The 517,531-nt window shown below is 40.1% G+C and overlaps 4 protein-coding genes across 7 annotated transcripts; 2 read left to right on the forward strand and 2 right to left on the reverse strand.

Moving 5' to 3' along the window:
- Positions 1-107,667: 107,667 nt before the first annotated feature.
- TMEM131 (transmembrane protein 131) lies at positions 107,668-353,035 on the forward strand. Of its 2 annotated transcripts, XM_047068675.1 has the most exons (41): positions 107,668-108,115; positions 174,379-174,440; positions 207,788-207,828; positions 226,899-226,967; positions 249,578-249,701; positions 267,874-267,990; positions 270,256-270,378; positions 275,666-275,746; positions 277,966-278,116; positions 278,221-278,277; positions 279,126-279,187; positions 289,031-289,139; positions 292,581-292,689; positions 293,504-293,657; positions 293,751-293,921; positions 294,995-295,105; positions 295,202-295,336; positions 299,205-299,309; positions 300,672-300,758; positions 304,914-305,066; positions 305,167-305,242; positions 305,412-305,529; positions 308,108-308,246; positions 308,361-308,470; positions 308,934-309,000; positions 314,441-314,592; positions 315,193-315,335; positions 315,755-315,941; positions 317,039-317,224; positions 318,029-318,187; positions 318,608-319,191; positions 332,858-333,033; positions 336,521-336,648; positions 343,080-343,204; positions 343,408-343,557; positions 347,462-347,627; positions 348,780-348,901; positions 348,990-349,086; positions 349,899-349,996; positions 350,767-350,927; positions 351,976-353,035. In XM_047068675.1, the coding sequence occupies exons 1-41, from the start codon at positions 107,935-107,937 to the stop codon at positions 352,258-352,260; spliced, it is 5,631 nt and encodes a 1,876-aa protein (XP_046924631.1). In that variant the 5' UTR covers positions 107,668-107,934; the 3' UTR covers positions 352,261-353,035. The 2 variants fall into 2 exon arrangements, with proteins under 2 accessions (XP_046924631.1, XP_046924632.1); XM_047068676.1 differs by lacking the exon at positions 300,672-300,758.
- A 37,932-nt stretch (positions 353,036-390,967) lies between these two features.
- LOC124503321 (tyrosine-protein kinase ZAP-70) lies at positions 390,968-413,601 on the reverse strand. Of its 2 annotated transcripts, XM_047068280.1 has the most exons (14): positions 413,493-413,601; positions 413,199-413,273; positions 403,895-404,327; positions 403,076-403,236; positions 398,393-398,531; positions 398,204-398,291; positions 398,075-398,121; positions 397,797-397,848; positions 396,568-396,760; positions 395,801-396,007; positions 393,440-393,632; positions 393,208-393,348; positions 392,992-393,104; positions 390,968-391,470 (listed from the first exon to the last, which is right to left on the reverse strand). In XM_047068280.1, exons 3-14 carry the CDS (start codon positions 404,294-404,296, stop codon positions 391,347-391,349), a joined length of 1,860 nt encoding a protein of 619 aa, XP_046924236.1. In that variant the 5' UTR covers positions 404,297-404,327; positions 413,199-413,273; positions 413,493-413,601; the 3' UTR covers positions 390,968-391,346. The 2 variants fall into 2 exon arrangements, with proteins under 2 accessions (XP_046924236.1, XP_046924237.1); XM_047068281.1 differs by lacking the exon at positions 413,199-413,273 and having other exon boundaries at positions 413,493-413,599.
- Positions 413,602-464,926: 51,325 nt separating this feature from the next.
- Positions 464,927-474,362, forward strand: ACTR1B (actin related protein 1B). Of its 2 annotated transcripts, XM_047068892.1 has the most exons (11): positions 464,927-465,075; positions 467,126-467,190; positions 468,457-468,532; positions 469,688-469,813; positions 470,167-470,291; positions 470,524-470,740; positions 470,876-470,968; positions 471,060-471,234; positions 472,794-472,855; positions 473,098-473,138; positions 473,306-474,362. In XM_047068892.1, exons 1-11 carry the CDS (start codon positions 465,028-465,030, stop codon positions 473,406-473,408), a joined length of 1,131 nt encoding a protein of 376 aa, XP_046924848.1. In that variant the 5' UTR covers positions 464,927-465,027; the 3' UTR covers positions 473,409-474,362. The 2 variants fall into 2 exon arrangements, with proteins under 2 accessions (XP_046924848.1, XP_046924849.1); XM_047068893.1 differs by lacking the exon at positions 467,126-467,190 and having other exon boundaries at positions 464,989-465,075.
- Positions 474,363-482,167: 7,805 nt separating this feature from the next.
- LOC124504128 (cytochrome c oxidase subunit 5B, mitochondrial) lies at positions 482,168-483,948 on the reverse strand. The gene is made up of 4 exons (XM_047069471.1): positions 483,823-483,948; positions 483,196-483,269; positions 482,930-483,029; positions 482,168-482,366 (listed from the first exon to the last, which is right to left on the reverse strand). Exons 1-4 carry the CDS (start codon positions 483,923-483,925, stop codon positions 482,254-482,256), a joined length of 390 nt encoding a protein of 129 aa, XP_046925427.1. The 5' UTR covers positions 483,926-483,948; the 3' UTR covers positions 482,168-482,253.
- Positions 483,949-517,531: the final 33,583 nt, after the last annotated feature.

Genomic DNA, 517,531 nt, shown 5'->3' on the forward strand with positions numbered 1-517,531 from the left:
TCAACTAGTGAATGGTGAATCCAGAATTTGAACCCAGGCAGCTTTTATCAACACCCTGCCCTCTTAATTATATGCTATGTTGATCAATTGTTGGTCCTAAATTTCTCCAAAAGAAATTTTCTGTCATCCCAGTTGTATAGTTTTCATTTAGAACTCCTCCCTGGCCCTGAATGGGTTTTTACCACCACACATCTCAATGTTAAATGGAATAAAGTAGGTATGGTGTGTTTTTTTTTTGGTTTTTTTTTTTTTGGTTTTGTTTTGTTTTTTATTTTTATTTTTATTTTATTTTGGGAAAGAGAGTACAAGCAGGAGAGGGGCAGAGAGAGAGGGAGAGAGAGAATCCCCAGGACGCTCTGTGCTGTCAACACAGAGCTTGATACAGAGCTCCACCTCATGAACCATGAGATCATGACCTGAGCGGAAATCAAGTGTTGGCTGCTTAACAGACTGAGTCACCCAGACACCCCAAACAGATCTGTTTTCTAATTACCTCTCCCTCCTACACTTCCTGTTAACTTTGCAAATGTGCCATTGTTTTAAAATGAACTGGATGCCTTTTAGTCTGTTACTATATCCTAATAACTAAATTAAGAAGAATTGAACAATATTTTAACTAAAAAATAAAGTTCCACTTGGAAATTTAAAATCACTCTTCAAAATAGATACTTACACTAAAAGCTGGCAAAGAGAATACTCCTGGATGAGATTTTGATCATATGGAAATGATATTCAGGAATGGGCCTGGATCTTGCCTTGTTGGGTCATCCTCTTCCTATGGTTCCTGAAAAGAGAAGGACACACACACAGGCCACTGCCAATGGGCAATAAGACATTTCCTTATTTTAGGAAATAACCCTAGGACAGGTTGACCTGGCAACCCTGTGTGGGTACAGGACTTGGGCACAAAGCCAGGGCCTCTCTCCTTCTAAGCTCAGGTCTTTCTACCAGCTCCTTACCACACCTGGAGGGGCAAACGTGATGCTGCTTATGTGGGAGGAAGAAAGAAAAGAGGGTCTGCCCACCAGAAGAGGTCAGCTGTGGTTTGGTTTCCCTCTTTTCCCCTTGAGGAAAGAGCAAAGTGCCAGAGAGAGAAACACACTGTAAACTTGGCACCATCAACATCCTGGAAACTGATCCAATTAGATCCCACTTCTTAAGGAGTGAAGAGAGAGGAAAGAGAGGAGGAGGATGACATTAGAAAAATTAGAACATTCTCACTGATGAATTTAATTGTAAAAATCCTGGGTAAAATACTAGTAAATTGAATTTAATAGAATATTTTTTTAATCATTGTCTGAAAATTGTGGAAGTACATAGCTTTCTGCCAAGCAACTGTACTGCTGGATTTCCTTGAGAACACACAAAAGTATTTTTATAATGCAAAATAGCAAAATAATGGAAATCATCTTTATGTCCATCAATAAGGGAGTAGTTGAAATTATGGTATATTCACATTGTGATATGATAGCAATTTAAAAGAATCAGTTGTTTTTTCTGTTACAATATAGAAAAAGTTCCAAGATATACCTTTGAGATTTTTTAAATCAAATTGCAGAACAAATGCATGCAGTATAGTGCATTTTGTGTTAAAACAAGCACACATACAATTGCATTCGTGTTTGCTTCCACTCACAACCCACTGACCAGAGCAAGTCACATGACCCACCTCATTGCTAGGAGATGGGGAATTATGGGGAGCACAGCATAATCCCTGGACAGTGGGAGTTTCTCTTTGCTGTATCAGCCAAGGCTTAGCCTTTGGAGGACAACAACCAAAAAGAGTTGTAGGCTTTCTGCTTTCCATCACCTGAGAAAATGAAGTAGAGAACAGGTTGCCTGGTGGAATGTGGAGCAAGGGCATGTGGAATATACAGACAGCTGGAAAACAATACACACACACATACTGGTCTACCTTCATCTGAAACTGTATATAGGGCGGCGCCTGGGTGGCTGTCAGTTAAGCATCTGACTTTGGCTCAGGTCATGATCTCACAGTCCCTGAGTTCAAGTCCCACATGGGATGAGCTCGGTCCCCACCTCTGGTGAGCCCCACTTCTGTCTCTCTGTCCCTCACTCACTTGTACCCCCTCTCTCTCAGAAAGAAAGAAAGAAAGAAAGAAAGAAAAAAGAAAACTGTGTATAAATCATTCTTCACAACACTGGTTTGAACTGTGTGTGTCCACTTATACATGATTTTTTTTTCAGTAACCACAGTACAGTAGCTTAAATGTATTTTCTCTTCCTTATGATTTTCTTAATAACATTTTCTTTTCTCTAGCTTATTTTATTGTGAGAATAGAATATATAATACGTATAGCATACAAAATATGTGTTAATCGACTGTTTATGTCAGACCTCTAGCCCCAGTTTCAAGGCCCAACTGTACTGAGATTTTCTTTTTCAGATAGAAATGTTGTCATAGAGATAGGGTTTATAATATTATATGCCAAGAGCTTTTGTAAAATGTTAAAAATGATCAGGTGAAGATTATATATTCCTACAGTATCTATTAAAGATACCATTATGTTAATTGTAAGTCAGCTTTCAAATGCCCTATGCTTCTCTGGGAGTTTAGTGCTATGGAAATGTGTGCCTTTGATTGAGGGGCAAACTTTTTTGTTTTTGTCTTTTATTATGCCTTAAACTCACCCAGAGTATCTTTCTGATATCCTTGGCCTTCCTCCCCTCTTTCAGCTCTCAATCAGAATTATTCTACTCTGGTCTTAAGATTTTTACAGGTGCATATGGAATGGGCCTTTAAGTGTAGCTCAGTGCCTTTCAAGAAGAGAATAATATGCCCTTTCAAGAAGGGCATAAATAAAACTTCAAACAGAGAAATGGAGGCATCTTTGTGTCCTCCAAAGCCGGTGTGATTTGGGGGAACCGCTAGAAAAGGTGGGGGCACAGAGACCATTCCACCTCTGGGAATGGGACAATGGTTACACGTATTTCAGAGCTCAGAAATTTGGGGTAGAAGGGGACTGCCTGCTTCTTCACTTAGGCTCCCTCCTCCAGCTCTTCACCTTGCAGGAGGTGGAGGATCACTCTGGCCAAGGCTTCCGAAGGGCAAGCTGAGCCCCCCAGCCCTCACTCAACTGGAGCGTCTGATGCCACCTCCTATATCAAATGGGCAGGATTTTGCCTTCCACCCTCCAAGCTCCAGAGCTCAGTCTTTTGGATCAGCATCACACATGTCCTTCCTCCTAACCAATGAACTGGCCCTTCCTGGAATCATTAACAGATCATTGAAGGAGATTGTTGATTTTTTTTTAACTACAGTAAAGGTTGAAACAAAATTCCTAGAAAGTCATTATACAAATGTCACTTTTTGTCTTTTGAAGTCCTTTTGAACTGAAAGAGTGGTTTTAAAAGAGTTCTTATTTAGTAGGCTTCTTCCCTCCATGGAAAACTTTTCCAACATTGTGATGAATGCCAAGCTCTAATCCCTTGCACAGCTGCAAGCCTCAGTCTTTAGGATCCAAACTGCATTTCCTGAAAGAACAGGACAAGCAGTAAATTATGACTAACGTGAAAAAGAAATCCCACAGAGCCATTCTGTGAAAGAGTAAATTCATTTAAATAAGAGAAGCAAAAAGTAACCTCTCTCCCTTTACTGAAATATACCCATTAATTGGCTGTATAAAATTAAGTGTCAGGTATATGGGGCATAATCTGTCTTTATTCCTTTGTCTAGATAGATACACATGAGTATTTCAGTGACTGAACAATTGATTATTGTAATAAGATGGCCTTCTGTTTTAAATAGAACTTACAGTTTGGGGGCTTGTATGCCAAACATCATAAAATTGGTAAATGTAAAATAATTCTGTCCCTGGACCACACCTTTTCTATCCAAAGAGTAGAAAGAGGGAATATAAAGGGTGTAGGAATCCAAGACAATGTGCTGATGGGCCTATGCACTGCATAAAGATGCTTACTAGCTCTGTGACCTTGGTCATGTTAATTACACTCTTGGATCAAGCTGCCAGGACAGACATAAAGCAGAGACAGAAGGAGCCTGGCTTTGAATCAGAGGGAGGAATGTAAACAAACTAAAGGGTCTATGCCTACAGAAGGCCCCATGCCATGGGAAGAGGAGTGACGACAGCCACATCGATGCGTGCTGGTGGCAGTGCGGGCTGAACAAAGACACCTGTGCATAGTATACTCCCAGCAGCTCAGAATCCCCTTGTCCTGGGGCCAGGTATTTGTGCCCTTGGACCTACCCAGATTGCTAGTCTAGAGGGCAAGACAAGAAGCAAGCATGATGAGCAGCCATGCTTAGGGGTCTTCCCCCACCCCAACCCAGACTTGACTTTTCAAACTGGGCAATGAAAGTAGAATTTTAACCTGTGTTCTTATTCCAGATACCATGTGATCCGCTTTCTCGCTACCTACAGTTTCAAATCTTTGCTCAAATGTTACCTTCTCACTGAGGCCTTCCTTGACTGGGGTGCTAAAAACCACAGACAGCTCCTTCTTTCTCCCCTCTCTGTCCACCTTCCCCGTTTGACTTTCCTTCATAGCATACATCACTGTCCAACTTCTCTAACATTATTAATTTTGCATATTTGCAAAATTTGCTCTCCCCTGAGCTCTTGGAGAACAGAGCTCTTCATCTATTTTTTTCACTGCATATTTGCAGACTAGAGTGGTTCCTGACATGCAATGGGTCCTCCATGCATCTTTGTGGAATGAGTAAAGATGTGGGGAACCTAAATCAGTTGCTTTTTTAAAAAAAGGATATTTCAATGGAATACTACTCAGTGATAAAAAAGAATGAAATCTTGCCATTTGCAACAACGTGTATGGAACTAGAGGGTGTTATGCTAAGTGAAATAAGTGAGTCAGAGAAAGATACCATATTCACTCATATGTGGAATATGAGAAACTCAACAGATGAACATAGGGGAAGGGAAGGAAAAATAAGAAAAACAGAGAGGGAGGCAAACCATAAGAGACTCTTAAATATAGAGAACAAATTGAGGGTTACTGGAGGTGAGGTTGGTAGGGGGATGGGTTAAATGGGTGATGGACATTAAGGAGGGCACTATTTGGGATAAGCACTGGGTGTCATATGTAAGAGATGACTCACTAGGTTCTATGCCTGAAGCCAAGACTACACTGTATGTTAGTTAACTTGAATTTGAATAAATTTTTTAAAAAGGTATTTCAGTTGTGTAATGACTTCATCCGACTAATAAAGCTAATTAATTACTTTTACTAGATAATCCACATCGAAAGACTCATCTTCTTCTGCGGCCATCAGGTAGAAGCTCTAGATCGGTTACAGTGATGCTAGTTACTGTAACAAGCAAGCCCAGAAATACACACTGCTTCAAACACTACAGAAGTTGATATCTTTCTCACATAAATTCCAAACGTGGTATTCCCAATCAGCAGGTCCTCCAAGCAGTGATCTAAGAACTCAGGCTCCTGATGTCTTCTGACTGCACTGTCTTTATCCCTGACTTCCAAAGTGTGGTCTCAAGTCAGCAGAAAGAGAAGGAAAGCTGGAGAGTGGCGCAAGGGAGGTTACTGTGGGCCAGACCTAGAAGAGACATTCATCTCTTTCATCTCAATTCCACTGACTCGAATTCAGTCCCGTGGCCATGCTCACTACAAGGGAGGCTAGAATATGAGGTCTAGCTGTGTGTCCAGGAGGAAGAAAAGAAATTTGAAGAAAAACCAGCCTGTCTCTGCCACATACTCTCTTAACTGGTCAGCTAACTGACCTGCAGCACTGATTGACCATAGCACGGAAGCTCTCAGGATTTGTTCTCAAATCCACTTATGCTGGTTAGACTCCTCTATCACATAATTTAATTAAATGTTATAAATTAGTGACATCCAAGTGTTAAAGGAGAAGAAGTTCTTATTTCTGTGAAATTTAGGGCAAATGCTTTGAAAATTGTTTGTGTAGATGGAGGGGAATCACTAAATAATAATGTTGTTGAATTAGGGGTGGGTAAAACCCCAGTAAATGACTGAGGGTAGGGGAGGGACAAACAAGAAGTTCTACAAATCTGGAAGCATTCAGCTCTCCAATGCATCTACCTTTATGCTCTGCCTCTACAGAGAGTGAAACTGTAACTGTGTTATGAATGCAATTTTTCAAAGAAAAAGAAACAACTCTCAGAACAGTGGACATATATGCAAAGAAGGAACCTTAATCCTGATGTGTTTCAGGAAAAGATAAAATCATGACTCGCATTCAGATATAACAATGAACATATGTTAAAATTCTATTAAATTCATCAAATGAGGGAACCAGGCAGATGTTGTAACTGCTTCAAAGGAAATGGTTTTTTAAAAATTACATGGAGTAAAATAATGTTGAATTAAATGTGCAAATGGACACAGACTGGCTTTTCCACAGGGGAGAGGGAAGTCCATCTCTACCAGACAGGACATAATTTACAGGTGTATCAGTTACCCACACTGTGAAGATTTACAAAATAGCTCCTGTAAAATCTATCTGATAAGGCAGAAGGGTAGACTATAGACAATACATTGTTTTCCACTAAGGCATGAAGCACAAATTTCCTTTTCTACAATCCTACGTCAAAATAATGGAGAACAAACACCTTTGCATGAGCCAAACTAAAATGAGTGTCATTTTTTTAAAATCTTTTCTACATTTTCAATTAATTGGTTAACAATTAGCCCCAATCCCTTGAATAAGACAGTCTCAGGCTATAATAAATTTTCTTTCACTGGACAAAAGGCATAAAGAAAAGGTTTGGTGTTTCCTACATTAACAAAAAAAAAACAAAATAAAACAAAAAAAAAAACAGGACTTGGTTATCTTCCCCAAATATAGTAAACGGACATATGAGCCTTAAATAACCAGTGGGAGAAACTGAGTGAAGTGTACCCAAGACTTCGCTGTACTATTTTTGCAACTTCCTGTGAATATATAATGATTTCAAAATAAAAAGTTAAAAAATAAACAAAGAGCACTTAAGGACAACACCAGGAGAGACCCTCAGAGATTTCACCTTCCCCTTCTGGTAGAACAATGGAAGGTTGTCTGCTGGGCACAGGGAGTGAGGGACAAGGGGGCCTGCTCTGTGTATTCAAGAGAGATTAGCAAGTCTTATAGGAGACAGCATTTCTCTGCCCAAAGAAGCCTTGGGTGTTACAAAACCAAAATAGGCTGAGCAGGATAGAGTGTGGAGAATTTAAACCTGGTCGTAGTAGATCTTAGCAGGGGATGGGACTCATTCTTTTTCTTCGTTTTTAGTACTTTACGTTTTTATTTTTAGACTGTCAAATAGTCAAAATGAGTAATAGCAATAATACCAATGTCCATGCTCCTGGTTTTGATAATGTGCTACGGTTGTGCAGTATGTTGCTATTGGAAGCTGAAGAAGAGTAAAGGGAACTCTCTGTACAATTTTTACAACTTCCTCTGAGTCTGTGATTATTTTAAAATGCAAGTTTTTGGGTTTTTTAAAAAATACATTATTTATTTTGAGAGAGTGAGAGAGTGCATACACGTGGGGGAGGGAAAGGAGTAGAGACTGAAGGAGAGAGAGAATCCCAAGCAGGCTCTGTGCTCTCAGCAGAGCCTGACAAGGGGCTTGAGCCCACAAACATTGAGATCAGGATGTGAGCCAAAACTGAGTCAGATGCTTAACCAACTGGGCCACCGACGTGCCCTGTTTTAACAATGAAAGGTTTTTGTTTTTAAAGGTGGCATGTTTAAATTTTTTTGACATGTATTTATTTTTGAGAGACAGAAAGAGACAGAGCATGAGCAGGGGAGGGGCAGAGAGAGAGACAGAATCTGAAGCAGGCCCCAGGCTCAGCACATGACCTGAGCCAAAATTGGCCACTTAACCAACTGAGCCACCCAGGTGCCCCAAGGTGGCACATGTTTAAAATTTTATATAGATGACTTTACGAACTTGTGTTGATCATATCTTGTTCTTGACAGAGGCAGAACTGTAATTTCTGAGATGCTGGGTCCATTGTAAAGCCAATGCATTTGGGAGTAAATGTGGACCAAGTTAATGTTAAGAGTACCTTTGTGAAGGTATTGGAAATTTTTCCATCAGCATCGTAAGGATCATCTTAAAAAAAAGAAGAAGAAGAAGTTGAAGTGCTTTCTTTACCATTAGAGGACAGACCGAAGAAAGAGCTTCCTTCTGCATGTAATAATAAAAAAATCTAGCTTCTGGAGAAGAAAAAGTCTTGATTGTTTCTCTTCTCTCTGCAAATGTTTCCAACATCAAAACTTTGCAGGAGACTTCTTTTCACATACACAAATCCAAACCTAGACCTGGACCCACCGTGTAAGTTTCTCTAGTCAGGAACAATGGCATGGGGTGCCCAAATGCACAATTGCCCTGATACAGTTGTTACAACCATGCACTCAGCGTTCCTGGTCTTCTTGGACACCTTGATGCCAGGCATGGGGCTTTGTCAATGCAGGGCCATCTCCAGATATTCTTTGTGACTTGAAATGTTAACCTTCAGCTGAGTCATGAGTGGAAATCCCAAAAACCCCTGCCCTATCTGTCCTCTTTCTTTGCTAGTCTGTCCTTTGCCCTGGTATCATCTTTCTTTGTTTCCACTGTGGAGACTCACAGTTAGGGATGGAGAAAGATTTCTTTGCAGACTGAACAAGCTGAAGGGGTTCTGTTGCCTCATTTAGAAGAAAAATAATATCGCAATTGTCTAGTGACCATCATCTTTTAAAATAGACCTTCCCTAAGGAACAGGGGATTGTTTTGAGAAAGAAGCTTTCTGTTGTGTCAAGTGGCATTGTCTTACAGTCACTTGTGAAGGGAGAGTTTTATCTGATGTGTTTCAGCTGGGAAGGGTGCCCTACTGTTTGTTAATTCCAGCAGTGTAAAAAGTCCTTTTGTCCTCCTACGGTAGGAATCTTAGGGGTGTGCTTATTAAAACTGGGGGCCCTTTTGGTGACCTCATTCTTGTATTTAAGATTCCTCAAAAGACAAATATCATATGATTTCACTCATATGTGGAATTTAAAATACAAAACAGGGACACCAGTCAGTTAAGCGTCCAACTTCACCTCAGGTCATGATCTCGTGGTCCATGAGTTTGAGCTCCACGTCGGGCTCTGTTCTGACAGCTCAGAGCCTGAAGCCTGTTCAGATTCTGTGTGTGTCTCTCTCTGCCCCATTCCTGCTCAAAGCTCTGTCTCTGTCTCTCAAAAATAAACAAACATTAAAAATTTTTTGAAAAATAAAAAAATAAAACAGATGAACATAAGGGAAGGGAAACAAAAATAATATAAAAACAAGGAGGGGGACAAAACATAAGAGAATCCTAAATATAGAGAACAAATTGGGGGTTGCTGGAGGGGTTGTGGGTAGAAGGATGGGCTAAATGGGCAAGGGGCATTAAGGACAACATTTGTTGGGATGAGCACTGGGTGTTATATGTAGGGAATGAATCACTGGATTCTACTCCTGAAATCATTATTGTACTATATGCTAACTGACTTGGATGTAAATTTAAAAAATAAATTAATTAAAAAAAGACTCTTCCAGTTCTTGCTTTTATGAAGGAAAATAAATAAACCCATTTTATATCCTCCACAGGATTTGTAGCTATAGGTGAAAGGATGCTGTCCCATCTTCCAAAAAGCAACTTACATGAAAAATCAGAAATCCAACCCTTTCTCAGATTTAATTTCACTTAAGTAAATCTTTGAGGTTTAATTTCACTTAAAATTTGCATTTTTTTCTTGCACATATGGTCTTCTAATAGTTAAATCCATATAACCAGGCACTGTGCTGTGTAGGGCTATAAGTAATCAAGACAAGCATAGTCTTTTCCCTTAGGAAACTTGCACCTAAATTACAAAGTAATCAATAAAAAAAGACTAAATATATATCAAATGAAGGTCTATAATGGCACAAAATTGTAATCAACTTGAGTTTCAAACAAGAGGCCTTGGTTAAATAAATTATGGTATATACAAATACTCCATTAAAAAGGATGTATAGCAGACCCAGTTAATGAGTTTGAAAGGTTGAAACACTATAGTAAGTAAAAACAAAAAGAATCCAATAAAATATTGTGTACCTAGTGTACCCGTACTAAAAGGAAGTGTAAATAATTGTAGGTCCCCAGAGGTTATCTCCAAATAGTATGATAACAAGGAGTTTTCTTTTTCTTCCTTTTCCTTTTTGTAGTTGCTAGGTTTTTTTTTATAATAAATGTGCATTATTGCATAATTTGAGAAACTAATAACCATTCCCCCTCAAGTGAAGGAAAAGTACATCCTTAATGTTATTTATGATATGAAAAACCTGACACTAATCAATTCTTTTCTTTAAGAATGCATACCGGGGCGCCTGGGTGGTGCAGTCGGTTAAGCGTCCGACTTCAGCCAGGTCACGATCTCGCGGTCCGTGAGTTCCAGCCCCGCGTCGGGCTCTGGGCTGATGGCTCAGAGCCTGGAGCCTGTTTCCGGTTCTGTGTCTCCCTCTCTCTCTGCCCCTCCCCCATTCGTGCTCTGTCTCTCTCTGTCCCAAAAATAAATAAACGTTGAAAAAAAAAAAAAAAGAATGCATATCTGCGATTGCTTGTCTGTGCATAAGCTATCTCTGGAAGGAGACTCAAGATTGCAGTATTGGTTGCCCCCCAGGGAGGGGAAATGAGTGGTTTGGAACACAGGCAGAAGGATTTTTCACTGAACATTGTTTTCTATCTTCCAAATTATATGCCATGAAAATGTGTAGCCTATTAAAAAAATTAATTTAAAGCTTGAAGTTTAAAAAGTCATTCAGTATTAACTGAAAGTCATCTTTAGCAGGCTTCATCAAGTCCTTGCCTTAATGTCATTGGCAAGCCTTTGGTGCCTGAGACCTGAACCAGCATATCTGGTCAAGGCTTTTCCTAGCTAACTCATTACACAGAGAGCCTAAGGAAACTGGACATTCCTAAAGCACAGTCATGGCTACTCTTTCCAGGAACCTGATTGCTGTGGGCAGAATATTAATTGAATATGGTCTGTGAGCTACAGTTGACCAAACAACCTGTCAGTTATCTGCCTGCTACACAGTTTTTGATTCACTGGGGGTAGAGAGAAGGGATGAAGGAAGGTCATTGATTTACTTGACTGGGTAAAACATGTTGACCTCAATAACCAAAATTGAGCACAACCTTGGCACCATTACTCTAATAGCCATACCGGGTCTTCCCATGTGAGGTTTCTCTATCAGTTTTGGGATGTCCTCAGCTCACCTGACCCTTCACTGATGTCTCTTTGGGAGGCTTGTCACGGCAGGGTTTGCTTCTGTTCTATTCCTTTCTCCTATACCTCTTTCAGCTGCTCCTCCCATGAAGCTGACTCTCACCACCCCACTAGGGCCACTCAGGCTGCTCAGCACCCCTGTAGCATCTAGACTCTGAGTCACACTCTTTAGCAATAATATACTGTCTCGTAGGTTCACTGTGTAGTCAGAATTTCCAACTATATTCTCAGCTTCCCGAAGGCAGGAACATGAACTTTATTGCCTCTCCTACTGAAATAAACATAGGTACTCATTATTGCTTACTGGACTTACTATGACATTGAATTGCAAACTCACACAAACACTCATTCCAGGGATACTGACCCCTCTGCCCGCATTTTCCTCTCTTTTTCTCCACCTTGGAAATTGTCCCTCATTTATGAAGGCTCAGTACTGATATCACCTACTTGATAAACCTTCCCTCTGGTCTCCAGAGCATCATGCCTTTAGTGTTGCAGGCACACATTGAACCGACTGCTGTGGTGCTCTCCCCCAGCCCCGCTCGTCTTCCTCTTTGAATGCCCAACCCTCAGTGTCTAAACATAAAACAGAACCACACACTTTTTAGTGCATCAAAGAATAACCAATATTGCTCACACTAGACTCAAATTTATTTTTGGATGTCTGTGAGTGCTCTATGAAAATTTGTTAACTTTGTGTTTTCACTTCCATTATTAATTCTTCTTTAAAAACAAATAACTGTATTATTGATTAATTCATGACTGTTTGAATGATGCCCTGTTAACCAATGGGATCTGAGTGACCTTGTTTATATGTGTTTACGGATGTGGTGATGCCAGAAATTAAATGTCTCCAATAATTAAACAAGAACTGGGAAGATATCGTGAATATGAAATGATGCCTTCTGCCACATCAAAGCCAAATGACTATCAAAGCTACCTCTATTGGCAAAGTTTTCAGAGTAGTTTGATAAAGACCAGTGGTGGGAAAATGGAGTCATCATGTCACAGACAGTAACAGAGACTGCAGTAGCAATAGAGCAAATCCTTACTGCAAGTTTCAGTGTGGGCTCAGCAGAACAGCAGCATATCCCATATGTCAACTTGAATTTTATTAGGTTTCTTGGCCTTTTTGTGTTTATTTTATAAATCTTCCTCTAGCTTTAAATTTTTATAAGTATTAAAAGAGTGAGGGTTTTATGACTAGCTTTATGTCAGTGAATTTACAAAATATTGTGGGGGCGCCTAGGTGGCTCAGTTGGTTAAGCATCCGACTTCAGCTCAGGTCACAATCTCACAGTCCATGAGTTTGAACCCTGCATTCGGGCTCTGTGCTGACAGCTCAGAGCCTGGAGCCTGCTTTGGATTCTCTGTCTCCGTCTCTATCTGTTCCTCCCCTGCTTGCACTCTGGCTCTCTCTCTCTCTCTCTCTCTCTCTCTCAAAAATAAAGATTAAAAGATTTTTTAAAAATACTGTGATAAAAATAATGTAAGACAATAGTGTCTGTCTTCTTTTCCTTCAAGAGGTTCCACATATTCCTCCAAATTAGGAAATGCTGGCTTTCAAAAGTCTGTCTTTAGATTTATCTACCATATGCACTCAGGCTTTAAAAGTTAGCAACTCTATCTCACTACCTGTATTACCTACTGTAGAACTTACCTATGTCTATAATTATTATCACCATAATTATGATAACAGATAAGTGCTATGTTAATATTGCCCTTTTCCAACATTTTGGACACAACTACAAGTTTCATATTGATGTTTTCCAATAAACCCACCTTTTAGTCCCACCTCCTTAAAACTATTTCAAAGTCACATAATTCTTTGTAAAATTTATTGTATTGGTTTTTCTCTCAGAGAAAAAATTTTGTGATATGTGGCCCACTGACAGGTATGCCTATAGGCAGATGGGCCCCCTCACCTCCTGTTCTCAACATATATATTATTTCAGTAAAGGTATCAAGTCATCCATTGCCTGGTGCCAGCCAGCACATGGTTTTGAGGCAGGTTGACCCAGCAGACAAAACCAAAGAAAAACCAAGTGATGGTTTAGGGAAAGAAGAATAACCCAAGAAACTTCCAAATTTCTTTCTAATTTTCTTATAATTAATAGGTTAATTATATTCCTCATCTTACCAGCTGAAGAAAGAATGTTCTTGATTTTGGTAAGAATTTGATGAATTTGATTACATGCAATAGTTAAGAATACATCTTCTTAGATGTTCTACTGCTCAAAGAGGTGTGGTCAAGGTGGAATTCTTTTGCACATAGCAATTTGCAGCTCCTTCTTAGACTTATCGTTATCATTCTTGATGATATCATCATCACCAGTACACAGGTATGCACTACATGCTCATATGTTCTAAGCTCTAGCCAGAACAGGAAGAATGTAACTCTTTACACTTTTTCTCAAAGCAAGAAAGAGTCTGCAGTTTAAATCTCCTGAATCTTAGATCAGTACCATTTGGGATAGACCCAAGGAAAGGAAGATTAAAATGAACACTCCTCATGGCCAAAAGGACTTATGTACATTTGCTCTCATCGCTAAAGTCTTAGAAAAGATAAGTGAGCTCCTACAATTTCAATATTTAGGCAGTCTGGCCTACTTCTCTGTGTTTGTGTCTCTTCATCCAAAAAGCTGTTATACTCAAGAAAGCTAAAATTTAAGTAAAGCACTGAATTTAAGTAAAGCACTGAAAATTAAAACCAGCTTGACAGCCTGTATGGTCAGGAGAGTTGTGTGAAAACATGTTAGGATTAGATTTTCAGTATTAGGATAAAACTTTAGAAATTATTGATTCTCCCAATCAAACTTGTACTTCCGAGTAGTATGGATTATTAAGGTGGAGCAGTGACAGCTGAACAATTTTAGGAGAAGGAAATGGTTGATACTATTGAGGTCATTTACAACATTTACCTACAACTCCCCTAGGGAGACCCTTCTAGGGAGTCCACAACTTCAAAATTATTTTTGTAATAATACTAAGATATTATTTGTCTTTTTCACTGTGTTAATGCTTGTATTGATGTCATAAAGCAATGGTGAATGGTGGGTAAAACTGCTGGACTGTTAGCATGGAACCTTCTGTTGGCACCACATTGTACTGGCAATCATTGTATTCTTCACTACATATGGAGGGAAAAAAGGCAATTTCACTGAAGAATGTCCTTGATGAATCAGAAAATTTACTCATTGTAATAAATATCAATGCTTGAGTTATTTTAAAATTAAAATTATTAATTTTACTAAATCTCAATACTTTTTAAACATTTGCTGCAATAAAAGAGAAGTACACATTGTATACCAAGGTATAATGGTTGTCTCAAGGGTACCTAGTTGTGAGATTATTTGTGTTGTGAACTGGACTGGCCATTTTTTTCATATAATATCATTTTTACTTGAAAGAATAGCCAATAGACAAATTATGATTGTTCAGAAAAAAATTCAAAGACATAATGGTTGTAAATGTCCCAAATTTGATTTTAAAAACACAGTAATCAACATATTCAGGACGCTTGATGAACTCCAAGTAGATTCACATACACACAAAATCCACACCCAGACACACCATAGTAAAAATGCTAAAAGCCAAATAAAAAAGAAAACCTTGAAAGCAGCAAGAGAAAAATGATTTATCATACACAAAAGACCTCCAGTAAGATAAACAGCTGACTTTTCATCAGAAAAAATGAAGGCCAGAGGCAGTGCAATGACATATTCAAAGTATTAAAGGAAAAGAACTATCAACAAAGAATCTTATATCCAGCAAAATAACTTTCCAAAATTAAGGCAAAATAAAGTCATTTCCAGATAGATAAACAATGAGGGAATCCACAGCTAGCAGTTCCACCTTGCAAGAAATATTAAAGGAAATTCTTTGAGCTAAATGCAGGTAACTTCAGGTGGAAATTCAAAAATACACATGCGCGTGTGCGCATGCACATACACACAGCTCCAGTGGATGTGATTAGGTATTTTTGAAATACAGTGCAAATATTGAAAGTATGGTATAAATTAGTAACAAAGAAATTTGGGAAATTCACAATATGTGGAAAATAAACAACACACTTTTAAAAAAACAGTCATCGCCACTACATGGATGGAACTGGAGGGTATTATGCTAAGTGAAATTAGTCAGTCAGAGAAAGACAAAAATTATATGACCTCACTCATATAGGACTTTAAGAGACAAAACAGATGAACGTAAGGGAAGGGAAACAAAAATAATATAAAAACAGGGAGGGGGACAAAACAGAAGAGACTCATAAATATGGAGAACAAACTGAGGGTTACTGGAGGGATTGTGGGAGGGGGGATGGGCTAAATGGGTAAGGGGCACTAAGGAATCTACTCCTGAAATCATTGTTGCACCATATGCTAACTAATTTGGATGTAAATTTTAAAAAATTAAAAATAAAACAAGTTAAAAAAAACCTAATCAGTCAAAGAAGAAATTACAGGGAAATTATAAAATGTCTTGAAGTTAATAAAAATGAAAACACCACATAACAATATTTCTGGGATTCAGTGACTTAGAGGAAAATGTATAGCTCTAAACACCTATATGAAAAGAAAAGAAACATCTCAAATCAATAACTGACCTTTCTATCTTACTACACTGGGGGAAAAAAGAACAAACTAATCACCAAAGCAAGTGGAAGAAAGAAAATTATATATATAGTAGACTGGAAATTAAAGATATAAATAATAGAAAAATAATCAATGAAACCAAACTTAATTCTTGGAAGAGGTCAATAAAATTGACAAACCTTTGCGTAGATTAAACAAAGAAAAGAGAAGACTAAAATAAAGAATGAAAGAAGGGACATTACTACCAATCTTACAGAAATAAGAATTATAAGCGTAAATCCTGACAGTTGTTTTTTTTTTTTTTCTTGTTTGTAATGCAAGTGCCTGACTTAAGCTTTGATTGCGAAGGCATCCACTTCAAAGACGGCTGTCTTGAATAAACACATTACCAGCCACACAAATCGATAAAGAGCCAGGACACTTCTCCCCCCCTGAGGTTTCCTTGTTTTAGAGATCCTGGTTGATTTCAATAGCTGACCCTTTGAAGGGCACATGGGTGGCTCAGGTCATGATCTTGTGGTCCATGAGCTCAAGCCCCTTGTTCAGCTCTGTGCTGACAGCTCAAAGCTTGGAGCCTGCTTCAGAGTCTGTCTTCTTCTCTCTCTGCCCCTCCCCCACTCATGCTCTGTCTCTCAAAAATAAATAAATGTTAAAAAAAACATTAAAAAATAAAGACTGGCTGCTTTCCCCCCAATATCAGGAACAAGACAAAAATATCTACTTTGAAATTTATATTCAACATTGTACTGGTAGTTCTAGCCAGCTCAATTAGGCAAGAAAGTGAAATAAAGGGCATTCAGATTGCAAAGCAAGAAGTAAAACTCAATTTTCAGATGACATGATCTTGTATATAGAAAATCTATTTTCTAAAAAACTATTAGAACTAAAGAAACAAGTTTAGCTATGTTGCTGGGTACAAGATCAGTACACAAAACTCAACTTTATTTCTATATACTAGCAATGAACAATCCAAAAATGAAATTAAGAAAACAACTCCATTTATAATAACTTTCAAAAGAATAAAATATTTAGGAATGAAATTAAGAGATGCAAAACTTATACTTTTAAAATTACAACATTGTTGAAAGAAAGAAGGGACCTAGTTAAGTACAAAGACACCCATTCAAGGATTGGGAGACTTAAAGTTGTTAAGATGGCAATAGTCCCCAGATTGAGCTACAGGTTCAGTGCAATCCCTATCAAAATTCTAGCTGGTTTTTTACAGGTATTAAAAGGTTGATCTCAACATTTCTATGGAAATGCAAGGGATTGGGAATAGCCAAACAGTGTTGAAAAAGAACAAAGTTGAAGGAATCACACTTTCTGATTTCGAAAGTTGATACAAAACTACAATGATCTACACAGTATGATGCTGGCATTAGGATAGAAATATAGACCAATAAAATAGAATTGAGAGTACAGAAATAAGTCCTCATATTCATTGTCAATGGATTCTCAAAAAGGGTGCCAAGACCACCCGATGGGGATAGAAAATTATTTCAACACATAGTGTTGGGACAATTGAATATGATCATGCAAAAGAATGAAGTTAGATTCCTTCCTCACATTATGCACAGAAATTAATTCAAAATGAATCAAAGACCTAAATGCACGTGCTATAAGTATAAAAATATCAGAAGAAAATACAGGTTTAAACTTCATGACCTTGGATTAAACAATAGCTTTTTAGATTTGACACCAAATGTACAAGCAAAACAAAAATACATAAATAGGTCATCATCAAAATTAAAAACTTCTGTGCTGAAAACATGCAATCAGAAAAGTAAAATGACAATTCACAGAATGAGAGAACATATTGCAGATCATGTATCTGAGAAAGGACTTGTATCTAGAAGATAAAGACTCTTACAATTCAACAATAGGGGTGGTTCAGTTAGTTGAATATCCAACTCTTTATTTCGGCTCAGGTCATGATCCCAGGATGGTGGGATCAAACTCCGCATCAGGCTCTACACTGAGCATGGAGCCTGCGTGAGATTCTCTCTCTCTCTCTCTCTCTCTCTCTCTCTCTCTCTCTCCCTACCCCTCTTCCTGACTTACGCACTCTCTCTGTAAAAGCAAACAAAGCCAATTCAACAATAAAAACAAATAACACAATTAAAAGTTGGACAAAGGATCTGAATAGATATTCCTCCAAAGAAGATATACAAGCCCATGAAATGATGTTCAACATCATTAATCATTAGGGAAATACAAATAAAAACCATAATCAGATAGTCCTTCACACTCACTAAGATAGCAAAAATAAAAGAATGTTTATATAAAAACTTGTACACACCTCTAAATAAACCTTTAACCATATACAAACTCATTGCAGCATTACTCATAATAGTCAAAAAATGGAAATATGGTCAAATGTTTATCAACTGATAAATGGATAAACAAAATGTGGTATAGGGGCGCCTGGGTGGTGCAGTCGTTAAGCGTCCGACTTCAGCCAGGTCACGATCTCGCGGTCTGTGAGTTCGAGCCCCGCGTCGGGCTCTGGGCTGATGGCTCAGAACCTGGAGCCTGTTTCCGATTCTGTGTCTCCCTCTCTCTCTGCCCCTCGCCCGTTCATGCTCTGTCTCTCTCTGTCCCAAAAATAAATAAACGTTGAAAACAAAAACAAAAACAAAAAAAAACAAAAAACAAAATGTGGTATATACATATAATGAGATATCATTCAGCAATAAAAATAAATGATTACAAAACAAGCTACAATGTAAATGAACCTTGAAAACACTATGCTGAGTGAAAGAAATCAGTCATAAAGGACCACATATTGTTTAATTCTATTTATATGAGATGTCCAGAATAAGCAAATCCATAGAGACAGAAAATAGATTGGTGGTTGCTAGAGCAAGGCCATGGTGGCAAGGGTGGGGGTGGGCGGGTTTGTGTATGCATAAGAAAAAATAAGAAGTAACTGATAATGAATGCAAGGTTTCTTTTGGGAGTGATAAAAATGCTCTAAAATTATTTGTGGTGATGGCTTCACAACTCTGAATATTTTAAAAACCATTGAATGGTATACTTTAATGGATGAATGGTATGGGGTATGTAAATTATATCTCAATAAAGCTGTTATTTTTGAAAGTAGGTAACATAATCTAACTGTTTCCTACGGAGACAGTCATTAAAGAGGTTTGAAAAGATGTAAAACAATGCCACTCTTTCCCACTGAATTTTTTAGAATATATACTTATTTTTATTTAAAATATGTTATGTTAATGCATAATGGGTTGGTTATTAGTTTTTAATGAATTAAATAGTTCTTAAAGTTTTTAGTTTTAACTTCTAATATGGTAAATTTTGATAAATAAAAATGCATAAATTGTTACAAGAGATTATTATGAGGACATGATATGAAAATGTATAAAGGAAATGAAATGAATTTAATTAAAAAATACCAAGGTAAAAACATACCATTCACATACAAGTAGTAAGTACTACCAATAGAAAAAAGCACTGCTAAAAAGTGTTTGGAACTTTATTTAAAAACAACAAATGCCCTTTTATATTATTTGAAGATGCATGATACTATACTTTGAAAATTAAAAGTAAGTTTAGAATTATTATAGATCATTCAGAAAAAAATCCTAGCAAAATGGATATGCCTATTTTTATATATTTTAAGGCTAAGTTGTATTCTCCAAAGGTATCTTTAAAATTATTCTCATCTTGTAGAACTTTACTTAGCTGGTGATGTAATAATAGCCTTGCCATGGAGAAGGGCACAGATGATGTCAGTTGGGCAATACCAGTTCCAACAAATGGTTGCTGTGAGGACAAACGGGCCCAAGTGGACTGCGTCCAAGAGAATCAAGTTTCTAGTCATTCAATGGACATTTCAGTTTGTTTCTATTTGCTCTGAAAGCTAGCAACCACCTACAGCAACACTCCAGGGAATCATAAACAAAGGTGCCTGAACTCGTCATACATTTTCCATGGTTATCAAAGCCTTTCTGTTAATGAAGCATGTGTGGCTGAAGTTTACAAACTCAGAGTGCTGGGTGTTCTTCACACTTGCTACTACCACACCTACTTAACCCCTGACTCCCAGTGTCTCCTGGGGATCCATACAGCCACTTACCTCTCTTTCTTTGAGTTATGCATAAAGAGAATTTGATAGAAAGGATAATGAGAAGTGACTGCTAATGGATACAATGTTTCTTTTTGGTGTGATGAAAACATTCTGGAATTAGTGATGATGGTTATAAAATTCTGTGACTATAATAAAAACCACTTGATTGTACACTTTATTTTTTTTATTAATTTTCTTTTCATTTTGGGAGAGACAGATAGAGAGTGAGCATGGGAGGGGCAGAGAAAGAGGGAGAGAGAGAATCCCAAGCAGGCTCTGCACTGTCAGCATGGAGCCCGATGCAGGGCTTGAACCCAAAAACCATGAGATCATGACCTGAGCTGAAACCAAGAGTCAGACATTCAACCAATTGAGCCACCCAGGTGCCCCAATTGTATACTTTAAATGAATGGATTTTATGGTATGTAAATTATATCTCAATCAATAAATGAGAGCTAGCTCATGGGCTAAAATTAGCTGGGTAGTTTAGTTACTTGAAGGGCTTGTTCACAGACATTTTGAACAACAGCTTTTTCTTTAATGGAAAACTTAATTGGGGGCACAGGACTAGAAGGTGTTGTGTTTGAAGGTGTTTAGTGAGAACAAAGGAGCTGTAGAGTTTCTCTCTCTGGAATGGAGAAGGTTGAAGACTTTTTCTGACACTTGAAGATTAGATTACGTGAGTTTAAATTATGCAGATCAATATTTGACTTTGCATATTGGTCTGGGGAAAACTATTTATTGAAAGACTGGTTGACTCTTACAAATGCTCTGGTGTGGCTAAAGGGAAATATATATATATATATATATATATACACACACATATATATACACACACATATATATACACATACATACATATTTGTATACACATACATATATGTATATACACATACATATACATACATATATATACACATACATATATATATATACACACACATATATATATACACATACATACATACATACATATATACATATTGGGAGCAGAAGCAGACTTTAGGGTACATTTCTAGACAAGAGAAGGCAGAGGTCTCAATAGAAAAATTAGCTTGGACATAGGGAGATTTGGAGCCAAGCATGGGGACTTAAGAGGGAAGGAGTGGTAGCTATAAGCAATGAGATGTCCCTACCTAACTGATTCTCAATCTTCCACCATCCCTTCAAGCATCCAAACCAGGGAGGTAAGAAGTTCAAGGCCCAGAACGCTTCTGCCTGAGAGCTCAAAGCATCTTCTAAAATGAGGGTCTGAATTGGTACCCTAATATAGTTTGACCTCTAGGGTAAACAAGACTATTGCATTGATAGAGAGGAAGGTCCTGATGCAGATAAAACCCTGCCTGGGGAAGTAGACAAGGTGGAACTCTAGCAAACCCACTGGACAGACTTGCATATGTCTGTGTGTAAGGGACTGAACTCTTCCTGGGAGGGAACTCATCCGAAGGAAGAAGGTGACAGAATTATGTAGAACCAGCATATATTTTGCCTGTGAGTTTGGTTTCCACCCAGCCTTCCCTGGACCTGTGTGTGAATCCCAAAGAAAGAAGGGGCAATGAGTAAAAATGTAAGGAGACAGTTTCACTGGAAACATCTATGAGATGGGGGAAAATTGAGTTGAGTGTAACACAAAAAGGGAGAAAGGCATTCTGTTTTCAACTAAGTGAAACTAATCCCTAGGTCCAACAATTGTGATACTATTTTGGGTATCTCTAGGCTCTGCCAGTTGGAAATGGGTGGCTGCTATATATTTCCTTTCCCACAATCTAACAACCAGATGGCATGTAACAATCAGTGTTAGGCTCAGACCAGATTCTGCCACATGGACAAGCCTTATTGTCAACAAGGTCCTGAAAGTCACACAACCAGTTTTGTGACCTCAGTGAGGTTCCCACTCTTACTTCATTAGACATTCTGATGCACATTGGATTCATTTCTCAGGGCTGCACTAACAAAGCACCACAATATTGGTATTTTAAAACAAAGAAATCTATTCTTGCCTGGTTCTAGAGGCTACAAGTCTAAAAGCAGGGTGTCAGCAAGGCCATGCTCACTCTGAGACACTGAGTAGAATCATTCCTTCTCTCTCCCTAGCTTCTGGTGGTGGCCAGCAATTCCTGTTTTTCCTCGGGTTGCAGCCGCCTCATTCCAATTTCTGCCTCTGTGGTCACATGGCATTCTCCCTGTGTGTCTCTCCTTATATGGACACCAGTCAAACTGGATTAGATTCCAGTACATTCTGTTAAAAACAAGATAACAGGCCCAAAATGGAGTCACTTATGCTAAGTCCTACCTTGCCAAACTGAGTCTTAATCCTTAACTTAATTACAATCTCAGACTTTCCGGGAATAAAATGTTAAACGGGTCAATCTGGAATTACTTGGTTATCACTAGTGAGGTAATCTGCCCGATAGGCTCCTGCTGTCCCTTAAAGGAAGGTGATCTTCCCATAGCCAATCCACTTTTTGCTAGTATAACTTCTTTGTCCTGCTCCATTCTGCCTATCAAAGTCTTTAATTCTGTACAGCTCCTCAGAGCTCCTTTTTGTCTGCTAGATGGAATGTTGCCTGATTCCTGGATCATTGAATAAAGTCAAGAAAATCTTTAAAATTTGGTCAGTTGAATTTTGTCTTTCAATGGATCTCATCTTAACTTGATTATATCCACAAAGACCCTATTTCCAAAAAGGTTATATTCATAGGTACCAGGGGTTAGGACCTCAACATATCATTCTGGATGACACAGTTCAACCTATGGCACATACCTGGCCAGAAAGAGTCATTCTAAAGCCAACACAGCAATGTCATGACCACAGGACCAGACAAGTTTCTAGTTGAGCCTGGTGATAAGGTCCTTTGTAAAGGGAAGACCAAGTAGGGTCCAAGGTCTTGGTCCAACCGGTAAATGGTAAGCTCATAGGTCTTCTGATTCTTGTGGACCATGGTGCATTCCCATGGACCCCTTCTCAGGGTGATAGGAGGTGAGTAGCTTTTAAATCAATAAAATAAAATACATAGGATTGTAAAGGAAACCAATTATATTAAAATACAATTCCCAAAATATTTTTAAAAATTTTTGCTATAATAATTTGTGTTTCTTTATTTTTTTAATTTTTTTTTTTTATTTGAGAGAGTACGCACAAGCAGGGGAGGGACAGAGAAAAGGAGAGACAGAATCCCAAGCAGGCTCCACACCATCAGCACAGAAGCCTGATACAGGGCTCAAACTCACAAACCTGAGCTGGCACCAAGAGTCCGACGCTTAACCCACTGCACCACCCAGGCGCCCTTTGTGTTTCTTTATTAACACTTCAAATAACAAAATCTAGTGGCAAGTCTAATAATTATTATGATTTCAAAGTAATAATGAGTCTGAACAACATTTGGAGATGTCTGCAACTGTAACTTCCATGAAAATACCTGAGATTTCTTCTGTGGCAGAATCATTGGTACTCCCCTTCTACTGTAGTTTTCTGCCTACTTTCATAATGGAGGGAAATACAGTTTTTCAGTTTGAGAATAATGAAAACAAAGATGCAATTTTTTTGCCATCCAAATGGATAGATTTTCTGAATTCTACTTTTAGCCACCTGAGCGATCAATGGACTCCAGATGAAGAAGTCCTGCCACTAGTGGATATAGAGAGTGTATTCCTGATTAGGTAATTTCAAAAGGTAACTAGCAGTCCTGGAGGGAACAAAAAGTTCATGCCATTACATTGTCTGTATGGGCAGCATAGAGGAGGCTGCAAATGCAGGGGTTCTAGCCAAGATGGGAGGAATGAGGGTCTTAGAGAAACAATAACACTATCAGCAGGAAGCAGGGCTGGAGTAGTCCTAAAAAACAGTTAGGAAAAGGGGATGATGGAGCTGTCCAATAGACAGGATGAGCACAGGGGAAATTAAACTGTAGAAATGGCCAACACCATTTGGTAATTACCATGTTGGTAAGTACTTGGAAGCTACCCCTGGGGGCCCCTAGAAATTATCTGAAGACATTCCTGTGTCATTTGCTGGGTAGCTAGACCCAATGAAACATACATTATGCTAGTATATTTCAGATGGTTGTCATCCACAAACAGCACAAGCTTGAGAATCTATCATTTCATTATCTATTCAAGGTTAAAAAACCTCAACTTAAATTTCAGAACTTATTCTGCTTTAGTGATGATGCCCTCAAAGAGGTGAGTCTTTTTTTTTTTTAAAGCAGAAGAGAACCTTCCATAAGTGAATTGTTGGGTAGGCCATTGTCTAATGCATACAATCTGTGACACCTATTTGGAAACGTTTAAATTTTTAAAAAAATTTTTAACGTTCATTTTATTTTTGAGAGAGAGAGACAGAGCAGGGACAGGCAGAAAGAGAGAGAGAGACACAGAATCTGAAGGAGGCACCAGGCTCTGAGCTGTCAGCACAGAGCCTGCCAGGAGGCTCAAACTCATGAACTGTGATATCACGACCTGAGCCAAAGTCAGAGCTTAACCAACTGAGCCACCCAGGTGCCCCCTATTTAGAAATGTTTAACTTTTTTTTTTTTTTTTTTTTTTTGTGAGAGAGAGCCTGAGTCAGGGAGAGAGAGAATCTCAGGCAGACTCCATGCTCAATGAGGAGCCTGACACAATGCTTGATCCCACAACCTTGGGATCATGAAGTGAGCTGAAATCAACAGTCGGACTCTCAACCAACTAAGCCATCCAGGCGCCCCTAGATGTGTTAAAAATAGCACTTCAGCACATCATGTGTCATCTTCTACTCAGTCAAATATGATAGAGGTGTAGTTGATGGGGTTGCTGGGGGTCGGTGGGGAAGGATATCAGTCTTGTCTCTAAACCTCTCCTCTTGTTTTTCTATTGTGTCTGGCCCACTATTGATATATCCCGTGAGTTAGCAGCCTGCAAAAGAAAAAGTAAAGCTCCCAACCTCTGTTTTAGAGAAGATATCTTGATCCAATCATTCAAGACTGAATAATCCACCTTCCTGGATCACTCTCTTGAACAGCCGTGCCTTGGAAGGGGGCCTAGGATGGACACCAGGACCTGGTGCTGTCATAACCCTGCTGAGGATTAGTTGTCTGACCTTGCAAAGTCCTTTAATCTCTTGAGGCTTCAGTTTCTCCTCTACTAAATCACTGAGGAACTTTCCAGTTCAAAAATTATTCTGTGACAGCATAATGCTTAAAGGAAAAGCATTCTTGTGGACATCCAGTACTTTTTTTGATGATTTTTTGATGATTATAATCAAAATATTCTTTAAATAGGTAAACTTAGAATGACATATAAATTTTTATGCAAATAATGTTAGAGATTTGAAACAACAAAATGATGAATCCAATAAAAAATTTTAATCTGATATTATCATTAAATTTCAATTACTTTTATTCATTAATACTTGACATTATTAATCCAATGGGATGGATAATACTAGTTTGCATTACCTAGGTTTCTGCTTACAGATGGAATACAATTTTCCAGAGCTCTCCCTCTACTACTGTGGGTTTTTAGTTTGTTTGTGTGTGTGTGTGTGTGTGTGTGTGTGTGTGTGTGTTTAACTTCAAAACATGTTTTTTTTTTAAACCACCTTATTGGCAAATGATTGACATACAAAAAGCTATACATATTTAATGTGCACAACTTGGTGAGTTTAGGATGCGGCTGTTTTTGTTTGTTTGTTTTTTAATTTACAATCAAGTTAGCTAGCATATGGTGCAACAATGATTTCAGGAGTACATTCCTTAATGCCCCTTACCCATTTAGCCCATCCTCCCCCCACAACCCCTCCAGCAACCCTCTGTTTGTTCTCCATATTTAAGAGTCTCTTATGTTTTGTCCCCCTCCCTGTTTTTATATTATTTTTGCTTCCCTTCCCTTATGCTCATCTGTTTTGTATATTAAAATCTTCATATGAGTGAAGTCATATGATATTTGCCTTTCTCTGACTAATTTCGCTTAGCATAATACCCTCTAGCTCCATCCATGTAGTTGCAAATTCTACCACTGTGTTCTATTTGTTGACAGTTCTCCCATCATTCTCTCCCCTTGAACTATTGTGAAAATTTTGTCAAGCCATGACATCATTTGGCCTTTACTTGGAAGAATTCCCTGATTACACATTATGTCCTCCTTTGCTTGTTTTCTGCCACATCTGCAATTATTAACGTGAAACTACATAGCACCCAATTACACTGTAATCAATGGCCATATCTTCATAAGGAGTATCCAGATGATCCCCAAAGTTTCCATTAGTATTTTTATTAGGTTGTCATTATAATAAAAACACAAGAAATTTAAATTTCTTATAAATTCACAATTCCCTGGGATCTCAGCTTGAAAAATGCTGTTTTATGACTCCACAGTGACCTTGGCAGAGACTTAGTCTAGTGCTTGTATATTACACATACATTAGACCCTCACTTCTTCTAGAGTTTTTTGGAGATCAGGATGTAGAACACAAGATCCAATATTTTTCAAAATGTCATAAAACACAAGGTGATGCCCAGAAAAGAAAGATTGTGATCTATCTTACAGAAATCCTGCTATCCAAGAGTTACTTAAATAAGGAAAGAGGCATAAGGTCTGAAAGGTCCAAAGACCAAAAGGAATAGTACTACAGTGAGAAAAGCACAGCCTGAGACTTACCTCCTGGCTCAGATGTGTGGTCTATTTGATTTTGTGCAGTCTACTGTCATAGAAAAAGCTCATGAGAGACATGAAGAAGAAGCTTACAGTACACAAGAAAGATATGGCTGACCTTCATACGGTAGCCCAAACCCTGACATCTCATGGTCAGAACAATGTGAAGGTAGTACTCTCATCATGAAGCACAGCAAAGTGAACTTGGCTTAGTAATTAATCATGACACAGAAGCAAACCATCGCACAGAAAGCCCAGAGTCTACTGGTGGCCTGGCATGTTTTGGTGGATCCAGAATGAAACTGTCAGTCTCTGTGGGAGTTTGGTCACTGTCACACAGAAGCAAAGAATGTTTTTCACACTGAACTGGTGGAGGAGAACTGAGTGACAGCCCACTCAGTGGCAAAGCAGGTGTCAGCATTAGGGATAATACAGACACTGACAAGGTCTTGCAAACTCTCAAATTTTCTGAGGGAGATGAATCCTTGGGAAGCATGCATTTTTATAAATATTGTTTGTTTTGTTTTTGTCTTTTTTTCTTATTGAGAATAGACTTATTTCTTTAAGGTCACCTTCTTACCTCTTTCCTATTAAAATCCCTGTCCAGAAAGACATGAATCAATTATAGTAATTGCTGCAAAGGTGAAAAAAAGAAAAAAAATCAAGAATAGTTAAAATAAAGCCTAGAATGGAATATTATTAGAAAGCCTTTAGTACATCTTTTTTTTTTCGTTAAACTTTTTCATTTTGAAACCATTGTAGATTAACATTCAGCTGTAAGAAATAAAATAGTCAGATCCCATGTACCCATTAGCCAGTTTCCCTCAAAAAGACACCTTGCAAAACTAGAATATAATATAAAAACTAGGATATTGACATGGATATGGTCAAGTTGTAGAACATATCTAACACCACAAGGATGCTTCGTGTTGTGCTTTTACAGCCACACCTGCTTCCCTCCCACACCTACTTAATCTTTAAACCTTGATCAACCACTACACTGTTCTCCATTTCTAAATTTTGTCATTTCAAGAATGTTGTATAAATGGAATCATGCAGTTGGTAACCTTTCAGAATTGGCTTTTTTTCACACAGCATACCTCCCTGGAGATTTATCCAAGTTGTTGAATGTATCCATAGTTTGTTCTTTTTATTGTGGAGTAGAATTCCATGACATGGACATATCACAGTTTACTTAATTTTTCCTCTGTTGGAAGACATCTGGGTTGTTTCCAGTTTGGGGCTATTATAAAGTTGCTATAAACATGTCTGTATATATTTTTGTGTGAATGTAAGTTTTCAGTCCCCTAGGAAAAATACCTATGATACAATTGCGAGGTTGCATGGTGGTTACATGTTTAGCTTTTTATGAAACTGCCACACTGTTTTTCTGCTATACTATTTTACATCCCCAACAACGATGTGTGAGTGTGTATTCTAAAAGGCATATGAAAGGAAAAGGAACTGAGTACCTAAGACAATTTTAAAAAAGAATAAATAAAAAAGAATTAAAAAATTATAAAATTTTATAATTTTCAGTATACGAGTCCCCCAACCTGCCATGTTAGATTTACAACTATTTCTTTTTCAAAATAATCTTTTTTTTTCTATTTTAATTTCACTAATTTCTGCCCTGACCTATTTCCTTCCTTCTACTTGCTTCAGGTTTATTTTGTTCTTCTTCTTCTAGGTTCTTGAGGTAGGAGCTTAGTTAGATTATTGATTTGAGGCATTTCATCTTTCCTAATATTTGCATTTAGCGCTATAAATTTCCCTCTCAGCATGGCTTTAGCTGTTTCCCACAAATTTTGAGTTGTATTTTCATTCAATCCAGCGTATTTTTTTAAAAATAGGTTCTACATTGGGCATGGAGCCCAACGCAGGGCTTGAACTCACAACCCTCAGATCGAGACCAGAGCTGAGATCAAGAGTTGAATGTTTAATGGACAGAGCCACCCAGGTGCCCCTCAACCCAATAGTTAAGTTTTAAATTTATCTTAAGAGTTCCTTCTTAACCTATGGATTATTCAGAAATGGGTTGTTAAGTTTCCAAGTGTTTGGAAATTCTCCTATTATCTATTATTAATTCCCAGTTCGATTCTATTGTCTTTGAAGAATATATTCTCTATTGTTTTAATTCCCTAAAGTTTGTGGAGGTTTGTTTCAAAGTCAAGGCTGTGGTCTATTTTGGTATATGTATTGTGAGCATTTAAAAAGAATGTGTATTTTGCTGTTGTGCTGTGACATTTTCTACAAATGTCAATTAGATCTTTGTAGTTGATGGTGCTGACTGCTTCTAAATTTTTGCTGATTTTCTATCTAATTGCTCTATCAATTGTTGACTAAAAGTTATTAAGGTTCCCAACTATAATTATAGATTTGTTTATTTTTTCCTTTCATTGCTATCAGTTTTCCTTCATGTATTTTGCAGCTCTGTTGTTTGGTACAAACATACTTAGGATTATTATGTTTTTTGGTAGATTGACTCTTTTATGATAAAATTACTCTCTCTGTTACCACTAATTCTCTTTGCTCTCAAATCCCTTGGATTTTATTTTAGATCTTTCCTCTTTTCTAATATACATACTCATTGTTATAAATTCCCTTTTAAACACTGCTTTTGCTACATCACACAAGTTTTGATGAGTTGTATTTCATTTTTATTTAGTTCAAGATATTTTTAAATTTCTCTTGAGACTTCCCTGATCCATGTGTTATGTAGAAGTGTGATGTTTATCTTCAAACATCTGGGGATTTTTCCAGCCATCTTTCTGTTGTTGACTTCTAATCTAATTCCATTGTGATCTAAGACCATACTTCGCATTATTTCTATTCTTTTATATTTGTTAAGGCATGTTTTATGACCCAAAATGTGGTATATCTCAGTGAATGTTCTAACTGAGCTTAAGACAAATATGTATTCTGTTGTTGTCAGATGAAGTATTCTATAAATGTCAAATAGATCCAGTTGATTGATGGTGCTGTTTGGTTCAACTTTATCCTTACTGATTTTCTGCCTGCTGGATCTGTCAATTACTGATAGAATGTTGAAATCTCCAACTATAATAACAGATATATCTATTTTTCCTTGCTGTTCTACCAATTTTTGCCTTGCATATTTTGTTATTTTAATTCCAGTATAGTTAACAATACAGTGTTATATTCATTTCAGATGTACAATATAGCAGTTCAACAATTCTATACATCACCCTGTGCTCATCACAACAAGTGCACTCCTTAAACTCCATAACTTATTTAACCCATCCTCCCACACACTACCTCATATATCTTTATGCTCTGTTGTTAGGTACATACCCATCAAGGATTGTTAAGTCTTCTTGGACAATGGATCCTTTTATTATTATGTAATGCTCCTTTTTATCCGTGATAATTTTCCTTGCTCTGCAGTCTGCTTTATCTGAAATTAATACACCTAGTCCAATAATATCGGTTGAATTGTGTCCCTGCTAAAATGATGTTGAAGTCCTAATCCTCAGTACCTCAGAATGCGACCTTATTTGGACATAGGGCTATTACAGATGTAATTAGTTAAGATGAGGTCATGCTGGAATAGAATGGGTCTCTAACCCAATATGACTGATGTCTATGTAGAAAGGAGGAATTTGGAGACAGATACGTGCACAGGGAGAACACCATGTGAAGATTGGAATTCTGCTGCCAAGGACATATCTGAAGTTAGGAGAGAGTCCTAGAACAGACCCTTCCCTTCAACTTCAAATTGGGGATAGCCCTGCTGACACCTTAATCTTGGACTTTTGGTCTTCAGAACTGTAAGACAATAAATTCCTGTGTTTAAGCCACCTACCTTATGGCATTTTGTTTCAGCAGCCCTAGCTAACTCACTCATCCAGGTTTCTTTCGATAGGGTTAGCATGGTATGTCTTAGGGTTTAAGTCTGTTACTTCTTCTTTGTTTGCAGGTTTTTTTCCTCTCTGTTTTTATTTCTGTGTCTTCTTTTTTCCTGTCCTCTTTTGAATTACTTATACTTTTTGTTAGAATTCTGTTTTATCCATAGTGTTCTTGAGTATATCTCTTTGTATAGCTTTTTAGTGGTTGCTCTAGGTACCACATTATATACACATGAATTAGCACAATGTCCTGTCCTCATTTTACCAGTTGAGTGAAGTACAGAAATTTATTTTCCTTAATGGGCCTTTACCTTCTCCCACTAATACTATAAATATTTCCTCTACATACATTTAGAACCACATCAGTGGTTACAATTTTTGTTTCCATCATCAAACACAGTTCAAGAAAATCAAGAGGCAAAGGAGAATATATGTTCTTTCTTTCTTCCTCCTTTTCCAAAGTTCCTTTTTATTATTTCCTTTCTGTTTAAAGGATGTTTTTTATTCATCTTTTTAGGTCAGGTCTACTGGCAATAAATTCTTCAGTTTTCCTTTATCTGAAAATGTCTTGATTTCTTCCTCATTTCTTAAGAATATTTTCCTGAATATAGGATTCTGGGTAAACAGGCCTTTTCTTTCAGTATTTGAAAAATATTGTACACTTTCTTCTGGTCTCCATGGTTTCTGATGAGAAATCTGTTGTCATTCAGATTGTTTCTCCCCCCAAAGATAAGATGTTGTTTCTTTCTGGATGCTTTCACGTTTTGTTTTGTTTTGCTTTGCTTTTTGTTTTCTTTTTATCTTTCTCTTTAGTTTTCGGGCTTTGACTATAACGTATCTTAGTGTGGATTTCTTTGTGTTAATTCTATTTGGGGCTTACTAAGCTTCTTTAATCTATGGTTTTATATCTCTTGCCAAATGTGGGAAGTTTTTCAGCCATTATTTCTTCCAGGACTTTTTAAGCCCTACCTCCTTTCTTTTTTTCTCCTCATTCTGGGCATACAATAGATAAGTATTAAATATTTTGTTATAGTCCCACAGTTTCCAGAGGCTCTGCTGATTTTTTCAGCCTATTTTATCTCTGATGTTCAAATTAAGTAATTTCTATTATTTTATCTTCAAGTTCACATATTCTTTCCTGTATATCATCCAATTTTCTGTTGAGCCATTTTGGGTTATTATAATTTTCAATCATAAAATTTCCATTGGTTCTTCCTTATATCTTCTATTTATTTGCTGAAACTATTTCTTCACTGAGAATTTCTAGTTTTCCACTAGTTTCAAGCATGTTCATAATTGCTCATTGAAGCATTTTTATCATGGCTGCTTCAAAATGTTGATCAGATAAATCTAATGTCTTTGTCATCTTAGTATTGGAATATATTGTATCTTTTCATTTGTTTGAGATCTGATTCTTGATACGATGAGTGATTTTTTAGAAAAGCCTGGACATTTGGGGTATTATGTTATTACATTGGCTTTTATTTATACCTTCTGTTTTGGTTGACTTCTTTTGACACTACTTCAACAGTGGTGAGGTTGCCACCTTGTTACTGCCAGGTGAGGGTACAGCCCAGGTTTCCCAGGTGGCCACCTTTAATACTCAGGGGTGATGTACCTCCTCATTACTACCAGGTGGGGATGGAAGTTCTGGCTCCCCACTAGCCTATACCTCCCTGTCTGGGAGGAGCAGGAGTTTGTCATTTATTCATCCCCTCATGGCCTCCACTGATATCACCTGGGGTAGCCTTGTTATTGCTGGGTAATAATGAGCCCCCTGACTCTCCACTAGTCTTCTCTAACATAGTCTGAAAAAAGGGATTGGGGCAACTGGTGAGGGTGAGAGTCTAGGTTTCTTGCTCAGCCTTTGCTGGAATTGGTGGGAGTGGGGACATACGGGCTTTGTTTTGTAGTATTTAGCTGAAGTACAGTAGTTATTATCTAAAATTTTCTGTCAAATATGCTTTCACTTTTTTGGTCATTTGGTTAGAAAGAACAAGCTTTGTGGAGGTTTTTTTCTTTTCTTTCTTTCTTTTTTTTTTTTTTTTTGTCTGTGCCATTGGCATTTCCAGGTTTCCAGCTTCTTCTGCTCTAAGTCTAGAAAGAAAGAAAGAAAGAAAGAAAGAAAGAAAGAAGAACCCAAAGAACACACCACCAGGTCATTCCTTGAATCCTAAATCCCAAGTTAGTCTGCCTTCTCCTCTCCATCTTTCAGTCTTCTTATGTTTGTTTTGTGTACAGTGTCAATGGTTTTTAGTTATACTTAGTATGAAGAATAAGTAAAGTGCATATATGCTATCTTCCCAGAAGTCCCCTGCTGCATTTAAAGATTTACTTTGGAAGTTTATCCTTTAGATAAAGAAATGGAGACCTAGGCTTTCCCACATTAAGATCATGATGACTCAGCAATGGTCTTTTCAAACGTCATCCAATTAGAGTAGAACAATCTCTGCCTGTCTGTCGTTCCTTCCCAGAAGTAGACCTGAGATGGAGATTTGGATGAAAAAGGTTTATTAAGAAGTGAATAATCAATAGGCAAGTGAAGAGGTGAGACTGGGAAGTGAGGGAAGCCAAACAAGGGCGCATTATCAAAGAAAGTAACTTTGGCTTCAGCCCTCAGGGGACAATGGTCCAAGTGTCCCTTCTGAGTTGCCCTGATCAGAGGCAAGGGCAGGACCAGCTTCATGGGAGTGTGCAGTCATACAAGACCCCTCACTCAGAAGTTGCTGAACTTGATTTAATGCTCTGCTCTATCTTGAAATTGTTAATATTGTTTAACAAGGGCACTACATTTTTCATTTTGTGCTGGGCCCTACAAATTGTGTAGCCAGGGGTTACTTCCCTCCCTGAAAAGGAGTTGGAGGGACATAAATTCCTAGGGATTCTGGGTTCTTCTTTAGCTCAGAGGTACTGGGTTGCACAGTATCCTACCAAAATTCATATCCACTAGAACTTTGGAACCTCCTTATTTGGAAATAAAGTCATTGCAGACAGATATGAGTTAAGATGAGGGTACTGGATTAGGGTGGGCCCTAATCCAATGACAGGTATCTTTATAAGAAAGAAAACACACACACACCTACACACACAGGGGAGAATGTCATATGAAGAGGCACAAGTTGGAGTGAAACATGTACAAGCCAAGGAACACCAAGAATTGCCAGCCATCCACCAGAAGCTAGGAGAGGCATAGAACAATTTCTTCCTCAGAGCCTCCTAAAGACACCAACCATACTGACTCTTTGATTTTGGACTTCCAGCCTCCTTAACTGTAAGATAATAAAATTCTGTTGTTTTAAGCCACCCAGTTTATAACAGCCTTTAGGAAACTAATGCACCAGGCCAGGTAGACTCTGAATACTGGCTAGTGGGAATGAAGGCATACCTGGGCCAGCATGCAAAAGATTGACAAAGGATCTCAAAAGAAAATGCAGAGCCCTGTTGGGGCCAGCCCCTCTGGTCTTGGCCTGTCACTTAACCAAACCAATTTCTCATCCTCAATGAGGATGTGGACTAATGACCTAAATAAGAGGGAGGTGTTCACACAACAGGAACGGTGGGGCTTCCAGTAAACCAGAGAGGCTGACCCCACTTAATAATAGCATTTGCATTCACAAAAACAAAAACAAAAACGAAAGAAACACCCACAACCAACAAAACAACCTGTCAGAAGGCCAAATTCAGCTTCTGGGCCTGAATTTGTACTTTTGGCCCAGAAGCTCTCCAAGTACTCAGCCCACTCATGCTGATCCTCATAACTGTTCTCTGGGATAAAGCTTCTTCTACCCCAATGTCAGGCCAGCTTTGTTCACAGATCTGTGATTCAGTAGTATCAACTATTCATAAATCTCCACCATTGCCCATAAGGGTTCTGAAATTCCTTCCTGATTTACTTCCTGGAGTAAGACATTAAAGATATTTGGTTAAATTCAAATATCATCAATGTCCTCAGTCTACTAAAGCAGTGGAAATTAAACTTAAATTACATTATCACATGGCCTCTCTGAAGAACTTGTAGGGTCTAAAGCAGAAGGACTAAGCAGGTGCATTTTGGTGAGAATCAGGAGAATATGAACCATAGGATACCACCTGGGTGACTGCACTCCAGTCCAAGCAAAATAACACTGAATGAGATAGCAGGCAACAGGAAAAGAGTGTGCTATGAGTTGGAAAAAAAGCTATATAAAAAAGGAGTCCTGGAAGATAAACATCATTGAATCAAAATATTGCACCTGGCTGGCACTGCCCACAAAAATGGCTTAAAGAATGTGGGCACAAAGAATTTTTCTCCTAGGGCACCTGGAGTTGGTTGAGCATCAGACTTTGGCTCAGGTCATGCTCTCACAGTTTGTGAGTTCGAGCCCCACATCAAGATGGCTGCTGTCAGCCTATCAGCAGAGAGCCTGCTTCGGATCCTCTGTCCCCCTCTCTCTGCCCTTCCCCCACTCGGGCTTTCCCCAAAATAAATAAATATTTTTTTAGCTAAAAAAATAAGGGGCACCTGGGCAGCTCAGTTGGTTAAGCATGAGTTCATGAGTTCGAGTCCCACATCGGGCTGTGTCCTGACAGCTCACAGCCTGGAGCCTGCTTCAGATTCTTTATCTCCCTCTCTCTGCCCCTCCCCGACTCATGCTCGCTCGCTCGCTCGCTCTCTCTCTCATAGGTAAGTAAACATTTTTTAAAGTACATTTAAAAATAAATAAATATTAAATAAATAAATAAATAAATAAATAAACAAATAAATAAAATTTTCTCCCAATTTTAGGCATTTTGCTTGATGCCAGAAACTTAAAAATTAAAAAAAAACATAAATTTAAATATATGTGTTTTCTTCTTTTTTTTTTTTTTTTTTTTGGCCCTCACAACATCTCTGAGAAAAAAGCTATTTACATGTCTATTGTATGGATAAGGATAATGAGAATAATAAATATTAAGTGAGTTTTCCAAGGAGCAAAGAGGAAAGCTATTATCAGCCCATATCCTTTCTAGAATATTATGTTTGTCATTCATCACAGGGGATCCTGGCACATATGGGTGCAAATTCTGCCAGTAAGAGATTGGACAGAAGTGATAAAGGATGAATGGCAATCAAGGCCATCTGCATAGACCCACAATCAGTGTGTGACCACACAGGGTTACATGTTCAGAAGGAGGGTGCTTGGGGCTTAGTGCTCTGTGGTTGCCATTTTGAAATCCTTAATAATTTGATCTTTGAATTTGTGTTTTGTAAGTAATGTCTAATGGAAATATGGAGCACGCACCAGGTTCTCGGAGCTTCAGCTCATGTGCAGTCCCACCTCCTGCTGCCTCCCAGCCACTCCAGCTCTGTTGTCCATTTCCCTACCCTGTCCAACAGCCACTACTGCCTTCTACTCCTTCTGAGGGCTGGGCATTGGCTCAGGGAGTGTCAAGGTTGAGCATACTTGCCTTATGCACCTAATTGTGCGTTAGGACCCTGGGCATTGGTGAGGGTCTGCGCTTGCTCTATTAGAATCACTATTGTTAAAGGAGCACCACATTAAATATAAAATAAAAAACAGCTTATCTGGTCAAGAAAGATAAAGACCACGAAAGGAATAAAAAGCCCTTTTCCCCCTTTATAAACAAAGGGACCCATATTTTCATCTTGGACTGGGCCCTGCCAATGATGTAACCAGCCTTGAAAATCCAACATACAGTGTATATATAAATAACTTGTTAAGCCAAGGTGTCCCTGTGCAACTTAACACTTAACACAGCCCCAACACAGACATATCTGTGGTGGTCCAAGGATGACAGGCTGTCACACTGCTCTCAAACACACTCCAGTCCTATGGCCTGATGAGCAGCTCAGAACAATGCAAATCAGCTACAGACAACCTCAGCTTACCCTTTCCTGGGAAGAAGCTGTAACACATACTCTTAGATTTGTGATAGTCTGTGTATGAATGAATTACGGTTTGTTTGTTTTTTTGTTCATTGCTAAATTCCATCAGTAGAGTCCTGGGGAGGCACAAAAAAAGTAAATCCTAAGCTCTTCCCTTAATTTCAGCTTTCATCGGAAGTATGGAGGACAAGCTCAAGTTGTCTTCCACCTTTGTTTTTACTTTTTACCCTTGATTTCCACAGAGTATGGTTGCAGTGTTACTACATATTTCTGAACATGTGTCATCATTCAGACAAAACACAATTGTTGTCCAAAGTGGGGCTAATTTTTATTCTAAGTCTACCATGATCATTCCTGTGAACTCTCCACTTATTTGTGTTGCTCTGAGGATATTTAGTCCTGCTCTTGTCACTTTTTTTTAGCAATAGCTGACTAGAAGGACATGCTCCTCCTGGTCCTGCTCTTGGACAGCTGGTGAGAGCAGAGGCTATGCACTTGAGCCCTAACATCAGTCTGGGCACAGAAGAGAAGCAGATGAACCAGGCAGGGGCACCTGGGGTAAGCAGAGCTCAGGGCTCAGAGGGCAGCAAGATGAACCTGAAAAATAGCCTTCCTTATGCCCACACACTTGAGGTCCACAAAGGAACATAGAGAACATGAGCATGGGACTGCATTTGCAAAAAGAATTAAAGCATACGCAGGGGAAGATGGCAGTGGAATAGGAAGATGCTAGACTTACTTCATCCCTCGAATGCAACTAGATAACTGTCATATCATCCTAAATACCCCAGAAATTGATCTGAAGACTGGCAGAACAAACCCCAGAACCAAAGGTAGAGAAGAAGTCACATTGAAGAAAGTAGGAAAGGTGGAGACATAGCTGAGGAGAGAAAGAGATCTTGGCCATGCAGTGAGGAGGGAGCCACAACTGCAGAGAAGGGTGAAAGACAGACTAGCACACAGAGGAGCCCACATAGGGTAAACAAATCCCCAAAGCAATTGGCTTAGGAAGCAAGACTGGCTGAATTCGTGAGTTCTTGCAACCAGTGGGGCTTAAGGCCTGGAGTTTTAAAGGTCAGTGTGCTTGGCTCTGGGAAAACTCGGAGGACATTGGGGCTGCTCTTGGACAGAGGCAGGCAAATAAGCCCAGGAACACACAGCATGGAAACAGCAATCTGAAGAGCACCTGTAGTACACAGTGGGGAGGTTAATTGTTCATCTTGGAGTATGTCTCAGAAAAGCAGTGTTCACAGAGAGACCCCTCAGGAAACAAAGGAATTGACCAGCACCATTTCCTTCCCCTGCACCTCAGCATAAACATGGAGCCACCTGTGGGAACAGCACAGCATAGACACTCACTAATTTGCCCCCCCCCCCCGCCCACCCTGGACTCTAGTGGAACCACCTCTCCCAGTCATGCTTGCTTCAGTCTCAGTGCTGCAGGCCCCCTTCTCCAGAAGACCTGCCCAAAGCCCTGTAACACTTCATCTCCTGACCCAAGAGTTTTGTGCAGCCTCAGTTCCAGCAGCAGTGGTGACAGGTCTCATTTCACAAGAGACCAAACGCTCCCCACAACAGGGAGAGAGCCTCTGCAGATGACAGGACTGAAGGATAGAGTGGCCAGGACAAAACAGCAGAGTGCATGCAGTACACATTATAGACACTTCCAGAAGCATCAGGCCCTGGGGAACAGAGGACACCACATAGCAGGGCACTATAAGACCTCTCCTTCATAGGCCATTACCCTCAAGAACAGGAGACACAGCTGACTCTCCTAACACAGATAAACAGTCACGGAGACTTAGACAAAATTAGAAGAAAAATTTACCCCAAATGAAAGAACAGGACAAGGCCACCACTAGAGATCTAAGTAAGCAAAACAGAAATAAGCAAAATGCCCAATAGAGAATTTAAAGTAATGATCCTAAGGATACCTACTGGACTTGAGGAAAAAAATGGAAAACGTGAGTGAGACCCTTAACACAGAGATAAAGAATAACATAGCAGAGATAAAGGGCTTAATAAACAAAATGAGAAATACATTTGATGGAATAAAGAACAGGATGGAAAAGCAGAGGAATGAATTAGTGGTCTAAATGACAGAGTAATGGAAATTAATCAAGCTGGACAAAAGAGAGAAAAAAGAATTTTGCAAAATGAGAATAGACTTAGGGAACTCAGTGACTCCATCAAATGTAATAACTTGCATTTTATAGGAGTCCCTATAGGAGTTCCTATAGGAGAAGACAAGAGAAAAGGAGGCAGATAATTTATTTGAAGAAATAATAGCTGAAAACCTCCCTAATCTGAGAAAGGAAACAGATATCCAGATCCAAGAGGCACAGAGATTTCCTATCAAAATCAACAAAAGCAGATACACACCAAGACATATTGTAATTAAATTGGCAAAATATAGTGACAAAAAAATTTTTTTAAGCAGCAAGACAAAAGAAGAGAGTAACTTACAAGGGAAAACCCATAAGGCTAGCAGGGGATACTTTAGAAGAAACTTTCCAGACCAGAAGCGAGTGGCATGATGTATTCAAAGTGTTAAATGGGAAAAATATTCAGCCAAGAATACTCTAGCCAGTAAGGCTATCATTCAGAAGAGTAGGAGACATAAAGACTTTATCAGACAAACAAAAACTAAAGGAGTTCATGACCACTAAACCAGCCCTGCAAGAAATAATAAAGGGGATCCAGGGGTGCCTGGGTGGCTCAGTCAGCTGAGCGTCCGACTTTGGCTCAGGTCAGATCTCATGGTTTGTGAGTTCAAGCCCCACGTCGGGCTCTGTGCTGACAGCTCAGAGCCTAGAGCCTGCTTCAAATTCTGTGTCTCCCTCTCTCTCTGCCCCTCCCCTGTTCACACTCTGTCTCTCCCTCTCTCTCAAAAATAAATAAACATTTAAAAAAATTTAAAGGGGATTCTGAGTGGAAAGGAGGGGCCAAAAATGACTGTATAAAGGTAGGAAACACAGAAGCAATAAAAATGAATGTTTCTGTAAAAAAAATCAGTCAAGGAGCTCATCAAATAAAAGGATGTAAAATATAAAACATATACATAAAATGCAAGAAGGAGAGGAGTAAAGAATGGGTTCAAACTTAAGTGACCATCAACTTAATATAGACTGCTATATGCAGAAGAGGTTATATACAAACCTAATGGTAACCATATATTTTTAAAAAACACTAATAAATATGCAAAGAACAAAGAGAAATAAATCCATATATGTCACTAAAGAAAATCAGCAAACCATGAAAGAGGGACAAGAAAAGATGAGAGAAAATCTACAGAAAAAACCCCCGCAAAACATATAATAAAATAACAATAAATATATATCTATCAACAATTACTTTGAGTATAAATGGACTAAATGCTCCAATCAAAAGACATAAGTGACAGAATTTGGCACAAAAACAGACACTCAGATCAATGGAACATAATAGAGAACCCAGAAATGGACCCACAAACATATGGCCAACTAATCTTTGACAAAGCAGGGAAGAATAGCCAATGGAATAAAGACAGTCTCTTCAGCAAATGGTACTGGGAAAACTGGATAGAGACGTGCAGAAAAATGAACCTGGATCAGTTTCTTACACCATACACAAAAATAAACTCAAAATGGATAGAGGCCTAAATATAAGACAGGAAGCCATCAAAATCCTCGAGGAGAAAGCAGGAAAAAACCTCTTTGATCTTGGCCACAGCAACTTCTTACTCAACACACCTCCGGAGGCAAGGGAAACAAAAGCAAAAATGAACTATTGGGACCTCATCAAAATAAAAACCTTCTGCACAGCGAAGCAAACAATCAACAAAACTAAAAGGCAATCAACCGAATGGGAGAAGATATTTGCAACAACATATCAGATAAAGGGTTAGTATCCAAAATCTAAAGAACTTGTCAAACTCCACACCCAAAAAACAAATAATCCAGTGAAGAAATGGGCAGAAGACATGAATAGACACTTCTTCAAAGAAGACATCCAGATGGCCAACTGACACATGAAAAAATGCTCAACATCACTCATCATCAGGGAAATACAAATCAAAACCACAATGAGATATCACTTCACACCTGTCAGAATGGCTAACATTAACAACTCAGGCAACAACAGATGTTGGCAAGGATGTGGAGAAAGAGGATCTCTTTTGCACTGCTGGTGAGAATGCAAACTGGTGCAGCCACTCAGAAAACAGTATGGAGGTTCTTCAAAAAAAATTAAAAATGGAACTACCCTATGACCCAGCAATTGGACTACTAGGTATTTATCCAAGGGATACAGGGATGCTGTTTCAAAGGGACATATGCACGCCAATGTTTATAGTAGCACTATCAACAATAGCCAAAGTATGGAAAGAGCCCAAATGTCCATCGAAACGATGAATGGATAAAGAAGATGTGGTATAGATAGATAATGGAGTATTACTCAGTAATCAAAAATAATGAAATCTTGCCATTTGCAACTACATGGACAGAACTGGACGGTATTACGCTAAGCGAAATTAGTCAGTCAGAGAAAGACAAATATCATATGACTTCACTCATATGAAGACATTAAGATACAAAACAGTTGAACATAAGGGAAGGAAAGCAAAAAGAGTATAAAAACAGTGAGGGGGACAAAACATAAGAGACTCTTAAATATGGAGAATAAACAGAGAGTTGCTGGAGGGTTGTGGGAGGGGGGATGGGTAAGGGGAATTAAGGAATCTACTCCTGAAATCATTGTTGCACTATATGCTAACTAACTTGAATGTAAATTAAATAAATAAATTTTAAAAAACTCAATAGATATGTAAAAAAAAATTATAGAGAGCAAACTGATGGTTACCAGAAGGGAGATGGGTGGGGAAATGGGTTAAATAGGAGTGCAGCTGTGATGAGCACCAGGGGTTGAATCACTATATTGTACCTCTGAAACTACTATAACACTGTATATCAACTAAGAGGAATTAAAATAAAAACTTTAAAAAAGAAAAAAAAAGAAGAAAACTACAGATCAGTATCTCTCATGAACATGAGATATAAAAATTCTCAACAAATGCTTAATATATTGAGTCCAAGAACATATAAGAAGAATTATCACTACAATCAAGGGAACTTGCCTCTGATAGGTAAGTCTGGTTCAATATCTGAAACTCAATTAATGGAAGCCATTGAATCAACATACTAAAGAAGATAATTCCTATGATTATATCAACAGAAAAAAGAGTTTTGATAAATCTAACATCCATTCATGATACAAAATCTCAAAAGCTAAAAATAGAGAGGAGCTTTATTAACTTGAGAAATATAATTTACCAAAAACCTGCAGAGAACATTATATTAATGGTGAAAAACTAAAAGCATTCCCACTATGATTGGGAACAAGCAAGGATGCCCACTCTCACCATACCTAAAGTCCTAAGCAGGTATCTTACCAAAAAAATACACAAATGTCAAGTAAACATATGAAAATATGTTTAGCATCATATATCCCTAGGGAACTACAAATTAAGACAAAATGAGAATTCACTACATATCTATTAGAATGACTGAAATACAAAACATTTATGACACCAAATACTGGCAAGGGGATGTGGATAAAAAAGGAACTTTAATTCATTACTGTTGGGATTACAAAATGTAATCACTTTGGAAGAAAGTTTTACAATTTCTTAAAAATTAAAGACACTCTCACCATACTATCCAGCAATTTCACCTCTTTGGTATTTGAATTAAATGAATTAAAAACTTATGTCTACACAAAAACCTGCACACAGATGTTTATAGCAGCTTTATTCATAATTACCCAAACTTGGAAGCAATCAAAATGTCCTACAGTAAATGAATGGACAAATAAACTATGGTACATCCAGATAATGGAATATTATCAAGTGTTAAAAAGAAATAAGCTATCAAGACATGAAGAGACATAGAGGAAACTTAAGTTAATATTGCCAAATGAAAGAAACCAATCTGAAAAAGCTATATACTATGTGATCCCAATTATATGACATTATGGAAAAGGCAAAACTATGAAAACAGTGGAAAGATCAGTGGTTGCCAGGGATTGGGGAGGGAGTGAGAAATGAATAGGTGGAACACAGAGGGTTTTTAAGGAGTGAAATTATTCTGTATAATACTTGACCTAAATCTGAGACCTGAAACCATAAAAATCCTAAAGGAGAACACATGCAGTAACCTCTTTGACATTGGCTGTAGCAACATTTTTCTGGATGTCTCTTAAGGCAACGGAAATAAAAGCAAAAATAAACTATTGGGGCTACATCAAAATAAAAAACTTCTGCACAGCAAACAACCAACAAAACTAAAAGGCAACCTATGGAATGGGAGAAGATGTTTGCAAATGACATATCTAATAAAGGGTTAGTATCAAAATATATAAAGAACTTATCAAACTCAACACCACAAAAACAAATAATCTAATTAAGAATGGGAAGAAAACAGGAATAGACCTTTTTTCAAAGACATCCATATGGCCAACAGACATGTGAAAAGATGCTCAACATCATCATGGAAATGCAAATCAAACTACAGTGAGATATCACCTCACACCTGTCATAATGGCTAAAATCAACAACATAAGAAACAAAGATGTTCGTGAGGATGTGGAGAGAAAGGAACCCTCATGCACTGTTGGTAGGAATGCAAACTGGTGCAGCCACTGTGGAAAACAGTATGGAAGTTCCTCAAAAAGTTAAAAATAGATCTACCCTGTGGTCCAGCAATCACACTACTTGAAATTTACCTGAAAAATACAAAAAATCTAATTTGAAGGGATACGTGAACCCTGATATTTAGAACAGCATTATCTGCAATAGCCAAGATGGGGAAGCAGCCCAAGTGTCCATCAACAGATAAATCAATAAAGAAGATGTGGTATATACATGCAACAGAATATTACTCAGCCACAAAAAAGAATGAAATCTTGCCATTTGCAATGACACGGATGGAGGTAGAGAGTATCATGCTAAGTGAAATAAGTCAGAGAAAGACAATACCATATGATTTCACTCATATGTGGAATTTAAGTAACAAAATAAATGAGACAAGGGTAAAAGAGAGTAAAAGACAAAGTAAGAAACAGAATTATAGAGTACAAACTGATGGTTACCAGAGGGGAGGAGGATGGGAGGATGGGACAAATAGGTGATGGAGATTAAAGCATATACTTGTGGGGCACCTGGGTGGCTCAGTTGGTTAAGCGTCCGGCTTCAACTCAGGTCACAATCTCGCCATTGGTGAGTTAGAGCCCCATATCAGGCTCTGTGCTGACAGCTCAGAGCCTGGAGCCTGTTTTGGTTTCTGTGTCTCCCTCTCTCTCTGCCCTTCTCCTGATCATGCTCTGTCTCTTTCTCTGTCTCAAAATTAAATAAACACTTTTAAAAATTAGAAGAAAAAAAAGGAGCGCACTTGTGATGAGCATCAGGTGATGTATAGAAGTGTTGAATCACTACATTGTACACCTGAAACTAATATAACACTGTATGTTAACTAACTGGAATCAAATTAAAAACTTAAAAGAAAAAAAGAATTAAAGCACAAATGAAGAGCCTTCCTCCAAGAGGCCCCTAAGAGACCATGAGTGAGACCACTCCCAAAGCCAAGCCAAGCCAACTAAAGCTAAAGTTTTCTATGGGGTCTCTGGCAAATGTGTTCAGCCAACTTAAGGTACTCCCTTAGCCCACTTACCCAACATTAACAACAAAATATATGTTCCAAGGGGGACTGATGGCAAATGGGTATGAGGACTTTTACTGGGGTGCTAGAAATGTTCTAAAATTGGATCCTGGTGGTGATTGCACAACTCCGTACACTTACTAAAAGTTATTGAATTACACCATTCCCTTGAGAATTTCTATGCATTCTGATCCTAGGTCCATTATTGCATTTATGTTCTTGCTTTTAAATCAATTTTACTGAGGTATAATTTACATATAAATAAATGTATAGTTTGATGAGTTTTGACAAATGTATATATCTATATAACCACTGCCAGTCATGATACAGAACATTTCCATTCTCACAAAAAGCTCCCCCCTCACTTCTCTGTACTCAATTCTTCCCCAACCCTGCCCTAGGCCACCGCTGGTCTGCCTTTCGTCACTGTAGATTAGTTTTGAGTCTTCTAGAATTTCATATAAATGTACCCTTTTCTGTCTGGCTTCTTTTGCTCAACATGTTTCTGAGAATCATCTTATGCCTTTCTTTAAAAATAAAACAAAGCAAACTTGCATTTGTGGTTTCTCCAAAGTGAGAAAGGCATCTCTATGACAAGTTCTCTGAGCCAGGACACAGACTTTCTACATTAGTCTAAGGCCCCGTCTGATAATATATCTCTCAGCAGTGAGTTTGGAAGAGGAAATTTCACTTTTTAAAAAATTTTCACTTCTAATGTAGAATGAATCTTTTTATTATCTGTTACATTTTTTAAAAAGAGGAGAAAAGGGTTTAGGTTGGAGGTAAAGAAACACACTAAGACAAAAATATTTTAAATGAAAACACTTAAAGATGTCACATATTTAAAGTTTAAGCCAGGTGACTAATTCCTTAGGAAAGGCAGAATGTTTGATCTTATGACATGTAGTAGACATTCAAGTAATTATTGAAAGATTGAATGAATTTGAAAATACCTACAATACTCATGGGAACAGATAATATCTCTCCAACCTTGCCTAAATTGCTATATGAAGCAGTCAGTGTTAAATGTGCCCTTAGCCATGGGTAAATTTTTCTCACAAGATAGCAAAAAGTCACTTGGAAGGTATGGAGTGACTTTTTTTTAAAGTTTATTTATTTTTGAGAGAGGGGGAGAGAGAGAGCGAGCACAAGCAGGGGAGGGGCAGAGAGAGAGGGAGAGAATCCCAATCAGTCTCCTCCAGCATGAAGCCAGATGTGGGGTTCAACATGGGGCACAAACCCACAAACCGTAAAATCATCACCTGAGCTGAAACCAGGAGTCACACACTCGACTGACTAAGCACGCAGGTGCCCCATATGGAGTGACTTTTTTTTTTTACATTTATTTATTTTTGATACAGACAGAGCATAAGTGGGGGAGGGGCAGAGAGAGAAGGAGACACAGAATCTGAAGCAGGCTTCAGGCTCTGAGCTGTCAGCACAGAGCCTGACGCGGGGCTCAAACTCACAAACTGTGAGATCATGACCTGAGATGAAGTCAGACACTCAACCAACTGAGCCACCCAGGAGTGCCTTTTTAAAACAGCTAAGCAAGGAGGGCCTGGGTGCCTCAGGTCATGATCTTGCAGTTTGTGAGTTTGGGCCCATCAGGCTCTGCACTGACAGTTCAGAGCATGCTTGGGATTCTCTCTCTCCCTCTCTCTATGCTGCTCCCCAGCTCGCTCTGTCTGTCTCTCTCAAAATAAATAAATAAACCACGAGGCATCTGGGTGGTTCAGTCGTTTAAACGTCTGACTTCAGCTCAGGTCCTTTCTCTCTGCTCCTCCTCTGCTCATGCTCTGTCTCCATCTGCCTCTGAAAAATGAATAAACATTTAAAAAATTTGAAAAAAATAGCTAAGCCAAATGGAGCTAAATGTGGGTGTAGGCTAACAAAGAAGTATGATAAGTCAAAAGTAAGGCCTGGGAGCCATTATTAAAGCCAAACAGTAGACCTCAAATGGTTTAACCCACTTGAGCAAGGAGATGAGACTATAAGAATTAGCAGAGGAGGCCTCCATGCAGAGCACATAAGTACCAATCTTTGCCTTCCACCATAGAAAAATATTGTTCTATAAAAACTTTCCAAAAAGATTAGATGTTTCTCTGCACTGTTCCCTGACAACATACCCTATCTCCAGAAGTTCCCAAGAACATACTCCAGGAAATCTGTTTCCATAACTAGCACATACACAAACAATGCAAAGTGTCTGATTGGGGTTCCCTTTTCCTGCTATCCTAACTAATTATATCACTTTTCAAATATTTCCATTTAGAAGAGTACCTGGGAATCCAAGCACACTAATTTCTTTGCATTCTTTGTTCCCTGCTTATCTCAGCTTCTATTAGGGATTATTTTCCTTTTCATAGTCTAACCTTTGTCTTTGATTCACTTTGTGTCATCCAGATCCCACAGCCTCCTATCCCTTTACCCATGACACCTTAGGACCATCCACCCCACTGGCTCATCCCACACCATCCTTAGGCAAATCCCTGTTGGCATCAATGGGAGAAATGTTTTATAACTACATGAGTTTATCCATGTGCTTTCTACCCAAGGAGAGCCCTTACCCCATCCAGGGCCTGCCCCTGTCCCTCCCCAGTATTATGGGTTGAACTGTGTCCTCCCAAAAAAGATGTGTTGAAGTCTTAACCCCCAGCACTTCAGAATGTGACTTCATTTGGAAATAGGGTCATTGCAGATGTAATTAATTAAGGTGAGGTCATACTAGAGTAGAATGGGCTCCTAATCCAATATGACTGGTATCCTTATAAGAAAACAGTTATGTAAAGACACAGGCACACAGGCAGAATGCCCATTATGATGAAGTCAGAGATCAGAGGTATGCGGCTACAAGCCAAGGAACACCAAAAATTTCCAGCAAATTACCAGAAGCTAGGAAGATCAAGGACTGACTCCTCTACAGGCTTCAGAGGGAGTATGGTCCTGCTGACACCTTCATTTTGGACTCCTAGCCTCTAGTACACTAAGACAATCAATTTCTGTTTTCGTAAACCACTCAATCTGTGGGAGTTTGTTAGGGGAACCCTATGAAATGCCCTAACAAACTGCCAAAATGAAACCAGAGGATAGCCTTCTTTTCAAATTGACTATCATCTGCTCTCAGAAGCTAGTCACGGTTAGGAGCCACTCCTTCCAAATCCCATTTAAACTCCCTGGTAAGGTAAAATTTCTTAAATAGTGTTTTTGTTTGTTTGTTTGTTTTGTTTTCCTGGCATTTCTCCCAAGCAAATAATCAGAAACATGATAGGGTAGGGGAGAGAAAAAATATCAAAAATACTCTTCCTGAATTTTGGATTTCCAAGCTTGGTACCCCGAGGTATGTGGAGTACTGAAATATAAGTACTATGTCTAGGAGAAGTGAGGTTTGAAGAATGAGGCCAGGTTAGAAAATCCAGCCTCTGTTGGTGTAGAGGAAGGAGGATGGAGAGATGAGGTGAGAGCAGAGGACAGAAGGGTTTCAGGGAGAGAGGCTACAATCAGCTTACCTGGAAGAGTCCTGGATAAGGGTGGAGGTGAGGGGAGGTAGATCCTGGAACAGTTCAAACTATTTTATAAGCATTTAATCCTCACAGATAGCTGTGAGGTATTAGTTTTTTCATGTGAGGGAACAGAGGCTTAGAGAGATTAGGTAATTTATACAAAGACATACCCAAGGAAATAGGTGTGCTAGGCTAGCCTCCAAGATAGCTTCCAATGAGCCTTCTTCTTGTTATTCATGTCCTTCTGAATCAGGATTGGTTGTGGGACCAAGAGAATATGACAGAAATGCTAGCATATCACCTCCAACACTAAGTCTTAAAAAGATGTGTGGCTTTGGCCTTTTCTTTCTTCGATCACTTGCTCTTGGAGAAATTTGTTGCCATGTCATGAGGACATCCAAGCAGTCTATGAAGGATGTCATATGGCAATCTCACATGCCAATAGGCACATGGGTGAAGCATCTTAGAGGTGAACCCTTCAGTCCCAGTCAAGCCTTCAGATGACTGAAGCCTTAGCTGACATCCTGACTGCAGGTATATAAGAGATTCTAAGCTGGAACCACCCATCTAGGTCGTTCCCAAATTCCCACTTCACTGAAAATGCAGAATAAGAAATATTTGTTGCTTTTGGTCACTCTGGGGTGACTGGTTCTGTAGTAATAGATAACTAACACAGCAGAATATAAACAGAAAATTGTCTGACCACTAACCATGACATTAATCCCTTCACAGGCCCTTCTGTCTTCTACCCTTTCTATAATCAACAATAAAAGACATTAACAATTAATATTCAAAATGCCAATGTCATTAAATATTCAGGCAGAAGTTTAAAGAAGGGAGAGGAAAGATTCTGATAGCCACAGAAGGCAAACGTAGCAGGAATGGAAGGTACAGTGAGGGCATAAAAGCAGTTAACCCACAACTTTAAGGAGTGCTAACTGTGGGTCAGCCATGGGCTCAGGACTTGGTGAGATACAGAATACAAAAAGGGTCAGTTCCTGGCCCCAGTGAGCCTACAGGCTAGCTTGGGGAATCTGGTGTGAGGGATAGTTAAGTATAAATTGGAAGAGGCAGGAGGGGAGACTGGGGGATCCTAGAGGCACAGCTGGGAGGTATATCCAGGAAATGTACATTCACTGTTCCGATGGGATACTTTTGGTTCTTTTCATTCTGAAATCAAACTGTCAACAGTCTGGGGACTTGAACCTGGACACATGTGGACAGCAGTGGGGACTTGAACCTGGATACATGTGGACAGCATCCCAAGATGTGTCCAGTACTGGGGCACAATGGTACTCAAGTCACCTTAAAGTGCCTTATTCAAACAGCACTAAGTAAATACCTTTTGAGCTCTTCTGCATGCAAGGCACTGCGCTTGGCATTGCAAGATCTACTCTCAAGGAGTAGAGTGTGAAAGAAGCGCTCAGAGTTAGAATCCAAGAAAAATATTCAGTGTCCATGAAGTTGATGACACAACTCAAAGGCTAAATAAATCCTAGCTAGTGATGTTCAGTGGCAGCTGGAGGATTGTGGTCTGGGCAGCAGGGATGGCCACTGAAATGAAAGGCTCTAGAAATTGGGAGCTTATTGATAGGTTTGTCAATGCTGTAGTATTGATGAGGGAGCATAAGGCAAGCTGACACCCTGCAAACCAACCCTCCCACCCAGGTGGGATATGTGTGACATTCCTCAGGCACTCCTGGCTGCCCAAGAACAAAGGAAAGGGGAAAACAAATGGTTAGCTGATAAAGGTCACAGTCATGCAAGACCTGAGTCTCCATCAGTTTACAAATATCTTCGTAAATTACATGAAAAAGGCAATCTTATCAATAGCCTAACCTCCAGAAACCTATAGCCCCCAAATCACCCTCCCCTCCACAGCGATATGGGGAACAAAGGCAAGAAGGAAATGGCAGGTGAAATTAAATTTCCTTATAACCTGCAGCCCATTGACAAATACTTGAGGCAAATAAAGTATAACATTTCTCCAGAAACTCCTTACTGTCTTAATGTCAATGTTTTGCTATAGGGAAAAACAGTGTTAGCTTGACAATAGGTAGGCCTCCAGTAATCTGTGAGTCTTCTTTAACTTATGAAAATCCCGTTGAGAAAATTCCTCTTGATTTTTATCTTCCCCAACTCCATAGAATATAACCAGTCACTCTTCACAACCCTAGTGCAGCTCTTTCTGCCCACAGGTCCTGTCCCTGTGCTTTAATAAAATCACCTTTTTGCACCAAAGAGGTCTCAAGAATTCTTTCTTGACCTTTGGCTCCGGACCCCACCATCATTCTGACACTCCATCAGTATCAAGGGAATTTAAATTTTTTTCAGCCAGGAGCTAGAAAAAGCAAGACATAGTTGGGGACAGAATCTGAAAGTTCCAGCAAGAAACATTTCTTATATAAGAACAAAGTTGAGAATCCCATTGAGAATGGAAATTTTGATTAGACAGAGGGAACCAGGAGAACAAGAGTTTGAAGGTCGGTTTTAGAGGCAAGTTCTCAAAGGCAGAGGGATGAGTAGAGGTGGCAGAGTAAATAACCCTTGCCTCCCTGGGGAGTAGTATCTGGTCTGAAAAGATTGTGAAAAATGCAGTCTAAGAGGTAGAAAGCAAGTTCATATCTGGTTGGGGAATCAGGATAGGTCTGTGGAGCTTTGAAGGATAAGCAGGACTATTATCAGCAGAGTTGATTATCTAAGAAAAGAAGAATTACAAATGGAAGAATCATAATGAGAAATGGCACAGATATGGGAAAGTGCAAGGCATGTCTGATGAAGAGCACACACCGGTTATACACAGAAGGGAAGAAGTGGAGAGAATGCTATCAAATAATAGAATTAAAGGGAACTATTTTCCTTCACAACTGGACTATTTGCACTTTGATTCTTCTTCTTCTTTTTTTAACATTTATTTTTTTTGAGAGACAGAGAGAGGCAGAGGATGAGCAGGGAAGGGAGAGAGAGGGGGTTGGGGAGACACAGAATCTGAAGCAGGCTCAAGGCTCTGAGCTGTCAGCACAGAGCCCAACACAGGGCTCGAACTCATGAACTGTGAGACCATGACCTGAGCTGAAGTTTAACACTTAACTAACTGAGCTACCTAGTTGCACTTTGATTCTTAAATCCATTCTAACAGTTCAACCTTTTCAAAAGTTGATGCTACTCCATGGAAGGAACTTACTTTCCTCATCAAGCTGTTGGATCCTAACCATTATTCATGCCCACCTGAAATGACATAAGCCATTTTCCCATATTTTCACATTTTTACCAGCTGTCACTGGTAAATGACCCCATTGTGATGGAGTTGTCATTGACTGCACATAGGCATGTTTAGCCATGTGTGACAGTTTGTGATTATTTGATTGTCATTTCAATTGAGTTATTTTCATTTGGGAGCACCAGGCAAGAATGAATTTAAACTTGAATTCAGTTCTTTAATCACCACTTAATATAACTGTTGAAAGGTTATATGTGATGCAGAACTGAGACTAAAAATAATGTTGTATGCAAAAGACTCCCTTGGGGTGAAATTTCTGGTTTTAAAATGCACTCTTAGGGACACCTGGGTGGCTCTGTCAGTTAAGCGTCTGATTTTTTTAAATTATTTTTTAAATTTACATCCAAATTAGTTTAGCATATAGTGCAACAATGATTTCAGGAGTAGATTCCTTATTGCCCCTTACTCAATTAGCCCATCCCTCCTCCCACAACCCTTCCAGTAACCCTCTGTTTGTTCTCCATATTTAAGAGTCTCTTTGTTTTGTCCCCCTCCCTGTTTTTATATTATTTTTGCTTCCCTTCCCTTATGTTCATCTGTTCTCTGTCTTAAAGTCCTCATATGAGTGAAGTCATATTATATTTGTCTTTCTCTGACTGACTAATTTCACTTAGAATACCCTCTAGTTCCAGCATCTGACTTTTGATTTCAAATCAGGTCATGATCTCACAGTTTCATGAGTTTAAGCTCCAGGTCAGGCTCTGTGCTATAGCACAGAGTCTGCTTGGGATTCTCTCTCTCCCTCTATCACTCTGCACCCACTGCCCCAACTTGTGCTGTCTGTTTCTCAAAGTAAATAAAATAAAGAAGGCAATTTCCCAAAAAGGCTCCAAAAAGTAAGAAGGAGAATAAGAAACAGGAACAAAGCTCTACCTTAAAAGAAATTAGGGGACACTTATAACCCTGAACTGAAATAGATGACAAAGGGCTTTCAAATGCAATGAAGGTCAAGTAGTCACATGGGAAGACAACAAGAGAGGATATCCACAGTTGGAAACATCAGTCAAATTCAAGAAAGCCTAGTTCCTCAAAGTAAATGACAGCCTAAGGTACAAAACCCACAATTTCTTTTTGGAACAATGGGAACAGTGTACAGGTTTGTAGCTCGAGATTCTGTAGAGTGGTTAAATCCAAAGTCTTGACAAATAAGAAAGATGGAACTGAATGAGGAAGGACACAGGCCACATTTGCATTCTGTTGGTGAGGCAGGGTAATGTAAGTAGTCCTGTCTTGCTTAGCTCTTCTAACTAGTGAGAAATAAAGGGTAAAAGAACTCTCACACATGCAAACATCTTTAGCATGGGAAATGACACTAGCCCCTCTTCACTTTAAACCTCCAGGAAGATTTCATCTATTTATAAAAGATTATTAATTTTTTAAAATCACAGAATCTAAACAAAGAGCATAAAAAAGATGAATGTAATAGTGGGGAAGTAGAAGATGAATATTTACCAAAAAGGCTATTGCCATAGAACAAATAAAAAGTTGATTAAACATAGTACCAGAAATCTTAGAAAGAAATGAATGAAGTATTTGCTTATAAAAAAGAAGAGCACAAATCACAGATTTAAGAGCCCAGGAAAGATAAGGTTAGGCACAGAGAAAGATAGAATATGAGTTACTAGAGCATAGGAAAGCAGTGGGGAAAAAAAGCAAAACATTTACAGAAACAAAGACTAAATAAAATAGATAAAGCACACATAAAAAGAGACTTAGCTGAAAACACAGCAAAAAAAATAAACCAGAAGAGAGAATTGAGAAAAGGAAGCAAATGAAATTAAAATGACAAAAGAATTTTTAGTGATTTAGAGATATTTCCAGTTATGATGCAGTAGTTTGTATCAGATCAATCTTCCTATGAGAAAAACAGCAGATTAGACACAGAAGAGGCAGTTAGGAAATTGGAAAATAGGTTAATTGGAAATATCCAAGTTGAAATTCTGAAACAAAAAACAAAGGAGAGCAAATATAGAAAAAGGCATAAGAGATATCTGGGTGAAAAAGTCTGATGTACACAGAATTCAAGTCCCACAAATAGAGAAGAAAGAGAATGTGACAGGAGAGAATATGGCTTATAATTTTCTAAACATAATGGTAAATATCAAGTCACAGATTGAAGAATCCTAGCAGGCTACAAAGTAAACCATACCTAGGCATATCATCAAAGGCTGAAAAACAGAGATAAAGGGAACATCTTTAAAAAATTTCTTAGTTAGAAAAAGAGAATAAAACACCTTACATTCAAAGATACAATAACACTTCCAGATGACTTGCAACAGAAATTAGGAAAGCCCAAAGAAATACATTGTCATCTTTCAAGTACTGCAAGAATTTAACTGCCAATCTAGAATTTTGTCTCCAGGGGAAATAGCATTCAAAAATGAAGACGAGATAAAGTCATTTTCAAATAAAAAAATAAAAAAACAACAAAATCGAAAATCCTTAGAGTCTGTATTTACCAGGAGAGTACCTAATTGAGAACTAAAAGGTCTTCCTTCTACTTTTTAAAAGCCAGATGGAAATTGATCTCATCTGGAGGTGCAGGAAGAGGTGAGGAAAAGCAGAAAAGTAAAAATGAGGATAAATATAATCAATATTGAGTTTAAAAGAGTTTTTTCTTCCCTTGAGGAGTTTAAAATATATGTTTAATTAAAATACATGACAACAATAATACAAAAGTTAAATAGAAGGTAATAGAATGGAAGTGTGCTAAGGTCTTTGCACTGTCTGAAAAGTGGTGAAAATATTAATTTAAGGAAGACTCAAAAAAGTCAAAGAAGAATACTGCAATCTCTAAGGTAAACAAATAATAAAAGATAGTGTAACAACAAAAGAAGGAGCATGGAATGATATAACAAAAACACACCCCAAAAAGTTAATCTTAGCTAAAAGAAGCCAAGAAAGGAGAAACATAAAGAAACAAGGAAAATACAGAAAAATGGGAAAAATTAATAATAATTTAGTTGATTTAAACCCAAGTATATCAGTAATTACATTAAATGTAAAGGAACTGAATAATTAAAAGATAAAAAGACTCCCAGTCTTGATTAAAATGAATCAAATTCTACACTGCTTAAAAGAGATGTTTAAAATAGAGACCCAGAAAGATTAAATCAAAAAGGACAGAAAAAATATATGATATAAATAATAACTAAAAGTAAGCTGTAGTAGCTATACTGATATCAGTAAAGTAGAGTTTAAGACAAGAACTATTGTTATAGATAAATAAGACCATTTCATAATAGTAAAAGGATCAATTTAACAGGAAAACGTGATTATTCTGAATAACCTAGAGGTCAAAGTAGAAATTACAATGGAAAATGTGAAATATTTAAAATTAGATAACAATGAAAATAAACAATGTGACACTCAGCTAAAGCCATACTTAGAGCGAAACTTATAGCTTAAATCCATATATTATAAGAGAAAAAAGGCTGAGTCAATTATGTAAGCATCCATTTTGTTTAATTAAATAAACAAGGAGGTCTTTAGACTAAGGCACTTCTAATTCCTCAGCAGCCTACCAAAGCAAAATAAACCTAAGTTTGGAAATGCCTCAACTTAAGAAATCAAAGCCTACAAACAACCAATCACAAATAGCCACCGGGCTTTTCCAAATAAGGCAAATGCTTAAGCTATAGCCAATCAAATAATTTCCTTGCTTGGCTTCTGACTCTGTTCTACGAAAGTCTTCCCTAGCTCCTGTAAGTGGAACACTCCTAAACACTTCCAATTTGGCACCAACTTATCTCAATCAATTTTTATTCAAACTCCTAAGATTTCAATATGCCCCAGTTTATCTTTTAACAATTTCCAAAAAATCTAGGACAAGATCATTAAAACAAAAAGGACAGAAAGAAAAAACTGATCAATTAATATACAATACAGGAAAAAAAAATAAAGTCCAAAGTTAGTTTTTGGACTAATAAAATTGGTAATCTTTAAGGACCAATGAAAACAGAAAAAAACACATAAAAACACCAATATAAAGATTTTGTAAACATTAAAAAGAATGAAAATATATATAAAATAGCTTTACAACATACTTAACCATGTAGATGAAATGGAAAAACTCCTTGAAAAACACAATTTTTCAAAACACAATTGTCTTAAGAATAGAAAATACAAATAGTCCTATATTAAATAAACTTGAATTGGGGCGCCTGGGTGGCTCAGTCGGTTGAGCGTCTGACTTCAGCTCAGGTCACGATCTCGCAGTCCGCGAGTTCGAGCCCCGCGTGGGGCTCTGGGCTGATGGCTCGGAGCCTGGAGCCTGCTTCCGATTCTGTGTCTCCCTCTCTCTCTGCCCCTCCCCCGTTCATGCTGTGTCTCTCTCTCTGTCTCAAAAATAAATAAACGTTAAAATAAATAAATAAATAAACTTGAATTATAATTAAAACTCTTTTCACAAAGAAAATTCCGAGATCTGATGGCTTCAGTGGGAAATGTCTTCAAACATCAATGCACAAACTTTTCCGGAGGAAAAATGTTAAGAGGCCAGCATAAACTTGATCATGACATGACACCTCAATAAAAAGGTTTACTTTAAAAAGAATCCACCAGGGGCGCCTGGGTGGCTCAGTCGGTTGAGCATCCGACTTCAGCTCAGGTCATGATCTCATGGCTCCTGAGTTCGAGCCCCACATTGGGCTCTGTGCCAACAGCTCGGAGCCTGGAGCGTGCTTTGGATTCGGTGTCTTCCTCTCTCTTCCCCTTCCCTGCTCTGTCTCTGTCTCTCAAAAATGAATAAACATTTAAAAAATAAAATAAAAAAATAAAAAGAATCCACCAGAACAAAATATGTGTCTTCTAAGTATTTGAAACACACACACACACACACACACACACACAGGAACACAAAATGTCAGACAACATAGTGTAAGATTTTTAAAAAGCTATCAAAACAAAAAGCATAGCATTGAATGACAGAATTTAGACTGAAGATATTAGTTAAATTAAAAAATATAAATAGGTCTCCTATTAACAAGAAAACAATATTAGGGGCACCTGGGTGGCTCAGTCGGTTAAGCGTCCAGCTTCGGCTCAGGTCATGATCTCACAGTTTGTGAGTTCCAGCCCTGCATTGGGCTCTGTGCTGACAGCTTGGAGCCTGGAGCCTGCTTCGGATTCTGTGTCTCCTGTCTCTGTCCCTCCCCGACATGTCTCTCAAAAATAAATAAATGTAAAAAAAAATTTTTTTAAAGAAAACAACATCAGATTACAAAAAATCCATGGTTCTAATATACACAAATACACCCACATATAAGCAATATACCTCTCAAACAAAGCACTCAGGAATGTTAAAAATTGGAAAAAAATGTTCAAAGACCAACTCGGCAAAGGGTAACAAATAAAGGTAAACAAACAAAACAAAAAGCAAAAACAAAGGGATAACAATCTTTATTGGAAACAAGTTAAAAATTCAGGATAAAAAGCATTCACAAGCTAGAGAAATATACCTCATGATAGCAAAATTGTGCAATTTCACAAACTGTTGTAAATATCTGTGCCTCAAATAATGTAATATAGTCAACACTTCAAAGTGACTCACTCAGGGGCACCTGGGAGGGCTCAGTTATGCTCTCACAGTTTGTGAGTTTGAGCCCCAAGTTAGGCTCTGCGCTGTCAGCAGATTCTCTCTCCCTTCCTCTCTCTCTGCCCCTCCCCACTCATGTTTTCTCTCTCTCTCAAAAATAAATAAATTAATTTAAAAAATTGACTCACTCAGCACAATTTCAATCAACTGCCAGCACAAAAAGCTGCAAAGCATGTGACTTAAGTTTTTTTTTTTAATTAGACACATCAATAGAAGAACTAAAACATAGGGCACCTGGGTGGCTCAGTCAATTAAGCTTCTGACTCTTGATCTCAGCTCAGGCCTTGGTCTCAGGGCCAGAAGTTCAAGCCCTGAGTTGGACTCCATGCTGGGCATGAAGACTACTTAAAAAAATTAAAAAAAAATAAAAAAGAAGAAGAAGAAGAACTAGAACACAAAAGTGAACAGGATGAGGTGATCATCCTCAGGGATGGAATAAACCGTAAAGCAGTAGTGAAGGCTTTGGTTCTTCTGGGACAGCTCTGGTGGAGGTGTGGTCCTGGACATCTTATATACTGAGTGTCAAGGGGCAGCAGCTGTGGAGGTTAGGGCAGTGGTATATTGGGCATGCTCCTGCCTGTCCTCCGCCTATTCCATTATTGTACTTTGGAAGTAGACTACTTGTTTTCTAGTTTTCACAGATCCACAGAGAGAGGGGAATTTTGCACAGGATGGATCATACCTAGAGTCTCACTCATACTTGATTGAGATATTTTAGAAGATAAGATTTGGGACTTTTTAATGAGAATTGGGACTTAAAGTTAATGCTGGAATGGAGGAAGGCTTTGAGAGTCTTAGGATGGGGTGAGTGTACTTTGCATGTGGGACAGACTTGAATTTTTGGGTGCCAGAGGGCAGACTATACTCAAATAGTGTCTCCAAAATTCATGTTCATCTGGAACCTCAGAATGTGACCTTATTTGGAAATAGAGTGTTTGCAGATGTGCTCGGTTAACTTCAGATGAAGTCATACTGGATGGGCCCTAATCCAATAACTGATGTCCTTATAAGAAGAGAAAACATAGACACAGAAACAGACACACAGGGGAGAGGTTACATGAAGGTGGAGGCAGAGACTGAAGTGATGCATCTACAAGCCAAGAGTACCCAGGACTGCTGTCAACCACCAGAAGCTATAAGAGAAGGAAATTTCCTCCCTAGAGCCTTCAGAGAGAGCATGGCTCTGCCAACACCTTGATTTCAGCCTTCTGGCCTCCAGAAAACTGTGAGAGAGTAAGTCTCCGTTGTTATGAGCCCCTGAATTTGTGATCATCTAATATATCAGCTCTCTGAAATGATTACAGTGACCTTCCAGTCTTTTTTCTATACATACATTATTCTTCCATAATGTGTGTGTGTGTGTGTATGTGTGTGAAAGCAGGGTGTGTACACCTTAACAGCCATGTAGTATGCCATTCCATGGATCCCACAGAATTCATTTAGCCTTTTCCCCATGGCTGGACATTAGTATGCTCCCTATGTTCCCTACAGGACATCCCTTTTTTTCTAAAATAAAAAAAATTTTTATGTTTATTTCTGAGAGAGAGAGATAGCGTGTGAGCAGGGGAGGGGCAGAGAGAGAGGCAGGCACAGAATCTGAAGCAGGCTCCAGGCTCTGAGCTGTCAGCACACGGCCTGACCCAGGGCTCAAATTCACAAACCGTGAGATCATGACCTGAGCCAAAGTTGGATGCTTAACTGACTGAGCCACTCAGGTGCCGCTGGACATCCCTTTTTAAAGTTCACTTAGCTCTGTATGAGAGGAAGTAGATGATAGTCTTTAGATCTCAGAAACTGGAGCCAGACTGGGTTCAAATCTCAACTCTACCTCCTACTAGCCAGTTGTGAGTCAGTTATGTAACCCCTCTCTGCTTGCATTTTTCCTGTGTGAGTTGGGAATGATGTCCATGTTGCCCTCATAGGGTTGTTGTGAGGACTGCTTAGTTACATGGAAAGCCCTTAGAACAAACAGTGCTAGCAACACAGCACAAGCTCCGCCAGTAGTCCTGCCCCTCCTCTCCCACAGTAATGACCTCACCTGCCTCCTTGCAGAGCTTTTGATTGTGAGAATGAGTGAGAAAGCCCCTGCAGGCAGAAAATGTGCTGTGTATCTTCCATGCCCTTAGGTTCTCAGGAGACTTTAAAACCGAACCCCTCTCCTACTTGCTCTGAGAGGAGACCAGTATCTGAAGGAGTAGGAATGACATTGTTCAGTGGAAACATCATCTGAGATGGGCAGCAGGCAGGTAGCCAACATCTTCTCCAGCACCTCAAAGAGTCACACACAGTTAAAGAAAACAGCGCTCAGATTGTAGTGCTGTTAGATTACAATCCAGCAAAAATGTATGAAGCTCCCACAACATGCTAGGCCCTTATTTGTGGTTCACAGCTTAGAGCCTGGCATGTTTCATCCTCACTGTAACATCATCCTCACATAGCAAACAAATTCATCAATCTGTACTAAGCTACAGAGACTGCGTGTTAGTGCCAGAGGAGTGAACCAGTGGTTCTCAAATTTAACTCACAGCAGAATCACCTGGAGAGTTTGTTGGTCAGAGTTTCCGATCAAGTAGGTCTGGGTGGGGTCCCCAAACTTGCATTTCTAACAAGTTCCCAGGTGATGCTGATGCTGCTGGCCCCACATAGCATACCTGAAGAACCACTAGAGAAAATAATTCTCCATCAGGGGCAATATAGAATGTCCCTCCCCTGCCAGGGATGTTGTGGCTGTCTTAAAGGGCAGATGGTTTGTATGTCTGAGTATCTGCTTATGGACCTTCCTCCTACTGCTTCCTTCTTAGTCTGTCTCAGTTGTATTTATGATTCAGTGTCCCTAAAAAGTTCTGTATGGAGCTGTATAAATGAAACCAAGAATGCATGTTCTATGGCAGATTTAAGAGAATTTCAAGGGCAGTTTTGGTTCTACTTGATTTTGCCCTCTGTGCTAATTATAGAACATAATCTGCTCATAGATTCTGATGCCACTACATAATAATATATAGGATGTAATGTGAGAAGGAAGATTTCACACACACACACACACACACACACACACACACACACACTACTGAGGACAGGGGAAGAAAGCATTTATGCAGGCAAAGGCATATACACTTACGTTACAGCTGAAGAATAGGTAAGACATAAGGAATTCTTGTTAGAGTAGACATTCTAGACAGAGGAACAGCATGTGCAAAAACACAGAGACAGAAATGTCCAGGCTTTTTTAGGGATTGGTGGGGAAATATGTCATGCCACTCATGTTGCTCTCTTTGGTGAGGGGCCATTAGCTCATGGTCCTAACAGAGGGATATACTGCTTGCATTTTCTCTTTTGTTCCCAAGGCTAACACTAGTAGGTGTAATTCTGATAGGCTAGGATTGCAATCAACAAACACCAAGAGTATCCTCAGGGGGCACTGGTTATGGGTTCCTTGAGACCAGCTCTGTCCAGTAGAACTTTCTGTGATGATGGAAATGCTCTACAGCCGTGTTGTCCCATGTGGTAGTTGCTAGCCATATGTAGCTTATTAAGCACTTGAAATGAGGCTAGTGGGACTGAGTTTTGCTTTTAATTAACTTCAGTAAACTTAAATTCAATTTTAATTTTAAATTTAATAGGTACATCTGGCAACATGTGATGGTAGTTCCAGAAGTAAGCCTTCAGGAGCCCTAAGTGCTGGTGTTCCATCTACTGCTCTGGTGACTCCCTGAAGGCAAAGTTCTGAATTAGGTGTTTGTAGAAATAAATGATGAAGTGATCCCTGTCCTTGAGAAGCCTACTGTCCAGAGAGAGAGACAGACAGACAGACAGACAGAATTAAACAGGCAACTGGGACTTCCACAAGGTGAGTATAGCAACAGAAGGAGACCAGGATTTGGGGGTGGGGGTGGGATGGCACATGGAGAACCCTGTAGTTCTATCTGTTGCTCAGAGATGGCCTCTTAGAAGGGTGGAGGCCAGGCTGAGGCATGTGGATGAGCTAGACTTAGTAATGGGGGTTGGGGAAGGGCCAAGTGGAGGAGGCAGCGCCTTGTGGTTGTCATGACAACACAGTCCTTAGAAATCACAGACTGCCCTTGTGCTGCTATTTAATTAAGCAGAGAATTGCCATTCATTTAATTTACTTTTATACTTTATTTCATCCCAAAAAGAATTAAGGAGGATTGTAAGAACAATAGTATTAAAATAGAAAGCCTTCAGACTGAAGGGAAAGTAAGGAAAACTAATAAGATGAGCCCAGAGGTCTTCTGGGTTGTCCCTCCACCCATGGTGAGCCATCAGATGCATTAGTTACATGGAGGAACCCCTGCCTGCTGTGACATCTGGGATCCAAGGCACTTGATATCATAGCAGCAGAGTGCCGGGCAGGCTTCCCCAGGCAGCACCCAACCAAACTGCCCAAAGATGGAGATGATTTTGAGGAAGGCAGTACCATGGAACCCTCTCAGTTCCATAAGTGTAGGAAGCAAGAACATAACATGTAACAGAAACCTTGGACCTAACGGCTTGTTATGGATTGAATTGTTTTCCCCACAAGAAAGCTATGTTGAAGTTCTAACCTCCAGTATGGCAGAATGTGATCTTATTTGGAAATAGGGGCTTTGCAAATGTAATCAAGTTAAAATGTGGTCACTAGGGTGGGCCCTAATCCAACATGACTGGTGTTCTAATAAAAGGGGAAAAATTGGACACAGAGACCAACAGAGGAAAGGGGTGATGTGAAGACAGAATATTAGAGAAATGCACCTACAAGTCAAGGAACTAGATTGTCAGCAAACCACCAGAAGCTAGCAAGAAGCAAGGAAAGATCTCTCCCTACAGGTTCCAGAGGAAACATGCCCCTGTCAGCACCTTGATTTTGGATTTTCAGACTCAAGAACTATGCAACAATGCATTTCTGTTGTTCCAAGACAACTAGTTTGCGGTACTTTGTTATGGCAGCCCTAGGATACTAAATACACACCCTGACTCAAACCATGTTGCTGAAAGGTTTTTAGAATCAGAGCTAGCTTGGAGATGTGGGAGGCTAGCAGCCTGTATGGTCAGGTTACCCTGGATGGTAAGGTTCCCAGGGAAACTGTGGGTCAGTGAGAGCCTGGGCGGGAGGTTGAATGCTCCAGTGACAATGATTGCAACTCTAGAAACTTTCACCATTAATTTAATTATTACTGTATCACAGGAATGGGAGCAAACGACAGACACACATGCAGTTCCTACCCAATCTTTGAAAGACTTCCCACTCCTGATCAGTCTATGATTATTCCTGTTTTTAGGTTCTTTTCTTTCTTTTTTAGCTCCTAATGTCTTTGATTAACCCTTTTTCTACATAATCTATCCCATTTTAAAATACAAATAGCTGGGTGGCTAAGTTGATTAAACATCCAACTCTTGATTTCAGCTCAGGTCATGGTATAATTGTGAGTTCAAGCCCTCCGTTGAACTCTGTGGCAGACTGTGCTGACAGTGCAGAGCCTACTTGGGATTCTCTCTCTCCCTCTCTCTGTGCCCCTCCCTGGCTAGCGTGCTCTCTCTCTCTCAAAATAATTAAACTCTTAAAATAAAATACAAATGCCAATTAAAACTAATGTGTATCTTTCGTCCCATGTCAGCATTACAGTGTTTACTTGTTGTAGCCAACAGAGAGTTTAGATATGCCCTCTAAGTGACTAACGTCACTGAAAATGAAAAATGGTGCAAAGGATAATAAAAAATGTTTAAACTGGGGATAAGCCCCAATAATTGGTGTGCCTTAGTGTATAACAAAGCTTCAACATTAATTGTGCAATTTTTCATTTCTTAAAATTTGATTTGATAACAACATTCCAGTGTAAGCTGGTCTTTGATTTTTTTTTAGTGCTTTCTGTACCCCAGTTTCCTTATCTGTAAAACAGCAATGATGATAACACTACCTCCTGGGTTGTTGAGGGCTTCACAGTAAACTTGGGGCCATACCTGACAAATGGCTAGTGTTCCAGGCTGTCGGGTGTTGAAGTTTACTTCTTTCTTTCTTTCTTTCTTTCTTTCTTTCTTTCTTTCTTTCTAAGTTTATTTATTTCCTATTTTATTTACTTTATTTACTTTATTCATTTCTTTCTTTCTTTCTTTCTTTCTTTCTTTCTTTCTTTCTAAGTTTATTTATTTCCTATTTTATTTACTTTATTTACTTTATTCATTTCTTTCTTTCTTTCTTTCTTTCTAAGTTTATTTATTTACTTTGAGAGAGAGATAGCGAGCTGGGGTGGGGCAGAAAGAGACAGAGAGAGAGAGAGAGAGAGAGAGAGAGAGAGAATCCCAAGCAGACCTCACACTGCCAGCACAGAGCCCGATATGGGGCTTGAACTTATGAACCGTGAGATCATGACCTAAGCCAAAATCTAGAGTCAATGCTTAACCGACTGAGCCACCCAGGTGCCCCTAAGTTTATTTATTTTAAGACCGCTAGCAGGATAGGGGCAGAGAGAAAGGGAGAGAGAGAATCCTAAGCAGGCTCCACACCACCAGCACAGAGACCGACACAGGACTTGATCTCATGAACCATAAGATTATGACCTCAGCCAAAATCAAGAATCAAATGCTTAACCATCTGAGCCATCCAGGTGCCCCTCCAAGCTGTCAGGTTTAAAGGTCTTCCAGGCCCAGACCCTTCCCTCAAGGAGCTTACAGCTTACAGTTTGGGATACCAGCAAGTTTTTTCCTCTCCTCCCCAGCACCTCCCCCCAACACCTTCCTTGACCTATGTGGAAGGCTTTTTAAAAAAAAGTTTAAAAAGACAGAAACTGTGATAGCAAGTAAGTGTTAAAAATGAGTTAGCATCTTTCATGCTTTTCCTTAACTCATTCAGACTATAGTTTGAAGGGTGTATTAGTGGAGGTCTATAGAGCAGTAGGGGAAGGGCAGAGACTGGAGGCTAAAAAACGGGCTAGACAGGAAGGAGAGGAGCAACAGAGATGAGAAATATTTGGGGGGCTGCAATTCCAAGTACCTGGTGACTGCTAGGGGCAGAAACAGGATAAATGAATGGGAGGTATCTGAGGTGAGTCCCTGTGAGCAGTGAGATTGTGATGTCATCTGTTAAGGCAGAGAGTCTAAGAGGAGGAGCAGTTTTGAGGAGAAGGGTCATGCATTCAGTTTTATCCCCATTGCATAGGGTAGCCTGTAACACAGTCCACACTGGACTCTGCGTTGTACATGGACCTTAGAGGCTACCTGGTCCAACTAACATGGGCATCTCCTCTATAGCATTCCTAACAGGTGACCACATTGCCAGTACTTGACCTTCACCAATGACAATGCCCCAACTAGCTCCCTGGAAAGCCCATCCCAGTTCAAACAGCTCAAATGTTAAAATGTTCTTCCTTGCTCTAAGACTATGAAATTCCACTAACTAGAAATTCCAAATTAAGAAATAGGTCAAAACATGGGCAAGATTTGTACACAAAGATGTATACTTGCAATTGTTTTTAACTAGTGATGACTGAAACAGTAAATGACCCAAATTTGAAGTTTGTTGAAAACACCTATTGAAAAATTTTAGTCTGTTTTTTAACTGCACTCAACAGAGCTACACACGCATGCATGCACACACACACACACACACACACACACACACACAAACACACACAAAACTGGTGAAATCTGAATAAACTCTGTGGATTATACCAATGTCAGTATCCTGACTTCTGGTTTCAATAATACTAGTTACACAAGCTGTTACAACTGGGGGAGACACATGGATTCATGAAACTCTACCACAATCAAGATACAGAATTGCTCTATCACCACAAAAATCTCCCTCATGCTACCCTTTTATGAAAACAAGCAGCCTCATCTCCTCATCTCTTCCTTAACCCCTAGCAACCACTAATCTCTATCACTATTATTATGTTATTTCAAGAATAATTGTATTAATAGAATCATATAATATGAGACCTTTTGAGGTTGGCTTTTGTCATTCAGCATATTGCCCTTGAGGACCATTCAGGTTGTTATGTGTATCAATAGTTCATTCCTTCTAATGGCTGAGTAGTAGTGTTCCATGATACGGATGTACCACAGTTTGCTTAACCAATTGAAGGACATATAGGTTGATTCTAGTTTTAAGCTATTCTAATAAAGCCTCTATGCACAGATTTTTTTGTAAACATAAGTTTTTGTTTCTCTAGGATAAATGTACAGAAGTACAATTGCTACGTATATAGTAGTTGCATGTTTAGTTTTATAAGAAATTGCCAAACTGGTTTCCAGAATGTTTGTAACTTTTTTTTTGAGAAAGAGAGAGCACATGAGTGCATGAGTGACAGAGAGACAAAGGGAGAGAGAGAGAGAGAGAGAGAGAGAGAGAGAGAGAGAGAGAGAGAGAGAGAGAGAGAATCTTAACCAGACTCCATGCTCAGTGTGGAACCCAACATGGGGCTCGTTCCCACAACCATGAGACCACAACCTGAGCCAAAATCAAGAGTAAGACTCTCAACCAACTGAGCCACCCAGGTGCCCCTTCTTGTACCATTTTAGATTCCTACTAGCAATATCTGAATATTCAGTTTCTGTGAATCCTTCCAGAATTTGATGCTGTCACTATTTTTCATCTTAGCCATTCTGATAGGTAGGTGGTAGTATCCCATTGTGGCTTTAATTTGCATTTCCATAGTGGCTAATGATATTAAACATTGTTTCACATGATTAGTTGCCATTTGTATGTCCTTTCTGGTGAAATGCCTCTTCATTCTTTTGTCCATATTCTAGTTGGATTTTTTTTTTTTTTACTGATGAGTTTTGAGAGTTTTTTAATATATTCTAGATGCAAGGCCTTTGTTAGATATATGGTTTACAAAATTTTCTCCCAGATTTTAATCCTCTTCTGATACTTTTCATACTGTTGAAGAATAAAGTTTTTAATTTTGATGAGGCCTAAGTATTCGTTTTTCCTTTTATCGGTTGTATATTTTGGTGATAAACCTAAAAACTCTTCACCAGGATCGAGGATCTAAAGATTTTCTCTTGTGTTTTATTCTGTAAATTGTGTAGCTTTAAGTCTGTGGTCCATTTGGAGTTAATTTTTTATAAGGTACAAGGTTAAAGTCAAGGTTTATTTTTTGGCCCATGGATGCCCCGTTGCTCCAATACCATTTGTAGAAAAGGTGCTGAATTTCTCCACTGAATTTCTTTTGCAATGTTGTCAAAAAATCACTTGGGCATCTTTGTGTGGATATTTTTCTAGATTATCCATTTTATCCCATTGATCTATGTACATATCTCTCCATTGATACGACAATGCCTTGATTAATATAGCTATATGATATGTTAACTACCCGGAATTTGAATAAAAACTTGAAAGGAAAAATATAGCTATATAGAAAGCCATAATATCAGGTAAAGTGATTTCTTCTACTTTACTCTTCTTGAACAAAATTGATTTATCTTTTTTTTCTTAATATAATTTATTATCAAGTTGGCTAACATATAGTGTATACAGTAGGCTCTTGGTTTTGGGGGTAAATTCCAGTGATTCATTGCTTACATACAGCACCCAGTGCTCATCCCAACAATGCCCTCTGCAATGCCCATCACCCATTTTCCCCTCTCCCTCACCCCCCCATCAACCTTCAGTTTCTTCTCTGTATTTAAGAGTCTCTTATGGTTTGCCTCCCTCCCTCTCTGTTTGGAACTATTTTTTCCCCTTCCCTTCCCCCGTAGTCTTCTGTTGAGTGAAAACATATGATATCTGTATTTCTCTGACTGACTTATTTCACTTAGCATAATACCCTCCAGTTCCATCCACGTTGCTACAAATGGCACGATTTCATTCTTTCTCATAGCCAGGTAGTATTCCATTGTATATATAAACCACATCTTCATTATCCATTGATCAGGTGATGGATATTTAGGTTCTTTCCATAATTTGGCTATTGTTGAAAGTGCTGCTATAAACATTGTGGTACATGTGCCCGTATGGATCAGCACTCCTGTATCCTTTGGATAAATTCCTAGTAGTGCTACTAAGTTTTTGAGGAACCTCCACACTGTTTTCCAGAGCAGCTGCACCAGTTTTGCTTTCCCACCAACAAACAGAGGAACCCAACAAGAGGGTTCCCTTTTTTCCACGTCCTCCCCAGCATCTATTGTTTCCTGAGTTGTTAATTTTAGCCACACTGACTAGGGTGAGGTGGTGTCTCAATGTGGTTTTGATTTATATTTCCCTGATGGTGAGTAATGTTGAGCATCTTTTCATGTGTCTATTGGCCATCTGGATGTCTTCTTTGGTAAAGTGTCTATTCATGTCTTTTGCCCATTTCTTCAGTGGATTATTTGTTTTTGGGGTGTTGAGTTTGGTAAGTTCTTTATAGATCTTGGATACTAATCCTTTATCTGATATGTCATTTGCAAATATCTTCTCCCATTCTGTCGGTTGCCTTTTAGTTTTGTTGATTGTTTCCTTTGCAGTGCAGAAGCTTTTTATCTTGATGAGGTCCCAATAGTTCATTTTTGCTTGTATTTCACTTGCCTTTGGAGATGTGTCAAGAAAGAAATTGCTACAGCTGAGGTCAAATAGGTTGTTGCCTGTTTTCTCCTCTAGTGTTTTGATGGTTCCTGTCTCACCTTTAGGTCTTTCATCCATTTTGAGTTTAGTTTTGTGTATGGTGCAAGAAAGTGGTCCAGTTTCATTCTTTTGTATGTTACTATCCCGTTCTGCCAGCACCATTTGCTAAAGAGACTGTCTTTTCTCCATTGGACACTCTTTCCTGCTTTGTCAAAGATTAGTTGGCCATACTTTTGTGGGTTCTCCATTCTTTTCCATTGGTCCATGTGTCTACTTCTGTGCCAATACCATACTGTCTTGATGATTACAGCTTTGTAATATAGCTTGAAGTCCAAGATTGTGATGCCTTTTGTTTTGGTTTTCTTTTTCAACAATACTTTGGCTATCTGGGGTCTTTTGTGATTCCATACAAATTTTAGGATTATTTGTTCTAGCTTTGAGAAGAATGCCAGCGCAATTTTGATTGGGATTGCATTGAATGTGTAGATTGCTTTGGGTAGTATTGACATTTTAACAATATTTGTTCTTCCAATCCATGAGCATGAAATGTTTTTCCATTTCTTTGTGTCTTCTTTAATTTCCTTCATAAGTTTTCTACAGTTTTCAGCATACAGATCTTTTACATCTTTGGTTAGGTTTATTCCTAGGTATTTATGGTTCTTGGTGCAATTGTAAATGGGATCGATTTCTTGATTTCTCTTTCTATTGCTTCCTTATTGGTGTATAGAAATGCAACGATTACTGTACATTGATTTTGTACCTGTGACTTTGCTGAATTCATGTATCCGTCCTAGCAGCTTTTTGGTGGAGTCCTTTGGGTTTGCCATGTCGAGTATCATGTCATCTGCAGAAAGTGAAAATTTGACTTGGGATACCTTTTATTTCATTTTGTTGTCTGATTTCTGAGGCTAGAACTCCCAACACTATGTTTTTTTTAAATAAACCTCAGCCTAGCCAGCTCCCATAAGATTTTTTTTTAATGTTTATTTATTTTTGAGAGAGAGAGACAGAGCATGAGTGGGAGGGGGCAGAGAAAGAGAGAGGGATACATAGAATTGGAAGCAGGATCCAGGCTCTGAGCTGTCAGCACAGAACCTGATGTGGGACCCGAACCCACAAACTGTGAGATCATGACCTGAGCCAAAGTCAGACGCCCATCCAGCTGAGCCACCCAGGCGCCCCTCCCAACACTATGTTAAACAGCAGTGGTGAGAGTGGACATCCCTTTGTGTTCCTGATCTCAGGGGGAAAGCTCTCAGTATTTCCCCGTTGAGGATGATATTAGCTGTGAGCTTTTCATATATGGCTTTTCTGATATTTAAGTATGTTCCTTCTATCCTGACTTTCTTGAGGGTTTTTATTAAGAAAGGATACTATATTTTGTCAAATGTTTTTCCCGCATCTGTTGACAGGATCATATGGTTCTTTTCCTCGGTTTTACTAATGTGATGTATAACATTGATTGATTTGCAAATATTGAACCAGCCCTGCAGCCCAGGAATAAATTCCACTTGATCATGATGAATAATTATTTTTACATGCTGTTGAATTCAATAATCTAGTATCTTGTTGAGAATTTTTGCATCCATGTTCATCAGGGATATTGGCCTGTAATTCTCCTTGTTTGTGGGGTCTCTGTCTGGTTTGGGAGTCAAGATAATGCTGGCGTCATAGAATGAGTCTGGAAGCTTTCCTTCTGTTTCTATTTTTTGGAATAGCTTGAGAAGGATAGGTATTAACTCTGCTTTAAATGCCTGGTAGAAATCCCCTGGAAAGCCATCTGGCTCAGAATTCTTATTTTGGGGGAGATTTTTGATAACTGATTCAATTTCTTTGCTGGTGAGGGGTCTGTTCAAATTTTCTATTTCTTCCCGTTTGAGTTTTGGTAGTGTGTGTCTAGTGTGTCCTAATGTCTAGGAATTTGTCCATTTCTTCCAGGTTGTCCAGTTTGTTGGTATATAATTTTTCGTAGTATTTCTGATAATTGTTTGTATTTCTGTGGTGTTGTTTGTGATGTGTCCTTTTTCATTCATGAGTTTATCTCTTTGGGTCCTCTCTTCTTTTTGGGAAGGCTGGCTAGGTGTTTATAAATTTTGTTTATGTAAAAAAAACAACTCTTAGGTTCATTGATCTGTTCTACCGTTTTTGGGTTTTTTTTTTTGGTTTTTTTGTTTTTTTTGTGTTTTTTTGGATTCTGTATTGTTTATTTCTACTCTAATTTTTATTATTTCTGTTCTTGTGCTGGCCTTTGGGTTTCTTTGTTGTTCTGCTTCTAATTCTTCTAGGTGTGCTTTTAGATTTTGTATTTGGGATTTTTCTTGTTTCTTGAGAAAGGCCTGGATTGCAATGTATTTTCCCCTTAGGACTGCCTTTGCTGAATCCCACAGGGTTTGGATTATTGTGTTTTCACTTTCATTTGTTTCCACATATTTTTTAATTTCTTCTTTAATTTCCTGGTTGACCCATTCATTCTTTAATAGGATGTTCTTTAACCTCCATGCCTTTGGAGGTTTTCCAAACTTTTTCCTGTGGTTGATTTCAAGTTTCATAGCATTGTGATCTGAAAATGTGCGTGGTATGTTCTCAATTCTTTTATATTTATTGAGGGCTGTTTTGTGACCCAGTATGTGATCTATCTTGGAAAATATTCCATGTGCACTTGAGAAGAATGTGTATACTGCTGCTTTTGGATGAAAAGTTCTAAATGTATCTGTCAAGTACATCTGGTCCAGTGTATCATTCAGAGCCATTGTTTCTTTATTGATTTTCTGCCTAGGCTGTCTGTCCATTGTTGTAAGTGGAGTATTAAAGTCACATGCAATTACTGTATTCTTATTAGTAAGATTGCTTATGTTTGTGATTAATTGATTATTATATTTGGGTACCTCAAAATTGGGTGCATAAACATAATTATTAGCTCTTCTTGATGGATAGATTCTGTCATTATGATATAATGCGCTCCTTTATCTCTTGTTACAGCCTTTAGTTTAAAATCTAGTTTGTTGGTGTACTCAGGTCTAAAACGGGTCTCTTCTACACAGAATATAGACGGATCTTGTTTTTTTATCTATTCTGACCCTATGTCTTTTGACTGGAGCGTTTAGCCCATTTACATTCAGTGTTATTATTGATAGACATGGAGTTAGTGTCATCGTGTTATCTGTAGGTTTCATGCTTGTGGTGATGTATCTGGTCCTTTGTAGTCTTTGCAGCATTCCACTCAGAGTCCCCCTTTCGATCTCTTGCAGGATCATGAAGTCCTTCAGTTTTTGTTTGTCTGGGAAAACCTTTACCTCTCCTTCTATTCTGAATCACAGCCATGCTGGATAAAGGGTTCTTGGCTGTATATTTTTCCTATTCAGAACATTGAATATTTCCTGCCACTCTTTTCCAACCTGCCAAGTTTCAGTGCACAGGTCTGCTACTACCCTTATGTGTCTACCCTTGTAGGTTAAGGCTCATTTGTACCTAGATGCTTTCAGAATTCTCTCCTTATCTTTGTATTTTGCCAGTTCCAGTATGATAAACCATGGAGAAGACCCATTCCTAGTATGTATGAAGAGAGTTGTCTGTGCCTCCTCGATTATCTGCTTCCTTCCCCAGATTGGGGAAGTTCTCAGCTATGATTTATTCAAGTAAACCTTCTGTCCCTTTCTCTCTCTTCTTCTTCTGGAACTCCTATGATATGGATATTATTATGTTTCATTGAATCCCTTAGTTCTCTAATTCTCCCCTTGTGGTCTAGTATTTTTTTTTTATCTTTTTCTCAGCTTCATCACTTTCCATAATTTTACCTTCTATTTCACTTATCCTCCCCTCTGCCTCTTCCATCCTCACTGTCACCACATCTAGTTTATTTTGCACCTCATTTACAACATTTCTTAATTTGTCATGACTATTTTTTAGTTCCTTGATCTCTGCAGCATAGATTCTCTGCTGTCTTCTCTTCTTTTTTCAAGCCCAGTGATTAATCTTAAGACTATTATTCTAAATTCTTGATCAGATATATTGTTTAGAGCAGTTTTGAGCAATTCTTTAGCTGTCATTTCTCCATGGAATTTCTTTTGAGGAGAATTCTTCCATTTCATCATTTTGGCTAGTTTTCTGTCCCTTATGTGTTTTAAAAGCTTATTATGTTCCCTGCACCTGTGAGCACTACTATATTAAAAAGAGGTCATACCCTGTCCAGGTTTGGCCCTTCAGAAGGTGTTTTTGGAGTGTGTTACATGCTCTCTGTTCTTGTGACTCTGATTTCTTTGTCTCCCTACTCCTAGTGGTGGTTTGGAGCCTCTACCATGTGTACTTTGATTTATTCGTTGAAGTAACCCTGGGGAAAAATTTTTATTTATTTATGTAATTCCTTTACCTTTTCATATAAATTTGATCAGTCTGTCTATGTGTAGAAAAAACCTTGCTGTGATTTTGATAGAAATTAGTTTAAATCTATTAATCATTTGGGAGAGAATTGGCATCTTTACAATGTTGAGGATGACAATCCATAAATAAGGTATATCACTCTGCTTATTTACTTTTTGATCAGCATGTTTTCATTTTCAGCATGCAGATCCTGGACATGTTTATTAGATTTATACCTAATTATTTAATTTTCTTTGGAATTATTGGAAATGACAAAATTTTTTTTAAAATTTTATTTCCAGTGTTTTTGTTAACATACATAAATGTGACTAAATTTTGTATGTGTTGATGTTGCATACTGTGACCTTGCTGAAATCACCTATTGGTTCCAGGAATTATTTTTATAGTTGCTTTTGGATTTTCTAAGCAGATAATCATGTCACCTGTAAATAGGGGCAGTTTTATTTTTCCTTTTATAATCTGTGCATATTTTAATTTTTTCTTGACTTATTTTTCTGGCTAGAACTTCCAATGTTCTGCTGAATAAAAGTGGTGAGAGCAGACATCTTTGCCCATTTCCCTGCTAGAGAGAAAGCATTCAGGCTTTCATCATTAAGCATGATGTTAGCTGTAGGTTTCTTGTATACATTCCTTGTCAAGTTGAGGAATTGCCTGTCTCTTCCTGGTCTGCTGAGAATTTTTAGAAAGAATGGCTTTTGGATTTTTTTAAATGCTTTTTCTCCATCAATTGATATGATCATATGATTTTTCTGTTTGAGCCTGTTAGATAATGTATTTTCTTGATTGACATTTGAAGTCTAAATGAGATTTGCATACTAAATGGAATAAATAACATTTGGTTGTATTGTATAAATTTTTTAATGTTTATTTATTTATTTTGAGAGAGAGAGAGAGCAGGGGAGGGGTAGAGAGAGGGAGAGAGAGGGAGAGAGGGAGAATCCCAAGCAGGCTCCATGCTGTCAGCACAGAGCCCAACACAGGGCTCAAATTCACAAGCCAAAAATCAAGAATCAGAATGTTTGACTGAGCCACCTTGTGCCCCTATAATTTTTTTATATATTGCTGGATTTGATTTGCTAATATTTTATGAAAGATTTTTATGACTAAGTTCACAAGAGATATTGGCCTACAAATTTCTTTTCTGGTACTGTCTTTGGTTTTGATATTACAGTAAAACTGATTGTATAAAATAATTTAGAAATATTCCCTCCTCTTCTATTTTCAAAAAGACATTGTGTAAAATTGGTGCTAATTCTTCTTTAAATGTTTGTTAGAATTCTCCAGTGAAAACAGCAGGGCCTGGAGATACTTTGGAGGTGACTTTTAAATTATTATTTCGAATTCAAATTCTTTAATGATTATAGAACCCTAGACTACTGTATCTTGATTGAATTTTGGAAGTTTATGCTTTTCAAGGAAATAGTCTATTTCTTCTAAGGTGTCAAATTTATGAACATAACGTTGTTTGAAGTATTCCATTACTATGCTTCTGATAATTTAAGAATCTGTAATGATATCCCCTGTATTATTCCTGATCATCATGATTTGTGTATTCTTCTTATCTTTGTCAATCTTGCTAGAGGATTATCCATTTCACTGATTTTTATTTTGAAGAACCAGCTTTTTGTTCCATTGATTTTTTCCCTGCTTTCTTGTTTCAGTTTTATTTGTTTTTTATTCACATATCATACAATTCACCCTTATAAAATGTGCAATTCAGTATTATTTAGTATATTTGCAAAGCTGTGCAACCATTACCACTGTCTAATCCCAGAACATTTTCATCACCTAAAAAAGAAACCCCTCTACATTAGTAGTCACCTTCCATCTGCTCCTTCTCCAGTGCTTAGCAACTACTAATCTACTTTTTCCCCACTATGGATTTGCCTACAATGGACATTTAATGTAAATAGAATTATATAATGTGTGCCCACTATACCTGGTTTATGCCACTCAGAATAATGTCTTTAAGGTTCATCCATATTGTAGCATGAATCAGTGCTTCATTCTCTTTTATGGTGGAATAATAATATTCCATTGTATGGATATGCCACATTATATATATCCATTTGTTGGTTGATAGGAAAGTTGGATTTTTCTCATTTTTTTGTTATTGTAAAGGATGCTGCTATGAATGAACACTCATGCACATTTTTGTGTGGACATATAAAGATATTTGTTTTCAATTCTTTTGGATATATACCTACAGGTGGAATTGCTGGACCATATGGTAACTCTATATTTAAGTATTTAATGAACGGTCAAATTTTTCCCCAAAGTGGTTACGTCATTTTACATTCCCATCAGCAATGTATGAGAGTTCCAATTTCTCCACATCCTTGCCAACATTTGTTATTGACTTATTTTTTTATTATAGTAATTCTAGTGGGTGTGAAAACAATATCTCATTGTGCTTTTAATTTTTATTTCACCAATGACCAATGATGTTGAACACCTTATTGTTCAACATTATGTGCTTATTGGCCATTGTACATATTCTTTGAGGAAGTGTTTCTCAAAACATTTGTCTATTTTAAAATTGAGTTATTTGCCACTTATTGTTAAATTGTAATAGTTCTTTATATCTTCCATACATTAGACACTGATCATATTTATGATTTGCAAAAATTTTTCCCATTCAATGAGTGTCTTTTCACTTTTCTCCTCAGTTTTATTAAAATAGAATTAAAATACAGTTCTGTGTAAGTTTAAAGTACACTACATAATGATTTGACATACATATATTGCAAAATAATTGCCACAACAAGTTTAGCTAGCATCCATCTTCTCATATAATTACCAAAAAAAGAACATAAATTTTCCTTGTAATAAGAACTTTTAAGATCCACTCTCTTAGCAACTTTCAAATATACCATATAGTAGTGTTAACTATAGCCAACATGTTGTACATTACATTCCCAGTATTTATTTATCTTATAACTGGAAATTTGTACCTTTGGACCACCTTTATCTAGTCTCCCACCCCTACCCCTTTGCCTTTGGTAACCACAAACCTGATCTTTTTTCTATGTATTTGGTTTTTTGGCTCTTGGTTTTTCTTTGTTTCTTTTTTAGATTCCACATATAAGTGAAATCATAGAGTAGTTGTCTTTCTCTGACTTATTTTATATATATACATACACATATATATATATACATAAACATATATATACATACACATATACACACATATATATGTGTATATACATAAACATATATATATACACATATACACATATGTGTATATATATATATATATATACATATACATACACATATATACAGAGAAAGAGAATGACAATGGTTTCTTAGCTATGACACTAAAAGCACCAGCAACCAAGGAATAAACAAATAAATTGATCACATTTTCTTTGTCCATTCACTTGATAGTGTCTTTTGAAGCACAGAAGTTTTTAATTTTGATTAAGAGCATTTTATTTACCTTTGTATTTTTTCCACGTTTATATTTTCTGTTAAATTTACCTGTGTAGTAACATTTCCGGGAGCTCTTCATATCTTTAAATGGATCCAAGCTATTGTCTAGTGTCTTCTCATTTCTGTCTGAAGGACTTCTTTTACTATTTCTTGTAGGGAAGGTTTGCTAGTGATAAGTTTTAACAGTCTTTGTTTATCTAAGAGTCTTAATGTCTCCTTTTTTGAAAGAATTTGCTGGAGATAGGATTCCTGGTCAATAGTTTTTTCGTTCAGGACTTTGAATGTTTCATCATACTGCCTTCCAGCTCTATGTTCTGATGAGAAATCATCAGTTATTCTTATTGAAGATCTCATGTGTATGATAAGTTGTTTACTGCTTTACTGCTGCTTTCAAGACTCATTTTTTTGTCTTTGGCTAACAGCAATTTGATCATGATGTTTCTAGGTGTAGATCTTTTGGACTTTATCCTACTTGAAATATGTTGAGTTTCTTGGATGTATAGATGAATGTTTTTCATCAAATTTTGGAAGTTTTGAGCCACGATTTCTTAAAATATTATTTCTGTGCCTTTCTCCCTCTTCTCTTTTGGGATGCCAAAACACTCTAGGAGTCTCTGCTCATTTTCCTTCATTCCTTTTTCTTTCTATACTTTAAGCTAGAGAATCACATTTGACTTGTATTTAAGTTCAATGATTCTTCTGCCTGCTTAAATTTGTTGAGCTCTTCTAGTGAATTTTCATTTTAGTTGTACATTTCTATTTGACTCTTTTCATAGTTTCTATCTCTTTATTAATATGCTTTATTGGTAGACATCACTGTCATGCTTTCCTTTCGTTGTTTACACATGGTTTCCATGATTCTAGGTAGCTGGTTTTCAAGGCTGCCACATTTACACAGAAAAATCACTGATCATACTCTAATTCAGTCTTTTTTTTATTAAGTAAACACTACTCCTGGACTGCTAAAAATATTTGGTTTATTTCCAAAGTTCTGAAAAGCATTGATTCTGGAAAGTGTGCTATTTTTCTTATTGCTTTAATGGAGTTTTGCTGACCCTTACTCTGCTATTTTGCTGGCACTACTTAATTTCACTGATTTCTTGTCTTATTTTTATTATTTTATTATTTTTATTATTTCTCTTCTCAGCACTCCTTTAGATTCATCCCTCAAATATTGATATGTTGTATTTTATTTCATTCAGTTACATGTATCTTTTTTCCTTTGAGACTTCCTCTTTGGCCCATGGATAATTTAAAATTCTGTTGTTTTATATCCAAGTGTTTAGAGACTTTCCTATTGACTTTCTGTTATTGACTCCACCCTTGATTCCCTTATTTTCAAGAAATTACTTTGTATGACTTCAAGTCTTTTAAATATGTTGAGGTTTGTTTTATTACCCAGGATATGTAGGATCTATGTGAATGTTCTGTGGGCACTTGAAAATAATGTGTACTTTTCTGTTCCTGGGTAAAGTGTTCTAGAAACATCACATAGATCTTATTGATTGCTGATAGTGTTCAGATCTTTATCTGCTGATTTTCTGCCTAGTAGTTCTATCAATTGCTGAGAATGGGGTGACATCCTCAAGTATATTTGTAGATGTGTTTATAATACTTGTTTACTATATTTTATAAATATATGTATATATCTTATATAGTCTACTGTTAATGACATTTTATTTTAATTTTTATCAACTAATTTTTTATTGTGGTAAGAATACTTAACATGAGAACTTCCTCCAAACAGGCTTTTAAGTGTATAATGTGATATTGTTATCTATAAGCATGCTATATATCAGATCTCTAGGATTTATTCATCTTGAATAACTGAAATTTTATAGTTTAGATTAGAAATTCCTCATCTTCCTCTCCCCAGCCCCTGGCAACCACTATTCTATTCTTTGCTTCTGTGATTTTGGCTGTTTTAGATACCTCGTGTAAGTGGAATCATGTAGTATTTGTCCTTCTGTGACTGGCTTATTTCATTTAGCCTAATATCCTCAAAGTTTACCTATGTTGCTACATATTCTAAGATTTCCTTCTTTTTAAAGGCTGAAGAATATTCCATTGTATGTATATACCACATTTTCTTTATTCATACATTAAGGAACATTTAGGCTGTTTCAACATCTTGACTATTGTGAATAGTGCTGCATTGAACATGAGAGTGCTAATATCTCTTCCAGATCCTGATTTCAATTCTTTTGGATAAAGACCCAGAAGTGAAATTTTTGGATCACATGGTAGTTCTATTTTGTATTTTTTGAGGAACCTCCATACTGTTTTCCACAGCGGATGCATCATTTTGTATTCCCACCAACAGCGCACCAGGGTTCTAATTTCTCCACATCCTTACCAACACCTAGAACCATCCTAACAGGTACAAGGTGACATCTCATGTGGTTTTGATTTCCACTTCCATTTCCATTTGAGAATCTTTTTATACACCTGTTCATCATTTGTATGTCTTCTTTGTTTTGCCACTTTAAGGGAAGGGCAGAAATATTTCTTCTATTTATCCACTTTAAAAATATAATTCTTTGATATTTCTTTTTATGGATTATATCAGATACTGTTATGATTTTTGTTTCAACCATTAAATATTTAAGAAACTCATGAAGAATGAGATAGTCTATTATATCTACACACACACCCCTCCTTTAAAAAAACATTTTTAAATTTATTTTTGAGGGTGGGGGGAGAGAGAGAGACAGAGTGCACTAGTGGGGGAGGGGCAGGGAGACAGAGTGAGATACAGAATCCAAAGCAGGCTCCAGGCTCTGAGCTGTCAGTGCAGAACCTGATGGGGGGCTCAAACCCATGAACCATGAGATCATGACCTGAGCTGAAATCAGACATTCAACTGACTGAGAAAGTTGAATGAAAAACATTTTATCATTCCCTCCTTTCTGTAGTTCCAAGCCTTCTTCTGTGATCTTTTCCTTAGAAAATTTCCTTTGGTCTTTCTTTAAGGCTGGATCTGCCAGCAAAAAGTTCTCTTAGTTTCCCTTTGTCTAAAAATGTCTTTATTTCCTCTTTAATCTTGAGGGATCATTTTTCCAGATGTAGAATTCATGGTTGACAGTTCTTTTTCTCAGTATTTAAAAAAATTTTTGTGCCACTTCCTTTTGACCTCTTTAGTTCTTCATAAGAAGTCTGTGGTCATTCAAATTGTTTTCCCATATAGGTAAAATGTCATTTTGCTCTGGATACTCCAAAAAAATTTTTTATCTGTCCCTAGGTATGACTATGATGTGTCTTGGTTTGAATTTCTTTAGGTTTATCCTCTTTGAAATTCACTCAGATTCTTTTAAGTGTTGTTTTGTATTTTTTGCCAAAATTGGGAAATTGTCAGTCATTATTGTTTCAAATATTTTTCATTTCCATTTTCCTTCACCTCTCCTTCTAGGATTCCAATAATATAAATGTTCAATTTTTTTCATCATAGTTCCACAGGACCCTACATCTCTCTTCTTTTTTTTTTCCAGTGGTGTTTCTTTTGCTATTCAGGTATAGTTGCTATTGTTCTATTCTCAATGTCACTGATTGATTCCTTTGCCACATTTTTTTTTTCTGGCATGGAGTCCATTCAGTGAGGGTCTTTTTAGTTGGGTTATTGTACTTATAGCTTTATAATTTGATCTGGCTTCAGTTCTTTTAAAAATATTTCCAACTTGTTTTCTAAGACTTTCTATTTTTTTCATGTGTTTCAAACATGTTTGTAATTTCTTGTCGAATTGTTTGCGTTTCTTGTTGAATGGCTGCTTTAAATTCCTCATCAGATAATTCCAACATCTGAGTCATCTCAGGGTTAGCATCTATTAATTGTCTCTCTCACTCAACTTATGATTTTCTTGGTTGTTAGCATGATGAGTGATTTTCAGTTGTATTCTGAACATTCTATTTTTTTTAATTAAAAAAATTTTTAAATCGTTATTTATTTTTAAGAGAGAGAGAGAGAGAGAGAGAGAATGTAAGCAGGGGAGGAGCAGAGAAAGAGGGAGACACAGAATCCGAAGCAGGTTCCAGGCCCTGAGCTGTCAGCACAGAACCTGACATGGGGCTGGAACTCACAAACCGTGAGATCATGACCTGAGCCAAAGTTGGACACTCAACCAACTGAGCCACCTAGGCGCCCTGTATTCTGAACATTTTAATCATTACATTGTGAGTCTGAATTCTACTTGATCTTTTCTTAGCAGTCACCCATTTTAGCATACAGATATAGTATACAGGTGAAGATGTTAGTAAGCATTCACATTCCTGCTGGACCCCCACTGACACAATCCTGACAAAGGTTGAGCAGTGACTCATGCAGCCTATGACTGCAAATGAGTGGGGTGGAAGCTCAGCAACCTTGTTGGCACTGACTCATACTGCCTCATTGTCTCCAAGTTGGGTGTAAACTCATCTCCCTGCTAGACTTAGGTGACACATCCATCCGTAGGTAGGGATGTGAAGGGCTGACCAGCCCCACCACAAACTGCCTCCTTCAGTTTTATTGCTGCCATGTGGGGATAGATGCTGTGCTATCCACTGGATCTTACACAGTACCAAAGCAGAAAAATCAGAGCATTGGCTACTTCTGCTGGATGGCAGGTAGAAATCAGCTCCCTGTTTGGCCCTGCCAACCCCACTGGATGGATAAATCAGAACTCGATTCCTGCTTCCTTGAGGCTATCAGGGGAAATGGAAGATTAGCTCTCCATTGGCATGACAGTTGCTTTGGGTGGGGATATTTGTCCATTGATATTCAGATAGAGTAGGGGAGATATTATCAAAAAAGTTTTCTGTTCTTTTATGCTTTTTGGGATTTGTTGTTGTTGTTGTTGTTGTTGTTTTGGTCCTTCATTCATGGGGAATAGGATTTCTTTGGACTGCTTTTGTTGTTGTTGTTTTGTTTGGGTTTGGGTTTTTTTTTTTGTTTGTCTTGTCTTTCACTGTGCTTATTGGTGGTCCCAGACTGCAGGATTCTCTGACACTCCTTTTGAGATGTGTGGAAGGCAGAAAGAAAACCCATGAAACTCACAACTGTGTTGTTCCTCAAGTCCTTACAACCTTAAACAGTCTAATTTCTTTTCAATTTTCAGAGTCTTCCTATGCTTGCTTGTTGGGTTATATCCAGGGTTTATTATTATTATTATTTGGAAGAGGGAGATCTTGGGAAGAATACAGCTATTCCATTTTGGTTGGAACCAGAACTCTGAAATTACTTTTTGTGAAGATCTGTAATGATGTGGAAAATGCTTAATGTTAAGTTAAAAAAGATAGATAGAATTTGCGTATATTACATCATCTTGACCATATAATGCATCTCAAAACTGGATGGAAATATCAACTGATGAATGGATGAAGAAATTGTGGTTTATATACACAATGGAATACTACATGGCAATGAGAAAGAATGAAATATGGCCTTTTGTAGCAACGTGGATGGAACTGGAGAGTGTGATGCTAAGTGAAATAAGTCATACAGAGAAAGACAGATACCATATGTTTTCACTCTTATGTGGATCCTGAGAAACTTAACAGAAGTCCATGGGGGAGAGGAAGAAAAAAAAAAGAGGTTAGAGAGGGAGGGAGCCAAAGCATAAGAGACTCTTAAAAACTGAGAACAAACTGAAGGTTAATGGGGGGTGGGAGGGAGGAGAGGGTGGGTGATGGGTATTGAGGAGGGCACCTTTTGGGATGAGCACTGGGTGTTGTATGGAAACCAATTTGACAATAAATTTCATATTTAAAAAAAAACTAGATGGAAATATACCACATTGTCAACAATTAAAATTATGACTGAGTTGTGAGATTATATATAATTTTAATTATCTTCATGTTTTCACTTTTTCTATATGGTATATACACAACTTTTACAATACAAAGACATGTTTAGTTAAAGACCCTTTATATATTGAGCAATAATCTTCCTACCTCTTTCTTTTTTCTATTGATCCTAGTTTTTCTCACTGGAAATATACAGAATAAATAGAACCTCTTTCCCCTGAAGACTCCATAAAACATTAAAAGAAATCCAAATTTATTTAGAGTAGGTATATATGAGCTTGTTCCTCATTTTCCTCTCAAATCTTGTCCTCCAGTTTCTTTTTATCAATATTCTATTACTTAGAGCTCCAAGAGCATTGCTTGCAAAAGACAAAATGGAAACAAACTAAGAATTCAGTCATAGCTCTTGTTCGTCTTCCCAGGCTAAGTTAGCTGTCTGTCCTGTATACACTAGAGCAATCTGCTCATGTTTATGCGAACACACACAACCTGGGCTGTCATTGGGCTATATCTACCCCAAACCTGAATGAATACTTTGAACTACTGTCCCACTCTTCTCTGTACCAACAACACTTAGCATAGTGTCTGTCATAAAGTAGGCACCTGTAAATATTGAATTGGATTGCTAAGTGGATAAATAAATGGACATAAGGAAGAATTAACATTTGTTGGATAGATGGGTGGATTAATTAACATCCTCAGTCAAAGCTACACCACCTGATTCCAAATTTGATCACTTTCATGCTCCATGCCTTAACATTTCCCACAAGCCTCTGTGTGTATACAGCTATGGTCTCACTGAGGTTTACCTTACAAACCCTGAACACACTTTGAGATGTTAGTATTATAAGTCCTAGTTTTTGGTTTTTTTTTAATTTTTTTTCAATGTTTATTTATTTTTGGGACAGAGAGAGACAGAGCATGAATGGGGGAGGGGCAGAGAGAGAGGGAGACACAGAATCGGAAACAGGCTCCAGGCTCTGAGCCATCAGCCCAGAGCCCGACGCGGGGCTCGAACTCACGGACCGCGAGATCGTGACCTGGCTGAAGTCGGACGCTTAACCGACTGCACCACCCAGGCGCCCCTATAAGTCCTAGTTTTAATCTTTTGCCTACTATTGAAATAAAGAGTAAGTAGTAAGATTTTAGGAATAGATTTTTTAATAAATTGACTGGAATATTTGAGTAATATTCCTGAGACTGGTTAATTTGGTCAAATAATTAATTTTTTCTACTCACCAAGACTAGCTTCAGTGTATCAAGGGATCTATTTATCCATCAAATTGCTATGAAGTGAGTGAGAATTAAAGAGACTTAGCTTGGAAAGCTCAGAACCATTGGCTGAGCAGTGAAAAACCTTAGCAACATTCAGGATGTGTTCAGGAGCTCAGGTTTAGACCCTTGATATTATCTGCAAATAAATGTCTCTATACAGTCACAGAGATATTCCAAATGGCATAATAACACCACATTGTATGTTCTTGTTTTAAAAGCATTAATTTGTTAAATGGAAGCATGTAAAATATACCACAATTTTTTTGTGGCCCTGCTGTGGAATTTAATCCTTTCTTAACATATCAGGAACTTCAGAAAATGGAAGTACCTGAGGACCTTTCTTGATCATTAAGAAGCTGTGGGAATTGGAACCAATACTCCTTGAGTTGCTTATCATGATGACTTGGAATAATATGTCTACCATTATCATGGTTTGTTCTTCTGAAATAGTGAACAAATAGAAGAGTCCCAGGTGAGAGTTCACACCAAAGAAGGTAAATTGCATTTGCTTCTTTGGCCTTACATCTGTTTCAGGAGATGCCCTTTGGCCTTACAAGAGCCCCATTATATATGGGGATCAATGTGTCTTGGCAGATTTTCTTCAGGTAATCACTTCCTGTAAGGGTCTCTGGTTATTTGCTCATTTTGTGTGAACACAAACACAAGAAACTTTTTTCCTCTAAAGACACATTTTCTCATACTCCAGAGCAAACCTATACATAGCAAACCTTTCATATAATGGAGGCTATTTATGGTTCTGAATACCATTGTTTCTCTTTAAGAAGGGGGAAAATTGTTTCTCCTGGAAGACACAGATAGTGTAATAGCATTGTCCCAGGATGCTGCAGCTTTTTCTTATTTTTATATGTTCTTTTCCTTGGACTTTTATTAAAATTAACCTGTTAGGAGATGACTGAACCCAGGATACTTCATTTAGATAAACAGTGTAATTTCCCCACTATGAGAGATAGCAACCCACAAGTACTTTTGCATTGATGGCCTTTGTTTATGAGCCAATAAAATATTCAAATTTTTCCAATGTATTTGAAGTTTAAAGGTGTCTTTTTCAATCTTTCCTTATCCCTATGAATCACCTTACAAAAATTACATTGAATGCATTTATTGTGATTTACATAATTGATTCAACTTCATTTATTGAGAGTTTATTAAGTGTCAGGCACTGTTCTAGATGCCTGGGACATAGCAATAAACAAAACAAAGGTCCCTGTTCTCATGGAGTTTACTTTAAGTGGGAAGGAAAAGTATATGAAGAGATATAACTAACATATGTTAGGCAGTGATAAATGTTATGCAGAAAATGAAGCAATGTAAGGCAGTCGAGAGTGACAAGGAGTAAATTCTTACATAGGACAGTCACTGAAGCCTTCTCTGAGGATGTAACATAAGGAGTGAGGGAGTGAGCCATGTGGATGTTGGGAGGAAGAGCATTCTAGGAAGAGGAGTCAGCAAATACAAAGGCTCTTTGACAGGAGCATGCCAGACATATTCATAAGAAGGTTAGTACAGCTGAAGAGCCATGATGGAATGGGAGGGTAAGAGGAGGAGAGGAAGGAGAGATATTCAAGGCTCAAAACCATGCAGGTTTTTTTAGGCCCTGAGAAAGTCTTTGAATTTCATTCTAAGTGTATTGAGAAGTTAGTGGGAGGTTTTGGGTAAGGGAATGACATGAGCTGACTTACATTTTAAGAGGGTTACTTTCCCTGTCAAATAAAAAAAATAGACTGAAGGGGCCAAGAAAGAAGCAGAGAGAACACATTTTGAGCTATTGCAATAGTGCAGATGAGAAATGATCATTTGATATAAGATGATATGTAGAAGTAGTAAAAAGTTATCAAATTCTGCATGTATTTTGATTGTAGAGCAACAGGATCTGCGAATGTAGTGAATGCAGAGTATGAGAGAAAGAACATAGTCCAGGATAACACAAGCATCGAGGATTTGGGCCTGAGAAGCTGAATGTGTGAAGTTGCTATTTACTGAAATGGGGAATACTGGGGAAAGAGCAGATTTGGAAAAAAGTCTTTGGAAATTAATACTTGTTTTACACATACTAAGTTTAAGAGGCCTATTGGACATCCAAATGGAGTTGTAAAGCAAGCTGCTAGAATATATATGAGTCCTTATTGCTAAAAATCAGTTAAAAATAGAAATAAACTTATCTCAGTATTTCTCAAAGTAAAATTTGCAGGTTGCCAGCTTTATGTGCTGTTTAATAATATGATATGGGACTTCCATTTCTGACCATGGTAGGGTAAATGGTGCTGGAGTAACCCTTGCCCCCATAAACAACTATGAAACTGGATAAAAATATATAGGCAATAGTTTTAGGCAATTGAAAACAAGTAGCACAAGACTGTAATTCCTGAAAGAAAGGTGAATGTCTTTATTGCCCAAATTTCTGCTTGGGAAAAGTTTTCTATATGCCCACAGCAGAGAGCTGGAGTCAAGCAAAATACTAGTCTATCTGAGCTGAGGAGGTATAAATCATAGTTTGAGTCAGCTGTAGCATCTGGAATCTATGGGGTGGAACATAGCAGAGGAGGGAAATATAAAGACAGGGAACTTTAGAAGTCTATATGAGAAACCCCCATGAATACAATGATGAGATATGGGCTGTCAATGTGCAGGGAAAGACTTCTTAAGGCTTAGAATATAGCAAAGGAATAGTAGAGGCTGAACAGTACTTAAGGACATTGGAATACAACCCTGCCAGAGTAGAGATCTTAGACCTCATTAATATCCCTGGCATCCAGCAGAGACACTGGAAATCCTAAACATTAGGAGTAAGGATGTACTCCAAACCTAGTAGTAATATGTACTCCAAACTCAGCCTAACAAAGTTTAAAGCCAAGTCTCAAAAGATTCACATGGCTTAAAAAGAGTTTTGAGACTGAGTTCTGCCAAGTTAGAATGGCTTGGGAAACATCTTGAACTTTCCACATATTGGCACTAACCAAGTATAAAACTAAGACTCTATAAGTTCCCAGTAATAATCTGTTAATCAATCAACCTGCTAAAACAAGAATCAGTACCCTTCAGGGAAAGATAACAGAAACTAAAGTCTCTAAAATGTACTCTTACAATTTCTAGTAAACAATCAAAAATTGCTAGACACACAAAGAAACAAGATAATGTGATCCACAGTAAATTTTTAAAGGCAGTTAGTTGAAAGCAAATCTAAAATGGACCAGGTTTTAGAACTAGCAAAAAAGATTTTAAAGAAGCTTTAAAACTTCTGTACCAAGAATTAGAGGAAAATATGATCTTAGTAAGCAGATAAGAATTCTCAACAGAAAAGTAAAAATTATGTAAAATCAAATTTCTTCAAGAGAAAAGTAAAAATGTTGTTTCGGGACAAAAAAAAAACGGACTCAGTGGACAACTGAAATGAGATATTTTTGTAAAAGAGTTTGACAGGTTGGTTTACTACAGTACTTCATAAAGCCTTTAATATGCTTATATGCATCATGAATATCTAAAAGAGACTATAGGACACAATAGTTTCCACACATATTTGACTGGAGAACTCACATCACTCAGGAATATGGTCTGAAGAACATATTTTAAAGACTGAACTTTATACTTCTTTCTCCTCTAACTGTGCTCTTTCCCTAACCTGCCATGCACACCCATACCTCCATGACCTTGAACATTACTTTCTCTGCTTTAAAACTATTCACACACCCACATTCATATGATTAGCTATTCATCCTTTGAAAATTATTTTAAATATCCCCTTTTGTCTTAAGCCTTCCCAAACTCCCTGTCATAGAATTAGCCACTCCATCTTCTGAGATTCCCCAGCACACTGTAGAAATATCTACTGAGTCATCATTTGCATAATGCATTATAAATATGTGTTTGCATGACTCTCCTTCTTGTGATCTCCTTATGGGGACTGTCACCTCCTTGAGGGCAAGGATCAATCTGACTCATTTTGATACCCTCAATATATAACATAAGACTAGGGATTGGCAGCATAAGTACTTGTTGAGTGAGCAAGGTCTTACTTCAGATGACAACCAGTGGAAAGCAATGATCAAGATGATACATTCTCCACTTATAATTCTTTATTAGCATTAAGGCAAGTCACTATAATTCTCTGAGGCATAGTATTTCCTGGAGATTAGGAACACATACTCTGGGGCCAGACTGCTAGTGTTCAAGTCTGTACTTTATCACTTGCTACCTGTATATCCTAGCCTCAGAATCTTCAACTGGAAAATGGGTATACTAGCACCCTCTACCTCATAGGAAATGTGAGGATTAAATGAGAAAATTCATGTAACATAGTTATCACAAAACCCTACACATAAGAAGTACTCAGTGAGCTATTTATATTACATTTTTCTGCTTGTCATCTGCCCGCCAACACCTCCCCTCCTAACCATCAGTTAGTTATCAATATTCTTCTCTCTAGCTTCCTTACCCACCCAACTCCCTGCCTGTTACTACCTTGCCTTACCAATACCTATCTACCCACTTACACCAAAAGGACAGCATGAGCAGTCACCATATTCAAGCCTGCATTTACCCTCACATACACCTGTAATGTTTTATGTACAGGCCCAACCCTCAAAGCCAGATGAGAGCTGAGTCTGCCCATGAAGCTTTAACAAACACCCCCCCACACCATTTTTTGTTGAAGTTTTACCAACTCTTAATCTTTCCCTTCCCTTCTGCAACATCTGTCTGGTCCACATGATTTGGCATTTGGCTGTGTGCTCCCATTGTTTCCCATGTGCAAGTGCTCTTTCCTCATATACACTGTGGTCCTTCTGGGCAGGGACCTCAGCTTATTTTATTTCCTTCTATGATGGCCTTTTGTTTTTTTTTTTTACTTTAGACCCAGGAAAGGGCCATTGTAGGATATTTGGAATGTAGTAGAGCATGAAACCATCTCTATCATTGTCCTTTGGCGTTGCAATGATCGTATGTATAACAGAAGTCACACTCTTAAGCTGCCTTTAGAGTCCAAGCAGCAGGTTTGTGTGTGAGACACTTAAGGTTTTAAATAACTAAACATTATAACTCAGTGTTGTAATGTGCTGCTTAAAAAGGTTTGATGGTCATGAGCTTCATGAATAGAAGACTGGTTTGGGACAAGGGTAAGAGTTCCATGTTCTCTCAGCTGGTGAGACATATTATGTTCCATCCTTGCATGCTAATGGATGGTAGTGGCATTCCCAAGCACATGTAAGGGAAGGAAGCAAGGATGTTTAGTAATCTAGAAATGGCACCAGAGGGTGAAAAGCTGGAAGACTTGAAGATATTTAGTTGAAAAAACATATGGCTTAGTGTGAGGTCCTTTGATAAAGATTGTCAGACTTTTTTCAAACCCTTAAAATCTAGCTTGACAGTGACATAGCTGCAACAACTTAGCAAGAAGCTTTTTATCTCATTACCTTCTATGAAACCTATAGACCAAGTGATTTGGAAAGATACTTTCTCCTCCATTTTTCCCATCCCAATCTTAATTCTAGAAAAACCAACCTACAGCATTCTCCTCAGTTCAGGACATTAAAATGATATGGATTATTTTATACAAAATGTGAGGTCTGGACATCAGTGAAAGCAATACTCTTTAAACTGACCACTTATTGTAGGAAGACAGTGAATATTATCTTGCAATATGCAGATTATGTTACTGCAGAAGTGTCAGGTTACTACACATGCCTGTAGGAAATCATAAGAGACTGAGCAGACACAACCAATGGTGGGATTTACACTCCAAGAACTAAGGATAATAAAATAGTCTGAGAGATTTAAAATGTCCAAAAAATATAAAAGAATGAATAAAACCCATAAAGCAGGAAGACAGCACTGGGGAAAATAAGGAAGCAAAAAGAAATTTTGAAAATGGAATTTATAGTCATTACAATTTTTAAAACTCAATAGACTAGTTAAACAGACTAGGTGATTAGCGAGAACTATTGGTTTGGAAGATGGGTTGGAGGAAATCACACCAAAGTACAGAGAAGAAAGAACAGAAATTATGAGAGTAAAATCAATATAATGTGAAGAAGAGAATGATAGGATCCAATATAAATCTAATAGGAGTTCCAAAGGAGGGGTGCCTGTGTTGCTCAGTCAGTTAAACGTCCAACTCTTGATCTCGGCTCAGGTCATGATCTCATGGTTCAGGAGCTCCAGCCCCACATCGAGCTCTGTGCTAATGTCATGAAGCCTGCTTGGGATTCTGTCTCTCCTTCTCTCTGCCTCTCCCCCACTTATGCTTGCTCTTTCTCAAGATAAGTAAATACACTTAAAAAAAAGAGTTCCAAAGGAGAAAATAGAAGTAGAGAGATGTGACACATTTCAGAGATAATGGCAGAGAATTTACCAGAATTGAAGGAGGATGAGTGCTCAAATGGAAAAAACACACTGGGTTATGATCAGGATAGAAATAAATCTACTTATGGTCACATCATAGTGAAACTGAGGGCATCAAACACAAAGGCAAAATATTAAGATACTCTTCAGAAAGGGAACTAGAGTAAGTTAATGAGAAGCCACATCCTGTTTTGCCTAGTGGTCTGGTGGTCTTCTTTAGCTTTAAGCCAGAAAAAGCAGCAAGAACTGAGAAATAGCCAGGTATTCCCCAAATGAAGGATAGGAGATTTGAGAGAGACACTGGACTCAAAAAGAGGTTCCTTTGGAACTCCTATTAGATTTATATTGGGTCCTATCATTCTCTTCACATTATATTGATTTTACTCTCATAATTTCTGTTCTTTCCTCTCTGTACTTTGGTGATTTAATCAAAGCCACTTTGCAGGGCTTTATTAAGATCTGTTGATAATGTAGGCTTAGCTTTCACCCACTAACTGTGTTTTGGGGAGTGGTGGTGTCTTAAATTATTATGAGATAACAACTATGTCTTTTATGCTCACCCTGAGCCTAGGTCAGTGCCTGGCACAAATTCAGCACTTTATAAATATTAATTGGATTAATGACAGAACAGTGCTAGCTTACAGAAACAGATAATGGGATGTGGACCCAATAAATAATGGGTGTTGAGGAGGTTAAGATGGCAAATTTGCACTCTTCTGTTGAGAAAATTGATGGTCAAGAGGTATAAGAAGGTAAGTTCTTGGAAAGAGAAACCAAAGGAAGTTTTTGTTTTAAACTTCCTAGAGAATGACATGCATGATGTGGATGAGTCCGATGTCATCAGACCTTCTCTATCCATGGCCTGAAGGAATGCAGCCAGTTGTACCATGAGGATACAACCAGTGTCTTCCTGAGCAACAGGTCATTTTAGGATGGACTATCTATACAGCACTTCTAACCGTGTTTGTGTCCACTGCACACCACCCACCCCTGTTGTAAACTCAGCCCCACCTCGGGCAGGACTGCAAGACATTTTCTTTTTAGACGACTGACTCTGGCAAAATGTAAATATGACCTTTGAGAACTGCTAACGTGAATGCTTGAGGATTGATTTCCAGTACGAGGGAATTAGGAATTTCTTCATCATTTTCATTTATAGAATTACGAGGTCATGACGAAAGTTGAGTTTTGTAATGAGTTTTAAATACCACCGCCCAAAAAAGCATGGAGTCCCCGCCTGATGGAATATACTTGATGGAATATGCTTCTTTCATGTGTGTGAGGTTAGACAAACCACTTCATTTTTCTGAGTTTCAGTTTCTTCATCAGTAAAATAAATGAGGGAGCTGGATTACCCTTTGGGTTTGCAATCAGAGATACACACATGTTCAGACCTCACCTTGACCCTCCAAATCAGATGTTTCAGGGAAGGACCCAGGCCTCCACAATTGATTCTGACATCCACTACTGGTTACTGACTTAGATTCTTTGAATTCCCAACATTTGATATTAATACCCCCAGTTTGCTTAAAGTAAAACCTGTCTAATAATAGTGCTAAAATTTCACTCATGAGATTTTGGTACTATGATTGCATTTAAATTGTTTTCTTTTCAAAACATACTTTATTCAGATGAATAATTCATTTATAATAAAAGAAACCCAAGTACTAATGCCTTATTAATCTGTAGAGCTGTAATATAATACTCATCATTTAAATTAAATGAAGTATTTGATTTAGGAACAATGCTACTGAAATAAACGAGATGTCTTAATTAGCAAATGTTCTATAACACTCATGGTGAATAAGGGCACTGTAGGAGTTCTCCAGGCAAAATTACCTCATTTCCTTACCTAACCTTTAGACCTGAGAATAAGAGGAAAGGTCTTATAGCAGGGATGAGAATAAAGAACCAAAACTTACCATGGAATTGAGAACAGAAATTATGGATATGGCTAAAAAGGAGAACGTAGCTGTAGGGAAATGACCTTTTTGTAGCAGAACCCAGTGGGTGAGTCAGAAATAGCTGACAAAGGAGAAATCCTGGTGAGATAGGCTCAGAACACAGATGGGTCTCAGGCTCTCTAGTCTGCACAGACAGGCAGCAGCACTGTCTCAGCCATCTGTGGATGACGTCAATGCACCACCCCATCACGGGACAAAAGTCGGGGCAGGGCAGTAGTAACTCTACTGCCTACTAAGTGCCTCCATCATGTCAACATCAAGTGTCAGAATAGGAATTGTGTTAAGTTACAGAAAAATAAAGTTGTTTTTCTTGCATGCCCAAGTTTATGGACTGGGATCCATTCCTGCCACAGAGTTGTTATTGTCATTACCTTTGTTATTGTCATCCCCAACTTCATTCTGGGAGCACTTTCACCTCTGCTATGTGGCCCAAAAGGAGGTTACTGACATGCCCTGAGTCTTTCCTGCTCAAGTTACCATCTATCCTTTCATTTCTCTAGGGATAGATTGTCCCCTCCCTCCCTCCCTCCATTAACAGTGGGAGAATTCATTCATTCACTCCTTCATTTCATTGATTTGTTCTAAAAATGTCATGTGTCAGCGACCAACCACTTTAGGTAGCAGAAATATAGCAGGGAACAGGCAAGTTCCTTCCCTCCTGAAGATTACATTCTGAAGGTGAGAGACAGACAGTAAACAAATAAATTTATAATGTGTCAAGTGGTGGCAAGTGCTCTGAAGATAAATATAGTAGGTTAAAGGAATGAAGAGAGGCAGGAGGCAGATGCTATTTTAGAGGTGGTCAGGGAGGCCTCTCTGTAGAGCTGACATTTGAGCAGAGAGCTCTGTGAACTTATAAAAATGCTTTATACACATATAACCACAGATAATCAGCCAACTGGCACAGTAGGGGGACTGTTCCCTTGGCAGTATACCCAGAGCCGTGTCACAATCTAAGGCTAAATCAAGTGACTTAAAAAAAAAAAACAAAACCAGGTAAACGCTACCTGTCTGTACATCTTTACTGATGAAGGAGAAAATAAACACTGGATCAAAAATCAACACTGGAGGCAGCAGAAATGGGCTTCCATTCAAAACAATGTTCCTTTAAACGTATGTAAAATTACTTAGCAAAAGAGTAAGATTATAAAAAATATCTAAATACCTAAAACTATCCAATTGGCATTTCAAAATAGTGTTTTTCCTTACTCTGTATTGGTTTGAAATGTTGAGAGAAGGTTTGGAAGTTCATGGTCCCAATCATGTTCCAAAGTTCCATAGAGAACCATAAAATATAGCAAACACAAGACTACCTCTCAACTCCATGTAAGAAGCAAGATGGTGTAGTTGGAGATAGTGAGGCTTTGGAATCAGGTGGACCTTGGTTTGAATTGAAATTGAGACAGAGAAGTTAAATAATTTTCCCAAGATCACATAGCCAGTAAGTCATGAAGCCAGGATTATAACTCAGGAAGATCTCAAGGGAATTACACTGAGAGGGGGGAAAAGTCAATCTCAAAAATGATTCTATTCTTGAAATAACAAAGTTATAGAGATAGAAAAGAGATTAATGGTTTTCAGAGGTTAGGGAGGGAGATGACTGTAGCTATAAAAGAGTAGAGATCCTTGTGGTAGTGGAACAGAATCTTGATTGGGATGGTAGTTACACAAATCTTCATGTGATAAAATTGGATGGAATTAATACACACACACACACACACACACACACACACACACACACAAATGCATCAAAACTGGTGAAATCTGATAAAGCTCTGTGAATTGCTCCAAGGTCAATTTCTTAACTTTGACAGTATACTATATTTCTGCAAGATGTTACCACTGGGGGAAACTGAGTGAAGGTACACAGGATTTCTCCTGTTTTCGTTTCTTACAACTATATGTGAATACAATTATTTCAAAATTAGAAGTTAAAAAGCAAACAAACCAAACATGCAGGCAATCTGAACCCTGAGCCTAAGCCTTAACAACCCACAATGTAGGACCAGTGGTTACAATTTTATGTGTCAAGGGATTCTTTAATTAAACAATACAGTTAATTAAACATTTTACAGTGTTTATTATTCTGAGATGTTTGCCTCTTTAATGGACAAGAAGAATAAATCTAATTTTAAATAGTTTTAGAATACATTTATTAAATGTTTTAATTAAATCTTTACTTTCTCATGACAATTATCCACATAAAACATTCCAATTCAGTGTAGTAATACACATAAAACATTCCAATTCAGTGTAGGGGGAAACACAGACTCTGAAATATTTGCATTCCTTCCACAATTCCCACTAAAATAAAAACCTCAACAGATAGAAAATAATCAACAGGAAAAAAGCTTTGAAATGATCTCAAAGTCTAGCAACATAGATTGAACTCCCTATGCTTGCTCCTGTTCTGTATTCCTGGAAGGTTGTAGAAGGAAAGGAACACTTTTGCTCAGCATTCTGAGAGCTTCACTCCAAGTCCAAAGGAAATGTAACTTACCTTTTGTTCACCCTTACCTTATAATCTTTACATTATAGGCACTGGAAGACACTGTATCACATTTTTTGTTTTGTTTGTTTTCAGGTATATTTGTTTTTAACCATCTACCCAAAGAGTTATGCTTAATTGCGGGAAAGTGGATTTTTGAAAACTAGCATTTAAACAGCAGATACAGAATGGCTCAAGATGAGGCACTGCAGGGACCAAGGACACGGAGGCAGAGTGGGTCTGCCAGATTGTGTCTGGACACTGCAAACCTGGGTCAGAGAAACAGGAGAGGAAATTCTCAGGAAGCATGACAGCCCGAAGGAACCCGAGGTCAGGATAAGGGTGAGCCTGACCTCAGAAATCACAGGAAGAGCTGAGCCTGGGTGAGGATCCTCTTTCTGCTACCAAGCACTGCTGGCCTAGGGACATCACACTGTGCAAGACCCTGAAAACCTGCTTTTCCTTCACCTCCTCTGCCCAACTCTTCCCTCTATGATAGAAACGGTTTTAGAACAAATATAAAGGATGTTTTAATGGTAACTTAAAAAAATATGGATTTCCAAGCCCAAGACTCTATTATTCTTTTTAATCAATGAAAAACACTTCCTACATGCTCTTGGAACCCTGGTAGCTGCAGGGTGTGAGTCTCAGAAGTTGAGTACCAGGTGACAATGACAATTGCTTTGATGGTGGTGGGGTATCAGAGCATAGGAGAAGACAACTAGAGTGAAGATTTGAGTTGCGGCTAAATTATCTTTGTTGCTTTAAGCGTTTGTCTTTGATTCCAGATTTTTCCATAAAGTTATGTTGAACCCAAATCAAGGCAAATGTCAGTTATTTTACAGCCTCCATCAATAAGTGCAAACACTAACTATCACATTGCTACTTGTGCGACTTGGGCACTGGTATAATATTTGGAAGTATCAGCCCAGTCCATGGTGATCCTTTTATTGCCCCTCTGACCAGTAATGGAAGAGCCCCCCGCCCCCCTGCAGTAGCCTTGAATATCCTGAAATACTACACCTGCCCCCCCAAGACATCTGATGGGCCTTGCTTCTCTTTCCTGCAAATTGACAATCAGTCTGAAATTCGGGTTCTGTCTGTCTGTGTTTTGAACAGACACTGCGGCCCACATGTTTTTATGACATGGGAATGGGTTAATAGAGAACATAGGTCTTCAGGGACCAGAATGAAGATGATGAGAGGTACATAGAGGGGAAGTGTTCTCAGAGATGTTCTTTCTGAAACCCACCTATGGTCCTGTCCTTGGGAATCTGAGATGCTTTTAAAAAAATGATAATAATGTGTCCCTTTCTGGCTAATCTGGCTTGTGTCAGTTTTTATCTTACCTTCCATGGAAGTGTCCTAATGAATACTGGTAGAGTCTATAAGGTTATGAACTGTGCTGATTGCTCAGCACTGTGTCTTCAGTGCCCATCACAGTGCCTGGCATGTAGTAGGGGATCAATTAATATACACTGAATTAACGCATGAATAATACCCTGGGCAAGCATATATGGGGTAAGCGGGAAAGAAGCATGCCAGAAGAGAGTTCTCTGCTCAGTGGGTATGATGGCGGGATGGTGGAGGTATATGACAGAACATCTTAGATGGGAAGCCTAATGTGGTGGGAACTAGTTGAAAGTTAAGATATTCATCTGTCATTAATGCCTATCTAAAATCTTTTAAATACCCTCTCCATATTTTAATGACTTCCTAGGTTGTGACTGTACCTTCAATTATGGAAGCCAGATCCTATCTTTCTTAGCCTTCCTTCCCACTTGGGTATGGATATTTGACTGGATTCTACCAATCAGATGAAATCAGTGTGAGAAACCATTTGGAAGCCAACTGCAAGAGGAAACAGACAGGGCCCAGGGCACCCATGTTGCTGGTACAGTGGAGACAGTGACGGTATTGTTCTGGGGTCAGATCTTCCTTACCAGGTTGGTCCTATGACAAGGGTGTAGACTGTGTCCCCAAAAGCTCAGCCCATCTAAGGACACTGTGATTTTTCTAATACCTCTTAATAAGTTCCTTCCAGTTTAAACTAATTAGAGTGGATATGGAATACAGAAGCTGAAGTCTTAGTCATGAGGACAGAGCTGAACGTCATGTCTAAATGGTCAAGATGAGCTCCAAGATGAAGGAAAGAGTGAGTAAAGCAGGAAACCAGGAGAATGATCCTTCAACAACCAACTTCTGGATTAATTCATTTTTCTCTATTGTTTCTATTTTCTATTTCGTTATTTTTCACTCCTCACTATTTCTTTCTTTCTATTTATAAGAGCTTAATTTTTGGTTTTGTAAGCAGACACGTACATCATTGATTTTAAGCTTTCCTTCTTTTCTAGTGTAAGCATTGCAGTTATCCTTTTCTCTGTAAGTAATGCTTATGCTTCATCCCACCAATTTTGCTATGTCAGGTATTCATTATCCTTGAGTCATAAATGTGTTCTCATTTCTCTTGTGATTCGTTCTTTGACACGTACATTATTTAAAGTGTTTCGTTTCCAAACGTGAGGATTTTCATTTTCTTGATATCTTTCTAATATTGATTTCTATTTTAATTCCATCATAATTAAAGAACATACTCTATGATTTTAGTCCTGGTAAACTTATCAAGGATTGTTTCACAGCCCGGCAGATGGTGTATCTTGATGAGTTCACATGTACTTGAAAAGATTGTGTGTTCTGCTCAAGGTGGAGTGCTCCATAAACATCAATTAGGTCAAATCGGCAGAAAGTGTGACATAAGTCTTCTCTGTTTTTACGATTTCTGTCTACCTTTTTTATTAAATACTGACAGAGGAGTATTAAAATCAGTGTTGTAGCTTTGAATTAGGCTGGTTCTCCTTTCATTTTCCTCAGTTTTTAAGATTTCCTCTTTATTTTGAATATTTATAACCCCTCATATTAGCTTCCTGTTGCTGTGTAACAAATTACTCCCAAACTAAGCAGCTTAGCAACAAACATTTATTATCAGTAATCTGGGTATAACTTACCTGGGTGCTTCTGGCTGGGTTTCTCACAAGCCTGTCATCAAAATGTCAGCCTGGCCTGTAGTCCTGCTCATCTCAAGGCTCCCAGTTATTTTCCAAGCCCACTCCTGTGGCTGTTGGCAGGCATTAGGTCCCTGCTGGCTGTGGGTTATGGCCTTGCCTAGAGGGCTTTTCCATAGTGATAGTCACAGCAGGACTGCTTTCTTCTCCCAGAAGAGACAGATTTTGTAACATAATCTTAAAGTACAATCACATCGCTTTGCCATATTTTATTCTTTAGAAGTGTTATTAGGTTTAGCTCACACTCCAGGTGGGGTGGGGGGTGGGGTTTACAGAAAGCTGTGAATAATATAATGTGGAGATAATTGGATTCCATCTTAGAGCCTTCCCACCACACCCTCAAGGCACTCAACAAAGAAAGGAAACTTAGTTCTATGTATATACATATTTAATGGTACTGGATTATTTCACAGAATCCATGGAAATGCCAAGTAACCAGTCCTCTGGAGAGAAGCACTCAAGGAAGCTCTAGGGACTGTGCAGCAAAACTTTGTAGATGGTCATGTGTAAGCTCTGCCATTTTCATAACTCAGAATTCACCCTCAATATGAATATCTCCTAGTAAAAAAATTCAAGAGAATTTGATTGGACTAGCCTGGGATAGGATAGTCCAATAGCTGATAGCCGATCAGCTATGGCAGGGTAAGCAAGATCATGAAGAATAAATCCATATGACAAAGATACACAACTGTGGTCAAGGGAGCAGTGCTCATAGAGGGAGGATGCTCTACATGTCAGGTGCCAACCTGGTGATACTTACAACAAGCACCTCGATTAGGAACAGGGAGGCAGTGGCTAGAGCTGAGACTGGGCTGGCCTCAAAGGAGAAGAGCTTTGATGAAGTCCAGGGGCCTTAAGAAGGAGGAGGAGCATTTGTAGTGCCCTTCTGTCACATCTCAGGTCCGTTTGTGGCCCACGTTCATGTCCCACACATTTCTACATACCTCAGAGACATCAACAGTCTCTGCGCACTGTGTTAATGACCAAAGAAACTTTAGTGTCCTGCCTTTACTCAGTAATCTGAGAAGAGGGTTTAGCTCAGAGCTGGACTTGAGTCCTTGTGTTAGGCTGGACAAGCAACCATAGCCTCAGGAGGCTCTAAGCACTCAACCTCTTTAGTGGGCAAATGTAGGTGGTTCTGAGGTTCTGTCAGATGTTGCAAGGCATGGGCATTATCTTCTGCCACCTTGGGCCAAGTTTGGTTGTTAAAAATGTATGGCAAGTGCACACATTCTTTGGATGAAGCATGATGATTTGATCTTTCAAGCCAGGCCCCACTAACACCAGTGATGGTTTAAGATCCCTTGTTAGCCATATCTAGAGAAGCTAGATCTGGGGCTGAAGTAGCTGAAGGCCTATTATTGCTTTTTTAAAACTTTCTATTATGAAAAATTCCAAGCATACCTAAAAGCAGAAAGACTGGCATAATGAACCTCCATGTACCAGTCACCTGGCTTCAATAATAATCAACTCAAGGTTAATCTTCTTTCATCTGTAACCCTACCCTGTGTCCACTTACCTTGTAGACTATTTTGAAGCAAACCCATCATATAGTTTCATTCATAAAGATTTCAGTATATATTTATAAAAGATAAAGTATCTTAAAAAAATCCATAATAACCTTGATCACACCTAAGATAATCAACAATTCTTAATCAAAACTCCAGTCAGTATTCAAATATTGCCTGTTACTGCTTTTTTTTAAACATGCAAACTCCAAAAATTAAAATTTGACTTTTCTCCAAGTGCTTTTAAAAGCATTCATATTTCATTGGTAACTACATTTAAATAAAAATATATTGTTAGGGGCGCCTGGGTGGCTCAGTTGGTTGAGCTTCTAACTTCGGCTCGGGTCATGATCTCACGGTCCGTGAGTTTAAGCACTGCATCGGTCTCTGTGCTGACAGCTCAGAGTCTGGAGCCTGTTTCAGATTCTGTGTCTCCCTCTCTCTCTGACTCTCCCCCATTCGTGTTCTGTCTCTCTCTGTCTCAAAAATAAATACACGTTAAAAAAAATTTTTTTTAAATATATTGTTAAACTGTACTTCAAGCTATATTACAAAGCTGTAGAGATCAAGACAGTGGGGTACTGGCATAAAAATAGACACGTAAATCAATACAACAGAATAGAAACACAGAAATGAACCCACAACTATATGGTCTATTAATCTTCGACAAAACAGGAAAGAATATCCAATGGGGAAAAAAGACTGCCTCTTCAACAAATGGTGTTGGGAAAACTGAACAGCAACATGCAAAAGAATGAAACCGGACCACTTTGTTACGCTTTACACAAAAATAAATTCAAAATGGATGAAAGACCTAAATATGAAACAGGAAACCATTAAAATCCTAAAGAAGAACACAGGCAGTAACTCTTTGACATTAGCCATAGCAGCTTCTTACTAGATATGACTTCTGAGGCAGGGGAAACAAGCAAAAATAAACTATTGGGACTTGATCAAGATTAAAATGGCTCAGTTGGTTGAACGTCCGACTTCAGCTCAGGTCATGATCCCAGGGTTCGTGGGTTTGAGCCCCACATTGGGCTCTCTGCTACCTGCACAGAGCCTGCTTTGGATCCTCTGTCCCTTCACTGTCTGGCTCTCCCCTGCTCATTCTCTCTTGTGTGAGCTCTCTCGCCGTCTCTCAAAAATAAACATTAAAAAAAAAAATTCTGCATAGCAAAGGAAACCATCAATAAAACAAAAAGGCAACCTATGGAATGGGAGAAGATATTTGCAAATGGAGTTGCAAAAAACAACTCGGAATATATAAACAACTTACCAAACTCAACACCCAAAAAACAAATAATCCAGTTTAAAAATGGGCAGAATGAAAAGATGCTCAACATCACTCATCATCAGGGAAATGCAAATCAAACTACAATGAGATAACACCTCACACCTGTCAGAATGGCTAAAATCAGCAATACAAGAAACAACAGATGTTGGCGAGGATGTGGAGAAAGGGGAGCCCTCTTACAATGGTGGGAATGCAAACTGGTACAGCCACTGTGGAAAACAGTATGGAGTTTCTTCAAAATGTTCAAAATTGAACTACCTTATGATCAGCAACTGCACTACTTGGTATTTACCCAAAGAATACAAAAATGCTAATTTGAAGGGATACATGCACCCCAATGATTAGAGCAGCATTATCTACAAATGTCCATCGACTGATGAGTGAATAAAGAAGAGGTAGTATATATATATGCAACGCAATATTACTCAGCCATAAAAAAGAATGAAATCCTGCCATTTGCAACAATATGGATAGAGCTAGAGAGTGTTATGCTAAGCGAAAAAGTCAGCCAGACAAAGGCAAATACCATATGATTTCACTCATATTTCACTGACGGTTACCAGAGAGGAGGTGAGTGGGGATGGGTGAAACAGATGATGAGGATTAAGGAGGGTGCTTGTTTGAGATGAGCACCGCATGTTGTACGCAAGTGTTGTATCACTAAATTCTACACCTGAAACTGATATCACACTCTGTTAACTAACTGGAATTCAAACAAAAACTTAAAAACAAACAAAAATATATTAAACCAATCAACAAAGTATAAATGATAAAAAGTTAAGGCTGTTCTGTACAACGTCATAATTCATGAGAAAGTGAAACTTGTTTCCACCATCTTTTCTCAGGCTATTGTTTCTTATTTTCCAAAGAGAAGAGAACATAAGCTCAAGCCTGTGGTAGTCATCAGGGCAATTCACTAATCCAGCCATAGGCAAGATTACACTTTCCCGTCCTTTGAAATGAGGTGTAGCTACACGACTTGCTTTGACCAATGTGTTGTAAGTAGATGGATGAAAATCAATTCACTCTGCTACAGCGACCCAGCTTACTGCATTAGCTGTGGTCCTGGGTGCACAGGTAGTGGAAGAGAGAAACAAATCTATTATTTTAAATCATTGAAATTTGAAGGTTATTTGTTATCACAGAATAACCAAGCCTACCTTGGCTCACATAAAGAGCTTAGGCTTGAACTCTCAACAATAGCCAAATTGTGGAAAGAGCCTAAATGTCCATCAACTGATGAATGGATAAAGAAATTGTGGTTTATATACACAACGGAGTACTATGTGGCAATGAGAAAGAATGAAATATGGCTCTTTGTAGCAACATGGATGGAACTGGAGAGTGTGATGCTAAGTGAAATAAGCCATACAGAGAAAGACAGATACCATATGTTTTCATTCTTATGTGGATCCTGAGAAACTTAACAGAAACCCATGGGGGAGGGGAAGGAAAAAAAAAAAAAAAAGAGGTTAGAGTGGGAGAGAGCCAAAGCATAAGAGACTCTTAAAAGCTGAGAACAAACTGAGGGTTGATGGGGGGTGGGAGGGAGGGGAGGGGAGGGGAGGTGATGGGCATTGAAGAGGGCATCTTTTGGGATGAGCACTGGGTGTTGTATAGAAACCAATTTGACAATAAATTTCATATATTAAAAAAAAGAGCTTAGGCTTGAATTGGTGATTTCAGGGAAGTTCAAGCTCTGGTTAGTAACCTTTTAGGGAGAGCCCCCTTGAGGAATCATTTGATTCACCTCTTATGATATAACTGGATTGATCTGTGCTATCATTTAGGTAGAACTGTAGAGTTTAATTTCTTAGCCTTTGGCATTATTGTAAGATTAATACAAAAATTATAAGAGCACTCTGCCAAATAAAACACTGTAGACATATTAAATTAAACGGACCTAAAGATGAAACAAAAAATGAGGTTGTACTCTGCTGTTATCTTTGACAGGTCCCTTCATTTCTGGGCCTCAGTTTCCTTTTCTGTAATGATAATCATTATTACAACAGGGACATTACTGAGCACTTGTCATATGCAAGATAGTTACATGAAAGTTAGTTTATTCAATCCTTACAACTAGCCTTCAGTAGTTTGCTTGTGGTGTTTTTTGTTTTTTGTGTTTTTTTGCCATTTTTTAAAACACCAAACTGTGGAAACAGATTTAGAAAGGCTCAGTAATTTGCCAAACAATAGCTGCACGTGGAGGGGATATTTCCAAAGCCTTAACTATATATATATATATATATATATATATATATGGTCATTTCTTGCTCTAAAATCCTTTGGATTTTTGGTGTGGTGCTATTCATAAGTGAAACCACATTGCCGAAAAGAAAACAATATTTTCTCCAACAACAAAAAAAGTTCTCTTATTTGCAATCATATTTTCCATTGTGTGACAAAACACGTATTTTATGAAAATCAAGGAGTCTGTTATTAATATTCCCTGGCCTGTGCGCTATCAAAGGGACTCAAAGCATCAAACCTTAATGATAGAATACAGATGTTCACCATAATGTAGAATAACTCCGAAACACAAATATTACTTTTGAGAGTTTGCACAGACTACTTCTTTGATGATACTTTTCTTTTAAGAATAATTCAAAGACTTGTTAATTTGTGGCCATAAAAACATTTTGCCAGCCATGTTACATGGTTTTAAAATACCAGACTTAAAATGCAAAGTTTAACTTGTGGTTAAAATACCAGAAATTAATGTAATGATGTTTACAGAAAGTGGAATTCACTTTATAGAAACACTGCCCAGGCATGTGTGTGTATTAGCTCTGATAACTGCCCTCAGAATGCCATTACAGGCTCCACACATAATGGCCAGGTTGGTTGTTTTTTTTTTACATGCTTATTTTTTTTTGAGAGAGAGAGAGAAAGAGAGAGAGTGAGCAGGGTAGGGACAGAGAGAGTGAGGCACAGAATCTGAAGCAGGCTCCACACTCTGAGCTGTCAGCACAGAGCCTGATGAGGGGCTCAGACTCATGAGCTGTGAGATCATGACCTGAGCCGAAGTCAGATGCTTAACCAACTGAGCCACCCAGTCGCCCCTATGATGGCTGGTTCTTAATTCTTCTTTAGGGAACTCATACTAGACTTGGCAGATAAAAGTGTGTCTTTCCTATAGCGCCTTCATCTCAGCAGTTGTCATTATTTTACTCTTGTACATTATTGTTTTAATTTTGTGCTTCCTCATTTCTAATGTGCATCTGAGCATCTTGAATATGTTGGTTCTTGCCTTTACTGAACATTCCCAGAATTTTTACAAACAGTTAAACAACAGGGAGAGGTAGGAACACAAAAATCCCTCAACACATTGTTCAATGTGTTTGCAATGCCCTCCCCCCTACCCCCCACTGAATGGCTTTTCAAGGCTGTTAATTACCACCAAACCATGACATTTTAAGCACAATTGAATGATGGTTGGAATAAGTTTCTTTAATAATGGTGTTTAGGACAGTTCAGAAACTCAGGACAGCCTAAAAGTCTATTTCAAAGTATTGAGTACTAGGAGGACAATGGTAGAAGATGTGGGAAGAAGAAAAGAAATACTAGGGTATCCTCTGTCCTCAATATTTTTTCCTTCTGGGGTGGCTCAGTCTGTTAAGCATGCGACTTTGGCTCAGGTCATGATCTTATGGTTTGTGGATTCAAGCTCCACGTTGGGCTCTGTTGACAGTTCAGAGCCTGGAGCCTGCTTCAGATTCTGTGTGGGCGTCTTTCTCTCTGCCCCTCCCCCGCTCATGCTGTCTCTTAAAAATGAATAAACGTTAAAAACAAAAAAAGAATATTTTCCCCTTTCTTTAAATGGAAAGACCGCTAAACCACAGGAAACATTTCAAAAAGTCATAAGATTAAGGACGTCTTCTAGGAGAGAAAAAATTAGATATTGGAATGTGTTGCGAAGAATTTGAATGGCAGGCTCAAGTTTTGGTTTATTTCAAATGAGAATGTTTACCACAAAAATATTTCTTACGAATGCTAGAGTGTTAAAAGCTTGTAAGATGTGTCAGTCAGCTTGGAAGGAAAATATTAAACACAACTGTAGTTAATTATAGCATCTAAATCAATATGCTTATTAGCAGAGGTGTACATGTGGTAGCTGTTACTGTCATTGATGAGGCCTTAGTTCACGTGAAGTTAGAAACTGAAAAGGAATCTAGTTTTCTGGACGAATATATGGGGTAAAGAGCTTCAAATAGGATAGAGTCCACACAGATAGTGAGCTCAGCTCACCACCTCATAAACAACTATCCTCATTCTACAGCATGAAGCTCTCCATTTCCTTGCTCTACCCTAGGCTGCAGCAATTTACCTAGTAAGTTCAGCAGACTTAAACCTGGGGCTTTGTGAATTGATTCTTTTTTAAAAGAACACAACCAAGGGAAACCGACCAAGGAATAAGGCACACAGCAGACAAAATGAACAGATCACTTGGTTTATTGAAGGAGATTGTCAATATGCTACATTTCTTATTCACCTCTGATTGCTGTAGGCTTTATTCATACTCTGAACTACATGAAAGAGACATAGAAATGAGAACAAAGAAAAATCATTTGAGGATGTTGCAAAGGCTGGATAAATAAGGAATTGGTAGAACCCAGGGTTGCCTTCATACTCCCTCTCCTCTTCTCTCCTGGGGTTCTCTCCTTCCTATTATATTGTTTACATGTCTATCTTACCCATGGGGTTTTAAGTTCCATTGAGCAGAAGGACTGTGTCTTACTGCTCTTTATCTTTCGGTTCTATTTATTAATTAATTCATCCTTCCATCCACCCATTTGTTCATTTACTCTGTAAGTGTTAGTAAATGCTTCATACATTCTAGAAGCATGGGATACACCAGTGAACAAAACAGATGGGGGTGAAAGACAGATAATGATAATATATATAATGAACAAAGAAATTACATAGTATTAGAGAAAGTGATAAGTTTTATGGGGAAAAGAGAAAATGAGCACAGAGTAAGGAGGATTGGGACTTGGGGGTGGGCATACTGAACTGCGGTATTAACAAGGGTGATTAGAGTATGCTTCACCAAGAAGGTGGTAACTGAGCCAAGACTGAAAGGAGGTGCCAGAGTGAGCCAAGCAGAAAACTGGAGGAGAAGAAAGCATTTCAGACAGAGGGAACAGCTAGGACATAGACTCTGGAGCAGAAGCATCTGTAGTATGTTTGTAGAACAAAATGGTGGTGATTGAGCTGAAATAAGCTGAGCCTGGAGGAGGGCAGTGGAAGTCAAGGATCCCAGGGAGCTAGATCATGTATAGCCATGTGAGTCATCATAAGAGATTTGGCTTTTACTCTGAGATGGGAGCCACTGCAGGAAGGATGAAATGTCTTATGTTTTAAATGGGTCATTCTAGCTGCTGTGTTGACAATAAGTGTGCAAATTTCTGTCAGAATATAAAGCAAAGAGTGCCAGAACTAAAAGAAAGAAAAATCAAACCTGAGTCTATATACTTGTCAGGAAAGGAAAGCACCAGTGAAAAAATTCACTGAGTAAATAACTTATGAAATAGGAAAAGTCAGGGTTTTTTTTTTAAGTGCTAGAGCAAGGGAAAGGGATTTGAGATGGTTGTACTAATCAAGGATGGAAAACCGGGTAGGAAGGAACAGTGTTGGATAAAACAAGGCCCTTTGTTCACTGGACAGGAACAGGTCTTCAGTCAGGTCTAATAAGGTCTAATAAGGATCTGGCCTACGGGTCACTCAAAGTTCACAGTCCTTTATCAGCTTCAGATTTTTATATCTTCTAGGCAAGTGCTGTGAGTGAAAACTTCTCACTATAAAAGTAGTTGGACACGGGAAACTGTTGTAAAGTTCTTGCAGAAATCCAGGCAGAAGATGATGGGACTCATAACAGAGTGTGCCATGAAGGTGGTGAAAAGTGGCTAGATTCTGGACACGCGGAGATAAGTAAAGAATAACGTTTAGGTTTACAGCCTGTGCAACTGGATGGTTGGAATTGTCCTGGAGAAAGGAAAAGCTGCGGATAAAGCACACTCAGGGAGATGAGAAGTTCATGCGTGTTTAAGATGCCAGGGTGAGACCAGTAACAGACACAGTGAGGTCTGGCTGGTGACCTGAAGTTGGGACTTGCAAGAGCATAGATGATGCCCAATACCAGGAGACTGACTACATGCAGTCAACTAGGGAGCCAGTGAGGTAGAGCTGTGGGGACTTCCAACAACGTTTTCTCCTCCTGGTCCCAAATTTTAATTCATATATATTTTTGTTAAATGAAAGTATTCTTGGGTGCCTGAGTGGCTCAGTCGGTTGAGTGTCTGACTTCAGCTCAGGTCATGATCTCACAGTTCGTGGGTTTGAGCCCTGTGTCAGGCTCTGTGCTGGCAGCTCAGAGCCTGGAACCTGCTTCGAATTCTGTGTCTCCCTCTCTCTCTACCTCTCCCCTGCAAGCACTCTGTCTCTCTCTCTCTCAAAAAAATAAACACTAAATGAAAGTATTCTTGTAAGCCTCCTCAAGTGTTTTGTGAATGAAGCGGGAGTATGATCAATGATCTTTGAAACTCTCACTGTGCCCAACATGGTGTTTTGAAAAAGTACTCTATATTAGTATATGTGCTGCCGAAGCGAGCACAAGTAAGTACTCAATAATAGCTACCTTTGACCAATCTCCTACCATGTGCCAGACATATTATATATGTTTACAGACAAATCTTGCTCAATCTCCCCAAATTTATTAGGTATCATTTTACATATAAGGAAAGTGAGGCCAGAAAAGTTGCATAATTTGCCTGTCATCATATAGCTAATAAAGGCAAGGCTGGGATTTAAGCCCAAATTTGTCTGAGTCCCTTTTAACTCCGCTTCCAATAGTAGTTTACTAAGCTGGCTAGAGAGCAAAGCAAGTAGAAGATGAGGAGTCCCAACAACCTGTAGTTCCTGGCTTATATCAATTTAGGGCAACAGTTTTCAAACTTGAACATGTACCAGAATCACTCAGCTGGCTTGTTGAGACAGATTGCTGGACCTCAAGTTCCCAGGTGATGCAGATGCTGCTGGTCTGGGGGTGGCACCTTGATAAACACTGGCCTGCCAAATGCCCAGGTCTCTCTAATTTCTCAAGGGGAGAAGGAAGGTCTGGAGCTAATCAAGAACTTCAGAAGGGTCCTTGGTGATAGTTTCTTCTGTTTCACCTCATAGTTTTCTCCTTCCCAAGACACATGAGTGTTGTGGGAGAGGGGATAATGAGGTGATGGTGGCTTAACCCTGGGTGCTCAACAAAGTTTACCATGCTGTCTAGTAAGTCTTTATTATTGTTCTCCCAGAAGTGTCCTTGCCCTTTCTGTGAAATGAACTTCCATTATCACCCCTCTGGCTCCTAATGTCCATCAGGTACAGGGGAGGTTCAGGTATAGTGGGCCTTAAAAGCTTACAACACTATTGGAGAGGGGCGGGTGCCCGTTAAGAACAAGATTAAAACTTATAAATACACAGTTAGGTGGAAGGCCTTGGAAGGAACTTGTGCAAGAGTGGAGCCCTAAAACTTAAGCTTCATTAGCTTCATGGGAAATTGGCCTCTGATCAAACATGCCTGGTATATGTCTAAGCTCCAATTACAGACATATGCAAGTTATTTCCCATGCGGCTCTTGAGCCTCAGGCTAATCAGAGGATGTGGTTGATTCCTGTGTAAGAGAACCTGAGCATTTCATAGCTGGAGAGGCTTGCCTGCCCTGAACCTGGTAATGGGGGAAGGGTTGCCAACTCTTTGTACTGCACATTGGAAGGTAAGCTTTGACCCATTTAAGGCACTCAGTTACTTATCCTTGGGTTTGATTTCTTCTGTGAGTTAAAAGCCTTCCGGAAATCTTTTCTTACATATATAAATACAGAAAATCCAACTTAAGAGATTATAACAAGTCCTACTACATTACATCACGAACAAAGTTTGATTTCTCAATTTTAACACTAATGCTCAGGAAAACAAAATTGCTTTTCAAAATCATCAGGGTAAGACTATAAAAAATGTATTAATTTACAAATAAACTTAAGTGCTTGCTTGATAAAGAAGACTACAGCATAGGGTGGCACTCTGAGTTCCTTTTCCAAGTCTGATCTTATTTTCCTTTATAGTTTGTTCTCAGACGTATTGAGGTGGAGACCTTATGTGGCCTTAAAAATCCATTGATTCACCCAACCAATACTGCTAAGCATAAGCAAATGGCTGTGGAATTAAGGAAAGTTATTAAAATAGTTACTAAGTTAGGAGGTAGGGGAAGTTATTAAGAAGAGGGACTCTCATGGACCTTAAATTTTGAAGAGTATAGCCATGCCCACCAAGAACCTCGACCTAAGGTGTTAAGAGGCATGAGAAGCCTTCCTGAAGGAGACTAAAGAAGGCTTTTGATTTGGGCTTTGAAGGAACTATGTGTATAAAACGTCTTAAGAATTATTCCCAGACGGAGAAAGCCAGTATGACCATCGGGCACTTTTCTAAAGAACAACCTGCCCTCTCCCTCCAGGGTCACTGCTGCTTTATATACACAAAGCAAAGGGTTTTCCTGCAGCAAAGTAGGCACAATTCCAAGGGCAAGAGGATTCCATTAAGCGCTTCTGGGTACTGTGACTTGAGGATACAAAGATGAATGGAGCAAGTCCCAGATCTCAAGGAAGCGCCACCAGGAACTGAATCAGGCCCGGAGTATTGTCAGGCCGAGAGGCATAGGCGGGACCAGAAGGAGTCTCTGGACTGTATTTTCCGCACGGGGCCTCGAGGTCTGGATGCGCACTCAGTCCTCTGGTAGGCTCTAGCATTGCAGCACTAGAGATGCAAGAGGTTTGTTCCCGCGTGGGAGCAGCGGGCAAGCCTCCCCAGGCGCCCCGCAGTCCCTCTCGGCCCCGCCCACGCCCCAGGGCGGCTGCGCGACTAGGCCCCCTCGTCTCCACGTGATTGCCGTCACTGCCTCCACGAAGCGTGAACCGCCATCATAAGTCCTGGCGACGGGGCCTGGTCCTTCTTCCCTCCCCCTTCTCCTCTTCCGCGGGGCAGAAGTGACAGGTTGGAGTTGTACTGCCCGCGTCCTGTCCGGCTAGTGAAGCCTTGGGTCGCCAAGAGCCGGACGAAAAATTAAGACTCACGGACTCCGGGGCAGACTGACCGGCTGGCCCCTCAGGTGACGGCACGGCGGGGGCGGTGCCCAAGGCCGCGCCCCGCCCCTCGCAGGCCAGCGCCCAGAGCCCGCGGCCCGTGCCCGTTTCCAGTATGGCCGCCCGCCGTGCTTGACCCGCGGCCTCTCCGCTTCGACTCTTCGTAGGCGATGCTGAGGCCGAGGCCGTGACTGACACTCTCGCTCACACGCACGTACGGACCCAGACCCACGCCCGGAGCCCGAGCCCTGGGCCCGGAACCACTCTCGCCCCCGGCGCCGCGGTCAAAGCCCGGACCACGGCTCCCGTGCCGCTGCCGCCTCGCCGAGAAGGGCCGCGCCGGACCTCGAGCGCGGCGGCCCCCGGCCGGCAGGGATGGGGAAGCGGGCTGGAGGAGGAGCAGCAGGAGTCGCCGCCGCCTCCACGTCCGCAGGGGCCGGTGTGGAGCCCGCGGCCAGCCGCGGCGGGGGCCCGCGGAGCGGGGCCGCCGGCCTACTGGGAGCGCTGCACCTGGTGATGACCCTCGTAGTGGCCGCGGCGCGGGCCGAGAAGGAAGGTGGGTGTCAGCCGGCCGGCATCTCTCAGGTCCGGCCCCGCGGCTGTCAGCGCGCCCTCGCGGACGCGGCAGCGGGACTACGAACGGGGACGAAGGGCTGCGGCTCGGGGCTCGGAGGGCGGCCGAGCGCGCAGCTCCGTCCGGCGCGAAGTTGCCCGTTCGCGTCCCGTCCCGAGCCGGGAACTTGCAGTTCGGATGCCAACTCGTGGCGTTGGCCGCACGGAGTTGCTCTTGTTCTCCGTGATTCTTTCCCCTTGCCTTCCCTGTTGACTCCTGTCACTGCCATTTCAAAACTTCCTGAGTTCTCGTATCTTCTTGCCACTTGGCTCACTATGTAGGAGGGGCATATTTGTAGTCTTGATTGCTGTTAATGGGCAAATTTTAGGACACTTTTCCCCCTTTGGTTGCGGTTTTAATAACGGCGTGCACACAGAGCTCACTTTTAAATGTCGTAGTAAAAATAGCAAGGCTGGTGGAAAGGCTTCAAAACATAGCTTACAGAATTTTACTTTGAATTTGTTCAAACATTTCTTGGTGAGGAATCTTGTTTCTTCATCTTCCCTTTCCTTTATCGCTTTGCAGTAGATTGTTTAGCTAGCAATTCTATATCCATAATACAGTTCCGTTTAGTTCTCTAGTTAAGGTATTGGAAGTCTGTTTACATTTTTAATTTAAGATCGGGTGTCATTTTTAACGTGAAAGATTTTAAAAGCAGATGTCGTTTTCTAGTTTGCAAGCCTTTATAATTTAGTTAAGAAATGACACCTACTTAAGAAAAACTCGTTAGTATTGAAGACTGTACCAAATCTGTAGTTGTGTTGGGACTACCTGTTTTTGAGCCTAAGGAAATGGGTGGTCACAGCTTTCACAAAGAAATCACTAAAAGTGAATGGTTTTTAAAAAGCTTAGCAAAACCTGTTTAGCTTCCGTTTCCCACTAAACTGCCACTACTAGAAAATAATGTCTTGCCACAGTAACTTTCGGGTTGATATTCTGCTTTATGACTAAAGTCACTTGCTTTTTTATCATTTTTGAAGGCAATGGCTAAATGCAAACCAAATTAATGTTGAAGTGCAAATGTGCCTCTATTTACTGTTTTTCAATTTTTGTTCAAAACATTACATTCTCTCATTTAACTCTTTAAGCAACCTTAGTCTGGGTTCACATAGGTGGAAATTATTAAGAGAATTGCCATCTGTTGAAAGAATTAATCGACAGAGGCAAGATTATTTCCAGAATGAAATATTGCTGCTTTAGGACTAGTCAGGCCTGGTATTGTCATAGTTCATTGATTGGTTACAGATCTGCAGTTAGATGATTGTTACTATTGTGTGCCTACGGTGTCCAGCACGGGCTGGCCTGTGGTTTGTGTCCAGTAAAGCTAAAACAGTACAGCAATTTAATGGGCATGTCTCCTTTTATTTCAAGTAGTTCTTGGCAGGTATTGTGGCCTTGATTTTCTGTTCTTTTTCTTACCTTGTACACTGCCAGGCACACAGTAGGGATTTAACACTAGTTTGAGTGAATGACTATCTTCATGAGCCATTAGCACGGGGAACTAAAATAATGATTGAGTCTTGTAAAACATTAAGGTTATCTTTCTGCTGCTTTTTTTTTTTTTTAACCCCAACAGCCTTATATATTGCTAATTTTCTGTGTATAGTTAACAACTCCCTTGTTTGAGAAATGTCAGCCTAAATTATATTTGCTAATTTCCTATTTGTTTATAAGTTTTAGTGTACCTCTCTACTCATGAATGTAGGGCTCACGTGAGAAAAATTACTTGCCAGGGTGTAAGGTATGAAAAGATGTGGTTGAATCTGTCAGTGGTCCTGGCAGAATCAGACATCTTTTGTGGCCCATGTTGTGTCTGTATGAACCGTTTGAATGTACAAACTAGCTAGTCAAGCAATTGCTGGTAATTACACTAATACAGAACACAAGCCTCTGCCCATCATAGATAAAATCTGGTTCTAATAAAATATTCTGCGAAGGTTGCTCCAAAAATGGCCTATGCTTTCAGCCTTCTTCCTGATCAAACTTTGGTATTGTTTTTGTTTGAGTAAGAAGAAATGGGATTGATTTTCTTAAATGATTGTGAGTGATACCATGAGTTTAGCATCTGATGGGGCACAAATACACCATTTGCCCCCCAGAATGTGCTGTTGAGTTTTTTCAGGAAACCTGGGCACATTTCTGGAGGTGGCTGAGTTCAGTTTGTCAGTTTATACCCTGAGGATTTTTTGTGTTTATTTTAGTAGTATAAACTAGTAATTTTTCAAAGTTAAGATTTCCCTGCAATATTAATGATGGTTCTCTGAGTACTTTGTATTTGGTATATTTTTCCTCCATTGCAGCAGAATTTCACTAGAACATCTTCAAAACAAAATAAAACTCATTGATGAAGAAAAACAGTGGAAATAGCTAATTGCGTTACCTAATGCAGTTTTTTTTTATGTTTGGACTAGATGTTAATTTTCTTATGTCAGAAGCATGAGCCATTTCCTTGTCTTAACATCCTAGATGTCTTAACATTCCTATATCTTAACAGCCATTTTTACGGCTCAATGGTAGTATGTTATTATTTCAGAGAAAAGGGACCTTTGAGAATGTTTTGGCTGTGGTCTATAGTTTGTAAGGATTTTGAAAGAGTTGGGAGAGGTAGAAGCTACTATAATTACTACAAATAATTCACTTACCCTGGATTGGTGTCAGGATTTTTCTTGAAGCTAAGATCTAGATATTGAGAACAGTGGAAATAGATGCACGTAGTGAAAATGTAATAAAAATATATAGTGAAAATATGTGTACATATGTTAAACATATAATTTTTAGTAGTATTCGATTTATAAGTCTGCCCATTGTGGGGCAACTGGGTGATCAGTCCATTAAGCATCCGACTTTGGCTCAAGTCATGATCACACGGTTTGTGGGTTTGAGCCCTGCATCAGACTCTGCACTGACAGCACAGAGCCTGCTTGGGATTCTCTCTCTCCCTCGCTCTCTGCCCCTCCCCCGTGCTCGCTCTCTCTCTCTCTCAAAATAAGTAAATAAAGACTTAAAAAAAAAAATCGGCCCAATGTGACCAGCAAATAAGAGCTTTTTTTAAAAAAAATCATCTATTAGCTAATACAGTTTCGTTGTGAAATGGATCTTTGGAAGGCATGGTTGTCTTTTAATTCATTGTAAATAAAAAGCTACATCTCATGTAGCTAGTAAATATAAACTTGAATAGATTTACAGGAATATGATTGTTTTAGTCTGTGGCAAATTAAATTTCAGTGTCACATGTATTTTCATAAATTGGCTATTAATGGCAAGGCAAAGTTTGATAGTGTTTATTAGGACTTTTAAATTTGTTTGCAGGATACATTAGTTTTGTGCAGAAATTTTTGTTTTAAGTTGTATTTGTGACAGATGCAGGAGGAGGGTACAAAAGTGTTTTATATACAAAGCATATGAACAAAATGCTGTACTTAGGAATAAAGGCCAGAAGAGATTAAACATAATCATTAGATTTGTCTTAGGAAGGCAGAATTGATCAGGAGTAGTATTTACTTTTTCTAATCAAATTATTACTTTATAATGTAAAAATATTTTTAGAAGTGATTTTCTTAAGAGTGAGGTATTTTAATCCTTTGTATGGTGGTGGAGTGGCTACTCTTTCATTTAGAGCCTAGTAAATGAATATTATTTTGTTAATACTACTTCACTAATAAACTTTTGCTGGCTTATTTTTACTAAAAGCTGTTTGCTACTGCCAGAAGCTTTGGAATCCTGTAGTTGGAAAAAGTGTGCCCTCTCTTTCTCTTGTTAATGACTATTTTCTTTTTCTTTATAATCCTTTCAGTGGGTCCTCATAGACACTTGCCAAAAAGATCAGCTTTGGAAGTAGATGTAAAATCATCTAATTGGTTATCATCCGGAGTAGTAATAAGCCAGCCTACTCTTGGGGAAAAATTAAATCATTACTGAGTGCTTGATATTTTAGAAATTCTTTTTCATCCTGCATGTGGCTTGAGCTTTCTGACTGGCCTTGGCAGACAGAGGCCTTTCTTCTATGGCTGAATTTTTCTTCACTGTCTGTTTTAAGCAGCATCAGACACTGTTGATAGCTGCTTCTTGGAACTTTTCTCTGTTTCTATGATTTTGTGCCTCTTGGTTGTCATCCTGCCTTAGTTGTCAGTCACTGCTCTCCAGCCGCCCACTGTCTTCTTTCCTATGTGTGTCCAGCCACCAGCACACACTGCACATGTCCAGGGCAGAATTACCTCGCACCACCTCTGGTTTCCCAGTTTTTATTAATGCTGTGATTATTCTCTCTGCCACATTGGTCTCATTTTTGACCCCTTAGCAAGTGGTGTCAGTGTGTGTTTCCTTTCTTGGGCGACTCTCCCAACAGCCTCCCGCCTGGGGGCACTGCAGTAGGCTCTCCCCTCTCCACTTTCTCCATTTCTGTTTGCATTGTCTGTTACTCATCTGTCATTCATTTTGACACATTTAGCTACTTTAATTATTTTATGGGGGACATTTCTTCACCCAGACTGGAATTTCTGAACCTGTGTCAATAGCAGCATTATGTACATAGTAGGCATTCAGTTTTAAATGAAGGTTTGTCTAAAATGACCTTATCTTCCCCCAGTACCTGAGACCTGGGCTGAGAGTCAAGAGTACACGTAAAACTCTGACTTGGTTGCTGGTCTCACTAGGAATTCTGCTGTAATAAGACATAGGGTGACACCACTTTTTTCTTCCCTACATGTTGCTTTCCATTGTAACCAAGTGATAGACACTTATGTAAACCACACTTTCGTAACTTTTGGATTTTAAGATTTCAGATTCTCATATACCCGTTTATAGATCATGAAACAGGTACAGAGAAATTAAGTAGTATTCTGAAGGTAAAAAAGTTGGTAGGTAGTTGAGCCAGGATTCCATCCCAAGCCATCTGTTCCTAGACCAAGCTGTATAATCCTGGATGAGTTCTTAATGTAGTAGATTTTGTTGTACACCAACTGGAGAAAGAGCAGAACTGCCAGTTTGTGCAGAAGCAATGTATTAAATATTCCAGTGAAGTGCACTTTTTTTTTATAGCTGTAAATACATATCCATATCACTTACCATTAACTTTTTTTTTTAGCGTTCATTTATTTTTATTTATTTTTTTTTAATTTTTTTTTCAACGTTTATTTATTTTTGGGACAGAGAGAGACAGAGCATGAACGGGGGAGGGGCAGAGAGAGAGGGAGACACAGAATCGGAAACAGGGTCCAGGCTCTGAGCCATCAGCCCAGAGCCCGACGCGGGGCTCGAACTCACGGACCGCGAGATCGTGACCTGGCTGAAGTCGGACGCTTAACCGACTGCGCCACCCAGGCGCCCCAGCGTTCATTTATTTTTGAGAGTGAGTGCGAGCGGGGGAGCCACAGAGAGAGAGGGGGACAGAGGATCCAAAGCGGGCTCTGCACTGACAGCAGAGAGAGCCTGATGTGGGGCTTGAACTCATGAGCTGTGAGATCATGACCTGAGCCATAGTCAGATTCTTTAACTGACTGAGACACCCAGGCGCCCCACTATTGACTTGATAACCATTAAAATGATCTTAATCTTAGGCCATTCTGGATCATGTGCATTCTGAAAAAGAAATTGAGGAGACCCATGAATGTGTGATCTGGGGAACAGATATTTGGCATTGAAAGCTACTGACCCTGTTCTTAGGTTCTGATATATTCTTGGATTAAGATTTAGACTAACCTGAATTCTGTGAACATTCCTTAGTTTTAGATTAGTGTGACAAGTTAGTCTAGATATGTGGAATATTCTCAGAAACTGGCCCTGATTAAAAGGAACTGGAGATAATCCAGAGGCTGGTGGTGACATCAGCTTTTGACAGTGGAAAAATCTCTTTGAGATTTCTGTTAGAGGTCCAGGAGCTCCAGAAGTTCATTTGTGGGGCTTTGTTCTTATGAAGGCATTTTTGGATTAGATGGTCATTAGTTTAATTTGCCATACTAGATCAGTTTTTCATTCCTGTGTGATTGCCTTAGAAAGATTTTTAGAAAGCCCTAACTCTTTGCATGATTCATCTTGTTGCATATAGCACTTATGGCAAAGGTCTGAAAAATCCCTACTGTGTAAGAGGATCCTTGACATGCCTGTCATGGTAGAGTGTCAAACCTGCCTTGTTTGTTTCTCTGTAATTGTAAAAAAACACGTGACATGAAATTTACCATCTTAACCATTTTAAGAGTACAGTTCAGTAGTATGAAGTATATTCACATTGTTGTGGAACAGATCTCCAGAGCTTTTTCATTTTGCATAACTGAAACTCTATCCATTGAATAGCAGCTCCCCAATTCTCTCTCTGCTGCTCCAGCCTCACCATTCTACTTTCTGTTTTTATGAGTTTGACTACTTTAGATGCCTCATTTAAGTGGAATCATGCAAGATTTGTCTTTTTGTGGCTGGCTTATTTCACTTAGCATAATGTCCTCAAGGTTCATTATATTGGAGCATGTGACAGGATTTCTTTCCTTTTTAAGGCTCAAGAATATTCTGTTGTATTTATGTACCATTTATCTATTTTATTTATCCATTTACCCATCAATGGACATTTGGATTGCTTTCACTTTTGGCTGTTGTAAGTGATTCTGCTATGAACATAGGTGTGCAAATGTCTCTGAGATCCTGCATTTAATTCTTTTGGGTTATATACCCATACGTGGGATTATTGGATCATATGGTAGTTCTATTTTTAATTTTTTAAACCACTACCATACTGTTTTCCATAGTAGCTGCACCATTTTACAATTCTACCAACAGTGCACAAAGGTTCAGTTTCTCCCCATCCTCACTAATACTTATCTTCTGTGTTTGTTTGTTTGTTTGTTTGTTTATAGTGGCCATCCTAATGAATGTAGGGTTATATCTTGTTTTGATTTGCATTTTTGTAAGTGATATTAATTGAGCATCTTTTCATATGCTTGGTGACCACTTGTATCTTTGTTTTTTGTTTTTTGAGAAATATCTATTCAGGTTCGCTGCCCATTTTTATATTGGGTTATTTTTTTTTATTGTTGAGTTGTAGGAGTTCTTTATATATTCTGAGTAACAGCTCCTCATCAGATAGATGATTTGTAAATATTTTTTCCCCATTCCATAGGTTGCCTTTTTACTCTTATGAGTGTAACCTTTGATGCACATAAGTTTTAAAGTCTGATGTAGTCCCATTTGTCTATTTTTGCTTTTGTTGCCTGTGCTTTTCATGCTGTACGAGAAAACATTGTCAAATCCGATGTCATGGAGCTTTCCCCCTGTTTCCTTTAGGAATTTTACAGTTTGGGGTCTTACATTTTGTTCTTCAGTCAATTTAGAGTTAATTTTTGTAAGATGTAAGGTAAGTGTCCAAATTCATTCTTTTGCATGCAAATACTGCATTTTCCCAGCACCATTTGTTGAAGAGACATCCTTTCCGCGTTGAATGGTCTTGGAACCCTTATGTGAGGGTCATTTGACCATATATATGAGAATTTATTTCTGAGTTCTCTATTCCTTTTTTTTTTTTTTTAATGTTTATTTTTGAGAGTGAGAGAGACAAAGCATGAGTAGGGGAGGGGCAGAGAGAGAGGGAGATACAGAATCTGAAGCAGGCTGCAGGCTCCAGGCTCCAGGCCCTGAGCTGTCAGCACAGAGCCTGATGTGGGGCTTGAATCCATGAACTGTGAGATCATGACCTGAGCCAAAGTCAGATGCTTAACCGACAGAGCCACCTAGGCGCCCAATGAGTTCTCTATTCTGTTTGTCTTTTTAGGCAGTTACCACACTGTTCCAGTTACTGTAGCTTTGTTATAAGTTTTGAAATCAGGAAGTGCAAGTCCTTAAGCTTTTTTCTCTTCCAAGTTCGGTTTGGCTGTTTGGGGTCCCTTGAAATTCCATATGGATTTTAGGATTTTTTTTTTCTGTTTATGCAAAAAGTGCTGTTATGGTTTTAATAGGGATTATATTGAATCTGTAGGTTGTTTTGGGGAGGGTGAACATCTTAACAGTATTAAGTCTAACACTTCATGAACACAGGATGCCATTCCATTTATTTGTGTTGTCTTTAATTTCAGCAGTGTTTTTGTATTTTCAATGTGTGTAAGTAAGTCTTTCTCCTCCTTGGTTATTATATTTATTCTTAGATATATTATTGATGCTGCTATAATTCAGACCTGCATTTTTGAACAAATTATTTCAATTCATACATGACTAAGCATTGTGAACATGTAGTTTTGGAGAAAAGAAACATGTTCTGTATTTGAAACAAAGAATTGTACATGCTTAAAGTGTTTCCTTAGGTTACTTATGTATAAATTGAAATGCATTTTAAGTCCTTTTAAGTTCTAACAAACTGTGACTATTTTCTGAATCAGTTATGATTGCAAAATCATATGACAGTCTAACTTTGGTTCTTAAGAACTAAATTTTTTCTATATAGTTATAGTATTACATTTGCATCAAAACATGATAGTAAAAAACTATCTCAGCAGTAAAGTTTGAGAAATAGTCTAAGCCAGCTCTACTGATACAAATTAATTAGCAGTTTGTATTCATGGTACGGCAATGGCCCTACTTGGATTTTTTTTTTTTTTTTTTTTTTGGTGGGGGCGGGGGGTGGGTGGCAGGGAATGATTAAATTGGAGGCAGAGGATTTTCTAGGGAATTTATAGTAGAAGGGTGCTGTCTAGAGCTTAACCCCTATCTCAAAGCTCTCTATAAATAAAGTTTATCATTCTAAAAGTTATTTGGTAGAGCAGTGCATAAGAGAGGGCAGTGTGCTGTTCAAACTGGATCATTTTAAAAAATGCGTTTGTGAATTGGTGGCACAGACTCATCTGAAGTATTGCTTCTTGGTTTGCAAGTAGGGAATGAAGTAGTGGTTAGCACTACCAAGAGGCAATTTGTCTTTCCCGAACTAGTGCAGCAGTAGTTATCTTTCGTATGTAGGGGAGTTATTTCATATTTAGAGGTTTATCTCACCATACTTGGGGCTTCTCTTGGTTATAGCTGGGTGTGAAAAAAGGTAACTGAGACTCAAGTTGAAGAGAGGAAGATGTAAGAAAGAAGCAGCAGGCTGGAATTAGATTGAATTTTATTAAAATCCTAGAGATTCTTGTAGATAGGAAAATTTCTGAGTATTGTCAGTTTCTTCCCAACTGCATTTGGGTTTATTTGTGTTTGTATAGGATCTTGAGCTTTTGGAGGTTGAGGTCTGGGTCATGTTCTTCCTGCACCTATCATTTTAAGTGCTTCAATACATTCAGTCCTGTCTTGGTAGGAGAGGCAGTGAACCATAACCAATTAAAAATGAACTGGAGTGAAGAAAAGGTATTTCTGAAATGATAGTGTTTATCCAAGTTTGACATCTCACCATTTCAGGAATATATTATGTAAGCAGTTATTGCCTGTAATTGATAATGGTTGTAATTACTTAATGATAACAGCTAATGTTTATCAAGCACTTTCTTTGTATCCAGCACTGTTAATTGCTTTGCATGCCTCATCTCATTTAATCTTCACATTAACCCTATGTGGGGTGCTAGTCCTTCTTCCCTCACCCTTCAGATCTGCTTTGATTACAGTTCCTCTGTGGCTGTCACTGCTCCTTGGTGGGAGCGGGGTACGGGGTGTGGGCTTGCTTGTGATAGTATAATACACAATGTTAGATCTCCACTGAAATGGGACAATATAATATACAATAATTCTTCCTGTGCATACAGTCTGGAGGTCAGTTTGGAAAACTTTTCTTCAATTTCACAAAAAATGCATGTTGAAACAAATTATAAAATACAAACGAGTAAATGGAGAAAATTTTCTATAATCTATCAAGTACAAAGAACCAACATCAGTCATCAGTTTTCTAGGTTTCTATGCCCTCCCCAATTCTCTTCCTTCCCCCTCTCCTCCCTCCCCCCCACTCCCCATTCAAAAAAAAGAAGATATTGCTACGTTGCCTTTGAAGAAAACTTATCATTTGACATTTCAACAATACTTTGTGAGGGTGCCTGCTTTTCCTCATTGGCTATTACTCTTCTTTTAAGTCCTCACCAATCTCGTGAGAAAAGTTGTCACATTGTTTTAATTGATTTTTTAAAAATTGCTACTGTTTCTTAACCATGGCTTCATATCACTGTTAGAGTGATACAGTTAGGTGTAACAAGTACCTCAAGTTCAGAGAGAGGAAGAGTGCTCTAGGTGGTAAATTCCTGGGCCACTCTAGGTAATATGCTACATTTGTACCAAAGTCAAAATATGTGTCAGCAAGGAAAGAATTCTGGAAACCACTATTCTTTGAGTATAGCAAGGAGTTGGGGTAGGAAGAACATACCAAAACTGCCTTGTGAGTTACCTAAGTCAGTGAGTGAGAATCATGGCCTTGCCTAGGACTCCAAGAGGTAATAGTTGAAAAGTGGAAATGGTGATTGAGTGTGGCTCTGGACTCTTGTCATCTGCCTTCTGGCTGTGCGACTTTGGTAAGTATGATTGACCACTTTGTGTCTAAGCTTCACTGTTCATAGATAGAGTAGGGATAATGATAGCATTTTTGTCATTGAGTTGTTGCAGAGGTTTACTGAGTTGGTGGAAAGCTCTTAGCACATTGCTTTACACATTAAAAAAAGATTAGTAGGGTTGAATACTATTATAGATTTGCTCATTTGTATTACTTTTGTATTGTTCAATCATGTCTTTTTTCACTTTTTCCATTGGTATTTGGATTTTCCTTTGTGACTCGATGAACACTTAATTAAAGATTAAGAGTTGCATTTTTCTAAGTTTTCATTTGCATTTGAATTTTCTATATTTGAATTTTCTTTCTTTTTAAAGAAAAATTTTTTAATGTTAATTTACTTTTGAGATAGAGACAGAGCACCAGCTGGGGAGGGGCAGAGAGAGAGGGAGACACAGAATCCAAAACAGGCTCCAGACTCTGAGCTGTCAGCACAGAGCCCCACGTGGGGCTCAAACCCATGAACCACGAGATCATAACCTGAGCTGAAGTTGGATGCCCAACACACTGGCACCCCTCTTTTTTTATTTTTAAAAGAGAGGGCACAAGTGAGCATAGGGCAGAGAGAGAATCCCAGGAGGGGCAGAAAGAGAGAAGCAGGGCTCATCCAAAATAGGGCTTGAGCTCGCCAGAAGCTGGACTCAGACTCATGAACTGTGAGATCATGACCTGAGTCAAAGCCACATGCTTAATGACTGAGCCACCTAGGCACCCTATATTTTAATATTTATTATTATTATTTTAAAATTTATTGACCAAATCTGTCACTCTTTTCCTTTATAGTTGTCATGTGTAAGAAGCCCTATGCATAAAGTGTATTCACCAATATTTTTTCTCTCTGATTCTATTTTTAAATGAAAATCTGTAAGTCATCATTCTTTTGTTATCAGGTAGGGAATCTATTTTTCTCAAATGGTTATTTGCCTTCATACCACTTAATGAGTTATACACAATATTTTCTTTTCATGCAAATTCTATTATATATTTGGAAGAGTTACTTGATTTTCTATTTTTTTTCCTGATAATTTTATTTTGTCCATTTTATTATTAGCCGGCTTGACAGTTTATTACCTCCCCCTAAATTACTGTTATTCCAAAAGCATTTTCTGGTCTATCTTATTTCCATTCTCTACAAACCGTAAAATCATTTTGAAAAAAATTTAAAATTTCTATTTGCGCTTTGATTAGGATTGTGTTAAAATGTTAGAAAAATTTGGAACTTGACATCATTTTTAATGTTTTCTATTTTCCTTTCACACACACACACATATTAAGTTGAACTGTATGGAATTGCCATTTTTGTGGGCCCCAAATGATTGAATAACAGTGTAGTTATTCAGTAATATTAACATATATGTTTGCATGTATTATTGCATTGGCTAGAGCTTTAGAACACTATTAAATAAGAGTGGTGAAAAAGTGGGCCTACTTATGTTTTTTTGGTCTTCATTAGGGAAATACCTTCAGTGTTTCAACGTTTATTTATTTTTGAGACAGAGAGAGACAGAGCATGAACGGAGGAGGGGCAGAGAGAGAGGGAGACACAGAATCGGAAACAAAAAAAATTTTTTTTCAATGTTTTTATTTATTTTTGGGACAGAGAGAGACAGAGCATGAACGGGGGAGGGGCAGAGAGAGAGGGAGACACAGAATCGGAAACAGGCTCCAGGCTCCGAGCCATCAGCCTGACGCGGGGCTTGAACTCACGGACCGCGAGATCGTGACCTGGCTGAAGTCGGACGCTTAACCGACTGCGCCACCCAGGCGCCCCAGTGTTTCATTGTGAAGTATGATTGTAGCAGTTGGTTGGAATTAGATGTTCTTGATAATAGAAAATTTCTTATATTTTTAAGAGTTTTAGTCTTAAGAGTTATTAGGGATAGCTGTTATACTTTATCAGTTCAAATTTTATGTTGTTTTTGTTTTTTTTTTTTTTTACTTTAAGCTATTGATTTTGGCTGTTTGAATTACAGAAGCAATTATTTTAACTCATTCCACTCAACTCTCTTGGTCAATTAACCCATGTTTCTCTTCCCTCTAGAAACCTGTTCATGGATGCCCATTGAGCTTAGGCTGCTAACTCCCACAGACATTCACATTTGTTCCCTCTAGTTGATGTATAATTTTTTTTTTTTTTTTAATTTGAGAGAGAGAAAGAGTGCATGCCTGGGGGAAAGGGGCAGACAGAGAGAGAGAGAGAGAAAGTCCCCAGCAGGCTCCATGCTGCTGGTGCAGAGCCCGACTTGGGGCTGAATCTCATGACTGTGAGATCATGACCATCTGAGGTGAAATCAAGACTTTGATGCCCAACCGACAGAGCCACCCAGGCGCCCCAATGTGTGTATTTTTATTCATTGTTTCTTTCTTTATTTATTTGTCTCTCTCTCTCTCTCTTTCTTTCTACCAAACCCTTTAAAAGCTTTTAAAATATTTCAGAAATTACAGTGCCTGAAATATTTCAAAAGCTATCAATATTAATAATAGCACCAACAAAAAGTGGTTTTAAGAATAACAAGAAATGTGCAGAATCTGAGGAAAACTTTAAAACATTCTTGAAGGCAGAGAAGTAGATTTGAACAGTGGAAAGACATTCCTTGCCCTTGGGTAGGAGAACTCAACATCATAAAGATGTCAGTTCTCCCTAAGCTAACATTAATTTAACACAGATGCAATTAAAAAATACCAACACAACTTTTTATAGAGTTAGAAAAGTTGATGCTAAAGTTCATATGGAAAAATAAACATGTAGGAATGCTGGGGAAATGCTGAAAAAGAAAAGTTATGAGGTGTGATTAGCACAGGCAGTTATTAAACATATACTGTAAAGCCATTATATACTTGGAAAAAGTAGGGTATTGATGTATAAATAGATAAGTGGAATAGAATAGAAATTTCTTATATAAATGGAAATAAGTGGATGTGAAGTCCATTTGGTTTATACTATATACCTGCTTTCCTTCAGGGAGTCTAGAATGTGTTAGGTGGAGTGTGTTTATATGATCAGCCCCCAATTAAAACCTTGAACCGTGTATTGATTTCCTATTGCTTTTGTAGCAAATTACCACAACTTTAGTGGCTTAAAACAATGCAAACTTATTCACTTATAGTTCTGAAGGTCAGAATTCTAAAATCAAGATATTGGCAGGTCTGTGTTCTTTCTAGATGCTTTGGTGGAGAATGTGTTCTCACCTTTGTGGGCTTCTAGAGGTCACTTGCATTCCTTGGCTCATATTACTCCACTGTCCTGCTTCATTCATTCCAGCTTCCTTCTTTCATCGTCATATCGCCTTCTGACCCTCTGATCTGCCTCCCTCTTGCAAAGACCGATGTGATTACATTGGACTCATTTGGGTAATCCAAGATGACCCCCCTGTCTCAAATCCTTAGGTTAATCACATCCACAAAATGCCTTTTGCCGTATAAAGTAACATTCACAGATTTTGGGGATGAGGATGTGGACGTCTTGAGAAGCTGTTATTTAGCCTGCCACAGACATTGAGTCTGTGCTTGAGTTGCCCTGGTGGATAAGACACCAAAAGCACAAACAACAAAAGAAAAAGTAGATAAATTGGACATCATCAAGTGAAAAAGTTTTGTGTTTCAAAGGACAACGTCAAAGAAGTGAAAAAACCCACAGAATGGGGGAAAATTTTTGTAAATCACATGCCTGAGACATACATGTCTCAGGGGGAAAATTTTTGTAAATCACATACATGAGACATGTATCTGGAACATAAAAAGAACTCGTAACAACTCAATAGAAAAAGACAACCCAATTAAAAGATGGACAAAGGATCTGAGAAAGCATTTCTCCAAACAATAAGCTCATGAAAAGATGCTCGGTATCATTAGCCATCATGGAAATACAAATCAAAACCGAAATGAGATACTACTTCACACCTACTAATATGCTTGTAGTAAAAATGACAGATGATAACAAGTGTTGGGGAAGATGTGGAGAAATTAAAATGTCATATGTTGCTATTGAAAATATAAGATGGTACAATTTCTTTGGAAAATAGGCTGGCAGTTCCTCAAAATGCTAAAGAGTTATGTTCCAGCAATTCTGGGTATATTCCCAAAAGAGATGAAAACATATGTGCACACACAAACTTGGACAGAAATGTCCATGGAAATATTTTTCTTAATAACCCAAAAGTGGAAATAACTCAAATGTCTGTCTCATCAACTGATGAATGGATAAATAAAATGGAATATTATTCAGCCATAAAAGAGACTAAAGTACTGATGCAGGCTATAAATACAAATGAACCTTGAAAACATACTAAGCAAACAAAGTCAGTCACAAAAGACCATGCACAACCACAAAAAAAAAAAAAAAATGTCCAGAATAGACAAATCCTTAGAGACAGAAAGTAGATTAGTAGAGACAGAAAGCTTAGGGCTAGGATGGAGGAATAGAGTGACTGCTAAAAGGTGTGGGGTTTCTTTTTTGGGGTGATGAAAATGTTCAGGATTTAGTGGTGATGATTGAACAACTCTGAATATACTAAAAAGCATGCATTGTGTATTTTAAATGGGAAATTGAATAATATGTGAATTATATCTCAATAAAGCTGTTATTTAAAACACTTATTTAAAACTTGACAAACATCTAAGAAAAAATACATAAGGTACCATTTCTCACTTATCTGATTGGCAGAAGTTTAAAAACTCCTTAACCCCTCTGGTGAGCCTGTGGAAAAGTACGACTTTACTGGTGGAAATGCAAAAAAGGTACAGCCTTAATGGAAAGAAATTTGGCATGTTATCCAACATAACTACGTATGTGTTTAGTATTTTGACCTAGCAATCCCAGTCCTAGGAACCTACTCTGAAGATATCCTTCTGATATACAAATGCATAAGCACAAAGTTATTCATAACATGATTTCTAATTGAAAAATACTGGAAACTGCCTAAATGTCCATATGAGGTTGAATAAATTATATTATATTCCCCTGTGGATTATTATTAGTACTTATAAAACAGAATGAAGAAGGTCTCTAGAGTCTGATATTCAGGGATTACCTGAATACACTGCAAAATGAAAGCAGAAGAGAAGTAAAGAGAAGGGAAGGGAGGGAGAGAAGGAGAGAAGGACGGAGGGGATATGTCTGTGTTGTGTATATATGGAGTATGCATGCTACCTTAACAATTTTTTTTTTTTTTTACTGAATTGTGTGTGTGTGTGTGTGTGTGTGTGTGTGTGTGTGTGGTGTGTCATTCTATAAATACATGTATAGATTTCTGTAACTACCACCACAATCAGGATGCAGAACAGTTGCATTACCCTCAAAACTCCCTCATGCTTTGCCATTATAGTCACACCCTGTGTCCTCACTTCTAAACCCTGGCAAATGATGTGTTTTCCATCACTATAGTTTTCTCTTTCTGAGAATGTCATGTAAATGAAATCATACAGTATGTATAGTTTTGAGACTATAATGTTGAGATTGGTTTCTGTGACTTACCACAGTGCCTTTGAAATTCATCCAACTTCTCATGTATATCAATAGTTTGTTCCTTTTAATTGCTGGGTAGTATTCCAGTATATGAATATACCATGATTTGTTTATCCATCATATTTTGATAAAACTGTGGGGTGTTGGCAGTTTTGGGCTATTACAAATAAAGCTTCTCTTGGGTAAATACTTAGGAGTGGAATGTCTGGATCACATGATAGCTGTATGTTTAAGAACCTCCTTTGTTTTCCAAAGTAGTTATTCCCCAGTGAATAATGATATTGAGCATCTTTTCATGTGCTTATTTATCATCCAAATATCTTTTTTGGTGAAGAAGCTCTTCAGATCTTTTGCCCATGTCTATATTGCATTATTTTTTTTTAATTTTTATTTTTGAGGGAGAGAGAGACAGAGCGAGAGCAGGGGAGGGGCGGGGAGGGGAGGGGAAGACACAGAATCTGAAGCAGGCTCCAGGCTCTGAGCTGTCAGCACAGGGCCCCATGTAGGGTTCGAACTCACGAACTGTGAGATCATGGCCTGAGCTGAAGTCGGACGCGTAAGTTGGTGCCCCTGTTTTGTTTTTGTTTTTGTTTTTGTTTTTTTTTAAGTTTATTTTCAGAGAGAGAGCATTCATAAGTGGGGGAGGAGCAGAGAGAGAGAGAGAGAGAAAATCCAAAGCAGGCTCTGCACTGTCAGTGAGGAGCCCAGTGTGGGGCTCGAACTTATGAACTGTGAGATTATTCGACTTGAGCCAAAATCAAGTCAGATGCTTAACCTACTGAGCCACCCAAATGCCCCATTTATTGGTTTTCTAATTGAGATTTGAGAATTCCTTATATATCCTGGCTGTAAGTCCTCTGGAGGTATATATTTGCAAAGATTTCCTCCAAGTCTGTGGCTTGTATTTTCATTCTCTTAAGAGGTGTCTTTTGAAGAGAAGTTTTTAATCGATTAAGTTCCAGTTTATCAAGTTCTTAATCAAGTTTAAGTTTAAAGTTCCACTTTATCAAGTTCATAATAGATTATGTTTTTGGTATTATATCTAAATCTTTGCCTAACTCAAGGTATCAAAAATTTTCTCCTGTGTTCTCTTCTAGAAGTTTTATAGTTTAAGTACTCCATTTAGATCTGTGGTCCATTTTGAGTTAGTTTTTACATGTGGGACAAAGTATGGATCCAAGTTCACTTTTTTGTATATGGATATCCAGTTCTAGTGCCATTTTTTGAAAAGGCTGTTCTTTTCTTGCTGCATAGTCAGTGCAGTTGTTGAAAATCAGTTGCCTATGCATGTATTGGTTTATATCTGGTCTCTTGTTCCAATAATCTGTTTGTCTATCTAGGTGCCAGAACCACACTGTCTTCACTACTGTAGCTTTATAATAATTACTGAAACAGATAGTGTTAGTCCTCCAACTTTGTTCTTCTTTTTCAGAGTTGTCTGCCTATTGTAGGTCCCTCACATTTCCTTAAGAATGTGAGTCTTATTATCACTTTATGTAACAAAGACTGCTGGGATATTGATTGGGATTGTGTTAAGTATATGATCAATTGGAGAAGAATGGACATATTAATATTTAGTCTTCTGAACAAGGGAAATTTTATGTGTTTAGGTCTTTAAGTTTTCTTAGTAATACTTTATAGTTTTCAGTGTAACAGTCTTTTTAGATCTTTTATCAGATTTATCTCCATTGTTGTATATTTTTAATATTATTCTAAATGGTATTTTTTTAATTCGGTTGTTATTGTTTTTGCTAATATATAGAAATGAATTGGATATTTGTCTATTGATCTTATCTTCTGTAATCTTCCTAAACTGACCTTTAGTTCTATAGCTTTAGTATAGATTCCATTATATTTTCTCTATAGATCATTATGTTTGCAAATAAAGACAATGTTACCTCCCCTTTTCCAGTCTGGACACATTTTATTTTTGTTGCCTGATTGTACTGGCTGAAACCTCTAGGACAGTGTTTAACAGAGATAGTAAGAGTGAACATCCCTATTTTGTACTCATCTTAGGGGGAAAACATTCAGTCTTTCACCATTAAGTGTGGTTTTAGCTGCACCTTTTTCAGATACCCTTACTCAGGTTGAGGAAGTTCTCTTTTGTATCTGGTTTGATGACGGTTTTTAACAGGAAAAGATGTTGAATTTTTCAAATAGTTTTTCTGTGGCCCTTGAGGGTCCTTTTTTAGGCTGTTAATATGGTGAATTACCAGCCTTGAGTTTCTTACTTGATCATGATGTATTATCCTTGTAATGTATTATCGGATTTGGGGGGTGGGGTGTCTAATATTTCGTTTAGAATTTTTATGTCTATGGTCATGAGAGATAGTGTTATGTTTTCTTACAAAGTCTCTGCTTTTGGTAATGCTGGCCTCATGGAATTCGTTGAGAGGTATTTTTTCATTTTTAATTTTTTTGAAGAGCCTATATAGAGTTGGTGTATTTTTCGTGTAATGTGTGATAAGAATTAAGAATTGAAACCATCTGGGCTTGGAATTTCTTTGTGGGGAGATTTTATTTTTTTTTTATTTTTTTTTTTTTTTTGCTTTTTTTTTTTTTTTTTTATATGAAGTTTATTGACAAATTGGTTTCCATACAACACCCAGTGCTCATCCCAAAAGGTGCCCTCCTCAATACCCATCACCCACCCGCCCCTCCCTCCCACCCCCCATCAACCCTCAGTTTGTTCTCAGTTTTTAACAGTCTCTTATGCTTTGGCTCTCTCCCACTCTAACGTCCTTTTTTTTTTTTTTTCCTTCCCCTCCCCCATGGGTTCCTGTTAAGTTTCTCAGGATCCACATAAGAGTGAAACCATATGGTATCTGTCTTTCTCTGTATGGCTTATTTCACTTAGCATCACACTCTCCAGTTCCATCCACGTTGCTACAAAAGGCCATATTTCATTTTTTCTCATTGCCACGTAGTATTCCATTGTGTATATAAACCACAATTTCTTTATCCATTCATCAGTTGATGGACATTTAGGCTCTTTCCATAATTTGGCTATTGTTGAGAGTGCTGCTATGAACATTGGGGTACAAGTGCCCCTATGCATCAGTACTCCTGTATCCCTTGGGTAGATTCCTAGCAGTGCTATTGCTGGGTCATAGGGTAGGTCTATTTTTAATTTTCTGAGGAACCTCCACACTGCTTTCCAGAGCGGCTGCACCAATTTGCATTCCCACCAACAGTGCAAGAGGGTTCCCGTTTCTCCACATCCTCTCCACCATCTATAGTCTCCTGATTTGTTCATTTTGGCCACTCTGACTGGCGTGAGGTGATACCTGAGTGTGGTTTTGATTTGTATTTCCCTGATAAGGAGCGACGCTGAACATCTTTTCATGTGCCTGTTGGCCATCTGGATGTCTTCTTTAGAGAAGTGTCTATTCATGTTTTCTGCCCATTTCTTCACTGGGTTATTTGTTTTTCGGGTGTGGAGTTTGGTGAGCTCTTTATAGATTCTAGATACTAGCCCTTTGTCCGATATGTCATTTGCAAATATCTTTTCCCATTCCGTTGGTTGCCTTTTAGTTTTGTTGGTTGTTTCCTTTGCTGTGCAGAAGCTTTTTATCTTCATAAGGTCCCAGTAATTCACTTTTGCTTTTAATTCCCTTGCCTTTGGGGATGTGTCGAGTAAGAGATTGCTACGGCTGAGGTCAGAGAGGTCTTTTCCTGCTTTCTCCTCTAAGGTTCTGATGGTTTCCTGTCTCACATTTAGGTCCTTTATCCATTTTGAGTTTATTTTTGTAAATGGTGTGAGAAAGTGGTCTAGTTTCAACCTTCTGCATGTTGCTGTCCAGTTCTCCCAACACCATTTGTTAAAGAGGCTGTCTTTTTTCCATTGGATGTTCTTTCCTGCTTTGTCAAAGATGAGTTGGCCATATGTTTGTGGGTCTAGTTCTGGGGTTTCTATTCTATTCCATTGGTCCATGTGTCTGTTTTTGTGCCAATACCATGCTGTCTTGATGATGACAGCTTTGTAGTAGAGGCTGAAGTCTGGGATTGTGATGCCTCCTGCTTTGGTCTTCTTCTTCAAAATTCCTTTGGCTATTCGGGGCCTTTTGTGGTTCCATATGAATTTTAGGATTGCTTGTTCTAGTTTCGAGAAGAATGCTGGTGCAATTTTGATTGGGATTGCATTGAATGTGTAGATAGCTTTGGGTAGTATTGACATTTTGACAATATTTATTTTTCCAATCCATGAGCAGGGAATGTCTTTCCATTTCTTTAAATCTTCTTCAATTACCTTCATAAGCTTTCTATAGTTTTCAGCATACAGATCCTTTACATCTTTGGTTAGATTTATTCCTAGGTATTTTATGCTTCTTGGTGCAATTGTGAATGGGATCAGTTTCTTTATTTGTCTTTCTGTTGCTTCCTTGTTAGTGTATAAGAATGCAACTGATTTCTGTACATTGATTTTGTATCCTGCAACTTTGCTGAATTCATGTATCAGTTCTAGCAGACTTTTGGTGGAGTCTATCGGATTTTCCATGTATAATATCATGTCATCTGCAAAAAGCGAAAGCTTGACTTCATCTTTGCCAATTTTGATGCCTTTGATTTCCTTTTGTTGTCGGATTGCTGATGCTAGCACTTCCAGCACTATGTTAAACAACAACGGTGAGAGTGGGCATCCCTGTCGTGTTCCTGATCTCAGGGAAAAAGCTCTCAGTTTTTCCCCGTTGAGGATGATGTTAGCTGTGGGCTTTTCATAAATGGCTTTTATGATCTTTAAGTATGTTCCTTCTATCCCGACTTTCTCCAGGGTTTTTATTAAGAAAGGGTGCTGGATTTTGTCAAAGGCCTTTTCTGCATCGATTGACAGGATCATATGGTTCTTCTCTTTTTTTTTGTTAATGTGATGTATCACGTTGATTGATTTGCGAATGTTGAACCAGCCCTGCATCCCAGGAATGAATCCCACTTGATCATGGTGAACAATGCTTTTTATATGCTGTTGAATTCGATTTGCTAGTATCTTATTGAGAATTTTGGCATCCATATTCATCAGGGATATTGGCCTGTAGTTCTCTTTTTTTACTGGGTCTCTGTCTGGTTTAGGAATCAAAGTAATACTGGCTTCATAGAATGAGTCTGGAAGTTTTCCTTCCCTTTCTATTTCTTGGAATAGCTTGAGAAGGATAGGTATTATCTCTGCTTTAAACGTCTGGTAGAACTCCCCTGGGAAGCCATCTGGTCCTGGACTCTTATTTGTTGGGAGATTTTTGATAACCGATTCAATTTCTTCGCTGGTTATGGGTCTGTTCAAGCTTTCTATTTCCTCCTGATTGAGTTTTGGAAGAGTGTGGGTGTTCAGGAATTTGTCCATTTCTTCCAGGTTGTCCAATTTGTTGGCATATAATTTTTCATAGTATTCCCTGATAATTGTTTGTATCTCTGAGGGATTGGTTGTAATCATTCCATTTTCATTCATGATTTTATCTATTTGGGTCATCTCCCTTTTCTTTTTGAGAAGCCTGGCTAGAGGTTTGTCAATTTTGTTTATTTTTTCAAAAAACCAACTCTTGGTTTCGTTGATCTGCTCTACAGTTTTTTTAGATTCTATATTGTTTATTTCTGCTCTGATCTTTATTATTTCTCTTCTTCTGCTGGGTTTAGGCTGCCTTTGCTGTTCTGCTTCTATTTCCTTTAGGTGTGCTGTTAGATTTTGTATTTGGGATTTTTCTTGTTTCTTGAGATAGGCCTGGATTGCAATGTATTTTCCTCTCAGGACTGCCTTCGCTGCGTCCCAAAGCGTTTGGATTGTTGTATTTTCATTTTCGTTTGTTTCCATATATTTTTTGATTTCTTCTCTAATTGCCTGGTTGACCCACTCATTCGTGAGTAGGGTGTTCTTTAACCTCCATGCTTTTGGAGGTTTTCCAGACTTTTTCCTGTGGTTGACTTCAAGCTTCATAGCATTGTGGTCTGAAAGTATGCATGGTATAATTTCAATTCTTGTAAACTTATGAAGGGCTGTTTTGTGACCCAGTATATGATCTATCTTGGAGAATGTTCCATGTGCACTCGAGAAGAAAGTATATTCTGTTGCTTTGGGATGCAGAGTTCTAAATATATCTGTCAAGTCCATCTGATCCAGTGTCTCATTCAGGGCCCTTGTTTCTTTATTGACCGTGTGTCTAGATGATCTATCCATTTCTGTAAGTGGGGTGTTAAAGTCCCCAGCAATTACCACATTCTTATCAATAAGTTTGCTTCTGTTTATGAGTAATTGTTTTATATATTTGGGGGCTCCGGTATTCGGCGCATAGACATTTATAATTGTTAGCTCTTCCTGATGGATAGACCCTGTAACTATTATATAATGTCCTTCTTCATCTCTTGTTACAGCCTTTAATTTAAAGTCTAGTTTGTCTGATATAAGTATGGCTACTCCAGCTTTCTTCTGGCTTCCAGTAGCATGATAAATAGTTCTCCATCCCCTCACTCTCAATCTAAAGGTGTCCTCAGGTCTAAAATGAGTCTCTTGTAGACAGCAAATAGATGGGTCTTGTTTTTTTATCCATTCTGATACCCTATGTCTTTTGGTTGGCGCATTTAATCCATTTACATTCAGTGTTATTATAGAAAGATACGGGTTTAGAGTCATTGTGATGTCTGTATGTTTTATGCTTGTAGTGATGTCTCTGGTACTTTGTCTCACAGGGTCCCCCTTAGGATCTCTTGTAGGGCTGGTTTAGTGGTGACAAATTCCTTCAGTTTTTGTTTGTTTGGGAAGACCTTTATCTCTCCTTCTATTCTAAATGACAGACTTGCTGGATAAAGGATTCTTGGCTGCATATTTTTGCTGTCTAGCACCCTGAAAATCTCGTGCCAATTCTTTCTGGCCTGCCAAGTTTCAAAAGAGAGATCAGTCACGAGTCTTATAGGTCTCCCTTTATATGTGAGGGCACGTTTACCCCTTGCTGCTTTCAGAATTTTCTCTTTATCCTTGTATTTTGCCAGTTTCACTATGATATGTCGTGCAGAAGATCGATTCAAGTTACGTCTGAAGGGAGTTCTCTGTGCCTCTTGGATTTCAATGCCTTTTTCCTTCCCCAGTTCAGGGAAGTTCTCAGCTATTATTTCTTCAAGTACCCCTTCAGCACCTTTCCCTCTCTCTTCCTCCTCTGGGATACCAATTATGCGTAGATTATTTCTTTTTAGTGTATCACTTAGTTCTCTAATTTTCCCCTCATACTCCTGGATTTTTTTATCTCTCTTTTTCTCAGCTTCCTCTTTTTCCATAACTTTATCTTCTAGTTCACCTATTCTCTCCTCTGCCTCTTCCATCCGAGCTGTGGTGGTTTGCATTTTGTTTTCCATTTCCTTTAAAGCGTTTTTCAGCTCCTCGTGACTGTTCATTAGTCCCCTGATGTCTGTAGCAAGAGATTCTCTGCTGTCCTGTATGCTGTTTTCCAGCCCAGCGATTAATTTTATGACTATTATTCTAAATTCACTTTCTGTTATATTATTTAAATCCTTTTTGATCAGCTCATTAGCTGTTGTTATTTCCTGGAGATTCTTCTGAGGGGAATTCTTCCGCTTGGTCATTTTGGATAGTCCCTGGTGTGTTGAGGGCCTGCAGGGCACTTCCCCTGTGCTGTGGTGTATAACTGGAGTTGGTGGGCGGGGCCGCAGTCCGACCTGATGTCTGCCCCCAGCCCACCGATGGGGCCACAGTCAGACTGGTGTGTGCCTTCTCTTCCCCTCTCCTAGGGGCGGGATTCACTGTGGGGTGGTGTGGCCCGTCTGGGCTACTTGCACACTGCCAGGCTTGTGATGCTGGGGATCTGGCGTATTAGCTGGGGTGGGAAGGCAAGGTGCACGGCGGCAGGGGGGGCAGGCTTAGCTCGCTTCTCCTTAGGTGATCCACTTCAGGAGGGGCCCTGTGGCAGCCGGAGGGAGTCAGATCGCTGCCGGAGGTTTGGCTCCGCAGAAGCACAGAGTTGGGTGTTCGCGCGGAGCGAGCAATTTCCCTGGCCGGAGCCGGTTCCCTTTGGGATTTTGGCTGGGGGATGGGCGGGGGAGATGGCGCTGGCGAGCGCCTTTGTTCCCCGCCAAACTGAGCTCTGTCGTCCAGGGGCTCCGCAGCTCACCCTCCCTTTGTCCTCCAGCCTTCCCGCTTTCCGAGCAGAGCTGTTAACTTATGACCTCCCAGACGCTAAGTCGCGCTTGCTGTCGGAACACAGTCCGTCAGGCCCCTCCGCTTTTGCAAGCCGGACTCGGGGGCTCTGCTTGGCCGGCGAGCCGCCCCTCCGCCCCGGCTCCCTCCCGCCAGTCCGTGGAGCGCGCACCGCCTCGCCGCCCTTCCTACCCTCTTCCGTGGGCCTCTCGTCTGCACTTGGGTCCGGTGACTCTGTTCTGCTAATCCTCTGGCGGTTTTCTGGGTTATTTAGGCAGGTGTAGGTGGAATCTAAGTGATCAGCAGGACGCGCGGTGAGCCCAGCGTCCTCGTACGCCGCCATCTTCCAGGACCCTCGTGGGGAGATTTTAAACTATAATCTCAATTTTTAAGATTAAGACTATTCAAGTTATCTCTTTCTGACTGAGCTTTGGTAATTAAAGTCTTCTCAAGACTGAGTCCATTTTGTGTACGGTGTCACATTTATCAACAAGGTTGTTCATAATGTTCTAGTATTTTTTAAATATTTGTAGAATCTGAAGTGGTGACACCTCTCTCATTCCTGATATAATTTGTGTCTTCTCTCTTTTTTCTTGATCATTCTGTTCAGAAGTTTGTCAATTTTAATATTTTGCTCAGAACCAGCTTTTGGTGTTTCTTTCTTTTGTTTCTTTATATTGATTTCCACTAAGATTTTTTTTTGTAATTTTTTATTAAAAATTTTTTTAAAATATAATTTATTGTCAAGTTAGCCAACATACATCGTGTATTTTTCATCTCACACATTGTCGTTTTCATCTCTAGAAGTATAATTTCAGTCTTTTTTATATGTTTTATTTCTCTCCTTTTAGAACATGTGGAACATATTTATAAAGCCTCTTTTGTTAACTAATTCTAACTTTTGTGCCAAGTCTAGATTGGTTTCAATTGATTATTCTCCTATTGGTTCATGTTTCATTTTGGTTTTTGTTTGTTGTTTGAGAGAGTTCTTGCCTGTGCATGTGGTAGGCAAGGAGGGACAGAGGGAGAGAATCTCAAGCAGGCTCCACGCCCCTGTGAAGCCTGACATGGGCTCCATCTCATGACTGTGAGATCATGACCTGAGCCAAAATCGAGAGTCAGTTGCTTAACCGACTGAGCCACCCAGGTGCCCTGGTTCATGTTTTCTTATCTCTTTGCTCACTAACCTGTAATTGAATGCCAGATGTTGTGAATTTTATTTTGTTGTTGGCTGGTATATTTTTGAATTCCTAGAACTATTCTTGAGCTTTGTTCTAAGATGCAATTAAGTTACTTGGGAACAGCTTGATCTTTTTTTGGGTCTTGCTTTTCAGATTTGTTAGGTGGGTTTGGAGCAGTGCTTAGTCTAGGACTGAAAATTCCCCACAGCTGAGGCAAGACTTTAATGAGTACTCTAGTCCATATCTCATGAATTATAGGTTTTTCCAGTTTGACTGGTGGGAACAGGCACCATAAGTGGCTCTGTGTGAGCACCAGGTGCTGGTCCTTCTAATCCTTTTGGATGTCTTTTCCCCAGCCTTAGGTAGTTACTTCACATACATGTGCTTATCAGGATTTTGCTGGTATTCAGTGGACACCCTCTGTGATTCTCCAGTGTTCTCTGTGCAGGGCTGTTATTTCTGGTACTCTGTCCTATGAACTGTCAACTACCTTGGTTTCCTTAGACTCTCAACTCTGTCTCAACAACCCAGACAGTCCACCAGGCTCTATCAGTTTCCCCTGCCTGCACTGTGGTCTTACTCTCTCCTGGTAGTAAGTTGGGGCAGTCATAGGGTTCACCTTGTTTGTTTCCCATATCTTCGGGATTGTTGTCCTTCATTAACTGATACGTAGGGTCTGAAAACTGTCATTTCATTCATTTTGTCTGACTGCTTGGTTGTTTCTGGTGGGAGGGTATTTATGGCCCTTGCTGTGTCATCATGCCCAGAAGCAGAAGTCTAGATCTCTGTATCAGTTATTATTCTTCAGTATAGCCGACATTGTTATTTTCAGGTGTTGTTCCTGAACCTCTTGCTACAGAAAACAGTTTGGTAATTAATATCAGGGTGTGTATTAGTTTCCAGTTACTGCTTTAATAAGTAACCATAAGCTTAGTGGCTTAAAACACTTATTACCTTATAGTTCTAGATATCAGAAGTCTGAAATGGATCCCATGGGCTAAAATCAAGGTGTTGGTAGGGTTGTGTCCTTTTTGGAAGCTCTAGGGGAGAATCTGTTTGACTCTTTAAGCTTCCAGAGGCCTTGTGGCCCTTTCTTCTGTTTTCAAAGCCAGCAACATCTGGCCAAGTTCTTTCTTTTTTTAATTTTAATTTTATTTTATCTTAATTCCAGTGTAGCTAACATATAGTGTTACATTCGTTTCAGGTGGCCAAGTCTTTCTTATGCTGCCATGTCTCTCGTCCTCCCCTTTCTGCTTCCTTCTTGTTATCTAGATAATCCAGAATAATCTTGTTATTTTAAAGTCAGCTGATTGTGGGCACCTGGGTGGCTCACTCAGTTAAGTGTCTGACTTGATATTGGCTCAGGTCATGATCTCACAGGTTTGTGAGATCGAGCCCCACGTGGGGCTCTGTGCTGACAGTGCAGTGCCTGCTTGGGATTCTCTGTCTGCCCTTCCCCTGCTCATTCACTGTCTCGGTCTCTCTTTCTCTCTCTCTCAAAATAAAAATAAATAAATATTTTAAAAAGTCAGCTGATTGCAATCTTAATTCTATCTGCAACTTTTTGCCTTGTGACCTAACATATTCACAGGGTCCTGAGATTAGGTTGTGAACATCTAGGGGGTGGGAGGATGTTATTCTACCTGCCACTGATAGATGGCTTTCAGCATCCTTTTCCTTTGCTTTAGACATTTTTCTTTTTTGTTTCAGTGAAGAAAAATTATATATTAAAGGATTTTCTTCTTAACCTGTGCATGTTAAAAAATATTATTAGAAGAGTAGCTGGGTGGCTCAGTTGGTTAAGCATCCAACTCTTAGTTTCAGCTCAGGTCATGATCTCACAGTTCATGGGATTGAGCTCTGCATTGGGCTCTGCAATGACCCCATGGATCTTGCTTGGGATCTCTCTCTCCCTCTCATTCTCTGCCCCTCCCCAGCTCATGCTGTCTCTCTCTCTCTCTCTCTCTCTCTCTCTCAAAATAAATAAACATTAAAAAAGTAAAAAATAAAATAAAAAATACTATTAAAAACAATGAAACTGTAAATCTGCCTTTTTAAAAAATGTTTATTTGAGAGAGAGAGAGAGACAGACAGATAGAATGAGCCGGGGAGGGTCAGAGAGAGAGAGGGAGAGAGAGAATCCCAAGCAGGCTCCTGCTGTTGTTGCAGAGCCCATCGCAGGGCTCAGTCTCCTAAACCATGAGATCATGACCTGAGCTGAAATCAAGAGTTGATCCCTCAACCAACCAAGCCACCCAAGCGCCCCTTAGATCTTAATTTTTATAGATTATTTCACAAGGTAGTGATTTGAGAATTTTTGAGCCCATTATATCTGGCAGTCTATAGAAACTTCCCAAGCTTGTGAAGTTGATTTATTGCCACAAATGTAATTTTAGACCGATGTTAATCTTCTTTGTATTTCAATATTTTTTTCTCTTAAAATCATGTATTACCCCTCTCTCCCTTCCATCACAGTTAACTTCTTGTGCTTTGTGGTAGTTTATCACGTGGAGCAGCTGGGAAGTCCTTGTGTGTGTTCTTTTCCTATTAGGTCTTTAGCAGTGTCACCTCCCACATGTCAACCGTTTCAGTATTCTTTGACAAACGTCAGTGTTGCAGACCCATGATCTTCTCCCTGACCTTTACCCGTAGTTCTGTGGGAAGGGTTATATGTACTTAATATTGACTGAGTAATTGATGTTCAGCAGCTCTGAGTGATTAAATTTCACTTTCCCTTCCACAGCTGTCTTTGTGTTGTGGCTCCCATATTCCTCATATGTCTATATACTTGTTGATGAAATTCTAAAGTAGTTTAATACAATGTTTCTTTATACTATTTAAGCCAGAAGTCAAGGCTCAAAACAATTAATAGTGCAGAATGGTAAAGCAGATTTTAATCATTCTTTATTACCACCACCCCTTCCCCCCACCCTGCATTAAAAACAAACCAGGCTTTTATATGACCAAGCACAGTTGAAGGTCAGTAGGACCAGTTTTTACACCACACAATTGAGCCAGGGACATTTGTCAATGAAGCCTTTAGCTGCTGCTTTCTTCTGTTTTGCTGCCACTGGCACACCCCTGGGTGGATGTGATTTCGGTGTGCTCAGCATGGCAGACCAGTAAGAAGTTGGCCGAAGAGCTCAGCACTTTGTCCTTGTTGCAGGAAAAGACTTGGGGTTGTTATCGTCTTCTGGCCACAATTCTGGGACCTGGACCCCAATTGGCTGAGCACCACTTCTCTCATCTGGCTGGCTTCTGACTGAGGTCTGGTACCTGGTAAATAGACAAGTTCAAGGCTTTGTGGATGGATGACTTCACATACTAGTTTATCATTTACTAGCTGTGTGTGTCCAAGGGACAAGTTATTTACTTGTGGACTTTTCTCAGCTATAAAATGGGCATACACATTCTTAACAGAGTTGTTAGGCACTTTACATAGGTACTCAAATGTTAGTTCTTGATATCTTTAGAGAATACTTCCTTCTATGCTGTTTCCTTTGGCCTGTGACTCTGTTTACATCTTCCTGCCCCTTTTACCTCAGGAAAGGAACTGTGCCTGGAGCTTCTTTTGTCTCTTGCTCCCTCCCAAGCAGTTCCTTGGGGGCAAGGTAATCCTAAGGACATACCTCAAAGAGGTAGCCATTTCTTTAAGGTTGTTGTGTTTTTATTTTAATCATATAGGCAAATTTTGCATTCCATTCCATGCTGATTTCAATTGGCAAGCAATTTTTCCTAAGCAGATTCTCCTGGAAGATGTCTCATATTTCCTACTTCTAGTTCACAGCAGCACATTCCTGGGAATTTTGCTTTTTTCTTTTCTTTTCTTTCTTTTTTTAAGAGAGAGAGCATGAGTGGGGGAGAGGAGCAGAGCGAGAGAATCTTAGACAGGCTCCATGGTCAGCGTGGGGCCTGATGACATGGGGCTCAGTCCCACGACTCTGGGATCATAACCTGAGCTGAAATCGGTTGGATGCTCAACCGACTGAGCCACCCAGGCACCGGCCCCTGGAAACATTTATTTACTGGCTATAGCATCACTATTAAAGCAATTCTTAGTTAACAGTGAGAATGGAATGGAATGTTGCCGGGGTCTTGGTTTGTGGAGGCTGACTGCTAACCTGGGGTCCCTACACAACTCAGCATCAGGACATGCTGTTGTGAAAGGCAATGAGTAAAATTTAGAGAAATAAACGATTTTGTATTACTATGGTGAACCAGCTAGTCCAGTGTCGTACTTTGTAAGTGAAAGCCCATGGTGGATACCAGCTACTTGTGGGAGAAGGTGTTTGGCTTTGGCTTTCAGCTTAGTGGTTCTATACCTCTAGATTCTTCCCACATCAGATTTTTTTAAATTGGATCAGGTTGTATACAGTGATATACTGATAATCTTTGCCAGATGGGTGTGTAGGTAGGTTTCTGAACCATTGCAGAATTACTGCTCCAAGACCTTGGGATAGCAGCCTGGGTAGAGTAGCATCAGCACAGAAAGATACATTTGAAGATAACAGAGCAGGCCTAAAAGTATCATTAGTTAGATTCTGAAAAGGTAAAGTTTTCAAAAACATGAGATAGGCATTAGTGTCTGCAGACAGAGTTAGGGGAGGAAAGAGGTAATTCTAGCAGAGAGAATAGCAGAGAGAAGTTTGGAAGGAGGTGTTGGGGGTAGGGTGAAAGACCTGAGCAAGGGAGCTTGGCCTGGGGCCTGGAAGAAACTGGTGATAAAAAAAAAAAAAAAAAAAAATGGTCTCTAGCCTCCCCCACTACCACCCACCCCCAGGGTATCTTTAGGGGGCTTAAGATATGCATCACTGTACAGGATGATTTCTCTTCAGAGCCTTTGTACTCTGATAGTAAAAGTCTTGAAAATAAAAGTCTTATACATTCTCAGTAGTCATAACATATCAACAAATTGTGCTTTAGTGAGTTAAGTCAGCTATGTAACCTAACTTGCCATATCCTTGTTCTGATGGGAAGGCTGTGTCTTAGAAAACTGGCTTGGGGGGAGCTTGGGTGGCTTAGTCGGTTAAGCGTCGGACTCTTGATTTTGGCTCAGGTCATGATCTCACAGTTTGTGAGATCGAGCCCCTCATTGGGCTCTGTGCTGGCAGCAAGGAGCCTGCTTGGGATTCTCTGTCTCCCTTTCTCTCTGCCCCTCCCTCACTTATGCTCTCTCTCAAAAATAAGTAAAGCAGATGATCTCCTAAAACAAACATAATTGACTTGGGTAGTGAGTTGGGGAAGGGATCCCTCTTATGAGGGCAGCTGAGAAGCTTGCTGTGGTCAGGTCTCTGTCTTCACCACACAGACAAGTAGAAGCTGCTAGGAGTCCCTCTTGCTTTGCACAGTCTTCCCTGCAGGCATATGCCAACACTGCTTGGCATACTATCTGACGATTTATGTTTTCGTCTGAACATCTTCCTTCTGAGGGTAGAACTGGTTGGTTCTTAGAGACCTCATTATGGAGAGATAAGAGCACCTACTGTTATCTGCATTGTGCATGGCACACAGCAAGTGCTCAGAAAATCTTGACTCATTTGAAAATTGAATTACACACTGTGGGTGAGTTCATGACCATCCCTGTGTTTACCTCAGAACTTTATGTTCGTTTCTCAAAATGTGAATACTTAAAACACAACATTGATTATTATTTTTTAAAGTATTTTTTAATGTTTATTTTTTATTTTTGAGAGAGAGAGAGTAGGGGAGGGGCAGAGAGAGACAGAGACAGAATCGCAAGCAGGCTCCACACTCTTAGCGCAGAGCCTGATGCGGGGCTTGCACGCACAGACCGTGAGATCATGATCTGAACTGAAACCAAGAGTTGAACATTTAACTGACTGAGCCACCCAGGCACCCCTGATTATTATTATTTTTATAAACACAGACCCTGTGAGCCCTTATCTGGTAGTCATACCTCACCAGACGAGGTCACCAGACTAGGCTGAATACTGATAAATTAATTCTTTAATTTTTATTTATTTAGTGCTGTATCCTACCCTAGGTCTAGAAAGCTAAAGACACACTTCTGGCCCCACACGAGCCTCCAGCACAGTAGGATGAGCAGGCCTGCAGACATCTGAATTATGGGTTACAAGTGGTTGCCCAGGATAGGTCAGTTGCTTTGGGCAGGAATAAGTGTACTAGGGTTGTTGCGGGAGGCAGTAGACCTTCATTGGGAACCATGAGAAAAGACATTCAGTGTGATCCAGTGTGCACATTTCTCATCAGGATCATTTCTTCCTTAGAAACCAAAGGTTTAGCTTTGAATAAAGCTTTTGGGGTCCATAAGTAAGCAAACACATTGTGAACTGACCTTGCTCGGACTAGGTAACCTATTTTTGGGTCTTAGGCTTGACACTGTAGCTTTGTCATGATGTGTGTATGCCTCAAAGAGGGAGTTTGGGGTTTCCTTTTTCCTCTTCCCTTCCCCCCACCTTAAAAAAACGCTAAAAATTGGGTAAGATATCTCAACAGGATGTTTTATGTGGGAAGACAGCATGGTTTGATAAAAAAAAAAAAAAAAAGCATTGAGTCTCTAGTATTTAACTAGCCCTGTGACCTTGGACAAGTTACTTAGTCTTTTTCCTCTTAGATTAAATTGAAAATATTTTATGCAGTGTTGAGGAGTCTAAACTTTTGGTTTGAGGGTGCTTAGTAAATCTACCAACACCATCTCTCCTTCAATATCAACCCTCTTGAAAAATTCCCCATTGTAAGCGTCAGAATAGTGAGTGTATAATTTTTAATTATAGATAATTTGTTAATTATCTATTAAAATTCCTTATTTCTATGTGATCTTCATATTTTGATTTTTTTATGCCCTTCTTCTTTCTGCCAGTTGTTCTGTACCCAGGGAATTTAAATAAATGGAACCATCTCAAGCCTTACATTCTGTAGTCACGTGTGAATAAATTTACACACTGTGCTGTTATACTTCCTGTTATCTATTACTTTGCTTCTCTCATGCACCCAGTATTTACTGAGCACACTGCGGAGCTCTGGGAGTATGTTTATGAGTAAGACTTAGAAACTTCTAAGAATTTCTGTTAGAGAGGCAGGCATAAACAAATTACAATGTAGGGTTGAAGATATGTATCAAGGTTGTGTGCCCACAGGAAGGACTTAGGTTGATTGTATAAATAAAGTTATGTTGGTCAGTTTATATAATGGAGAGAACAATACTAGTAATGATGTTAGGTCTGGATCCACGTAACCCAGTTTTACAGTGAGTCAAAACACTGCTTCGTAGTTCCATTCGACTCACCACTGCCACCCATCCATGTGCCTTTTTTGTTTGTTTCAAGTGGTGAGTAGGTGTGTCTGCATTTAGACCTATGAACACTCCTGGAAAAAGTTTGGTCAGAGCAAGCTCCTGTCTTCCTGATAAGTGATCAGTCTTGCATGGAGCCTTGGCTTCCTATCTCCCTGTAGAGATTAAACATATAGGTAGCTTGGAATACCACTTCCATTGTGACCTGGAGGTGGTTATCCAGCTGGCATGCCACAGCTTTCTGATATGTTTTGATAAGGATATTAGGAGTACCTACCTTCCAGGGTTGGTGTGAGGACCAAATGAGATCATCTGTAGGGCTTGGCATGTAGTAAGTGCTAGATTAGTGCTAGCTCTTGTTGTCCTTACATATTCATATTGTGTTTCAATCTAGACTGCTTGTGTAATACCTAGCCAGATTGCAATTTGTTTTCAGTTGGACCACGCTGACTCCTTGGACTGAAGGTATTCCATGTATTCAGCTCAACAAACATTTATTGAAGGCCAGGTAGTATGTCAGACATTGGATCACTGAGGCCTCAGAGACAAGTAAGAAGTGATTCCTGTCCTCAAGTAGTTGATACTTTTTTTTTTTTTTTGGTATTGTACTCTGCTTTCCCAGAGTACTTTTAAGATCAGGACATTTAAGTAGTTATATTTGAAAAGTGGAAGAAAGAAGAAAATTTGAAAAGGGTTCTCTTAAAGTAAAATATCAGGTAGTTAAGTGAATTGCCTCTCCCAGACCTTATTAACCACCCCAGAAAGACTTCATCAGAGTTGAATGCCAGATACTGTGCAAGTTTAACATCTGCTGAATTATGTTGCAGTGAGCAACCACTCTACTTTGCCAGGTTTACATGTTTGGTGTATGCATTGTGTCAGCTTTAGTAATCAGACAGATTGACATTAGATATCTATGATAGAAATGTATTTTATGGCCAGGAAAAATATAGCTAGCCCTGTCAAGTTAATGATGGCAATTTAAATTTTAAAAATTTGTTAGTGTCACATGTGAAGTTTTCTTTAAGTTCTAATTTTGCTTCTGATTAATTTTTTTCTCTAGGTTCTGCTTATTCTTTTACTGGATTATCCTTACATTACTGTTTTTTGTCTACTCACTTAAATTTTTAGATGTAGTTGAAAGAGCCACACTACGAAACTTGTCTAATGCCATCTATTTCTGGCTTTATGTGAATTTCAGAATTGTATTTAGATCATTTCTCCATGGCAGACTAGAGAAAACTAGAAGCTAGCTTTTGAAGTTTGCCTGTCTAGGGGTAAGCCAGCTTACAAATCTAAATTCACTAGAGAATCTTCATATTTCCAGAAGCAGTAATTTTCATTACACTAGGGAATTTTTAAACAATCGATGCTGTTTGGGAAATCAGATGAGTCGATGCCCAGTCACAGGACTTGTCACACCGTCCACATTCATCATTCCTGGTTTCTAGTTGGTGCATGTGAGTAGCCCATAAATAGTCTTGATAGTAGGTACTTAGTAAGTAAGTGGTGGCTATTATATGCCAGGTACTCTACAATAGTGCCTGTTATAACAGGAAATGCATGCATATTTTAGAGGAGACTGGGGCTTAAAGATTATGTGTGTCAGTGTTTTCCCAAATTTTCCTGAGTGTGGTTAATAGCATGTTTTTAATAATCTTAATCATTTGATAATGTTTCCCTATTTTAGAGATTAATATCTTCTGAGGATTTGTTGGGATTAAATAAGAATAGTGCATGCAAATTGTCTAGTTCAGTGCTCAGTGTATGGCATTTAGCAGATGTAGTTTTTTGATATGTTTTTCTGTCAAAGTAAAGGTATAGTATAAGGATGTAACAATCTGGTTGTAGTAGGGTTGACTTAGTCAAGGACGTTATCTTTTAACTGTGTATTAAACAAGCTCCATTCATAGCTACGTCTGATTTTTGCTTTCCTCAGCAAGAATTATTTGAGTATTTTAAGGAAATTATAGAAAATATTGACTTCTTCCCTAACTATATTCCCCAAACTATAATTGCAGTAGGATTGAATTTACTCTAAACGGGAGGTGTGCGATTTGCATACCAGTTTAAGTAATAGAAAGTGACATGAGCAAAATTGCAAGGAAATAGAGGTCAAGGATCAGCCTTGAATAAACCCAGTAGAATGCCATAACAATTCTCCCAATTTCCTAAATTTTGGAGAAGTATTTGGAACTTTTAGAGGTGGTCTCCTTTATTTCTTTTTCCTGGGGACATAGGAGTTCTGATTGAGAAAGAAAAAGAGACCTTTGCCTGAGCTGTGTTACCGTAATGGGTGTGTAGGGATTGCTACTGTCCTATTGGCAGAACATTCCAGAATGTGAAAGCTTGGTTTGCCAGTTTTCTGGGAGGCAGGTTGGAGTGCTGTAAAACATTAATGTACCTATGCCACTTTATGTAAGCCTGTGGGTCAGAAAACTGGATTGAGGAAAATGTTTCTTTTTGAAAAGATCACATTCTTTCAAATATTAGATCATCCCGTATCCAATCTTAAAAATTTTAAACTTTTAACAGAAATTTACCACAATACATTTGCATAGAAGTATGCAATACATGATGTAGTATAAAAATTTTTTTTTTGGTCTTTAAAGTGAAAATCAAGTTGTTTTAGCAATCTTAAAAATTTTTAAGTTACTTCCTGAGACCTTAAACAAAAAAAATTAAGCAACATACCTCTTTTCCTTTCCCCTTACTGTATAGGTGATAATAAAAGACAAAACTAGGTGACAGTTGTATGCCTGAGGGGTATTTACAGCATGTATGGCTGGAGTAATACGTACCTACAACAGTGAATAAACTTTATTGAACTTGTGCCAGCTTTCTTTTTTTCATGTTTTAACCAGCGTTACTGAAGTGTAATTTGTGTACAGTAAACTTCACCAGTTTAAAGTGTATACTTTGATTAGTTTCATAAACATGCCCAGTTATGAAACCACCACTGGAGTAATACATGACACTTGCACCATCTCAAAAAGTTCCCTTGTGCCTCTTTGCAGTCAATGCCTTCCTCTCATACTGGCCCCAGGCAACCACTGATCTGTTTTCTGTCACCGTAGTTTTGCCTTTTATAGAATTTAATATAAAGGGAATCATACTGCAGTTTCACTTTGCATAACGACTTTGACTTGTTTCACTTTGCGTAATGATTTTGGTATTCATTCATGTTGCACGTATAGTAGTAGTTTGTTTCTTTTTATTGCTGAGTAGTGATCCATTATAAGGATATACTACAATTTATTCACCAACTAATGGACATTTTGGTGGTTTCATGTTTTGGTCTATTACCATTAAAGTTTTTATGAACATCCAAATAAAAGCATTATTCATTTTTTTAAACAAATATTTTCATCTCTTGTAAGTAAATAGCTTAGGAGTAGGATTGAGTGTTTGGTAAGATCATATTTACCTTTATAAGAAATGACCAAACCGTCACCAGTAGCACATTAGGGTTCCAGTTGTTCTTGCTGTATGTCCTTGCCCACTTGGTGTTGTCAGTCATTTAGTGCATGTGTGGTGGTATTTCATTATGGTTTTAATTAGCTTTTGCCTCATAGCTAATGATATGAGAATCTTTTCATGTGGTTCTAGACTATTTATAGATCTTTTGTAATGTTTCTAGTTAAATCTTTTCCTCTTTTTTATTGACTTGTCTTATTAGCTTTTATAAATTCTTTAATATTCTGCATATGATTCTTTTATCAGATATATAGGTAATATTTTATTAATTTTATTATGTATTATATTTTTATCATTTATTTAATATCATATTTATTGTCATACTTCACATAATTTTTTCCAAGTGTATTGTTTGCCTTTTCATTTTTTAAGTATGTTTTGAGAGCAAATATTTTAAATTAAGTGAAGTCTAATTTTTTCAATTTTTTCATTTAAGGTTCTGTGCTTTTTGAGACCTGTAACAATTTTTACCTACCACAGACTCACAAAGATTTACTACTCTGTGTGTTTTTCCAGAGTATTATAATTTTAGTTGTTCTGTTTAGGGTCTCTAATCCATTCAGACCTGATGTTTGTGTATGTTATGAGGTAAGAGTAAATATTCATTACTTGCATATAGGTATTTAGCTGTTCCTTTTTCCTGCTTAATTGGGGGAAATTAATTAACTTTTCTCAGTCTTTCTGAAAATCATGTATATGTCTGGGCTTTCTTAAATCTATTCCATTGATTTAGTCATTTTGTCAGTACCACATGGTCTTGATTACTGAGATGTTTTAATTAGTCTTTAAAAAAGGTAGTAGAAGTTCTCCAAGTTTGTTATTTTAAAAAATTGGTTTAGCTATTTTAGTTTATTTGCATTTCTATATAAATTTCAGACATAAGTTGTCAATTTCCTAAAAAAGAAAAAAAAAGGCTGCTGGAATTTTGAATATTTGAGTCAGTTTGGAGAGAATTAATATAATGTTGAATCTTCAGTCCTTGAACACAGTGCATCTTTATTTAGGCCTTTAATTTCATTAAGTGGTATTTTATAGTTTTCAGTGTAAAAGTATTGCACATATTTTGTTAAATTTATGTTTTTGAATGCTGTTATAAATGGAATTATATTTTTATTTTATTTTTTCATTTGTTAGAGATGTAATTCATTTGTGTATATTGACTCTGTATCCTGCAGCCTTAATTAATTTACTTGTTAATTTTAATAATGCCTTTCTTTGGGTAGAGTCATATATGGATTCATCTACTTTGGGTGGATTCACACATGATCATGTCTGTGAATAAGAACAGTTTTACAGCTTCTTTTCCAATCTGTATGCCTTTTGCTTCTTTTCCTTGCCTCAGTGCAATGGCTAAGACTTCCAGAACAATGTTGAGTAAGGAATGGACATCCTTGCCTTGTTCTTAATTTAGGGGGAAGATGTTCATTCAGTCTTTCACCATTTTATATGATAATGGTTGTAGGTTTTTCATAGATGCTCATAATCAGGTTGAAGTAGTTCCTTTCTGTTCTTAGTTCATGGATAGTTTTCATTACAAATGAGCAAATTTGTCAAATGTCTTTTCCTTATCTGTTGAGATGGTTAGACAGTTTTTTTTTTAAGTATGTTATACTAATAGCTAATACTATTAAATACTAATGTGATAATATTTTTAAAAAAATGTTTAACCAACACTGCATTCTTGGTATTATCCTCATTTGGTCATTATGTTACTCATTTTTTATATATTGCCGGTCTCAGTGTGGTAAAACATTGTTAAGCATTTTTGTATCCGTGTTAATGGGGGATATTGGTTTTAGTTTTTTAAAATATTTTTGTCAGGGCGCCTGGCTGGCTCAGTCAAGTAAACATCTAACTCTTGGTTTCAGCTCCAGTCATGATCTTAAGGTTCATGGGAATCATTCCCACATCACGCTCCTTGCTTACAACATGGAGCCCACTTGGGATTCTGTCTCTCCTTCTTTCTCTCTGCCCTTCCCCTGCTCGAGTCTTTGCACACACATGTCTCTCTCTCTCTCTCTCTCTCTCTCTCCCCTGTTTCTCTCTCTCTCTCAAAAATAAATAAATATAATAAAACCTTTTTGTCAGTTTCTTGTGACAGAATAATGTTGGCCTCATAAAATTAATTAGGAAGTATTTTCTCCTCTAATGTTGAAATATTTATTAGAATTGGTCTTTTTTCTTTTTTTCTTTCTTTTTTAAAGCTGTTTCAGGAAATCATCTAGAACTCACACAGGAAAACTATAAGGTGCTCCTGGAACATTTTTTTTGTGTGTGTGTCAGCAAGCAAAAATGTGCTCAAGGACTAATGGGAACATATCAATAAGTCTGGCTTGCAGGGACTCCACTTGACCAAATTTGGAACATTTTGAGCATCAAAAAAGAATAATAACAGTAGTCAGTTATATTGGGAGAAAAATACACGAACGAGTCCATAGTGATCCTCAAAAATGAAAAGGATGGAAGGCAATGAAAATGGCATTACCAAAAAATGTCATGTAGCAAACATATAAGGAATGATTGAATTAGAAAATCACTGTTTTACAACCACAAGGGTAATAATTGATTCAGTCAAGAACCACCAGTGGATACCAAAATCATTGGTGAAAAGTTGTTGATTAGATGCTTAGTAGCTCAGTGCTCTCCCCTATATACTACTTGTTATTTCAAAGGGAAAATGTCATCTTTCTCATAGAAAGATCTGGTGGATACTGTATTAACAAAGTAATCCAATTTAGCATCACCAGTAATGTCAGACAAAGCAACATATCTGCCTTAGGATGGGATGCACAATGTCTGCTATATAATGTTTAATCTGTAGCTAATCATGTGGCAGTAGTAAAGTAAATCAAGACTGTGGGATATTCTGTAAAATACTAGGTCTGGATTCTTCAAAAATATGTCACCAAAGACAAAAAAAAAAAATTTGAGGAGACTGTTCTCTCTTTGTTTTTTAATGTTTTAATTGAGAGAGAGAGAGAGAGAGAGAGAGAGAGAGTGTGTGTGTGTGTGTGTGTGTGTGTGTGTGTGTACACATGTGGGTTGGGGAGGGGCAAAGAGAAAGAGAGAGAATCCCAAGCAGGCTCCACACCCAGTGTGGAGCTGGATGCAGGGCTCAATCCCACAACCGAGAGATCATGACCTGAGCTGAAATCAAATGCCAGATACTCAACTGACTGAGCCACCCAGGTGCCCCTTTGAGGAGACTGTTCTGATTGAAAGTAGAGTAAAGAAACATTACAACTATTTGTAATACATGATCTTTGATTGGATTCTGAACTGCAAAAAATATCAGACACTTAGGTGGACAATTGCAGTAAACTTAAATATGTACTGCATGATCAACATGAAATTAGTCGTTCTGCTCTGCCAGTCAGAAACCTGTCTCAAGACTTACTGGTGGCTTCCAGTTGACCAGATCTGGTGGTTCATTTTAGTCTTTGCTTCCCCTTCCCTCCATCTTCTCTGTATGATAGCTTTTGATGTTGTCAGACCTTCCTCTCTTGGCCCCCATAACACATGCTGTGCTTTTCTGTTCTTCTTTCTCAGACACCTCTACTGTCAGTAGCTCCGTTGCTGCCTGAGGGAAGTTCTGCCCTGTATTAATCTATAGACTTTTGTATATACTTACCCTATACCTGAACTGTATAGACTGTGTATAGACTGCACCATTTCTTTCTTGGTGACTTTTTAAAGCTTAGGAGCTTCAGTTTTCATCTTTGTTTCAGGAGTGTCTCTAGTTCTGACCTCTTTCCCCAAGTTCAAATACTATCCTGGGACTGCCTGCATCAGCATTTTCACTTGCATATTCCATTGTTATCTCAAATCCTGTATGTCTGAGGTAATGAGTTAAGCCTTTTTCTTTCTTCATACTGCCTTCAAATCTGGTCATCCACCTAGCTTCAGTTGAAAAGGCCTTTAAATCACTAATCTCTAAAGCTTGTGTGTGTATCACTATAAAATGCAAAGTCCCAGGCTCAATCCCAAAGAACACGATTCAGTAGGTTAGAAGTAGACTCAGAATGTCCATTTTACTGAATACTAAGGTGATTTGATCCAGGGATCCAAGGACAACCCCATCCCTCCCCCCTCCCCGCCCTGCCCTGCTCTGAGAACTGCTATTTTGATGATCAATTTAAGGGTTATTGTACTATGGTTCACCATGGAATTCCTCTATCTTCAAAAAGCCAGTCTTGTTGAGAGAACCTCCCCCCACCCCCCAATTATGGAAAATTGTTGAGAGGCAGCCTGAGTTTGAATTTTGTAGAAAAAACAGACCTGAGCTCTCATCCTGACCCTGTCCTTTACCTGCTGTGTGGTTTTGGGCAAGTTACTAGAAAAATGGGAAAAATAGCATGTAACTTCCAGGGCTTTAGCATGGGGTGTGACTCAGCCTCTGCTTCCCTAGCCAGCTTTTTCTCTAATTCCTCCAATACTTCCTAAATTTCAGACTTACTAAATGACTGTTATTTTCTGAGAGTACCATAATTTCTCATACCTCTAATTCTTTTGGCCTGTTGTGCTGACTTTCACTTGTCTGGCATTCACATGTAACCACTACATGGAGGCATCTGAAGACTTGTGGCTAAATTGGGGGGCGTTAGTGTACCAGGAGCCCCCAGTATTTGATTTACTTGTTTGTACCTATCCATCTCAGTCTGTGAGCTCCTTGAAGATGGCCAGTGTCTAGCTGTATCCCCTAGCCTGTGTGTAGTAGCTTCCCGATGAAAGTTTTTCTTGTTTGCTTTTTAAAAATAAATTACCGGAGGGCCACCTGGGTGGCTCAGTCGGTTAAGCGTCTGACTTTGGCTCAGGTCACGATCCTACGGTTTGTGAGTTCGAGCCCTGCGTCAGGCTCTGTGCTGACAGCTCAGAGCCTGGAGCCTGTTTCGGATCCTGTGTCTCCCTCTCTCTGACCCTCCCCAGTTCATGCTCTGTCTCTCCCTGTCTCAAAAATAAATAAACGTTAAAAATAAATTACCGGCTAACCTACTGTAGCATTAGCTAATTGTATCTTGGAGGCCTAATTTTGAAATTTTCTTCCTAACCTTGTTTGTCAGCGTACATGGCAGCCATACCAACAGATGGGAAACTTTCCAGCACATTTTCAAAACAGGAAATATATGTCCTTTTCAAATAGAAGTTTTAGCACTTGAACACATTTTTTCCCCTAATGTCCGAAGAGGTAACTGGTTTCTTTTTTTAAATTTAGGTTTGTAATTGACTCACCCCCACGATGAAAACATACAGTAACCTGGGCCTCCCTGTCCTGTGAGTTAGCTGGTACCTTCTGTTTATAGCCAGTGGTTAGTGCCAAAAATGGTATCCCTAGAACTTCGAAGCAAACCAAGACAGACTAGAGGGAAGTTAAGATTCGTGTCTTATTACTAGAGGGGAAAAATATGTATAATGAGACTTTTATGTTCATATAATCATATGATAACATGAAAATAAATAATTTTTAAAGTAATAAAATTCGTAATATTGCTACAATTTATATTTAAGTAAAACATTAAGTACTTAATGATAGTAGGATTTTTGTTTATTTTTTGTTGGTTTGGAACCTACAAAATTGGTGTCTTTGATTTTTTTTTCTCTTTGTAAAAAGTGTCACATTTGTTTGAACATCTAATTTCATTTTTCAATTAATGTCCAACAATTTTTTTCAGCTTAAAATTTATGTCAGAGGTGGGGAATAAGCTATTAAAGAAGTTACCACTAAAGGGGCACCTGGGTGGCTCAGTCAGTTATGTGTTCGGCTCTTGGTTTCTACTCTGGTCATCATGTTGTGGTTTGTGAGATTGAGCCCCATGTCAGGCCCTGTGCTGACAGCATGGAGCTTGCTTGGGATTCTCTCCCCTGACCCTATGCCCCCCCCCCAATAAATAAATAAACTTAAAAAAGAAACTAAAGACTGAGTGAACAAAAATATTAAATCATGCGTTTATAAAAATCACGTTTAATAGTAAAAAAAAAAATCTAGTTTCCACTGCTTACTGAAGAAAAGAAATATTCTTTAACTCTTTATTTCTAATTATAACACGTTCTCAATTTGGCATTTCTGTTTTCCCCCCAATTACTGTTGTGCCCAAGAAAATCTTTTCTAACTTTAAGTCTTTTATTCTTTTACCAGTTTTCGAGTATGATCTTGAGAGTTCCTTGAAAGAAACTGGAATTTAATTTGCACCCAAAACTATTTGATCAGAGTATAGGAGATGTGAGTTAAAGCAAGGAATGGAATTAAAAAAAAAAAAAAAGTGTTATTTGTATAATCAACAAATTATCCAAGGAGATATTGTAACTATTTTGTAACTTTCACATTTCAGCCCAGCAAAGCAAAATAAATTTGTTCTAAGGCACTAAATTGCTGTAAATTGCTTTAGCGCCATTTGTTGAGAAAAGGCTATCCTTCCTGTGAATTACTTCTGCACCTTTGTCAAAATCGGTTAGGGCTCTGTGTGTGGGTTTGTTTCTGGGTTCTGTATAGAATCCCATTCATTGATCCGTGTGTATATCCCTCCTCCAGTTGCACTCTGCCTTGACTGCTTTTAACTTTATAATAAGCCTTAATATTGGGTAGAGTAATTCTTTCTACTTTATTCTTATTTCGCAAGACTATTTTAGCTACTTTAAGGAGTGTGCCTTTCTATGTATATTTTAGAATATGCTTGTCTATGCCTATAAAATACCTTGCTAAGATATTGATAGGAATTGCACAAAATCGGTATACTAATTTGGGGAAAATTGACATTTATACTACAGTGAGAACTATAGTCCCTCAATATAGTGTATGTTCATTTCCTTAGGTCTTTTTTCTTAATCCACACTTTATAATTTTTAGCATATAGATCCTGTATATATTTTGTTAAGTGTATACCTTTTATTTTTCTGGATTGATTGTAAATGGTGTTTTGTTTTTAATTTGGTATCCATATATTCATTGTTAGTATACAGAAATGTTACTAATTTTGGGGTAATCTTGTATCTTGCTACCTTACTGAATGTGCACTTATTCTAGGAGTTTTGGTGTTTTTTACAGATTCCTTTGGGTTTTCTACATAAACCATCATGCCGTCTGCAAATAGGGAAAGTTTTTGCTTCCTTCTTGCTCTGTATGCATTTTATTTATTTTTCTAATTGCAATGGCTAGAATTTCTAATACTGTGGTGAATAAGAATTACGAAAACAATAGCCACACTTCTTCCCCAGTTTTAGGGGGAAATCATTCATTCCCTATTAATTACGATGTTAGCAGATGTTCTTTATATATGGAGGAAGTTCCATTTTATTCTTTGTTGAGAATATGTATCACAAATGGATGTTGGATTTTGTCAAAAGCTTTTTTTTTTTTTTAGCATCAGTTGTTTTGATCATGCAGTTTACTTATTTAGCTGTCAATGGTGGATTCCACTGACTGATTCTTAAATATTTGGGTCCATCTTGCATATACTGAATAAGGCCTAATCAGTCATGGTGTATATATCGTTCCTTTTACACATTACTAGATTCAGTTTGCTAGTTCTTTTTATAGAGGATTTTTGTATCTAAGGTAATGAGGGATATTGGCCAGTAGTTTAAAAAAAAATTTTGTCATGTTTTTGTCTGGTTTTGATATCAGGTTAATACTAGCTTCATAAAGTGAGTTGGGAAATACTACCATCTTCTATTTTCTGGAATAGATTATGTAAAATTAGTACTATTTCTCCTTTAAATGTTTGATAAAGATTTTCAGTCAAGTCATTTGTGCCTAAGAATTTCTTTTTTGGGGGTTCTTTCTATTGATAAATTCAGTGTTTTTAATGGCTATAGGTGTATGCTGGCCATCTGTTTCATCTTGGTTGAACTTGGTATTTTGTGGTTGTCAGAATTGGTCAATTTTTTTTTAAGTTGTCAAATTTATGAGGGTGAAGCTGTTCATAGTATTCTCTTATTAGTCTTTTAATGGTTGTAGCAGTTATAGTGCTATCCCCTGCTCCATTCCTGGCATTGGTAATTTCTTTCTTCTCTTTTTAGTGTGTTAGTTTTGTTAGAGACTTGCCAATTTTGTTGATTTGTTTCAAAGAACCAGCTTTTGGTGTTATTTTTGTTATTTTCCTGTTTTCAGTTTCATTGATTTCTGCTCTTATTTGTATTATTTTCTTCCTGCTACTTGCTTTGGGTTTATTTTGCTCTATTTTTTTTTAAAGAATCCTTTTTTAAAGGATTCCATCTTGTTTTATCTATATTGTTTTTGAGTGTATTGCTTTTGTATTTATTTCTTAGTAATTGCTCTGCACATTTGTAGCATTTGTAACTCATCACAGTCTACTGATAGCAATGTTTTACTACTTTGTAGTATTAAAACCTTTTTTTCATTAAGATTCCATTGCCCTCCTCACTATCTATCTATCTATTTATTTATTATTTTTAATACTTATTGATTTATTTTGAGAGAGAGAGAGAGAGAGAGAGAGAGAGAGAGAGAGAGAGAAAATCCCAAGCAGGCTCTGTACTATTAGCACAGAGTCCTATGTTAGGCTCAAAACCTCGAACCCATGAACCGTGAGATTATGACCTGAGCCAAAACCAAGTCAGACGCTTAACCAATTGAGCCAGGGACCCAGGCATCACACCCTCCTCCCTTTATAAAATATAATTTCTGAAACATTTACTCTCCATACGTTGAACACAACAGATGTCCTTACAATTTTGTCACAACCATCAAGTATGATTTAAGAAACTCATGAGGAAGGATAGTCTATTATATATTTATCCCTATTTTTATTTGTATTTTATTTATTTATTTTTGAGAGAGTATGTGCACAAGCAGGGAAGGAGCAGAGGGAGATGGTGAGAATCTTAAGCAGGCTCCTTGCCCAACATGGAGCCTGTCACAAGGCTCATTACCATGAGATCATGACCTGAGCCAAAGTCAAGAGTCAGACACTTAACCAACCGAGCCACCCAGGCACCCCTATTTATCCCTATTTTTAAAATATCTTTCTTGGGGTGTCTGGGCAGCTCAATCAATTAAGCTACTGACTTCGGCTCAGGTCATGATCTCAGGGTCCATGAGTTCGAGCCCTGTGTCAGGCTGTATACTGAAGGTTCAGAGCCTGATGCCCACTTCAGATTCTGTGTCCCTCCTCTCTCTGCCCCTCCCCCACTTGCACTCTGTCTTGCTCTGTCTCTCAAAAATAAATAAATGTGAAAAAAAAATTTTTTAAATAAAAATAAATCTCTTTCTGTATTCTTGTTTCCAAGTCTTCTTTTATCATTTTCTTTTTTTGGGGGGAGCTTCGCTCAGCTTTCTTTAGGGGTAGGCATGGTAGTGACAAAGTTTTTAGTTTCCTTTCATCTGGTAATATTTGAATTTTTCTTCCTTTCCTGAAGGATGGTTTGCTGGATGCAGAATTCACAATTGACAGTTCTTGTATTTCAGCACTTAAAAAATGTGCTACTTCCTTCAGGCCTCATGATTTCAAATGAGAAATCCACTGCCATTGGAATTGCTGTTCTGTAGGTAATGTGTCATTTCTCTTAGGTTGCTTTTAAGACGTTTTGTCTAATTTTTGGCAGTTTACTTGTGATATGTCTTGGCATAAACTTCTTTGGGTTTATCCTGTCTGGGATTTGTTTTGTAGGTTTACATCTTTCACTAAATTTGAGGAATTTTTGATCTTAATAGAATTTTATTTTCTGTTGTTTAACCTTCATTTCTGTAATTGACATTTTTTATAACTTTTTTTTTTAACTGAGGTTTGTATTTTTTATTTTTCTCAAGGGAATTTGTAACTACTTATTGAAACAATATTAGGCAGCTTTAAAATCTTTTGTCAGTTCAAGCATTGGATTTATCTTTGTTTTGGCTTCAGTTGATTGTCTTTTCTCATTTACCTTGTGTGGTCTTGTATAATAAATGAGTGATTTTTCTATTGTATTTGGAAATGTTGTCTGTTAGAAGACTCTGGATCAATTTAAATCTTTTATTTTAGCAAGCATTTACTTTTTTTAGGTTTAGTGGGATGGCTTAGGTTTCCTTCTCCTGTTCGTCATTTCTCAGTACAACTAAATACCTTGGAAACAACTTGGCAGACAACCATTAAAAGATTCTGAAAGGTGGAAAGAAGTTAGACTGGCTAGGGACTTCAGGACTTGAAGGATGACACTATGGTAGATTCCCTGTGTTTTCTTTTTATTTCCCATATATTCCAGACTGGAGGGGTCTACAACTTGTTATTGCCAATAGACATAGACAAACAGAAAAACCTGTTGTTTCTGGCCAAAGGACCAGGAAGGGGGAGCCCAGCAGGGACCTAGCTGTGAGACATTTACCCAGCAGCATCAGTGGACCTGGTCTGCCCACAGCAATAGCACCAGCACATATAGGGCAGGAAGCTCACGAATGGGGTGATCAAAAGAACAGGCCACGGTAAATGCTGTCCACCCATGGGTCTGGCATTCCTCTACCCAGCAACCTGAGCATACCGTGTGGCTGAAGGAAGTGCCTTCCACCTCTTTGTTGGCCTCAGAAGGTATCCATTGGGAGCTCAGGCAGGGCTAGAAGAATGAAGCAGGGAAGTATAGCATTACAAAGACTTGTTACAAAACTAAATTGTCTTCAGAACTATAGACCACAAAAGTAGACTAGAACCTACATACCAAGTTTAAATGAGACCGTGTTTTGCTAACCACTTTAGATTAATTTCACCTAATCGAAGGGAATTTTGCCATTTAAATTTTTTTTTTTCAACGTTTATTTATTTTTGGGACAGAGAGAGACAGAGCATGAATGGGGGAGGGGCAGAGAGAGAGGGAGACACAGAATCGGAAACAGGCTCCAGGCTCTGAGCCATCAGCCCAGAGCCTGACGCGGGGCTCGAACTCACGGACCGCGAGATCGTGACCTGGCTGAAGTCGGACGCCCAACCGACTGCGCCACCCAGGCGCCCCGGAATTTTGCCATTTAAATATGTCGAGTGGTGTTTAATGTGAGTCTCCACCATCAGTTGAGTTGTTGGTTTATTTGGTTCCATTATTATTGGTTAGTCATTTTAACTTTACAATAGGTGAATCTGGTAAATACTAAAACTACAGTGCCTATTTCTCTAGGAAGTGAGTTCATCTTGGTTTGTTGGCTATGTCCAGGCTCACTATACTTCCTTTACTGCAAATTTTGGGACATTAGTGTCTCATAAAATACTAAACTTAATTCCCCTCTTTGAATTTATTGGCTCAAATTTTAGTCCTCTTAGGTTACAGGTTTACAACTGAGCAGTTTTTAATTCCATTGTATAAAAGAGTGGATTGCAGTCTTGAGCTAATAAATCAGGATGTAGATGCAGTAAATACTGGACTCTAGGAATCAACACACTGATGTCCTAGTACTGGCTCTGAACTCGTTCAACTTCTGTGTGATTTCTGAGCTACCCTTAAGGTTTAAAAAAAAAAAAAAAGTAAAAAACACGATTTCTCCTAGGTTGCTGAGATTTACTGCTTCCCCAGTCTGTTACCACCTGAAGGAGAATATCCTGTAAAGGGGCCCTTCCCTGATGGTCTTTGCTGGAATGTGGAAGGGTACCAAGAGAAAAAGGAAAGACTTAGGGGCATGAGACCCAGAGCATACTGGAGAGAAGACTGGGGCTACAAAACCACAGAGACATGTCTGAGATAAGTCACAGAGAGGAAAGGTAGGAATGTCTATGAAATACAGTACTGGTACTCTCAAACTTTTACCAGTTCTTTTTTATCGAAGCATAATTTATATGCAGTAAAGTATATACATCCTTAAGTACATGACTTTAAAAATTTTTACCTATGTATATACTTGTGTAATTGTCATCCAGATGAAAACGTAGAATATTAAAGCTTTGCCAGTATTTTTCACTGGGAAATCATTTTTCCCATTCACTGCTTTAATGCCATAGTTAAAAATTGGTTTAATAGGCATTTATTTGTCTGTCTCATTTGTGCTGAAAATTCGATGTTCTACAAGATTCTGTTTAGCTTAATGAGATTAATATATGGCTATTTCTGAGAGGAAATATTTCAGTGTAATAGGCTAGTCGAGTATGCAAGTCCAAGGAATAAGACCAGGAGAATGGTTGTACTTAGGAAGAAAAGGCTTCATATAGTTAATGTGAGGTAGTGATTTGGAATCCTTCAAAAGCTATTGTATAAAAACAACCAAAGAAACAAACCATGTATAGAATACAGAAAGGAACGTTGGCTTTTTAAAACAAGGTTGCTGTGGTATAATTCACATACAGTAAACGATATACATTTAAAGTGTGTAGTTTGAGTTTTGAGCCATGTACAACATGTGAAACAATCACCACACTGAAGATAATGAGCATATGCACTCTCCTAAAGTTTCTTTGTGACCTTTTGTAATGTCCTTCCCACCCCCTTAGCCCCAGGCGACTACTCTTTTTGCTTTCTGTTATAGTGTATACTCTTATGCTATCTGCCTTTCACTCAGCATAATTATTTTGAGATTCAGCCATGATGTTTTTGTTTGTTTTTAGTGCCAAATAGGATTCCATTGTGTGGCTACACTACAATTTGTTTATTCATTCACTCATTGATGGGAATTTGGGTCATTTCCCCTTTTGAGCTATTACAGATAAAGCTACATATAACATTCATGTACAGATCTTTGTATGCACATCTTTCATTTTCTTTTGGGTAAAAGAAACTAGGAATAAAGTGTCAGGGGTATATGCAACTTTAAGAAACTGCTAACTTGTTTTCCAAAGTATACCATTTTATAGTCCCATCATCAGTGTGTTAGAGTTCTAGTCCCTCTACATCTTTGCCAACATTTAGTATGGTAAGAATTTTTTTTTAGTCATTTCAGCAGGTATGTATTGGTGTTGCATTTCCTGAATGAGGACCTTGACCGTATTTTAATATGCTTTGTTTTCGTGTGCCATTTTACTGTCTTTGCTTACATGTTTGTTCAAATCTTTTATGCATTTTAAAAATTTGCATTGTTCATTTTCTTATTATTTAGTTGCAAGAGCTCTTTACATATTCTGGATATCAATCCTTTATCAAATGTTTTGCCAAGTATTTATTTCCAGTCTGTGTCTTTTATTTTTACTTCTGAAACAGCATCTTTTGAAGAGGAAAAGTTTTTAAACATGTCATTTAAGTCCAATTTATCTTTTTATATTCATGTACATAGTTCATGATTTTTTGTATCCCACTTAAGAAGTCTTTGCCAGACCCAAGGTCACTGAAATTTTCTATGTTGCTGTATAGGAGTTTTGGAGTTTTAGCTCTTACATTAAGTTGTCATTCATTTCAGGTTGATTTTTGTAAGTGTGATTTTTGAGATACTGAGGTTCTTTTCCCCTTTCCCATATAACTATCCACTTGCACCAGTGTTATTTAGAAAAATTGAATTGCCTTGATACCTTTGTCAAAATCCATTGACCATATATGTGGGGGCCTATTTCTGGAGTCTCTATTCTGTTCCATTTAAATCCTTAAAATCAGGCATTAAGTCCTCCGATGTTTATTTCCTTTTTCAAAATTGTTTTTACTGTTTTTGGGTCCTTTGTTTTATATATTTTAGAATCATTTTGTAAATTTCTACAAAAAGGTCTGCTGAGATTTTGATTAGGATTGCACTGAATATCTAGATCTGGGGAGAAGTGATGACTTAACAGTATTGCGTCACTTGATTCACAAGCATAGGATTATTTTTCCATTTATTTAGATGTTCCTTAATTTCTCCCACCATGCTTTGTCAAATATATCCCTTAGTATTTCATATATTTTGATGATATTATAAGTGGTTTTTAATTTTAGTTTCTAATTGTTTCTTGCTAGTATTAGACATGTACTTGGCTTTTGTATGTTGCCATTGTATCCTGTCACTTTGCTAATCTTCTGGTAGATTTATAAGTATTTTCTACAGTGAAGAAGATATCTGTGTGTAAAGACAATTTTATTTTCTCTTTTCCACTCTACATGCCTTTATTTCTTTTTCTTCTTGGATTGGCTGACTTTTCAGTATGTTGAATAGGAGTGGTGAAAGGGGACATCCCTTTTTTGTCTTTCATCATTTAGTATGATGTTAGCTGTGACTTTGGTACATGGCTTTCATTGGTGTAAGGAAGTTCCTTTTGTTCCTGTGTTGTCAAGATCTCTTTATTATGGAAGGATGATGAATTTTATCATATGCTTTTCTTGCATCTTTTGAAATGCCTGTTTGTTTTTTTAGTCTTATAGGTTGGGTTATGTTGTTGTTGTTGTTGTTATTATTGTTATTGTTTTGAATGTTAAACCAATATTGCATTGCTCAGATAAACTGTACATAGTCATGATGTATTTATCCTTTTTATATACTAATGGATTATATTTGGTGAAATTTCAGTAAGAACTTTTGCATATATGATACTAAAGGATATTGATTTGTAATTTTTCCTTAAGTTTCTGGTTTTGGTATCAGAGTAATACTGGCTTCATAAAATGAGTTAGGAAGTTTCTCCTTTTCTATATTCTGGAGAGTTGGTGTTAAATTGGCATTTTTTTCTTAAATATTTGGGAAAAGTCATCAATCCGTCTGGGCCTAGAGAGTTCTTTGTGAGATTTTTAACAGCAAAATAATTCATTTAATACATACAGGACTGTTCAAGTTAACTATTTTTTCCTGACTGATCTTCAGCATTTTGAATTTTTGAAGGAATTTGCCTATCTCATAATTGAAATTGTTGACTAAATTGACAAAATTATTAATGACATTTCCATATTAGCCTTCTTATGTCTATTGAAGGTATAGGTGTGCCAGTCTCTCATTTCTTACGTTTCTAATGTGTGACTTCCCCTAACTGACTAGTCTAGCTAGAAGTTTATCAACCTTATTCATCTTTTCAAACAAAAAGCTTTTGATTTCTTTGATTTTTCTTTATTTTCTATTTTACTTATTTGTGTTCTTTATAGTCTATTTTATTCTTTTTTAGGTTTAATTTGCTCTTTATTTTCTAATTTCTTAGGTAAGATATGGATGATTACCCAGTAGTTAAAAATGTGATGTTATTTATTGTGTATATATGGATGCAATGTAGATGCTATATGCATATGCTGTATATCTTATAATATATGATTGCATATTAGAAATACATACAAAATAAAATCGCTGCACAGTAGCTGAGTTGACTTATTGATTGATTGATTGATTGATTTTGAGAAAGTGCATGCATTAGAGAGTGAATGGGTAGGGAGAGGGACAAAGAGAATCCCAAGCAGGCCCCATGTTGTTAGTGCAGAGCCAGACATGAGATTGTGACCTGAGCCAAAATCAAGAGTCAGACACTTAACCAACTGAGCCATCCAGCACCCCTGCATATTATTTAACAGACAGTTTTAAGATGGCTATAATACCACTGTAGTCCCAGACACTTCAGCAATTTATTGTTCTTGCCACAGTTAATCTGTGCCAGCAGTAAACATACCTCTGTAACCAGTATTTCCTAGTTGGCATAATTAAATAAGGACATTTACCATAGCTTGACATACGGCTTTTTTTTTTTTTTTCAACGTTTATTTATTTTTGGGACAGAGAGAGACAGAGCATGAACGGGGGAGGGTCAGAGAGAGGGAGACACAGAATCGGAAACAGGCTCCAGGCTCTGAGCCATCAGCCCAGAGCCTGACGCGGGGCTCGAACTCACAGACCGCGAGATCGTGACCTGGCTGAAGTCGGACGCTTAACCGACTGCGCCACCCAGGCGCCCCGACATACGGCTTTTTAAAAGAGTATGTTTAAACATCCAAATTTTATAAGTCTTGCATAAGTGATTTTCTGTTTTGTAAACTACATATTTAGAATATTCTCAAACTTCCAGAAAATTTCTAAGAATAAAAATAGACTTAAAAAAACACTCACATACCCTTACCCAGATTCACCTGTTATTTGAATAACTGCCAAACTGTTTTTCAAAGTGGCTGCTCCATTTTTTTACAGCCACCAGCAACTTATGGGTTTCCAATTTCTCCACATCCTCACCAATACTTATTATTGTATACCTTTTTGGTATAGCTATCCTAGAATGTGTGAAGTGGTACCTTATTTGGGTTTTTGACTTGTACTTCTCTGAGGCCTGATTTTGAGTATCTTTTTATGTATTTATTGGCTATTATCTTTCTTAAAGAAATGTGTATTCAGATTCTTGGTCCACTTTTAAAAAGTGGGATATTTGTCTTTTTTTATTGAGTTGTAAGTGTTCTCTATACATAGTCTATGTACATATCCTTTAACAGATAGGTCATTTGCAAAAATCTCCCATTCTGTGAGTTGTCTTTTCACTTTCTTAATTGTGCCCTTTGAAGCACAAAGGTTTTAATTCTGTGATGAGGTCCACTGTATCTCTGTTTGTCCTTGCTTAGCTGTCTTAGATGAAAAACATTGCCTAAGCCAATGTTGGGAAGAATTCACCTGTGTTATCTTCTAAGGGTTTTAAAGCTCTTACACTGAGGTCTTTGATCCATTTGGAGTTAATTTTTACATATGGTATGAGGTAGAGTCCAGCTTCATTTTTCTGCATGCAGTTTGCCAGTTGTCCCAATATCATTTGTTGAAAAGGCTATCCTTTCCTCCTTTGAATTGTCTTGGCACTCCTGTCATAAATCAGTTGATCTTAAATGTTATTGATCTTTCTGGGCTCTTTGTTCTATTCCATTAATCTATACATTTATTTTTATTCCTGGTATTACACTGTCTTGATTAGTGTAGTTTTGCAATCAAGAAGTGTGAGACCTCCTGGCACAAAAACAGACACTCAGATCAATGGAACAGAGTAGAGAACCCAGAAATGGACCCACAAACATATGGCCAACTAATCTTTGACAAAACAGGAAAGAATATCTAATGGAATAAAGACAGTGTCTTTAGCAAGTGGTGCTGGGAAAACTGGACAGCGACATGCAGAAGAATGAACCTGGACCACTTTCTTACACCATACACAAAAATAAACTCAAAATGGATAAAAGACCTAAATGTAAGACAGGAAGCCATCAAAATCCTTGAGGAGAAAGCAGGCAAAAATATCTTTGATCTTGGCCACAGCAACTTCTTACTCAACACATCTCCAGAGGCAAAGGAAACAAAAGCAAAAATGAACTCTTGGGACCTCATCAAAATAAAAGCTTCTGCATAGTGAAGGAAACAATCAGCAAAACTAAAAGGCACCCGACATAATGGGAGAAGATATTTGCAAACGACATATCAGAAGAAGTGTGAGACTTCAACTATGTTCTTTTTCAATATGACTACTATGGGTTCCTTGCATTTTCTTAAGAATTTCAGGATCAAATTGTCAATTTGGAAAAAAGCAAGCAATTTGGGTAGTATAGGAATCTCAACATTACTAAGTATTGCAGACTATGAACACGAAATGCCTTTCCATTTATTTAGATCTTTAGTTTCTTTCATTGAAGCTTTTTAGTTTAAAGTATACTAGTCTTTCTTACCCTTGGTTGTGGTATATTATCCTCTTTATATGTTGCTGGATGTCATTTGCTGTATTTTATTGAGGACTCGATAATCCATATTTGTAAGAGATATATTTGTAGTTGGTTTTTTTTGTGATAACTTTATCTGATTTGGTATCATAGTGTTAAGGCCTCTGTTTCCTCCCCTGTTATATTTTGGAGGAGTTTGTGAAATATTGGTGTTAATTCTTTAAATACTCGGTAAATTCATCAGTGAAGCCATCTGTCCGTAGGCTTTTCTTTGTGGGAAGATTTTTTGATTACTAACTCAACCACTTATTATAGGTCCATTCAGATTTTCTATTTAGTCTTGAGTTAATTTCAGTAGTTTGTGTCTTTCTAGATATTTGCCGATTTCATCTTGGCTGTCTACTTTGTCAGTGTGTAGTTGTTCGTAGTTCTTCTCTTATAATCACTTTCCTGTAAGGTTGGTAGGTTCTTTTTATTTTTGTTAAGTCAGCAGTAATGTTTCCTGTTTCATTCATGAGTTTTTGGTTGGTCAGCCTAAGCTGAAGATTTGTCAATTTTGTTAATGTTTTCAAAGAACCAAATTTTTGTTTCATTAAGTTCTCTGTTCTCAGTTTCAATTATTTTCACTCTAACTTATATTATTTCCATCTTTTTACCTGTGTTGGGTTTGGTTTGCTCTTCTTTTTCTAGAAGAAGGCCAATTAGGCTATTAATTTGAGATCTTTGTTTTATTTTAATATAGGCATATACAGCTATAAAGTTTCTTCTGAGCACTGTTTTCACTGCATTTCATCAGTTTTGATATTTTGTGCCTTTGTTTTCATTTATTTCAAAATATTTTCTAATTTTTCTTCTGATGTCTTATTTGACACATTGGTTATTTAGGATTGTTTTTGTTTTTTTCTTCCAAGTTTTTATTTAAATTCTAGCTAGTTACATGCAGTGCAATATTGGTTTCAGGTATGGAATTTAGTGATTCATCATAAGTGCCTCCTTAATCCGCAGCACATATTTACCCCATCCTCCGTCTCCCACCTCCCTCCTTCAGTAACCAGCAGTTTGTTCTCTGTAGTTAAGAGTCTGATTCTTGGTCTGCCTCTCTTTTTTCCCTGTGTTCATTTGTTTTGTTTCTTACATTCCATGTATGAGTGAAATCATATGGTATTTGTCTTTGACTTCTTTCACTTAATTAACACTCTCTGGCTCTATCCATGTTGTTGCAAATGGCAAGATTTCATTTTTTTATGGCTGAGTAATATTCCATTGTGTGTGTATATATACACACATAAACACACACATGTACATACCAACCACATCTTCATTATTCATAAGATTGGTTTTTTGGTTTAAAAAAATATATATATATATATTATGTATAGAGAGTGAGAGTATGAGTGGAGGAGAGGGGCAGAGGGAGAAAGAGAGAGAATCTTAAGCAGACTCCATGCTCAGCACAGAGCCTGATACAGGTCTTGATCCTACAACCCTGGGATCATGACCTGAACTGAAATCAAGATTTGGACACTCAACTGACTGAGCCACCCAGGTGCCCCCATAGGATTGTTTTTTGATTTCCACATACATTTTGAGTTTTTCAAATTACTCTGTTATTGATTTCTAATTTTATTCCAGTATGCTTCGATAAGACACTTTGTATGACTTCAATGCCTTTAAAGTTATAACTTGTTTTGCCTAATATATGGTCTGTTGTGGAGAAAGTTCCATGTGCACTTGAGAGTGTGTATTCTGTTGTTGGATGGAGTGTTCTATTGATGTCTTTTAGGTCTAGTTGGCTTCTAGTGTTGTTCAGCTTTCCTCATTTCCATGTTGGTCTTTTGCCTAGGATTTCTACCCATTTTTGAAAGTGGATATTGAATTCTCCAAGGATTATTTTGAATTTATTTCTTCTTTCTTTTTAATCAGTTTTTGCTTCATGTATTGTAGAGCTGTCTTGTTAGGTGCATATACATTTATGTTTACTACATCTTCTTGATAGATTGATCCCTTTATCATTATGAAATGTCTCTTTTCTCTAGTAATAATTTTTGTCATTCTTGCCTTAAAAGTCTATAGTGTTTTTAGTGATTGCCATGGGGACTGACATCATAATTTATAACATTCTGGTTCAGATTAATACTATGTATTCTTCAAATATTCTTCCTACCCTCTATGTTCTCTCCTCTTCTGGGATGCCAGTTGTATGTATGTTGGTATTTTGATGGTGTCTCTTAGGTTACTGAGACTTTGTTCATTTTTCTTTTTCTTTTTCTTTTTTCTTTTTTCTTTTTTTTTTAATTTTTAAAGTACTCTCTACACCCAGTTGGGGCTCAAACTCACAACCTTGAGACAAGAGTTGCATGCTCTATTGACAGACAGCTAGGCACCCCTCTTCATTCTCTTCATTCTTTCTGTTTCTCAGAGCAGATAATTTTAATTGACCTATTTTCAAGTTTGCTGAATTTTTTTCCTCCACTTGTTGAAATATGCAGTTGAGTCCCTGTAATAGTTTTTAAATTTCAGTTATTGGACTTTTCATGCCCAGATTTCTGTTTCCTTTTCCTGATTTCTTTTTAGTGGTATTTTCTTTTTTCTATTTCTTTTTCTTTTTCTTTTTTATTATTTTTGAGAGAAAGCGACAGAGACAGAGTGCGAGTGTGTGAAGGGCAGAGAGACAAGGAGACACAGAATCTGAAGCAGGCTCCAGGCTCTGAGCTGTCAGCACAGAGCCGGATGTGGGGCTTGAACCCACGAACTGTGAGATCATGACCTGAGCTGAAGTTGGACACTTAACTGACTGAGCCACCCAGGTGCCCCGATTTATTGATATTGTCTATTTGGTGAGACAGCATTCTCATACTTCTCTTAGGCTTTTGTTTTGTTTTGCATATGGTTTCCTTTACTTCTAATTTATTTACAGTAAGTTATGTAACATTTTTGTATAGTAAGTCCTGTGTTTGGACTTTCTTGGGAACAGTATCTATTCGGTGCATTTTTGCCCTGTGTATGGGCCATATTTTGTCTTTTTTGTTGTTGTTACATGCTTATAATATTTCATTAAAAACTAGGGAATTTGGGGGCTCCTGGGTGGCAGTCAGTTAAGCATCTGACTTCAGCTCAGGTCATGATCTCACGGTTTGTGAGTTTGAGCCCCGTGTCAGGCTGTGTGTTGACAGCTCAGAGCCTGGAGCCTGCCCCAGATTCTGTCTCCCTCTCTCTCTGCCCCTCTCCCGCTCATGCTTTGTCTCTCTGTCTCTCAAAAATAAATAAACTTTTTAAAAAATATTTAAAAAAACTGGGTAATTTCAATTACTGTACTTTTATTTGGTTCTTCTTATAAATTCTATCTCTTTATTCTCTACTTTGTGAGACATCGTTTTCATACTTTCCTTTAGTTCTTTAGCTATGGTTTCCTTTATCTTTGAACATTTTTAATACAGCTACCTTAAAGTGTGTGTTTAGTAATACTAACACCTGACTTTTCTCAGCAACACTTTTTATTGAATACTCCTTTTCCTCAGGAGCATACACATGCATGTCTTTCAACTTACTGTTGAAAATGGGACATTTAAAGTAATATGTAATTTGGCAACTAACGATCTAGATCTAGGAGGTTTTTTTTATTTGTTTTTGAGTCTTTGGGATTTTTATGTAGATAATTATGTAACCTGCAGATAGGGACAGTGTTACTTCTTTTCCAATGTATATGTTTTTGTTTCTTTTTCTTGCTTTGTTGTAGTGATTGGAACTTCTAGTACTGTGTTAAGAATAGTAAAAGCTACATCCCTGACATGTTGCCAATCTCGCTCTTCAACTATTAAGTAAGATATTACCTAGAGGTTGAGGTAGTTCTACTCTTCTGTCTTGTTGAGAGTTGAGCGTTTTTGTCACAGTGGGTGTTGGATTTTGTCAGGTACTTTTTCTGTTTCAGTTGATACAGTCAAGTAATTTTTCTTCTTTAGGCTGTTGATAATGGTAAGTTACATTGGTTGTTTTTAAATTTTAAGCCAGTCTTGCACAACTTCAATAAATCTCATTGGTCATGATGTGTAATTTTTATACATTGCTGGATTCAATTTGTTAGTATTTTGTTGCACTTTTTTTTGGTCCAAGTTAATGAGACATAGTGTTATAGTTTTTTTTTTTTGTTTTGTTTTTTGTTTTTCTAATACTGTTTGGATGAGTTTTTTGGAGAAAAATTAGTAACATATGTAACACAAAATTCAGTATTAAGCTATTCATAAGTATACAATAGAATAGCATTAATTGCATTTTACTATTGTGCCACCATTATCTAATCCAAAACGTTTTCATAATTTCAGACAGAGACTCAGTAACCATTTAGCAATAACGCACATTCCACCTTACTTCAGCCACTGGTACCTCTAACATACTTCCTGTCTCAATGAATTTGCCTATATTAAATATTTCATGTAAGTGGAATCACAATATTAGTCCTTTTGTGTCTTAATTATTTCACTGAGCATAATGTTTTCAAGGTCCATCATGCTGTAGCATGTATCAGAACTTCATTCCTAGGGTCGCCTGGGTGGCTAAGTTGGTTAAGTGTCTGATCTCAGCTCAGGTCACGATCTCACGGTCCCATGAGTTCAAGCCCCATGTCGGGCTCTGTGCTGACAGCTCAGAGCCTGGAGCCTGCTTTGGATTCTGTGTTTCCCTCTCTGCCCCTCCCCCATTCATACTCTGTCTCTCAAAAATAAGTAAACATTTAAAAAAAAAAAAAAGAACTTCATTCCTTTTTATGACTGAATAATATTCTATTGTGTTTATAACCATGTTTTATTGGCACATTCATCTGTTGATGGACACTTGGGTTGTTTCTGTTATGTTTGGAGACTTGGGTATTATTTACATTTTTAATTTAGCAGGCAGTCAGCCTGTTTAGGTTATTATGGAGATTCTTTTGTGAGCTGTGGTTCCAGTAACAGCTTAATTTTCACAGCCTTTACGTTGGTATTTTGGTCTGCTCTGGTGCTCCCCCTAATCCCTGCCTGTGCTGGGAAGGGGGAGCATAGTAAGATGTACTTAAGTGTATTTATTAGTGATTCTCTGTTGCTTGTTCAGAGTAGTTGGTGCTTCTCAGACATTCATTTGAAAGCTTAAGGTTACTGATTTTTTAACTAAATTAAGCACTTCAGGATAAAATGAAAATTAATTATGGTATTTTATCATAAAATTTATTTTGGAAATATATGTGCCTCACCATTTTAGGTGTATGATGTGTATCTGGCACATTTGAGTTGCATAAAATTGTATTTTGACTTTTAGTAAACAACGTGAACACAGCCTTTTTTAGGGAGCTGGTAATATTGAATGGTCTTGGTAAAATTAGAATTTGGCATATCTGAATTCTTTTGCACTTTTATTTATTTTTTTTAATGTTTTTATTTTTTTTGAGGGAGAGAAAGACAGAGCACAAGCTGGGGAGGGCAGAGAGAGGCAAAAACACAGAATCTGAAACAGGTTCCAGGATCTGAGCTGTCAGCCCGAGCCCAGCACGGGGCTTGAACTCATGAACCTCAGGATCATTACCTGGGCTGAAGTCAGACACTCAACTGACTGAGCCACCCAGGTGCCCTATCCTTTGCACTTTAATGTGAGAAGAAGATAACTTAGGTGTATATTACGCCTTTCAGATAAGAAAATTAATGAGGGGAAAATAAGGTTTCAATAATAAAATATCTTTACAGATGTTCAGTCCAGAGTGTTCAAAATTTTTGTTAGTGAGCATTTGTTGAAGTAAAATACTGAGCAAATGTAACTTTAAAGAGTTATTAATATCATTAACAGTGGTGAATTCTGAAGTAATAATGCCATGATTTTAACCCATTTTTTAATTTGCCATTTTTCAGACTTTGTGCTAGATGACAGGCAAACCACAAACTAGTTACAGATTGTGGTAAGAGTTAGAATAGGGTAGAGGATAGAGGATAACAGAGAGCTGTCTGGGCAGTCATGGAAAGCCTGCCTCAGGGTTGGCATTTAGGCTGAGATTTGAAGGAGGAGAAGAGACTAGCCATGAGAAGAATATTCCTACCAGGAATATTCCTACCAGGAATAGGACATAGGATTTGGGGGCCCTTCCAAGTCCTGCTTGTGTGGCCTTTTGCTTCCTGGTGATTAAAAAGGTCGCTTATTTAACTAGTCCACCCTCCTAACTTTGTGAGTGAGGAGACCATGAAGGCTAGAAAGTAGAGAATCAATGGTGACAGGCTACCATTCCAATGCCACACACACACACACACACACACACACACACACACACACACACACCCATACACCTATGACATATTTCTTCTGCTTATTTACATTCATTGTTTTCATGAATTATTTTAGAAGATGTGTGAAAACAGGCAGTTGCAATATTCAGGAAAAGAAATCTCTAGCTAAACAAAAAAAAGAATAGTAAAGATTTGACTTAAAAGGAAGGTGTTTTTCTTTTGTCATTCATTACTAAATGAAATAGGGAAGTAAAACTCAATTTCTGAACTTCTGTTTTGAAAGTGAGTGATTAAAGACTCACTTTCATGGTGATTTTTACAGTGTATGGCAATGTGTTTGTTCCTCTCAGACCTCCTGGGGATGTGGGACCTTAAAGGACATCTTATGGAGCCCAGCTACACAGAGTGAATGCCTGCAGAATCATAAAAGCCGAGATCTAAATTCCTTTTGTTTATATATCCTTCTTTCCTCACTTTTTATTAGAAATATATGCCTAATTATAGAAATTAGTTTGCTTCAAGGTGCTATCAGTCAAATTTATTTTAATGTCAAATTTATTTTAAAAGTAAATAGTAATGGGTTTAGAAGCATAGATTCTGGGGTCCTTTTGGTGGAATTTATAGTCTGTCTCTAGTCACTTTTCTTGCTGAGTGACCTCAAGCCTAACCTCACTGCCTGCTTATCTTAAAATGGAACCTATAATGTCTAGGTCATGGAATTAGTTTGAAGCTTAATAATATAGTGATGATAATTATTAGATGTTATTCTCATTTCTGTTACATTGGATTGCTGTTTGTACTGGGGAGCATTGGGACAGTTTGGGATTCATTTAAAGTGTAAATTTAGCAGGGCACCTGGGTGGCTCAGTCAGTTAAGTGTCCAACTTCAGCTCAGGTCATGATCTCGCGGTTCCTGCGTTCAAGCCCCGCATCAGGCTCTATGCTGACAGCTCAGAGCCTGGAGCCTGCTTCAGATTCTGTGTCTCCTTCTCTCTCTGCCCCTCCCTTGCTCGACTCTGTCTCTCTCAAAAATAAACATTAAAAAATGTTTTTAAATAAATTAAAATTAGGGGGAAAAGTTCTTGGAGTGGAAGTAGCTTGTAAGTTGTGGTTTTGAATCTGGAAATGGGGGAACTTGACTTGCTTTGGTTACTTTTTATATTTTATAGCCTAACATTGTTAACACGTTAAATGGTTAAGTATTTCTCTAGTGTCAGTTGTGTTTTTCTAGGCATATAATTTGAAGTTATTATAACTGGTCATTTAAAGTGAAATATCTTTTTTTTTTTTTTTTTTTTTTTTTACTTATGTTTGAGAGAGAGAGAGAGCGAGCAGGGGAGGGGCAGAAAGAGAGGGAGACTCAGAAACTGAAGCAGGGTCCAGGCTCTGAGCTGTCAGCACAGAGCTGGACGCAGGGCTCAAACTCACAAACTGCGAGATCATTACCTGAGCCGAAGTCAGACACTCAACCAACTGAGCCACCCACGTGCCCCTAAAGTGAAATATCTTAATTTATTTCATGCCTGAGTTGAATGCTATTCATTTCTACATCTTTTAAGGAAAATTGATGATATATAACACAGTATTTTAATTTCAGGGCTTTATAAGACAGCTGCTGATATTGTTTTTGACCAAGGTAATTCATGTTTTTTTTTTTAAAGCTCCTAATTGAAAATGCAATACAGCCAAATTATGTTCCTGCCTTTATCTTTATTTAGTGAAGTTCTCCTCATATTAGCTAAAGGTCTGATCTAGCTTGATGATGGGAAGTTAGGCGGTAGTCATCATATCATAACTAGTAGCTTCCAAATATATCATGTTTCTAGTACCTTCTGTGATGTCTCTCCTGGTCAGATGGGGCCCCTGAATATGGGGCAACCCTAACGGGTGGAAGCTGGTCGTGGAGGTGGTAAAGGAATTCACCCGAGGGAGAACAAAGGAGATAGAAGGTTATTGAGTACATCACAAAGAAGCGGTAGGTAGGACAGCAAAGCAGTCTGCTGGCCAGGAAGCTGTGGTAGGAGGCTGTAGTTAAAGAGGGGAGGGGAGGAGGTATGGGAGCTTACAGAATTTACCTTTTTTGGTGCCTATGCCCTGGTGTAAGTAATCCATTGGTCAGCTAAGTCTTAGGGATATTTTGAGGTGGGTTGCCTAATGGGCCTGTTTGTATTCAACTAGGGGGTTGAGGGTCACTCTGGACCCTGTTACCTTACTCAGGTTTCCCTTGTTCAAATTGCCTAAATGTGGCTACTTTCTTACTGGTTTCCTCTGCTGATTAACTGGAAAGCTTCAAACTAGGAGCTCCTACTTTTTGTCTCTTCCATTGTAAGCATATGGCTATTCAGCTAATCCTTGTTATTCATTGTGCCCTGAGATCAATAAATCTCTCTTAAACAGGAGTATAACAAAAAGATATTTTCTGAGCATCTGAAATTTCAGTTTATGTTAAAAGGTGGAGGAAGGGTTAGAAATGGGGTGGGTGAGCTAGGCGCAGAGCCTTTTACATTCACAGTATGAATCTGAAACTAACTATAAGCTAGGACTAGATAACAGCCAGAAGGAGATCATTTGCATCAGCGAATGCAAATGCAATACTTACATCTGGGCAAAAAGGTGGGATTTTACTCATGCACTCAGTATTTGGAGTGTTCTCTATGTACTGAAAAGTGATGGGGAATGAGCAGTGGAGCAGGTTGGCACTATGGTTGAAGAGAAGCACAAGAAATGGAGGACAGGACTTTCCCAAAATAAGATCGGGATGTGATTACTAGAACAAGGGAAAAGTGATGCTCAGCAGGCAGGAAATACCATCCAGTTAGGTAATGTAACCTAATTGGCTTGTATCTCACCTTGCTGCTTGGCTTTTAGCTTTAGTCATACCGGAAAAGCCAGGTACATGGGATGAAACAGTAAGCTGCTTCCCTGATGAATACCCAAAGACCAACAAAGACGAGTCCGTGAATGTTGTATTAAGCCAAATGAAATATCATTACTTCATGTTTTTAAAGAATAAACTTTTTATTTTATTTTTCAAAGTGTATTTATTTTTTTAGTAATTTCTACATCCTATATGGGGCTCGAACTCATGACCCCAAGGTCAGGAGTAGCACGTGACTCTTCCACCTGAGCCAGTCAGGTGCCCCCAAAAATAAACTTTTTACTTTAAAATATTTTTAGATTTATGTAAAAATTTTAAAGATAGCACAGGGTTCCTATCCCCCTTACCCTTTTGTCTATTGTTACCTTACATCAATATGGTACTTTTTGTTTTTGTTTTTTGGTTTTTTTTACAAATAATGAACCAATATTAATACATGGTTATTAACTAAAGCCCATATTTTATTCATATTTCCTTAGTTTTTACCTCATTTCCTTTTTCTTTTCTAGGATCCCATTCAAGATACTGTATCATATTTAGTAGTCATGTCTGCTTAGGCCACACTGGTGTGTTACAATCCTTTAGACTTTCCTTGTTTTCAGTGACTTTGGCAGTTTTCAGGAGTACTCGTCATGTATTTTGTAGAATGTTTCTTGTTTGGGATTTGTCTGATGTTTTTCTTATAATGAGATTGGGTTATGTGGTTTTGGGAGGAAGACCATAAAGTACCATTAAAAAAATTATTTTTGTTTTTTTTTAATGTTTATTTATTTTGAGAGAATGAGCATGCTTGTGCATGTGTGCATGGGGGAGGGCCAGAGAGAGGGAGAGAATCCCATGCAAGCTCCTCCTCACTGTCAGCACAGAGCCCGACATGGGGCTCCATCTCAGGAACCATGAGATCATGACCTGAGCTGAAATCAGGAGTTGGATGCTTAACTGACTGAGCCATCCAGGTGCCCCTTACTTTTATTTATTTATGTTTTTTATTTGAGAGAAAGAGAGAGAGTGTGTGTCTGAATGGAGCAGAGGGAGAGAGAAGAGAGTGTGTGTGAGAGGGGCAGAGAGTGTGGGGGGGGGAGAGAATCTTAAGCAGTCTCTACACTGAGTGTGGAGCCAGACATGGGATTCAATCCCTGACCCTAGGATCATGACCTAAGCCAAAATCACGAGTTGGACACTCAACCAACTGAGCCACTCAGGCACCCCTAAAGTACCATTTTTATTATGTCATATGAAAGGTACATACTGTCAACATGACTTCATCGGAGATGTTGAATTTGATCATCTGACGAGGTAACATTTGTCAGTTTCCTCCACTGTAAAATTACTCTTTTTTCCCTCCTTTTCAAACTGTTTTCTTTGGAAGGAAACACTTTTGTTAAAAAGTTTCCCACATTTGTTAAAGGGTGAGGAGTTACGCTCCATCTTCTAGATACATAAATTGTTCAGAAACCATCCTGGATGGCTCAGTTAAATGTCCAACTTTGGCTCAGGTCATAATCTCACGGTTCGTGAGTTTGAGCCCTGCGTTGGGCTCTGTGCTGACAGCTTGGAGCCTGGAGCCTGCTTTGGACTCTGTGTCTCCCTCTCTCTCTGCCCCTCCCCTGCTCATGCTCTGTCCCTCTCTCTCTCTTTCTCTCTCAAAAATAAATAACATTACAAAAAAAATTATAAAAAGAAATCTGCCTGGCAGTTTTGTCTCTTCTCCCAGCTTATTTATTTATATCAGTATGGACTCATGGATATTTGTTTTATACTTTGGGTTGTAATCTAACACTGTTTTATTGCTTAAGTTGTTCCAGCTTTGGTCATATCGGAACTCTTTGTCTTAACTCTTTCACTCCTTTGACAAACTCTCATCAGTACATTATTTTTTTGTTATTTTGATGGTTAGCCCTTTCTCACTTTCTGGCACCATGAGATACTCCAATTTCATGTTGTATATATCTTGTCTTGGTCCTTAGATTGAGTCATTTCTCTAAGAAGCCTTTGTTCCTTTTACTAGAGAATGGTGTTAGAACCCAAGATCTGGATGCTAGGTCTGCACTATGCTACTTGTGTGTTATTACTTCTAGGCCCTCTCAACTGGCAGAGTAAGAAAATATGTATGTGTATATATCTGTAACCTCTGCATGTATACATATTTATAAATATTTCTATATGTAACTCTCTGTATCTATACTAAACGTGAGTTCATACTGATGTTGTCAACTCAGTTTATTACCACATGGAATATTATAGCTTCTTTTCCTTACTTTTGTATAAACTCTTACTCCAGTAGTGACAAGCCAGACTTTTACCATCCATGTATTTAATTGTTCAATTCCCGTATTCCATGTATAGTGGCATCAGAATACTTAACCTAAGCTCCCATGAGAAGTAACTTTATCAACTAGAATATAATGCTTATATACAATTTCTTTCACCATTAGTCTTAGAGATTCCCTCACTTTCACATTACTTATGTCAGCTCCTCCTTCCACTCTACCCCTCCTTCAATGAGGCGGTTTCATACATTTGTAATAGAGTTAAATGGTTTTGCCATATTCTGCATTTCATCGTGGGATCCCCTGATCTCCAAAATGATTTTTTTAATTGCATACATTAGATTCACTCTAAAGTTCTGTTTTGATGAATGTGTAGTGCTGTGAATCCATTGTTCCAGTGTCATATAGAATCGTTTCACTGCTCTGAAAAATTTCCTTTGCTTCATTTATTCACATCTTCCTTCCTCTCCCCAAACCGCTAGCAACCATTGGTCTTTTTACCATCTCTATAGTATAACCTTTTCCAGAATGTCATATCCTTGGAATCATACAGTGTGTGGCTTTTTATTTATTTATTTTTTTGTTACTGAATAATATTCTCTTGTAGGATGTACTACAGTTTGTCTATCTACTCATCTATTGAAGGACATCATCTTGATTATGTCGAGTTTTGGGTGATTATGAATAGAGCTGCTATACAGAATTGCTTGCAGATTTTCATTGTGGGCATAAGTTTTCAAATCAGTTGCATAAATACCTGTGAGCACAATCACCAGATTATATGGTGAAAGTTCAGCTTTCTAAATATCATGTCTTTGCACTATACTCAGTTTCTTGGAACAGAATAATCTCCTCTTGCCATTTGCCATGCCCATTTTCTCTCCAAGTCTCTCTTGACTGATGACGCCAGGTCTTGTCATTGCTATAAAAGAGCAGATGATACAGAACGTCAGCTTATCTTTCTTGGGGGAAGTAGAATCCTCTAATGATCTTTTCCATGTGCTTGTGATATTTTTGGTTAATCTGTCGGTGAAAATAACCAGTTGCATCTAGTTGAATTTGACTGTTTTGTGCTTTCTGGGAGTATAGCAGGAATAGATATTTTGCAAGTGGCTTACACTGCCTGTAGGTTGTTAAAAACTGCTTTCTAATTGGGTTGTATTGTTTTATTTTTAAAGCATTTCATAGTTGCTAAAATCCTAAAGTATTGCATTTTCCTCTTTAACCATCACCCTCAAGCAGTACATTTTTTTTTTAATGTGGAATTGTATTTATTAACTTTAAGGTAAAAGATATTTAAATGAAATTTATGTTCCTGTAAAGTGATAGTATGTTTTGTTTCCTTCACAGCATTTATTCAGTCGGAGAGCATAATAGAAGTATTACGTTTTGATGATGGAGGACTACTACAGGTAATTTTATTTTAAGTTGAAAAATTATCTCAGTGTCAAACCTTGAATAATATCTGATTGTTATTTACCTTTAAAAAGTGTAACTGATTTCTTTGAAATATGTTTTATGAGCTTTATATGCAGATAGGTCAATAGAGTCATTAGTAATAATAAAAGCCTCCTTAGCTATATGAATTACCTTTTAAATTAGATATTTCTGGGTAGTGTTGGAAGGTTAGGTTGGGAGAGTCAGATCAGGAGCAGTGGAATTGGTGGTTAGCGCTATAAGTATGGGTGTCAGACCTCAAAATATTTACCTGGAAGAGGACTTCTCTAGAGTGTAAGTTCTGTAGATGTACATCTATATCACTTTTCTAGTTGCCAGTCGAAGCCACATCTTTAAACATGTTATACCTAAAATTAGAAAGTATAATCTGATGTCCTTCCTTTCAGACCTAGCATAGATATCCCATGAAGCCCATTTTAGTCTTCCTAGCTAAAAACCAGTTCTAGAATTTCACAGCTGAAAGAGGGAGAGTGAAAGCAACTTAACTACCCCTCTGATTTTTATGACTGAGGTGTTTTCTTCCTTCTTCCAAACTTTTATTGTATTTGGTACTTGTCTTATAGTACTTACCACTTTTGTAATTATAACATCTGTTTTCAAGTACCATCTATTTGGTAGCATGACGTATGGTTTTTCCAAAGTTTAATTTAAGAAAGGTGCTGAAGATCCCATGACTTTATGGTAATGGGGCTGGTGTTAGAATTCTCGTCTCCTCACTCCAGGTGATTGTTTGTCTCTTTCCTACATGGTGCTGCCTATGATGTATTTATTTACTTAATTATAACTAAATACATGACTTAGTTCTGAAAAAATATTCCCTGTAGCTTATAATAATGTCAGGAAACTAAACGTTACATTAAGGCAATATATAAAAAATAATTGTGCTAGAGACCTAAAATAAGATTTCTGTTTACATTTTATCATAAATTTAGATTTCAGACAATAAGCCAAACAAAGAGAGCAAGAAAAAAAGTGATGGGTTATAATGTTCCTTTTCTTTGAAAATAAAGCAAGTAAGTGTTCTGAATGTTAACTTTTTCCTTGCTTCCAAATTTTTAAATAAATATATCATTCATACCTTTACATAACTGATGTTGAGAAACACAGCAGGCAGTGGCTGCATGGTACTTACAAAAAAGTCTTTGTACAGCTTTTTATATTGAAAAACTGAATAAAAACTAAAGATATATAATCTCAAATTTTGTAGAGCCACCTTACTAGAAAATGAGCTCGGTCTTGTTATCTGGTTATTTAATCTGTTACAAGGTGAGAACTTGGAGAGCCAATAGGAATGACGGTTTTAAATATCTCCCTTTAGGTGGTTTGTGGGATCTAAATAACAGGCAAATCAGGACTGAATTTTTTGAAAATTCATTTTTCTTTATTGATTAAAGAAGGATCCATATCCTTTAGGAAATAGACACCCACCTAGGTTGCAAGTAGTAATTCATTTTGAAAATTCTGGAGTTTGATTTATATTTTTGTTGGGAGAGGTTGTCAATCCCTATCTAAATGGACTTGGCTATGGAGGAACTTGTGGCCTGGGATGTGATTTCCTCATCCTCTTTGGGTCTGCTGAAATGCTTGGACAAGAGCTTGGTAGAGACCTGAGTTGAGACCTCAGAGTTCTATGGCAAAGGTAATTTTAGACTGGAACAGTATTGAAGGCAGATGGTACCAGTTGGTTACCTCAGCCACAATGAAACCTCACAAAGATTACTGCAGAATGTCTGATACAAAGATGCTATATATATAGTGTATTGTTTATCCCCAAGTAGCAGAGTATAGACCTTTTTGAATAGATACAAGTAAATAGTTCATTTTAATGTTGAAGAATGTTTCCCAGGAACAACAGTTTTCATGTTGACATGAAAATTCATGTTGTCACTCTTTCTGATGATAATTTGCCAGTAGGCTCAACCATTTCTTGTTTCTTATGGTATGATTGAAACAGATAGTATGTATGTGTAGCAGTCTTATGACAGAATATATATCACGTTTTTTCCAATTAAAACTAACGTAGAGAGAGAGTCAAAGCAACAGCCTTGTTTTGCATTATTTAAAATGAGATTTTTGCCTGAGAGCATTCCTTCTCAGATCATACATTTTATGTTACATTCATGTGGCTTGGCTCTTAGTAACTTTTTAAGCCCTGAAAATTAATGGATGATAAGTCCATAAAAATTGCCAAAACTCATAAAAATTTGCTACAAATTTTGTATTTGCCTTCCTTGTTTTTTAAAGATAAGGGAAATGAGGCTTATAGAAATTAAATAATTTGCTCAGTATTCAATTATGAGAGCAGAAATCCAACATCCAGTAAGTACTCGGCCTGTCTGCTTTCAGAGCTCTTAACACAGCACCATGCATGTGCAGTTCTTCTAGTGCGTTCCCTGGATTACCACTACTAATACTAGGTTACGATTAGAAATCACAGTAATCACAGAAAAGCCCACATTTTCTGTCATTGGTGCTTTGGCCATTGCCGTTCCTGTTTGGCAAGGCTACTAAGATTTGGTATATAGAATATAGAAGGATGAAACCGTGCCTGAGGGGAACATAGACACTTCTCAACAGAAGACTCATCACCATAGGGTGTGCATGCCAGGTATCTCTAATGATCATTCCAATCCTAACTGATCAGAATGGTTGGCTTTTCCTGACCTGTTCCTTTGATAGATTGAATAACAAAAGATATTTTTAAAAGCCTTAATCTGTTTCCTAATCTAACTTTCTTACAAACGAAGATGAAGCCCAAGGAAAAGCCTAGCTTTTTAATTTATTTATTTTACTATTCTACCAGAACAGTAAACAGATTTTTAAGATGTTGGGAGGCAAGCTTTCTAACGTTCAAGTTGAAAACACATGCAGAGTTTTGCTTTCTAAAGCTCATAACTATATGGGGTGCCTGGGTGGCTCCAGTCATGTAAGCTCCAACTTCGGTTTAGGTTATGATCTCACGGTTCGTGAATTCAAGCCCCACCTCAGGCTCCATGCTGACAGCTCAGAGACTGGAGCCTGCTTTGGATTCTGTGTCTCCCTCTCTCTCTGCTCCTCCCCTGCCTGTACTCTGTTTTTCTCTCTCTCAAAAATAAATAAACATTAAAAAATAGTAATAAATAAACAAATAAATGAAGCAAGCAAGCAAGCTCATAACTATAGTACCACATAATTTTGTTATCTCACTTTGGTCAAGAAACAGAAATACTCTTTTCTGACTGTTCATTGTGTGCTCATTGGTTGTTCTCATAACATCTAGGCATCTATTATCTCAACTCACTACCTGGCTTTCAGGTGCCTAAGGCAGAGGTGGCTAGAATTAGTATTTTTTAAGTACTTGCTGGAGTCTCAGCTAGTTCATTAATTGGCCCAAAATTTCAGTACAAATAAGGAGTACAAGAAGAATAAGAAGCAAGTTTGATTCCAAAGCTCTTAGGCTTTATACTTTCCATTGCTCTGCCTCCTGAAAAGTAACAAGGTTGCCTTAGGGGAAAGATAAATTCCTAAATGCTGTGATTACAAGGCAGTGCAGGTCTAAGAGATCTTTTTATATACACACAATAGGTAATGGGTTCCACTTCTTGTTGTGCCCCAGTATATCAGTTGCAGGACTATGGTTAGTCAGCCAAAGGATCTTTTGTTCATATTACAGAAATAATTCTTTTCCCAATCTTCTCAGAGGACAGTTGAGGGAAAGATTGTGGAAAGTTTGCCTCCTATTCTGTGTTAGGTTGGTTTGGAAAGCACTATGGAGATCTTCCTTAACTAGACAGTTATTTGCAACACACAAAAACACCCAATTGAAAAAATGAGCATATACTTGTTCTTGGATGAACTTAACATTTAAAAGATACTAATTTTTAAAGATAGCTATAGTAAAACTTAACAGGAGTTAAAGAGGTTATTGTTACAGAGGTTAGTGGGGAAAACTTTAGCTCCTAGATGACTTTGTTTAGTTTCTGTAACTAAAAGGAGATGAAGCCACTGGAAGCTTTGCAGTCTAGAAGATAAATCATGTTCATTCTAGAGGTGGCCTAGTGTAGGTAATCTTCTAACCACTTAATTAGAGTCGTCATCCAAGGAGTGTAAAAGATGTCCAAGAATTTGATTATTTCTTTTTCTTTAAAGCATTTATTGTGAGATATAATTGATACATACATGCATAAAATGTGGGCTTTTTTTCCTCAAAGCCAACACCTATAAACAACTACCACCCTAGTTAAAAACTAAACACTCTCCTGAGTTCCCTCTGAGGCTCTCTCCCAGTCACTATCCCCAAAGTTGCCCATAGTCCTGAAGTTTATGGTAATTTCTTTCCCTAGAAGTCTTACCATCTGAGCATGTGTCTCTAAACACTATGGTTTCATCTGTTTTTTGAACTTCATACAGTTTGTATTTTTTTTTCCAGCTGCTTTTTCTTGTGTTATGTTTCTAAGATTCTCTGTGCTGTTGAATGTGGCCATAGTTATCCATTTTCATCACTGAATACTATCGCATTATGTGGATATGCCCCAATATGTATATGTGTGTGTATGTATATATGCATATATATACATATATATACATATATGTGTGTGTGTGTGTGTACGTATATATATAATTCCTGCTGTTGATTGACATTTCACTTGTTTCCAGTTTTGGCTCTTATAAGTAAATGCTGTCTCTTGGTGAACATATATATGCGTTTCTGGTGGAGTTAAGTGCAACTGCTGGGACATAGGGTATTAATCTTCTATTTTAATACATAATACCATGTGGTTTTCCAAAGTGCTTGTTCTAGTGTACAGTCCCATCATCAGGAATTCCTCTACAATACTTCATAATGTTTTTTTAAAAAATTGTTCTGAAGAGTAGGTAATGGTATCTTTTTGTGGAGATAATTTACAATTCCCTAATTCCTAATAAGGTGGAGCAACTTTTCGTGTTTATTTAACCATTTGGATATCAACTTTTGTGAAATCTAAGTTAAATCTTTTGCCCTATTTAACTGTTGGGTTGCATATCTTTTTCCTTCTTGTTTTTTAGGAGTTCTTTATAAATTCTGGATACAATTGTGATTATATGTATAAGAAATATCTTTTCCTACTTGTGATCATCCCTTCCACACATAATGGTGACTTTGATGAACAGAAGTTCTTAGTTTTAATTAATTTTAATTTTATTGTAGTTTAAGCTCTCAGTCTTACACATTACAGTTGATGTTTTTTGTGTACCGTTCAAGAAATACTTTCTTATCCACGGTCATAAAAATGTTCTCCTGGGTGCCCCTGGGTGGCTCAGCCAGCTAAGTGTCAGACTTCAGCTCAGGTCATGATCTCATGGTTCATGAGTTCGAGGCCTGTGTGGGGCTGTCTGCTGTCAGTGCAGAGCTCGCTTCGGATCCTCAGTCTGCCTCTCTGCCTCTCTCCTCTTTCTCTCAAAACTAAATAAACATTAAAAAAAAAAAGGTTTAAAAAATTATTCTCCTGTATTATTGTCTAGAATATAGAAATTTATTGTTTTGCCTTTCACAATTATAGCACTAATTCTAACTGGAATCGATTTTTGTTATTGGTGTGAGGTCAGGGTTTTATTTCTCATATAGATATTCACTTGTCCCAGCACCCTTTATTAACTGTTCCCCAATATTTTTTCCCCAGTATTCTTCAGTGACACTTTATTCATAAGTCAAGTAGGCATGTATGCATGAATCAATTTCTGGGCTCTCTTGCCTGTTCTCATCTCTAAAAGCGGTAATTCATATGGCTCAACATAAAATGTAGAAATACAATTGTTTTTTATATTTTGACTTTTACTCTGCAAACTAGCTAAATTGCTTATTGATGCTATTAACTTATCTCTGGATGCTCTGAACTAGGTCCATAAACTATCACAATCTGAGGTTAATAATAACATTTTATTTCTAACTTTCCAATCCTTTTAGTTTTAAATTCTTTTTTTTTTTTTTTTCTTGCATTACTTTACTGGCTACAGCCAGCATGATGTTGAATATAAGTGGTATTTAGTAGGCATCTTTGACCAATAACTCATCTCAGATAAACCTTCGGCATTTCACTGTTAAGAATGTTGTTTACTATAGTTTTTCTCCACCCCCACCCCCAGATATCCTTTATCGTATGTGTCAGTTGGGGTTCTTAGCAAGATCCTAAGACAGAGTTAGGAGTGCAAGAGATTTATTGAGGGCTAATGCCTTTGAAACATAAGGGGAAGGAAACATGATTGGGCAGGGAGAATCTCAGACAGGGTTGCTATATCTTGGCAAATCACTGGGGAATTGTGGAGTAACGGCTACTTTTTGGAAGCATATCCAGAGATAGCCAGGCCCTACTATACCTGCTGGGCCTATTCATTGGCTGGGAGTTGCTCAAAAAGAACTTGGCCTTACCTTAGTCACTACAGTCAGGTACTGCAGTCACAGGCTGATAGCTAACAGCATTTTTCATAGCTTGGATGGCAAGTTCTTCCTTTTACAGAGATCTGAGCAGTATACAGTAAAACAACTGACTATCAAAGGCAAAGAGATACATTCTAAAACCAACCAGAGAAAAAAAGAAGACCTTCAAAGAAGCTAGAATTAGCCTGACAGCTGAATTATAAACTGAAACAATTGGAGGCAAAAAAAAAAAAAAAAAAATTAAATTAATGAAAAAAATTGAACTAGAATTCTATACCCAGTGAAAATGTTCTTCGTGTGTAAAGAAAAACACAGGCATTTTCAAACAGACAAGAACATAGAGAATTTGTTACCAGACGATTTGCACCAAAGGAAATAATAGAGGATATTCTTCAGCTTGAAGGTAAATTACCTCAGAAGCTTAGAAATGCAAAGGATAAAGAACATTAAAAATAAAAATATGTGGATAACTAAATGCATATATATTGTGTATAGCAATGATAATAATAGTATCCTGATGAATACAGCATGACAGCATTCTGGTACTACTAATACTAGATCATCAGAAACTTGGCAGCTTTTACCTGGGTCTCTTGGACCTCTAGAAATTGGGACATTTCTTTTGGGACCCAGTTGCCATGATGTGAAAATCCTAAGCCACATGGGGAGCCCCCATATAGTCCTACAGTCAGTGGTCCCAGTTGAGTGCCCACCTACCAGCCATCATCCCTTTTCTGCCACTGTGGATGAGCAGCACATTTAAACCTTCAGATGAATCAGCCACAACTTGCATCTTATGGCAGCCATTTGAGTAACATCAAGTGAGATCTAACCAACTGAGTCTAGTCAGCCCAGAAGAATGTGAAGGATAATAATAAAATGCTGTTTTAAGCTGTTGAACTTTGGAGTGTTTTATTATGCACCGTTAGATAGCCAGAACATCTAATATCATGTAATACCTGGTTGGTCTGTATCCCTTTTCTTCTACCATTTCAAAAATTCTTTTTCATACTTTAGTTATTTAAATCAAGATCCAAACAAGGTCTGTATATTGCGTTTGGTTGATATGTCTCGTAAGTCTCTTTTAAGCCATCTCCCTATGCCAATTTTTTGTTGTTGTTGAAGATATTGAATCATTTGTCTATAGGACTTCCTACAACCAGGCTGAGCTAATATCATCTTCTTGGTATAATTTAACATACCTCTGTCTTACGGATTTTCTATAAACTTTTAGCTAAATATAGAGTCTTGATCAGGTTTAGATTAAATTTTTTTCCCTTGGCAAGAATATTTGAAGTAGTTTTTGTGTAATGAAGAATATGAATGGTCTCTGTCTGTAGGGAGACTTTAAATCTTAGAATATCCTTAGAAGTAAGAGTGTCTTTGTTATTCATGAGCCCTTGGATCACACCTGAGTTTATGCCTAACACGATGACTGAAGATGGGGGTTGGTCACTAGAAAAACTAATTATGTGGTTAGAGGGTTTGGACTTTGAGTCATCCCATCTGCCTCCAAGAACGAGAGGGGGCTAGAAATTGAGTTCAGTCACATAGGTGGCCAGTGATTTAATAAACCATATCTTTGTAATGAAACTCCAATAAAAACTCTGGACACTGAAGCTGTATAGAGCTTCCTTGTTAGTAAGCACATCTGTGTGCCAGGAAAGTGACATACCCTGATTGCATAGAGAGAAGGCACAGAATTTCTGTGTTTGGGGCCCTCCAAGACTTCACCCTATATGTTTCTTTAGAAGAAAACTAGTTTGAGTATAGTTCTGAGTTCTAAGCTTGACGGGGAGGAATCATGGAAACCTCCCAGAACTGTAGTCAGTTGGTTAGAAGTACACATGGCCTCAACTCCCTAGCTTGTGGTTGGTGTATGAAGTAAAGACTGTCTTGTTAGGGACTGTATCCTTTAGCCTGTAGATTCTAAAGCTAACTCAAAGTGATTAGCATCAGGATTCTATTACAGTCCACCAGTGATACTGTAGTTTTTGTTTTTCATCAGAAGACATGTCATGTCAGGTTGGTTGTTTTAGATTTTTAGGTCACAGATTTTCATAAGTAAGCATTTAATGGTTCTGGAAATAAAGTGTTATAACATTACTTCTGTTGCTCTTCTAAGCTGGAAGTTGGCACACTTTATGTAAAGGGCCATGTATTAAATACTTTAGGGTTTGTGTGTGAAATGGTCTGTGTCCCAAGTACTCAAGTTCTGTCATTGTGCTATGAGAGCAACCATAGACTGTATACAAGGAATGGGAATAAAACTTACATTTACCAAAACTGGAGCTAGACAGAGGACTCTGGGAAGATGATAGAGTATGAAGTAGCAGGATTCCATCTCCCCACGTAGACAACAGTGGCACTGGTAGAATATGTCTAATGTCTTTTGAAGGCTTGCAACTTTCAGAGGAAGGCTTGGGGGTAAATTGAAGTAAATTTCAGTCCATTTTAGCTCTTAGCACAGAAGCAACTACCTACTCCCACCCTCCAGCCCTGTGGCAGGCAGCTCTGCACACATTCATTGAATAGCTTGTACACAGAGTGCAGGAGCCATGGTGAGCAAAAAAGGAACTTGGAGATTCGTGCCCTGATCATTACCCCTGATCTCAAAGGTGTAGATAAAGGAGGTAGCCATTGTTGTTGTAACTCCATCCATTATTAAAGTTCTCTGCCTGAAGTAACCCAGAAGACTTAAAGGGCTAACAACCTTTTCCCTCCATTTATTTTTCTCTTTTTCCCCTTTTGGGAGCCAGACATTAATGAGTAGGACATTCAAAGCAATTGCCTATATGGGGAAATGATAAAATTACCACAAATATTCAGGGAAAGACCTTAAATTTTGGCTAGATAGAGCCTACTATAATTAAAAAATCAAAAACAATACAAACAAAACAAAAACAAACAAACCCTAGGAAAGAGGAGAATCTGATGTCCACAGTTACCACATTAGGTTCACATGTCCAGTTTTCAACAGAAAAAATAACAATGTATACAAAGAAATGTGAAAGTATGGCCCATTCGTGGGGAAAAATGACAGAAATTGTCTCAAGCAGACCTGATGGCAGATATACTAGACAAAGACTTTTTAACAATTTTCTTAAAGATACTCAAAGACCTAAAGGAAAACGTGTGGAGGAAGTCAAGAAAGTGATGTATGAACAAAATGGAAATATCTGTGAAAAGATAGAAAACTTAAAAAGAGTGACATCATCAAGATGGGGGAGTAGTAAGCCCTACTCTCATTCATCCATAGAAACACAGACATAACAATAATATTGGTATCAAAATACCTTGAGAGAAATTCAGAATTCACCTAAGAAGTTTAAGCACCCAGAGGAGCACAAACTGAGAGCATCCAGATATATACTTAGAAGAAGAACAATATCACTTTACCTACATTAGTTCTTCCACCAAACTCAATACCAACATCACCTAAGCCAGTGACTTCTTTCACAGTAGAGAAGTGAGATTGGAGTATGCTCCTAGCCTCCCAGCTTCACAGGGCATCCTCAGTGGGGCCAGTTTTTCTCTCACCTATGCTAAGTGCTAAATGAACTATAGAGCCTGATTCCCTAGGACATCTAGGAATGAATGAAAGAGGAGGGCACATGCCTGCAGCCATCACTGCTCTATGAAATTGTGAATAGACACAAGTTTGATTTTTTTTTTTTCTCCACAGTAAATGGAAGGAAGCTAAAAAACCCTTATCCCTGGCATTTCAGTGGACCTTCACTCAGTGGAACAGATTTCTATGTTACCTCATAACAAGTACCCAGTGCCCTTGGGCAGCTAAGAACAAGGGAAGGCAAAAGGTATGCCCTTCTAGCCAGCACTGGTCTGTGAGCCTGGGAATATGCATAGAAATGAGGTTCTTCCTTCACAAGGAAGGGTAAAAAGTAAAGGTGTCTTGTTCCCAGCGTTATGTTGCACTTCCTGAGGGGTCAGTCTGTATCTTGCTTTGTGTTTAGCACTGCTGACTGTGTTTAGAACTAGAAGAAGAAGTTGCTTCTTCAAATGTGCAGACAACAAGCAAACCTACAAGAATCATGAAGAATGAAGAAAACAAACACAGAGAAGGAAAACAAATCTCCATTAACCAACCTGAAAGAAATAGAATTCTGTGGAAATCCTGGCAGTGAGTTCAAAATAATCAATTTAACTTTAAAAAGCTCATTTACAAGAGAACACAGGTAAACAACTAAACAAAATTAGGAAAATGATACATGAACAAAATGAGACTCAACAGAGATAGAAACAAATAAAAAGACCCAAAAACACTGGAGTTGAAGAGTACAATAACTGAACTGAAAAATTTATTCGAGGGGTTCAAAAGCAGATTTTTTCAAGCAGAAGAAAGAATGAGCAAACATGAAGATGAGTTATTTGGAATTATCTAGGAAGAGGAGCAAAAAGAAGAAAGAATGAAAAAAGAGTGAAGAAAGCCTATAGGAATTATGGGACTCCATCAAGTGAACCAATATATTATATATTTTATTTATGTGTAGCAGGAGTTCCAGATCGGGAAGGAGGGGGAAGGTGGCTAGAAAGCCTATTTAAAGAAATGACTAAAAAGTTACCAAATCTTGGGAGGGAAATGGGCATCCAGATTCATAAAGACCCCAGGATTCCAGATGGATTAAATTTAAAGAGATCTACACTGAAACACATTATATCAAATTGTCAAAGAGAGTTGTGAAAGCAGCAAGAGAAAAGCGACTTGTCACAAAGGAGCGCTGATTAGACAGTCAACTGATTTCTCAGCAGAAATCTTTCAGGCCAGGAGACAATGTGATGATAAATTCAAAGTACTGAAAGAATACTGAGAAGAATACTATACCCAGCAAAGCTGTCCTTCAGAAATGGAGAAATAAACATTTTCCCAGACAAAAGTTGAAGTTCATCACCACTAGACCTGCCTCACAAAAAAATGCTAAAGGGAGCTATTCAAGCTAACATGAAAAGACAGCAGTTAGCAACATGAAAACATGAAAGTATAAGCTTTCAACTGTAACGTAAATAAAATATAAAAGTATGAAAAATAACTATAACTGCAATAATTTGTTAATGGATGAATAATATAAATGATGTAAATTGTGACATCAATTACATAAAGTGTGGGGAAGGGGTAGAAGTATAGCTTTCATATGTGATTGAAGCTCAGTTGTTATTAGCTTAAAATAAAATGTTATAAAAGGTGTTTTATGCAAGTCTCATGGTGGACAGAAATGAAAAACTTTGTGTAGCAGATACACAAAATAGATATCAACGCATATCACTACAAAAGAAAAATCATCAGATTACAAAGGAAGAGTGTCAAGAGAGGAAAAGGGAACAAAGGCACTACAAATCGACAGAAAAATAATTAACAGAATGGCAGCAGTAAGTCCCCACTTACTAATAATTACTTTAAATGTAAATGGATTAGGGGAGCCTGGGTGGCTTAGTCGGTTAAGTGTCCCGACTTTGGCTCAGGTCATGATCTCGCAGTTTGGGAGTTAGAGCCCCGCCTCGGGCTCTGTGCTGGCAGCTCAGAGCCTGAAGCCTGCTCCAGATTCTGTGTCTCCTTCTCTTCTCTGCCTCTCCCCCTCTCACACACTCTCTCTCTCACTCTCAGAAATAAATAAAATATTTAAAAAATTTAAAATTGAATGGATTAAATTCACCAATCAAAAGACATATAGAGTGGCTGAATAAATAAAATAAAATAAAATAAAATAAAATAAAATAAAATAAAATAAAATAAAATAAAATAAAATAAAATAAAGTAACCAATATCCAACCATATGCTGCCTATAGGAGTCTCCCTTTAGCTTTATGAACACACATATGTTGAAAGGCTTGGGAATAGATATTCCACACAAACAGTAACTAGAAAAAGTGGGAGTGGCTATTACATCAGACAAAAAAGTACACTTTAAGTCAGAGACTATCATAAGAGACAAAGAAGGTGATAATATAGTGATAAAAGGGCCAATTCATTATGAGGATGTAACAACTATAAATATATATAGGCACTCAACGTGAGGGTCTCTAAATATATAAAGCAAGTTTTAACAGACCCGAAGGGAGAAATATCAGAAAGGAGAAATATTATTCTCAATAGCCAAGATACAGGGAAAAAAGCCCATAGGAATATTATTCAGCCCTAAAAAAAGAAAGAAATACTGCTATTTGCAAAAACATGGATTAATCTGGAGGACATTATATTATGTGAAAGACAAATACTGCACAATCTCACTTATATGTGAAATCTGAAAATGTCAAATTCATAGAAGTAGAGTAGAATGATGTTGCCAGAGCCTACAGGTTGTGGGAAATGGGGATACAATGGTTGGGTCAAAGGGTACAACATGTCAGTTATACAAGATGAATAACTTTTCAAAGTTTAATGTACAGCAGGGTGAGTACAGTTGGTAATACTGTATTGTATACTTGAAATTTGCTAAGAGATCTTAACAGCTTTTACTCCCCTGAAAAGGTAACTGAAGTGATGGATATGTTAACTAGCTCTTTTGTGGTGATCATTTCACAATGTGTATGTTTATGAAAACATCACATTGTACACTTACATAGTTTTAATTTTCCAGTTACTCTTCAGTGAAGCTGGGGTGGGGAAGAAGCCAAAAAAGAAAATCTAGATCTCAAAGTACAGTAGCTGGAATGAAAATTCCAGCAGAGAAGTTCAAAGGTAGATTTGAGCAGACAGAAGAAAGAATCAGTGAACTTGAAGATAGAACATTGAAATTCCGAATCTGAAGAAAAGTAAATGATTAGAGAAAAGTAAACATAGACTAAGAGACCTGTAGGGCACCATCAAGCAGGCCTGCATATGCATTGTGGGAGTGCCAGAAGGAAAGAGACAGAGTATTAAAAGAAATAATGACTGAAAATGTCACAAATTTAATGAAAGACATGAATATAAGCATCAAGGAAGCTCAGTGGACTCTAAGTAAAATGAACTTAAAGAGACCCACTCTGAGACATGTTACAGTAAAACTTTTGAAAGACTCTTGAAAGCAAAAGCAGTAAGATTATTAACAGATTTCTCATTACAAACTTTGGAGGCCAGAAGACAGTGAGCTGATACATTCACAATACTAAAACAAATAAAAACTACTAACCAAGAATCCTGTATCAGGCCAGACTGTTCTTTAAAAGTGAAAAATAAATTAAGACATTCCCAGATAAACAAAAGCTGAGGAAGTTTACTACTGTTAGACCTGCCTTGTAAGAGATGCTAAAGGGAGTCCTGTGAGTTTAAAATGAAAGGACACTAGGCAACAACTCAAAGCCATATGAAGAAACAAAGATCACAGTAAAAGTAAATACAGGGGCAATTATAAAAGCTGGTTATAAGAATGGTTTGAAACTCCTTTTTTTGTTTTTCATGTGATTTAAGAAACTAATGCATTTTTTAAAATGACAATTAATAGTCTAAAAGCTAGGATTATTGTAACTTTGGTTTGTAATTTCACAGTTTGTTTTCTACATAGGTTAAAGACTAATGTATTTAAAAGAATTATTAGTCTGTGGTTTTGGACACACAATATATAAAGATGAAATTTTGTGACATCAGTAACTGAAAGGTATAGGGATGGGTCCATAAAGAAGCACAGTTTCTATATATTGTTGAAGTTCATTTGATATAAATTCAAGTTAGAGTGTTATAACTCTAAGATTAAATCCCCTTGAAAACCATGAAGAAAATAACTAGAAAATACACAGAAATGGGGTGCCTGGGTGGCTCAGTCGGCTGAGCATCTGACTCTTGATTTCAGCTCAGGTCATGATCTCATGGATTGTGAGACTGAGCCCTGCATTGGGCTCTGCACTGACAGCATGGAGCCTGCTTGGAATTATATCTTTCTCTGTCCCTCCTCTGTTCATGCTTGCTTTCTCAAAATAAGTAAACTAAAACAAAAAAAGATTTTCAAAAAAAAAAAGAAAATACACAAAAGGAATTTGAACATTTTGTTACAAAAGTCAGCTAAACAGATACAAAAATCAGCTAAACACAAAAATGAAAGTAAAGAATGAAATTGCCAAAAAAAGCTATAAGGCATATAGAAAATAAATATCAAAATGACAGAAGTAAGTGTACTATTGAAGGTAAGTTGGTATTAATTTCAACTAGTTTGTTAAATATTTAAGATCATTATAATCTCTATGGTAACAATGAAGAAAATAACTAAAAAATACAGAGCAAAGGAAATGAGGAAGGAATCAAAATGGTACACTACCAAATGAATGAAACACAAAAGAAGGCAGTAATGGAGAAACTGAGAAACCAAAAATGTAAGACATAAAGAAAACAAAGCAAAACGACAAATTCTTCCTTATCGATAATTAGTTTAAATGCAAATGGATTAAACTTCAATCAGAAGATGGTGATTGGCAGAATAGATAAGAACACATGACCCAAGTATGTGGTGTCCACAAGAGAATCAGTTTAGATCCAAAAACAAAAGTAAATTGGAAGCTAAAAGTTGGTGATACGGTCTGAAGGTGTCCTTCCAAAAGTCATCAATGAAAAATTAATGTCTAGCATGATTAGGGTGATTAAGTTATGAGTGTGGAACTCTCATAAATTTTTTTTTAGTAAGAGACCCCAGAACGATCCCTTTCTTCTTCTGCCATGTTAGGATACAAGAAGACTACAAAACAGAAGGGAACCTTTATCCAACATGCTTGTAACCTGATCTCAGACTTGAGCCCCCAGAACTGAGAAATAAATTTCTCTTTTTTTAAATAATGATTTCAGGAGTAGAGTTCCACTAAACTCTAGCACCCAGTACTCATCCCAACAAGTGCCCTCCTTAATGCCCATCACCCATTCAGCCCCACAACCACACCCAACACCCCTCCAGCAACTCTCAGTTAAAAAAAATTACATGAGACAAAGGACATTATTTTATTCTATTTTATTTATTTATTTATTTATTTATTTTGGTAGAGAGTGCATGTGTGTGCGTAAGTGAGGGAGGGGCAGAGAGAGAGAGAGCCCAGCATGGGGCTTGATCTCACACTTGTGAGGTCATTACCTGAGCCAAAATCCATAGTTGGACACTCAACCAACTGAGACACCTAGGTGCCCCAGGACATTTATTATTAAAAGTCTCAACATAGCAGGAATATATAACGGTTATAAAGATTGGTGCAACACCTCTCTGACCTCAGCCGTAGCAATATCTTACTTGACACATCCCCAAAGGCAAGGGAATTAAAAGCAAAAATGAACTACTGGGACCTTATGAAGATAAAAAGCTTCTGCACAGCAAAGGAAACAACCAACAAAACTAAAAGGCAACCAACGGAATGGGAAAAGATATTTGCAAATGACATATCGGACAAAGGGCTAGTATCCAAAATCTATAAAGAGCTCACCAAACTCCACACCCGAAAACCAAATAACCCAGTGAAGAAATGGGCAGAAAACATGAATAGACACTTCTCTAGAGAAGACATCCGGATGGCCAACAGGCACATGAAAAGATGCTCAATGTCGCTTCTTATCAGGGAAACACAAATCAAAACCACACTCAGATATCACCTCACGCCAGTCAGAGTGGCCAAAATGAACAAATCAGGAGACTATAGATGCTGGAGAGGATGTGGAGAAACGGGAACCCTCTTGCACTGTTGGTGGGAATGCAAATTGGTGCAGCCACTCTGGAAAACGGTGTGGAGGTTCCTCAAAAAATTAAAAATAGATCTACCCTATGACCCAGCAATAGCACTGCTAGGAATTTACCCAAGGGATACAGGAGTACTGATGCATAGGGGCACTTGTACCCCAATGTTTATAGCAGCACTCTCAACAATAGCCAAACTATGGAAAGAGCCTAAATGTCCATCAACTGATGAATGGATAAAGAAATTGTGGTTTATATACACAATGGAGTACTACATGGCAATGAGAAAGAATGAAATATGGCCCTTTGTAGCAAACGTGGATGGAACTGGAGAGTGTGATGCTAAGTGAAATAAGCCATACAGAGAAAGACAGATACCATATGGTTTCACTCTTATGTGGATCCTGGAAACTTAACAGAAACCCATGGGGGAGGGGAAGAAAAAAAAAAAGAAAAGAGGTTAGAGTGGAAGAGAGCCAAAGCATAAGAGACTCTTAAAAACTGAGAACAAACTGAGGGTTGATGGGGGGTGGGAGGGAGGGGTGGGTGGGTGATGGGTATTGAGGAGGGCACCTTTTGGGATGAGCACTGGGTGTTGTATGGAAACCAATTTGACAATAAACTTCATGTATTAAAAAAAAAGAAAGTAAACTTGCATTGAGTTAAGTCAAAAAAAAAAATAAAGATTGGTGCAACAATAGACCATCAAAATATATGAAGCAAAAGTGACAGAAAGGAGAAATAATTTCAGATAATATCTGTAGACTTCAATATTCCACTCTCACAAGTGGCTAGAAAAACCAGACAGAAGATAAGGAAATAGAAGACTTAATACAATAAAACAAATAGATCTAATGCACATATATACAACATTCTATCCAATAACAGAAGCACACACATTCTTTACAAGTGCATGTGGGACCTGTTTCAGGACAGATCATGAGGGGCCACCATTAGGTCTCAGTATTTTTTTTTTTAATTCAAGTACAGTTAATATACAGTGTTATATTAGTTTCAGGTAATACAATATAATGATTAAACAATCCCATACATTTTTCAGTGTGCATCAAAGAAAGTGTACTCTTGGGGTGCCTGGGTAGCTCAGTCAGTTAAGTGTCCAACTTTTGGATCAGGTCATGATCTCGCAGTTTATGAGTTCAAGCCCCGTGTTGGGCTCTGTGCTGACAGCTCAGAGCCTGGAGCCTGCTTCTGATTCTGTGTCTTTCTCTCTCTCTGCCCCTCCCCCACTCACATGCTGTCTCTCTGTCTCTCACACAAATAAATAAACACTAAAAAAAAAAAAAAGAAAGAAAAGAAAAGTACCCTCTTGATCCCCTTTTTTCTATTTCACCCATCCCACCCACCCACCTCCCATCTGGCCACCAGTAATGTTTTCTGTATTTAAGAATTCGGTTTTGTTTGTTTCTTTTGTTTGTTTGTTTTGTTTCTTAAGTCCCACATATCAGTGAAACCATGTGGTATTTATCTTTCTCAGTCTAACTCATTTCATTTAGCATTATAACCCTCTAGTCCACCCATTTTGTTGCAGATGGTAAGATTTCATTCTTTTTTATGGTCAGTAATAGTCTATTGTATATACATACCACATCTTCTTTATTCATCTATCCATGGACACATAGATTGCTTCCATATCTTGGCTCATGTAAATAATGCTGCATTGAGCATAGGGATAAGTATATCTTTTTGAATTCGTGTTTTCTTATTCTTTGGGTAAATACCCAGCAGTGGAATTACTGAATCATATGGTAATTCTATTGCTAATTTTTTGAGGATCCTCCATACTGTTTTTCATGGTGGCAGAGCTAATTTGTATTCCCACCAACAATGCATGTACGTTTCTTTCTCCACATATGCTCACCAGCACTTGTTATTTCTTGTGTTTTTAATTTTAGCCATTTTAACAGGTGTAACATGATATCTCATTGTGGTTTTAATTTTCATTTCACTGATGATTAGTGATGTTGAGCATCTTTTCATGTGTCGGCCATCTGTATGTCTTTTTTTGGATAAATGTCTATTCAGGTCCTCTGCCCATTTTTAAATCAGATTTTGTTTTTTGTTTTTTTGGTGTTATATAAATTCTTTATATGTTTTGGATGTTAACGCCTTATTGCATATATCATTTGCACATATCTTCTCTCATTCAGTAGATTGCCTTTTCATTTTGTTGATGGTTTCCTTCACTGTGCAAAAGCTTTTTATTTTGGCGTAGTCCCAATAGTTTTGCTTTTGTTTCCCTTTCCTTAGGAGACAGACCTAGAAAATTTTCCATGGCCAATGTCAAAGAAATTATTGCCTGTATTTTCTTCTAGGAGTTTTATAGTTTCTGGTATCAATTTAAGTCTTTAATCAATTTTGAGTTTATTTTTGTGTATGGCATAAGAAAGTGCTTCCATTTCATTCTTTTGCATGTAACTGTCCAGTTTTCCCAGCACCATTTATTGTTTCCCATTGTATATTCTTCCTTCTTTTGTTGTAGATTAATTGACAATAAAATCACAAGTTTACTTCTGGACTTTCTATTCTGTTCCATTGATCTATGTGTCCCGTGCGTGTGTGTGTGTGTGCGTGCACGCACGCTCACACATGCATGTGTGGCAGTACAACACTGATTTGATTAGTATAGCTTTGTAGTAGATCTTAAAATTTGGGATTGTGATACCACCAACTTTGTTCTTCTTTTTCAAGATTGCTTTGGCTATTCAGGGTCTCTTGTGTTCCCATACAAATGTTACTATTATTTGTCCTAATTCTGCGAAAAATGTTTTTGGTATTTGATAGGGTTTGCATTAAATCTGTAGATTGCTTTGGGTAGTTCTTTGGATATGTATGTATGTATGTATGTAGTATGGTATGGGTAGTAATTTTGCAATATTAACTCTTCCAATCTGTGAACATGGAATATCTTTCCATTTGTTCATATCTTTAGCTTCTTTCATCAGTACTTTATAGTTTTCAGAGTACAGAACTTTTACCTCCTTGGTTAAGTTTATTTCTAAGTATTTTATTATTTGGAGTGCAATTGTAAATGGGATTATTTTTTTTTATTTCTCTTCCTGCCACTTCATTATTAGTATATAGAAATGCAATGTATATTAATTTTGTATCATGCAACTTCCATCAATTCATTAATCAGTTCTAGTAGGGTTTTGTTTTTGTTTTTATGAAGCCTTTAGGGTTTTCTGTATATAATATCATGTCATCTGCAAATAGTGAAAGTTTTACTTCTTCCTTACCAATTTGGATGTCTTTTATTTCTTTTTCTTATTTGATTCCTGTGGCTAGGACTTCCAGTAATATACTGAATAAAATAGGTAGAGTGGACATCCTTATCTTGTTCTTGACCTTACAAGAAAAGTCTCAGTTTTTTACCATTATGATGTTAGTTATGGGTTCTTCTTATATGGCCTTAATTATGTTGAGGTATATACCCTCTACACCTACTTTGTTGAGAGTTTTTATTATGAATGGATGTTGTACTTTGTCAGATGCTTTTTTTGCATCTGTTGAGATGATCATATAAATATTGAACCACTCTTGTATCCCAGCAATAAATCCCACTTGAGTATGGTGAATGATTTTTTTTTTTATGTATTGTTCAATTCGGTTTGCTAATATTTTAGCAAGCCCAGTTGAGGGTTTTTGTGTCTATATTCATCACAGATAGTGGCCTGTAATTTTCCTTTTTTGTAGTGTCTTTATCTGGGTTTGGTATCAGTGTAATGCTCGCCTTGTAGAATGAATTTGGAAGCTTTCCTACCTCTCCTATTTTTTGGAATAATTTGACAAGAATAGTTTAACCCTTCTTTAAATGTTTGGTAGAAGTCACCTACTGATGAATCTTTGTGGTCCTGCCTGGACTTTTGTTTGTTGGGAGTTTTTTTAATACTAATTCAATTTCGTTGCTGGTAGTCAGTCCGTTCAAATTTTCTATTTCTTCCAGATTCAGTTTTGGAAACTTATGTTTCTAGAAATGTATCCATTTCTTCTAGGTTGCCCAATTTGTTGGCATATAGTTTTTCAAAATATTCTGTTGTAATCCTTTACATTTCTGTGGTTTCAGTTGTTATTTCTCCTCCTTCATTCCTTTTTTTTTTCTTTTTTAAAAGTTTATTTATATTGAGAGAAAGTGCGAATGGGGTGGGGCAGAAAGAGAGAGGGAGAGAGAGAATCCTAAGCAGGCTTTGTTTGAGCTGTCAGCACAGAGCCCAGTGCAGGTCTGGAACTAAAAAACCTCAAGATGACGACCTGAGCTGAAGTCAAGCCAGATGCTTAACCAATTGAGACACCTAGGTGCCCCACTCCTCCTTCATTTCTGAGTTTATTTACTTGACTCCTGTCTCTCTCTCTCTCTCTCTCTCTCTTGGATGAGTCTCGGTAAAGGTTTATCACTGATGTTTATCTTTTCAAAGAACCAACTCCTGGTTTCCTTGTTCTGTTCATTGTTTTTTAAGTCTCTTGTTTCATTTATTTCTGCTCTAATCTTCATTATTTCCTTCCTTCTGCTGGATTTTTTTCCCTCTTTTTCTAGCTCCTGTAGGTGTAGAGTTTTTAATTACTTGAGATTTTTCTTGCTTCTTAAGCTGGGGTTCTTTGCTGCATCCTAAAGATTTTGGACCATTGTGTTTTCATATTCATTTATCTCCATGTATTTTTTTATTTCCTCTTTGATTTCTTGATTGAATCATTTATTGTATGTTACACATGAATATATAGCATGTTATTTACCCTCCATGTATTTGTGTTCTTTGCAGATATTTTTGTTGAGATTGATGTCCATTTTCATACTGTTGTGGTCAGAAAAGATGCATGGTATGATTTTAGTCTTTTTGAGTTTATTGAGGTTTGTTTGTGAACTAACATGTCATCTATCTGGGATAATGTTCCTTGTGCACTTAAAAAGAATGTGTATTCTGCTTGGGGATGGAATGTTCTGAATGTATCTGTTAGGTCCTCTGGTCCAATATGTCATTCAAAGCCATTGCTTCCTTGTTGATTTTCTGTCTGGATGATCTGTTCACTTTTCTAAAGTCCCCTACTATTACTGTAATACTGTCAGTTTCTATATGTCTGTTAATAGTTGCTTCATATACTTAGGTACTCTCATATTTGGTGCATAAATATTTACATTTGTTGTATTCTCTTGCTAAATTGTTTTATTTATCATTATGTAGCGTCCTTCTTTTCTCTTGTTACGGTCTTTGTTTTAAAGTCCATTTTTTTGTCAGGGAGCCCGGGTGGCTCAGTTGGTTAAGCGTCCAACTTCTGCTCAGGTCATGATCTTGCAGTGTGTGGGTTTCAAGCCCCACATCAGGCTCTGTGCTGACTGTGTGGAGCCTGCTTGGGATTCTCTCTCTCCCTCTCTCTCTGCCCCTCCCCGACTTGTGCTTTCTCTCTCTCCAAATAAATAAACTTAAAAAAATTTAACGTCCCTTTTTTTTGTGATAAAAGTGTGCTACTCCAGCTTTCTTTTTGTTTCATTTTGCATAGTACATATTTTTCCATCCCTTGACTTTCAATCTGCATGTTTCTTTAGGTCTAAGATGAGTCTCCCTTAGGCTGTATATAGAAGGGTCTTGCTTTATTATCCATTCCATCACCCCGTGTCTTTTGATTGGATCATTCAGTGCATTCACATTCAGAGTAATTATCGATAGATATGGACTTGGGATTGCCATTTTGTCAACCGTTTTATGGTTGTATTTGTAGTTCTCTGTTACTTTCTTCTCTTGCTATCTTCCTTTGTTGTTTGATGGCTTTCTTTAGTGATATGCTTGGATTCCTTTTTATTTTTTGCATATCTATTACTGGCTTTTGATTTGTAGTTTCCATTAGGTTCATACATACATCTTATGCAGATAGCAGTCAATATTAAGTTGATGGTCACTTAGGTTTGAACTTATTTTAGAAACACTAAATTTTTATTCCTCCACGATGTATATGATGTCATTTTCTCCAACCTTTTATTTTGTGAATCCTTTGACTGACTTTTATATATTTAACTGATTTCATTGTTTTTGTACTTTAATGTCTCTACTTTTTTTATAAGTGATAAATCTACTACTTTTATTATGTTTGCATTTAGCTGTGAAATTTTTCCTTTCATAATTTGTTTCCTCCTGATTATGTACTTTTCTTTTCACTCAAGGAATTCCCTTTCATGTTTCTTGTCATGCTGGTTTAATGGTAAACTCCTTTAACTTTTGTTTGTCTAGGAACTCTTTCTCTCTCCTTCTATTCGGAATGATAGTTTTGCTGGGTAGGGTATTTTCAATTGCAGGCTTTTCCACTTTAGCACTTTTAATATATTATGCCACTCCCTTATGACCTGCAAAATTTCTACTGAAAAATCAACTGACAGCCTTATGGGGTTCCCCCTGTGTGTGACTGTTTTCTTTTCTCTTGCTGCTTTTAAAAGTCTCTTTATCACTACTTTTTGCCATTTTAATTACCATATACCTTGGTATGGACCTCCTTTGGTTGATTTTGTTGGGGACTCTCTGTCCCTCCTGGAGCAGAATACCTGTTTCCTTCCCCAGATTCAAAAAGTTTCCAGCTATTATTTCTTCAAATAAAATTCTTGCCCCTTTCTCTGTCTTCTCCTCAGATCCCTATAATGCAAATGTTATTATGCTTAATGACATCACTGAATTCCCCTAACCTATTCTCATTTTTTGCTCATCTTTTTTTCTTTTTGATCTTTCATCTTGTTTGCTTTCCATTACCTGTTGTCCAGCTCTCCAATCTGTTCTTCTGCCTCCTCTAAATATGCTATTGATATCCTCTAGTGTATTTTTAATTTCAATTATTGAGTTCTTCATCTCCGATTGGTTCTTTTTTATATTTTCTCTCTGTAATGAGTTCTCACAGAGATCCTCCACTCTTATCTCAAATCTAGTAAGTATCTTTATGACCATTACTTTGAATTCTTTGTTGAGCATATTGCTTATCTCCATTTCATGTAACCCTTTTGTTGTGTTTTTGTCTTTTTCTTTCATTTGGGACATATTCCTGTGTCCTCATTTTGTCTAACTCTGTGTTAATTTCTATGTATTAGGAAAAATCTACCCTATCTCCTGATCTTGAAAGTAGTGGCCTTGAGAAGAGTACCTGTGGTGCCCTGTAGTGCAATGACCCATGTTCACCAGAACCATACACTTCAGGGGTGTCCCCTATGTGGGTTGTGTGTGTCCTGCTGTTGTGGCTGAGCAGCATTTGTTTTCAGTCCAGTTAGCTGCTGTTGTCCACTTTACCTGTTTGGGGTACAGTTTGGTCCCTGTCCTGTTAAGGAGCCAGTCTGGGGCTGCCTTGCACTTGTAGTTAGGTGATATCTAGTGGTCAGACCAGATGCCTGCCCTCCTCCAGTTTGCCTAGGCTACAGTTGCACGGAACTTCAGAGCTCTGTCTCTGTGGTGCCCCCCGAGAGGTTTTTATTGGTGGACAGGGCCAGCAGTCAGATCAGATGTCTACCCCCAGTTCATCTGCCAGGGCTGTAGTCAGACTGGTGTGTGTGGTTATCTTCCCCTCTCCCCAGAGGAGGAGTTACTTTGGAGTGGTACTCGTCCCTGCCAGGACTGCTTGCAAGAAGTGACAGCAGGAGCCACTTTGGAGGGACTTCTACTGAGTGGGGCAGGTTGGACGGGGCAGATCTGCAGGAGAATGCTGGTGTGTGGTGTTGCCGTCTTAGCAAATAGGCTGTTTTCACTGGCTCCCACAAGTGTCTAGCTGTGTGAGGGGGTGGGGGATGGTACCCACCAGATCTTTTGTTCTTAAGGAAGTCTCCTAAAGATTCCTCCCCCTCCAGCACATGTTCTGATTTTAGTAAATAAATCACCTTCACATACACCCCCAGGCACTTTTCAGACTGCTGCTTCTATGATGTACTTCCATGGAATTGTCATGTTGTCTCTTTAAAGGAAGGGACTCAGTTACCTAATGGCCTCTAGCTCTCCCAGACCTAGAAGTTGTAAAGTACCCAGAGTTAAGTTAAGCTCCAGTGATTGTAAAACTTGCAAAGTTAAGGCCCATTGGTTTTCTAAGCCAAATGTTATGAGATCTCATCTTCTTAGGGTAGGTCCTCCTGTCTGGGGTGCATGGTGTATAGTTTGCTTCTGTCATTACTCCCTGCTTGTTGTGTCCCTCCCTCCTGCTTGTGGTTAGACTCGCTAGGAGATTGATTCCCAACCATGTTTCTGCCCTCCCACTCTTTTCAGTTGGCCTCTTCTCTACAGTGAACTGTGGCGAGTCTGTTTTCCCAGCCCACATCATTTTCTGGGTTAGTTGCACTGATGTGGCTATTACCTAGGTGTGTCTGTGGGAAAGAGGTGAGCTTAGTTAGGATCCTCCTACTCTTCCCAGAAGTCTATTGAAGACTATTGAAGAACGCGCTTGAAGTGTTTATAAGATAGATATCATACAAAGTTTCTTCTCCAACCACAAGATGAACAGAAGGAAAACTGAAAAATTCAGAAATTTGTGGAAATTACACAAGGGAAGTTAGAAAATATAGATAGATAAATGAAAATGAAAATGCAGCACACCAGAAACTCATGACACACTAAAAGCTGTGGTAAGAAGGAAATTTATAGCTGTAAACGCTTATGTTAAAATACAAAAGGGGCACTTGGGTGGCTCAGTCATTTAAGCGTTCAACTCTTACTCTCAGCTCAGGTCTTGGTCTCAGGGTTTTGAGTTCTAGCCTTGCATTGGGCTCTGCACTGGACATGAAGCCTACCTAAAAAAATAAAAATAAAAACCCCAAACAATCTCAAATCAGTAACCTAACTTTATAATTTAAGGAATTAGAAAAATAAGAACAAACTAAACCCAAAGCTAGCAAAAGGAAGGAAGTAATAAAGGTGAGAACAGAGATAAATGAACTAGAGAATAGGAAAAATAAGGAAAATAAATGAAACCAAAATTTGGTTCTGTGAAAATATCAACAAAATTGACAAAGTCTTACCTATGTGGATTAAGAATGAAAGAAGACCAAACTATTAAACTCAGAGATGAAATTGGGGATGTTACTATTGATTGTACAGAAATAAAAAGGATTATAGGAGAGTACCATGAGCAATTGTACACCACCAAATTGGGTAGCCTCAATTAAATGGACAAATTCTAAGAAACATACCAAGATTAAATCATAAAGAAATTTAAAAAAATCTGAATAGACCTATAAAAAGTAAGAAGATTCAATCAGTAATCAAAAATCTCCCAAAGAAGAAAACCCTATACCTAATGGCTTCATTGGTGAATTCCACGAAACATTTGAAAAACTGCCAATCCTTCTCAAACTTTTCCAAAAAATTTAGGAGGAAGGGAACATTTCCTAACTCATTTTATGACACCAGCATTACTCTGATACCAAAGCCAGTGCACTATAAGAAAGGAAAAGTACAGATCAATATCCTATATGAATATTGACACAAAGTCCTCAACAAAAGATTAGCAAACTGAATGTAGCAGCATATTAAAAGGATTATATACCATGTCAAAGCATGGAAGCAACTCAAGGGTCCATTGAAAGATATATGGATAAACAAAATGAAGTTTGCAATAGACCACTTTTTACATACAGTAGAACACTACTTTAAACAGGTAGGAAAGGTCAACATATGGTACAACATGGATGAACCTTCAGGACATACACTAAGTGAAATAAGTCAGTTACAAAAAGATAAATCCTGTATGGTTCTACTTATATGAAGTACTTAGACTAGTCAAAATGTAAACACAGAAAGTAGCATGATGCTTGCCAGGGCTGGAAGGAGGAGGGAATGGAAAGTTGTTTTATTGGGTATAGAGTTTCAGCTTTCCAAGATGAAAGGAGTTTTAGAGATACATGGTAGTAACGTCACACACTATGAATAATACCACTGAACTGTTATACCGTTAAAAATAGTTAAGATGGTTAAGTTTTACATTATGTGTATTTTACTATAATAATAAAAGGGAAAAACAAAAAACTGGTGGCAGGCTAGATTTGGCTTGTGGACTGTAAGATTATCAGCCTCTGTTCTAAATTTTCTTGGGAATGGCCTTACTCTTTTCTTAAGATAAAGGAAGAAGGAACTGTGATTTGAATGTATACAGAATTATAAAAGTACTCATCTTTTTTTGTAAAGTAGTTCTTTTATAAAAGAAATATATTCTTGTAGAAAATATGGAAGATTTGGAAAAATAATAAATAACTACAGGTAATATTTACTGGATATTGTGGAGTGCCAGGCACTCTTTTAAATTCTTAAATACATGAGTTAGTCATTAATTTTATGATCATTTACCAGGAGGCATGTTAAAGTATAGAGAGTTTAAGTAACTTAACCCAGTAAGTGCCTTGTAAGTGGTAAAGCTAGAATTCAAAACGAAGCTTTTGGACTCTAAAGCCTACATTCTGAACCACCATGCTCTAGAGTGGGGCTTGGGGTGTTATGCTTGTATCCCAGTACCAAATGTAATACAAGTTAATACTTTGATTTGTTTCCTTTCTATGATTTTCACTGCAAACATAGCTATGGTTTCTCATTTTACAATATAAACAACTAACTTTATGCCCAGAGCAGCTGTTTCTCATCATGTCAAGTCAGTTACCTGTTGCTGGAGCTGGGGACATGCATGGGACACAGGAAGGCCTTCATCGGAGGCTAACATCTGTGCAGCTCTTCACAGTTGACAGAAAGTCTCCTGACAGATTTCCCATGGTTGCTTGGCTAGGGCAAGCAGAGCTGCTTCTTTGTGTTTTTTTACTTCAAATTCTAAGTCTTCTCAGAACTGTCTGCTCTCCATCTCATGCCCATTTTTGACTCTGTACTCTCTTCACATTACCATTTCCTACCTTCTGTTTTAAAAATAAATGGTACAAAAAAAGTTAAATAACTGGCTCAAAAATAGCCTTAAAAACTAGGATCAAAGAACACTAAAAAATATTTATATAGTATTAAATATACAGACAGCCCTCATACCCTGTATACAGAAATTAGCTCAAAACTGTAGATTTAAATATAAAACATAAAACTATAAAACTTTAAGGAAAAAAAACTGGAGAAAAGTTTCAGGATATAGGGCTATGCAGAGTTCTTGACACCAAAGACACCAAAGTACAATCCGTAAAGGAAAAGCTGATAAATTAAAAGCTTGCTCTGCAAAAGGCCACGTGAAGAAATTAAAAGCCAGACTATAGGCTAAGAAAATACTTGCAAACCATGTATCTGATAAAGGACCTCATTTTTAGAATATATAAGGAACTCTCAAAATTCAATAAAAAAAAATCCAGATGGACTCAGCAAAGGACATGACCACACATTTTACTGAAAAGAACATACAGATGGCAAAGAAGACATTGAAAGCTGTTTGACCACATTGCCCACCCAGAAAATATAAATTAAACGTAGAGAGGGAGGGGTGCCTGGGTGGCTCAGTCGGTTAAGAGTCCAACTTTGGCTCAGGTCATGATTTCACAGTTTGTGAGCTCGAGCCCCACATCGGGCTCTGTGCTGATAGCTCAGAGCCTGGAGCCTGCTTTGGATCTTGTGTTTCCCGCTCTCTCTGCCCCTCCCCTGCTTGTGTTCATTCTCTCTCTCTCTCTCTCTCTCTCTCTCTCTCAAAAATAAAAATAAACATTAAAAAAAAAAGAGGGAGGCAAACTATAAGAGACTCTTTTTTTTTTTTTTTAAATTTTTTTTTTCAACGTTTATTTATTTTGGGGACAGAGAGAGACAGACAGAGCATGAACGGGCGAGGGGCAGAGAGAGAGGGAGACACAGAATCGGAAACAGGCTCCAGGCTCTGAGCCATCAGCCCAGAGCCTGACGCGGGGCTCGAACTCACGGACTGCGAGATCGTGACCTGGCTGAAGTCGGACGCTTAACCGACTGCGCCACCCAGGCGCCCCTATAAGAGACTCTTAAATACAGAGAACAAACTGAGGGTTGCTGGAAAGGAGGTGGTAGAGAGATGGGTTAAATAGGGTGATGGGCATTAAGGAGGGCGCTTGTTGGGATGAGCACTGGGTGTTGTATGTAAATGATGAATCCCTAAATTCTTCTCCTAAAATCAATACTATCCTATATGTTAACTAACTTGAAACTGAACACACACACACACACGCACGCACGCACGCATGCACACAAAACCAGTAACACTGGAAGCTAAAACAGTATGGAGAAATGACGTAAAAATTCTGATAGAAATGATTTTGAATCTCAAATTATATACCCAACTGCTGTCATTCAAGCGTGAGAGTGGAATAAATATTTTCTGACACAAAAAGCATAAAAAAACCCCACAAACTCAACAAATCTTTTCATTGTAAGATTATTAATATTGTAACCCTTCTCTGTGTGCTTTTTTCCCTTTTCCCCTTTTTGGGGTATAAGGACATTTACCCTATTTTTGCCCATTGTTTGTCAACATTTCTGCATCATTTTGTATTAGGTATTTACAGTTTACAGTTGGGCTTTGGTATTCTAACACAATCCTTTTGTCTTTTTTAACTAGATGAGTTTATCTCCTTTAATCATACTGTATATGTGTTTACTGCATCCAATTTTTATGTTTCCTTTTTTGTTTTTTTTCTCTCTCTTGATTTAGGGGCTTAACTTTCAGATATACATTTAAATTATGTTTAACCTATTATTTCTCAAATTATTTCAAAAGCAAAATAGTGTCTATTGTGATTTTTTACTTTCTCTCAATACTTAGGGTGTTTTGTTGGCATGTACTGAGATTTTTATTCTTTATTATAATTAAATGATTTTTCTATTTTGTGGCTTATACTTCAAAAACAACATTTACTTTCTGCTTTTCTAATCTTATTTCCACAGTTCCTTTACCGTGACCATCTGCCTATCTTTCACAAGACAGCTTCCTCATTTGCAATTCTTCATGAGTAATCTTGTTGGCCAGATTGTCTTCATGAAGATTTTTCCCCCTTAAGAAAGTGTACATGGGTGATAAACTTTCTGAGTTCCCTTTCGGTCAACTTCACATGAGAACCACAGAGTTTTGCATGTTCTAGAATTCTTAGGTTACGTTCTTTATTAAGGTATGAATGACAGACAATAACCTGTACATATTTAAAATGTACAGTTTGAAGAGTTTGAATATTTATACGCTTGTGAAACCATCCCTGCAATCAAGATAACGAACCTATCCATCACACCCAAAAGTTTACTTGTATCCCTTGGTAATCTGTCCATCCTTACCTCTGTCTCTAGGCAATCACTGATCTGCTGTCACTATCAATTTATATTGTAAACTATTTTATATAAATGCAGTCACACAGAATGTACTTTGGGGGGCGGGCTGCTCAGACTCCACATAATTGTTTTGAGATTCATCCATGTTGTGTGTATCATCATTCTTTTTTTTCCTCAAATGTTACTTTCTGCTCTTTTAAAAATAATATATTTATTGTAAAACAATAAATGTTTAAGAAAAAAGTTCCCAGTCTTTATTCTTTTTATTGCTGAGTAGTATTCCGTTGTATAGATATACCACACTTCATTTATCCATTCACCTGTTGATGGAAATTTGGATTATACCAGTATTGACCTGCTATCAACATGCTATAAACATAAAGCTGCTGTAACCATTCATGTATAAGTGTTTTTCTTGTGTTTCCCTTGGGCAAATATCTAGGAGTTGAGTGGCATCATCATATGTTTAACTTTATAAAAAATTGCCAAGCTTCGGGGCATCTGGGTGGCGCAGTCGGTTAAGTGTCTGGCTTTGGCTCAGATCTGATCTCACTGTTCATGAGTATGAGCCCCGCATTCAGGCTCTGTGCTGACAGCTCAGAGCCTGGAGTCTGCTTTGGATTCTGTCTCCCTCTCTCTCTGCTCCTCCCCCTGCTCACACTTTGTGTGTGTGTATGTCTCTCCCTCTCTCTCAAAAATAAATAAACGTTAAAAAAACTTTTTTTTTTAATCGCCAAGCTTCTTCTAGAGTGGTGATTTATTTTACATTCTCACTGGCAGTGTAAGGAAATTCTAGTTGTTTCACATTCTCACCAACTCTTGTTATATTTTCAGTTTTGGACATTGTAATAGGTGTATAGTATATCATTACAATTTAAATTTGCTTTTCCTTAATAACATACTGAGCATCTTTTCATGCACTTAACTGACATTTGTATAATTGCTTATTTTTAAAAATTGTGTGGCTTTTATTCAGATTCACAAGTTCTTTATATGTTTATTATACAAGTCTTTCATCAAGTATGTGATTTGCAAATATTTTCTCTCAGCATATGATTTGCCTTTTCATTTTCATAACAATGTCATTTGGTGAGCATCTTAAAATTTTTGATGAAGTTCAGTATATCAGTTTTTTCCTTTTACAGTTAGTGTCTTTTTGTCCTGTTGATGAAATCTTTGTTTCCAAGATTGCAAAGATAATCTCCTGTGTTTTCTTGTTGAAGCTGTATGATTTTAATTTTTATGCTTAGATCTATGATCTGTATAAAAGTAATTGAATACATGGTATAACATAAGGATAAAGGCTTATTTTCCCTTACATAAGTTTGTCCAGTTGTTCCAGCACCATTAGCTAAAAAGATACATGTTTCTCCATTGAACTGCATTGATGCCTTTGTTGAAAATCAAATGTCTATAAATCTATGAGTTCATTTTTGGCCTTTCTCCAGTTCCATTGATCTATTTGTGTATCTTTATGTGAGTACCACAGTGTCTTCATTACTATAACTTTTTTTTAAATTGTAGCAAAATATGCATAACATAAAAATTATAATTTTAACTATTTTAATTTTGTAGTTCAGTGATACTGAGTACATTCATATTTGATTTTGTATCACTACCGTCCTGCTCCAGAACTTTTTCATCATCCCAAACTTTAACTACTCTGTATTCAATAAACAGTAACTCCTCATTCCCTCTTTCCCTTCACCCTAACTCTTGACAACCACCATTCTACTTTCTATCTCTATTTGACTTCTCTAAGTACCTCATATAAATAGGATCATGTAGTATTTGTCCTTTTGTGACTGATTTATTTAACTTAGCGTAAGTGTTGACTTTGTCTTCGAGGTTCATCCATGTCGTAGCATATGTCAGAATTTCCTTCGTTTTTCTTAAGACTGAATAATGTTCTGTTGTACATATAAACCACATTTTGTCCATTTATCCATTGGTAGATACTTGGATTTCTTCCAACTTTATTGTGGACAATGCTGCTATATACATGGATGTCCACGTATTTGTTTGATTCCCTGCTTTCTGCTTTCAGTTCTTTGGGGTATATGCCCAGAAGTGGCATTGCTGGATCATGTGGTAATTCTGTGTTTAATTTTTTGAGGAACCACCATACCATTTTGCATCGCAACACCACATTTTACATTCCCATTAGTAGTGCATAGGGTACTGATATCTCTACAGCCTTACCAGCATCTGTTATTTTCTGGTTTTTTGATAGTAGCTATCCTGACGAGAGTGAAGTGGTATCTTATTGTAGTTTTGATTTGCATTTCCTTAATGATTAGTGATGTTGAGCATCTTTTCATGGGCCTGTTAGCCATTTGTATATGTTCTTTGGGGAAAGGTCTATCAAGTTGTCCACCATTTTTTAATCATGTTTGTTTGTTTGCTGTTTATCAGTAGCAAAGTTGAATTGTAATGGTTCTTTATGTATTTGTATATTAACCCTTTACCAGATATGTGGTTTGCTCCCATCATTAAAATCTTCATAACGCAAAGTTAAACATACATAAAGTTTACTTATTTGAGAGAGAGTGTGTGCACAAGTGGGGGAGGGGCAGAGAGAGAGGGAGAGAGAGAAAATGCCAAGGACGCTCCGTGCTGTCAATGCAGAGCCCAACACGGAGCTCAATCTCATGAACCATGAAATCAGGACTTGGATGCTCAACTAATTGAGCCAGCCAGGCATCCTGAAAAGTTAGACATATTTTTAAGCACAGGAGATAGAAGAGATGAGAATGAATTACCTACTGCTGCAACGGTTATTAACATTTTGCCATATTTCCTTTATTATACACACATACTTCTATGCACATGCAAGTCATAATCCTGAAACAATTTAAAGAAGTTTAAAGAAAATTACAGAATTTAAAGAAAATTACAGACATCCTGACACTTCACCTGCACCTGAGCTTTCACTTTCAAACAATAAAGACGTTTTCCCACATCTACCATATTTCCCCTGTATACATTTTTCAAAATACCATTTCAAAAGAATACGTATTAATGGGAAAAATAACGCCACAATTCTGCTTTTTCTAGTTATAACATAGAAGCTAACTCCTTTTGGAATAAGTTCACTGACAGTATTCCTTAGGATTTTGGCATTTTCTCACATATCATTATTAAGAACCTATCTTCATCAATTGCCTACCAACTTCTTGCTTTCTCTCTTGTCTTCCCCTTTATCCTCTCTACACTGCAGCCAGAATAGTATCTTTAAAACTTAAATCAGACCATGTCTGTCTCTGTCTCTCTTACTCCGACAGACCCCTTGTACTGCATTTAGGATAGAACATGTTCCAAATTTACCATGACTTCTTACCAGGACACAGCATGGTCTGACCCCTGCCCAGCCCAGCTCCATCCAATTTGACCTACTATCTGTTTCTTCAACATCCAGGCTCTTTCCTCAAGTAGGACTTCTGTGCATGTTGTTTTCTCCACTACCACACAGCCCTGCTTCCACACACAGCTCTTTTTTACATTTTATCACATTTAACATAAATATGATCTCTTCACACAGGACTTTCCTCATGACATACTGAAGCATGTCACCTATTTGTGCTCTTTCACAACCTTTCCAATATTTTCGTAGTTCTTTCATATTTATTTAGTTTTAAAAGACTGTCTCCTCCTACCTCTGTCCCCACAACCTTCAGTTCCCTGATGACAGGAACCGTGATACCCCAGCACCCATGACATAGCTGGTAAGCAGAGAGCAGTGAGAGGCACAAGTAACCTCACAAAGTGATTATAGACAGGGCTTTTTTCACAGGATATATTGGTTTTAAAAATCAATCACATTACATTGTATTATTTCCATGTGTGTTTAAAATCTAATCCCAAATTATTCTCTCGTTTGAATTACATAATGTGGCAAATCATTTCATATGATTTAGGGATCAGGTTTAACCTGGAAATCTGAGTGAGTATAAGATCAAAGTTGAAACTACGGTATATTTTGGATGTTCTTTATGTCTGTAATATAAAGATTTGTTTTCAGTATTGTCATGGTTTTCTTCCTTTTACAGACTGAGACAACACTTGGACTCAGTTCGTATCAACAGAAAAGGTAAGGAAGGACTATATATATATATATAAATATATATATATATTATAATGTATAAAATTTTATGTATTTGTTAAGATAATAACATAACTTCAGTTCTTTTTGGGGGATTCCAGCAATGCTGTCCTTCTCTTGCACCAACTTTTTTGGTGAAGAAGGAAAAGCAACTTATAAATCACATTATATCATGTTATTTCAAGTACTGTGTATGGCAAACCAGGTTTAAATCTGGATTTGCAGGTGATATACTGCGTAGCCTTTCTCTTCCTTGAGGGTAACGGTGTTACCCTCAGTGAGGGGTGAAACGCCCCCTTGCTTCTTAGAGGATCAGCTTTGTAAGTCCCTGGTGACTTCTTGTGGCTATTGCTGCCTTTCATGGACCGACCCTTGCTACCCTCAGTTGTTACAGGGTGTCCGCCTGCAGGCCCCCGGAGGAGGAACTCAGAGCAGTGAAACTCAGTCTTGTGACTGAAAGAGAACACTTTTGAACCCAGTTCCTCTATGATAACAAACAAGGGAGTTATTTTACCCTAAGGTTTTATGAAAATATGTACATGCTTGTGAATTTGAAGATGTCTTCCTCACATCTGAATTCTTTGGTCTTTTGGTAGCTTTTCACATCTATTAGACAATGTAAAAGAAAGTTACTATCCTCATAACCTTTCCAGGCCAGAGGTTCTGCACCTGGTTTTTAAAGGACAACGTGAGCTATCTGTGAATTAGATAACCTTGAATGTCCTTAGGGCTAGTGAAGTGCAGATTGCATCAGCAAAGAACTTTATTTTGAGAGAGATATAGCACATATTAAGACTATATAAGTTTAACTTCATAAATACCAAAATGAAACTCCTTCAGTATTCACTGGTTTTGTTCTTTTCACTCTTTCATATCTGCAATAACGTGGCCCTATTTTCCCATTTTTGTCCATCTCCCTAATTTTATATATGCCCTGTTGGGACGGGCTCTACCCATGAACCCTGACCAAAGGATACACCCACTGCCTACAGTAAGATGTAGACTTCTCTGCTCTTATGATTATATAGCATAATGCCACTCTTCCATCCCTCTACCCCTTCCCAAATATCTTTGGCACAAGGATGGATTGTTTCTGGACTACTTCACATCTAGCCTGATGCTAGACTTGGCTGGGCTATCTAAGAACCTAGACTCTGACTCATTTAGAGCTAAACTGGTGGGAAGAAAAGCATGCCTGTTATCTTAGGCTTCTTCCATGATACTTTATTGCAGCAGTTAGGAAATTAGCTATGAAACTATATTGGCTACATTTATGAAGATGATGTTATTCATCCATGATCAAGATTTGGCTTTAAGGTATTTTCCTAATATAATGAAGAATTTACATCAATACATAATTATATTCTGATCTCATGTTCCACTTACCTATGATCTACATCTGCCTAGCAAACTACCCAAACTTACTAGCGTAAAGCAATCATATTATTATGCTGTCAGACTCTGTAAAGAGTTGAGACAGAAAGAACACAGCAAAGATAGCTTGTCTCTGCTCCATGATGACTGGGGCCTCTGCTGGGGAGACTCCAGAGATAGAGGCCTGTTCACTTGCATAATGATGCTAGCTTGTTACCTGGGACCTCAGCTGGGCTGTCACCTAGAATGCCTACATGTGGGCCCTTCTGCCTGGTCTTTTCACAAAGGCTTGTTTGGGCTCCCTCACAGGATTATAACTGGATTTCAAAAGAGAACATCTCACAGAGAACCCACTTTTGTTTTTTCAACCTGCCTTCTGAAGTCATAGTGTTACCTCTGTCAGATGCTGTTGTTCAGTCATTTAGGTGGTTCTTGATTCGAGACATGGCGGAAGTGGAGAGACATGGGGGTGAGGGATAAGGTGAGGGGAATGACCCCCCACTTATCTATAGCAGGAATATCAGATGATTTGCAGACATGTTTTAAAACTGTCACACTTTTGTTTTGTTTTGTTTTGACCAAGATCATGAACTGGATAAACACTTGATTCAAACTGGTATGCATACCCTATGGGTTTGAAACTGGATTAGGTACTAAACATATGTTTTAGTTCAGACTGCTGTAACAAAATACCACATAGACTGAGTGGCTTAAACAACTTTTATTTCTCACAGTTTTGGAGGCCTGGAAGTCCAAGATCAAGATGCCAGCAGATTTGGTTCCCTAGTGAGGGCTCTATTCTTGGCTTACAAGATGGCTACTGTCTCCCTTTATCCTCAGATGGCAAAGAGAGAGAATGGAAGCAGGCTCTCTGGTGTCATTTGTTTTGAAGGCACTGATGCCATCATGAGGGCCTCACTTTTGTGGCCTTCTCTAAACGAAATACCTCTCAAGATTTTCATATTGGAGGTTAGGGCTTCAGCATATGAATTGGGGTGGGGGATACCAATTCAGTCCATAACAACATACAGGTCTAAATTTATATTTTGAGCCTCATATCAACTAACTAAAAACTAAACTAAAGAACAGGGTTTATGAATCACGCTTAATAAGTCATTTTAAAACATTTGTGACATAGAAAAGCAAGTACAGTCTCCATACATACCAGGCATGTGATGATTAGAATATAGCTTCCACATTGAAGGGATTTAGCCATTTTTTAAAATATGTGACTTAGTGCTGCACAAATTAAACACTGCCAGAGCTCTCTCTAAGTAAGAATAACTTTAATGAACATGCATATGTAAAATAAAATGTGAATGAAAATACAAAATTGTGCAGTTGTAGAACAACAGACTTTGTAAATAAAATGTGTAGTTGTAGAACAACAGAAATTGTGATTTGTTTTCAGTTTAAAAACAAACTATTCTATAAAAGTGCCAGCATTTGGGTTTGAAAACTTGAGTAAAATGAAAGTTATCATATGATTAAGTATTCTAAGTACAGAAAACCCTATTAGATGGTCTTCTTGAGCCCCTCATTTAACAGACGAGGAAGCTGAGACCCTTAGAACCAAAGGGTATGCTGATGGGTAAAGTGGCAGAGTTTCATTAAAATTCATCATCTTGCCAGCCCCATGTTGCATTCACTCTCTTTGCATAGCAAGTATGGAATCCTTCAGTATTCCCTGGATTTTCTTTTTTAGCCAGTATTCATTCCTGGGAGTTTCTGAAAGTATCTGCTCAGTGCGGGGACTATGCACACAGCCCCTGCCTGCAGGCATCTTTGAAGGGCACTGAAGACACCCGTTCTGATGAGGTCATAAAGCATAGGTGTTGAAGTGACAAAACACAGCCTACTTTGTGGAAGAAAGCAGCACGCTTGAGAAGGATGTTTATAATGGGTTTAATTGCAGGGATCAAGGTGCATAAGGTACACGCATGTGCCTCACTTGCATCATCAGGCCCAGGTCATAGCTGAGGTCATAGCTTCTGACTCCAGAGTCTTGTCTCCATCTCTGGAGTGTGCCACGTCCACCATTCTCTCCTCAGGGACATGGTCAGTGTCCACTGAGCTTTAGAGATTGCTGGCAGGGACCCTTTGTCTTTTGACCTTCTGTAGTCATTTCTGCATCAATTTCTCACTTTTTCTCTTCCCCAGTTTTACAATCCACATGCTACCTGCTCTCTGGCTTTTTCAGTAAGCCAGTAGATTCAGCTCCATCCTTTCCCACATTGCTTGTACATGATCTCTTGAGTCAAAACTCTCATTCTGTAAGTGGAATTTAACCTGCCCCAGGGAAATTTGTATCATGAAAAGATCAGCTAATCAAATGATTCTGTAGCTAGTGCATTGTATGGCAGTACACGGTAGATGCTAGCCTCTGGCTACCATTTCTTCCTCTCCTGCCTCTTCTTCTCCCTCCTCTCCCTCACCACACACCATTGTCATCTGCATTAGTTTTGGGGGGCAGGCTTGGCTCCAAGGGCTTTCAGGACACTGCAGGGGAATGAACTACTGCTTTCACGACCTCAGGATTGTGGGAAGTAAAACCACGGAAAACAGAATTTTCCAGAATACTCTTTTTTTCTATTCCTCTCCTATGTTCCAACTCATGCTTTCTAATTTGTTTTAATACAGTTATCAATTACATAATAATACTTTGTTTAAAAGTGAAAGCATGTGCTGCCTTTATGATACAATGGTGGAGAATGTGCATATAGTGTTCCATCAGTGTTTATTTGAGTTGAACACCACAATATTATAACGAGTACCAGTAATGATTTAATATTTTGTGACATGAGGCCATCCTTTATGGATGACTTTTCCTAGGATTGTGGAGTCCTGTGGTGGAAGATTAGGCATCAGAAGTCCTGAGTTCTCTGTTTACCGGCTGTGTGACCTTGAAAACAACTGTCTAACTGCTCTGAGCATGACTTTCATTTGTAAACTGGGGAAGATTCTTTCTTTGCCTGATATATATATGATATAAGGTTATGCATTATTTGTTGTGAGGATCAAATGAAAATATTTGCTTGGGTAACAGTAGTTTATAAACTTTAAAATGTTATATGAATACAAGTTGTGGGTATTTGATAATTTGCTCAGTCATTCAGCAAACATTTGCTGGGATCCTTGCGTATGCTAGGCTTTGTTATAAGAACTGGTGACTTGGTAATTGTATCTGTTATCTATGGCCATGTAATATAATAAACTACCCCCAAACCTGGCAGCTTCAAACAGCAGACATGATTTATCTTTTTGCTTCTGGGAGTGAAGAATTTTGGAGCATCTTAACAAAGTAGTTGTGGCTCAGGATCCTTCCTGACATGGCAATCAAAGTATCAACCAAAGCTGTAGTTCATCTGAAGGCCTGGGAGTGCTACATCCTCTTCAGGATGGTTCATTCATAGAACTCTTGCAAAAGGCCTTAGTTTTTGCTGGCTGTTGGCAGGAGGCCTTAGTTCTTCACCGTGTCGAACCCTCCATAGGCTTGCTTAAGTGTTGCTGCATCATGACAGCTGGTGACCCCAGAACAGGTGATGCAAGAGAAACAAGGAGGAAGCCACAGTGTCTTTTGTAATTGACTCTTGGAGTCACACAATCACTTCTGCCATATTCCATTCATAAGAGGTCACCTCCAAGGCCAGGGGAGTTATCAGAGAATCTTTGCACGTATTTTAAATCTGCTACAGTGCTGGATGGGCAAGATAGTCCAAGACTCCTGCACTGGTATAAAGCATGTGTTCCAATGGGGAAACAGACAGTAAGTCACTAATAAATAAACTCACCTAGAGTTTATTTGGAATAGGCAGGACTCCATTGCTTCTTAATTTTGGATGTTGAGGAAGGTTTCTCTGAAATGATGTTTAAGCTTACCTGGTGAAAGTCTTAGGGAAGAACATTTCAGACACAGGAACAGTTAGTACAGAAGTCTTGCATTGGGGCAACACTAGTGTTAATACTGTTATCAGAGCTGAAAAATGTTAGTATATACAACTTAGAAGGATATACGTGTGTGTGTGTGTGCGCGTGCGTGCGCACTTAATGTTCATAAGAAGAACCAGAGTCTTCTAATCTTTATGTTTTCTGGTATCTCTGGGAATTAAGCCAAAATATTGGGCTGGGAAATATTTTCCAAATTAAGGGTTGTTGAGATTCTTTAATGACTGTATAATTTGCTTATTACTGGGTACAACTGTTTTGGTTGCCTACAGTTAACCATAAGCTCTAGAAAATTGTAGTTAGATCCCAAACTTGGTAATATCTCAATGGCAGATAAAGTCTGCTAACGCTTGCGGTTTTAAATTTTTAAATTTTTTGAAAAAGCTAAAGGGAATGTCCTTAAGCTGTTTTTTAAGATTTCATTTGGGTTTGTACTTTTATTTTCTAACTCTGGAGCTTTTAGCTGCACATGAAGTGACATATATGCAAAAAAAAAAAAAAGTACTACTTTGCATAAATCTTAAAGACTGTAGTAAATTGATAATAGGAAGTCAGCGTATCAGAAGTGAGCTTAAGTAAAGGTATGGTTCGCTTTGCATTAAATGCATCTTGCATTTGCAGATGTTGGTAAGCTCCTTTGAGTAGGCCAATTTACTTCACTTATTTTTTAAAAGTATCATATTACTCTCACCTTAAATACAAGTGTGACAGAATTGAGATTTCTGGAATGGTGGTGTGAGCAGCTTGGGGACTTCTCCCCATAAGAAGCATTTCTTAAGATGATTAAAATCTGCAAAAACAGAATATCTGGAGATTGATCAAAGGACTTACAATGAATTGAGAAATATTCAACAAAATCTATATAAACTTGGTAAGAGCAGTGAGAAGCCATAGTATTTAAGCTAGAGACTGCACCCATCACCCTGCAGCTCTGCCTTGCTAAGAACTATTTCAGTGGGCTCAGCAGAGAAATGGATGTTCCCCATCTCTCCCAGCTCACTGGGATGGAACAGCTATTCCAGTTGGATTTGGCCGCCAGCGAGCACTGGCAGATCTCATTTTTCATAAGCTTCATGCTATAGAGGCTTATTTTGAGTGGCTGGTGGTAATCAGGTGAAGTTTGTCTCTCCTCTACCCCATTCCCACAAATAAGGATGATCAGAATGGGCAGCTGGTGAAAAGAGCAGTCCTTTTTTCCTACACAGCCCTGTGTCCTGGGAGAGCATTTTCAGTGTGCTCAGCAGCTGAGTGACAGGCCTCCTGTGCCCCAGCTTCCTAGGCAAAGGACTATTCTGGGTAGATTTAGCAGCCAGTGAGCCTAGGGATCAGTCTGACCAAAGATGTGCAAGACCTGTACTCTGACCTTAACTGAGAGTAATTAAAGAAAACCTACAAACAAGTGGAGGGAGAATACTGTCTTCATGGATAAGAAAACTCAATATTAAGGTGTCAGTTCTCCCCAAATTGATCTATATATTTCAATGCAATCCCGATCAAAATCCCCACAGTAGATTGCCTATAATCTAACCAATTCTGAAATTCATATGGAAATGAAAGTAACTTAAAATAGTAATAATGTAATAGAATCCAGTACATTATTAAAGATTATTGAAGATGTAGAAAACCAATAAAATGACCCATAATCAAGAAAAAAAAAATAGAAACAGACCTAGAAATGACAGAGATGATGGAAGTAGCATACAGGGAATTTAGTACATCTATTATATGTGTTCAGTGATTTAAAGGAAAACATGAGAATAAGGAAAAATGGACATTATGAAAAAATAAATGGAACCTCTGGAGCTGAAAAATACAGTTTCTGAAGTAGAAAATTTCACTTACAGCAACATAGATGGCATTAAAAAAAGAAAAAGTGAAATTGAAGACATAGTGATGGAAACAACCCAAACTGAAGCACAGGAAGAAAAAATTACTGGAAAAAGAATAAACAAACCCCTGGTGACCTGTGATACCATGGCAAGCAATTTAACACACATATAGTTGAGTTCCAAGGAATGGGGGGGCGGGGAAGGCTGTTGAAGAACTTCAGTAAACCCAATGCAAAAGTAACAAAACCACACCAAGTCGCATAGTATTCATATTGCTGAAAGCCAATGATAAATTGAAAGGCAGCCAGGAATAACTAAATTACATGTAGGGATACTAAAGAGAAGAATGACTGGTGCCTTGTCATCAAAGACAGTACAAACCCAAAATCAACAAAATGGCATCTTAAAAATATCAAAAGAAAAAATTGTCAACCCCCAAGATATTATATCCAGCAGAATTATCCTCCACAAATACATTTCCAGACAAAAGCTGAGAACATGTGCAGCCAGCAGACTGTCACTATAAGAAGTGTTAGGGAAGTTCTTTACATTCTGAAGGTAGTAACCATTACAGGTGAAAACACAGCTCTAAGCACAATAATGAAGATCACCAAAAAGGTGAAAATATGTGGATAAATATAAAAGACATTTTTTTCTCATTAAAGATTGTTTTGAGATAACTGACTTTTAAAAACAAAAGTAATTACAGTGTTTTATGGGATTGATAACTTGTATATGTTACACGTATGATGACAGTACAAAGGGCAAGGGAGGGGTAATTGAGTTGTAAAGCTCTTACATATATGTAAAGTAGTATAATATTATTTGGAGTTAGACTGTGATAAGATGAAACAAATACTAGAAGATATATTAAAATCATTTGAAAAGAAAAACAACCCAAAGAGATCTAGCTAATAAAGCAGTCATGGAGACAGAGTGGAATACTAGAAGAATACTTGATCTAAAAGAAGGCAGATGAAGAAGACAAAAAGAATAAAAAGCAGATGGAAAAAATTGAAAACAAATAGCAAGATGGTAGCCTTAAATCAAGTATATCAAAAATTATAATAAATGTGAATGGTTTCAATACCAGTTTTCAGACTCTATTAAAAAATAAAGATCCAAGTATATGCCGTCTATAAGAAATGTACTTTATTTTTCAAATTATATTTAATTTTTTACCTTTTGTTTTGCAGTGATTTTAGTTATTTTTTAAACATTTTTTAGTTTATTTATTTTGAGGTGGGGAGGGGCAGAGAGAGAGGGAAAGAGAGAATCCCAAGCAAGCTCCATGCTGTCAGCACAGAGTCCAGTGTGGGGCTCCATTCCACGAACTGTGAGATCATGACCTGAGCCAAAATCAGGAGTCAGATGCTTAACTGACTGAGCCACCCCAGGTACCCCAGCAGTAATTTTAGTTTAGGGAAACGATGCAAAAATAGTACAAAGGATTCCTATGTACCCTTGATCTAGATTCCCACTTTATTTAATATTTTACATATGCCTTATCATTCACAATCTGCCTCTCTACCTCTTCTCTCCTTCCTTTTTCTTCCTTCCCTTCCCCTGTTTGTCCTATGTATACATATAATGTATATGTAAGCATTTTTTTTAATTTTCTGAGAATCAGCTATAGATGTTGCTCCTTTACTCCTAAAAACTTCAGTGTATAGTTCTTATAAAGAGGGATATTATTTTATAAAACCAAAGTATACATATCAAAATCAGTATATTAACACTAACACACATAGTATTTTTTAATCTGTAGACTTTGTCAGTTGTCCCATTATTGGGACAATTTTTATTTTAAAAAGAAGATAAATTTTGGTCCAAGCCTCAAGTCCGTATCGGTCATATTTAATTTTCACGTCTATTTAGTCTTAACTTTAATGTGCAACAATTGATTTGTCTCTTTATGTCCTTGACATTTTTTTTTAAGTAGTGGCCATTTTATAAGTAGTGGCCACCATCCTAGTTTGGGTTTTCTCATGTTTCATTTCAGATTATGTGTTTTTGGCAGGAATATCACTTAAATTTGTGTCCTGCCCAGTCCGTCTGATTATCAGCAGGTACATGGTGTCTCTTTGTTTGACTTTTCTTTTGTAATTTATAAATACCTCTCCAAAAAGTACCTTGAGACCATGTAAATATGCTGTTTGGCATCAAACTCTTACTAGTTACAGCATTCACTGGTGATTCTTGCCTGGAAATTACTGCTCTGGTGATTTTTTTTTTAACTTTATCATTCTTTCTGTGTTTATTAGTTGACATTCTAGTGCAAGGAAGATGTAAAGGTCAAACTTCATTTTTGCAGGTGTAGGTATCCAGTTATTTCACCACCATTTTTTGCAAAGACTATCTTTTCCTCATTGAATTACCTTAGCACAGTCACTAAAAATCAATGGACCATATATGTTTGGGTCTGTTCTGTATGCTTTTCACATGTCCCCTTTCATTGAACACTTCCTTACTTTCTGAAACATCAAGATGTTCTAGGCTTACCTCATAATTTTCCTGCCCAAGCCCTGGAATATCCTATTTATTCAGAGACTTCTGCTTCATTTTAGTGGAGGATATTTACAAACTAAGATCTGTGTGCTATGTGTACTCATTGCTGCTGGAGTGTCGTTGTCTCTAGGTCTTGTTAGTGAGAGTTAGGAATGTTTATGTGTGTGTGCACAAACACACACATCTCTTTCTATATCTATGTATATTCAAAACCATGAGTTGTTACCAATAACTCCATTTTTAACACACCACCACAGTGTTCCTTCTGTCCCTTTTTTCTGTATATTTTCTGTATATTTTTTTTGTCTTCTCCAGCTATGAGAAACCTGGCTCCAGTTATCCACAGAATTTATACCTGATTTCTCAATCCTAGAATACAAACAAATTCATTTCAAATTGGTTAACTCATACCACCATGAAAAACAAACCTACTAGTTGAAGTAGAGTGTTTAGAATTTATTTTTAGTTTGAATGTATATGGTCAAAAATACTATATTCAGAATTTACGTGTGTTATGTTCTTTACCTTTCTCTCCATCCTCTCCACTGCCCTCTTCCATCATCATCTACATTGTAGGTCTGTTCATTCAAAAGAAAGTTTGGTTCTTTGGTTTCTGTCTATATTCCATTTGAGATTTTTTTACCTCCATTTTACAAGTCCACTCATTTTAAATATGTGAAACAATAGGATTCAAAAAGTCAGAATGATACAAAAATGTCAAATGTGAATGTTTTTAATATATTTCTTTCTCCACAAAAGGAAGCATGGTATAGACTTTTTAATGTTTTGTTTTATTTACTTAAAAATCTATCCTTTAGAGACCTTTCTCATTTTTATAGACTGCAACATACTATATTATGTGGATGTGGATTATATATGAGCAATTTGCTTCTAGTATTTTGCAGTTGCAAACTGCTTCAAAGAATAGCCTTGTGTATATGGATTTTCACATTTTTGAAAGTTATCTGCAGAATAGATTCCTACTGTTAGGATTTCTGAGTCAAAAGATAAGTGCATATGTAATTTGTATTGTTGAAGGAGCATGGTTAGGGTAAATTCCTAGACATGGGATTGGTGAGTCATATATAGGTTTGTTAGTATTGTCAAATTCTCTTTCAAAAGAGCTGTGCCAGTTGGCATACCCCTCATCAGTAAATTAGAGTCGCTATATTCCTACGGCTTTTCCTACAGAAAGGGAAATACTTTTTAATTTTTGTCAATCTGATAGGTGAGAAATTCTGTTGTCATGTAGTTTTAGCTTGTCTTTCTCTAGTTATGAGTGAGGTTGTATATGTCTTTTATACTATGCTTATATTTATCTTTTGATACTGTCTGTTCATTTTTATTCTACCTCCTTTTCTATAGGATGTTTGATCTTTATTTCTTCCATTTAAACAGTTTTTTATTAAGGATAGTAATCCTGTGTTGCAAATATTATCTTCCTGTTGGTCATGGAGATGTGATTTTGAAGAAAAGCACTTTTTTTTTTTTAACATTTATTCATTTTTGAGAGACAGTGTGAGTGGGGGAGGGACAGAGAAAGAGAGAGAGAGACAGAGAGAGACAGAATCTGAAGCAGGCTCCAGGCTCTGAGCTGTCAGCACAGGACCTGACAACAGGGCTCAAACTCAGTAGACCACAGATCATGATCCGAGCTGAAGTCAAATGCTTAACCAACTGAGCCACCCAGGCACCCCTGAAGAAATGAACTTTAAATATAAAAACACAAAAAGTAAAAAGATGGAGTAGGGAATAACACTATCAGAGAAGTTAGACTTTAGTACAGGAAATATTATTAGAGATAAAGAAACACATTTTATTATTACAGAAGAGATAATGTATCATCCCAAGTCTGTATAAGTCTAAATATCAGAGTTTCCAAATACATGAAGAAAACATAAATGTTTTTTGTTCCAAATATTTGTTCCAAGTAAATGAAAAAAACAGAAATGAAGGCAAATTCACAATTATAGTTGGAGATTTCAAAATTCAGCTGTCAATAAAATAAACAGAAAATCAGTAAAGGTATAAAAGACATGAACAACACTATCAACCAGCTTAACCTTGTAGGTATTTTTCTTCATAGATATTTATTGAACACTTCACCCAGCAATTGCAGATTATGTTCTTTAACACAGCAGAATTAAAATAGAAATCACTAACAATTTGGGAAAATTTTTAAATTGAAATTAAAGCCTATGACAGAATTCAACATCTATTCATAATTAAAAACACTGAGCAGACTAGAATTTCCTTGGTCTGATAAAGACCATCTGTGGAAAAACAACAGTTAACATGATTCTTATGGTAAAAGATTCAGTGCTTTCTTTCTATTGAGAACAAGACAAGGATGTCCGCTTTTATTTCTCTCCAGTATTGTACTGGATGTGCTAGTCAGTACATTAAGGCAAAAAATAGAAATAAGAGGCATCATCTGGAAAGGGAGAAATGTGTTTGTCTACAAATAATATGATTGTGTCCATAGAAGATCCTAAAGAATATACCCAAAAAGCTTTGAGAATAAGTTAATTTAACAAGATTGAAGGATATATAGTACTTTTCTATATTCTAAGTGCAAAAGTAAAACGTTATATAAAAATGCCATTTACAGTAGCCTCAAAACATGTTACATACTTCAGGATGAATTTAAAAAAAAAAAAACCCAAAAAACAAAAAAACACCAGACTTTGAAACCCATACACTGAAAACCGTGTGGGAATTAGGAGCACCAACCCCCTGTCCAGTTGAGAATCCACTTATAATTTTTGACTTTCCAAAAACGTAACTACAGATAGCCTAATGTTGACCAGAAGGCTTGTTGATAACATAAACAGTTGATTAACACATATATTGTATGACCTGAGCTGAAACCAAGTGTCAGACACTCACCTTACTGAGCCACCCAGGTGCTCCCCCATTCTGTTTTCTTTTTGCTCCTCTTCTTGAATAATTCAAAATTACCTTTCAGTTCATTGATTCTTTCTTCTGATGGTCAGATCTGTTGCTGACGCTCTCTGTTGAATTCTTCAGTCCAATTATTATATTCTTTATCTTTAGGATTTCTGTTTGGTTGTTGTTTTTTAAATTTTTTTTTCAACGTTTTTTATTTATTTTTGGGACAGAGAGAGACAGAGCATGAACGGGGGAGGGGCAGAGAGAGAGGGAGACACAGAATCGGAAACAGGCTCCAGGCTCTGAGCCATCAGCCGAGAGCCTGACGCGGGGCTTGAACTCACGGACCACGAGATCGTGACCTGGCTGATGTCGGACGCTTAACTGACTGCGCCACCCAGGCGCCCCTGGTTGTTGTTTTTTTATAGTTTGTTTCTTTGTTGAACTTCTCATTTCATTCAGGCATTTTTTTTTCTAATTCTATTTAGTTACCTGTGTATTCTTACAGAGACAGTTCTTTAGTCAGCTTAACTTGGGGTTCTTAATGAGCCAGCTGAAAGTTTCTTGAACAAGTGGGATTTACTATCCAGGTCGCTATTTGGCCAAGGATGCTTACTGAGCTCTGATGTCAGCAGGGGCACTGGCTGGGAATGGTTAGATAAGACTGCTGACTTAGTTCCCTGTCCATGCACAGCTAGAACATGGCCTCCACAGTGCTTGGATTCTCTGCCCATGTTTCTTGGTTGGGCAGGACTGGGTGCTATACTCAGCAGTTAGGCAAGACTATGAATTTGTTTCCCTGCCTGTATGGGGCCCTAAAACAGGCTCCCTAGCCATTATGACTTGATGGCTGGGGACCTGAATCTAGCAAGCTGCCCACCAAGCTCTCTGGCCAGATGGGGCCACCACCTCAGCTCTGCACATGAGCTAAGCCACTGGCTGGGTTCTCTGCTCAACTGTCCTTTTAAGCAGGGCTGCAGGTTAAGCTATGCAGCTTCCCAGATGTTCTGGTTAGGCTTCCTGGTTGGGTGGGGTGGAGTTATATTCAACCCTAAACAGATCTTTTAATTTGCTTCCCAGCCCAGACTGGGCTATAGAACAGGCTTGTGGCAGGTGTGGCTCATTGGGTAGGGATCTAAATCATATGGAATCGTCCACCAAGCTCCCTGGCCAGACGGGCCGGTGGCTTGACTTTGCAGTTGGGCATAGCCACTGCCTAGGATCTCCACTTGGGTGTCATTGCTAGGAGGAGTGTGGTCTGTCAAGATCCAAGCACTGGTTGCTGTACATCCTTCCCTCCCTTGCATCCCAATCTGATCTCCAGTGGTCAAGACCCACAGGTTCACCCCTGCAGATTCCCCCAGTGGTCCCCTTGTGACAAGACCCAAGTGTGCCTTCTGGGAAGCAACCCATAACACTGAGGAAGCTGGACATCCACCTTGGTCTATATCTTTCCCACTGGAAAAACTGTAGGCCCAGGGTACTCTCTTAGTGTGGTTCTGTCCCTGCCTTGGAGAGGTGATGTGGTCAGAGTGTAGCCATTCCCCTTACCTTTCTAATGTAGTCCTTTTCAGTCTCTGTGGTCCAGGAGGGTTCTTCAACCTCACTGCTGTGTTCTGGGATTTTCACAATAAGTGTCGTGTCCATGGATAGTTGCAGGTTGGTCTTCCTGTGAAGGGTGCTACAGTTAGCAACAACTTGAGTCACTGTCTCAGTGACATCACTCCCCAAAAGACAACATTTATAATAAGAAAAGGAGGAACAGGGAAAAGATATTCACAGTACACATATTTGACAAAGGGCATGTATCTAGAATATGTGAAGACCTCTTATAACTCAGTAAGACAAACACCCCTGTTAAAAAACTTTGAATAGACACTTTACAAAGGAAGATATCTAATTGAACAATAAATAAATGAAATTATATTCAACATTATTAGTCTTTAGAGAAATGAAAATTTAAGCTAAAATTTATAATTATGTGATTTATTTTAAGTCACTGTTTTTCAGCTGTCTCTAATAAGAATCATATTTGAAACTATTTTAAACTGTTGATGACTTTGAAAATTTTATATGTTAAGGTACTTTTCCCCTCTTATTTCTGCTTGCAGTACTTATTGTGGATCAAGATGCAAAAGAGTAGTAACCAAATGTGAGAATATAACTGGTTTCTGGGTTTTTTCTAGACTTAAGGAATCACATTCTGGAGGTGGGGCTCTGGAATCTGCATTTCTACAAGCGTTCTAGATGATTAAGAAAGATACAGGTAGACCACAGAGCATTCTTTAAGAAGTACTGGGCCAAAGAGTACCTTTTGTTTAGGTACTAATTGCCTTTAGGAAAACATTTTAAATTTCCTGGTTTAAACAAATTCCCAAAGCTCCAAGAAGGCTTTATTTGCTTCATTTGGGAGCTACCTGCTTAACTTGGACCTCACAGTCCACCAAGCAACATAGACCATGTCTCACAAGAAAGATTTTTTGTATCTTCTCAGTTGTTCCCTTGCTTGAAGTCAGAAAATAGTCCTTATGCATCTCCTTATCCCCAAATAAATAATAAAAGGAATAACAATATTTGAGACTTTGAGAACAAATACAATCACTGTAGGAAGCATAAAATCATCCAATATTCTATTATAATGTCTCACTCAGTCTGTTTCTTTGAAATTGGCAAAGAATACCATTTTTTACATTGCCTTTGCCCCAATTTATTTTTCAACATTAAAGACTTGCAAACATTTGCTTTCTGTTAATAAAACGCTAAACAATGTCATGCCCTTTTATTTATTTATTTATTTTTTTAACGTTTATTTATTTTTGAGACAGAGAGAGACAGAGCATGAACAGGGGAGGATCAGAGAGAGAGGGAGACACAGAATCTGAAACAGGCTCCAGGCTCTGAGCGGTCAGCACAGAGCCCGACGCGGGGCTCGAACTCACGGACCGTGAGATCATGACCTGAGCCAAAGTCGGACACTCAACCGACTGAGCCACCCAGGCGCCCCTAAAAGAAATTTTTTGAAATAAGCATAGTAGCAAACATCTCTGTCAGCTGTGGATACATGACAGCTATGTCATTGAATTTTGGGGTTTTTTTAAATAAGATTATACCTGTGACAACTTGTGTTGTACCCACTCAAATATTAAACTGTTTCTTAGACATAAATCTGCTATTGTTTTGAAAATACATGTTTGTTTATGAGGGAATCATCTTTATGTATTTTTCCCCTCTCATATTTTGTGAGAAATCTGTAAATAACAAATGTCAGACACCACTTCTGTGGAGCACTTTTTGGGAGGTCTTAGCCCACTTAAAGCATAAAAAATGAAAACAAGGGGCACCCGGCTGGCTCAGTCATATAAACATCTGACTTCGGCTGAGGTCATGATCTCACATTTGTGGGTTCAAGCCTTGCGTCAGGCTCTGTGCTGACAGCTCAGAGCCTAGAGCCTGCTTCGGATTCTGGGTCTTCCTCTTTCTCAGTCCCTCCCTCACTTGCGCCCTCTTCTGTCTCTCAAACAATAAAACATTAAAAAATTTTTTTTAATAAATTTTTAAAAAATGGAAACAAGTTCTAAGGATTTAAAAGGAAGAAATAGAATTGCCATTGCTTGCAGATGATTTGTCTACAGAGGTAATCAAAGATAGTGATCATTTTGGCAGCACAGGTATTGACAGGAAAATCTAAGGGAATCTATAGACAAACTATTAGAATCAACTTGCCAAAGTGATTTGGGTATGAGATCAGTACACAAAAATCAGTAACTTTAAAAAATAAAAATTTAAAAAAAGTCATTAACTTTTTTTTTTAAGTCAGTAACTTTTTTATGGAAAGTAATAACCATATATATCCAGCAGCCTACTTAACATCTCATTTAGATAAGACATCTCAAATTTAAATGTCTAAAACCATAAGTACTCTTGAACGTCTAAACTGTCTATCCTTCCTCACTTCTTACCCACACCTCCTATGTCATGACTACATATCTGGTTTCTCAGGCCAAAATTTTAGAATTAAGTCATTCTTGATTTCTCTCCTTTCTCTCACGTTCCAAAACCAATCCATCAGCATGACCTATTGCCTTTACCTTCCAAATACATTCAGAGAAGAGCCATTTCTCGCCACACTGCCTTGCACTCCCACAGACCACTGCTACCATCATCCCCTCTTGTCTGGACTACTGCGAGACTCCCTTGCTGTCACTCTGGGGCTCCTACAGCATACAGCATCTAGAATTAACCTTGTCAGATGCGTCAGATCATGTCACTCCCTTGATGAAAACACGACAGAGGCTTTTTGTTACACTTAGAATAAAATGCAGGCTCCTGAAAGGAGACGTGGCCTTTGTACTTCTCTGATCTCAGCTCCTACTTCCACCCCCTCCTTCCCGTCACTCTGGCCACTTCGGCCTTCTGTTCCTCAACATGCCAAGGTATGTCTCCTTTCTTCCCCCGGATCTCCACCACTCAGGTCTTGGCTGCAGCACCCCTCCTCACAGAAGGCTTCTCTGTTCCTACCATGTTTGGTCTGTCTCTTTGTATGTCCCATCATTTACCTTGTAGGTTCTACTTTTGTCTCCCCTACTGGGATGTTAGTGCAATGAGAGCAGGCTCTTTGCCTTGTTCCCATAGCACTGGCCACTAGACAGCCCCAAGCATTCACTACCTTTGTGTTGAGTCAATGGGGGTATGCATGTTTTTTGTTTTTGTTTTTGATCTTACCTGACCACTTTAGATGCTTCCATTTGCAACTTGGGGAATAGATTCTCATTTCTGTGAGAGAGAAAAAAAAAAACTGTATCTTAATCTTCTTTATATCTCTAGCATCTAATACAGTCAATGTTTATATATATAAATTAATGACATATACATATGCTTCATGCATTATACTTTTCCCCCTTGATTGGATTAAGACTTTGTATGTTTGAGTTTCACACCCTTGAAACTGATAAGCTAGTCGGCATCCCCTTGATTTAAAGGTGCCAGAGAGTATCCTTGTTATATCATGCCTAAGGAGAGCAGAAATCAAAAGAGAGTAGATTCTTTACCTCTCACTGCAAGTGGCTCCTGTCTTGGGGGCACTTGTGCCTTCTTTGTTCCAGTGTCTTTAGATTTTTGCAAAGTAGGATCTTAGATTTTTTGTAAAGTAGAATCTTAAATTTGCTGTTTTCCTCCTTATTTGTGTTTTTCATCTTTTCTGTTCAGCATATGTAGAGGGATTATCAAGCTAAAAACTCTTTCAGACATTACTTTTAGCACATTGATTCTACTACTCAGACTATGTAATCTTTGCAGAGTTGAGTTAAAGCTAAATTTGCAACATATTCTCAATGTCCTTGTCTATTTCTAATATATTTCTAATGTATCATTTGAAGCTTGTGTTCTTGTGAATTATGGTAATGGAAATAAAGTCTTACAGAATGGTTTTGCTCTAACATCATTTCTTAAAATACAACAGAAAGATAAACATTCACTATTTAGAAATGTTAGTGGCTTCCTGAATTTTTTACTTTCTCTGTGCTTAAACAGATGACTAGAGGCATGTGGACATCCCCACATCCTCCCGGTCATTTCTATATTGCATCAGTGTTAGGGCGTGTCATGGTGATGTTTAGGAGGTTTGCTGTTCAGAAATCTGTTTTGGTGAGAAGTTCTAGTATCAAGTGGGAAAGTTAGAAATGATATTCATATATTTAGGCTAAGATGTTATAGATCGATGTGTTCCGAACTCTCAAATGAAAAAGCTATTTCAGTTCCTAAAACTTTGTCCCCAAATTCATTTTTGTTTAGTTCCTTTGACACTCTTGTTACGATGTGATTGTGGTTTTTGTCTGTATACTGTATTGTCTGCCAAGGATGTGTAGTTGTGTTGACTATTTTTTGTGCATTGTGCAGGTATCAAAAAATACAAGTGAACATATTTAGATATGTTGGTATCAACTATATCAACCAAATAAATTTCAACATTGAATCTACTTGAGCATTTTCTGCTTTCACATACCTTTGAATAGGAAAAATACTCCCTTTTCTTCATTTTTTAAAACGTACATTTCTTGATTTCATCTAATAAGAAAAGTAATGCACAATCCTGATAGGACATTAGACTCCATTTTTCCTAAAGATGACAGTCTCCTTCCATCAAATACAAGAGATTTAAGGAAACATGGCATGTATTTTGATCTTCATAAAAGAGTTCATTATTTTCTAACTAACAGTGAGTTTTCTCTCTACAGTAAAATTGTCTTTGAGTATGTTCTCTCATCCTAGAGTGGACCAGAATGGAGACTAATGAACCATTCTGAGATTATTAGGGCACGAGCAGTATTTATGGCGGCACCTGAAGGCAGGGAGAGGAGGTCGGCATACAACACCAAAATTGTTAGGCTCAAACACCGAGTATTCTTACTTAGAAAGTATTCTTTCTTGTGACAGAATTCAAGTGTTTGACTTCAGTTTGGGGATATATATTTTAAAGAATTATTTCTTACGCTGTTTTCTTTTTACTTACAGTATATCTCTGTACCGGGGTAATTGCAGACCTATACGATTTGAGCCACCAATGCTGGATTTCCATGAACAGTAAGTTTAAAATTTTCAGACCATAGTTTCTCATTAAACTATTATTTGTATTTTATGCATGCATTTGTCTTGCTTTTCACCCATGTTGTCTCTATGAGAAAGTTACATTCTCAAGTCGTCAAGGAAACCGTGTTGTTGAATATGGTTTGAAAATGGGAAGCAAGTATCTATTATGAGTATTAACTTCTGAAGTTTGAAAGATAACTACCTATAGAGTCCCTGGTTCAAAGGATCTTATATTCAGGAGCTGCATGAAACTTTTAGGTTACTTTTCTGATTAGCACTTTATCTCCACTTTTATTATGTAAGTTTTCCATGTGGATATAGAAAGATACAGTATTTATTTGTTTGCATGTGCTTTTAAAGTGCAAACTTCTATATATCACCAAATAAATATTATCAGTAACCCAAAAGGACAAACAAAAGAAAATCCTGCAGAGAGTTGTGATTCAACCACAGAATTGCTTCCTCAAACCAGATTTCTGGCTTCCCTTCTACCTCTGGGTATCAGGTTTTGCACATCTCAGATACACTGGGGAGAAGACAAGTCTTCATCTGTATTTGGTTCCAACCTAATTTAGCAAGTAGATAAAGAGAATATCTTAGTGATATAACTGCTAGACTAATGACACTCTGGTAAGTTAGGAGAAAAAAAGAATTTGAAAGGTAAGTGATAGAGAAACTGTATGTAGATCTCTTTTGATTCAGTTAATGAAATTTGTAATTTTCTTTAGTGTTGTCAAAATTGTAATTAGTCATTTTTTATTATAGTAAACACATTAGGTTTGAATAATTTATTTCCAATCTCAAACCTGGAATAATCAAATACACTAATTATATTTGTGTAGAACCACGTTAGAGTAGTTAGCATTAATAGCAAGATATCTGATAGCAGCCCCCATCTTCTAAGGAGATTATATTCTGACACAGATCATGGATTTGGGTGGTGGGAGTGCACAGAAAAGTTCGTGTGATTCCTTGGGCATTTCTAGATGGAATCAATATCTTGGAATAGTCATTATGTAAGCAAAATTGACTTCTGGGGTGTCTGGGTGGCTCAGTTTAAGTATCTGACTCTTGATCTCAGCTCAGGTCTTGATTTCAGGATGATGAGTTCAAGCCCCATATTGGGCTCCACACTGGGTATGGAGCCTACTTAGAAAAAAAAATTTTTGACTTCTGGGTGTTAGATTTAAAGACCATAATGTTCTGGGAGGCCTGGGTGGCTCAGTTGGTTCAACACCCAACTCTTGATTTCTGCTTAGGTCAAGATCTCAAAGTTCGTGAGATAGAGCCCACATCAGGCTCCGCACTGACAGCACAGAGCCTGCTTGGGATTCTATCGCTCCTTCCCTCTCTGCCTGCCTGCCTCCCTCTCTCTCTCTCTCTCTCTCTCTCTCTCTCTCTCTCTCTTTCAAAATAAATAATAAACATTTAAACAAAGAAAAGACCATAGTGTTTAGATAGGAAACACATCACTATCATTTCTTATAAAAAGGGTTTAGGTACAATGTCGAGATTGCAAGGAACATAAAGTAGAGCCTTAATCCATTCATAGTAATGTGTCACCCACAGTCTCCTTCTGTCAGATGTAAGAGATTTAAAGAAATATGGCACATACTTTGATCTTCATAAAAGAGTTCATTATTTTCTAACAGTGAGTTTTATCTCTACAGTAAAATTCTCTTTAAGTATGTTCTCTCATCCTAGAGTGGACCAGAACAGAGACTAATGAAGAAACATTCTGATATTAGGGCATGAGCAGTATTTATAGTGATGCATGAGGGCAGGGAGAGGAGGTCAGCCTACAACACTGAAACTATTAGTCTCAAGCACCAGGTATTCTTACTTGGAAAGCTTAACAGTAACTATTCTGGAGAGATCTTGTCAAAAGTTATATCCAGTCCTTTTCACTTTATATAATTTGTTTTTTTAGAGAGTTTTATAAATTTTATACATCACTTGAGATAAAGACATTTTCAGCTGTACAAAATGCCTAAATAGAAATTAGGAATTCCTGTTCCAAATTCTCTCTCCCTGGATCCTTTAAATAATGGCCCATCCCTGAAATAGGAGAAATTGAGATAATGTCACACAGGATTCTGGACTAGTGATTTTAACCTTTTTTTGAGGACTAGATGAAAGCTGTGAACCTCTTCCTTTCTCTCTCCAAACTCACACAAAGACACACAGTTGTATACAAATGGCATCTTGCACACAGGTTCAGGGATTTTCTAGACATCCTTCTCAAGGTCCATCCCAGATCCTTCAGAGCTAGTGAGGAATTCCTGTTCTAGGCCACAGATTATTAAATCACCACCACAGAACTTACTGGGATTTTGCTTATTATGCTAGCAGTGCATGTCCACTGTAGTAAACTTAGAAGATACTTACCAAGGGAAAGAAGAAAATAAAAAATTACCAACAGTTCAGCCCCTCAGCCCCTTAACATTGAACTTTTATAGTTCAAGTCCTTTTTCCATACCTCTATATTTATTTATCGAGTCACAAAAAACATAACCATATTTTCTGAACACAAACTGTTTTATAACCTGCTTTCTAAACATAATACAGTGTATTTTCTTCTTTATTCCATTGAATTATCTGTTACTTTATTTTATGGTATTAAAGGACATTAAATTGTAAGGATAGATCTGTTAAATTCATTTATTTTTTTATATTGTTTTAAGTTTAATTCTTAACAGTGCTGAAGCTAATGATTTAAATACAGCATGACTATATCCTCAGGAGAAAGTCCTAAGAATGGAGTTGTAAAATGAAATGATATGCAGAATATAAAGGTTTTCAATTAATATTTAGGCTAGAGAATAATTTGGTGTCATGCACAAAGAGAACTGGTAAGAATAAGTGAATTAATGTGTGACTAGAGAGGGAATAGATGGGATTTCCTTAAGAGCCTGGAACTGAAATCTCATGAGCTGAGAGAAAGTGTGGAAGTTTATTGAAAGTGTGTGAGTGGACAGGTGAACTCCAGTGCAAGCAAGGTTCAGGCAATACAGTGAAGAAAATTATTTGAAGCCTAGCATGAGGTCCTAGGTATAGCACAGGAAATGAATATAGTAGGTATACTAGACTATTCCCTAAGCCAGCAAATTTACATGCTACTCCCAAAATAGTGGAAAGGAAAAAAAAAAAAAGAAAAAGAAGCCATTCTACCATTTTAAACTTCTCTTCATCCAGTCTGAGAGCACTGAATGGAGTTTGTTTTTTCTCACAAAGGTAGAAGTGGATCTGTAGAAGTAGGAGTTGGGGGCAGATGTGAACACATGTATATTAGGGTTCAGTCAGAGTTTTTATATGACTGTGTGAGTATATATATGTGTGGAGTTTTTATGAGGAATTGATTTATACAGTGTGGTAACTGGTTAAGCCCAAAGTGTACAGGGGCAAGCAGTCAGGAATGGAAGATCATGAGTAGTCTGGAACCCCAGGGGCAGGAACTTAAAGCTTGATATCCACAGGCAGGTTCTCAGGGAAGATGCTGAGGAAGCAGAACAATTGCAGATCCATCTGTTATTTGGAGTCTCTTAGGTAAGGCCTAACTTCTCTTTGAAAGGGCTTCCAACTAGTTAAAAGAGGTCTACATAATCTCTCTTTTAATTAATTTGAAGTCAGCTGCTTAGGGACTTGAATTATCTCTGCAGACTCCCTTCCCAGCAGCACCTACATTGGTGTTTGAGTGAATAACTGGGAGAAGGTATATGTATGCTACAAAATGGCGGCTGCCTCCCTTCCATGTTCCAGCTCTCAGGAGAGAGCATCACGTGTAACCCACCCTATGCAGAAATGTATGAGGGAATTCTGGGGACTATAGTTCAGCCCACTCCAGTTCATAGACCACAAAGCCACCACATGGATATAAACAAAGAGGTTACTAAATTTTGAATTTTGACCCTACAAGATTGCAGATAATGTGACTGGAAGAATTTGCCCAGCAGTTTAGAGCTAAGTTTCTTTTTATGAAACTTGAAAGTAGTTTTAGTACAAAGAGAGTGAAGTCGTGCGTTTTCACTGCAGAAAGTAAATTTTCAGTGGGTTAGGAAGTAACTGATTGTTACTAAAGGATTTCAGGGAACAGATTTTTTTTTTCCACTCTAAAAAAGAGACTTAAAAAAGAAATACCTCTCTTCCATGCTGAATATTGTCTGCAGGCAATACCTGGGGTACTATGGGAACCATGTTGCAATTAGGGGTGCTAGTCTAAGGATAGAGCCAGCAAAATGTGTCTGAAAGTGGAAAAGTGGAAAGAACTTGAGTCCTTGATTATAGTGTTGAATTAATCGACCCTGGAACTGCCCTACTTTAGGTCTTCTTGTTGGATAACACTAATCTTGTCTTTCTTGATCTCTTGTAGAGTACGTGGCACCGCTGACTTCTTCCTCCTTCTCAGATCTTTGTCGACCTCTATCCTTGTGAACTCACTCTGTGTTTTTCTCCTGTGTCTAAAGCTCTTTTTTTGTAGTCTCTTTCAGGGTTCTGTTCCCTGTCTGTCCCCTAACTATAGCTGCTTCTCTTTCCTCAGCCCCTTTTAGCCAACTCCACGTTTTTTACGGGGTGATCTCTTCCATGCCCTTGGCATATGCCTATGGTTTCCCAATCTGTGTCTCGCCCCTCTCCCCCTACCACTTACCTTGTGTTTGCAACAACACCTTAAACTCAGTGTGTCCTGCTTTTCTGTATTTCCAATCTCTGTGAATGGTACCAGTTAGTCACCAAAGCCAGAAATCCTGATGTTTTCTGGATTCTTTCCTTTACCTCAAAGCACTCCATCCCTTCCCCCCCCCCCACCAAAATCCATTACCAGAATTCTATCAATTGTTCATATCTGCTTTTCTCTAATCTTGATTTCTCACCTTTCTCCTCTTAATTCAGGCCCTCACATCATTTCTTATCTAGACTCTTACCACATGCCTGCCTTTTTCCAATTTATGATCTGTACTATCAACAGAGAAATCTTTTTACTATCCACATCTAACCATGTCATTTCCTGTATGCTTTCCCACAAAAAATCCTTTGATGGTTCCTGATGTCTTTAGGATAAATACTGAATTTCTCAATATAAAATCTGTCCTTTACCTTTCTCCTGTACGACCCCACCCTAAACCACCCCTGTGGAGCACTACTTACCATTTCCTGAAGTAACTGGGCTTTCCAAGTTCAGGCATGTTGTACATACTTTGAGTCTCCCCTGTAAAAAGAATTCTGTGGGCACTTTCATATAATAAAAAAAAAAAAAAAAAAAAAAAAAAAAAGGAGAAAGGACAGGTAATAAATATGCCCTTAACCTAAATTCAAAAATAAATATTTTTGCCATATTTACTTCATATTTTTGCCCATTTTAAATCATTTGAGAGTAGTGGACATAATGCCATTTTACTCCAATACTCTTGAGCACACATTTCCGTATATAAGAACATGCTACATAGCTATAGTAGTATTACTTGTAAGAAAATTAACAGTAGTTACAGGGTGCCTTTAATCCGTCTGTTTTGGTTAGTGCTGTAGTTGTTTGGTTCTAAGTAATAGAAATCTGACTGAAACTACAGAGGCAAAAATGAACATATATTGGAAGGAATACTGAGGACTGTAATATATCTGCAGAAAGGTCAGAGATACAGCTATGACCCAGAGACAACAGGATCCATGTTATCACACCGCCAGGAGTCTTCTCTCTGTCTTGTATCTCTGCCCCACTCTGTATTGGCTTATTCTCTCCCACTGCCAATAGCTTTTTCCTATGACGATGAAAACAAATCCACTGACTGCTCTTCAGACCTATATTCTGTAGCCTCCCTCTATCACCGCATTCATAGCTTCTTTTCCCTTAGTTTGAAAAATCTCAAGAGTAGCACACTGATAACCTATGGTTAGATCATGTATGAACCCCACCAAACAAACAAGGAGAGTATTTGATAGTGAACATGCCTTCCAGGTGTTGTCCCTATGTTTATAAGGGTTTCATCCAGTGCAGAGAAATCATACAATGGGCAGATACTCCAGTTGGAGTCCACTACAACCTCCTTGGCCTGTTGAATCCCTAATGACCTTTAGTAGTGTAGAGTACTCCTCTTCTCTGTACAGCAAGCCTTCCCCAGCCTGCCTAGCAGAGGTCGAAAGTGCCTTCTGTCTGCTTCCATGGTGTTGTGTTCACCTCACAGAGGTGGGATGGATCCCGACCCAAAGTTTGGGTCAGCTGTCAAGACTGATAATGTCACATGCACACACACCAAGTTTATTATATTCACAGAATGAAGCATGCAGGGTGGGCTCCCCAGCAAGTCTGAAAAATGCCCTTTAGAGTGCCGAGAAAGGAGACTAGCTTGGCTTTTATTGGCAGGAAGGAGTTGGTGAGGCTGGGGCAAACTTGCAAAGTTTGAACTTCTCACTAGATGAGAGAGAGAGAGAGAGAGAGAGAGAGAGAGAGAGAACTGGCTTTCTTATCTGCTTGCCCAGGTGTGGGATGTAATCAAACATCAGAAATGAAATTAGAGTCTTCATAACTCATGACATCTACTGACTTATGTCAGTGCGCTGGGTTTTGCTCTAATTGTCTGTTTAGATGTCTGTTTCCCTGCTAGACCAGGCTGTGAAGATAATTTACCTATTTATTTTTGTGTCTCTGGTACATGTTTCACACTCAACACTTTTGAAAAATTTTATTGTAGAAAGAGAACATGAGTGGGAGAGAGGGGCAAAGGAGAGAGAGAGAGAATCCAAAGCAGGCTCCACGCTCAGTACACAAGGCTTGATCCCACGGCCCTGGGATCATAATCTGAGCCAAAACCAAGAGTTGGACGCTCAACCCAATGAGCCACCCAGGTGCACCACACTTAACACTTACATATGGTACATTATCTTATTTAAAAAAAATTTTTTTAATGTCTATTTTTGAGAGAGAGACAAAGACAGAGCACGAGCCGGGGAGGGGCAGAGAGAGAGGGAGACGCAGAATCTGAGGCAGACTCCAGGCTCTGAGCTGTCAGCACAGAGCCTGACATGGGGCTCGAACCCACGAACCGTGAGATCATGACTTGAGCTGAAGTCTGATGCTTAACCGACTGAGCCACCCAGGTGCCCCTTCAGTAAATTAAGTCCAACCAGATTGCCTGTTGATTTCTTGATTTCAGTTAACTTAATTTTACATTCTCAAGTGATTTTGTCAGACTACAATGAATATTTGTTATACCTTTTCTACTTGATCCGGCAGTGTACTGACTTAATGCCCATGCTGGAAATGTTTCATTGTCTTGATATGTATAGCAATAATTTAAGGACTTGAGAAGAATATCCTTAACAGAACACTTTACAGTATTTTTCCAAAAAGTGTAAGTAGTTATCATTGCTTACTACCTTGACTCACACACTGAAGTTTTGCCTTGTATGTTTTCTGTAACCTATTTCCATTGCTTGTGGTCATTTTTGGTAAATCGGTTTTAAAACACCCTTTGCAGTATCTGGAACAACTCTCAATTGGATAGAATTTACCATTCCAAGGTGTATCTGATGGTCATCCAGGGCTTCCAGGAGAGTTTCAGGCCTCTTAGCAAGGATGCCACTCTAGTACCCTGGCTGCTTTCTAGACTCCCCCGTAACTGACTCCTCTCACTACTTTGCTCATTCCTACTGCCCTCTAGAGCTTCTTTCGTAGTAAATCATGTTAACTTTCTTCAAAAATAGGCTTTCTTTGTTTTCATCTATTACATTTCAATTGATTCTGTAATTCTACCTCTTTTCCCCTCTCCCCTCCCTTCCCCCCATCTCTCTATTAACAGTTAGTTGGAACAGTCTGGACATGACCACCTCCCCGCATCCCTCTGCACCCCCCTCAGTTATTTATGCCATTGCTGTTAAATATTTTTCTGTTTCCATAACAACAACTTTTTTCAAACATTTGTTGCAGAGTGCAGAAAGATGCTTTGGGTGGAAACTTGGTTTGCTGAGTTCTTTGGTTTATGTAATTATTAAGTACAGAAAATCTTGATTTCAAATCTAAAGCTTAAAATGGAGACCTGATGGCTTAAAGAAAAATGGAAACTGTTGCTTAAAATGGAGGTCTTTATTTTCAAGTTAAATTCAGTTCTTGAAAGGTGTTTCTTCCAGTCACTTTTTCATAGTCCAGTAAAATCAAGTAGGTTCTCTTCTAAAGAGATGTTTGGTGCCTTTTAGCTTTTCAAGTTTCTAACTATTCCACCAACAGCCCCCTCAGCCCTCAATCTAAAATGTGCTTAAGAAGATGTTCAGATTTTGTGGTAATTGAGTGGTACAGAGTACTGCATATTGATTTGACCCAGTTTCCTGCCAAAAGTTGTGTTTGGTAGAGTGCTGTGTCACTGTCATTCATAAGGTTTGTCTGAGGGCACTTGCTCAGCCATTTTTTCAGCTGTTTCCTGGCATTGCGTTGTCTTTCTGTGGCATGGGAAACTTGCCATTGACCACAAAATTGCAGCTTACTTTTCAAGCCGGTCTCTAGTTCATAACTTATTCTTCCTAATTCTTTTGTGCCTCAGACTCTTCTGAAATATGGACAGTCAGTAGCTCTGCACAGACAGCACAGAGAACAGCTGTATATTTGATTCCACTTGGTTTATCTATAAATAATTCACACTGTCCTCTTTGGCCCTCCTTTGGTCTTTGGAGTAGGTGACAATGGAAACAAACAGAACTGGCACTGTAAGCATTTGAAAATCTTTTTTTTATTTTAAAATCTTACTGTCTAGGAGCGCCCAGGTGGTTCAGTCAGTTAAACATCTGACTTTGGGTCAGGTCATGATCTCATGGCTCGTGAATTTGAGCCTCATGTCAGGCTCTGTGCTGACAGCTCAGCCTAAAGCCTGCTTTGGATTCTGTCTCTCTTTCTCTTTCTGCCCCTCCCCCGCTCATGCTCTGTCTCTCTCTGTCTCTCAAAAATGAATAGACGTTAAAAAAAAAAATTTAAATCTCACCTGTCTAGCCAAGTGTCTCGCATGCTGTTTATGACAGGCAGAATTCTAAAATGGCCTCCCAAATTCCTGGCCTCCAGGGTGCACACACACACCTTCTCCCAGTCAAACATAAATCTAGATGTTGCTGTGAAGGATTTTGGAAATGTAATTAAGATCCCAAATCAGTTGGCCTTTAAAACAGGGAAATAATCGGGGCGCCTGGGTGGCGCAGTCGGTTAAGCGTCCGACTTCAGCCAGGTCACGATCTCGCGGTCTGTGAGTTCGAGCCCCGCGTCGGGCTCTGGGCTGATGGCTCAGAGCCTGGAGCCTGTTTCCGATTCTGTGTCTCCCTCTCTCTCTGCCCCTCCCCCGTTCATGCTCTGTCTCTCTCTGTCCCAAAAATAAATAAACGTTGAAAAAAAAAAAAAAAAAAAAAAACAGGGAAATAATCTGTGAGGCTGAGATGATGTCATGAGCCCTCCACATTTGGCTGTAAGAGTCATAGACAGAAATGGCAGTGATTTCAAGAGAGGTGTTGATGTAAGGGAGTTTGTTGTGCCGGTTTTGGAAATGGAAAGGGCCATATGGCAAGAGACTGGAAGCAACCTAAATATCACCAATAACCTGAATGAGCCTGGAAGATGTGTGACTGAGACTTTAAGCAGATCAAGCAGTCATGCTGGGCCTGGACTTCTGATTTACAGACCTATAAGATAATAAATGGGTGTCATTTTAAGCCTCTAAGTTTGTGATAATTTGTTGTGTAGCAGAAAAATAATTGCTTTGCTTACTTATTTACAAGTAAGCATGCATTAGTACTTGACCAGAGTTTTTCATGGTTTAGTGTGACTTCTCTTTTCAGTCTCCCATTTTATCATGGATTCTGTTCACAACTCCAAGGGAACAGAAGAGAGGGAGAGGGAGGGGCAGGGGAAGCTGTTTTAATATGAGGTCTGTAAGCAGTTCTGTCCTAGGAGGACTCCTTCTGCTTCCTGTGGTGTGGACTGCCCAGAGCTGCAGGAAGCCTGCTCTGTCCAAGCCTGCATAACTAGAGTGGCCTACTGATACCCTTCCTGAGACGTTCCCTCTGTTCTTGTTACTACAAACTTCTTTGAACAGCACGAGTAGATGACCCTTCTCCCCTGAGCAAAGATTCATTTCTGTAGGGTGTGTCATTTCCTCTTTGATCCCTGGAAGAAAGGGCAAGACCAGCCTCAGCAGCATTGCAAATCAAGCATTCTGATCCACTCCCCCCTGCCAGGCTCCTTATGCCTCCAAGCTTGTTTCCTTACCTCAGAGTCCTCTCCTACAGAAGGCCATCTTCAGTCGTCTTCTTGAAGGATCCCCCAGATTACCTGTCCGTCTTATACCGTGTCTTCTTTATCTTAACTGAGATTGATTACACTGAGGTCATTGGAGGGAAAACGTGAAGATCGAATTCATAGGGAGTGAATGACTGGTTGCCAGTCACCCTGCAGGACATTTGAATTGTGAAAGAGTGTAGTGGTAAACTTTCAGGATATAAGGACATTTTTGTTTCCATGTACTGTTATTCTATTTATATATCTATATAAAGCTTGAGAAAAAAGAATTTTATCTTCCATGTTGTCTTTGTACAGCTCCCTGCAGCATCACACACAAAATTTGAGACCCCAGCTGGCTCTGTACCTATTTCCCTGTTTCATGGTCCTGTGACCCCCACCTGCAATTGATGAGCCTGTTGGTTAAGGGGTCTAGCTCCCGAGAAAGTCTCGGGAGCAAGAGGAATTCCACTGAGTTTGAAGAGCTTCTGAGGGCGATCAGCTTCCTACTTCCTAACCCTAAATGTGTTGTTATAAGCGTCCCGCAGATACCCCTCTGCCCCTGCCTCAGGACCTAAGCCCTGGTTCTGCCTTTGGTTTTTTTTTTTCCTCACAGTTGGACTCTTAAGCCACAGAAAGATTGTAGACCTCATGGTGGCTGGACTGTAAGCCATGAAATTATTTTGGACCAGTTTTTTGCTTCTACATCCTTCCCACTTGTGACAAGAGTTTGTAGCATCTGCAGTGTTGAGCTCTCAGAAGGGAAATATGACTTGGTGTTTAGCCCTTAGAGGCACCAGAAAACATTAACCTCAACAAGAAAACTTCATGTCATCATTATAAAGAAATTCTCAAATGATGTGTAAAATAAACCATAGTGTAAACCATTATCAAAACCTTTAAAATGGGTTAAGTGTTATAAAAGCGAATAGTTCTTTACAAATTGGTAAACCTTATCTAGATGAACCTGACTTTTTTGTGTAATATGGAACAAGAGACTGTCATTCCATTGTAGAAAAGACAAAATGTTTAAAATAATCCAAGATTAGGGGCGCCTGGGTAGCTCAGTCATTTAAGCCTCCAACTCTTGATTTCTGCTCAGGTCATGATCTCACAGTCGTGAGGTTGAGCCCCACTTCAGGTTCCACACTGAGTGTGGAGTCTGCTTAAGATTCCCTTCCTCTCCCTCTGCCCCTCTGTCACTTGCACTCTTTCTCTCTCTCAAAAAATAAAATTTTAAAAATTACAACATTTAAAATAATCCAAGATTAAAGTATAGACAAAGCTGCAAAAAAAATGAGTAATGGGGTGGTAAATTGATTTTGATGTTGATTTAGATGATAAGGAATTTGAAAATCAGGTGAAACAATGTGACTATATTAAAAGTCAGATTCAATACATGAAATTCTGACCAACTTTTGACTTTAAGGATTTTGGAGAAAAAAAAAAAAGTGAAGCCCTAATGAGGACGTTAAACAGAAACCTTAAGGAAACAAACTAATCTTTCTACTTGGACAATAAAATGACCTTTGATTTTATTTATTGTAATGTTTAATTATAATACTTCTGTCCTGAGTTCTCTAATATTCTGTTTTGTGTAACATTTGTTAAAGTACTTTTCAAATTGAATTCTTGGGAGATCATATTTAATATATGGGCTGTCTCTTGACTAAACAGGATTCAGCATCGTACAGTTATATAAGAATCACCTGTAAAAATAAGCCAACATCATGATAAAGCTGGCTTACATGTAGGCCTTCAGCAAATACCTTTTAACTCACTGACCTCAAGTAACAAAACCATCTTAACTGATGGTCACTCTAAACCAAAAAAAAAAAAAAAAACCTCCAAATGCTTTATTCTAGTTTTATTATGGTGATGCTTAATAATTATAGAGTAGTATTGCTTTCCATAGTATTCTCATTACTTTACCATAACGCTGTTTACTTTTTTTCATGAAATATACACATAGAAAAATGCATAAAGTATATATGTAGTTTTACATATGCTACCCAGTCAGATATTATTATATATTTGTAGTTTATGTAATTATGTTTCAGTATACAGATACTGTGATATAGATCACTCTGGGGGGGGGGGTTGTTGGTTTTTTTTTTTTTTTTTTTTTTGGTCTTTTTTGGCTGTATTGAGATGTAATTAACATAACATTGTAAAAGTTTAGGTACACAACATATTGATTTGATATACTTACACATTACAAAATGATTAGCATGGTAAGGTTAACACTGTCGTCACAGCACATAATTACCACTCTCTTTTGTGGTAAGAACATTTAAGGTTTTAGCAACTTTCAAGTACATAATACAGTATTAACAACTATAATCACTATACTGGACATTAGAACCCTAGAACGTATTGATCTTCTAACTAGAGGTTTGTACTCTTTGACCAACATCTCTCTCTTCGCTCCCCCCCCTTACCCCTGGTAGCCACCAGTGTTTGTCTTTCTCTGTCTAACTTCATTTAGCATAATGCCCCCAAGGTCCATCCATGTTGTTGCAAGTGGCAGGATGTCCTTTCTTGTGGCTGAATTATATTCCATTGCATATAAGCATATCATATCTTCTTTATCCGTTCATCCATTGACAGACACTTAGATTATTTCCATTCCTTGGCTATTGTGAGTAATGCTGCAGTGAACATAGGAGTGCAGATATCTCTTTGAGATCTTGTTTTCATTTCCTTTGGATATGGGAAGAAATAAGATTGCTGGATCATGTGGTAATTCTGTTATTAACTTTTGAGGAACCTCCATATTGTTTCCATAGTGGCTGCATAGTTCCTTCTTTTTCTTACCTTTTTAAAGCTTCATTTTTGTTAGATGTCCATCTGTTCTCTTATTTCTAACCATAGCAAAGAATCCACATTTTACCCATAACTCCTTCTTTAGTGGCTATACATATTATCTCTAATACCCTACCACCACAAACAGCCCTGCAGTGAGTACTCTTGCAGGTTCACTTATGGACTTTCATGAGGATTTCTTTGGAATATAAGGCCAGGAGAGGAATGCATAGGTCATAAAGTGTGAGTACACATCACTGTCTAGGTGTTGCCTGGTTGCTTTTGTGCTTATCTGTGCCTTCCTATATTTCCACATCCCTTGTATTTGTACTAATGCTTAACATCAGCCAACTTTCTGTTTTTGCTAGTTAAATAGGGATAATGTGGTACTTCATCATTAATTTTGTATTTCTCTGATTGCTATTAAGTTACAGTATCCATCTTTTTATATGCTTATTGGCCTTTTGGGTTTCCTCTTCTGTGAATTGCCTGTTCATATCTCTTGACCTTTTTTCTTTCGGGATTCTTAGTAACTTGTTAGAAATTCCTTTTGTAAGCTAGAAATAACTTTAAAGTCTAAAGATATATTTAGATATTGTAAATATCTTTTCCCAGCTTATAACCTGTTCACTTTTCCCATCCCATACTTTGTTGAATCAGAAAGTCTTAATGTTTTCCCCAAATTTTGAAAAATTTAAAAGTTCAGAAAAGTTGGAAGAATAATATGGTGAATACCTATATAATCTTTATCTAGATTCACCAAGAGTCAACCTTTAGCACATTTACTGTCTCTCTTCTACACACACACACACACACACACACACACACACACAACACACACACACAGAGAGACTACTTTTTTTTTTTTAAGTAAATGTGGACATCCTGCTACTTCATCCCTGTGTTCATTAGTATGTAAATCCTAAGGGACAGATATAACCATATTCAGTTTTCCCTAATCGCCAAAAATATGTCCATTATTGTATATGGTCCCCCAACCAGGATCAAATCAAGGATGACACATTGTATTTGGTTGGTTCGTGTCTTTAATCTTTAAACTACCTTTCTCCTTTTTTTCATTTATAAGATAGAATTTTTTGTAGTTCAGATCAGTTGATGTATAGAATAGTCCACAAACTGGATTTGCCTCATTATTTCTTCATGATTAGAATCAGGCTAAATACTTTTGTCAAGAACATTATATAGATAATGTATATTTCCCATCACATAACATCAGGCGGCCAATAAGGTCCATATTTCTAATTGTTAATGATGCTGAGTTTGAGTACTTCCTAAGGTACTCTCTACCAGATTCTGTACATTGTAAAGGTACCTTTTCCTTTTTGTAATTAGTAAGTAATATGTGGGGTTAATAACATGTTCTCCAGCAACCTTTCATTTTAGTAGTTCTACCTACTTATCATATTATTGACTCTTGCCTAAATCATTTACTACATTGATAATTGCAAAATGGTGATTTCTTTTTTTCCTCAGATTCTAGCAGGTTTTTTTTTTTCATTTAGGAGCCAAGATTTTTCTGTGAAAAGTATCGTCCTCTCTTTTTCCTTTGACTGTCACTATAAACAAAAGGTCAGCAAATTATGGCCCTTGCCACCCATTTTTGTAAATAAAAGTTTTATTGGAACATAATCATACATGCTCATTTACACTTTATGGTTGCTTTTACACAACATTGGCAGAGTTGAGTGTTATGACAGAGATTGCATAGTCTGTAAAGTCTAAAATATTTACTGTCTGGCCCTTTACAGAAAAAGGTTGTTGATCCCAATTATAGACTCATATATTCTCTTCTTTATTTAATGTGTTATAACCCTTTGCTTTCACTGTTCTTTTTGTTCCAAATTTTATAATTTTTCCCAGTAAAAGCCTGTTGAAGCTGATTTCTATCATTTTTTGTAAGTTCCATTAAGCTTTGAACATTTCTTTGCTTTCTGATTCAACAAGACGTTCTAGACTTCCCTCTGTTTTCATTGTCCTAGACCTGGAATGAGCCAAAAGTATGAGAAGTCCTGGTTTCTTTTTAGGGGAAATGACATTTCAAACCCATATCTGGGCACCAAAGTGTGCTTATTGCTCTGGATGTCATTGCTTCTAGGCTTTTGTGAAAAGATCTATAGAGGAACATAGGCATATACTATATAAATGAATATATGTAAGTCATGTCCCATACTGATAATTCTAATTTATATTTTACCAATTCAGATCCAGAGTCATAGAGTTCTTCCTCATTATTCCCCATTTTGTATCTGCATCTTATTTTTCCACAAAATAATTATTAGAATATTACCTTTAAATATTCGGTAAAATTTGCCAGTAAAGTACCCATGGACTGGAATTTTCTTTGTGGGAAGGTTTTAAATTATGAATTTAATTTCTTAAGTAGTTTTATTTTTTGTAATGCTTACATATTTTTTTTTTCTTATTTTACCACTTTTGGTAAGCTGTGTTTTTTTCTGGGAGTTTGGTAGTTTTAGGATAATTTTTAAATTTACTAACATAAAGTTGTTAATATTGTTTTAATGTTTGCAGTATCTGTAGCGATACCCCCTTTTATCATTGCTCATACTGATATTTTGTGCCATCTCTTTTTTCTTTCTCAGTCTTGCCAGGTAGTTGTCAACTTACTAGTTTTTTACCCCCAAGAAGGGTGAACTTCTGACTTCATAGATCATCTCTGTTTTACGTGTTTTATTACATTGATTTCCACACTTGCTTTTATCCATTTTTTACTTGTATCTTCTTTAGATTTAATTTGCTGTTCTTTTTCTCATGACATGGATGCTTCGTTCATTAAATTTTAGGCTTTTTTTTTCTTCAAATATATACATTTAAATTCATGAATTTTTCTTTAAGCACAGAATCAAGTTTATTTTACAAGCTTTTAATAAATTTTTAATTTTCATTCCAGATAGTTCTTAATTTTTATTCAGATTTTGTCTTTGATCCATGGGTTATTTACACATGCATTGATCTATTTACATATTTATAGAAAATCAAGTTATCTTTTCTTATTGATTTCTGTTTAACTGGGCCAAGACTAGAAAATTCTGCATATAAAAGAGTTTTATAGAAGGGATAGAATAGAAAATAACTAGCAAGATGGTACTTTAACCATATCAGTAATTACATTAATTGTACATATAAATAGTCTAAACACACCAATTATAAAAGACCAAGATTTTCAGATTAAAAAAGCAAGACTCAACTAACAATAGAAACCCAAAATATAGGAAGCAAAACTGACAGAACTGAAGGGAAAAGTAGACAATTCAGCACTAGTAGAGACTTTAGTACCCCACTTTCAATAATGGATAGACCATCTAAGCAAGAGATAACAAAAGAAACAGAAGACCTGAAAACAGTTCAATGCCATTAGACATCTATAGAACATTCCACTCAACAACAAAGTACTTACACTGCTCACACACACAAAGAACGTTCTCCAAGATAAACTGTATGCTAGACCATAATGTAAGCCCCTATAAATCTGGAAGTCATACAAAGTATGTTCTCTGATAACTTCATTCTTTAATTAAATAAATTGGCAAGCAATAAAAAAAAAAGAATCTTGAGATATTAAACAACATATTCTTTAATAATGAATCAAAGAAGAAAATCAAGAAAGGAATTCGAAAATGCTTTCAGATAAGTGAAAAGAAAATATACCAGAATTTATGGGGTACAGCAAAAGCATTGCTCAGAAAGAAACTTACAGCTATAAATGTCTTAATCAGCAAAGAAAAAAATCTCAAATCAGATATCTAACCTTCCACCTTACGAAACTAGGAAAAGAAAAGCAAAATAAAAAATAATTAGAAAGAAATAATAAAGACTAGAGAAGAAATAAATGAAATAAATGAAAAACAGAGAATATTAACAGAAATTGGTTCTTTCAAAACAGCAACAAATTTGACAAACCCTTAGCTAAATTAAGCAATAAAGAGAAAAAGACTCAAGTTACTAAAACCAGGAATGAAAGAGGTGATCTTTGTATAGAATATAACCTTACAGAAATAAAAAAGGATTGGGGCACCTGGGTGGCTCAGTTGGTTAAGCATCCAACTCTTGATTTTGGCTCAGGTCATGATCTCATGGTTCGTGAGATCAAGCACCTTGTCAGTCTCTGCACTTGTAGAATGCACTCTACAAGTGCAAAGCCTGCTTGGGATTCTCTCTCTCCCCTCTCCCACTCATGCTCTCTCTCTTTCTCAAAATAAATAAATAAACTTAAAAAGAAATAAAAAAGGATTATAAAGGAATACCATGAACAACTGTATGCTAACAAGTTCATTAACTTAGTTGAAATAGACAAATTCCTGAAAAGACACAAATTTCCAAAACTGACCTAAGAAGAAATAGGAAACCTGAATAGACTTATAACAAGAGTTTGAATTAGTAATCAAAAAACTTCCCAGAATGAAAGCTCTGACTCACAGAAAGCCATATTGATTAATTTTATAAAAAATTCAAAGAAGAATTAATACCAGTCCATCATAAACTCTTCCAAACAATAGAAGAGTGAACATTTCCCAACTCTGTATGTTAGGCCTGCATCACCCTTATACCAAAATCACACAAAGACACTATAAGAAAACTACAGACCAATACTCCATGTGTTAAAATTCCTCCACAAAATAATAAAATATCTAAAAAAGATTATATACCATGGCCAAGTGGCATTTGTTCCAAGAATGCAAGGTTAATTTAACATCTGAAATTCAATTAATGTAATATACCATGTTAATAGAATAAATGGGAAACATGTGAGTATGTCAGTAAATAACACACACAGAAAAGGTTTTGAATAATACATCCTTTCATGATAATAACACTCAAAAAACTAAGAATAGAAGAGAATTTCCTCAGCCTGATAAAGAGCTTCTATGAAAGTCACATAGTTAACATTCTGTTTAATGGTGAAAGACTGAAAGCTTTCCCCCTACATCCAGAACAGGGCAGTTATGCAAGAAAAAGAAACAGTAGGCACCCAGACTGGAAAGGAAAAAGCATCTCTATTTTCAGATATTATACTCTTGTATATAGAAAATTATAAGCAGTCCACTTTTAAAAACTTGGAATGAGTGAGTTCAAGGTTACAGGATATAAGATCAATATACAAAATTATATTTCTCTATACTAGCAATGAGCAATTTAAAATTAAGAAAACTATTCATTTATAATAAATCAAAAAGAATAAAATACTTAGCTATAAATTTAGCAAAAGTAGTGCAAGACCTATATATTAAAAACAACAAACCATTGTCAAGAGAAATTAAAGAACTATAAATAAATGGAAGCCATTTCATATTCAGAAATCAGAGGACACAAATAAAGATGGCAGTACTCCCTAAATTGATCTATGAATTCAACAAAATTCCCATCAAAATACCAACTGACATTTTTGTAGAAATGGACAGGCTGATCTTAAAATGGACATGAAATCAGAGGGATTCAGAACAGCCATTCTTTTTTTTTTTAATTTTTTTTAACGTTTTATTTATTTTTGAGACAGGGAGAGACAGAGCATGAACAGGGGAGGGTCAGAGAGAGGGAGACACAGAATCTGAAACAGGCTCCGGGCTCTGAGCTGTCAGCACAGAGCCCGACGCAGGGCTCGAACTCACGGACCGCGAGATCATGACCTGAGCCGAAGTCGGCTGCTTAACCGACTGAGCCACCCAGGCACCCCCAGAACAGCCATTCTTTTAAAAGGAGACCAACATTGGAGAATTTTTAGTGCCCAATATTAGAAACCTATAAGTTTTAGTAGTCAAGACACTGTGACACTGCCATAAAGATAGACATATAGGTAAACAGAAAAGAATTTAGGTTCCAGAAATAGAAATTTACATTTATTGCCAATTGATTTTGACAAGAGTGCCAAAACAATTAAATAGAGAAAGAACAGTCTTTGCAACAAATGGTGCTGGGCCAACTGGGTATCCACATGCAAAAGAATTAAGTTGCACGCCTGCCTTAGAGCATACACAAAAATTAATTCAAAGTATATAATAGAGCTAAATGTAAATGTCATAAAGCTGAACTATAAAAGCTTTAGAAGAAAAGATTGGAATATATGAACATATCTCCATTATCCATTGGTTTATGCAATGATTTCTTAGCTATGACCCTAGAAGCACAAGTGATAAAAGACAAAATATACAAATTGAATTACATAAAAATTAAAAACTTTTGTACTGCTTGCAAATGATACCATCAAGAAAGTTTGGGGCACCTGGGTGCCTCAGTCAGTTAAGCGTCCGAATTTGGCTCAGGTCATGCTCTCGCAGTTCGTGGGTTTGAGCCCTGCATTGGGCTCCATGCTGACAGCTCAGAGCCTGGAGCCTGCTTCAGATTGTCTCCCTCTCTCTCTCTGTCCCTCCCCCACTCACACTCTGGCTCTGTCTCTCTCTCAAAAATAAATAAACGTAAAAAAAAAAAGAAAGAAAGAGAGAAAACAGTCCACACAATGGGAGAAAATACTTGGAAAAAATCTCATAAGATACTTAGATCCACAATATATAAAACTCTTGCAACTCCTTAAATTTTATTCTCTGTTTAAATACAGGGTTTCCTTATCTCTCCTTGTTGACACTTCATGAACCCTTTCAGTCAAGAATTCATCTTTTTTTAAAGTTTGGGTTTTACCAGGGCACTGACTTCAGCTCAGGTCATGATCTCACAGCTCATGGGTTCGAGTCCTGCGTCAGGCTCTGTGCTAACAGCCCCTGTGCTAACAGCCCTTGCTTATGCTGTGTCTCTCTCTGTCTCTCAAAAATAAATAAACATTAAAAAAAAAGTTTGGGTTTTACCCATTAATTTTGTCCATATTCCTTAAATATTCCTATAGTCCACCTTCCAAATATTACCATTTCTAGGTGTGCCCTACATATCTGCTTCTCGCTTTTTTTTTTTAGCTCTTTTAAAATATTCTGAGTATGTATTTTTTTCTTGCTGAATTGTGAGCTAAATTGTCAATCCGATCTTCCAACTCACTAAGAGATTTTTACCTACCTTTATACATTGTACTTTTATACTAATAATTTCTTTTGTTTTCTGTATGATTTCTTGCTTCATTTTACTAATATCCTGCCATATCTCCTTAAGTATATCACACTGTGCTTGTTTAGTTCCTGGTTCAACTTTTCCAACTTCAGGTGTATGTTACTCAGCCTTTACCAGGTTATGCTATGACCACAACCAACCCAAAATCTTAGTGGGATGTAGGCTAAAAGCAGCACTCCTGAGATAGGCCATTTCTTGGAAAAAGAATACAAGACGACTTTTAAAACTTAATGTTACATGTCACTTTTGCTCACATTTCATTGACCAAAGAAAATCATATGGCCAAGCCTAATGTTGAAGTAGAATTCTCTCACAGGTTCAGTCAGCAGATTGGGAATACCACAGTTTATCACAACATTGTATGTTTTCTAATTCTACTCATGGAGTTAACTTAAGAGCTCCTGTCTTGTAGTGCGTATTGAGGAAGGGCAGAATAGAAAGACTTGGTCTTTGTCTCTTGTGAATTTAAGAAGGGAGATGATCCCCAAGGTAGAAAGACCCAGTTCCACACACACATACATGTAAAAACTATTAATTGTCCTGTTTGCCACCACTGTATCTGATAGTGCTTAGGCAGAAGCATCTGGGTGGAGATGTAAATGTAATCAAATAGCCCTTGGTCTTTGGACTACCAAAGAGGAGTTAGAGGCAGGTGTGCTCCAGGGTAGCTGATTATCAGCTTCTTAGCTCTCTAAGCCTCTCTGCTATTCTAGGTTGAAAGGGCAAGCTCTGATTGTTCCAGGGCAAGCAAGGAGAGAAGGAATTGGAGAACAGAGTTTTGAAGCCTTCTTCTACCCTAGCCTCTCATTGTCAGCTTAGGCTATTCTTTGTCCCTTACTTTTCCCCACCTGCCAGTTCAAGGCAACCTTCTGTTCCCCCCAGGGTTTCTTACTGTTTTTTAGTTAATCCTTGGAATCAGTACCTTCCTCTAACTTCTAAATTTTTCCAGGATTGTTGTTGGGGGGTGGGTGGGTTCAAGGAGAGCCAGGAGCATGAATAAAATAAAAACATGGACCAGGGGGTACCTGGGTGGCTCAGTTGGTTAAGCATCTGACTCTTGCTTGGTTTCAGCTCAGGTCATGACCTCACAATTCATGAGTTTGAGCCCCACATCGGGCTCCAAGCTGACAGTGCAGAGCCTGCTTGGGGTTTGTTCGTTCTCTCTCTCTCTCTCTCTCTCTCTCTCAAAATCAAAAATATTTTAAAACAAAAACACGTGGACCAGAATGGTTGCCTGAGGAGAGGACCTTGTGAAAGAAGTTGCATTTGAATTAGAAAATGAGGATTTGGATTGGAATAGGGGGATAGGGAGGAAAACAGAGCAAAGAGATTGGTAAAGCCATGGGGGCTATGCACATGAAACCAGTCTGATCCAGGTTGGAAGGTTTAGATTGTGAAAACATAGGGAGTTAGTTACTTGTTTAGGTCAGGTGATGTCAGGGTAGGGAGGATCTTAATTTCCACTAAGGCAGGGGGGGAGAAAAGGGAAGGGAGGGAAGCTCACCCATGCACACTCTTACCAAGTGCCTGTGCTAGATAATATGGAAAATATGGAGTACATGTATAATGTAACCTTTGTCTGAAAGGTGCTGATAATCTTGAGGAAATAAAACTGGTGCTAATTAAATTATTAGAGGACATTAAGAAACAGTTTATTTGCAGAATTCTCTGATGCTGTAGGAGTTAGGAGGCCTGCCTGTACAGCTGAGATTAGCTATGTAAGTATTTAATGGACTGCATAACTAAGGAGATGTCACTTTTAAGAGGAAACTCTAATGTGGATACCAAGGAGAACATTAAAATGGATCTATGGATGTCAGATCACTGAGTGTGTGTCCTCCTTAAGAGGAGGCAGTTTAGTATAATGAGTTAGAACATGGACTAAAGCCAGATGGCCTGGATTCAAATTTAGATTCCAGGTATGACTTTGGACAAGTAACTTTTCTGTGCCTCAGTATCCTCATCTATAAAATGAGGACAATAATAGCCCCTAATTCATAAGGCCGATCTGCTCACATAACTTTGCCACTCAGTTTCTCCTAAATTGAAGAGCATGTATCAGTGGAATTTGGGGAGAAGGGGACATGATTCAGAATTAGTAGGAAAGCAGGGTGGTATTACAGAAGGAAATGAAAAGACCTGACCATTTTATTCCCTGCCTGCTTCCTCACTAGACTGTAAGCTTTATCTGGACAGAGATTTACTTCATTGTATCCTAGCCCCTGGCTCAGTGTGAGACATAAAATGGGCACTCAGTATATATTTGTTGAATGACTAAATGCATTTCTATGTGTAATTTTAAATATAAACCAATTAAATAGTCTTATATGTTTGGATATGTACTTGTCCAATAATTTTGATGTTTAAATTTTTTAGCAGCTAGAAACTAATTCAACAACTAGAAATAATCTTTGAAGTATTTGTGACAGTGGTTTTGTTTTTTGTTTTTGTTTTTGCTTTTGTTTTGCTTTTACAGGCCAGTTGGAATGCCAAAAATGGAAAAAGTTTACTTACATAATCCTAGTTCTGAAGAAACTATTACTTTAGTATCAATATCTGCTACAACATCACATTTTCATGCATCATTTTTTCAAAATAGGGTAAGTTTTTCTATAAATGTTTCTCTTGAGTTTGAAATTGAAATATCTAGATGTTTTATGTATAATTTCATTTTGCTATAATTAAAATCCGGTTCGAGTGTTTCATATTTGTTGCGGGTTTCAGTTTGCCCTATTTCCTAAGAATTATCACTTCTACTCTTAAACACACATTGTGTTTCTCAACATAAAACAATTTAACAATTCCACTTTGAACCTAAGTACTCTGAAAAATGTAGTAGTCAGAAATTTAGTTGATTTTTTTTCCTTTTTAAATAATAAGCAATTCCTCAGTGTTGTGTTAGTTTTCTATTGCTACCTAATAAGCTACCACAAACGTGATGGCTTTAAACAACCCCCACTTATTAGCACATAGTTTATCAGTTGTAAGTCCAGTGTGTTCTTTGCTCAGAGTATCATAAGGCTGTAATTAAGATGTCAGCAGGGCTCAGTCCTTGACTGGAAACTCAGGGAAAATCCACTTCTAAATTCACTCAAGTTGTCGGCAAAATTCATTTCCTTATGCTTGTAGTACTGAAGTCCCCATTTCGTTGCTGGCCCTTGGCCAGGAACCTCTCTCATTTCCCCAGGGCACCCACATTGCTTGTCACCATCTTTAGGCCAGGAGTAATGTGTCATATCTCCCTTATTCTTTGGATCATTTTGGCTTTCTCTTCTGCCACCAGTAGAGAAAATTCTGCCTTAATCATGTCATTGGGACCACCTGGATAGTCTCCTTTTTCATGAAATGAGTGAACTAATGTCCTCAGTTACATTTGCAAAATCCCTTTTTATCATGTAAGGTAATTAACCACGGGTGTGGTATCTCCTCATAGTTACAATCTCAGAGATATTAGGGCAGGAAATTTGGGAGGCTATTTTAGGGTTCTACCTACCACAAGTATCCTGTAAAATTTTACTTTATAATCATTTTCATAGATAGTTTGCAGACTTGTTATTTACATAAAAATTAATCTGACAAAAAAGTTGGGTCTTAATAAATTTTGAATTTGAGAGAATACATACATTAATCTTTAATATATAGACTGCTAAAGTAACAAATAAGCTTCAAAAACAGCTAAATAGCAAGTATTAGAAGGAAGTAAATAAGTGAAACCTAATTTCATCTTCCCAGAGTTTTCACTAATTCCTTTGAAGAGATGTGACCAAATCAAAAGGAGCTTTTTAAAAAAAAAAGCATCTAAAATTATATCAATTATTTAGATTTTATACTTCTCCCTTCAAAAATCCTATTTCATCATATGCTGTCCTTAGCAACATATGTTGCTAGCAACATGTCCAGCAACTTCTGAAGTCAAAAACAAAAACAAAACAAAAAAAACTTAATTTCGGCTTTTTTAAATTTAAAAGTATGTTATTAACAAGGAATTGATGAGTTACCATATTGCTTTCAATAGCAAAAACTTCATTTTTGTGGTATTCATGGAAAACGCCCCTTTTCTAATATATTTCTTTAAATAAGTTTCCCTTGAGTTATTTTTTGTTGTTACCTAAAGGATGTTTTCAGAGTTTTTATAAACATGCTGATGTTCTCAAATAATAAAATCCCAGTGCTAGAAGAGATTTGTATATTCATCTAGTCTAATAATACCCTCATTATACAAAATGAAGAAAGAGCTCAACTCCAGAGGGGTTTGCCCCCTGTCATTCAGTTAATGACAGGATCCAAGGTGAGGGTCTAGGTGCTGTATTGGCCTACACGGTGATTTGTATCGTATTAAGCTGTGGTGTGTGGCATATATGTTATGCCACCTGTACACAGAGATGCACTTATGTGTAAATGCAACCACACAGGGCACGGCCAGTATGCAGAGACATGTTGGGTTAAAGGGCAAAATAGTGAAGTGAAAATGGAAACAGTTTAAAAATAGTTCACAACTGCCCTACAGATTTTATTTTTAACTTGTTAATGGTACTTTGCTAATTCAAGCAATGTTTTGTTGTTTTTAATCATCCAAGCTTAACCCCGTTAAAGGGTTTTCATAGACCAAGAGTTACAATTACAGATTCTTACAGGGGGCAGATAGACAATGTAAATGAGAGAAGCAGGCCATGTGGAATGAGGGTGACCTGGAGAGCACGTGGTCTGTCCAAAGGGATCAACCCACACTCTGTTCCAGCCGGTGGTTGCCATGTGGGAATGTAAGCGCATGCCCCATTCTTCTCATGTTCCAAGAAGAAACAGAAATAGGAATTTTTATATGATATCTTCCAGTTTTTACACATTGAAAATAAATTCAATTTTAGAAAGACAGATGGTGTGGACCAAACAAAACAAGCTAACGGCCACTAGTTTGACATTTTCGAACTAGACTCTCCCAGGGACTTATTTCTGCACATGAACTTTATGCAAAGAGGAGAGTTTTTCTGAAAATTCTTCAGAAGGTAAACTAAATGTGCATGTTAGTCAAAGGACAAGTTGAAAACCAATATGTGTTTTCCATTGTCAGGAAATTGGATTACACAATAAAAATAATCTATACCCTTCAAAACCTCCAGTTAGGTCAGCTAGATTTGGCTTCAAAAGCAGCTAGCCAAAATCTGTGCAGTCTTCTCTGTCTTCTTCCTCTTGGTTTCCGTTTTTACTTCTTGCAGTAAGGTATGGATTCCCAACAGCTCAAGAAATGGAGAGGAGACATGGAATGAATTCTTAAGGGAAGAAATAACCTTATTTCCCCTCCACTTCAATTTTATGCCTATGATAAGAGCCTTTGGTGAACAATGAAAAGAGTCTTCTCATGTTCAGGAGAGTAGACCATTTCTGTAATTTTATTTTAACTCTTTGTCACCTTCTAAATTCCTGGTCAGGTCTTATTTCCTTGAGAATAGAACATTTTCTATAACTCACTTAAGTTTTTGGTTATTTACCACTATCATCTCTATATTAACTAACCAGTAGGAAATAGAGAAAAGAATCATTGTTTTCATAAGGCCAGGTTTAAATAACCATTTTATAACACACATGCAAATAACCCCCTTATAGGAAGGTCTTGTTTTAACCTGGAAATCAAGAAGAATAAGGGTAATAAGGAATGTGTTTGTGTGACAATTTGTTTTTCTTTGTTTAACTTCTAATAATTATCTGTTATTTATAATTACCTGCTAATTAACTATAGTTGTCTAATTAGTTATAATTACAATTAAAAATTACATAATAAGACTGCAACTTAGGCCTACTCATCTTTCATGACTGTATTGTATATTAGTTGTAAAATATGTAATACATATTTTGTGTCTAAGAATACAGATTTTTTAATACTCTAATAGTCAAATTTTGATTATGGTAAGAATTATTTTTAAAATTGTGATGTAATTGCGGTATAACATTGTGTAAGTTTAAGGTATACAGTGGACATATAACACTGTGTAAATTTAAGGTGTACAAAGTGTTGATTTGATATACTTAGGGGTGCCTGGGTGGCTCAGTCAGTTGAGCGTCATGACTTTGGCTCAGATCATGATCTCATGTCTCAGCTCGTGAGTTTGAACCCCGCATTGGCTCTATGCTCAGAGCCTGGAGCCAGCTTCGGATTCTATGTCTCCCTCTCTCTGTCCCTCCCCTGCTCATGCTCTGTCTCTCTCTAAAAAAATAAATAAACATTGAAATAAAAAAAATTTTTTGATACATTTATAAATTGCTATAGGATTATCACCATAGGATCAGCTAACTTCTCTGTCATGTCACATAATTATCATTTTTATGGTGAGAACTGTTAAGATCTAGTGTCTCAGAAACTTTGAGATTTACAATACAGTTTTATCTGTGATCACTATGCTGTGCATTAGATCTCCAGAACCTCTTTTTCTTATAGTTGCATGTTTGTACCCTTCAACAACACATCACTACTTCCCCCTCCATCCAGTCCCTGGTAATCATTGTTCTACTCTCTGTTTTTACATGTTTGGCTTTTTTATTTTTATTTATTTTATTTTATTTTATTTTATTTTTTAAGTTTGAGAGACAGAGCACAAACAGGGTAGGGGCAGAGAGAGTGGGGAGAGAGAGAATCCCAATCTCTGCACTAACAGTGCAGAGCCTGATGTGGGGCTTGAACTCCTGGAACCATGAGATCATGAGCTGAGGCGAATCCAAGGGTCTGATGCTGAGCTACTCAGGTGCCCCAAGTTTGGCTTTTTTAGGTGCCCCAAGTTTGGCTTTTTTAGGTGCCATATGAGTGATAGCAGAAAGTTTTTGTCTTTTTCTGTCGGAATTATCCCATTTAGCATAATGCCCTCAAGGTCCATCAGTGTTGTTGCAAATCGCAGGATATCCTTTTTTCTTATGACTGAATAATATTCCGCAGTGTGTGTGTGTGTGTGTATGTGTGTATCTTTTTTACCTATTCATTTGTTGTAGACACTTGAGTTGTTTCAATATCTTAGCTATTGTGAATAATGCTCCAGTAAAAATGGTAGTGCATATATCTCTTCAATATCCTATTTTCATTTCCTTTGGATAAATACCCAGAAATCAGATTGCTAGATCATATGATTGTTCTATTTTTAATTTTTTGAGAACCTCCATACTGTTTTAAACCAGTTTACATTCCCACCAACAGTATACAGGATTCCCTTATCTCCACATCTCATCAATACTTGTTATCTCTTCTCTTCTTAATGATAGCCATTCTAACAGTTGTGAAGTGCTATCTCATTGTGGTTTTGATTTGCATTTCCATGATGATTAGAATTGTTGAACATTTTTTTGTATACCTGGTAGTCCTGTCTCCTTCGGGAAAATACCTATTTGGTTCCTCTGCCCATTTTTTATTCAGATTGTTTGGGGTTTTGTTATTAAACTATAGGAGTTCTTTTATGTATTTTAGATATTAACCTCCTATCTGACATATAATTTGCAAATATCTTCTCCCATTTTGCAGGTTTCCTTTTTGTTTTGTTGATCTTTTATTTTGCTATGCAGAAATTTTTTAATTTGATGTCGTCCCACTTGTTGATTTTTGCTTTTGTTGCTGTGCCTTTGGTGTCATATTAAAAAAAAATCGTGGCCCAGGCCAATATCAGTGTTTTCTTCTGGAGGTTTATTGTATTAGGTCTTACGTTTAAGTCTTTAATCCATTTTTAATTAATTCTGGTGAGTGATGGAAGATAGGAGTCCAATTTCATTTTTCTGCATGTGGTTATCCAGTTTTCTTAATACCATTTGTTGAAGAGACTGTCTTTCCCCATGAAGTGTTCTTGGCTCCCTTGTCAAATATTAGTTGACTGTATATGCAGGGATTTATTTCTGGGCTCTCTATTCTGTTCCATTGGCCTATATGCCTGTACCATACTGTTTTAATCACTTAGCTTCGTAGTATAGTTTGAAAGCAGGAAGTGTGATGCCTTAGGCTTTGTTCTTTCTTGAGTCTTGCATGCTTCCATACAAATTTTGGGATTGTTTTATCTGTTTCTGTAAAACATGCCATTGGGCTATTGATAAGGATTGCACTGACTCTATAAATGACTTTAGGTAGTGTGGATATTTTAACAGACAGTTATCAGTATATTCTTCTAATCCATGAGCATGGGGTATCTTTCCATTTGTTTGTGTCTTCTTCAGTTTCTTTCATTAAGGTTTTATAGTTTTCATAACACAGGCATACCTGAGAGATATTACGTGTTTGGTTCCAAACCACCGCAGGAAAGTGAGTATCACAATAAAGTGAGTATCACAATAAAATGAATTTTTTTAGTTTTCCAGAGCACATAAAATTTCAGTTTACACCCTACTGTAGCCTATTAAGCATGCAATAGCATTATGTCTTAAAAAACAATGTACATACCTTAATTTAAGAATACTTTATTACTAAAAAAAGGTTACCATTATCTGAGTCTTCAGTGAGTCATAATCACTAATTACATATTACCATAAAAAATATAATAATAATAAAAAGTTTGAAATATTGCAGAAATTACCAAAGTGTGGCACAGAGACACAAAGTGAGCAACTGCTACTAGGAAAAAATAGCACCAGTAGACTTGATCAATGCAGGGTTGCTATAGGCCTTCAATTTGTTAAAAAGAAAAAAAAAAAAGAGATAAATAAAATAAATGCAATTATCTGCAAAGTGCAGTAAAGTGGAGCACAATAAAATGAGGGTACAGCTGTACAAATCTTTCACCTTCTTGGTTAAATTTATTCCCAGGTATTTTTTTTTATGCCACTGTGAACCAGGATAGTTTTCTTTATTTCTTTTTCAGATGTTTCACTGTTAGTGTATACCAACACAACTGATTTCTATATGTTGATTTTATATCCTGCAACTATACCAAATTGGTTGATTAATTCCAAGTTTTTTGGTTGAGTCTTTAGGATTTTTTTTTTCCAATATATGAGTTTATTGTCAAATTGGTTTCCATACAACACCCAGTGCTCATCCCAAAAGGTGCCCTCCTCAATACCCATCACCCACCCTCCCCTCCCTCCCACCCCCATCAACCCTCAGTTTGTTCTCAGTTTTTAAGAGTCTCTTATGCTTTGGCTCTCTTCCACTCTAACCTCTTTTTTTTTTTTTTTCTTCCCCTCCCCCATGGGTTTCTATTAAGTTTCTCAGGATCCACATAAGAGTGAAACCATATGGTATCTGTCTTTCTCTGTATGGCTTATTTCACTTAGCATCACACTCTCCAGTTCCATCCATGTTGCTACAAAGGGCCATATTTCATTCTTTCTCATTGCCACGTAGTACTCCATTGTGTAAATAAACCACAATTTCTTTATCCATTCATCAGTTGATGGACATTTAGGCTTTATATATATATATATATATATATATATATATATATATATATATATATATAAAAGACCATATCATCTGCAAATATGACAGTTTTACTTATTCCTTTCTGATTCAGGTGCTTTTTATTTCTTTATCTTACGTAATTGATCTAACTAGGCCTTTCAGTATTATGTTGAGTAAGTGTGGTAAGAGTAGGCACCCTGATCCTAGAGGATCAGGGCATCCTGATCCTCAGTTTTTTGTCATTGAGTATGATGTTAGCTGTGGATTTTTCCCATATGGCCTTTTTTTTTTTTTTTTAACTAAGATATCTTTTTGTGTTTATTTATTTTAAGAGAGAGAGCAGGGGAGGGGCAGAGAGAGAGAGAATTCCAAGAAGGCTCCATGCTGTCAGTGCAGAGCCCAACATAGGGCTCAATCTCACAAACTGTGAGAGCGTGACCTGAATCAAAATCAGGAGTCATACACTTAACCGAGAGAGCCACCCGTACATACCCTTATGTATGGCCTTTATTGTGTAGAGTTGTATCCTAGCTGTACCCAGTCTACTGGGGGTTTTTATCATTAAAATATGTTGTATTTTGTCACATGCTTTTGATTTTTATGTTTTATCTTTTATTTTTATCTTTTTATCTTTTGTTAATATGGTATATCACATTTACTGATTTGCATATGTTGAACCATCCTTTCATCCCAAGGGTAAATCCTGCTTGGTCATGGTGTATATATAATACTTTCAATGTGTTTTGATTCCATTTGCTAATATTTTTTTAAGAATTTTTGCATGTATATTCATCAGGGGTATTGGTCTGTAGTTTCTTTTTTGTTCTTGTCTGGCTTTGGTATCAGAGTAATGCTGGGTTTGTAAAATGAGTTTTGAAATGTTGTGTCCCTTCAGTTTTTTGGAAGAATTTGAGAAAGGTTGGCATTAATTCTTCTTTAAATATTTGATAGAATTCATTAGTGAAACCAGCTTATCCTGAGGTTTTCTATGTTGGGAGATTGTTGATTTCTGATTCAATCTTCTTACTCACTGGTCTATTCAGATTTTCTATTTCTTCCTGTTTCGGTCTTGGAAGGTTGTTTCTCAGCATTTATCCATTTCTTCTAGCTTATCTGATTTATTGGCATATAATTGTTCATACTAGTGTTTTATGATCCTGTGTATTTCTGTAGTATCAATTGTAATGTCTCCTCTTTCATTTCTGACTTTGAGTATTCTCTTCTTTTTTCATGGTTTGTGTAGCTAGAGGTTTGCCAATTTTGTTTTATCTTTTTGAAAACAGCTCTTAGTTTCACTGTTTTTTCATTATTGTTTTTATGCTCTCTATTTCTGCTCTGATTTTTATTTCTTTCCTTCTGCTGACTTTGGGTTTCCTTGAGGTGTAAAGTTAGGCTGTTTATTTGAGTTGTTTTCTTAACATATACATTTACTACTATAAAGTTCCCTCTTAAAACTACTTCTGCAGCATCCCATAAGTTTTGGTATGTTGTATTTTCATTTTCCTTTGTTTGAGTATTTTTTTTTTAGGTTTCCCTTTTGATTTCTTTTTTGACCCCTTGGTTGTTCAGAGATATGTTGTTTAATTTCCACACATTTGTAGATTTTCCAGCTTTCCTTTTGTTGATTTCTAGTTTCATACCATTATGGTCTGAAAATATACTTGTTATTATTTCCATCTTCTTAAATTTGCCATGAGACTTTTTCTGTGTATTCTCATATGGTCTGCATCAGAGAATGTTTTATGTGCACTTGAGAAAAACATGTATTTGCTGCTATAAGATGGAATGTTCTATAAATGTCTGTTAGGTCTATTTGGTCTAATATATGGGTCAAGTCCAACTTTCCTTGTGGTGGTTCTGTCTGGATGATCTATCCATTGAAGAAAGTATGGTATTGAGGTCCTCTGCTTTATTTTTGTGTTGTCTGTTTTCTCCCTTCAAATCTGTCAATATTTGTTAATGTATTTAGATGCTCAGATGTTGGGTACATATGAATATATAGTTGTTATATCCTCTTGAAGCATTGGCCCCTTTATCATTATCTAATGACCTTCTTTGTCACTTGTGACCATTTTTGGCTTTTAAAGTCTGTTTAGTCTGGTAAAAGCATAGCTACCCCTACTCTCTTTTGGTTTCCACTTGGACTAAATGGCTTTTTCCAGCCCTTCACTTTGAGCCAGTTTGTGTTCTTAAAACTGAAGTGAGCCTTCTGTACGCAGTATAGAGTTGGATTTCATTTCTCTCTTTTTTTTTTTTTATGAAATTTATTGTCAGATTGGTTTCCATACAACACCCAGTGCTCATCCCAACAGGTGCCCTCCTCAATACCCATCATCCACCCACCCCTCCCTCCCACTCCCCATAAACCCTCAGTTTGTTCTCAGTTTTTAGGAGTCTCTTATGTTTTGGCTCCCTCCCTCTCTAGCCATTTTTTTTCCTTCCCCTCCCCCATGGTCTTCTGTTAAGTATCTCAGGATCCACATAAGAGTGAAACCATATGGTATCTGTCCTTCTCTGTATGACTTATTTCACTTAGCATAACACTCTCCAGTTCCATCCATGTTGCTACAAAAGGCCAGATTTCATTCTTTCTCATTGCCACGTAGTATTCCATTGTGTATATAAACCACAATTTCTTTATCCATTCATCAGTTGATGGACATTTAGGCTCTTTCCATAGTTTGGCTATTGTTGACAGTGCTGCTATAAACATTGGGGTACAAGTGCCCCTATGCATCAGTACTCCTGTATCCCTTGAGTAAATTCCTAGCAGTTCTATTGCTGGGTCATAGGGTAGGTCTATTTTTAATTTTTTGAGGAACCTCCACACTGTTTTTCAGAGTGGCTGCACCAGTTTGCATTCCCACCAACAGTGCAAGAGGGTTCCCATTTCTCCACATCCTCGCCAGCATCTATGGTCTCCTGTTTTGTTCATTTTAGCCACTCTGACTGGTGTGAGGCGATATCTGAGTACAGTTTTGATTTGTATTTCCCTGATGAGGAGCGACTTTGAGCATCCTTTCATGTGCCTGTTGGCCATCTGGATGTCTTCTTTAGAGAAGTGTTTATTCATGTTTTCTGCCCATTTCTTCACTGGGTTATTTGTTTTTCAGGTGTGGAGTTTGGTGAGCTCTTTATAGATTTTGGATACTAGCCCTTTGTCCGATATGTCATTTGCAAATATCTTTTCCCATTCCGTTGGTTGCCTTTTAGTTTTGTTGATTGTTTCCTTTGCTGTACAGAAGCTTTTTATCTTCATGAGGTCCCAGTAGTTCATTTTTGCTTTTAATTCCTTTCATTTCTATATCTAGTTCCTGTGTGCCTTTTGATTGGTGAACTCAATTTGTTAACATTCAGAGTTATTCTTGATATGTAAAGACTTACTAATGCCATCTTCTTAATGGCTTTGTGGGTGTTTTGTATTTCCACTGATTCTCTTTTCCTCTGTTTCTGCCTACCTTTAAGACTCGTGATTTTCCATGGTATCAGTCTGTTTCCCCTTTAATTTTTGTGAATCTGTTCTTGCTTCTTGATACCATGAAGCTTACGTAAAACATCTTACAGATAAAGCAGCCCATTTTAAGCTGATAGCAACTTAACTTCGGTTGCGTGTAAAAGCTTTACCTTTTTAATTTTTCCCCCTTTTTTTATATGCTTGATGTCATTATTTAACTCTTTTTATATTTCATATTCATTAACAAATTATAGTAGCTATAATTATTTTTCATACTCTTCTTCTTTAACCTTTGTATTACAGTTAGGTGGTTAACACACCATCCCATTACAGAATTAGAATTTTCTATGTCTGTGTATTTACCTTTACTCAGTGTGTTGTATACTTTCATATGTTTTTGTGTCATTATTAGTGTCTTTTCATTTCAGCTAGAATTCTTTTCAGCATTTCTTGCAAAGCAAGTCTAGAGGTAATGAACTCCCTCAGAATTCTCCAGTGAATTGTTAGTCCAGGAAAGTCTTTATTTCTGCTTTGCATCTGAAGGATAACTTTGCCAGATAAGAGTATTCTTGGCTAGCAGTTTTTTCTTTCAGTACTTCGAATATGTCATCTCACTCCTGGCCTATACAGTTTCTGCTGAGAAATCACTAATATAGCCTCATGGAATTCTTTTGTAGGTTACAATCTTTTTTTCCCTGGGTACTTTTAGGATTCTGTTTTTATCTTTTGAGTTTTGACACTTTCATTATACGATGTGTTGGAGAAGGTCTTTTGCATTGAGTTAATAGGGTTATCTATTAGCTTTATGAATATAGATGTCCAAGCTTCTCCCCAAGTTTGGGAAGTTCTCACCTATTATTTCTTTGAATAAACTTTCTGCCCTCTTCTCCCTCTCTTCTCTGAAACTCTAATTATTATATTTGTTCTTTGATGGAAAACCATAGACCTGATAGGCTTTCATCACTCTTTTTGACTCTTTTTCCTTTGTTCTGCTCTAATGGGTTAATTCAAAATTTCTAGATCACTTATTTGATCTTCTGTTTGCTTCACTCTGCCACACATGCTGTCTATTGCTTTTTATTATTATTATTATTTAATTTCAGCCATTGAAATCTTAAGTTCCAGAATTTCAGTTTGGTTCTTTCCTAAATTATTTCTTTTCTTTGTTAAATATTTCATTTTCTTTGTGTGTTATTTCCTAATTTCATTGAACAGCCCTTCTGAATTTTCTTATAGATCATTGAATTTGTTCAAAAGAACTACTTTGAATCTTTTATCAGCTAGTTTGCAAAATTCTGTGCTTTTGGTTGTTAGAGAATTACTATTTGTGATCACATTGTTTTGATTTTTCATGTTCCTTGTAGTTTTGCATTTCCACTTTTGCATTTGAAGTAACAGACACATTTTTAAATCTTTACTAGTTGTCTTCAGATGGGGTAATATAACAGCACCAACTGTTATATTTGTTAGTGCTGTTATTTTTGGGTTTTCTCCACCTTTTAGATTTTCCAGAAAATAGTGCTCAAGTTTGTGGTTTCTCCCTTACCCACAGGTCCTACTGTTTTTCTGATAACAGTCCATTTACTGAACTTGCTCTCACCACTGCACTTGGGAGTGAGCACCAGGAGCCAGCTGCAGTGTGAGGGGAGATGGGGGTTTAGCACTCAGGGCATTAGAGTGCCTATGGTATGGGGATCCTCAAGTAAAGTATTCCCAGAGGCTCATGGGCAGACTTCCTGCTGAAGTCCTGAGCACAGTCAGCAGGAACTGTGTACCTTTAATGCCCTTTGATATTTTTATCTGTCCCTTTCCTGCTCTGCTCCCACCTCCAGTTTTGGAAGTCCTGCCTCAGTACTCTGGGTGCGCTAGAGAGAAACGGGTTTCCCGTGCCATGTCCTGCACAACTCACATAGCCAGGTACTCATTGACTGCTCTCCTTTTCTCTTGTGGGTGAGGTCACCACTGCTGGATAATTTATTCCCATGGAGTGTTGCCTTGGCAGGGTAGTTCCGGAAGAGGGAGTGACACTGGGAAAATTCCTCTTAAGGTTTCCACTGTGACCAAACTTTTTTGTTTGTTTTTTGTTTCAATGGCATAATGGAATATGTCCCCGGAAAGGCTGGACTTTTGCAATATCTCTCTTGTCCATGGGTATCTTCCTAGGTCGGTACTCTACAGATTTTTTTCCCCACATGGCAAGAGTGGTTGGGACAAATGTACTGGTTCTGTAGCCCATACTAAAGTTTGTCCATCTACTACCAGATGTACAGGTGGTTGAAACAACTCCCAGGTCCCCTGGCATATGGTGCTGAATCCCACATTTTCCACAAAGGCACTTACGTTTGTGGATGGATATCTAATCCATAGCTTAAATGCAGGGACCAAAAGGGGCACCCGGGTGGCTCAGTCAGTTGAGCTTCTGACCTTGGCTCAGGTCATGATCTCACAGCTTGTGGGTTCGAGCCCCGCATCGGCTCTGTGCTGACAGCTCAGAGCCTAGAGCTGTTCTGGATTCTGTGTATCCCCTCTCTCTGCCCCTTCCCCACTCACACTCTGTCTCTCTCTCAAAAATAAATAATAAAACATTAAAAGCGAGGAAGGGACAGAAAGACACAATGTCTTTTGCTGCCATGATGGTGACATCACTCCTCCAATTTTTTTAATTTTTTTTTTCAACGTTTATTTATTTTGGGGACAGAGAGAGACAGAGCATGAATGGGGGAGGGGCAGAGAGAGAGGGAGACACAGAATCGGAAACAGGCTCCAGGCTCTGAGTCATCAGCCCAGAGCCCGACGCGGGGCTCGAACTCACGGACCGTGAGATCGTGACCTGGCTGAAGTCGGACGCTTAACCGACTGCGCCACCCAGGCGCCCCCTACTCCTCCAATTTTTTTTAATGTTTATTTATTTATTTTGAGAGAGAGAAATAGAAAGTGATGACCAGTGGGAGGGGCAAAGAGAGAGGGAGACAGAATCCCAAGCAGGCTTCACAACTGTGAGCACAGAGCCTTATGCGGAGCTTGAACCCACGAACCATGAGATCATGACCTGAGCCGAAACCAAGAGTTGGACATTTAACTGACGGAGCCACCCAGGCACCCCATCACTCTTCCAATTTTAAATAAGATAGTCAGGGCAAGCCTCATTCAGAAGGTGACATTTGAACAGACTTGAAGGCGGTAAGGGAGAGGACTGTATGGAAGGAAGTGGAATATATGGGAGAACATTCCAGACAGAAGGTACAGGCAGTATAAAGGCTCCTATGTGAAAACACACCTGTATGCAAAGAGGACAGTGTGGTTAGCTAGGCCAGAGTGATCAAGAATGAGAGAAGTGAAGGGGAATAGGTAGGGTAGATTGTGAAGAGCTGTACAAGCTATGATATGAGGACTTTGGCTCTTATCCTGATTGAACTTGGAAGCCTTCACGGATTTGAGCAGAAAAATGAAATGATAGCTTACGTTTTGTAAGTATCACTACTTATCAAAAAGAGATCATAGGGTACCTGGGTGGCTCTGTCGGTTAAGCACCCAACTCTTTATTTCAGTTCAGGTCATGATACCAGGGTTTGTGAGTTTAAGCCCCACATCAGGCTGCATGCTGGCAGTTCAGAGCCTGCTTGGGATTCCCTCCCTCTGCCTCTCCCCCGCTCATGCGCTCGCTCTCTCTCTCAATAAGTAAGAAAACAAAAAACAAACAATGAAGAGCAAAGGGAGAATCAGGGACACCAGTTACATTAGCTGCTGCAGTACCCCATAGTAAGAAGATAATTACTCTGACAAGAGTGAAGAACTGAAGAAAGCTGTTGGATTTGGGATATATTTTGAAGATACAGCCAATAAGCTCTCCTGATGTGGGACTAAGAGAAAGAGAAGAGTCAAGATTGACTCTCTGTTTTTTTCCCCAAGCTACGAAAGGACAGAATTGCCATCAACCGAGATGGAGAAGGCTGAGGATAGAGCAGGTTTCGGGAGTACAATCAGTAGTTCAGTTTTGGATGTGTTAGATTTGAGGTGTCCTTAGACATCCAGGTCCAAGTGCCAAGTGACAGTTGGTGTCTGAGTTTGGATAATAAGAGAAAGGACCGAACTTGAAATGGAAGTTTAAGAGTCACTGGTGAAGATACAAAGTCATGGACCTGGATGAGCTCACCAAGGGAGCCAGCCAGGGACTGAGCTGTGGTACAAAGGTGAGAGATACTTAGCTGCAGATAATGTTCAGTTAAATCTAGCACACCTTGTTTGTTCTTCGTTACTTTTTATACTGTTTTCTAATTTTTTATCATACCAAATTCATCTAATTTAGAAAGTGTGTGGGAAAGAGGACAAAAGGATGATTTGTAGCAAATCTAATCTGATTAATTCTTATGGGAAGATTACGTTCCTGAGTCTGACTTTGCTGTTCTGTTTTGTTATATCATTGTCACTTGGAATTAGATTTTCCCTGTTATTAAAAAAAAGAAGAAAGGAAATACTTGTTCTATCTCAACATCTTCTTAAAGTACTGAGATAATAATGTACTCAAGTCTTGATAGGTATTGAGAACTGTCAAAGAGAACTTGTACTCATATCTAGACTCTTCACTGTTCCACCCCACCTTCTTTCCCACCGAATAGAAATGACATCATGGAGCAAATTCTCCATCTTCCATAGGAATTAAGCAGTGAGACTGGCCATATTTATGGTTTCTTTAATAATTAGGATCTCAGATATCATCTAATAAAACTGGCTTATTTTGAAATTAGGAGAAATTGAGACCTACAAAGGTTCAATGACTTGCCAAAATCAGTTTCTTTTTTTGTTTTTTTTTGTTTTTTGTTTGTTTTTAATGTTAGTTTTGAGAGAGAAAGAGACAGTGCAAGTGGGATAGGGGCAGAGAGAGAGTGAGACACAATTCAAAACAGGCTCCCGGCCATCAGCCCAGAGCCCGACGCAGGACCCAAACCCACAAACTGCGAGATCATGACCAGAGCCAAAGTTGAACGCTTAACCAAGTGAGCCACCCAGGTGCCCCTCAAAATCAGTTAATGGCAGAATTAGAAACTCAGATCTCCAATGTGTCACGTACTTACTCAAAACTAGATGTCCAGTTCTGGTAGTAGCAAAAGGTTATGCTAAGAATTAAGCATTTCATGATGATTTTCCTTACCTTTTGTAACTTACATGGGCTTTTGAAAGATGTTATTTAAATATTTACATACATTCCCATAAAAATTTTAAAGGAAACCAGTTTTTTCTCTGGCTGGATAAATTTCCCTCTAGTGAACCACAGGCCTTGTGAGTATCTTCATTGACATTAGAACTGTTGTCAATAGACAGCAACATGCAGAAGATTGAAACTAGACCACTTTCTCACACCATTCACAAAAATAAACTCAAAATGGATAAAGGACCTGAATGTGAGACAGGAAACCATCAAAACCCTAGAGGAGAAAGCAGGAAAAGACCTCTCTGACCTCAGCCGTAGCAATTTCTTACTTGACACATCCCCAAAGGCAAGGGAATTAAAAGTAAAAATGAACTACTGGGACCTCATGAAGATAAAAAGCTTCAGCACAGCAAAGGAAACAACCAACAAAACTAAAAGACAACCAACGGAATGGGAAAAGATATTTGCAAATGACATATCAGACAAAGGGCTAGTATCCAAAATCTATAAAGAGCTCACCAAACTCCACACCTGAAAAACAAATAACCCAGTGAAGAAATGGGCAGAAAACATGAATAGACACTTCTCTAGAGAAGACATCCAGATGGCCAACAGGCACATGAAAAGATGCTCAATGTCACTCCTCATCAGGGAAATACAAATCAAAACCACACTCAGATATCACCTCACGCCAGAGTGGCCAAAATGAACAAATCAGGAGACCATAGATGCTGGCGAGGATGTGGAGAAATGGGAACCCTCTTGCACTGTTGGTGGGAATGCAAACTGGTGCAGCCACTCTGAAAAACAGTGTGGAGGTTCCTCAAAAAATTAAAAATAGACCTACCCTATGACCCAGCAATAGCACTACTGGGAATTTACCCAAGGGATACAGGATTACTGATACATAGGGGCACTTGTACCCCAATGTTTATAGCAGCACTGTCAACAATAGCCAAACTATGGAAAGAGCCTAAATGTCCATCAACTGATGAATGGATAAAGAAATTGTGGTTTATATACACAATGAAGTACTACATGACAATGAGAAAGAATGAAATCTGGCCTTTTGTAGCAACATGGATGGAACTGGAGAGTGTTATGCTAAGTGAAATAAGCCATACAGAGAAAGACAGATACCATATGTTTTCACTCTTATGTGGATCCTGAGAAACTTAACAGAAACCCATGGGGAAGGGGAAGGAAAAAAAAAAAAAAGGAGGTTAGAGTGGGAGAGAGCCAAAGCATAAGAGACTCTTAAAAACTGAGAACAAACTGAGGGTTGATGGGGGTGGGAGGGAGGGGTGGGTGGGTGATGGGTATGGAGGAGGGCCCCTTTTGGGATGAGCACTGGGTGTTATGGAAACCAATTTGACAATAAACTTCATATATTGAAAAAAAAAACTTGTCAGTAGGAATACCATACTCATTGATTGTAAACAATTTTTTTCAACATTTTTAGATCTCTGAAATTTTGGGTTTAATTTACTCTTTTTTTAGTTTCTCAAGGTGGAAACAGATTATTGATTTGAAGCATTTCCCAAAATAAGTATGCTTTATCTGCAGCCAGCAAATTTTGATATGTCGTGTTTTAATTTCTAGTTGATTCAAAATATTTTAATTTCCCTGTGACTACCCCTTGGACTAATGGGTTATTTAGAAGTTTGTTAATTTCAAGCTACTTAGAGATTTACCAGGTATCCTTCTCTTACTGACTTTGGCTCAGATGTAACCTCCATCTAGTGTCTACAGCTTCCAGGGGTTATATACTCTGATTTTAGCCCACTGTCAGCTTTTAGCGGTGTATAAAAATTTTAGCTGAATTCATTTTACCCTCATATGGTAGCCTCATCTTCCCATTTTCTGCCATGGGTGAGCCATTACTCACATTCCATCTCTCCTTGGAGGTGCTTGTCTTTCGTTAAATTTTGAGCTACCTGATATGCAAACTCTGTGATAGGGTCAAGAAAAGTTACATTTTTGTAGATTATCCTTTTGGTTGTTGATAATGCACAGGAAATGCTCTTTCCAGCTTTCTGCTTCCTGAGGTGAAGCCAGAAGTCTCAATGCCAGGTATTTTAAGCTACAATTTGGGGAGTGTTTTAGAGTCCAAGCCATAGAGGCAAATGAGAAAGGTTGATGACTTTACACGTTAAAATGCATCATAAGGCTTCATCACAGACAGAACTACAGTCACAGTCCCTTGAACTCCATGGAGTAGCCCTATTGTTTTGTTGTAATAAAGTTTTATTTCACTAACTACAATGACATTCTCAACCTGTACAAGAAAACAGGAGTGAGTTTCTGTGCGTATTGTCACTCCTGCCTTCTTTCCTAATTTAAGTTGCTGGCACATGCAGCACCATGTGTGAATGGCTGACAGAGGTCAAGGGGTTAAGGCGTGGGTTTATTTCTTCTTTGGAATAGTACAAGTTGTTGTTTAGTTGTAGAGTAGTACATCTATATAAGAAGCTCAGCCTCAGCTCAACTCCTACTGAATTATGTGATGATGGAACAGTCTGTAATTAGGTACTTCATTCCAACCTAATGATTGTTGAATGAACAGCATCTAATTGGGAATTGATAAAGATGTGTGACTGTAGACATCAGTATGAAGACATCGTTTTTATTATTTTTCATTGCAGAATAATTTGGCTAATTTAAAGCTTAAACCTTCAGTGGGAGAAGCTAGTTCATGGAAATGATTGTGAGATGATTGCTTTACAAACTTCAGCTATTTAATTGCGGTCAGCGTAATCAGATTTTTTAGTTACTCATTTAACTTTATTTGTTGCTCTTCTTTTTCAGAAAATACTTCCAGGAGGAAATACGTCATTTGATGTAGTTTTTCTTGCAAGAGTAGTGGGAAATGTAGAAAATACTTTATTTATTAACACGTCCAATCATGGGGTATTTACTTATCAGGTAAGAACCAGGACTAAATCTTTTATTTATTTTATAAAATATCGTTCTTACCTCCAACCTATCCTATGACTCTCTTTAAAAACTCAGGGATAATAGGAAATGTGAGAGTTTAGACTGAGAGCATTTTTATTCACTGCTATGTCTGTGACTAGCCCCTATCAAATCAGACTGAACAAATGATCTTTTAAAGCTATAGCTAAAGTTTTAATGTAAGATTGTTGGCAAAAGAATAGTAAAAAATATTTTATAATAATTTTTTTAATTTTTATTTTGCACATTTATGAAGCATACTTGATAATAGTTTCAAAATTAAAACATGCATGCTCCCTTTTCTTTAGTGAATAGATTGCTTAAAATTTGTTCTTATTTTCTCTGTGTAATGTTTAGGTTATTAGAGATTGTTAATGTCTTATGAGTCAAGATTTTTATAATCAAGGTTATCAAGATTGTTAAGAAGAATTGCTTCTGTGGCACTATACTACGTACTTTACAAACATTTCTGCATGCGTTATAGATACTGTTATTCTCATTCGTTTAGATAAGGAAGGTGAAGCTTAGAAAGGTTAAGTAGTTTGTTCAAATTATGCTACTAATAGATTATTAAGCAGGGATTCAAACCCATGCCTTTATAACTACAAAGACCATCCTATTAACCACTGTGTTATCCTGCGCATAGAACACAGTGTTTCAACTCCTTACTTAGATAATGTCTTACTTTACAGTTTTTATGATTTTGTTTTTGAACATTTCTTTTCTAGGACCCAGAACATACCACATATCTTGAGAATTCGTGTCAGTAAACCAATTAGTTAGGCACTTGTATTTATATACAGTGAATATGTCTTTAACAGTTGTTTAGTAGGCAACCTGTGTAGATGAATAACTTAGAAGTGCTATATAGATGATGCTCATTTAACATACACCTGTTGAGTAAATGAAGACTGTCATAAGAATATTACTACCATTGCCCTCTAGGGGCAGCCTAACCGACTTAGGTGGATGTGGCCAAGCTGTACTACTTGAGGGTTGTAATCGGTTTGTCCTCAAGCAGAGCCTCAGTGGCCAGCTGCTTTTCTTCACCTCTCCACATCTAGTCTTTCACAAAGTCTGCCTCCTAAATATATCTTGAGTCTAACTCTCTCCTCCACACTGCCACTGCTCTCTTCTAAGCCACATTACCTCTCCCTGGGTTACACCATAGCCTCCAACAGGCCTTCCACTCCTCCACTGTCCTTACCATAGTCTGTTATTCACTGTAGTCGGAATGATCTTCTGTGAACATAAATCACATCTAGTCAACTTCCCCATGGAAATCTTTATGTCGTCCTATTGCTTTCAGAGCAAAATGTAAATTTGTGACCAAGGCCAACAAGGCTCTGAGGTTCTGACTCCCATATGTTCCTTCTATTCCATCCCATTTGACCATGCTTCTCATCTTATTCCTGATCTTCAAGTTAACCCCTTTCCTGCCTTGTTTCCTTTGTATACTTCCCCTCACCCAAATACACTCTCAGTTCTGGTTTGTTCTCATCTTGCATCAGCTCATAATCACTTCCCCAGAGAAGATGACCTTGACCATGCTCCCTAAAAGAATATCCCAGCCTCACCCCAGCCAGTTATTCTATATCACATTACCATTTTTTAAAAACTTTTTTATTGTTATTTAGTGTGCCCCTCATACTGGAATGTAAGTTGCATGAGGGCAGGCACATTATCTATCTTGTTTACTATTGAATCATTCACACTGTATATATTTGTGCCTAGCAAATCATAGGCACTTAAGAAATATTTGTCATTTGACTGATGGGCTCACTCTGTTTAGTCAACCCAGGACCTTGCTTTCTCATGTGGGAATGACCTGGAGCTGGATTTGAGAAATTGTTTGAGCCCTAGATCCATCTTCTTCTCATGGTTGGAATAGGGAAATCTTTTGATTCCCTGTTGCCTTCTTTTGTCTATTCTGTGAGCTCATGAAGGACTGCTATCATTTTAATTTCCAATATATTATAGAAATAATTCCAAATACACATATGTGTAGTAAATCAAATATATAGCCAAATCAAGGATAGAAACCACATGTGTATTCTTTTTAAAGGTAGTCAGGATTTTTCCATCTAAATAAGACACATCAGTTTTCCCTAGATCAATCAGTTATAACTATAAAAATGTTATGAAAGCAACCCAGATTGCATTTTTTTCTCCTTTAAAATAGGTATTTGGTGTTGGAGTTTAACCCAGATTGCATTTTTTTCTCCTTTAAAATAGGTGTTTGGTGTTGGAGTTCCAAATCCATATCGACTGAGGCCATTCCTTGGGGCCAGAGTCCCTGTGAACAGCAGTTTCTCACCTATAATAAATATACACAATCCTCACAGTGAGCCTTTACAGGTGAGTTTATGTTGATGATATTGAATGAGTTACATTTTGGTGGAAATTAATGCTTACCATGAAATCTCAGTTTGTTACAGTTTGCAAGACTATTTAAAATAATGGGATTTTATAGATGTATCAAAGAGTGGTTATTCTTTTAATGCAACTTGCTGTGGTCAGAATTTTCGATTACAATAGTCCAGGTATTGACTTTTTGGAACCACTTTTTAAACAACTGTGGTTTCTCTGGTGTTACAGTTTAGCAGGTCTGCATTTAACTTAAGAGTTTTCAACTACACAAGGCCATTGCTTTTCTGATGTAACGTAAATTTTTAAAACAGTTCATACTTATTTTTGGTAATAAGTTTTGGGTGATGGCAGCCTGGAAGTTAAAGTCTGAGGAAGGGTAAATATAGAATCACGATTAAAAGCAAACTTATTTTTTGTTTAAAAAGTCCAACTCCTGGGATGCCTGGGTGGCTCAGTCAGCTGAGCATCCTACTCTCAATTTCCACCCAGGCAACGAACCCACGGTCATGGGATTGAGCCTAGTATTGGGCTCCACGCTGAGCATGGAGTCTGCTTAAGATTCTCTCCCTCTCTGTCTCTCTCTTTCTCTTTCTTTGCACCCCTCCCCTGCTCTCTCTACAGATAAGATAAGATAAGATAAGATAAGATAAGATAAGATAAGATAAGATAAGATAATCCAACTCCTAATTTTACTCAATCTGTTAGGTACTGATTGTTTTCAAATTTGACATCTCTCCTCACTAGTTCCTGGTCTTATAGTCAGAGTGGCAAGTGTCACTCCTTTATGTGTTTCCTAAAATCCCCACCGTACATCCCGAGAGACTTCCAACTATGTGACATTTGCTGCCACTGTAGGTTCTAGTTGCGTTGTCTGGTTGAAAGGAAATGTGGATGCTTTCTGGAATAGTTTATAATATCCACACCCAGCCTCCCCAAAGTTCTTTAGGACCAGTACTGCAGGCCTTAACAGTAGCTTGAACATAACAGGAGGAGGGAAAATACTACATATTGTAGTAAGCTACAGAGCTTTGACAACCAAACTGATTCTTGTCATCCCAGAACCCCTGGTAGAAATGTTCATGAACAATGAAAAAGAAAATGTAGAAGAGAAAAAAATGAGATTTTTAGAGCCTGAATTGTGAAATTATATGCTAAGGTAGCAAAAAAGAGGTTTCTTCCCAACGTTTGGCTAACAATTAGGTGAGCATAACTACTAATAAAAATACCCAAATTTGAATTATTTTTAGCTAGATATTTTCATTACAAGAGAAGAAAAGTCTCTTGTGTCCTGTTTTTACAAGTGAAAGTATTTGTATTTCCTCTTCATCACTCGATCATTTATATCCTTTTGCTAAATTTAGATAATAATGTATTTTCTCTGTTTTGGCAACCTTTTATCAGAAATTATATAGAAACCTCATAAATAAATTCCTGCTGCTTTCTTTCCTTGACTGTTTTTGGTCAACTTATTTTTGTTGTTGTTGATGTTCATCTAGGCTTTTTCTAGTTATAGTATTTTAATTCAAGAATGTATACCACACTGGACTTTTCACCAGCATGCAGGAGAGCAAATGGAAAAACCAAAGCTGTCCTCTTAGAAAAAGTACAGATTATTTTTTTTAATGTTTATTTATTTTTGAGAGGAGAGAGAGAGAGAGCACACAGGCAGGGAAGGAGCAGAGAGAGAGGGAAACAAAGGATCTGAAGCAGGCTCCACACTGTCAGCACAGAGCCCGATGTGGGGCTTGAACTTAGGAATTCGGATATCATGAACCTGAGCTAAAGTTGGATGCTTAACCAGCTGAGCCACCTCAGTGCCTCACAAGTATAGGTGATTTATCTGAAAGGCACTCTTAACCTGATGGTTCTACAATAGGTTATACTGTGCCATTAGTCTTATCCTTAAATTTAAGAAAATACTGTAAACAGGAAATTGTATGTGATTTGTTTATTTTATATAAAACACAGACCCATTAGTATGTTCTCACTGAAAAAAAAAAAATGTTAACAACTCAAACATGTAAAGCAAAACTCCCCTTGAACTTCTACTTTTTTAATCCAGTGCTGTCCACTAGAACTTTCTTCGATGGTGTGTCTGTATCTGCTCTGTCCAGCAGCCACTAGCCACACGTGGCTAATGAGCAGTTGAATTTGTGGCTAGGGGTGGCTAAGAAACTGAACATTTATTTTCTTTTATTTCTGTAATTTTAAATGTAAATAACTCCAGGTATCTGGTAACTGTTGTGTTAGCTCAGCTCCAGTCCCAGCCCCTCCTCATAGATACTACTCATATGATCTTGGTGCACCAGATCAGACCTCATTCAGGGCACTTGTACACATATATGTAGACACACAAAAATAAACACTCTTTGCAAAAAAAAATTTTTACACGAACTATATTCTTTATATTTTGCCTTCGTTTTTTTTCTACACTTTATTAAATTAGAATAAATAGCACTGGACTTAAAATCAGTGATATGTCACATTCCTAATTTTAATGTGATCTTTCCTTTGAATTTTATAATGTAGTCTTTTTCTGTACCCATTTCTTTATTCCTTTCCCGATAATCAGTAGTCTACCCTTTAATCTTCTGTTTCCACACATTGTTAGGCTTGTTTCCTTAATACCTTGGAAGTTGAAATGAATAATATGTGATGTCTTCTGGTTTTTTCAGAAAAGATTCTACAGTTACTCCATCAGTTAAGATGGTATTACTATTGGGGTACCTGAGTGTCTCTGTCAGTTAAGCGTCCAACTTTGGCTCAGGTCATGATCTCACAGTTCATGAGTTCAAGCCCCGCATCAGGTTCTCCACTGCTAGCACGGAGCCTGCTTTGGATCTTTGTCTCCCTCTCTCTGCCCCTTCCCTGCTCACATGCTTTCACTCTCTCTCAAAAATAAATAAACATTAAAAAAAAAAAAAGATGGTATTACTGTCAATACAACTGGGACCATAGGGGAACACTGTACTAAATCAAAAGGCAGGTAAGAATACTTAGAAAATCTTAGCTTGTTAGTTTTTGCTAAATGCATTACTCTAACAACATAACACGCAAAACCTTTAAGTTCATACTAAAGCATTGCTGTTTTTCCTGCATTGTCCTTTCTTATGTATTCCTGAAGGACTTATGTGATAAAACAAGTGAAGGTTTTCCACCCATTCTTTTACTTCACTCCACATTTGAATTTAATTAAATATATTATTTCTTTTTAAGAGATAGGGTTACCTGCCTTGAAAGGAAAGTCTCCAACGGAGGACCTGGGTGGCTCAGTTGGTTAAGCGTCCAACTTGGCTCAGGTCATGATCTCGCTGTTTGTGAGTTTGAGCCCTCCATTGGGCTCTAGTGCTGACAGCTCAGAGCCTAGAGCCTGCTTCGGATTCTGTGTCTCCATCTCTCTCTGCCCTTTGCCCGCTAATGCTGTGTCTCTCTCTCTCTCATAAATAAACATTTTTAAAAATTAAAAAAAAAAAAAAAGGAAAGTCTCCTGCCATATGACCCATTCTATCCCTAGATATTTACCCAAGAGAAAAGAAAGCAGATGTTCACACAAAGACTTATACAATGCAGTGTTCATAGCACCTTTATCCATAATGACCAAAAACTGGAAACAACCCACATGTCCATCAGTAGGTGAATGGATCAATAATTGTGGCATAGCCATAAAATTGAAAAGAAATGAACTCTTCAGTTCCATCCACGTTGCTACAAATGGCCAGATTTCATTCTTTCTCATTGCCAAGTAATATTCCATTGTATATATAAACCACATCTTCTTTATCCATTCGTCAGTTGATGGACATTTAGGAACTGGAGAGTGTTATGCTAAGTGAAATAAGTCGGCAGAGAAAGACAAATACCATATGTTTTCACTCATATGTGGATCCTGAGAAACTTAACAGAAGACTAGTGGGGAGGGGAAGGGGGAAAAAAAAAAGTTACAGAGAGGGAAGGAAGCAAACCATAAGAGACTCTTAAATACTGAGAACAAACTGAGGGTTGATGGAGGGTGGGGGAGAGGGGAAAGTGGGTTGATGGGCATTGGAGGGCACCGGTTGGGATGAGCACTGGGTGTTGTACGGAAACCAATTTGACAATAAATTACATATATAAAAATAAAAGAAATGAACTATTAATACATAAAACAACATGATGAATCTCAAAATAATTACACCAAGTTAAAGCAGCTTGACACAAGAGTATATACTGTATGATTCCATTTATATAAAGCTCTAGAAAATACAAATTAATCTAGAGTGGCTGAGCTCAGCTCATTGGTTGCCTAAGGATATAGGGGACAGAGAGAGACAGGTAGATTGCAAGGGGCATGAAGAAAATTTGGAGATAATGGGTATATTTAATGTCTTAATTGCAGTGGTAGCTTCACGCCTGTATATGTATGTCAGAATTTATCAAGTTGTACAGTTGAAATATGTGTTGTTTATTGTATATCAGTTATACCTCAGCAAAATAGTTTTTAAAAATCATGAGTATAGATACAAGCCACAGAGGTATTATTAATGGTTCCTATGGTTTTGCCACCAAGAGAAACCAGATATTGTCATAGTGCTTTAAAAATGTTACATATATCTCAGAATAACATATTCTTCACTATTTCACAATTATAGTGGTTATTAGATCTGCTAAAGCTTGTTATAAATGTGTGAATAAAGAAGCATTTGTGTAACTACAAGAAATATAAAATTTATATTTCTAAAATTTGATAATTTCCATAAACTATTTTTCCTTTGAAAATAAAAAGTGTTCTATGGATAGATTTTCTTTAATCCAGTGTCTGAAATAACTATACTGTTTCTAACTTTAATGTTTTAAATTTACCTTGTTTTAATTAAAAATAATCACCATTGGGGAGCCTGGATGGCTCAGTTGGTTAAGCATCCAACTTCAGCTTGGGTCATGATCTCATAGTTAATGAGTTTGAGCCCTGCATTGGGCTCTGTGCTGACAGCTCTGAGCTTGGAGCCTGCTTCGGATTCTGTGTCTCCCTCTGTCTCTCTTCCACTCCCCCACTTGCACTCTGTCTCTCTGTATTTCAAAAATAAATAAATGTAAAAAAAAAAAAAATCACCAGTGCTCACACATCTGAAGCACTGACTCCAGTGATAAGACATGAGACTTATCCTACTTTTATATCTATAAACATTTTTAAATTTTTCTAAGACATAGGATGTCAGACTTATTTCTATATAACGACAAATCACTTGTGTTGAGAATATGATTTTGAGCTTAACCATCATGTGCCCTTTCATCACAGGTTGTAGAAATGTACTCTAGTGGAGGAGATCTTCACCTAGAACTCCCAACAGGTCAACAAGGAGGCACCAGAAAACTGTGGGTGAGTGCTGGCATATTTCTCTCTCAATTACTTTCTCAAATACACCAGAAAATAGTTTAACTTCCTATCACATGAATAAATGTGGGTGACTCCCCCTTAATTATATCTTAATATTAAATTTACATCAGATATTCTTGAAAATTGGATGATACAGGGAGAGAAAAGTATAAGTAATTTTTGGAAAGAGCAGTGAACAAAATTGGTGGGAACTTTAACCCACTGTGTAGAAAGGAAATTTCAACTATCCACAGAGTTATATTGGTAAAGTTGTCTCTGACTCTAACAATTTATAATGTGCTTTTTATACTAAGATTAAAAAAAAAAAAAACCCTCTGGGAAGGATCCATTATATGTTTGAGGTAGAGAATTGAACTTTCAGACTTATTGTTGATAGAGATGACGTTTTCGGAGGGAATGTAGTCAAGCCCTTGTGATGACATAGAAAATTTTAAATTCTTAGGTGATCTACATCCACCTTTAATATTATTGAATATTTAACACTAGTTTGTGTCAATGCTTAGAGAACCCCTGTTTCTTAGAGAATACCAGCAAATATTAATCAATGTATGTGTAGCAACTACCTTATTTGTAAGTTTCCTGCCTTAGGAGAGTTTTTCTTTAAATGTTGTTACCAAGCTTTAATCAAAGAGGGGAAAGGCACAGTAAACACAGTTCTTATACTGAGGGCACTCTAATCATTGCTTATCCATAATTGAAGACAACGGACTTTACCACTATGAATGAGTTCTGAAGATCAGATTTATTTATTAATTGCTCTGTTAAACACACGTAGCCTCTTGTTCTGTCTTCTGACCAGTCTCGACCAAGGAAGGGATGCAGAAGGGACATTTCTAGGATGTTCACTTGAGCAATTAGAAACAAATTTGTCAGGATTTGGTTAACTCCCCAGATATAGAAACACACTGGCAAATAGGAATATGTAATGCATGGTTCATTTATATCCTTTCACAAAAATGTTTTATCTTGAAATTACGTTATTGTTTGAAAAGCCTTTGAGAGAAGTAGTATATAAAACAATGCTTCAGAGAATTAACTATAAGCTATTAAGTTTGTATTATAATTCTACATAGAAGAGCTAAGAATTTACTGTGAAATATAATTGGTATCTAATAAACATAAGAGAATTCATATTTCTAATTAGTTAAGAACTGTAATGAATGGTAGCAGAGATGGCATAATGTTTTAATAATCCCAGTGGCTACAAGAAAAGATAAAGTTATTCTTCTTCCTACAAACGTAGAGTAAAAATAAAAGTCAATTGGCCTTGACCTCACCCTCAGCCCATTTCAGTGTACATAAGAAAAGCCCAGAGACCAAGTCAGCTCCCTAGAGATGGGGAAGTGGATGGTGCATCTCTTGTGGCCCCAGGAGGGTTCCAATCACTTCTTTACTACTTTGAGGCTAAAAAGTTAAGAGAATAGAGGTAAGTGAGATGAATAATAAATTCTAAAACACAGGGATTTCCTTAAATATGCCAGAAGGTATGTGCAGAGAAATTCTGATGGTCCCAAGCAAGCCAGATTGTTGTAAAACCAGGAAAAGAAATCCATCTCAAAAAAAAATTTTTTTTTGCCCCAATAAATCTTCCCTCTAGTGTATTTGTCAGTGTTCTCTCATTACAGGCCTCAAAATTTTTCCATCTTCCTTGCTAAGAGACTTATTGAAAGCAGTTGGTCAACTGTGGATTTGCCTGAGAAGCTTTGTTGGGTTAGGTTTTAAATGAAAGGACAGAGAGAGTCCAAGCTCTCTTGATTATTATTTAAAGAGATTCCTGTAGATTTCTAGAAAAGGATTTCCCTCCAATGCTGACATCTCTATTTGGTGGAGAATCTTAGTACTGAATTATATGTCCAAGCATCACACTAAAAGATAACTGGTTTTATAGATTAATTCTATCTTTTAATGATAATTTTGCAACTGAAAATTTTATTTCTTTCACTTGGCTCAATTTTACATATCATGCTTCCTCAGTTCCTAAGATGGGCTTCTTTCACATTGTAATATTCTTCACGTTGGAGTATGTGTTACAATCCATGGAATATATCCATTTAAATGGCAGTGTGTTGTTGTTTTTTTTTTCTTAGTAGGTATATAAAATAATAATGCATCCTCAGTCAATGTTGTTTTCTTCAAAAAACTATGGTGGCTTTTGCACCATCACAAAAGCCGTGCTACATTATGGTCTGTTAACTTGTCAGGAAATTCCTCCTTATGAAACCAAGGGAGTGATGAGAGCCAGTTTTTCATCCAGGGAAGCAGATAATCACACCGCCTTCATCAGAATAAAGACAAATGCTTCAGACAGCACAGAATTTATCATCCTTCCTGTGGAGGTAGAAGTTACAACAGGTTAGTAGAAAACCAGAGGAACAGTAAATGCATTTGTTTTGTATTCAATACATCTTAACTTTGGGCAAAGAAAAATCTAATGGTTTACTTTGCTGTCTTCCAAGCTCCTGGAATTTATTCCTCAACTGAAATGCTAGATTTTGGTACACTACGAACACAAGGTAAAAAAAAAAGGGGGGGGGGGGAGAAGACAGTATTTTTATAAGTCTTTAAAAAACAAAAATGCCTCTGTTCAGTGCTGAATGGCTTTACTTTTAACCCCTTTGTAGCTCAGCTTTGAAATTACTTGTCAGTGGGTTGCATGATCTTATAGAAACCTTCTTTGGGGAACTTCAAGCCCTCACAGGTTAATACCCCATTCCTCTGAGGGCTACCATTGCTTACCAGGTGGGAAAGCAAGGTCATAAGATAACTTAAGGCAATATTGAGGCACAAAGTAGTTTCTGAGTTTTTAAATCCAAGTTCTCACCTATTCAGTTATGCTTACTCCTTTTTTTAACAGTAAATAAAAGGGAGGGGGGAGCTTTACTTCTGGATTTTTATTTAGAAATGGATTACTCAGTTGCATTATAATAGCATAATGTTAAATTATGTCCCAGATGGTCAAAGAAAAAATTCAAATTCTAAAATTGAAAATGCTCAAGTTAAAGGATTTATTAAGGAAAAAATAGAAATACTCGTAATTTGGGATTTCTATGGAACATATGTAATTAGAAGTTGGTTGTTGAGGATTGGAGACCCCTTTTTGAAAATTAGATTTTTCACACTTATCAGTGTGTTCTGATTTTTGGTCTGGTTGTTTAGGAGGGGACAGTTCTTATACAGTGTCCTTGTGAGTAAGGTGATTGCTATTTATGAGTTAGGTGGAATCACATTCTTTTTATTAATGTGATTATAGTTCTTTTTCACATTCTAGAATAGATTCAATCTGGTATCTAATAAGGTAAAATTCTAGTTTGCCATAAAGCACTTCTGTTAAAGAAATATTTCTTCTCTTCAATTTTAACAGATCTACCAAAAGTTTTAAACCTTCATTTATTAAATTCGGGAACAAAAGATGTACCAATAACAGTAAGTTTTTACTTATTTTCTCCTAATTTATATATTCTTTGTTTTTAAACTTATGACCACCTTAAAACTAATTAAACTCTTCCTCTAAAGGATTCTGTTCTTTGGTGGCCTAATGACACTTTGGTTCTAAGTGTGATGTGAGAAACCTGTTCTGCCTCTAACCACCAAATTTCAAAGATGAGAAGGAAAGTAGGTGATCTTCCCCAAGCTAAGTCTGAATCAAAGTTCCTGAGGTTCTTGTTGAGGCAGAATCATACAAGAGGCTTGTGGATTCTGATAAACCCTAGGATGTATGCCATGTGCAAAGAAAAACAAGTTATAAAGATTCCATCAGGTTTGGTTGTTAGACTTAAGGTATGGGTAAATGAAAAGGAAAAAAGGTTCAGATGAATTGGGAAGGGAAATAATAATAAAGCAAAGAGATATGGTAGGTAACATTAGAATGCTATTAACATCTGTCAAAGGTACCCTTTCCACCTGGCAGCTATTATAGTATACTAAATAGCAGACTATAAACTGAGGTCATCTCTTCCCCTCACACATGCACATAGAACAAGTGACTTTTATGTCTTACAGTGGAATTGAAGAGCCAGTACACAATTTTAGGGAAAAAAGTAAAAGAGAGCTATCTGGATTTTGCTTTGGCCCACAACCTCACCTTCTGGTGAAGTCCACAAGATACATACATAGGGAATAATGGAAAAAGAAAGCAGTACATTTTTATTATAATGTGTGCTGATTCAGAAGCCTAAATTCAGAGAAGTCTGATAAAATGATATAGATCAAAGGGACATGAGACTTAAGGGACCTTTGTCCATCCAGGGCCAAACCCAGAGTTTACTGTCAACTGGTGGAGTAGACCAAAGAGAGAAGAGTTTATAAACCCTAAATGAGGGAGCAAGATTGGATAACCATATTTAAAATTTTTTTTTAATGTTTTTATTTATTTTTGAGACAGAGAGAGACAGAGCATGAGCAGGGGAGGGGCAGAGAGAGAGGGAGACACAGAATCTGAAGCAGGCTCCAGGCTCTGAGCTGTCAGCACAGGGCCTGACGCAGGGCTTGAACTCCCCGACTGTGAGATCATGACCTGAGCTGAAGTCAGACGCTTAACCAATTGAGCCACCCAGGCACCCCAAGGGGGTAACCATAGTTTAATGCACAGTGACTGTGCTCATGAGTGGGATCACATTCTGGGTGGTGTCCTGCTGTCTGACCTAGTATTTCTTCCTGCTAGGTAGAAGAACTGGGGGAATGGGTTTTGTAGAATGCTTCCCCACTATGCAGTGGGCTGAAACTGCCCCACTTGGAGTTCCTGCCTGTCCACTCTTGGCAGCCTGAGAGCAGGCTGAGAGCAGTTGCCTGGGTCTGCCGTGATACATACCCGTACCCCTCAAGGATCCTCAAGGGTTGGGACCCCACTGCAGGTGACAAGGAACAGCTCTTTTGACCTGGCCACCCTGATACCATTGAAACAAAACACAAAAGCAGTGAGCAGCAGCATTATGTCCCTTGTTTTTGTTATTTTTCTTTTTTGATAGCAACAAAGGTCCCTTAGTCCATGTATTTTTATATGCTTGCTTTCAAAAATATATTCATTTTTTTTATTTAGTGACTTTGTTTTTTTTAATTCAGTTTTTTGAAAGATTGTCATCAAAGTCTCTATGGAATGAAATTGTCAGCATGTTTTCTCTGGTAGTGACCTTTTACATAAGAAAATATTACAGTGAATGTTCCTGTGTATAATTTCTTTTTAATTCCTATTTATAGCAATAATTAATTACACTTTTCAAAAAATACATAATGGTGATTATTGCTATATTAAGTGATTAGTGATTGGTTTTGGCTCTTTATAGTGAAATTTTCACAAATCTATAGAAAAATAAGCAAAATAAGGACAGTATAAATGTTTCTAAAAATATGAGTTGCATGTATGTTAATGCAAACACCCTTTCTAAACAAGGACTGTTCTGCAATAATATGCTTTGTTTTCTTTTGTTTGATATTAAAATATCAGTTATTTTATAAAGGTAGTAGATAGCTGTTTTGCTAGTGTTGTGGTTTCCAATAGAATGAGTTGGAAAGTATTCTCTCCTTTTGGGTTAAGAATTTGTGAAGGATTGTCGTTAACTCTTCTTTAAATGTTTGGTAGAATTCACCAATGAAGTCCACTGGGCCTGGACTTTTATTTGTGGGAGGTTTTAGAATTCAATCTCTTTAGGCCTATTCAGATTTCTATTTCTTCTTGGTCGGTTTCAGTGACTTATGACTTTTCTAGGAGTGTTTTCATTGCATCTCAGTGTTCTAATTGGATGGCATACCACTGTTCATAGTGTTCTCTTCTAATACTTTTGTTTTTTTCCCTGTGAAGTAGATGGTAACATCCCATTTATCGTTCTTGATTATAATTAGTCTTCTCCATATTTGAAAAGTATTTTCAGTCAGTCAAGCTAAAGGTTTGTCAATTTTGTTGATCTTTTCAAAGAACTAATGTATGGTTTTATTAAATTTCTCTATTTTTCTTTGTTTGCCACTAAAACATCCTTTTATTTGATGAATCAAGTAGAGAGTAGGAGACTCCCTTTGTTCCCCTGCCACTATCATCCTCACATTTGCAAACTAAAAAATTAGAAAACCTGTTAGTCTTCCCTCCCCAACCATAAACACATACACACACATTTTAGGTTTTACCAGTCAATGAAATGCAAAGGCCTTCTTATCACTGCTCTGTGTTAACATTTTAAAATCGTTCTTTACACCAAGAATTGTGATTCTTTTTGTTCAAAAGTCTCGAGGTTAATTTATCAGACTTTCCTCCATAATAGAGTGTAATTCCTTCTGCTAGATATTTCAGATTGCTTTGGCTCCAGCCTACTTTTATCTTCTTTGAACTTTTTGATACTGATTTCTTTTGTAGCCCAATTGACCACATAGAGCACATGTACTGTATACATGGTAATGTAGGCACCACTCGTCCCAGTTCTTTTTCTCTCCAAAGCTCAAGTGTTTTCTCCACTGAGAAATCATCTGGTAGCATAGCTTCTTGGTGACACGTTCAGAGATACCTCTTTAGCTGTGGACAGCAGTTCATTTGCCTGTGGGGCAGACAATCACCCTGCTGTTGCCTCAGTTTGAGATGTCAGATAATTTTTATTTTAGTGTGTTCTCCATGCTGTTTGCCCGTGAGTGGTTTCTTCCATCTGTAGGATGCCTTGCACCAAGCAGGGTCGTTAATGAGAACTTTCATGTCAGGCAGACTTCAGGCCTGCAGTCACTTCCCCAAATGTGAGGATTTAGAGATTTGATGGCAAAGTACCTTTACATAGCCCAAACAATCTTCTCTATTTTTTTTTTTTTTTACATACAGTGAATGGACCAAAACAAATGTCTTTTACAATAAACATTTTCTTTAAAAGTGAAATTATCAATCTTAAGAATATGAATGAGAGGCACCTGGGTGGCTCAGTTGGTTAAATGTCCAACTCTTGATATCAGATCAGGTCACAATCTCATGGTTCATGAGATCAAGCCCATGTAGGGTTCTCTGCTGACAGCCTGGAGCCTGTTTTGGATTCTGCGTCTCCCTCTCTCTGCTCCTCCCCCACTTGCATTGTCTGTCCGTCTCTCTCTCTCAAAAATAAATAAATAAACATTTTAAAAAATTATTTTTAAAAAAATGAATGAAAAAATACTGTTGTATTCAGTTCAATTATAACAGAATTAAAGAGGCAGTTTTAGGATACATTATAAGTGAACATTTTTGTTGTTACTATGGGTTATGCACTGTGCTAGTTTCTTTACATAGATTACCTTATTCAATACAACAGTCCTATAAAGTACACAGGTTCTAGTTTTCCAAATAAGGGAAATGAATCAGCTTTTTTTAAATTTTTTTTTTTAACGTTTATTTATTTTTGAGACAGAGACAGACAGAGCATGAACGGGGGAGGGTCAAAGAGAGAGGGAGACACAGAATCTGAAACAGGCTCCAGGCTCTGAGCAGTCAGCACAGAGCCCGACGCGGGGCTCAAACTCACGGGACCACGAGATCGTGACCTGAGCCGAAGTCGGATGCTTAACCGACTGAGCCACCCAGGCGCCCCGAATCAGCTTTTTTTAAAAGTGACTTCTTCAACCATAAAAACTCAAAAGTTACTTGAAGGTATATTAGTATATAATGACACCATCAAGTCTTTATAAATTTATCATTTTAATTTCATATTCAGTATTTCTACTAAAAATCTTTTAATCTATAATATATGTCTGTATATTTGCATTTGTAGCTACGTATGTATGTATTTTTCCTAATATCCAGAGCCTACACTCTGCCAGTGTTTTGTTAGTTTCTTCTTACTTACTCATTCATTATTCCGTTTAATGGGCGTCAACTATATGCCAGCTTCTGTGCGAGGTGTGTGAGAACATAGCAGTAAATCAGATAGCCAAGGTTCCTGCCCCTATTGAGCTCACTTTTTAGCTGTGAGACTGATGACAGACAGGCATGCAACAAAATTGTAAATCAAACCAAGTTCTAACAAAGAAAGAAACAGAATAGAATGTAAGTGAGGGAGGGAGATGGTTAGACAGGGTTGTCTCAGAGGAGCTGACATTTGAGGTAATAAATGAAGAGTAAGAAGTTGGCACCCCTAAAAAAGCTAGCTGACAAGTGTTACCATCAAAGGGAACAGCGATTGCAAAGGCCTGAGGCAGAAACAACTTTGGATGTCGTGGGAAAGAAAGGAGGGTTGAACATAAAGGGAGGGCCGGAGGGTTGATCCTGGTTTTCTGGGCTCTGGGAGGTGTTTAGATTTTATTATAAGTGCAACAGCAAATTACAGAATTTTAAGCAAGGGAGAGACATCATTTGATTTATGTGTTATAAAGGTCATAGTAGCTAGTTTGTGGAGAATTCACTGCAGGAAGTTAGGAGTCCAGTGCCTTGGTCCACTTGAGAGGTAATGTTAGCTTAGACTTCCTACCTTATCAGCCAGGAAACAAACCCATCTACCATGGAAACTGAGTTATAAGAGAGCTTCCTAAGGTATCTTGCTACCTGTATCTTGCTACATAATATGCCATACTTAGAGACTGACATATTTTTATAAATGTCCCACCTCTGTCCATTTCACAAATATATAATATCTTTAGGATGACCTAGGCATTGCCAGAAGCTGGAGGGTTGTTGTGTTTTTTTTTAATTCCCCTTAAAGGAATTCAGAGTTTTTTCATCTTTCTAGATATGGGACTCCTGAGGCAAGCATCTGAAAATAAACAGTTCTCACCTGTTAATGGACAAGATACTCAGGTTCAAGCCTGTCTGACTTTGATTGTCTGTAATGCAACTTTGAGAATATGGTTTTTCCTCAACACTTAAAAAACATTAATGCAGTATAAATGATGGAATAAATTTGCTTTGAGATACCTTAAGAGGAACATTTGCATGAAGTTTCCTTACTAATTAATGAATAAGAATGACAGATATACTTTAATTTTACCAGTGTAAACTTGATATGAGCTTTAATAAATTTGTGTATCCATTGTTAGAAATACAATTGTTACATACTAGAAGGTTATTTTCCTTTTCAAATGTTTTTCTAAATAGTTTTAGAATGTGCTGGGCCTTTGAATCTCACTTGAGAGTTACTGAACATTAGTTGGGTATGAATATCGTGAGAAAAGGCTAGAACTATATTTAGAATATGTGCAAGCTGCCTTTCCCGGGAATCTTGCCATATTTTTTTCTACTTCTCCATTATCTTTAGTATGCAACTGTTAGTAACTGATTCTAAAATAGGTTGTTAGTGTAAATATGCTTAATACAAGTTAATGATTTTGTATTATTTTTCATTTAAGGCCACCAGAATAGGAAAAAAAAAAAAAAACAGAATGAGCCACTACTTAAATGTTTTGTTTGTTTAGCTTTGTTTTTGATTCCTTGGAAAATGGATTTTTCCATTTTGTTGGGCTTTTTTTAATAATAAGTGAACAGTTCAGATCATTTGTATAAAACTTGAGTCAATGGGGCCCCTGGGTGTCTCAGTTGGTTAAGCATCCAACTTTGAGTCAGGTAATGATCTCAGGGTTCATGAGTTTGAGCCCCGCATCAGGCTCGCTGCTCTCAGCACAGAGCCCACTTCAGATTCTCTGTCCCCATGTCTCTTTCTCTGCCCCTCCCCCACTTGTGTGCACACTTTCCCTCTCTCTGTCTCTCTCTCTCCTTCTCAAAAATAAATAAAACATTAAAAAAGTGAGTCAATTGAATGTTTGCTTACTATTGGTGCAATAAAGAGAGAAAGAGAGAAGGAGAGAGTTAATAATACTGAATATAAAAATTTTCCTCTAGGGGCATCTGGGTGGCTCAGTTGGTTAAGCATCCTGCTTCTACTCAGGTCATGATCTCACAGTTTGTGAGTTCAAGCCCCACATTGGGCTCCATGCTGACAGCTCAGAGCCTGGAGCCTGCTTCAGATTCTGTGTCTCCCTCTCTCTCTCTGCCCCTGCCCTGAGCTTGCTCGCTCTCTCTCTCTCTCTCTCTCTCTCTCAAAAATAAATAAACTTAAAAACAAAAAGGAAAACAATTAAAAATTTTTTTTCCTCTGGTAAGGAAAATCTTAGAGTAATATGTTACATGTGAGAAAACATTTTTCATCAAGTACTCTAAGCTCCTACTATTTACAGTGACTGTTTTAAATAAATAAATAGTTTTATTTAGCTATTTCTGTTATGGTGTTGTGCAGGCTAATAGCACTCAAAAGGTGTCGTCGTCATTACTAATGAACTGCTACTTGCAGTCTTTAAGCGTGTTTGAAAATGGTCAAGATTCCATTCCTACTCTGACACATTCAGTAGAGCATGTGGAAGTCCTCTGCAAACTACAAAGCTTTATACGATCATCTCTCTAACAAATCTTGACCTCAGGGTAAAAGTGCTCATTTGAAAAAAGAACAAAATTAATACAACCACCAAATTTTGTAAATAGATGGAATCTTAGAAAATACCTAATCTAATCCCCTAGTGTTTTACAGGCAGGAAAAATAAGGCCCAGAGTAGATGGGCAGCTTACTCAAACTGACACTTCTAGTTAAATACTTAATATCTTTTTTGTTGCATAAATTCATCAAATGGGATTGTCACGTACACTTCTGTACTGCTTTCCTTTCCTTTAGAAGAAGTATTAGTGTAGGTATGTAATATATGAAACCTTCCCGTTTTATAGTCATACTGCTTTGTTTTATTGTTAAAAATAACACACACACACACACACACACACACACACACACTCACTCTTTAAGGGATGAAGAGATTTGTATTTTAAACGATTGCTACTAATCGCAAGCATACTGATAATAAATATATCAATATGAACAAATCCACTTGCAGCCCCAGTTAGAGATTCCAAAGCAAATGAGAAGTTCAGAAGAAAGATAAAAGAGTTAAAATACCAAAAGACCCTGAGGCCAAGAGCTCAGGCTATTAAGATTTCCAGCTCAGAAAACTGCAGAACCATCCTTCGGGTCATCATTCCAGGCCCAGTAAAGACTAACAAGCAGTGAGGAGGGAGACGCCCCACCATCTAGTAGTAAAAGCAGTGTCTGTAATCTTTATGTGTAACCAACTTTCTTCCCTGTGATAGCAGACCAGTGCAAAAGGAGCAGTTTTTCTTCGTACTCTCTCAGGTGCTTCTTGTACCTTCATTCCACCTTGTAGTCAGATTCCACCTTTACGGATGTACTGAAGGGTGGGTAGGGAGACGGGGAAGAACTTGGTGACTTGCAGGGACCTGACTGCACCCATGTTAGCAGGCGTGTGCCTGGTGGGTGTCACAGAAAAGAACTGTGTTCTTTCTATGGGAAGCATCAGGCTTTGACAAGTTTATAAAGCCCCTGAAATATCAGCAAAAAACTCCAGAAGCATTTTGAGACCAAAGTAAGATTCTAAATGAATTCTTTTTTTTTTTTTTTTTTTTGAGAGAGAAAGAGATAGAGCACATGAGCTGGAAAGGGGCAGAGAGAAAGAATCTTAAGCAGGCTCCGCAGGGCTTGATCCCATGGTTGTGAGAGTGTGACCTGAGCCTAAATCAAGAGTTGGACACTTAACTGACTGAGGCACCCAGGTGCCCCCTAGTTGAATTCTAAAGGAAGAGTATTGATCAAGATTTGTGTACAATACCATGACTTCATTAATACATGTTTAGGCACTAGGATGCCAGTAAAGGGCCCAGGCCCTGAACCAAGTCAGGACATCTGGTTTCCAGTCCCGCCTCTTGATGCCTAGCTACTGAAACATCACTCCATATTGCAAGGTTCTCTTCATCTGTAAAACAGGGAAGGAGATGGGGATCTTTAAGGTTCCTTCCAATGAAAAATGCTTTGTGTCAGTAAGGTAATAAAAAAGTAACTGCACCTTAAACTGTATTTATTTTTCTAGTTTGCTCCACAAGTGCAAGCTTTTATGGTATTTGTTATTATAGATTTAGTTGTTGAATAGATAAATCTTATTTTTTAAGTTTAAACTGTTCTGACCTCTCCAAGCTACACAGCCCTTCAGTCTACTGCTCAGTCCCACAGCTGAGAGTACAGCCTTGCCTGGTAACAGTGGCATGCCGCACTTACACAGCCATGCCCTAGGGAGGTAGAGAAAGTCCCATTAGAAGTGGGATCTGCAAGGGGCACCTGGGTAGCTCAGTCGGTTGAGTGCCCAACTTCAGCTCAGGTCATGATCTCGTGGTTTGTGGGTTTGAGCCCCACATCGGGCTCTGTGCTGACAGCTCAGAGCCTGGAGCCTGCTTCAGATTCTGTGTCTCCCTCTCTCTCTGCCCTCCCCCACTCATGCTCTGTCTCTCTTTCAAAAGTAAGTAAACATTAGGGGCGCCTGAGCAGCTCAGTTGGTTAAGTGTCTGACTTTGGCTCAGGTCATGATCTCATGGTTTGTGAGTTCGAGCCCTGCGTCAGGCCCTGTGCTGACAGCTCAGAGCCTGGAGCCTGCTTCGGATTCTGTGTCTTCCTCTCTCTCTGCCCGCTGCCCCCGCCCCCACCCCCCCCCCAGCTTACACTCTGTCTCTCTCAAAAATAAATAAACATTAAAAAAAATTTTTTTAAGTAAGTAAAAAATAAATAAATAAATAAATAAATATTTTTAAAAAGTAAGTAAATATTAAAAGAAGAGGAAGAGGAAGAAGAGGGATCTGCAAAAACACCATGGCAGAGGAGTACTGGCTCCCAAATTCACATCATTCTTCATTTTCAGGATGTTATTCAACATAGTCAGGATGTTACATTTGGTATGGTGGAGTTCTTTAAGAGGGACCCTATCATAAATCTTCGTGTCTCCTTTCTCATATATGACTCATTATACCTTTTTTTTTTTCCTGTTTTATGTATTCATACCTAGTGTATGGTACTAGTTTGTCTCTAGATTTTTACACTCACTGATCTTAAACTCTTCCTATGGCCATCATTTTATTGCATGAAGATATTCTGATGAAATTAATGTGATGTTGTGCCAGTTTGACCTATTCTATTGCTTTATTGATAGAGCACACATGTGCCAGCAGGGCAGAGGGAGAGGGAGCTAGAATCTTAAGCAGGCTCCATACCCAGCATGAGCCCGTCGTGGGACTCAATCCCATCACTGTGAGATCATGACCTGAGCCAAAATCAAGAGTTGGACACTCAACCAACTGAGCCCTCAGAATAGGCTCCCCTGGCCTATTCTGTTTAAAGGGAGCGCATAAAGTTAAACTTCCATTTTTTTATTCTGCTGCATGTTTCCAGTACACTCTCCAGTGTAATGTAACTGAACCATGAGACTAAAATAATGATACATATTTTTTTCTGTTTGCAGAGTGTTCGACCTACACCACAAAATGACGCTATAACGGTACACTTTAAACCAATTACGTTAAAAGCTTCAGAAAGTAAATATACCAAGGTTGCAAGTATTAGTTTTGATGGTAAGTATTCGGCTTTCACTCTCTAATGGGGTGATCTTATTTTGATAAACTAGAAGATATCTGTACTGACATCTTCATATAGAAACCCTGACCATTTTACAGTCAGATTTTGTATTACTGCTTAGGTTGGTTTATCTTATAAACCATCACAAATTCTTATTTGATTGCTTCATGAAAGAAAATGCAGCTTCATAAAGAGAAATTAGTATTAGCAAATACATTAGGATTGGAATTAAATTTTTGTAATCTGGGCTTTCACATATATACCTAGTGAATATATAGTATTTAAGGTATTTACCTTAATTATGAAGTCATTATTTTTTGTAATTGAGTGATAATGTATTTGAGTTTCAGAAGCATGTTTGAGAATAGAAATAAAGTATTCCCTGTAACAGTTTCCTATATTGGCTTTTTAAACAGGGAAGACAGCTCTGCCTACCTAAAATAATAGCCTTTATGATAGCATTGTCAAATTAGATTACTATGATTTCAAACATATATATTGTATATTTTGATATTTGAAATGTTAACCCAGACTTTAACATATCTTAATAGCATGTTTTTATCCAGCTTTATCCCCTATACTAGAACATTTATTGAATTTGCTGTCACAAAAATTTTTAAATAGTGATTTGATAGCTGCTTAACTATGTGTGTAATTACATTTAATAAGAACTGAAATCCAAATGGGGCTTTTCTCATAAGGGCCCTTGCAGGGTGAGGAGCCCTGAAGCTTATACTTTGGCTTTATGATGGAGCCACCTCTGCTCGTAGCCCACATTTCACATCTGCACTCCTCATCACAAGAGAGCATTTGATCACTGTGATCTACCGAGTATAGCAGAATACTGGAAGACTCTGCACAGTGTTTGTGAGGGCATCTGTGCTTACTCCTTGCACTTGAGGGCTCTGGGGAGGATCGGGAGCAGTGCACAATCTGGGTGCCAAGCTTTAGTGTTCATCCCATGAGCTCAGAGAAAACTCCCAGAGAAATCAAGATTAAGGGGCACCTAGCTGGTTCATTCAGTGGGGCATGCAACTCTTGATCTCAGGGTCATGAGTTTGAGCCCCATACTGGACATAGCACTTACTTAAAATAAATAAATAAAATGTTCAAAAAAGTTTTTTTTAAGAAATCACAACTAAATATGTGGCATACTTTCATAACCCAGCTATCAAGAAATAGTACTGCAGAAGGTTTTGATGCCACAGTTATTTCCAGATCTTTGATAAATTATCTTCTCTGTTGCTGGGATACCACAGTCATGTCCACCAGTATTAGCATCAGCAAGTACATTGTCTTCTCTTACTAAGAAGAGCGGCCAGTAGTAATTCCTGACCCTAAGAACGTTTAGGATCCATCCTTCTGATAAATCCAAGCAGTGGGGGTGTGTTCACCAGTAACAGTTGTCCTATGTAGTTCTCCCACACTGTTCTTCTCCAGCTCCTGAGTTGACAACCCAGTGCAGTATTTCCCTTCTTGATATAAATGAATGTCAATAATGTTGGTTCTCCTGAGATCATAGATGCTAAAATAGTATTTCTTAAATTATGTAAAATTTAATATAAAGGAAAAGCATCTTTTAAAAGTAAATGATACGTTTCTTGGGGCGCCTAGGTGGCGCAGTCAGTTAAGCATCCTACTTCAGCCAGGTCACCATCTCGCGGTCTGGGAGTTCGAGCCCCGCGTAGAGCTCTGGGATGATGGCTCAGAGCCTGGAGCCTGTTTCCGATTCTGTGTCTCCCTCTCTCTGCCCCTTCCCCGTTCATGCTCTGTCTCTCTCTGTCCCAAAAATAAAAAATAAACGTTGAAAAAAAAAATTTTTTAAAAAAAAAAGTAAATGATACGTTTCTTAAAAGTGGTTTTTAGGGGCGCCTGGGTGGCTCAGTCAGTTAAGAGTCCAACTTTGGCTCAGGTCATGATCTCGCGGTTTGTGAATTCGAGCCCTGTGTTGGGCTCTGTGCTGACAGCTCGGAGCCTGGATCCTGCTTCGAATTCTGTGTCTCCCTCTCTCTCTGCGCCTCCCCTGCTCATACTCTGTCTCTCTCTGTCTCTCAAAAATAAATGTTAAAAAAAAAAAGTGGTTTCTATTACCATGGGAATGGTGTCACCTTCTCCCTCCCCTTCCATCCTCCCATCCATAGTAGGAATATTGTACAGCCTCCTAAAATAATAAACCTAGTAATAGCCATATAACAAGCAGAAAGAAATGAGGTTTAATGGGAGGCATTTTTTTAAGTTTATTTTTTTATTTTGAGAGAGAGAATGTGTGCACACGTGGAAAAGAGAGAGAATCCCAAGCAGGCTCTGCACTGTCATGTGGAGCAGACAGAGCCTGAGGTGGGGCTCAGTCCTCTGAACCGCGAGATCATGACCTGAGCCAAAATCAAGAGTTGGACACTTAACTGACTGAGTTACCCAGGCACCCCTTCTTATTTGGGGGGGAAAGGGGGGCAGAGGGGGAGTTTTTAAAATCTGAAATCACTGTCTGTACATAGCCACATACTAGATGTCATACCCTTTTTGTTGTTGTTGTGTTGTTGTTGTTTGTGCTAAAGTTGGATTACACACATTTGCAGAACTAACTGGAAGTGTTTCTGAAGTACCTTAAGTAGGATAAAGATAAACAGCTTCTTTATTTGCTTTGAAAAGAACATCTAATGGGTACCCAGATTGGATCCAACTGAATCTATTTCTGTAATTCCAGATGGATTTATTCACAACTGCTACAAAATGTAAAGATTTTACTTCATCTGTAAGGGCAATATGATGGCAGGGAGAGTCTTATACTATGAATTCGGGTAGGCTAATACACAACACCGGATGCTTCTTGCACCATGCTACTTTCTTGGTGTTTATAACAAGACTCTGGCCATACAAGGAATGTTATTTCTTAACACAGCTGTAAACCAGGGGTTCTCCATGGGGGCCAGTTTTGCCTCCTAGGCCAGGGGACATTTGTCAGTGTCCACAGACATTTTTGTTGTCATATCTGGGGGCTGCTACTGCTATCTAACAGGCAGAGGCCTGGATGCCACCAAGCATCCTACAAAGCACAGCACAGCCCCTGCACCCCAGAAAGAACTAACCTGGCCTACAACGTTACTAGTGCCCAGGTTGAGAAGCCCTGGTGTGAGGAAAGTCATGGCTTATGGCTCTAGGGAAATAGCTCAAATACAGTGTTTTCCCTCCTGAATTGTGTTCACTTGTTAATTCCTTATCTGTTTAATCCCATTACTGGAAATTAAAATATTTTTCTTCTTTTGGATAAAAAGTGTGATAATTTGATGTAAAATGTAAAAGTCTCCTCTTTGCCAATCTGAAACTTCAGCTTTGTTTTTAAGATTTTGTCAGCTTACATCAAGTCACTCTCATCCTGCTCTGTATATAACCTCTGATAGCAAAAGGTGACAGAGATTATTTTTTATGCTTCCTTTTAGCATCAAAGGCAAAAAAACCGTCTCAGTTTTCTGGGAAAATAACTGTTAAGGCAAAGGAAAAGAGTTATTCTAAACTTGAAATACCATATCAAGCAGAAGTTTTAGATGGGTGAGTTTCTCTTTAAAGTAAGCTTTCTAAGTTTTCACTAATCAGTAAATTTTGTTTTCCTACTCATTGACCCTAGCAAAAGTAGTATCCAAATTCACATAAACTCCATGGAATTGTTGAAAAGAACAACTTCCACTGTAAAGGAGAAAAATCTCCTGTTTAACTTTTTTAGAAGAAAAAGGTAAATAGGATGATATAATGTGGGCTTAAATAAAGTCTTAATGATTCAGTAATACAATAGAAAAGTGAATCTATGTTTTTTAAATAATATTCAAATCATTGAAGCTGTTTCCTTTCTGTAATTCCTTCTGTAACATACAGTCAGTTGTGGCTTGTTATTAAGTTATATTGTCACTTGAAACAAAATCATTTATATTCCTTAATAAACTTATAAACAGTCTTCTAGAATTACAGGTTTTTATAAATGGGCAGTAAAATATGTAGTTCATTTTCTGATTATACTTGAAATAATAATAGTTCAATATCCCTCTTGGTAGGGACTCATTTTAACAAAGCTGGTTGCAATTAAATGATGAATATGATTTTTCTTAAGTAGCTTAAAACTTTTTCTGTTAATACATCCTTGATTTTACTTGACTGCATATAATTCAATAGAGAATAATTCTTTATATTACATGTCAATATTTTGTAAGCTAAGTTTTGTTTTAAATCATGTGCAATCTCTAAAATATTTATAGTTATACTTCTCCAGTTATGTCCTTAATGCTAAATGTAAAGTTATTAAAACAGAAAAACTTAGATTTTAAATTAACACATGGAGGTAAAAATGATTTGTTTATGTTTTTTCAAATAGTTATTTGGGATTTGATCACGCTGCAACATTATTTCACATCCGAGACAGTCCTGCTGATCCTGTGGAAAGGCCAATTTACCTTACGAACACTTTCAGCTTTGCAATCCTCATTCATGATGTATTGCTACCAGAAGAAGCCAAAACAATGTTTAAAGTATGTCTGGGAACACCCATACTTTTAATTTTACTAACCTATCAACTAGATGATGCTGACACATTGTTTTTTTTCTCTCCCCTCACTTCCTAGGTTCACAATTTCAGCAAACCAGTCTTAATTCTTCCAAATGAATCAGGATACATTTTTACTCTGTTTTTTATGCCATCCACATCATCCATGCACATAGATAACAATATTTTACTTATTACCAATGCTTCTAAATTTCATTTACCTGTGCGGGTATATACAGGATTTTTAGATGTAAGTATGTTACCTACCTTTAAAATTTTAACTCTACCCATCTTTTGTGTGTTCAGCTATTATTATGCAATCATTTTGTACAGGTACATACTTAAATTTTGCCATTTTCTGAGCTCTACAAGTTGGTGTCATCCCTCCTCAGTCAGTACTTTTCAGATAACTGGTTTTCATCCTTCCCAGTGGCCATCTCTTATCATGTCACGGTTGAATCCTTCCCTTACAGCTTGTACTTAGATCTTTCCCACATTGTGCTTTCTCTTGGTTTTGCTTTTAAACTGTTACAATCATCGGGAAAGTAAAAACAAACTAAGTAGGAGAAAATAATAAGCAGAAAAAAACAATACTACAGGGAGGGTGAAGAGGAAAGTATTTAAGGAAGAGATGACTCAAACTAGGAAATACAAGGTGAAGAAGAGAGTCAAATAATAAAGATGAAAGTAAGGTGGTAAAGACACACAGTTGGGAATAGTAGGAAAGAATAAAGGTCTTTCTAATACAGAAAATAAGCCAGAGGAAAAAAATCCAAACTAAGCTGTCCTTAGGATAATCAATGAAAGAACTTTAGATAAGAAATAAAACTGATAAGAAAGATATAAAAGCTAAAAAGAAAATTAGAACATATAAAGATGTAGTTCTCCAAAAAGCCAACATCAATAAGAATTTCAGAGCTGGGGGGACTTGCAGAATTATCCCACTTCTTCATTTGTTTTGCTTGAATAATTATATATCATGGGCTCTCATGAATGCATAATGTTTCCTGAGACCAAGGATTTTTTGCCTCATCCTCTAGGGCTCCACTTAACCTTCCCTAGTACTTTATCTTCCTATTTCTTTTATGTGCCTTTAGAGAAGCAATATTATTCCATAGAGACTATGAATGTTTTCATTTCTGATTACTCAAAATATTTCATTGTACAGAATGCTTAATTATATTTTATATATGTGTATATTTGTGTTTATTGACATAAAATATAGAAACCTTAGGATATCTTTATATAGCTACTTTCTCTTGATAACATTCTTTTATGTAAATGTGATTGTATATTTAATCTAGTTCTTTCATATCTTTTCAGTACTTTGTATTACCCCCTAAAATAGAGGAACGTTTCATAGATTTTGGCATATTGAGTGCTACAGAAGCAAGTAACATTTTATTTGCAATTATAAACAGCAATCCAATTGAGGTAAAAAAAATATATATATGTTTTTATTCTAAATCACATTTAAGGATTTTATGCTAGTGCTGCAATAATCACTTTCATATCTTTCTCTTTTTTAAGTTGGCCATAAAAAGTTGGCACATCATAGGAGACGGTTTATCGATAGAACTTGTAGCTTCTGAAAAAGGCAATAGAACTACAATAATTTCAAGCCTTCCAGAATTAGAAAAATCCTCTTTATCAGACCAGTCATCAGTAAGTAAATTTTCTTATTGTTGCCTTAAACTTAGATGTATGTCTAAACCCCAAGTAAAAAACTATTCCTACAACACATATTTCAGTTAATATTTTTGTGAGATTCATAGTAACATTTGTTATTTGATATTAAAAGGTTCTTGCGGGTAATCTACTTCAACCCCTCCTTTTATATTGAGGGCACTTGAAGCCCAAAGGAGTAAGTTCTGCCTTGTCATAAAAAGTTCTATAGCAAAACTTTAATCTCTTTGTAACACAAGTGTCATTATAAGAGAAATTCCCATAGGTACTAAACTAACCCTGTGTTCATTGAATTTACTTGGCCAAAAAGATGGCCCTGCACACTGGCAGAAAGTGTTTTCGATTATACAGAATATTTGTGGCCAGTTTTCTGTACTGATGAGAAGAGAGTATCAGTGAGGCAAACACTGTTTGATTCCTTTCTAGATCTGCCCTTGTACTTCTACTCTGTTGTATAAATAGGTACATTTGGTCATAAAGGAGCATGAAACAGAGATAACAGATATATTAGTCAAAGCCCTTTCCACTACTGAAAGTGGAACTTGGAGTTTATACCTACTCACAACAGAACTAGTAGAGTCACCTTGTGTGAGGAGGAGCTTAACATATTATCCATTAAGCTAAGGATAGAACTTTTTGTGGCAGTTTTAACAAAAGAAAGATAAAATGTCCTTACGCACAGAGATGGTTGACAAATATGCTTCCATGGAATGCCATAGGCTATAAAAATTGATTTAAACAGTTTATACTAGAAGGATCCCCAAAAATCGTTATTTTGGAGAGCAGTTTGGCAATATATACCACTCCTGGGAATTTTTCCTGTGGAAATAATTTGAAGAAGTAAAAGCTTGAGAGAATGGAGATGTTTATAGTAACATTACTAATAATTCAAATACTTGGGAACAGTCCAGTACATAAAGTAAATCATGATTTTATGATTGAATATGAAGTAAATAAAAATTTGATGATTGTGTGTAGAAGCTTGGAAGAGGTTTTATGAAAAGGGGGAAAAACAGTACTGACATATATTCTAATTGCAACTATGTAGCATTCAAGCTACATAATCAGATATTTGTGAATAGTGGTAATTTATGGGTGTGTATATTTCAGTAACTTATAGTGTATTAAATTTGATTCAAAAATAAAGCCTCCTTTTAAAACAAAGATATATCCATGAGAAGTAATATTTGTCACTGCAAATGAGATTTTATTTTTAATAGAAATAGAATGCTGAAAACAGATAATAATTAGGCCAGCCATTAATGTATTCCTTTCAACAGTAAAGAGTCAAATCATGTGTATATCTGCTCCCACGTGGTTGAGTTTTCTGTTTCCTAGTAAGACATTATAAACCCAATAATTCTAGAAATCTGGATCATTTCCTAACAATAAATAGCATATGTTAACACATACTATTTAAATTTGAGAAGTCCATTTAACAACAGAAAGCCTGTTTGACAATTTAGGGTTTTAGAATTAGCTTTTATATGAAACTCTAAATTTAAAAACAAGGGACAAAAAGATGAGATCATTGTTATGAACTCTTAAAATAGGAAGTTGTAGTGAGTTGCCAACTTCAAAATAGCAACTCCACAAAATGATTTTTTTAAGCTTATAGTGCCTAAACTTTCAACTGTTTTCCCAAAACCCAAAGCTATGAACTAAATTAGCATCTTGTTCCTTATGAAATACACATTGCCAACAAGTCCATGACCTTCAGACCTGTGTTCTGATTTGGGCAGCAGGAGTCATGATGAAAGTGTTAGAATTGCACAAAACCAACACAGAAAATGCTTCTAAAAAAGGAGAAAGCGAGTCTGTTTGGTGTGTCGACATTTGTTATTTTAAGGTAAATGTGAATTCTAGATAAAATATAACTACTAATAATTGAAGTACAGCTTCACAAACTGTACACAATTGAAGAGAGTGTGGAAAGAATGACACTGGACCACTATCACACACCACTCACAAAAACTGACTCAAACCAGATGAAAGACTTAAATTTAAGACCTGAACCCATAAAGCCCCTAGAAGAAAACATAAGGGTAAGTCCCTTGACATCAGTCTTGGTGATGATTTTTTTGGATCTGACTGCAAAAGCAAAGGCAACGAAAGCAAAAATAAACTGTTGGGACTACATCCAACTAAAAAGCTTCTGCGTAGCAAAGGAAGCCATCAATAAAAGGAAGACAGTGTACTGAATGGGAGAAGATATTTGCAAAACATGTTTCCAATAAGGAGTTAATATCCACAGTATGTAAAACAACTCATACCACTCAACAGCAAAAAAATGAGCAGTCTGATTTTTAAATGGGCAGAGGATTTAAATTGTCATTTCTCCAAAGAAGATATCCAGATGGCCAACAGACACATGAAAAAGATGTTCAACATCAGCCATCATCGGGGAAATGCAAATCAAAACCACAATGAGATGCCACCTCACACCTACCAGAATGGCTGTCAGAAAACAAGAAATTACTAGTGTTGTCAAGGATGTGGAGAAAAGGGAACCTTCATCTACTGGTAGATACAGCCACTGTAGAAAATTGTGTGGAACTTCCTCAAACAATTAAAGATAGAACTACCATATGATCCAGTAACTCTACTTCTGGATATTTATCTGAAGAAGACGAAAACACTAATTTAGAAAGATATATGCACCTGCATGTTTATTGAGCATTATTTACAGTAGCCAAGATATGAAAACAACCTAAGTGACCATCAGTGGTTGAATAAAGAAGATGTGGTTGATACGCAAACACACACACACACACACACACACACACACACAGGAATATTAGTCATAAAAAAGAATGGAATCTTGCCATTTGCAGCAACATGGATGGACCTTGAGGGCATTATGTTAAATGGAAGAAGTTGGACAGAGAAAGAGAAATACTATATGAGTTCACTTAGATATAAAATATAAAAGAATAAAACAAACCAAGCTCATAGGTAGAACAGATTGGTGATTGCTGCAGGTGGGGGGTAGGGGTGGCAAACTAGGTGAAGGGGGTAAAAATCTACAAACTTCCAGTTAAAAATCATGGGGATATAATGTATAGCATGCTAACTATAATTAGTAATACTGTATTGTGTATGTGGAAGTTGTTAAGAGAGTAATCTTAAAAGTTCTCATCTCAAGAAAAATAAATTTTTAATTATGTGTGGTGATGGATGGTGACTGGATTTATTGTGATCATTTCATAATGTATACAAGTATTGAATCATTATGTTGTATACCTGAAACTGATACAATGTTATATGTTAACTATACTTCAGTTAAAAAGAGGTAAATGCCAGAAACATCAGCAAATAGCTTGAGAAAACAGATAAAATTTCCATACTTCTTTCAAATTTTTATTAACTCTTCTTTCTTTCCATTATATTTGACACTTTTGTATGACGCAATAATCTCAGTTGCTTTGAAGGCATGATTATTAATGTGACAGTTAAATTCAGAACTTGAAACAGAACCAACTTTGTACTTGTGCCCTAAAATAGCTGAAGGATTGGTGGAAAGCTGTGTCCCTTTGCTCCAGCTCTCACCCTCTTTGTCTGTGCGGGTATAGGTGTGATGTGTGAGGACCATACCCCTTTCCATCTTGGTAGATGGGAATCAGATTGTTCCTCAGGAAGCCAGTTTTCTTGGTGGCCCATGGAATAAGTATCAAAGGATGGACATTATTTTGAGATATTTGTACAAGATGGTGTGGCAATTCACTGTCATACATTAGACATACATAAGAATTCAGAAATCACTTCATCACAATAGCTCTCTTTACCATTTTAATAGGAAACTTGAGCTAGCAAGGCTAATGAATGATGTCATTTCTACTACATACAGGTAATATTAGCTTCAGGCTATTTTGCAGTGTTCAGAGTCAAACTTACTGCAAAAAAACTGGAAGGGATTCATGATGGAGCCATACAGATCACCACAGACTATGAGGTAAGACTATGGGGATTCATGTCAATGAGGTATTTCTGATTTAGTCCTTTTTTTGTTTTCAATAGAAACAACTAAGTTTACTGATAAAGTTACACTTTATCTGTTTCATAACCTTAAAAACTGAGCTTTTGAGAATAGTTTACAAAACAATGGTGTTCATTAGCTCATAGTTTTCTGATAAAACCCAAACCTCTTAACTGAAAACAACTTGAGAAAAATGGCTTTGGCACACTTACAATTGCTCTGTTAGAAACCTGCTTAGGTTATAGCACTGCAAAGACCCTGACTGAAATTCCTGAATTAGATCACTGATTCTTCTGCAATCATTAATATCATCCTGTGTGATATTTCCAAAAAGGAAGATACAGTCGAGAACTCACATCTTAATTTGAGTTCTTATGATTATATTTACATGAGTCATTCTAAGTCAAGGGCAAAGTGAAGATCATTGAGTGAAAGACTCCTTGTGGTGTCTAACATGTTGCATTTAGTGGGATTTTGAATGGATATATTTCTGCCACACCTAAGTATTTTAATTTAATATTTAGCAGTTCTTTGTGAATTTGAACACTACTAGATTCAACAAGTTGCTGCCCTTATTCTCCAACCTTTTTTCATCATATACCACCCCCACATGAATGAAAGTGAATTCAGAATAAACATAATTAGTGATATAATAATAATATGTAAAAATAATAATTAGAATTAAAGTAATAATAAATGATTTGTGGGGAGTATGGCAAATTACCTCCAAAAGTAAAGAATTCCTGTTAATCACTCATAATACAAATAAGTGCATTTCATAGCTATGACAAGTTTTTGTTAGTATGGATAAAAATGAAAACTAGGAAAAAATATCTTAGACAAGTATCTTTGTAAGTTATAAATAGAGTATGAGTTGATATTCTAAATCTATAATGTTCAACTCTTTTTTAATTAAGTTGATGTTAATTTATTACTATATACAAAAAATAGAGAACTATGTAACTCTAGAAAATGCTGTTTTTCATACATTGTTTTAGGAGTACAATTTGACTTTCCTTGTTAAATTAATAATCTGCAGAATAACCTATTATGAAAATCTGCTCTTCATTCCTTTCCCATTGTTTGGTCTTATTTACCATGTTTTCTTTGAATCACTGAGCAGTACATGGAAATTTACTATATTTCAGAGCATTTGATGGAGTACATTGGTCAAGTTAAACAGTATATGTAGGTAATTTTAATATTACTTTTGAGTTGGTTATTGCTAATATAAGTCCCAAGTTGAGTTTTTTTACATCCTCAAAACTTATGCAGTAATGATCAAGATTAATCTCAGACTTAAACACTTATTTCCTTATGGTCTACTTCACTCCACAGATTCTAACAATTCCTGTGAAGGCTGTAATCGCAGTGGGTTCACTGACTTGCTTCCCAAAACATATGGTTCTTCCACCTTCCTTTCCAGTAAGAGATTTAATTTATAGATTTTTTTTGTAATTTTTTTCTTTGCCTTTACCTCTGTGTCCCTATAACCTAACAGTAAAGTCAGTTATTCTTTATTAATCACTTATTTTAAGGTAAGACATTGAGCCAGCTTCCACAGGAGACACAAAGAGAACTAGTTCCTTCTCTCAAAAAGTTTTCGATCGGGGCGCCTGGGTGGCGCAGTCGGTTAAGCGTCCGACTTCAGCCGGGTCACGATCTCGCAGTCCGTGAGTTCGAGCCCCGCGTCAGGCTCTGGGCTGATGGCTCGGAGCCTGGAGCCTGTTTCCGATTCTGTGTCTCCCTCTCTCTCTGCCCCTCCCCCGTTCATGCTCTGTCTCTCTCTGTCTCAAAAATAAATAAAAACGTTGAAAAAAAAATTAAAAAAAAAAATAATAAAAAAAAAAAGTTTTCGATCAAGAATGGGAAATGGGTCCATGGTGCATAAATGTAAAGCAGGATGTAGAGAGTGCCCTAAAAAGTATAAAAATGAAGTGCTGTGAGGGAAATACATATGTAATTGATAAAGGTACATGTAAACTGGCTTAGAATTTCTTTTAGCAGGGAAAATAGGGGAGGTAAAAACTTGAATTCAGGACCCTGGAGTCAACCTGAGTATAGACACAGAGGCAGTAAAGTCTGAGATGGCTTTACAAAGTAGTGAGTTGCCCAGTTTGATAAGAATGGTGGGAGGGGCGCCTGGGTGGCGCAGTCGGTTAAGCGTCCGACTTCAACCAGGTCACAATCTCGCGGTCCGTGAGTTCGAGCCCCGCATCAGGCTCTGGGCTGATGGCTCGGAGCCTGGAGCCTGTTTCCGATTCTGTGTCTCCCTCTCTCTCTGCCCCTCCCCCGTTCATGCTCTGTCTCTCTCTGTCCCAAAAATAAATAAACGTTGAAAAAAAAATTTTTTTTTTAAAAAATAAAAAAAAAAGAATGGTGGGAAATTTGGGGCGCCTGGGTGGCTCAGCCGGTTAAGCATCCAACTTCGGCTCAGGTCGTGATCTCGCAATCCATGGGTTCAAGCCCCACGTCAGGCTCTGTGCTGACTGCTCAGAGCCTGGAACCTGTTTCAGATTCTGTGTCTCCCTCTCTCTCTGACCCTCCCCCGTTCATGCTCTGTCTCTCTCTGTCTCAAAAATAAGTAAACGTTAAAAAAAAAAAAAAGAATGGAGGGAGATTTAAGAAGATGGAATGACATGTTGGAGTGATAGCATGAAAAAAAACATTAACACATTTAAGTCCATGAAAATTTAAAGTTTTTAAGCAGAGGCTTGACATCATCAGAGCTGAGTTTAAAGTTGTTTTTTTGTTTTTTTGTTTTTTTCTGGCAGAAGTAAATATAAGGTGAATTAGGAAGTGACAATAGAGTGCCTGAGGCCAACCTAGGCACTCATACAGAATCTGTATGAGAAGTGTCAAGAAGAGGTTTGAGCTTAGGGCATTGGCAGAGCAATAAAGCCCTTTCATACCTCTAAGCCTTGGCTGTTTGTCTTGAATGCCGTTCCTCTTCCCCTACCTTCAAAGAACTACACTGTCTTCCAAGATTCAATTCCATTGTCATCTCTTCCCTGACCATTTCTTGACTCCACTAGACATTACTAGGTGTTACATGTGTGATCTTAAAATGATTTTAAATAACCTCTCTTGCAACAGGCCTCACATGTGCTTTAAATATTGCCTTATGTGTTGGTCTCCCCAGTAAGACTCTGAGTTCATCAAGGAAAGGAATGAAGGATCTTTTATCCCCAAAGCAGGCAGTTAGTAGATAATGGGTGGCTGAAGGAGCAAAATAATGGAGACAAGAACTTAGGCAAGAGACATTTCACATTTGAATTGTGCTTGAATATCCTGAGAAGGTCCTACTAATTGAGGCAGGTATGGGTAGGATAGATAGAGTCAAAAATATGACTTAGAGTTTGAACCTAGAGAACAAGGAGAAAAGAAGTAGGGAAATCAAGAGACAGCCACTGCTTTTTGCAGAAAGATGATATGGTCAGTTCAGGGTACATGGGGACAAATGTAGAAGTGTCCCCTACCCTGTGGAAGGAGACATGATGGGTTAAGAGAAATAGTGCAGTGTAAAATCTTAAATAAACCTAAATTCAGAGTTGAGCAACTTAAAAATATAAATTTTGAGTTACTAGGTCCCACACATTTAAGTTGGGTCTTAATGAAATTTTTGTCTTGTGATTCCACTTTGCACTGACTGTACAGAACTCTTGACTTCATTATTTATCCAAAAAGACCTTGTTCCATTCTTCAGTTGCCTTTTCAGTCAGTGATATTAAACACAGAATAAACCCTAGAAGGGAATAATTCAGTAGATGACACAGTGAAAGGCCCATGGATGGAGTAAATGAGAAAGCATCTGTATAAAAACAAGGTGTTGGTTTTGAACTACTTTGGGTCGAACTTCTAGATATCTTCAGGTGGCTTACAGGACCAAATATTTGCTTGGAATCACAAATTAACTTGATGTTACTGCACTAGTCAGGCTGCTATAACAAATTACCATATTGTGGTGACTTAAACAACAAACATTTACTTCTCACAGTTTTGGGTGCTGGGAGATCTGGTGTTTGGGGAGGGCATTCTTCCTGGTTTTGCAAATGGCTGTCTTCACTGTAACCTCAATTAGCCAGCAGAGCCGAGAGGAAGGGCAAGCTCTTTTGTCTCTCCACTAATCCCATTCATTAGGACTCCACCCTTATGACCCAATCACCTCTCTGCAACACACCTCTAATACTACTAGAACATTGAAGGTTAGAATTTCAACATATGAATGAGGGGAGAGGAGTTCACATTCAGCCCATAACAGTCATCAGGTTCTATAAAATCTCTTATCTAGTGGAGTATATTCGTGCCAACTAATGAAAACAGTACCTCCAGATAAACATTTGAAGTAACTCATAGTTTAATACTTAATATTTGAATACCATTGTAAAATAAACTTTTGTATCTGTTACCTCTTTTGACCCCACCCCCATCCCCACCCCCCTGAAAGACAAGACATGGACTTGAGTGAAGTGGTTATTACAGGTGCATGAAGACCAGGTAACTGCCAGGAACACACAGCTGGTTAGAGGCCAAGCTGGGGCTGTGAAAGGCCTTGTACTTCCTGCTCCTGTGTTCTCCCCATCATAGCAGCACACCTGGCCTCTCATAGCTTTCTGCTGTTTCCCTCTGGCCAGGCTGCAAATGATGAGTGTTACTTAGAACCTCACCTTCATTCAGCTCTTTTCTCTGTACACTCTCTTAACCTCTGTGTCTTCTAGTACCAAATATTAGCCCAGTGGGTATGATCATTTTCGAGACTTCTTCAAATGACTAGGAATCAAATTATAAGGTAAAATTCTGTACTCAAACAAAAGAAAGATTTTAACATAATTCTTATTGAGGATTATATAAATCATTCAATTTTTTACTTAAAATCTGATCCCCCTATCATAAGGAGAAGCATACAGTTGATAAGAGCAGTCACTGGTTATCTAGTCATTTAATCTGCCTGCTATTTTAATAAGATACTTGATAACCTGTATTTTTAAAAGGTATCTCATTTCTTTTTGGTACAAATGACATTTTCTTTTAAAAAGAAAAAATTTTTCCTAAGGAAATCTGATTTTTGTTTTTGTCTTGTTTGGCTTTTGATTTTAGAATTAAATTCTTTCATCCTGAATTTGGATACTTTGGGGGCAGCCTGGCCTTGGTAAACAAACCTTGCTTCACAAACTGACAGTGACCATTTCCTTTATTCAGAGCTGTCTCTGTTGGCATCCTCGTTTTTTTAACATCAAGTGTGAACATTTTTTTTTACTTTCTTATTTTAATTCATTTTCATAAGAGTGCAGAGATTTGTCCTGCTAGTTTTTCTATAACAGGCCGTGAAAAAAACAAATTTTGTGTGTGTGTGTGTGTGTGTGTGTATGCGCGCACACACACACACACACACACACAGAAATAGCAATATAGATATATTTGAGAGGGCTCTGATTAACAAATTAGAGATTATTAAGTGATAAAAATTCTAAGTATCCTTTGGGCTTCAGTTTCTGAAAAATATGTCTGTCACCTCTAAATTGTGTATTCTTAAGAAAATGCAACCACATACAAATGAGTTTGTTTGTTTTCTTCCTTCAGGGGAAAATAGTTCATCAGAGCTTAAATATTATGAACTCCTTCTCACAGAAGGTGAAGATACAACAAATACGATCTTTGTCAGAAGATGTGCGATTTTACTACAAACGGTTACGAGGCAATAAGGAAGACTTAGAGCCAGGAAAAAAGTCAAAGGTTTGAAAACGTTGTGTTTGAGGATTCCCATGTGTTAGTATTGTGTTATTGTGACCTTCTGTGGATTTGGGATTCACAATTCTCCTGTGCCTCTTTGTAGATTGCAAACATTTATTTTGATCCTGGACTGCAGTGTGGGGATCATTGCTATGTTGGCTTGCCTTTTCTATCCAAATGTAAGTTATCTTGCTATTCTCTCTCATGCCCTTCATTCTGCCCAAAATATTTTTTGATGAAAGGCCGCCACTCTATCCTTTGGTACCCTGGAAATCATTTGAAGGAAAATTGACAAGTGGATATAGATGTAGGGCTAAACGTGTCATAATACATGTTTCCTTGTTTTAGCCGAACCCAAAGTACAGCCTGGTGTAGCCATGCAGGAAGACACCTGGGATGCTGACTGGGATTTGCATCAAAGCTTGTTCAAAGGATGGATGGGAATAAAGGAAAATTCAGGTCATAGGTGAGTGGTTTTGCTTGAAGTATTTTAGCTATCTTTACCAGTTCGAAATGTACCTGTTGATGTTACTTTCTAGATGTTATTCTTGTATTAGGTTATTTTACTTCTCTATGGCTAAGAAAATAACACCTTATCTTCAGAAAATTATTAATGAGGCATCTTGAATTGCCATTTTAATTGCATATTGCTTAGAAATATACACACTACCATTTTTGTTCGTTTCTCCAGTGCTCTAGATAGTTCCTTAAAATCAAAGAACTATTTGAAGTTGTCTTTATATAGGATGAATACAGTGTTCACCTTAGATACAGCCATTTGCGTAAGAAAGAAAGTTTTTACCTACCACTGACCTCTGTTAGAGGCAGAGAAAACATGTCCTGGGTTTAATCCCACAATGGAGACCAAGTGTCTGTTTGCTCATTGCGAAAAGAACTACCTCCTCCCTTTCAAATGCTGAACTGTTAGGGGGCACACAGAGCCCAGTTCACATAGGCTCAACGATATATCTTTGGCAGGCAGAAAATGTGCTAATGACAAATCACTACCACACCTGGATTCAAAAGTAGATGCACACTTACTCAGGAATGTAGAAGTACAATCTTTCTTATGCTTCAGCAGAGAATTTGACTAGAATAATGATACTATGGCAGCTGATAAAAACTGGTCTTCTTGGGGCGCCTGCGTAGCTCAGTTGTTTAAACTTCCAACTTTGTTTGGCTCAGGTCATGATCTCAGAGTTCGTGGGTTCGAGCCCCGCATTGGGCTCTGTGCTGACTGCTTAGAGCCTAGAGCCTGCTTCAGAGTCTGTGACCCTCTCTCTGCCCCTCCCCAACTTGTGTGTGTGTGCATGTATGCGTGCTCTCTCTCTCTCAAAAATAAATAAACTTAAAATGTTAAAAAAAAAAAAACTGCTATTCTCCACTTGCCTAATTTGAATCTATTTGTCACTATCAGGATATTCTCATTTATAGGTACTAAATTTTTCAAACCATTAGCAATTGAATTTAAGGCGTTCTGTTTATCTGAACTATCTGCTGTGGAAAGATTTCTTATGGCAGATGAGAGTTAAATTTGTACTTTAAAATGGTTAAAATAAGTACAGAAAGACTTCTGATGTACTCACTCAAGAGAACACTCAATAAAATAGTTCTTCGTCCCCAACATTTCCATTACAGACATTACAATGTATAGACAGTCTCCAAATTTTAATATTATGAATACATAACTTGGAGTGCTATCGAGCAACGTCTTCCCCTCCTACCCACCAAAAGCCCTACCTTCCTCCACCTGTGCCCAACACTCCACTGCTAAAGAGCTGGGCTTTGCATCTACCCCGTACCATCACGTCCCAGGTGCACAGTGAGTGTGGCATTCTCCCCGCTCCTACCGTGTCACTGTGTATGTTACAGAGAATTTCTGTTTCTAGTCTTGTAAAGCCTGTATTCTTACCAATATAGAGTATTGGTATTCACTGGTATTGTGGGTTAAAGTAGGCTTCAGTGTTTGGGCCCAGGGACCTTAGCCCCATGTGTAATATTGTTTCCTTAGGAAATGTGTTCTTGGTCTCTAAACAGCTGGTTCTTGAACAGTCATAAGTAGGGAAATACTCAGATGACGTCCTGAATATTGCTGATAACTTTACATATATCTGTATAAAGGCCCCATATGTATTACCACTTCAACTAACATCTTCATTGCATGTCAGGATTTTCCTTCATTTTTTAATCCCAAAGAGGGAAAGCCATATGCCAAGCAATGCACTGCCATCCCATAGGTTGTCCTGATGAATATTCATCAGCAGCCTGCTGTTGGTGTCTAGATCTTTCCACTAGGCATGCAGGATCCTTTAGGATCCCCTTAACACCATATGTTATCTGTGTATACCTGCCTTGTCCTTTACATATCTGGTACAAAAAACAACACAGGTGATCAGTGATAGAGACTTTGGCAGCTCTTTGTGCCAAAACAGAGACATCTTCATACATGTCTATTAAAAGTGTAGTAAAATATCAGAGCAAATAAAACTGTGTTTAAGAATATAATAATACGGGGCGCCTGGGTGGCGCAGTCGGTTAAGCGTCCGACTTCAGCCGGGTCACGATCTCGCGGTCCGTGAGTTCGAGCCCCGCGTCGGGCTCTGGGCTGATGGCTCAGAGCCTGGAGCCTGTTTCCGATTCTGTGTCTCCCTCTCTCTCTGCCCCTCCCCCATTCATGCTCTGTCTCTCTCTGTCCCAAAAATAAATAAACATTGAAAAAAAAAGAATATAATAATAGATCGTATTCAGAAAATTCAAATATTTTATTTTGATATAGTGACTTACAAGGGTGCCTGGGTGGCTTAGTCGGTTAAGCGTCTGACTACAGCTCAGGTCATGATCTGACTGTGAATTCAAGCCCCGCGTCAGGCTCTGTGCTGACAGCTCAGAGCCTGGAACCTTCTTTGAATTCTGTGTCTCCCTCTCTCTCTGCCTCTCGCTCTGCCACTCCCTAACTCACGCACTGTCTCTCTCTTTCAAAAATAAATAAACATTTGAAAAAAATTTTTTAATGATATAGTGACTTACAAATTATTTTTTTCTAGATTGAGCGCTTTATTTGAAGTAAATACAGACCTTCAAAAAAATATACTGTCAAAAATCACTGCTGAGCTCTCTTGGCCTTCTATAATTAGCTCCCCCCGGCACTTGAAATTTCCACTTACTAATACAAACTGCTCCTCAGTAAGTATTCAGAATGACCTTGGTTTTGGGAAATATATAATAGGGTTATAAAGTATCTACCCTTAACTTTTAACTGTGGAAACCTCTCATTACTGTTTTGTTACTTTGTTTAAGGAAGAAGAGATTACTTTAGAAAATCCTGCAGATGTTCCTGTCTATATACAATTTATTCCTCTAGCTTTATATTCCAATCCTTCAGTCTTTGTAGATAAGTTAATATCAAGGTAAGCATTGCTTTAAATAATCAAAATGTTCCATATTAGCATTGATTATTATTTTATACATTTAAAACTTTATTGCAGCTTATACAGTAATAGAATTGGCTTAGAGAAATTCTAGATCTGTAAAATTGAGAGGAAGTACTGGGGAGAGATATAGCTATATCTAAGTATTTAAGTATCTAGAAAAGTTTTCAGCTTAAGAAAAAGTAATGTTGAACTCCTTTCTAAAAAATTATAAAGAGAAAGCAAGTGGAACCTTTCAAATGTTTTAGTTTTTAAAAAAATGAGCAAAATATTAACAATAAATTGTGGCATTTAATTTTTGGAAAGCCATTAATGTAATACTGACCTCAAAATCAGCCAGAAGGTAATTTGCAAATAAAATACAAACTTAATAATTACTCTTTACCCCCTAATTAATTATGATGCTGTTTATGAAGAAATATATGTACATTTTTTATTTTAGGTTTAACTTGAGTAAGGTTGCAAAGATAGATTTAAGAACACTAGAATTCCAAGTCTTCAGAAACACTGTAAGTATGTAAACTTCATACTAATTCCAAAGAAATAACTATGATATGATCAGAGCAAATTTGGAAGAAAACTACTGACTACCCTGAAATTTGACTGAAGGGCAGGTTACTAAAGAAGTCAAAGCAGTCCAGTAATCATTTTAGAGGCAAAAAACCAGGAGGAATGGATGGGATTTAGAACATGAGGCACACAGGATAGAAGGTTCCTGTTTGCAGGCATTATAAGCTCATGAAGTTTTATAATAATGACAACCAGAAACCCTGAGGATATATAAATGCGGTATAAACTAACATAATTTATTTTTATTAAGCCTCAAAATAATCAGCTCAGTCATTTAAAATTTTATTTTGGTTACTTCCTAATAAAATTGTAAGCTCAATGAATGCCAAACCCATGGTTGTTGAACAGATTAAACAAATTCACTTGGGAAGCCCTTCAGTTGGTTCCTTGATATGTAGGAAGACCATGGTGAGTGTTGACTGGATAAGACAATCTGTGGCTCAGTAGGCCAGGAAAGAAAAGCAGTGGAAAGTGTTTTTAGTATTTGGGGGCTATGTTGAAGAACCTTTCCCAGTTTTTCATGAGCATCTAGTATGTGTGAGCATGTGCCAGAGACATTCACACTTATAATTTCACATAGTCATTATAGTAGCCAAGCTGAGCAATTACTAGTAACCCAGGAGGTATTTCCCTTGATCACTTGGCAGGAAAAAGAAGTCTCAGGAAAAGAAAGCAACTTAACCCAAGTTCATACCCGTGATAACTGGCAGGGCCAAATTCAAGTCTAGTTCTCTCAGATCCCAGAGCCCTTGCCCATACTCATGCCACATGGTCATTGCTGATTAGGAATCACTAATTAGCCTGTTAAACCAGATATTTTATAGTTCTTGAAATATGTGTGTGCTTTCCCATAGTTTTGTGTTTTATTCTCTAAAGCATATGTTAGCTAAACCTTTGTAGAATAGTTTTTATATAGTCTTTAAGTCAATTTTGTATAGGAAAGTAATTCTCAATATGTCTTTCTTCTGCCAAATAATAGAACACTAGACTGAAATTTAGGCAATCATATATTCTAGTCTCATGCCCTTCTCTTGGAATCTTTTTGTAATCTGTTTTTTCCATACGTAGAGTGACAACCTAATAATAAGCTCAAGGTTATCTAGATTCCAAAAAATTAGAAATCTCAGTAACCAGAAATTCCTTTCATTCTGCTTTGATAAGGATGGAAATACACATAAGAAGTAAATGAGCTAATTTTTACCTTTTTTTCTTATTGAATACAAGTTCTTTTGTGTTATTTGCAAGATATAAAACACTGAAGTGTAGGCACTGTGAGAAGTAGGAAGACGAATGAGAATACTCTAGACTTCAGAAATTTATTATAAATGTGAAGTTCTAGGTCTTAGGGTGAACTTACGATAAATTCTATCACAGTTCTCTATAGTGCTGATAAAACTGTGGTTCTCAAAGTATTGGGTCTCCTTTATAGTCTTAAAAATTATTCAGGACTCCAAAGAGATTTTTTTGTTTATGTGGGTTATATCTATCCATATTTAGCATAATAAAAATTAAAACTGAGAGATTTTTTATACAAAAGGCCAAAGATTGGGGTGCCTGGGTAGCTCAGGCAGTTGAACATCCGACTCTTGATTTCTGCTCAGGTTATGATCCCAGGGTCATGGGATCAAGCCCTGCATCCAGCTCTGTGCTGAGCATGAAGCCTGCTTCAGATTCTCAGTCTCTCTCCCTCTGCCCCTACCCCCACCTTGTATGTGTATGCGCTCGCTCTCTCTCTCTCTCTCTCTCTCAAATTAAAAAAAGGAGTATCTTAATTGCCTTTTTAATTAATTCTAACTCCATGCATCAGTCATTCAGAAAATATTGGTTCATCTAGATATGCAGAGCTTCCAAATGTTGACATGATTCACTCTATAAAATTCAAAAAAAATAATATTCATTAATACAACTACCAGTCTCATCAGGGAATTCTTTAACTATTGGGAGGCTGTGAAGTTCACAGGGGCTGGATTCAAGTTTCCCATAATTCTAAATTTTCTCACTCGAATTTTATCATTGGCAGCAAATACGTCAGTTGTTGGTCCTTGATTGGATAGATGCACTTCATTTTTGTGAATTTGTCACCAAATATCAAAGTCTGAATAACCACAGATTAACTGTCAATCATTCTTCCAACTGTAAATGGTTTTCCATGAGAAAAGCAGCTAATTCTATTTGTATCTCAAATGATAGCTTCTCAAGACAACATGGTACTTCAGCAGGCAGCAGGAGTGCTATATGCATACTTCCCATTTTATCACACAATGGTAAAAATGCATGTGCCCAAAGACTGAGATTTATTAAGATTAATATCATTACCGGGGCGCCTGGGTGGCGCAGTCGGTTAAGCGTCCGACTTCAGCCAGGTCACGATCTCGCGGTCCGTGAGTTCGAGCCCCGCGTCGGGCTCTGGGCTGATGGCTCAGAGCCTGGAGCCTGTTTCCGATTCTGTGTCTCCCTCTCTCTCTGCCCCTCCCCCGTTCATGCTCTGTCTCTCTCTGTCCCCAAAATAAATAAACATTGAAAAAAAAAAAATTTTTTTTAAATAAAAAAAATAAAAAAAAAAAGATTAATATCATTACCATAGTAAGTTATTAGTAATAACTAAGTTATTAACTAAGTTATAACTAAGTTATAACTAAGTATAACTAATACTAAGTTATTAGTAATAACTTTTTTTTAACTACAGGGACATGGCAGTGAAGAATACAGTAGCTACTAAGGAAGTTAGATACCACTGCCTTTCCTTTAAGCTGAAACATCAGCAGTTTTACCCACCATTGATTTTGCTGACCATTGGTGCAAATGTCGACACAGTGGAAAAGGCAAATAGCATCTGTCAGTGTTATGAAAATAGTTTTGACACCATGGATACACTGAAAAGATTCTGAGATCCCCAGGGGTCCCATGGGTCACTCTTTAGAGAGCCACTACTGCAAAATTACTGAGAATTATTGAGGCCTTAATGATATCCCTGAGGCATCACAACGTCCTCAAATGTTTGCCAAATCATCAGAGTTTAAATTAGCTAGTGTTTATTGGTAAGATATGCATAGTATATAATGTGTCCATCAATCACTCAGAATAGTTTACCTAACAAAGAACTTATTTACCAACCATTTTGGAGCAGTCAGGATATTCCGTTGTCCCGGTAGATGTTGACAGAGAAGAATGTTAGATGCAGAAAAAAGTTTGTGCCTCAGAATCAAGAGTTAAAAAGTAAGGGCGTCAGTAAGTCTATTGACTAGAAATAATGTTTGTAGAATCATGCTAACACAGGTAGGTAGATCTATGTTTGAAACCTAACTATGCCAAGTGGAGTAGAAAGTCGTGCAAACCTCACTCCCCTTCCACATGTTAGCAGAGCCATGATGAGCCATGGACGTTTATAGTCAAGTGTTGCCAGAGCACCTGGGTGGCTCAGGTTGAGCATCTGAGTCTTGATTTTGGCTCGGGTTATGATCCCAGGGTCGTGGGATTGAGCGTGAGTGCTGAGCATGGAGCCTGCTTAGGATTCTCTCTCTCTCCCTCTGCCCCTCTCCCCCCATGCTCACGTGCTCTCTCTCTCTCTCTCTCTCTCTCTCTCAAATAAAAATATAGCCAAGTGATGCCAACCCTTCCCCCAAAAATGGTTAAACAATGTTACTTAAAAATTAGAATAGTTGGAAAAAAAATTAGAATAGTTGGGGTGCCTGGGTGGCACAGTTGGTTCAGTGTCCTGACTCTTGACATCAGTTCAGGTTATGATCTCATGGTTGGTAGGATCAAGCCCTGAGTCAGGCTTCGAGCTAACAGCCCAGAGCCTGTTTGGGATTCTCTCTCCCCCTCTGCCCCTTCCCCCTTCCCCCATCTCTCAAACATTTTTTAAAAATCATAACAATATATCCTTATATTTTTTTTAAATACAAAATGAATATCTAAATCTTATCAGTAGGAGTGCCTGGGTGGCTCAGTCAGTTAAGTGTTGGACTTCAGCTCAGGTCATGATCTCACGGTTCATGAGTTCAAGCCCTGCATCTGGCCCTCTGCTGTCAGCACAGAGCCTGCTTCGGATCCTCTGTCTCCCTCTTTCTGTTCCTCCCCTGCTTATTCATATTCTCTCTCTCTCTCTCTCTCTCTCTCTCTCTCTCTCTCTCTCTCTCTCTCTCTGTCAAAAATAAACCTGTAAGGTTTATTAACAATATATCCTTATGTTTTTTTTAAATACAAAACGAATATTTAAACCTTATCAGTAGGAGTGCCTGAGTGGCTCAGTTGGCTAAGCATCCGACTTCAGCTCAGGTCATGATCTCACTGTTCCAAGTTCAAGCCCCATATCAGGCTCTGTGCTGACAGCTCAGAGCCCGGAGTCTGCTTCTGATTCTGTGTCTCCCTCTGCCCCTCCCCCACTCTCTTTCTGTCTCTCAAAAATGAATAAATGTTAAAAAGAAATTTTAAAAAAATAAAATAAGTAAACATTAAAAAAAATAAGTTTTATCAATAACAAGCTGTCAAGAAGTCCTATTTTGGTTATTAAACTATTTAATCTTTCAGTCATCAAGTGTTAATGAAACAGTAATTATATGCTGAGCTCTCAAAATAAAATTCAAAGATAGATTGATATTGAGTTAGAAATATTTTTACAAATAAAATCTGTTGTTGGGGCGCCTGGGTGGCTCAGTCGGTTAAGCGGCCGACTTCAGCTCAGGTCATGATCTCGCGGTCCGTGAGTTCGAGCCCCGCGTCGGGCTCTGTGCTGACAGCTCAGAGCCTGGAGCCTGTTTCAGATCCTGTGTCTCCCTCTCTCTGACCCTCCCCCATTCATGCTCTGTCTCTCTCTGTCTCAAAAATAAATGTTAAAAAAAAAAAATTTTTTTTTTAAATAAAAAAAAAAAAAAAAACAAATAAAATCTGATGCAACCTGAAGACCCTTTGGCTGATACCCACCAGAGGGGGAAGGAGCAGGAAAACAGTGTGAAAGTGAGAACAGCATCCACGAGACTTAAGGCTGCTGGGAGCTGGGTGCATGGCTGTTTGCTTTGTGCTAAGACATTGAGCTACAGTTCTTAAGTTTGTGTCCTTTTATGTATGTGTATTACATTTCAAAAAATTTTTAAGTTAAAAATAAAAAGATCTGTATACAAAAACAAATGCCTAACAAATATGAGGACTTTGGTCACTTGGGGTTCAAAGCCCTCTTGGGGACTTAATGCACAGTAGTAAGGGGCATCACTGGTTGCCCAGTTCTGCTTGTAAACTGACCAGTATCTAAATCATGAGGAATAAAATTGTTCACATATTTAATCTATTCAAGAAACTCATACTGGGCTGTGGATGGCATAAAGGAAAAGTCTTTCCAGAGAATATAATAATAACTTCTGTTTATTTACCCAATGATTCAAGGCTCATCCACTGCAGAGTTCAACAGGATTTACAGAAGGCCTGTCTCGACATTTAATTTTAAACCTAATTTTAAAACCTGGAGAAAAGAAATCTGTCAAAGTAAAGTTTACTCCAATTCACAACAGAACTGTTTCTTCACTAATCATAATCAGGTATGCATTATGATTTAAGTGTGGGTCAGTTTTTAGTACTTATACAGAAGTCCTTACTTGATTTTTAATTTGGGTTTACGTGTCTAATTTATTAAATAGGGTATTCACTTTGTCTAAAACATGCACCCATCACACCACACCGGATGAAATGTACCTCTGTGATTATGTTTATAACTTGAAAACCTGAAAAAATATCCTTACTGTACCATGTGTGACTCTTAAAACTGAAAAACTCTTCTCTCTGTGTAGATTTTTAAATTCTTAGAGGATAAATGTTTCAGTCTCAAATTTAGTGTATTCAGGGGTGCCTTGGTGGCTCAGTGGGTTAAGCATCCGATTTCAGGTCAGGTCATCTCACAGTCCGTGAGTTCACATTCCTTGTCAGGCTCTGTGCTGACAGGCATGGAGCCTGCTTCAGATTCTGTCTCCCTCTCTCTCTGCCCCTCCCCAGCTCGCGCTTGCTCTCTCTCTCTTGCTCTCTCTCTCCCCCACAAAAATAAATAAATAGTAAAAAAAAAAAAAAAAAAAAAAGTGTATTCATTTCTACATTTCTATTATACAAATTTAGTGGGAGAAAATTCTATAATTCTTCTTGCACAGAAATAACCTGACCGTGGTGGATGCTGTGATGGTCCAAGGACAAGGAACAACTGAGAACTTGAGAGTAGCAGGCAAACTTCCGGGTCCAGGGAGTTCCTTACGCTTTAAAATCACAGAAGCATTATTGAAAGACTGTACAGATAGTAAGTATTCCTAACAGTTCCAAGGGCACAACTTTCAGTATTTGCTTCCAACAATAAATAATTCCCCAAAAAAGAACAGTATTTCTATACATGCACCTGTATATATTAGTGATGAATACTTAAGATTTTTAATGAAATACTCTGACTTGCTTTCAGGGTTGTTTAATTTGGATCCTAAAAGATTTAAAGGCTCCGTATTCATTGCATGTCTTAGGTGGTTTACTCTGAGTATGGAAAGTAAAGCATAATTAAACTTTTGCTGTCTAAAATGACACAGTAAAGTGGAGTACTTCTGATGAAAACTGGGTACCAGCTGAACTCTTTGGCATGAGTAGGTGGTTCATAATGTCTGGCATATATTCATTGAATCTGGAGCGCATGCAAGATTTATATTCACTCTTGATTTTTTTTTCCTTTAGATTTAAAACTAAGAGAACCAAATTTCACATTGAAAAGAACATTTAAAGTAGAGAATACAGGACAACTTCAGATTCACATAGAAACCATTGAAGTCAGTGGGTACTCATGTGAGGGATATGGCTTTAAAGTTGTTAATTGTCAAGAGTTTGCACTAAGCGCCAACGCCTCTAAAGACATAATCATATTGTAAGTATTTTCTTCTGAGGTGTAATGAATCACTAGCTTCTCATCAACCTCAAATAATACAATTGCTTAAATTCCGTGCAAAGATACGTTTTCATACAACAAAAGGTATTTTATCCACAAATGTAGTTTATTTGATTTCTTTTTTCCACTTAATCGTTGGTTATTTCTTCATTGTTTTCAAAATTGTGAAACTTCCTCTGTATCAGAAGTGGATCAGATAATCTTAGAAACCGGTTTCAAAATTATGTTCAGGGTTGTGTTAAAGTGTAACATGTCGGTAGGAAATTGACTATAAATTCAGTCTCAGCAACAGACCAGTTCCTTGTATCACATACGTGCACTTTTCTGTGTGTGCAATGTAGGAGTGTGTAATATTTTGGTCAGAAGATAATTTTTTTTGCCTGTATTAGTAGTAGCTGCAGCCTATTTTAATATTAATTGACAACTTGTTAGATTATAGAGTTTATGTAATAAAATGTGACCTCTGTCCCCTTAATTGAGTGATAATTTCATGGTGTTCAATGGACGTTGACTCAGTACATAGTGATATTACTCAGGTAAGGTATAATGCTTGGTACCTAAAGGTACAGTGAAGAATAAGACACCTTTCCTCAAGGTATAGATCATCTGGTTGGGGAGCATACAGTTACCAAAAAGTAAAAAATGAAATAATTGGGGCAGAAAGAAGTACTGCAGGAGGTAGGACAAGGGCTAGGATGGTTTTGGGTTTTTTGGGTGTTTTTTTTTTTTCCAAAGGTGTTATTGGAACTATATTCTGGGAGAAGAGGGTAGATTCAGATAAAGGAGAAAAGAAGGGGGAGGGAGAGAAGCTCAGAGAACACTTCCTGAATTAATAATTATGCAAAGCTGCGTTATTCTTTTTCATGTAATTTCTTCAGTTATCCACAGAATATAGCTGTATTTGTTATTAACCTCATGGAATAATGCTTTCTCCATCTTAATATGAGGAAGTGGCACAGAACTATCAAACTCTCAAATTCTCTGTTAGGCTTCAAAGGTGTGTGAGACTGGTGTTATATGTAAACTGCTATAGTATATTTTTAAAACTTAGTCTGACTGCTACCATTCTGTTTTAGGTTTACTCCTGATTTCACAGCTTCTAGAGTTATTCGTGAACTGAAGTTTATAACAACCAGTGGCTCTGAATTTGTATTTGTATTGAACGCATCCCTTCCATACCATATGTTAGCAACCTGTGCAGAAGCCCTACCCAGACCCAACTGGGAGCTGGCTCTGTACATCATCATCTCAGGAATAATGAGGTACTTGTGTCTTTTTTTGAGGTTGGTATTCAGGCATCACTTGACACTGTTCATCACATGCTCACTGTGTGCCACTCTTCTGAGTGCTGGGAATCTGTCAGTGAACAGAACAGATCTTTCTGCCTCAGTCAAACCTGCGCACACTAGTGGGAGCAGTCAGAACTAACCCTGCTTGGGTGGCATATACAGTAAAGACATATCTTCTTCCCTTAAAATTTGTTACACAAATTAAGTACGTGTTAATTTCTTAAAGGGAAAAAACCATTTATAATTTACCAGGTATAGTTACTTCATTTCAGCATATGTAACTTAATCAACATTATAGAATATTTTTTTTGAAACAGACCCAAGCAACATGAAACATGAGAAATACTTTTTAAATCCTCAGCAACCTTATTTTTTTTTTCAGTCTGTTTATGTGTTTGGAGGGTCAGATACACTTGCCTCTAAATTTACATGGTTACCCCACACATCTTTTAAGGGAAAAGAGTTGGTAGAGAGTTAAAACTGCAAGACAGTTTACCTTCTTGGTAAAAGGAAAAGTGTCCTCCAAGTGTCTGTTCTGATACAAATAATTATTTTCTTTATAGAAGTCTCCATGTAAGTTGGCATTCTGTAAAAACAAGTGTGTAGACTTTTATCCATAGTGCTTTGTTTTTGTCCAGTCCAGTGAAAACTGTCACCAGCATCTCTGTTTTTTATATCCTTGTGTACTTTACCAAGAAACTCTGCCTTTAATATTAAATTTTGTTACTCTTGCACTAACAAATGAATCCCACTGCTCCGCCTTCTATACCCCTACAGTGCTCTGTTTCTCTTGGTAATTGGAACAGCCTATTTAGAAGCTCAAGGAATTTGGGAGCCATTTCGAAGGCGACTATCCTTTGAGGCCTCGAACCCACCCTTTGATGTGGGAAGACCATTTGATCTCAGGAGAATCGTTGGTATTTCGTCTGAAGGAAAGTATGTTCACATGCTGGAAATAAATTTTCTAGTATACATAGATTTGACTGATGTAATTCAAAGAAAAAATAAGTTTTTCTTTTCATCTTTGCTCAAGGGAGAAAAAAATTTTAATTCTAATTACTTAATAATCTCCTGTATATATAGCTGTCTTCTCTACTAAGAACTCAACAGCAAATCCCATGTTTTTGTTATGTTGGTGAGGGTTAAAATATTCGTAATAAGATCACTGACTTGGTTCCTAAATTTTCAGAGAATAGACCCTATAAAATTGTGGAAAATATCCCTATGTCTTGCTGGGGTTTTTTCCTTAGAGTAGCTTGTATTTTTCTCTTGTGGCTGTACTGATGAAATAAAAATTTTTTAATCTTAGATTTTGTAGGTTGCTATTTACTGATCTACAGTTGGTCCTTTTTTCAGCTTGAACACACTCAGCTGTGACCCCGGTCACAGTAGGGGGTTCTGTGGAGCAGGCGGCTCGTCATCCCGGCCCAGTGCAGGGAGTCACAAGCAGTGTGGCCCACCGGTCCACCCACACAGCAGTCACAGCAATAGAAACTCAGCTGACGTGGAAAACATCAGAGCCAAAAACAGCTCAAGCACTTCTAGCAGGACTTCTGCACAATCTGCTAGTAAAGCAAGCCCCCTTGTCTTAGATTCAAATGCAGTGGCCCAAGGTCACGCAGCAGGCAGAAAGTCCAAAGGGGCAAAACAGAGCCAGCACAGCAGTCAGCACCATGCCCACAGCCCACTGGAGCGGCACTCTCCACCTCCACCGCCACCACCAGTGCCTCAGCACCAGGAACCGCAGCTGGAAAGGCTGTCACCTGCCCCCCTCTCGCACCCTTCCCACCCAGAACGTGCCAGCAGCACAAGGCACAGCTCAGAGGACTCAGACATCACCAGTCTCATAGAAGCCATGGACAAAGACTTCGACCACCATGATTCCCCACCCCTAGAAGTGTTTACAGAGCAGCCGCCATCACCACTGTCCAAAAGCAAAGGTAATAATCCGCTCTTACTGTCGGAAAAGCATGGTATATGAAGGGAAAGCCAGTGCATAATTAAGGAGCTGTTGCGATCATAGTTGTGATAAACAGCTAATTTGGTAAGTGTTCTTGTGGTTCAAATTTACCTCCAGTTTGGACTGAAACTTTTCTGTATCAGATGTAAATAGGGACCCATTTATCATAAAAGATATTTGTACTTCTTAGGTACTTACCAAACTCAGAAACTTATTGGACAACTGTTTCCATTTTCAACTATTTGTGTTTGTTGTCTTGTGATAGGTTGAGCTTTCTTTTTTTAATCATTAAAATAATTTTTATACAGTGGTAAAATGGAGGTCATCTCTGCCTTTTAACTTGAAAATAACATTTCCACAGAACCTGTACTTTAGAGCAGGGGTTGGCAAACTACAGCCAGTGGGCCAAATCACCACCTGTTTTTATAAATAAAGCTTTATTGGGACAAGCCATGCTCATTCATTTACATATTGTCTATGTCTGCTTTCATGCTACAACAGCAAAGTTGAGTAGCTGCAAAAGACTGTAAGGTCCACAAACCTGAAAATATTTACTATCTAGCTCTTTACAAAAAAAGTTTGCTGATCCCTGCTTTGGAGTTCTGTATGCTGTGTTAGTTACCTATTTCTCAGTAACAAATCACCTGAAAACTTCGTCACTTAAACGCCAACCTCTACTGTCTCAGAGTTTCTGTGGGTCAGGCATCTGTGTGCCGCTTACTTAGCTGGGTTCTCCAGCTCATGAGACTGCAGTCAAAGTGTTGCCTGGGGGTGAAGTCATCTTAAGGTTCAAATGAAGGTGGATCTGCTTCCAAGCTCACTCAGGTGGTTGATGGTAGGATTCAGTTCTTCGTGGCCTGTTGGACTGAGGATCTCAGTTGCTTGCTGGCTGTGGCCAGCAGCCTCTCATGGGTCCTTTCCATAGAGCAATTCAAAGCAGTTAGCTTCACCAGAGCAAGGAAGCTAGAAGGCAAGAGAGGGAACAAGCTAGAAGGGCAGAAATCAGAGTCTCTTACAACCTAATCTTGGACGTTACATCCCATAACTTTTGTAGTGTTCTGCTCATTAGGAATATGGTGTGGCCCATACTCCAGGAGAGAGAACTCCATAGAGCATAAACACCAGGAGGGTGGGGCTCACTGGGATTCACCTTAGACATTACATACCACACATACACAGTGGTAGCCCATTTGGTAACTTCCAAAATCAAAATATAAAAACCAGTAAACCAGTAAAAGCCAATTAATCCCTTTACAGCCTGAACTTTTTGCATCTTCCTCTCTCTCCTGTGGCAGCCCTGCTAAAACACGTTATTGCAAGCCTGTTTCGATATCTTCCTCACTGGTGCACCAAGGAGGTTTTTGCCTTTGGTTTATGCAGGGAATGGGGAACTTGGCAGCACTGAAAGGCCAAAAGCAATCCAGTGTCCCAGAGTCCAGGACTTTTCTATTAGATAATTTCCTGGTCCCAGTGATACAAAAACTAGTTACCTAGCGTCCTCTTAGAATTACATGTATTTGGATTTGCAAAATAGTAAAATATCTTGAATATTACTTAACTTTTTCCAGAGAAATATATTTTTTGTTAACTCATTATTAATAGAGCTTACTTATTTTAGGGAAATTTTTATAGTAATATTAAATGAATGTTTAAGTTCCTTTTTTAATTAGGTCAAGTTACGTAATATGTTTTCCCCATATTGAGGACATGAATAAAATGAATGTAGATGATCCTTTCTTACCAGAAAGAAAGAATTTGTCAGTCAAACTGAATACCTCACCGCTGTGTCTAAGATAGTCCTCCAATATCAGTGTGATAGGCCCATTTTTATTTTCAGGGCCATTCACCTAGAATGTAAATTTTAAAATTAAAAAATGGGGGGCACCTGGGTGGTTCAGTCGGTTAAGCAACCGACTTCAGCTCAGGTCATGATCTCACAGTTTGTGAGTTCAAGTCCTTCATCAGGCTCTGTGCTGACAGCTCAGAGCCTGGAGCCTGCTTCAGATTCTGTGTCTCATTCTCTCTCTGCCCACCCCCACCCCCCCCCCCCGCCACGGGTGCTCTGTTTCTGTCTCTCAAAAATAAATTAAAAAATTTATTTGTAGATTTGTAAAAAATCTGTAAAAATTTATTTGTAAAAAAAATTTTTTTTAATTAAATTAAAAAATGGTTTTTAATTATCACAGCGGTCTTAGAGTCCGCCTACTAAAAGATATGTAATGATGGTTTATGGGCACCACATTGTTAGTGATTCTTTAGCCCAGAAGGAGACAGTGGTTCCAGGCATCACATGAGTGGCCATTCTGTTTGTTATCTTTCCTATTGCTGCTGTTCAGAAAGAAGAAAGGAGACAAAATCTGTAGTTTTTTTTTCAGCAAGTTTTTATTAAAGTGTAACATACATTTGGAAAACCAGCCTCTTAAATGAACTTTCAAAGGTAGGCATTGATCTCCAGGTTGCAAAATAGTGGCATGTCATAAAACCCTAGGCTTTTAGTTGGGCCGAACCTTTATAACCTCTCTAAAGCTTTCCCCCAGTGCCCTACAAATAGTCATCATGTTTACATGAAGTATGAACCTTCTGTTTTCAGAAACACCCTGTTCCCCCTACCCCTCCCCAGTATCTCAAACCAAAAGTCTCCCTTGTAATGAGTTTATGTAATTTCTAGCTTTTGGAGACTGCTCAAAGTGACTTACCTTCAAATAAATATAATCTCCCTAGATCTTGCCTAAATTGTAGGCCGTCCAGCCATTTCCCTAGTCATTCCTCCATCCACTGTTCCTCATGGAAGGTGGCACCCAGAAATGCCCTCTGTTCACAGCAGGGCAGTCATTAAACTCTATACTTGTGTGGTTTCTTCCCCTGCAGTATGTGAAGTCCTAGAGGCTGGACAGAGGCTGTTGCTGGATTGAGGGTTAAAACCTGAGGAAGCTCTGAACCTGGTGCAGGCACTTCTCAGTATCTCCGTTAACTGAAGAAATGGAATCTGCAGCCACGCTCATTTCTGGCTTTGGTAGAGTGAAGGGCAGCTTTATCTAGGATGGGGAGATGCAGAGTGGTACAGGGTCGTGAGGCCAGTCTCTATCATAAGGCAGGCCCAGAGATTAAATCATGGCTTTGCCCCTTACCGACTGTGTGACTGTGAAATTAGTTCTCTGGACCCCCATTTGTTATCTTTAAAGTGGAGAGGATAGCTGCTACCTGCATCATGACTGGGGTGTAACTCCTGCTATGATTGTTGCTAGGGAAAGAAATGGTGCTCATCGTCTTCAGCCTGCTGAGTTGAAGAGCGCTGTGGAACACCCCAGCAGCAGTGTCTACTTGGAACTTAGTCTTAAGGGTGAGAAATGGGACAAACAGAGGGCTAGAGACAGGGCCCTGAGGGCAGGGCCAGCAAGGAGAAGGCCGGCAGACAGTGTGACAGAAAGCAAGTAGAAGATGTGGTTGGCATATCCCAACAAGGCCAGAAGTAAAGGGAGAACAGAGCTCTTCAGACCCTGGCAGCTTGACCTTGACCTTGGCAAGATAGTTTCAGTGAAGTGATAGGACTAGAAACCAGGTTACTGTGGCATACAGAGTACTTTTCACATCACTGTTAACAGTGGCCACTTCTGTTTATTGTCAATTTCCCAACTTAAATTTAAGTGAAGTATTTGCAAACATTGTACACAAAACGAATAGCTTTTAGAATGTAGTGTTTTTACTCTTGTAGTAATTATTTATATTAGATTGGTTAGAACACTAATGTTACGTGAAATTTCTCACCCCAAGTTACATCTAGAATGTTTACCTCAATTTGAAGCAGATTAGTCAGATGTTGACAACTAATCCTAATGGTATGCCTTGTTTGAATTGCTGAAGTTGCAGTAACAGTAAGATATGATAATAGTACCTACATCACCAGAGGTTCTGGGACTTCTGAATTGGTGTATAGCTGCAGGGGTTGGCATTGAGCCTTTGAGAGGATTAAGCTGAGACTGAATACAGATAATTTGGTCCAATTCTGAGGCTGAGGTTGAACATCAGTGTATCCTTAGTAAAAAGCTCACTATTGGGCATTGTTGTAGAAATGGAATGTTGATTACTAAAGACAAGGAAGAATTAGGTTTTAGCTCATCTTTTTATGTGTTTAGTCGAATGTCTTGTGATGGCAGTGGTATTGAAGTGGAAAAAGATTACACTGAACAAAAAAAAGATCTGAGCAGTTATATTAAAATGAAAAACATAATTCTGATCCCTTGATTTTTTTTAATAGGCCGTCTAGAACTGCACATGCCACTAAGCCGTGTGTGTTGATTTGCATTAAATAAAATGAAAACTGTAATTCCTTAGTTGCATTAGCCACATTTCAAATGCTCAACAGTCACATGTGGCCATTACAAAATAAGGCATTTCCAGAATTGCAAAAAGTTCTAGTGGACAGCACTGTGTCTAGAGTGACAGTGAAAAAAGTAACATCCTGTTAATGTTTTGATTATAATATACTTAAATATGAAGAAAGCTTTTTATATTGTTTATACTTCTGTAGTTTTTTCCTTGAAATGACAGGCTGCCTATCCCTTAGAGATACGAGGAAATTCAGAACACAGGTGTTGAATGATGTTTGAAACCCACATCCTGCCATTCTGCATTGTTTTCACATGTATCTGAAGCACAGCATTTTCTCTGGTTTATACTTTTAGAACTTTAATTTTCTTTTCATCCCTTTTTTTTTTTAATTCAAAGTTAGGGTGTATTTGATAAACTCAAATAAAAAGAACCCATTTTCTGATTACTAAACTGAAAAAAAAAGAACAGTGGCCACTTAGTGCTTTGGGGACAAGTAAGTGAAAGGGGGTATTTACTCTTTAACCTCTGGTTTCCATGGTCTTTAACTTTTAATCAAAACAAAAGGGATGAATATATCTTTTGGTAGTATTTTTAATGAAAAAAAAAAGCGGGGAGAACATGGTGCTTGGAAATATCTGTGGGTCAAGGACAAAAAACCAGTAGAGCTGAGGGTGATGGTGTTGGTCACCATTAATGCTCCAGGCGTGATTGTGCAAGCATCGTGCACCTTGGTGATTGGCATTGCTGTGACCCTGTGTCTCCAGTTAGGAAACCCAATCCAGAAAGAAAGGTTGCAGGAGGCAAATATGTTAACCAGACCCAGGCCCAATTCTGAGTCGACGGCTTACAACCCCACTGCACTGCCACCTCCAAAAAAGAAGAGAAGCAGGTGCCCAAGGAGGTGGGTTGTGGGGGAGACCCAGTCCAGTAGATTATAAAAGAAGGGGCACTCCTCATTCCACAGATACATGGATGTGGATGAATGGGTTAGAGATGAAGAGGCAGAACGGGGGCGTCAGGGGAGCTTCTGTTTGAACTGAAGTAACAGCTGCTGGGACTGAGGGGAGAAGCGGTAGGGTAGAAACAATATAGAGACCGTTTGGACATTTCTGTGGACTGGGAGTCCATGGTACATGAGAGCTGGATGTACGGAGCAGCCCTTCGGGTAACACTTGGACCCAGCTGAGGCTCGCAGTGGCACTCCCTCAAACTTTTGCCCTTCTTCTCAATCTACACTGCAGCCCAGGGGTGAGGCACCAAAGCTGGGTAGTTGGATTACAGTACTGTCGGAATTCTGCAGGGCAGGGGTGGCAGAAAGACCCAGGGTTGTTGGCAGGAGAGGCATATGCCAGACTTGGAGGCATGGAACTTGGAGGATAGAGAAGGACCTCACGCTAGAAGGAGCCCCACAGACAGGGAGAACATGGGCAGTCAAGGGATGGGAGATCCAACACGTCCAACTGCAGGGATGGCAGCAGCACGGGAGTGGTGTGAGACTGTGCTCTGGAAGTAAGGCCTGACACTATAGGGCTTCAGAGGAAATGCAGTTCTGGGAAGTAACAGGTTCTTAGGTGCAGCGTTCGGAATGGGGTGTGGAAGCACAGTGGAAGTAAAGCCCATTGGCAACAGTGAGGCCACAGAGCTACAGGTCTGCTGCCCTTGACACAACTCTGGAAGCCTCACATATTTGGGAGTTCCAATTTGGGGAAAGGTATGCAATGCATATACCATGTGATTCATAGGACTCTAAAAAGTAACATCAGTTAAAAAAAAAAAAAAGTAACATTAGTTCAGCTTAAATTGTACCACCAAGAGTTTAAGCAACTGGTTTTGTTTCTAAATGAGTTAGGGAGAAAAACCTCTGAGAGCTTTTTGGATTTCAGAGGTACTGATGAGAGATTATTGACCTGACCCATACAAGGCCTGGGGCCCAGATGATGAGAGATTGAGGGTCAGAGGAAGTCGGTGAGGCTGGTGCCAGGGTCCTCAGTGAAGACTGGGAGACATGCAGGGCACGATGTTGAGGCCAGACAGTGTGTAGGAATGTAATGTGTATGCAGTTGTCATAAATGGAGTAAATCCAACCTGATTTGCCCAATGCAGGTGGAGAAGTGGACAAGTGAGCCGAGAGATGGGCTAGTATTGGCACAAGGGGAGTAGTATTGGTAGTAGTTGCTACCCAAAGTTGTGGTCCAGGGACCAGCAATAGTGACATCACCTGGGGGCTTTTGGAAATGTAGAATTGTGGGCCCCAACCCAGACTGCTGAATCAGACTCCACATTCAGCAAGGTCCACAGGTGATTGGGATAACTGTGTGACCCCAGTAGTGAAGATAACCAGTGAATGTCCTTGGGAGGTGGGCACCTGTCCCTCTAGTGGTCCTTGGGCAGACGAGGAGTTGCCCTTAAAGGGAGTGAAGAGAAATGTCTAGACAGGACAGAAGCTGTCTTCTCCTGACATCAAATTGTAGTTGAGTGTGCTTTTGTAATATCTGTGATATTTGATTTCTAGAATAAACAAATCCAAAATTGAGTGTAATAATTTTATGAAAACCCTATGTAATTTAATCCTGGATACTATTAAGTTTTGGTGGTGCAGTTTTTTCCTAGTCCTGGGTACCTTATAGGTTCTGCTTACCCCCACAAATGGTATATAAGACCTTATAAAGGTACAAGAAAAGCTAGAATAAAAAGAGTATGGGTGTTCCCACAGACTCATTATTAATTCCTTCCCTGGGTTAGAAGTAAAATTATTTCACTTAATAGGAATTCTTTTCTAACTTATATTGAGTTAAACAAGTATCTTCACAATCTAAGCACAGAGTTTAATCAGACAAAATATGATTATTGTAAAATTTTTTTTTAGTTTTTAATGTTTATTCTTGAGGGAGAAAGGGTGCGAGTGAGGGAGGGGCAGAAAGAGAGGGAGACATCGAATCCAAAGCAGGCTCTAGGCTCTGAGCTGTCAGCACAGAGCCCGACACTGGGCTCAAACTCATGAACCACGAGATCATGACCTGAGTGCAAGTCAGACGCTCAACTGACTGAGCCACCCAGGCACCCTTGATTACTGTAAAAATTTGAAAACTATTTGCTTTAGCTTAAAGAATTGCTGAAGAGTTTTCTTCATATGCATCTTTTGGTATGTTTTAGTTTATCATACTCGTATAAAGATATTATTTCTGAACAAATAGGGAGAAATAAATTTGCATGACCAATACTGACCCAAGTAAATTGCATGTGGGTCTGTTTATTGGCCTCATTTAGACCATTTCAGCAGCCAAAACGTGAGGAGGCAAATTCATGCCAGAATTGGTGGTTCTCTAGAGATTCTAGTCAGGTGTTGCAATTGACATTACATGGCCTGCCTGGGGTCCCCTGCTGCCAGGGACTGCACATATTCAGAGAAACCATTGGCTGGTAATTGAAACTTTACTGAAGTGGTTCTTTTGGGTAGAAGTTAAATGATTTAAGTGGAAGAGAGACAGCCAAAGCAGCTTGGCCAAACTAGTTGATTGCAAATTCATTTATTCACTACTTAGTGTCCTTAGTAGAGGACATATTCTTTAAATTTATAATTCATACTTTTCCTACTTAAACTAATTGGAAGTGGTTTAAATTATTAAAGCACATGTAAAACAGTGAATAAAAGACGAAAAGGAGTTTTTGATGTTTTATCTGTTTATTTTTAATTATGGTGCTTTCTCATCAGAAACCTAGAACAAATTTAGTTGTTACCATCAAGTGTTAAATTGAGCAGCACATTTCTTGGCAGCTATGGCCAGACATTGTTATATAGTTCTCATGCAGGAAAAGGAAGCCTAAGAATTCACCTGAAAAAAAAACAGACTTTGCTGGCATTGAATTCCTGCTTGAATCTGAAGACACTGAATAACAGAGTGGGCATTTTGCCTTGATTAGAGAGAATATGGGAATGTTCTTCACGTTCACATTGTCTTGACCTTATAACATTAAATCCTAGCTCCTCTCCTACATCACGCCTCTTAGATGTACGCCCAGCCTCACCCACGCACACAGCACTTGTGGTGACTACAGCATGTATGTAGTCAGCTCATAATTGGATTATTTGATGAGGCTCATAGCTTCACTGCTCAGTAAGGATGCTAGATCTGTAAGATGCAGATGGTACTCTGCCACAGATATGTAGCAGCCCGCCTTATGTTCCCATACACACAGCCTAGCCCTGAGGGACCCTGCAGATAGGGACAAATGCTTTCGGTCAATGAAGAGTTTTGTATCCACTCAGTGATTAGAAAAAATATACTCCATCAGGCTTTAAAGCAATGAAGAAAGTGTTTCATTTTGACCATTTTTATGAGCAGGCCTGGCAACCAGCAACTGCATACAACTTAGTCAGCAGTACAATATCACAGCCCGGATACAGGCATGCTCCTCTTCTGCACTTTGCTTTACTGCACCTCGCACGTAACTGTGTCTCTTACGGCTGTGGCGGTCCTGCCTTTAGTATCCTTCTAACAGCACTTGCTCACTTCGTGTCTCTGGGTCACATTTTGGTAATTCTCACAATATATCACAACTTTTCATTATTAAATTTGTTGTAGTGATCCATGATCAATGATTACAACTCACTTGAAAGCTCAGATGGTGGTTAGCATGTTTTAGACATAATGTATTTTTTAATTAAGGTATGTACCTTTTTTTAGATATAATGTTATTGCACACTTAATAGACTACAGTATATTATAAAGAGAACTTTATTTTTATTATTTATTTTGAGAGAGAGAGAGAGAGAGAGAGAGAGAGCACAAGCAGGCAAGGGGCAGAGAGAGAGAGAATCCCAAGCAGGCTCTGCGTTGTCAGAGCAGAGCCCGATGTGGGGCTTGATCTCATGAACCGTGAGATCATGACCTGAGCCAAAATCAAGAGTTGGATACTTAACCAGCTGAGCCACCCAGATGCCCCTAAAGATAACTTTCATATGCACTAGGAAACCAAAAAAATTGACTCACTTTATTGTGGTGGTTTGGAACCAAACCTGCAGTAACTCCGAGGTATGCCTGTATTAATACCAATACAGTCAGGATACAGGACATTTACATCACCATGTGATCCCTTTTGTGTCCTTTTCTAGCCACAGCCACTTCCCTCCCACTCCTGTCCCTTCCTTAACCCCTGGCAACCATTAACCTCCATTTTATAATACATCATTTCAAGAATGTTGTATAGGGGCACCTGGGTGGGTGAATTGGTTAAGCGTCCAACTTTGGCTCCGGTCATGATTTCACGGTTTGTGAGTTCGAGCCCAACGTCAGGCTCTGTGCTGACAGCAAAGAGCCTGGAGCCTGTTTCGGATTCTGTGTCTCCTCTCTCTCTCTCTCTCTCTCTCTCTCTCTCTCTGTCCCTCCCCTGCTCCTGCTATGTCTCTCTCTTTCTCTCAAAAATAAATTTTACACAAACATTAAAATTTTTAAAGAAAGATTGTTGTATAAATGGAATCATACAGTTTGCCACGAAGACTGACTTTGGATTCAAACCTGGATTCAAACTCTACTCATAGAGTGAGATGGGATGAGCTTCCGGACTTGGGGTGGCAAGTCTCAGAGCAGGTCACACTGTAAGTGTATTTCAGGATTTAGAAAGGCACAAAACCAACTTGTACAGCTTGCCAGACCCTGGCCAAGCACTTGCTATGTGCTGGGCACCATGCAAGGCACTGAAGATGGATCAGTAAGGCTGGTCGCTGCCCTGCAAGTGTTTAAACTGTATGAGGAATGACAATGCCGAGGGGGCATATGTTGACCAAGTAGGTCATGGACACATGCTCAATCTAGAGTCTGCTTGGTGATGATGGGAGTGGGCAGACGGAGGGTGAGTGGCCTCAGGGACATTTCATCCAGACGGTGGTGTGAAGTCTGAGGAACCTGTCGCTCATGTTAGGTCTATCAACCACTGCTGGTAACACTGGGTTTTTCTAAGCTGCTTTTCCCTTCAGTTTGTATTGTCTTTACTTGGATGGGTTAGTTTTTATATAGATTATACACCAGTTAAGGTGTGGTTTCCTTAAGGCAGGTGATATCCTGTGTCCTCCACTGTGTATTGAGGTAACAATTTTTCTTGGAGAAGGCAGTTTCCCTGTGACTTCTGATTCCCGCTTACCAGTACCCTCTTGGCAAAATGTTTGAGACTCTCCTTTCCCAAAGCCCAGTCTTTCCACTGGGAACCAGTCCCTAAGGAAGGGAATAAACCCTTGAGAACAAGCTTGACTGAGAAGGCAGCTTCTTCCCTCACCCCACCAAGTGGCAAGAGGAAGACAGAGGCCACCCCAGTGTGTGCAGCCTTGCAGGGCACATAGGCCCATCGTCAGGCTGATCCAGTCAGAATTATTTCTAGTCCTTTGATGACAACATGTTCTCTCCCCTCCCACCAACATTTGAATTTGGGAACAGAAGCAGCAGAAGAAATCACACAGGACAGTGAAGCAGCTGCTAGCCTAGGCCGTAGGACTGATACAGTGGTGATTGTGTTGATACCATTGACTACTGATTCTCAGCCTAGTTACACGCTAGAGTCACTACAGGAGCTTTTTAAAAAGTTACCCATGCCAGGTCCCACACAGAACTGCTTAATCAGAAACTCAGTGTGGAGCCCCAACAAAGCGACATCTCTTAAAAACTGAGAACAAACTGAGGGTTGATGGGGGGTGGGAGGGAGGGGAGGGTGGGTGATGGGTATTGAGGAGGGCACCTGTTGGGATGAGCACTGGGTGTTGTATGGAAACTAATTTGACAATAAATTTCACATTTAAAAAAAAGCACCCCAGATTAGTCTAAATTACAGCAGATTAAGTATGATTGTTACAGACTGAGAACCCAAAAGATGTTTTTTAGGATATTTAACTCAGTTTGGGCATTTTAGATCTGAATTGTTTATGTCAAATTAATTAAAGTGAGCCCCTGGGGGGGACTATAAAGGAGAAAGAAGTTCCAAGGACATATCTCCAGGAAACATCAGCAAAGATGAAGCCAGCAAAAAAGTTGCCAAAAGAATCCCAGTACCAGAAAAGGATAATAATGTGACGTAAGGCGGGGCGGGGAGGGAGTTCGGATATTCTAGTGTCCAAACAGGTCTTGTAGAAGAGGAGTGCTAGAGGTCATTGGTATTGACAGCTAAGGAGTTATTGATAACCTTTTCAAAATGCCATTCATTAAGGTGTTGGGGACAAGTGCAAGCGCAGCATATTAAGAAATTAATAAAAGATGGGGATTTGGAGGTAAAAAGTGTAAACTAGTCTTTTGTGAGATAAGCTTTTTTTTTTTTTACCCAAGTTTTCAGTTTAACTCTTGGTTTGTTCAGTGTTTCTTTTTCTCCTTTGTGTATCCATGTCGTCAATATTTGAGTCCAGCTTTAAAAAATGTATCACTTCTAACACTTTCCTATTTATTAAGCTAGTTTCAGGTTATTGTAAATACGATTATTTATATAGGTAGTGCCTCTCACACAGTGAACCTAAGCATGACAAAATTGTATAATTGCAGGTGAGAAATTCATTGCATGGGGGGATTGATCTCTATCGTGTGGGGAAGTTTGAAGGGCTCTCAGCATGAACTGTTGAACTCAGAATCTGAGAAATCCAGGGGCTCCTGGGGCCAGAGTAGGACCGGCTCCTTCCCTTCTGCCATGGCAGAGAAGAGCTGCAGCCAGTCAGGATGGATCAGAGGCTGTAAATAAACCAACTGGCCGATCTTCTGCTAAAACAAAGGCTTCTCGGTTTTTGAGACTTAATGTCCCAGTTATGGTTTCAAATGTAATACCCCCTGGAATCAGTGTGAACGTAAACGACAAAATGACATTCCTAAAAATCAGAGCTTTACCTATTCTTTTTCTAGAGCAGGCTCAGCAAAAGTTTACTGGAAAGGGCCAGACAATAAATATGTGAGGCTTGATGTGCCACAAACTGCCTTCTGTCATATATTCTTGTTCCTTTTTCCAATCACTTAAAAAATAAAAATCATTCCCACCTCACAAGCTATACAAAACAGGCTGCAGGCCAGATTTCATCCAGGGGCCATGGTTTGCTATCCCCTGTTCTAGATGCCAAAGTTTGAGTTTCTGACAACAATTAACAGTGGCCATGAAATGTTGGGATTTAAATAACTCATATTAAGCTACCATTATCAGAGTAATGTATTTTTAATTGGCATATATAGAATGGGTTAAACTGTGGCTTATGTGGCTTCTGCAGCTTTACCCTGCCTGCCCACCCAGGTGACTCCACAGGTGTTGGAATCCGGGGATTTCTCTGCAGCTGTCTGATGCAGCTAGAATGTAAGCTTTGTGAAGGCAGGGATTATGTTGTTGGTGCTGGTGCTGTACTCAGGACATGGAATGCTGCTTGGGAAATAGTGGCACTCAAATATACTGTGGCTTCTTGTTTGTCTTGGGAGCATCCACATCTTTTAAAAAGACTAGGCTTTCTAAATTTTTTTAATGTTTATTTATTTTAGAAAGAGAGAGAGACAGAGCATGAGCAAGGGAGGGGCAGAGAGAGGGAGACACAGAATCTGAAGCAGTCTCCAGGCTCTGTGCTGACAGCTCAGAGGCTGACATGGGGCTCAAACCCACGAACTGTGAGATACAAACTGTGAGCCAAAGTCAGACACTCAACCAACTGAGCCACCCAGACGCCAATAAAAATACTAGGCTTTCTATAGCTCTGTTTCATTCTGTCCATATAGAACATTCCGTGGTGTTTATGTGCCAGGCACTGCTCTGAGGGCTTTATGAATTCCTCATTACAACCCTGTGAGGTGTTGTCTCTCCCAGCTTACAGATGGGAGGCCAAGATCACACAGCTTGTTAGGGAGAGCCAGGATTTGGACTCAGCCATCATGGTTCTGTCTCCGGGCCTCTTCTATCCCTTGGGTGATGTACATGGGCATCACCTTCAGGCTTCCATCTCCAAACAGGCTTGAAAGGATCTCTGGTTTTCACTTCTGTGACTTTTCAAAGCTGCATCGCCCTGTGGAGTATAAAAAGAATATTCTAAGACAGACATAAACTGGTCAAAACTATTGAGTTTGCCAAAAGTCATTGAACTCTATACTTAAAATGGGTTTATCTTACTGTACATAAATTAATTATGCCTCAGTAAAATTGACTTTCACCAAAATTCTAATCAAAAAGCCAAACATGATTTGGAAAGCTGTAATTAGAGAAGAAAGAAACCTTTATTAATGAGAAAAAGAGTCCAGCCTCTTGGAGAAAAGTTATAATGGCTATGTTTTCTGAGCTATTTAAAAACCAAGAAGTTATTTTATTTTGACTTTCACCCCCAGGGAAAGGAAAACCTCTTCAGCGCAAGGTGAAACCACCTAAGAAGCAAGAGGAAAAGGAGAAGAAGGGAAAGGGAAAGCCACAGGAAGATGAACTGAAAGACTCCTTGGCTGATGACGACAGCTCCTCCACCACCACAGAGACCTCCAACCCAGACACAGAGCCTCTCCTCAAGGAGGTATGACGGGCTCCCTCAAACAAACGATGGAAGGAGGTGTCTCATAGATTGGGTTTTTTAATATAGAATGAACCTTTTCTCTTTAACATATGTACATGTTCTGAGGATTCCTTCTCAGCATGCACAGGCAGGCCTAAGCCACTGTCTTGCAGGAAGGAGTCACAACCCCCCAGATGGAGGTCTTCATTTCCCCCAGGCAAGAACATCTGCAAGCATGTTGATAAAGTAAAATAATTAGAAATTGGAAACCCTGCTTGAAAGATAGGGACTATCTAGAATAGTAACTACCCTGGCTCATGCAATTTGTTTCAAATTTTAAGTATCAAAAGAGGATGAGAAAGAACTAGACCATTTTAATTATATTGGATTTCTCCTGTCTTATCACAGCTGGTACAGCAGGCTTCGGGAGCAGCTCACTCCTCCTGCCAGGAGGGCAGTGACTGTCCTGAAGTGGAAGGTGGCCTCAGGGAAGACCCAAGGCTTTAGTGGTCACCCAGAACTGGCCAGCTCAGCAGACATCAACACATCAAGAAAGCTTCCCTATAGCCCAGAGTCCTCAGCAATCAGGGTAGTCACCAGTGTCAAATAATACTGCAAAAGTCTGGTACTTAGTGGTGTTAGGTAAATGGAAGGTAAGGTTACTATTGTGAACGGGTCTGAGACTGAGTTATAGGTGCTTTGTAGAAAAGTGAGGGCATAATTCTATTTTGGCATTTTTATTTTTAGATAACTATATTTCAAATTTAATATGATCCTAATATAGCCTTTAATACTCTAGGCCCAAATTCCTTTTTCAGTTTTAATCTAGTAACCTAAGGAATCATTTCTTAAAGATGTCCAACAGTGTCATCTGCATATATTAATTTTTTAAATGAAATTTATATGTGACTTATTTTTCTTGTCAACTCCCTTCCCCTTTGCATCCTTCACATTTGGTGTGGTGCTCTGTATGCCCTCAGTACAGTCCATAGCACTGGATTCTGTTCTGGGTTGTATATCCTTTCTAACAGATTCCTTCAGAAATGCAGAATGCCATCTACTCATCTTTGAGTGCAATCCCAACAGTTTTGATGATACAAATAAGCATTTGGAAAGCATTTTCAGCACAGGCTTTCTTCACAACTTTTCCTCACTTCCTTTCTTGCCTTTCCAGCTTTTCTCCTAACACTTCTCTCCAGCTGACCCTGTCTGCCACCATTCTGTGCGCACCCACTGGCATAATTCTCTCTGTTGTTCGTTTCCTCCTGCTTCTCCTGTCTCCTCCCTGCCATTTGCTTCTTGCAAACACAGCACAGAATCCTCCATGCGGCCTTCATGCCTGCTGTCCTACTCCCTTCTGATCAGCTTTTATTCCTCCTCCTCAGTACTCTTGCATATAATTTATGTGCTTTTACTACTTTGTGACTGGTGTGTTTGCCAGTTGTGTGTGTTTCCTTCCTAACTAGATGACAGACTTGACAAATCACTTTCCCATAGATGTCTTTTCCATCCTTTTTCTACCCTTTCATTCAAAAAGTAGGGATTGGGTGGACTATTACACAGTCATTTAAACGGGATGAGCTCTTGCCATTTGTGACAGCATAGACGAGGGGTGTTAGGCTAGGTGAAGTAAGTCAGACTGAGAAAGACAAATACCACATGCTTTCACACATATGTGGAATCTAAAAAACAAAACAGATGGATAAACAAACAAGAAACAGAATCAGACCCACAAATAAGGAGAACTGGCAGTTGCCAGAGGGGAGGGGGTGGAGGGATGGACAAAATGGGTGAAGAGAAGTGGGAGTTACAGGTTTCCAGTTATGGAATGAATAAGTCACAGGGGTGAAAGGCCCAGCTTAGGAAATATAGTCAATGATAATGTATAGTCAATGATATTGTGATATTTCTGACAGGTGGTAGCTATACTTGTGGTGAGCACAGCATAACAGCTAGAGATGCTGAATCACTATGTTGTACACTTGAAATGTATGTAACATTTGTGTCAGCTATCTGCAAAATCTTTTTTAATGCAAATTAAAATTTAAAAAAATTACGTACCTGAGCACCCAAGTGCCAGACCTTATGTCTGGGAAACAACAGAGGACAAAAAGACCATGTTCTTGTCTTCAAAGAGCTCATGGTCTACAAAGTCCTTTATGAGTCAACTGGTCAAGAAATAATTCAGAATAGTCTTAAAAGGTGTGGGGACAGGAGGGTGTTTTAGCCCTTTCCCTGATTATTTACTCTTGACACTTAAATAGATTGACCTGGTGTGACCTGTTAAAACCCAAGTTGCCTTAATAACCATGAACTCTGAAGCTGGGTAGCTTCTCATATACCTTTATGCTTGTAATTCCTCCCACACCCACAGCTGTGCTCGTTTGCTGAGTCTGTCCTTGCCCTGTCTGTCCCCTGATTAGCCTCAGTGCTTCCTTGCACACAGTACTGCTCAAACTGTGTGTGATGAAGAACAGGGTGTTTTTTATTTCCCATGTGTCATCTAGATGGTCCTACTGTACACAAGTAGTACACACCCACGCCAAATGCAACTCCCCAGAGAGTTCCATAATACCTGAATGGATCCTTGCCCTGTTTGGGAGACAAGTCCACTGGTCTCATGCTTGGATGCCACAACTGTCGAATTACTATAAAAATGCATACGTGTGGTTTCTGTACTTACGTAGTAGTCAGGGGCCAGAAACCTCAGTGGGCGGACTGGAAAATAGTACAGCTTTAAGGTGCAGCTTGGGTGTGTCCTTCTCAGCACAGACTCCACACTCAAGCCAGGCAAGACAGCCCTTCTGTGCTCCAGTCATAACCAGTGAACATTTCTACACGAAGGTACAAGTTCATCTCCAGCTGTCATGTGTGCCCCCCCCCATTAGACTTGGGGAAAGGGCCTGGGCCCCCTTGGTAACCCCATTGCCCAGCACCAAGTGGCTGACCGGTAAATGTTGAGTAAGTGAATGAATAACTAAGCTTCTTCTCGTTGGTGGTGAATGGTTAGCATTAAACCCGCCATAACACTTTCACGGCCATATTGTCACTCATGGACACTTAGTGAACAGGTGCGAACACTTACTACTTGCCGGTGCTGTTTTCTTGCCCTGGGTTTTACTTGTGCTCAGGATTTAGGAGCATTTCCAGAGTGTGTAACTTTATATTGTATTCCAAGCTGAATTTTCTTATTTAAAAAAAAAAAAAAAAGCAACGTTTGCTCCCCAATACTTAAAAATAAGAAGCTACCAATTTGCTGCTACCACTGCACCCACCCCAGACAGAGTAGGAGTATAAATAAAATAACATTCTTTATAATTCAGACTCACCAAAGCATAATTATAATAAGTCAGAGGCTAAAAAAATTGAGAGAACCATAATAAAGATAGAAAGGAGGTTGTTGTTTTTATACATACGTGTTGTATCTGGGCTGTCTTTGGTTTTGTGTCTCTGCCTTCATATAGACTTATTAATCCTTCTCAGCAGCTAAGTGTACATTTTTTTACAGGATACAGAAAAGCAAAAGGGAAAACAAGCCATGCCTGAAAAACATGAAAATGAAATGTCTCAAGTGAAGCAAAAAAGCAAAAAACTCTTAAATGTTAAGAAAGAAATCCCAACAGATGTGAAACCCAGGTAAGAAAAATGAATGAGTGCAGAGAACTAAGATATATATAAGAAGTTACTGGTGAGATCCAGGTAATGTTTTTGTGGTTGGTCAGTTTTTATGGAGTTTTTTGCAACAAAAGCCATATACTGCATCATGTTCCTCTTGGGTTTTTTTTCTAATGTTTAATGTTGACTGGGGACCACATGCTTCTGATGTCAGACATGTAAAAGGCAGAGTTAATGACTTGTTATGAAAGTTTAGGTTGGTAATTTGTTCCCAGGCAGAGAGCCATTTCACTTCTGTACAAAGGTGACCTTGATAGTTCAGCCACAGGTATGAGCCTAACTTTTCTCAAAAAGAGCTCTGAATCTGTTTACTAACCCACCACTACAGTTGGGTTCTAGGATTCTTTGCCACAAAACTTGGAAGAATTTGTTCTTACCTTAATGCTCAGGACAGTTATCACCTATCAGACAAGTCTAAGATGAATTAACTAGGAAATAACTCCATTCCAGTCACCATGGAGCAGGATTCTGGTGAGCCCCACGGGGAAGACTTGCTGCAAAATCTTTCTGCAAGTAAATGAAGGAGTTGAACTGTTAGGTTATTAATTAAGCCTACTTCATACTTTCGTTAAACCTTAGATCTACCTAATAAGCTAATTTTAGTTTTAGTATTGTTAATGCCCTTCATAGTTCATCATATAAAATGGCCATCTGCATGGAGGCTGATATTTACCTTTTGTGTTAAGTGAGCATCAACCTAGGAAGTTGAAAGAATTGGGTATAAGTTAATAAAGGAAGACACTGTTATCATTAGAACTGGCCTTAGTTTTTATGGAAGGTCTATTCTAACTTTGATTCGGCGAACAATATGTGAGCTTTCCAGAAGCACCAATAGACTAGACTCTCTACCTAGTTAATAAATATAGCTTAACTCAGGCACGGGCATTCTGTTCCATAGAACTAATAGCTAATAAGAAATTAGGTGTCAGGGTGCCTGGGTGGCTCAATCGGTCAAAGGTTCAACTCTTGATCTCAGCTCAGGTCTCAATTTTCAGGGTCATGAGTTCAAGCCCTGCGTTGGGCTCTACACTGGACATGAACCCTACTAAGAAATTAGGTGTTGGGGCGCCTGGGTGGCGCAGTCGGTTAAGCGTCCGACTTCAGCCAGGTCACGATCTCGCGGTCGGTGAGTTCGAGCCCCGCGTCGGGCTCTGGGCTGATGGCTCAGAGCCTGGAGCCTGCTTCCGATTCTGTGTCTCCCTCTCTCTCTGCGCCTCCCCCGTTCATGCTCTGTCTCTCTCTGTCCCAAAAATAAATAAACGTTGAAAAAAAAAAAAAAGAAATTAGGTGTTACCCTAGTGAAATGTAACCTTTAACCTAAATTTATGAAATAATACAGCATATGGCAGTCATTCATTATTAGTGGAGTATTCGTACCTAAAATTCACTCTTACATGCACATTGTTATTTGAGTGATTCGATCCCACAGTGTGATGAGACCCAATCTGACCCAGCTAGCAGCAATGTCAAGGGGCGTAGTGGTTGACACACTTGGATCTCTCCCGAGAGAAATCATCCTGAGGCACTAATTAGTGCTAATATTCTGGCACTCCAGGAAAGGAATAATACCTTAGTGACCAGAACTATTCTTCTAGGCCTATTTCATGCTTAGGTGATTGATCAGATATTTCTAGATAAATAGGGCTAAAAAATACAAATTATGAAAAACCCTAGTTTTCATGGAGCTCTTGCAAGAATAGACAATCTGGCTATGATTCATATCACAAATTTAAAAACCAAGCTTCTAAGAATTATCATAAAAAATTCCATAGGTGACTTTTGTCAAATCTGCATGATTAGCCTTGATGCCTGAGCTGTCAGACATAATTTTTAAAACAGATAGTGCTTGTTAATTCTTACGTTCATCCCTCTTCCACTGACTTGTGTTACATTCTGATTTTTTATTAAAAATTGGCCATTAACTGGATTTCCATAGCAAAACCATTCCACAGGTTACTTTGACCCATTCTGCACTGTTTTAGCCTTGATGCCTGAGCTCAGAGGCATAGTATTTTTTATACAAATAGTACATGTTCATTTTTACCCTCATCCCTTTTCTGCTGACGTCTGTTGTATTCTGATTTTTTTATAGAATAAGTTGACCATTAGCAAATTTGATTTTGAAAAGGCTTCACTTGAATACCACTAGCTTTGTAAGGATTTCAAGTTCTCTGGTAAACGAAAAGCTACAGTATCCCGTTCTCCACCACCTAGTCAAGGGACAGTTACAGGGATAACTCATGTTCTCTTGATATATAGTCAAGAGAAAAATCATTACCAGCAAGACAGTTTAAGCAGTGTTCTCTGAATTGTCTTTTTACCTTGTCATTTGTAACTGGAGAAATCCGTATGCAGCCTTACTCTCCTAATCTCCTTAATCTAATCTCTTTAAACTCACCAATCTTGTTTTGTGTTTTCCCAAACACGGGGATAAAAGTATTAAGAGTCAGAATTAATTGGTACGTCACTCAAATATGGAATTAAACAGACTGGTTTTTTTAATAACCAGAAAGGTGGCCTCTCTGAATAGAGCCATTCCCTGTCTACAGTGAGTTATGACAAGCCTTGCTCTGTGGCTCAGGTAAAATCACTGCCAGTTCTAAGTGATACCCAAAACTCCTGTCACCTCAGAAGTGCTTTCAATGTGTTACTCTGTGGTTCCACATATCTGAAGGGTATAGATGCACTCTGAAAAAGGGGTATCATTAATAAGGCATTTGTATATTGTCACCTTTTCGAAGCTTTATCTGATTAGGAATAAATGTTTATTCTATATATCAGTTAGCCAAAACACTGATATTTTAATATTAATGAAATCTGTGGGCTTAGCTTGCATTTGCTTTCTGAAAAATTAGTCTTTAAATATTATCAATATTATTGGAATATTATGTTATCTCTAAGCCAGAAGGCCCCAATCCTGAAATGTTGAAGAATTTGGGGGGTTTAGTTGTTTGTTTTTTTAAATTTGTTTTGTTTTTGTTTTTTTTTTTTTGAAAGCGAGAAAGAGCAAGCAAGCAGGGGAGGGGCAGAGAGAGAGGGAGACAGAATCCCAAGCAGGCTGTATGCTATTGTCAGCACAGAGCCCAATGTGGGCTCTCAAAAAGACTGTGGCTCAGTCTTACAAACCGTGATGACCTGAGCCAAAATCAAGAGTTGGATGCTTAACTGACTGAGCCACCCAGGTGCCCCGAAGAATTCGTTTTCGTATAAATAGGTAGTGATAAAGCCAGAGCAGTGCCTCAGTCGTGGACTCTGCTGGTGCAGCCACATCCTACCATACTCGCATAAATTCACTTCACAAAATCATTTCCTGGGAGTGTGGAGCGTGGTGTCACAGTGGTAGAGACCCGGTCAATCCATTTTGGCCAGCTTTGACACCGCAGAAGGAAGTGGACCTGTAGACCTCCAGAAAGCTGTATTTTAGGTCCAAGATGCCAGGGAATTAGAGTTCACTCTAAGACACTAAAAGGACTTCTGTGGTATCAGGCCTGGTTTAGAACAGCAGTTTGTCCATTGATCTTTCTGTTCTCTGGTTGTCTGTCAACATTTTACATGTTTACGTGACTTAAATGTAATCTAAACTAAGTGGGGAAAGTCTTCATAGAATAACTGTACTCTCTAATCATCTGCTCAGACAGCACACTCTGCTCAGGGCCACAGGCACCACCTTTCACACCCTGGCCTCCAGACCCATGAGCACTGGGAAAGCCCTACCCTTTCCCTCAGCAATCTGCCTCTCCACTTCCCCCAGACAGGGGCACGTACTGTGTATTACATGAGCAAAAATGAGGCCTGGCATCTGAACCACCTTATGGTTTTTCCCTTTTAGAAAGATCATTTAAATTAAGTAGGCTCTTACCTATTTTATTCCAAAGCCTTCAAAAAGGTTTCTTGATAGAGATCATCTAGCTTAATTTAGGAAAGTATGAATCAGCGAAAATAAAATAGTTGTTTGGCACCATTTTTCTTAAAAACCAACTAATTTTACGACACAACTAATAGCGACACAGAGTTACACTTTGTATAAATAGCCCCCACTCCCATACTTATAAATGACTTCCTTAAAAATAACTTCCACACACCCACCTCTGCCGCCACCACCACCAGAGTGCTGGATGTCTGTTTCATGGGAGCCTTTGTGTTTTTTTTAAGATGTTGTTTTTAAATAACTGTCAGTCAGTAGGGGAAGGACTTGGAAGATTCATAGAACTGTACATTAATAATCTTGCCTGTAAATAGTGTATTTTTTCATGTCGGTTTGTTATCCTGCCAAAAATTCTACATAATTTGGGTTAACTGAGCCCTTTGGATTTTTGGTTAGCTCATTTACTAATTCTAAACGTAATACCTATTTATTATAGAAAATTTGTAGGGGCACCTGGGTGGCTCAGTCACTTAAGTGTCCAACTGTTGATTTCTGCTCAGGTCATGTTCTCAAGTTTCATGGGTTCAAGCCCCACATTTGAGCTCCATGCTCTTAGCGCACAGCCTGCTTAGGATTCTCTCCTACTCCCTCTGCCCCTCCCCTGCTCACTGGTACACACACGCACTCTCTCAAAAATAAATAAAACTTTTTTCAAAAAAAATTTTGTGAGGGGCATCTGGGTGGCTCAGTCAGTTAAGTGTCTGACTTCAACTCAGGTCATGATCTCATGGTTCATGAGTTCGAACCCCACATCGGGCTCTGCGCTGACAGCTCAGAGCCTGGACCCTGCTTTGGATTGTGTGTCTCCCTCTCTCTGCCCCTCCTCCGCTTACACTCTGTCTCTGTCTCTCAAAAATAAATAAACTTTAAAAAAAAAATTGTGTGAAATATGGAGAAACGAAAGAAAGAAAATGACCTTTGCCTTACACCCATATAAATATTTGTAAATAGCCTCTGTTAAACTGTATTTATATTATTAATAATATTTACGTATTATTTTATCTGGAAGGTGTGAACCTTTCTGCCCTTTGAAATCAGGTGTGAATTAGTATAATGGGCTGTCCCTGTCCCAGGACCTAGCAGAAATTGGCTGCCTTCCAGAAGTGAGAAGTTGGCGTAGCAACGGAAGGAAGATGATGTGGTGCATAAAGAAATAAAAGAATCTGAAGCATGGGCGGGGGAGGCCACAGTGGGGTGTTGGGGTCACACACCTGAAGGTTGGGGACAGGACAGGAAGTACACTAAGGTGGAAAATGCCAGAGATACACCCATTTTAGAACATCTAAATCAGCCAGTAAACTTTGTCGGATTTTTAATGAAAAGCAAGCTATCAGCTCAGCCTTGAACTGACAGTTTTCTGACCATCACCAGGAGCATGATGGAGATCACTGATGATTTTTGGAAGAATTCTCGTAAGGGGCCACTGGGTTCTCTAAGCTGTGTCTCAGCCTTCACTAGAAAATGCCCTTCTTGGACTTGTTAGCTTAACTCCTGTCAGAGGCCTTCCCAAGCCTACAACTTGATCTTGGTGGACATTACAGAAGCAACTTGGTAAAGAATGTCCTTATGGCCCAGATAGTTACACTGCTCACACTGCTACCTTATATGGGTCACCTACCCATTTGTCCTAGAGATTGCTTCTCTGCCAACAAATTTTAATGTTTTCTTCATCAGGCTGTGGAAACTTAAAATAGCTCATCATGCCTGCCATTCTGCCTTGTTGGACAGGAAGTTCAGAGCCAGTTCTATTTATATATGTTTATTATGTTAAGCTTACCTCTAAATCTTTTAGAACACATGTACACTCTAAATAAATAAAAATAATATTTAAATTTTTGCCCAGGGTTAACCTTGAGTTCCAAGAATAAAGAAGAAAATTCATCTCACCCTACTCACCCTAGACCTTAGGCAAGTAGTTCAGTCCTGCTATTCTGCAGTGAGTTAGTGGATTTTCATAGGCAACCCAGGAACTTAGCCCTGGTTCATTTCGTGGTTTCTGTGAGAAAAAAATGTGTTTAAAGTTTTGGATAGCAGGTGCCTTGACATTTTAAGTCTGAGACCTTTCAGAGGCTCCACATTCTAGAATCTCACTAGTAGTCTAGATGCTGGGAGAGACTCATTCACAAGCAAAATAACTGTGGTTAGCAACCCCGAAAATGGCAAGTTTGTGCTAAAGGCTTTGTACACATTATGTGAGGTAGGTGCTCTGACCCATTACAGATTTTCAGATAATGGACTTCAGTTTGTCAGCACTCAGAATAGCAAAGGATAAATCTGCAAGTGTCTCCTGAACAGTCTTAGAAATGTTTGGAAAGCAGCCAGTGCTAAGTTAGGATCATGACTACATAGTGCCTAAGGAAGCTAGATTAGAAAATGCAATGGAAATTGTAGCACGATCAGTAACTTCTACTCTTTGCTGTAAAACAAAGGCATAAATTTGAATTTTCCATCCATAACTGTCTTTCAGTTCTTTAGAGCTCTCCTATACTCCCCCACTGGAAAGTAAACAACGCAGAAATCTCCCAACCAAGATTCCTCTTCCAACTGCATTGACAAGTGGATCCAAATCACGAAATTCCCAGAAAACAAAAGGTATTTTCATTTGAGTAATATATTTTCATAATTCATTGTATTAGTAATTATTAGTTGTGAGGTGCCAGTAATCGATTAGTAGTTTTCAGTGCTTTAAAAGGCTAGGGTGGTATTCTCGTCCTCATTAGAAGGTTCGTTGAAACAGATCTGAAAGAAAGGAATTATTTTCCATTAATGGTTTTTTTTCCCTGGTTTTTGTGCAGGTACAAATAAGTTAGTGGATAACAGGCCACCTGCCCTAGCAAAATTCCTCCCAAATAGTCAAGAACTAGGCAACACCAGTAGCTCAGAGGGTGAAAAAGACTCTCCACCACCGGAATGGGATTCTGTGCCAGTTCACAAACCCGGCAGCTGTAAGTATGGAGATTTGGAAATCATGGTGCCCCACACTGGGCAGGAAAACTCCACAGGGCATATTGTGTTAAAAGGAGGCCTGGCCTCTGTGGTCTGCTAGAGCCCACTTGTACCAGCCAGCAAAAGCCCATTGTTCAATAGTCTGCCAGTTGTGAAACTGTCATAGCTTGTTTGGCTGTGGTAGGAGTATTTACACCAGAGAAACCTACAGACAATTCACATTAGGACTCTTTTTTTCAGAGCTGGTAGACCACACCACTTCCCAGTGTAGAAAATGGGAAGATCTGGCTGGAGCAGTGAATCATCCAAAGAAATACTATTTTATGAAATCATTCACTCAGCAGTATCTTCTCTGACTAGTTCCTCATATGTTTACAGTGTAATCATTTTTGTAAAAATTCAGTCTTCTTTCAACTTTACCCACATCTTTTCCATATGTTTATGGAAAACATAACACATTCCTGTGTGAAGGTTTCATTATTTTTCTCACTAGCTTCTTGACCTTGTTCGTCCAATTTGGCCTGCAGTAAATCATGACAGTAGCACAGGCTACTAAAAAGAGAGGTCCTCGCCCTGGATACTTAGGACCCAAAATAGAAGACAACAGAGACAAACCCAGGGAGGGGCCTAATTATAAGGATTTGGGGTCAAGAGAGGACCAGCCTGAGGACTGATCATCTACATTCACCACAGTGTTAGAACTCACACTTGGCCAGTTTGTGCCAAAGGGAAAATTAGGGTTGAACAACAGGATTGTTTGGGGTGAAGGGACATTTAAATGAATAGTGGGTGACTGAAGCCCTCAAAGTTGAATGAGATCAAAGAACTTGGAAATCCAGGTGCCATGTACATTAAGCGTGGCGTCTTTCACATTTTCACTTACATGAATACGCAATGGAAAGAGACGCTTTCTGTGTTAAAACCTGTAGTCCCCTATTTGCCATGAGATTTCCTGGCACTTTTTAGTGCTGTTTTTTGCCTGGGATGAGATATAAACCTAAATCCCTGCTCATTCAAGAGATCTCACACGAGTCTTTCTGTAGTCCTTGCATCCAGGCTGAATGCTTTTTGCTCCTTAGATTCCCCTCTGAGGTTTCAGCTAGACACCAGTCCTAGGCTTATAGTTTGTGACTTGGGCAGTTCTGCATTAAACAGACCTTACCTCCACCACAGAGGGAGGTTTCCAGCACTGGGAATACAACATCCCTGAGGAGCCAGTTCCATGGGGTGGTCTGTAGCCCAGTAAAGTAAACATAAGCTCTGCTAGTGTGAGTAACAACACATGATGTTGTAAAGAGGGCCGTCACCGGACACAGCCGTCAAGACAAGATCATTGGCTGTGACAGGTGTTGTCACCAAAGTGGCACCTGATGAACATGCTGACATCACTCCTTTGGGACAGAGGAGGGAAGGATGACCAGATCCAACCCAGTGGGAGTTTGGCTCCACACTTCAGGAGGGAAGAAATGTGAGAAATGCGAGACAAATGGTCTGGAGAAGAAAATGTTTGGAAAGCACAGTTCTTTGGGCCTCTGTTTCCTCCCCAGGCCCATCCACGAAGGCTGAGAGAGCCCAGTGCCTCAGAGCAGAGCTCACTGTCATACAGCTAGATGGTTTGCCACTGGAAAAAGTGTATACTTGCTCCAAGGCCCACATCTGCATAATTATTTTGTTTTTTCAGCCAATGAATACCTTACGTTGATGCCACATCCTGTAGCCTCTCTGTTCTCACCACCAGCCTACTAGAAAGTTCTCGCAGGGCTCCACTATATACACAATATTGCTATATGAAACCAGTAAGAATCAGTCCAGTAAACTTCCTCCACCCCTGCTTTCTCAGTCTTTTTTTCCCTTCACCCTTTGCTAATAATTTCTCTGGCTGAGACTGCTAGCCTCCAAGCCCTCTTAGCAGTGCCTCATTTCCTAGGGTTCCCAGCGGATTAAAGCATTTTCCACTCAGGGCTGTGCAAGCCTGCGCTTCGCTGGGAATCCATGTGTAGAAATCTTTCTACCCCAAGTAGCACCCCTTATAGCGTGGTGCCCTGTACCCATAGGAGATGCTGAGAAAATTCTCCTGGAATAATTTCGTGGTTTAAACAGACAACATATCCAAGGGGTTATTAAAAGGCAAATAGCCACAGAGGAAATATATTGAGTCAAAAAGTTCTCTTAACTGCCCATGTCCTGTACTATTTTTGGCCACCCCTTACCTTCCCCCATCTTTCCTTCCTACATCAAGCATTATTCCATAAGATGTTTTTCTGACTTTTCTTCTCCTGTTCCGTTCTGACATTTAGTAAGTGCTTCTGCAGCTACTGGGCCCAGTAAAACACATCCCACTAAAGGAGAGCTGCCAAGGGATGCACCACACGCTGCCCCCCCACCCCCACCAGGACAGTCACCTGGGGCGAGCGAGCACACACAAGGCGGAGTGTGGCCCGTTCCAGCGTGGGCAGTTCCCAGCTCACTTCGGGGGGCGGGGTGGGGGGTGGGGTCAGAGTCAGAGAAGGTGTCCTACAAGGAGTGGCTAGGGAAGGGTCAGGACAGTTGTACAGATAATGGCCCTACAATATAGAGGTGATATCACACAGACACTATGTTAGGGGCTTTTGAGGCAGGCAGAAAGGTGGAGAGCTTTGAGCAGGGCCCATATAGGAGATAGCATTTGAGACGGGCCCTGAGCATGGACATCGAGTCAGCAGACAACAGAACATGTGAGGATTATCCACATAACCACGGGTGAAAGTTGGTGGGGTGGAGACAAGGACAGTGTGTGACGTGCCAGCACCACTGAGGAAAGTCAGGATTCTTGGGGTAGATCACAAGGTGGCACTGAAGATGGGGAGTGAATGGATACCTTGGGCTTCAAGAAGTGTGCTTAGCATGGCAACACCATAACGGATGCCTGGACACAGTCAAGGAACATGCGGTTTTATCCAGGCCCCAAGCCCTGGGGGTTTAGGGGAACCACTGGTGCAGGAGAGAATCACAAGGGAAGTTGAACCACTGTGTTGAGCAGGCTTCTGTTCTGGAAGTGAGATGAAACAGACCCTTCACAGAAAATAGGAGTAGAGCAAACTGTCCTCACTGTGGGCAGGGCTTGCACAGGGCGTGAAGGGGAATCAGGAGGGGATGAGGTGGAAATGCGCCAACCTGGACAGAGCTGTGTTGGGCAGGGATGGAAAACGAGGAGGACAAGGCAAGGCAGCCTTGCACACCGGGAGCCCACGGAGACTGTTTTGCAGTAGCTGGAGCAGGATGCCACCACGCTGCACACGGTGGACGTGCAAGACGATACCATTTGCTGAACGAAGTTCTATGTATTTGCTTTTAGTGAGAGCAGGATAGGTTTTTCACAACAGTTTTTTCTGTTTTAAACAAATTTTTTAAGATTTTCAAACAGCTGTGTACACATTACCCTAAAGGGCAGCAGGACTCCTGTTAGCTCATATCCTTGAAAAACGGACTGGGGGCGGCCACACACCAGGCCTGCCAGCGGAGTGCGGGGTAGCATCATGGAATAGAACTCAAGAATGTTTTGCAGGTGTGAGCCTGGGTGGAAGCACAGAGACTCTTTCAGGTTCCAGTCATTGGCTCTCCCTGCACATGCCTGAAGGACATGGGAAAGCCACCTTCCCAGCCTGAGGTGGGAGAAGCTGTCCAGGAGGGTCCTGCAGAGCACAGAGAGGATGGGTCGTGCAGGTGATTCTCGGGAAGTCTCCTACTGCAGAGAGACACGACTTCCCTCTTTCCTTTCAGACCTTTAAACAGAACACATGGAAAAGCTTTACTTTTTTTCTTTGTAGATGCACTTGAGTTCTGCATTGTATCAGAACCTCAAAAGTAATTTTGAAGAGTAACAATCAAAACACATTAATGAGACCTTTTATTTTTCATTTCCAGCTACCGATAGTCTTTATAAACTTTCTCTGCAAACCCTCAATGCAGACATTTTCTTAAAACAACGCCAGACCTCACCGACACCTGCCTCTCCTTCTCCCCCCGCCGCCCCCTGCCCGTTTGCAGCCCGGGGCAGCTACAGCAGCATCGTCAACAGCAGCTCCAACAGGTGGGTCCCTGGCTCCACCACTCTTCAGGTAACTTAAGTTCTGCAGGTGCCTGCCCCCTTCAAGTGGAAATACTCAGTGGCCACAGCCTGCTGTCCTGTCCTGCCTCTCTCACACCTGTGCTGTTCAGTGTTCTGCCCTTGCCCAGGGTCAGTGCTCCCATGTCCATGCCAGACTCCAGTCGTTAGCTTTCATCACCCAGGAACCAACAGGTTCATCATTTAACTTAGAATTACATTATAATTCTAGAGTCAGTAAGCATCCTGAGTATTAAATGAAGATCTACAGATGCCCTGTGCATGGAGGACGTGGCTTTATGGGACATTTATTTTGAGCTTAAAGCAATGGAGCTGAGCAGTTAAAAGAGCAGGGTCTGGCACAAGCCTGGCTGTCACAAGAGGTGCTGCCGGAAGTGCTGTGCCCATGGGAGGCAGCCTCCCAACTGCATTCCTCCCTGGAGGTCCAGAGCCCCCACTGTATTTGCCTAAGTTAGCGAGAGTGAGGAGCCTGTAACAAGTTCTTACTGCGTGTCCGCACTGCTGTCAGCTCCGCGTGTCACCCCCAGCAAGCACAGCTCAGGTGCCATCACCATCCCAGCCTTTCACTTGGGGAGCCACCTACCCACCTGCAGCAACCCTGCTCGGTTTTTATCTCTCGCCAAAGAGGCAGTAACCACTGAGGCTGGGGGCAGGCTGCCCTGCTTGGGACCTTGCTGAATCAGGCCCCTCACCGGCTCCTGACAGGAGCAGGAGATGAGCCCTGTCGAGCTTTGTTGCCCACCGGCAATCTCTTGTTCTCCTCGTTCTACAACCCGCTGGCTCCCTCTCTGGTGCTCTTCTCTGCTGGGATTGCAGCCTTTCCAGTCCCTCGTCCAGTCAGCTCATCCCCTCCCTCGTCTCTTTCCTAGGGGCCCTATATTTTTGTACCTCTCCCCCAAGTCCCTATGTCCCATCAGACTGCAGTCTCAGGTGTGGGAGCATTTTACATGAGGCTGGGCTGTGGTCTGGGGGCTGCCCTGGGCCGGGCCGCGATGAAAGTACTGTGTGCACTCAGTCCTGTGGCAGTCCCACCGCCTGAGACAAGGGCCCCCAGCGGCCGTCCGCTGTGGACAGTGCTGATGAGGAATGACCTTGGTCTTTGCTTCTCCCTTCAAGTGACCCTAAACCCAAGCAGCCAAATGGAAGCAAACACAAATTGACAAAAGCAGCCTCACTCCCTGGCAAGAACGGCAACCCCACTTTTGCTGCAGTCACAGCCGGGTATGACAAGAGCCCAGGTGAGTGGCTTGGTGTTGGACCTGTCACACCCGGGCTGTGGGCAGGGCAGAATTGCCCAGTTGATTGATTCAGAGTGTATTGTTACAGGAGGGAATGGCTTTGCTAAAGTTTCTTCAAACAAAACAGATTTTTCCAGCAGCCTTGGCATTTCACACACTCCTGTTGACAGCGACGGCTCAGACAGGTACAGTAGACCATTCTTAATCGAAAGATAAATGTTCCTCAAGGCAAGTTAGCCTCTTCTGTCCATACTTGTGTCTCCCCTAGATTACAGGTAGGCCATCAAAGCAATCAGGCACCTCTAGAAACCCCTGTCTGTTGTGTGGAATCAGAGCCACTTGCTGTGCTCCCCCTGGCGGCACCCCCGACAGGGAAGGAGGCACACGTGGCATCTCAGGGATTCAGATGTGTGCTCATCCTTCTTCATTATCATGGTCTGTCACAGGACAGGATGTGATCTGATAATCAGACATAGGAGAACAAAAATGTGCTTGAGAAGGAAATTGAAGCCAGTGCTAGACAGCTTATGGTAAATTATTGGACATGCCAATTTCCTGACCCACAGCAATCCTACTGGGCATGGCGACATACAGTGCTTGCCTTGGCTCATGGTCCCAGATAAATATCAGTTAACACTGTCAAGATAGTCCCAATTTTACCTACTTTGCACTAAAAAGAATGAGTCCTAGATTTGAAAGTTTTTAAATAAATCCCCCATTACCAGAAAGTAAACATAAGGGAAAAAATAGCTATTTTCTCTTCAGAACACTTGCTTTGAACCCAACTCACAGCTTATGGTAGGATAGGAGCTCAGAACCTCTCCGTGCTTAATCCTTTATGGCAGAGAAGCCATGTTCCAGTTCTGCCTTTGTCTTTAATATTTGAGCACCCCCAGTTGAAGCGGCGTCTGCTGTTTGTGAGGCTGTGTGTAATGGGCCTGTCCCCGCTAACCACCGTACATCTCTGTGTGTTGTGTTTTCCTCCTGTAACATCCAGCTCTGGTCTGTGGAGTCCTGCCAGCAACCCCGGCAGCCCCGACTTCACTCCCCTCAATTCATTCTCGGCATTCGGAAATTCTTTTAACCTAACTGGTGGTGAGTGTTTAACACTAGACCTGTAAATGATAAGCCTGTAGACAAAGAAGAGAGGAAGACGAAGTCTAGTTTGTGTAAAGAGGCCCACTGAAATAGGAAAGGCCGTCACTCAGTAGACATTTCTAAAAGGTGTGTTTCTTCGTCATTGTAGTCAGGTCCCAACAGACATGAGATACGCAGGCTGATTTTAAGGCAGTGGGGCCGAGGCTTCTCTCCCAGACAGGTGCTCAGGAGCCCAGCCCCACTCAGCCCCTGGTACTGTAGCCCAGGGAAGAAGGAAGCCCAGCGTGAAGCTCTCAAAAGGGTCTCTTGTTCCACCTCCACCTCCCCACAGGCCCAAAGCCAAAGGCACGAGCTTAGTGCTGGGAGTGCCAGTTGGTTTGTATTCCCAGCATTTAAGAACTTCGAGAAAGGATTTTGTGTCTGAAATACAACTCCTGGCTGTGTTGGGCTCCTTACTTGCTGTCCAGAATTAGAGGCAACAGTGCAAGCTTTGCATTCACCACGGTCATGTCAGAGACGGGGTATTTGCACTTGATGTCATCCAGTGATGGGTGTGGGTAAAGAGCTCAGATTGTGTGCCATGTGCCTGTGTTGTGGGGAACTCCCCCTGTTCCCCATCCTCCCTGGGGTGTGGTGGGAGCTGGCAGAGCAGGTGTGAGACTCCAAGTGAGCAGTGGGGGGACATGTGCCTCTGAATGCCCCATCTTGTCCTACATGAGTGAGTGTGGCAACATAAGATACAGAATTGATTGCTTCCTTACTTGCAGAAGTTTTCAGCAAACTCGGGTTATCTCGGTCGTGCAATCAGGCCTCCCAGAGGGGCTGGAATGAGTTTAGTAGTGGCCCTTCCTACCTTTGGGACTCTCCAGCAACGGATCCCAGCCCTTCCTGGCCAGCCAGCTCCGGTTCCCCGACCCACACGGCCTCTGTGAGTATTTGGGGCTTGGGCCTCACCTGAACCCTCATTATTACTGCTGTCACTGTCACTCAGGCAGCACTGGCACCGTTATAAAAGCCAGAGAGCAATGTGGAAGGGTCAGGTTAGTTCTTTTATGGGCTCCATTGCTGTGTTCTTACTCTGCCAGAGTGACCCATCAGTATTCTTCAGAGCTGTTACAGTCAAATTATAGAAACAACAAATGAGCAGCTGTGGGTTTGGTCTCCTAGTAGAGAAAAGTCATTCCAGCATCTTCCCAACCTGTAAATCTGCCCCACCTGTGGCTGGGGCCAGACAGCGACTGAGGGTGGCCTTCACCCTCTCCATCCTGCAGCCCCTCAGCCCCCCAGGAGCAAGCTGCTGGAGGGTCACATTTATTTTGCTTCTGAGAAACACCTGTGTCTTAGCTTGAGCTTTCCCAGTGTGCGTTTCTCAGCTAGATTTTTCCGTAAAGACCATGCACCAAAAAAGTATTCATACCAAGGAAAATAATTACTGGTTTCAGCTTTCACAAAATTATGACAGAAAAAAATATCCCACTGTGATTCTTTGTTCATTCTCAGGAAAACTAAATTAGACAAGCAGGGTTGAACAGGAGATATTTTACCTTCATGGATTTCAAACTTATATTCACTGTAATCATTCTAGCTTCATTTTTAAAGAATGGTTAAGGTGCCTTTCAAACAGGGGTCAGGAAAGATCTTAGGCTTTGCGGGCCCTGCTGCTTCTGTAACGTCTGCTCACCTGCGCCACAGCAGCACAGAAGTAGTGGGACAGCACGGCCACAGGCAGGTGCGGCCGTGTTCCGGCAGACCTCCTGTGGACAAAAACAGGCAGGGCTGGATTTGGCCCTCCGACTGTAGTTTGCCAACCTTTCTTTAAAACACCAGACCCTGAGATGCCCATATATATGAAACATTTATATACAAGATAAAGAAGGTTATCGAAGCTGCGGCCCAGTCCCAGTTTGTAGCCTAACCTTCACCCGCGTCCCACCTGCCAGCCCCGATGCTCCATGCTATGTTTTCTGTCTTGTCAGTCGATCCTCGGCAACACCAGCAGCTTGTGGTCCACCACTCCATTCTGCAACTCGATCTGGTCCAGCAGCCTGAATAGCACCCTGCCCTTCTCCACCCCAGCCAGCACGCTGCCAAGCATCGGCCTCATGGGCACAGAGACCTCCTCTGCTCCTCATGCTCCCTCCACCTCCAGTCCGGCCGATGATCTGGGGCAAACGTACAACCCGTGGCGGATATGGAGCCCCACAATCGGAAGAAGAAGCTCTGACCCTTGGTCTAATTCACACTTCCCTCATGAGAATTGAAATTAGGCAAAAAAAAAAAAAAAGTGGGGGCCCCTCATCTAGATCATGGTATGCCAGTTTTTGAGACATCTTTTAAGGCTGTTACTGCTGTAGCTTCCCACTCCCCACCCTCCTCATCTTTGCAAAAACAGATTCAAGCAGGGCAGGCTCGTACCACTCGCTTCTTTCAGATCTTTCTTGCAATTACGATAATATGAGATTTGCTGTTGTGCTTTTAGGGAAAAGTCTGGACTCAGCCACAAACTGTAATAAGGCCTGTACATCTGAAAACCTTAACTGCTATCAAGTTTCCACCACCTGTCTTCTTCCATCCTTTATTTATCTGTATGAACACAAATTTGACATTTACAGCTAAGGAAATAATTTGAGTTGAATCAGAAGTCCTGGCATGTGACAATTTTATTAAATTACCAAGTTTGGTTTTTAATAATTTCACAATATTATGCGCCAAGATCTAATTTTAAAAACGTATGAGGACTTTGTGCTGAAAAATACAGAGTATTTTTTTAAAATAAGGCTGTCTTGGTTTAAAAGCAGATTACAGAAATGTAAGTCAACTTTAAGAACAGTGAATGAATGTAAAAACATTCGGTTGAGACCATATGCATTTTCTGTGCTGTTTGTACTTGAGGTATGTACCATTTGTATACCTGAATTTATTTTAAAGATAAACTGAAATGCACATAGCCAAGTCTTGAAATACAAGATTGAATGTGTATTTCTTAAAAATACAACTTTGTGTTGTACTTTGAAATAAATGATGCTTTTTTCAAAAGCCTTGAATTGTTGTGTGTCTCTTCTTTACAGCAAGATTAATTTATTTGGATTCTCTCACCCCAAAGTACACCCTTCTATCATTGCCTTATTCTATGCAGTTTGATTTATTGTGGCTGGAACTTCCTATGGTCTAAATTCCGTGTCTTTCCACGGTGGTCACTGAAGGTCCCTGATAGAAAAAAATGCACACATCTAATATGTCCTCTTCCTTTTAAATAGAAGAGTGTTGACCCTTTTCCAATTTTAAAACTCCCACAAATCCTCCAAATGGTACCTGTAGAAATAACACATACACACATACCAGGTAAGCTGGGTATGCCACAATAGTGTCAGTTTGGTTTAATCTTTCAGAAAGTGTTGCCTGGTTTCTTCCCCCTGCCCCCACTCCCAGAAGATGGCGGTGTAGGAGGATGCTGGGCTCACCGCATCCTGCTGATCACTTAGATTCCACCCACATCAGACTAAATAACCCAGAAAACCACCAGAAGACTAGCAGAACAGATTCTCCAGAGCCAAGCGTGGACAAGAGGCCCATGGAAGAGGGTAGGAAGGGTGGAAAGGCAGTGCACACTACACAGACTGGCAGGAGGGAGCCAGAACGGTGGAGGGGCAGCCTGCCTGGCAAGGCAGAGCCCCCAAGTCTGGCTTGCAAAAGCGGAGGGGCTGGACTGCATGAGTTCTGACAGCCAGCAGGACTTAACATCTGGAATGTTATAAGTCAACAGCTCTGCTCGGAGAGTGGGAGGGCTAGAGGACAACAGGAGGGAGAGTTGTTGAGTCCCTGGAAGGACAGAGCTCCACAGGGGAACAAAAGTGCTGGCAAGCGCCATTTCCCTCTCCCATCCCCCAGCCGAAATTCTAAAGGGAACAAGTTCCCGCCACCAAACTTCCTTGCACTGCGCAAACACCCAATGCTATGCTTCTGTGGATCCATCCCTCCGAGGGTCTGCCTCCCTCCCACCCCTGTGCACCTTGTGGATCCACCCCGGCTAATACGCCAGATCCCATAGAAGCAGCACCACAAGCCTGGCAGTGTGCAAGTAGCCCAGACAGGGGCCATACCACTCCACAGTGAGTCCTGCCTCTGGGAGAGGGGAAGATAAGGAACACACCAGTCTGACTGTGGCCCCAGCGGTGGGCTGGGGGCAGACATCAGGTCTGACTGCAGCCCCACCCACCAACGCAAGTTACTCCAGACAACACAGAAGAAGAGCCCTGCAGTTCCGTGCCACTCCAGGGACTATCCAAAATGACGAAACGGAAGAATTCTCCTCAAAAGAAACTCCAGGAAGTAGTGACAGCTAATGAACTGATCAAAAACGATTTAAACAGTATAACAAAATGAATTTAAAATAATAGTCATAAAATTAATCGCTGGGCTTGAAAAAAGTATAGAGGACAGCACAGAATCTATTGCTACAGAGATCAAGGGACTAAGAAACAGGAGGAGCTAAAAAATGCTATAAATGAGCTGCAATTGAAGAGGCAGAGGAGAGAATAGGTGAATTAGAAGACAAAATTATGGAAAAAGAGGAAGCTGAGAAAGAGAGAGATAAAAAAAATCCAGGAGTATGAGGGGAGAATTAGAGAACTAAGTGATGCAATCAAATGGAACAATACCTGTATCATAGGAATTCCAGAAGAAGAAGAGAGAGAGAAAGGGGCTGAAGGTGTATTTGAACAAATCATAGCTGAGAACTTCCCTGATCTGGGGAAGGAAAAGGGCATTGAAATCCAAGAGGCACAGAGAACTCCCATCGGACGTAACTTGAATCAATCTTCCACACGACATACCATAGTGAAACTGGCAAAATACAAGGATAAAGAGAGAATTCTGAAAGCAGCTAGGTATAAATGGGCCCTAACATACAAAGGTAGACACATAAGGGTAGTATCAGACGTATCTACTGAAACTTGGCAGGCCAGAAAGGAATGGCAGGAAATCTTCAATGTGATGAACAGAAAAAATATGCAGCCAAGAATCCTTTACCCAGTAAGTCTGTCATTCAGAATAGGAGAGATAAAGGTCTTCCCAAACAAAAACTGAAGGAACTCATCACCATTAAACCAGCCCTACAAGAGACCCTAAGGGGGACTCTGAAAGTGAAATGTTGCAAGGATCACAAAGTACCAGAGACATCACTACAAGCATGAAACCTACAGATACCACAATGACTAAACCCATATCTTTCAATAATAACACTGAATGTAAATGGGCTAAATGCTCCAACCAAAAGACATAGGGTATCAGAATGGATAAAAAAACAAGACCCATCTATTTTCTGTCTACAAGAGACTCATTTTAGACCTGAGGACACCTTCAGATTGAAAGTGAAGGGATGGAGAACTATCTATCATGCTCCTGGAAGTCAAAAGAAAGCTGGAGTAGCCATACTTATATCAGACAAACTAGACTTTATATTAAAGGCAGTAACGAGATGACGAAGGGCATTATATAATAATTACAGGGTCTATCCATCAGGAAGAACTAACAAATATAAATGTCTATGCACCAAATATGGGAGCCCCCAAATATATAAAACAATCACAAACATAAGCAATCTTATTGATAAGAATGTGGTAATTGCAGGAGACTTTAATATTCCACTTACAACAATGGACAGATCATATAGACAGAGAATCAATAAAGAAACAAGGGCCCTGAATGATATACTAGACCAGATGGACTTGACAGATACATTCAGAACTTTTCATCCTAAAGCAGCAGAATATACTTTCTTCTCGAGTGCACATGGAACATTCTCTAAGATAGATCACATACTGGGTCACAAAACAGCCCTTAAGTAGTATAAAAGAATTGAGATCATGCCATGCACACTTTCAGACCACAATGCTATGAAACTTGAAATCAACCACAGGAAAAAGTCTAGAAAACTCCAAAAGCATGGAGGTTAAAGAACACCCTACTAAAGAATGAATGGGTCAACCAGGCAATTAGAGAAGAAATGTAAAAATATATGGAAACAAATGAAAATGAAAATACAACAATCCAAATGCTTTGGGATGCAGCAAAGGCAGTCCTGAGAGGAAAATACATTGCAAGGCCTATCTCCAGAAACAAGAAAAATCCCAAATACAAAATCTAACAGCACACCTAAAGGAAATGGAAGCAGAACAGCAAAGACACCCCAAACCCAACAGAAGAAGAGAAATAATAAAGATCAGAGCAGAAATAAACAATATAGAATCTAAAAACACTGTAGAGCAGATCAATGAAACAAAGAGTTGTTTTTTTGAAAAAATAAACAAAATAGATAAACCTCTAGCTAGACTTCTCAAAAAGAAAAGGGAGATGACCCAAATAGATAAAATCATGAATGAAAATGGAATTATTACAACCAATCCCTCAGAAATACAAGCAATTATCAGGGAATACTATGAAAAATTATATGCCAACAAACTGGACAATCTGGAAGAAATGGACAAATTCCTAAACACCCACACACTTCCAAAACTCCAACAGGAAGAAATAGAAAGCTTGAACAGACCCATAACCAGTGAAGAAATTGAATCAGTCATCAAAAATCTCCCAACAGGGGCGCCTGGGTGGCGCAGTCGGTTAAGCGTCCGACTTCGGCCAGGTCACGATCTCGTGGTCCATGAGTTCGAGCCCCGCGTCAGGCTCTGGGCTGATGGCTCAGAGCCTGGAGCCTGTTTCCGATTCTGTGTCTCCCTCTCTCTCTGCCCCTCCCCCGTTCATGCTCTGTCTCTCTCTGTCCCAAAAATAAATAAAAAAAAAACGTTGAAAAAAAATTTAAAAAAAAAAAAAAATCTCCCAACAAATAAGAGTCCAGGACCAGATGGCTTCCCAGGAGAATTCTACCAGACATTTAAAGCAGAGATAATACCTATCATTCTCAAACTGTTGCAAAAAAATAGAAAGGGAAGGAAAACTTCCAGACTCATTCTATGAAGCCAGTATTACTTTGATTCCTAAACCAGACAGACACCCAGTAAAAAAAGAGAACTACACGCCAATATCCCTGATGAATATGGATGCAAAAATTCTCAATAAGATACTAGCAAATAGAATTCAACAGCATATAAAAAGAATTATTCACCATGATCAAGTGGGATTCATTCCTGGGCTGCAGGGCTGGTTCAACATTCACAAATCAATCAATGTGATATATCACATTAATAAAAGAAAAGATAAGAACCATATGATCCTGTCAATCAATGCAGAAAAAGCATTTGACAAAATTTGACAAAATTCTTAATAAAAACCCTCGAGAAAGTCGGGGTAGAAGGAACATACTTAAACATCATAAAAGCCATTTATGAAAAACCCACAGCTAATATCATCCTCAATGGGGAAAAACTGAGAGCTTTCCTCCTGAGATCAGGAACACGACAGGGATGTCCACTCTCACCGCTGTTGTTTAACATAGTGTTGGTAAGTGCCTAGCATCAGCAATCAGACAACAAAAGGAAATAAAAGGCATCAAAATTGGCAAAGATGAAGTTAAGCTTTCACCTTTTGCAGATGACATGATATTATACATGGAAAAGCCGAGAGACTCCACCAAAAGTCTGCTAGAACTGATACATGAATTCAGCAAAGTCACAGGATACAAAATCAATGTACAGAAATCAGTTGCATTCTTATACACTAATAATGAAGCAACAGAAAGACAAATACAGAAACTGATCCCATTCACAATTGCACCAAGAAGCATAAAATACCTAGGAATAAACCTAACCAAAGATGTAAAAGATCTGTATGCTGAAAACTATAGAAAGCTTATGAGGGAAATTGAAGAAGATATAAAGAAATGGAAAAACATTCCGTGCTCATGGATTGGAAGAATAAATATTGTTAAAATGTCAATACTACCCAAAGCTACCTACACATTCAGTGCAATCCCAATCAAAATTGCACCAACATTCTTCTTGAAGCTAGAACAAGCAATCCTAAAATTTGTATGGAACCACAAAAGGCCCCGAATAGCCAAAGTAATTTTGAAGAAGACCAAAGCAGGAGGCATCACAATCCCAGACTTTAGCCTCTACTACAAAGCTGTAATCATCAAGACAGCATGGTATTGGCACAAAAACAGACACATAGACCAATGGAATAGAATAGAAAACCCAGAACTAGACCCACAAAAGTATGGCCAACTAATCTTTGACAAAGCAAGAAAGAATATCCAATGGAAAAAAGACAGTCTCTTTAACAAATGGTGCTGGGAGAACTGGACAGCAACATGCAGAAGGATGAAACTAGGCCACTTTCTTACACCATTCACAAAAACAAACTCAAAATGGATAAAGGACCTGAATGTGAGACAGGAAACCATCAAAACCCTAGAGGAGAAAGCAGGCAAAAACCTTTCTGACCTCAGCCACAGCAATTTCTTACTTGACACATCCCCAAAGGCAAGGGAATTAAAAGCAAAAATGAACTATTGGGACCTCATGAAGATAAAAAGCTTCTGCACAGCAAAGGAAACAATCAACAAAACTAAAAGGCAACCAACGGAATGAAAAAGATATTTGCAAATGACATATCGGACAAAGGGCTAGTATCCAAAATCTATAAAGAGCTCACCAAACTCCACACCCGAAAAACAAATAATCCAGTGAAGAAATGGGCAGAAAAAATGAATAGACACTTCTCTAAAGAAGACATCCAAGGGCGCCTGGGTGACTCAGTCGGTTGGGCGTCCAACTTCTGCTCAGGTCATGATCTTGCGGTCCGTGAGTTCGAGCCCCACGTCAGGCTCTGTGCTAACAGCTCGGAGCCTGGAGCCTGTTTCGGATTCTGTGTCTCCCTCTCTCTCTGACCCTCCCCCATTCATGCTCTGTCTCTTTCTGTCTCAAAAATAAATAAACGTAAAAAAAAAAAAAAAGACATCCAGATGGCCAACAGGCACATGAAAAGATGCTCAATGTCACTCCTCATCAGGGAAATACAAATCAAAACCACACTCAGATATCACCTCACACCAGAGTGGCTAAAATGAACAAATCAGGAGACTATAGATGGTGGAGAGGATGTGGAGAAACGGGAACCCTCTTGCACTGTTGGTGGGAATGCAAACTGGTGCAGCCACTCTGAAAAACAGTGTGGAGGTTCCTCAAAAAATTAAAAATAGACCTACCCTATGACCCAGCAATAGCACTACTAGGAATTTACCCAAGGGATACAGGAGTACTGATACATAGGGGCACTTGTACCCCAATGTTTATAGCAGCACTGTCAACAATAGCCAAACTATGGAAAGAGCCTAAATGTCCATCAACTGATGAATGGATAAAGAAATTGTGGTTTATATACACAATGGAATACTACGTGGCAATGAGAAAGAATGAAATATGGCCCTTTGTAGCAACGTGGATGGAACTGGAGAGTGTGATGCTAAGTGAAATAAGTCATACAGAGAAAGACAGATACCATATGTTTTCACTCTTATGTGGATCCTGAGAAACTTAACAGAAGACCATGGGGGAGGGGAAGACAAAAAAAAAAAAAAAAAAGAGGTTAGAGAGGGAGAGAGCCAAAGCATAAGAGACTCAAAAAACTGAGAACAAACTGAGGGTTGATGGGGGGTGGGAGGGAGGGGAGGTTGGGTGATGGGTATTGAGGAGGGCACCTTCTGGGATGAGCACTGGGTGTTGTATGGAAACCAATTTGACAATAAATTTCATAATAAAAAAAAAAGTCTTGCCTGTTCCAACTTATTTTCTCACCCACTTATTTCCAGTCTATTTTAAAGCCAGCCTTTGAACACCCAGTCTTGCTGGGTAACCAGGAGACACTAAGCACAAATGTTCTGCTTGAGCCCAGTTACATCATGAAGAAATCCACCCATCCCCAAGAATGTCACAGTGGTTCAACTGAAATGTACAAAAGGAATTTGAGTCCTACCTCTTCTCTGCTTTACACCAAGGCTCAGTAGAACCAGACACCTCGCTTTTCCAGCCTGTGTCTTGCCATGTAGGGACAGACACCAGATTCCTATACAGTCAGAACTCTGGCACTCTGGGCTCGTGGCAGACCTGGACCTCATGTGGTCTCACTAGCACGATCTCCTGATGCACCTGCAAAACCAGGACACATTTAGGCTTGAGGTTCTCTGTCTACACCAAAGCAAATACGGCGTTGCAAAGCCATGAAAATAGGTGAACTTCATATTAACCCTCATTTACAAAAATAATTTTGTTGGCAAACTTCACTTCAATAAAGGTAACTCATTAAGGGCTCCTAAATTTGCTCCTTCTTAAGAATCACCTGAGACTACCAAGAGTTTGGACTCTAAACTGACTGAGCCACCCAGTCGCCTCATGCCTTCCTATTTTAAGTTCTAATTTTACCCCATGCAGCTCTCATCAGCAGTACTGAAAAACACTATACACATGAAATGGGGAAAAAATACAAACAAGGGCTTCTGCTGGTACTTGGATTTTCCAAATTACTCTCACAGTAGGTATTTGTATGGCAACATACCAATCTAAAGTCTTCACGGGATTCAGTCTAACACTTTGTGGTGAAAAACTTAACACAATAGTTTGTACTAGATTAATTTAAAATTGAATTTAAAAGTAAAATTGAATTTAAAAGTAAAAGCTTTATATATTTATACACACACACACACACATACATACAGTATATATATATATATATATATATATATATATATATATGCACATATATAGTATTTAAATAATTTCTTTTTAAATAGCTTAATTTTATTTTAAAAATTTTATATTTATTTTGAGAGAGAGAGAGAATGAGTGGGTGAGGAGCAAGAGAGAGGGAGACAGAGACCCAGGCAGTCCATGCTGTCAGCACAGAGCCTGACGCAAGGCTCGATCTCACAAACTGTGAGATGATGACCTGAGCCGAAACCAAGAGTGGGACACTTAAGGGGCACCTGGATGGCTCAGTCGGTTAAGACTCTGACTTTGGCTCAGATCATGATCTCACAGTCCGTGAGTTCAAGCCCCATATCGGGGTCTGTGCTGACAGCTCAGAGCCTGGAACCTGCTTTGGACTCTGTGTCTCCCTCTCTCTAACCCTCCCTTGCTCGTACTCTGTCTCTCAAAAATAAACATTAAAAAAGAAGTGAGATGCTTAAATGACTAAGTCACCCAGGTACCCCTAAAATTCTTAGGATACTACAATTCATGAAAATTTAATATGTTACTGAAATTGTAATGTCTAGATTGGTAATGAACTTTAAAAATTTAGACCTAAAATATTTAAATAGTTGTACATTGTTATAGAAAGAAAAAAGATACAAAAAATTTTGATTTACCCTTTCTTAAATGTCAGATTCACAAGATAGGCAGATACTTTTAGATGATGATATACATTTGACCCTTGAATGATTTTGAACTGCACAGGTACACTTATATGTGGATTCTTTTTAATAAATACCTATCTTATATTGTGATTGAAAAGTAAGGTAGAAGTTGCCAAATGACTATAAGCAAAGGGAAGGTGGAGGAAAGGCGCCAGGAAGCCTTCAACTACACGATTCTGGCCCACCCCTGGCCCTCCTCACCCAGCCCTAGCTGTGTGGAATTGGGTTGAGGCCTTGAACTGAAAGGCAAAGTAACAAGGTCGGGAGAGGGATGGGATCTTGCAGACGTGGTGGGGTCAGTCACTGGCCAGATCTGGCCAAGGACCAAAGAATAACTAGCTTCCCCACCTCCCTCCCCCCTAGGTAAAGGGTCTGGGAGAACATGGGGTTGGGATCAGGAAATAGAGGCCAGAGCTGGACCATGGAACGAACCGGGGCGCTGTCCTCGGTGCTGAAAGTTCTTTAAGTCTGGGAGCTAATACCACCACTTACCAGCATTTCCCTCAGGCAGAAACTTCATTAGAACCACATAAAGTGGGTGAGGTGGAGCAAGTAGCCTAGAGAGACAGGTAAAGGTGTTCTGCCTTCCCCTGGACTCTGGTTGGAAGGAGATTTTGCTGATTCCTGTGTAGAAGGTCAAGGAGCAGGTGTCACTCCAGGATCCAACTTTTCCAGTGAGGATGATGACACATGTGATACTTCATTCTGCTACAGTACTGTACATAGTTACATTTGGGGGAAGTCAAAAGTTATACACAGATTGTGACTGTTCAACTCAAAAGAGTCTTTTAAAGACTTTGACAACAGTCTATAAAAGTTGAATGACAAAGACAATTTTATATGTTTTAAGTACTATCTAAGAAAATAGCTATAACAACAATGAATATTAGAACACAAAGACTTAGACTCTAATTGTATTTCTTGGGCTGTTATTCTAAAGAAACTAGGTTAACCTAGAGAAATACTCGTGTCATCTCACTGGTAACAAAAATTGGAGAAATTCAGAGAAGCTATTATTAACTGTCAGAATAAGCCCCTGATTAGAACAAAAGAAAATGGGGAAAGTTATGATGTGCATTACATCTTAGTATAGCCAGCTTATATCACACACACACACACAGAAAAAAAATGAGTCTAACAAGATTCTTGATATTACCCATAATTGCAGAGATAAATTGCCAATATTAAATGGGGTAATGTTAGAGATATTGTCGGGGATGTCTCCTCTCCAGAGACCTCACAAGATGGACACTGTCTTCACACTTTCCCTCTGCTGTACTCCAAATTGCCAGTATTTCCAGGAAGGGACCCTGTATATGTGTCTGGTGTTCTGGCTTTCATGCCTGCCACCCAGGGAATGCCCCTTGATCACCTCGCTCTGGTGGCCAGGGGACTTGTTTCATGGGTCTCATGGGACTGTAACAGACAGTTCTTGGTTGGCCACCGCCCCAAGGCACAGCAAAGACAACACACCTCCAGTCTTTCTGAGAAAGAAGCTTATTTGCTTGTCTTAGAGTTTCATTCTGAGGGGCAGGCCTCTGGTTTGGCACTCATCTAGGGGCCTATGAAGTTGCTATCAGGGAACATAAGCCAGAGGACACCTTTGCACTCTCTTCTACCAGTATCAGGTCACCAGTATCTGTGAAAGAAGCCTATTAGCTTATCTTCATAGCTGCGGCCTGAAGGACAGTCTTCTTATTAAACACACATTTAGGGGCTGACTACAGTCCTCTGCAGAGACTAGGATGCTGGCAGACACCCTCTGCCCTTCCCCAGGTGGTCAGTGTCTCTGAGAAAGGAGCTTGTGTTTATATCTGGTGCCCTGCTTTTTTGTCTGCCACCCAAAATACAATTCCCTTGGTAGCTTGGCTCTCATGGCCAGGGCTTGTGTTCACAGGCTCAACAGGATGGTAGCAAAGAAACAGTTCTTAATTGGCTATCACAACAGGGCTCTGTGCAAAGGGAGCCAACAGAAACTCCTAGCTTCCAATCTTCCCCTGAAAGAAGTATACTTGCATACTTTAAAAGCTGCTGCCTGAGAGGCACCTGGGTGGCTCAGTCGGTTAAGCCTCCAACTTCAGGTCAGTCGTGATCTCCTGGTTTGTGAGTTTGAGCCCCATGTTGGGCTTTGCGCTGACAGCTCAGAGCCTAGAGCCTGCTTTAGATTCTGTGTCTGCCTCTTTCTCTTCCCCTCCCACACTCATTCATATCCTTCCTCCCTCTCCCCCTCTCTCTCTCTCTCAGTAATATAATAAATAAACGTTAAAAAAAATTTAAAAAGAAAAAGCTGCTGCCTGATTGTCTGGCTTCCAATCAGACTAACTCTAGGTGCTAAGTTCCTCCCCTTTAGAACACTGACAGGTCTTGGCACACCCTCAATTACTGGGAGCCACCACAAGTAAAGTAGACTGCTTGGACAATCACAAAGTCTTGAGAGACAGCAAGAGCTAAAGAAATGTTGAACAATAAAGTCCATCTCCTACTTAGGCTATGTTTTAAGACTGGGAAAGGTGACCTTTATCTAACACATAGAAACCAATACAGAGAGACAAGGAAAATGAAGAAAAAGAATAATATGTTCCAATTGAAAGAACAAGATAAATCCTCAGAAAAATACTGCAATGGAACAGAGATAAATTATTTACCTGATAAAGAGTTGAAAATAATGGTCATAAAGATGGTCACTGATCTCAGGGGAAGGATGAATGAACAAAGTAAGAATTTCAACAAAGAGCTAGAAAATATAAGAAAGTACCAAATAAAAGTCACAGAGCTGAAGCATACAATAATTAACTGAGAAACACTATAGAAGTGTTCAACAGCAGAATAGAAAAGGCAGAAGAATGGGTCACTGAATCTGAACACAAGGCAGTGGAACTTACCAATCAGAGAAGCAAAATTTTGAAAGGATGAAAAAGATTGAAGATAGCCTAAGAGACATATGGGACAACATCAAGCAGACCAACATTTACATTATAAGAGTCCCAGAAAGAGAGGAGAGAGAGAGAAAGGGCCAATAAAATTATTTGAGAAAATAATGGCTGAAACTTTCTTAATCTGAGTATAGACACATCCAGATCTAGGAAGCCCAGAGAATTCCAAATAAGATTAACCCAAGACTCACAATAAGATGCATTATAATTATAGTATCAAAATTAAAAAGAGGGAAAGAATCTTAAAAGCAACAAAGATAGGGGTGCCTGGGTGGCTCAGTTGGTTGAGTGCCCAGCTTTGGCTCAGGTCATGATCTCACAACTCTTCATGAGTTTGAGCCCTGCATCGGGCTCTGTACTGACAGCTCAGAACCTGAAGCCTGCCAAGGAGTCTCTGTCTCCCTTTGTCTCTGCCCTTCCCCCACTCATGCTTTTTCTCTCCTTTAAAAATAAACATTAAAAATTTTTTTAAGAAAAAAAAGCAACAAGAGAAAAACAACTTGCTAGATATGAGGAAACATACATAAGCCTATTAGATTTTTCAGCACAAACTCTGTAGGCCAGAAGGAAGTGGCACAATATATTAAAACTGCTAAAAGGAAAAAACCACCAACCAAGAATACTCTGCACAGCAAAGTTGTCCTTCAGAATTGAAAGAGAAATAAGGAGTTTTCCAGACAAGCAAAAGCTAAGTAGTTCATCACTAGTAGACAGGCCTAATAAGAAATGTTAAATGTGGGGCGCCTGGGTGGCTCAGTCAGTTGAGCATCTGACTTTGGCTCAGGTCATGATCTCGCTGTCCGTGAGTTCAAGCGCCACGTCAGGCTCTGTGTTGACAACCTGCTTCAGATTCTATGTCTCCCTCTCTCTCTGCCCCCTCCCCTATTCACGCTCTGTCTCTCCCTCTCTCCCAAAAATCAATAAACGTTTTTTAAAAAAATTTTAAAAAGAAATGTTAAATGTTTCTTTAAAAGAAAACAAATGGGCACTAATTAGTACCAGGAAAACTTAAGATTAAGTATAAACCTCACTAGTAAAGATAAATATGTAGTAAATTTCAGAATAATCTAATATTGTAAATGTGGTGGGTTAATCCCTTATAAAGCTAGCCTAAAGGCTAAAAACAAAAGTACTAAAATTAACTAAAACTGCAATAATTTGTTAATGGATACATGAGCTAAAAGATATAATTTGTGGATTCAAAATCACAAAAAGTGGGGAGGAGGAATAAAAATGTTGTAGAGCTTTTTTTTTCCTAAAGATTATTTGTTTATTTTGAGAGAGTGGGGAGGCACACAGAGAGAGAATCCCAAGCAGGTTCCACACTGTCAGCACAGAGTGGGCTCAAACCCACTAACCAAGAGATCGTGACCTGAGCCAAAACCAAGAATCAGACACTTAACCCACCGAGCCTCCCAGCTGCCCAAAAAAATGTAGAGGTTTTGAATGTATTCAAACCGAGGTTATTTCAACTTAAAATAGACAGTTATAAGTTGTTTTATGTACGCCTCAAAGTAATGACAAAGCAAAAGACTTATTTTAGGTACATAAAAGAGGAAGAAATCTAAGCATAAAACTACAGAAAATCATCAGATCAAAAAGGAGGTAAACAAGAAGAAAAGAACAAAGCAATCACAAAATAGCTAAAGAAAAACAACAAAATGGAAATAAGTACATACCTATCAATAATTAAAGAAGAGTACAACATGGCAGTATAGGAAGACCCTGAACTCACCCCCACCACAGACACAGCAAATCTACACCTATTTATAGAGCAGTTCCTCCAAAGAAAAACTGGGGGCTGACTGAACAGCCATGGACAACAAAAGATAGAGACCACATAGAGAAGAGCAAGAGAGATGGAGACACAGTAATGAAGGGAACTCCCCTCCCAATGCTGTCAATTGCAGTGGGAAGGGATAGTACTCAGGAATGCTGAGCAGATTCATCTGCCCTGGGGCAAAGAAAAAAGTCAGTTTAGACTTCTGGGAAGAAGACAGAGTAGGAAGATCCTAGGCTTACCTCATCCCAAGGGCACACCTAGATAATAGCCACATTTGTGAACTAACCCAGAAAATGACCCAAAGACTGACAGAACAGACTCTACAGTTAATCACAGAGAGGACATATAGAAAAGGGTGGGAGGGGTGGAGACATGGTTGGGAAACAAACTACCAGCAAGATTAACCACAATTGGGAGGGAACCACAAGCACAGAGAAGGGAGAGGAGCAGACCCCACATCAGGTACCACTGACACAGGGCACCTGCACTGGGAGGGCAAGCCCCCATAACATTTAGCTTTGAAAACCAGTGGGGCTTAACTTTGCAAGAATTTACCATCAACAGGGCTTACTACCTGTACTTTAAAAATCAGTGGGCTTAGTTCTGGGAGAGTCAGAGGGCAACAGGAAACAGAGTCCTTAAAGAGAGCATAACAAACAACTCAGCAGAGATACAGCATTAAAGCAACAGTTTGAAAAGTGCCTGGGGTATACATGCAGATTTGCTAATTCAGAACACGCACTGAATGGGCAGGGATCTTTAAGAGACTTATCCAAGAACAAAAGAGCCAGAAGGCACCATTTATACCCCCCATACACACCAGCCTAGATAGCCAGACACTTGAAGGAACCAGCGAGAACATTCTGTACCTACCTTGCCAACAACACTCACCCTGCCCTTGAGTTCTCCTGTAGATCCGCCCCATCTAACCTACCCCACTCAGTAGGCATCCCTTCAAAGTGGTTCCTGATGCAACACACCCTGTAAGCAGCCTGGGAAGAGACTGGTGTCACTCCAAAGTGAGTCCTACCCTGGGGAGAGGTGAAGATAACCACACACACCAGTTCAACTACAGCCCCAGCAGATGGACTGAGGACAGACATCAGGTTTGCTGGCTAGCCCCACCCACCAACAATAGCCTCTCAGGGAGCAGCATGTGGAAAGACACCTGCAGTTCAGGGTCACTGCACACCTGACAGATGAAAGAAGCAAGGAAACTCTCAAAATACCTAACATTACACCTAATTAAGAAAAAGTAGTATAAAACCTAAGGCCAGTAGAGGGAAGAAAATAATAAATATTAGAGCAGAAATCAATGAAAGAGAGACTTAAAAAAAAAAAAACAATACAGGGGCACCTGGGTGGCTCACTCAGTCAGTTAAGCATCTGACTCTTGATTTTGGCTCAGGTCATGATTTCATGGTTTATGGGACTGAGCCCTACATTGGGCTCTGTACTGACAGCTGGAGCCTGCTTGGGGTTCTCTCTCTCCCTCTGTCTCTGCCCCTCTCCCATGTGCACTCTCTAAATAAATAAATAAATAAATAAATAAATAAATAAATAAATATTTAAAAAAATTTTTAAAAACACAATAGAATAGATCAATGAAATGAGAAGATGGTTCTTTGAAAATATCAACAAAATTGATAAATCTATAGCTAGACTCATGGCAGGGGGGAGGGAAGAAGAGAGGACTCAAAATCAGAAGGAAAAAAGGAGGAAAAATAACAACTGACACAACAGAAATACAAATTATTTTAAGCCAATATTATGAAAAAGTATATGCCAACAAATTGAACAACCTAGAAGAAATCGATAAATTCTTAGAGACATAGAACCTTCAAAAACTGAATCAGGAAGAAATAGAAAATTTTAACATACTGATTACTAGCAATAAAACTGAATCAGTAATGAAAAAATTCCCAACAAATAAAAGTCCTGGACCAGATGGCTAATTCTACCAAACATTTAAAGAAGAGTTAATACCTAGTCTTCTCAAAGTATTCCAAAAATTAGGAAAAGAAGCTTCCAAATTCATTCTACAAGGCTCCCATGACACTGATACCAAAACAAAATAAAGATATTACACAAAAAGAGAACTACAGGGGCTACTGGGTAGCTCAGTCGGTTAAGTGTCTGACTTCAGCTCATAATCTTGCACTCCATGAGTTCGAGCCCACATCGGGCTCTGTGCTGACAGCTCAGAATCTGGAGCCTGCTTCAGATTCTGTGCCTCTCTCTCTGCTCCTACCCCCACTTACACTCTGTCTCGCTCTAAAAATAAACATTAAAAAACATTTAAAACTGAACTACAGGCCAATATCTGATGAACATAAATGCAAAAATTCTCAACAAAATATTAGCAAACCATATCCAACAATACATTTTAAAAAATCATTCACCACTATCAAGTAGGATTTATTCCAGGGATGCAAGGGTGGTTCAGTATTGACAAATCAATCAATATGATACATCACATTTACAAGAAAAAGGATAAAAACCATATAATCATCTCAATAGATGCAGAAAAAGCACTTAGCAAAGCACAACGTCGTTCACAATAAAAACTCTCAACCAAGTAGTGGTAGAGGGAACATACTTCAACTTAATAAAGGCCAGTGTGGGGAGTAACCTTAGGAATTCCCCGGGCTTACACCAATGAGTTAACAAGGCATAAAGAGGGGTGCCTGGGTGGCTCAGTCGGTTGAGCAACTGACTTCGGCTCAGGTCATGATCTCACAGCTCGTGAGTTCGAGCCCTACGTCGGGCTCTGTGCTGACAACTCGGAGCCTCGAGCCTGCTTCAGATTCTGAGTCTCCCTCTCTCTCTGCCCCTAACCCACTCATATTCTGTCTCTCTCTCAAAAATAAATAAACAAAAAAAAAAATTTTTTTTTTTTAATTTTTTTTCAACGTTTTTATTTATTTTTGGGACAGAGAGAGACAGAGCATGAACGGGGGAGGGGCAGAGAGAGAGGGAGACACAGAATCAGAAACAGGCTCCGGGCTCTGAGCCATCAGCCCAGAGCCCGACGCGGGGCTCGAACTCACGGACCGCGAGATCGTGACCTGGCTGAAGTCGGACGCTTAACCGACTGCGCCACCCAGGCGCCCCCCAAAAAAATTTTTTTTTAAACAAGGCATAAAGAAGTACAAAGCATAGGATGCTCAGACCTGAGTTTGGGTAAACAAGATTAGCACCCCAAGAATGGGGAGGTGCAAAGGCACCCCAAAATAGAGAGGGGGTGCAGACCCCCCAGAATAGAGAGGGAGGGGCAAAGGCCCCAGAATAGAGAGGGGTGCAAAGGCACCCAATACAAAGATATATGAGGTAAGCAAGATTAGGCATTCAGGGCAGAAGCACCCCCCAGTTTAGTACTATAAAAGAAAGCTGCTTTCACAGGAGGGAAGGACCAAGTTAGGTAAACAGGTAAATTGAGCTATAGACTATATATTGACTATATAGAGACTATATCAATTTATAGACTATAAATTGAGCTATAGACTGCTGCAAGGGATGCAGCCCAAAGCAGAGATGGTTAACAAAAGAAAATGTATCTCATTAACATTTGTCCTGCCTTATCTCCTAGGCTAGCTAAGATGAACAAACACAGCGCCTCCTGTCTGCTGTTAACAACCATCTGCCCATCTGCCTGGTGCTAAGATTTTGTTTTATGTTGACCCAAAGCCCGTATATCTTCAAAACCCCTTTTCCCTCACATCCCCAAGTTAACGTTCCCAGTTTCTTTGTCTCTTTGTGCGTGCCCATCATGTTTGTAAGCCTTCTGATCTTACTAAATACAGGGCAAGGACCCTTATATGGGGCTCTTGTCTTTTCCCAGACATTAGCCATCTCTTGCTTTTCATCCTGTATCCTGCTCTTTTGCTGGCCAAAAGAGAACTTAAGACTTACAGTCTATGACAATCCAGGTACAAAAAACCCACAGCTAACATCATACTCAATGGTGAAAAATTGAGAGCTTTTCCCCAAGATCAGGAATAAGACAAGAATGTTCACTCTCACCACTTTTATTCGACACAGTACTAGAAGTCCTAGCCACAGCAATCAGACAAAAAAAGGAATAAATTATCCAACTTGGTAAAGAAGTAAAACTTGCACTATTTGCAGATGACATGATACTATATAGAAAAAACCTGAAAGACTCCACCAAAAACTACTAGAATTGATAAATGAATTCAGTAAAGTTACAGGATACAAAATTAATATACAGAAATCTCTTGCATTTCAATACACTGATAATGAAGTAGCAGAAAGAGAAATTAAGAGAGATTCAGAAATTATAATCCCATTTATAATTGCACCAAAAAAAACCCCAACAATAAAATGCCTATGAATAAGTTTAACCAAGGAGCTGAAAGACCTGTACTCCAAAAACTATAAAACATTGATGAAAGAAATCAAAGATGAGACAAATGGGAAGATATACCATGTTCATGGATTGGAAGAACTGGTATTGTTAAAATACTTCCCAAAGCACACTACACATTTAACATAATTCCTATCAAATTACCAACAGTTTTCACAGAACTAGAACAAACAATCCTAAAATTTGTATGAAACCACAAAAGACCCCAAATAGCCAAAGAATCTTGAGAAAGAACAACAAAGTTGGAGGTATCACAATCCCAGATTTCAACACATACTCCAAAGCTGTGGTAATTAAAATAGTATGGCACTGGCACAAAAATAGACACATAGGTCAATGGAATAGACTAGAGAGTCCAGAAATAAACCCATACTTATATTAATATAGTTAATATAGTTTAGTATAGTTAATTAAACTATGACAAAGGAGGCAATGATATGCAATGGGGAAAAGACAGTCTCTTCAACAAATGGTGTTGGGAAAACTGGACAACTACATGCTAAAAAATGAAACTGGACCACTTTCTTATGCCATACACAAAAACAAAGTCAAAATGAATTAATGACCTAAATGCAAGACCTGAGACCATAAAATTTCTAGAAGAAAACATAGACAGAAATCTTTTTACATCAGCCATAGAAACATTTTTCTGGATATGTTTCTTCAGACCAGGGAAATAAAAGCAAAATTAAACTATTGGGACTACATCAAAATAAAAATCTTTTGCACAGAAAAGGAAATAATCAGCAAAACTAAAAGGCAACCTATTGAATGGGAGAAGATATTTGCAAATGGAATATCTGATAAGAGGTTAATATTCAAAATATTTAAAGAACTTATACAACTCAACACCAAAAAAAAAAAAACAAAAACAAAAACAAAAAAATCTAATTTTAAAATGGGCAGAAGACATGAACAGACTTTTTTCTAAAGAAGACATACACATGGCCAACATACATGAAAAGATGCTCAACATCACTAAGCATCAAGGAAATGAAAATTAAAACCACAATAGATATGCTATCACTTTACACCCATCAGAATGGATAAAATCAAAAACGTAAGAAATAAGTGTTGGCAAGGATATGGAGAAAAGGGAACCCTTATGCACTGTTGGTGGGAATATAAATTGATGAAGCCACTGTGGAAAACACTATGAAAATTTCTCAAAAAGTTAAAAGTAGAATTACCATATAATCCTATAATTCCACTGCTGGGTATTTACCCAAAGAAATTGAAAACATTAATTCAAAAAGCTATATGCACTGCTATGTTTATTGTAGCATTATTTACAATACCCAAGATATGGAAACAGCCCAAGTGTCCACTGATAGATGAATGGATAAAGATAAACATTTATACACACACACACGGCATACTATTCAGCCACAAAAGGAAGGAAATCTTACCATTTGCAACAACATAGTAACTTAGAGGGTGTAATGCTAACAGAAGAAAGTCAGAGAAAGACAAATTCCACATGATTTCACTCATTTGTGGAATTTAAGAAACAAAACAAGTGAAGAAATAAAAAAAAAAGGGACAAACAAGGGAACAGACTCTTAAATACAGAGAACACATTGGTGGTTGCCAGAGGGGAGGTTGGTGGGAGGATTAATGATATAAAGGGGATTAAAAATACATTTGTTGATGAACATTGATAAATGTATAGGATTGTTAAATCATTATTTTTGTACCTGAAACTAATATAACACTGTATATTAATTTTACTTGAATAAAAATAATTTTAAAAATGTTTTAATAAAACAAAAAGTCAACTCATAGATAAAGAGAATTGACTGGTGGTTGGAGGGTGAAATCAGTGAAGGGGGTCAAAATAAACAACACGGGATGTGATGTACAATAGGGTGACTATAGTAAACAATACTGTAATACATATCTGAGAGTGGCTGAGAGAGCAAATCTTAAATGTTCTTATTTACAAGGCAAAAAATATGGTGATGGACGTTAATGAGACTTATCGTGATCATTCTGTGATATATACAAATATCAAATCATTATGTTGTACACCTGAAACTAATATGTTTTATGTCAATTATATCTCAACTACATTTTTCAAAATAAATAAGTAAATGGCAGCACTTCCTATTTTTATTGGCCACTGTGATAAATTATTCCAAGGACATGTCAAGTGTTAAGTCTTGTGTTGTCAAGTGTTAAGTGCAAACTTTCTAGGGGATTTAACCAATACTGGCAGGGGGAATGGACCACAGACCTGGGGCGCCCTGAGCTCCTTTCCACCTCACTTGGCCCTGCCCCCTGCACTTCCCATTCTTCACCACACACCTGGGCCCACAGTAGACACTGGATGGCTCTTACTTCAGTCCCTACCAGAAAACCCTGTGACAGCAAACCCAGGGCAAGTTTCTTAGAGGAATCGGTTTGGGTAAGGTATCTTGCCATACATAGTCTGAGGGATCTTCCTGACCCATACCCACCACCCTTTTGTTTCTGGAAAGAAAAGGCTGCATCAGCTTTCTATGCCCACAAACTCCCACCTTCTTTTCCTGTTAGCTAGTGGGGGCTTGCAAATTTTAACATATCCAGCATCCTTCTGTAACTTAATTCTTTTACCCTGAGTCACCCTCTCATTTCTGAACTTGTGTTTGCAGGCATGCCTTTACTGCCGTTATTGAAAATATCTGCAGACCTGAGCCCTTGACAGTGCATGGCCCACCCAAAACCCCAGGGCAGAATGGCTTGCTGCTGCTGAGAAAGACCCACTGTCTTCCGTCATTCTTTCTCCTTGCCCTATAACTGTCCTTTTGAGAAAAGCACACCCTCACCTCCACCCCAACTCCATGCCCCTTTCCCCACCCCCTAAAGGTAGGTTACTGCATATTCTCTTCTAACCCTCTGCTTTTAATAGGAAATATACAGTCACCATAAGCAATACTTCCTTTACAAATGCACTCCTAAACTAAACCATCAGAGACACATCAGTCAACCTAATGAGAACAAATGAGATCACAATCAGTGTATTCTCATGGTCTCCTGGGGGATGGGGGAGGGGAATCTGTGGTTCTATTTTCAGGAGAAATTTTATATGAAGCAAATCATAGAAAATGTGGCCCAACAGTGCTACAAATCTGTACATTTTATAAAATTGGAATCAAAAATTTATTTTAGAAGTGGCATGAAATCTGGAGAGAACATATTGGATATTGAGAACATCCTTATGAGGAAATTCCCCTGAACTAGGTTATAGAAATGGACAGGGCTGGGAAAACCAGCTGTAAGAACCTGCAGAATGTCTTGTGCCAGACACAGCAGCCACCAGGGGTCAGTCTAGTATGATCATCAATTAGAAAAGGACCCTGGTATTTCTGCTGCAGAGACACTATGCAGGCAGTTCGCTAGACCAGCCCATTGGTAGGGTGGAAAACACTACTGACTTTTCACGATCACAATCGCGTTTTCTTAGTTCTTTTCCTCTTTCCTTCTCACCTGAGGAAAATCAGAACAAGAAGAAATTAGAGAAGGAAGAAGAAAGTGTCATTAACGTTTTTTTAATTTTAATTTTTTATTGAAATATAGTTAACATACAGTGTTACATTGGCTTCCCACAGTAAAATATAATAATTTAACAAGTCTATACATTACTCAGTGCTCATCACAAGCGTACTCTTAATCCCTTCACCTATTTCACCCATCCTTCCACCCACCTCCCCTCTGACAACCACCAGCTTGTTCTCTGTATTTAAGAGTCTGGTTTTTCATTTGTTTCTTCTTTTCCTTTGTCTGTTTATTTGTTTTGTTTCCTAAATTACACATATGAATGAAATCATATAGTATATGTCTTGCTCTGACTTATTTCACTTAGCATGATACCTTCTAGATCCAACCATGTTGTTGCAAATGGCGAGATCTCATTCTTTTTGATGACTTAGAAAAAAAGCCTCTCTTGATCAAATAAAACCTACTTTAAACTTGCCAAAAAGTAGCAGGTTTTCATCAATTATTAAAAATACTGCACTAACACATCAATTATAAGAAACTGATTCCCCACCATGACTGGGATAGAATGAGCCCCATCATGAATCTCATGAACAAATAAATATTCCTCATATAGCCATTGCCCTGTATTAATACTATCAAAAAGTAAGGCACGTGGGCCCACCGTAGATTATTTTACATCACATGGAAGTGGAGAATTGAGGAGAGGTCACATACCTATTCCTTTATTGCCCTCTCCAAATGCTGGCTACCCATTAATTTGGAAACTTCTCTCGCTGTTTTCCATACCTGGGTTTTAAAATGTAGGCCCTTCAAAGCATAAGAGACTCTTAAAAACTGAGAACAAACTGAGGGTTGATGGGGGGTGGGAGGGAGGGGAGGTTGGGTGATGGGTATTGAGGAGGGCACCTTCTGGGATGAGCACTGGGTGTTGTATGGAAGCCAATTTGACAATAAATTTCATTTATTGAAAATAAATAAATAAATAAATAAATAAATAAATAAATAAATAAAATGTAGGCCCTTGGCTTTGAGACCTATTGTGAAGACTAATAGTGACACCTAAATTGGTAAGGAAGAGGTAATATTTTCACTATTTGTAGGTGACATGATAATATATATAGAAAACCCTAAAGACTGTATCAAAAAACGACTATGATGATAAACAAATTCTGTAAAGTTGCAGGATAGAAGTCAATATACATGAACCTGTTGCATTTCTATACATTAATAGTAAAGTAGCTGGAAGAGAAATTAAGAAAAAAATCCCACTTACAATTGCACCAAAAATAATAAAATACCTAGGAATAAACTTAACCAGGAAGTGAATGACCTATACTCTGAAAACTATAAAACATTGGTGAAAGAAACTGAAGACAACACAAACAAATGGGAAGATATTCCAGGCTCATGTATCAGAGGACCGGTATTGCTAAAATATCCATACTATCCAAAGAAATCTACAAATTTAATGTAATCCCTATCAAAATACCAAGAGCATTTTTCACAGAACTAGAAGAAATAGTCCTAAAATTTGTACGGAACCACAAAAGATCCCAAATAGCCAAAGCAATCTTGAGAAAGAAAATTCTAGGGGTATCACAATCCCAGATTTTGAAATATACTACGAAGTTGTAATAATCAAAACACTATGGTACTGGGGACTTCCAGGAAAGATGGATCCTAAGCTCACCTTGTCCCATGGATACAACTAGATAATACTCACAGTCAGTGTAAATAACCCAGAAAACAGCCCAAAGACTAGCAGAAAAAAACTCCAAAATTAAATGTAGAGAAGAGGCCACATCGAAGAGGGCAGGAAAAGCAGAAGTGCAGTCAGGAGCAAAAAGAACCTACAGACCATACCCAAGAGGGAGAGACACCTGCAGGCATAGAGAAAGGAGAGAAACATGCCCTCATACCAGGGAGCCTGCATAGGGAAGATGAATCCCCATAACACTTGGCTTTGAAGACCAGAGGGGCCTCAATTCAAGAGTTTGTACAACCAGGATTTAAAACCTGGAATTTAAAAAATAAGAAGGCTCAACTCTGGGAGAACTAGGAGGGGAAGAGGAAATTGAATCCCCACCCTTAAAGAGACAGCACAACAAACAGCCCATTGAGATACAGTGCAGAAGCAGCAGTTTAAAAAAAATGCCTGGGCATATAGGAGGGAGAGTTACTTGCTAATCTTAGAGCATGTCCTGGAGGAACAGAGATCAGAGGAAGATGCCTACAGGAAGGAAGAAGCTGGCAGGTACCATCCCCCTCTTTGTCCTCCAGCATAAACACATATCCACCTGTAGGAACCAGCAATATGCCAACACTTGCTACCTAACTGGCTAACACAGCCTCCTGCCACTCCGCCCCTCCAGGTCACTTTTGGCAGATCTACCCTCTCCAGACGGACTTGCCTCCATCATAGTGCTGCAAGGCCACTCCCACAGCAGACCTGTGGCATGCAAACTTGCTAATGCCATGACCCAACACACCACACCACCCCCCACCCCTAGTATGCTCCAGGCCTGAGTCCATCCAAAGCAGTGCCATAAGCCTGGAGTGTGCAAACAGCCCCAGCAGGCCCCCCACTCCAGAGTGACTCCTGCCCAAGAAAGAAAGATAACCACACACATTAATCACTGTGGTGCCAGCAGTGGGCTGGAGGCAGTCAACTGGTCTGACTGCAGACCCCACCCACCAGTGAAAGCTTCTCAGGGGACAAAACAGGGAAAGCACCCTGCAGCTTAGTGCTAGTGTATCTCTGGAAAATGCCTGGTCTGCCTCAATACAAGCCCAAGGCAACCCCAGACTGGCCCACTAACACCAAAAGGACAAAACACTGCCCACAACAGGCAGGGAAAGCCATTGCAGATGACTGGACTAAAGGAAAAAGTGGCTCAGCTAAAACAGGGTACACACATCAGGCATAGGAGACACCCCTCAAGTGCCGGGTTCTGTGTGCAGGGGACACTGCACTGCAGGCCACTACAGGACCTCTTCTTTGTAAAGCCATTATCTTCAAGATCAGATGACGTACCTGACATTCCTCACAGAGAAACATACACAGAAAGTTAGACAAAAGGAGGAGACAGAGGAATATGTCCCAAATGAAAGAACAGGACAAAATAACACCAAGAAACCTAAGCAAAATGGAAATTAGTACAATGCCTGATAGAGAGTTTAAAGTACTAATCATAATGATACTCATTGGACTTAAGACATCAGTGAGACATCAGTGACATACTTAACAAAGAGATAAAAAGGAAGTAATCAGACATGAAAAACACAATAAATGAAATTTAAAATACACTAGATAGAATAAATAGTAGACTAGAGGAAGCAAAAGATGAATCAGTGTAACATTCCTCAAGGAGTTTATGGCTGCCTTAATGCCTTAATGTTTACATTTTATTAAAAACTAAAAGCCACCTTATCTTGACAATAGCTAAATCTTCAGGGTCCTGTAAGACCCTGCTCTCCGAAGACAGAAATTTCTTAGAAACTGACTTTACCTCTCTCCCCTCTCTTTCCCCAGACTTAAAGGTATATAATCAGTCACTCCTCACAACTCCAACGCAGCTCTTTCTGCCCACAGCTCCTACTCCCGTGCTATAATGAAATCACCTTTTTGCACCAAAAATGTCTCAGAATTCTTTCTTAGTCATTTGCTCACCAACCTCACTTCAAATTTCATCACCCACCATAGGCAGATGTTTTGAGAATTAAAATGGGAAATTTATGTAGCACATCAGAATTTTCTCACATGGAATACCTTCCTGGGGTTTCACAGCCCTGTCCTTTGAGTCCAAAGGCAGTCCCAGATAAGGACAAAGCAATAGGCACATGGGACCCCGGCCTCCAACAGAGAAGAGAGAAATTTAAAACTGTGAAAGGACATAAAAGGAGAGGGGAAACAGATAAATCAAAGGAGAGTAGGAAAACAACTACATCACTTCCCACCCACATGAACAGAGGATAGAGCTTTTCTTTTGTTCCCAAGATGATCTATATTCTCCACTGGGTGAGAAGCCTCATAATATGCACAGGCATATCTGAAAACGTTGTCCAACCATGCCACTTACAAGGGAAATGCTAATTTCTTTTCATTTACACAATGAAATATTATTTTTCCCACTGACATTTGAAAAGATTTTTTAAATCATAAAACACAATGCTAGGGGTTCTGGTCCAAGATGGTATCAATATAAGAAGACCCTGAACTCACCTCTTCCATCAAATTACAAATTACAAACAGTTCCTCTACACAACAAAAGATAGACCACAGAGAGAACAGTAAGAGACATGAAGACATGGTACAAAGGGAATCCCCACCCCCAACACTTCAAACTGCAGTGGGGAGGAATAGTACTAAGGGACCAGGAACAGGTACCTCTGTCCTTGGGCACAGAAAAAAAGCTGTAGTTTACAAGATCAATTAGCATTTAAAAGAGCCAGTGTGAACTCCACCAAATGGTGGGGAGGATCTGCTGTAACGCTCTGCGGATGGCAGGGCTGACAGACATGGTCTACGCTACCCCCTATCTTGAAAGCACAGACTAATGAGCAGTCTGGACAGTCTAACCAGCTTTTTGCCTCAGAGAACCCTGGATCTATAGCCCGCACCAGCCCAGCTACCCCACCAAGGTGTCCACAGGGTGGTGCACACCAGGATATCCCTGGTTAGCGTTCATTGCAACCCCAGACTTTGTGCCAAAGTGATACAGGGGCACAAAGCCCTCCGGAACATCCCAAGGCCACACCACTTTGGCTTCAGACAGCTTGCTAGGGCACCCCCAGTACAGAGTGCTCCAGAACCTCTCTGTTGACATTTGCTTCATATCCAGATGCTATGTTAGGTGCCCACTGTGTGAAGCACCCTGCTACACCCCCACCTACACTGGCTTCAGTTCCAGTCATTGGGCCAAAACGCCCACTGTGGTGACTACCTTGGGACACCACAGCTTGCATCCAATTAAGCTTCAGCTGTCCTTCCAGGGCACATTTTGTGCAAAGAGCCCAGAGACCAAACTGAGCCACACTCATTTTAGCTTTAGCTGCCCTACCAGCTATCCTGTGCAGAAAGCCCCAGGAACCCCCCAATCTGTACCCCGCCTAAGTTCCAGCCACCTCTTCAGGGTACCCTTTGTGCCAAGACCCTGGAACACCCCAGTTTATATCCACTTCAGCTTCAGCTATCCTGCCAAGGTGCCCTCTGTACATAGAGCCCCAGGTCCCTCCAGCATGCACCCACTTTAGTTTCATCTATCCTGCCAGAGTACCCCTTGCACAGAGAGCTCAAGGACCTCCTGATCCACATACCCCCTTAGCTCCAGCCACGTCGCCAGGGCATCCTGGAGTGCCCCAGTTTGCAGCCATTTCAGCTTCGGCTACCTACCAGTGTGCCCTCAACACATAGAAAACTGGGACACCCTGACCTGCATCCATTTCACCTTTAGCTCTCCTGAAACAGTGTCCACTGTTTTCCTGTATGGAAAACCCCAGGACCCCCAGCTCTCCTGAAACAGTGTCCACTGTTTTCCTGTATGGAAAACCCCAGGACCCCCAGCCCACAGTGGCCACAGCTCCAGTCAGCCAGCAAAGTCACCAACCATACACAGTATGCATAGAGGACAACCATACACAAGACCATTCCTTCATTTACAGAAGTAGCTGTTCCACCTAACCCATAGAAACAAACACAGAAAGTCAAGCAAAATGGGAATATTCTCCAAAAGAAACAAGACAAAACCTCAGAAAAACTAAATGAAACAGAGATAAGTAATTTGCCTGATAAAGAATTTAAAGTTATGATCATAAAGATACTCACTGAGCTGGAGAGAAGAATGAAAGAACTGAGTGAGACTTTCCATAAAGAGATAGAAACTTTATTTTTTTTTTTTTAAATTTTTTTTTTCAACGTTTATTTATTTTTGGGACAGAGAGAGACAGAGCATGAATGGGGGAGGGGCAGAGAGAGAGGGAGACACAGAATCGGAAACAGGCTCCAGGCTCTGAGCCATCAGCCCAGAGCCTGACGCGGGGCTCGAACTCACAGACCGCGAGATCATGACCTGGCTGAAGTCGGACGCTTAACCGACTGCGCCACCCAGGCGCCCCAAGAGATAGAAACTTTAAAAAGGAACCAGAGTTGAAGAATACAATAACTGAAATAAAAAACACACAAGATGGAATCAACAATGCACTAGTGGATGCAGAAGAATGAATCAGTGATCTAGAAGACAGGGTAATGGAAAGCACTCAAGCTGAAGAGGGGAGGAAGAGGGGAAGGGGAAGGGAGACAGACAGGCACCTGGGTGGCTTAGTTTGCTAAGTGTCCAACTTTGGCTCAGGTCATGATCTCATGGTTCATGAGTTCAAGCCCCACATAAGTGCAGAGCCTGCTTCAGATACTCTGTCTCCCTTTTCTCTCTGCCCCTTCCCCACTCACACTTTGTCTTTCTCAAAAATAAACAAACAAATAAATAGTAGGAGGGAGGGAGATTTTTTTTAACTTTTTTTAAATGTTTATTTTTGAGAGAGAGAGAGAGAGAGTGAGTGGGGTAGGGGCAGAGAGAGCTGGAGAGACAGAATCCAAAGCAGGCTCCAGGCTCTGAGCTGTCAGCACAGATCCCAATGCAGGGCTCAAACTCACAAACCGTGATATCATGACCTGAGCCAAAGTTGGACACTTAACTGACTGAGCCATTCACGCACCCTGGGATATTGATTTTTTTAAATGATAGTTTAAAGGATCTCTTGGACAACATCAAATGAATAAATATTTGCATTATTGGGGTCTCAGAAGAAGAAAGAGAGAAAGGGAAAAGAAAACTTATTTGCAGAAATAACAGCTGAGGGGCACCTGGGTGGCTCAGTTGGTTAAACATCCAACTTCAGGTCATGATCTCGCAGTTCTTGAGTTCAATCCCCACGTCAGGCTCTGTGCTGACAGCTCAGAGCCTGGAACCTGCTTTGAATTCTGTGTCTCCCTTGCTCTCTGCCCCTCTCCCACTCATGCTCTGTCTCTGTCTCTCTCTCAAAAATAGATAAACATTAAAAAAAAATGGGGCGCCTGGGTGGCGCAGTCGGTTAAGCGTCCGACTTTAGCCAGGTCACGATCTCGCGGTCCGTGAGTTCGAGCCCTGCGTCAGGCTCTGGGCTGATGGCTCAGAGCCTGGAGCCTGTTTCCGATTCTGTGTCTCCCTCTCTCTCTGCCCCTCCCTCGTTCATGCTCTGTCTCTCTCTGTCCCAAAAATAAATAAATGTTGAAAAAAAAATTAAAAAAAAAAACATTAAAAAAAAATAAAAAAGAAAGAAAATAAATAATAGCTGAAAACTTCCCTAAATAGAGAAGGAAATAAACATCCAGGTCCAAGAAGTACAGAGAGTTCCCAATGAGATGAACCCAAGGAGGCCCACACCAAGACACATAATAATTAAAGCATCAAAGATGAAAGAGAGAATTTTTAAGGCAGCAAGAGACAGGCAAAAAATTACTTACAAGGGAAAATAAGGCTATCAGCTGATTTTTAGCAGAAACATTGCAAGCCAGAAGAGAGTGGCCTATCCTCAAAGTGCTGAAAGGAAAAAACCTAAAACCAGGAATACTCTACCCAGCAAGCTTATCATTCATATTCAAAAGAGATATAAAGTTTCCCAGAGAAACAAAAGATAAAAGAGTTTATCATCACTTAACTGGTCTTACAAGAAACATTAAAAGGATTTCAAGTGGAAAAGAAAATGGCCACAGTTAGATATAAGAAAATTATGAATAAAAATATGTAAAATATGGTAGCATATACATAAAATGTGGAAGAGAGGGAAAAAAAGAAAGAAGTTTATTTTTTTTAATGTGTTTGAACTTAAATGACCATCAAATTAATTAGACTGTTGCATACTTAGGATGTTCTATAAGAACCTCATGGTAACTACAAACCCAAACCTATAATAGACACACAAAAAATAGAAAGCCAAACATAACACTACAGAAGCTCATTAATCACAAAGAGAGCAAGAGAATAAGGAACAGAGAACACCTACAAAAATAAACAGAAAACAAATAACAAAATGACAATAAGTACATACCTATCAATAATTACTTTAAATTCAAGTGACCCAAATGCTCCAATGAAAAGACACAAAGTGGCAGAATGGATTAAAAAAAAAAAAAAGACCCAGGTATATTCTGCCTACAAGAGATTCATCTCATACCTAAAGACACATACAGGCTGAAAATGAATGGATAGAAAAATGTTTCCCATTCAAATGGAAGTGGAAAAAAAAGCCAGGGTAGAAATACTTATATCAGACAAAATATACTTTAAAACAAATACTGTAACAAGAGACAAAGAAGGGCATTACATAATGATAAAGAGATCAATCCAATAAGAGGATATAAAAGTTGTAAATATCTATGCACCTAACACTGGAATACCCAAATAAATAGTAACAGACATAAAGAGAGAAATTGATGGTAATAAAATAGTAGGGGACTTTAACACCCCTAGTACACTTATGTCAATGGATAGATCATCCATGCAGAAAAATCAATAGGAAACAGTGTCTTTGAATGAAACATTAGACTCTATGGATATAACAGGTATTTAAAGAACATTCCATTCCAAATAAGAATACACATTCTTTTCAAGTGTACATGGAACATCCTCCAAGATAGATCACATGGTTGGCCACAAGACAAGTCTCAATAAATTTAAGAAGACTGAAATCATACCATACATCTTTTCTGACCACAGCAGTATGAAACTAGATATCAATCACAACAACAACAACAACAAAAAAAAAAAAAAAAACTAGAAAAGACACAAATATGTAAAGGCTAAACAACATGACACTAAACAACCAATAGGTCAATGAAACAATCAAAGAAGAAATAAAAAAAAAATACACAGAGACAAATGAAAATAAAAGCACAATGATCCAAATTCTTTGGGACTCAGGAAAAGCAGTTGAGGGAAATATATAATAATGCAGGCTTACCTCAGGAAACAAACAAAAAAAAGCTCAAATAAAAAAACTTAAACCTAAGCAAAATAGAAAAAGAAGAACAAAGTCTAAGGTGAGTAGAAGGAAGAAAATAAGGAATGAAGGAGAAATTAATGACATAGAGACTAAAAAACAATTTTTTTTATTTTATTTCATGTTTTTATTTTATCTTTGAGAGAGAGAGACAGAGAGAGAGGGAGAAACAGAATCTGAAGCAGGCTCCAGGCTCTGAACTATCAGCACAGAGCCCAATGCGGGGCTCAAACCCACAAACCATGAGATCCTGACCTGAGCCAAAGTTGAACGCTTAACCAACTGAGCCACCCAGGTGTCCCCTAAAAATAATTTCAGAGAGGGGCCAACATGGCAGAGAAGTAGGGGGATCCGTACTTCCTGCTTATCTCAAACAAAGAAGTGCTGAAGCCAAAGGACTTTGAACCCCAAGAGTCTGGGAGGAAAAATAGACTAAGTCTACCAGGGAGAAACCAGGGCAACCTGAGGGACCATAGGTGGGTGATTGCAAACTAGGGGAGATAACATGGGCCATATAGGCACAAAGCAGAAAGATCCCCTTCTGCCGAGAGACAAAGGGAAGAGAAAGAGTGGCTGCGGAAGCATAGGACTGTATCTGGACAAGAAAAAAAAAACCTCCAACCAGGACGGAGAGGGATCCCATCTCTAACTGCAGGTTAGAGGATCTCTAACTGCAGATCCCATCTTTGGACTGGGGCCAGCTGCCCTGTTCACACACCTGGGTAGGAGGGGAGCCACCCCCCGGGGTTCAGTGGCAGATCAGGGGCGCAGTCCACAGCAGGAGAAACAGGTACCCTCCTCTGAAGGGCTGAAGGAAAAAAACAGCTGGGACCTCATACCGGGAGGCACTTCCCCAGTACCAGGGCACATGGCACAGGAGTTTAATTCCCAGCCAAGCACCGGGGCAAAGGAGTCAGCCAAGTGAGACAGACAAGCCTTGTCTACACCCGAGGCACAGTGAGGACGGCTCCAAAGGAGTGATTTGGGACACCAGGTTGTAAAGAAGAGACCAGGGCGGGGGGGGGGGGGGTGTCGCCATTTTTCTCCCACCACCACCAAGGTCCGGTCTCAGGGATCCCTCTAGGGGCCCACAGTGAATGTGGGACCAGCATACACTAAACCACGCCCCTCCACGCAGGGTAGTTCCATGTCTACTGGAGCGGGATGGACGCTGTGAAACCAGACGGACAGCTCCTCCAGACCAGCACTCTCTTTTTGAGAAGCCTAGCTAGAGGTTTATCAATTTTGTTTATTTTTTTAAAAACCAACTCTTTGTTTCATTGATCTGCTCTACAGTTTTTTTGGATTCTATATTGCTTATTTCTGCTCTGATTTTTATTATTTCTCTTCCTCTGCTGGGCTTGGAGTATCTTTGCTGTTCTGCTTCCATTTCCTTTAGGTGTGCTATTAGATTTTGTATTTAGGATATTTCTTGTTTCTTAAGATAGGCCTGGATTGCAATGTATTTTCCTTTCAGGACTGCCTTTGCTGCATCCCAAAGCGTTTGGATTGTTGTATTTTCATTGTCATTTGTTTCCATATATTTTTAAATTTCTTCTCTAATTGCCTGGTTGACCCATTCATTCTTTAGTGGGGTGTTCTTTAACCTCCATGCTTTTGGAGGTTTTCCAGACTTTTTCCTGTGGTTGATTTTAAGTTTCATAGCATTGTGGTCTGAAAGTGTACATGGCATGACCTCAATTCTTTTATACTACTTAAGGGCTGTTTTGTGACCCAGTATGTGATCTATCTTAGAGAATGTTCCATGTGCACTCGAGAAGAAAGTATATTCTGCTGCTTTAGGATGAAAAGTTCTGAATGTATCTGTCAAGTCCATCTGGTCTAGTATATCATTCAGGACCCGTGTTTCTTTTTTTTTTTTTTTTTTTTTTCAACGTTTATTTATTTTTGGGACAGAGAGAGACAGAGCATGAACGGGGGAGGGGCAGAGAGAGAGGGAGACACAGAATCGGAAACAGGCTCCAGGCTCTGAGCCATCAGCCCAGAGCCCGACGCGGGGCTCGAACTCCCGGACCGCGAGATCGTGACCTGGCTGAAGTCGGACGCTTAACCGACTGCGCCACCCAGGCGCCCCAGGACCCTTGTTTCTTTATTGATTCTCTGTCTATATGATCTGTCCATTGTTGTAAGTGGAATATTAAAGTCTCCTGCAATTACCACATCCTTATCAATAAGATTGCTTATGTTTGTGATTGTTTTATATATTTGGGGCTTCCATATTTGGTGCATAGACATTTATATTTGTTAGTTCTTCCTGATGGATAGACCCTGTAATTATTATATAATGCCCTTCGTCATGTCGTTACTGCCTTTAATATAAAGTCTAGTTTGTCTGATATAGGTATGGCTACTCCAGCTTTGTTTTGACTTCCAGGAGCATGATAGATAGTTCTCCATCCCTTCACTTTCAATCTGAAGGTGTCCTCAGGTCTAAAATGAGTCTCTTGTAGACAGAAAATAGATGGGTCTTGTTTTTTTATCCATTCTGATACCCTATGTCTTTTGGTTGGAGCATTTAGCCCATTTACATTCAGTGTTATTATTGAAAGATATGGGTTTAGTCATTGTGGTATCTGTAGGTTTCATGCTTGTAGTGATGTCTCTGGTACTTTGTGATCCTTGCAACATTTCACTTTCAGAGTCCCCCTTAGGATCTCTTGTAGGGCTGGTTTAGTGGTGGTGAGTTCCTTCAGTTTTTGTTTGGGAAGACCTTTATCTCTCCTCCTATTCTGAATGACAGGCTTGCTGGATAAAGGATTCTCGGCTGCATATTTTTTCTGTTCATCACATTGAAGATTTCCTGCCATTCCTTTCTGGCCTGCCAAGTTTCAGTAGATACGTCTGATACTACCCTTATGTGTCTACCTTTGTATGTTAGGGCCCATTTAATTCTTTCTTTATCCTTGTATTTTGCCAGTTTCACTATGATATGTCGTGTGGAAGATTGATTCAAGTTACGTCTGATGGGAGTTCTCTGTGCCTCTTGGATTTCAATGCCCTTTTCCTTCCCCAGATCAGGGAAGTTCTCAGCTATGATTTGTTCAAGTACACCTTCAGCCCCTTTCTCTCTCTCTTCTTCTTCTGGAATTCCTATGATACAGATATTGTTCCATTTGATTGCATCACTTAGTTCTCTAATTCTCCCCTCATACTCCTGGATTTTTTTATCTTTTTCTCAGCTTCCTCTTTATAGAGCACATCCTCTAGGCCGATGTGGGTGGAATCTAACTGATCAGCAGGATGAGGTGAGCCCAGTGTCCTCCTATGCCACCATCTTCCCCTAATTATATCCACAATCTGATTTTAAAATGGGCAAAGGACCTGAACATACACATGAAAAGACAACAGACACATGAAAAGACAACAGACACATGAAAAGACAACAGACACATGAAAAGACAACAGACACATGAAACGATGCTCAACATCACTAATCATCAGGGATATGTAAATCAAAACCACAGTGAGATATCACCTTACGCTTGTCAAAATAGCTAAAATCAAAATGACAAGAAATAACCACGTTGGTGAGAATGTGGAGAAAAGGAAGCTGTCATTCATTGTTGGTAGGAATGTAAATTTGTACAACTACTATAGAAAACAGTATAGTGATTTCCCCAAAAAAATTAAAAATAGAAATACTATATGATCCAATAATTACACTGGGGATTTACTCAAAGAAAATGAAAATACAACCCAAAAAGATAGATAAATGCACTGTGTTTATTTCAGCATTATTTACAATAGCCAAGATATGGAAGCAACCTAAATGTCCATCAATAGAAAAAATGGATAAGGAAGATGTCACACACACACACACACACACACACACACACACACAGAGGAATATTGCACAGACATAAAAAAGGATGAGATCATGTCATTTGTGGCAACATGGATGAAGCTAGAGGGTATTATGCTAAATGAAATAAGTCAGACTGAGAAAGACAAATACCATATGATTTCACTCATATGTGGAATCTTTAAAAAAAAAACCACACAAATCAAAACGACAACAAAAAGCAGCAGACCTGTAAACACAGGGAACTGATGGTTGCCAGAGAGGAGGAGGGTAGGAGCTGGGCAAAATGGGTGAAGGGGAGCGGGAGATACAGGCTTCCAGTTATGGAACAAATAAGTCACAGGAATAAAAGGCACAGCATAAGTAATATAGTCAATGATACTGCAATAGTATTGTATGGTGACAGATGGTAGCCGTACTTGTGATGAGCATAGCATAACATATAAACTTGTCAAATCACCATGTTGTACACCTGAAACTAATGTAACACTGTATGTCAACTACACTCAAATAAAAGAACTTAAAAAAAAAAACAACAAAAAAAACCCCCTATGCTTGGAAGAATGTAGCCACGTACCTGGAAACAGGGGCGGGCAAGGAGAGGGAGAGACAGTATAAATGGCCTCCCAGCAAACCACTAGGAAATACAAAAGAAAAAGGTGCCACTTGTCTCCCACAGGGGTCACTGCTCCAGGGTTCCCATTATCCCTTTATTGACCACAGCAGGCTCACTCAAACACAATGTTCTAAAGCCACTCAAAACAATTTTGGTTCCCAAAAGTATGTTCTCTCACTTCTGCCTCCTCCTGCCTGGAACACTTTCCTCATCTTTTCCCCAGCCACATCTCACTCACCCTACAGGGACTCAGCTTATACATTGCCTCCTACAGGAAGCCCACCAGACTGACCCCCCCTCAGCCTCTGCTGAACACCCAGAGCCCTGTGGGCTTCCACCATCACAGCAGTGGTTATTCAGTGGTCTGTGTTCTCCTTGATACACATTTCCAGAATAGGCACATTGCAGCATTATAAAGGAAAGGTGAAATCTCTTTTTGGAGAAAGAGGTGAGGTCTGTGTAGTCTTGGGACCATGGAGAAAGGGGTGGAGATGCAGTTTGGGGTCAGCACTTGAAAGAATGCTACCACACTAACCAGCTTGAGCTTCCTTGGTAGGTGATGAGCTGCTCATCATAGGAAGGTAAGCAAGCAAATATCAGAAACTACCTCCCTCAGTCCTTCCCCTTCACACCCGGGGAGCCTACACTGAGGCCAGTCCTCCCAGTAAGTGCTCAATACATGTTTGAATGGAAGTGAAGTCTGGAGGAACAAGAAAGGAGAAGTACAGATGGAGAGAGCCAGATAGAAACCAACAAACATCAACAGTGAACAAAACAGGGAGAACAAGCAATGGAGACAGAAAGATGTAGGGGAAGCTGAACTCCACTAACTACACCCAAGACACCGTTTGTGACAGCATGGATGGACCTTGAGCACATCATGTTAAGCAAGATAATTCAGACAGAGAAAGACAAGTACTAATGATGTCACTTATATGTAAAATCTAGGGGAAAAACCTGTAAAGAACAGAATAAAATGGTGATTTCCAGAGAATGAGGGTGCAGAGGAAAATGACTGATGGTCTTTAAGAGTGTAAACTTGCAATGAGTACTGAAATTGCCATAGATATCTAATGCACAGTATAATGAATATAGTCAGTGACACTGTACTATGATGTAATGTGATAAACATTGCTTCAATGGCAATCATATTCATACATATATATGTACACACACATATATATATGCACACACACACACACCAAAGTAACATGCTCTACACCTTAAATTTACAAATTATAACATTTCAAACTTATCAAATAATTAATTTAAAAAAATTTTTTTAATGTTTATTTATTTTTGAGACAGACGGAGACAGAATGCGAGTGGGGAAGGGGCAGAGAGAGAGGGAGACACAGAATCCGAAGCAGGCTCCAGGCTCCGAGCTGTCAGCACAGAGCCAGAGGCGGGGCTCGAACTCACGAGCTCTGAGATCATGACCTGAGCCTAAGTCAGACGCTCAACCGACTGAGCCACCCAGGCGCCCCAAATAATTAATTTTTTTAATGAAGAAGAAAAGAATCTCAGGCAGAGGAGACAGTAAATGCAAAAGCCCAGAGGTGAGAGCATAGATATGTTTGGGGAACCCTGGAAGAGGGTGGAGGGACTTGGTCAGAGCTGCTGGTAGGAAAGATCCTGCAAGTGGTTCTGGAGTGAGTGGATTGCAGGGGACGGGAGTAGGGGCCTCTGAGACCAGGGTGGAGCCTGGGAAGAAATGTCCAAACGCTGGACAGGAGCTAGGACCAGATTTGGAAGTGAGACGTTGGCTTGGAGAACAGCGGCACCTGGTGGTAACTACGTGGAATCGCACCTTCTTTCATTGGTTCATTCAACATTAATTGCCAACACAGGTAAGGTGGTTCCCAGTGTATCTGACACTCAGAGGGGATCATTTTTGATACCTCCTTCCTATAAAATAATTTTCAGCAATAATAATAAAATCGTTATGATGACCATAAAAGAAGTGCAGACGGTGAAAACATATTTCCCTTCTTCTAAAACACTTCATGTAATAATGTAAATGATTGTCCAGTAACTAAGCAAATTTTAATAAAACTGAAATATCTGCAAACACTACAATTCGGGAAGCCACAAAAACTCACCACTGATATAATATTTTCTTGATTTGTTCGTTGGTTTTAAAACAATTGAAAAACAATGTTTGAATCTTAATGGTGTTATTCAAATTCAGTTATTATAGTTCACATATGAACTAATATGTACGTTTACCAACTAAAACTAAAAGTCTTTCATGTAGTGGTTTTCAAGCCTCCACTGTTTGAAATTGTAAGCACGAAATCTTCAAATGGTCACCCAGAATGACAAAATGGAAGCAATTCAAGCTCCTGTGTTTATCTTTACAATCAGTGTTTGTCTATTTTGAATCTCAATGCAGGAAGATATTGTCTCCCAGGGCTTGGAGGCCTTCAAACAATTCCAAACCATTACAGGTTTACTCTGCAAATGAATGTACATAACTGAGATTCTTGGTGTACCCAGGTTGACGGCACAACCGAGGGTTCTCTCAACTAATTCCAAATAGAGTACAAAGTTCATATAAGAATATGCTAATATGAGGCTTAGATATAAGTTTTTAAAATTCAATAGTAAATGATGAAATGAGAGTAAAGTCTGTACCTAAGTTAATAATTTCAATGTCAATTTCCTGGCTCTGGGATCTCCTCACTGGGGTCACCCACCTGGCCTCATTCTCCTACCCCACACAGCAGATAAAACCCCCATCCTGCCCCCACAGTTCCACAAAACAGCCACAAAACAAAAGAAAACTTGCCTTCCCAGAAGCTGCAGAAAATCTCCTTGCCTCTCCCTGACTCTGAGTGGGTTTCATGGCTGCCCTTGAGCCAGTTGCTTTAGAGGGCCAAGCCAAGAGAATGAGGCAATGGCTGGGAACTGGGGGTGGGGCCAATCATAGCTGAGGAAAGGGGAGCAAGTTCAGAAAAGAAAGGCAGAAGCCTGGCTCCATTTCACCTGACCTGTTGGGTTCTGTGCTCCAACATCCTAATTTTCCACATGGGGAAACTGAGGCAGCAAGAGCTCAGGGACAGGACTTCTCGGCAGAACTGAGCCGGCACTTGGGACACAAGGTGAAGGTCCCAGCTGTGACTGTGTCCAGGGAGGAAGGTGGGGCAGTTGAGTAGGGTGTTAGGTGATAGAATCACCTGAAGGCACTTTAAAACGCACCGAGGCGTGGAGGAGAGGGGGTTGGCGTTTGTTAAAATCGTGCCAGGTGATGCTAACAGGCAGCCAGCATGGAGAGCACCCTTCTCACGCAACCCACAAAGACAGGGAAGCTGAGGCCCAGCAGCACACCTGCCTCAGTTCCCCCACTCTGCCACAGCTCCTCACTCACACAAAGATGTCCCCAGGGCAGAGAAGTGGGAAAGTCAGATACTCAGACCCTGGGGGCCACATCCAGGCCCACACAAGAAAAGCTGTGCTCAGGCACTTCTCATTGACCCCTTCCAATGACCCACCCCCTGTCCTGCCCAACCCCCACCCATGGCAGAAAAGATGAGAGACTCAAATAAGAAAGAAGCTGAGTTTATTTAAACGACTGAGGTCTTGCCACCTGAGAATTCCAAGTCTTCCCCTTCAGGCTCCAGAGGAAGGAGGGTCCTTACTGTAAGCAATGCTCCCTCAGCTCAGGGCTCCCCGGTAGATACCAGCCCAAGAGCAGGCTATGCAACCCCACCCTCCCAGGGCCTCCCTCCTCCCCCAGCCAGAGGGGACGGGTGACCAAGTGGGGAAAACTAGATCAGTATTAAACTGAGGCTTCAGCTGCCTGCCTTATACAGCCCAGCTGGTTTGGGCAGAAAAGCTGAAGTGAAGCCAGCCAGACTGGAGGTCCTAGGATGGGGCTGAAGCTGGGGCATCGTGGCTTGCAGGCCCCAGGCAGGCTGGAGCTCAGGCAAAAGCAGTCTCGGTTCCCTTTCCAGGACCCGGGGGGTCCTCAGTCTTGCTCGCCAAGCTGTAATAGTAGGTCCGCATGCGCTGCTCCACAGCCAGGAAGTCTGGGCGGTCTTCCCACCTGTGGGGGTTCAGGTAGATCCAGGCCACTGACCATATCCCCAGAACCCAGCTTCAGCTGGAGGGCAGACACGCATGGGGCTCAAAAAATCAGTGTGTGGCGGGGAGGCACCTGGGTGGCTCAGTCAAGCATACAGCTCTTGGTTTCAGCTCAGGTCACGATCTCACGGTTGGTGAGATCAAGCCCCATGTCAGGCTCTGCACTGAGATTCTCTCTCTCTCTCTCTCTCTCCCTCTCTCTCTGCCCCTCCCCTGCTTGGCTTTGTCTCTCTCGAAATAAATAAACATTTAAAAAAAATAAAATCAGTGGGGCTGTCAGGGTGGTAGAGTTTTGGGAAATGGAGACGTCTCTTGGATGTGAGTACTAGAATTCGAGTGGTTCTGTACCATGTAATAGAAGAGCTGCTGACATACAGGATGTTGGGGGAACCATCTGTTGAGGGTTAACTGGTGAAGATTTAGGGAACTGAATTCACTGAGTGTCGGGGTTACAACTATCAATGAAGGGGGCCTGGGATACTGAAGGCTGAGGTATTGCACATGTGCCAAGGGCCAGTGTATTTGGATGCCAGGTGCAGACTTTTATGGGTGCAAGTATGCTGCCCCTAGTCTAGCAGAACATTGGAGCATTGATGGTGGGTTCAGTTAGTGAAGAGTTGGGCTACGAATGGTACTGTGTGTGAAATATCCATGTATAGCGTTGGATGCGAGCCTCTTTCAGTATTGGGGTGTTGGTGTACTGAGTACTTCCCAATGGAGACCAGGTCAACACATGTTGGATGGACTGATCACGTATTATTTATCATAAATAGGGTATCTATACATCAGGTTGCTTGGGTGTTTAGGTGTCAATGTCATAGGTGCTGGCCAATGGAATAATGGATGTCCGGGTAGAAAAGGTATCAAATGTTGGAATATCCATGCTCAGTGGATGACAATGGCTCAGTGTAGGACAGTATCTTGTTTGGGTGTGTGTTGCCTATTTTCTGATGGGAAGTTGAAATACTGATGGTGTTAAAAGTTGGGCTGTTCAAGTGTTGAGCTTGAACACTGGACAGAGGTGGAGGTTTTGAATATATTGAGTATTTGGGTGCTGTAGTGTTGGCTTGTCAGGATAAATAGGTGTTGAATGTTGGACAGCGGGGGACTGAGGAATGAGAGTGGAGTATTATCACATGTCCTGACCATTGGTACTATATTTGGGGTAAAAGAGTACTGCCTTGTTTGAGTATTGCAGGATCAACGTGTTGAGTGTTGGCTGGTGGGGGCCTGAGGTTTTAGATGCTGGAGCACTAGGTGTTTACAGGTAAAGTGTTGGGGTGTTGGCCCATTGGAGCACTATAGGGTCCATGTGTTGAGGTATTTAGCATAGGTGCAGAGAGTAAAGCTACTGCGTGTGAGAAAGACTGTGAACTGGGTGAGTCTTGGGAGGGATGAGTTTTGGACTATTGGTCACCATGACCTCTGGTCCCCGGCCCAGTGTCGGCTCAGCTGGGTACCCTTCCCACCCACTGGCACTCACTTGTAGATCCAGCAGTCACTCATGAGTGTGTACATTTCAGGTGGACAGTCTGGCGGGCACTCCATCCTCTTGCCCTGCTCGATGAAGGCTATGACTTCAGGGCCCTTCATCTTCTGCTCGAGCCAGAACCGAGTGCAACATGAGTAACCAAGGCCACCTCACCCTCACCCCCCTTCTCACCCAGCCACCTGCCCACCCGCCTCTGCCCAGGCCTGCCTTGTAGGGCTTCTGGCCATAGGAGAAGGCCTCCCACATGGTGACCCCATAGCTCCAAACATCACTGCGGCTGGAGAACTTGCGGAAGTTGAAACACTCGGGCGCATACCACTTGAGCGGCCACTTCCCTGCCGAGCGGGCCTGAAAAGGGGGAGATGTTGCCAGGGCAGGGCTCAGGGACCCTCCACCCACCCACCTCAGCCACCTGGGCACCAAAGGGGTGGGGGCTCACAGTATAGTAGCTGTCGTCGGCACCCAGTGCCTTGGAGAGACCGAAGTCGCTGATCTTGGCGTAGTGCCGGTTGACCAGCAGGACGTTGCGGGCTGCCAGGTCACGGTGCACAAAATTTTTCTCCTCCAGGTACTTCATCCCCATGGACACCTGGTGCAGCAGCTCCGCCACGTTGCTGATGGGGATCTCCTCCCTGGGGTGCAGGGGAAAGCAGGGTCAGGTGGGAGGGGACAGCCCGAGTTCCTAAGGGAGCAAAGCCCACACCTCTGACCCAGCTGAGTATGTAGTCAGCAGGTGCTTATTGTGTGCCCAGGCACAGGGCTGGAGATACAGGAAGGAGGGCAGGTGTGAACAGAAGAGGCAAAACCCTCTGTCCTCCTCTGGTCTCAAGGCTTTCAATGTCTCCCACATACTATGATTCCCAAACTTACACATTTACCTGAATCCTCTATGCGCCCCTGGTTGGGGGGGGGGGTCTCATGGGCATCTCAAAAATAATAAAGACAGAGGCACCTGGGTGGCTCATTCAGTTCAGCATCCAACTCTTGATTTCAGCTCAGGTCATGATCCCAGGGTTGTGGGATCGAGCCCCATGTCAGGCTCTGTGCTGGGCGTGGAGCCTGCTTGGGATTCTCTCTCTCTCTCTCTCTCTCTCTCTCTGCCCCTCTCCTACTCTTGTCTCTCTCAAAATAAATAAATAAACTTGAAAATAATAAAAATAAAGATAAAGCTAAGTTCCTGGTTGTTAACACACATACCCAGCTCCCCCCACTGTCCCTTTCTTCTCCAACAACCACATCCTTTCATTGACTTGGGCCAGAAGCACCAGCCTCACCCTCAGCATCTCTTTCTCACACCCGGCTTCTAATCTGTCAACACACCCTGGCAGCTCTGCCTTCAGAATCCTTCCAGAATCCTTCTACTTCTCTCCACCTCTGCTTCTGCCACCCCAGTCCAGCCTTCATCATTGTAAGCCTGGACCAGAACGAACAGGCACCACCACCCTCATTCCCCATCGCCCATCCTCCCTGAGCACAGAAGTCCAGTCCTGCCACTCCCCCTGTTTAGAGCCTCCCAGGGCTCCCACCACACTTGGGGTGGAAGTCCAAGGTCTCTCCATGGCTCACAAGGTCCTGCATGACCTGCCCCATCACTTCCCTACCCTTATCAGCTCCCCCTCTCCTCTTCATTCACTCTGTCGCAGCCATGGGACCTTCCTCACAGTTCTCTCACCACATTGGGCACAGGCACACCTCAGGGCCTTTGCGCTGGCTTCTTCCCCCACAGCTGCACTTGGCTGCCTCCCTCAGTTTGCACAGACCTCGCCTTCTCACTTTTCACCTCCCACCGTGACACTCCCAATCCTCTTTTCTATAGTACTTCTCTTCCAACATATTCTACATTGTATTATAATTATCATTGGAAGCCTCTTTTTTCCCAACCAGAATATAGGACAGAGACCTTTGTCCCTTTTGTTCACCGATGAATCCCAAATGCTAGTAACAGTCCCGATTACAGAGAAATTGCCCAGCAAAACCTGTGGAATAACTGAATGTATGAGTCAGCACGAACGCATGCACGAGCTGGGGTACGCTGTGAATGTACATGCACCAGTGAGAATGTGAGTTGATGGTCACACGCCTCAGTTGATGGTCACTCACTCAGTGAGTGTCAAAGACCGTGTCTATGAGGGTAAGAGTTTAAGGCACGAGAAAACAAATGAAATCACAGTTTCTTTAGATTGAGGGTCAGCAAATTTTTTCAGTAAAGGGCCAGATAGTAAATATTTTAGCCTTTGCAGGCCACGTGTGGTCTCTACCACATACTCTTCTGCTTCTTTTTTTCTTTTACAACCCTTTAAAAATGCCAAGCCATGCAGTACCAAACGACACTGTGGGCTACAGTTTGCTGACAGTGTCTTAGGTCAAAGACAATCGACTATGGACAATCTCACAAGGGCAAAACTTCTAAAGCTCTTACAAGCAGGGCCAGACACTGTTCTAATAAGCACTTTACAAATATCAACTCATGTGAGCCTCACAAGAGCCCCCTGAGGTAAATACTGTGATCAGCACTGTGGTACGAGTGAGGAAACTGAGGCACAGACAAACTGAGAGACCTGCCTGGGGTCACACTAGTCAGTGGCAGGGCTGCAGTTCAGATCTGGAGGTCAGACTCTGACGGCTGTGCTGGTAACAGCTCCGCCCCATGGGTGTGAGTGTGGGCGCGCAGGGCGGCAGGAGTGAGTGTGTCTACAGCCATGTGAAAACAAGTGTGCCCTCGTGGCTGGAGCACACCCATAAGGACGGATGAGCCTGCTGGGCCCACAAGTTCCAAGTGCCCAGCCCGCCCGGAGCTCACTTCTTCCCAAGCAGGAACTTGTGCAGGGGCCCGCCGCCCGCCATCTCCATGACGAGCATGAGGGCCTCGGCCTGGCAGACGCCGATGAGCCGCACGATGTAGGGGTTGTCCAGCTGGTGCATAATCTGCGCCTCGCGCATCATCTCATCCTTGTCTGTCTTCTCTGTGCTGTGCTTCAACACCTTGATGGCGACGTCAATCTGCTTCCTGCCATGACGTGCACCTGGTCAGCACGGGCCCCGCTCGGCCCCTTGTGCCCACCCAACCCGCCTCTCCTCTCTCTGGCCATGTGTGGTGGATACCGTGGGTTGCCACCTGGATCTCCCTTCAGGGTCCAGGCACCCACTTCCTCAGGTGCCAGGAGTGTCGGCCAGGGACAGCTCGCTGCCAAGTCCCTCACCGAGAACTGCCCCTCGCTGAAAAAAAACACCTCAAAGCTACACCCGCCCCCAGGGGCTGCCTGTATCCAGTAGCAAGGCTACAAAAGGGGGCCCCTCTGCAGCTCCCCTGGGTCAGTTAAGGCCTCTGTTGCAACTGCGGCTCAGCCTACCCTCTCCCTGTCCCAGCCTGCTTCTCCCACACCCTCTCAGGTGCTGACCCGAGCCCTCCCAGGTAACCCCCTAGCATGTACTTTTCTGGCCCAGGGTCTGTCTCCCCGGCAAACTGATATCGCATCCTGGCCCCAACCCCCAAGGCCTGGTGAGGCCACACCCTCCTCTGTCCCCCCACCACGGTGGTGCCCCAAACCACGGCAGGAACAGCCATACTTGCGCATGCGATAGACGCCCTGGCGCACTGAGCCAAAGTTGCCACAGCCAAGTTCTATGTCAGCGATGAGGAGGTTCTCACGCTTCAGGAAGAGCTTCTTGTCCTTGAGCTCCTCAGGGTCACTGTAGGGGCTCTCGTACACACTTGTGTCCATGGGCATTGGCCTTGGCTTCTCTGTGGACACTAGGCGTGCTGGGCATACACACACGTGTGCGCTCCCAAGTCAGGATGAGGGAGTGGGACAAGGGACGGGGAGGGCACAGCAGCCTTGGCACCCGCAAAGCGCACACCCCAGACAACGGTGCACCATCCAGAGCATGCACAGGCACGTGGGTACACGTGTGTGCTCGTGTGCATGCGTGCACTTGTGTACACTCCTGGTCCCCTCCGGGGGGGACTGGGAAGCCACATCCAATGGGCTCTAAAGGCGTATGCTACTATGTGCACATGTAAGCACGTGTGCCCATGCATTCACACAAACGCACCCACGTATACTTGCACCCACGTCTGTGTGTGATGGGGGTCCAAAGGCACATCTGCATGAGAAACTGTTAGTGTGCCAGCTACAGGAAGACCTCTGTGCGTGTGTGTGCACCTATGTCCATGTCTGCCCATGTCTCTGGATGCACCACACAGCCATGTTTACAAGGGCTCCAAAGGTGAGCCTCTGTGTGCACACGCAATCCTGTATTTTCTCTGTGCATGCACACGGGATAGGCTTGCATCTACACATCCAAACACATTAGCATCTGCAGCCAGGCATTTTAAAAACAGGGGCTCCAGAGCCTGCCTGCCTGCCTGCCTGGGTTCAAATCCCAGTTCCATTATTGCCCAACCGCAGGACCTTATTAAGTTACTTGCCCTCCTTTCTCATCTGTAAACTGAGAATAATCATCATGACTAACTGGCATGACTAATATGGCATATCAGAAGCATTCGACAAGCTCAGACACACACGAGCATGGGGCGTGACGGGCACATCGTAGGTACTGAACACATGTGTGTCTGTGGCTCAGGCACAGCCAGATGTACTCCCCTGCGTGTCTGCATGCACCCCATGCACAAGCACACAGGCAGGCGTGATGGATGTGCACCCACGTGGACGTCTGCAGTCACAAGTCAGGCCTGGCCCACATCCCTCCCCTGCCACACCCTGGAGCCCAGCCAGGGACCTTGATCACAGCCTGGCAGGAACCCCACACATACACCTCCAGCTTTGTCAGCTCACCTGGTTCAGGGGTGTATCCATCTGAGTTAAGGGTATCAATCCGTCTCTGAGCCTAAAGGTCATGGGGTCAACAAGGGTCAGCAGGACCTGAGCTGGGGGCACCCAGCCCCTGAGACCCATATTCTCTGAGGACTCCCAGGGACAGTTCTGGGGGGTACCCTCTTCTGGTCCATGGCAGCCCCACTCTCCATCCCAGCCTCGCCCTGGGAACAGGACCCATCACCCACCCACCCAGCTCCATCCCTCACGACCCAACTTTGAGATGCCAGCTAACTCACATGGGTGAAAGTGGATGGGTGAGCTGGGAGTGTGGGAGCAGCAGCCTCTGGGGGAGCAGAAGTGACAGTGAGGGGGTGGGGCACGGGGTCTTCGCTCACCCCGCCCCCATCTCCCACTGCCCCACTCACCTGAGCTGGCGCTGGCGCTGGAGTTGGGGCAGGCATCCTTCAGGCAGTAGATGAGCCCATCAGCCTTCAGCTTCAGGTACTCTACCAGCTGCAGGGAGGCGGCATCAGGGCCTGGGCTCTTCCCTCCCCCAGAACCCCAAGCAACCCCCCACCACATCCCCTCAACAGCAAGGTAGATGGGCAGCTTACCTGCCAGAGCGTGTCAAACTTGGTCCCCTCAGGAATACAGTATTTGCCTGCCTTGTCCTGGCTGATGAGGTAGTGGTATACGGTTTTCCCGTAGATCAGGGACAGTGCGTACGTGCCCTGCTCCTTCCGGGGCCTCAGCCTGGCAGGGGGAAGGAGGGGGTATCACCCCTATAACCACCTGAGTTCTCCTGCGGTGACCCCCTGCCGGGCCCCAGATCTCACACACACACACACCCATGGGCTCTGACCCTGACAGTCTCACAGAGAAGTGTCAGGGACTAGGGGAGCCAAGGTCAGGCGTGACTCAACCTCCAGACCTACTGGTAACAGGTGGCGGGGTGGAGTCGGGGAAGGAAATGAGAGGAGAATGGCAGTGTCCACAGGGAGACACAGCTGTCCAAGGGCCAATATGTGACCATCCACGGGGGAATACTGGGCCTCCCACGGTGGACACTCAGCCCAGAAGAGCCTGAGGCTCACACAGCTGAACACGTGGCCATCCAGGGGAGAACACTGAACCAGCCACAAGCAGACACCGGGTCCTCCACAGCAGAGTATGTGGCCTTCCTTAGGAGACACTCAGCCATTCACCGGGGAGACTTGGCCATCCACGGATATTGAGCTATCTATGGTAGACACTCAGCCACCCACAGAAGCCACAGAAGTCTCTGCAGGTAGACTTTAAATATTCTCTTGGGGAGAGAAAGCCACTTTTCCCTCCCCACAGAGGTAAGCACAACTCCATGGCTCGCTCCTGGGGCACCTTTGTACAAATCAGAGTAGGTCACCTTGTCATCACAACAGACCCGCTAGTTACTGTGAAGACTGACCTTTGACAGAGTGAGACCTTGGATTGTCCTCTGCTGGAAATTTGCCAAAATAAGTACACAAATCTTCCTAGTCTATGAATGGGAATTAAGCCCCTCGAAGAATGGGGGCTTTGTGTGGTAAGACCTTGTCCGCACACGCACACACACACACACACACACACACACACACACAGGCCAACTTAGAGCCAGATGCCTGCACCCCCTCATCCCACAGTGAAACCAACCAACACCTCCCACAAAACAATTTTGTTTCGAGTCACTGGCACAAGGTCCTACTTCAGAGTTAAGTGTAAATTTCCAATGGAGGATGGACAGCAACGGGTCCTGGGGGTCTCAGGTCTTGTACAAGAAGTTGTAGGCAGCTGACCCATAATCTGAGGAATTGTATTACGTTGCAGAAGAGCTGGCTGTTGGCGGGCAGCAGGAAGTAGGCATCAGGATGGCCTGCAGGTGGTGTAAACTCTCTGACAGGGCTTTGGCCCACGGATAAATGTTTACTGAATGTTAACCATGTCTCAGGCACTGTTCTAAGGGCAGAGATACAGTGGTAAGCAAGAGAGATGTGAGCCCACCTTGTAATCAAGCCCTCCCTTAGGTCAAAGGGATGGGGAAAATATCCTCTAAATTGCCATGGCAAAACCTGAGAGTGGGACTGAAGGGCAGCAAGTTCCCAGGAGAACAATGCAATGAAGCAAGATATGATTCCTAGGCTGGCCCACAACTAGGGATGCCTGAAGAGATAGGAAACCAGGGTACAGGGTGATAGGGGACCCCAAGGGCAGAGAAGAGAACCCACAACAAACTAAAATGCAAATGTCCCACAGAAAGGAAAGCACTTCCATAACTAGACTGGTGGGGTAGCTTGGAGGTTATGGTTTCTAATTACTAGTTCTCTTCTTTTGAGTAGTGAAAAAGACCTCCCTCAGGTCCACATCTTAAGTTTTGAACTAACAGCAGAAACTCAACACCCAGCGCTTACCAGCAAACGTATATGTAAAATTGAAAACACCACCACAATATTAGGCATTCTTTCCCATCAACAGATGGAGTCTCAGGGCACCTGGGCGGCTCAGTCGGTCAAGTGGCTGACTCTTGATTTTGGCTCAGGTCATGATGGAGCCCCCCGCATCTGGCTCTGCACTGACAGTGCAGAGACTGCTTGGGATTCTCACTCTCCCTCTCTCCCTGCCCCTCCCCCCATGTGTGCATGCACACACACACACTCTCTCTCTCTCTCTCTCTCTCTCTCTCTCTCTCTCTCTCTCAAAGTAAATAAACTTAAAAGAAAAAAAACATAGAGAAAGTCTCATTCTGTATCTCCTGAATCCGGGCCTTATCACATGACTCGCTTGGGCCAATAAGACATTAGCAAACGTGACACGAGGTGAGGCTTGGAGAGTGGTCAAGCAGTGGGCTCGCTTGCCCTCTCTTGCTTGTCCTGGCAACCCTGCCACCATTGGAATGAGTCCAGGTTAGCCTGTTGGAGATGCCCCGGGAAGGAGAACCCAGGCACGCCAGGCTGCCAACTGCCAGACATGTGAGGCCATCCTAGACCATCCAGCCCCAGTTCACACCCCACCACGTCTGACTGCAGCCACATGAGCGAGCTCAAAGGAAACCAGTACAAGAATCACCCACTTGAACTAAGCCCACACTGCCGACCCCCTGAATCAAGGGGGAATAAATAATGTTGTTTTAAGCCATGATATTTTAGGATGGCTTGTTACATAGCAAAGGCTAACTGATAACACTCTCTTTGGAAAGAGATATGTGAATTCATAAAAGAACAGCGGCCAATTCCCACATAATAACCACATAGGCCAAAGACATTGATGTGGTCACCATGTATATTTCAATGCCACAAATTCTACTTTATTTACCAAAAAAACCCAGTAGGTTGTCGCAGTTCTTTGCCTCTGCAGTTCAAACTTAACTTAAGCTAGAAGTGCCAGCTAAGAAATCAACGTGTATCTCTACTTCCAAATATACAGAACCTGGTAACAGTAATATAAGAGCTACCATTTATTGAGATACTGATTCTAAATTCTTCACATAGTTGCCATTTAACCTTCACAGCATTCCCCACAAGGTAGGTACTATTATTGTCCCCATTTTGCAGATGAGGAAACTGAGGTGTTAGATTGCACAACTGGTTAGAAGTCGAGCCAGGATTCAAATCAACTCAAATCAATTAATTGCTAATGGGACTGACAGCCAGCTCTGTCACACGATTATCTGTGCCACCCTGAGAAAGTCACTTATCCTCTCAGTTTCCTCACATGTAAAATGAGACAGTTGAACTAAATCAGAGGTTCTTAACCCAAAAAGGGCTCCAAGAATGAGGCTCAGGTTCAACTACGATCTTCTGGAGCTTCTTGTGTGCAAAATCTCTGGAGTAAACATGTTTGGGGTCGAGAAAGGGGTTCAGCTTTGGTAAGATTCCCAAAAGGAATCCCAATTCCCCTTTGGGGAATCCCAAAAGGGTCTGTGATCCAGAAGAGGTTAGGAAACACTTAACAATATAATCTTAAAGGCCCTTTCCAGAGGTCAGGTTTCTTTTCAAGTTGAATCAACCATTCCATAAACCCTGAGATTATAAAGAAAGCTTTGGCAACAAACAGCATGAGGTACAATTCCATCCATTCTTCGGCAGTTCTGACCTGTGGTCAATAGTTAAGCGTGGCCCTGGTTTTAATTCCAGGCCTGAGTAACATGCATCTTTCTATCATACCCTACACCCTTATCTCAGAACTGGACCAGTTCTGGGCTTGTGCCAGGCATCATGACCTACCAGGGGTGTTCCCCTCCTCCCTGCCCCATGCAAGGTTCTATGCCTACAGCTTTGACCCTTGGCCCCTAACTATCCCCTGTAGCTTTGACCTTCAGCCCCTAACCATCCCCATATTGAGAAAGCAGTTACTGACTGCAGGAACCACAAAAGCCATCTATAATAGCTTCTGTCCAAAGCATGCCTTACCTAATTTTCCAATAGCCTGGCTCAAAGTAGCTGCTTCTGGTCTCCTGACATTGCCCAGTGTTAAGTCGCTGTCCTTGATACTGTCACTGCTCTACCTGGTTCTGAACCTCAGTGCCAGTTCAGTCTCCATACTGTACCTGATCCTTGTTCCCTCAGCCTTAGTCTCCCATGGCTCATGTTGACCCTACCTGCCTCTGTGACTTCGAGTTTGACATCCAAGGCACCCATAGCTGGTCAAAGCCCTTGGCCTAGGCTCTCCTGAGACTCCTCTAACCTCAGTAGACCAACTAATTGTCATAAACTCTGCAGAAAGTTTGCAGACTTTTCCTTGGGGCAGAGGAATTCGTTGTCAAACATCTTCCATGGAAGCTTAAGATATGAAAGAGGTCAAAGCTGAGCTAGGGTGGGGACAGCAGCTGGCAGGTAGCACAGCCTGCGTTCCCTGGATTTGTTTTGTGTCTTCCTGCTCCACAAGGACAGGGATTTGTGTCCGTTTTGTTCACTGCTATGTCCTCAGTGCCTGAAACATGCCTGGCACATAGTAGATGTTCAGTAAATATTTGCTGAATGAAGGAGAGGAAATTGAAGCAGGCAGAAGTTCAGCTACTTGCCCAGCGACCTGAGCTGATAAATAGCAGAGCCTGGATTCCCACCCAGACAGTCCAGCTCTGGAGTCCTAACCACTACAGATCCTTTCTCATATAATGTCCCTACCACACACTCAGAAACACACTAGCCACTTGCACATGTTAGCACAGGCGCACCCCTCCCTGCACACTGCACACTGCACACTGAGGTCTGCCCCAGCCTCCAGGATTCTGGCCAACAAGCCCCAGCCTCACCGCCCTAAAGTCCCAGGCCTCAAGCCCCACATACAGGAACTTGCCGTCGGTCTGCGAGCCCGAATAGAGTTTGCGCTCTGCCTCCTCTCGAGTCAGGCTGCTGTGGTACCAGGGCATCCTCTCGTGAGCTGTTGTGGCAATGAGCTTCTCCACCTGGGGAGCCTGGCTGATGATGGCCTGCTCCAGGGCCTCACCCTAGGGAAGGGAGGATGGAGGAGCCAGGAGACTGGTAACTGTCACCAGGGGCGTGACCACAGGAACCCTCTTCCCTCCTCTGGACCTTCCTAATTTCCTCTGTCCCTATGAGACCCTTCACCCTAGACCCACCTAGAGTGAGTCCTTCAGGTTGTTGAGGACAGCCCCCTCTCCAGACACCCCCCTCCTACCCCCGCCCCTGCCCCCGCCCCCACCATCTCCACGGTCCTTCTCCAACCTCCCGCCCATCTAGGGCCACGCCCCAGACCCCGCCTTACAGGCGGTCCAAGCTCATCTTCAGCTCGAAGATCTGACACTGGTTGTCGGGTATTGCAGGCTGTTGAAGTCCACAGCCCGGGCCCGCGCTGGCAGCGCCCCTATGGTCCTGGCCCGCCCCCAGCCCAGGCCCAGGGCAACCTTCAACAGCTGTCTGGCATAGGCTTGCACCAAGGCGTCACTCAGCCCCCTCCCTACGAGGCCACCTCTTAGGTCCTGCCCCCAACCAGGACCGCATCCACCCCTCCAGCTTCCAAATCTGACGAAGCGCAGGCTGAAGAATGCAACCGCTCTCCCCAGTCCCCAAGGCTCTCTCGCCCTCAAGGGCCTGTTCTCCCCGGCCCCGCCCCCAGGGCCCGCCCCCTCGGGCCCGCGCTCTCACCTCCAGCTTCCACGTCTGGCGCACGTAGTCGCGCACCATGGCGTCGCGCAGGCAATCGAAGACCCCGGGCTGCGGCTCGAGCCCGGACGGCCGGTTGCACGGCTTGCGCAGGTTGCAGGGCAGCCCGTCGGGATCGCGCGAGTAGAACTCGCAGAGCTCGGCGGGGCCGCAGTGCGCCTTACCGCCAGCGATGGCGTAAGTGCCGTTGAGCTGGCGCTCAATGGGGAAGTGGTGGAAACGCACATCGTGCACGAGCGAGAGCACGTAGCCGCCCAGCGAGCGCAGGCACTGGCGCAGCAGGAAGAGCCCGTCGGCCATGCCCGCCAGCTTCAGGTGCTCCTCCGCCTCGGCGCGCGAGATGCTGCCATAGAAGAAGGGCAGGTGCGCCGCGGGGTCCGGCATCGCCGCCGCCGCCCCTGTGCCTCGCCAGACCCTGCGGGTTCAGAACAAGATGGAGGGCACGTCAGGGTCTCGGCTTGCCTTCTTGAACTCTGTCCACTGGGCCCAGAGATAGTGGGAGAGAGGACGCATTGAGGGGCATCAGTGTCATAGTGCGGAGCCTCTACGCCAGAATAAACTTGGAGAGGAGCCCCCGCCGGCTGGGCTCAGATCGGAGGATCCCCAATCCTCCTCTGACTTTTCAGAGACTTTGTGTGGAACGCCCAGACACCCCCACGGGCCCACACACACCAGAACCTGGAACCATTCATTCATTTCCCAAACACGTGTTGAATTATTGTGTTTCAGCTCAGCGCTGGATATGAGTGAATAAGACAGGCCCTGCCCTCCTGAATACCGAACAATCTGAAGGGGGGGGGGATACATTAAACAAGGAAACAGGCAAAAATAGTAATTACAGACTGAGACCAGTGTTATAAAGGAAATAGAGTGCTATTAAGAGAGAGAAGAGTCCACTGTAGCTGGGAAGGTCGCCTTGTCTGAGGTAGTAGCATTTGAATTGAGATCTGAAGGATGAGGATGAACCAGCTTTTCAAAAATCGTGGAAGAGAGAACATCAGGCATAGGGAACAAAGCTGGAACAAGTTTTGTTCTTCAAAAGAACCTTTCTCTATTAACCTTCCCTTCTTCCTTTCCACTGAGTCTCCCTGGCCTTAGAAATTCCGCTTTACCCTGCCCCCTCTGCCTTCACGGACAAATTTCTAGAAAGCATAAATTAATTTGAATATCCATCAATAGGATATTGGTTAAATACATTAGGGTTTAACTGCAACGTGAACTTTGATACAGCCACTAAATAAAATGAGATGTGTGATGGGGGAGGGGGAGAGGGAGAAGGAATTAAGGATATTTAGATAAATATCTGGTAAGGCAGATAACCTAAAATTATCTGCTTTTAATTTTCTGGGGTGATGGTACAATGGCTGATATCTTGATAAGCTTTGGGTTATACAAGTGTCTCAATTTCTCTAAAAATGTGCTAAAATTTGTTCATTATATTTGGACCCCTCATTTTAAAAAAAAAGAAAAGAAAATATTGAACGCTAGTTAATGATCTGTATGTGGAAATATTTACCTCTGATGGCTGTAATTTACTTTGAAAGGCATCCAGAAAAATAACATTGATTGATGGATAGACAGGTGAACAGATATGTCTTATTATTCAGAGTAGTTCTGTAAAGTCATTGCAAACACTGAATTAGCAAATACTAAATGATCGCTCCTAGAGGAATCCAGGGTTAGGTTCCTTCAAGTTTCTGGTCACAACACTTTATTTTTTTTTTTTCTTTTTCTTTTTTCTTTTCTTTCTTTTTTTTTTTTTTCAGTATTCTCCGCACCCGATGTGGGGCTCAAACTCACCACCCCATGATCAAGAGTTGCATGCTCTTCTGACTGAGCCAGCCAGGCACCCCATAACTTAAAATTTTTTTAAGTAGGCTCCACACTCAACGTGACTTGAACTCATGACCCCAAGATTAAGACTCACATGTTCTACCAACTGAGCCAGCCTAGGCCCCCCCACTCTCTGGTCAATATTTTCATCAACTGATCAGTACTTAACCTTGTTTCTGCTTAAAGACACTTTATTTGATATATATTGTTGGTTCATTAACATTGAATGCTCAGCCAATAGCGCTATAGCTAAGATTATCTGACAACCCAGACTTTTCCTGTAAGGCACATCACAGCCTTCTTGCATGTAGGAATACAAGATGGCACTTCAGCACTGCACTGCCCTTTAAACAGTGAAATCACCAACAAAAAGAACCAAAAAATGTGCACCAAATAGAGCAAAGGACACTTGTTTACAGTATGAGAAGTAAAACAAAAAGGTAGAGAAAAGTGTCACCTTGTTTGACCTCAGTGGGAATGTGCATGTCAGTTGACTCAAATTTCTTGCTTCTCTGGGTATGTTCTTGAATGACTGTGAAAGGGCCTTGAGTATTAGTTTGGGGGTTATAAATAAATTTTAGCAAGTAGGCTGAATACAGAATGTCCTAATAATGAGGATAGACTGTATGTGATAAAGTGAATATAACAGTATTAATTGTAGAACTATGGGATGGTTAATGGGTATATAATTCTTCCCATTTTGCTGTATATTTGGAAGTTTTTATACAATATTGAAAAAACTCATCTCCCTATAACAATTTCCAAACATTTCTCTAGGGTGGGCCCAGCAAGACCACCCAGGCATAGGTTACATTCAGGGGAAGATCCTTGGGTGCCTTTCTTAGTTAAGCAAAAGTAAGCAGGGGGTGCAAAGAAGGCCTTTGTGGGTTGGAAAAGGCTGCCTTACCTCTGGGTGTCCAGGGACAGGCAAGAATGGGCACAGGGGCTGAAAGGAAGATACTGGAATGGGAATCAGGTGAGATCTGAGTCAGGGTAGCCAGAGGAGGAACCAGAATCTGCATTCTAACCAGACGGTTCCTGACATTTGGTTTGGGAAGGCCAGGCTTGAGAGGGTTCCTGGATGTCCCAACAGTTACAGGTAGGTGATTAATCAGAGACTGCATTTGTGTCCCACCTGGAGATATAGGTCACCATTCCATCAGAGTGTTTAAGAAGCAAAAAGGGTTCCTGGGTATTTACCCTAGAGAAATGGAAACTTGTATTCACACAAAAACCTACACAGGAAATGTTTATAGCGGCTTTACTCACAACTGCCAAATTTTGGAAACAAATGTATCTCGACAGATGAATAGATAACTATGGTACATCACCACCATGGGATACTACCCAGCAATAAAATGAAAGGAAATGTCCACAACACATGGATGAATCTCAAAGGCATCATGCTGAGTGAACGAAGCCAAACTCCAAAGGCTACAAACTGTATAATTCCATTCAAAACTGTATCAGTGGAGAACAAAGCATCAGTGGTTGCCAGAGGCTGGGGGCCAAGGAGAAGGATTGACTAGAAGAGACATGAGGGAATTTGGGAGAATAGTATCTCAATTGAGATGATAGTTTCTTGGATATATGTATTTGTCAAATCTCATGGAAGTGTTCACTAAAATGGGTGAATTTTACTGTATGTAAATTATACCTTAGTTGTTGGGTTTTTAACTAAAGGAGTTGGAAACTATAGACAAACCAGGCACTAAAAATAATAACTGAAATAGGAAAGAAAGTGCTGTCTACACCCCTGCTCTACTTTCTTGACTCCCACCCCCTCATCCAGCCTCACAGTCTGCCCCCCACCCCCACCAGGATACTCTCCAGGCCAGAGAGGAAACACTGATATCACCACCTGGTGGGCACCAGGCAAGCCCTCCTCAATGCTGGATCCCCTGAATGAAGGACACAAGTGACCCTTTCCTCCTGCTTGAGCTTCTTGGCTCTCCTCGGTCCTTCACAGTCTCCCTGATATGCCTCCTCCCTCTCTGATGGTTCCTGCCGCCTCTCCTCCCCCAGCCCTGGTAGCCCTACTTGGGCCATTCTGTCTGTAGCTATAAACATGCCACCATGTTCACCTGTCTAGTTCAGACCTCTCTGTTTGTGCTGGCATCACCTCCTTTGATCTCTACCTGCTGTTTCTATTAATAAAATCTGAGATCCAGATCTAACTCACATAGTGTTTGTGGTTGGCTAAACCCCACAGTCTGTTTCCCATGAGCTGAGCTCTAGGGTCTGCGAGTTGCTTCTCGGCAGTTTTTCCCCCAAAGACTCCCTTGCTCAAGAACTTACTGTGCCTCCAGCTCACTCTATTGAACTAACTAAATTCTTCAACCCTTCCTCTGCTCCACCTGGGTTGTGCTATTAGCCTTCTTTCAAATTCACTTCCATACTTTTATCCATGCAGTGCTCTTCACTGGGTACACCCTCCCCACTCCTCTCCATCCTCCCAAAGACAGCCATCCCTGCCTCAAAGACTCATATAGTCACTCCCTATACACAGGACACAGGACCAGGCAGCAAGGTGGGGGCTTGTCCATGGAGCTGTGGGGAGTGGTGGGGGTAGTGATGCTGGTCTCTGGGGCAGGAAGCTGTGGCAGGAAATTGTCGGCAACACAGTTTGAGAAGCTCCTCCCCACAGTGGCCACAGGTGCAACGTGGGTAGCCAGAGACAGATTAAGGCAGAAGGGGGGTGGGGAGAGGCTGGCCCTTGGGGCTCAGTTCAGGACCACAAGCCATGATTGGCCACCTCAGACCAAAGGCCAAGGTATGCCAGAGGCAGGACCATCACCCGTGCATTCTCAGCTTTATCACAACCTCCCTGTCTCACTGCCAATAATGACAACAGTAATAATAACACGACACTGCACGGCAGGTGGGTCCAGGGGTTACCCAGCCCTGTGTCTGCTTTTGTCTTCCTATGCCTTTCTGGGCTGTCCTCACTAGTAAAATAGGGGGATGAGAGTCGGAGCGATCAACTTTCCAGTGACCCTGTGGGCCAGAAATGCTAGGGAGGCCAGAGGAAGTGGACAGCAGGAGGCAGAAGATGGTGAGCCAGGTAGACTGGAGGCTGGAATATTTGTCCATGCAGTACCACTGCAAGCCAGCCCAGCATGGAGTCTTTGCTTTCAGAGGAGCTGGGCCAGTCTGCAGCTTCCTGGTAGGACATGGATGGGAAGGTCAGATGTTTCTATCCTGAGCTATGTCCCCACAGACTCAGTGGCTTTCCCAAGAGACAAGCTCACCATTAGACTCCCCCGCCCCAGTCCTGCCTAGACTGACCCCGTCTAGCCTCAATGAGCTGTGAGTTCAAAGATCCTAATTTGGCCTTCCCAGCCAGAGTTTTCAGTTCAACTGAGAGATGATGGGACACCAGTCTTGTTTTCACAGCCCAGGCCCTGGGAGGAAAGGAGGAAACCTGTGGTCCTTGGTCAAAATGATCTACTTGAAATTCAACCATTCAAGGATCCTCCTTGGGTAAAGGTAGGGTTCAATTATATCTATTCCAGAAAGACATGATACTCCAAACATACTTCAAAGGGAAAAAAAAAGGCTCAAGAGGTCAAACACATTTTCCGAAGCTGTGGAAAGCATATTAGCATATTAAAGGCTCTGAGAAGACCTGTATGGAAGGATGGTTTAGTTTTGTTTTATCCCCACTCCTAAGTAGCAGAGCCTTGATGGTCTACTACTCATAGAACATACTCTGAGCATCAAAAGCCCCAATTAGATGTCCATCGGGAGATCCAGAGGGAAGACTAAGGCAGTCAGGCTACAGAGGGAACGAGTCCATCCAACTGGACTTGGTGAGAGGGGGCAGCAGTGGCACCAGCCAGGCCTCGGAGCACCATATGCCATCCTCAGCCAGACACCAGAAGTGCCTCCACCAAGGGCACTGCTGAAATGGGGACCCAACCCTTCTGCCCAAGCCTCCTTTCACTGACCCCAGTTCCCTGCCTGAGACCCCAAGTCCCCCCTGAAGCCATGTTTCCTGCTCTCTAGTCTGCAGGCCATGGTGGGGTTCCCCTTTTGCCTACCAACAGAGGTAGCACAGGCAATTTCAGCCAATAAAATGCTACCTTGATTACATTCTAAGTCATAATGACAGCAGTTGTCAATGTGCCACGGGTGGCAATAGGCTCTTTCATATTTTTCCCTGACACCAGGGGATCAGATTCCAACCATAGAATCAGAGATCTACTGTATCACAGTAGTGTGGCCCTGGGCCGTGAGGTAAGCTCGCCAGACCCCACCTGTAAAATGGTGGAAGCAAAGGTGCCTAATACTGGGAAATTGTGGGGATTCCCTGAGATAAGACTCACGGAGCACCAAGCACAGCACCTGGCCCACCTGTCACGTCCTTCTCTTGCTCTCAGCCTTCCAGGACTCCCACCTGACTCAGGGTTAAAGCCCAAGTGCTCGCCGTGGCCCCCAAGTCCTTATACAATCTGCTCCTACACCACTTTGTCCTCATTCACTCCTCACCAGCCACATGGGCCTCCTTATGTTACTTGTTCAGGTGAATTGATCAAATCAGGCATGGTCCAACCTTGGGGCCTTTGCACTGTCTGTTCCCTCTGCCTGGACACTCTTCCCTCAAAATCCCTCACTTTATTTGAGTCTTTGCCTAAATATCACCTCCTCCTCCAAGAGTTCTTCCCTGATCCCCCTCTCTAAAATCACCTCCCTTTCTCTCTCTATCCCTGACCCAGCTTTATTGTTCTTCACCACCAAAAAATGTGGTTTATCCACCAACTTGTTGACATAGGACTTTGCCCCCTGTTTGAATGTAAGCACCATGACAGTGGAGACTCTGTCTTGTTCCCCTGCCTATGTCAGCAAGGCGTATATACATAATAGGTGCCCATACCCTTCTCCTGGCCACATGCTTCAGGTCCCCTCCATTGTCCCCTCCTAGAAGTGTTCCATGATTTCTGCTCCACCCTCCCCAGGCTGAGTGAGAGACCTCCACAGTTGTCCCAGGGCCCATCCTCCCACATCACAGCCCTGAGAGCCACGTATGACCACAGTCTGTTGACTCCTCTGCCTCTGACCAAGCTGAGCTCCCCAAAGCAAAGCCTATGGCCATCTTGTTTTCTCCCGCAGCCCCTGCTTCCTTCCAATAAGTACATGTCAAACAGGTTAGTGCCAGGGACTTTGCTATGAGCATTATCCATTTAATCTAAACCTCACCTCAACTCCATTAAATGGAAATTGTTACCCCCATTCCTCAGCTAAAGCAACTGAGGCTCAGAGAGGTTAATGTCATGTTCAAAATCATGGAACCTGCAAGTGGCAGTCAGGATTTGAATGCAGGTCTCAGACCCAGCAATCTGCACTCACCACTTCAGTGAATGTCCTTGAGGAGACAGAATCCACAGTTCTGAGCTAGATCTCTAGGGGCTTTCACCCCAGGCTGGCCTGGGACTGTCAGGGCCCAGAGTGCTAGGCTGCTGTGGGGTTGGGGATAGGACCTTGCATCCAGCAGATTCGCTAAGTGTCTGTTGATCGACTGGACAATGCCAGAAGAGCAGTCCCCCCTTCCCTCCCCCCACCTCAACCTCTGCTGCCTTGGTTTTAAGGGCTGTGTGACCTCAGCAAGGAGCTTTCCCTCTCTGGATGTCAGGCTCTGTGGCTGTGAAAGGGAGACAAGGAAAGGCTTAGGGGGTGGGAGAGGTGAGATGATGAGTCGGGAGGACAGAGCCTATAGAGACATGGGGACAGGGGGGTGCTGTCCTGTGCACTGAGGGATTGCAGGGTGTTTAGCATCTTTCCTAGCCTGTATCTACTAGATGCCAGCAGCAGCCCCTGAGTCATGACCAAAAATGTCTCCAGACATTGTCAAATGTCCCTGGGGGGCAAAAGGGGTGCCAAAATTGGCTCCCTTTGAGAACCACAGCCTTGACCTATGCTTTGGGGAAGGGAGTGGTCAGCATGGAGAGGTCTGACTGCTGCAGCCCCTAGGAGAGTCTCCAGAAGCTGCAAAGTCCAGAGCCTGACCGCCCAGAGTTAATAATGATAATTAGAATTACAGCAACATGCTCACATAGCATCTACTATGTGCCAGGCACTCTAGATTTACGGTTGACCCCAGAACAGCAGGGGTGTGAAGTGCTCAGGTCCATTTACACACAGATTTTTTACAGGACTGTAAATGCCTTTCCCCTTGTGAATTTCTCCATACTATTTCATTTTGTCTAGGTTACTTTACTGTAAGAATACAGTAGTACCACATGTAACATACAAAATACGTGTTACAGTCAACAGTAGGCTATTAGTAGCTAATTTGGGGGCAGTCAAAAGTTCTGTGCAGATTTTCAACTGCATCTGGGTTTCGGCACCTTTAACCCCCATGCTGTTCCAGGGTCAACTATATTAGTTCCCCTAATCCTCACAAGAACCTTGTGAGTGAAGGATTTATGGAGCCAGGACCTGATGCACACAGAGGTGCAGTGACTTGCCTGAGGTCCCACAGCACACACAGCAGGTGGCAGGGCCAGGACGCAGGTCTAGACCGCCTGGCTCCAGAGTGTGCACGTCCCACTATCCAGGCCGCCTGCCTGCCCTGTGTCCTGGCTGGTGCCATGTGCATGAGGCAGGAGGACAGGTGTGAAAAGGAAGAAAAGACGCTGCACTGGAGGAGAAGAGCCTTCAGACGCGGCAAAGATTTTTTTCATCCCGGGAGTCCCTGGCCCTAATCTCTCAGCAAAGCCTCATTAAGCACCCACTGTGTGCTCGCCATCCTGGCTGAGATAAGAGTAACGAAACTCACCTTGAGTTGTTTACCATAGGAACCCCTGCCTTGGACATTTTTCCCAACCTCTCACCCAAGACACAAGAGCCAGGCGCCTGCAAGGTGCCCATATTTGCACCTGCATTTAACAGACGTGCAAACCTCAGTTTGCTCAGAAAGTCCACCCAACTTGCCGACACACCGCAGTTGAGTAGGATTCAGACTGTTTTCTCCGTCGCTTCTCTGGGCCCCTCTCTAACCTGAGCTCCCCTACAAGTGGCTCAAGCCTGCCCTGCATCCCCTGAGAGGAATTTTTTTGTTCAAGTTCACAGCCCTGTTGAGCCACCCTCATATTCACAGGGCTGAGTTGGGGGAGGGGGAAGACAACATGTTTGCTTTCTCTGGAGGATTCTCTGCTTCCTGGAGCCAAGGGTGTCACCCTGATGGGGGCCCAGGAAGAGGTGAGGGACTGAGCATGCATCTCTGGGTCCCCTGGACACTACCGCTCAGCTGACACTCTGGCAAGGAAACTGTTTCCCTCAGGGTGGCTGGAAGCCATGTCTGCTTCCTTTTCCAGCTGGACACCACCCATCATCCCAATCTGACGGCCCCTCCCGGTCATTCCCAGTGGCCTCCTGACTCTGTCCTCCTCCACCAGACCAAGGCTACCCGTGGAAATGGTGAGCGGGTGCTGTTCCATCCAGGATGACTTACCTGGAGTTGTGTCGATGGTATCGAGGCAAATGGGCCGCCTGCAAGATCTCTGGTCCCCAACGTCAACAGCTGGCTCTAGATGAAGAATTAGGGCCCAAGAAACTAACGTGGGTCTCTGTGCAGTCCAAGCCCCCAGCGTGAGGCCCTGCGGCTAACCACCCCCTCACATGCCCAGGCCGAGTGTAAGTAGGCCACACCCCAGGGGATCTTCACCCTCTGCCAGCTGCCTTGAGTCCCCTGGGGTGTGGCTGCAGTGGCAGGACAGGGGCAGAAGGCCGAAGAACGGCCACTCACCTGGACACACCAGCAGCAGCGCAAAGGCCCAAGCTGGCAGGGACCAGGCCCGGAAGGCCTGGTGTGCTCTCAGCAGCTGGTTTCTCCGAAACTCAACTTATTTCCTTCATGTGAAGACAGGAAAGGGGGCTGCGTCTGAAGTTTACGCCAAAGTCACAAAGTGCTGCGTTCAAGGAAAATCAAAAGTCACATGCTCCAGGGAGGGCACAGGGTATTTCCTGCGCCGAGCAGTGCCTGCCCCTTGCTGGGGGAAACTGAGGCTAACTGCAGGGTTGCACCGGCAGGCAAAGTGACAACTCCAAGAGCACCCCCAAAGCCAGGGGTGGGGAGTGCCAGAAGGGGGGGGGGGGCAGAGCAGGGGCAGAGGGAGGCTGATCCCCAGGACTCGTGGGAAACAGGAATGCCCCTACTTCCCCCTCCCAAGGTGGCAAGGACTCAAGGCCTGCCCGCTGAACTGCTCCTAAAAGTGATTTATTTATTTCACAGGCAGGTGAAAGCTGGAGAGAGGAGAAATTTGCTAAGTAGAGCCATACCTCAAAGGTTCAGTGCACCTACTGTGTGCCAGGCATTGGGACAGCAATGACAACCCTGTCCCTGCCCTAAATGGGTCACAGGCTAGAGGAGGAGGCAGCTGAGTCAACAGGGAGATCAGGTCTGGGGCGGTGGAAGCCTGGGCACTATGTGTATTCAGAGGAGCCCCAACGCACATGGGTGGTGTCAGAAGGATTCGGAGAGGGATCAGTCATTTCACCAAGACACAGAGACAGTGTGTCTCCCAATGCCCACCTGCTCCCAGCCCACCCCACCTCGAACCTTCCCCACACACTGCACCTGGCTGATCACCACCTCCTGCTCTGGCCACAACCTCCTCCTCATTCTCTTTTCCTCCCTTCCCTCCCACTCACCCACACCCATGATGACTGAGTGGCCACACCTCACATCTACTCCCTGCTGCATGGCCACTGCCCATGCTTGGTGTCCATGTCTCTTCTCCTCTCCCTCCGGGGGCTGCAAGGCCTCAGGGGGCTCTCTCCCCCACCACTTCCTTGCCCTCTTGGATGCATGGGGATGTCTTCAGTGGCTTGTCCACAAGCATGGCCTCAGGGATGGTGTGGGGCCATCCTAGACCCACAAGAGACCCCAAGAACATTTCTTCTCTGGGTCCTGCCACCCTGGGGGGTGTGCGCCCAGCCCCACAACCTGCCTCATGGTTCCTCTATGCTCCACCCCAGGCCTTCTTTCCTGAGGACCTCTCTCCAGTCCCTACTGTCCCCCCCAGTTCCCTAAATCCCCCTCTCCCCACTCAAGAAATCTTTGTTTCTGGGTTCCAGGCTGGGATACTTTTCTCCCACATATATTCCCCCCAAACTGTTTTTGTTAGAAAATTTCTCTTCCCCCACAGGCACCGTGAAACTCAGGATGCAGAAAAAAAATCTGCTTCCACACTGGATAATCCTTTCTGGAGGGAGAGAAGAATGCCCCAGCAGAGTGAGGAGAGAAGAAATAATGGCATCAGAATCACACAATCGGCAGTGATAATAGCACTTACTGAGGCCTTTACTATGTGCCAGAAAGCATCGCAAGCAGTTTACAATTTAATCCATATAACCCATTTAATCCATTTTCCAAACGAGTTGAGAGAAGCCCAGAGAGGCCAAATGGCCAGGCAGGAGTAAAGCCCGGGCAGTCTGGGCCCATAGCCCACCCACTGGTGGACACAGGAGAAGGAAAAGACTAGAAGGTGAGCAGGCTACACGCAGAGCACCTGCAAGGCAGCAGCATTTGGGGCCTCCAGACTCTGGGGACGTCAGGCCTGAGAAGGGAACTCCTAGTCCCTGTGTGGCACTGGTTCAGCTGCCCTCCAAGCCCCTTGTGGGTCCTAGAGGTTGCTTTCTGAAACTACAGAGGCCCTGTGGTGCTCAGACTCCGTTTGAGATTGGCTTGCAGATAAGGCCATGTGTTTCGCCAAAAGGGAGTCAAGAGAGGTAGGTGGGTCTTTTGAATGTTCAGAGGAAAGAGCAAACAGATGACGGATGGAAATGTGGGCTGGGAAAATTGGGGTGCATTTGTTTGGGTCGGGTCCACACATGCAAAGAGCCTCGGAAGACATTGGTGGCTTGTTCTCACGCCTCCAGGCCTTTACCATTGCAGTGTCCCAGCCTGAACTCACTTCCCCACCACCTCAACTGCCTGACTCCTACTCCTCCTCCAGGTCCATGATTAAATGTGGGTTCCTCCAGGAAGCCTTCCAATCTTCAAATAGATCAGTGCAGGGCCTTTTGTCAGTTTCACCTGACTTTCAGGCAGGCCACACTTGGCCTCCAGAGTTAAAGGGACACCAGATCACAGCTGGGAAACCTCTGGCATTTGGGCGGGGAGGGGGGGGGCGGGGGGAGGGGCGGGGAGGAATGTGGTGGTGGGAGGCTCCAGCCTGCCAGAGAGGGGTTACACCTCAGCGCAATGATCCTCAAAGGGAGGACAGTCCCCTCTCCCCCACGGTTTCTCCTGAATCCCCTCCCACCCAGCATCACCTGGGTGATCAGACAAGAGTGACTTTTATTTCCTTGTTCTTTTCTGGTTCTGCTGCTTATAGATCAGGGGGCTTGAGCAAGTTACTTGATCTCTCTGTGCCTTATTCCCTCGCATAGGAAACGGGGATGATAATGGTACCTCCCACATAGGGCTATTGTGAAAATTAAAAGAGGTCTCAAAGCAAATTCTCCATTATTGTCATCATCATTATCTATTTTCCCCATGTCTAGAGTGTGCTAGTGACTGCATGCCCAAGTGAAGCAACGAGATCCCCTTGCACGCTCCAGGGGCAGCTCTCGACACCCCTTATAAATAAGTAATCCAGCACGGTTTAAATCAAAAGAGAATTGATTTGCCACACCAGCCATATGCTGTGCCCTTCCCTGGGGGTCATCGAATGGCTGGCTCCTTTTTTTTTTTTTTAATTATTTTTTTAATGTTTATTTCTTTTTGAGAGAGAGAGAGAGAGAGAGAGAGAGCGTGCGCAAGCAGAGAAGGGGGGCCAGAGAGAGAGGGAGACATGGAATTGCAAGCAGGCTCCAGGCTCCGAGCTGTTAGCACAGAGCCCGACGTGAGGACTGAACTCACAAACCGCAAGATCCCGACTTGAGCCAAAGTTGGCACTTAACCAACTGAGCCACTCAGGCGCCCCAGCTGGCTCCTTAAATATTCAAATCTCAGTGACACTGTTACCTCTTCAGATGGTCCTTTTAGGCTCCCTATTTATTCAGCACTGAGCACCTACTCTATGCCACTCTGTTCCAGGCACTATAGATCTGCTGTGAACAACACAGATGAAAATCCCTTCCCCCATGGAGGTGACATTTTACAGGGGGAGACAGAGAAGTAACAAACAAGTATTCCATGGAGTATGGCAGGTGGTTTCAAGTGCTAAGGAGTAAAGTAAATCAGGAGAGGGTAGAAGAGATATATGGGTGTGTGATTTTTAACAGACAGGTTAAGGCAGGCCTCACCAAGGGGCTAACCTGTGAATTAAGACTTGAAGAGGTGAGGCCCCTGGGTGGCTCAGTCGGTTAAGCGTCTAACTTTGGCGCAGGTCATGATCTCACAGTTTGTGAGTTCGAGCCCCATGTCAGGCTCTGTGCTGACAGCTCAGAGCCTGGAGCCTGCTTTGGATTCTGTATCTCCCTCACTCTCTGCCCCTCCCATATATATATATATATATATATATATATATATATATATATATACCATTTATCGAAAAAAGGAGGAGGAGGATAAAGAATCTATCTCTCAATTTACCCAGCAAAAACTCCAACACAGTTCATTGGCTGAGTGAGATCACATGTCCATCCCCAAACCTGTCCCTGAAGCCAGTGGATGGGATGTGAGAGCGGCTTAGGACAAGGTAACATACCTCACACCCACCACATTGAGATGGGGGAGAAGAACCCAAGGGAAGTCAGGAGCTATGGCTCAAAGGAGGAGAAAGGATGCTGGGCAGGCAAAGAGCCAAGGTTTTGCAGAATAATCATAATAGCTAAGATTCACTTATTCCTGTCTATTAAGCACTACTATGTCTTGGCCCCAGCAAAGATGCAATGCTCACAACCACCCCACGGAGTAGGTTAGCCCCATTTTACAGATAGAGAAATTGAGGCCAAGAGGAAACTGAGGCTTGAGATTTCACAGCTAGTAGAGCTGGCTACTACTCTGGGAGCCCAGAGCCTCCACAGAACTCAACTGTGAAATCCCCTGTGCTGTCTGGTGCCCGCCCCTCATCAAGCCAGGGTTCAGGTTGGCTAAACCAACCACTGAGCTGAAGGCGGAAGTCCCCAGCATGAGAGCAGACTAAGAACACAGAGGGAGACACTTCTCTCATAGAGAAAGAGGTAAATGAAAAGGAAGGCTCCCAGTGGGCCCACAGGCAATGAGGAGACCACTGGCAGAAGCTAGAGGTGGCTGACCCTAACTTGTTCCTCACATGGAAGCCTGAGGTGGGGGTGGGAGGTCAACAGGGGGGTGGGCTGCCTCTCCGTTCTAGGGTCCTAAGAGGTTGGGATGAGGATAGGATGAGGGTGGGGGTGCAATCTATCAGTAGCTCAAGGAAGAATCTGGTATTTATGGTGTGCCTGCTGTATACCTAAGCGCTGACAGCCTCCTCTCCCTCCTTCCAAGCTCAAGAGGACACCAGCAACCTACTACAGGGAAGGCTGCTCTACCTGATCTCCATCATGTCCCCAGCACCCAGCACAGTGCCTGGCATATAGCAGGTGCTCCATAAATGGTCCTTGCTGAATTAACCACCTACAGCACTGTAAAGGAGGTAAATTCCAACCCCCCATGGCAAATTTGAGGAAACTGAGGCTCAGAGAAGGTCAAGGCAGGACCAGTACTGGAGTCCAGCTGGGCCCAGCTTCCCAGGGGACCATGTGTGGAAAATATCTGGAGCTGTGAAGCCCCTCCCTCCCTCCCTCCGTGCTCAGTGGTGACACTGTTGGGGGCTTGGGAGGATGTTGCCCTGCCAGCACAAGACAGGCCCAGGGCTCTCAGAGCCCCAGGACTCCTTGCCCACACAGGACCGGCAGCCACCTTTGGGAATCTGAGCTACATGTGCCCTCAGACAGCCCCATCAGCTGCCCCCCACCAAACCTGACATGAGCAGGCATCTCTCACAGTCTGTGTTTAGAAGGGTCCCTTCCTATAGTCCCTTCCTATAGTCAAGTCCAAGTTCTCAGAGCTTGGAAGAGTTTGGTTCAAAGAAAGAATAGCATGCTTTTGGTTTGGGGCGTTTTTTTTTTTTTTAAGGGTTTTTTGTTTTTGTTTTTGTTTTTGTTTTTTGAGGGAGAGAGAGAGAGCAAGAGCAGGGGAGAAGCAGAGAGAGAGGAAGAGAGAGAGGCTCCATGCTGTCAGCACAGAGATTGATGTGGGTCTCAAACCCACGAACCATGAGATCATCCCCTCTCTCCTGACCTCGCCTGCCAGCGTAGGTTGCCTGAGCTACACTGGCAGCCTCACTCCTGCAACACCAGGCGCCGCCCCGCAACCCCTCTCCCCCCTGGACCCTGTTAGCAATCAGAGTGTAGAGGCCTCAATCCACTACCGAAGAGCTTCAGCCAACTGCCTGCCCTGTCCTCAGAAACCGGCAAGGACCGGGCCTGCTTCCAATATCTTTGCTTGCCTCATGTATTTTGATATTGTCTACGTATTTGGTGTTCAATTAATATCTGTTCAACGAATGGCTGAATCAGAGAATCAATGCTTTAATAAATAAATACATCCATAGCTTGAAAGGGTTTGTCTTTGGGCAAATGTGCACTAGCCATTAGTGCCATACCACACTGTGAGCATCCTGTGGTGAACATTTGTTTCTTCGTCCATTCAAAATTGAGATGAGAAGGTAAACATTTTGCAGAGCACATCTCACGGCCAGAAATCCAAATGCCTCTCCACGGTGTTTGGATTGAGAACTGCCTGGCATTGCAGCGTTAAGTCCTGGTTTGGTGGCCCCACCACCTGGCTTAGACGCAGGACTTGGACTTCAACTGTTTCTGTTTTCCCTTTTGTTTCCTGGAGTTCTTTTCTTGATACTTTTGCCACCAAGTCTTCCCATTCAGTATAAAAATATTATATGTCATGTTTGCTGGAGGATATCTAAAACAAAATGCAGAAAACCTTATTGCACGATTACATGAGTAGGAATTCCTACTGTCTACTCATTGGGTGGTGGTAGAGGCTGATGTTTCTGCAGGGTGGGGATTCTACTTCTCTTTCAGAAAGGCTTGAGGTGCCTGGGGGCTCAGTCGATTAAGTGTCTGACTACTGATTTCAGCTCAGGTCACGATCTCAGGGTTCATGAGATCAAGCTCTGCATTGGGCTCTGTGCTGACAGTGCAGAGCCTGCTTGGGACTCTCTCTCTCCCTCTCTGTCTGCCCCTCCCCTGCTTGTGGTCTCTCTCTCTCTCTCTCTCTCTCTCTCTCTCTCTGCCTCTCTCTCTCTCTCCTTTTCCCCCTCTCTCTCGAAATAAACTTAAAAAAAAAAAAAGGAAATCTTCTCATGTGTGAAATTCATTTTGTCTCTGGACACCCAGAAAGCCTCTGGGAAATTCCTTTCCCTTCACTTTCTGATAACTAACACAGGCTCTTGACAGCTTTAATTCACCTTTATGGGATGGAGGCACGGTCTTGACCACTTCTTCCTATACTTCCAAGAGGCACAGAAGGGAAATGACAAATCCAATGGACAAATCCAAGCCCCAGTCAGAATTGTGAGATGGGTCAACCTCATTTCCAGAAGCTCTTTAAATCTTCCATCTCTAACTTCTGCCACATTCCAGGCCCCCCTTTCACTTCAGGGGACCCACTCCTGTCTCAGAGGAGAAATCTGGATGTGAGGTGATAGTGGCTAGCCTAAATGGTTTGCCAGTCCCAAGAATGTTGGCTTTTAAAAGAACCCCTTTAGGAGTGCCTGAGTGGTTCAGTTGGTTAAGCCTCCAGCTCTTGATTTCAGCTCAGGTCCTGATCTCATGGTTCGTGAGTTCAAACCCCCCATCAGGTTCTGTGCTGATAGCACAGAGCCTGCTTGGAATTCTCTCCCCCTCTCTCTCTGCCCCTACCCAACTCATGTTCTCTCTCTCTCTCTCTCCCTCCCTCCCTCAAAACAAATAAACTTAAAAGAACCCCTTTAAGGAAAGCAATGTCACTCTTGTGGGTAAATTTAAGTACCACAGACTCAGAGTTAGGGGGAAGGCGTGGGCAGAGGGATGGAAACTTCACCCTCCATGGCATGCCACAGCCCCCTTTCTCTGTGGTCAAGCTGCACACACAACACAGTGTTAGGCAGGACCTGAGAGGTCTCGGGAAGCTGTTTTCCCTGTGATGAAGAAGTGTGTCTCAAGGGATGCAGATGAACACACAAAATTTCAACATGCAGTTACTGAAAATGCATAATCTTATAAGCCATTTACTGTCTCATGCCTACTCAGGGTTACGGCCACTGTGCTGGAATCCTCTCATCCAAGGGATAATAGACATTTTTAACAAGTGGTACAGACAGCCACTGACTAGTCAAAGTGGCCACCATCAGAATGGAGCCCTGGAGGGCCACTGCTGGGCCAGACATTAACCCTTCATTTGCAGGATCATGGGGAAGACTGGAAAGTCTGTGGGAGGTTCTGGGAAGGTGCTGTTTACCAACCAATAGAGGGATCTTTCAATATTCTAACAACCAGTGTAACAGCCAAGTATCAGCCCTGTGCTCATCTCCTCCATGGCTTCATCCCTCTCTGCCTTCATATGCCTATTTTCCAGTCTTTCAGCCAGTCTTTGTACCATTTCCTCAGTAGGTGTGGCCTAACCTACAGGAATCTTTAGAGGTAAGCATGGTCCAAGCCAGGAATTGCAATACTTAGCTGTGCATCAGAACCACCAAGGCAGTGTTAAAAACTGACAGCCTGGGTCGTCTGTATTCTATGAATACACAACCAGGCTTAGGAGTCCCTGCCTTCCTCCTAACTCCAGGATCAGCAGGAAGATCTGGGGCAACCTCATACAAATACCCATGAGTTCTTCATGGGTAGGAAGGTGGGACTGAAGAGCCACTCACAATGGCTTTTTCCTACTGATGTATGCAGTCAACACCAGTAACAACAACACTGTGACCACGAGGATTCCCGCCACCGAGGCAGCAGCAATGATGATGTTCCTCTGGAGGAAGTCCAGAAGCTGCACACATGGTACATCCTTATTTTGTGTATCTAAATGAAAAGACAAATGGCAGAGTAAACAGAAAAGACAACCCCATACAGAACTGCAGGGACAACTTGTTAGTTCTGCTTTTAGCAGAAATGAAAACCTTAGCAACTTAAGCTGCTGGCTCCAGAAGTCCTCTTGGGGAAGAAGCTGGCTTTGTTTAGGAAAATACACTCATAAGCTTCTTGCCAGTGACATGAGATGCTGTTTGGTGGTGGAGGTGAGATGCCGAGGCTATGAGCTGGCAAGCAGCAAAGCAACCAAAAAGAAGGAATGACTAAGCACAGATTTCAGGAGGTGAGAATAATAGAGGAGAGGTCAGATGGAAGGGATGGAAAGTTCTACTGTGATGGCCGTTAAGAACAATGGAATCAAATATTCAGTTTGAAGTTGCCCCCCATTGCCCTACCCTCCCACCTTCAGGAAGTTCTCCCATATATATAATCCACCTCATGTGAGTAGGTTTGGGGGAATTTCATGCACAAGGTAAACATGATGCCAGAGATGATCTTGACCTCTTATGGCATCTAGGGACTTGCAGAAATCTTGAAGGTAGATTCAGAATGCCACTGAGTGTGGGCTTGGAAGCACAAGGCAATCTTAGCTGAGATCATAGCTGACATCAGGGACTCCTAAAGCTCCTCCACTCCATTTGTAATGTGACCAAAAATGGAATCAGGGAAATGGGGTACTGAGGCTCCATGACAGGACCGGGATGGTTTAGTGTGGAGAACCGCTGAGGGGGGCCCAGCAATGCAGGCAGGGAGATGCTGGTCAAGGGCCATCTTGGGCTATGGGGAGAAAATTGGAAATGTCCAACTTCCCACTTCCGTGTATGCTACAGCAAGAGGCAGCACCACCAAGGAACTCTAAGGGATCTGCTGGAATAAGTCAGCATTTAACTTCTTTGAGTTAGAAAGTGACAACCAGGTATACTTTTGATAACAGGAAGCTACATGGAGGGAGTGAGGGCTTGGTACCTGCAATTGTCATGACAGGCAAGTTTCTACCTGTACTGAATGGGCCCAGGTTATCCAAGGCTGAATATTAGGGACTAGGTTAATATTTGGTTTTCATCCCTCCTGCTTGTTAGAAAGCCTCTGTGTGCAGTAATGGCAGAGGCTCAGAAGATGATGCCCATGTTACAAATGAGCAACATAAAAGTAGCATCTTCTTGCAAGGGTGGTAAAATTCCCAGAGTTAGTTTAATTCATATTTTTTCATGGCAGATTGTATGCTTTTGTGGGAAAATTAAAGGTATGCTGACATCTACTCTGTTAAAATACCATGAAAGGCAAACAGATGCATTCTGAAGTTATCCGTATTTAAGTATCTTATTTAGGGGCGCCTGGGTGGCGCAGTCGGTTAAGCGTCCGACTTCAGCCAGGTCACGATCTCGCGGTCTGTGAGTTCGAGCCCCGCGTCAGGCTCTGGGCCGATGGCTCAGAGCCTGGAGCCTGCTTCCGATTCTGTGTCTCCCTCTCTCTCTGCCCCTCCCCCGCTCATGCTCTGTCTCTCTCTGTCTCAAAAATAAATAAACGTAAAAAAAAAAAAAAAATTTTAAGTATCTTATTTAGCTTACACTATGTAGATTATTACCTGTCCTCACTGCTTCTTGAAGTGTTTCATTATCTTCAGTACTAAATTGCTCATTTATATCCCTGCTGAATAGAAAGGATTTTCTATTCCTCTTCTCTGAAACGTGACCTACAGAAGGACAAAAAACAAAATGTGTTCATCTAAAAATAGCCAATGGCCTGTAATTAGTTCTATTTTTTTAAGATATTGTTTTGGGGGCGCCTGGGTGGCTCAGTTGGTTAAGTGGCCGACTTTGGCTCAGGTCATGATCTCACAGTTCGTGGGTTTGAGCCCCGCATCAGGCTCTGTGCTGACAGCTCAGAGCCTGGAGCTTGCTTCAGATTCTGTGTCTCTCTCTGACCCTCCCCTGCTTGTGCTCTGTCTCTCTCTGTCTCTCAAAAATAAATAAACGTTAAAATTTTTTTTAATTAAAAAAAAGATTTTAATTTTTTATTTTTCTATGTTTTTAAAGTAGGTTTCACACTCAGCATGGAATGGAGCCCAGCGTGGGGCTTGAACTCATGACCCTGAGATCAAGACCTGAGTTGAGATCAAGAGTCAGACACTTAACCAACTGAGACATTCAGGTGCCCCTAAGATTTGATTTGATTTGATTTGATTTGATTTATTTGAGAGAGAGAGAGAGAGAGAGAGAATGTGAGCAGGGAAGAGGAGCAGAAAGAGAGAGACAATCTTAAGCAGGCTTCATGCTCAGCATGGAGCTCAATGTGGGGCTCAATACCACCACCCTGGGATCATGACGTGAGCCAAAATCAAGAGTTGGACACTCAACTGACTGAGCCACCCAGGCACCCTCCTAAGATTTTATTTTTAAGTAATCTTTATGCTCAACATGGGGCTCAAACTCACAACCCTGATATTAAGACCTTCGTGCTCTACTGACTGAGCCAGCCAGGTTCCCCTGATTAGTTCTATTTTTATGATAAAAACAACTTCCGCTAGAGGCTCAGTCAGTTGAGAGTCTGATTCTTGATTGTGGCTCAGGTCATGATCCCAGGGTTGTGGGATCGAGTTCCACATCAGTCTCTACACTGGGTGTGGAGCCTGCTTGGGATTCTCTCTCTCCCTCTGCCCCTGTCCCAGGCTTGTTCTCTCTCTCTCTCTCAAAAATAAATAAAACTAAATAAATAAAATAACTTCCTCTGGAATCAAAGTGAGGAGTTAGGAAGAATTTTGGAGAAAAGTCCAAACGTATATCAGTGTTTTGTTATTATTTTTTAAATCTGACAAATTCCTGGGTGACCCACCCGTAGACTGAGGCCATGGTTCTCACACATGAGTGTGCATCCAAATCACCGGGAGACCTTAAAAGATCAATCATTCGGTCCCACCCTTGAGTTTCTGAATCAGTAAGTCTGAGGAGGCCTGAGAATGTGAATTTCTCACAGACACCCCCCCCCGCCCCCGCCCTGCCCAAAGTAACACTGATGCTGCTGGTCAGGGACCACCTTAGAGAACCTCGAGAGAATCTTTCAGTCAGTTGCTGACCCCTCTGACTCAAGTTTCCCACTAGCATAAGATAGAAATAATAAGACCTACCTCACAGACAGCATAATGTTCATGGAAACAGTTTATAAACCACCAAATATTATAAAAATGTTTCTTAAATTGCAAGGGCAAGACAGAAAAATGAACTACACTGAAATATGCATTTATTGGGAGAGGGGCTGAAGAAAAGTTTAGTAGAAACAGGCAGCATTGAAAATCAGAAATATTAGCATGCTAACTCTACCGTTGGCTATCTTTGACTCATTTGCATATGAGACCTTGTCAAAGGGCCTGAGTGAGTTTAGCCTGGAGAGGACTAGGAAACTGGGAGAGCTGTCTTTGCCCAACACAAGAATGGCCCTGGAAAGGGGTTAGGAGATGTTCTGAGAGGTTCCAGGAGCAAGGCAGAACCAATGGGTAGGAGCTCCAGAGACACATGGAGACTAACAGTTTAGCACTTAGAAAGTAGGGCTATTAAAAAGGGAATGAGGAAGAGTGAGAAGTAACAAACCCTGTTGTCCCCAGAAGTCTTCAAGGCTGGGGCCTCCCAGGCCCAGATGCCTTTGACCTGAGAGGCATTTTTGACTTGAGATTGGTGAATCTGCCTTAGCCTAGTTCTCAAAGAGGTGGGAATGAGGCAAAGTGGTTAACACTGGCAGGGTGTGTGATAACAGCCTATTGAGGTCTTAATTATTTCTGGGGAAAGAGAGAAATTTGTTCCTTATTCAATCTGGCTTAGAAAAGAGAAAAAGTTCCCAACTTAACATGAGTCATAATTACTTGACTTTGGAAATGTTAGGTTGTCAAATCAGAGTCAAGAGATAAACAACCACAGATACACAGAAAACTCTGGACAATATAGAGTTAGTGATTGAATGGATTGAATTCGCCTTTTGCTCTTTCATAAAGGTGTAAAAAAGATAGACTTATCACTTAAACACAAATTTTTACTTTCCTTGTCTCTGTTCCACAAAAACCAAAACCATAATTAAGAACCACTGTCTACACTTATCATCAATATGGGTTGTGATTTTGATCATTTGTTGGATTTTTTTTTTCTGCAGGACAAAATAAGCACAATCACCATGTTTTGTCAAATACAGTCAGTTTCCAAACTTCATTTCAACTGTAGAAAGCCATTAACTATGAGAGAAACAGCAGCCCATTATGGGAGAAAGCAAATCCCCACATCCATGATGCAGACTCAATCCCAGTGCCAATCAGTCACATCCTGGGCCTGGTAAAGTTGTGTTCGATGAGCCCAGAACCAAGAAATTTTGGCTTTGTGTTCAGGGAAAAGTTGAAGTCTTAAATTATAATTCTCTCTCTCTCTCTCTCTCTCTCGCTCTCGCTCTGTCTCTCGCTCTCTCTCCCCCTCTCTCTCCTAGCATTGAAATGAGACTTTGATTGGTTCTATTAATAGCATCTTAGTGTTGCACTGCTAACCAAGAACTAGGTTCCTTTCAGCAGAGCTAACATCCATGGTAGCTTGAACTTGCTGCACACCTGTGCACACTTTTTACAAGACTTTACTTCTCAAAAAAATCATTTATTCACCCCTCTTCCTACCCAACCCTTTTTACCATTAATTTTTAGGGGGAATGGTCCCTTTTGCTAAGGAAAATTCGTGTGGTCTGGATTTCTTAGTCCAGCAGAATAGCATCAGAGCAGCTCCTGGCCTCTGAAGAGGGGCCTCGTCAGCCTCTTTTTCTGGTGTGATGGGACCTTCACTATGTCTGCAGGGGTTTCTTGGGTCTCTTCTCAATTCACTCTCTCTACTCAAAAACCTTAGTAAGCAGATCTGCCTCTCTTTTGTCGTCCCAAAGCTCCATGCAAATACAACCTGAAGCACTTTTTAAGTACTTTCCATTTTAGTATATTTATAGCTAATAATTACTGATGACACTGACTTCCTATTAGTGGTGAGCACTTGGAGAACACAAATGCCTTTTTCAACTCTCTACTCCTGGCATAGCACCTCTCACTGGGTAGGAGATCAATAACTAGGTCTTGAGTGAGAGAAGGAATCTTGAAGACTCTTGACTACAACTTCATGAGAGACTCTGAGCCAGAACCCACCCAGCTAAGCCTGATCTGTCATCCAAGATTGCAGTCATTTGACGACTGACTGGCACCAAAGGGTCTGCTTCCAAGATGGCTCACTCACAGCTGAGTGAGAAGGCCTCACCTCCTCACTGGCTGTGGGCAGGAGGGCTCAGTTTCTCACCACAAGGGCCTCTCCTTAAGTGAGTGGACACTGCTGGAATGTCCCCACAACATGGCAACTGACTTTCCCCAGAGTGAGCAATTCAAGAGATAGCCAGGCAGAAACCACAATGTCTTTTATGACCTAATCTATGAAGTAGCACACCATCATTTCTGTCACGTTCTACTCATTAGAAGCAAGTCATTAAGTCCAGCCTGCCCACACACAAGGGGTGGGGGATTAAGCCCCACCTTTCAAAGGGAAGGCTATCAAAGAATTTGAGGACCTATTTTAAAACCACAGTAAGAAATGAAATTCCAAAGAAGACAGCTGAACAAAGGAAACATTTGCTTATGTCCACATAAACATAAGGACTTTTTAATCAGCTGCCTCCGGTTTTGTGGATGGAGAGAAGTGACATCCTTACAAAGGCATCACACTCTGCAGGAAGCCTGGACTCAGGTTTATGACCCACACAATTAAGCAGAGACCCCTGAATGATTGAACCATATGAAATTGGTTGAGGTTGAACCATACGAAATTGGAGATATTTGACCATTTTTAAAAATATTTTTTAAAGTTTATTTTATTTTGAGAGAGAGAGAGAGAGAGGCAGAGAGAGAGGGAGAGAGAGAATCCCAAGCAGGCTCCATGCTATCAGTGCAGAGCCCAATGTGGGGTTCAAACTCAAACTCACAAACTGTGAGATCATGACCTGAGTCAAAACTAAGAGTCGTACGCTCAACCAACTGAGCCACCCAGGTATCCCAATATTTAAATATTTTTGATCTACAAAGAAACAGTACATTCAAATTATTCAACCTGACATTATAGTCCCAAGGGAAGTTTTCTAATCTACATGTTTCTTCTAATTGTGAGGCTCCTAGGAACCCAACATCATGGATTATCTAGATGAGTGTAATGATCAATTTATAATGTGATCCTCTGTGTATATATACACTAAAAAAAAAAAAGAAAAGGAGAGGCACGTGGGTGGCTCAGTCAGTTGGGCATCCAACTCTTGGTTTCTGCCCAGGTCAAGATCTCATGGTTTCTAGGTTCAGGTCCTGGATCAGGCTCAGTGCTGACAGTGCAGAGCCTGCTTGGGATTCTCCCTCTCTCCCTCTCTCTCTGCGACCCACCCCCAGTGTGTGCTCTCTGTCTCTCCAAATAAATAAATAAACTTAAAAAAATAAAAGGAAAGGCCTCCAAACTTAGTGTAGACTGGCCATTATATACCTTGGGGGTCTGGGAAGATACAGGAAAATAAATCCATTTTGTACTTAGAAGGTGGCCAAGCACTGAGTCAAGTTCCTATTAGGGAGAAAAATCACATACTGAAAGAGCCAAAAGTAACTTGAAGAAATGGAAAGACATTCCCATTTCCAACACAGAATGACCTACCATCAGTTTTCCCAATGTGAATATTATATTATAAATTTAATACAACGCTAATAAAAATATCAACAGCCCCTAATGAAGTTACACAAGTTGATACTAAAATTCATGTGCAAAAACAAACATGCAAAAGTCACCAGGAAAACACCGAAAAAACAAAAACTACAAAATAGGGACTAGTCCCATAAGGCATTAAAACATACTATTCCAGCCTCTGTAATGAAAACAGTACAGTACTGTTGTATAGAAGCCAGTAGGCTAGTGGTTAGGATAGAAAGTCCAGGCATAGACCCAGGACATACGGGAATTTAGTATAAGATAAAGAGGGTGTCTCAGATCACTGGAGCAAAAGTGGACTTTTTAATAAATGATGTCATCATTTTTAGTGAAAAAATGACATGATGTGGACTGTATTGATGAAATCATTGTAGCCCATGTGTGGTTCTCAGTATAAAGTCAGCCTTTCACTTCTCCCAGTGTAGACCCAGGTACCAAAGAGATGCTCGACTGTATTTAATTTATGGTTTCACAAAATTAAGATTCAGGAATATTATAAGTATTCATTTTAAAGAGAATTCTGTTGGGGTGCCTGGGTGGCTCAATAGGTTAAGCATCTGACTCTTGATTTCAGCTCAGGTCATGTCTTACAGTTCGTGAGTTCGAGCCCCACATCAGGCTCCACTGGAGCCTGGCTGGGATTCTCTCTCTCCCTCTCTCTCTCTCTCTGCCCCTCCCTGCAACCCCCCCCCCAGTCTCTCAAAATAAATAAACTTAAAAAAAATAAATAAAGAGAATTCTGTGGTAAATTAATCTCCAAAACCCATCTAGGTCATTGGTTCCAAATGCTGCCTGTAGGCAAGTCACTGGTACAATATGCAAAAATGTGCAGAACCCTGGACTCCACTTTTAGAAACTCCTGGTGGATTCCAGAAATAAGGGTTTATAATCTCTTCCCAGGTCTCAACCTCCTCTCCATGGTTGATTCATGGTCAGTGTTGAGAAACACTGACCTAGTTCATATTCCTATGCCTAGGAAAGACCACATATTTGCCAGCTTGGACAGTGACATAGCCTATTTTTCCTCTTAAATCTTTAAATCTGTCTAGAGAAAAAATGCTTCATTAGATGATAGTTCTTCCTGTCTTGGGAGCTGGTCTGCTCCCACCATAACCAGGTCTGTGAGATGAGCCTTTGCTCATCAGCTGAAGGGGAGCATTTTCCCACACTCCCCATGGCGGGGATGAAGAGAACTCCTCTGGGGTATCACTTCAGGAATGTGCTCAGTCCCTCACCAGTCCCCACATCCAGGGGGAACAAGGGACTTCACTGTTAAGTTTGGGAGGAGGAATCAGGTTCCTACGGTCAGTTCCTTCCTCTCTCTCCCTCTCTCTCACTTTCTCTCTCTGTCTCTCTCTGTCTCTCTCTCTCTCTCTGGCATCTGTCTGCCTGCAGACAACAAACATTCTGATCTTCTCCTCAATGCTGTGAATGTTACAGAAGCAAACTCTCTCATGGTGGGCTATGGGGGAACCATGGGCATCCTAACCCTCACCAGTGATTAGGCACTCATCCTAATTCGAAGTGAAGCACCCATATTATCCAGCCAAGTTTTCCTGAGAAGACAGTCTGAGCTCCATCTGTAGGATCCTTAGCTCAGTCTCACATTTGGTTCTAAACTCAGGCAAAAGAAGAAGAGGTATTACTTATAACCCAACTCCAATGATATCCATTTGCATTACCATTAGTGGACACTCTATCCATGCTGCCAAGGAGAAATCTTGGTTCAGTAGAATACCCAGCAACACTGGCTCCTTTGATTAAATCCATGGGGGAAAAAATTGAAGAGAAAAATTTATATAAGCACACATTATGAGCATTTTGGGTCCATATTTTAAGTGTTGAAATGCTAATATAGGATCCAACCACACTGAGAATGTGTATTTGAAAGTTTATATATCAGTGCAGACAGGCATCAGCTAGTTGCTGACTGCAGAGGCTGGAGCCCAGGCAGATGTTATGGGAAACAAACCTTAGAATTAGAATTCACATCTGTATGCAAAATTCCAACACAGTGCTCATTTCTCTGCTGCCCAGGGCACTTTTGTTACTGCTGGTACACAAATGCTGCCTGTAGGTAAGTCTGATATAAAATTCTATCCTTATGACCTATGATCAAATAATTGTCTTAATTCTTAAACTGCTACTTAAAAAATAATAATATAAAGCCGCTTTGCGGAAGAGTGTATTTTTCATTTTCATTATTTCCACCGGTGTGCCTAGGGCAAGTGATTCTTTAGCCTGGGTCTTACCCATTGAATGGTACGCTAATGATTGCACTAGTTCTCCCCAAGGGCTAAGCAAAGTATCAAACCAGATCATGCACGTGGAACTATAAAGTGTGTTCAGTACAAAGTTATTACACTTCTCAGGGCTCCTGTGGTCAGGAACAGTAACCGCCACTTGTAATTCCAGTTCCTGTCCTTTGAACAGTCTCCAGAAAAGAAGAACCTCCTTGACACATGAATTTCAAGGATCCCCTCCCCACAAAACAGAATAGACACATTTTAGACCATAGACTTGAAGGTGATAGAGAGGTTTTCAGACAATCTTTCCTTCATATCTCAATTTGTCTATGCCACACAGGTAGCCATTTTGACAAATACTAAAATGAGAGTGCTGTATATATAATTCAATACATAGGCCTATAGAAATACGTGCACTTATAATTCTAGAGACATATACTTGCCTTCTCTCTTGTCTCTCTCTGTAACTGATTTGCCTGCTGTTCTTGTTTCCTCATACGGAACATTGGAAAACACTTGCTGTAGAATTTCATCTCAAGTGAAGTACAAAAGGCATGTTAATATCAGCAGTGGAGGATTGACATATTTTTCTCTGTAAATACCTAAAGCAGTCTAGAGATACAGTTAATAAATGCTATACTCAATGGAAATTTTGAAATTATACTCTATACCTAGTCTTGGGAAGGGAAATCCCAACCCCTAAAATCATTGCTGAAAAACTGTGATTGCCTTAGATGTCTTGAGCAGTAAATATTTCCCACTAAAAGATACGCAGCTAGAAACTTTGCCCCAAATCTCATGATATTTAGCGCCACTATTTTCCTTCTTGCTCCTGTTGTCATTCTGACCCACCCCTGAGACTTCCCCAAGAGGACCCATAGATTTGTATATGGTGAAGTCTGCGGGGGCAAAAATAAAGCAGAACAGGTTTCTAAAAGTCAGAAAGCTCTTTATAAGCTGTTCCTAATTTCTCATGGTTATATATTTAAAAATACATGAATCTCTCTCTCCTTTTTAAAGTTTTCAGGCTTCTACTTTTCCCTTCTACTTTTGTTACTCTGTCTAGGTTTATTTTGCAAAGCCATGGAAAGAATCCTCACAAATTTCATTCATTTTGTATATATTCTGAGTCCTTTATCAAGGGCATTGGTACATTGGTGGTTGGTCTGCTCACCTGATGGCATACGTGCTTAAGAACCCAAAAAAATTAACATCAAATTTACTTATTCAAAATGAGTTCTTGTCACCAGTCCCTTTCTTTTTTTTCCACACTATGATCTCATTTATTTAAAAATAATTTCTTTTAACATAATCAATACTACCTAATTTCTATAGGTACATAGACATGCTTGTAAATGCACAATAAAAGAACTAAAAAGGTTATCTTTAAGGAGGTAGGGAACAAAGAAATATCAAATAGAACTTCAGCCTTAAATTCAATGTTTCAGTTTCATATATAAAGAGACTTGTGTAAATACTAAACTTTTTAATTCACCAGAACCAATGTTTCCCAATCAAGGTAAGAAAAGTATACTATAGAGAAAGATTCCAATTTCTGTAAAAGCAGTAAAAACAAAAACCTCTGCATGTGCATTTATGTTTTTACAGGCATGGAGAGAGAGGAGGAATGCACACCTGGATGACAGAAAGGGTGTAGCAAGAAGACTATTAAATTTTTCTTTACTCATTTTTGTTCTGATTCACTAGGTCAGCTAAGCACATTACCTTTTTAAATTTTTTTTTAATGTTTATTTTTGAGACAACATGAGAGACAGAGTGCAAGCGGTGGAGGGGCAGACAGAGGGAGACACAGAATCAGAAGCGGGCTCCAGGCTCTGAGCTGTCAGCACAGAGCCCAACGCGGGGCTTGGACTCATGAGCTGTGAGATCGTGACCTGAGCTGAAGTCGGAAGCTTAACCGACTGAGCCACGCAGCCACCCCTAGCACATTACCCTTTTATTTATTATTTATTTTTTATTTTTTGTTAAATACATTTATTTATAAGCCAAACACAACAACACCCAATTGCTTCTATTTTTCCTCCCTAACAGGACTTTATTTACAATACAGAAAACAAATAACATTAGCACATGTACAAACTACAATGAGCAGTTCACTGGCACTTCTAAAATAGAGAGAACATTCTTTATATGCAGGATATTCTCTAGAGCCAAGTAAAGTTTGAAGAGGGCGCAAGGGACAGAAAGCAGATACATTAGGTGATCTCTGAAGTAGCAAGGAGTTCTGACTTCTGACCAAGCCATAATAAAAATGATGAGCTTGCATTATAGTGTTTCTAATAACTGGACCACTATTATCAGGTCTTTCCAAAAAGAATGCAAGTTTCAATGCAATGTTTTTGTTTTTACTTTTATCAAAATTACTGAATGTTTACACTTGAAAAATATTATTAAAATACACTGGTTGGCTTACTTATCTACATTATTTATACCTCATTTAGACAGTTGTTGAATTTGCTTTTATTACACTGTCTAGATGTAAACAAGGTAAGGGGGAAAAGGCTGGTTTCAATAAAACCGGTTAGAATAACGCAAGAACTAGATAGTCTATATAAAAATGATTGAGAATTCTTTGCATGTGATAAGGCTACAGAACCCTCTAAATTGTATAATTCACCCTAATCCAAAAGACAAGTCCAGAATTTAGAACTGCTTATTTTTTCTAGGCCCAATAATAGCACATGTGGAAAAAAATTTGATTATATTATAGCTGGGCCCGTAAGTTAGCTGGGTAATTGGCTACATTTAGGAGCTGGCTTCTTGAGGAAGCATAAGTCATGGCCACCAAAGAAATACGTATTGAATGTGAGGAATTTACTATGGCATTTCTTGATACTAATGAATGATTTAAATGAAGTGGTTGAAAGTGATGGTCCGGCCAGTAAAAGCACATTACCTTTTTAAAAAGGAAGTGAATATTTAAAATGAGATGTTATTAACTTAGAATAGTGTCCATTTTAGATAGTACAGAGAAGGTGAACATTCTGCACTCACCTTGTCTCCTATCCAGCAGAGGTATTCAGCCTCTGCCTACATGTCACTAGCCCCTTCCTTAAGGGATGTGTTGACCTATAAATTCCTGGATTGTTGCTCTGAGAACCTGAAAAGTTTATTGGTGTCCCAGCAATGCCAAAGCCAACACTGGCATGGTGCTGGGCAGGTCAGTAGGCCTTTTGAGGGATGATGGGATCCTCCCAAACCCCAAACCAGACACCCATCTTCACATACACTGACTCCCCTTCCACACATGTGGGGCAGGATTCAGAGACATGGTGCTCCTTCAAGGAGGAGACGTCCTCTGATTCCCAGGTGAGAATTCCTGAAAATACATGAGGGGGCTGCAACAGCTATCTGCATCCCTTCATTCAGTCATGTTAACCTACCCATCATTCAATCAGCCAGGCACCCAGTGCAGATTTACTGAAGCCTCTTTAATAGCAGGTGTGGAGGAAGGACAAACCCAGAATTCCTGACATGGAACAACTCCTGGAAAAAAAGGTCCATGTTCCCTGTAAAGAGATGTCCCCCTTCCAAGCAGGATTGGCAGGCATAACTTTGTGATCAGAACATCCAACAGATCCTAACCTGGAGGGAAGCATCAATGCTCACACCTCTCAGAGCTCTTTCTCAGACCAGATGTAACCCTCACTATCTACTCCTGATGCACACACACTACCAGAGAGGAGAGATTTCTTTGGAATCTGGATGGCTTCCTTCAGCAGACAGCTATGGTTTCAAACATTTTCCCTCAGTCTCGACTCTCTGCTAAAGAAGACTTCCCTGAGCCTTATTTTGTTATTGCTGTTTTTAGATTTTAAAAAATTTAAGGTGAATATATATATATATACACACACACACACACACATATATATACGTGTGTGTGTATATATATATATATATATACACACACACACACACATATATATACGTGTGTGTGTATATATATATATATATATATATATGTATGTATATATATGTAATTTCCATTTTAAGCATTTTAAGTGTACAATTCAGGAGCATTAAGGACATTCACAATGTTGTACAAACATTGCCACTATTTATTTCCAGAAATTTTCCATATTCTCAAACAGAAACTCTCTACCTGTTAAGCAATAACTCTCCATTCTCCCATCCCCCTGGCCCCTGGTAACTTCTATTATACTTTCTGTCTCTATTAATTTACCTACTTTAGATACATCACACAGGTGGAATCATACAATATTGGTGCTTTTGTGCCTGGCTGATTTCATTTAGTATAATGTCTTCAAGGTTCACCCATGTGTTAGCAAGTAACTGAATTTCACTCGTTTTTATGAGCAAATAATACTCAATTATATGTCCATACCACATATTGTGTATCCATTCATCTGTGATGGACACTTGGATTGTCTCCATACTCTGTCTATTGTGAATAATCCTGCTATGAACATTGGTGTAAAAACATTTGTTTGAGCTCCTGTTTTCTTTTTTTTAATGTATTTATTTAATTTACATCCAAGTTAGTTAGCTTATAGTGCAACAATGATTTCAGGAGTAGATTCCTTAGTGCCCCTTACCCATTTAGCCCATCCCCTCTCCCACAACCCCTCCAGTAACCCTCGGTTTGTTCTCCATACTTAAGAGTCTCTTATGTATTGTCCCCCTCCCTGTTTTTATATTATTTTTGCTTCCCTTCCCTTATGTTCATCTGCTTTATATCTTAAATTCCTCATATGAGGAATGATATTTCTCTTTCTCTAATTTTGCTTAGCATAATACCCTCTAGTTCCATCCACATAGTTGCAAATGGCAAGATTTCATTCTTTTTGATTGCCAAGTAATACTCCATCGTATGTATGTATGTGTGTGTGTATATATATATGTGTGTGTATGTTTGTATATATATGTATATGTGTATATACATATATATATATACACATACATACCACATCTTCTTTATCCATTCATCCGCTGATGGACATTTGGGCTCTTTCCATACTTTGGCTATTGTTGATAGTGCTGCTATAAACATTGGAGTGCATGTGCCCCTTCAAAACAGCATCCCTGTATCCCTTGGATAAATACTTAGTAGTGCAATTGCTGGGTTGTAGTGCAGTTCTATTTTTAATTTTTTGAGGAACCTCCATCCTGTTTTCCAGAGTGGCTGCACCAGTTTGCATTCCCACCAGCAGTGCAAAAGAGATCCTCTTTGTCCGCATCCTTGCCAGCACCTGTTGTTGCCTGAGTTGTTAATGTTAGCCATTCTGACAGGTGTGAGGTGGTATCTCATTGTGGTTTGATTTGTATTTCCCTGATTCATTCATTCATTTCTGGACTCTATTCTGTTCCATTGATCTATATATATAGATAGCTTTACACCAGTGCCATACTCTCTTAATCACTGTAGCTTTGTAGTAAGCTTTGAAATGAAGAAGTGTGATTCTTCCAAATTTGTTCTTTGCTTTCAAGATTATTTTGACTACTTTGGGCCTACTGAGATTCTATAGGAATTTCACAATAAGTTTTTCTATTTTTGCAAAAAAAAAATGCATTTGGAATTTTGATAGGGATTGCATTGAATCTGTAGATCACTTTGGGGACTATTGTCATCTTTATAATAGTAAGTCTTTAAATCCAGGAAAATCTGATATCTTTCCATTTATTTAGGTCTTCTTTAATTTCTTCCAGCACTGTTTTGTACCCGTCTGTGTACAAGTCACTTGCCTCCTTCACTAAATGTATTCCTAAGTATTTTAATATTTTTGATGTCATTGTAAATAGAATTGTCTTCTTTATTTTCTTTGGACTATTCATATCAGAGTATAGAAATACAAATGATTTTTCTGTGTTGTTTTTATACCCTGCAAACTTTCATATGTAGCTACAGAGTAAAATACCAAGCAAAATAAGTCAGTCAGAGAAAAACAAATACCATATGATTTTACTCATATGTGAAATTTAAGAAATAAAACAAACAAGAGAAGGGAGGGGGGAGAGAGAAAGAGAGAGAGGCAAACCAAGAAACAGACTTAACTATAGAGAACTGATGATTATGTGAATTAATTTTTTAGCTCTAACAATTTTTTGTGAACTTTTTTTGGTGATCCATTTTAGATCTTTTGTTTCGTTTTCTTGTCTAATTTCTCTGCTAGTACTTACAGTCTATGTGGGAAGAATTGGCAAAAATGTCTTATGCCTAATATTAGAGGAAAAACTTATATTCTTTCATCATTGAGTATCATGTGTATTTTTCATATATGGCCTTTATCACATAGAGGAAGTGCCTTTGTATTCCTAGTTTATTGAGTGTTTTTATCACAAAAGGATGTTAAATTTTAAAATAAGTTTTACTTTTAGTTGTAAAAAACACATAACAAAAATTACCATCCTAATAATTTTTTAAAATATTTTATTTTTACGTAATCTCTTCACCCAATGTGGGGCTCAAACCCACAATCCCAAGATCAAGAGTCGCATGTTCCACTGACTGAGTCAGGCACCCCATTCATCTTAACCATTTTTAAGCATACAGTACAGTAGTGTTGTTTATTCAGTGTTGTATAAGAGATATCTAGAACTTTCTCATCATGCAAAACTGAAATACTATACTCATGAAACAACAACTCCCTATTTCCTCTCCCCCTACCCCAGCCCCAGCCCCTGGAAACTACCACTCTACTTTGTTTCTCTGAAGTTGACTTTAGATACCGCTTATAAGTAGAATCATACAGTATTTGTTTTTCTGTGACTGGCTTATTTCATTTGGCATAATGCCCTCAAGGTACATTCATGTTGTAGCATGTGACAGAATTTCCTTCCTTTTTAAGGCTAAATAATATTCCATTGTGTGTATATCCCACATTTCATTAGTCTATTCATCCATGGACACTAGCGTTGCTTCTGCCTCTTGGCTATTGTGAATAATGCTGCTATGAGCATGGTAAATATCTCTTTGAGACTTCCAATTCTTTGGGATATATAACCAAATATGAGATGCTGGGTCACATGGTACTTCTATTTTTAATTGTTTGAGGAACAGCCATACTGTTCTCTTACATTCCCAACAAGAAAATTGGATTTTCTAGCCAATATGCTAATCTCTGCCCTTTAAGAAGAGTTTAATCCATTTATATTTAATGTGATTACAGATAAAGAATTAACCTCTTCTATTTAGCTATTTGTTTTTTGTGTCCTATAATTTTTTCCCATCAATTCCTGCTTTCTTTTGGGAGTTAGTTGATTTTTTTGTGATGTTATATTTCAATTGCCTTCTTCATTCCTTTCTGTATATTTTTTAGTTCTTTTCCTTGTGGTTACTTTGGGAATTACAACTAATATTTTATTTCATTTCATTTCATTTCATTTCATTTCATTTCATTTCATTTCATTTCATGTTTATTTTTGAGAGGGAGGCAGAGAGAGAGACAGAATGTGAAGCAGGCTTCAGGCTCTGAGCTGTCAGCACAGAACCCGAGGTGGGGCTCAAACTTACAAATCATGAGATCATGATCTGAGCCAAAGTCGAACACTTCACTGACTGAGCTACCCAGGCACCCCTACAACTAACATTTTAAACTTATAACAACCTAGTGTGATAATACCAACTTGATTTCAATAGTATGTAAACACTCTGCTCATATAAATCTGCACCCTCACCTATATTGTCACAAATTACATCTTTACCCATTGTATGTCCATTAACATAAATCTACAATTACTGTTTTATGCGTTGCCTTTTGAATCATATTGCAAAAAGGAATGAAGTTACAAACCAAAATTATAATAATATTGGTTTTTATATTTACCTATGTAGCCACCTTTACCAGTGTTCATTATATTCTTAAACTTTTGACTGTCTAGTGTCCTTTCATTTCAGCCTGAAGTACTCTCTTTAGCATTTCTTACAGGCAGATCTCTTAGCTTTTGTTTATCTGGACATATCTTTTATGCTCAAAGAATAGTTTTGTCAAATATAAAATTATCAATTGACAGTACTTTTATTTCAGGACTTTAAATATGTCATATCATTTCGTCTGGCCTCCATGATTTTTGAGAAGAAATCAGCCATTAATCTTATTGAGAATCGCTTGTAAATGATGAGTAGCTTTCCCCTTGCTGCTTTCAAGACTGTCTACTTGTCTTCGGGTTTCAACAATTTGACTATAATGTGTTTCAGTGTGAATCTGTTGCACTTATGCCTGGAGTTTCTAGAGCTTCTTGGACATATATAATCATCTGAGTTGGGAAGTTTTGGGCCATTATTTCCTGAAATATATTCTCTTTCCCCCTGCCACCAACTCTTCACCTCCTGGGATTTCTGTAATATATATGTTGATACACTTGATGCTGTCTCACAGATGTCTCATCCTCTGCTCATTGTTTTTTTTTTTCTTTTTTTCTTTCTGCTCCTCAGACTGAATAATTTCAATTGTCCAAGTTCAAATTTACTTATATTTACTTCTGCCTACTCAAATCTGCTCTCAAATCCCTCTAATGAGTTTTTCATTTTAGCTACTGTACTTTTCAACTCTAGAATTTTTTTGGTTCCTTTTTATAATTTGTTTCTTTGTTAATATTCTCATTTTTTTCAAACATTGTTTTCCTGACTTCCTTAAGTTCTTTATCTCTCATTTCCTTAACTCATTAAAGGCAGTTAACATATTGAAGACAGGCTCCTATTGCCCATTCTGGCACCAGCAAGCTACACTGAGAATGCAGGCTGCCTACTACTTGGCTATCTGCTATGGGGCGGGGGATGGAGCGTGGCAGGATCTACATGAAACACTAAAACTCACCAAAATTTACCAGTCTCTTCAAGCATTCCTCTGGGCAATGCAACCGTTCAACTAGAATCCAAGGTTCCAAAATAGTTGCTTAAGATACTTCTTGGCAGTTCAATTGTAGCACTGATGAAGAGACATATTTCTGGAGCTTCTTACCCCACCATCTTCCTTCCAGGCCTTGGTTTTCTCAAATGTTACTTGCGATACTTAGATCAATGAGTCCCAAATAGAATCACCTGGAGAGCTTTAAAACTACTGGTGCAAATATCTCATCCTATGCTGAAGAATCTGATCAGGCATCTTTTCAACAACCTCCCCAGGGGATTCTCACGCTCAAGTAGGGCTGAAGACCTGGGGAAAAGGTTTATCTCAGCCTCAGGACCTCACCATCTCCACTGCTATAGAAATCTCCTGGGCACCTTGTCAGGCAGATGTGATACAGCTGGTCTGAGGTGGGGTCTGACTCAGCACTTGCAATAACTCCCACATGGAGGCCCTGCTGCTGCTAAAGGGACACCCCCTTTGAGGGGCACAATCCTTTCCAACTGTTTATCTTCTATGCTTTGCTTAATTTCCTGGGACTCTGACACTTCAAAGAACTGGTTCCAGCTTCAAGGCAAGCACGTTCCCTCCCACCAAAGCATCAGGTTATCTGAGAGACAACTGTGGACAAGGGGGAGATTCTTCAAAGACAGCCTGATGACTTCACACGAGGAGATTACTTACCAAATAGTTTAGCCAAATGCTCTTCTTGATTTGAACTTGATACAAATTCAGTATTTTTCAAGCTCTCTTTTTGAGGATAACCTATGGGAAAATAAACCTTAGCTGTGTGAATCATTCATTGGATCTACATGAAACTTTTTTTTAAGTTTATGTATTTATTTTGAGAGACAGAGCACAAGCGGAGGTGGAGGGGGAAGGCAGAGAGAGAGAAGGAGAGAAATAATCCCCAGCAGGCTCCATGCTGTCAACACAGAGCCCAACACAGGGCACAATCCCATGAACTGTGAGATCATGACCTGAGCCAAAATCAAGAGTCAGACACTTAACCAACTGAGCCACCCAGGTGCTCCAACATGAAATCTTTTTAAATCAATACTTCTTTGCATGGTATTTTAAGGGGAGCATCATGAACTTTACCTACTTTAGGAGAAAAAGCATCAGTTTTGGGTTCTAGTCCACCTTTTGAGTGTCTTGTGACCTTGGGCAGTAAAGTTCTGTGGAATTTGGTTTTCTCATCTGAGACTGGTGGAAAAGGAGCCAGCCACAAGAGGCCTGTGAGGATTGGGTAAGATGAAATTTGCTTATGTCATCTGTAGACTGAAAAGTATTCTCCCTTTATGATGTCCCAGTGTTATTATCTACAATGAAGTGCAATAAATGGCACTGGGTCCAAGCCTGGCTATGCTCAATGCTCAGTTTTGCCGGGGCAGGGGGCAGGGTGGGGAGAGGGCAGAGAGGAGCAATGACAGATGGACACTTATCTCAGTGTCTTCTCAACAAAAACTTTCCCCTCCATAGGAAATGATGTCAACAAGCAATGACTTTGACCATCTTGGAAATGGGATGCCTTCTTGTTTTGGAAAACAGGGAACAATACTACTGCATACTCAGCCCTAATCCACATTAGGGTCTATGTTTGGAGGGGGCTCAGAGGGCCTGAGGCCACCTCTACCTGACCTATTGGATAAGCACCAGGAATTCCTAATGTTGTCACTGATGAATAAAAAATGAAGGTATAAATGGAAAAGCACTGAGTCAACAATGACTACTTTGATTCAATAAGTGAATAATGTGCAGTTCTCTGGTGATGAAACATTGGTGAATTCAATGCACTTTGTTAAAAATGTGTTCTTCATATTGTGTCAGCCAAGGGAGCATTATGCACATATGCCCCAAATAACATTACGCACCCTGCCCCATCATGACTACACAGTAAAATATTCACTTTAATCTGTGGTTTGTGAAATGCATGGGGAGGACTGTTAGCTCTAAAAATGGTTTGCTAATAGTTTCATAATTTCAACGTGGCATACATGCCTGGCTTATCCTGATAAATAATTATCCAATTTAAATTTTTTTCCTAATGCACACAGTGCCACATTAAAGAGTTTCTCTGTCACCTGTGTGATTTAGGTTAATGTACATGTTTTTCCCATGTGACCAGCTTCTTCCTCTCAGCTTTGGCATTTGAGCATCAGTCCAAAGGGAGAAAGGGGCTCTGTCTCTTTGTGCAAATATTTTCCAGAGGCTAGGGTGTAGGGTGGGGAGATGTGGGGAGGGATGTGAGAAGGCTTTACTATCCCAAATCAATGACCAGGGCACTCGTGAACATTGAACTATAAAGTGCTGTTGAATAGAAAGTCATTACACTACTCACAGCAAGTGTTACCAGGAAAAGTGAACACCACTTGCAAATCTGGTTCTCATCCTCTGAACAGCCTGCAGAGTGAGAGAACCTCCCTGACACATGAACTTCAGAGATCACCCCCAAAATATAGTGATATTTGTACTTTAGACCACAGATTTCCATAGTTGGCAGAAGGTCATAGAGAGTATTGGACAATGTTTTCTTCCACATCTCAGTTTGGTTTTGCCCCTACATACCTTGGTTAAGAATGTTAAAATGATAGGGTAGTACAAATAATACAACACATAGGTTTTATAAGTATGTACACTTATAATTTTAAAGGCATATACTTGCTTTCCTTAACTTCTCTCTTTGTAATTGACTTGCCTGCTGTTCTTGTATCATCAAATGGAACTTTGGAAAACACTTGCAGTTGAATTTCATCTCAAGTGAAGCAAAGAAAGGCATGTTAATACCAGCAGTCCAGGAAAAATACCTAAAGTAGTCTATGAAATCAGTGAATAAAGGATACAAATGCAACAGACACATAATGTTATACTCTAAAATGCCTTGTCTTAAGAAGGAGAATTTAATCTACCTAAATCATTTCTGAAAAATTGAGATTTCACTAGATATTCCAGAAGGAAACATTACTTACTATGGATATGAGACTAGAAATTTTGCCCCAAATCTCATGATATTTAATGTCACGGTTTTTCTTTTTGCTCCTGTTGTCCTTCTCCCCACCTCTGAAACTGCCCCCAAGCAGTCCCTCTGTACGAACAAACCTCTTTCTTATTTCTACAAGATCCGCATTATTTTCTTCCAGTAAGCCCTACTACCACTTGTAGGAAGCTTCTCATAGTGAAGATCCTGTTTTGTGGCAGACACATCTAGACCCACATTCTGATTTTGTTGTTTGCCAACAGGTGATCTTGGGCAAATAACTCCATTTCTTTGATCTTCATTTTCCTCACTGGTAGGATAAAGATATGATTGTTTGACTCATAGAGGTTTTGTGAAAATTGAATAAAACAACATATGTGAAAACACTTAATAGTGTCGGTGTGAGGATCATCCTAAAGGCTAAATATCTGGAAACTGCTAATCATCATCTTATTTGTAACAATAACCCCTGATCCACTAGTAAATATTGCTTGTTTTCTGCTCATTGGAATCAAGCACAAGTGGAGTAATATGTGGAGGAGGAAGAAAAAAGACATTAAATACAAAGGAAACAAAGATGCCATTAACATATGACAGGAAAAAGGATATCTGTCACAGATTCTGTAGCATTCCATCACCAGCCAATTTTGCCTCCATTGGGCCTAGTAGTGATTAGAACTCAGGGACCAGCCCTTGGAAAGACACTTCCTTTCCAGCCTCCCTGGCAGCCAGGGGAGGGCTATGGGACACACAAAAGTCCTCTGGAACCCTGGAAGAATCTTACTAGAGAGAAGAAAACGTAATGCTGGGGCTGTACTTCCACATCCCTTTTATCTCCTACCTTGAAAGCAGATATGATGTCTGGAGCTGCAGAAGCCATCTTATATACAAGAGACACAAGCACTAGTCAAGGCCCTGACCAAAGTCACTGAGCGTGGCACCAGCTTGTTTCCCTCAGACTGTTTGGAACAGAAGGAAAATAAACTCCTCCTCCTTGTTTAAGCCACTAAATTCAGATACTTCAGTTATTGCAGCCAAGTTTAAGGCAACACCTGAATGCGTCTCACTGAGATGATCCTGGCCACTCAGATTTGATGACCCATTATTATATGGAAGACCCAAGCATAAGTTCCTAAAATTCATAATGCCTGTGTACACTGGGACAAAGTGGAAGACTATGGATCATTTGTACAACTTTTTACCAAGCCCTAGCTCTACTCAGAAACCACACAAGGTGCTGGAACTTCAAAGAGGATGGAGAGAGTGGCATCACCAAAATGGTGACATAGGAGATCATGGTCTCCATCCTCTGACACAGATTAATAATTATACAGCTATCTATGAACAAAAACAGCCCTGAGAGAGTTCCACCTCAGAAACTTTAGCAACACATGGAACAACAACAAAAAAAACCCCTAAGATAGTCGCATAAAAAGAGAAGGAAGACTGGGGTGCTTGGGTGGCTCAGTCAATTAAGGATCTGACTCTTGATTTCAGCTTAAGTTATGATCTCATGGTCATGATCTCATGGTCTTGAGATCAAGACCCATGTCTGGCTTCATACTGGGCATGGAGCCTACTTAAGATTCTCTCTCTCCCTCTGCCTCTCCCCTGCTCGTGAGAGAAGGAAGACAGCTTCATGTTGTCTGCATCATCCCACATCCTAAGCTGGCAGAGCTCAACATCAAGAGGGAACTTCCCAGCTAGAAAGATTTCCCCATGCCAGGAAAGGAAGAGCACAGTGAGCAATCAGCTTTTCCCAATCTCAACAATGGACAGATCAACTAGACAGAAAAAGCAACAAGGAAATGTTGGACTTGAACCATATTTTAGACCAAATGTACCTAACATACATATACAGAGCATTCCATCCAACAGCAGCAGAAAACACATTCTCCTGTGGCATCTGGGTGGCTCAGTCGGTTAAGCGTCTAACTTCAGCTCAGGTCATGATCTCATGGTTCGTGAATTTGAGCCCCGCATCAGGCTGTCTGCTGTCAGCACAGAACCCACTTCAGATCCTGTGTCACATTCTCTCTCTGCCTCTCCCCCACTGGTCTTCTCCCTCTCTCTCTCTCTTTCTCTCTCTCTCTCTCTCTCTCTCTCAAAAATAAACATTTAAACAAACAAACAAACAAAAACCCCACATTCTTCCCAAGTACACACAGAACATTCTCCAGGATAGATCATATATTAGATCACAAAACAAGTCTTAGCAAATTTAAGAAGATTGAAACCATACCAATGATTTCACAGTGACCACAAAGGTATAAAACTAAAAAACAATACCAGGAGGAAAGCTGGAAAATTCACAAATATGTGGAAATTAAACAACACAGTTCTGGGGGCACCTGGGGGGCTCAGTTGGTTAAACATCTGATGTTGGCTCAGGTCATGATCCCATGGTTCGTGGGTTTGAGCACTGCATTAGGCTCTGTACTGACAGCTCAGAGACTGGAGCCTGCTTCAGATTCTGTGTCTCCCTCTCTCTCTCTGCCTCTCCCCTGCTCATTCTCTCTGTCTCCTTCTCTCTATCTCTCTCAAAAATAAATAAGCATTAAACACACACACACACACACACACACACACACACACACACACATACACAGTGCTAAACAACCAATGGGTCAAAGAAGAAATCAAAAGGGAAGTTTAAAAAATCTTGAAACAAACAAAAATGGAAACACAACTTACCAAAACTTATGGAATGCTATAAAAACAGTTCTAAGAGGGTAGTTTATAGCAATAAATACCCACATTAAGAAAAAAATAAAGATTTGAAATAAACAACCTGACTTCATATCTCAAGGAACTAGAAAATGAAGAACAAGCTAAGCCCAAAGTTTGAAGAAGGAAAGAAATAACAAAGATCAGAGGAAAAATAAATGAAACAGATACAAGAAAAATAATAGAAAAGATAAACAAAAGTAAGAGTTGGTTTATTAAAAAGATACACAAAATTGGCAAATCTTTAGCTAAACCAAGGAAAACATTGAGAAGAGTCATCTTAAATGAAAGAGGAAACATTACAACTGATACCACAGGATCATAAGACTACTATGAACTATTATACCAAAAAATTGAACAACCTGGAAGAAATGGATAAATTCCTAGAAACAAAAAACGTACCAAGACTGAATCATGAAGAAATAGGAAATCTTAACAGACCAATAATGAGTAAGGAGATTGAATCAATAATCAAAATCTCCCCAGCAAAGAAAAAACCCAGGACCAGATGGCTTAACAGGTTAATTCTACCAAACATTTAAAGAATAATTAATACCAATCCTCCTCAAAAAAACTGAATAAGAGGAAACACTCCCAAACTCACTTTACAAGACTAGCAAAGTCAAATAATGCATAAAAAGCCAGATAAGAAAACTACAGACCAGTATCTCTGATGAATACAAATGCAAACTTCTCAACAAAATATTAGCAAACAATTCAAATGCACATTAAAAGGATCATACACCATAATCAAATGGAATTTATCCGTCAAATTCAAGGATGATTCAACATATGTAAATCAATAAATGTGATATACCACATTAATAGAATGAAAGGTGATCATATGGTCACCTCAACAGATGCAGAAAAAAACACTTGACAAAATGCAATATGCTTTCATGATAAAAATGCTCAACAAATTGAGTGTAGAAGGAACATACCTTAACATCATAAAGGCCACATATGACAAGCCCACAGCTAACGCCATATTCAACAGTGAAAGTTGAAAGCTTTTCATCTAAGATCAGGAACAAGAGAAAGGTGGTGACTCTCATCATTCCTATTCAACACAGTACTGGAAGTGCTAGCCAGAGCACTCAGGCAAGAAAAAGAAATAAAAGTCATCTAAATCAGAAAAGAAAGAAGTAGGGGCACCTGGGTGGCTCAGTCAGTTGAGCGTCCAACTTCGGCTCAGGTCAGGATCTCACGGTTCGTGAGTTTGAGCCCCACATAGGGCTCTGTGCCGACCGCTCAGGGCCTGGACCCTGCTTTGGATTCTGTGTCTCCCTCTTTCTCTGCTCCTCCTCTGCTCATACTCTCTCTCTCTCTCAAAAATAAATAAAGATAAAAAAAATTTAAAAAAAAAGAAAAGAAAGAAGTAAAATTATCTTTGTTTGCAGATGATATAATCTCATACAGAGAAAATCCTAAAGACTCCACCCAAAAACTGTTAGAAATAATCAATGAACTTAGTAAAGTTGCAGGATACAAAATCATAGAAATCAGTTACAATTCTATATACTAACAATGAAGCATCTGAAAAGAAAAAACATCTGAACATCTGAAACATCTAACATCTAACATCTGGAAAGAAAAAAATCTCAGGGCGCCTGGGTGGTTCAGTCGGTTAATGGTCCGACTTCAGCTCAAGTCATGATCTCATGGCTTCTGAGTTGGAGCCCCATGTTGGGCTCTGTGCTGACAGCTCAGAGCCTGGAGCCTCCTTCAGATTCTGTGTCACCCTCTCTCTCTGCCCCTCCCCTGCTCATGCTCTCTCTCCCTCTCTCAAAAACAAATAAGCATTAAAAAAATTTTTTAATAAATAAATAAATAAATAAATAAATAAATAAATAAATAAAATCTGCTTTAAAAAAAGAAAAGAATCTCATTCACAATAGCATTAAAAACAATGAAATACTTAGAAAAAATTAACCAAAGAAGTGAAAGATCTATACACTTAAAACGACAAGACTTTGGTGAAAAAAAGTTGACAAAGACACAAACAAATGGAAAGATATCCCATGTTCATGGATCAGAAGAATCAATATTGTTATAATGTCCATACTATCCAAAGCCATTTATAGATTTAATGGAATCCCTATCAAAATCCCAATGGCAGGAGGCCTGGGTGCTTCAATCAGTTAAGCGTCTGACTCTTGATTTTGGCTCAGGTCATGATCTCACAGTTTGTGGGATCGGGCCTCATTTGGGCTCTGTGCTAACAGCGTGGAGCCTGCTTGGGATTCTCTCTCTCTGTCTCTGTCTCTGTCTCTGTCTCTCTCTGTCTCTGTCTCTGTCTATGCCTCTCCCCGACTTGCTCTCTCAAAAAAAAAAAAAAAATCCCAATGGCATTTTTCACAGAAACAGAAAAATCAATTCTAAAATTCATCTGGAACCACAGAACACCCTGAACAGCTAAAGCAATTCTGAGAAAGGAACAATCCTGGAGGCACCATACTTCCTTCTTTCAAACTATACTACAAAGCCTTAGCAATCAAAGAGTATTGTATGGCATAAAAATAGACACATAGATTAAGGGAATAAAACTGATAGCCCCCAAATAAACTTTGCATATATAATCAACTCATATTTGACAAGAAAGCAAAAAAAGAAAAAAACTCAATGGGGAAAAGATAGTCTCTTCAATATATGGTGTTGAGAAAACTGAATAGCCACATGCAAAGAATGAAAATTGACCATTATCATACACATCTCACAAAAAAAAATGACTCAAAATGGATTAAAGACTTAATAACCGGGGCGCCTGGGTGGCGCAGTCGGTTAAGCGTCCGACTTCAGCCAGGTCACGATCTCGCAGTCCGTGAGTTCGAGCCCCGCATCGGGCTCTGGGCTGATGGCTCAGAGCCTGGAGCCTGTTTCCGATTCTGTGTCTCCCTCTCTCTCTGCCCCTCCCCCGTTCATGCTCTGTCTCTCTCTGTCCCAAAAATAAATAAACATTGAAAAAAAAATCTTAAAAAAAAAAAAAAAGACTTAATAACTGAAACCACGAAATCCTAGAAGAAATCATAGGAGAAAATTTCCTTGACAGTGGTCTTGGCAACAATTTTTTGGACATGATATCAAAAGCACAGGGAACAAAAGCAAAACTAAACAAGTGGGACCATATCAAACTACAAAGCTTTTGTACAGCAAAAGAAAATATCAACAAAATGAAAAACAGAATGGAAGAAAATATTTGCAAACCATATATCTGATAAGGGATTAATATCCAAAATACATAAAGACCTCATACAACTCATAGAAGAAAAATAAACAATACAACTTTTAAATGGTCGATGGACATTATTCCAAAGAAGACATAAAAATGGTCAACAGATTCTTGAAATGATGTCAACATCACTTATCATCAGGGAAATGCAAATGAAAGCCACATTCTCACACCTGTGAGATTGGCTATCATCAAAAAGACAAGAAATAACAACTATTCATGTGGATGTGGAGAAAAAGAAACCCTTATGCACTGTTGGTGGGGATGTAAATTGGTACAGGCTCCATGGGAACAGCATGGAAGTTCCTCAAAAAGTTAAAATAGAACTATCATAGGATCCAGCAATCCCACCTCTGGGTATTATCCAAAGGTAATGCAAACAGGATCTCGAGGAAATATCTGCATTCCTATGTTCACTGCAGCATTATTCACAATTGCCAAGATATGGAAACAATCTAAGTGTCTATCAATGAATGAATGGATAAAGAAGAGGTGAGATAGATACAGATACAGAGTTATAATGAATATTATTCAGCCATGGGAAATACTGTCTTTTGCAACAACATGAATGGACCGTGAGGGCATAATGCTAAGTGAAATAAGCCAGACAGAGATACACAAATACTGTGTAACTTCACTTACATATAGAATCTAAAAAACTCAAACTCATAGAAACAAAGTAGAATGGTGATTGCCAGGGCCTAAGGGGTGGGGAAAATGGGAAGGTATTGATCAAAAATTACAAACTTCCAGTTACAAGATGAACAAGTTGTGGGGATCTAATGTATAACATTGTGTTTATAGTTAATGATACTGTATTATATATTTGAAAGTTGTTAAGAGAGTAGATCTTAAATGTTCTCACCACAAAAAAGAAATAATTATGGGATGCAGTTGGAGGAATTAGTTAATACTACAGTGTTAATAATTTTGCAATATATATGTGTATCAAATCACCATGTTTACACCTTAAACTTATACAATGTTATATGTCAATTGTATCTCAATAAATGTGGGAAAGGATACATAAAGTAGTAATGAAATTTTTGTGAACCATTTATCACTGTGAGCCATATAGCATTGTTTGAGGGTAAAATGTGGCCCATGTTCAAAATAACAGGACTGAAATAAACATTTGGAACTCAAACAGTACAAAAAAATGTAGGAGTGCCCGGGTGGCTCAGTCGGTTAAGGGACCGACTTAGGCTCAGGTTGTGATCTCGTGGTTCGTGAGTTCAAGTTCTGCATAGGGCTCTGTGCTGACAGCTCAGGAGCCTGGAGCCTGCTTCGGATTCTGTGTCTCCCTCCCTCTCTGCCCCTCCCCAGCTCATGTTCTGTCTTTCTCTGTCTCTCAAAAAAATAAACATTAAAAAAAAAAAGAAACGTATAATGGTTGACTTATAGATAGTAGGCACTGAATGGTTAGATATTTTTTTTTTAATTTTTTTTTTCAACGTTTATTTATTTTTGGGACAGAGAGAGACAGAGCATGAACGGGGGAGGGGCAGAGAGAGAGGGAGACACAGAATCGGAAACAGGCTCCAGGCTCTGAGCCATCAGCCTAGAGCCCGACGCGGGGCTTGAACTCACGGACGGTGAGATCGTGACCTGGCTGAAGTCGGACGCTTAACCGACTGCGCCACCCAGGCGCCCCTGAATGGTTAGATATTTTAAAGAAAACACAAACAAAGCAGACTGAGACCTGCTGCCTGGTCTGCACCCCTGAGCCATCCAGGCACATGGGAGAGACAGAAGTACACACAGACACAACCGAACATACTGACACAGCTGCACAGAACAATATGACAAGCTGGAAAACCAGCTCAGCTCAAGGCAGCCAGAAGGCAGGCAGTAGGCTCAGCAGACTGAGAAGTAGTGGGCCCTGCCAGGTGAGCTCTGGATCCAGTTAACCATGATATTTACTGAGTCACTCCTGTACATAGATATCGGGCGTCAGTAGACTACACTCTGGTGCAACAGTGATGTCAGCAATCCAAATGGGTCAGTATGTGACATGCAGGGACTAGCTTCCTGGGACACTAACTGGATGAGCTGCAAACATCATAAAAGTCTTTGAGGTAGTCCTGGAAGGGCTGCTGCAGACTGAGATCCCACATGACACATCCTGTGCCTCAGAGAAGAACCTGCAGTGAGGGAGGGGCTGACCCAGAAAATTCCAAGTCTCATCAGGACTTCCCAGGACATGACAAACCCCAGGGGCAAGGCTATCCCCAGACGGTTTCAAAATTCATTTATAAATGTTGTGTATGAAAACTGTATCTATAAAAATTGGGTGGAGCCTGGGGAGGGCAGGGAGAATAACAGATTGCATAAGTTCAGAAAACTCTTCCCTTATAAAACTGTTAGTGATTTTTCATAGTTACATATTTTTGAAATATATTAGTTTTATTTATTTATTTATTTATTTATTTATTTATTTATTTATTTAGAAGGCTTCAGGCCCAGCATGGGGCCCAACGTGGAGCTAGAACTCACGACCCTGAGATCAAGACCTGAGCTGGTATCAAGAGTCTGATGCTTAACCAACTGAATCATCCAGGTGCCCCAAGTTTTCCTCCTTTTTAAAAGATAGTTTCTATCTGTCCCTTGGGGACCTTTTATTTTTCCCTTCTAAGTTTACTTTGCTAGGCCACAGAAAATAATCATCACAAATTCCATTGATGTGGCATTTATTCTGAGTCCTTTTTCTTTCTTTTTTTTTTTTTTAAATGTTTATTTTTGAGACAGAGAGACAGAGCACAAGTTGGGGAGGGGCAGAGAGAGAGGGAGACACAGAATCTGAAGCAGGCTCCAGGCTCTGAGCTGTCAGCACAAAGCCCGATGCGGGGCTCAAACCCACAGACTGCAGGGGCGCCTGGGTGGCTCAGTCGGTTAAGCCTCAGATACCTTGTCAGGCACCTTGTCAGGCAGATGTGATACAGCTGGTCTAAGATGGGGTCTGACTCAACATTTGCAATAACTCCCACATAGAGGCCCTGCTGCTGCTACAGGGACCCTCCTTGGAGGGGCACAATCCTTTCTAACTGTTTATCTTCTATGCTTTGCTTAATTTCCTGGGACTCTGACACTTCAAAGAACCAGTTCCAGCTTCAAGGCAAGCATGTTCCCTCCCACCAAACCATCACGCTATCTGAGAGACATCTGTGGACAAGCATGAGACTCTTCAAAGACAGCCTGATGGCTTCACACGAGGGAGGTACCTACCAAACAGTTTAGCCAAACCTTCATCCAAATTTTTTGAACTTGATGAAAATTCAGTATTTGAGCCTGTGGGGAAATAAACTTCATCTGTAATTAAATCTTTCATTTGATCTGCATGTATTTTTTAAAATTTATTTATTTTTGAAAGAGAGAGCGTGTGTGCATGTATTCTTAAATCAATACTGCTTTGCATGGTATTTTGAGGGGAACATCATGCACTTTACCTGCTTTAGGAGAAAGAGCACCAGACTTGGGTTCTAGTCCACCTTTTGAGTGCCTTGTGACCTTGGGCAGTAAAGTTCTGTGGGATTTGGTTTTCTCATCTGAGACTGGTAGGAAAGAAGCCAGCCACAGAGGCCTGTGAGGAGGGGGTAAGATGAAATTTGCTTATGTCATCTGTAGACTGAAAAGTGCTCTCCCCTTATTGTGTCCCATTGTTATCTACTCTGAACTGCAATAAATGGCACTGGGTCCAAGCAGGGTTATGCTCAGTGCTCAGTTTTTTTTTTTTTTTTTTTGGGGGGGGGCAGTGCAAAGACAGATGGACACATATCTTAGTGTCTTCTCAACAAAACTTTCCCCTCCATAGGAAATGATGCCAAAAAGCAATAACTTTGACCATCTTGGAAATGGGATGCCTTCTTGTTTTGGAAAACAGAGAACAATACGACTGCATACTCAGCCCTAATCCACATTAGGGTCTATGTTTGGAGGGGGCTCAGAAGGCCTGAGGCCACCTCTACTTGACCTGTTTGAAAAACACCAGGAATTCCTGATGTTGTCACTGATGAATAAAAAAATGAAGGTATAAATGTAAAGGCGTGGAACCAACAATTTCCCCTAGGCCATCATGGACTGATTTCAAGACTTCTGCTGACATTCATGTGACTACATCAAGGATATGGATTAATTGTAGCTAAAAGACTGTAAAAAACTCATGGAATTTTGAACTATATTTTCAGGCTTTCCTTTATGAACATTGTGACATCTTAGTTTCTACACAAATCTTCTTGATTCTAGGTCAAGGCCAGCCCTTTATTCTGGCCTCGGGGAAGTGGCAAACCACCAAGGAAGAGAAACTTATCCCCTAACGAAGGGTTTTCGGGACCATAGCACCCACCTACTCAGAGTACCTCAACATTCATAAAGTATCTGCAGAATCTGAACTTCTTACAGCCAGTGACAATGCTGATTCTCACCTGGTTTCCTGACAGAAAATGTGCATAGCCATTGAGTAATTTGTGCACATGGCATCTTTCAACTCTACAGGAAAATTGGTAATCAGGTAGTTAATGGTGCATAGACATTACTTCAGGGTATAATGCTTTTTGGTAAATGAAAGAAGTAAAAAGTTCTCTTTTGTTGAGATGTGAGTGAATCATTAAGAATAAATATGATGGAAGTGTAAGTAAGTCCATGCAGTAAACCATTTGTTCACAAAAACGCTTTGGTTTTTAAAGCACCCTGACAAGGGTGGTCACCTTCTCCCCTTTTCCCAATGTCACCCCTGACTGACAATTTGTACAATGCACCTACTGTCCTTTTTGCTTCTCTCCACAGACTCAGGATCTTTACACTGAGAGAATTTGCCAGAATGCTGTCAGCTAATTTGTTGAGTAAATAGCAAAAGTGGTTCCAAATGCAGTGAAACCTTAAAAATAGAGTATGTAAATCTAATGTTCACTTTGAAAACTCTATATTCATAAAATGTTCATAACAGCATTATTCAGAGAGCCAAAGTGTGGAAACAACACAAATGCCCATTGAATTATAAATGGATTAACAAACTGTGGCACATCCATATAATGGAACATTATTTAGCCATAGAAAGGAATGAAATACTGATGTAGGCTACAATGCAGATGGACCATGAAACATGTTAAGGGAAAGAAGCCAGTCACAAAATATCACATGTATGAACTATATTTGAACTATCAAGACTTGAAAATATCAAGACTAGACAAATCCATAGAGCAGTCAGCAGATTAGTGATTGCCAGGGTCTGTGGGAAAGAGGGAATGGGAGTGACACAACGAGTGTGATAGTACTTTTTGGGGTGATGAAAATGTTCTAAAATTAGTGCTGATTCACAACTCTGTGAATATACTAAAAACCACTGAATTATATACTTTAAAAGTGTAAATTTTATGATATGTGAATTATAGCTCAAAAAAGCTGTCATTTAAAATGTAGTGCGGGGGGGGGGGGGGATAGATGAAACAAGATCAGCCTAATTAGTACATAGAGGCTCATGCTAATTTTTCTACTTTTGTTTATGTTTGAAAAATTTTATAACAAAAAGCTCAATGTACATGTGGGCTACCCTCCCATAGAGGTCTTTTGAGAAAGCTTCAGTTAAGAAAAATGTTAAAGTTACTCCCTTATGAGCAAGAGGTCCCTATGGTAGATTCAGGGAGGTAAGGAAGATAGAGGTGGGGAGAAACCCTGTGTTCACCATTCCAGAACTCATGGGAGGAAAACACCATTTCCTGCCTGATTTAGGCTCACGGTGAGTCTCTCACTTGTGTATCTGCCACTATATTTATGACAGTACCTTCGATCAGATGGAAAGGGTAGAAGCTCTGTACCTTGCCAACAGTCCAGGAAGAGAACAAAGAAGAGGGTCTCCACTCCTGTCCTCTTTGCCATAGTCTGTATATCTCTTGAAATCCTTCAGACTTAGCAGCCTTGAGCTCCAGGATACTGTGGAACCCGATAGTCTGTGAAGTCACACCTGGAAACAAGGTAGGGGGCAGTTCCACAGGGAGGGGGGCAGGGCCTGGTGTCTGTGGGCAGGGATGAAAAGGGGACACTGGCCGCCCTGAGGACATCGGCTCTCCACTCACTCCCTTTGGTTCTGCAGTGCCTTCTTCCCTCCTTGTGCACTGCAGCCTGAAGATGGTAGGATACTAACCGGGATTCTAAAGTTGCATGTGACAACAAAAAAACCTAAATCAGCTTAAGTGAGGGGCACCTGGCTGGCTTGGTGGCTCAGTCAGTGGAGCATGCAACTCTTGATCTCAAGGTTGTAAGTTTAAGCCCTACATTGGATGTGGAGATCACTTAAAAATTATATATATATGGGGGCACCTGGGTGGCTCAGTCGGTTAAGCATTAGACTTTGGCTCAGGTCATGATCTTGCGGTTCATGAGTTTGAGCCCCAAGTTGGGTTTTGTGCTGAGCGCTCAGAGCCTGGAGACTGCTTCATATTCTGTGTCTCCCTCTACCTCTGTTCCTTCCCCACTTGCACTCTATCTCTCTCTCTCAAAAATAAAGATTAAAAATACTTTTTTCATTATATATATAGCTTAGGTGAATTGGAAGTAGCTAGGGTAGCCAGAAAAATCTTGTGCTAAATCAAGATACCACATTAGGAAAGTATTGCTACTTATTGTATCATATAATATTATAACTCTGAAAATATAAACAAAGGTATAAGATGATGTGGTCACCTGTGTATCACTATTTCCCCTATTACGTTTTATAAATATTAAACTTTTTAAGGAAAAAATCTTTATATTTTAGCAGTTTTAACTGCACATTTTTTCCTGTATTTTTATTTTGCACTGGGTCCCACAAATTATACAGCCTGCCCTGCCCTTTAACCCTCAGGCTCATGTACTGTATGCAGTCTGGTAATGAAGGGATTTTTAGGGACAAAAAGTCACATAAAAAGTTATACAGTAGAATTCTGAGTGACTCAGGCATATTAGTTTGTTAGGACTGCCATAAAAAATCACCACAAAATGAAAGGGGAGGGGCTTAAGCAATAGAAATCTACTGTTTTATAACTCTGGAGGCTGGAAATCCAAGATAAGGGTGTCATCCAGGTTGATTCTTACTGAGGCCTCCCTTCTCGGCTTGTAAATGGTTGTCTTCTCTTTATGTTTTCACATGATCTTTCCTCTGTAGGTATCTGTGTCCAAAATTTCCTCTTCCCATAAGGATACAAGTCATACTGGCTTAGGGCCCACCTTGAGGGCTTCATTTTAACTTATTGCCTCCATAAAGACAGGCCAAATAAAGCCACATTCTGAGGCACTGAGGATTAGGACATCAACATATAAATTTAGAGAGGGGGATACGATTCAACCTATGACAATAGGTAATGGCAGCCCATAAACCCTACTTGTCTAAAATATCTCCACAAAAACAAAAACAGAACAACAAAAACAACATATAAAACAACACAAGACTCACACCCTCAGCATAACCAAAAGACAGAAAATGTCCAATTTCAAATTACCAGTAAACAGAAAAACAAACACTAACCTTGGAGTGATGTGGAAATGGAGTCCATTGGGGGCCTTTTACCAGAGAGATTTCTCACCACACTCAGAATTAGTAGAAACCAAGGCCAGGGGAAATAGGCTAACTTTAAACTCAAGATGCACAACCACCTAACTCTTGACCCCCACTGCCCAATCCAGCGACTTTCCCTATCTCAATAACAAATCAGTGCTTCCACATGCTCGGGCCAAAAGCCAGGGTTCATCCTAGACTCCCCTTTTTCTATCTCACCACACATCCAATCCATGAGCAAATTTTCTCTGTTCAATTCTCCCACACATTCCCAAGTCTGGCCACCTTCCCCATCTCCACTGCCCCTGTGGTGGCCACACTAGCACCACTTTCCTTTCACTGCTGATGAAATTAGAAGCCAATGAAGTCCTCTTAACATTCTTCAGGCCACTGCTGAATCCCAATGAGTCCCACTACCAGAATCTTCACCACCTCCTCTCCCATTTACCCCTTTTCTTCCCGTCCATCTGCTCACATCACCAGAGGAACAGAAGTCAAGCTGCTTTGCAACCTAAGTGCACCCTATGGCACTTACCTTTAAGTAATCATTAGATTTTCTCTGCCTCATTTCTTTTATTTCCAGGCAGATTTGTTGAGCATCTAGGCATGAAGGAAAAACATTTATAATTATGTGGTCATCCAAGTCTAGAGCAAGAGTCAATAAACTTTTTCTATAAAAAGCCAAATGAAAGATATTTTAGGCTTGGGGTGCCTGAGTGGCTCAATTGGTTAAGCATCTGACTGTTGATGTCAGCTCAGGTCATGATCCTGCAGTTCCTGAGGTCAGGCTCTGTGCAGACAGTGTGGAGCCTGGTTGGGATTCTCTCTCTCCCTCTCTCTGTGCCCCTCCCCACCCCCCTTCTATCTCTCTCTGGAAATAAATAAACATTTATTTTAAAAAAAGAAAACACTTGGGGCGGCTGGGTAGCTCGGTTGGTTAAGTGTCCGACTTCAGCTCAGGTCATGATCTGGCAGTTCATGGGTTTGAGCCCCATATCGGGCTCTGTGCTGACAGCTCAGAGCCTAGAGCCTGTTTCAGATTCTGTGTCTCCTTCTCTCTACTCTCCACTCGCGCTCTGTCTCTCTCTCTCTCTCTCTCTCTCTCTCAAAAATAAACATTAAAAAAATGACAAAAAAGAAAAGAAAAACTGATGGTTACCACAGGGGAGATGGGTGGGGGGCTGGGTGAAATAGATGATGGGGATTAAAGAGTACACTTATACAATAATAATAATAACAGAGAAATTTTAAAAGACCTAATACAGGAAGAGATATACTATGCTTATGGATCAGAAAACATTATGTTGTTAATTATCAATTACCCTCAAATTGATTGATGGATTTAATATAAAACCAATTGGGCACCTGGGTGGCTCAGTCGGTTGAGTGTCCAACTTCGACTCAGATCATGATCTTGCGGTCTGTGAGTTCGAGCCCTGCATCAGGCTCTGTGCTGACAGCTCAGAGCCTGGAGCCTGCTTCAGATTCGGTGTCTCCCTCTCTCTCTGCCCCTCCCCCATTCATGCTCTCTCTCTCTCTCTCTCTCTCTCTCTCTCTCTCTCTGTCAAAAATAAATAAACATCAAAAAATTTTTCTTAACCAATCAAAATCCCACCAGGCTTCCTTGGAAAAATGGAAGATCTGGGACTCGTGGATGGTGCAGTCAATTGAACAGCTGACTCTTGATCTTGGCTCAGGTAATGATCTCACAGCTTGTGAGTTCCAGCTCCCCACATCGGGCTCTGCATTGATGGCGTGAGGCCTGCTTGGGATTCTGTCTCTCCTTCTCTCTGCCCCTCACCTGCTTGTGCTCTCTCTTTCTCCAAATAAATAAACTTTAAAAATTAAAAAAAAAAAAAAAAAGAAATGGAAGAGCTAATCTTAAATTGTATGGGAATCAAAGGACCTAGATTTTTTTTAATTTTTTAATATTTATTTATTTTTGAGAGAGAGAAAGACAGAGCATGAACAGGGGAGGGTCAGAGAGAGAGGGAGACACAGAATCTGAAGCAGGCTCCAGGCTCTCAGCTGTCAGCACAGAGCCCAACGCGGGACTCGAACCCACAAACTATGAGATCATGACCTGAGCCAAAGTCGGATACTTAACTAACTGAGCCACCCAGGTGCCCCAAGGACCTAGAATTTTAAGTGGTTCAAAACAACTTGAAAAAGAAGAATAAAGGACTTACATGACCTAATTTCAAGATTCATAAAACTACAGTAAATAAAAACATATAGTATTGGCACATAGATCAATGAGCAAAATAGAAGGTCCAGAAATAAATTCATATATATAAGGTCAATTGACTAATAACAAAGATGTTAAGGCAATTCAATGGAGAAAATATATTCTTTTCAAAAAATAATATTGGAATAATCTGATAGCAATATGTGAAAAATATGAACCTCAACCCTTACCTGATGCCATGTACAAAAATTAACTCAAAATGAAACAGAGACCTAAACATAAGAGCTAAAACTTTAGAACTTCAAGAATAAAATATAAGAGAAATTCTTACTGACTTTAGGTTTGGACTTGATCAAAATAAAAAAAATATATACATTTGCTCTTTAAAAGACACTGTTACAAAAATAAAAAAGATAAGCCATACATTGGGAAACAATAATTGCAAAACATATAATCTGCAAAGGACTTGTATTTAGACTACATAAAGAACACAACTTAATAAACAGACAATCAATTTAAAAATAGGACTGGGACAAAAAGAATGAAATCTTGCCGTTTGCAACTACGTGGATGGAACTAGATAGAGGGTATTATGCTAAGCAAAATTAGTCAGAGAAAGACAAATATCATATGATTTCATTCATGTAAGGAATTTAAGATACAAAACAAATGAACATAATGGAAGGGAAGCAAAAATAATATAAAAACTGGGAGGGGGACAAAACATAAGAGACTCCTAAATACAGAGAACAAATAGAGGGTCTGAGGGGTTGTGGGAGGGGGGATGGGCTAAATGGGTAAGGGGCATTAAGGAACCTACTCCTGGAATCATTATTGTACTATATGCTAACTAACTTGGATGCAAATTTAAAAAAAAATAAATTTTTAAAAAATTTTTAAAAAATAAAAATGGGATTTTTTCTTTACTGAAGAAGACATATGGATGACAAATGAGCACATGAAAAGATGCTCAACATTATTAGTCACTAGAAAAGTATGCATTAAAATTGTTAGGAAGGCTAAAAGTTGTTTTTTTTTTTTAATGTTTATTTTTGAGAGAGAGAGGGAGAGAGAGACAGAGAGACAGAGTGTGAGCAGGTGAGGGGCAGAGAGAGAGAGAGAGAAGACATAGGATCTGAAGCAGGCTTCAGGCTCTGAGCTATCAACACAGAGGCCAACACGGGGCTTGAACTCATGAACTATAAGATCATAGATCATGACCTGAGACGAAGTCAGATGCCTAACCAACTGAGCCACCCAAGCACCAGGAAGGCTAAAAGTTTAAAAGACTGACAATACTTAATGTTGGTGAAGATGTAGAGAAACTGGAACTCTCTCATACACTGCTGATAAAGGTAATATTAGGCAACACTTTAGAAAATAGTATTTTCTTAAAACAGTATACACGCACTTGCTATATGATCCAGCCATTCCACTCCTAGGTATTTACCCAAGAGAAATGAAAGCATATGTCCACACAATTACGCAAGAATGGTCATAGCAGCTTTATGTACAATAAGCAAAAATAGGAAACAACCCAAATACAATAGGTGAATGGATAACAAATTGTGGTATCCATGTAATTAAACTTACTAAACAATTAAACGTAACAAACATGTTGCATGCAATAACACGAAGCAATCTCAAAATACTTATGCTGAGTGAAAGAAGTCAGACAACAAATACAGCATGAGTCCATTTATGTCGTCCAATTATATACAATTTAAAATTCCACTACAATTTACTCTATATAAAGGACACAAAAATGCTGATTCAAAGGGGTACATGCACCCCAATATTTATAGCAGCACTATCAACAATAACCAAATTATGGAAGGAGCCCAAATGTTCATGGACTGATGAATGGATAAAGAAGATATGGTATATGCATACAATGGAATCTTACTCAGCAATCAAAAAGCATGAAATCTTGCTATTTGCAACGATGTGGATGGAACAAGGATGTATTATGCTAAGTGAAATAAGTCAGTCAGAGAAAGACAAATATATGATATCACTCATTTGTGGAATTTAAGAGGAAACAGATAAAAACAGGAAGGAAAAATAAGATAAAAGGAGAGAGGGAGGCAAACCATAAGAGATTCTTAAATACAGAGAATAAACCAAGGGTTGCTTGAAGGGAGGTGGGGGGGGATATGCTAATTAGGTGACGAGCATTAAGGAGGGCACTTGTTGGGAGGAGCACTGGGTGTCACATGTAAGTGATGAATCACTGGGTTCTACTCCTGAAACCAATACTACAAGGTATGTTAACTAACTTGAATTTAAAGAAATTTTTAAAAATAACAAATACATAAATATATAAATACTGTATTGTGTATAACTGTGTAATCATATACAATAGAGAATTCTAGAAAATGACAACTAACCTATAGCAGAGAAATGTCTGGCTAGTGCTTGCCTAAGGATGAAGGGGTGGGAGGGGGAGGGGAGGAAGGGATTACAAAGGCGCATGATGAGCTGTAGGGCAATGGATATCTTCATCATCCTGATTGGGGAAAATGGTTTCATGGTGAATTCATATGTCAAAACTCATCAAATTGCGCTCTTTACATACATGCAGTTTACATCATTTATATCTCAACAGAGCGTAAGAAAATGCAGTGTATAGCAAGGTGATCCTATGTTTTCGTCTGTGAAACATACAAAAACGAAACAGAATGATAGGGTTTTGATCTGAGGATGGCAAATTACACCCAGATATCTGACTCTTCAGTTCACCCCAATCTTTCATCCTAGGTCCCCAAGGAAATAGTAAGATAAGATTTTAAAAAGGAATCCAAAAGGGGAATCACTGAGGCTACAGCAAGAACCCATCCAATTTTCAGAGTTAATTTAGTTAACAGTACTTCCTTAATAGTTTTGTTTGATCACTAATTTTCCTCAAATCATTGGTGGCCACAACTGGGTATCTGTAGTAGAAGGAGGAGGTGGCATCAGGCACAGAATTCCATCCTCTCTGTCTTCCTTTTGGGGTCCATCAGGGGAGTCCTCAAAGACCCTACTCTATGGCTCCTCCATGTGTGATAAGAACTGACCTGCATTGGTAGTTTAATGTCTTTATTCATAATGTAGGTGTACGTTAACAGTTACTGAAATTGAGAAGATCAAAGGAATCTAAACGCCAGGGAGACATCCAGGTGTGCAAAGGGGGAGATGCTGAGAGGATCTAGAAGGAGCAAGGAGGGAGTGGCTGGCCCGGCAGGTCTGGGGGATTCTCTTACCCTATCAGTCTTTCCTGCCCCTCCTTCTTTTCCTCTTTGTTCCTTTCTCCCTCCAAAATAAGGTTTCTGAGCTCTTCCTCTTCATAGTTATCTCAGAGAATAATTGATGAGCCTGTCCTCTTGCCTTTGTAGCTCGGTTTGCTCTATAGTCTTCAACAACATGCACTTTTGGGGTCCTTCTTCAGCTACTCCTCCCCCACCCCTGTGGCCCCTGCTGTCCAGAGTTCATGGAGTTTATTCACAAGTAGAACCCTAGCACTTCTTTTATACATGGTAGGCTGTTTGTTATGCAGATACTTTTTCACTTCAGTTTTTCATTTCATTTAAAAAGTAATAGGGGCGCCTGGGTGGCGCAGTCGGTTAAGCGTCCGACTTCAGCCAGGTCACGATCTCGCGGTCCGTGAGTTCGAGCCCCGCGTCGGGCTCTGGGCTGATGGCTCGGAGCCTGGAGCCTGTTTCCGATTCTGTGTCTCCCTCTCTCTCTGCCCCTCCCCCGTTCCTGCTCTGTCTCCCTCTGTCCCAAAAATAAATAAACGTAAAAAAAAAAAAAAAAAAAAGATATATTACTTAAAAAAAAATTTTTTTTTTCAACGTTTATTTATTTTTGGGACAGAGGGAGACAGAGCAGGAACGGGGGAGGGGCAGAGAGAGAGGGAGACACAGAATCGGAAACAGGCTCCAGGCTCCGAGCCATCAGCCCAGAGCCCGACGCGGGGCTCGAACTCACGGACCGCGAGATCGTGACCTGGCTGAAGTCGGACGCTTAACCGACTGCGCCACCCAGGCGCCCCTAAAGTAATATATCTTAAAGGCAGAGGTGAAGACCAGTGGAAATAAGTCCTCACATATATGGTCAAACGATTTATTGACAAGGGTGCCAAAACCATTCAATAGGGAAAGGACAGTCTTCAATAAATGGTGCTGGGGAAACTGGACATCCACATGCAACGGGATGAAGTTGGACCCTTACTCAACAGTATATACAAAAACTAACTCAAAATGGGTCGAAGACCTAAATATAAGAATTAAAACTATAAAATCCTTAGAGTAAAACACAGGACTTCAGGACATGGATTTGGTGATGATTTCTCAGATATGAAACCAAAGACACAGGCAACAACATCAAAAATAGACAAATTAGACTTCATGAAAATTCAAAATTTTTGTGCATCAGAAGACACCATTAACAGAGTAAAAAGGCAACACACAGGGTGGGAGAAAATATTTGCAAATCATCTATTTGATAAGGGATTAATACTCAGAATGTATAGAGAACTAAAACTCAACAACAAATAATCAATTCAAAAATGGACAAAAAATTTGAATAGACATTGCTCCAATGAAGATATACAAATGGCCAATAAGCATATGAAAGATGCTCAACGTCACAAATCATTAGAGCAATGCAAATCAAAACTATGATGAGATACCACCTATACCCATTGTGTTGGCTACTCAAAAACAAAGACAAAAACAAAAACAAAACCAGAAAATGACAAGTGTTGATGAGAATGTAGAGAAACTGGAACCCTCTTGCATGGTTTTTAGGAATGTAAAATGGTGCAGCTGCTATGGAAAACAGCATGGCTGATCCTCAAAATATTAAAAATAGAATTACCACATGATCTGGCAATCCCATATGTGGCTATCTATGCCAAAGAATTAAAAGCAGTATTTTTACCACCCATGTTCATAGCAGTATTGTTCACAATAGCTAAGATGTGGAAGTAACCCAAGGTCTATCAAGATCTGAATAAATAAGCAAAATGTGGTATATTCATACAATAGAATGTTTTTCCGCCTTAAAAAAAAAAATCCTGTCACATACTACAACAAGGATGAACCTTGAGAACATGCTAAGTGGAATAAGACAGTCACAAAAGGGTAAATATTGTAGGGTTCCACTTATATGAGGTATCTAAATGCTTAGAAACAGAGCAGTGGTTGCCATGGGCTGAGGGGAGAGGGAATGGTGAGTTAATGTCTAATGAGTACAAAGTTGCAGTTTTACAAGATGAAAAGAGTTCTGGAGATGGATGGTGGTAATACTTGCACATTATGAATGTATTTAACAACACTTAACGTACACTTAAAAATGGTTAAGATGGTAAATTTTATGTTGTATGTTTTCTCCCACAAAAAAAAGAGGAAAAAAATAATATATACATGAACAAGCTAAAAATTCAATGCCAAAAAAAAATAGTTTATATAGTAAAAAAAAAGGCAATTCTCCCCTGATTTACCCACATTTACCAATGATTATATACTCTTATACATGTTATATACTCTTATATATAACCAATGGTTATGTACTCATATACTCTTTGGAGACTCAGACATCTAACACTCTGAGCACTGTCTGACTTTCTTTGCTTTGATTTAGCCCGGTGTGCTGATGTGTTTCATATCAAATTATATAAAACTTCCTCATTATTTTTACCGGTTGCACACTGACTCATTTTATGAATACATATCTATGGTTACATTGCATAAAGTTCCTAAATAGGCAAAACTAACCTTTGGTGTTAGAATTCAGAAAAAGTCACCTCGAAGGAGCAGCCGGGCAGCGACTGAGAGAGGCGGGTAGCTAGTCACGCTGTTTCTTAAACCCCACTATGGCTATACAAGAGTGTCCACATTGTAATAATTCATTAAAATGTGATTTCTGCACTTTCCTGTCTTCAGTGATGCTGTCTTCACTTTTACCAAATTTAATCTCACAGTTTAGTGGGAAAGGTAGCAGTAGAGGCAAATAACTATGGCTCAGTTTAGTAAGTGAATTTAGGATACCTTGCACAGTTGCAGCAGTAGACCCCAGTGGGTCTGGAGGCTGCCGAAGTGCAGACCCCAGCTGTCGCTAGCTGGATAGCCCCCGGCTAGTCACAGAAGTGTGAGGCCCCTCGGTTCCCACATCTGCAAAATGGGAATAAGAATGCAGCTATCTGATAGAGTTACTGCAAGGATTTAATATAATCTGTGTAACATAGGTGGAAGTGCTCCGCAAACACATAGCAGGTGTTCGAGTAATGTCAGAATTTTAAATTTTACACGGAAAAGGATCTTCCTCAGTGCTCAGTAAAGAAATGCTTTGGGTAAAATACTTAGGGCCGGCCTCCTCAAGGGCCACGCGTTCACGAAGTAGCATGGTCTCATGTGCTGCCGCTCGGAAACGAAGTCTTCCCGGACAGGCGACACTCAGCCCCTCTCTCTGCCCAGGTCCCCTTTAAAAGCGAGCCCTGACATCATTCCACCCCCTCCCCCCACGGCGCAGCCTACCTTAGAAGCGCCCCGGCAGTACTTCCGGGCGGCCTCAATTGGCTGGTCAGCACCCGGAGGCCCCTCCCCTTTGCCCGCAACCGGCCCCGGGCGTCCACCGTCAATCCGCCCAAGTGGGAGCGGTGATTGGCTGGGGGGCCCGCCCTCCAGCAAGCCCCGCGGGGCTGGCGTAGGCTGCGCGCACTAGGTGGGAGGGGCGCGGCACCGGGTTTGGAGCTGCCGTCGTCTAGGTCCGCCCGCCCGCCCTCCCGCCCGCCTGTCCCTCCTGCAGGCCCCCTGCTGGGCAGGGCCGGCCCGGCCCGGCCATGGAGTCCTACGACATAATCGCCAACCAGCCCGTGGTCATCGATAACGTGAGGCCCGGCAGTAGGGGGGAGGGCGGGAGTCCCGCCCCCGGGGGTGCACGCGGCGGCGCCAGGACCCCCTCCCCCCGCCCGTCTCCGCTAGTCTTCCGAGTGATGCCCGCCCGACACCCACTCCTGGGGCTCTCCTGTTCACCTGGCTCTGTAGCTAGGGCCATGGGGCCAGCCCCTCCACCGGCGCCGTGGAGCCCTTGCCCGAATCCTCCCAGAGCCCGGTGGGGACGTACTGGAGAGGCATGGGACCCATCTGTCTGTCTACTTGTGGTCATCGTGGGGAGTGCTGGAGTGACAGTCGAGCGGCCCAGCCAGTGCACCTGTGTCAGGCCCAGGGAGGCACCTGGACCCTTCTTGGTTGAGATGAGGGCCCCTAGTTAGGTTAGGTTAGTTTAGGACCCCAACCACTTTACCCCCTTCTCGGGCTCTGGCTGCCCCTTTTAGTGGAGGAGGAGGGAAGGCATTTGCCCTTTTGCAGAGTGCTGGACTGATCTTTCAGAGAGGGTTGGCCTGGTGACCTCTACAACAGCACTTCCCAAGGGGCTGCAATTCTAAGCAGGACCTCCAGAGTGGACAGGCCCTCTTTTCCTGAGACTGGAAAGAAGAAAAAAAAAAAATACTGGTTAAGCTCTGCCAACCATATATCCACCATCACCTGGTTGGCCCCTTGGCTACTTTGACCCTCTCCTTAAGTGCTCACTGCTCTGTGCTGAGCAGAAATTCCACAGCTAGCAGGACAGTGGAGAATTCAGGACCACTCTTTCTAGGACCCAAAGCAGTTTGGGATAATGGTTTGGAAGCTTCAGAGAAAAGTTGCCTGGCTTCCTTGTGGCCTTGTCCTTCAGCACTGGGGCTCAGCATGTTTTCAGCTGCCCTCTAAGGATTTCTGGCCTCAGAACTGTCTGATCCATGGGAAGAAAATGAAGGACAGGGATATATGGATCTGCCTCTAGCTCGGTATCTGCCTCTGCTGTGTGAGCCTTGGAGTTTTTTATAATGACTCACTCCTCTTTCTGGGATGTGTCTCCCTCCCACATGACCCCCATGTAATCCTGAATGGCTGTCTTTTTTGGAGTACCCACGTGGGCTCCTTGAGTCATAGCAGGGGGTGTTTAATAAGAAGGCTAGAACTAGGCTTGGGGGTTCCGTCCAGCAGGCTACAGGATAGACTAGGCCACTTCCTTTCTTGGTGGGCAAAGAATTCACTTAGGCTAACCAACAAGCTTAGGAGTTGAGAGGGCAACCTGCTTGGTCCCTCTGGGTTTCCAGCCCCTCCTCTGTAACATGAAAATGTTTATTTCTGCACTGCAGACCCAGAAGGTTGTAATGGAGATCTGTGGGAAGTAGGGTTGAGAGGCTGATTCCTTCATTAGGTGGGAGGTTTCTGGATGTCCGGTTCCCTTTAAGAGCGTAAGTCCAGTTTCCGTGCTGGAGCAGTGGCAGGACCAAATTCACCTGTAGTCTTTGGAGAAGACACTTGAGGGGAGGTGCCAGTTGTTGTATACACAGTGATCTTGCCGGGTGGGTCCTGTATGTGGTCCATGGCTGTTGGGGTGGGGATGACCAGGGGCTATTGAGAAAAACTACATTTAGAGGTTGCTTCTAGCCGACTTTTGGAAGTAGCTTGTGCCACTTTGGATTCCTCCTGTCTGGAGCTGGCCCTAGAGTACGCAGAGGAGCATGTACTTCATGGTTTCTCAGTCTCTGCACTGTTGACATTCTGGGCTAGATTATTCTTGGTGTGAAGGGCTGACCTGTGTATTGTAGGATGTTTAACAGCACCCCTGGCCTCTACCCACTAGATGCCAGTAGTACCTACCCCTTTCTCTCTCCTCCCCAGTCTCCAGACATTGTTAAATTGGGGGGAAGGGGTGTAAAGTCACCCCCTAGTTGTGAATCACTGGAGTACTTGTAAATGATCATGCCCTCTTGGTGGGTCTCAGACTTGCTCCCCAGGCTGCCATGATCTGGACAGCCAGCTCTACTGCAGGGCACTGCCTTCATCTGGAGGAGCACATCAGGAGCTAAACATTGTTTTTCCTTTCAGGGTTCAGGGGTGATCAAGGCTGGCTTTGCAGGAGACCAGATTCCCAAATACTGTTTCCCAAACTAGTAAGTGTTGCTCAGGCAGCAGCCCTAACCTTTTTGTTGGATTCCAGGAAGAAAACTGGCTCTGTGTCACAGCTCTTTTTGAGACCAACTCTTGCCCCCACATATAAGGGAAAACACCCTTTGTTTTGTGTTTGTGAGGCCAGTGGTGTTAAGGGCTCTGGAAGGACAAGAGAAGTGCTCTGGGCTTCCTCTTCTTTGAAGTCTGATTTTGGTCCCTCCTTGAGCCAGGGAGGGAGGAGAAGCTACCAGCATTCCCTTGGGAACAGGGTGTGGTAGCAGCAGCCAGAATGGAAGGGTGACATCTCTGGGAGAAGGACCTAACCTCAGAGGAAAAAGAGTGGGGAGTTAATGCAAAGCCACTCCTTGCTCCCAGGAAATGTTTTTTTCCAGGGCTTGTTTATTTTCCAACTGGAGAAAATAATTGGTTCCATCAAGGGGAGTCTTTCCCTGAATGGAGCAAGTGGTGGCAGGGGTAAGAGGGAGGTGAAAGCATGGAAGAAACCTGGGAGTGCTCCTTCAGCCACTCTAGTGCATTGGGAAGTTTTCCTCAGTGGGAATCTTCTCAAATCCCAGAGGTTATAGAGGGATTGGCCTAAGCGGAGGCGGTAGGGCAGGGGGGATCCTGAGGCCCCCAAAGTGGCTGGCTATACTGAGAACCCCAGGCCTGGTCAGGGGCAGGGCCAGCTTGGAGCACCCAGTAGGGCTTCAGCTTTCCTTTCTGAATTCTACCTGTGTACAATTAAAAGGCAACTTGGGTCAAATTTTGGAATTGTAGCTTATCTAGTCTTCCAAGAACTGACTCTTTATTCTGGAAGCCCTGGCAGTGGGAAGGGGCAGGATCAAATGACAGAGAGGGGTGAACAAGGGAGCCATGACCCAACTTCCTGGGACCTTGGTCTGCAGACAGTGGCAGCAGCCCTGCCCTCCTGAAATCAAGAGCGTGGGCTGAGTCATTATGGCTGCTGAATCTGACCCACTGCCAGGGCTGGACCATGAAGGGCTGAGATTCCAGAGCTCTCAGCCCTGTCTGGGAGGGAGGGGTGGGAAAAAGATACCTTTTCTTCTGACCCTGAGCATACCATCCTGCCAAGGTCTGGTCTCTAGGCCTGTGTCCCTTAGGCCTGGGTTCTGGCCTTTGCCACATGGCCACCTCTGGATACTTTAGAGTAGTTACCCTTTTGACCACAGGAGTTAGACTTTGGTTTTCCTGGACATGGACTCATCCATGCCCCCTACCCACCTTGGTGACTCTACCTGTCCTTGCAGTGTTGGGCGCCCTAAGCACATGCGAGTGATGGCTGGAGCCCTGGAGGGGGACCTCTTCATTGGACCAAAAGCAGAGGTAACACCTGTGGAGCCTGCCTTTGCCTGGGTTTGGGGCCTTCACAGTTCTGGGAGCATTGGCTGGTGATCAGAGCTGTACCTCCCAAAAGGGCATCTGTTCTCTGGGGCCATCTGCCAAGCGTCTTCCTGGGCTCTCAAGGCTCCATCTTGGAAGTACTATGAAATGGCACGATGGTTTCTGTATGGGGGAACAGACTACTTAACGCCCTGTTTTGTGGAAGTAATTTGGAAGCTATAGAGGAAAGAATTGATTAAAAAGTGACTTAAGGGACACCTGGCTGGCTCAGTCAGCATCTGACTCTTGATCTCAGAATCATGAGTTTGAGCCCCATGTTAGGCATGGAACCTGCTTAAAAAGAAAAGTGATCTAAGAGTCTGGATCACTCTGATTTGATGACTGATAGAAACAAGAACTGTGGGATCACCTCTTACTCTCCATCTGGGGTGACTTGTCTAAGTACTGCATGGCCAGTTGAGGCCCCAACAGGAGGAAGCAAGTGTAGTTTAGGAGTTTAGGTACTGGAGAACATGGTTGGGGGGGTAGGGGTGTGCCTTAGCCAAGGGTACAGATAAAGAGCTCTCAGGAGATGGGGTCAGAAGGAGCCATGCCTATGGACGAGAGAGGTCAGGTGGTGTTTGGTGAGAAGGGGCACGTTTGGTAGGAAGGGAGGACACTGAAGGGCAGGTCTGTGCGGAAGATGTGAGCAGTGGCTCCAGAGCTGGGAGGAACGGTGGGCAACAGGCAACCACAGGACAGGACAGCATGGGATTGGCCATGAGGCAGCTCCTGGTGGGGGGGAAGGAAGCTGAGCAGTGTGTGAGGAGAGAAGAGGAGAGAACATGTTGGCAGTGAGTAGAGAAGCCCAAGAAGCACAGCCAGGGGAGGAAGGTGAGGACTAGGATGGGAGGGAGCATATCACCACCCTCTCTCTCCCCTGCCCATTGAAGCTGGCTGGACTCTGAGGGCCTGAGAAGCTGCTGCTGGACAAATGAGCCTGTACTGGGTTTAGGACCCACCACTGGGCATGAGGACACCCAGTCAGCAGTAGTGGTTCTCTTCAGGGCAGATGAAAGGGCAGCTTCCAGAAAAGCAGAAAGCAGTTGCTGGAGAGCAGCCTGGTGCTCCAGCTGGCCTTCCCACCCTCCTCCGCAGGAGCACCGGGGGCTGCTGGCCATCCGCTACCCCATGGAGCACGGCGTGGTGCGAGACTGGAACGACATGGAGCGCATCTGGCAGTACGTCTACTCCAAGGATCAGCTGCAGACTTTCTCCGAGGAGGTGTGGCAGCCAGCCCCTCCCACCAGGCTCCACATTTTCTCACCTGTGCCCTCTCACTGCTCTGTTTCCTTTCTGGTTGGGTTTCCACGCTTCCTCTGCATGTTATTAGGGCCTGTTGCCACTTCATTTTGTGTATGTGGGTACACAGAGTCACTGGCTGCCAAGTCGAGTTTTCCGGAGGGAGCTGGATCTTTGGAAGAATAACTGATGGCAGATAATGGGATAGTGCTCTTGGGAAGGATAGCAGGCTACAGCTGCATGTGCTCATGGGAGGGTGTTTGGCTCTCTAAAAGATCCTTTTAGAGCCTAGCATGTTGTCTTTGCTCATGCCTAAACCCTGCCATCTCTTGTAGCATCCTGTTCTCCTAACGGAGGCTCCACTGAACCCGAGTAAGAACCGGGAGAAGGCAGCAGAGGTGTTCTTTGAGACCTTCAACGTGCCAGCCCTGTTTATCTCCATGCAGGCTGTGCTCAGCCTGTGAGTGCTCCCTAAGCCCTAGGGTCCCCTGAGTCCCCATCCTCCCTGTGGCCATCCTCCTGCTCATGTCTGACTTCCCTGTAGAAACAGCCCCATGGTAACTGTTCCTTTAGGGAGTTCCTCATGTCCCTTTTTCAGACCAGATAATGCAAATGTCCCAGGGTCCCTTCCAGGGGTGAGGAGGTCCCCATGCCTCAGTGGCTGAGGTGAAGGGATGCTGACCTGGTGACAGGTATGCAACAGGACGCACGACGGGAGTGGTTTTAGACTCAGGGGACGGGGTCACTCATGCTGTCCCCATCTACGAGGGCTTTGCCATGCCGCACTCCATCATGCGGGTGGACATTGCTGGTCGTGATGTCTCCCGCTATCTCCGGCTACTGCTGCGCAAGGAAGGAGTTGACTTTCACACCTCAGCTGAGTTTGAGGTTGTCCGGACCATCAAAGAGGTGACAGAGGGCAGGAGGGTGAAGAGGCAGGGTGGGTGGGGCAATGGGCAGTGGTGGCACCAAGGTGTGAGGTTGAGCCCTGGGTGTGGGTTTCCCAGTTGCAGCCTTCTGAGCGTTGTCCCCTGCCCACCGCAGCGAGCCTGTTACCTCTCCATCAACCCTCAGAAGGATGAGGCTCTGGAGACAGAGAAGGTGCAGTACACCTTGCCAGATGGCAGCATGCTCGATGTAAGTTGCCAGGTCTGGCCCTGGGTGGCAGCGGTGATGCTGGCATCTGGAGGAAGAAGGGGCCTGTCCCCCTCAATCTTGTGTTCCAAAGGTGGGGCCAGCGCGGTTCCGGGCCCCTGAGCTGCTGTTCCAGCCAGACCTGGTAGGTGATGAGAGTGAGGGGCTCCATGAGGTGCTAGCCTTTGCCATTCACAAGTCTGACATGGACCTTCGCCGGACACTGTTCGCCAACATCGTGCTTTCGGGTGGCTCCACACTTTTCAAAGGTACCACCATTTGGGAACTGGTGATTAAGACTTAAACTGCACCCCACTCCCTAGAACCTGGGACGTGGCCCATTTTCTGTTGGATTTTTGGTGCTCAGTTAGCATTTATTTATTTATTTGTTTGTTTATTTTAATGTTTGTTTTTGAGGGGGGTGGGGCAGGGAGAGAGGGAAACACAGAATCCGAAGCAGGCTCCAGGCTCTGAGCTGTTAGCACAGAGCCCGATTTGGGGCTCAAACCCACAAACCATGAGATCATGACCTGAGCCAAAGTCAGATGCTTAACCGACTGAGCCACCCAGATGCCCCAAGCATTTATTTTTTTAAGAGAAAGATTTAAAGTTAACTTTTATTTACTTTGTAAATAGGTGCTAAGTTTGCATAAGATCTAAAATGTGTTTGATGAAGTCTCCCTTTTCACACTGTCTTGGTCACCCTGTTCCGTCCCCTGGGAGTTACTAGTTTCTCAACTATGTGCTCAGCAGCACTGTGCATATGTAAGCAAATGTTCATTTCCCCTTGCTCCCGCTTTTATACCCATCACAACACGCTCTACAAGTTGTGCACCATGTATTTTTCATGTAGCCCCCTATCTGGAAGATCTTTCCCTGTCCATGTGAGTTCTTTCATATGGCCATGTGATAGATCACTGAATGGATGTGCCATTTACCCGTTGACCTGCTGGTGGCCTGTGAGTTCGTTGCAGTCATTTCTTTTTTTTTTTTATTTTTAAAAAAAAAATTTTTTTTTTCAACGTTTATTTATTTTTGGGACAGAGAGAGACAGAGCATGAACGGGGGCGGGGCAGAGAGAGAGGGAGACACAGAATCGGAAACAGGCTCCAGGCTCTGAGCCATCAGCCCAGAGCCTGATGCGGGGCTCGAACTCACGGACCACGAGATCGTGACCTGGCTGAAGTCGGACGCTTAACCGACTGCGCCACCCAGGCGCCCCGTTGCAGTCATTTCTAATCACAGAGGTGCTACACCCGATAACCTCATATGCTGTCATTTCATGTAATAAGAATATCCCTAAAGGAGAAGTCCTAGGAGAATTGCTGAGTCAGAGGGTGGGCATATGTACTTGTTATCTAGTAGATACTGCCAAACTCCCCCCACCCCCGAGTGCCACTTATGCCCCCACCAGTTACAGAGGAGAGTCCCCCAGCACCCTCCCAATACTGTGTGTGATCTTTGCCTCTGTGATAGGTAGAAATAGTATACATTTTCTCCTGATTTGTCATTTGCCTTTGACTTTGCTTTGGGTAGATTTGGGCTGCTGGAGTGTTGGGTGAGGAAAAGCATAAGAGCTCAGCAGCCAGGCCGAGCTATGTGACTTAGGGTTCCCTCTCATGCTACCTCTCTGAGGAAGCTGGGGCCACCTTTGGCATGGTGCTGACTCTTTTATTCCTTGGGGTGACTCACCCCCATCCTTGATCCTGGAAAGAACCACCGAAAGAGGGGCGACAGCAGCTGGGGCCGCCAGAGGTTGGAGATGGAGGTGCTAGTGGTAAGGGGGTTCAGATGTGGACTCTGGACTCAGCCAGCCTTGTGTTCACAGGCTTCGGTGACCGATTGCTAAGTGAAGTGAAGAAGCTTGCCCCAAAGGATGTCAAAATCAAGGTGAGGTTTCAGGGAACCCCATGGGGCATGGGGATACTGGGCAACCTTGACTGGGCGAGGAAAGGTCAAATGCCACCTCCAGACACCCTCTCCCAGCTCTACCCAGCCTCCTCCCTTGCCCTGTTCGGCTGCTCCCACTACTCCCAGCTGATGGACTTGCTATCTGGCCTTGGGCCCTGGGGGAAAGGCTCCCAGGGCTGAGGTGGGGGACGGGCAGTTACATTACTGCTTGTTCCCTCTAGATCTCGGCCCCTCAGGAACGGCTGTACTCCACATGGATCGGGTGAGGCGGGGTTCATGGGGAGGGCTCTGGGAGGAGACCATTGGCCCAGGCCAGGTGGAGGTGGGTGGAATTCCCTCCCAGGTACAGGAAATGGAGCTCTGAGTGCCCACAAGAGGCCGATGGCCCAGCCTTTAGGTCCACAAGAGTCTATCCCTCCCTCTTCACAGTGGCTCCATCTTGGCCTCGCTGGACACTTTTAAGAAGATGTGGGTGTCCAAAAAGGAGTATGAAGAGGATGGCTCCCGTGCTATTCATCGTAAAACCTTCTAGTGCCCAAGGAGGTGTAGCATGTTGGGAGAGTAGGAGGAAAGGCAAGTCAGAGCCCTTAACCCTTTCTGGTCTGGGCTCACATCCTAGGCCTAGGGTCCCCTGCATGCCCTGAACCCTGGGCAGGTGGGGCAGCTGCGCTTCCCTGCAGCCCTCCCCTGCACACACACACACATGCACACACGCACGCACTTACACATACATGGTAACATTTAGCTGCATGGATGGGAGTCAGGAGCTGGAATGAATATAAAAGTTGAGAAGCCCAGCTTTGGATTGTTCCAAGGGTCCCCCTTGGCAGGGCCTTGTTCTGACCCTCAGGCTGTATCCCTGAGCTCCAAGGCCATATACCCAACACCCCATTTCCTTTGACAGGATCCCTCCGAGCCAGAGTGCCTGGATGCCTGTGTACCTAGCCTTGGGGAGTGGGGTGGGGGAGGAGTGGCCAGCAGCTCCCGGCTGGTGCATCCCTGCTTCTCATGCCACATTTAGGCATCCCTTATCCTATCACATTCAGTCCTCCTGTCTTCCTGGGTGGATGCCTTGGTGTAGGCTGAGGACTGGGCTGTCTTCCATCCATCCCCAGCCAAGGGGTCTGGCCCAGGATCAGACCATTCGGAGCCAGGGCAGAGGATCATGGGGTTCGGGCGGCCACAGTTTATTGGTGGTCTCCCTTCAAAGCACTTCATTGACACTTCATTGACCCTCTCCTTTACCTTAGTACCTGGATGGGAAAGGGTTAATGGTCTTCATTTGTTGAGAGGAAGCCACTTAATCAGGAGTCAGACCTAGAGGGAGTGAGGGGGGCACATTTCCTTTTCCCATCTCTTCCACGAAAGAGGTTTTCATTGACCCTGTGGCCAGGACCCCCCACCTCCCTCTCCCAGATATGTATAATAACTTAACACAGTTGCCTGAAAATTTTTTTGTAAATCATTATAGTAATAATTATGGAAAGGCCTAGTGCGTGTCTGTTTTCTTGTGGTTCTTTGTGTTGTTCGCTTATCTGTGTCTGGGTACTTTGAGAGAAAGGACCATCAAGAAGGCAGCATGTTATTGGCTCTAGCTCAGAAGCCTGAGGGTTTCAGTGGTTGGCGGGGCAACGTGGCATGCGAGGCCCCAGGAGGCCGGGCCCTCAACCTGGTTATAGAATTCCCCAACCTCATTACCCACTTGCCACAATCCACCCAGAGAAGCAGAGAACTTGGAAGCAGAGCACAAGGCTGCCTTCCTCAGCCTTATTCCTGGATAAGACTCATGGCAGGTGGGGCTGGTGCTCAGTGTGTCTACGCCCTGCCCATTCTGTTTGGGCACCTCTGCTGGTCAGCTCAGATATGGCTGAGGCTGACAGACCCAACAGTGATGCAGGCTCAGGGCAGGCCTCCTGGAAAGAGAGTGTTGGGGGAGGTGAAGAAGGCTGTGCTGATAATCTGAGCTCTGAAGGAAAAAGCTGAGGAAAAAGGGGGGTACAGTGAGGAATGAGAGTTCAGAGACTGTCTGCCCTTTCCTTCCTTCATCAGGGATCTGAACACCTGCAGTATGTCCAGAAGGGTGCCACAGGTTTGGGGCCATGTCTTTGCCCCCAAAACCATATGGGTCAGGGGAAGATGATTAACTGGCCATTTTGGTAGTATTGTGGGGGCCAGAAAGAAGGGCATCTAATCCAGCAGGTGGGGTAGGCTGACTTGCATGGGTTCAGGAGGGGTCAGCCAGGTAGGGGAGGGTGTCCCAGGTTAAAGTAAGAGCTCAAAGGGATGCCTGAAACCAGTGTGGCTTGAGACCCGAGGTCCTGGACCCCAGTGATGCCAAGTCAGCAGGGAAGAGTAAGTGGACTCCTCTGGCTATAATGCAAGAAAACCAAAAAGGGAGGTTGGGGCCGTCATGTGGAAGGCCTTGAGAGGGTTTTTAGCTGTGTCCTGGTGATAGACAGCCAGCCACGGAAGGATGGTTGTCATAGCCATGTGTTGAAGGCATTTGGAATTTGTGGGGCTGAGAGAGGGCTGAGAGCTGAGAGCTGAGGAGATCAGGTAAGAGGGGAGAGCTGACTGAGGCCTATCTTCACAGGGAGTTTCATAAGGCTTTGTGGTCACAGAGTAGTTAAGCCTGTACCTGCCCTCAAAGGAGAAATAATTCACAAAGAATCCTTTGTTTGGGGTTGTGTTCGTGGTACCTCGTTCTCCAAACTACACAGGTTTGAAGCGTTATTACTTTACTCCTCTCTTTTCCTTACCTCTTCCGCATTCTGTCAATTACCGCATTCTGTTGGTTCTTTTGTAGTGCCTTCCTACCTGCTATTCCTTTACTATGATGGTCTCCACCACTCTATTGCATAGCAGTAGCTTCATTCTCCTCTGTACCCAGTCTATTTGCTCTTGGATCTCAGGCCCATGTACCCTTGGTTCTGCCACTTCCTAGTCCAAAATGTCAGGCCGTCGTTCTCCACTGCCTAGTGGAATGAAACCAAACTGATAGGTCTCTGGCAAAATCCCCTTCATGAACCACATGTTGCATTAAATTCAGGCCCTTTGGGATCTGTTTCTTTCCTCTTTTAGGTTCATATATCATCATGCCCTGTTCTGCCCTCCAGCTTCCACTCTCTGCTGGGAATGACTTTCCCTCATGTCTGTCCAAATCCCATCCTCTAAGGCCAAGCATAATGTAACATCTTCCCCACTCCATCTTCCAGCAGGGATGGTGTGGTTACAGAGCTCTGGCCAAGTCAGGTTTTCCATTGTCGGAGAAAAGCTACAGCCAAAAGGTGGTAAGGCTAGAATGAACTTTGTGGTGTTGGACTGGAGGTTTGGATTCTTGGTTTTTAATATACATACCGATAGATGCTGAAATAAATAGGCATCAGTGTGTGAATGCTAGGGTTAGAATATATGCATTTCCCAGCCCTGTCTGCTTGGAGGCCTTGGACACAGTGACACCCCAGTAGCAGCAAGCACTTATAGGGTACAGATTGGAGCTTCTGAATCCCACTCTCTAATAAAAGGAACCAGAGCTCCCTGGAGGAATTCCAGATCTAGGGCAGAGAGTATAAAATGAGCCTGGAATATCTTGTGGTACCATAAAATAAGGAAGTGCTCCGGGGTACCTGGATGGCTCCGTCAGGTAAGCTTCCGACTTCAGCTCAGGTCATGATCTCACAGTTCCTGGGTTCGAGCTCCGCATCGGGCTCTATGCTGACAGCTCAGAGCCTGGAGCCTGCTTCAGATTCTGTGCTTCCCTCTCTCTGCCCCTACCTTGCTCGCGCTCTCTTGCTCTCAAAAATAAATAAACGTTAAAGAAAAAAATGCTTTTTAAAGGTGAGGAAGTGCTCCAAAAACAAAGGGGGCTTATTGTCTTAAGGACACAGAAATCAACTTGAAAAGAGCACCCAGTAATCAAATCTGTGATGGATTATAAACCATCCATACAATAAAATATCAGAGTCCACTCTGATATTAATAATTGAATAGATGTATACATGGAGGAGAAGGGACAGTTCTTCCTTACAGTAGTTCATATAGAAGGAATACTGGAAAATGGAAATCACCATAGGCAAACCACAGTACTAATTGCTGTCTGTAAAAATAGATGCAAAAATTAGTGAGCAGAAGGGGTGTCTGGGTGGCTCAGTTGGTTAAGTGCTGGACTTCAGCTCAGGTCATAGTCTCATGGTTCATGGGTTCGATCCCTGGGTTGGGCTCTGTGCTGACAGCTCAGAGCCTGGAGCCTGCTTCAGATTGTGTCTCCCTCTCTCTGCCCCTCCTCCACTTGCGCGCTCTCTCTCTCTCTCAAAAATAAACATTAAAAAAATTTTAAACATTAGTGAGTAAAAGGACATTTGCATTGCTTCAAAGTTATCTCCACCCACCCAAGATAACTAGTAATTACAAAAAGAAAAATAATAACTTTATAATGGAGAAACCTAGTAGATAACCACCTCAAACCAATGATCAAATTTGTATCCCCGGTATTTAGTCATTGTCTCTTTTTTTAAATGTATTTTTTTAATGCTTATTTATTTTTGAGAGAGAGAGAGAGAGAGAGAGAGACCACAAGCAGTGGAGGGGCAGAGAGAGGAGACACAATCTGAAGCAGGCTCCAGGCTGAGCTGTCAGCACAGTGCCCAACACGGGGCTCAAACTCACAAGCCATGAGATCATGACCTGAGCTGAAGTCGTATGTTTAACTGACTGAGCCATCCAGATGCCCCTTTTTGTTAATTAAAAAAAAATTTTTTTTATGTTTATTTTTGAGAGAGACAGCACGCGAGCAGGGGAAGGGCAGAGAGAGAGGTAGACACAGAATCTGAAGTTGCCTTCAGGCCAGATGCAGGGCTGGAACCCACAATCGACAAGATTATGACCTGAACTGAAATCAGATGCTTAATCGACTGAGCCACCCAGGTGCCCCTAGTCACTGTGTCTTGATATGATGCACTAAGGGTGCAGTGTCACATTTGGTATTCCCACATAACCTCAATCTAGCCAGGAACACAGGCAAACCCAAACTGAGGGCATTCTACAAATTAATGGACCAGTTCCCTTGTTCACAGGTGACAGGTTATGAAAGACAGGAACTGTCACAGATTGAAGGAAGACTGAGGTATGACAGCAAAATGCATTGTGAGGTCCTGGATTGGACAAGGACCTTTCTGGGAAAGCAGGCAAAATTAGTACATAGCACTGTATCAGTGTGAATTTCCTGGTTTTAGTCATCATGCTATGTTAACATTAGGGGAAAGTGGGTGAAGGGTAAATAGGAACTCTGTGCAATCTCTCTGTAAATCTAAAATTACTTCAAAAGGGCAGGGAAAGAGCTCAGGCTCAAGCTAAGTGTTCTGGACTCAGTTCTGCCACCACGACTAGCTAGCTAAGTAATCCTCTTCCTAGGGTTCACTATCTCTAATATGGGGGTGATAATAATAGTACCTACCTCATGAATTTATAAACAGCCTGGAAGGTGAGCCTGGAACATTTTGTGCCAGAAAATAAAAGAAGTGCTCAAAAAATGACAGGATATGTCAAAAGGCCACAGGAGCTAACTTGAAGAAGCTCCTACCAGCCAAGTGTGGAATGAATGAAACATCAGAAGCTAAACAATAGTTATGAATTATAATCCACTGTATATACTAAAGCTGATATAAATTAACCAAAGTTTTGGTGAGGAGCAAGTTATTGACATCTCCAAGTATTACTCCATAAGATACTTATTAAAAATTAAGGAGCAACCGCACAGTGGAGAAGTCTGGCAGACACTAGGCGACCAAAGTAAACCCTGTCAGCAGTGGGACAAGGTGACATCATATGCCTAGCAAGAGTGCAGCATCACCTCTGCAGTGCTCGTACCCAAGACACAGAACCTGAATCCAATCGTGGGGAAACATCAGACCAACCCGAGTTGTTGGTGTAATTTTCAGAAGTGGCAAGGTCACAAGAGTTAGGGAGAGGCAGGAACCGTTCCAGAGGGGAGGAGATTAAAGGGACAGGACAACTAAAGGCAACACGTGATTCTGAACTGGATCTATAAAGGACATTTATAGGCACATTTAGCAAACCCTGAATAGGGTCTAAAGATTAAATGGTAAAAATGTACAAATTGTAATTTCCTGATTTTGATGGTCATATTATAGGTGTATAAAAGAACGTCTTTGGGGCACCTTGGTTTCAACTCAGGTCGTGATCTCACGAGTTTGTGAGTTCGAGCCCTGCATCAGGCTCTGCACTGACAGCCTCTCTCTGCCCCTTCCTTGCTCACACATTCTCTCAAAATAAATAAATAAACTTTAAAAAGAATAATAAAATTAATAATGTCTTTTTAAAAAAATACACACTGAAGTATAATGGGGCATCAGATCAGCAACTTACACTCAAATCATTCCAGGAAACAAGTTCTTTATTCTGTATTTGCAGATTAATACCATCGGAGTGAGGCTTATATTCTTTCCTAGTGAAGGGAGATGGGATCTAATTTCTAAGCTGCTAAATAGCCAGAGGTTTAGATGGAGCCCACTTCTACCTAAAAGCAAAGGTTTGGTACTCCTAGCGGGGGATGTTCTATTTCCTATCTGCCACTGGAGCTCCCAGTTACCAAGAGGCAAGGAAAAGAGTTGCTCACAGTTACGTGGTTAGCCCAAAGCAGAGGTTCTCTGCCTTGACTACACACTGGAATTACCTGGGGAACTTTAAAGTTCTGTAGACTGCATCACACTCCCAGACGCGCTCTGCTTGAATGGTCTAGGTATGATCTGGGCATTGGGAGTTGTAAAAGTTCCCCAGGTGATTCTAATGTGTGGCTAACTTTGAGACCCAATAACTGGAGGCAGTAGTTGAGTTTTCTGATCTATTGCTGCCATAATAAAATTATCACACACTTAATGGCTTAAAGCAACACAAACATCTTACCGTTCCATAGAAGTCTGACATGGGTCACTGGACTGAAACCCAGGGGTCAACAGAGCTGCATTTCTTTCTGCAGACTAGGGGAGAAGCATTTTCTTGCCTTTCTCAGCTTCTATAGGCTGCGCTCCTTGCCCTGTAGCCCCCTTCTTCCATCTTCAGACCAACAGTACTGCATCTCTGTGACCATCCCCCCATAGTCACATCTCCCTCAGACTCCATTCTGCCACCCTTGATTATTGGGCCCACCTGGATAATTCAGAGTACTCTATTTTAAGGTCAGATAAAAATGATCTGGTCAGATAAAAAAATACCAGGTTTTTATGGTTATAAATGTAAGGTTACTTGCAACCTTAATAACCTTTTACTACATGACCTAATACATTCAAGATTCTGGGACTAGGATATGGACATCTTTGGGGGAAACATTTTCCTGACTACCACAGCCAACATGTACTGGGGATTTTTCCTTCTTTAGGGGAGATTTGGTTACAATTTTTTTATTTTTTAAAAGATTTTACTTTTTTAAGCAATGTCTACTACACCCAATGTAGGGCTTGAATTTATAACCCTGAGGTTAAGTCATATGCTCCACCGACAAACCAGCCAGATGCCCCAAGAATTGGTTACAATTTTATTTTTTTATAATTTTTTTAATGTTTATTTTTGAGAGAGACAGAGTATAAGCAGGGGAGGGGCAGAGAGAGAGGGAGAAATCGAATCTCAAGCAGGCTCCAGGATCTGTCAGCACAGCCCGATACAGAGCTCGAACTCAGGAACTGTGAGATCATGACCTGAGCTGAAATCGGACACTTAACCAACTGAACCACCCAGGCATCCCGACTTGGTTACAATTTTAAAAAGTACAGAAGAGGGAGGGTAGAAGTTGAAGGATAGAGAAGACAGGTCAGATTAATGTCACGGAAAGTCAAAAGCTCACTCTTAAGAAGAGTTTTGATTGGAAAGGAAGACAGTGAAAAGGAAGGGGGAATGCAGGAGGCAGGACAGACAAAAGGGCTTAGTGGCAGTACCAGGGCAATCTTCACAATAAAGTTATTGGTAAATTCTTGTTTACAAACAGCATTTGAGGTGAGAGAGGTAAGGGTAGATTTAATAGATGGCTATCTAGGTGTTCTCCTTCCCAAAGGGAAGGGCCTTGAATGGCAGACAAATGATCTGGGCATTTCCTGGAAATAAAAGATAATGACTGACAGCATAGAATGGAAGCAGTAGCTTTGACTAATCTATACCTTTAAGAGGAAGTAAGGCAAGACTGGGTGAAAGGGCTTTTCTCTTCAATGTTCCCCATCATCATTAGTTCAGCTCAAAGACCTAATCTGAACCAATTTTGTGGAGAAAGTAACTAAAGCCACCTCTGTGGTTAATCCCAACAAAAGGAAGGGTACCAGCTCCATTTTACAAACAGCTTTTAAGAACTGTCACAAAGATTTCACAAATATAAAGTAGCTGAACTGGACTTTTTAAAATTTCTATTTTTTAATAAAAATCTCTATTTTTTAGTATTATGATAAAGTTCAAACATACATTGACCCCTCTTGTACCTGGCTACAGTGGATTAATCATACCCCAAACCCCTCTTCCTTTTCTTCCCAGTTTTAAAGCTAATCCCAGACCTACTTCAACTCTTAAGAACCTCACCACGAATCTCTAAAGCACACACAAAATAAAGCTAATTCCATTAACACAACTAAAATTTAATAAATCCCTAAATATCAAATATCCAGAGTTCAAATTATTAGATTTGTTTTCTTTACAGTTGCCATTTTTTTCAAATCAAGATCCAAACAAGATCCATGTTTTGCTCTTGGTTATCTCCCTCACATCCATTTCACTTGATGGTTCTCCCTACTTCCACCCCCCACCCATCCCCAGCATTGCAGTTTGTTTGAAGAATCTGGTTATTGGTTTCTGGAATTGTCTCATAGTCTGGATTTTGCTGATGATATCCCCATGAGCCATGTTTTGAATCCCAAGACCTCAAAGCCCCCAAAACTCTGGTCACAAGCTCACCCTATTTTTATACTGTAAGCCATCTGCCAGGCTCTTTATGTAGGTTATTCTTACTTCTAACATCTCACAAGGTATTTCCTTTTTTTTTTTTTTTAACAGATGTAACCTATGCTCAGAGGGCATGCCCCCAGTGAGAAAGCTAAATGACAGCCAGTATTACGAGTCAGCCTGACTCCATAGCCCATGCTTTCCCCACACCAGATGGTCCCAATCATTGTATTATGGGATTGTCAATCTCAGCATACCCAAGCAGGTGGATGGCAAGCTAATATTAAAAGATAGCTATTCCCAAAGTAAGAATCCATGCCTCCCCAAAAACACTGGATAGAAATAAGACCAGCCAACTATGGGAGAAGGAGCCAATGCAATGGCTAGTCTTTATTGGAAAGAAGAAACTTTATAGCACATTTTGAGTAAGTTAGTGCAAAGGCTCAGTGGGCCAACTGATGGGGCACCAGCTTGTAATGGGTTCCACAGCTAGGGCATCGCTGGGCCTCGCCTTTGTGCAGCCAGAACCAGATGACAGCACTATTGTCCTCTTCACCTGAAAGGTAAAATGTGGTTGTAGGCCATCCAACCTAGAAGTGGAGACTTTCAGTACCAGCCTCATCCTCAGACACCTCTAAGACACAAAGTTACAGTTAACATCTTAAGAGGTCAGTTCAAGCTCTCTCCTTCCCCACTTTGCAGATGAAATGAGGCCCTGAGTTTATCTATGAGTAAACTGACCTCACATCAGAGTCACTATTAGGTTCTAACAGTTCCTCTGCCTATGTAGAATCCCAAAGCACAGTCCATTCTGGTATATATCCCTAGAGCCTAAAATGGTATCTGGCCAAGAGGAAGTACAGTATTTTCTAGATGAATATTCCTTCATGCTGCATCTCCAATGAGCTGGTATTACTGATGTTCTAAATATGTTTACAGTAAGGATAACCTACTTAGGTAAATGAAACTTGAAAGGACCAGGGGACCCTTAAAATAACTTATTTACGCACATATCCCCTTTACACACAATATACACACAAAAGACTTGAAACATATTACTGACATCCTGTATAGGATATATTAAACATATGGACAAGAAAATAGTGGTGAGGTACTTACAGATGCAGCCCACAATTCGCTTGTTAGTGATAGATGGCACTAAATTAGGGTCTTCCTTGGTGCCTGAAGCTGCTTTTGGGGCTAGCATATTGTATGGGTCCTGAAAAAGAATAAGCCATTATGCCAAATGATCCCTACCCTCCAGAGGCTGGTGGTACTGTTCCCACAAGTCAGGTTTCCTATGTTAAATGCTACCAGAGAGGATACTGCTCTGATCCCATCCAAGACCATGAGCTCCAAAGAAGACACAGAAAGGAGTTTCTCACCAGTCCCTTCCGAGCAGCCATCATGACCTCCCTCTCCAGCCCAGTTGCCTGCTCATCATCAGTAGGAACACCGCCTAAAGGAAAATACGTGAATTGTGATGTCTGAATTATCAGGAGAAAAAAATGCATATACATAAATGATTACATACGGTTTACAAGCTCCTAAAGGCAACTCATACACGTTGTCCCTTAAGGACCATTGTCATGATCCCCCAAAGCGGAAGCACAGGGTAATCTTTTTCTTCCTTCAACCACGGAGGCCAATTTTTCTACACATTTTTTTCTAAAAGCAAATCAGAGTCCTAATGGGGTGGGGTTCATCCAATTTGAAGTGACCGCAAACCTGAAGAGCGGCTTAGCCCCTCCACATCCCCGTTGCAACCCCTGGCCCCCAAGGTCACCCGACACCACAATTTAGGATTTTTTCGCAGCGGGGGTCGTTCGGTGAGCGGCAGCAAAGGCGGTCAGGTATAACATGAGGATGCCCGCGGAGACTGAGGCACTCGGGGCTGTGAAGCGGTTACTGGGGCCCCGACTAGCTGAACGGCCCACCCCCGCTTCGCTGCCCTGGCACCACCCCGGGAGGGCAACGGCGCCACTCCCTAACGCGCCGGGCAGGCCGAGTACCTCCAGATGCCATGGAGCGCACTGCGGCGACTCCATTGGGACCGCGGACCCTGAGGGCCTGCGCGGCCAGCGATCCAACTCCACGAAGTAACCTTGAAGCCATCACGCCCGCTACAAACAGCAGCACTTCCGGGAGCAGGCTCCGGGGAGAGGCGTGACCTCCGGGGGAGGGCTTTTCCTCCGCCACCAGGTATCAGACTTCCGCTTCCTTCTGTCCTGGAGCCCTCCCCACTCAGGGAGGAGGAAAGGGGAAAGTCTGCGCATGCGTGGTTCTGACTGCTAGCCGCTGCGCAGCGCGGGACGCGTGGGGGTGTTCTTGGTTTGAGATGTAGGCTCTGGGGCTTTGCCCTTTACTAGCGCTGGGCAGCTCATTTTGCGCCCCTGGACCTCTGAGGACTCGTCCATAGAATGGGGCCGCCACAGTGGAGTTCCTGTGCGTCTTTCCTGCTAGGTGTGTTTTGTTAACGTAGCGGCTGCTAGGTGGAAGTTGTTAATTCCGAGTCTGTCAGGAGACTTGCTGGACCTCAAATGATTTAAATTTAGGAGCAGGCTCCTAAAAGCCACCATGTTAACTATTGTGCGGGCTGGCCGGGCAGTGTGAGCCATCGCGAACTTGTTGCATTGGCCCAGTGTGTAAGAACTTGGGCAGGACCTACCCGCAGTCCTAGCATCAATTTCCTGTTACAGTGGTGCTGAGGTGATGAAGTCATTGCCGGTGATGTGGTCCAGGCCTGAGGTGGGACCGAGGAGGGGAAGAAGGATAGGGCCAGATTTAGGACCCCTCCCAGGGCCAAGGCCTTTGGTGATGTGGAGTGAGGGGGTGGCGACACCGGGAGGTTATTAAACAAGGAACATGTTAAGGGGGCTGTTGTGTACTGACTTATGATTTCAAATCCACGTTTTAAAAGCTTGTTTTGGACAAAATTGTTCGTGGTTTGAACTTGTTTTGGAGTTGGATATTAGGACTTCCTTAATGAACTCTCGCACTGGAGTAGAGAGGACTATTATGTCATTGACAACATAGTAATAGCAGTGGTGTCCCTCATGTGACGGACTTTGAAACTTTAAAAACCAAGAGGTTTGATCAACAACTCGAGAGCGTTCAGCTTGGGCAAGGCTACTCTTTCTTGATCCGAATAGTTCTCTGAAGATCTTGAGACACTTTTGGTGCCCTAGCGAGGCTACTTTTGGTCAGCAATGGTATTAAAGCCTGCAGCAGTCTTAAGGGGCATCTGTTCCTGCCTTGGCACTACTAGGCACTGGTACAATCCATTCAATGGTCCCTGGAGTAATAATTTTTGAAGCAGCCCACCTTCCTGCCAATACTGGTACCCCAGTGTGGAACCTAAGCTTGCAGCTGCTACCCAACTATTAATTGGAAGGACTGACTTTACCCACTGTGGAAAGGCACACCTCAACAATTTCTTTCATCTCCCTTTTGCCTGGAACAATAGTGTACTTACCTATCATTAGTTTGAAGTATGTTACTTCTTTACTGGCTTATGAAGGAACATCCTGTGTGCTATTGGCATATGATAAATTATAATTCCCTCAGTGAACCTACGTTAAATAAGTTATTGGTAAACACAGTCTTAGTCTCTGAGCATAATTTGCCCCCAACAAAACAGGGGGAGGTAGAAGGTAACTTGATAATGGGAAATGAAGTCACTGAACGTACCTGGGCCAGAGCTCTCTACTTAAAACTGAACACATCTTCCATAGCTCTCATTGCCCACAAGCTAAGGTGTGTAAGCTGCTTGGAAGGGTGAGCATTTGGGGTGCCTGGGTGGCTCAGTTGGTTAAATGTTTGACTTTGGCTTGTGTCATGACCTCACGTTTTGTGAGTTCAAGCCCCACATCAGGCTCTTGTGCTGACAGCACAGAGGCTGGAGCCTGCTTCCAATTCTTTGTCTTCCCCTCTCTCTCCTCCTCCCCCGCTCACACTCTTGTCGATCTCTCAAAAATAAACATTAAAAAATTTTTTAGTAATAAAAAAAAGAAGGGGCACCTGGGTGGCTCAGTCAGTTAAGCATCTGACTTCAGCTCAGGTCATGATCTCGCGGTCCGTGAGTTCGAGCCCCGCATCAGGCTCTGTGCTGACAGCTCAGAGCCTGGGGCCTGCTTCAGATTCTGTGTGTCCCTCTCTCTGCCCCTTCCCCATTCATGCTCTGTCTCTCTCTGTCTCTCAAAAATGAATAAATGTTAAAAAAATTTTTTAATAAAAAAATAGTAATAAAAAAAAGAAGGGTGGGCATTCAAAAGGCTTTGTAAACACTGCCCTCCATCAGCTGCTAGGACTTTATTCACATTGTCAGTATGGCCCTATCTCAGTCTGGCACCATGCAATATCTGTGTTTCCTTTCAGATGGAGAATCCCTTCAGAGTAAGAATTATGCTCTATTCATCTTTGAATCCTTAGTGCCTTGTAGAGGCCTGACATATAATAGGATCAAGTAAATTTTAGTCAATTTGCTTCTTGGACAGAATATACAGAATCAGCTTTCTAGGGCTTCTCCTGGCCCAGTAAGGTCAATTTGAGGTAAACTGGGGAGGCATGAAGCCCCAGTTATTTCCATCTGTCCTGTGCAGGTTATATTTTCAAAATGAGGGGCGCCTGGGTGGCTCAGTCAGTTAAGCATCCAACTCTGGATTTCGGCTCAGGTCATGACCTCAGGCTTCACGTGATCAGGCCACACCATGGGAGTGGGGGGTTGTCAGCTTAGAGCCTGCTTGAGATTCTCTCTCTCTAAATTAATTAATTAATTAATTAAACTTAAAAAAAAAAAGAGGAATTTAAAAAAAGGAGTTGGTAGAGCATTCCTTCACAGGTTCACAGGAGCACGCTTGGTCTTTGTGGTGTCCCCACCACCAAGAAAAAAATGGTCTCTATTCTGAGGCCAAAAACATATTGATCCTCTTTAAAGGTGGGTTTTGCTTTGAAAGGTTTCCAGTGTTACTCCCTTCTCTCCTACCTCTAGTGCAACCCTTCCAAATTAAATTGGAAAAAAAATTCTGTAAATCTTAGGAATGTTCCCCAAGAATCTATAGTTAATTTGTATCTGTGGTTAGATGTTTAATGCTAAGGAAAAAGCATTGGACTGGAAGACAGGTGTTCCAGAATGGAACCCGCCAACTCAGCCAGTCACATTTTCTTTTTTTAAAAAAACAGCATTAATACTATTTTTTTAAGTTTATTTATTTTTGAGAGAGACAGAGAATCTGAAGTGGGCTTCGTGCTGACAGCAGACAGCCCAAAGCGAGGCTCAAATTCACAAACCATGAGGTCATGACCTGAGCCGAAGCTGGATGCTTAACTGACTGAGCCACCTGGGTGCCCTTCCAGTCACGTTTTCTTTTGACCTCTATTTCCTCATCAGTAAAACTGATTAGACTAAATCATTATTTCCCAAAGTGTAATTCACAAAATCCTACTCTCAGGAGATGCTGTCAGTTAAAAAGGACTTGGGAAGTCCTGCATTTGATGAATTCTGTCTTGGAGATGCACATTCTAGCATACCAAAGGCTCTGATTAGGCCTGCTGCAAAGAATCCTGTTTCATTCACCTGTGGTTTAAGCCAGAGTTTTTCCATCTTCATTGGCCACTCTTTGCCAAGAAACACCCACTAACCCAACACTCAGCAGACCAGTGAGAAATGCAGTTATGAGGTGTTACGATTCTCTGCTGCCTGACTATAAGATGGTTGACTCCAGGCTATGAAATGGAAATAAGGTTTATGCCTAATCATAGGACATTTTTGCAGGTCCTTATTCATCCCACAAAAGCCCTGGGATTCTACAGACTATGGAAGTGAGCTCCAATGTCAGGACCAGTCCCTAAGTCATCCCCACCCACACCCTGGTGCCTGCTCACACCCCTCTCCACCACCTCTGCTCACACCCCTGCTCCCTGATGTCTCCTTGGGAAACAGTCTCCTCCACTCTTGCTTCTTCACTGGCTTTGCCAAAACAATACACCTTCACTGAGTATTATTTTTTTACTTTTATAGGATAAGTTTTAGTGGTCAAAATAACTATACATTGTACTAAGTCAAACATGATGAGTAAAGGAAAGGTTTGTTGTTAACAGTTTCATGTTTTTCCATTTTTTTTTTCCTTTCTCTATGCCAGGGTCTCTCAACTTCAACATCATTTATATTTTGGTTTGGAAAATTCTTTGCAGGGCAAGGTGCAGTCCTGGGTGCACGGTAGGATGTTTACCATTTATGCCATTAGCATCCCCCAGTGGTGACAAACATAAATGTCTTCTGCCATTGCCATGTGTCCCCCTAGAGGGCAAAATCACTCAAATTGAGAATCACTGCTCCATGTTCATATAGACATATTCAAACAAAGGCACATATAAGGGATGTTTCTTTAAATATACAGATATATAAATGAATATCAAATATAAAAATATATGTCTATTATAAAAATTATTAGCAAGTTGCTTTTTACAAAAATTTTTGTGGAGGGGCACCTGGGTTGCTCAGTCAACTGAGTGTCCAATTCTTTTTTTTTTTTTAATTTTTTTTTAACGTTTTATTTTATTTTTGGGACAGAGAGAGACAGAGCATGAACGGGGGAGGGGCAGAGAGAGAGGGAGACACAGAATCGGAAGCAGGCTCCAGGCTCCAAGCCATCAGCCCAGAGCCCGCCGCGGGGCTCGAACTCGGACCGCGAGATCGTGACCTGAGCAGAAGTCGGACGCTCAACCGACTGAGCCACCCAGGCGCCCCGAGTGTCCAATTCTTGATTTCAGCTCAGGTCACGGGTCCATGCCGACCATGGAGCCTGCTTAAGATTCTCTCTCTGTCTCTGTCTCTCTCTGTCTCTCTCTCTGTCTCTCTCTCTCTGTCTCTCTGTCTCTCCCCCTTTGCCCCTTCCCCCCACCTCACTCTTTTAAAAAAAAGAAATTGTGGACATCTTAAACCAATACATATAGATCTAACTCATTTTATGTAATTGCTGCATAGTATTTCCTACTATAAATGTAATTTACCCATTTTCCCCTTGATGAATATTCAGAATATTTTTGCTTCTTAAACAGTGCTGCAATGCCTGCCTGTGTACACCTAGCCTTATATTTTGGAAGGTGTGTACAGTAAACACCAATAAATTCTGCCATTTTGTTTTTCCCAAAGTTTGGAGCAATCCATGTTCCCACCAGCAGGGCATGGGAGTGCCACACCCCATGTCTACATGCTGGGAGTTACCCACCTTTTGCAAAGTTTGCCCACAGGTGGATAAAAATGAGATGCTGTTGGTGTTTCCATTTTAAGTTCCCTAACCTCTAAGGTAGCTGAGCATCTTTTCATATGATTGTTTGAATTTCCTCTGCTGTGAACTGCCAGGCTCAGCCCTTCAAGCAAGTTCCTTAACCTCTTTTTGCCTCAGTTTTATTTTCTTTCAAGTGGGCGCAAGGCTTACCTCTGGGGCCGTTGTGAGGACCAAATGAGTTAACACTTGTAAAGTGCCTAACACGCTGTAAGTGCTGAGTTCATGTTGGCTTTAAAATGGTCTATTTAAAAACAGTTGCCTGTTTTAGTATATGTGCTGCCGAAGCGAGCACATCAGTTGCCTGTTTTTACCCAGAAGATCTCCAGAATGATAGAAAGGAAACTAATACAAGTAGCTACCTCTGTGTATTTGTGGAGGTGAGGAAGTGGTGGTGGTTGATGGGGAACAGGGCATGAAGGAAGGGGTGGGAGTGAGACCCACTGCAGACCTCTTATGCTATTTTGGGTTTTGTTTGAACTATGTGCATGTGTTACCTATTCAGAAATGAAGTAAACATTTTTTAATTGGCTATTCATATTCTCATTTGGGGAGATTCTTTATCTTACTGACTTGCAGAGACTCTGTTATATCGACTCCTTCCCATGGGTCAAGGCTGGTCACTATTCAAGGGGGAGTAAAATGTGACTTCTTCCTTGAACCCATCACAAGAATGTGGGAAGGGTGGAGAGTTGTTCTTGGTCTGGGCAGAGTTCTCACAAGCTTAAAGTAATGGGGTCAAAAAAGGATTTAATCTGCATTTCTATTGCTCTGGCTGGGCCACAGAGGTCCTGACCACTTACAAAGGCATGTGTAGGGCCAATTTTTAATTATAATGAGGGTGGGGGAGATGGTTGCTGTGTGCAGGCCCTCTGGGATCTGGCATCAGCTAGGGACTGCCCAGACACCAAGGGCCATCTAGGGAGGCCTAAGAAAGATCTGATAAAGTGGCTGAGCCTCCTGCAGCCTGCTGGGAGCTAGGACCCTTCTGGCAGAAAAGCCAGGTCAGAACAAATCAAACATTTTTGTGCAGATGCCACAAATCCAAAATGGGTCACCTGGAACTGTCAGCATGGGGCCTGGCTGTAGCTGGGGCTCAGAGGGATCAGAGGAGGATTCTCGTGTGTGTGTGTGTGTGTGTGTGTGTGTGTGTGTGTGTGTGTGTGTGTGTAAGAAACAAAAGCAGTCTGGGGCGCCTGGGTGGCGCAGTCGGTTAAGCGTCCGACTTCAGCCAGGTCACGATCTCGCGGTCCGTGAGTTCGAGCCCCGCGTCAGGCTCTGGGCTGACGGCTCGGAGCCTGGAGCCTGTTTCCGATTCTGTGTCTCCCTCTCTCTCTGCCCCTCCCCCGTTCATGCTCTGTCTCTCTCTGTCCCAAAAATAAATAAACGTTGAAAAAAAAAATTTAGAAAAAAAAAAAAAAAAGAAAAGAAACAAAAGCAGTCTGATCAACCAGCAGGGCAGCACAGGAGCAAATATGAATTGTCACCCTTCCCCTCCCAGGACCCTTCTCTAACCCAGTGAGCTTCTTCCCCATCCCACAGAGCCCCATTTACTCTTCCAGGGAGGAACTTAAGCTCAACCTGGGAAATTGTAATATTCCTCTCCCCCTCTCCCCACCAGGCAATCTCTTCCCACACCCCCTTCTGCTGGGCAGTCCCATGGGATCTGTTTTTTTCTAAGTCAGTTAAGCCCCACTGACCCACACAAAAGAGGTGAGTAAAGGGCTATTTACAGAGGGGTGTCAGGGTTGAGGAAACAACCGGGGATCGTGAGGACCAGGGTTGGCTACCCTGGGTCCTATGGTATTGGTGCCTGGAGAGTGCTGAGCAGCAGGGGAGCCACTGCCAGAGCCTTGGTGGAGAGGGCAGGGTAGAGGTGCACATCTCTCTCCTCCTACCCTCTTCCTTCCTGCTGGTGACCCTAACTGGCAACCAGAGGGCAAGGGAGTCCCTTGAGGCAGCCCATGGAGGACAGTCCCCAGGCAGAGAGGAGGAGGGGGATCTGGAGGGGCAGATGGAGTGATCAGCATGGTTCTCTGCCTGGGATGATGTCCTGCTCGATGGTTCAACTATTCTGTCTCTGGCATTCTCAGTTCCTTGCTCCCTTGTCCATGGTACCCAATGCTAAATTTGCCCAACCATCTGTTTTCTGGGTTCCTTCTTCCAAGTTGGCGAGCACTGCCAGAGAAAAACCATACACCATGACAGGCTTGTGATTGTCACCCGTGGCTGGGCCCTCAATGCTGGGAGCTTGGTGGTTCTTTCCCTCAGAGTCCTTAAGCCCTGGCCCTACCCATGTTGTATTTCACTGAGGAGCAGACAGGAACTCACTCACCTCCCTTCCCTCCTCTTCCTCTTTCATCCTCCTCTTCCCCTTCCTTCATCCCTTCCTGCTGGTCTTGGTAGAACTGGGACTCTCCTCCCCAAGGCTGCCCCTTCACCTGCTGGGCTCTTTGCCTTCTCTCTGCATCAGGCACCTTCCCTTGGCCTTCAAGGATGCTGAGACCTGAGTCTTTCCTCTGGTTGGTGCCTCTGTCATGGATCTGTTTTCTTCCATCCACTTCCAGATTTCTGGAAGAATGACTCCCTCCCTGTGTCTACCTCTTCAGTGGCCACTTATAGACAGTGTCATCCAACCTACTGTCTGACCCCACTGTGCTCTAAAATTCTGTTGCTAAGGTCACCCTTGGCCCCCTATTTGCCAAACCCCAGATTCTGTTTATAACCTCATCCTTTTAGACAACTTCCTATTGCTGGCTGCCTCCTCCTTGCCTTTGCCCAAACTAAGCTTCCTCCACCTTGCCTTTTGGCCTATCTTCTTGGCTCTTCTTCCTACGCTGGAGGTTGATCTGCAGAGGTCATTCAGGCCTCAGAGCCCTCTTCCCACTCCCAGCCTCCTCTCCCCTGCTAAGCTGCCTACACCCATCTCCACCTCTCTCTGTTCCTTCAGTATTCAATCAGATGATCAGATATCCCACTGAAGAAACCCCTTTGCATGGCCCTCAAGGTTCTCATGCTGGCTGTCACCTATGAGTTCTGTATTTCCCCACTGATAAGTGACATTCCAGTCCTCAAACAAACCATTTACATTCATGCTTTGTACATTCTGTTCCCTTTGCCTTAAATGCTTTTCCTTCTTTTGGAAATAAGTTATAATTCCAACTCCAAGACCGTGGGCAAATGTTATCTTGCCTGTGAGGTCATCAGACTTCCACTGCAGGAGTACTGGGCCTGCCTCCAGGGGCAGGGGATTGATTACACTGCAGGGTAGTTATCTTTTTGCATACGTTTTGCATCTAGGCAGCCAATGCATGATAATTGCTCATTGTTTGTTGAATGACTACTGAATGGATGAATGCATTACACAAGATAATTGTTTTTTGTTTTTGTTTTTGTTTTTGTTTTTGAGAAAAAGGATGCGAGTGAGCAAAGGGCAGAGAGAAAGGGAGAGCGAGAGGGAAAATCCCACAAGGGGCAGAGAGAGAGAGAGAGAGAGGGAGATAGAAGCGGGGCTCACCCAAAGCAAGGCTTGAGCTCACCTGATGTGGGACTGGAACTTACGAACTGTGAGATCATGACCTGAGCCAAAGTCAGATGCTTAACTGACTGAACCACCCAGGTGGCCCAAGACAATTGTTCATCTGTCTTTTGCTGTACCTGCTTATTGAAAATTTTGGTCATTTTGTTACATAATGTCCTCGTATAAGATTCTCCATGAGAAATTACTTTTGTAATTGAAAATAAGGAAAAAATTTATTTCCTTCTACCATAGAGACTCTATATTATACAGAGAAACAAGTAGCCCTTTGTGCCCACCCACCCCCACCACACACAGAGAAACACACTTTTATTTCTTGCTTCCAAGAAGCTCAGGGACAGGTTTAATATTTATTCACATAATCACATTAACCCTGCTGGCCCAAATGTGGCTCTTCCTCCTTTTTGTGGTTTTGAATTTTTTTTAATGTTTATTTATTTGTTTTTGAGAGAGTGTGAGGGGGGAGGGGTAGAGAACAAGGGAGACTAAGAATCTGCAGCCAGCTCCGCACTGTCAGTGCAGAGCCCCACACAGGGCTCAAACTCAAAAACCTCACAAACCGAAGTTGGACGCTTAACCAACCACCCAGGTGCCCCTGATTTTGATTTTTTATCTTTTCTCCAGTGCCTCTTTTGAAATCAGACAATGGGTGGGGCACCTGGGTGGCTCAATCAGTCAGGTCATGGTCGGGCCAGGTCATGAGCAGTCGGGTCAGGTCATGATCTCAGAGCTCATGAGTTCAAGCCCTGTATTGGGCTCCCTGCTGTTAATGCAGAGTCCGCTTCAGATCCTCTGTCTCTCTCTCCCTCTCAAAAATAAATAAACAGTTTTTTAAAAACGTTGAAATCAGACCGTGGAGTATGAAGAAAAAGGTATACACAATGGAGCCAGAGAAACATGGGCTCAGATGGTACTAGCAGCTCTGCAACTGGGGCAACTTAAGCTCTCCAAACCTCCAATTTCCCTTCTGTAGGGTCCTTAAAAAGGATTGAATTACAATGTATATAGCATATGTAGCTCCTTCTAGATGATCAATAAAAGATGATTACATGAAGAAGCAGCTATAAATGAATAAAATAATTGAAACTGTCATTCCAGGTTGGCCTTTGTAAGACTAAGCACCCACTCTCCCTGGAAGGAGTAAGGAAGGCCAACTTGCCTAAAGCCTTTCTCCTGAGTCGATCCCATCTCTATGGTTACTATTCAAAGGACTCTTGGGAACACAGCTTTTTAACCAGGCTAAGAGATCAAGTCACGAGGAGTGGGCACACACAACATGGGGTCGGGCAGAGCAGGACTTGAAGGAACAGAGATCCTAGGAGGAGGAGGAGAATGGGCGGGCCTTCAGCAGGCATGACCTGCTGCATGAAGAGGCCCTCTAATGGAGTCTCTGAGCCACCTGAGGCAGCCCTGTTGGCCAAATTTCCTTTTCTTTCCTTCCAGGGTCCTCTGGGAGGAATGTGGAGGGCCTCAAGGACACAGGGCCTCCACACAAAGAAGTGAGAACAACAGGTTCCTAAAGTGAGAGCAAAACCCTGGGTGACATGAGGAAAGACAGACCAGTAGCAATGAGAGCCCTGGGATTAAATGTAGGCTCTCATACCCCAGTGTATGGCTCTGGGTCAGGCAGCTGGCCTCCAAGCCTCAGTTTCTTCCACTGGAAAATGAGTAGTCAGCACCCTCCAGCCTACAGTGAAGATCCAATGAGCTAATGTTGGTGGGAGCATTCGTATACCAAAAAAGGATTATTCTTGTGTAGGTTAGTATTTTCAACTTTGCCTGGGGCTGGATCTGTCTCTTCATATTAAACTTACAAACGATGCTCATTAAAATGGATATACCTACGTATGTTTAAAACATTTAAAATGGCAGACGTTCTCCAAAGAACAGGAAGGAGTTCAGAAGGGATCCTTTCAGTCTCTTCAATATCCCTTTTAACAAATGGAAGTCACATGAATTAATAGGCTCAAACTCCTAGATGAGCTGATCAAAGGAAGTAAAGGTCAAGAAACAACGTTGCTCGGAAGGCCTGCTAACACACCAAGGCCTCTGCCTTCTCTCCCTCACTTCCTGGCCCCAGAAGAGAGGCTTCTCACTCAGAGTATGGGCTTAGCCAGGGTGCCAGGAGTAGCACTGCTCAGCTCAGCTCGGCTCGGCTCTACCGCCCTCCTGCCTGGAAAACCACGCAGGAGGACAGTTAATTAGCTATTCATGATGTCTAATTAAAAATCAGTTCCCCAGAAGAGTAGGATATGGTTTTAATTGATGACAGGGCTGGCTGCAGATAAAGAGAAATAATGTATGTAAATGGCCTTGCTCAGGGTCAGGCAAAGGTCGGGGCTCAACCAGTTTGTTCAGTGTGAATCTGATCGGCCGACATCCCCCAAAGAACGAACAGACGCGCACACTCACACACACTCAGATACACATGCCCAGGGCACATCTGTTCTCAAAGCAAAACGTGAATAATCATGGATGGTGGCTATAAGGGATGCGCTCTCAACACACAACACGAGAAGTGTCTTACTTTGGGAAAGATCCCGGGTGGTCTGACGGCGGAGAGGCCACAGTGGGTTTAAATCCTGGCGCCGCCCCCTTCTGTCCTTGTCCCTTAGCAAGAGGCCCTTTCCCTGTGGGATCGGTGTCCCCATCTGTTTGGAAGCCCCCCAGGTGAGGATCCCGCGACTCAACTGCACGTTAAGTCGAGGGCACAGATCAAAAGTTCGGGAGCGGTGATTGATGCCGGCCTCGCCTGCGGGGAGCACTGCCCACCTTTGGGCTTCCGGTGCTGCGCTTGGCGTGCAAGCACGTGGATGCGCACGTGGCGGGCGGGGCTGGGCCCGCTGGGGGGCGCAGTCTGCGCGCGCCGCCCAGGTGCTGGACGGCTGTTGCCTGCCCAAGTGCAACCTCCGCATGCATCGTTGGGGGCGCGGGAAGGCCCCAGCGGCCCTGGAGGTAGGAACCCGTTCTTCTTCCCATCCGCGGTCCTCGCCCTTCCAGCCCCACCGTCCGGGAATCCTGCACCCGCTTCCTTTTCCCCACTAGCCGCCCCTCTCCTCCAGGCCTGTGCCCAGGCCTACTATCCCTCCCCTGCTTGCCCAGTTAAGACGGTCCCAACCCCGCTGTCAGTCAGATCAGACACAACCCCCTGCCTCTTTTGCGCCCTTATGGATTTCTTGGTTAAACACATGTGCTCACGTGTTACTCTGACCCTGGCGTCCGGCTGGGCCCAGGGCTGGCCCAGACCAAGACCAGCCAGGCCCTCCTCTCCTGGGTGGCACAGTCACCAAGGCATCGTTTGCTTTGTTGGGACGGAACTTTCTTCAGACTAACTTGAGACTTGGTTTATGTTTTGGTTGATTTGGTGGTTGTGTGTGTGTGTTTTCCCAGTGTTCCCCAGGGCACAGAGGATGGCTTTTTTTCCCCCCAGAAAAGCTCTCTGTTCCCAGCCTATGCCTAGTTTGATGGATGTGCAGTTTATAATACTGCAGACTGTTTGACTTTCCTTTGTGGATAAAACTCATCTCATTTCATCTTTCAGAGTGCGAGCTGAGGGCTTGCTAACCAGAGCCACTGCCCTCACTAACATTCCTAAGCTATTAAATATTTGTTTAAAAGGACCGACACAAAGCACGGTGTTAGGAATAAGTCATCTTGAAAAAAGCAATATTCAGAAAAACAGGACTGTTGTAATAGTGTCAGTTAATCTTGGATCTTTTTTACATCAAGACTCAAAGCATTTTGGATTCCATAATGATTTGACCGCATGGCTACACTTTGAGACAGATTATTTTATTTTTCTTGTAGCGAGGAAAATAAAAGAAGAAAAAGTGGGGCAACATGTTGAAATCACACTGTGGGACAGTGATGGAGAGTGGGAGAGGTAGGCGAGGGAGGCTGAATGTTACAGGCTTGGGTTTCCAGGATTTAGGGAGGCCCCCACCCAGCAGTGGGAAGGGATAGACAGATGGAGCGGCAGTCCCTGAGCTGGACTGGAGAAGAGGGAGCATGGTGAAACCAGATGGCTTCACTCCTTAGCCTGGAAAGCAGATGAGTGAGATTGAGGAGGAATAGTCCTGGCTGGTTGGTGCTGGGTGCTGGGGAGGAAGAGGACAGGAGTTAAGTTTAGATGTTGAGTGTGTCTTCTTCCCATTTGACTGTAGGATGGCCTTTTGTCTCTTGTTTTCCTGTCTCAACACCTAGCACACAGTACTTGAAACATGTCAGATTAACCAGAGTTACCATTTTTAATTGGTTCTTGGATGCACCTTTGTTCACATCTTCACAGCTCTGAAGTTGAGCTGTGTCTTCCTTTGTGTCATTCACTTGGCAGATTTTTTTCTTTCTTGGTGGTCATAGAAAGTCATGCTGAGGGCGCCTGGCTGGCTCAGTCAGAAGAGCATGCAATTCTTGATCGCAGGGTTGTAACTTGGAGTCCCACGCTGGGTGTAGTGATTACTTAAAAGTAAAATCTTTAAAAGAAAAAAAGAAAGAAAGTCATGATGCTCTTAAAATTGGTGGCATCTTAGCTCTGATGAAGTAGTGTTGCCAGCTGTGACCTTGGACCAGCAATTGCAGGTTTCAGCATTGGAGATTCAAGCACCAAAGATGACCTTTTATCACATTGTACCCTTCTAGTGTCATTCATTTCCTCTTCTTTGAAACTGCTGATGTTTTCAAGGAACACGAGGGAGGGAGTTGGTAAAAGTAAGAACAACAGGTACAAGTATGAAAAATATATTATTTTGTGGGTTGGAAAGAGAAGCAACAGCTGATGGATGTGTCTCCTTTCCTGGTGAAATTCTTAAATTGGACTGCCATATAACCACTGGTAGATGGATACCTTTAAGTGAAATGTGCTTTGCAGCAGCCATGCTTCCATGCACACTGGTCAGGCAGCCCTCATCCTTGAGCCTGCTCATGACCAGCCAGTCTGAATACACCTGTTGAGACCGTGAGACCCATGCTCCACCGTCCACTGGAGTCTTGGTGATGCTGGGTCTACCCCTGGCAGAAACCTCCCACTGCTGTACAAGCCCCTCAAGGGCAGAGACCATATCTTTCCCATCCTTGGTGTTCCAGTACTCAGCACAATGCCTGATACATCAGAGATGCTATGTTAGGTGTTGCTGAGTAAAACTGTGCTGGGCAAGTTGGGGCAAGTTGTCTTCTGGTCCTCAAGTCAAAGTCTTCATCTTGCAGAGACCATGTTCTGGGTGAAGGTTTCCTTCCCAGCCCTCGATCATCTGTGAGGCTGCTCCATGAGTTACTGGTTTTGTGAGCTAACCTGCAGAGACCTTATTTCTCATCCTTGGCTTGCAGAATGAGCTTTTGGGACTTAGTCCACTTGTAAATTGGAACCTGCTTATGTATCAACTCACTTGGTGACTTTGCTCCCAGAGAGCCTCGCTAGTTAACCCACAGGATGTCAGGGCCCCTATGGATTAATTGTTTCTGCTGAGTTTGCTGTTTAAGCAGGTGAGCCGGCCCCAGCCTAGAGAAAGCTAGAAAGGTGAATGAGAATCTCCTGGAAACAAAAGGGCAAAGTTTATGTTCTGCTTTGTCTCCAGGGAAGACATGGGCTGAACTCCTGAACCCCAGGGGCCCTTAGGATCTGTGAGACTTGACCCCTGTTCTTCATTCATGCCCTGGCTGACGTATGTGCTCCTTCTAGAAAGAGATGTTCTGAGCATGCAAAACATCTTTTCTCAGTCTGCACCAGGATGGTTTGGGGGTGGTTTGTGTAGAAGTGGAGGCATTTAGGAGAGTTCTTTCTCTGTCTTCTTTGGCTAACTCTCAGGTTCCCAGGAGGTAGTTGTACTCTGCTCGAGAACAGTGTCACAGCCACCACCAGTTGGCCAGTTTTATTTTTTTTATTCTCTCAAGGTGACTTTGGGGATGTTTTTATGGCAAATGTCTGGTGATCTTCCAGATTTCAGTTCAAATTATGAGAAATCCTGATGATCACCGTAAGATTTTTTTTTAATTTGCGGGTATTAAAAACAAAAAGTAGGGCCTCCTGGGTGGCTCATTGGTTAAGTTTCCGACTTCGGCTTAGGTCATGATCTCTTGGTTTGTGAGTTTGAGCCTGCGTTGGGCTCTGTGCTAACAGCTCAGAACCTGGAGCCTGCTTCGGATTCTGTGTCTCCCCCTCTCTCTGCCCCTCCCCTGCTCATGCTCTGTCTCTCTCTGTCTCTCAATAATAAATAAACGTTAAAAAATTTTTTTAAACAAAAACTAGTTTTGAACCATTTCCATCAAAATTATTTCAGGCAAGAATCACGAATGTGATTATATGTCAACTATACTGGAATTAAATTTAAAAAAAGAATCATCAATGGATGCTGAAACTATGAAATGAATGTATGATGAGAAACAGGATGTTTACATAATCTCAAAGCATTTTCCCCATAAGATACTGATTAATAACAGAGGGAAACATAGTGATATTACAGTGGAGAAACCTGGCCTTAACCAAGTGATTAAAATTAGTACAGCAGTAATGGGACACTATCATGTGCCTTCTCATATACACTGAGAAGAACACATCACATCTGGGTATTCCTGTCCCAAACATATCACCTGTATCTAATTATGAGGAAATGTCACACAAACCCAGGTTTATATAGTCTACCAAGTAACTGGCCAGTACTCTTCAACAGTGTCAAGGTCATACATACACACATGCACACAAGATAATTACTGGTAAACCAATGTAGTAAAATGTTGACATGGAGGGATTTTGATGAAGGGCATATGAGCATTTTTTTTTTTTAGCTCATTTATCTTGAGAGATAGTGAGCACAAGTGGGGGAGGGGCAGAGAGAGAGGGAGAGAGAATCCCAAGCAGGCTCCTCACTGCCAGCAAGGAGCCAGCGTGGAGCCCGGCATGGGCTCAAATGAATGAACTGTGAGATCATGACCTGAGCTGAAACCAAGTGTAGGGTACTCAACCAACTGAGCCACCCAGGCGCCCCCATATGGGCATTTTTTGTATTGTTTTTATAATTTGGGGTACGTCTGAAATTATTTCAAAATAAAAAAATAGAAAAGGTTTTCACATTTTTTCCAAAAATAATTATGGATGTAGGAACAGATAAAATATGCTATGTGTACTTGGCAGGGAGAACTTGACAAATCTAAATGGTTTTTGTAGTACAGTAAGATAAAAATTTTGTGTATCGTGGTAAATAGCTAACAGAAATGAATATTTATTTCCTTCAAAAGACATACACAAGAATATTCATAGCAGCTTTATTCATAATACCCTGAAATAAGAAACAATCCAAGTGTCCATCAAAGGAAGAGTGAATAAGTAAGTTGTGATGTATTCATATGATGGAATACTATACAGTAAGGAAAATGAATGGAGAACTGCAACATGCAATAACATGGATGAATCTCACATGCATGATGTTGAGCAGGTTATAATCAGACACAAAAGAGCTCCAAATATATGATTTCCTGTATATAAAATGAAACAGGCAAAATAATTGATGGTGATACAGGCAGAGTATTGTTACCTTTAGGGGCTATTGACTGAAAGAGATATGAGAGATCCTTCTAGGGTGTGAGAGATGTTCAGTATCTTCATCTGGGTCATACACACACACACACACACACATACACACACATTGACCCCTAAACACATGAGGGTTGGGGCATCAACTCCCTGTGCATTCAAAAATTTGCATACAACTGGGGCGCCTGGGTGGCTCAGTCAGTTAAGTGTCCGACTTCAGCTCAGGTCATGATCTCACAGTTTGTGAGTTCGAGCCCTGCGTCGGGCTCTGTGCTGACCGCTCAGAGCCTGGAGCCTGCTTCGGATTCTGTGTCTTCTCCTGTCTCTGCCCCTCCCATGCTCATGCTCTGTCTCTCTCTCTGTCTCTCAATAATAAATAAACATTAAAAAAATTTTTTTTAATTTGCATACAACTTTGACTTTCTAAAAACTGTTAATAGCATATTGTTGATTGGAAGCCTTACCATTAGCATAGACAATTGATTAATGCATATTTTGTCTATATATCATATACTGTTTTCTTACAATGAAGTAAGCTAGAGAAAAAATATTAAGAAAATCACAAGTAAGAGAAAATTTACAGTACTGTACTGTATTTATAGAAAAAATCCACTTAGACGTGGACCTACGTGGTTCAAGCTCATGTTGTTTAAAGGTCAACTGTGTGTATATATATATATATATATATATATATATATATATATGCCATATATCATATATATAAATTCATCAAGTTGAATAGTTAAGATTTGTGTACCTTATCTAAGTTACACATCAGTGAAAACTAAAATGTGTTTTGTGAGGATTATAGATCCAAATGTGAATTGTAAAATAATAAAAATTCTAGAAGTTGATATGAGAATATGTTCATGACTTTGGAATGGGGAAGATTTCTTTTAAAAATTTTTTTTATGTTTTATTTTTATATTTGAGAGAGAGAGACAGAGAGCAAGTAGGGGAGGGGCAGAGAGACAGAGACAGAATCTGAAGCAGGCTCCAGGCTCTGAGCTGTCAGCACCGAGCCCAATGCGGGGCTGGAACTCACAAACCATGAGATCATGACCTGAGCTGAAGTCAGATGCTTAACCGACTAAGCCACCCAGGTGCCCCAGAATGGGGAAGATTTCTTAAACAAGACACAGACACACTAATCATAGAAGAAAGCATTGATAAATTAGGCTCCATTGAACTTTTGAATTTTTCTCTGTAAAGACACACCATTAAGAGAGTGAAAAGACAAGCCATAGAGTGGGTGAAAATATTTGCAACACGTAAAACCGACAGGGTTCATCTTGAGAATATATAAGAATGCCCATAGATCAAGAAATGTCAAAAAGGACAACCCAATAGAAATTGGGCAACAGGTGGCACAAAAACAGACACATAGACCAATGGAATAGAATAGAAACCCCAGAACTAGACCCACAAACGTATGGCCAACTCATCTTTGACAAAGCAGGAAAGAACATCCAATGGAAAAAAGACAGTCTCTTTAACAAATGGTGCTGGGAGAACTGGACAGCAACATGCAGAAGGTTAAAACTAGACCACTTTCTCACACCATTCACAAAAATAAACTCAAAATGCATAAAGGACCTGAATGTGAGACAGGAAACCATCAAAACCCTAGAGGAGAAAGCAGGAAAAGACCTCTCTGACCTCAGCCGTAGCAATCTCTTACTCGACACATCCCCAAAGGCAAGGGAAATAAAAGCAAAAATGAATTACTGGGACCTTATGAAGATAAAAAGCTTCTGCACAGCAAAGGAAACAACCAACAAAACTAAAAGGCAACCAACGGAATGGGAAAAGATATTTGCAAATGACATATCGGACAAAGGGCTAGTATCCAAAATCTATAAAGAGCTCACCAAACTCCACACCCGAAAAACAAATAACCCAGCGAAGAAATGGGCAGAAAACATGAATAGACACTTCTCTAAAGAAGACATCCGGATGGCCAACAGGCACATGAAAAGATGTTCAATGTCGCTCCTTATCAGGGAAATACAAATCAAAACCACACTCAGATATCACCTCACGCCAGTCAGAGTGGCCAAAATGAACAAATCAGGAGACTATAGATGCTGGAGAGGATGTGGAGAAACGGGAACCCTCTTGCACTGTTGGTGGGAATGCAAACTGGTGCAATCGCTCTGGAAAGCAGTGTGGAGGTTCCTCAGAAAATTAAAAATAGACCTACCCTATGACCCAGCAATAGCACTGCTAGGAATTTACCCAAGGGATACAGGAGTACTGATGCATAGGGGCACTTGTACCCCAATGTTTATAGCAGCACTCTCAACAATAGCCAAATTATGGAAAGAGCCTAAATGTCCATCAACTGATGAATGGATAAAGAAATTGTGGTTTATATACACAATGGAGTACTACATGGCAATGAGAAAGAATGAAATATGGCCTTTTGTAGCAACGTGGATGGAACTGGAGAGTGTTATGCTAAGTGAAATAAGTCAGGCAGAGAAAGACAGATACCATATGTTTTCACTCATATGTGGATCCTGAGAAACTTAACAGAAACCCATGGAGGAGGGGAAGGAAAAAGGAAAAAAAAAAAAAAGAGGTTAGAGTGGGAGAGAGCCAAAGCATAAGAGACTCTTAAAAACTGAAAACAAACTGAGGGTTGATGGGGGGTGGGAGGGAGGGGTGGGTGGGTGATGGGTATTGAGGAGGGCACCTTTTGGGATGAGCACTGGGTGTTGTATGGAAACCAATTTGACAATAAATTTCATATTTTGAAAAAAAAAAAGAAATTGGGCAACAGGTACTTTATCAAAAAAAAGATATCCAGGTGGAGAACACAACATGAAAAGTTGTTCAGTGTCATTAAGTAAGGAAAACACAAATTTATAATAAAAAATTCAATGAGGGGCACCTGGGTGGCTCAGTCTGTTGGGCGGCCGACTTGGGCTCAGGTCATGGTCTCACAGCTTATGAGTTCCAGCCCCACATTGGGCTCTGTGCTGACAGCTCAGAGCCTGGCGCCTGCTTCAGATTCTGTGTCTCTGTCTCTCTCTCTCCCTCCCCCACTTGCGCTTTCTCTCTGTCAAAAATAAACACTAAAAAAAAATTTTTTTTTAATGTAGTGAGGGGGTCACTTGGGTGGCTCAGTTGGTTAAGCATCTGACTTCAGCTCAAGTCATCTCACAGCCCCACGTCGAGCTCTGTGCTGACAGCTCAGAGCCTGGAGTTGCTTCGGATTCTGTGTTTCCCTCTCTCTCTGACCATCCCCCGTTTATGCTCTGTCTCTGTCTCTGTTTCTGTCTCTCTCAAAAATAGATAAACATTAAAAAAAAACAATTTTTTTAATGCAATAAGAAACCAGTAGGTGAGAAATACCTACTAGAATGGTAAACCTTTAAAAAACTGACAGTCTCAGGTGCTGACAAGGGTAGGATGAGGAGAACTGGCAAATGGCATATAGGAGGGTAAATTCATTCTACCACTTTCCAACTGACCTTGTCTACCATGAACGAACATACCTATTCCTGTGACCCATCAATTTGACACCTAGCCGCATTCCCAACAGAAATGTGTGTGATTAGGTGTGTGAGATTGTGTGTACAAAAGGCAAGTAAAACAATGTTTATGGAAGCATTATTCATAATTGTCAAAAACTAAAAACAATGAAGATGTCTATCAACAGAAGAGTTAACCCTGTATTCATACAGTTGAATACTATACAACAACGAAGATGAACATTCATAGACGTAACATTGAACTAAAGAAGACGACAAAGAATCCATACTGTGTGATTCCACTTATGCATTATTGAAAAAACAGACAAATCTGTGGTGTTAAGTTTTATTTTGGGGGCAGAGGGTGGGCGTACTGACTGGGAGTGAGCATAAAGGACTCTGGGGTGCTGGTATGTGCCATCTTTTTTACTTTGGTAATGGTTACCTAGGTGTGTTCACTTTGTGAAAATTCATCTAGCTGTATTCTTACCCTGGTACACTTTTCTGTCATACATTGTACTTTAAAGTTGATTAATTTGATTTGCAGCTAGTGTAGTGATGTTTGATATATTGCATGGCATTATGGATTGAATTGTGTCTCCCCCTCAAATTCATGTGTTGAAGCCCTAACTCGCAATATGATGGTATTTAGAGATGGGGCCTGTGGGAGGTAATTAAGTTAGATGAGGTCATGAGGGTGGGACGGCATGATGGGATTAGTATCCTTTATTTATTTATTTTTTAATGTTTATTTTTGAAACAGAGAGATCGTGAGTGGGGAGGGGGGGCAGAGAGAGAGGGAAACACAGAATCTGAAGCAGGTTCCAGGCTCTGAGCTGTCAGCACAGAGCCCGACATGGGGCTTGAACTCACAAACCATGAGATTGTGACCTGAGCCAAAGTTGGACGCTTAACCGAGTGAGCCACTCAGGCACCCCGGGATTAGTATCCTTATAAGAAGAGGAAGGGGTGCCAGGGTGGCTCAGTTGGTTAAGCGTCCTTATGTCAGTTAAGCATCCTAAGTCCTAAGTGTCTGACTCTTGATTCCAGCTCAGGTCATGATCTCACAGTTCATGGGATCCAACCCTGTGTCAGGCTCTGTGCTGATAGCATGGAGGCCGCTTGGGATTCTGTCTCTCCCTCTCTGCCCCTCCCCTGCTTATGAGCACACACACACTCCGTCTCTCAAAATAAATAAAACATTAAAAAAAAAAAAAGAGAAAGAGACCAGTGCACACATTCTGTGTCTTTCCCACAAGCGCATCAAGGAGAGGTCATGTGAGCACACAGCAGAGAATAGTCTCTCCTGTGAGCCACGAGAAAAGCCCTCAGAAAGAAACCTATCTTGCCAGCACCTTGATCTTGGATTTGTAGCCTCAAGAACTATGAAAAATAATGGGCGCCTGGGTGGCTCAGTCAGTTAAGCGTCCAACTTCAGCTCAGGTCATGATCTCACAGTTGGTGGGTTCGAGCCCACATCGGGCTCTGTGCTGATAGCTCAGAGCCTGGAGCCTGCTTCAGATTCTGTGTCTCCCTCTCTCTCTGCCCCTCCCCTGCTCACACTCTGTCTCTCTCAAAAATAAATAAACGTTAAAAAAAGATTAAAAAAAAATAAAAAGAACTATGAGAAATCTGTTTTTTAAGCCACCCAGCCCATGGTATAGGCATATTGTGTTTTATTGCACTTTATTATACTTCACAGATAATGCTTGTTTTTTGTGTTTTGTTTTGTTTTGTTTTTACAAAGTAAAGGTTTGTGGCAACCTGCAGTTCTCATCTATTGGGGCCATTTTTCCAAAAGCATTTGCTCATTTATGCCTCTGTGTTACATTTAGGTAATTCTCATAATATTTTAAACTTTTTCATGATTATTATATTTGTTATGGTTGTCAGTGATCTTATATGTTCTGTTGTATATGTGGGTGCCATGAACCTCACCCACATAAGACCGCAAGCTTAAACAATAGATGTTGTGCATGTTCTGACTGTTCCACCAACCAGTCATTCCCCCATCTGTCTCCCTCTTTCTCCTCAGGCCTCCCTATTCCCTGAGACACAGCAATATTGAAGTTAAGCCAGTTGATAACCTTATAATGGTCTCTAAGTGTTCAAGTGAAAGGAATAGTCACACATCCCTGACTTTAAATCAAAAGCTAGAAATGATTAATGTTATTAAGCAAGGCATGTCAAAAGCCAAGATAGACCAAAAGCTTCAAACAGCCAAGTCATGAATGTGAAGGAAAAGTTCTTGAAGGATATGAAAAGTGCTACTCCAGTGAACACATGAATGATAAGAAAGTGAAACAGCCTTATCACTGATTTGGAGAAAGTTAGAGTGGTCTGGATATAAGATCAGACCATCCCACAACATTCCCTTAAACCAAAGTCTAATCCAGAGCAAGGCCCTAACTCTCTTCAAGTCCATGAAGCTGCAGAAGAAAAGTCTGAAGCTAGCAGGGGTGGTTCATGAGGTTAAAGGAAAGAAGCCGTCTCCATGACATCAAAGTGCAAGCAGCAAGGTGAAACAGCAAGTTATCCAGAAGATCTAGCTAAGATCATTAATGAAAGTGGCTACACTAAACAAGAAGTTTTCAGTGTAGACAAAACAGCCTTCTATTGGAAGAAGATGCTCTCGAGGACTTCATAGCTAGAGAGGAGAAGTTAATGCCTGGCTTCAAAGCTTCAAAAGACAGGCTGAGTCTCTTGTAAGAGACTAATGCAGCTAGTGGTTTTAAGTTGAAGCCAGTGCTCACTTACCAGTCCAAAAATCCTAAGACCCTTAAGAATTATGCTAAATCTACTCTGCCTGTTTACAGTATGGTTTACTGAATATTTTAAGCCCATTGTTGACACCTGCTGCTCAGAAAGATTCCTTTCAAAATATTACTGCTTATTGACAGTGTACGTGGTCACCCAAGAGCTCTGATGGAGATGTACAACAAGATTAGTGTTTCCTTATCTAATACCACATCCATTCTGCAGTCTTGGGTCAAGGAGTAATTTAGACTTTCAAGTCTTACTATGTAAGAAATATTTGTAAGGCTATCATTGCTATAGAGAGTGATGCCTCTGGTGGATTTGGGCAAAGTAAATTGCAAACCTTCTGGAAATGATTCATTCTAGATGCCATAAGAACAGTCATGATTCATAGGAAGAGGTTAAAATATCATAACTCTTTAAAATAGTCTGGAAGAAGTTGATTCAAACCCTCATAGATGAGTTTAAGGGGTTCAGGACTTCAGTGGAGGAATTAACTGCAGATGTTGTACAAATAGCAAGAGAACCAGAATTAGAAGTGGAGCTTGAAGTATGACAAATTGCTGCCAATCTTAAAAACTTGAAAGGATGAGGGCTGTCTGGGGGTTCAGTCGGTTAAGCATCTGACTTTTGATTTTGGCTCAGGTCATGATTTCACAGTCATGAGATCAAGCCCTGCATCGAGCTCTACTCTGGGTATGGAGGCTCCTTAAGCTTCTCTCTCTCCGTCCCTCTCTGCCCCACTCCCCTGCTCTCTCATTCTCTCAAAAAAAAAAAAAAAAAAAAAGAAAGAAAGAAAGAAAGAAAAAGAAAAAAAATAAAACTTAAAAGGATGAGAAGTGCTTTCTTATTGAAGAGCAAGGAAAGTAGTTTCTTGAGATAGAATCTACTCCTGGTGAAGATGATGTGAAGATTTTTGAAATGACAACAAAGGACTTAGACTATTACATGAATTTAATATCAGCTAAGCAGTGGTAGGGTTTGAGATGACTGACTCCAATTTTGTAAGAAGTTCTGTGAATAAGATGCTATCAAACAGCATCACATGCTGCAGAGAAATAGTCCGTGAAAGGAAGGGTCAGCTGATGCGGCCAACTTCATTGTTGTCTTATTTATAAAAATGGCCACAGTCACCCCAGCCTTCAGCAACCACCACCCTGATCAGTCAGCAGCCAGCAACATTAAGGCAAGACCCCGGGCCCCCCTAGAAAAACAATGGACTTGCTGAAAGCTCAGATGATAGTTACCAGTTTTTAGCAGTAAATTATTTTTTAACCAAAGTATGGACATTGTTTTTTTTCAGACACAATGCTGTTGCACATTTAATAGACTACAGTACAGTGCAAATAACCTTTATATGCCTTGGGAAACCAAAAAACCCATTGGACTCACTTTATTGCCATATTCACTGTATTGCAGTGGTCTGGAATGGAACCTGCAATATCTCTTTGTATGCCCATATTTTGTTATAGAAGCCCAGGCCAACTAAAGCACATATAAATGTGCAGTAGCATCAACTACCTCATTTTCTGAGAATCCAGCCTGCACTGGCCCTGGGCTGGTCACTGGGATATGGAGACAAGACTTCATCTGTGCACCTCAGTGACTCAAGAGAACTAAGTCATCAGTGTGGTAAAAATACATGAAGTGTTGTGCGGGTGAAGAGGAGGGGCTGAGACATGGTACATTTCCTCAGGCAGCAATGACACATTTACTCCTCTTTTATACTTTAAAGCGCCCCTCCGTCTTGGGTGCTCCATCTGGAGCAGTGACCTACTGAACTTTCAGAAACCAGAGTGTGCTGCTTTTCATGATCTTGAGGAACAGCCAAAACTGGAATAGCAAAAACTGTCAACTCTGAAGTGGAACAAAGGCTGGTGTTGTGTATCCACACTTAGTGGGTTCTGCATTGTTAGGAGGACATAGAAAGCACTTGTGCTCAGAAAAGAAACCAATTGAAAAGCAGAAAATATCCTTCCCTCCCACCGTCCCAGTTGCGCGCAGTTTTTGCCGCATAGACTTGGTCTCAATGCATCAGCAGTTTCTGATTCTTTTTATATTTTACCATCTCTGTGGACTTCTGAACACTGAAACATTTACTTGGGTCAGGGCAGTTTTATTGTCTTTAGCAACTGTTCCAGACTCAACTTGGTATACTCTCAGTTCCCCGAGTAAAAGGGTTTTTAAAGAACAGCCCTAACCCCCCAACCCTGTATTCTCAAAAGGCATAATCACTTGCATAGAGTATTACTGGGAGATTTTAGTGATACTTTTTATTCTTTGTTTCTTTCTTTTCTTTCTTGCTTCTTTGGTAGCATCTATAATGAGAAGGGCTTTTAGCATGTTTTCCAGCTTCCCGATGTCTCACTCCTTTGTCCTCTTGGAAGGTTAGCAGCAACAGCAGCGTGGACCTTCAGTTTTACTTTACTTGTACTTTCTTTAAAAGAAAAAAAAAAAGGTTTTGCAAATAAACTTAAAAAGGTGAGGGGTGCCTGGGTGGCTTAGTAGGTTGGGCATCCAACCCTTGATTTTGGCTCAGGTCATGATCCCACAGTCATGGGATCAAGCCTGGCATCGGGCTCCATGCTGAATATGGAGCCTGCTTGAGATTCTCTCTCTCCTCCCTGCCCCTCTCCCCCACTTGTGTGCTGGCTTGCTTTCTCTGTCAAATATCAATCAATCAATTATTAAAAATAAAAATTAAAAACAAGTAAAAAACTAGTTTATTGAGATGTAACTCACATACCATACAAGTCATCCATGTTCTGAAATCAATTTTAGAACATTTTCAGCACCCCAGACATAAACCTTGCATCCCTTACCTGTCACCCCCCAACTTCCCTTCTCTCTCCCAGCCCTAATCTGCTTTATAACACTTTGGATTTGCCTGTTCTGGACATTTCATACAAATGGAACCACACAGGATGTGGTTTTATAAGTCAGTCTTCTTTCATTTTATGTATTATGTTCAAGGTCCATGCATGTTGTAGCATGAGTCAGTACTTCATTTTTATAGCTGAATAATACTCCATTATATGGATATACCACATTTTGTTTGTCCTTTCAACAACTGATGGCCGTTGGGTTGTTTCCACTTTTTAGCTATCGTGAAAAATATTGCTGGATTATTATTAATGGAGAAGATTTTGTGCGGACATATGTATTGATTTCTCTCTCATTTATACCTAGAAATGGAATGTCTGGGCCATATGGTACCTCTGTGTTTAACCATTTGGGGAACTGCCAGGCTATTTCCCAAAGCCCTTTTCCTTGTATGATCAGTAAGGAAGGAAATATTTTATTGTTCTTTTAACTTTTATAGGATTTTACAAACTTTGCTACTGACCACCTTTGCCATTTGTCTGTTAAAATGCTTCCATTAAAAAAAGCAGGAGGTATGATCACTGTGCTTACACCTCCTTCTCTGTGCATATTTCTCATCCTCTGCAAGGTCTTAATCTCCTCAGGTCCTTAGGAACATAGACATTGGTTATTTATGGACCAAACAGCTTTTCAGATACTTCTGGTTATAAGGGCAAATTCTTTTGCTGGTCTTTACCTGAGATCCCACTTACATATTAAACCATTGAGAGTTTGGTTAGAATGTCACAAGTTTTGGTTGCTTGAGCTGATGATGTCTCGTTGATCATGCTCATGTCATGGCCGTGTTGGCAGCAAAGTGGTGCCAAATCAGGAACATTGGAAAGCTCTTGGACTTTCAGTATCACCCTTTCTGATACAAACAAAGGATTTTTAATGTTTGCAGAGGCCTCCACCACCTTCTATGGAGCTCAGGGCTGTTGGTGCCAAATACACTGTTATTGGCTAAATTGACCCCCTAAAATTCATAGGTTGAAGTCTTAACTACCTCAGAATGTGGCTGTATTTGGAGATAAGGCCTTTAAGCAGATAATTAAGGCTAAATGAAGTCATTGGGGGTGGACCCTAATCCAATAGGACTGGTATCCTTATGAGGAGAGATGGTTAGGACACAGACCAGAAACCATGTGGCAACACAGAAGATGGCCAGGCACAAACCGAGGAGAGTGGTTCAGAAGAAACCAACCCTACCAACACCTTGATCTTGGACTTTGAGCCTCCAGAGAGCCTTTATTTTGTGAGAAAATAAGTGTCTGTGGTTTAAGCCCCCTAGCCTGTGGTATTTGTTATGGCAGCCCAAGCTAGTTCATGCACCCTGATGCTTCTTTGCCCTGACACCCTGCCTGCCCTCCTGTTCTGTGGGTCTTATGGACAAACTGCCCCCCTGTCCAAGACTATATCTTCTGCTTGGGTCATGCATCCTTCTGGCTCTCTTTACCCTGGGCCCCTCTCTGGTCCTTTTTGTTTCCCCAAGCCCAAAGGTGCCTCCTAGGTACAAAACATATCCTGGCCCAAGAATCACCCCAGAGGGGGAGCATATACCATCAGGACTCCTAAGAGCCTTGGCCACACCCGATCACACTCCTTTGCAAGGGGAAGTTCAGTGATTCTTTGGCAGGAGCACCTTAGGAAGCCTCATGGAACTGGGAAGGCCAACAAGGGACACTTTATAACACAAAGATGGCTTTGGTCATCCCAAGAGCATTTTCATTCATTTAACAGAATTTGCATCTTGTGCATCCCTCCAGATGGTTTCTAATGTGGAAATAATTTTATATGTTGAAAAGTTGGTCTCAACTTCCACTTTTGCTAAGTGGAAGCTGGGGATAAGTTAGGTTTATCAAGCTGTAATTTCATTACAGTAAAATTCACTCTCTATAGATGTGCAGTTCAGTGAGCTCTGACAAATGTATTTAGTTTGAGTAACAACTACCATGATTAAGATAAAGGATATTTTCATCACCTTCTGAAGAGTCCTGGTACACCTTTGTCCAGCAGTGGCTTCTGAGCAGAGGAAGTTACATAATTGAGTTGATGCCCTAGGTCTAAGAAGGTTGAATCAGAAGCGATGTTCAGGAAGGACTGGAAGGAAAAGAGGGTGTAGAAGGAAAAGAAACTGGTTGTTTTTGAAGGCAGAAAAAAAAAAAACAAAAAATTCCACTGGTGAACGGAAGGATGGGCGGTCACGGGCAACACCTCTCTAAAGGTCCAAAGGAGGGCAAGGTGTCAGAACCAGGGCAGAGGATAATTCTTAGTATCTTCCTTTTCTTACTGGGCCCCTACAAACATCTGATGCTGCCTTTCAGTACTTAGGCACAAATTTAGAATAGTTCATTATTTAACAATTGTGCAAAAATTGCACCCATAAATCCTTAATGTGGTTATTTCATGTATAAGTACTTTTTTTTATTCCAGGATTTCTACCAAGTTATGCTGTCCTCTACTTATTTCACGTAATTTCACGTGTATTTCCCCACCCCACCCCCGAATAATTTGTATATTTATTTGTCCTTTCTTGTGGTAAGATATGCATAGCATAAAACTTGCAATTTTAATCATTTTGAAATTCTGGGGCATTTAGTAAATTCACAGTGTTGTGCAGTCATTGGCACTGTTGAGTTCCAGAGTGTTTTTCCATCATCCAAAAAGGAGACCTTGTACCCATTGAGCAGTCACGCCCCATTTCTCCGCCCTTCCCCCTTCCACCCCAGCACCCAGCACCTGGAAACCACTAATCTACTTTCTGTCTCTATGGATTTGCCTATTCTGGCATTTCATGTAAAGAGAATTGTCCATACAATAGGAGACCTTTGTGTCTGGCTTCTTTCACTAAGCATAATGATTATGAGGTTTATCCATTGTTATAGCATATAACAGTGCTTCATTCCTTTATGTGACTCAATAATCCATTGTATGGCTGTCCTATATTTTGTTTATCCACTCAGTAGTTGATGGACATTTGTACTGTTTCCACCTTTCGCCTGTGTGAGTAGTGCCACTGTGAACATTCATGTGCAAGGATTTGTCTCAGTACCTGTTGTCATTTCTACCTTGAGTAGAATTACTGGGTCAAATGGTAATTCTATGTCTAACTTACTGGGTAACTACTAGACTCTTTTCCACAAGGGCTGCACCATTTTACATTCACACATGCAGTGGATGAGGGTTCCAGTTTCTCCAGTCCTCACCAACACATTGAATGGTTGGTTGGTTGGCTGCCATCCTACTGGGTGTGAAGTGGTGTCTCATTATGTTTTTGATTTGCACTTCCCTAATAAAGTGGTTAATGACATTGAACATCTTTTCATGTGCTTTTTGGCCATTTGTATAGATTCTTCTGAAAACGCCTATTCAAATCTTTTGCTTACTTTTTAACTGGACTTTTTGTCCTTTTATTGTTGTAAGAGTTCTTCATATGTTCTGGATACTAAACCCTTATCAGACTTATATGATTTGCAAATATTTTGTCCCACTCTGTAGGTTGTCTTTTCATTTTCTTAGTAGTAGCCTTTGAAGGGAAAATTTCTAACTTCTGATGAAATCCAATATATCTTGTTGTTGTTGTTGTTGTTGCTGTTGCTGCTGCTGCTGCCTGTGTTGTTGGTATCATATCTAGGAAACCATGTTGGCCAACCTGGAGTCATAAAGATTTACCCCTGCCTTTTCTTCTCAGAGTTGTATAGTTTTAATACTTATATTTAGATTTTCCATTTATTTTGAGTTAATTGTTGTGTGGTATCTGGTGAGATAGGGTCTGGTGTCATTCCTTTGCATATGGATGTCCAGTTGTTTTAGCACCATTTGTTGAAGAGAGTCTAAAACCTTTAAAAGATCTTGCATCTTTGTTGAAAATCAATTGATCATAGATGTATATATTTATTTCTGGAGTCTCAGTTCTAGTCCATTGATATATATGTCTACCCTTTTGCTGGTACCACACTGTTTTGATTACTGTGCCTTTTGAGGTTTTTTGTTTATTTCAAGTCTTTATTTAAATTCCAGTTAGTTAACATATAGTGTAATATTAGTTTCAGGAGTAGAATTTAGTGATTCATCACTTACGTACAACACCCACTGCTCATCCCAGAAAGTGCCCTCCATAGTACCAATCACCCATGCAGCCCAACCCCCACCCACCTCCTCTCCAGCAACCCTCAGTTTGTTCTCTACAGTTAAGAGTCTCTTTTATGGTTTGCCTGTCTCTCCCACCACCCTTTGTAGTAAGTTTAGAAATCAGAAAATTTGAGTCTTCCAACTTTGTTTTTCTTTTTCAAAATTTCTTCAAGGTCCCATGTGTTTTTATATGCATTTTAGAATTGCTTTTTCCATTTCTGCCCCAAAAGGCCTTTGGGATTTTGATAGGGATGCATTGATTCTGTAGACCACTTCAAGGAGTTTACCATCTTAAATGATATTAAGCCTTCCAGTCCACAAATGCAAGATGTCTTTCTATTAAGGTACGTCTTCTTTAATTTTTTTCAACAATGTTCTGTCATTTTCAGAGTTTAAATTTTCCTAAATTTATTCCTAAGTATATTATTTGTCCATTTCACCTAGGTACCTAATTTGTGCAATTGTTCATAGTATTCTCCCTTTTAATCATTTTTATTTCTGAGGTTGATAGTAATGTCTTTCATTTCTGATTTTAGTAATATGAGTTTTTCTCTCTTTTTTTTTTTTTTTTTTTTTTTTTTTTTTTGGTCAGTCTGGTTGGTTTGTCAATTTTGTTGGTCTTTCCAAAGAACCAGCTTTTGGCTTTGTTGATTATCTCTATTGTTGTTTTTTTTTCTGTTCTCTACTTTTGCTTCCCCACCAATCTTCATTGTTTCCTGCCTTCTGCAAGCCTTGAGTTTAGTTTGCTTTTCTTTTTCTAGTTCCTTACAGTATAAAGTTAGGTTACCGATTTAACAACTTCTTTTTTTTAAATAATGTTTATTTATTTTTGAGAGAGAAAAAGACAGAGCATGAGTGGGTAAGAGCCAGAGAGAGAGGGAGACACAGAATCCAAAGCAGGTTCTGGGTTCTGAGCTCTGAACTGTCAGCACAGACCCCAACCTAGAGCTTGAACTCATGAACTGTGAGATCATGACCTGAGCCAAAGTCGGGTGCTCAACCAACTGAGCCACCCAGGCGTCCCTTAACAATCTTCTTTTTTAATGCAGGTGTTTACAGCTATACATTTTCCTGGGAGCACTGCTTTCACTGCATCCCATACATTTTGGTATGTTGTGTTTGTTTTCACTTACCTCTAAGTAGTTTTTAATCTCTCATATGATTTCTTCTTGGATCCATTGGTTATTTAAGTGTTGTTTTATTTCTACATATTTGTGAAATTCCCACTTTTGTTTTTTATGTCTAGTTTCATTTTTTTTTTTCAACGTTTTTTATTTATTTTTGGGACAGAGAGAGACAGAGCATGAACAGGGGAGGGGCAGAGAGAGAGGGAGACACAGAATCGGAAACAGGCTCCAGGCTCTGAGCCATCAGCACAGAGCCCGACGCGGGGCTTGAACTCACGGACCGCGAGATCATGACCTGGCTGAAGTCGGACGCTTAACCGACTGCGCCACCCAGGCGCCCCTACGTCTAGTTTCTATTGTGATCAGGAAAGATGCTTTATAGGATTTCAGTCTTTTTAAATTTATTGAGACTTGTTTTGTGGCCTAACATGATCAATGCTGAAGAAAATTCCATGTGTACTTGCAAAGAATGTGTATTCTGCTATTGCAGAGTGAAGAGTTCTGTAGATGTCTGTTATTTCTACTTGGTTCATGGTGTTGTTCAGGTCCTATATTTTCTTTTGATCTTCTATCTAGTTACATTATTGAAAAGAGGATATTGAATCCTTCAGCTATCATTTTGTAACTATTTCTCCCTTCAGCTTTGCCAATTTGCTTCCATATTTTGGAGCTCTGTTTTTAGTTGCATGTATGTTTATAATTGTTATGTCTTTTCTTTTTAATGTTTATTTATTTTTGAGAGAGCACATGAGAGTCAGGTGGGCAGAGAGAGGTGGGGGACAGAAGATCCAAAGTCAGCTCTGCACTGACAGCAGCAAACCCGACATGGGGCTCAAACTCCCAAACTGTGAGATCATGACCTGAGTCATGGATGCTTAACTGACTGAGCTGCCCAGGCACCCCTTATTGTTATGTCTTCTTGATGAATGACCCTTACATCAATATATAAAGGCTTTCTTTGTCTCAGTAATTTTTGACTTAAAGTCTATTTTGTCTGGTTAATACCAGACAAATACTAATGTATAGCTACTTCAGCTGTCTTTGGGTCTCTATTTGCATGGGGTATCTCTTCCTTTCACCTTCAACCTATGTGGTTATAGTGAGTCTTTAGCAGATAGCATATAGTTGGATGTTTTTTTAATTTATTTTGGTAATACCTGCCTTTTGATTTGAGAGCTCACTCCATTTACAATTAAGCTAGTTATTGATATGAAAGGATTTCTGCCATTATGCTATTTTGTTTCCTGTGTACCTTACATCTTTTTTGTTCCTCAGTTCCTCCATTACTGCCTTCTTTTATGTTTAATTGGCTGTTTTGTAGTGTACCATTTTGGCTCTTTGCTCATTTCTGTTTCCAATTATTTTATTAGTGGCTACCTTGGAAAGTATAATTTATATCTTAAATTTGTAACAAACTAGTTTGAATTAATACCAGTTTAGCTTCAGGAGCTCCTGGGTGGCCTAGTCGGTTAAGCGTCCAACTCTTGATCTTGGCTCAGGTCATGATCTCACAGTTTGTGAGTTCGAGCCTTACATCAGGCTCTGTGCTGACAGCACAGTGCCTGCTGGGATTCTGTCTCTCCTTCTCTCTGCCCCTTCCCCACTTACTCTCTCTCTCTCTCTCAAAATAAATAAATAAACTTTAAAAAAATTACCAATTTAGCTTCAATATATACAAAAACTCTGCTCCTATACAATTCCATCCCTCCCCTTTATGTTTTTATTATAACAATTTACATCTTTGAACCATTGTGTGTTGATTAACATAGATGTGTAATTGTGGTTTTATGCATTTGTCTTTTAAATCAATACGGAAAGGAGAAGAATTACAAACCCAAAATACAGTAATACTTGCATTTTTACTTACCTATAAATATCACATAGTTCACAGTCTAGTTCAGATTAATACCAACTTAATTTCAATAAGATACAAAACTTTACAACTATATAGCTCTATTCCCACCCCCTCCTTTGTGCTGTTATTGTCATGTAAATTATATCTTTAGACATTGTTTTCCCATAAAGACAGATTTGTAATTATTGCTTTATGCAGTTGTATTTTAAATAAGATAGGAGAAAAAGAGTTACAAATAAAAACTACATTTATACTGTCTTTTATGTATACCCATGTTCTTATCTTTATCGCTGTTCTTTTTTTTTCATGTGGATTCAAGTTACTCTCTAATATCCTTCCTTTCACTTTACCCTGATGGATATACTTTAGTATTTCTGATAGAACAAATTTGTTAGAAAGAAATTTTCTCAGTTTTTGTTTATCTGGGAATATCTTCATTTCTCCTTTTTTGAAGGATAGTTTTGTGGGAGACAGCATTCTTGGTCCATAATCTTTTCTGTCTTTACTTTGGATATTTCATCTCACTGTCGGCTGTTAATCTTATTGAGACTCCCTTGTAGGTGATGAAGCATTGTCTCTTCCTGCTTTTTAGATTCTCTCCCTGGTGTTTAAAAGTTTCATTATGACGTATCTAGGTGTAGATCTCTTTGAATTTATCCTACTTGGAATTTGTTGAGCTTCTTGGAAGTGCAATATTCTTTCTGTCCCCCTCTACCCCACCCCACCCCACCCCTGCCATCTCTGTCTCTACTCCTTGGACTCCTATTATGCATCTATTGATATAATTAATGGTGTCCCACTGGTCTCTGAGGCCCTGTTCATCTTATTCTTTTTTTCATTTTGTTCCTCAGAACTGATCATCTCAATTGACTCAAATAAAAGTTCACTGATTCTTCTGCTAGCTCACATCTGGTGTTGAAGCCTTCTACTTAGTTTTTCATTTCAATTTTTATAGTTTTCGACTCCAGAACATCTGTCTACTTCCTTTTTATAATTTCTTTATCTTTATTCATATTCTCTATTTGGTGAGACCTTATTCTCCCCTGGTTTCTTTAGTTCTTTGTCATCGTTTCCTTCAGTTCTTAGAGCATATTTGGCAGTTGATTTAAAGTTTTTGTCTAATAAGTCCAGTGCCTGGGCTTTCTTAGGGACAGTTTCTTTCCT

Source organism: Lynx rufus, unplaced genomic scaffold (genome assembly GCF_022079265.1).
Source record: "Lynx rufus isolate CCGP_SWC_20201006 ecotype Redwood Valley unplaced genomic scaffold, mLynRuf1.p SCAF_8, whole genome shotgun sequence".
In the NCBI taxonomy this organism is placed as follows: Eukaryota; Metazoa; Chordata; class Mammalia; order Carnivora; family Felidae; genus Lynx; species Lynx rufus.

What these genes read in the sequence shown, in the direction of transcription:
- ACTR1B (XM_047068892.1), top strand. Translation starts at nt 465,028, where the DNA reads ATGGAGTCCTACGACATAATCGCCAACCAGCCCGTGGTCATCGATAAC. An exon ending in TTGTCCGGACCATCAAAGAG is followed by an intron (nt 470,741 to 470,875) that starts GTGACAGAGGGC and finishes TGCCCACCGCAG; the next exon opens with CGAGCCTGTTACCTCTCCAT. An exon ending in CAAAGGATGTCAAAATCAAG is followed by an intron (nt 472,856 to 473,097) that starts GTGAGGTTTCAG and finishes TGTTCCCTCTAG; the next exon opens with ATCTCGGCCCCTCAGGAACG.
- TMEM131 (XM_047068675.1), top strand. Translation starts at nt 107,935, where the DNA reads ATGGGGAAGCGGGCTGGAGGAGGAGCAGCAGGAGTCGCCGCCGCCTCC. An exon ending in TCTTCACTAATCATAATCAG is followed by an intron (nt 314,593 to 315,192) that starts GTATGCATTATG and finishes CTTCTTGCACAG; the next exon opens with AAATAACCTGACCGTGGTGG. An exon ending in ACCACTGTCCAAAAGCAAAG is followed by an intron (nt 319,192 to 332,857) that starts GTAATAATCCGC and finishes TTTCACCCCCAG; the next exon opens with GGAAAGGAAAACCTCTTCAG.
- LOC124504128 (XM_047069471.1), bottom strand. Translation starts at nt 483,925, where the DNA reads ATGGCTTCAAGGTTACTTCGTGGAGTTGGATCGCTGGCCGCGCAGGCC. An exon ending in GCGCTCCATGGCATCTGGAG is followed by an intron (nt 483,270 to 483,822) that starts GTACTCGGCCTG and finishes ATTTTCCTTTAG; the next exon opens with GCGGTGTTCCTACTGATGAT. An exon ending in TGGCTGCTCGGAAGGGACTG is followed by an intron (nt 483,030 to 483,195) that starts GTGAGAAACTCC and finishes ATTCTTTTTCAG; the next exon opens with GACCCATACAATATGCTAGC.
- LOC124503321 (XM_047068280.1), bottom strand. Translation starts at nt 404,296, where the DNA reads ATGCCGGACCCCGCGGCGCACCTGCCCTTCTTCTATGGCAGCATCTCG. An exon ending in AAGTTCCTGCTTGGGAAGAA is followed by an intron (nt 393,633 to 395,800) that starts GTGAGCTCCGGG and finishes CCTGCACCCCAG; the next exon opens with GGAGGAGATCCCCATCAGCA. An exon ending in AGTGACTGCTGGATCTACAA is followed by an intron (nt 391,471 to 392,991) that starts GTGAGTGCCAGT and finishes GAACCCCCACAG; the next exon opens with GTGGGAAGACCGCCCAGACT.